The sequence below is a fragment of the Microcaecilia unicolor genome, chromosome 1 (genome assembly GCF_901765095.1).
Source record: "Microcaecilia unicolor chromosome 1, aMicUni1.1, whole genome shotgun sequence".
NCBI classification, from domain to species: Eukaryota; Metazoa; Chordata; class Amphibia; order Gymnophiona; family Siphonopidae; genus Microcaecilia; species Microcaecilia unicolor.
Genome location: NC_044031.1, coordinates 17,830,047 through 18,402,696, shown reverse-complemented (window position 1 = coordinate 18,402,696; position 572,650 = coordinate 17,830,047). Strand labels below are relative to the sequence as shown.

The window sequence follows — 572,650 nt, the reverse complement described above, 5'->3', positions numbered from 1 at the left end:
AAATACCAAGCTATTATCATAGGCCTCCAAGGTTACTTGACAGCATCATCGGATCCAAATGCAGAAAAGGTATTGAAATTTGAAAGAAAATATTCAGAATCCATCTCCATGTCCATCAAGCGTTCCGATCAACAGAAGGAAGGAGTGAGAATCCACCAGTACCAAAAGGGAAGAAGCAACAGAATTTGTGAAGGAACTGAAAAATCTCTTCAAGGAATTAGAGTAGCAAATGTGACAAAAAAAAGTGGAAAATGCATAAATATAGTGGGAAATACAAAGTGTTACCCCAAGAACTATTCTTTGATCAAAACTGGATGCATGAATGGTTAAGGAAAAATAAATTAAAACAGTCATCTCGTAGCTGGCTGCAAAATTCTGATGGCGGACAATTTCTGTACAGAAAGGCAAAAAAGATGGTAGTCTCATCCATTGGAAACTTTGTAAACATTAGAAAATTGTACCAGAAAAGAGAATAAAGAGGTGATTCTTGGGATATCCCCAATCCGATTAATAAAAAGGCAGGTGTGAGGAAACCAGATACAGTGATAAAAGTGAAAAACACCAGCATAGCACAGTGAGAAAAGATCTTCAAGTATCAAGAAAGGCCATCTGAAACCAATAAAATGTGGCAGAAGGATACAGAAATATTTCCCATCATTTTGGGTGTCAAAGGAATTTTCAGGTGCACCCTGGATAAGTGGCCTATACATGTACCATCTTATGAATAGAAGGACACTCTCTTTGACACTATGCAAGTACTGTGGTGAGTGTTAGCAGTACATTTGAGAGACTGAAATCATACCCCACCTATCCTAGCTTTGGAGCGAGGTTCTACTGTTATGGTATGCACAAAAGTAACCTATTTGAAGACACTGCCCCTTGACAAAATCCATGAACATACTGAGTATGATAAGTTTTCATTGAGTTCTCACATCTGGAAAGGCAAATATTCCACAGAAAGATACCTTTTACAAGTACCAAATGTGATCATTAGTTTTTTCATCTTTAATTGGTCAACAAACAATCCACATAGAAAAGAAATATGCCAGTGAGATTCCCTGTCACCTTTTAATATTTTGTCTGGCAATAAATCCCTTAATTATTCTTACAAATTCTTTTAAGGACAATTCTATAACTTTGCACCAGCAACTAGACAACAAGTGCTCATGGATGGTGCCTTAATTGCCACTTATTCGCACACTTGCCCTAAGTGCCAATCTATCAGGGCAAGTGCATGTGGCATATAGCATGCATCTGCAAGGGGACATACATGTAGGTTGAGTTTGGGTAGACACCAATGTATACTGCCCTAAAGCCATTAATCTGAATTATTTGTACTTAGATCTTATTGAATAAATTGGGGCTTGTGGTGAAATAACATGCATTAATGGCCGTATCCTGTACTAACATAGTACATTAGTAATTTTAGCTGTAAGAGCAGTAAAGGTTTGTTAGATGACATCAAGATGGTTTCTGTTTTTCTAAAATATGTTCAAAAAGCTTAAATAAAACTAAAAACATGTCTCTGACTGATGACTGTGATATGAGGGAACTTTTTTTTTTTTGTTACATTTGTACCCTGTGCTTTCCCACTCATGGCAGGCTCAATGTGGCAGGCAATGGAGGGTTAAGTAACTTGCCCAGAGTCACAAGGAGCTGCCTGTGCCGGGAATTACTACTACTACTACTAACAAACATTTCTAAAGCGCTACTAGGGTTACACAGCGCTGTACAATTTAAACATAGAAGGACAGTCCCTGCTCAAATTGAACTCAGTTCCCCAGGACCAAAGTCCACCACCCTAACCACTAGGCCACTCCTCCACTCCCTTGAGCAGGATGGTGTAAGTACTGAATGCAGTGAGAAATATAGAATGATGCTTCAGGAGCCTTAAAGTCATCGAAATCAGAAAGTAACCCACTAGGTTTTCAACTAAATATTACAATGAATATTCAATTGGTTAGGTCTACTGCAGCTTGTCCAATTAGTGGTGATAATCAGTGCTAACCAGCTAAATTCTTGAATCTCACTCTGCCACCAGAACTAGCCAGGATCCCTCCAGACTGCATTTTTATTAAAAATAAAAAAAATTAGATCCTACTGCTCTCACTCCCTCCTACTGGATATTAAAAACATAAAACAAGCCGTCTTCTAATTTCTCCACCTTGTGAAACATACAGAGTCCACTTCTGAACAACAGGGAGAAGGGAGGGAGGAGGAATTTCCAGCTTCCACAATACTTTTTTGGACATGTGCAATGATGGAAGCAGGGAATCCATGGCTGGGCTTTATATATTTATTTTTACATTACCCATTGGACAGCGATTATGAGGAGAGGTTAAGAAGGCTAAGACTCTTTAGCCTGGAGAAAAGGCGGCTGAGGGGTGCACAAAATCATTCACGCAGATGCCCCACTCTATATGCTAACCCTAGTGGACCTACCGCCCAGAAACGCCAAAAGATCGGCCCACAAATTCCTAAACCTGAATTTCCCCAGCTGCAAAGGAGTGAAGTACAAACAAGCCTATGCTACGACCTTTGCATACAAAAGCACACAGTTTTGGAATGCGCTACCCAAAACCCTGAAAAACCATGAACAATCTAACCAGCTTCCGCAAAGCTCTGAAAACACACCTCTTTAACAAAGCTTACAATAACCACCCTCAATGATACAATTCATCCCCCAAAAACACCTAAAACATTTCTCACATAACCTACCCAACATCAGCCCATCTATCACCTCTCTTACCTCAGCTTATGATCAACTGTATTTAAATCATGTACTGACTTTATCATAACCTTACTCTGTAAGCCACATTGAGCCTGCAAAAAGGTGGGATAATGTGGGGTACAAATGCAATAAGTAAATAAATAAATATGATAGAGGTCTACAAAATTTTGAGTGGGGTAGAGCGGACAGATGTGAAGCATTTGTTTACGCTTTCTAACAATAATAGAACTAGGGGACACAAGATGAAATTAGAATGTGGTAGGTTTAAAACAAATGAGAAAGTTTTTCTTTACTCAGCGCGTGGTTAGACTCTGGAACTCATTGCCGGAGAAGGTAGTGATGGCAGCTGGCCTTGCTGAGTTTAAAGGGGGTCTGGACAGATTCCTGAAGGAAAAGTCCATTGATCGTTATTAAATGTTGGGATTTTGCCAGGTTCTTGGGGCCTGGATTGGCCGCTGTCAGAGATGGAGTGCTGGGCTTGATGGACCTTTGGTCTTTTCCCAGCGTGGCAGTGCTTATGTACTTATGACAGTGGGTGGGAGGGGAAAGGGCAGCGGGGCATTCTTTATTTTTTAAAGTATAAAAATATGTTGGCATGAAGACAGTGTCTAATGTGAGCTGTTAAAAAAAAATAATGGCAGAGATATTGGGGAGAGGGGCATTTTCTTGCGAAAGGAGTGAGGGAGAACAGAATGGCCAGCGAGGTCTCAGTTTTTATTAATTACTAGTAAATCAGGCCCGTTTCTGACACAAATGAAACGGGCGCTAGCAAGGTTTTTGTCGGAGTGTGTATGTTTGAGAGTGTGTGTGAGAGAGAGTGAATGTGTTTGTGACAGAGTGAGACTGCTGGGTGCGAGTGTGTCTGCTCTGTCCCCTGCCCCCCCCTCCAGCCACCCAGCGATTATCCTTTTTCCTTGCCCCCCCCCCCCCCGTATCCACCCGGGGATGCTCTTCTCTCCCCTGCCCCCCTCCCGCTACCCAGCGAGTCTCCTCTGTCCCCTGCTCCCCCTCCAGCCACCCAGCGATTTCCCTCTTTCCCCGGCCCCCCCTCCAGCCACCCAGCGATTGTCCTCCCTCCCCTGCCCCCCCTCCAGCCACCCAGCGATTGTCCTCCGTCCCCTGCCCCCTCAGCCACCCAGCGATTGTCCTCTCTCCCCTGCCCCTCCCAGCCATCCAGCGATTCTCCTTTTTCCTCTGGCCCCCCCTCCAGCCACCCAGCGATTCTCCATTTTCCCTTGCCCCCCACCGATGCTGTTCTCTCCCCTGCCCCCCCCCCCTTCCAGGCACCCGCGAACCTCCTGTCTCCTCTGCCTCATCGATTCGCTGCTGTGCGCCCGCCTCCCACCTCTGGTTGGTCAGCCATTGCGCCTGCCCTCCCATCTCTGGTTGGTCAGCTGTTGCTAAATAGTAGTAGTAGTAGTAGTAGTTGCGTGTGACGTATGTACCCCGAAGTACGGTACGTCACTTCAGGAGATGGATTTTCACTTCAGAGCGCACGGATGCTTCAGGCTTCACGTCGAACGTTGGAGGTGTGCTTTATTATATAGGATGGTTAGGAGTTGGCAGGGGCTTCTTCAAGCAGTATCTAAATTTGGCCAACCATTAGGTGGCTAGTGCTTTGCTGCCCACCCAGGAACTTTTATCTTCAGAAGGAAAAAAAAAAGTCCAATCATGATCAGATTCAAGTAAGAAATAACTAATAAAGTAGTTTTACCAGCAAACTCAGGAAGTAACTGTGAGGACAAATCCGTAGAAGACCCAGATTTGTTCACCACTAAATTACAATTCATTTTATTATCAAGCAAATAGTAAGCAGTGAGAATGGGTGGAAGAGATGTCTCCACTTGTCCCTGAAACATGCTTAAAAAAATAATAATAATCCACTTCTACAAAAGAAATGAGGTGAAGATGTGATTCCATGTGCCACAATGAAAGGAGAGTTTAATTTAATTTCCAGTTTTGATTTAATAACATTTATAATTAGATATGGGAAGCTTTCAAATAAATTAAAAAGCTGTCAAATAAGTAAAAAAAAATACATATTTTGTCCTCCACCTTTTAAGGCACTGTCTATCCAACTGGAACAGCTTCTGACTTTTTTACAGATAGAGCACGCGTTGGCAGTCCCTTATTTCTAATAATCTTTTACTATTCCCAATAGCATTTGCTATTTTGGGTGTACTTGTGACTCCACCTGCTGCCAGCAAGCTAAGCTTACTGGCTTCAATCCATATAAAGGGCTAGATAGCCTCATACCGTCTCCTGCTCTCAATCTAACTTTGGGACGGATGATGCCTGAAAATCCAGAACTTAATTCCATGTTGCTCCAATAGCTCCCTCTCAGCGCATTCCAAGTCTCTCTTGCTGGTGCTCTTAGTGTGTTCCAAGCCTCAGTCTGGTGCTCCAATAGCCTTTCTCAGTACGTTCCAAGCCTCACTCTGACGCGCCAATAGCCTTTCTCATTGTGTCTCACTCTGGCATCGCTACCTCCTGTCCTGTGTGTTTACATTCAGAGCAGATGCTTTGTGCAGCCCCGCCCACCTCCAAGGTGAAGTTTAGAGGCTGGAGAGATGCTGGTTCCAGAGTCCAGACGTTTCAAGGACCGTAAGGAAACCTGGATATTCTTTGTGTATAAATGTGTTTTGTTCACAGGTTTTAATTGGCTTTTGATATGAAATAAAATCAGATGCTGGTTGCCAAGTTACCAGTTCCAGGCTGTGGGTCAGTCCTTGATCTCTGACTGCCCATTTAAGGGACTCTTGGCTAATGTTTAATTCAAACTCCAAATGGTACTTGCTAATGAAAATAAATTCAACTTACACTATAGGCAAGTACAGCTCTCTCTCTTACTAAGTGGTATTGATGGAGGAAAACCCTTATTCACTTTGTTCAGAACCCTTATTTTATCATCCTCACTTTAATATTCCCTTATCTCATGTTTGTTCTGTCTGTATGTCCTAATTAGATTGTAAGCTCTGTCGAGCAGGGACTGTCTCTTCATGTTCAAGTGTACAGCGCTGCGTACGTCTAGTAGCGCTATAGAAATGATAAGTAGTAGTGTTTAGAATTGCGGAATCTTGCTACTCTCTGGGATTCTGCACTACTTTACGATTCCGGAATCTTGTTGCTCTTTGGGATTCTGGAATCTTGCTACTCTTTGGGATTCCGGAATCTCGCTACTCTTTGGGATTCCGGAATCTCGCTACTCTTTGTCCTTATCCCTTATTTGTCCTGTTTGTCTGTCCTAATTAGATTGTAAGCTCTGTCGAGCAGGGACTGTCTCTTCATGTTCAAGTGTACAGCGCTGTGTACGTCTAGTAGCGCTTTAGAAACGATGAGTAGGAGTAGTAGTAGTAGGAAAAGTCTTCAGATGCTGTGCATTCACTCTATATGTGATTATGGTGTAAAACAGTAGCAACTCCTGAATCAAGAGAAGAGTTTAAACATTCAGAAGGAGGTTTTTAGACTCAGGAGGAGCTCCCAATATATTCACACAAAGAAGAACAATCTTCTGTAATGGATATGAGGCAGTCTGTCATTACCGAAATATAGTCATATATATAGAGAGAGTGAATGCAGAGCGTCTGAAGTCTTTTCCTCCGTCAATACCACTTAGTAAGAGAGAGAGCTTTACTTGTCAAACTTCTGCTTTTGACCTACAAGTGCATCCACTCCGCAGCTCCTCAGTACCTTTCCGCTCTCATCTCTCCTTACACTCCTCCCCGTGAACTCCGTTCGCTGGGTAAATGTCTCCTGTTGTCCCCCTTCTCTCCCACTGCTAACTCCCGGCTCCGTTCCTTCTATCTCGCTGCTCCCTATGCCTGGAATAGACTCCCTGAGCCAGTACGTCAGGCTCAGTCTCTGTCTGTCTTCAAGTCTAGGCTTAAAGCCCACCTCTTTGCTACTGCTTTCGACTCCTAACCATGACTCTCTTACTCAACACCCTCACTTATCACCCCTACCACTGCAGTTTCCCCACCCCTAGCAGTCTGTTCGTCTGTCCAATTTAGATTGTAAGCTCTGTTGAGCAGGGACTGTCTTTTTCATGTTGATTTGTACAGCACTGCATAAGTCTAGTAGCGCTATAGAAATGTTTAATAGTAGTAGTAGTAGTAGTAGTAGTAGAGAGCTTTACTTGTCTATAGTGTAAGTTCCATTTAAGGGACTGCAAGAAATATGAACAGATATGAGGCAAGGAATTATCTCAGACTACACCTCCCAAATTGCAAAAAAAAAATGATCTACAAACCGTCCACTCTGCAGACTTCACTTATCTAGGAACCAATGATGGAACTCCTTAGCACCCAAAATAAATATATAGGAATATACTAGATTCCGCAAAATCCTCAACTCGTTCCTATTCAAGCAAACCCTCACAAAGAACAACCATATCTCAAACAATTCATTATTACATGAATTGGTTATTACTCTGTTTACCATTAACTTTCTCTTTGCTTCATGTACAATTTCTCATTCAGTAGATTTTCTAAATGTTAAACATCCATAGTTATCCCAGTAAGCTTATGATACTGTATTGTAAAATTGGATTCTTACAACAAATTACTTTCTTATGCATTATTCTTTGTTATGTATCCTATACTGTTTATTGTAAGCCACATTGAACTCACTTGGGATAATGTGGGATATAAATGTCACAAATAAATAAAATAATGCACTTTATCCTGGTGCATTATGGGATTTGCAGCACTGATTTCAATGGACAGGATTAGTTACTACAATCCCTCACTGCTTTGAGATCAAAACCAGGGCTGCCCAGAAAATCTCCAACCAGGAACAGGGTAACTCGACACGTCCGTGGGCCTTTTTTGCAACACACACTACCAAAGTGGAAAGGCCAGGAAGAGGGTGCTCCTTCTACAGAAGCTCACACCGGTTTGTTTTTCAGCTGGAGAAAGAAGCACTTTTTTTTGCCGTTTATTAGAGCGGAAGCTATTTTCGAATCTGTTGTGCTCTCACAGAGTTGGATTGTGTGGCTTCACAGACTGTGTCTTTCCTCTGGGAAGCCGCAAGCAGAGCTAACCCAATCATTAGGCAAAACTAGGCATGTACCTAGGGCAGCAGCCAATCCTGATAGCTTCATCCCTGGAAAGAAAGAGAAAGAAGAGAGAGTGAATCCTCCCCAGAAAAGCAAGAGAGAGAATGGCTGAGGCAGAGTCTTCACAGGTAGACAGCTAAGACCTGTCGCTTCTTCCTCTATAATATTAGCAAAATTCGCCCGTTCCTCTCTGAACAGACCACCCGAACCCTCGTCCACTCGCTCGTCACCTCTCGTCTTGACTATTGCAACCTTCTCTTCACTGGCCTCCCGCTTAACCATCTATCCCCCCTTCAATCTGTCCAAAACTCTGCCGCACGCCTTATCTACCGCGTGAACCGATACTCTCATATCACCCCTCTCCTCAAGTCACTTCACTGGCTCCCGATCCGCTACCGTATACAGTTCAAGCTTCTCCTTTTAACCTTCAAATGCACTCAATCTGCAGCCCCCCATTACCTCTCTACCCTCCTCTCCCCGTATGTTCCCACCCGTAACCTCCGCTCTCAGGACAAATCACTCCTATCTGTACCCTTCTCCACCACCGCTAACTCCAGACTCCGCCCCTTCTGCCTCGCATCACCATATGCCTGGAACAGCCTTCCCGAGCCCATACGTTATGCGCCCTCCCTGCCCATCTTCAGGTCCCTACTCAAAGCCCATCTCTTCTCCCTTGCTTTTGGCGCATAACCACCTTCCCCACTCATGATACCTACACTGACTACATAGTTTGTAACCTTTAGATTGTAAGCTCTTTTGAGCAGGGACGGTCCTTCCCCATGTTAAACTTGTACAGCGCTGCGTAACCCTGGCAGCGCTATAGAAATGCTAAGTAGTAGTAGTAGTAGTAGTAGAGCACCTTTCACAGGTAGAGCAGCTTACAAGAGGGGATTATTCCACTTCTGGGTTTCTCTCTCCTTCCTGTGGAGGTAACAAAAGAAGTTCAAGCTGGGAAAGCTCAACAATCTTTACAACAGGCAGAAACAAAGGCAGGCAGAGCCTATGACTCTTGGTCTGGCATCCAGCTACATTCACTGACCACTACCTGCAGATAGGGTTGCCAGCTGACTGGTTTTAAGTGGTCAAGCTGGCTGGCCCTGAAAATAAGTAGTAGAAAAGCCGTTTTTTGTCCCTGTCACTGAATTGCTGGCATCCCTCCCTCCATGGAGTCCAGCATCTACTCCACTGCTTCTCTCGCTCCCCTAGATCCATCCAGCATCTCTCCCTCTTCTCTCACATCCTCCCAATCCCTAATATGCCATAGTCCTGAAAAGGTGCTTGACATTTGGCAGCTGCAGTCATTCAGACAGGCAGCCTCTGACTGGCTCCAGAGTCTTCCCTTGGCTGTGTCCTGCCTGTGCAGCAAGCAGCAGGAAGTTGCATCATAGAAGGCAGGATGTGGCCAAGGGAAGAGAAGGCACCAGAGCCAGTCAGAGGTTGTCTGCCTTGAACCGATGCGGCTCCCGAATGTCAAGACACTTTTTCAGGACCAGGGGGTGAAGGGGGGGGGGAGGAAGAGACACTGGATAAAACCCAGGAGAGGGGGAGAGAGATGGAAGAAGAGATGCTGAATTTGGGGAGGGGGAGGGAGATGACAAAGAGACTTTGGATCTGCTAGGGAAGGGGAGGCAGAGATGTTGGATCTGCCCAGAGGAAATGAGAGGAAAGATGTTGAATCTGTCCGGGGGCTGGAGAGAGGGAGGAGGACTTGGACTGGAGTGATGCTGGATCTACTGAGAGAGAGAAAACTATGCCAAATACACCGAGGGGAAATGGAAAGATGTTGGATCTGCTGGGGGAGGGGGGTAGACTGTGGGGAGGGAACAAGAGGAGAGAAAGAGAGAGACTGGTTTGGGGGAATTAGAGGGAGAGATGCTGGACTGTGAGGGGATAGGCAAGAGAGAGAGAGGGGGAGAGATTCTGACCTCAGGGTGGGATGTACCAGGGGAAGGACAGAAGAGGTGCTGTGAGGACTTCCAGAGCAGGACAAGACTTCATTGGTAAGTTATTGCTGGGAAATTGCTTTTAAACTTGAGGAAAGGTAGGCTTAAGAGTTAAATAGATAATATCAGTGTCTTTATTTTTAAGTTACTTTTCTTATTGAGCAAAAGCAGTTTAAGGAATAGGGATTTGTTTGTTTCGTTTGCCTTTAAAGTCTCTATTACAGTTCTACAGACTAGCAGTTAAGGGACTATTCTAGAGTTTTCCATAGCATCAGTGTAGAGAACAGCTGATAGTGACAGGAAATTCCAGTTTAGAGTTTTAACTTTAGTTTGCTGCACATCTTAGTTTCCATAGTGTAAAACCCTTTTCCCTATAGTTTTAAAACTTGAACTTTCTGCCACATCTTGCAGCATTGGTACACAAATGAGTGGGGAACGGAGGAAGGCTAGACAAACCTCAGGATCAATAAGATTAAAAATTTATTGCTGTAATATGTATGAAACAATACACAATAACATAAAATCAATACTCAAGACTCTGAAAATCAAGCACTAAATAAATCACACTGAGGCATATTTTCAAAGCACTTTGGGAGGCTAAGTTCCATAGGTTTCTATGGAACTTTGGGAGGCTAAGTGCTTTGAAAATATGCCTCACTATATACCATATAATCTAAAGGCTCTTTTATATTAGTCTAATATCCCTAGTACCTTAAGTTTTAAATTATTAAACAATTCCAGCAGCGGGAGGGGTACTATCCAGTCTTTTGCACTGAGTGTCACACGTATGGTTATCTCCCAGTTGGCAAGAGGTTGTAAGTGTGTCCCCGATGCAAAGAGCTCCTAGCTCTCGGAGAATGAGTCCGTTCTCTTGAGGCTAGAGTAGCTGAGGGAGACAGAAAGGTGCACAGAGGAGACCTACAGGGATGTTGTAGGTTATATTTGTTGATTACTATACTTAATGGGCATTCTGGAACTGTGACTAGATGTATTGTGTTGCATTGGTCGTGCAGTAACCCTTCTGTTGTTAAGCTTTTGTTTATCTTCAAACTAAATAAAAATGAAGTTAAAAAGAAAAGAAAGCGGCTTCCATTATATGCAAATTTATCTCTTAAAAACCTGACTGTCTAGGTTTGTCTCCAGCAGAGTTTACTGAACCTTTTCAAAAATAATATTACAGTTTCACATGCACAGATCAAACATATAAACGACAAGTGACCGTACTCACTTGCAAATGTGCAGTACAGACTTCCCTCTCTGTCCCGCCCTCGCGTCAAGATGTCAGAGGGCGGAACAGAGAGGGAAACGGAGTTGAATTGTCAGACGCCGCCTGGAAAGGAATATCGCACGAAACAACCTCCACCCTCCCCCCCACCCCCGCCCCCTCCCCCCTCTGTGCCGGGCCCCCTGCACTGACAGTGCCTCTCACCTCCATGTGGAAGCGCTGCAGGCAGCAGCGCTTTCACACGGAGGTGAGAGGCGCTATCAGGCCAGTGCAGGGGGCCCGGCACAGAGGGGGGAGGGAGCGGCAGCGATGAGGGTAGTTGGGCAGGGGGGAGAGGCCATGGTTGCTGGACTTGGGGTGAGAGCAGGGCACAGAGGAGGGTTGCTGGACATGGGGGGAGGGGGAGACCAAGGGAAAGAGGAGGGTCGCTGGAGATGGGGGGGGAGGATCGGTGGACGGGGTGAGGCTAGGGGAGAGAGGAGGGCTGCAATACTCGCCCGTTTTTACGGGCTTAACGGCTAGTCTAAATATAACACAGTGTATTTCCTGGGATTCACCACATTAGACAAAGCTGTTTTACAAAAGCACACATTCAACAACAATAACAACAAAAAAGAGCAGCATCCCTCAGGGCAACATACAGGTATAAATGCTGATGTGGAAAAAATTTTCATGTACTGTGAGGGATCACCCAAGCCACACCCAGAACATGTCTCTTTAATGTATCCCTGTGCTGCCACTTCCATGAAGAAGTAGCCACCTTTCCTAAAGCATAACCACTTCAATCTCTATGTCGAATATGGTCTCTCCATAGTCGATGACCTAAAGAATGATACAACCCAATTTCGTAGTCAGGAACGTTCATGTATTACTATAATTTATTCTTCCTTAACATATATATGCACATGATATATATCCATACCATGATCTGTTCACGTATGTTATGTTACATGTATGTTACCATGTATGTATGCAACTTAACACATTACCATTTGTAATTCTGTTACCCGGAAATGGCAACCGCCATTACGGCAAATGTAAGCCACATTGAGCCTGCAAATTGTTGGGAAAATGTGGGATACAAATGCTATAAATAATACATAAATAAATAAAATGACTGCTTATTCTTGTTTGCTGATGTACATATGTGATTTGGTGTTTTACACATGCACAGGACATCTACATTCTAAAATCATCTACAAAATGTCGGGAGAATAAAATTTGCTGAAACCTAATGCAGTCTGAGCATGAGTTTTGGGGCGTATCTGAGGTTCGGTGGTAGGGGGGGCAGGGGCTAGAGTGAGGGGGCACATTATAACCTCCCCTACCGCCGCCGCCCCCCCCCACGCCGCCGTCGTCGTCATTGTCAACCCTCCCCCCTACCGCCATTAACCCTCCCCCGCCTACCGCCAACCCTTTCCCCGCCGTCACCTACCCCGAGGTCCGCTCCTGCCGGGTTTTTAAACTATTACTTCAGCTGGCGGGGGACCCCAACCCCCGCCAGCCCAGCCGAGGTCTTCTTTAACTTCTTCATCCATTCCTCGTGCTGTTAAAGCTGCATGATGCATCCTTCCAGTTGGACGGAGTTTGACGTCGCAGCACGTTGACGTCCGTACAACGTGCTGCGACGTCAAACTCCGTCCAACTGGAAGGATGCATCATGCAGCTTTAACAGCACGAGGATGAAGAAGTTAAAGAAGACCTCGGCTGGGCTGGCGGGGGTTGGGTCCCCCGCCAGCTGAAGTAATAGTTTAAAAAGCCGGCAGGAGCGGACCTCGGGGTAGGTGACGGCGGTAGGCGGGGAAAGGGTTGGCGGTATGCGGGGGAGGGTTAACAGCGGTAGGGGGGTCCAGGGTGAAATCTGCGGGGGCCCAGGCCCCTGTGGCCCCACGCAGATACGCCCCTGAAATTCTGGTTTGTGTTTCAGGTGATGGTGACGTTTGAGGACATCACTGTCTCTTTCTCCCAGGAGGAGTGGGAGTATTTAGATGAAGAGCAGAAGGAGCTTTACAGGGAGGTGATGAAGGACAATTATGAGACCCTGATCTCCCTAGGTAAGAATTGCTTTTGCTGCATTTTCTTAAGAGGAACAACGTCTGATTTATTAAAATTTATCACACAAGACTCAGGTTTCACCAATTATCTTCTCTATCAAAAATTTACTTTTTTATTTTTTTTATGAAAATATCACACATCTCATTTAAAAATGTAGTGCTCAGAAAATAGTGTGACCAAATCAAATTCAGTGGTCACTGTTCTCTTATCATCGCACCAAAGCAGAATGTTTATATATTTTCGTTCCAATTACCAAATTCAGCTTTTCTGAAAAACAGGAACTTTATATTGAGTTGTTCATTCCTTATATCCACTGGTGAAGTGCTTCCAACGCCACAAAGAATAATAAAAGGTAGATACAGTGCCAAAATAAACATTCCCCAACTTGGATCCTAGTTTCGCCTGTGATGGCTTCTTTAGGGGGTTTCCTATAACACAAAATATGTATCTCAAACAATAGAAAACTAAAAATTCAAAATCAAAACATACTGTATGTAACAGACTCACTGACTAGGCAACAATATGCCTGTTTCTACACAATGTAGACGCCGAGCACTGGGATATAGACTATGCAAGAGAAGGGATGGAAGGGAAGAGTAGAGATCATTGAGATAACACATATGTGTAACCAGACAGGACATGAGACGTGTTTTGATGTTGATATGTTGATGACCTTAAATTACTCAAAGCTAAATGTTCGATATCTGTACATTAGACTGGAATGTTTTTCTGTTGCCTTAACTAAAACAAATAAAACTTTTAAAAAATACCTTCCGCAGTTTGGTCCAATCCACTATACTTACCCACGCTGATTACTGCAATAGTATTTTCACTGGATGCAAGGTCCAAATCCTGAAAAAAACTTCAAACCGCCCAAAACATGGCAGCCAGACTTATTTTTGGTAAGTCACGGTTTGAGAGCGCAACACCTCTCCTTGTAAAACTTCATTGGATCCCTATTACTGAACGAATACATTTCAAAGTCCACATGATGATTCATAAGATTATATACGGAGAATCCCCAGGCTACATGTACAATCCGATTGACCTTCCATCCAGAAACGGCTCTAAATCTTCTCGAACTTATCTAAACTTACATCTTCCCAACTGTAAAGGACTTAAGTACAAAACATATTATGCATCCAACTTCTCCGTCATAGGCAGCCAACTCTGGAATGCCTTACCAAGAGCTATTCGAACAGTCAATGACCACTTACCCTTCCGGAAGCTGCTAAAAACTTACCTCTTCAAGCAAGCCTACTCAAATGACCTGACTTAAATTAGGAGTCCATCTACGCTACCTGGATCAGACTATAAAGACAGAACCTGGAATGTGCTCCCCTACTTAATCCTTTCTAAATTCATCCCTCTTCCAACCCCTCATTATACATTCTTCCATAATTAACAACACGCTTTCCCAATACACACCCTCCTCCCACTTCCCTACCTTTACCACCCTGCTTCCTTACCAATCTTATTTACCCACATCTAATTGACCACCTCTTTATACACAATATTACAATTGTTATCCATTCTATGTTACTTTGTAAACTTGTTATACTATGTAAGCCGCATTGAACCTGTGATAAGTGGGAAAGCGCGGGGTATAAGTGTTAGAAATAAATAAATATAATAACTCCAATTTATGCAAATGATTTATGTAAGTGGCTCATGATTCAGAGACGTCAACCAAATCTCTCCTTCGAGGTAAAACAGGAAACCGGAGCAGTGCTTCAGGCTCTTCATATCTTTGTTAACATCATTCATGGAATTTTCCCTTTTCAATAGCAGGTGCATATTTTTCACTTATAAAATTACCCCCAAAGATTGTGTGTGTGGGGGGGGGGGGGGGCGAAATTCAGTAAGAGGGTACCTCCACTTTTGTGTCCTGATTATACATTTCCTCTAATGCCAGGGCACTCAGGTGTCACTATAGAAATACTTGCATAACCCTGTATCATCGTGCCTTGACGTGTAATGCCATCTTGTAGTTACACACGATAGAATTTATGTGCACTCTTATGGAATAGTACTTAGTGCACGTACAAGGGTAAGTGCTAATTTCTCTGCATTTATATGTGCCGGGGCGCATCACCGTTGGCGCGCAGTTCTAGAATTTTTCTTAAACTGTCTTACTCAGCATCTGGAGTGTCGGTGGGGGATATGAGCCTTTGCCCTCTCTAAACCACTGCTTCCCTTTGATCAGCATGTGTTTCTCCTCTTTAATTCTCGTATCACTTCATATGTTGACAGCAGGGATGGTAGTGGTGAGGTATAATAACCCCCAGATCCTTCTGCTTTATGGTGGGTGGCAGAAATAGATCCATCATGTGCTTCTTCCTTGAGATCTGCTGCTGTCTATTTTTCCTCTGAATATAAGGAAAATACAACTAACATTATTTTTTATTCCTGGAAACAGGCTATGAAAGGTTAAGTCCTGATATATTATCAAGGATTAAACGAGAGAAAGAGCCATATGTCTGGAATCCCCAGGAGACAAAAGAGAGAGAACTTACTTAGACATAGGTGACTAATAATACTGTAAAGAGTAACAGGAGTTCTCCGAGGACAAGCAGGCTGCTTGTTCTCACGACTGGGTAGACGTCCACGGCAGCCCCCTCCAACCGGAAGAAAAGTCTCGCAGGAGGTCCCGCACACAGGGCACGCCCACCGCGTATGCGCGGCTGTACTCCCGCCAGTGTGCGACCGCTCCTGCTCAGTTTCTGTTTTTCCGCGCTGGAGAGAGACGGAGTTTCGTCCCTCTCCTTGTCAGCCCTGGAAAACCGTTGTCGCAGCATTGTCCGCTATTTCCTTTTGTGTACGTGCGTTCGCGTTCCTTTTCCCTTTTGTTTAAAAAAAATAATAATAAGAGAAGTCTCCCTTCCCATCAAGTGTGTTTTTCTCGCCCTTTTCTTTCGCTGTCGTCACAGCCTTGTCGCCGCGCATCCGAGTTTCCCTTTTTTGTGGCCCTTTTTACCGCCACCATCGACAGTTTTACCTCGCAGACGCGATTTTTTCGTCAATGTCCTCGAAGGTCCCAAGCGGCTTTAAAAAGTGTGGTCGGTGCGGCTGGCAAATCTCGCAGTCCGATACTCACGCTTGGTGCCTCCAGTGCCTTGGGCCAGAGCATAATTCCAAAGCGTGCACCTTGTGTCTCGGCTTGAAAAAGCAGACACAGGTGGCGAGGCAAGTTCTTCGGGACCATCTTTTTGGAACTTGCGCCGGCCCTTCGACATCGACGTCGGAGGCATCGGTGCCGAGCATGGCATCGACCCCAGGAGTACAGGTTCCTTTGGCCCGACGACCTGCCAGCGATGGAAGTGGGGAGCAGCCGAGTGGGCCTTCACCCGCCTCGGCTGGTCCCACCATCCAGGGCCATCGGGACCGAACCCTGTCAGACCCAACCCTGAGGAGGCGTGGGGACTCCACGTCCTCCTCGTCCGTGCCGCGGAGCGCCGATGACGAACATCGGAAGAAGCTTGCCAAGAAGCACCGTCATTGGTCGCCCCCAACGCATGGTACCTCAGGGGCATCAAGGGACTCGGCCCCTCAAAAGCGTCGACGCCGGGAGGAGTGCTCCCCCTCCATTGAAGAGGTGTTGATGCGCAGGTCATCGGGCACTCCAGTACCGTCTCCTGGACCCGGGCAGATTCGGGCACCGACGCCTACACCGGCCCCCCAGCCTCTCCCGACAGCGGCCCCGGACGAGTGCTTCCAAGCCATACTCCCAGGTATCCTGAAGGGCTGCTGCGCCAGTCTCTACCGGCACCAGGGGTGCTTGCGCCCTCGGCGCTGTTGATGGAAGCGCCAGCTGGCTCTGGCCCTGTGATGCGGCCCTCGACACCGGTACCGCTTGCAGCGCCGGTCTCGACCACCACTCAGGTGGAATCCCCGTCGACGTCGATGGAGGGAGCTTCGTCCCCGCCAGCGTGGGAGTCCACCTCTCGGCACCGCCATTGAGGACGTGGTTCCTCGGAGTCGAGACGGACCCAGTTGCAGACTGAGGTCAGAGAGCTTATGTAAAACACCGAGGAGGAGGCTTCGTGGGGGGAGGAGGATCCCAGATATTTCTCCTCCGAGGAGTCTGGTGGTCTTCCCTCTGACCCTACGCCTTCACCGGCGAGGAAGCTCTCGCCTCCAGAGAGTCTCTCCTTTGCCTCTTTTGTCCGGGACATGTCGGTAAGCATTCCATTCCCAGTGGTCACTGTGGATGAGCCGAGGGCTGAGATGCTCGAGGTCCTCGATCACCACCTAAAGAGTCTTCCACGGTGCCGTTGCACAATGTCCTGAAGGAGACACTGCTTCAGAACTGGTTGAAGCCCCTATCTAATCCCACCATCCCCAAGAAAGCGGAATCCCAGTATAGGGTCCACAATGACCCAGAGTTGATGTGGCCTCAGTTGCCGCATGATTCAGCGGTCGTGGACTCTGCTCTCAAGAGGGTCAAGAGTTCGAGGGATACCGCCTCGGCGCCCCCAGGGCGGGAGTCTCGCACTCTAGACTCGTTTGGGAGGAAGGCCTATCATTCTTCCATGCTTGTGACCAAGATCCAATCATACCAGCTCTACACGAGCATCCACATGCGGAACAATGCACGGCAACTGGCAGACCTGGTCGACAAGCTCCCGCCGGAGCAGGCCAGGCCTTTTCAGGAGGTGGTCAGGCAGCTGAAGGCATGTCGCAAATTCCTGTCCAGGGGTATTTATGACACTTGTGATGTTGCATCCAGAGCCGCTGCCCAGGGTATAGTGATGTGCAGGCTCTCATGGCTGCGTGCCTCTGACCTGGACAACCGGACCCAGCAACGGCTGGTGGATGTCCCTTGCCGGGGGGATAATATTTTCGGCGAGAAGGTCGAGCAGTTGGTTGAGCAGCTCCACCAGCGGGAAACTGCTCTCGACAATCTCTCCCACCGGGCGCCTTCAGCATCCACCTCCACAGGTGGATGTTTTTCCCGGGCCCGGCGGTCTGCAACCTATGCCTACAGCAAGCGTAGGTACAACCAGCCGGCCTGAAGGCACAGGGCCAGCCACAGCGCGCTCGTTCCAGTCAATAGCGTGCGACCAAGCAGACCCCTGCAGCTCCACAGCAAAAGCAGGGGATGGGCTTTTGACTGGATCCATGGGAGCATAGCCGCCATAAACGTGCCCATGCCGGACGGCCTGCCGGTCGGCGGGGAGGTTGAAAGTTTTTCACCAAAGGTGGCCTCTCATAACCTCCGACCAGTGGGTTCTCCAAATAGTGCGGTGCGGGTACACCCTGAATTTGATCTCCACTCTGCCAAATTGCCCACCGGGAGCTCAATCCTTCAGCTCCCACCACAGGCAGGTACTTGCAGAGGAACTCTCCGCCCTTCTCAGCATCAATGCGGTCGAGCCCGTGCCACCCAGGCAGGAAGGGCAGGGATTCTATTCCAGGTACTTCCTTCTGGAAAAGAAAACAGGGGGGATGCACCCCATCCTAGACCTGAAAGGCCTGTACAAATATCTGGTTCAAGAAAAGTTCAGGATGCTTTCCTTGGGCACCCTTCTTCCCCTGATTCAGAAAGACGACTGGCTATGCTCCCTGGATTTAAAGGATGCTTATACTCACATCCTGATACTGCCAGCTCACAGACAGTATCTACGATTCTGTCTGGGAACATGGCACTTCCAGTATTGTGTGCTGCCCTTTGGGCTCGCCTCTGCACCACGGGTATTCACGAAGTGCCTGGTAGTGGTTGTGGTGTACCTTCGCAAGCTGGGGGTGCATGTGTTCCCGTATCTTGACGATTGGCTGGTAAAGAGCACCTTGGAGGCAGGAGCTCTTCGGTCCATGCAGTGCACTATTCAACTTCTGGAGCTGCTGGGGTTTGTAATAAATTATCCGAAGTCCCATCTCCAGCCAGTCCAATCTCTCAAATTCATAGGAGCTCTGCTGAATGCACAGACGGCTCATGCCTATCTCCCTGAGGCGAGGGCGCAGAACCTTCTGTCTCTCGCCTCCCGGGCCAGAACGTCCCAGCAGATCACAGCTCGGCAGATGTTGAGACTCCGGGGGCATATGGCCTCTACAGTCCATGTGACTCCCATGGCTCATCTTCACATGAGATCAGCTCAATGGACCCTAGCTTCCCATTGGTGCCAGGCCACTGGGAATCTAGAAGATGCCATCCGCCTGCCCACCAGTTGTCGCAATTCGCTGCGCTGGTGGACGATTCGGACCAATTTGACCTTGGGACGCCTGTTTCAAATTCCTCAGCCGCAAAAAGTGCTGACGACGGATGCATCTCTCCTAGGGTGGGGGGCCCTTGTCGATGGGCTCCACACCCAAGGGGTGTGGTCCCTCCAGGAAGCAGGTCTTCAGATCAATCTCCTGGAGCTCCGAGCGGTCTGGAACGCGCTGAAGGCTTTCAGAGATCGGCTGTCCTTCCAAATTATCCAAATCCGGACAGACAATCAGGTTGCAATGTACTACATCAACAAGCAGGGGGGCACCGGATCTCACCCCCTGTGTCAGGAGGCCGTCGGGATGTGGCGCTGAGCATGCCAGCACGGCATGCTTCTCCAAGCCACGTACCTGGCAGGCGTAAACAACAGTCTGGGCGACAGGCTGAGCAGACTCATGCAACTGCATGAGTGGTCGCTCCATTCCATGGTGGTACGCAAGATCTTCCGAGAGTGGGGCACCCCCTCGGTGGACCTTTTCGCCTCCCAGACCAACCATAAGCTGTCTCAGTTCTGTTCCAGACTACAGGCACAAGGCAGACTAGCGTCAGATGCCTTTCTCCTACATTGGGAGGAGGGCCTCCTGTATGCGTATTCTCCCATATCTTTGGTGGGGAAGACCTTAATGAAACTCAAGCAAGACCGCGGCACCATGATTCTGATCGCGCACTTTTGGCCCTGTCAGATCTGGTTTCCTCTTCTTCTGGAGTTATCCTCCAAAGAACCGTGGAGATTGGAGTGTTTTCCAACCCTCATCTCGCAGAACGAGGGAGCGCTTCTGCACCCCAACCTTCAGTCTCTGGCTCTCACGGTCTGGATGTTGAGGGCGTAGATTTTGCTACCTTGGGTCTGTCCGAGGGTGTCTCCCGTGTCTTGCTTGCTTCCAGGAAGGATTCCACTTAGAAGAGTTACTTTTTTAAGTGGAGGAGGTTTGTCGTCTGGTGTGAGGGCAAGGCCCTAGAACCTCGCTCTTGTCCTGCACAGACCCTGCTTGAATACCTTCTGCACTTATCGGAGTCTGGTCTCAAGACCAACTCAGTAAGGAACCACTTTAGTGCAATTAGTGCTTACCATCATCATGTAGAGGGTAAGCCCATCTCTGGACAGCCTTTAGTCGTTCGATTCATGAGAGGTTTGCTTTTGTCAAAGCCCCCTGTCAAGCCTCCTGCAGTGTCATGGGATCTCAACGTCGTTTTCACCCAGCTGATGAAACCTCCTTTTGAGCCACTGAATTCCTGCCATCTGAAGTACTTGACCTGGAAGGTCATTTTCCTGGTGGCAGTTACTTCAGCTCGTAGAGTCAGTGAGCTTCAAGCCCTGGTAGCTCATGCTCCTTATACAAAATTCCATCATAACAGAGTAGTCCTCCACACTCACCCTAAGTTCCTGCCAAAGGTGGTGTCGAAGTTCCATCTGAACCAGTCAATTGTCTTGCCAACATTTTTTCCCCATCCTCATACCCGCCCTGCTGAACGTCAGTTGCACACATTGGACTGCAAAAGAGCATTGGCCTTCTACCTGGAGCGGACACAGTCCCACAGACAGTCCGCCCAATTGTTTGTTTCTTTCGACCCCAATAGGAAGGGGGTCGCTGTCGGGAAACGCACCATCTCCAGTTGGTTAGCAGATTGCATTTCCTTCACTTACGCCCAGGCTGGGCTGACTCTTGAGGGTCATGTCACGGCTCATAGTGTTAGAGCCATGGCGGCAGGGCCGTGCCGACACGGTAAGCGAGGTAAGCAACGCAGGGGGGCGCCGACCTCTAGAGGGCGCCACTCACTTGCAAAATCTTTTACCTGAAGTTGTGATTCTCCTCTCTCCCCGCATCAGGAAGTGAATGTAGCCCAGTAGTGCTGAGACAGACAGGCTGCTCTGCTAAAGCTGCTTCAAAGAGTACAACCAGCAGCTATTTATGGCTTTGGTGTGTGAACAACTTTCATTCAGGGTGAGCTGGAACAACATTCAAATTAAAGAGAACAGGTTTGGAGGCAGGTGTGCAAGTGAGACTGGGGAGAAATAAAAAATAAATAGCGTAATTGTTATCTGTAAGCAGGGCCGTGCCTAGGGTCTCTGGCGCCCCCCTGCAGACTATCAGTTGGCGCCCCCCCCCGGTGAAAATGATCGCTCACCACTTGCCACACTGACAGGAACTGTCAGCAATATTCTTAGAAACAAATTGCTATACATTGCAAAATAAGATAGCAGATGTAAATTCTCAAAGTGAACATATTCCAAACGCTAAAATGAAAATAAAATGATTTTTTTTTACCTTTGTTGTCTGGTGACTTTCTTTTTCCGATCATGCTGGCCCAGTATCTGAGTCTGCTGCTATCTGTCCTCTTAACTCCATTTCCAGGGCTTCCTTTCCATTTATTTCTTTACTTTCCTCCTTTCTTCTTCATTTCTTGCTCTATATCCATTTCCAGCAATTTCTTCTCTCTCCCTGGGTCCTGTCCTCCCATCCATGTCCATTCTTGTCCCTCTCTGCCCTTCCCTCCTCCATCCATAGCCAGCAATCCTCCTCTCTCCCCTCCCCTCCATTTCCAGCAATTTGTCCTCTCCCTGGGCCCCCATGTCCATCCTTGTCCCTCTCTGCCCTTCCCTCCTCCATCCATAGCCAGCAATCCTCCTCTCTCCCCTCCCCTCCATTTCCAGCAATTTGTCCTCTCCATGGGCCCCCATGTCCATCCTTGTCCCTCTCTGCCCTTCCCTCCTCCATCCATAGCCAGCAATCCTCCTCTCTCCCCTCCCCTCCATTTCCAGCAAATTGTCCTCTCCCTGGGCCCCCATGTCCATCCTTGTCCCTCTCTGCCCTTCCCTCCTCCTCCATCCATAGCCAGCAATCCTCCTCCCCTCCATTTCCAGCAATTTGTCCTCTCCCTGGGCCCCCATGTCCATCCTTGTCCCTCTCTGCCCTTCCCTCCTCCTCCATCCATAGCCAGCAATCCTCCTCCCCTCCATTTCCAGCAATTTGTCCTCTCCCTGGGCCCCCATGTCCATCCTTGTCCCTCTCTGCCCTTCCCTCCTCCATCCATAGCCAGCAATCCTCCTCTCTCCCCTCCCCTCCATTTCCAGCAATTTGTCCTCTCCCTGGGCCCCCATGTCAATCCTTGTCTCTCTCTGCCCTTCCCTCCTCCATCCATAGCCAGCAATCCTCCTCTCTCCCCTCCCCTCCATTTCCAGCAATTTGTCCTCTCCCTTGGCCCCCATATCCATCCTTGTCCCTCTCTGCCCTTCCCTCCTCCATCCATAGCCAGCAATCCTCCTCTCTCCCCTCCCCTCCATTTCCAGCAATTTGTCCTCTCCCTGGGCCCCCATGTCAATCCTTGTCTCTCTCTGCCCTTCCCTCCTCCATCCATAGCCAGCAATCCTCCTCTCTCCCCTCCCCTCCATTTCCAGCAATTTGTCCTCTCCCTGGGCCCCCATGTCAATCCTTGTCTCTCTCTGCGCTTCCCTCCTCCTCCATCCATAGCCAGCAATCCTCCTCCCCTCCATTTCCAGCAATTTGTCCTCTCCCTGGGCCCCCATGTCCATCCTTGTCCCTCTCTGCCCTTCCCTCCTCCATCCACAGCCAGCAATCCTCCTCTCTCCCCTCCCCTCCATTTCCAGCAAATTGTCCTCTCCCTGGGCCCCCATGTCAATCCTTGTCTCTCTCTGCGCTTCCCTCCTCCTCCATCCATAGCCAGCAATCCTCCTCCCCTCCATTTCCAGCAATTTGTCCTCTCCCTGGGCCCCCATGTCCATCCTTGTCCCTCTCTGCCCTTCCCTCCTCCATCCATAGCCAGCAATCCTCCTCTCTCCCCTCCCCTCCATTTCCAGCAAATTGTCCTCTCCCTGGGCCCCCATGTCCATCCTTGTCCCTCTCTGCGCTTCCCTCCTCCTCCATCCATAGCCAGCAATCCTCCTCCCCTCCATTTCCAGCAATTTGTCCTCTCCCTGGGCCCCCATGTCCATCCTTGTCCCTCTCTGCCCTTCCCTCCTCCATCCATAGCCAGCAATCCTCCTCTCTCCCCTCCCCTCCATTTCCAGCAAATTGTACTCTCCCTGGGCCCCCATGTCCATCCTTGTCCCTCTCTGCCCTTCCCTGCTGCATCCATAGCTAGCAAACCTCCTCTCTCCCCTCCCCTTTCAGCAATTTGTCCTCTCCCTGGGCCCCCATGTCCATCCTTGTCCCTCTCTGCCCTTCCCTCCTCCATCCATAGCCAGCAATCCTCCTCTCTCCCCTCCCCTCCATTTCCAGCAATTTGTCCTCTCCCTGGGCCCCCATGTCAATCCTTGTCTCTCTCTGCGCTTCCCTCCTCCTCCATCCATAGCCAGCAATCCTCCTCCCCTCCATTTCCAGCAATTTGTCCTCTCCCTGGGCCCCCATGTCCATCCTTGTCCCTCTCTGCCCTTCCCTCCTCCATCCATAGCCAGCAATCCTCCTCTCTCCCCTCCCCTCCATTTCCAGCAATTTGTCCTCTCCCTGGGCCCCCATGTCCCTCTCTGCCCTTCCCTCCTCCATCCATAGCTAGCAAACCTCCTCTCTCCCCTCCCCTTTCAGCAATTTGTCCTCTCCCTGGGCCCTGCTGCTGCCCTCCCATCCATGCCTGTCAGCAATTCTCTCCCCTGCTCTGCCCTCTCCCCTCCTGTCCAATGATTTCTTCTCTCTCCCTGCCCTGCATCCATACATCGCCAACAATGCTCCTCTCCCCTACATGTGGCAGGCTGCAGCGTTTTTGCGAGGCAGCTCTGGCTCTCCCTCCTGCCTTCCTTGGTTCCCTCTCTGGCTCCCCGATCAGCAGCCCCCCCCCCCCCCGCGTGTTTTAACCTTTACGCGATGTCAATCAATGAAGAACGCACACCAGACTCGTTTCCAGCTTCTCTCTTCACACAGTATCCCGCCCTCGCGGGAACAGGAAATGCATCATCGCTGACGCTGAAGGCGGGACACTGTGTGAAGAGAGAAGCTGGAAACGAGTCTGGTGTGCGTTCTTCATTGATTGACATCGCGTAAAGGTTAAAACACGCGGGGGGGGGGGCTGCTGATCGGGGAGCCAGAGCGGGAACTAAGGAAGGAAGGAGGGAGAGCCCGAGCTGCCTCGCAAAAGCGCTACGCTTGTGAGGGCAGCAGGGACGTCCGAAGTCCACGATTGGGCTGGGGCGCCGGGGCGAGGGTAAGCACCGCGGCGGCGCCCTCCAGAGGTGGGCGCCCCCCTGCGGCGCTTACCTCGCTTACCGCATCGGCACGGCCCTGTCTGTAAGTGGTTCAAAGTTTTTGTTTTTCGAGCATGTACACTGAGAGGAGGGCATGACTGCAATGATGTGTACATAATTATCATAATTGGCTGAGGTTCAAAGAGGAAGTTTAGCTGACGTATAGTGTAGAATAGCTGGTAAGTAAAAATCAGATTGCTTTTTTTGTGTGTTTGTTTTTATATAAAACATTCTGCTTGGATAGGGAGAGTTTGTGATATTTGAAAATACATTTTGCTTTAATGAAATTGCTAAACTTTAGTGTCAGAGACTTATCAATGAGGGATACATACAGTGGAAAGGAAGCCCTGGAAACAGAGTTAAGAGGACAGATACCAGCAACAGAATCAGATACTGGGCCAGCATGATCAGAAAAAGAAAGTCACCAGCCAACAAAGGTAGAAAAAATCGTTTTATTTTCATTTTAGTGTCAGACTGTGTAAATGAGATGAAGAGACCCCCCCCCCCCCCCCCCCAATGTAACAAAGACAGGAACATGCATAATCAAAGCTTAGGTCTCTGCAGTTACAAGGGCTGGCCATTCCTAATTATGCTAATAGTTTTTAATAGGCTAAGTCCCACTGAAAAGCCTCTTTATAAAGGCAGTGCTTTCTCTGGAGAGCAGTGTTAAGAAACAGCAGGAATTGTGTTTATTTTTTTAAACTGCTTTCCTGTGTAAGCTAATTTACAGTTTCCTAGTATATGCTTGACATTGAAGGGTGTGGTAGACCCTTTTATCAGGTCTGGCTGGGCCTGTAGTTTTCAGTCTAAAGGAAAGACAGGTAGCAATGGAGAAACATCTAATGAAGAAGCGAGACGGGGGGGGGGGGGGGGGGGCAACAACTGATAGTCTGCAGGGGGGCACCAGAAACCCTTGGCACGGCCCTGCATGGCGGCGTCAGTGGCCCACTTGAAGTCAACCATTATTGAAGAGATTTGCAAGTCTGCGACGTGGTCATCGGTCCACACATTCACATCACATTACTGCCTCCAGTAGGATACCCGACGCGACAGTCGGTTTGGGCAGTCAGTGCTGCAGAAACTGTTTGGGGTTTGAATCCAACTCCACCTTCCTGGGCCCGATATTATTGTGTTCAGGCTGCACTCCCAGTTAGTTGTTCTTCGTAGGTCAATTTCTGTTATGTCCTCACCGTTGCGAGGCCCAATTGACCCTGTTTGTTGTTTTGAGTGAGCCTGGGAGCTAGGGATACCCCAGTCGTGAGAACAAGCAGCCCGCTTGTCCTCGGAGAAAGTGAATGATACATACCTGTAGCAGGTGTTCTCCGAGGACAGCAGGCTGATTGTTCTCACCATCCCTCCCTCCTCCCCTTTGGAGTTGTGTCTTTCTTATTCCTTTGCTTGTCATTTAACTGAGCGGGAGCGGTCACGCACGGTCGGGAAGACGGCCGCGCATGCGCGGTGGGCGTGCTCTGCGTGCGGGACCTCCCGCGAGACTTTTCTTCTGGTTGGAGGGGGCTGCCATGGACGTCTACCCAGTCATGAGAACAATCAGCCTGCTGTCCTCGGAGAACACCTGCTACAGGTATGTATCATTCGCTATATGTATGGTTTGCACCTTTTCATGGCCTCTATGATATACATGCCCTGGACTATTAAGAGCACAGATTGCTCATAAGACCCATTTAAAGGAAGTGTACCCTGTTTACAAAGACATACAGGGCTACGGAGGTGTGTTTTTCTCTTGAAATTTCTGCTATTGGCCCACTCAGTGATTTGAAATGTCCTATGTGGCCCTTTATGTGAAAGATGTAAGGACGTCTACTCTACGCAGTGGAATTTTCTAAACATCACAGATTGCGTGTGTTCATATTTGGGGGGGGGGGGGTAGTTCTGCTGTATATGAACACTCCAGTGAGGGGCGCCGAATCTATACGATGTCCGGTAAAAAAGTTCAAAATAATTTACAATTGTTTAAACACTAAGGGCCCAGTTTTTTAAGCCGCACTAAGGGTGTGCTAGCGTTTTTAGTGCACACCTAATGCTGAATCGCCCATCGTAACATACAGGTGACTCTAACATTTAGCGCGCGCTAATTACGCTAGCTCGGCTTGGTAAACAAGGGCCTTAGTATGACTTGAAAATACATTAGAATAATGGGTATTTTTCTTAGTTAATTCATAATTTATGTTCAAAGTGTCCTCTTTCAACCTTGACATATTGACAAAGTCTTTGACGCCACTGAGCTGTCGGCTCAATAAATTCTGGAGTTTCATTCATTAAGAGCTCAACTGTTTTTGCAAGCTCGATGTGCCAGAGCTCCATCCTGTTAAAAAAAATCAAGTACTCAGAAATGTCTCGAATTTCAGGCAGAAGTTTCTGCTGCAGTAGGATGTTTTTGGGGTTATTTTGAAAAATGTTGGGGGGGAGGTGTCCCGGTTTTTTTTCCCCTGGATACTATCGGGGGAATTTTCTTAAGAGAAGGGTGCCCATCTTCCGACACAAATCAGGAGATGGGCGTCCTTCTCTCAGGGTCGCCCAAATCAGCATAATCAAAAGCCGATTTTGGGTGCCCTCAACTGCTTTCCGTCATGGGGACGACCAAAGTTCACGGGGGCGTGTCGGCACTGTACCGAAGGCGGGACTGGGGCGTGATTAAGAGATGGGCGTCCTCGGCCGATAATGGAAAAAAGAAGGGCATCCCTGACAAGCATTTGGCCGACTTGGTCCATTTTTTTTCATGACCAAGCGTCGAAAAGGTGCCCAAACTGACCAGATGACCACCGGAGGGAATCCCCTTACTCCCCCAGTGGTCACCAACCCCCTCCCACCCAAAAAAAACAAATTTTACAACATTTTTTGCCAGCCTCAAATGTCATACCTAGCTCAATGACAGCAGTATGCAGGTCCCTGGAGCAGTTTTAGTGGGTGCAGTGCACTTCAGGCAGCCGGACCCAGGCCCACCCACCCCCTACCTGTTACACTTGTGGTGGTAAATGTGAGCCCTCCAATACCCACCACAAACCCACTGTACCCACATCTAGGTGCACCCCTTCATCCCTAAGGGTTATGGTAGTGGGGAGGGGGTTTTGGGGGGCTCAGTACACAAGGTAAGGGAGCTATGCACCTGGGAGCTTTTTCTGAATTCCACTGCAGTGCCCCCTAGGGTGCCCGGTTGGTGTCCTGGCATGTGCGGGGGACCAGTGCACTACGAATGCTGGCTCCTCCCACGACCAAAGGGCTTGGATTTGGTCATTTTTGAGATGGGCGTCGGTTTCCATTATGGCCGAAAACCGGGGACGACCATCTCTAATGTCAACCTAAATGTTGAGATTTGGGCATCCCCGACCGTATTATCGAAATGAAAGATGGACGCCCATTTTGTTTCGATAATATGAGTTTCCCCACCTCTTCGCCGGGACGTCCTTAGAGATGGGCACCCTTAGAGATGGGCGTCCTCGTTCGAAAATGCCCCTCCACGTATCACGACGTTTGTGTACTAAGTTGTTACTGAATAGTAGTTGGCATAAAACAGACTTGCCACTATGTTATAGAACTACCCTGCCTGCAGGCCCACAAAATTCTCTTCCATGATCACTAGTAGCTTTCCATAGAAGCAGTACATGATTAATGTCTTCCTTTTCATATCCAACAGTTAATGAGGCTGAAAAGGAGCTCAAGCGAGAGCAGAATCAAGAAGAATCTCTTACACAAACGGAAGAAATCCCAAGACCGTCAGAAAATGACTCTCAGAATATTTCCCAAAGGATGGAGAGGAGACACACAAGGAATCATCAGCAGGAGCTGGAGAAGGAGGAGAGAGACCAAGCCGGAGAGACACCTTGTGGAATTACTCAGTGTGAGAGAAGTGACAAGGAACTCACAAACATCCCTGAGCACCAGAGACACTTGAGAACAAAGAGTCCCTTCCAAGATAGTAACAGTGATCCAGAGCCTTCTAAACTCCCCCAAGAAGAGAGGACAGAGAACGAATCCTTTCTGTGTGACATCTGTGGAACAATCTTCTATAGGAATGAGCATTTCTTATTGGATAAGAGAACCGACAGTAGGGAGAGATCCTTTTCATGCTCTCACTGTGAAAAGAGTTTAAAACAGGAGATAAATTTGAAATTAAAACAGAAAATTCATGCTGAATTTACTCCATTTTCATGTAATGAAAGTAGCAAAAGTTTTTATCATCAGGAATCATCATTAATTACACACCAAGGGACGCATACCGGAAACATGAATCACATCATAAAGAAATGTTTTACCGAGGGAGCGGTGACGTCACGCTGTAAGATGGCGGCGTGAGAAAGGAGCTCTGCATGCCCAGTAAGAAAGATCACGTTTTTAAGCAACAGCGGTGATTTATTTCCCCCAGGTCATCTTTAAAACAAGCATCGGAAACCCTAACGAGCGCACTCATGGCGGGTAAAGAGTCAGCGGGGCCGCGTAAAACCTTAAAAGCTTTCTCATACCAGCCGCAGTCGGAAGGAGGCAAGATGGCGGCGGGGCCGAGAGCGGCGCAGGCCACAGGTGTTACCCGGGAGGCTGAGAAGAGTGGAGCGGCGGGAGATGTGGATCTCTCGGTAAGCGAGTTCCATGCCCTCCTTATGGAGATACGAGAAGAAGTGAAAGGCGGGCGTGAAGATATTACAAAACTAGCCGCTGAGCTTCGCGGCGAATTAGCAGAGATGGGTCGACGCGTGGCAGAGGTGGACGATCGTGTAGAGGAGCAGCAAGAGGTGTTAAGCACAATGAACACAGCTTTGAAGGAACAACAAGAAAGCTATAACACTCTCTTAGATCGAGTGGAAGATTTGGAGAATCGAGGTAGACGCTCTAACATACGGATCCGGGGTATCCCTGAACAAGCAGAGTATCTGCACTGTGAAAAGATTGTGCAGCAGATAGCGAGCATGCTTTTGTCGGATGACCAGCACGAGGTGGCCCCGGAGGATATAAAGATAGATCGAGCTCACAGAGCGTTGTCACGCGCTCGTGCAAATATACCTCGAGACATTATAGCCTGCCTCTCGGACTATAAGATCAAAGAGGCCATTATGAGGGAAGCACGAAAAAAGGACGATATTAAGTGGGACACGATCCCGATTGAAATATACCAGGACTTGGCGCCTTCGACGCTGCAACGACGAGCGGCTTTAAGGAGCTTTACAAGATACCTACGCGATCAACAGATATCCTACAAATGGCAATACCCATTTGCTCTGGCCTACAGCATGGATGGAAAATGGCACCGTGTCCGGACCGTGGAGGAAGCTAGAGCTACTTGGCCAGAGGTCGAGACAGTGCCGGAAAGAGCGGGTGCCACGGCGGATACTGGGATGCGTTCGACCCGCCAGGGTTGGACTCGGGTGACCAGAGGCAAGGGACGACTCACCAGGCATCAACCCAGTCAGCAGCAAAGTCCTACCGCCAAAGACGGACCTTGAGAACTAAAATGTGACAGGGACTCTGCTAATTCAATTTGAAGGAGGTATATGTGGGGTTATATTTTTGCAGAAGGTACTCTGGGGGTGCTATAAGGATAGTGCTATATATATATGTATTTTTCTTTCTTTCTTATTATCATAAAGATGGGAGGGCATGCAAGGGATCACCGCTCTCTCAATTAACTAATAGGTGGGAATAGGATGTCCCACTGGATGCAAAGGGGAAGGGGGGGTAGGGGGGGGGTAACTCAGAAAAGAAAAGATTGTCAGGATATCGGGAGGGGGACTTATTTTATGAAAGGATTAATAGCGAAGTTCTGTTGGCTAAATCAATGTTGGTAGCGATAAAACTGATGTCATTCAATGCTCGTGGCCTAAACTCTCCACAAAAACGAAAGAGTTTTTTTAAAGAGGCCAGTAGGATAGGGGCAGATATTATACTGGTACAAGAAACACATCTAATGGAGAGACATGAACATCTGATGGGTGATTCACGTTACCCGTTACAATATTTGGCATCTAATAAGCTACAGAGAAAGACAGCAGGTGTGGGGATCTTATTGAAACGGGGACTGGCCTGGGACACTATTGATGTGACAAGGGACAACGGGGGGCGTTTTATAATGCTGGTGGGCAAATTGGAGGGCCAATTGTATACAATAGTAAACATTTATGCTCCTAACCAAGCACAGGGTGAATTCTTTGAAAAGGTCAGCTCGCGAATGGTAAAGATTATTCAGGGAGAGATATTGCTGGGAGGGGATTTCAATATTACCATAGATCCTAAGGTAGATAATACAGGGGAGGCTGCGCACTACGCAGGGGCGGAGCGTAGCCGACTAATACATTTTCTGAATATATGGGGATTGGTGGATATATGGCGGGCTCTACATGAAACAGAAAGAGATTACACATGCTACTCAGCCCCTCATGGCACACATTCCAGAATTGACATGTGGATGGGTAGCCCGGGCTTAATGTTACAGGTTATATCTACAGAAATAGAGACGCGTACATGGTCTGACCATGCCCCAGTGGTTCTTTCATTGCGAGGTAAACAGGGGATGGATGGGAGGAGACAATGGCAATTTCCGGACAACTTGCTAAATGACCCTAAACAGGTGAAAATCATTGAAGGGGAGTTAAAAGAATTTCTTAGCATAAATGATACACCGGAGGTCTCACCTGAGATATTGTGGGAAACCTTAAAAGTCGTGATGCGCGGTCAGATGATATCCTTACAAGCGCATTTACACAAAGAGCTTAAACAGCAGGAAAAAGCGCTGCGAGCCACAATAGATCTTCTTGATACTAAGGTGAAGCAGCAACAGATTGCACCAAATATTCAGGAAGATCTACATAGAGCTCGCGTGCAATTGGCAGCATTGGAAAATAGGAGCATTCAGGAACAGCTGCAAAGGGTTCAGCAAGAGTATTATGAATTTAACAACAAAGCTAGTAAGCTATTGGCATACAAATTAAAACAATTAGCTAATCGCAACAACATTAATAGCATAACAGATGAGGAAGGTCGGGTGTGGGATCAGGTGGAGGACGTTCAAAGAGAGTTTGTGAACTACTATAAGCGGTTATACCAGCCAGAAACCTTCCCAGAGGAGGGATCAATACACGCATTGTTACAGAGGGTAGATTTCCCCACTCTGACAGAAACAGAGCGGAAAATGTTATCGGTCCCCATCGAGGAGGAGGAAATTGAAACAGCTATAAAGGGATTGCCGGGAGGGAAGGCACCGGGGCTAGATGGTTTGGGCAACCGGTTTTATAAATGCTTTCGAGCCATTCTATCACCGGTGCTACTTCGGGTGTTTAACAATATCACGAAGGGGACTACACTCCCCCATTCATGGAGGTTGGCGAGTGTGGTGTTGTTGCTCAAACCCAATAAGAATCCTCAGAACTGTGGATCTTATCGGCCAATCTCCCTGTTGGGAACTGACTATAAAATTTTCACCACGATCCTGGCGACGCGACTACAAAAAGTGCTCTCACGCCTGGTGCATGAGGACCAGGCAGGTTTCGTCGCAACTAGGCAGACTTTTGATAACACCAGAAAAGCGCAATATTTATTGGACAGAGTACAGCGGACAGGGCAGCCGGCGGTTTTCTTGTCACTGGATGCAGAAAAAGCATTCGATAGAGTGCTGTGGCCCTTTCTTTTTAAGTTGCTGGAATACGTAGGATTTAGCGGCCAGTTTCTGCATTGGGTCATGGCGCTCTATCGTAATCCGCTGGCTCAACTAAAAATCAATGGCAGGAGTACTGCTCCGTTCGAGTTGTTTCAGGGCACGAGACAGGGGTGTGCGTTGTCCCCTTTGCTGTTTGTCTTGTCTATGGAACCGCTGGCCCGGTTGGTTCGCCAAGAGCCACGGATTCAGGGCATAAATATAGGGAGTCAGGACACTAAAATAATGCTTTATGCGGACGATGTTCTACTAACTTTAGCAAATCCGGAAGAGTCTATGTGTGCAGTGATGGATATTCTTAAAAAATATGAGGAGGTAGCAGGCCTAAAGATTAATATACAGAAATCAGAACTTCTAGCTATACAATTTCCAGCAGGATTACAGGAGAGCCTGCAGCCGCTGTTCCCATTCAAATGGGCACCAAAGGCTATACGCTATCTAGGAGTGAATTTAACCCCGAATACGAGAGACTTGTTTCAGGCAAATTTTGTCCCTAAAACGCAAGCTTTATTCACGGAATTAGAAAGATGGGGAGGGCTGGGGATGTCCTGGATGGGCAGAATAGCGGCGGTGAAAATGTCCATACTCCCCAAGCTCCTATACCTGTTTATGGCAATCCCCATCCAAATTCCGAAAACATTTTTCAAGATGCTACACCGAAAGGTCTTCGCCTTCATCTGGCGGAAAAAACCCCCGCGGGTTGCAAGAAATGTATTGTATCAGGGATGGGGGGATGGGGGTACCGAATTTTTGGCTATATTATAGAGCATCATTATTCCAAATGTTAGCTATAGGTCAGAAAGGACTTACCAGACCGTGGTCACATGCGGCACAGTGGGGTTTGAGGGGGATCCCAATATGGGTGGCTCCTTGGCTCCCTATACCGTCATTGAAGAGTCTTACACAGGGATTACAGGGTCAAATGGGGGTGGCTCTGAAAGAATGGATCAGGTGTAGAACAACCTGGTTCCCGGGTCGGAAGTATCATTTAAATACCCCCATAATCTTTGCATTGGATTTCCCAGCGGGTCGGGAGGAGCATGCATATAAGCAGTGGTCGGCAGAATCATTACGAGTACTAGGCCAGTTATGGGTGGAGGGACACTGTTGTACATTTGACACTCTAAAGGAGGAATATGGGCTGGTGGACAGGGATAAATTTCATTATATGCAGGTCCGAGATTTTATACAACGGAAAGCCAAGGATGACCTGTCTTTACAAATTTCTGAACTAGAGCGGGCCATGGATTCTGGGGCAGGAAAAGGCGGTATATCTAGAATTTACAAAGCACTATTGCACCACTCGTTTCCCCTGACTCCATATATTAAAAAATGGGAAGCTTTACTAACAGTCCAATATCCGAAGGAAACATGGCTAAAGATATTTAAAACATTATTAAACTTCACGGTGGCGACACCATTGGTGGAAAATGGTTATAAAATGCTCTATCAGTGGTACCTTACACCACATAGGCTATCCCGTATATTTAAAACAGGGACATCGACTTGTTGGAGGGGATGTGGGGCACAGGGTACATTCTGGCATATATGGTGGGAATGCCCAGTGATTCACAAGTTCTGGACGACCTTAATGGCCCAAATACAAGAGAAACTGGGGATCCGGGTCGCACTGTCTCCGGGTTTGTGTTTGCTTAACATTCCGGAGGCAGGGATCAGTAAAGCACAACATGGTTTGCTGGTATATATAGTTACAGCAGCTCGGACCCTGATAACCAGGCTATGGAAGCAGGTGGTGGCTCCTACGGTGGAGCAGGTGCTGGCAAAATTAGATTTTTGCTGTATAATGGACAAAATGACAGCTAGTAGAAGAGGTACAATGGTTCGATTCCTTAAAACATGGAACACATATATGGAGTGGAGAGGGTTGAAGATGTAACACATTAGCAAGTCTGATCCTCAAGAGTTTGAGTTGTACATGCTGAGTTACCTCAGGGGAGGGAGGGGGGGTAGGGTGGAGTGGGAGGAGGGGGGGGGTAAGGAGTTTGTTTGTATAATTTCTATAATCAATGGAAGACGTTGGCTTAATGTACCATGTGAATGACGTATTTGTTATATTCTGTTGGATAAAAAATCAATAAATATATTATTAAAAAAAAAAAAAGAAATGTTTTACCTGTACTGAGTGTAATAAAATTTTCACTTGGTCATCAAATCTGAGTGAAAAGGCACCAAAGATTGCACAGCAGATAGAAACCTTTTACATGTACAGAGTGTAATAAGAGTTTCACTACATCATCATATCTGAAAATACACCAATTTATCCATAGCGGGAAAAAACCTTTTACATGTGCTGACTGTGGTAAAAGCTTCCGTTTATCCTCAATTCTGAAAAGGCACCAAGTAATCCACATTGGACAGAAACCTGTTGCATGTACTGAGTGTGGTAAAGGTTTCATTGAGCTGGGAAGGCTAAAGAGAGATCAATTGATCCACAACGGAAAAGAACTCTGTACATGTAGTGACTGTGGTAAAAGTTTCAGTTTGTCCTCAATTTTGAAAAGGCATCAAGTAATCCACGGTGGACAGAAAGGTTTTACATGTGATGAGTGTGGTAAAAGTTTCATTGAGCTGATGGGGCTAAAGAGCCATCAATTGATCCACAGTGGAAAGAAACCTTTTACATGTACTGAGTGTAATAAAAGTTTCACTAGGTCTTCAAATCTGAAAATGCACCAAAATGTTCACAGTGGAAAGAAATCTTTTACATGTATTCAATGCGGTAAAAGTTTTAATCAGCCAGTAAATCTGAGAAGACATCAAAAGATTCACAGTGGTAAGAAACCTTTTACGTGTATTGAATGTAACAAAAATTTTATTCAGCTGTCACAGCTAAAAAGGCATCAATTGATCCACTATAGAACAAAATGCTTTATATGTACTGAGTGTAATCAAAGTTTCACCTGGTCTTCAAATCTAAAAAGACATCAAAACATTCACAGTGGGAAGAAACCTTTTACTTGTACCAAGTGTAAGAAAAGTTTCACCAGTTCATCAAGTCTGAAAAGGCACCAAAACATTCACAGTGGAAAGAAATATTTTACATGTATTGAATGCAACAAAAGTTTCATTCAGATGGCACATCTGATAAATCATCAAATGATCCATGCACAGAGTGTAATAAATGTTTCAGTCGCTCATGAAATCTGAAATCAAATAATCCACAGTGAAAAGAAACTTTTTACGTGCACTGAAGTTTCAGTCGCTTATCATGTATGGAAAAACCACCAAACAACCCACAGCAGAAAGAAACCTTTTCATCATAGCTGAAAATGCACCAAATAATGTAGAGTGGAAATAAGCCTTTTATATGCATTGCAATTCTTGCCCTGTCATTCAACTTTGCTAGTGTAGACTGGCCTCTTAAATACCTTGGAAAACTAGATGTAAAGAATGAGAAAACTCCTCAATGCCTAAGAGATCATTTATAAGAGTCACTGTAGGCCTAGACTGTACATTCCTAGATCTGAAGTAGGAATGGGTCTCACAGAAATAGATTCTACCTATTAAGCTACAGTCCTAGGTCTCCAGGCTTATAAAGACAGATAAGGTAGCGTAATAGGATGTAGAGTTATGTAGTAAATAATGGGATTGATTTAAAGAAAGTTGCATGTGGAGTTAGAAAAGTGCATGAAAATAGTCTCAGCTAGGGTAGGAGTGCATACTGTATTTGCAGCCAGTGGTAGTCATTGTGTGGGTGAGACTAGTTAGTTGCCTCTTCCATTAAAGGCTTAGAAAAAGAGCTACTCTTTCACCTGGTTCTGGAAGTAGAGATCTTTTCATTTTATATTTTTATTAAGCTTTTAAATATAATAACATCTTTTGCTACAGAAACATTTTGAAACGCAAGCAAGTAATACTAACAAAGCAGGAACATTTACCCAGAGCGGAGTCTAAATGTGCCAGCATTGTCCAGTTCTGTTGCATATATTTATTTCTTCTTCAAGGCTGTGTGGTTGTAAAAGGCATTAAAAATAAATCTCTGTCTCCCTGCTGTGAATTTGTATTTAGATGAGTGTGATTTTGTTATGAAGGCAAGCAATAAACCACCAAAATACAAAAGACAGCAGCACACTATTAGCCCCCAGGTTCATGTTCAGTGGAAAATAAATCTGTTGGCTGCCTGCTATGTGAATATTCCATCACTGTTTCATTATTGCTACCAAGTATTACATATTATGGGAATTTGCTTTAAACTTTTGTTTTAAGTCATTTATCCAGACCTTCCATGCACATGGTATTGCTTGTTAATCCCAAATGCAAAACACAAGGATGGTTAAACAATTTGGAATAAACTGTGTTTTGCTGTAGAAGCTGTTGTTTACTTTTGCAGTGTGTATGGATTACACAAAGACTCCAGTATTTTTTCTTTATCACAAAAACATCTATATCTATATATATAAAAGGCAACCCCAACGTTCTGAAGCCTCCACGGAAGTTGAGGCGCCCGAGATATCCGGTGTGCCCTGGAGTGTCTGCACCGCCCTCGCGTCAAAACGTCATGACGTCGAGGGCGGAGCTATTGACACTCGAGGGCCGAAACGGCCCACAGCGAACAAGGCAAGTACCTTCGAGGGACGGAGGGAGGGGGCCCCTTGCTAGCGCCCGTTTCATTCCGCTCAGAAACGGGCATTTTTCCCTAGTTTTATTATATTGCAGTGCCCGCTAACCTCACTAGCACTGCTACCTACTATTAAAACCTCACACATTCACTCCTCCGCTCACCTTGCACACCTGTATTTAATTTAAATACAAAACAGTTGATTTTACATTTTAAACTGCATACTTATACTGTTTTGTATTGTGCATATGTTTTGCCATGCTTATACATTATATCATACTCAAATAATCAAAACTCAGTCCTGCCAGCTAAATGGTCCTTTTCCTACAAACGCCACGCCTTCCGCATGGACGCAGTGAAAATGTTTCCACATAAACGCTGGATGACTGTTCTTCATGGACAAACTCTGTATGTCCGTTAAACCTCCGTTGGCTGTTCAAATACGCCACCTCCAGTCATTAGTATGCATCACAATACAGGTGCTATGTGCTCGGTGACTAACTCAACAGTCCACCATATCTGTTTCATGTTATGCCGGCTCCTCTTTTTTCTTTTTTTTTCATGTTATGCCGGCTCCTCTGGATGGATGCCTGTTCTGGTGTGTGCATATGATAATGTTTGAATAACAGTCAATACTTTTGGCTATGATTTCTGAAGGTGTGGCATGATTAAAAGACAGACAAATTACCGGCTGGATATATATGGTAATCTCAACTTGGTTAAATGTTTCAGACACATCTATCGACTTGCTCCCATGTGTTGCCTGCGCAAGAGAAAATGCGCATACTGGGTGTCATTTAGGAACCATTACTGTCTGAAATATCAAATCTTACACGTGATTTTTACCAGCTTCATTTGCTGGCAGAGTTAAAACCTACTTTCGATCTGTAGTTCAGGGTTTGGTTATTTCTAGCATTGATTTTTTTTTATTTATTCAGTATCACAATTCCTTTCAGGGTGGATAGTGTTCACATTGAGCTCCTTTTATTATTGACCAGATAGAAGAGATTTGAGTTTTCATAAGAACAAAATATAAGAAGACTAATGAAATGCATTAGAAACATAGAAACATGACGGCAGGTAAAGGCCAAATGGCCATCCAATCTGCCCATCCTCCGTAATGACTAACTCTTCCTTTTCTTAAAGCATCCCATGTGCCTGTCCCATGCTTTCTTACATTCTGACACAGTCCTTGTCTCCACAACCTCCACTGGGAGGGCACTCCACGCTTCCACCACCCTTTCTGTGAACAAATATTTTCTTAGATTCCTCCTAAGCCTATTTCCTCTTAACTTCATCGTATGCCACTTCATTCCAGAGTTTTTCTTCATTTGAAAAAGGCTCACTTTTTGTACATTAATGTCCCTGAGATATTTAAATATCTATCATATCTCCTTTCTCCCTCCTCTCTTCCAGCATATACATGTTGAGGTTCCAATTTTGTAGCTGCCCTCTGGACCGACTTCATCTTGTTTATATCCTTCCATAGGTGTGGTCTCAAGAATTGCACACAGTACTCTAAATGGAGCCTCACCATAAACTTATACAAGGGCACTATCACCTCTTTGTTCCTGCTGGTCATCCCTCTTCTTATGCACCCAAGCATCCTTCTGGCTATGACAGTTGTTTTTTTTCTACCTGTTTGGAAACTTTAAGGTCATCGGACACAATAACCCCTAAGTCCCACCCTTCCTTTGTACACTGAAGCACTTCACCCCCTATATTGTTCCGTTCCCTCAGATTCTTGTGACCCAAGTGCATGACCCTGCTTTTTTTAGCATTAAATCCTAGTTGCCAAATACTGGACCATTCCTCAAGCTTCACTAGGTCCTTCCTCATGTCATCCACACCTTCTGGGGTGTCCATCCTGTTGCAGAGTTTGGTATCATCCGCAAAGAGACAAACCTTACCAGACATCCTTTCAGCAATATTGCTTACAAAGATGTTAGAAAGAGCTGGCCCTAGGACTGATCCTTATGGTACTCCATTTATAACATCCCTATCTTCAGAGCAAGCTCCATTTACCATTACCCTCTGTTTCCTTCTGTTCAACCAGTTTTTAACCCAGTCAGTTAGTCTAGGTCCCATACCAAGGGTATTTAGTTTATGAGTCGCCTTTGCGGAACAGTGTCGAAAGCTTTTCTGAAATCTAAGTACACCACATCTAGCAACTCTCCCACGTCCAACTGTTTGGTCACCCTGTCAAAGAAATCAATCTGATTCGTCTGACATGACCTGCTTTTAGTGAAGCCATGCTGCCTCAGGTCCTGCATTCCATTCAATTTGAGAAACCTCTCAGTCCTTCTCTTTAGAAGCGTTTCCATTAGTTTCCTCACCACCGAGGTCAGACTGACCGGTCTGTAATTCCCAACCTGCTCCTTATTTCCACTCTTGTGCAAAGGGAACACATCCGCCCTTGTCTAGTCCAAGGCCACTTCGGACTCTAAGGAAGCATTGAAGAGGTCTGTCAACGGAGCCACCAGAACTTCTCCAAGTTCCTTAAGCACCCTCAGATGTATCCCATCAGGCCCCATTGCTTTGTCTACTTTTAGCTAGCTCCTCACGAAACACAGCCCTTTGAGAACGGGTCTTGGTCTACCTTACATCCATCCCCATTTGCATTTCTTTTCTGCAGTCCTACCCTCGGCCTTTCGTCCGTGAACACAGAACAGAAATAGTTGTTAAGCAATTCAGCTTCATCCTTTTCAGCTTCCATATATTCCTCCCCCTCAGCTTTGAGCTTCACAATGCTATTATGGCCTTCCTCCCGTCACTTCCATATCTGAAAAGGTCCCAATTTTACCATATTAGCTATCTCTTCTTCCATTTGCTTCTTCACTTTCCTGACAGCTTTTCCTGCTTCTTGCCTGTCATCTTCTTTCTGAGTCGTCTATAGATTAGTTGCCTTTAAAATAGATATTCTATTTCCTTCAGCTGTTCCCATGGTACTAACCCTTTCTTGAGAAATTCCTCCATCTCAGCAAAGTTAGTTCTTTTGAAATCCAGGACCTTCAATCTTGAATAACCCTCTCCTCTCTCTTAATATTGAACCACACCATTCGGTGATCACTTGATGCCAAATGGTCTCCCACTGTGACATCAGAAACATTCTCTCCGTTTGTAAGCACCAGGTCTGGAATAGCTTCATCCCGCGTCGGTTTTGTTAACCACTGCTGAAACAATTCTTCCTGTAGGGAATCCAAGATCCCTTTGTTTCTGTATGACCCTGCAGCACGGATGCCCCAATTGGCATCTGACATATTAAAATTAATATTAATATGGCATATGGCATATGACCCATTTTTTGAACTTTAATGTATTATATTAACTCTTAACGCATCACCTCTGTATCTATTATTCCAAATTTGATCTCTTCATACCTGTTTGCTTAATTCTACTATATCACATGTTCTTTATGTAATACCACTTGTATCTTTTACTCTGGAATGGTGATCGCCATGATGGATCAATGTAAGCCACATTGAGCCTGCAAATAGGTGGGAAAATGTGGGATACAAATGCAACAAATAAATAACATCACCTATCAGTAGTAGTTCCCCTTTCCTAGCTGTCTTATGGATATCTTCAGTTAAGTCTCTGTCCATTTCTTCTGACGGTGAAGGTGACCTGTATATGACTCCAATGTAAATATATTTTCCTTTCCCCCTTTCCAGTTTAACCCACAGTGCTTCTTCCATACCCCATGTGTCCTTAAGTTCTGTCATGTTAATATTATTCTTAGCATATAGGGCCACTCTTCCGCCTTTTTTTCCTACCCTATCCTTTCTGAGTAGTTTATAGCCAGGTATAACTATATCCCAGTCAAGGTTCTCCGTGAACCACGTCTCCGTGATTGCCACTAAATCCAAGTCTGCTTCTACCATTGTAGCCTCTAGATCTAGAAGTTTGTTTCCCATACTGCAGGCATTGGTATACAGGGCTGTCCAGATGTTACATTTTTTTTCCTGTTCTATAGGGACATTCGATGTTCTACCTTCCTGAGGGTTATTTTTTGCTTTGGGGCCTTTTTTACCCATCCCCACCAACTTTAGTTTAAAGCCCTCTTTAGTACTTTAGCAAGTCTGTTGCTGAAGAAACTTCGTCCCTTCCTTGACACCATCACCACTCAGTAGCTCTTGGAAAGTCATCCCATGGTCTAGGAAACCAAAGCGTTCACATCTGCACCATCCACGCAGCCACACATGTAGCTCCAGGATGCGTGCTTCTCTCATTCAGCCTTTACCTTCAGCAGGGAGGATCGATGAGAACACCACCTGTGCACCATGAAGTCCTGTTTGATATGTTCAGGATACCTAGCAGTATCATTTGTGCCAACATGGAGCAGCATATTATCCATCTTCCGAAGACTACTGAAAACTGATCTATTCAAGAAGGCATACCATAAACAACCATCCTAATTACTAAATAATAAGACTGATCACGAACGAAACAGAACTGAACTCTTATCACTAGACCGACTAACCTCATTGTTATTAATGACAAGCACTACCACTTTAATCCTTATGTCGAAAATTATTTCTCCATAATTGATGACCTATCTTATGTTACAATCTAACCTATTACTGAGGAACCTATATGCAATACCATAACGTATTCTTCTTTACCATGAATGTACGCACCTTAATGCAATACTACTGTCTTGTCTGAAAAGAAGGTGAGCCCTTAGGTCCCGCAAGGCCCCGAAGGACCTCAGAGGACAGCCATGCAACCCCAAGTCTTCACCCGCGGCGACCGCCATTCACCAAGGGTTGAGCCCCCAGCTGCAAGCGGTCAACGGGACTTCCGGAACCGCGGGGTTGACGAACTGACCCAGAAGCTGGAACCAGGAGTGAAGAGGGCAGGTGGAAAACAGAGGAGTCCAAAACCGGCAACAGGTCAGGGCAGGCAGCTCGCAGCGTAGTCTGAAACAGGCAAAAGGTCAAGGCAGGCGGCTAGCAGAGTAAACCAGAAACAGTCCAAAGGTCAAAACCAGGAGAGCTAGGAAACCAACTGAGAACTGGAACACACGAAGACTGGCCTCGGGAAACAGAACCTGAAGCAAAGTCTTATCTCAGGCCCGTTCCTTAAATACTATCAGCATTCAACCGCCCAGCCCCAGCCGACATGGCTGGCCAATCAGAACCTGGTTACTGACAAACTCCTGATTGGTTCTGTCCGACCTCCCAGGCGGGACTACAGCACCGGCCTCCCAATCTAACTCCTCAGAGGCGGAGCCTTGGGTTCCCGTGCCCGAAAGTGAAGGAGACGCCGGCCATCACGTCTCGGCGCCATTCTCCCCACTGGCGCAAGCACGGACCCCATAGCCGGCGATCGAGAGCCCGGCAGCCGCGATCGCCGGCCCACGGCCTTGGCCCCGGACTGGGCGGCTATCGCTGCGGTGAGCCCCGGCTCTCCGCCGCGGCCTAGAGAAGGCCGGCCCTCGCCGCGATGGACACCGGTTCCTGCTTTCCGCAGAGGAGCAGCCAGAGGGAGCGACGGATGTGACAACTATGTTAATCCTTATGTCAAAAACGATTTCTCTATAATTGATGACCTAACATATGTTACAATCCAATCTACCACTCAGGAACCTATATGCAATACCATAATGTATTCTTCTGTACCATGTTGTATTCTTTTGTACCATGTATGCACGCACCTTAATGCAATACCATTTGTAATTTTGTTAACCGGAAATGGCAACCACCACTACAGCAAATGTAAGCCACATTGAGCCTGCAAATTGGTGGGAAAATGTGGGATACAAATGCTACAAATAAATAAATATGAGAGTTCTCAGTAGGCTTGATGAGTCTAGGCAATCTTTACACAACATCACGAATCTTGGCACCAGGTAGACAGCGCACCTTTTGCTTCTTAGTGGTCACTTGTCCAGTGGTGTTGGGAATTTTGATTGTTGTTTCCTCTTGTTTTTGAGATGTCTCTAGCTCTTCTGCCTCTAGGGCCGCAAACCGATTCTTCAGTTCAATAGGAGATGAAGTTGGAGGGTAGATCTTACAGAATCTGGTGGCCTTAGTCCAGCTGTATTCTGTCTGCTCAAGATCTTCTCTTCCTTTGCTGGAAGTCCCCAATGTTTCAACACGCATCTCTGTGATACATTTCTGGTTGTCACAGATGTTTCTTAGTCTTTCCACCTCTACTCTTAGTTCTTGTACTTCTTTCATGAGGGATTCAATTAACCTTTATCACATGAAACCAGATTCTTGCCTTGGTCCAAGTGTTCAGTCTGGACAGAGGCAGAAGCTGTAATGAGAGCTGCAACTTTAGGGACTCGTTGTTTCTTTGTCATACTTCAAATGTAGGAGCTGTTGTTCTTATGGATAAAGGATATGAAAAAAAAAAGGTCTGTCAAAGTTCCAACCCTATTTTCCCCCATACCTGTTCTGTGGGATATAGGTAGCAGGTAGTGTTTGTGTAAGATCTAAGAACATGGTCTCCCACCCACTATCTCACCAACTTGGAGTACTCCAGATCATTAAGATGTGTCTCCTGCAAGAGAGCAATGTCCACTTTAAGGCGTTGAAACCATTGCAGAACCTTAGAGTGCATGATGGTGGAGTTGATACCCCCTATATTCCAAGTAATAATTTTAACCATAACAAAAATTCTCATAGCTTATATGTCATAATGTTCCTGTTAATGAAAGGGAGGCCGTCCCAGCCTCTGACCTCCACCCCACAGGACCAGAAAACAAAAAAAGAACAGCCCAATAAGGACTAGCTATTCAGCTTTATAGTTTGCAAGACTACAATAGCTTAACAAAGTGTGTTGGTGAGTAATATTTATGCCCCTAACCAATTTGACATTTCATTTTATAAATGTATGTTGGCAATTCTGTCTGATGAAAGTTCTGTTCCCTTACTCCTGTGGGGCGACTTTATTATGGTTTGGGATCCAGAGCTGGATAAGTCCCATTCCTCAGCCTACTCAAAAACTTGGGCTACACGAGGGCTGCCAAACTTCTCCAGGCTGCTTGATCTCCTAGATGTGTGGCGTGTGTTTACCCTTTAGACAAAGAGTACACATGCTTATCCTGCACGCACGCAACGCAGTCTTGAATAGATTATCTCCTGGTTTCACGCCCTTTTTTTAATCAGATATTGTTGATGCTCAGATAGGCCCATATGTAATCTCTGACCATGCAGCTGCCTGGCTGGATTGGCAGCCCGCTGGGGCGATGCACTTTTCTAGAGCTTGGACTTTTCCGTGCCATTTATATCGCGATGTGCAATTTCAGGAAAAACTGCTAGTGTGTTGGAATGAGTACAAGCACTTTAACCAAGCTTCTGCCTCTAATGCAGTTCTTTACTGGGAGGCAGCCAAGGCAGTGTTGCAAGGAGACATCATAAGTTATTCTAGTCACCTTAAAAAAAAACCAAAGATTGAGAGCTACTTAGGCTGGAAAGCCGTTTAATCAGCTTGTGCAAGAGTTTTATGACCCTCCGCAGCATGGCCACTCAGCAGGAATTGTTATCGGTTCAAATAGCACTGAACACATTAATCCATGAATGTGCAATCAAATCACAGACTTTTTACAAATATCAGTTGTATAAGTATGGTAATAAGAGTGGCAAACTGTTGGCAAAAACGATAGCTAGGAAACAAGCGACCAGCTCAGTTACTACTCTTAAAGACACTTCTGGGAATTTGGCGCACATTGACGCAGCAATTTGTGATACTTTTAAAACTTATTATCAAACTCTAAATACTCCCCCCGAGTCCAACGGGCTCCCTGGTCATCTTTATATGGATATTTTAGATCTATCTCACCTATCTACTACGGATCGTGACTTTTTTAATACACCAGTTCATTCAGATGAAGTACATTGGGCAATTGGTCATAGCCTGTTGGGCAAAGCACCAGGCCCCGACGGCTTTATGGATGTGTTTTATAAAATTTTGGGTGATTCCATTGTTATCCCTTTGACTAATATGTTTAACGCCTGGGTGGAGACGGAATCTCTGCCGGATCATCTGAACTTAGCAAAAATTATTGTTCTACCTAAACCAAACCGGGATCCTACCCTCCCGGCATTGTATAGACTGATTTCGCTGTTAAATTACGAGGTAAAATTGTTTGCAAAAACCTTGGCCAACCGGCTGGGCGTGTACTACCTTCTCTTATTCACAAATCTCAAGTAGGGTTTGTACAAGGCCGCTCAGTGGCTAAAAATATCAGACGCATATTGGTGTCATTGGAAAAGGTGACCACTTATGTTCAGCCATTCTTATTAATAAGCTTTGACGCTGAAAAAGTTTTCGACTGGGTTTGCTGGGATTTTTTGTTTGCCACGTTATGGGCCTATGGATTTGCAGGCTGGTTTGTGTCTGCCATTAGGGCACTTTACATTCTCCTCAGGCCCGAGTGATGGTTAACGGACAGTTCTGTGGGGATTTTTTGATTGGGTGGGGGACCCGGCAAGGATGCCCTTTTCCGCCTCTTCTCTTTTTTTAACTCTAGATCCTCTTCTTCGTAATATCCACTCTAATCCCGAAATTCATGGAGTTGTCATAGGAGAGGAGGTTTTCAAAGTGGCGGCCTTTGCTGATGATTTCCTGGTTCTGTTAACGGATCCCCATGGGTCCTTGAGTGTTCTTTTTTAGACTTTTTGTTGAATTTGGAGACTTTGCGGGATTCCGTTTGAATCTAGATAAGTCAGAAGCACTGGCATCTATCCAGACATTAAACTCTCTGGCTGGAGAGCTTTCCTTTACGGTGGGCGGATAGAATTTTTAAATACTTAGGCATTCTTCTAACACTGAAAGTAGGTGAACTACATTGTCTCAATGTGAGTTGGGACAACAGAGCAGCAGTTGGACATTTGGCAGTTGCTTCCTTTGCCTTTAGTAGGACGGATTGGTCTTATTAAGATGGTGATCTTGCCTAGATGGCTATACATGCTTCAAACATTACCATTACGCTTACTACAGAAAGTCCTTTGGAAGCTCTTTCGAATGGTTCAACGCTTCTGTTGGGTGAAAAAGAAGCCACATTTGTGTTACCAATACCTGTTGGGGAATTGGACTCAGGGAGGGATGGGTTTGTCTAATTTTAAGTTATATAATACTGCCTGTTTGTTACGGCATGTCCAGGATTGGCTTTTTTCCCAAAGCTGTTTTACTCCTTTGGAGCTTGAGACGGCATTCTTTGCCCCTTACAACTTGCTCTCTCTTTTGCAGGTTGATCAGTCTGTAATCCCTAGGAATTTCAGAAAGCGTGTGCTCTTAAACCCTTTGAGAGAGGCGTTGCATATATTAGTGAATGGATTAGGCGGTGACCCGCAGGTTACTGATCTGCTCTCCCCCCGAGGCAATTCCACTTTTCAACCTGGTTTGGACAGCCAAGTCTTTGCCCATTGGGAGTGCTTGGGCTTAGGTCTCTTAGAACATGTTTTGGATTCTGCAGGTGATCTCTGGCCACTTGCACAGCTGAGAGGTCAGGAGTGTCTTCAATAGGGAGGTACATTTGCATATTGCCAGTTCAAACACTATCAGGTGAATTTTCGAAAGAGAAGGGCGCCCATCTTCCGACACAAATCGGGAGATGGGCGTCCTTCTCTCAGGGTTGCCCAAATCAGCATAATCGAAAGCCAATTTTGGGCATCCTCAACTGCTTTCCGTTGCGGGGACGACCAAAATTCACAGGGGCGTGTCGGTACCGTACCGAAGGCGGGACTGGGGCCTGATTAAGAGATGGGCGTCCTCGGCTGATAATGGAAAAAAGAAGGGCGTCCCTGACGAGCATTTGGCCAACTTGATCCATTTTTTTTCACGACCAAGCCTTGAAAAGGTGCCCGAACTGACCAGATGACCACCAGAGGAAAACAGGGATGACCTCCCCTTACTCCCCCAGTGGTCACCAACCCCCTCCCACCCTAAAAAAAAATGTTTTTAGACATTTTTGCCAGCCTCTATGCCAGCCTCAAATGTCATACCCAGCTCCATCACAGAAGTATGCAGGTCCCTGGAGCAGTTTTTAGTGGGTGCAGTGCACTTCAGGCAGGCGGACCCAGGCCCATCCCCCCCACCTCTTACACTTGTGGTGGTAAATGTTGAGCCCTCCAACCCCCCACAAAACCCACTGTATCCACATGTAGGTGCCCCCCTTCACCCATAAGGGCTATGGTAGTGGTGTACAGTTGTGGGGAATGGGTTTTGGGGGGAGTTTGGGGAGCTCAGCACACAAGGTTAAGTGAGCTACGCAGCTGGGAGCAATTTGTGAAGTCCATTGCAGTGCCCCCTAGGGTGCCCGGCTGGTGTCCTGGCATGTGCGGGGGACCAGTGCACTACGAATGCTGGCTCCTCCCGTGTCCAAAGGGCTTGCATTTGGTCGTTTTTGAGATGGGCATCTTCGGTTTCCATTATCGCCGAAAACCGGGGATGACCATCTCAAAAATGACCTAAGGATGACCATCTCTAAGGTCGACCCAAATTTGCTGATTTGGGCATCCTCGACTGTGTTATCATAACGAAAGATGGACACCCATCTTGTTTCGATAATACGGGTTGCCCCGCCCCTTTACGGGGCTGTCCTGCGAGGATGTCCTCATGAAAACTTGGCGGCCCCGTTCGATTATGCCCCTCTATGTGTGTTCCCTAGCTAAGGACTCCCTGAGGCTTCATATTGGGGCCAGTATGCAGAGTTTATTTTTAATGCTATCTCACCCAGGGGCGTAGCCAGACCAGCGGGAGGGGGGTCCAGAGCCTGAGGTGAGGGGGCACATTTTAGCCCCCCCCCCCCCCCCGGCACCACCGACCCTCCCTGGCGCCATTGCCAACCCTCCCCCCCCCGCCGCCACCACCAACTTGACCCCTCATGCTGACGACCCTCTCAACCCCCCTCCCGCCGCCATCCCACCGTCGCCTACCTTTGCTGGCGGGGGACCCCAACCCCCGCCAGCTGAGGTCCTCTTCTTCCTTCATTTTGTTTCTGAGTCTGACGTCCAGCAAAGCTAGGCGACGGCGGGTTGGCGGCGGGAGGGGGGGTAGAGAGTGTCATCGGCAGGGGGTGTCCAGGGCCAAATCTACGGGGCCCAGGCCCCCATGGCCCCAAGTAGCTATGCCACTGATCTCACCTACTACGACAACTGTCTCAGGGCTTCATAAGGCCTTGTGGAAGTTAGAGAGTGTTAGAGACTTAGAACCCCTTTGACATAAATGGGAGAGAGATCTTGGTGTACCCTTGGATTCATGGGATATATTATCATCTATTCAGGGCATTCCGTGACTCACTAGCCATGCCAGCTACAGAGAATGTTCTTTTCGAGTCTTATTTTGGGCTTATTGTTCTCAAGCACTTCTGTATTCATGACAACGGTGGGAATTGGTTTAGCAGGGAGGGGAAAGGGAAAAAGGATGGACTGGGTTTTCATAATGTGTTGCTTTTGATGCTATACTGCTTTTGTTACATTCCTACTTCCCACTTATAAAAGCGTTTGTTATAAAAGGGGGTTTGGAAAGGGAGAGAGAGAAAAAATGGAAAATAATTTGATGATGGACTTTATTGACTTTTATGTATAAGATCTGATCATTTGGACTTTTGTATATCAAGATTTATGGTTGTATCTGTTTTGTACAAGGTCAGCAATGAATATGTTGAACATAATTGAAAAAAAAAAAAGCTGTCAACTAAAAATAAAATCCTTTATCCTCCACTTTTTAAGGCACTGCCTATCCAACTGCAACAGCCTTAGACATTTTACAGATGGACTATGCATAGGCAGTCTGTTATTTTGTAATAAGCTTTTGCTATTCTTTTGCGTGAACTAAAACAGTGGCAAGCACTGCCTTACTGGCTTCAGTCCCCATAATGGTCTAGATAGGCTCATGCCGTCTCCTGTTCGCAACCTAACTTCCTTGGTATTCGCTGTTCAAACCAAAGAGGTTAGATTGAGAACAAGAGACAGTACGAGGCTATCTATTTATTTGTTACATTTGTATCCCGCATTTTCCCACCTATTTGCAGGCTCAATGTGGCTTACATAGTACCGTTAAGGCGATCGCCAGTTCCGGTATGAACAAATGCAGAGTAATGTCGTAGTAGGGTAAAGTTCATGTGTGACAAACACACTGGGGGATTATAAGGAGAGGAAGAGTTTATCTAACCTATCACATGGGTTGAAGCGACTAGGCAGAATCACAAGTACATCCGCAACAATAGCAAATGCTAGTAAAAGCAATAGTAAAAGATTATTATAAATAAGGGACGGCCTATGCATGATCCATCTATAAAAAATCAAACGCTGTTCCAGTTGAGTAGGCAGTGCCTTCAAAGATGGAAGACATAAGCTTTTTTTAAAATCTTATTTGACAGCTTTTAATTTATTTGAAAGCGTCCTATATGTGGATACAGTGGTACTTCGGTTTTTGTTGACTTCGGTTATCATTGGTTTCGGGTTTTGTCGATTTTTTTCTGTGAAAAATTTGCCTCGGATTTCGTTGGTGTGCCTACGTGACCTCGCTGCTAATTTTGCAAAAACAAAGGGCGACCCACGCGTTCTCCTGCTCAGTGTGGCGTTTTTCTTGTTGTGTGAGCCTCACTCCGCGCGTCTAGCCAATTCCATATGGAAATAATTGCCTCGGTTTTCGCCGATTGTTTTTGGACAGATTATCGATGAAAAGCGAGGTACCACTGTATAAATATAATGAAATCAAAACTGAACATCACTAAAACAGCTTCAAATATTATTGTAGCTGGTGGAAACAGCACTAATAAAGGCTGTATTTTGTGCTAATTTTTCTACACTGTTCTATACAATACAGTAATACATGGGCAAATTTCAGTGAGGATATTCTGTTTACTGATGGGTTCATCTTAACTGTTGTAATCTGCCTTGGGAAGCCTGGTGTTATAAAGATTGGAAGTAAAATTAAACTCTCCTTCCATCGGGGCAGATGGAATTCACCTCATCTCTTTTGTACAAATGGATTATTCTGTTTTGCGCATGTTTCAGGGACAAGTGGTTTACATGAGTCAAAATAATAAAAATAAATATTGTCTTTCCTGCAGATCTCTTATTTGTTTAAACATAACTAAATGGGCTATAAGCTCCTAATGCAGTCTATTGGTTTTCTTATATGTTGTCTTTGTGCAGACTTATACTGTGCCAGAACTGGGAATACAGGGAGACGGAAGAATAGAATTCAGTAACATCCAATAATTATGTTCACATTTGGGTAATAACTGAGAAAATGCTGTTGAAAACTGATTTGAAGAAGAAAGAAATATATATCACAGAAATGGAAAATGTTGGCACATTTAGACTGACTCTGGACTTCTGTGTGGTAGCTCTGCCCTCATTCTTGAATATCTCTCTTTTAAATAGTAGTAATAAAACAATATTAAGTGAATTTTTATAATATACCACTGCATTTCACAAAACAAAAGGAGCAAGTGCCCCAAATCCATCTTTCTCTCTTGATCTAGGCACAGGAAAATAAATAAATAAATAAATAAATAAAATGCTCTGACGTTTCAACCTAATTAATGTATAATGTGGGGTATATATGTAATAAATAAATAGAAACTCTGAATGTTGAGCACCTGATTCTCACAACATGATGTCTGTTTTAGACAAGTGGCCCTTTACCAGGAGCAGGGCCGGTCTTAGGCACAGGCGACCGAGGCGACTGCATAGGGCCCCGCACCTAAGGGGGCCCCACACAGCACGCCTAAGGGGGCCCCACACAGCACGCCTAAGGGGGCCCCACGCAGCGCCTCAACTCTGCCTCGCTCGTGCCTCCGCTCCGACCTCTGCTCACCTTAGTCGCCTGAGATGATCCCCATTCCCGCGGCTCGGCCACTCCGCTCCCGCCACCACCGGCGCGGCATCCACCCCCGGCTTGTGCCTGCTACTAATTGTAGTGGACTTGAACTGAATAATTTCTGGGGAGGGGAGGTTTCATGATAGCATTGTGCTTATTATTTCAATCAGTTTTTTTTTGTACAAGTTTAGCTTCATTTGTCTTTATTTGAAATTTTGTAAATAAAAAAATGTTCTAAAAATGGAATAATCTTATCAATGGGGTGGAGCTAGGGTGGGGGCGGGGCTAGGGTAGGCAGGGCTAGGATGGGGCCCCACCAAATTGGTCTGCATAGGGCCCCGCACTTGTTAAGACCGGCCCTGACCAGGAGAATAACATCTATGCGCGAATATAACACACGCTAGCTAGGGTGTCCCTATAACCAGCCCCTTTAAATGAACACAGTGATTAGGATTTATAACATAAGTACATAAGTACATAAGTAGTGCCATACTGGGAAAGACCAAAGGTCCATCTAGCCCAGCATCCTGTCACCGACAGTGGCCAATCCAGGTCAAGGGCACCTGGCACGCTCCCCAAACGTAAAAACATTCCAGACAAGTTATACCTAAAAATGCGGAATTTTTCCAAGTCCATTTAATAGCGGTCTATGGACTTGTCCTTTAGGAATCTATCTAACCCCTTTTTAAACTCCGTCAAGCTAACCGCCCGTACCACGTTCTCCGGCAACGAATTCCAGAGTCTAATTACACGTTGGGTGAAGAAAAATTTTCTCCGATTCGTTTTAAATTTACCACACTGTAGCTTCAACTCACGCCCTCTAGTCCTATTATTTTTGGATAGTGTGAACAGTCGCTTCACATCCACCCGATCCATTCCACTCATTATTTTATACACTTCTATCATATCTCCCCTCAGCCGTCTCTTCTCCAAGCTGAAAAGCCCTAGCCTTCTCAGCCTCTCTTCATAGGAAAGTCGTCCCATCCCCACTATCATTTTCGTCGCCCTTCGCTGTACCTTTTCCAATTCTACTATATCTTTTTTGAGATACGGAGACCAGTACTGAACACAATACTCCAGGTGCGGTCGCACCATGGAGCGATACAACGGCATTATAACATCCGCACACCTGGACTCCATACCCTTCCTAATAACACCCAACATTCTATTCGCTTTCCTAGCCGCAGCAGCACACTGAGCAGAAGGTTTCAGCGTATCATCGACGACGACACCCAGATCCCTTTCTTGATCCGTAACTCCTAACACGGAACCTTGCAAGACGTAGCTATAATTCGGGTTCCTCTTACCCACATGCATCACTTTGCACTTGTCAACATTGAACTTCATCTGCCACTTGCACGCCCATTCTCCCAGTCTCGCAAGGTCCTCCTGTAATCGTTCACATTCCTCCTGCGACTTGACGACCCTGAATAATTTTGTGTCATCGGCGAATTTAATTACCTCACTAGTTATTCCCATCTCTAGGTCATTTATAAATACATTAAAAAGCAACGGACCCAGCACAGACCCCTGCGGGACCCCACTAACTACTCTCCTCCACTGAGAATACTGGCCACGCAATCCTACTCTCTGCTTCCTATCTTTCAACCAGTTCTTAATCCATAATAATACCCTACCTCCGATTCCATGACTCTGCAATTTCTTCAGGAGTCTTTCGTGCGGCACTTTGTCAAACGCCTTCTGAAAATCCAGATATACAATATCAACCGGCTCCCCATTGTCCACATGTTTGCTTACCCCCTCAAAAAAATGCATTAGATTGGTGAGGCAAGACTTCCCTTCACTAAATCCGTGCTGACTTTGTCTCATCAGTCCATGTTTTTGTATATGCTCTGCAATTTTATTCTTAATAATAGCCTCCACCATCTTGCCCGGCACCGACGTCAGACTCACCGGTCTATAATTTCCCAGATCTCCTCTGGAACCCTTCTTAAAAATCGGAGTAACATTGGCTACCCTCCAGTCTTCCGGTACTACACTCGATTTTAGGGACAGATTGCATATTTCTAACAGTAGCTCCGCAAGTTCATTTTTTAGTTCTATTAATACTCTGGGATGAATACCATCAGGTCCCGGTGATTTACTACTCTTCAGCTTGCTGAACTGACCCATTACATCCTCCAAGGTTACAGAGAATTTGTTTAGTTTCTCCGACTCCCCCGCTTCAAATATTCTTTCCGGCACCGGTGTCCCCCCCAAATCCTCCTCGGTGAAGACCGAAGCAAAGAATTCATTTAATTTCTCCGCTATGGCTTTGTCCTCCTTGATCGCCCCTTTAACACCATTTTCGTCCAGCGGCCCAACCGACTCTTTGGCCGGTTTCCTGCTTTTAATGTATCTAAAAAAATTTTTACTATGTATTTTTGCTTCCAACGCTAATTTCTTCTCAAAGTCCTTTTTTGCCCTCCTTATCTCCGCTTTGCATTTGGCTTGGCATTCCTTATGATCTATCCTGTTACTTTCAGTTGGTTCTCTTCTCCACTTTCTGAAGGATTGTTTTTTGGCTCTAATGATTTCCTTTATCTTACTGTTTAGCCACGCCGGCTGACGTTTAGTCTTTTTTCCCTTTTTTCTAATACGTGGAATATATTTGTCCTGAACCTCCAGGATGGTGTTTTTAAACAGCATCCACGCCTGATGCAAGTTTTTTACTCTGCGAGCTGCTCCTTTCAGTCTTTTTTTCACCATTTTTCTCATTTTGTCGTAATCACCTTTTCTATAGTTAAACGCTAGCGTACTTGATTTCCTAGTTTCACTTCCTTCAATGCCAATATCAAAACCGATCATATTATGATCACTGTTATCAAGCGGCCCTCGTATCGTTACCCCCTGCACTAGATCATGAGCACCACTAAGGACTAAGTCTAGTATTTTTCCTTCTCTTGTCGGCTCCTGAACTAGCTGTTCCATGAAGCTGTCCTTGATTTCATCAAGAAATCTTATGTCCCTTGCGTGTACAGATGTTACATTAACCCAGTCTATATGCGGGTAATTGAAATCCCCCATTATTATTGTGTTGCCCAGTTTGTTTGCGTCCCTGATTTCCTTTAACATTTCCGCATCCGTCTGTTCGTCCTGGCCAAATGAAAGGTTATTTCGTTATTATACTTCCTATGAGTACATCCGTATACTGCACAAGCTGGCATGTCTAAAAATATAAGTGAGATAAAATAAAAACGCTACTAACAACAATAAGATCGGCAACGTGGATGCAGGCAGCAGCTCATAGGTTTGTTTTGAGTGTAGACAGAACGACGGCTGCGCGGGCAAGGGGAAACAGAGACGAAGCCAAGTGGTGTAAACGTTCTGACGTCATGCCGCTTTTCAGTTTTCCACTCTCTCCTCCCCCCGCCCCTTCCAACCTCATTTTCATAACTCCAGCACAAAGAGATTTGCTCCAACAGCCTCTTTCTCTGTCAGAGCATTGCAAGCCTCATTCTGGTGCTCCAATAGCCTCTCTCAGTGATTTCAAGCCTCATTTTCACACGCCGGTCGCCTTTTTCAGCGCAAGGAGATTAGATAAAGCAGGAGACTAACTGACTTCAACAAACAGGTTCTAGTGTCTATGAAACCTCCTTGCGCTTCAGCTCACATAATGGACTAGACAGGCTCATCTCGTTGCTTGTCAGTGCGTTTCAAGCCTCATTCATGCGCCAGGAGTAGACCTCAGTCAGTGCGGTCCAAGCCTCGCTGTGATGGTCCAATAGCGTTTCTCAGTGGGTTCCAAGCCTCGCTCTGGTTTCACAATGTATGTTGTTTTGGAGGCTGGAGAGATGCTGGTTCCCGACGTTTCAAAGACCGTAAGGAAACCTGGCTTTCTTTCCGTCTAGATCTGTATTATGCACGAGTGTAATTGGCTTTAGTGTCGTATGCGGTGCTGGGGGGACAGATTGTTACGGTGCCACTCAAAAGTCCTCGCTTGGAGACGAAAGAGCCAGTGAGACAACAAGTGAACATTCCAATCCGTATCAAACAGTGGGTCTCAGAATGTTCACTTGTTCTCGCGCTGGCTTCAGATCACAACAGCAGTTGGGGTATCTGGGATTAGGGAAGGTTTAGAGACAGAGTCAGGAAGTATTTTTTCACGGAGAGAGTAGTGGATGCTTGGAATGCCCTCCCGCAGGAGGTGGTGGAGATGAAAACGGTAACAGAATTAAAACACGCGTGGGATAAACATAAAGGAATCCTGTTCAGAAGGAATGGATCCTAAGGAGCTTAGCCGAGATTGGGTGGCAGAGCCGGTGGCGGGAGGCGGGGATGGTGCTGGGCAGACTTATACGGTCTGTGCCAGAGCCGGTGGCGGGGATGGTGCTGGGCAGACTTATATGGTCTGTGCCAGAGCCAGTGGTGGGAGGCGGGGCTGGTGGTTGGGAGGCAGGGATAGTGCTGGGCAGACTTATACAGTCTGTGCCAGAGCCGGTGGTTGGGAGGTGGGGCTGGTGGTTGGAAGGCGGGGATAGTGCTGGGCAGACTTATACGGTCTGTGCCAGAGTCGGTGGTTGGGAGGTGGGGCTGGTGGTTGGGAGGTGAGGATACTGCTGGGCAGACTTATACGGTCTGTGCCAGAGCCGGTGGTGGGAGGAGGGGCTGGTGGTTGGGAGGCGGGGCTGGGGGGGCGGGGATAGTGCTGGGCAGACTTATGCGGTCTGTGCCAGAGCCGGTGGTTGGGAGGCGGGGATAGTGCTGGGCAGACTTACACAGTCTGTGCCCTGAAAAGGACAGGTACAAATCAAGGTAAGGTATACACAAAAAGTAGCACATATGAGTTTATCTTGTTGGGCAGACTGGATGGACCGTGCAGGTCTTTTTCTGCCATCATTTACTATGTTACTATGTAGAGCTGTCAAGTTACCCATTCCAGGAGGGAGACGTTTTTTTGGCCAGTCCTGGATTTCTGCCACTCTCATCCTGGTGCATTATGGGACCTGCATCACTGATTTCAATGGATATAATCATGGACTACAAGTCCCACACGGCTTTGGGATATAACCAGGACTTGACAAAAAGTCTCCCTCCTGGAATGGGTAAGTTGGCAGCTCTGTAGAGAAGTTCCTGGAGGAAAAGTTAAAAGTCTGCTATTGAGATAGACAAGGGGGAAGCCACTGCTGTCCCTGGGAAGCCACAGAATCTTGCTACTGTGGGACTGGAAAAGGGTTAGGACAGCTGTCGTAGTTGGTGATTCGATCATTGGGCATATAGATAGCTGGGTGGCTGGTGGACGTGAGGATTGCCTGATGACTTGCCCTCACGAGTCACCTAGATAGGATTTCAGATAGTGCTGGGGAGGAGCCAGCTGGCTTGGTACATGTGGGTACCAACATAGGAGCCAACTTTTCAAAATGATTGGGGGTGCTGAATTTTTTTTTTTTTTTTACAGGTGGTGCATTCCCCCCTCCCTCCCCCTCTCCCTCTCTCTCCTCCTCCCCCTCCTCCTCCCTCTCTCTCCCCCTCCCTCCCTCTCCCTCCCCCTCTACTACTACTACTACTTAACATTTCTAAAGCGCTACTAGGTTTACGCAGTGCTGTACAATTTGACAAAGAAGGACAGTCCCTGCAAGGGGCGTAGCCAGACACCCAATTTTGGGTGGGCCTGGGCCCAAGATGGGTGGGCAGAAGAACCTCCCAGTCCCACAAGTGATTTCGTCTCTCCCTCTCTCGCCTGCATGCCATAGGGTTTCTCAAACATCCCTCCTCCGCCCGCATACCTTTTAAATAGCAGATTTTCAGGAGGAATACGTCAGAGGGAAGGCTGTGGGGCCAGTGCGAGCAGGAAGTATCAGTCTTTGCTTGCTGCAGGCAAAGATCTACTATTTACAAGGTATGCAGGAAGGACAGTTGTTGGGAGTTTTTGGCTGGTGGGGCTTGGGGATCCCTGCCAGCCACATCATAGGTGTGCTGTTAATGGGTGGGCCTGAATACAAAGTGGGTGAGCCAGGCCCCACCCCTGGCTACGCCACTGGTCCCTGCTCAAAGGAGCTTACAATCTAAAGGCCAAATGTGCAGACAATCAAGTGGGGCAGTCTAGATTCCTGAATAGATATAATGGTTAGGTGCCAAAAGCGACATTGAAGAGGTGGGCTTTGAGTAAGGACTTGAAGATGGGCAGGGACGGGGCTTGGCGTATGGGCTCACGGAGTTTATTCCAAGCATAGGGTGAGGCGAGGCAGAAAGGGCGGAGCCTGGAGTTGGCAGTGGTGGAGAAGGGTACTGATAGGAGGGATTTGTACTGTGAGCGGAGGTTTCGGGTAGGAGCGTAAGGGGAGATGAGGGTAGAAAGGTAATGAGGGGCTGCAGATTGAGTGCACTTGTAGGTCAGTGGGAGAAGCTTGTACTGTATGCGGTACCTTATCGGAAGTCAGTGAAGTGACTTGAGGAGAGGGGTGATATGAGTAAATTGGTCCAGACGGAAGATAAGGCGCGCGGCCGAGTTCTGAATGGATTGAAAGGGGGATAGATTGAGTGGGAGGCTAGTGAGGAGCAGGTTGCAGTAGTCAAGGCAAGAGGTAATGAAAGAGTGGATGAGAGTTTGGGTGGTGTGCTCAGAGAGGAAAGGGCGAATTTTGCTAATGTTATAGAGAAAGAATCGACAGGTCTTGGCTGTCTGCTGGATATAGGCAGAGAAGGAGAGGGAGGAGTCGAAGATGACGCCGAGGTTGAGGGCAGATGAGACAGGGAGGATGTGGGTGTTATCGACTGAAATAGAGAGTGGAGGGAGAGGAGAAGTGGGTTTGGGTGGAAAGACAATGAGCTCAGTCTTGGCCATGTTCAGTTTCAGGTGGCGGTTGGACATCCAGGCAGCAATGTCGGATAAGCAGGCCGATACTTTGGCCTGGGTTTCCGCAGTGATGTCTGGTGTAGAGAGATAAAGCTGGGTGTCGTCAGCATAAATATGATATTGGAAACCATGAGATGAGATTAGCTAGCCCAGGGAAGAGTTGTAGATTGAAAAAAGAAGTGGTCCAAGGACAGATCCCTGAGGAACACCAACAGAGAGTGGGATGGGGGTGGAGGAGGATCCATGAGAATGTACTCTGAACGTACGATGGGAGAGATAAGAGGAGAACCAGGAGAGGACAGAGCCCTGGAACCCAAGTGAAGACAGTGTGGCAAGAAGTAAGTTATGATTGACAGTGTCAAAAGCGGCGGATAGGTCGAGGAGGATGAGGATGGAGTAGTGACCTTTGGATTTGTCAAGGAACAGGTCATTACAGACTTTAGTGAGTGCCGTTTCTGTCGAGTGTAGGGGGCGGAAACCGGATTGAAGCGGATCGAGGATGGCATGAGAGGAGAGAAAATCAAGGCAGCGGCTGTGAACGGCGCGTTCAAGTATCTTGGAGAGGAAGGGTAGGAGGGAGATGGGGCGGTAGTTGGAAGGATAGGTAGGGTCTAGCGATGTTTTTTTGAGGAGTGTTGTGACTACAGCATGCTTGAAGGTGTCAGGGACAGTTGCAGTGGAGAGAGAGGTTGAGGATATTGCAGATGGGGGGGGAGTGACAGCAGGTGAGATGGTGTGTAGTAAGTTGGTGGGGATGGGATCAGAGGAACAGGTGGTGCATTTCGAGGAGGAAAGAAGGCGGGCAGTTTCCTCTTTGGTGATATCAGGGAAAGAGGAGAAGGTGGCCTGGGCTGGTTGGTTGAGGGGAGTGGGTTAAATGGTGAAGAGGAGGAGGTGGCTTGGTAGTGAATTCGAGGTTGATCTTTTGCACCTTGTCGCGGAAGTAATCAGCCAGTGATTGAGGAGAGAGTGAGGGGGGTGGGAGCGGAGGGCACTTTGAGGGGGGAGTTAAGGGTGGCGAAGAGACGACGAGGGTTGGAGCCGAGAGAATTAGTCAGTTGGGTGTAGTAGTCCTGTTTGGCAAGGAATAGGGAGGACTGGAAGGAGGATAGCATGAATTTGTAATGAATGAAGTCAGTATGGGTGCGAGATTTCCTCCAGAGGCGTTCAGCAGATCGGGCACAGGAGCGAAGGTATCGGATGCAAGGGGTCAGCCAGGGCTGGGGATTAGTACGCCTTATAGGACAGGAGATGGATGGTGCAAAAGTGTCTAGAGCAGAGGAGAGAGTGGCATTGTAAGTAGAGACAGCCTTGTCGACAGACTCGGAGGACATGATGGAAGGGAGGAGATTAGAGACACTAGAGGATAAGGTGGGAGGGTCGATAGCCTGGAGATTCCTGAAAGTAGTGGTTAGTGTTGGGCGGGACTGAGGGGGAGGGTGATGAAGTGTGAAGGTGATCAGGTGGTGATCTGAGAGAGGAAGGTGCAGAAATTGGTGGGTGAGCAGGTAGAGGAGAGAACAAGGTCAAGACAATGGCCAGTTTGGTGAGTAGGGGTGGTGGAGCTCAGCTGGAGGTTGAAGGAGGAGGTCAGAGTGAGGAACTGAGAAGCATAAGAGTCGGATGGGTCGTCAGCGTGTATGTTAAAAGTCACCAAGAATGAGAGACGGAGATGAGGGTTCAAGAAAAACGGAGAGCCAGGCATCGAAGTCGGTAAGGAAGGAAGGGAGGGACTTATCAGGGGGGCGGTAAATGACTGCGATTCTGAGTGGCAGTGGGTAGAATAGACGGATGGAGTGAACTTCAAAGGATGAGAAGCAGTGAGACTGCGGAAGGAGGAGGGGTTGAAAACTACAGGAGGGCGAAAGTAGAAATCCAACGCCGCCTCTGCGGCCATTTGGGCGAGGAATGTGGGAGAAAAGGTAACCTCCATGGCATAGGGCCGCGACTGAGGCTGAGTCGTTGGGGGTGAGCCAGGTTTCAGTTAGGGCGAGCAGTTGAAGGGAACGGGAGATGAAGAGATCATGGGTGAAGGAAAGTTTATTGCAGTCCGCGCGGGCATTCCACAGGGCACACGGGAAGGGGAGAGAAGAGGGGGGGGAGGAGGGGAATAGAGATGAGATTGGAGGCATCCTGGAATCGTTTGCATGGATGGGACGAGGACAGGTGAGGTGGACCTGGATTGGGGTTGATATCTCCTGCGGAGAGAAGGCAGGGGAGGTGGGGTGACGAAGGCAACGAATATGGGATGCGCTTAGGAGGAATGGGGATGGGTAAATGGCATGGAGAAAGTGTTGAAGGATGAGAGATAGGAAGGAGGAGGGGAACAGGAGAGATGATGAGGTTGTGAGGGGCGGGGGTGGGTGGGGTATTGCAGTAGTGAGCAGGACGGGAGAGGACATGGATGGGCAGTGAGTTCCTGCAGTAGACAGCGGCAGGGGGAGGGGGAAAAGATTAGGAAGGGACAGGGCAAGGAAGAGAATGTGTTTAGGGGCCATAGGTAGTGATTGATGTGTTTACGGGTGCATATGTAGTGACTGAGGTGTTGAGCAACAGATAGAGCAGGAAAGCAGGACTGGAGGCATAAAGATGGAGCAGCAGGTAACAGCTTGGAACAGAAGGGCTGGTGGGTAGACAGGTGGTTTGACAGGCAGATTGGCAGGTGGCGGGGTAGGTGGAAGGGCTGGCAGGCAGGTAGGAAGGTTGATGGGTGGGCAAGCAGGCAGGTTGATGGGTGAGCAGGCAGGTAAGATGATCTGCTGGCAGGTGGGGAGGTAGGTAGTTGTGCAGGCTTGGAGGCAGGCAGGTAGTTGATGGGCTGATAAGCAGGCAAGTTGATGTGCTGACAAATAGGCAGGCTGGTTGATGGGCTAGCAGGCAGGCGGGCAGGAGGCAGATGCGATGTGACAAGCAGGCTTGAAGACAGGCAGGTAGTTGATGGGCTGATAAAGAGGCCAGTTGATGGGCTGACAGGCAGGCAGGTTGGTTGATGGGTTGGCAGGCAGGCAGGCAAGTGGGCAGGTAGGCTGGAGCGATGTGACTGGAGTGGACTGGGACAAGCTGGAATAATTTGGAGCCAAAGAGAGAGGAGCAGCAGGATTGGGACAAGCTGGAACAAGCTGGAACAGACGGATTGGAACAAAGCGGACTGGAACAAGCTGGAAGAAGCTGGATCAGGTGGACTGGAACAAGCTGTAGCAGATGGACTGGAACAAGCTGTAGCAGATGGATTGGAACTGGCTGGAGCAGAGGAGTGCGGAACAGCAGGACTGGAACAAGCTGGGTCAGGCGGACTGGAATGAGCTGGAACAGCAGGACTGGAACAAGCTGTATCAGGCGAACTGGAACAGATGGACTGGAACAAGCTGGAATAGAGGAGAGCTGAGCAGCAGGACCGGAGCAAGCTAGAAGAGACGGACTGGAATAATCAACAGGATTGGAGCAAGCTAGAAGAGACGGACTGGAATAATAAGCAGGACTGGAGCAAGTTGGAGTAGATGGACCGGAACAGGCTGGAGCCGAAGAGAGCGGAGCAGCCGGCTTGGAACACACTGGGCGAGATGGACTGGAAGAAGCTTCCTCTATCCCACAAAGAGGCCACGTTGGATCAGGCCCCTGGTTTCCACTGCCCTCCCGATTCGGCAGAGGGACAGGGAGGTGACGGTGCTGGGTGCGTGGTCGGTTTTGCCGTCGGGGTTGCTCATCTGGTCAGGGTATAGAGAGGCTCAGATGTCTTTCGGTACTCTGGGTGGGAGTTGTGGAGGGTTCGGACACCTCCTCTTGCGCCGAGCTGGAGGCAGACTGGGGTCGCGATCCTTTATCGGTTCCCCTTGCGCCAAGTAGGAGGTATGGAGAGGCCCAAACGCCTTTTGTTGCTCCTCCTCTCCCTCCCCCCTCTCCTCCTCTTCTCCTCCTCCTCCCCTCCCCAGTCCCTCCCTCCCTCCCTGTTCCAGGCCTCCCTCAGTCCCCCCTCCCTTCGAGTTCCAGGCCCACCCCTCCCTCCGAGTTCCAGCCCCCTCCCTCCCTCCGAGTTCCAGGTCCTCCCTCTGAGTTCCAGGGCCCCCCTCCCTCCAAATTTTAAAAGTCATCTTACCTCATCGGGGTTACGGTGGCGGTGGAGGCAGCAGCAGTAGTGAATAGCGTGCAGGCTCGGTGCTTCAGCCTTCCCTTCTTGCAGCTCTGGTTCCGCCCTTGCGGAAACAGGAAATGAGGGCAGAACCAGAGCTGAGGGAAAGGAAGGCTGAAGCACCAAGCCTGCATGCTTTTCACTGCTGCTGCTGCTGCTGCCGTAACCCCGACGAGGTAAGATGACTTTTAAAATTCGGAGGGAGGGGGCCTGGAACTCGGAGGGAGTACATAAGTAATGCCACACTGGGAAAAGACCAAGAGGCGTATTTTCAAAGCACTTAGACTTACAAAGTTACATAGTAGCCTATGGAACTTTGGAAGTCTTAAGTGCTTTGAAAATGAGCCCCCAAGGGTCCATCGAGCCCAACATCCTGTCCACGACAGCGGCCAATCCAGGCCAAGGGCACCTGGCAAGTTTCCCAAACGTACAAACATTCTATACATGTTATTCCCGGAATTGTGGATTTTTCCCAAGTCCATTTAGTAGCGGTTTATGGACTTGTCCTTTAGGAAACCATCTAACCCTTTTTTAAACTCTGCCAAGCTACCCGCCTTGACCACGTTCTCCGGCAACGAATTCCAGAGTTTAATTACGCGTTGGGTGAAGAAACATTTTCTCCGATTTGTTTTAAATTTACTACACTGTAGTTTCATCGCATGCCCCCTAGTCCTAGTATTTTTGGAAAGTGTGAACAGACGCTTCACATCCACCTGTTCCACTCCACTCATTATTTTATATACCTCTATCATGTCTCCCCTCAGCCGTCTCTTCTCCAAGCTGAAAAGCCCTAGCCTCCGTAGTCTTTCTTCATAGGGAAGTCGTCCCATCCCCGCTATCATTTTAGTCGCCCTTCGCTGCACCTTTTCCAATTCCACTATATCTTTCTTGAGATGTGGCGACCAGAATTGAACACAATACTCAAGGTGCAGTTGCACCATGGAGCGATATAACGGCATTATAACATCCTCACACCTGTTTTCCATACCTTTACTAATAATTCCCAACATTCTATTCGCTTTCTGAGCCGCAGCAGCACACTGAGCAGAAGGTTTCAGTGTATTATCGACGACGACACCCAGATCCCTTTCTTGGTCTGTAACGCCTAACGTGGAACCTTGCATGATGTAGCTGTAATTCGGGTTCTTTTTTTCCCATATGCATCACCTTCCACTTGCTTACATTAAACGTCATCTGCCATTTAGCCACCCAGTCTACCAGTCTCGTAAGGTCCTTCTGTAATTTTTCACAATCCTGTCGCGAGTTAACGACTTTGAATAACTTTGTCATCAGCAAATTTAATTACCTCGCTAGTTACTCCCATCTCTAAATCATGTATAAATATATTAAAAAGCAGCGGTCCTAGCAAAGACCCCTGAGGAACCCCACTAACTACCCTTCTCCATTGTGAATACTGCCCATTTAACCCCACTCTCTGTTTCCTATCCTTCAATCAGTTTTTAATCCACAATAGGACTTTTCCTCCTATCCCATGACCCTCCAATTTCCTCTGTAGCCTTTCATGAGGTACCTTGTCAAACGCCTTTTGAAAATCCAGATACACAATATCAACCGACTCCCCTTTGTCCACATGTTTGTTTACTCCTTCAAAGAATTGAAGTAAATTGGTCAGGCAAGATTTCCCCACACAAAAGCCGTGCTGACTCGGTCTCAGTAATCCATGTCCTCGGATGTGCTCTGTAATTTTGTTTTTAATAATAGCCTCTACCATTTTCCCCGTGTCACGTCTGTGGCCGTGACCACCCTCAGCCTTACCTTCTTTCTGGGGGTCAGCAGCTCTGCTGGCTTCTGTCTGTGTTTGTGTTAGTCTTGTCTCTGTCCTGGTGTGCTGGCTGCTTCCAGCATGAACCTGATTGCTTCACTATACCTCACCTGTGTGAGCTATGTCTCTTTAGGGAGCCAGCATCTAAGATGGCTGCCACCGGCTCTGTGCCAGCTTCCAAGATGGCTTCTGCTTGTCTTTCCTGTGGTCTCACTTCCTGTGTGTGTCAAGCCTCTCTTTGGGGTCAGTGGACTTCCTGCTTCTGTCCTGCTGCTGGTGACTCATCAGTGAGAGCCTTCATAAGGAAGTGCTGTGCTTGCAGTCATGGCCTTTGGCATAAGTGTTATGCTCTTAGGCCAGGTCAGGTTAGTAAGTGTCTGCTGCACTACTGCTTAGCAGTGTTGCCAGGTGGGCGGTTTTACCGCCCAATTGGGCGGTTTTCCGCGACCCGCCGCGGGAAATTTTTGCCCGCGGCGGGTTGCGGTTTTTTGGGCTGGTTTTTGTGCTTCGGGCGGTTTTTTCGGCCGCGGGGGGGCGGGGTTAGTGACGTTTTTGGGTGGGGTTAATGACGTTTTGGGCGGGGTTAGTGACGTGGGAGGCGGGGCCGATGACGTGGGAGGCGGGGCCGATGACGGGGAGGCGGGGCCGATGACGTGAGAGGCGGGGCCGATGACGGGGAGGCGGGGCCGGTGACGTGGGAGGCGGGGCCGGTGACGGCGGGGGCGGGGTTGATGACGCGGGGGTGGGGGTGTCAGGGGCGGGGTTTGTGTTTGGGCGGTTTTTGGGCTGTTTTTTGGGCTCCAGTGGGCTGGAAAAAAATTTTCCACCTGGCAACCCTGCTGCTTAGCCTCTCTCTGGGTTACAGCCCAGCTTCTTTCTGTGTCTGTGTCTCTGTTGTCCTTCCGTGGGGGGTCTTCCCTGCCACTGTCTGTCTGTGTGGACTGCGGGTCCTTGCTGGCTTACCCTGAGTTGGGGTGAAGCCTCTGTCTGTGGACTGCGGGTCCTTCCTGGCTTACCCTGTGTTTGGGGTGAAGCCTCTGCTCCAGGCTTACCCTGTGTTTGGGGTGAGGCCTCTGTTTCTGGCTTACCCTGGGTTGGGGTGAAGCCTTTGTCCGGGTTGTTCTCTGTATGCGAAGCCTCAGCCTTTGTGAGTTCCCCAGTCAGTGAGTGGAACGGGTGTGGCTTCAGACCCTTGGCCTGTATTCCTGGTTTACTCTGTTTGCTCTGCTGCCTGCCCAAGACCCCTGGCCTGTTCTTCCTGGTTCTGGCTAGCTAGTGTTATCTGGTTTTCCGCTCTGCCTAGCTGAGTGTCTATCCTGAACCCTGCTTGTATATCCTGTGTGCATATCCAGTACTGCTCTTCTGTGTTTCCAGTCCCGAGGTGGTCTTGCCTGCCGCTGCCGCTCCTCGGCAGTGGGGCTCACGAACTCCAGTTCTGCCTAGAGGACCTGACAGAATGCCTAGGCCCTCGAGAACACAACACCCCGGCACTGACGTCAGACTCACCGGTCTATAATTTTCCGGGTCTCCCCTGGAACCTTTTTTAAAAATGGGCGTTACATTGGCCACCCTCCAATCTTCCGGTACCACACTCGATTTTAAGGATAAATTGCATATCACTAGCAGTAGCTCCACAAGCTCATTTTTCAGTTCTTTCAGTAGGATGAATACCATCCGGTCCAGGAGATTTGCTACTCTTCAGTTTGCTGAACTGCCCCATTACGTCCTCCAGTTTTACCATGAAGTCAGTAAGTTTCTCCGATTCGTCCACTTGAAATATAATTTCCAACACTGGTATCCCACCCAAATCTTCCTTGGTGAAGACCGAAGCAAAGAATTCATTCAATCTCTCCGCTACGTCTTTGTCTTCCTTGATCGCCCCTTTTACCCCTCAGTCATCCAGCGGCCCAACTGATTCTTTTGCCGGCTTCCTGCTTTTAATATACCGAAAAAATTTTTATTATGCTTTTTTGCCTCTAATGCTATCTTTTTTTCGTAATCCCTCTTAGCCTTCTTTATCTGCGCCTTGCATTTGCTTTGACACTCCTTATGCTGCTTCTTGTTATTTTCAGACGGTTCCTTCTTCCATTTTCTGAATGCATTTCTTTTAGCCCTAATAGCTTTCTTCACCTCACTTTTCAACCAGGCCGGCTGTCTTTTGGAGTTTCGTCTTTCTTTTCTAATTAGTGGAATATGTTTGGCCTGGGCCTCCAGGATGGTATTTTTGAACTCTACCAAAACCCTCATCCACACCCTTGTCACCTCTCGTTTAGACTACTGCAATCTGCTTCTTGCTGGCTTCCCACTTAGTCACCTCTCCCCTCTCCAGTCGGTTCAAAACTCTGCTGCCCGTCTCATCTTCCGCCAGGGTCGCTTTACTCATACTACCCCTCTCCTCAAGACCCTTCACTGGCTCCCTATCCGTTTTCGCATCCTGTTCAAACTTCTTCTACTAACCTATAAATGTATTCACTCTGCTGCTCCCCAGTATCTCTCCACACTCGTCCTTCCCTACACCCCTTCCCGTGCACTCCGCTCCATGGATAAATCCTTCTTATCTGTTCCCTTCTCCACTACTGCCAACTCCAGACTTCGCGCCTTCTGTCTCGCTGCACCCTACGCCTGGAATAAACTTCCTGAGCCCCTACGTCTTGCCCCATCCTTGGCCACCTTTAAATCTAGACTGAAAGCCCACCTCTTTAACATTGCTTTTGACTCGTAACCATTTGTGACCACTCGCCTCCACCTACCCTCCTCTCTTCCTTCCCGTTCACATTAATTGATTTGATTTGCTTACTTTATTTATTTTTTGTCTATTAGATTGTAAGCTCTTTGAGCAGGGACTGTCTTTCTTCTATGTTTGTGCAGCGCTGCGTATGCCTTGTAGCGCTATAGAAATGCTAAATAGTAGTAGTAGTAGCGTCCATGCCTGTTGTACAGTTTTTACCCTCTCAGTTGTCCCCATAAGTTTTTTTTCCACCGTTCTTCTCATTTTATCATAGTCTCCTTTTTTAAAGTTAAATGCTAATGTATTTGACTTCCTGTGTATAGTTACTTCAAGGTTGATATCAAAACTGATCATATTATGATCACTGTTATCAAGCGGCCCCAGTACCATAACGTCCCTCACCAGATCATGTGCTCCACTAAGGACCAAGTCTAGAATTTTTCCTTCTCTCGTCGGCTCCTGCACCAGCTGCTCCATAAAGCTGTCCTTGATTTCATCAAGGAATTGTACCTCTCTAGTCTTTAGTGGAGCGCATGATCTGGTGCGGGAGGTAATGGTGCTGGGGCCGCTTGATAACAATGATCATAATATGATCAAATTTGATATTAGCTTTGAAGTAAGTCATTTAACTTTAAAAAGGAGACTATAATAAAACGAGAAGAATGGTGAAAAAAAGACTTAGAGCAGCGACTATGAGGGTCAAAAATTTACATCAGGTGTGGATGCTGTTCAAAAACATCATCCTGGAAGCCCAGGCCAAATATATTCCATGTATTAAAAAAGGAGAACGGAAGACCAAACGACAGTCGGCATGATTAAAAAGTGAGGTAAAGGAAGCTATTAGAGCTAAAATAATCCTTAAAAAAATGGAAAAAGGAACCAAATGAAAATAATAAGAAACAGCATAAGGAATGTCAAGTCAAATGCAAAGCGCTGATAAGGAAGGCAAAGAGAGACTTTGAAATAAAGATTGCATTGGAGGCAAAAACACATGGAGGGACATAATCGAAAGGGATGCCCAGGTTTTGTTGAGGACGTCCTTGTAAAACGTCCCGATGGAGGGGCGGGGAAACCCATATTATTGAAAGAAGATGGATGTCCATCTTTCGTTTGGGGACGCCCAAATCTTGAAATTTAGGTCGTTCTTAGAGATGGTCGTTTCTGATTTTCAGCGATAATGGAAACCAAGGACACCCATCTCAGAAACGACCAAATGAATGCAAGCCCTTTGGTCGTGAGAGGAGCCAGCATTTGTAGTGCACTGGTCCCCCTGACATGCCAGGAAATGAACCGGGCACCCTAGGGGGCACTGCAGTGGACTTCATAAAATGCTCCCAGGAACATTGTCTGCTGAGCCCCCCAAACCTCCCCCTAAAACCCACTACCCACAACTGTACACCACTACCATTGCCCTTATGGGTGAATGGGGGGCACCTAGATGTGGGTACAGTGGGTTTCTGGTGGGTTTTGAAGGGCTCCCTGTTTCCTCCACAAACGTAACAGATAGGGAGGGGGATGGACCTGGGTCCACCTGCCTGAAGTGCACTGCACCCACTAAAACTGCTCCAGGGACCTGCATACTGCTCTGATGGAGCTGAGTATGACATCTGAGGCTGGCAAAAAATATTTTTAAAGATGTTTTTTGAGGGTGGGAGGGGGTTAGTGACAATAACCCAAAAATATTGCAGTGTATGCTAGAGCGAAAATGTGTAACCTAATACTTGGATATACAAAACTCTAGCCAACAATGTAAATATAACTTGTGCTTATGTTGTGCTGTAGGAGAAAAGTCCTCAGAAACCGGAGGCAGCCTGCCTGAGGTTTTGAACGTGGTTATGGACTTGAGCTTTGAACTATAACACATGCTCGAATTCTATCATTGGGCATATAAACTCCACACAGCACTAGCATGTAACTTTGGCTGTAAATGACTATGTTAAATCACTTCTAAGGTTTCCTTCTGAGAACAACCCTATCAGCAGCAACAAGATAAATAAACTTGCACTTAGCTTTAGTGAAGCACTCTTCGTTAAACGTTCGACGGGGACCACCGTTTCACCCCAAAACGCAAGTCTTCTTCAGGAGGTTAGTGACCACTGGGGGAGGTCATCCCCGATTCTCTCCAGTAGTCATCTGGTCATTTAGGCCACCTTTTTGTGCCTTGGTCGTAAGAAAAACAGGACCAAGTAAAGTCGTCCAAGTGCTCGTCAGGGACGCCCTTTTTTTTTCCATTATGGGTCGAGGACGTCCATGTGTTAGGCACATCAAAGTCCCGCCTTCGCTACGCCTCCGATATGCCCCCTTTAACTTTGGCCGTCCCTGCGACGGAAAGCAGTTGGCGACATCCAAAATCGGCTTTCGATTATACTGTGAGAAGGACGCCCATCTTCCGATTTGTGTCGAAAGATGGGCGTCCTTCTCTTTTAAAAATGAGCCTGATAGTAAAACTTTTTTTAGTTATATTAAAAGCAGGAAGCCAGCAAAAGAATCGGTTGGACCACTAGATGACCGAGGGGTAAAAGGGGCAATTGGGGAAGATAAAGCTATAGCAGAGAGATTAAGTGAATTCTTTGCTTTGGTCTTTACCGAGGAAGATTTGTGAGAGATACCGGTGCCAGAAATGGTATTCAAAGCTGACGAGTCTGAGAAACTGAAAGAGATCTCTGTAAACCTGGAGGATGTAATGGGGCAGTTCTACAAATTGAAGAGTAGCAAATCTCCTGAAACGGATGGTATTCATCCCAAAGTACTGATAGAACTGAAAAATGAACTTGCAGAACTATTGTTAGTAATATGTAATTTATCATTAAAATCAAGCGTGGTACCGGAAGATTGGAGGGTGGCCAATGTAACGCAGATTTTTAAAAAAGGTTCCAGAGGAGATCTGGGAAATTATATACCGGTGAGTCTGACGTCGGTGCTGGGCAAAATAGTAGAGACTATTATAAATTACAAAATTACAGAGCATATTCAAAAACATGGATTAATGAGACAAAGCCAACATGGATTTAGTGAAGGAAAATCTTGCCTCACCGATCTATTATATTTCTTTGAAGGGGTGAACAAACGTGGATTTTGGTGAGCCGGTTGATATTGTGTATCTGGATTTTCAGAAGGCGTGTGACAAAGTACCTCATGAAAGACTCCAGAGGAAATTGGGGAGTCATGGGATAGGAGGTATTGTCCTATTGTGGATTAAAAACTAGTTAAAAGATGGAAAACAGAGAGTAGGGTTAAATGGTCAGCATTCTCAATGGAGAAGGGTAGTTAGTGGGGTTCCCCAGGGGTCTGTGCTTGGACCGCTGCTTTTTAACATATTATAAATGACCTAGAAATGGGAGTAACTAGTGAGGTAATTAAATTTGCTGACGACACAAAATTATTCAAAGTCGTTAAATCGCGAGAGGATTGTGAAAAATTACAAGAGAACCTTACGAGACTGGGAGACTGGGAGTCTAAATGGTAGATGACGTTTAATGTGAGCAAGTGCAAAGTGGTGCATGTGGGAAAGAGGAACCCGAATTATAGCTACGTCATGCAAGGTTCCACGTTAGGAGTCACCGACCAAGAAAGGGATCAAGGCGTCGTTGTTGATGATACGTTGAAACCTTCTGCTCAGTGTGCTGCTGTGGTTAAGAAAGTAAATAGAATGTTAGGTATTATTAGGAAAGGAATGGAAAACAAAAATGAGGATCTTATAATGCCTTTGTATCGCTCCATGGTGCGCACCTTGAATATTGTGTTCAATTCTGGTCATCACATCTCAAAAAAGATATAGTGGAATTAGAAAAGGTGCAGGGAAGGTTGACGAAAATGATAAAGGGGATGGGACGACTTCCCTATGAGGAAAGGCTAAAGCGGCTGGGGCTGTTAAGCTTGGAGAAAAGATGGCTGAGGGAGATATGATAGAGGTCTATAAAATAATGAGTAGAGTGGGACGGGTAGACGTGAAGCGTCTGTTTACGCTTTCCAAAAATACTAGGAGGCATGTGATGAAGCTATAGAGTAGTAAATTTAAAACGAATCGGAGAAAAGTTTTCTTCACTCAACATGTAATTAAACTCTGGAATTCGTTGCCAGAAAATGTGGTAAAGGCGGTTAACTTAGCAGAGTTTTAAAAAGGTTTGGCTAGCTTCCTAAAGGAAAAGTCCATAGACCATTATTAAATTGGACATGGGGAAAATCCACTATTTCTGGGATAAGCAGCATAAAATATTTTGTACTTTTTTGGGATCTTGAAAGGTATTTGTGACCCGGATTGGCCACTGTTGGAAACAGGATGCTGGGCTTGATGGACCTTTGGTCTGTTCCATTATGGCAATACTTATGTACTTATAAGTTACTGACAAATGCTAGTTTAGCAGATTCCACTTTATATTGTGAAAAGAAGGGCAGAATGTACAAATAGAAGTCATTATTTACTACAGATTTCTTTATATTGACAAAGAAAGGCTTTTAGTTAAGAGAGGTTAAAGAAAGTCTGAAACTGACCAGTATTTAAGATAGATGTCTCCTTTTGGAAAAGTAAATCATACTCTGTGTTTAACTAAAGAGAACAGATTATAAATGTTAGTTTATTATTAAATCTAGTTGAGAAATATTATGTAATTGGCTTTTTCTATTGTACTATGCCGTTATACTTTAGACATAACATAAGAACATAACAGTAGCCATGCTGGGTCAGACCAATGGCCCATCTAACCCATTATCCTGTTTTCCAAACAGTGGCCAAGCCAGGTCACAAGTACCAGGCAAAAACCCAAATCTTGGTCCCAAAAAACAACAAGGCAAGCGATCTGCAAGATCTAACGTAGAGAATAAATGAGCAGATCAAAGTGACATCCAACGGATTTTATTGGAGATACCATCCTATATAATAAAAGCACCTCCAACGTTTTGAAGCTGGTAGCATGGACAAAAACATTGAAGCATTCGTGCTTCTGTATCTATCTCCTGACACGACGTCTCCCACTTCAGGGAGCGTCAGCAGCACAGTGCCCAATCAAAGCAAACTAGGGCCAGCAAACTCCAACACAGTTAAAAAAAAAACCGCCAAAGGCGCAAAAAGTTTGAAGAAAAGAAAGGAAAGGGGCATCAACACTGCCGGTAACAGCAGATTAACACCCCCCCACACACACACACGATCTCGCAAACCCCCCCCCCCCCTTAAAATCCATCGCAGCCTGCGTGCCTGAGGTCAGGAGATGGGAGCAGCTTCGAGTTCAGCAAGAGTGAAGGGGAGCATGGACGGACGGTGCTTCAAGCTGCCTTTAGTTTCAGCTGTTCCTCTGGTCCCGCCCTCATTTCCCCTTTGCCGAACAGCTGAAACAAAAGCAAAGGAGCCTGAAGCAGCGTCCGTCTGTGCTCCCCTTCACTCTTTTTTAACAACAGCCAGCACTAATGAAGGGGAGAGGCTGCAGCACACGTCCCCCTTCAGATAGGAGCAGGAAAAAAAGTGAAACTTTCTTTTCTCCCAGTCTTTGCAGTCCGGAGCTGCTGACAGGTTTCTTTGCTGTAGGGCTTTGATTGCTGCCATCCCCGGGGAGAAGAATGAGGCAAGCAAAGTAGGAAACTCCAGCATGTCTAAACGCTTCCAACAGGGCTAAGTCAGACCTGGGAAAACTCCCGAAGATCTGTTCAGAGATCTAAATCCAACCAGTTAGGAGTCAACTGGTAAATATTACAGCTCAGGCGCTCCACGTTCAGAGCAGCAGCTTCAGCGCAACAGTGAAGGGGAGCACGGGCTGCAGCACACGTCCTGATTGCAGTCCGAGGCCACAGAGACTGACAGTGGGTGCATGGGACCAGAGAGGGGGGAGGGGGGAGAGGGGGACCAGGGATGAGAGGGGGGAGGGGGTCCATGGAATAGAGATGGGGGGGGGAGGGGGTCCTGAGACCAGAGAGGTGGGGGTGGAAGGGGGTCCTGAGACCATAAAGGGGGGGGAACGGGATACAGGGCGAGGGGGCACACACTCACTCTCTGTCTCTCACATATACTCTCACTGACACACTCTCTGTCTAGCACACTCTGTCTCTTTGTCACACACACACAGTCTCAGTCTCTCTCTGACACACACACACCATCTCTCACACACACTTTCTCTCACATACACACTCTCTCTCAAACATACACACTGCGAGGAAAACCTTGCTAGCGCCCGTTTCATTTGTGTCAGAAACGGGCCTTTTTTACTAGTATACTAGTAAAAAAGCCCCGTTTCTGATGCAAATGAAATGGGGGGCTAGCAATGTTTTCTTCTGTGTGCATGTGGGAGTGTGTGTGTCCCTGCCCTCTGCCCTCTCTCCCCTCCCCCCTCCGAGTCCTTCACTGTTACAGAGCCAGCGATTTGATTTCGTGCTCTGCTGTTTTCCTTCACTGACTGTTTGTTACAGAGGGCGGGGCAGACACTCATGGGGAAAACGGATATCTCTCCCCCTTCACACTTCCGTCTGGAGGCTTCATAGAACGTTGGTGTTGCCTTTTATATAGATAGATAAGAAAGTTGCCCGACACAGGCAACATATAGTTTATTCGCAATTGTTAATGGAGGACTAATTGGATTGGTTGCATTTGCATATTTTTCATACTGCTTCATGTCAGGTCTGATTAATTCCAAATTGGTATGCGTTAATTAAGAGTTTTCTTCTCTTTGACATATACCAAACTAATTATGTTATTTTAGCATACAACGCGAAAGTTACAGGTTATAGACTTGACACTATATTAGTTCTTTTCCATTTTGTGAATATCAGTGCTTGGCACTATATATATTTTTATTTTGCTTACACGCACCTTTTTTGATTGCTTTTTGACAAATTTTGAAGTAATCACTTTTTGGTGAGTTCACCTGAACGTTGAACAGGAAATGATGTATATAAGCATCATTTGACATCACAATATGTTTTTCCAGCTTCAGTGATGGAGTACTGCTTGGTGATTTGAGCACATAATAGTAAGTGAACTTTTTACCAATATGTTTTGATTTTACATCTCTAGAAACTAGTGTTTTGTAATTTATGAGCCGCTACATATTATGAAGTTCTTCGGTTTTTAGGAAGTGATCTTCACGATGTTTTATGCAGGAATAGCCTTTTAATGCAAAATAGCAAATACATCTTTAGCAGTTTTCTTGAACATGCTGTCAAATGAAGACATGGAGATAATGGGATAGTGTTTATCCAACACACACATGCATAGCAGATTAGTATTGAACACCAAGATAACATATAGTAGTATACTGATGGATATATATGTGAGATCTGTTTTCATTTAAGAGGGATCATTTTTGGTTATTTAATTTTATTTTGTGTGCTGGTTTAGGGACTTGCTGTCTGTGCTGGTTTTTTCTTCTTTTACTCTTTCTGGTCCTTATATGAGTATTGTAAGTTAGTATTGTTCTTCAATTCATTATTCATTTTTTATTATTTTTAATTTTCAATTTTTTACTATTTATTTATTTTTTATCAATTCTTTATTTGTTCACATATTATTTATGTATTTATTATTTATTATTTTTTAATTTATTATTATTCTTTTCCTTCTTATTAACATATTCTCACCTTCTCCATACTCCATTTTTTTATATTAGTTGTTCCTTTTGGTAAGATACATTTTAGTTGTTCTTTTCGGGAGGATACATTTTAGGTACGTGTCCCTTTATTATTTTATTATTTGACCTCTTGTGATGCTTATGTATATATATATTTACTATATATTTTTTATTATTTTTTTATCAAACATATAAACGGCGAGTGACCAAACTCATTCGCAGATGCGCAGTAGAGACTTCCCTCTCTGTCCCGCCCCCACGTCAATACGTGATGACGGGGGCGGGACAGAGAGGGAAACTGCTCTCCCCCCCCCCCCCCCAGGTCGCCGCCACCGGTAACCCCCCCCCCCCCCCGAGTCGCCGCCGCCACCCCTCCACCCAGCCCGGGCCCTCTGATCGCAATTAATTCATCTTATATCGCTGCAGCACGCAGATCAGCTGAGCTCCGGTCGGCCTTCCTTCCCTGCCTGTGTCCTGCCCTCGCCGACGGTACGTCACACGAGGGCGGGACACAGGCAGAGAAGGAAGGCCAGGCCAATGGGAGCTCAGCAGATCTGCGTGCTGCGGCGATGTAAGTTGAATTAATAGCGAACAGAGGGCCCGGGCCGGGTGGAGGGGTGGCGGTGGCGACTCCAGGGTGGGGGGGTACCGGTAGCAGCGACCTCGGGGGGGGGGCCTTGGAAAACCCCCATTCCAATAGTAGCCCGTTTTAACGGCCTCAACGGGTAGTATTTTTATATTTTGGTTGCATCAGTGCCCTTGCTTTGCTGATATTATATATATGTATATATTCTGTTTTAGTCTATCAGTGGTACTAGAGACGTGATGATTCATTTGTACACTAGTAAAAAAGGCCCGTTTCTCTGAGCAATGAAATGGGCGCTAGCAAGGTTTACCTGCGGCAGCGTCGGGAGGGCTCAGGACGGCAGCGTCGGGAGGGTGCAGGTGGGTATTTTTTTTTTGGAGGGCGGCAGCTTCGGGGTCCCAGTGGATCAGGTGTTTGGATGGCACTCCTCCCCCTGCGTAGCTCAGTATTTGTCGCTGTGCGTTGGGGAGGCTTGGAGGCCCTGCTTAGGCCGCTGTTCCTCGCAGTGCGTCGGGGCGGATCAGGTGTTCGGACGGCACTCCTCCCCCTGCGTAGCTCAGTGTTTGTCGCTGTGCGTCTGGGGAGTGGAGGACCTGCGTAGGCCACTGTTTCTCGCAGTGCGTCGTTGGGGGGGGTAGCGTCGGAGGGCGGTGGAACTGGCGATTGGCTGAGTGTCATAGCCCCGCCCTCCACGTCATCACATTGTGACGCAAGGGCGGGGCAGATACTCATGGGATCTTGCAACTACAAATTTACATTTACAATGTTGGGGTTGTGAATTATGTGTGGATGGGGCGTGGCTGAGGGCGGGTCTATGAGTGAGAGTGAGTGGTGCTGACAGCCTAGAAGACTACAGGGCTTCAGTGTTTCCCTGCCACACAGTGAGGTTCAGAACGTTGGAGGTGTGAATTATTTATATAGATTATATTAATATATTTTATATTTTTCTGGGTTATGGTTGTTGTTCTTATTATTATTATATTTATTAATATTTCACAAGAAATTTTTATTGTTGATAATCTATGTCTATGTTTTAAAAGCAATAGCAATATCTTATGTTTTTAAAGTTTGAATATTATATAGTTTTTATGAGTTTGATATTTTATGTTTCAATCTTTTTATTGATGGCAAAATACATAAACAACATTTGTCAACTTGGTTCTACAAAAAGCCAATATCTTAATACATTTAACAGCTATAAAATAACATCAACCATCATCAACACATTTTGTTTTATCCCCAACACGTTCCCACCCCCCCCCCCCCCCCCCATCCCTCCTCCCTTTCTTTTACTCTGTCCCTCTCCCGGACCACAAACATCAACTCATTAAATACCATTGGAACCAACCACGTCTAGCATGAAGTAAACTGCTCAAATTCAAGACTGTACTAATACATTCCCGGTCCTCTCATTCTATTTGATCATCACCCCTTCCCTTCCTAACCCTACAAAAATAAAATGTCACCCTAAAGAATGAACAGTTTGTATAACCAACCTATAACCCCCCACTCCCCTCCTCCCCCTCACCCCTCTTGTGCCGTGCCATACACTAAGAGTTTAAAATTCTGCTTCGTGCCACCGCTTGGGAATCCCAAAACTGGGACCAAGTACGACAAAAGTCATCACGAGGCTAAATCGCCCACATTTCTACGTTCCAACGAACAAAGAAAAATCATCCTTGATCGCCACTGTGAAAGTACCGGGTAATCAGTGGTTATCCACAAGTGGAGGATGACTTTCTTACCTACAAGAACCGCCTTTTTTAGAAATGGCTTCAACCCCTTTGGCGATAACTGCGAAAGCTGGAACTTATCAAACAACAACAATGGTCTCCGGTGCCAAGTGATCCCCCACAGACTAGACACATGGCAACATATCTGTCTCCAGAATTCCAAAACTCCTGGACAATTCCAGAACATGTGTCCCAAATCCGCCGGGTAATGACCACACTTCACACACTTATCATCTCCCCTCATAGTTGCTCACCACGCCCCGTGCGGGGAGATAAACATTTGCGTAAAAAACTTGTATGAGGTCTCTCTCAACGCCACACTCTCCGATACTTTTGAAATACCCAAAAGGCATGCCTTCAACTGTTCTGCTTGAATGCCCACCGCTAACTCCCTATTCCATTGTGCTGCCAATTGATCATAATCATATTCCCCAAGCTGCTCCCTAAGGCCTGCATGGTAATATTTTAAGGGGACTGCCAACTGAGCATCTAATGCCAAAATAGATAACAGTCTTTCCCAAACATCTGGACCTACGGAAGAAGGGGGGAGTGACCATAAATAATGACGTAATTGAAACAATGCAAAGAAATCCCTCCCTATTGCTCCAAACTCTGATGTTAAATCCTCCAAAGTCTTTAACGTCCCCTCTTCTGTGTATAACTGGTGAAGGTACAATATACCATGGGCAGCCCAGTTAACAAAAGTAGCAGAGGTAGTGCCAGGAGTGAAGTTTGCATTACCCTGTAACGGTAATAATGGTGAACATACTGCTGAGAGTCCATAATGACGGCATATCCGACGCCAGGTCTTCCGCAATGGTAACAGTATCAGCTCAAAAAACGGTGGGGTATGCAGCTCTCTCGGCAATGCATGTAGCCAAAAACTAAAATGGTACGGGGTCAATAAACTTGTTTCCACCTCCGTAGACGAGAAATAATTCGTATTTCAAAACCAGTCTGAGAGATGGTGCATATTACTCGCCACCGACAAGAATGTAAGATTCAGCAAACCTAGGCCGCCTTGAGCCCGTGGAAAATAAAGCTTTGCAGACGCCGCCCTAGGTCGCTTATCCTGCCAAATATAACGGGTAACCATCTGCGTCATCAATCGTTCATCCCTACGAGTAAGAAATATCGGCAACATCTGCAAAGCATAAGTCCACTTAGGCACCAGGATCATATTGTAAAGTGCTATCCTGCCCATAATGGACAGGGGCAACGACTTCCAAACCCGTAACATGTGTCTAGTACTCTCCCTCAATGGTGCTATATTCAGTTCATATATACAAGCCAAATTAGCGGGTATCCAGACTCCCAAATATTGCAATGGCCCCTCTGCCCAAGAAAGCAGAAAAATGCCCTCCCAGGACTCCCGGATCTGTGTTTGAATTGGCAAAGCCACTGACTTCTGCGTGTTCAAGGAAAATCCAGAGTAATAACCAAACTCCTCAATTGCACTAAGTAAATGAGATAAAGAATGTTGTGGTCTTGTCAAGATCACAAGAACATCATCTGCGAAAGCTAATATTTTAACCACTACCGCCTGTAGCTCCACCCCGACAATGTCTGGATCCCTTTGGACAGTCCGCAACAAAGGTTCTAAATACAGAAGAAATAATATAGGCGATAATAGGCACCCCTGACGGGTTCCACACGCAACCGGGAAAGAGACTTAGCGCAAGCCGTTCACCACCAAAGAGGCCCGCGGCTGCGCATGCAACGCCACTATAGCTTACAGAAACCAACCTTGTAGACCCACATATTCCAACACAGAAAATAGATAATCCCATCTTACCTTGTCAAAGGCCTTCTCCGCATCTAGACTAACCAACAACAAAGGATCTGCGGTAAAATGACTGTGCAATTGCTAAACAAACCTTCCATACATTAATACACGACTGACAGCCCCAAACAAACCCTACCTGCCCCTCGCCAACCAAATCTGAAACAAAAGGGGTTAAACGATCCGCTAAGACTTTAGCCAAGATCTTCAAATCAACTTTTATAAGTGAGATTGGTCTATAAGAGCCCGGGTGGTCTTGAGGTCTACCCACCTTTGGAATTAAGGTAATCAGAGCTTCGTTGGAATGTCTAGGAAATTTCCCCTGTGAAATTGTGTCCTCAAGAAAAGCTAACAACGGACCACAGACCCTAGGGAATAAAAGCTGGTAATGCTCTGCCCCAAATCCGTCCGGACCCGGAGCGGAACCTCGCTTAAGCGATTTCACCATCTTCTGCAACTCCTTGGCCTGCAACGGGGCATTCAACTTAACTAAAGCCTCCGGAGAAAGACTAGGCAACCCCGAGTCCACTAGATAATCCTCCACCAAAGGCCCCAAACGAGGCTCTGGGGTGGCATATAACGCTGCATAATAGTCCTGCAGGATCTTAACCACCCCTGAAATACTATTCGTCTGCATGCCATCAGGGCCCTTTAAGAATGGGATGAATCTATTACCTCCCCAGGTCTTGTTGATTCGCGCCAGCAACCTGCCTGACTTATTACCAAATTTGTGAAACGAATAAGATCGATGGAAAAGATGCTTCTTTGTTCTCTCGTGGATCATAACGTTCAATGCTGCCAAAGAGCCTGACATCACGTCCCTAGTCCCTTCAGATGGCGCTGCCAAATAAGCCCGTTTTGCTACTTGGTATTTCTTCTCTAGCTGAATTACCCCCCGAGATATAACCTCTGTGAAAGCGCGCACATAAATGCAATAATGTCACCCCGTAACACCACCTTAGAAGTTTCCCAATACAATTGTGCCTCCTGCTCATGATTTACACACGCAGTTGGGTGTTTTACACTGCAGAGGGCATCTAAATTCTAAAATCATTCCCAAAATGTTAGGCGAAAAAAGTTAGCCGAAATCAAATGCTTTCTGAGCACCCCAACGTTTCCCTGAGTGTTTTTCTGGTTTGTGTTTCAGATGCGGGTGACATTTGAGGATATCGCTGTCTCTTTCTCTCAGGAGGAGTGGGAGTATTTAGATGAAGAGCAGAAGGAGCTTTACAGGGAGGTGATGAAGGACAATTATGAGACCCTGATCTCCCTAGGTAAGAATTGCTTTGTCTGCATTTTCTTAAGAGGAACAACGTCTGATTTAAAAGAAATTTGGCACATTTTCTGTACCTTCTGCACTTTTGAACCTTCAAAGACTGATCAGAATGTGTCTCGGCTCTGCTGATTGTCTTAGGATGCCTCAGTCCCGATCCTCACTCTGTTATCTTAAGACCTTCCTATGTGTTCTACAAGCTTCCTCCTCTTCCAATCAGAGAGAAATTTTCCTCCAGTTCTTGCATCAAGGCTGAAAATAAGTTGCAGAGCATCACAAATACTCAGTACTAGGATGTAAAGTAGCTGCTGAGACCAGTCAAAAGTGTGTTGCTGTGTTCATTGATCATTTCCTCAGCAGAATTTTCTCCAGGATCAACATGTGATAAAATACAAGAAATCATCATTAACTGTTGTTTCCATGTGTTTGTTAGAGAGGAAGGTACCAGATCATGACAAGGATCAGTTTTTGTTCCTGCTCTTTTCAGCATTGCATAAGTACATAAGTATTGCCATACTGGGACAGACCAAAGGTCCATCAAGCCCAGCATCCTGTTTCCAACAGTGGCCAATCCAGGTCACAAATACCTGGCAAGATCCCCAAAAAGTACAAAACATTTTATGCTATCTCAGAAATAAGCAGTGGATTTTCCCCAAGTCCATTTTCCCTTTAGGAAGCCGGCCGAACCTTTTTTTAAACCCCGCTATGCTAACCGCCTTTACCACATTCTGTGGCAACAAATTGGCAACATTGATAGAGCTGGTCTTCCACAATATTGGATATGAAATATCTGTGTTGGCCAGTGAGTTGGTATTCTCCACACTAGCTGCTCTTTAGAGGGCACCAAGTTGTCTTTATGGAAATACTAGCATAAACTTATATCATCGTGCCTTAAAGTATAGGCAGCTACAGTTAGACCAGCCATGGACCTTGCAGGTGTCTAAATATGAGTGCAACTGTAAGTTACACACATAACTGGGAGTCCCGCCCATGCTTTGACCATGTGTAATCATACGCTATAATATTTATGTTTCAACATTTCATTGATGGCACTTCAAATAAACCATAGCGAAGAATAAAAGTATACATAGCATCCAATGTCAAAAAGTACATAATAAAGACTGTTCACAGTTTTATCCCTCCAACCCCTTCCCAACGTACTCCTTCCTTTGCCCTCTATTTTATTTTCAACAAGTTTTATAGAGGATCCAGTATAATAAGCCTAGTCTACAAATTCCATATACAACAAGTTAAGTTTCCAAGACATATTAGGAGGTATAAAAGGATAAAATCCTTCATCTATGTTTTAACGATTTTTACCCTTCCCCATCCAGCTCTTCCAAACCTTCTTCCCCCCGCCAGTTTTTATACACCTATCTGTTGAATCAACTACAACAAAGAGCAATAAACTAGTCACACCTCTTTGTTCCTCTCCCCCCAAACATACCATACCACTGAAAAGGAAACTGTGGCATAAATATGCTACAGGTGGATTCATCTCTCTTTGGACCCCTACCTGCCTAAAGCTGAGCAGAGATACCCACACACCCAACTGTGCTTCCCCCTCCCCTTTTGTGTCGTGCCTGACTCGTATCTGTCTTAATTTATCTTCATTGCCCCAGTGAAAATCTGACTACTTGCTAGTGGTGAAATCTTTAGCCTCCCAAATCGCAAGAAATCTCTGTTGCCTCTTGGGGGATAAATATGCTCCGTGTGATTCCCAAATCATAAGGTCATGGAGTTTGTTCCTCCAGTACCAAAAGGAGGGGAGATGATCCATTACCCAATGGTTGAGAATGCATTTCTTTCCAAGGATACATGGCTTCCCCAAAAATAATTTTTCCCCCAGAGTGCCAGTTCCCCACAAACTTTGTTTGTTCAAACGTGAAAACCACTTGATATCCTAAAACCGACTGGAGAAACAGAAATATAGCTTCCCAAAATGATTTGATCTGCCGACATTGCCACATCCTATGAGAAAAAGAGACATCTGTCATCGCACATTTCCTGCAGCCTGTTGCTGAGAAAAATAAGCTCTATGTACTGTCCGGAAATGACAGTCCTGTAACTCTGCGCTATGTACTAAACGAGGGGTGTTGCTAAGAGCTGTCAAAAGAAGCTGGGCATTAACTGGCCACCCCATTTCCTGTCTCCAGCGGTCTGCAACTCCTTGTAAAACCCTAGCCGGTGCCCGACGGCTGATTTCTTTATGGAACCACGAGACCGAGATTTTGCCTAAAGCATCCTCTTCCAAAAATTCCTGCAATTTCCTTCCAAAGGCCAAGGATAAACTCACCGCTGGTAAAGTGACCAAATAATGAGACAACTAGGTATAGGCAAAAATAGCCACTGGGCCTTGTGCGCATTGACTAGTGAATTCCTGAGACGTCAAAACCGATCCGTGAGCCTTTACCAACCTCTCCAACAAAGGACACTTCCCTCTCTTCTAACTGCCGAAAAATCCAATTCTCACTACCTGGCAAAAAGTCCGCATTTCCACTTAGAGATAGTAAAACACTACTAGTAGGCTCCTGCTGCAACAATGAAATCAAATCTCTCCAGAGAGACCAAAGGGGTCGAATCAAAATACTCCTGCAGACCCTCACTGGCAGATGCTTTAAAGGAGCGTGAAGAAGATAGACCAGATACCAAAGATGAAAGTAGGCCCGTTCTAAGACTAAATCCATGTATGTAGTAGTACCAATGAGGCAATCCCGCAGATGTCGAAGCAGACAGGCTTGGTTATATCGCCTCATATCCGGAAGCCCCAATCCCAGTCTGGGCACCCACTGGAAACAGGAAAGGTTGGCGTTCCAGTACCATAGTAGCCAAAACAAATCTGCCAGCCGGATCCATGATAGCCAGTTTGGTTTCCAAATGAAGACCCTTCATAATTAAGATCACTACCCCCCACTTTCTGCCAACTGCCGTCAATTCAAAGATCTTTCTAACCCACCAACGTGTCAACTTGGCATGCTCCATTGCAGAGAGATGGGTCTCCTACAGGAAAGCTATCGAAGCCTTCAAAAGTTTTTGTCGCTTAATCGGAGAGTGCAAATTAACTTTCTATTTATGTGTGCCAGGGGCACATAACTGTAGGCACATGGTTTGAAATTGGTCAAGTATATTTTGTAACTATCACAGCTCCCCAATTCTTAAGTGATGGACATTTTTAAAATAAAAAAACTTTGACCTATTCCATTACCAGAGTACTTGAAGCAAGGTATAATAACCCCCAGAACCCTCTGCTTTATGATGGGTGTCAGTTACAGATCCATTATATGCTTTTCCCTTGAGAACTACTGCTGTCTACATACGGCTAATATTATTTTTTATTCCTGGAAGCAGGCTATGGAAGGATAAGTCCTGATATATTATCAAGGATTAAACAAGAGGAAGATCCCCCTGAGTCAAGAGAGAGAAAAGTTACTCACTCAGACACAGGTGAGTAATAATACTGTACAGAGTAAGAGCAGGTATTACAGAATACAAATGAATAAAATGAATGTACAGAACAAGAGGAGGTATTACAGGGTATTACAACCAGGCCTTTAATGGAAGAATTAAATTACTTGTTATTTTCACAAACACATATGGAGAGACACGGACATGTTTATCCACTCCTACCCCAGCTGAGATAATATTTAACCATCTCTCTGACCTCATGTGCAACTTTCTTTAAATTAGTCACCTTACTTTCTAATTGTTCTTACTCTCTTACCTATCTATGTGTTCCATCTTTGCTTATATCCTTCACTGTCAATTAAAATGTTCTATTACGTATTGTGTTGGCATTGTAAGTAGTATACTATCAGGCTTATTTTCGAAAGAGAAGGGCGCCCATCTTCCGACACAAATTGGGAGATGGACGGCCCTTCTCTCAGGGTCGCCCAAATCGGCATAATCGAAAGCCGATTTTGGGTGCCCTCAACTGCTTTCCGTCGCGGGGACGACCAAAGTTCACAGGGGCGTGTCGGCAGCTTAGCGAAGGTGGGACTGGGGTGTGCTTAAGAGATGGGCGTCCTTCAGGTGGGCCCCAGAAGTTTTCTTGTTCTCTGTTCAGGTACTAGGGTTAACACCCCCACAGCAGAGATTTGTGAGAATAGCGGTTGGTGTGGCCAGAGTGACAATAGCCGCTCAGTGGAAGCAAAAGGGTGTACCTTCCATTAAAAAGTGGCTCTCGAAACTGGGGTATGTCTGTGAAATGGAAAGGTTACTAGCAGAACGTAAACAGAGGCTGAATACCTGGCAGTTGGTGTGGGGCACCTTTCAAGCACAAAGCGCACAGTGAACAAAGTGGTCCCTTGGAATCTTGGACTTGACTGTTTGATGTGTTTTACCCTGGGGGTGGGAGAGATGGGGGGGTGAATAGGGGGGAGTGGGAGGGGGTGGGATCGGGTCACTTCTCTAAGCCAAAACCTTATAAAAGATCTGAAGTTTAATGGAGTTATTGTCACTAATGTTGTTTTAGTCAATCTATGTATTCTTTCAATGGCATTATATTGATGGATTGACCTGAAAACACCAATGTTATGGCATACCTTTGCTGGCAGCCACCACTCCCAACGTCTTGCTCTGAGCAGCATGCTGGAACTTCTCTCACCTGCTCGAGAAGTCTCAGCCTGCTGCCCAGAGCTGGAAACAAGGAGCGGGGAGCAGCAGTAGTCTATTTACTTGGCTGGCAGGGCTCAGCATCCCCACCAGCAAAGTAAAAGATAATTCAGCAGGGGGCCCAAGCCCACATTTTGGGAGCCAGTTGTTAAAGTAGCCATGGAGGGCCCTACTTTAACAACCGGCTCCCAAAATTCTTAACAACCAGCTCTTGCGAGCCTGTGAGAGCCTGCTCCAGCACACCACTGCTGTACACCACCTTGAGTGAATTCTTTCAAAAAGGCGTTAAATAAATCTTAATAAATAAATTACAGACCACTGATGAGTTCTTTTTTTTTTTTTTTTTAAGTTTTTGTTTTTATTGAAAATTCTGTAATGCCATACAAAACAGAGTTGAAAAAACTGTTCCATCGTGCAGAAGCTAATACACTTAGAGGCGCATTTTCAAAGCACTTAGTCTTTCAAAGTCCCATAGGTTACAATGGAACTTTGTAAGTCTAAGTGCTTTGAAAATACGCCTCCACGTCAACTAGTTTCCCCCCCCCCCCCTTCCCCTGGACATCATGGTGGCGCCGACAACTGTGCTTTCGACTGTTCATAGGGCTGTCAAATTTTGTTAAAAGTCGCCAAGTGGCCTCTTCTCATTGCAGCAAGTTTCGACATTTGGTATAAGTATTCCACTTTATGCAGTATAAGTTGCATGGAAGGTAGAGACTGTTGTTTCCAAGCCCTTGCCAGAGACAGCTTTGCAGCAACAAAAAACTGAATTGCAAGTCTATGGTGGGAGATGCAAACCTCCGGAGGTTTAAAATGTACCGTGTTTCCCCGAATATAAGACACTGTCTTATATTAATTTTTCCTACCCAAGACCCGCTAGGTCTTATTTTCAGGGGAGGTCTTATTTTTTTGGGGGGGGAAACATCGGGGTCGCCCCCCCCCACCCGAGGTCGCCGGGCCCCCCCTCCACCCGCCTTCCGTCGCTCCCAACCTGAAACGCCTCCTTTTACCTTCCTTCGCAAGTTCGGAGCAAGCAGCAGCAGGGCAGACCTCGCCTTCCTTCTGTGCCCCGCCTTCGCCTGACGTTACTTTACGTCAGGCGAGGGCGGGACACGGAAGGAAGGAGTGGCCTGCCCTGCTGCTGCTTGCTCCGAACTTGCGAAGGAAGGTGAAAGGAGGCGTTTCAGGTACCGGTAGTTCCAGGAGCGATGGAGGGCGGGTGGAGGGGGGGGCCCGGTGATCTTGGGTGGGGGGGCGGCGGCCTTTGTCCGGCTCTCGGCGGCCCTGCTTCAGGTAGGTCTTACTTTCGGGGGAGGCCTTATAATACAAATTTGCAGCAAAACCCCGGTAGGCCTTATTTTCGGAGTAGGTCTTATTTTCGGGGGAACACGGTAGCAGGCAATATTCCGCTTTGCTAGGATAGTTTTGTTGCAACACTTGATGAACCATCCGGAGCACTTGTTTCCAGTAAGTCTGGACCTTCGGGCACTCCCACCATATATTATTATTATTTATTGTTATTATTTTATTTGTAACACTTATACCCCGCGCTTTCCCACTCATTAGCAGGTTCAACGCGGCTTACATAATAGAACAGGTTTACAAGATAACACAAAAAGGATAACAGCCGTAATATAGTGAATAACGAGGTGGACAATAAAGTGGATAAGTAAAATGGGTAAGGGAGGAATGGGTAATATGTAAGAAGGAGCCCTGAGAACCACAGTTACGCCAGCAGTCTGCAGATACCTTAGGATACATTTGCTGTAATTTATCAGGGGTGGGGTACCACCAGTACAACATCTTGAAACCATTTTCTACCATAGTTTGAGCTAAAGATGGTTTGAGCAAGAATCTATATCCCCTCGACCAAGTTTCCCTCAGGTGGGTGCTCTGTAATGCTACTTCCCATCTTTCATTATAATATAATTGGGGGTTAGTGTAGAATAGTAAAGTTAAATATAAACGAGATACACTTCCTGTACCCCTCCCCCCCCCCCCCATTCCGTAGGGCCTTCACTAGTGCTGTTTCAGTTAAGTCCAGTTCCTTCCGTGCTCGTCTGTGGATATAGTTTCTTAAGCAACTATAGTAAAGGAGGTCACTTTCAACCAACCCAAATTTCTCTTGGAGTTCTTCAAAGTTAAGTATCCTCCCATTAGCCCACACCTGTCCCAGAGTATACAGACCCGCCCGGGCCCACCGCTCATATACTGGTTCTGAGGAGCCCAAAGGAAAACCCGGGGCCCATCGGATAGCTGTCTGCAGGTAGTATTTCCGTATATGGTACCATGTAGATAGCAAGTGGCTCACCCCCAACGGGACTCTCCGCATTATAGCCAATAGGTCACTCCCCGGTAGCCACATGACATCTCCCAAGGATCTGGTCCCCAGCCAGTCTCGCTCCCAGTGGATCCATTTCTTAGTAGTGGCTGGGGTCCAATCCGCTAATACTTTCAGCTGGGCCGCTTGATAGTACAGATAAAAATTGGGAACTCCCATACCCCCCCCCCCCCCCCCCTATTGTGTGTCTGGTACATCATGGCCCGACTCACCCGGGGTGGGTGCTTCCGCCAGATGTAAGCAAACATTTTGCGGTTAAGTTGAGAAAAGAAACTGCGAGGAATTGGGAATGGGAGAGCCAGAAATAGATATAATAATTTAGAGAGCAACATCATTTTGATTGCATGAATGCGCCATGTCCACGATATTGTCAATCCCTCTACCTATCGAGCTCCGCAAAAAGTTCTGCTATCTTCTTAGGGTAGTTAGCTGAGAATAAGCCCTCCACAGTGGGTGTTATGTTTATCCCCAAGTATTTAATAGATTTAGCGGCCCAGACAAACGTAAAGGCAGCTTTTAACTGAGGAATTTCCTGTGAGGGAACCATGAGATTAAGGATTTCCGATTTGGTAATGTTGATCTTAAACCCTGATAATTGCCCATATTGTATAATAATTTCCATGGCCTGTTGTACAGAGGACTCCGGGTGGGACAAGGTCAGGAGCACATCATCTGCAAATAACATTATTTTATATTCCCTTCGTCCCCTGACCAGGCCCCTAATCCCAGGGTTCCCCCTAATCAATATAGCAAGCGTTTGATGGACAAAGCGAATAGTAGTGGAGAAACTGCACAACCCTGTCTGGTTTCCCTATGGAGCTCCAAGGGCTTAGTATATGTACCATTTATTCCCACTGCAGCGCCTTGTGACTCTGGGCAAGTCACTTAACCCTTCATTGCCCCTGGTACAAAATAAGTACCTGAATATATGTAAACCGCTTTGAATGTAGTTGCATTTCCCTTTCCCTTAAAGTTGCTAACTGGCTTGCATACAGCAATTTAAGCCATGCCATGTACCGCCCCCCTATCCCCACATGTTTCAGGACCGCGAAAAAGAATGACCAGTTCACCCGGTCGAATGCTTTTTCAGCATCAATCAAGAGTAACAGCGCTGGTGTCCTATCATCTTTGGCTTGTTGAATTATGTGTAGCAAGCATCTAATGTTATCATGAGTCTGGCGACCCGTAATAAACCCTGCCTGGTCCTCATATATCAACCTCGGCAGTACCAACTGAAGTCAACGTGCTAAGATCTTTGTAAAGATTTTATAATCTGTATTTAAGAGGGAAATTGGTCTATAGGAGCCACACTGCTGGGGATCTTTCCCTGGCTTCAACAGCAAGATAACCGCTGCCAGTCTCCAGCAGTGGGGCAGTTCCTGTACAGTATCAAAGAAGGCAAATGGGGGCCAATCGCTTAACAAACAGTTTATAAAACCTGGTGGGAAAGCCATCTGGGCCTGGGGCCTTATTGTGGGGAAGATCTGAAATCGGCCATTCAATATCATCTATGGTTATGGGTGCAGATGGCAATGCCATCTCTCCCTTCGATAGCTGCGGAAGACAGACCTCCTGAAGGTAAGCTTCCATGACTGTACTGTATCCCCGAGGTGTTTTTAATGGTAAAGATATGGTTGCGCTGGGCTTGTTTCTTTAATTTACAAGCTAATAGCCTACTAGCTTTGTCGCCAAATTCAAAGTGCTCCTGCTGCACCCATTGCAGTGGAAAGCTCAGCCATTTGAACCTCATTAAGCTTTAATCTGAGCTGATTCAATGTTTCGGCTCCCTTGAGATCTGAGGGATCCTTTGTGCAGCTTCTCCAACTGAGCTATATTGCCTCTAAGATCTTGTTCCTGAACCACCCGAGGTTTGGTAAAATACGCTTGTAATGCTATCAGGTGTCCGTGAAGGACTGCTTTTAAGCCTTCCCATAAAATAGGTGGTTGTATCTACTACTACTACTACTACTTAACATTTCTAGAGCGCGTATTATTCTACTAGGAATAAATGCCCGTTTCTGAGGGCAATGAAACGGGCGCTAGCAAGGGGCCCCCTCCCTCCGAGCTACTTGCCTTGTTCGGTGTTGGCGTCGCTGTGTGTGGGTAGGGTTTTGTTTTTTTTTTGTTTGCTGCGCCTCCGTGGCCGTGCCTGTGGCGTTTCGGTTTCGGGCCTCGAGTGTTATAGCTCCGCCCTCGACGTCATGACGTTTTGACGCGAGGGCGGTGCAGACACTCCAGGGCACACCGGATATCTCGGGCGCCTCAACGTCCGTGGAGGCTTCAGAACGTTGGGGTTGCCTTTTATATATATAGATAACCTGGAACTGACATGCAGTGGCACATAATTTGCAGGTAGCTGTGTACTTAGATGGAGGTGAACAGGGTGCATAAGTATGTGCACAAATGATAAAATACTGTAATTTATACTTGTTTCCTGGCAATCTAGGTGTGAGCATTTATACCAGCTCAGTACCTGCTTATTTGCCCTGCTACATTAATATTCTATAAAGAAGAATAGACACATTTTATAAGATGGACATTCCTCTGGTGCCACATAGATGTCTATGTCCCTTGCAAAATAAACAAAGAAAGACGGTCCCTGCTCACCTAGGTCATTGAATTTTAAATATTCCACAATGTATTTTTCCACGGTAGAAATGTTCTGCGGGTCTTGTAATAATGACTCATTAAGCCGCCAATAGCTGGGACCCTTAGGTATACTTATTGTTCCCAGAGTCAGTACCACGAGCGGGGTTCAGTAGTTACAGCGTGCAGATTATGTGCTATAGCCCCGTCCCCCAGCCAGAGGTCTGTCCTGGAGTGTGTGTTATACTTAGGGGAGAAGTATGTGTAATCCCTCTCTTGACCATGATTCCCATGCCAGAGGTCAGCCAACCCCCAGCGCACCAAAAAGCTTTTAAATATGGTTCTATCCCGCTTAGCATAATATACCTGCCCCGCCGAATTGTCTAGTGGCGGGTCTATTGTAAGATTGAAGTCATCCCCTATTACTAATTGTCCCTGTGCATGGCGTTGTAACCCCCTCTCCACATCTGCTATAAAGGACCCTTGCCCTTCATTAGGTGCATAAATTGACAACATGGTATATTGAATGTTATACAAGGATGCTGTAACTACAATATATCTGCCTTCTTTATCAGCTACAATATTATGTATGTGTCATGGGAGAGCAGCTGATTAGTTGTATTGTAAGCAAATACAGCAGTGGGAAACCACTTATGATTAACTCATTTTTCATGCTGTTGTTTCAAATGGGTCTCCTGAATGAATATCACATCTGCCTTCGGGCGCAGCATTTCTTTAAACATTAATTTGCATGTCATAGGCGAGTTAAGACCACGGACATTCAAAGTAAAAACACTTGAACATATTCATAAGCCCCCTATCGTTCAGCAAGCCTAGTCAGCCACCACTAGATGCCATGTAGTTTCCTCCAACCCCTCCAACCCCCCTCACCCCTAGCCCCCCCCCCCCCCCCCACAATACCAACCGTAATATGTTAGTTTACCAAGTCATGACATGTCTACTAGAGAGGGAAGTGAGTCACCTATCTATCTACCTGTCAAATATAGTTGAACCTCCACACTCGCCAAGACACTTGTCAGCATCCAGTTATCCTATGTAGTAGAGCAGTTTCTAGAGCTGTTAGTCTCAGCTTGGGCCTGATAGCGATGTAACTTGTCTTCCAGAGATCTGTCTCCTAAGGCGGCCCTTCCCGTGAGATACTCGATGCCATTTCGGCCTGCCTTGCTTCTTATTACCAGGCTGCTGATGGTTCCCTGTTGGGTCAACTCGATCGCCAGTAGATAAAAATTTTTGTGCTTCTTCCAGCAAGGCCACTCTGCAATGTTTGCCCTCTTTGTAGAACACTAGAGCAAAAGGATGTTGCTATTTATACTGGATCTGCTCCTCTCTCAATCAGTAGGTTAAAGGACGTAATTCGCTCTGCCGTTTGAGGGTGGTAGCTGTGAAAGGTCATCATAGATCTCTATGGGGTAACTGTCCCACAGTATAGGTGTAGCTGTCCTTGCTTTGTGCATCACAGCTTCCTTCAATTTAAATTCAGCAAAGCATACCACAATACCCAATTGCAAAGGTATGAAATACAAACTAATGCATGCGTCAAACTTTACCTACCTGAGCACACAATTATGGAACGCGTTACCGCGCAGCTTGAAATCGATCTACGAAAGAACGAACTTCCGCATACTACTGAAGCCCCATCTCTTGAATAAAGCATACCACAAAGATCAACCAATGTGAATATGCACAACTCGCCCATTTATATTCAGAACTGTTTCATAATATCTGCTTGTATACTATTACTATGTCTTATTATCATCATGCTGACCAAGATCCTTCTGTAATACTAAATGTTTATTTTCTAGCATTCTTCCACTACTCATGATGTATTGTAAGCCACTTTGAGCCTGCAAAGAGGTGGGAAAATGTGGGATACAAATGCAACAAATAAATAAATATAAATAAATATCTTTAGGCACGTTTGGTTTTCTCGTTCCCAAGGCTCGGTGAGCTCACTCGATCCGAATGGATGCAGGTGCACGGGGTTTATCAAGGTCAGAGAGCAAGTGGGCCGCAAGGCACTGAACAACTTCTTCGCAGTCCGAATATTCAGGTAACTCCGGCAGCCCACGGACCCGTATGTTGGAGCGACGACTCCGGTTTTCTAAATCTTCCACCTTATCTAGTAGGTACCTGGTCCTGTAGCTGCTGTTCAAGCATGGTTAGAGACTCTGCGTGTTCTTCCAGGCCCACTTCCGTTTCAGCCACGCGATTACCCAGCTCTGCTATTTCTCCTCGGAGGTCTGCCCCCAGCTTTGCCAAAGCTTGGTGCATTGCCTTTAAATTGGACCGGATTTCTTGGAGCCAACTGCATAGTGTGGTCCAAGTTTCATGCTGTGGTAACGGCACCTTCCCGTTCGCACTGGGCACCGCCAACCCCGGCGAAAGCTGTTGACTTTCCTCATCTCGGGCGCCATGTTCCTCGGGGTGCGTAGCTGGAGACATCGCCTTCCGCTGAAATGCGTACACTTGTAAATCGAGTGTTTTCACTTGCGAGGCAATCGTAACCTATGCAGCACTCCGGGCCCAGCAGTCGAGACTGTTTCCCGCGTGATATAGTGTGGAGGAAAGCTATTAATTAAGCTAATTCTTGGCAGTGGCTTGGGAGCTCTGTTTTCAAGCTGCCATTCGGGTCTGTGACGTCACTTCCTCCTCCACTGATGAGTTCTTGCGTCAAGGCTGAAAATAAGATACAGAACAGCACAAATTCTCAGGACCTGGATGTAACAGAGTGTGTCAAAGTAGCTGCTGAGACCAGTCAAAAGTGTGGTGCTGTGTTCATTGGTCTTTCCTTAGTTTTGACACTGTAAAGCTGCAGAATTGTCTCCAGGATCAACACAATGATAAGAATAATACAAGAAATCATCAGCAGTTGCTGTTTTCTTGTGTATGTTAGCGAGGAGGATACCAGATCATGACAATGAGTTGCCAATGTGTTTGTCAATGAGTTGGTTATCATCCATACCAGCAGCTCTTTGGAGGGCACCCAAGTGTCGTAATTGAAATACTAGCATAACCTTATATCATCGTGCCTTAATGTTTAGGCAGCTACGGTTACACCAGCCATAGACATGGCAAGTGTCTTAATATGTTATACACATAACTGGGAGCCCCGCCCATGTGTAAGGCCCCCTGGCAATTGCACACTATAACATTTATACACGCTCTTATAGAAGAGTGCTTAGGTCACCTGTGTTGGGTAAGTGCTAATTTTCTTTCTATTTACGTGTGCCAGGGGCACGTAACCGTAGGCGCATAGTTACAAAATTGCTCTCAGTGTCTTACCCGGCATCAGGAGTGTCAGTGAGATATGAGCCTTTACCCTAACTAAACCTCTCCTTCCCTTTTATCAGCAGGTGATTCTTCTCTTTAATTCTTGTATAATATCATTCTGTGACAGCAGGGATGGGAGTGCACAAATGTTGATCTGAATTTGAGGGGAGAGGGGGCTGAAGGGCTAATCAGTCACTCAGTAAGACAACTCATAAGTACATAAGTAATGCCACACTGGGAAAAGACCAAGGGTCCATCGAGCCCAGCATCCTGTCCACGACAGCGGCCAATCCAGGCCAAGGGCACCTGGCAAGCTTCCCAAATGTACAAACATTCTATACATGTTATTCCTGGAATTGTGGATTTTTCCCAAGTCCATTTAGTAGCGGTTTATGGGTTTGTCTTTAAGGAAACCGTCTAACCCCCTTTTAAACTCTGCCAAGCTAACCGCCTTCACCATGTTCTCAGGCAACAAATTCCAGAGTTTAATTACGCGTTGGGTGAAGAAACTTTTTCTCCGATTTGTTTTAAATTTACTACACTGTACTTTCATCGCATGCCCCCTAGTCCTAGTATTTTTGGAAAGCGTGAACAGACGCTTCACACCCACCTGTTCCACTCCACTCATTATTTTATATACCTTTATCATGTCTCCCCTCAGCTGTCTCTTCTCCAAGCTGAAAAGCCCTAGCCTCCTTAGTCTTTCTTCATAGGGAAGTCGTCCCATCCCCGCTATCATTTTCGTCGCCCTTCGCTGCACCTTTTCCAATTCCACTATATCTTTCTTGAGATGCGACGACCAGAATTGAACACAGTACTCAAGGTGCGGTCGCACCATGGAGCGATATAACGGCATTATAACATCCTCACACCTGTTTTCCATACCTTTCCTAATAATGCCCAACATTCTATTTGCTTTCCGAGCCGCAGCAGCACACTGAGCAGAAGGTTTCAGTGTATTATCGATGACGACACCCAGATCCCTTTCTTGGTCCGTAACTCCTAACGTGGAACTTTGCATGACGTAGCTATAATTCGGGTTCTTTTTTCCCACATGCATCACCTTGCACTTGCTCACATTAAACGTCATCTGCTATTTAGCCGCCCAGTCTCTCAGTCTCGTAAGGTCCTTCTGTAATTTTTCACAATCCTGTCGCGAGTTAACGACTTTGAATAACTTTGTGTCATCAGCAAATTTAATTACCTCACTAGTTACTCCCATCTCTAAATCATTTATAAATATATTAAAAAGCAGCGGTCCTAGCACAGACCCCTGAGGAACCCCACTAACTACCCTTCTCCACTAACTCACTAGAGTCCCCTAAAAAAGTTCTTAATTTTAAGGGATTTTATAATGTTCCAGTTTGTTGAAAATAGACCGGGTCAGTTTCAAACAATGACAGCTCCCCAATTCTTAAGTGATTATACATTTTTATAATCAAATACTTGTGACCTGTTCCATTACCAGAGTACTTGAAGTGAGGAATAATAACCCCCAAATCCCTTTGCTTTATGATGAGTGGCAGTAATAGATCCATTATGTGCTTTTCCCTTGAGAACTACTGCTGTCTATTTTTCTGTGAATATAAGGAAAATACAGCTAATATTATTTTTTGTTCCTGGAAACAGGCTATGACGGGAAAAGTCTTGATATATTATCAAGGATTAAACAAGAAGAAGAGACATATGTCCAGGATCCCCAGGAGACAAGAGAGAGAGAAGTTACTAACTCAGACGCAGGTGAGTAATAATACTGTACAGAGTAGGAGCAGGTATTACATAATACAATTGAGTAATAATAAACACTGTACAGAGCATGAAGGGGTATTACGGAGCATAGCCAAGCTTGAGGAATTATTACACAGTACAGTTGAGTAATAATACTGTACAGAGTAAGAGGAGATATTACAGAGTACAAGTGAGAATTAAACATTGTAAAGAATACAGAAGAGGAACAGATTACCAAATCCGTGGCCTCCTCTGAGTGTCCGTGTTTTGATCTTGTAACTTTGGGAGGCATAATTCATGATTTATTTTAAATATTTATATTCCACCTAAGAATTCATTGAAACAGATTCCCAATGAACCTTAATATTAGATAAACTGTACAGTAATGCAGAAATATCAAAATAAAAAAATCTTTAGTATTACCACACATGTAGACATTTATAAAAATTCATACCTGATCATAAAACCTAGAAAATCTGACATTGTTTCAACTGAGCATGTTCATAAAAAAAGTTATAAGCTGCTCAAAGTCAACAAAGGAGAAGGCAGTGGCCTGAGCTGTAACCATTTGAGCCAGCTGACCAGAAAACATGCGATGGGTCACTTTACCCTAAAAACGTAAAGCCAGTGTTCTGAAGAGGGAATAAAATCTTGTTATACAAATAGGCATCATTTGAAACAAAGATAACCGTCTTAGAAAAATATTCATTGTGATGGATTCATTTCTACCGAACCAAAGAAAATAGATTGCTTAAGTCTCGTTTCACTTTCATGATGACTTTACTGTAGTTTGTCTCACAGTGAAGTTGTACAATTATATATTTACTTCCCTATTGAAAAGAATTGTTCCTTGAATCATTTTCAGTAAGTCAAGCTGTACCTGCTGTACACCACCTTGGACGAATCTCTTCATAAAGACAGTTAATAAATCCCAATAAATAAGTAAACTGAGGGTCCAGATTGAGGTTGAGAACTTCAGTTTTCCCTGATATATTGAGTACGATGGCAGAGTTATCAAATTTGTCCATGCTGTAACATGGTCAAAGACTTTTTTTTATTCATTAATAAATGAACAGTAGGCTTTTTAATTGATAGTTTGTGAGGCCACAATACAGAAATAAATTACAGTAATCCATTCTAGAGGTGACATAAGCATGAAGCAATTGTAGATTTACAAAGGAACTTGTTATGTATGATGGAAGAAATCTGCTGGTGAATCTAGCTGTACTTCCGCTAATGTTTTTGCTAGAATAACACCAGGTACTATAGAAAGAGTTCTCTGACATCTGGAGAACCAGAAATAGTGTTCCCCCCCCCCCCCCCCCCCCAAAAAAAAAAAAAAAAAATCACCTTTCATTCCTTTATCTTAAACCATTCCTAAGGTTCATGCAGGCACTTTCCCAAATGCCTCTCAACAGCCGCTTGATCTTACTGAAATGAATGTAGACAGGGTCATTGAGGAGTGTTTTTTCTCTCTTGACACATCTGCCAGTGGCCTACTCGGTGTTTTGAAATGTCCTATGTGGCATTTTATGTCTGTTTATATGAGGGGCAGTTCTTATGTATTTCTTGGCTTCTCCAGTCAGGGGCGCAAAGTCTACACAATGTGTGGGAAAAAAGTGACCCCTTACATAGTTTCAAAATATTTTGCAATTGTTTAAATGCTTAGTATGACCTTTGAAAATTAGTTAATTCATAATTTGTGTTCAAAGTGCCGTCCTTCAACCTTGACACATTCCTAATGTCTTGAACGCCACTGAGCTGTTGGCTCAATGAATTCTGGGGTTTCATTCATTAAAAGCTCGACTGTTTTGCATTCTTGATGCGCTGGAGCACCATCCTGTTGAAAAATAAAGTACTCGGAAATGTCTCGAAGTTTAGGCAGAATGGTGCCTGGTGAACTTTTGCACATTCTTGCCAATTGTGGATCCTCTGATGCTCTTGCCACCATGTTATAGAATTGCCCTGTCTATGAACGCAGAAAATTCTGTTTCTTGAGCAATAATAGTTTTCCATAAGTAATACATGACTAATGTCTTATTTTCATATCCAGCAGTTAATGAGGCTATACAGAAGCTCAAGCAAGAGCAAAATCACGAAGAAACTCCTGTCGAAATGGAACAAATACCAGGACAGTCAAAAAATGTCTGTGAGAATATTTTCCAAGGGATCGAGAGGAGACACACAAGGAATCATCAGCAGGAGTTGGAGAAGAAGCAGAGAGACCCTGCCGGAGAAACACCTTGTGGAATTACTGAGAGTGAGAGAAGTGACGGGGAACTCATAAACATTCCTGAGCACCAGAGACACTTGAGAACAAAGAGTCCCTTCCAAGATAGTAACAGTGATCCAGAACCTTCTAAACTCCCCCAAGATGAGAGGACAGAGAACGAATCCTTTCAGTGTGACAGCTGTGGAACAATCTTCAATATGAATGATCATTTCTTATTGGATAAGAGAACTGACAGTAGGGAGAGATCTTTTTCATGTTCTCAGTGTGAAAAGAGTTTCAGACAGAAGATAAATTTGAAATTAAACCAGAGAATTCATGCTGAATTTAAACCATTTTCATGTAATGAAAATAGCAAAGGTTTTTGTCATCAGGAATCATTAATTACACACCAAAAGACACATACTGGAAACATGAAGCACATAGGAAAGAAACATTTTACATGTACTGAGTGTAATAAGAGTTTCACTAATTCATCGTATCTGAAAGTGCACCAGATCATCCATAGCGGAAGGACACCCTTTACATATACCAAGGGTGGTAAAAGTTTTAGTTTATCCTCAATTCTGAAAAGGAACCAAGTAATCCACAGTGGACAGAAACCTTTTTTTTGTAGTGAGAGTAGTAAAGGTTTCAGTGAGGCTTCACAGCTGAAGAGGCATCAAATGATCCACAGTGGAAAGAAACCTTTTACATGCACTGAATGTAATAAAAGTTTCTCTTCTTCATCATACCTGAAAACTCATCAAATGATCCACAGTGGAAAGAAACCTTTTACATGTACTGAGTGTAATAAAAGTTTCTCTTCTTCATCATACCTGAAAGCTCATCAAATGATCCACAGTAGCAAGAATCCTATTACATGCACTGAGTGTAATAAAAGTTTCACTTCTTCATCATACCTGAAAACTCATCAAATGATCCATAGTGGAAAGAAACCTTTTACATGCACTGAATGTAATAAAAGTTTCACTCGTTCATCATACTTGAAAATTCATCAAATGATCCACAGTGGAAAGAAACCTTTTACATGCACTGAATGTAATAAAAGTTTCAGTTGGTCATCATACCTGAAAACTCATCAAATGATCCACAGTGGAAAGAAACCTTTTACATGCACTGAGTGCAATAAAAGTTTCACTGATTCATCATACTTGAAAACTCATCAAATGATCCACAGTGGAAAGAAACCTTTTACATGCTCTGAGTGTAATAAAAGTTTCACCAGGTCATCAACTCTGAAAATACACCAAAACATTCACAGTGGAAAGAAATCTTTTACATGCACTGAGTGTAATAAAAGTTTTACCTGGTCTTCAGCTCTGAAAATACACCAAAACATTCACAGTGGAAAGAAACCTTTTACATGCACTGAGTGTAATAAAAGTTTCACTCGTTCATCACACTTGAAAATTCATCAAATGAGCCACAGTGGAAAGAAACCTTTTACATGCTCTGAGTGTAATAAAAGTTTCACCACATCATCATGCCTGAAAATACATCAAAACATTCACAGTGGAAAGAAACCTTTTACGTGCACTGAGTGTAATAAAAATTTTGCTTCTTCATCGTACCTGAAAATTCATCAAATGAGCCACAGTGGAAAGAAACCTTTTACGTGCTCTGAGTGTAATAAAAGTTTCACCAGGTCATCACGCCTGAAAATACACCAAAACATTCACAGTGGAAAAAAACCTTTTCCATGCACTGAGTGTGATAAAAAGTTTACTTCTTCATCGTACCTGAAAATTCATCAAAAGAGCCACAGTGGAAAGAAACCTTTTCCATGTGTTCAATGTCCTAAAACTTTCATTCAGCTAGGACATCTAAAAAAACATCAGCTGATCCATCATACCTGAAAACTCATCAAATTATCCATAGTGGAAAGAAATCTTTTGCATGTTCTGATTGTAATAAAAGTTTCACTTTGTTATCAAGTCTTAAAATGCACCAAAACTTACACAGTGGAAAATCCACCAAACACTCCATAATGTCATGAAACCTTTTCCATGTATAGAGTGTGGTAAATGTTTGAGTGAGCCATCACAGCTGAAGAGGCATCAAATGATAGACCGTTCAAAGAACTGTTTTACATGCACTGAGTGTAATAACAGTTTGTCACTCAACATATCTGAAAATCCAACAAATAAACCACAGCAGAAAGACGCCTTTTACATAATAGCTGAAAATGCACCAAATCAGATTGGAAAGAAACCTTTTATATGCAGTGAGGTTTCACTAATTGTACCTTTTGTATAAATCTGCAGTCCATAAGATGGTGGACTACTGTGTAACTCCTAAGATGCTTGCCTTTCTCTCTGTAGAGCAGAGTCTCCCCAACTCTGTAATACAACAGGGTAAGGTGATCAGGAGTTGATAGGCAGAATTGCAACAGAAGTTCTTATCTAGCATTCCACTTGCAAGCACAGCAACAGGGAGGGGTGAAGAAGGAGGTAAAAAAAAAGCCCTAGGGCTATCATGTGCAGATTTGTGGTTGTGGGTCTTGAGACTGGTTTTGCAGAAAGAAGTTCAGCTAGGAGTTGTTTTTATATAAGGAGGGCAATAGCAGAGATAGCACGTATACACAGTTAGATAAGACTACCTCAGACACAGGAACTTTGCTAGCACTGAGAAGCGATTTGCTTCAGGGTTGGTCTAGTTCCTCTCACAGGAAGAAAGAGACTCTTTTTGCATGTGCTACTTATATAATTGTAATTGGCAAAACCAGGGCTGTGGAGTCGGTACAAAAATCCTTTGACTCCGACTCCTCAGTTTATGGTACCTCCAACTCCGACTCTGACTCCGACTCCTCAGTTTTTAATATGTATTTTTTTTGCATGTTGACTGAAAGAGTGCAGCATGCAAGGCTGCATGTTAATTGGGTTTAAAATCTATGTCATTGTGACTTTTTATTTTATTTATTAAAGAAACTATAAATATTCATTAATCCTAAAGTTTAAACAAAAAAACACACATAAAAAAACAAGGTTATGTTTATTGTTTTTTTATCAAGTATAAAGTCATCATAGCATTAGCAAGTATACAAATCTGGAACAACCACATCCTTTGGAAATTAGAACAAAATCAAAGTTAACCTACATAAACCAAAACATTTTGAAAACCTAAAACAACTTATATATTATTTAAACTTGGTATATATAGCTGTAGAATAGCTGTTAAACATAATCCAAAATTAACTAATATATTGTTCTTAGAAACAGAATTGCTTCTGCCAGATCCTCCTTCATAGAAGCCCTTAAATCTGATTTGATTATTTTCAGTGCTGAAAACAGTCTTTCAACACTGACTTGGGTGGGTGGCATTGCTGTTACGGTTCTAGCTGCATCACTGACAATCTCTGGATAAACAATGATGGCTTCTTCTATAGTCAGTTTTGATGAGCGGTCAATCTTTTCCACTTCTTTTAATCCTTTAAAAAACTCTTGCATGAATTTCTTTATATGGACATTTACAGGTTGCTTTTTTCCATGCTTAACCGACATCGCTTTGCTTTTGAAGCTTCCATTTGTTCAAATAGGCTTGAAAATTCTCTTCTTCATTTGAAGAGGATGAACCTGAGTTACCATTATCACCAGTATTTATAGCTTTAGCTTCATCCAGTGGTTTATGAGTTTCAGGTAGCAACCCTTTCATGCGAACTGCTATGTCATAGAGTGCCTGTTTTCCTGTAGCAATTTGGTCACTGCTCAACAAAATTCGGCTCATTGGATCAACATAAATAGCAGCTAAGAGAATTTGATTATCCAGCAAGAGCTCCTCTCTTTTCCTCATTGAAGATACAATGCCATCAGCAATTAACCCCCCACTTTTGTTAAGGTTATATATCAAGCCCTTCCATTCCAAGAAGAATTTACCTGGTGTTAAATCTTCATATTGCAGCTTCTTGGTAACAGCAAAAGGGTAAGAAAGTAGCCTTTCTAATTCTGTAACTTGAGCCCACTGGTTTTCTTTTAATGAAACATTTACATTGTCCAGTTCTTCAAGAAAGTCTTTTAGTTCAAGCAAACGCTTTATCATCAAGTAAGTGCTTCCCCAGCGCGTTGCTTGATCCAAAATGGCTCCTTTTCCAGCACGTCTCTTCAGAATCGCATCTGTTTTAGGGATCCTGGCTGCAACAGCTACTTGCCTCAACTTGCTAATTAGTGTAGCCGCATGACGATCCTTCAATCCATCTCTTATTGCTAGTTGCAGAATATGAACAGCACAACGCATATGTTGAATGGTAATAAGCTTAGATGCTTCTTCAGCAATATCATCCAAACTTCCACAGCTTTCTTGAATTGCAGAACTGTCATCTTCTGATATTTGTATGCTGCTTTCTTCATCAACTTCCTTCATTTTTTCAATTGTGCTTAACATATTTGAAGCATTATCAGTTACAATACATAGAATGTGTTCCTTTTTAATTTCAAAATCTTCTAAAACACCTTCCACTAACTTCTGCAGATACTCACTGGTATGATGTGCCTGAGTGTCCTTTACTCCTAATGTCTGGGTTATTGTTTTTTTTGTTTTCATCAGCAAATCTAACATTAATTGCAAAATAATTGACTCTATGACGTGTGCATGCATCCATTTTAATAAAGATAAAACGTCCCTTCAGACTTTTTCTTAGTTCTTCCTTCTTACATTTGGCCTCTTCAAGTATGTTTCCTTATACTTTCTCGTTCCAGAGAAACTCCAAGCTTTTTAGCCATTTCTCCATTTAAGCCTAAAAAGGCTGGTTGTGAAATAAAAGATAGTGGTATACTATTCTTTACTGCCATTTCAATGATGTGGTTTTTGAATTTTTCTGGTGTCATTGTTATAGTAACTTTGTCAGCTGTAAAAAATCTTGATAGTTGTGTCTGGCCTCCAGTAGATTTCTGATCTTTTATTGACCCTGAAGTAGATGGAATGTTTTCATTGCTATCTTTCTCATTCACAGCTTCTAACACTTTAGGATGGACACGCTGCAAGTGTCTTTTTAAATTTGATGCTCTTGTAGGTGCATTTTTTTCATAACCACTGAAACTGCTAATTTTTGCATCACATGCTTTTTCACCATCATCATCTTCTATAATACATTGACATACATAATGTTTCCCATCTGTTGATATTGTAAAGTGTTCATAAACAGCAGACTTTGTCATGTTTCCTGACATTCTTTTTGCCATTGTGAATGGTGTGCCACTTCCACTAAAATATAAAGCTCTTCTTGCAGAGAGAGAGGAAGTTGAGTGGAGTCTCTCTGCTGCCTTATCTGTGTGTGCTGAATCATCTTCTCTTGGAGCTTAAGTTCACTGTGGGGTCAGAGAGGAGGTGCTCTACAGCAGGTCAGTAAATGCAAAGGGAGACTGAGCAGAAGGAAGCTCTCCAGCAAAATAGTTCAGCTGGACTTCACACTAGTGAAACAACTAGGTACTAAGCTTTATTCACAGCAGAGAAGTACTTTATTCAAATGTATGAGGAGTCGGAGTCGGTACATTTTTGCCGACTCCAACTCCAACTCAATGTACCCAAAATTGCTGCAGACTCCATGACTCCGACTCCACAGCCCTGGGCAAAACAGCAATTAGGTTGTTTTTATTGTTGTTACATTTGTACCCCGGCTTTCCCACTCATGGCAGGCTCAATGCGGCTTACATGGGGCAATGGAGGGTTAAGTGACTTGGCCAGAGTCACAAGGAGCTGCCTGTGCCTGAAGTGGGAATTGAACTCAGTTCCTCAGTTCCCCAGGACCAAAGTCCACCACCCTAGCCACTAGGCCACTCCTCCACTCCGTGATAAATTTATGATTGGGTAATTGTGAATCTCTTCCTGTGAACTTCAGGATCAGGCAATGCCCAAATTAGTTTATGCAGGGAACAAGCACCCTGAAGGTTTAGCCTCGCATCTTGCTGCCTGTCAGATAAGGAGCACAGGTATAAGGTTAAACAAGTGGTGAACTCTGATGTTGAAGTGTGGGTGACATTGCTAAACAGGTATCTGGGCAAATGGGCACTAGCGCTTGTGAGAAGGAGAGCGCATTGGTTTGGGGGTTTATTTCCAGGGTTCCTGGTGTGCAGGGGTATGGCCTCGGGGGGTACCTGGTCAAAATAGCCCCGACAAAAAAACTCCAAACAGAAAGATCCCGATATAATAGTCCCTGACATAACAGCCACTGTCAAAATGGCCTGCCCACAATATAACACTTGACAAGTTAGCCCCCCGACAAAAGGGCCTGATCAGGCTTCCCAGAATAGGGGACTGCATTTTTTTCCTAATAATCTTGCCTTGCCAAACAGGATAAGGTTGGTAAGACTATGAAAATGATGACAATATTGTTTTTTTTCTTTACTTAGCATGTTGATGGAAGAATAGTTTCTTTAAATAGCAAAGCAGATCAAAGCTATAGAATTCTATTTATATATGCTTTATTCAATTGAATGCTGGTAGGAGTCTTTCAGGCTTATTTTTGAAAGAGAAGGATGTCCGTCTTTCGACTTAAAACGGAAGATGGACGTCCTCACAGAGACATCCAAATCAGTATAATCGAAACCCGATTTTGGACGTCTCCAACTGCAGTTCGTTGCCAGGACGTCCAAATTTCAAGGGGGCGTGTCAGAGGTATAGCGAAGGCGGGACTTGGGCGTGCCTAACACTTGGACGTCTTTGACCCATAAGCAAAAAAAGCAAGGACGTTCCTGACGAACACTTGGACGTTTTCACCCGGATGTGTTTTTTTTTTTTACGAATAAGGCACAAAAAGGTGCCCAAAATGACCAGATGACCACTGGAGGGAATCGGGGATGACCTCCTGTTACTCCCCCAATGGTCACTAACCCCCTCCCACTCTCAGAAAGACATCTTTAAAAATATTTTGTGACAGCCTCTATGCCAGCCTCAGATGTCATACTCGGGTCCATGACAGCGCATGAAGGTCCCAGGAGCAGTTTAATGGGTACTGCAGTGCACTTCAGACAGGTGGACCCAGGCTCATACCCCCCTATATTTACATTTGTGGAGAAACCAGTGAGCTCTCCAAAACCCACAACAAGCACGCTGTACCATTATATAGGTGCCCCCCTTCACCTGTAAGGGTTATGGTAGTGGGTTTTGGGGGGTCTCAGCACACAAGGTAAGGGAGCTATGTTCCTGGGAGCAATTTATTAAGTCCACTGCAGTGCCCCCTAGGGTGCCCGGTTGGTGTCCTGGCATGTCAGGGGGACCAGTGCACTAAAAATGCTGGCTCCGCCCATGTCCAAATGGTTTGCATTTGGACGTTTTTGACATGGACGTCTTTGGTTTTCGAAAATTGACGAAAGTCAGAAACGTCCAGATCCAAGGATGTCCAAATCTAGGGATGTCCAAATTTAAGGAATTGGATGTTTCTGATGGTATTTTCGAAATGAAAGATGGACGTCCATCTTTTTTTGAAAATACGGGTTTCCCCGCCCCTGGATGTCGACATTTTGCAAAGACATCCAAATCGCAACTTGGACGTTTCTTTCGAAAATACCCCTCTTTATCAGTGAAGATTTCAGTTGTAGTTTATTATATTTTTTGTGATGTGTTATTTTTTCTTAGGGGGCTGTTTTGTGTAGAGGCTATTTTGTCAAGGGTTGTTTTGTGGGAGGGGCCATTTTGTCAAGGGCTATTTTGTTAGGGTATGAAATGTGAAGGGTTATTTCGTTACAAGGCTTTTTTGTCGGGGCTATTTTGTCAGGGATATTATGACTGGGTGCCGGCCTTGGGAGTGAAAGGAAAAGGCTATCACCAGGACCATTACCTTCCTAGAGTTTTTCCCAGTGGTGGTAGCCGTTTCCATATGGAAAAAGAGATAATATTTTGGTCAGACAAAAGAGCCGTAGTAGATGTCATCAACAGACAAACTGCACGATGTTCATGGGTAGTAGACCTGATGCGGGAGCTGGAATTGTGTCTATTCAACAACATTGTGTTTAGCGCAAAGCATGTTCCTGTAATGCAATTGCTGACGCTCTGTCTTGTTCCAAGTAGGAATTATTCCGGGAACTGGCCCCGCAAGCTGAAGTGGAGGGGGAGAGTGTCCCCGAATACCTATGGAATTTCGGAGCCCCAAGGCCTGGCAGCTGCTGCAACACTCAGTTGCACCAGGAACTTGGAAAGCCTATACAAAAAGATTCACCAGAGTCAGCTCCTTCAGAGCATGGTTGGCACAGTGGCCCCATCTGACAATTTAATAGTCGAATATATTGTGTGTGCAAAGAAAGAGGGCCTGTCACATGCCTCAGTTGCTAGTCAGTTATCTGCAGTGTCATTTTTTTCACAAAGATAGCTGAATGGGGAGATCCAAGGAGAAGTTTTCTTGTTAGGAAGATACTAGAGGGATGGAAGCGGGAATGAGTAGTCAGGCCTGACAAAAGTTTCCCTTGAGACCAGACTATTCCGGGTCATATTTTCTCTAGCCTTTTTTGTGAACTGGGGGCTACCTCTACTCTGGAGGGAACTACTCTCCGACTTACGATTCACAGGTCTAAGACAAACCAGAGGGGTAGGGGGCAGGCAATTACATTAACACATGTACACTCTATCTACCTGCCCCTTTGCAAACGCTAGGGAGTACATAGCGTGAAGGCCCAGCAGAGGAGAACCCTTTTTAGTGCACCAGGATGGCGTCCGTCTTAAGTTCCAATTCATGACAGTATTGTGTAGATGTCTACAGAGGGTGGGACATAATCCAAATAATTTCAGGACACTTTCATTTAGGATAGGTGGGGCCACCAGTGTGGCAGCGACAAGGGGTCTGTCTCAGACATCAATCAAGATGATAGGCAGATGGAAGTCGGAGGCATATAAAGTTTACGTTAGGATGGGCTTTCCAGACAACCAGGGTGCCTTTTTGAGGTTGACAACCAACTCTCTTTTATGTTTCATGGGCTGTGTCTGGGATGAAAAGCATGTCGATTGTCGGACACTCTTTTGTCAAATGGGCCGCTCACTGAGATGGGAGTTGGCGGAATGAGATGGGCACAGCTGGTTCCATTTCTCCGGTGTAAATCAGCCAGTTTGGCCCTCCTGTGCGCCATGGTCATACATCTAGGAGGTAACGACTTGGGAGCACGGTCTTGCATTGAATTGGTGCAAATGGTTAGGTTTGACCTGTCCGTCATATCACAACTTTTTCCCCCATACCCTGATGATTTGGTCCCATATATAATCCCCAGATTGTGTCACAAGCAATGGAAGTTATGGGGCAGAGCAAGAAAAAAGGTGAACAGGCAAATTGCAACATGGATTATGCAAATTGGTGGCTTGCAGGTGTCCCATACATGGGTTGAGGGTTTCTTTTGGAAGGACAGTGTGCACCTGTCCAATATTGGGAACGACCTGTTCAATAATGATCTGCAGAATATATTCAAAGATGTATTATTGGCACAACTGGCCGCAGCTAATGGGTAGAGTGCCCGGGGCAAGTAATACTACCCCGGTCTGGTGGCGGATGTACCCAAGCCTGATTTGAGATAAGCTGGGCAGCTGCACTTAAGGTTGATCACCCTTGGTGCGCGGCGGGGAGCTCTGGTTTGCTGCTTGGTGGATTATTAGTCTTGCTAATGGCGACGGACTGTGATTGACATGTTAAAAGCTTGAAAGCTTATGTCTGGCTTGGGTATTCTCAGTTTAAGTTGTTTGGGATTTATTTTAAATCATTTTTATTGGTGATAATATCACTTGTACAACTGTTCAAATAAAAAACAAACGGCACACACAACATGTCAACAATACTACCAATATCACCTAACAGTTTTACTTTTTATCCCCTCCACCTCCCACCCCATCCCTTCCCGCATCCAACACTCACCCACAACCAATTTGGTAGGGTCGTGCACAATGTTGCAGCAGCTAAAGAATAAACCAGTCCACATAACCTACCACAAAGGGCCTTGACTCTTATGGCCCCTTGCCCGATACTGCTGCCTCTAACAGGGGTCATCTTCGTCATCTTCAATTTTGTGATTGCATCAATTTGGATTCAATCATTGTTGTCATTGACAGAGCAAATTCATCCAATATATAACAATACCTCATAGCCGTACAACAGTAAACAGTTTTCAGTTACAGGATGATCTGTACCCTCTAAACACAAGTGCAAAAACCCACCAGCACCTCCGATTTCTAAAACACAAACCTAACCCTCTCCCATGTAATCCCTCCCTATAAGTTGTTTGGGATTTAAATAAACCTGTGGCCAAGTTATTGCCATTTGGTGAATACTCGAGCCCTGTTTTCATTTATGTTATCAGTGAAATTTTTTTGGGACAGCCACGAGGAGTCTCGGCTGCCTATGTTATCTTAAGCAGAGGCTTGCTTGTAACAGACCCAGTTACCCAAAAAGCTACAATTATAAAGGTTTAAAGTTATGTTATGTCTTGTATTGTATGGTATACGGGTTATACAGCTGGTATTCATGTGAATTGAATATAACTATGACATAGGATTGTGTTGAGTTCTGAGCATACACTCCTTGAGCTAATGACATTTTGTTAAGGAATTAAGCGGCCATTAAAATGATTGTAACACTTGCTGGAAACTCTGCTGACATTAATGACCTGAGGCCTAAACAACCACGAGGACCTCATTGCCATGATCTTTTTAACTGATTTATTGTTTTGAGTCATGTTGCAGGTTCAAAGAACTATTATTCAGTGGCGTACTAAGGGGGGGGCAGTGGGGGCGGTCCGCCCCGGGTGCACGCCGGTCAGCTTCATTCGTTTCCATGCTCCCTCTGTCCCGGAACAGGAAGTAACCTGTTCCGGGGCAGAGGGAGCATGGAAACGAATGAAGCTGACCGGCGCGCAGCACCCCCCCAGCGGCGTGCACCCCGGGGGGGGTCCTTTCGCCGGGGTGGGGTCATGTTGCACCCGGGGGGCGGGGCACATCGGCGATCCGCCCCGGGTGTTAGCCCCCCTAGGAATGCCACTGCTATTATTTAATATTAGTTGAAGCCTTCTGGAGGAAGAATGACTTCTCCCATGTGAAACCCTGCCTGTGTGAACAATGCCAGCGCTAGTCTCCACTGTAGCTGTACAAAGCCTGCCGCTTCACAATGCCAGAACCAAGACTGGCCACTGCGGACTCAGCTGTCACTAGGATTGTCTGCCTATAACTGCAACAAGTTTTTTAAGGGACTCCGAATAGACAGCTTTATCGCTGTGTAAATTTCAAAATTACGGACTTTTCCTACTTTTTGTTATTTATTCTTGCCTTATCTCATTGCTGCGATTTGGGTTGATGAACTGTTACAGTTTTACTTGGTTTGTGTTTTGTCTTCCTCATAGGCCCCTATTCTCTTCTTTCCCATAGGAATCCCCATTACTAGATTTGCTGATCGCTATACCTCCAATTATTGCCGGCCTCAATGCATTTCTGTGGATTTGGCTGCTACTATCTTACTGTTGCCCACTTTAAACTGTGCTTCTGATCCCTCTCTCTGTGTACTTCCCATATTTGGCTGTTGTATTTTGTCATGTACTTTAGCTTTTTGTAAGCGTATTCTTGTTAATTCCACACACATTATGGTTTCTCAGTTGTCTGCTGTATCTCCTGTTGCCCTTATGCAGAACTCAATTTCGTTATTGACAAGAGATCTCCCCTTTGTGGAAGATCCTGTTTAGTTCCATGCCGTTTCCTGTTTTCCCCCCTCCACATTTTGCTGAAGCGCTCAGCTATGGGTTTCTCGTCCCCTCACTACCTGTTGTGCTGTGCATTATGAATAATCCCATCTGCTTGGGATTATTCAAGAGGGAAATGTATAAATCTGCAGTCCATAAGATGGTGGTGGACTACTGTGTAACTCCTAAGATGCCTGCCCTTCTCTTTGTAGAGCAGAGTCTCCCCAACTCTGTAATACAGCAGGGTAAGGTCATCAGGAGTTCATAGGCAGAATTCCAGCAGAAGTTCTAATCTAACATTCCACTTGCAAACCCAGCAACAAGGAGGGGTGAAGAAGGAGGGGAAATAAGCCCTAGGACTATCATGTGCAGATTTGTGGTTGTGGATCCTGAGATTCATTTTGCAGGGACAAGTATAGCCAGGTGGTGTTTTTAGAAAAGAGGGGCAACATCAGAGACAGCAGATGCGAAAACTGTCGTGTACACAGATAAATCTATAAAAGCAATGTTTTGTTACCTCAGAAACAGGAACTTTGCTAGCACTGAGAAGCGATTTGCTTCAGGGTTGGTCTAATTCAGGGGTAGGCAATTCCACTTCTCGAGAGCCTCAGGCGGGTCAGGTTTTCGGGACATCCACAATGAATATGCAGGAGATAGATTTGCATGTACTGCCTCCTTGGTATGCAAATCTACCTCATACATATTCATTTTGGATGTCCTGAAAACCTGACCTGCGTGGGGCTCTCGAGGACTGGAATTGCCTACCCCGGTCTAGTTCCTCTCACGGGAAGAAAGAGACTCTTTTTGTGTGTACTACTTATATAATTGTAATTGGCAAAACATAGATTTCTATTCCTAATTGTACATTAAATTTGCTTCTTTGATAAATTTATGATTGGCTAATTGTGAATCTCTTATTGTGAACTTCATCAGGCCTGCCTCCATGATCACAACAGTTTGATATATTTTCCCCATTCCTCATCCACCTCACGGCCTACTCCCTAATCTGACTTTCCCTGGCCTAAAGAACTTTGTTTCTTGCTGTCACAGAAAATTCTTGCTTACTGTTGCTAAATCTGAGTTATCTCTTTTATCTAGTACTGCATTCTCTGTCCCACATATTCCACCTCATGGTTCTTCGTGGATCACAGCCAAAGAGCTGGACGATACCAGGAAAACACATCATCAAAGCAAAAAATATATTCAAATCATCTCCAGAAAATCATTAACCTCCAAAATTCAAAGGAACAAAAGAATATAGGATTCTTGTACACAGAATAATGTTCAAGAGGTTTTATATTAAATAAATATGGCTTGATTTGACTTCTAAAATGCCTGTAATTCATAGCAGATTGGATTTCTGCCAGGTACTTCTGATCAGGCTTGGCCACTGTTTGGAAAACTGGTTACTGGGCTAGATGGACCATTGGTCTGACCCAGGTTGGCTACTCTTATGTTCTTAATAGAAAAGTCAAAACATCTCTGTCCAGTTTAGCTGCCTGATATGAAAGTAGGTTATCTAATAACTTGAATCTCTTCGTGCTCTTTATAGATGGATAAGCAAATGAACAGCTTTAGTAATTCTGGATGTCCCTGAGAATACCAAATGGTTTAAAAGATAAAATGGAGCAAAACCAAAAATAAACTTACAGTGGGGGAAATAAGTATTTGATCCCTTGCTGATTTTGTAAGTTTGCCCACTGACAAAGACATGAGCAGCCCATAATTGAAGGGTAGGTTATTGGTAACAGTGAGAGATAGCACATCACAAATTAAATCCGGAAAATCACATTGTGGAAAGTATATGAATTTATTTGCATTCTGCAGAGGGAAATAAGTATTTGATCCCCCACCAACCAGTAAGAGATCTGGCCCCTACAGACCAGGTAGATGCTCCAAATCAACTCGTTACCTGCATGACAGACAGCTGTCGGCAATGGTCACCTGTATGAAAGACACCTGTCCACAGACTCAGTGAATCAGTCAGACTCTAACCTCTACAAAATGGCCAAGAGCAAGGAGCTGTCTAAGGATGTCAGGGACAAGATCATACACCTGCACAAGGCTGGAATGGGCTACAAAACCATCAGTAAGACGCTGGGCGAGAAGGAGACAACTGTTGGTGCCATAGTAAGAAAATGGAAGAAGTACAAAATGACTGTCAATCGACAAAGATCTGGGGCTCCACGCAAAATCTCACCTCGTGGGGTATCCTTGATCATGAGGAAGGTTAGAAATCAGCCTACAACTACAAGGGGGGAACTTGTCAATGATCTCAAGGCAGCTGGGACCACTGTCACCACGAAAACCATTGGTAACACATTACGACATAACGGATTGCAATCCTGCAGTGCCCGCAAGGTCCCCCTGCTCCGGAAGGCACATGTGACGGCCCGTCTGAAGTTTGCCAGTGAACACCTGGATGATGCCGAGAGTGATTGGGAGAAGGTGCTGTGGTCAGATGAGACAAAAATTGAGCTCTTTGGCATGAACTCAACTCGCCGTGTTTGGAGGAAGAGAAATGCTGCCTATGACCCAAAGAACACCGTCCCCACTGTCAAGCATGGAGGTGGAAATGTTATGTTTTGGGGGTGTTTCTCTGCTAAGGGCACAGGACTACTTCACCGCATCAATGGGAGAATGGATGGGGCCATGTACCGTACAATTCTGAGTGACAACCTCCTTCCCTCCGCCAGGGCCTTAAAAATGGGTCGTGGCTGGGTCTTCCAGCACGACAATGACCCAAAACATACAGCCAAGGCAACAAAGGAGTGGCTCAGGAAGAAGCACATTAGGGTCATGGAGTGGCCTAGCCAGTCACCAGACCTTAATCCCATTGAAAACTTATGGAGGGAGCTGAAGCTGCGAGTTGCCAAGCGACAGCCCAGAACTCTTAATGATTTAGAGATGATCTGCAAAGAGGAGTGGACCAAAATTCCTCCTGACATGTGTGCAAACCTCATCATCAACTACAGAAGACGTCTGACCGCTGTGCTTGCCAACAAGGGTTTTGCCACCAAGTATTAGGTCTTGTTTGCCAGAGGGATCAAATACTTATTTCCCTCTGCAGAATGCAAATAAATTCATATACTTTCCACAATGTGATTTTCCGGATTTAATTTGTGATGTGCTATCTCTCACTGTTACCAATAACCTACCCTTCAATTATGGGCTGCTCATGTCTTTGTCAGTGGGCAAACTTACAAAATCAGCAAGGGATCAAATACTTATTTCCCCCACTGTATATAGTAAACAAAAAAAGAAATTGAGAATCACTCTTTCATGTACTGGAAGCCTATGAACGTTTCATGTTCTATCAGTTTTCTTCAGAGAATAAATTGGTTGTAACGCTGTATTCTGGTTAGATTGAAGTGGGGTTTTTTTAAAGCTGCTTTGAACAGCCCAAATAGATGATGTTACAGTAATGTTTTATGTTTTATTAAAAACTTTATTTAGCGCCAAGCTGTACAAGTTGTAGCTGGTTAACAAAAAGATATGTACAATGGGAAAGGGAATGGGACTTAATATACCGTCTTTCTGTGGTTTTTCCACCTACATTCAAAGTGGTTTACATTATATACAGGTACTTATTTGTACCTGGGACAATGGAGGGTTAAGTGCCTTGCCCAGAGTCACAAGGAGATGCAGTGGGAATTGAACTCAGTTCCCCAGGATCAAAGTCCACTGCACTAACCACTAGGCTACTCCTCCACAAAGGAAAAGAATGCCATTATACAGTAGAAAAAACGTAACCCATACATTCAGATATATTCGCTCACAGACTAAGGCCCCTGATTACAAAGCTGTGCTAGTGACTGCCATGTGGCAATGCAGACTTTGAATGGGCTGTGCCAGCATTAGTGCACCAGCATCCTCTATATTACAGTAGGATCAATAAGGGGGGCCGTTTGCAAAGCTGAGCTAGCGTTCTTAGCTTGCAGTAAAAATCAGCTGGTGGTAAACACTGAGACACCCTGTTTTTAATTAAATAAGGCTGCTTGTATCACCTCCCAAATTAGTACTTACCAACCACCCACAACTTAGGGAGATAAAAGACTAAGTACATTACAAATGCTAGTTTCTCATGGGGGGGTGCAGGGGACCCAAACATGTGGTCTAACTGCATCTTCCCCCAACCTAATGCTCTGATACAGCTGTTTATATACCTTTTGTGTTAAGGAAGGCTTTAGCACTTATCTTCCTCAGAAATCATTCTGTTCTTACCATCTATCCCACGCCACTAAATCTCACATTCTTCTGTTCATCCATAATTGCACCTTTCCCAGGCCCGTTTGCACATAGGAATGTCTTATCAGATCTTAAGTCCCTGGGCCTCATGATTTATGGCCTTTGCCCATTTTGACTCCGCTCTAGGGTGGACAACTAAGTTTATAGTGTTTACTTAGATGCTAGCAGACCATAAGCTCTGATTCAGTAAAGAGGTCAACTAAGGGACACTCAAGTACTTAGGCCTATCAGCCTATATGTTCTATTAAGCCTTAGCTTAACCATGGTTCATATTTCATAATTCATAATTGTACCCATAATATACAACCCATAGGAATATAATAGGTGTCTCATCGTTTACCTCCAGCTGATGTTTACCACGAACTAAAAATTTAACACAGCTTTGTAAAAGACCCCCTGTATCTTTCCATCCCCTTCTTTTTGATAAATGCTTAGCGAAATAAAAAAAAAGCCTTAAGTGATGTGTTAAACTTCCTTCAAGTAACCTTACACAATGAAGGTTTCTCATATCAAAAATTATCTTTGAATCAAAACATTAACCTGCGATTGTAAAGATAATCTAAAATCCAAATGTATGCTCAAAATTCTAATAGAAGATGAAAATCGGTAGTGTGTTTGATTTATCGTCACACTTTTTTCTTCTTCACTAGAAAAGTTTCTAATAAGCAAAATTTTAGTTTTTTCTATATTTAGTTTAAATTTATGGACCTTCATCCATGTTTCCAAATATTGATAATTTATCGTAGATTGTAAAGAAACTAAGGTGTCTGTTGGTATTTTTATTTTAATTATTTTATTTATTCATTTATATTACATTTATGTCCAATACATTAATGGGAAAGAAAAGAGAAAATATCAATTAAAACAAACATTAAGGAAAAATATCATCTTTGTTAGTCCACATTATTGTCCACAATTGGGGGATCCAAGATCAGGAAAACAATTTCAAAGAAAATAAGAAAAACACGGAATGGTTAATCTTACAATTCATATTTTCTGAGGGAGGAAGGTTAATCGGTAATTGCAGCCAGTACAGTGGTAACTTAAAGGAAGTTGCTGAAGAGGGTTCTTCATCTGTTCTTTTAACTCCACAAACTCTTGTAATTTCCTGGGTTCAACATATAAGTAATCAGGAAATAAAACACAAGGGAATCGCTCTAGGAAGGTCTCACCTAGGGCAATGATTCTTGGCTTAAAAGCCAAGAGTTCACACCTCCTAGTCTGCGATTCCCTTGATATGTCAGGAAATATATTTATCCTTGAACCCAAAAAAACTATCAGCCATATGTCGGAAATACAATTGCAAAACATTGTTCCTATCTAAATGAAAGGCAAAAGTCACTAATAATATAACTCTATATACAGGGTATTTTAGGAAAATTTATCTTTCTCAAGTTATTTTTCCTTAATTGGTTCTCCAGAAGTTCCAGTTTTTTTACAAGAAACATAATTGTCCTTCATTACCAGATTACCAGATTAACTGATTTTTGTAGAGAAACCATTTCCGAAATCAAAGTCTTTATTTTTTTATCTTGGACTTCCACTTTGTTAGATAAGTATTGATATAATCACATATTTATTCCTAAAAAATTTTGACATCTGAAGAAGAGAGTTATTCACACTCTGCAGCACTTCCCATAGTGCATCCATTGTGACATTGTTTGGCTTCACCAGGTCCAATTTCTCCACAGAAACTGCTCCAGATATCTTCAGGGGGGGAAGAGCTCACTCTCCAATCCCCCAGTTGGTTTATTATCCGGAGTCAATGCAGCGCCAGGACCTCCTCGGATTGCGTGAAAATCCTAACCCACTTCGGGCGTTTCCACTGTCGACCTCCATAGCGAAGCGTTACTGTTTCCGGGTCTTGGAGAGGTCATGCCAACAGGAGGACTCAAAGTCATTCCCTCTCCACTGAGATTCAGCAATAAAGCCTTGCTGTTCCCCGAAGCAGGAACTGATATCCCCAATGTTATGACCCCGAATCTCTCCAAAGTAGACTGAGAAGTGGTGGGAACCCCAGCCGTGTTCGAGGAGGGCAACACCACGGCTTTGCCTTTCTTCTTCCCCATTCTCTGGGAAGCGCGCCTACTTCTTCAGGTATTCTGGTGTAAAACGGGAACTCAACTAACGTACATCCTCCCTCGACGCCATCTGGGATCCTCCAGTTTGGGACACTCTTTGTCTGGTTTCTCCTCAGAGGCCTGACTGATATGGGTAACCCTTCAGCATAGCCCTCTGAGTCATTGAAACACGGAAGCCCCTCCACCACTTACAAGGTGGTGTCCCTTCGGAGGGGTGTCTGTTGGTATTAACACCCTAATGTCATCCATTCAGAGAAATTATTATCCATTTTGACTCTATACGAACGTTGTCTTAAAAACCGATGGAACCAGTTATAGACTTGACCAGCAATATACAAATGCGCCATTTATCTTATTTTCTTCTTTTCCAAAAGGCGACAAGCATTGGCAACGATTCCTATAGGTTACCCTGCTGCGGTGCCGCCGGCTCTGGCCTCTTCACTCTACTGTGTGTCTCGCCTCTGAGGAAACAGGAAGTTATGTCAAGATGCGGGTCGCAGTAGGGAGAAGAGGCCGGTGCTGGTGGCAGGGCAGCCTCTCGGAATTGCTGCAGCTGCCACTGCTTCCTTTTGGAAATAAAAGAAATAAGGTAACTTTGAGGAAGAGGGTTGAGGAAGAAAGGGGAACGTGCCGATCCCTGGAGTGTGCTGCCTGAGGCCCCCGCCTCAGGTGGCCTAATGGTAGGACCACCACTGCTTCTAGGTGCTTCACCATAAAGAAGTTTGAAGTGGCACCATCAAAAGTTAAAGGCACAACAGATACACATGTGGCATGCAACCTCAGCAAGCATTCATCTGGCTATCAGGAAATACCTTACTGGAAGCTTAAATGTATCGTGGTCTGCTATCATTTTCAAATTCTGTTCTGAAATCAATATTACCAAAAGCCTTGAAAACTACGAACGACCACCTAAACTTCCGGAAAACACTAAAAACTGTTTAAAAAGGCATACCCTACCGATTCAACATAAATGCCTGATCTCTGCAACACAACAAAACTAAAGAACGTAATGGACATAACACAACTCTTCCGCTGTACGATTCCTTAGTGTGGCTGTGCCACGTGAACTTTATATTACCACAACATCACATTGTATCTGTTTACACCGGAATCTGTAACGCCTCTCCAGTACTATGTAAGCCACATTGAGCCTACAAATAAGTGGGAAAATGTGGGATATAAATGTAACAAATAAAAAAATATGGCCAGCATATTTCTCATGATCCCTTTCCACTTGTCTGATGCCAACTTCATCCATCAAAATTGCACAGATAAGTTGTCTTCCAGTGCTTGAAATGGTGTCTACTCTCGCCTTCAGTGCTGAAAAGGCTTGTTCAGTAAATCCTAGTTTTCCATCTATACTTTGCATCCACTTCTCAAGAGTCCTAGGATGTGGCAGGTAGGTGTCAGACATTTTGCGGATGTAACGATAGGCACGTGGAGAGTAGAAATGCAGGGTCGAGGCAATACTCCGTAACTCTGGGGGAATAGGAGATAGGAAGTGGCTGGCCTGATTTCTTAGCATTCGGTCTTTTATGCAAACTTCCAATGCCACCACCACAGCATTCAAGGATTTGCAGGCTATCACTGGAGAACATATCACGCTTTCTAAGATTAGATATGACTGCTCGCAAGTGAGCAGCTTTCTTCTGTAACCAACATTTGGCTTGTAGCAGTAATGTAATTTTCTTCCGTGATGATGTAAGTGATCAGTTGTTTGTGCCATTTTACGTGCTGCAACACTTTTGGAGTTTAAAGGTCTGTTTCAAGACCCCCTTGTTATAATGGCTTCATACCTGAACGAGCATCACAGAGACTCCTGTGGCAGGCCTGTGGCTGAAACACAGATCTGTGTTGAGTCTGTAGTAAAGTTTCCCTTTCGACTCAGTTGTCCCAGTCTCTGGAGTCATTGGTCCACTTCCCACTTCTGTTTTCTGTACGTTTAGTTTCTTCATGTTCAAGTTCTCATTTTCGAGCTTGCTTTCATTATGGTATCTGGATTATTTAACAGACCTGTCTCTGTAGTGCCCAGTCCAGGAAGTGCCAAGTATATTTCACTATCAGGATTTGGTATGGGTGGTGTATTAGATGACTGCCATTTTCGGGTGCTTTTGACTGTTTGAAGATGGGATGGAAAAGCCTCAAATATGCTCGGCACAGCACCTTCTCGCAAATGAACACAAGACAAGCTGGTTCTGTCAATGTCCTCTTCCCTGAAGTCCTTAGAGCACAAAACTGCATATTTTGAGGGAACAAAATTTTTATGTCAAACTACAGTATTCCAACACTGTTGAAGAATGGGATCTGATGGAAATCTAGGCAAAGAACATGTGACAGTTACCAAATTGGAAGATGAGCACCCCCCTCCTCCCACCCTGTCAGACTGTCATGGTGGTGCTTGAATGTTTTCACTTATATATGCTGTCGGCTGGCACATTTGCTTGTTTCCGGTCTAGCGAAGAGGGGCGGCCCTCGGGGGCTGGTCAGGAAATGTGTTGAGTTATGTCCAATGGAGAGAGGTGTCATCTTATTTTCTTTTCCATGTTTTGTTTTGTTTGATTTCTATTGATGTCAAGTGTGCATGTGCAGCAGTTCACTGTCACAATATAAGGGGCTGTCGCAGTTCTTGTTTTTCCACAGAACCAATGTGATGTCTAATCCTTCGTTATCTCCATTGGAGTTCGTAAAATGCTAAAATAAGTCTGTGTCTAGCACATTTATCAGCTCTTTTCTTTAACTTCTTACCTTTTAGATTCCTTAGTCACTTTCTTCATTTTTTCATGGGTATCTTTTTTTTTTTTTTTACTGATTTTGGTGCTGTCAAGTGGTTCAATTGGAAGGGTTTTCAAATTGTCATTTGATTTTTGCCTTCGCTATATTTTTTTGGCATGATCCAGAAGATGATGTCCAGTGGCTTCCAAAAATTTGGGCAGTGTTGCAAGAAACATATTGGGTGTCAGTACTCATCATTGGTGCTTGCAGTTCCTTGGTCTGTTCCAACTGATGGAATATAAAAGATTTTGTGGCCATGAAGAGCAGAAGTGGCGCAGAGTGGAGGAGTGGCCTAGTGGTTAGGGTGGTGGACTTTGGTCCTGGGGAACTGAGGAACTGAGTTCGATCCCCACTTCAGGCACAGGCAGCTCCTTGTGACTCTGGGCAAGTCACTTAACCCTCCATTGCCCCATGTAAGCCGCATTGAGCCTACCATGAGTGGGAAAGTGCGGGGTACAAATGTAACAAAAAAATAAAAAAATCGTGAACTGATATTATTGTATGAATGGTTTAGCCAGACAACTATTAGAGCCAGCCATGGTTGTATAATTTACATTATAATTGTGTTCAGATTTGGGTAGTTAGTGAGTAAATGCTGCTATCAAATGTATATTTATCTTATGCAAATTCATTGTGCATATTCTGAACACTTACTGGTTTTAGGGTACATGAGGGCCCGGTTGAGAACTGTTGAGCTAGCTGACCTCTTGAGGTCCCAGACAGCCCTGTGATAGAATGATAGAAAGGAGAAACGGGTGATATGATACAGACGTTCAATTTGAAAGGTATTAATCCGCAAACAAACCTTTTCCGTAGATGGGAAGGCGGTAGGACATGAAATGAGATTGAAGCGGGTCAGGGAAGTATTTTTTCATGGAGAGAGTGGTGGCCACTTGGAATGCCCTCCCGCGGGAGGTGGTGGAGATGAAAACAGTAACAGAATTCAAAAATGCGTGGGATAAACATAAAGAAATCCTGTTCAGAAGGAATGGATCCTCAGAAGCTTAGCGGAGATTGGGTGGCAGAGCTGGTGGTGGGAGGCGGGGCTAGTGCTGAGCAGACTTCTACGGTCTGTGCCCTGAAAATGGCAGATACAAATCAAGGTCAAGTATACACATAAAGTAGCACATATGAGTTTATCTTGTTGGGCACACTGGATGGACCGTACAGGTCTTCTGCCATCATCTACTATGTTGCTATCCTGCTTATTTTCAAATGAGAAGGCCGGCCATCTTCCGACACAAATTGGGAGATGGCCGGCCTTCTCCTAAAGCCGGCCAAATCGGTATAATCGAAAGCCGATTTTGGCCGGCTTCAACTGCTTTCCGTTGCGGAGCCAGAAAAAGTTAAAGGGGGCGTGTCGGCAGTGTACCGAAGGCAGGATGGGGGCGTGGTTTAGAGATGGCCGGCTTCGGCCGATAATGGAAAAAAGAAAGCCGGCCCTGCGAGCATTTGGCCGACTTTACTTGGCCCCTTTTTGTTCACGGCCAAGCCTTAAAAAGGTGCCTGAACTGACCAGATGACCACCGGAGGGAATCGGGGATCACCTCCCCTTACTCCCCCAGTGGTCACCAACCCCCTCCCACCCAACAAATAAAATTTAAAAAAAAATTTTTTTGCCAGCCTCTATGCCAGCCTCAAATGTCATACCCAGCTCCATGACAGCAGTATGCAGGTCCCGGGAGCAGTTTTTAGTGGGTGCAGTGCACTTCAGACAGGTGGACCCAGGCCCATCCCCCCCTACCTGTTACACTTGTGGTGGTAAATGTGAGCCCTCCAAACCCCCCCAAACCCACTGTACCAACATGTAGGTGCCCCCCTTCATCCCTAAGGGCTATGGTAGTAGTGTACAGTTGTGGGTAGTAGGTTTTGGGGGGGATTTGGGGGGGCTCAGCACCCAAGGTAAGGGAGCTATGCACCTGGGAGCAATTTGTGAAGTCCACTGCAGTGCCCCCTAGGGTGCCCGGTTGGTGTCCTAGCATGTGAGGGGCACCAGTGCACTACAAATGCTGGCTCCTCCCATGACCAAATGGCTTGGATTTGGCCGGGTTTGAGATAAGTACATAAGTAATGCCATACTGGGAAAAGACCAAGGGTCCATCGAGCCCAGCATCCTGTCCACGACAGCGGCCAATCCAGGCCAAGGGCACCTGGCAAGCTTCCCAAACATACAAACATTCTATACATGTTATTCCTGGAATTGTGGATTTTCCCCAAGTCCATTTAGTAGCGGTTTATGGACTTGTCCTTTAGGAAACCATCCAACCCCTTTTTAAACTCTGCTAAGCTAACCACCTTCACCATTTTCTCTGGCAACAAATTCCAGAGTTTAATTATACGTTGGGTGAAGAAAAATTTTCTCTGATTTGTTTTAAATTTAGTACACTGTAGTTTCATCACATGCCCCCTAGTCCTAGTATTTTTGGAAAGCGTGAACAGACGCTTCACATCCACCTGTTCCACTCCACTCATTATTTTATATACCTCTATCATGTCTCCCCTCAGCCGTCTCTTCTCCAAGTTGAATAGCCCTAGCTTCCTTAATCTTTCTTCATAGGGAAGTCGTCCCATCCCCGCTATCATTTTAGTCGCCCTTCGCTATACCTTTTCCAATTCTACTATATCTTTCTTGAGATGCGGCGACCAGAATTGAACACAATACTCAAGGTGCGGTCGCACCATGGAGCGATACAACGGCATTATAACATCCTCACACCTGTTTTCCATACCTTTCCTAATAATACCCAACATTCTATTCGCTTTCCTAGCCGCAGCAGCAGCACACTGAGCAGAAGGTTTCAGCGTGTTATCGACGACGACACCCAGATCCCTTTCTTGGTCCGTAACTCCTAATGTGGAACCTTGCATGACGTAGCTATAATTCAGGTTCTTTTTTCCCACATGCATCACCTTGCACTTGCTCACATTAAACGTCATCTGCCATTTAGCCGCCCAGTCTCCCAGTCTCGTAAGGTCCTTCTGTAATTTTTCACAATTCTGTCGCGATTTAACAACTTTTAATAACTTTGTGTCATCAGCAAATTTAATTACCTCGCTAGTTACTCCCATCTCTAAATCATTTATAAATATATTAAAAAACAACGGTCCTAGCACAGACCCCTGAGGAACCCCACTAACTACCCTTCTCCATTGTGAATACTGCCCATTTAACCCCACTCTCTGTTTCCTATCCTTCAACCAGTTTTTAATCCACAATAGGACATTTCCTCCTATCCCATGACCCTCCAATTTCCTCTGTAGCCTTTCATGAGATACCTTGTCAAACGCCTTTTGAAAATCCAGATACACAATATCAACCGGTTCCCCTTTGTCCACATGTTTGTTTACTCCTTCAAAGAATTGAAGTAAATTGGTCAGGCAAGATTTCCCCACACAAAAGCCGTGCTGACTTGGTCTCAGTAATCCATGTCCTCAGATGTGCTCTGTAATTTTGTTTTTAATAATAGCCTCTACCATTTTCCCCGGCACTGACGTCAGACTCACCGTTCTATAATTTCCCGGATCTCCCCTGGAGCCTTTTTTAAAAATCGGCTTTACATTGGCCACCCTCCAATCTTCCGGTACCACGCTCGATTTTAAGGATAAATTGCATATCACTAGCAGTAGCTCCGCAAGCTCATTTTTCAGTTCTGTCAGGACTCTAGGATAAATACCATTCGGTCCAGGAGATTTGCTACTCTTCAGTTTGCTGGACTGCCCCATTACGTCCTCCAGGTTTACCGTGAAGTCAGTAAGTTTCTCCGACTTGTCCGCTTCAAATACCATTTCCGACACCGGTATCTGACCCAAATCTTCCTCGGTGAAGACCGAAGCAAAGAATTCATTCAGTCTCTCCGCTATGTCTTTGTCTTCCTTGATCGCCCCTTTTACCCCTTGGTCATCCAGCGGCCCAACCGATTCTTTTGCTGGCTTCCTGCTTTTAATATACCGAAATAATTTTTTACTATGTTTTTTTGCCGCCATTAGTTTCCATTCTCGGCGAAAACCAATGGTGGTGATCTCTAACGCCGGCGATCTCTAAGGGCAGCCCAAATGTTGAGATTTGGCCGGTCTCGACCGTATTATCGAAATGAAAGATGGCCGGCCTTCTTGTTTCGATTATTATTAAATTTCTTTATTAAATTTTAAAGTTTACAAGATAGACACTTATAAATCGGTAACCCAGCAGTATAATTACAGAGATTGCATTATTCCTGATATACAAAAGAAAATATTCCCAACTTCACTTGATTTGCATTCTCAAGAAATATTTTAAAACAATAAGAAAATATAAATTGCTTTCTTAGACCACAATCGTGAGTGGGGGAAGGAGAAAACTATTTAAGGAGAAATAAGGCATTGTTACAAGTGTAAATGGCCTGGCTCAAAAAAACCCTATTTATTATACTATTACTTAATACACCACAAACTCTATCTGGTCAATTTCTTGCTATCTATAAATGCTTTAAGCTGGTCTGGCTCAAAAAAGATGTATTTATTTCCCAGATATTTAATACAGCATTTGCATGGATAAGATAACATAAATGTAGCGCCCATTGTTTTAATCTCCTCTCTATAAACTAGAAAAGCTTTCCTACGATCTTGTGTAGACCTTATCACATCTGGAAAAATCCAGATTTTTTGTCCGCAAAAAGTTCTATTTGAATTCTTAAAATAGAGTCTAAGTCGCGCCTTCGCATCTTGCTCGAAGACGAATTATACCAAAAGCGTCCTTCGGGTAGGCACTTCTGATAAAGACTCTTCCAGGAAGGCTGATATGTCTTGCAAATTCAATTCAGAAGGCTGGTTATTTACTGTTGGATTCACCTTGGGTTGTTTGGATTCAGGCAAATAATAAATGTTATTAATCGGTGGAATGGCAGATTGAGGATAAGCAAGAACTTCTAGAAGGTATTTTTTTAGGAAATCAATCGGAGCAATTCCACTTGTAACAGGAAAATTCAATATCCGTAGGTTTAAACGTCTATTATAATTCTCAAGGTGTTCCAACTTTAAAGAAACCTTCAACTTATCTTTTACCAAGGTGTCTATTACTACATTAAGGGAGGAGATTGTAGCTTTCTGAGTAGATAGTTCAACTTTTACATTTTCAAGATTTAACGATAAAGAATCAAATTTTTTTACCAACAAAGCCGTATCCTGGGATGTTTTTGTCACCGCAACCGTTAATTGTTGTATAGCTGACCAGATAGATTGTAGAGTCACCGCCTGGGGAGTTACTAACTCCCTGTTCTTATCATCTGCTTCCAGCGGCAAAACGCCACTGTCTGAAGGCCTCTGGTCTCCAACTTCCGGTTCCATCGTACCTTCCACGCCTGGCTGAAGAATAGCAGGACAAGGCGGTGGATTAAGCTCCGGTGGGGATAATGATGTCTCGATCCCTAGTGGAGACGTCGCTCCTTCGACTAGTCCAAACACGGGATCCCTCTCACCGGTATTCACTGGGGTACTAGAGACATATCGCAGAAGCGTTTGCTGACCGGGGGTAGGTGTTCGGGCCGGCAGTGGTAGACCCTTTACTACCCCCTTTCTCTTTGTATGCGGCATTTGTTAAGATTGGTAAATCTAGAAGTAAACAGGAGAACTTCAGCTTATGCGACCGCGAAGTCTCAGCGTCGAGCCGCCATCTTGACTCCTCCCTCTCTTGTTTCGATTATATGGTCGGGTACACCGCTTTACAGGGCCGTCATTAGAGATGGCCACCCTTATAGATGGCCAGCCCCGTTCGGTTATGGCCCTCTATGTTACAAATACCTGACAAGATCCCAAAAAAGTGCAAAACATTTTATATTGATTATCCCATAAATAGTGGATTTTCCCCAAGTCCATTTAATAATGGTCTATGGTCTTTCCCGTTAGGAAGCCGTCCAAACCTTTTTTTTTTAAACTCCACTAAGCTAACTGCCCCACCACATTCTCTGGCAACAAATTCTAGAGTTTAATTACATGTTGAGTGAAGAAACATTTTCTCCGATTCGTTTTAAATTTACTACATTAAAGGTTCATCACATGCCCCTTAGTCCTATTATTTTTGGAAAGCGTAAACAGACGCTTCACGTCTACCCGTTCAACTCCACTCATTATTTTATAGACCTCTATCATATCTCCCCTCAGCCGCCTTATCTCCAAGCTGAACAGCCCCAGCTGCTTTAGCCTTTCCTCATAGGGAAGTTGTCCCATCACATTTATCATTTCTCTTGCCCTTCTCTGTACCTTTTCTAATTCCACTATATCTTTTTTGAGATGCAGCGGCCAGAATTGAACACAATATTTGAGGTGCGGTTGCACCAAAGAGCGATACAAAGGCATTATAACGTCCTCATTTTTGTTTTCCATTCCTTTCCTAATAATACCTAACATTCTGTTTGCTTTCTTAGCCGCAGAAGGTTTCAACGTATCATCAACAACGACATCTAGATCCCTGTCTTGGTCTCTAACTCCTAACGTGGAACCTTGCATGACGTAGCTATAATTTAGGTTCCTCTTTCCCACATGCATCACTTTGCACTTGCTCACATTAAACGTCATCTGCCATTTAGACGCCCAGTCTCCCAGTTTCGTAAGGTCCTCTTGTAATTTTTCACAGTCCTCCTGCGATTTAACGACTTTGAATAACTTTGTGTCATCAGCAAATTTAATTACCTCACTAGTTATTCCCATCTCTAGGTCATTTATAAATATGTTAAAAAGCAGCGGTCCCAGCACAGAGCCCTGGGGAACCCCACTAACTACCCTTCTCCATTGTGAATACTGACCATTTAACCCTACTCTCTTGTTTTCTATCTTTTAACCAGTTTTTAATACATAATAGAACACAAAGTTAAAATCCCCTTTTTTGTCCTACACAGACCCTGCTTGAATACCTTGTGCACTTATCAGAGTCTGGTCTCAAGACCAACTCCGTAAGGATTTACCTCAGTGCAATTAGTGCTTATCATCAACGTGTAGAAGGTAAGCCTATCATAAGCACATAAGCACTGCCACGCTGGGAAAAGACCAAAGGTCCATCAAGCCCAGCACTCTGTCTCTGACAGCGTCCAATCCAGGTCCCAAGAACCTGGCAAAAAAACCCCCAAAATTTAATAATGATCAATGGACTTTTCCTTCAGAAATCTGTCCAGACCCCCTTTAAACTCAGCAAGGCCAGCTGACGTCACTACCTTCTCCAGCAATGAGTTCCAGAGTCTAACTACGCGCTGAGTAAAGAAAAACTTTCTCCAATTTGTTTTAAACCTACCACATTCTAATTTCATCTTGTGTCCCCTGGTTCTATTATTGTTAGAAAGCGTAAACAAACGCTTCACATCTGTCCGCTCTATCCCGCTCATTATTTTGTAAACCTCTATCATATCACCTCTCAGCCGCCTTCTCTCCAGGCTATATCTGGACAGCCTTTAGTTGTTCACTTCATGAGAGGTTTGCTGTTGTCAAAGCCCCCAGTCAAACCTCCACCAGTTTCATGGGATCTCAACGTTGTTCTCACCCAGCTGATGAAAGCTCCTTTTGAGCCACTGAATTCCTGCCATCTGAAGTACTTGACCTGGAAGGTAATTTTCTTGGTGGCTATTACTTCAGCTCGTAGGGTCAGTGAGCTTCAGGCCTTAGTAGTGGATGCACCTTATACTAAGTTTCACTAAGTTTCATCACAACAGCGTAGTCCTCATGCCCACCCTGGTGAAAGCAGCTTGCACACCTTGGACTGCAAGAGAGCACTGGCCTTCTACATGGAGTGGACGAAGCACTTCAGACAGTCCACCCAGTTGTTACTTTTGATCCCAACAGGAGGGAAGTTGCCATTGGTAAACGCACCATCTCCAATTGGCTAGCAGATTGCATTTCCTTTGCTTATGCCCAAGCTGGGCTGACTCTGGAGGTCCATGTCACAGCTCATAATGTCAGAGCCATGGCTGTGTCAGTGGCCCACTTAAAGTCTGCCTCCATTCAAGAGATTTGCAAGGATACAACGCGGTCTTCAGTCCACACATTCACATCTCATTACTGCCTTGAGCAGGATACCCAATGCAATAGTCGGTTTCAGCAGTCGGTATTGCAGAATCTGTTTGGGGTATAGAATACAGCTTCACCTCCCTAGGCCCGTTTTATTCTGTTCCAGGCTACACTCTCAGCTAGGTTTGATATAATTTAGGTTAATCTATGTTATGTCCTTGCCGTTGTGAGGCCCAATTGACCACTGTTTATTGTTTTGGGTGAGCCTGAAAGCTAGGGATACCCCAGTTGTGAGGATTACTCAGCTTGCTTGTCCTCAAAGTGAAGATACTTAAGCTGTAGCAGGTATTCTCCGAGGACAGCAGGCTGATGATCCTCACAAACCCGCCCTCCTCCCCTTGGAGTTGTGTTCTCTATCTTTCATTTTTACATTTGACTGAACTGAGGTGCATGGCTGTGCGGCGGGAGAGAAAGTGATCTGCGCATGCGCAGTCGGACGTGCGTCGCGCTCAGAAGACTCTAGCAAAGATTTTTACTATTTGGAATGCCTGTTTCTGGGCCGGAACGGATCGCCGACCCCACTTCTGAGGATTATCAGCCTGCTATCCTTGGAGAATACCTGCTACAGGTAAGTATCTTCGCTTTATAAATAAGAGGCAGCCTATGCGTGGTCCATCTGTAAAAAATCAAAATGTGTTCCAGTGGGATAGGCAGTGCCTTAAAAGATGGAAGACAGCTTTTTAATTTATTTGAAAGCGTCTCATATGTAGATACAAATATCATGAAATAAAAACGGAATTATCACTAAAACAGCTCCAAAAATTATTGTAGCTGGTGGAAACAGCAGTAATAAAGGCCCTATTTTGTGCTCATTTTTCTACACTGTTCTATACAATACGGTAATACATGGCCAACTTTCAGTGAGCATATCCTGTTTACTGATGGGTTGATCTTACTGTTGTTGAAATCTGCCTTAGGAAGCCTGGTGCTATAAAGATTGAAAGTAAAGTTAAACTCTCCTTTAATTGGGGCACACGGAATCACATCTTCTCCTCATTTCTTTTGTAAATGGATTATTCTGTTTTGAGCATGTTTCGGGAACAAGTGGTTTTCATAAGTCAAAATAATAAAATTAAATATTTTCTTTTATGTAGATCTCTCACTTGTTTACATATATCTAAATGGGCAATATGCTCCTAATTAGTCTATTGGTTTTCTTATATTTTGTCCTTTTGATGACTTATACTGTGCCAAAACTGGAAATACAGTGAGACAGAATAATAGAATTCAGTAACATCCAAAACTTTGTAATTAACATTATAATTGTGTTTGCATTTGGGTAATAACATGAGAAAATGCTTTGAAGAAATAAATATGCATCACAAAACTGGAAAATGTTGGCACGTAGCGCCGCCCTCATTCTTGAATCTCTTTTAAATAGTAGTAATAAACAATATTAAGTGCATTTTTGTAATATTTTACTGCATTTCACAAAAGAAAGGGAGCAAATTCCCCAAAAACCTTCTTTCTCTTTTGATCTGGGCACAGGAAAAAAAAAGGTTTATATGCTCTGACGTTTCAAAGCAATTAATGTTAAATACTGGATATATATTTTTATTTTATAAATAAAGTGATAGAAACTCTGAATGTTGAGCACCTGATTCTCATAATATGATGCCTGTTTTAGTGGCCCTTTACCAGAAGAAAATCTATGCACGAATATAACACATACTAGAGTGTTCCTGCCCCTCCTAATGACAGAGTGATTAAGATTTATAACAAATTACTACTCTACCTATGAAAAATTATTCCGTTATTATACTTCATCTGTGTACAGTACATCCGTATGCTGTACAAGCTTTATTGTGAGTTGGTTGGTGTGGCTGTGCCTGCCAGTAAGGGGAAACAGTGACTAAGCAAAGTGGCTTCAACTCTTTGACGTCATGCCGCCATCAAACCTTGGTTCACACTAGAGAGTTGCACGGGGACAGAAATCTTACCCATCCCCGCCCGTCCCTGCTGGAATCTTACCCGTCCCCACCCATCCCCACTGGAATCTTACCCATCCCCACCCATCCCCGCAAAAATTTAAACCATCCCAACCCATCCCCACCCGTCCCCACAAGAATTTAACCCATCCCCACCCATCCCCGTAAGAATTTAATAGTACATAAAAGAAAGTTCCAGTCAGCTCCCTCAGTCTCTCTCTGGATTTGAGCCACAGCACTGTAGGCAAGGAAGGAACGGAAGTTGGAACTTGGAACACTCTGGTGCGCACATGTAAGATTTGTCTCTGATTCACTGGCAGTGTGTGCTGAGAGGTCGCCACATGCATGCGCCAGTAGGTCAGGTGACATCTGATTCTCGTGCCTGTGTCAGAGCTGAGGTCTGTGCACCAGCCTGGGAGCAAAGAGGATTAATAGTAACATAGTAAGTGACAGCAAATAGACCTGAACGGTCCATCCACTCTGCCCAATAGTCACACTCATGATCAATTCATCATTAAATCAACGAGTGTGATATTATATACTTGATTATGGTCTTTCTTTCGTGTTTCTGGAACAAAGACCACAGAAGTCTATCTGGCCCCAACCTTATGTTCCAACTGCTGGAGTTGCCATCGAAGCCCACTCCAGCCTATTCATGTTCTCATTTGTGGGACACAGACCATAAAAGTCTGTCCAGCACTGTCTTCATGTTCCAGCCACTGAAGTTGCTGTCTAAGCCCTTTCCAGCCCATCCTACACCAGATTGCCATGTATGAGACACAGACCATACAAGTCTGCCAGGTATCAGCTCTAGTTCATCACAGCCAGAGTCGCCATCTAAGTGTCACTTGAAATATCCACACACATGCAGCCATTTAAGGTTAGCACGCCTTTTTGAATTCCGTCATCATTTGTGACTCTACCACCTCCTTAATGGAAGACTTTCCACATTTATGCTAGTAAAGCAAGGAAGAAGAGGAGGAGGAGGAGGAGACAGCACTCAAATAAATTGGTATTCGGTAGATGAGAGGCTGGTGCAGGTGCAGCTTACACTTCCACGGGAAGCCCACAGAACTGGTTCCATCCCCGCGGGAACCCCGCAGGAACTGCCTCCGTCCCCACGGGAACCCCGCAGAACAGCTTCCATCCCCGCGGGAACCCCGCGGGATTCCCGCGGGGACGGAAGCCGTGCAGCTCTCTAGTTCACACAATGAGCATTCCATCGCAAACCACCTTGATTCCATAACCTCCACCTCTCCCGCCCCGTCTCATTTTCATACTGCAGCACAACTAGGAGGAGCTTTATCAAAGCCTCTTTCTCTGTCAGAGCATTGCAAGCCTCATTCTGGTGCTCCAATAGTCTCTCTCGGTGAGTTTCAAGCCTCATTTTCATGCGTCATTAGGCTTTCTCAGTGGCAGGAAGTTGGATAAAAGAGGAGACGAAGTGACGTCACTGGCTTCCAGCATGCAGGTTCTATATTCCTGCCTGGTCTCACGCTGGGCTGCTGTTTTTAGCCAACCTCCTTGTTTCTGTGTATTCCAAGCCTCTCTCTGATGGTCCAATAGCGTTTCTCTGTGTTCCAAGCCTCGCTCTGGTTTCACTATTGGTCTCTTCCTGTCTATTTCCGAGGCTTTTTTGGCGGTTTGAGACTTATTGGTTCCTGACGTTTCAAAGACCGTAAGGAAACCTGGCTTTCTTTCTGTCTAGATCTGTATTATGCACGAGTGTAATTGGCTTTAGTGTCGTATGCGGTGCTGGGGGGACAGATTGTTACGGTGCCACTCAAAAGTCCTCGCTTGGAGACGAAAGAGCCAGTGAGACAACAAGTGAACATTCTGAGACCTCAGGGACTCTAAGATCCACTATATTTTGAAAAGACTGGAGGTGCTGATTGAACGCAGCAGAAGAGCCTCCATTCCCAAAACAGCTGCACCTGGACTATAACTGGTTCGACTTCGACTTTAAATGTAGAAGTCCAACGCTGACAGTCTGATTAAAACAAAAACCTACTAGAGTGGGTCTCAAACTTTTGTAATGGGGCATTCTCACACAACACTGGGGTCCTCATCTCCCCCCCCACCCCCAAGAAAAAATCCCAATAATTTTTTGCTTCCTAATAGTAATTTGGTTAATTTTGTGGCTTCAGCTCATCATAGCAGTTAGGATATCTGGGTTTAAGAAAGATTGAAATGAGTTCCTGGAGGAAAAGTCCAAAGTCTGCTGTTGAGATACACATGGAGGAAGCCATGGAATCTTGCTACTGCAGGACTGGAAAAGTTAGTGGACATTTTGGCTGAAAAAAATGTAAGAAATTGGCTTAAGTGAGTTACTGATAAATGCTAGTTTAGCAGATTCCACTTTATATTGTGAAAAGAAGGGCAGAATTTGTTTACTTCACATCTCTTTATATAGATAAGAGAGATTAAAAAAGGTCTGAAATTGGCCGTTCCATTATGACCCCACACAGACTTCATCTCAGGTCTCTCCGCTGTTGGAGGCAAGGTCGGTCTGCTCAGAGAGCCCTTCCATTGCGGAACCCCTGGAGGAGGAGAAGCTCCCTTCAGGGGCGGTAGATGACACTCGTATGCTCCAGCTCGACCAGAGGGACAAGTTAGGCTCCCTGATTTCTGAGGTGCTGGCAGCACTCTCCACTGATGATCCCATGGGGGGGGGGTTCTGCGGGAGCCCAGTAGCCTAGCCTTTTGATGGACCTCTGGTGGCCATCCAAGGCATTCCCTATGCACCCGGATATCCGGGATCTGATTTCTACGGAGTGGAGCACGCCCTACTTGGGCCTTAGGGTGGGGAGAGCCATGGTCTATCTCTACCCTTTGGTGCCAGAAGAGAAGGAGAAGTTGGTCTTTCCTAAGGTGGATTTGTTGGTGATAGTGGTTACCAATAAGACCACTTTGCCGGTTGAAGGTGGGGTAGCCTTGAAGGACCTTCAGGATAGGAAGTTGGAGCAGGCCCTGAAACAGACCTTCGATGTGACCACCTTGGGTCTGCAGGCGGCTATTTGCAATTCCTTTGTTGCCTGTGCTTGTTTGCAAAGGTACCAAAGGTCCGAGGCCCGGAGTAGTTCTAGGGCGGCAAGGATGGAAGCAGGCCTCGCTTATTTGGTGGACGCGATGTATGACATGCTGTGGGCTTCGGTCAAGGGCATGTTGTTGGCAGTCATCACAAGGCGCCAGCTGTGACTACAGGCTTGGTCAGTGGATGCTGCCTCCAATGCCCAGCTTGTCAAGTTACCCTTTCGGGGGGAAATTGCTGTTGGTGAGAACCTTAGCAATCTGGTTAATGACCTAGGGGAGTCTAGACCTCAGAGGCTGCTGGAGGACAGGTCTTGGGCTCCTGGTTTTCAGATGGGTCCCGCTCTTGCTCGTTTTTGTGACAACAAGAAGTATAGGCTGGGTCACCTGGTTTCTGACCGGCGACCACGGTTCCAGTCCTGACAGCCGTCCTTTCGGGAGGACAGGAAGAGTATAGGGAAGCTCTAGCAGGCGGTTGGTGCTTCCCGTCTGTCGTAATGATGTGGAGCTGGGTCGGGGGTTGCCTTCAGGTGTTTCAAGATGTGTGGACCACCATCACCATGGACAAGTGGGTGCTAGACATTCTGCACGAGGGATGCAAGTTGGAATTCTCCCACCTGGTTGCTCATCTCTTCTTACGGCCTCCCTGTCGAGGGGCCATTCGAGGGACACAGATCAGGTCCACAGTAGAGTCTTTGCTGGCTCTTCGGGCCATTTTGCCCGTCCCTACCGCCGAGCGCAGGCTGGGACAGTACTCCATTATTTTGTGGTTTCCAAGAAAGAGGGCAGTGTGTGTGTCCCATCCTAGACCTCAAAAGCGTCAACAAATGCAGGTGGCGCATTTTTGTATGGAGACCCTTCGGTCTGTAATTGTGTCGGTGCAGGAGGGGGAGTTTCTCACCTCGCTCGATCTCAAAGAGGCGTACCTCCATATTCTTATTTGGCAGCTTCTTTACATTGCTGAGTTGGGCCGTCATTTCCAATTTCGGATCCTCCCATTCAGCCCTGAGGACTTTTCCCAAGGGCACGGTTGTGGTGGTGGCCTTTCTGCAGAAGCAGGGACTCCAGATTCACCCATACCCAGATGACCGACTGATTCGGGCGTCTTCTTATCGGGACACCATGGAGGTGACTTCCACGATTGTTCGCCTTCTGCAGTCGTTGGCTGGGTGAACAATTTCGTAAAAAGCTGCCTGCTCCCGTTGCAACGCCTGGAGTATTTGGGCGTCCTCTTCAATACCCAGCGTGCTTGAGTCTTTCTTCCAGAGGGACAGCATGTGAAGTTGGTGGGCCATGTGAGGTCTCTCTCCTTGGTTTCCCAGCTGTGGGCCTGGGATTATATGCAGGTCCTGGGTTCCATGACAGCAGCCATGGAGGGTGGTGCCTTGGGCTAGGGCGCAGATGCGCCCGCTGCAGCAGTCTCTGCTCAGCCGTTGGTCTCCTGTGTCAGAGGACTACAGCGTCCAGCTTGCTTAGTCATTGGCTTCCAGACAGTGCATGCAGTGGTGGCTCTGTTCTCGGTGGTTGAGTCAGGGCATGCCTTCTGATTTTGCATTGGGAGATAGAGACCATAGACACCAGCTTGTTGGGCTGGGGAGCCCATTACAGGGGTCACCTGGCTCAGGGCTCTTGTTCTCTGAGAGAGATGCGCTGGCCCATCAATCGAGTGGAACTCTGAGTGGTTCGGAAGGCTCTGCAGACCTTTGCCCCGCTGTTGCAGGGGGCCCCAGTTCGGGTTTTTTCGGACAATGCGACAGCAGTGGCCTATACCAGCAAACAAGGGGGGACTCACACCAGTCAGCTGGCAATAGACTCAAGCCTGTTGATGGCCTGGGCAGAGAGTCATCTGCCTTGCCTCTCTGTCACGCACTTCATAGGGGCTCTCAACGTGGAAGCCGATTTTCGATTTTCTCGGTCGACACGCGCTGGATCCAAGTGAGTGGGAGATGTTGGCAGGGGCGTTCCAGCTTCTGGTGAGCCACTGGGGTCATCCATGTCTGGACCTCATGGCTACAAAGGCCAGTGCCAAGGTTCCCCAGTTCTTCAGCCATCGAACAGAACAGGACTCCTTGGGTCTGGATGCCCTGCTGCAACAGTGGTCGGAGGAGGGCTTGCTGTATGCCTTTTCGCCGTGGCCAATGTTGGGCCGTCTGCTGAGGAGTGGTGGCTGACGACACAAAGTTATTCAAAATTGTTAAATTGCGAGATGATTGTGAAAAATTACAAGAGGACCTTACAAGACTGGGAGACTGGGCATCTAATTGGCAGATGACGTTTAATGTGAGCAAGTACAAAGTGATGCATGTGGGAAAGAGGAACCCGAATTATAGCTACGTCATGCAAGGTTCCACGTTAGGAGTCACCGACCAAGAAAGGGATCTAGGTGTTGTCATCGATGATACATTGAAACCTTCTGCTCCGTGTGCTGCGGCGGCTAAGAAAACAAACAATGTTAGGTATTATTAGGAAAGGAATGGAAAACAAAAATGAGGATGTTATAATGCCTTTGTATCGCTCCATGGCAGGACTGCACCTCGAATATTGTGTTCAATTCTGGTCACCACATCTCAAAAAAGACATAGTGGAATTAGAAAAGGTGCAGAGAAGGGCGACAATAATGATAAAGAGGATGGGATGACTTCCCTATGAGGAAAGGCTAAAGTGGCTAGGGCTCTTCAGCTTGGAGAAAAGACGGCTGAGGGGAGATATGATAGAGGTCTATAAAATAATATGTGAAGTCTGTTTAATCGTTCCAAAAAACTAGGACTAGGGGGGCATTTGATGAAGCTACAATGTAGTAAATTTAAAACAAATCGGAGAAAAAGTGTCTTCACTCAACGTGTAATTAAACTCTGGAATTTGTTGCCAGAGAATATGGTAAAGGCAGTTAGCAGAGTTTAAAAAAGATTTGAACGTTTTCCTAAAGGAAAAGTCCATAGTAAAATGGACTTGGGTAAACTCCACTGCTTCTTTCTGGATTAAGCAGCATAAATCTTGCCAGGTATTTGTGACCTGGATTGGTCACGGTTCGAAATAGGATGCTGGGCTTGATGGACCTTTGGTCTGTTTCAGTATGACAATACTTATCAGCATCAGTCTTGCGGGTGGCAAGGCCAACTACCCACCCTCGTTGGGAGTGCTTTTGAACATCCTACTCATCCTGGAATAATGGGGAGTAACGTAATGAAAGGATAAATTATGTCTTATTTTCTTTCCATTAGTTCTTCACACTATTCCAGGAGTCCTCCCGTGTTCAGCGTCTTTATTTGGTTGCTCTGCCATCTGTTCTGGATCCTACCTTCCAGGGTATTGTTATTATTCTTCCAGCGTTAGTTTTGGTTGGTGCTGTTTATGCACCTCGTGGTGTGTTTGTTTCCCATTAGCTTGAGAAGGATACTGGAGAACTGAGCTGCTAGCATGTGGCCATGTAGTGGTGGTCAGTTCTTTATTCTCTATTTCCACCTACTGGTCGATGGACATGACTACCCACTCATCTAGGAATGCTGTGAAGAGCTAGTGGAAAGAAAATTATCAGGTAAGACCTAATTTCTCCATATTTGGGATAGGTGTCTCTGTAGATGGATCAGTTTCCTCAAGTGTGACTAAGGGTATAAATGTGAGCATTTGGATTGCCAAACTTCAGGGGGAAGCAGATTTCTCTCCCAGTCTTCCCTCTATATTATGCAGCACTAATAAAAGAGAAGTTTTACTGATCTTGTAGTACAATGTATTTTATTTCTCAACATGTATTTACTTTCCACTCTTTGAGATTCTGCATGGAATCTTTCTTCTCTTTGAGATTGACATCTTCTCTTTGGGATTCTGGATGGGTCGGGTTTTCAGGATCTCCAGAATGCATATACATAAGAGAGATTTGAAACAAGAGGCCTTCATTACATCGACATTTCTCTCTTGAAAACCTTACTAGCTAAGTGTGCCTCCAGGAGTGTTTACTGAGTCTTATAAAAAATAATACTACAGTTTTCCGTACACAGATCTATCAATCTGTTTAGCACAGTGAAAATAAAATATGTGTATTTTCTGGGACACACGTTAGACAAAGTCATTTTCCAAAAGTACACATTCTGAAAAAGAGCAGCATCCCTTGGGGCGACATCCAGGTATAAATGCTGATGTGGGAATTTTCCACAGAAGATAGTATACATTTATTGTCATTATATAATAAAAAAAGACCAAACCACACCCAGAACATGTCTCCCTAACATATCCTTGTGCTGACACTTCCATGTAGAAGTAGTCGCCTTTCCTAAAGTGACTGCATGTCCTTGTTTGCTGGTTTACACATGCAGTTGGGTGTTTTACACTGCAGAGGGCACCTAGATTCTAAAATCATCTGCAAAATATTAGATGAATAAATCCAGCTGAAATCTAATGCTTTCTGAGCACCCCCACATTTCCCTGAGTGTGCTTCTGGTTTGTGTTTCAGATGCGGGTGACATTTGAGGACATCACTGTCTCTTTCTCCCAGGAGGAGTGGGAGTATTTAGATGAGGAGCAGAAGGAGCTTTACAGGGAGGTGATGAAGGAGAATTATGAAACCCTGATCTCTCTAGGTAAGACTTGCTTTGTCTGCATTTTCTGAAAAGGAACAATGTCCGATTTAAAAGAAATTTGGCACATTTTCTGTACCTTCTGCACTTTTGAACCTTCGAAGTCTGATCAGAATGTGGCTCTGCTGACTGTCTTAGGGTGCCTCAGTATCGATCTTCACACTGTTATCTTAAGACCTTCCTATGTGTCCTACATGTCCTCCTCTGCCAATCGGAGAGAGATTTTCTTCTAGTTCTTGTATCAAGATTGAAAATAAGGTGCAGAGTGCGTTAAAGTAGTTGCTGACACCAATCGAAAGTGTGGTGCTGTGTTCAGTGATCATTTCCTCAGCTTTTGACACTGTGAACCTGCAGAATTGTCTCCAGGATCAACACATGAGAAGAGTAATACAAGAAATCATCATTAACTGCTGTTTTTATGAGTTAATTAGAGAGGAGGATACCAAATCACAACAAGGATCAGTCTTTGTTCCTGCTTGTTTCAACATTTATAGAGCTGGTCTTCCACAATATTGGGTATGAAACATCTGTGTTTGCCAATGATTTGGTATCCTCCGCACCAGTAGCTCTTTGGAGGTCACCCAGGTGTCATTATGGAAATACTAGTGTAACTTTATATCATCGTGCCTCAAAATATAGGCAGCTACAGTTAGGCCAGCCATGGACCTGACAGGTGTCTAAATATGAGTGCATGTTAAACACGTAGCTGGGAGCTCCGCCAATGCTCTTTCCATGTGTAATGCCCCCTTGCAATTACTCGCTATAATATTTATACGCACATTTATAGAAGAGTGCTTAGGTTGCTTACATGAGTAAGTGCAAATTACCTTTCCATTTATGTATGCCAGGCATCAGGAGTGTCCATGGGGGAAGTGAGATATGAGCCTTTGCCCGCACTAAACCTCTCCTTTCCTTTCCATCAGCAGGTGTTTCTCCTCTTTAATTCTTGTATAATTTTATACTGTAACAGCAGGGATGGGAGTGTAAAAATGTTGATTTGAATTTGAGGGGAGAGGGAGCTGAAGGGCTAAGCGGTCACCCTTTAAGACAACTCACTAAGGGATTTTATAATGTGCCAGCTTGTTGAAAATAAACTTGGCCAATTTCAAACAATCACAGCCCCCTCCCCCCCCCCCCCCCCCCCCCCCCCCCCCCCGATTCTTAACTGATAGACATTTTTATAATAAAATAACTTGTGACCTGTTCCATTACCAGAGCACTTGAAGTGAAGTATAATAACCTCAGATCCTTCTGCTTTATGGTGGGTGGCAGTAAAATGAAGATACATACAGTGGTGGAAATAAGTATTTGATCCCTTGCTGATTTTGTAAGTTTGCCCACTGACAAAGACATGAGCAGCCCATAATTGAAGGGTAGGTTATTGGTAACAGTGAGAGATAGCACATCACAAATTAAATCCGGAAAATCACATTGTGGAAAGTATATGAATTTATTTGCATTCTGCAGAGGGAAATAAGTATTTAATCCCTCTGGCAAACAAGACCTAATACTTGGTGGCAAAACCCTTGTTGGCAAGCACAGCGGTCAGACGTCTTCTGTAGTTGATGATGAGGTTTGCACACATGTCAGGAGGAATTTTGGTCCACTCCTCTTTGCAGATCATCTCTAAATCATTAAGAGTTCTGGGCTGTCGCTTGGCAACTCGCAGCTTCAGCTCCCTCCATAAGTTTTCAATGGGATTAAGGTCTGGTGACTGGCTAGGCCACTCCATGACCCTAATGTGCTTCTTCCTGAGCCACTCCTTTGTTGCCTTGGCTGTATGTTTTGGGTCATTGTCGTGCTGGAAGACCCAGCCACGACCCATTTTTAAGGCCCTGGCGGAGGGAAGGAGGTTGTCACTCAGAATTGTACGGTACATGGCCCCATCCATTCTCCCATTGATGCGGTGAAGTAGTCCTGTGCCCTTAGCAGAGAAACACCCCCAAAACATAACATTTCCACCTCCATGCTTGACAGTGGGGACGGTGTTCTTTGGGTCATAGGCAGCATTTCTCTTCCTCCAAACACGGCGAGTTGAGTTCATGCCAAAGAGCTCAATTTTTGTCTCATCTGACCACAGCACCTTCTCCCAATCACTCTCGGCATCATCCAGGTGTTCACTGGCAAACTTCAGACAGGCCGTCACATGTGCCTTCCGGAGCAGGGGGACCTTGCGGGCACTGCAGGATTGCAATCCGTTATGTCGTAATGTGTTACCAATGGTTTTCGTGGTGACAGTGGTCCCAGCTGCCTTGAGATCATTGACAAGTTCCCCCCTTGTAGTTGTAGGCTGATTTCTAACCTTCCTCATGATCAAGGATACCCCACGAGGTGAGATTTTGCGTGGAGCCCCAGATCTTTGTCGATTGACAGTCATTTTGTACTTCTTCCATTTTCTTACTATGGCACCAACAGTTGTCTCCTTCTCGCCCAGCGTCTTACTGATGGTTTTGTAGCCCATTCCAGCCTTGTGCAGGTGTATGATCTTGTCCCTGACATCCTTAGACAGCTCCTTGCTCTTGGCCATTTTGTAGAGGTTAGAGTCTGACTGATTCACTGAGTCTGTGGACAGGTGTCTTTCATACAGGTGACCATTGCCGACAGCTGTCTGTCATGCAGGTAACGAGTTGATTTGGAGCATCTACCTGGTCTGTAGGGGCCAGATCTCTTACTGGTTGGCGGGGGATCAAATACTTATTTCCCTCTGCAGAATGCAAATAAATTCATATACTTTCCACAATGTGATTTTCCGGATTTAATTTGTGATGTGCTATCTCTCACTGTTACCAATAACCTACCCTTCAATTATGGGCTGCTCATGTCTTTGTCAGTGGGCAAACTTACAAAATCAGCAAGGGATCAAATACTTATTTCCACCACTGTAACTGTAGCAGGTATTCTCCGAGGACAGCAGGCTCCGTATTCTTACGTGTGGGTCGTCATCCGCGATGGCCCAGGAGACCAGAACTTTTCTTTAGAAAAAACTAGAAGTTTGTAGAGTGCTCGCCCATGTGGGCCTGAGCGCACTGCGCATGCGCGAGCCGCTTCCCGCCCGCGACGCGAGCATAACAACTAGTTATATAGAAAGCAAAGAAGATAAAAGCATACAACTCCAACGGGGAGGAGGGAGGGTTGTAAGAATATGGAGCCTGCTGTCCTCGGAGAATACCTGCTATAGGTATGTATCTTCATTTTCTCCGAGGACAAGCAGGCTCCATATTCTTACATGTGGGGTATCCCTAGCCCCCAGGCTCACTCAAAACAAAGAACATCGGTCAATTGGGCCTCGCAACGGCGAGGACATAACTGAGATTGACCTGAAAATAAACACAACTAAGTGAGAGTGCAGCCTGGAACAAAACAGAAATGGGCCTAGGAGGGTGGAGTTGGATTCTAAACCCCGAACAGATTCTGCAGCACCGACTGCCCAAACTGACTGTCGCGTCGGGTATCCTGCTGAAGGCAGTAGTGAGATGTGAATGTGTGGAGTGATGACCACGATGCAGCCTTGCAAATCTCTTCAGTGGAGGCTGAATTTAAGTGAGCCACTGACGCAGCCATGGCTCTAACATTGTGAGCTGTGACATGGCCCTCCAAAGTCAGCCCAGCTTGGGCATAAGTGAAAGAAATACAATCTGCTAGCCAATTGGAGATGGTGCGTTTTCCGATGGCAGCTCCCATCCTGTTGGGATCAGAAGAAACAAACAGCCGGGCGGACTGTCGATAGGTCTTTGTCTGCTCCACGTAAAAGGCCAGTGATCTCTTACAGTCCAAGGTGTGCAACCTATTCTCACCAGGGCGGGTGTGTGGACGGGGAAAAAATGTTGGCAAGACAGTTGACTGGTTCAGATGGAACTCCGACACCACCTTCGGCAAGAACTTAGGATGAGTGCGGAGAACTACTCTGTTATGAAGGAATTTAATATATGGAGCATGGACTACCAGGGCTTGGAGCTCACTGACTCTACGAGCTGAAGTAACAGCCACCAAGAAAATGACCTTCCAGGTCAAGTACTTCAGATGGCAGGAATTCAGTGGCTCAAAAGGAGCTTTCATCAGCTGGGTGAGAATGACGTTGAGATCCCATGACACTGGTGGAGGTTTGACAGGGGGCTTTGACAAAAGCAAACCTCTCATGAAGCGAACTACTAAAGGCTGTCCAGAGATAGGCTGACCTTCCACACGTTGAAGATAAGCACTGATTGCACTTAGATGAGCTCTTACTGAGTTAGTCTTAAGACCAGACTCTGATAAGTGTAGAAGGTATTCAAGCAGGGACCGTGTGGGACAAGAAAAAGGATCAAGGGCCTTGCTGTCACACCAAACAGCAAAACTCCTCCATTTAAAAGAATAACTCCTTTTCGTGGAATCTTTCCTGGATTCAAGCAAGACTCGGGAGACACCCTCTGAAAGGCCTAAAGAGGCAACTTCTAAGTTCTCAACATCCAGGCCGTGAGAGCCAGAGACTGGAGGTCGGGATGTAGAAGCGACCCCTCGTTCTGAGTGATGAAGGTTGGAAAACACTCCAATCTCCACGGTTCTTCGGAGGACAAGTCCAGAAGAAGAGGAAACCAGATCTGACGGGGCCAGAAAGGTGCTATCAGAATCATGGTTCCTCGGTCTTGCTTGAGTTTCAGCTACTAGAGATATGGGAGGATACGCATATAGAAGGCCTGTCCCCCAATGTAGGAGAAAAGCATCTCATGCGAGTGTGTCGTGGGCCTGAAGCCTGGAACAGAATTGAGGCACCTTGTGATTGGTCTGAGTGGCAAAAAGATCCACCGAAGGGGTGCCCCACACTTGGAAGATCTTGCGGACAACGTTCATGTTCAGAGACCACTCGTGAGGTTGCATTATCCTGCTCAACCTGTCAGCCAGACTGTTGTTTACGCCTGCCAGATAAGTGGCTTGAAGAAACATGCCGTGCTGGCACGCCCAAAGCCACATCCTGACGGCTTCCTGACACAGAGGGTGAAATCCGGTGCCCCCCTGGTTGTTGGTATAATACATCGCAACCTGATTGGCTGAGGAATTTGGAATGGACGTCCCAAGGTCAGATTGGAGTGAATGGTTCACCACTGTAGGGAATTGCAAAAATCGGTGGAAAGATGGATGATATCCTCTAGATCCCCTGTAGCCTGACACCACTGGGAAGCTAGGGTCTATTGAGCTGATCTCATATGTAGATGTGCCATGGGAGTCACATGAACTGTGGAAGCCATGTGGCCCAGAAGCCTCAACATCTGCTGAGCTGTGATCTGTTGAGATGTGCGAGCTGAGGACACTAAGGCCAGAAGATTGTCTGCCCTTGCCTGGGGAAGATAAGCTCAAGACGTCCGTGTGTCCAACAGAGCTCCTATGAATTCCAACTTCTGTACTGGAATCAGGTGGGACTTGGGATAATTTATGACAAACCCCAGCAGCTCGAGCAGTTGAATAGTAATCTGCATGCATCGTAGAACTCCTACCTCCGAGGTGTTCTTCACCAGCCAATCGTCGAAATAAGGGAACACATGCACTCCCAGTCTGCGTAGCGTTGCTGCGACAACTTGCAAGCACTTTGTAAAGACCCTGGGCGCAGATGCTAGACCAAAGGGTAGTACACAGTACTGAAAATGCTGAGTTCCCAGTCGAAATCTGAGGTACATCCTATGATTTGGGAGCACCAAGATGTGAGTGTAGGCGTCCTCTAAGTCCAGAGAGCATAGCCAATCGTTTTCCTGAATCATGGGAAGAAGGGTGCCCAGAGAAAGCATCCTGAACTTTTCTTGGACTAGGAATTTGTTCTGAGCCCTCAGGTCTAGGATGGGACGCATCCCCCCTGTTTTCTTTTGCACAAGGAAGTACCTGGAATAGAATCCCAGCCCTTCTTCCCCTGGTGGAACGGGTTTGACCGCATTGGCCTTTAGAAGGGTGGAGAGTTCCTCTGCAAGTACCTGCTTGTGCTGGGAGCTTTAGGATTGAGCTCCCGGCGGGCAATTTGGAGGTTTTGATTCCAGATTGAGAGTGTATCCTAACCGGACTATTTGAAGAATACACCTGTTGGCGGTTATAAGAGGCCACCTTTGGTGAAAAAATATCAACCTCCCCCCAACAGGCAGATCGTGCGGCATGGACACACTTACCTCGGCTATGCTGCTCTGGAGCCAGTCAAAAGCCCGTCCCTTGCTTTTGCTGGGGAGGCGGAGGGGCCTTAGGCGCACGCTGCTGACGAGAGTGAGCCTGCTGGGAGCGAGCTTGAACAGGCTGTTGAGAGGTAGGAGTGTACCTACGCCTATTATAGGAATAGGGAGCACTCCTCCTCCTTCCAAAAAACCTCCTAGTGGAGGAGGTAGTAGCAGAAGGCGTCCGGCGGGAGAGAGAATCCATTGCATCATGATGCTTCTTGAGGGTATCGACCATATCCTCAACCTTCTCTCCAAAAAGATTATCCCCCTGGCAAGGAACATCCGCCATTCGCTGCTGGGTCTTCTGATCCAGGTCCGAGACACGCAGCCATGAGAGTCTGCTTATCACGATACCCTGAGCAGCTACTCAGGATGCGCCATCAAAAGTGTCGTAAGCCCCTTTGGCCAGGAATTTGTGACACGCCTTCTGCTGCCTTACCACCTGGTGAAAAGGTTCAGCAAGCTCCGGAGGAAGAGCTTCCACTAAACTGAACAGTTGCTTAACCAAATTCCGTAAGTGAATGCTGGTGTACAGCTGGTATGTTTGGATCTTGGCGGTGAGCATTCCAGCCTGATACATTCGGCTCCCAAAATAATCCAAGGTCCTAGACTCTCTGCCCGGGGGCGCCGAAGCATAGTCTCTAGTACTCTTAGCTCTTCTGAGAGCAGAGTCCACCACCATAGAATTGTGAGGAAGTTGGAATTTCACCATCACAGGTTCACCATGGATTCTGTACTGGGACTTTTTGTTGACAACTAAATTAGAGAGAGGGCAAGACCAATTCCGCAACATCACTTCCCTGAGTGTATTGTGCAGGGGGGCCGTTGCAACCTCTGCAGGCGGAGAAGGATAATCCAGGACCTCGAACATCTCAGCCCTGGGCTCATCCACAGCCTTCATGGGAAATGGGATGTCCTTAGACATTTCCTGCACTAAAGATGAAAAAGTAAAACTCTCAGGTGGAGATTGTCTAACTTCAATAGGCGGAGTAGGATCAGAAGGAAACCTCTGGGAGTCTTCTTCAGAAAAATACCTGGGGTCTTCCTCCTCTCCCCATGAGTGCTGCTTTTCAGTATTGGACAGATGCTCTCAAAGAGCAGCCCGAACCTGAGCCTGTCTCGACTTCGAGGATTGACGTCCTCGTGGGGGATGTTGAGAAATCGACCCCTGCCTGGGCTCCGGTGCCGCAAGTGGTACCGAGGGCGGGGACCTCCTCACAGGAGATGGGCCAGATGCCGTCTCAGCAGTAGGTACGGGAGGCGCAAGCACCCCCGGTATGTCCTTCCAGAATTTTTGGAAGAATGGCCCGGAGACGCTCATCAAGACCTGCCATCGAAAAAGGCTGTGGGGCTGGTGCAGGAATCGGTGCCAGAGTCTGAGGGGGGTCGAGAGCCGGTACCAGGCTGCCGGACGACCGATGCATTGGCACCTTCTGAATGGAGGGTGAGCAGTCCTCCCGGCGCCGATGCTTCTCGGGTGCCGAATCCCTCAGCTCCCCGGAGTTCTTGGTACCGTGTCTGGAAGGAGATCGATGGCGATGTTGCTTAGCCTTCGCTCGACGCCCGTCATCGACACTCCTCAGTACCAATGAGGAGGACGTGGAATCCTCACGCCTCCTCGGGTCCGGGTCCGACAACGGTCGGTACCGGGGGGCCTGCATAGCAGTAGGCCTCGAGACGGGTGGAGACCCACTCGATGCCTCGCTGCTCCCAGCTGTAAGTGGTCTCTCGGCAGCCATTACCTGTACTCTCGATGCTGCTTCCCTCGACACCGATGCCACCGATCTCGGTACCAATGTCGATGCTGACGTCGAGGGACCAGACCGATCCGGAAAAAGCCTCTTGCGCTGAGCCTCTCAAGCTACCTGGGTCTTCTTTTTCATCAGCTTGCACAGCTTACAAGCAGCCAGAAGATGATCGGGCCCAAGACACTGAAGGCACCACGCGTGGGGGTCAGTACTCAAAATGGTCCGGTTGCAGCGAGTACAGCGTTTGAAGCCGCTGGGAGTCCTCGATGACATGGGCGGAAAAATAGCATCTGCGAAATTAAACGGCTCGATTGTGCCAAAGAAAAAGGCACAATAAAAAAAGGGAAAAAAACGCGGCCTGAGGGCAGCCGCAAACGGAAAAAGAAAGGAAACTTTCAAGCGGGAAGAAAAAAAACTAGAAAATAGAGGAACAGTAACTTTTTTTTATTTATTTATTATGAAGAGAAAAGAAGTAAAAAGGAGAAAAGGGGCGCATAAAACGCAAAAAACCAACTCTCCTCAAGTGCAGAAGAAAAGAAACTAGTTCAGTCACGCGTCGCGGGTGGGAAGCGGCTCGCGGATGCGTGGTGTGCTCGGGCCCGCGCAGGCGAGCACTCTACAAACTTCTAGTTTTTTCTAAAGAAAAGTTCCGGTCTCCTGGGCCGTCGCAGATGACGACCCACACGTAAGAATATGGAGCCTGCTTGTCCTCGGAGAACAGATCCATCATATGCTTTTCCCTTGAGAACTACTGCTGTCTATTTTTCTGTGAATATATGGAAAATACAGCTAATATTATGTTTTTATTCCTGGAAACAGGCTGTGATGAGGAAAGTCCTGATATATTATCAAGGATGAAACAAGAGGAAGAGCCGTATGTCTGGGATCCCCATGAGTCAAGAGAGAGAGAAGTTACTCACTCAGACACAGGTGAGTAATAATACTGTACAGAGTAAGAGCAGGTATTACAGAATACAAATGAATAAAATGAATGTACAGAACAAGAGGAGGTATTACAGGGTATTACAACCAGGCCTTTAATGGAAGAATTAAATTACTTGTTATTTTCACAAGCACACAAGGAATGACATGGGCTGCACATACTGCAGCAGGACATGTTTATCCACTCCTACCCTAGCTGAAATAATATTTAACCATCTCTCTGACCTCATGTGCAACTTTCTTTAAATTAGTCACCTTATTTTCTAACTCCTCTTACTCTCATCTACCTATATGTTCCATCTTTGCTTATATCCTTCACTATCAATTAAAATGTTTTATTACGTATTGTGTTTTATTATTATTTTTATTTATTACATTTGTACCCCGCGCTTTCCCACACATGGCAGGCTCAATGCGGCTTACATAGTAACAATATGAAGAATTACAAAGTCGTAAAAAAGAATATACAATTTGTAGTAAACGCAATATTAATGGGGTTAACTGATAAGTAAATTGAACATAGGAGGAAATGGGTGCAGAAGGAAATGAGCGTTAGGCATTGTAAGTAGTAACTATGTCATACTTTGTATTATTTGAATATTTTTACTGCTGTAATTGCCAATTGCTCATGTTTGATTTATTCTTATTGTACACCACCTTGAGTGAATTCCTTCAAAAAGGCGGTAAATACATCTTAATAAATAAATAAATTACAGACCACTGATGAGTAATACTATAGTGAATAAAAGGAGGTATTATGGAGCACAGCCAAGGTTTAAGAATTATTACACAGTATAGTTGAGTAATATTGTACAGAGTAAGAGGAGATATTACAGAGCACAAGTGAGAATTAAACATTGTAAAGAAGAGTAAGAGATTACCAAACCCATGTTGTCATCTGAGTGTCTGTGCTTTGATCTTGTAACTTTGGGAGACATAATTACAATAAAAATCCTCCTTAATGACTTGATTCCATTCTACATCTGAACCAACTAATACTGATCCCTTCTAATTTGATTATGTTAATCACATTATCACTATTAGTCATTATATCTTACCTGTTTTATTTTGTGTTATGTAAATAATTCTACTGACCTATGTACCTAATTTCTTACACAGTAATATGTTAAATTAGAGCATACCTCTTACTCTGTTTATGATTATACCTTTTGCAACATAGGTTGCAAATAGGTGGGGAAATGCGGGGTACAAATGCAGCAAATAAATAAATAATTCATGATTTATTTTACACTAGTAAAAGAAGCCCGTGTCAGAGCAAATGAAACGGGCCCTAGTAAGGTTTTTGTCGCCAACACCCCTCCCTCCCTCCCTGGCCCACCCCCGCCTCCCTGCCTCCCTCCCTGCCAACCCCTTCGTTGTTCTGCCATTGCTCCGCCCTCGAGGGCGGGGCCCGGAGCGATTTTGGTGGCTTCACAACCATGAACCTTCGAACCTTTTTGAAGGAAGTCAGAGCTTGGCTTCACTGACATCAGTGTCCTCAGAACGTTGAGGGTGAGTTTTATTATGGTAGATATTTATATTCCACCTAAGTAAATAGAATTAATTGAAGCAGATGCCACATGAACCTTAATAGTATTAGATAAACTGTACAGTAATGTACAAAAACCAGAATAAAAAAGACCTTCATTATTACCACACATGTAGACGTTTATAAAAACTTAGACCTGACCATAAAACCTAGAAAATCTGACATTTTTTTCAGCCGTGCATGTTCAAAGAAGAAAGTCATAAGCTGCAACTTTAAGGCTTCAGCCTCTAAACTGCAGTGAAGTGTTTCCAAAGCTCAAATTCAGCAAAGGAGAAGGCAGTGGCCTGATCTGTAACCATTTGAGCCAGCTGACAAGAAAACATGCGATGGGTCACTTTGCCTTAAAAATGTAAAGCCAGTGTCCTGAAGAGAGAATAAAATCTTGTTATTCGAATGGGAAGCATTTGCAACAAATAAAACCATCTTGCAGGCTGTATAATTCTCACAAGTGGGTCGATATCCGCGTTGGCCCGGGAACCGGCATGGTTAAATAGCAAAATTTTGCTAGAGCCTTCCTTGGCACGCTCAGCACCAAACCGCACATGTGCGGAGTGCCTTCCCGGCCACTACGCAACCGTGTTTCTTAGTTTTGTTTTTTCAGCGTCTGGAGCCCCAGCTTTGTTCTTGTCAGCCCGGGAAAACCCTTCATGTGCCCTTCCTTCGGTATTTTTCCCATTTTTTTTTGTAGTGATTTTCTTTCCTTTTCTATTTTTAAGCAGGAGATCCTTTATTTCCTAGTTTTGTTTTGCCCTGTTTTAAGTTTCCTTTTGTTTTTGGTGCAGCCGCCTTAGGCTGCTTGTCCGGGTTTCTGTTTTCTTTTTGGTGTCCTTTTTTAGCCAACACCATTGACTCATTTAATTTAGCTGTGGCCATCTTCCCTTCCATGTCATTGAAGACTCCCAGTGGCTTCAACCGGATCATCTGAGGTACTGATACCCATTTGTGGTGTATTCAGTGCCTTGGGCCCGACCATAGCCCGGCTCATTGTGGCCTTTGTCTTGTAAAAAGAAAAGGACTCAACTGGCCCAAGAAGCCCAACGAGCGAAACTTTTTGGAGGTAAGTCCGGTCCTTCGACGTTTGCATCGATGGAAGCATTGACGTCTGGAGTTGAGGTACCCATGACTGCCCAGAGACCAAAACACACTGGGAGCAGTGAGGCTTCGAGTGGGTCTCCACCTGCCTCGAGGACTCCTGCTATGCAAGCCCACCGAGACCGTCCATCGTCGGACCCGACCCCGAAACGACCTGGGGATTCGACGTCATCCTTATTAGCACCGCAGAGCCTCGGTGAGATGCATCCTTCCAAGTTGAAGAAGCATCAACACCAATCCCCTTCGACTCATGGTGCCGGGAGCGCCGAGAGACTCTGCACCGGAAAAGCGGCACCACTGAGAGGAGCGCTCCCCCTCCATTCAAGAGGTGTCGTTGCGCCAGTCTCCGGGCAGTCAACCTCCTCCACAGCCCCAACCGATTCTGCAGCTTGAGGTTCCACCGACCCCGCCTTCTTTCCCGATGGTGGCTGTCAACGAGCGGTTCCGGGCCTTGCTTCCAGAGCTTCTAGAAGGACTGCTGTGTACCACTGCATCAGAGGTGCTTACGCCTACTGTGTTGCCTGCTGCAGCTACGTCTGGCCCTCCACCCGTGGTGTGATCACCGATGCCGCTTGAGGCACTAGTATCGACTGCCACCCAGGCTGGCACTCCATCAACATCGGTGGAGGAAGCTTTGCCGCAGTCGATGAGAGTCAGCCATTCAACATCGCCATAGAGACCATCGGTTTTCGGCATCAAGGCGGGTAAGGGGTCGGAAGTCACTGAGGGAAGTGCTCTCTGACACCGAGGACCGCTCATAGTAGTCAGAGGAAGATCCCAGGTACTTCTCCTCAGATGAGTCCTATGGGATTCCCTCTGAACCTTCTCCTATGCCTGAGAGGAGACTGTCTCCACTAGAGAGCCTCTCCTTTTCCTCTTTTGTGCGGGAAATGGCTCAGGCCATTCCATTCCCTGTGGAAGTAGAAGATGAGCCCAGGGCTGAGATGTTTGAGGTCCTGGACTACACTTCTCCACCTAAAGAGGCAGTGACAACCCCCTTGCATAAGGTACTCAAAGAAGCCCTTATGCGAAATTGGGCGTCCCCTCTGTTTGGCCCTGTTATTCCGAAGATGCTTGACTCCCAGTACCGGATCCACAGGGACCCTGGCTTGATGAGGTCTCAGTTACCTCACAACTCAATGTTGGTGGACTCCACTCTCAAAAGGTCAGGAGTTCTAGGGACTATGCCTCAGCGTCCCCAGGTAGAGAAGCTAGAACCCTGGATTCTTTTGGGAGAAAGATGTATCAGGCCTATATGCTCATTTCCCTTATACAGTCCTACCAGCTCTTTACGAACATCCACTTGCAGAACACGGTGCGTCAGCTGTCTACCTTGGTTGATGCCCTCCCTCCAGAGCAGGCCGAGCCTTTTTGCCAGTTGATTAGGCAGCAGAAGGCATGTCGCAAATTCCTTGCCAGGGGTACCTATGACACCTGCGATGTGGCATCCCACATTTCTGCTCTGGGTACAGCAATGCACAGACTCTTATTGCTGCGTGTTTATGACCTTGACCATTCGGTTCAGCAGAGGATGGCGGATGTTCCGTGCCAGGGGGAGAAGGTGGAAGATCTGGTTGACCAGATCAAGAAGCATAATGATGCTATGGCTTCTCATTCCCACTGGGTGCCTTCTGCCTCCGCCTCCTCATCCAGGAGGTATTTTGGTGGGTCCCGGAGTGCTCCCTATTCCTATTCTAGGCATAGGAACACTCCTGTGGCTCACCAGCCTGCTCAGGCTCAACCCCAGCACACTTGTTCTCGTCAACAGCGTGCGCCTAAGGTCCCAACTGCCCCCAGCAAAAGCAAGGGATGGGCTTTTGACTGGCTCCAGGAGAACATTGCCGCCATAAAAGTGTCCGTGACGAATGACTTGCCGGTTGGAGGAAGGTTAATGTTTTTTCACCAAAGGTGGCCTCTCATAACATCCAGCCGGTGGGTTCTTCCAATAGTTTGGGTAGGATATACCCTCAATTTGAAATCCAAACTTCCAGATTGCCCACTGAGAGCGTATTCAATCAGCTCTCGGCACAAACAGATACTTGCAGATGAACTCTCCGCATTTCTCAAGGCCTATGTGGAAGGCAGGGATTCTATTCCAGGTACTTTCTTTGCAGAAAAAGACGGGAGGATGCATCCCATCTTAGACCTCAGGGCCCTGAACAAATGCCTGGTCTGAGAAAAGTTCAGGATGGTTTCCCTGGGCAGCCTTCTTCCCAAGATTCAGGAGAACAATTGACTATGCTCTCTGGACTTGAAGGATGCATACACGCACATCTCGATACTTGCTGCTCACAGGAAGTATCTTTGATTTTGGTTGGGGATGCAGCACTTTCAGTACTGCGTGCTGCCCTTTAGCCTAGTGTCAGCTCCCAGGGTCTTTACAAAATGTCTAGCAGTAGTCGCAGTGTCTCGCTACGCGGACTGAAAGTGTATGTATTCCCTTATCTCGATAATTGGCTGGTGAAGAGCACCTCGGAGGACAGTGCTCAGGAGTCCATGCAGAGGACTATTCAGGTGCTAGAACTACTGGGATTTGTTGTCAATTACCCAATTGGAGTTCATTGTAGCCTTGTTCGACATGAGAACTGTTTGAGTCTCCCTTCCCGAGACGCGGGCGGACAGCCTCCTGTCCATTGTCTCCAAAGTTTCGGACATCTCGGAAGTCACAGCACGGCAGATGTTGAGAGGCTACATGGTCTCCACGGTTCACGTGACACTCATGGCACACCTTCACATGAGATCTGTTCAATGCCCTAGCTTCCCAGTGGTGGTGTCAAGCCACGGGGAATCTCAAAGATGTCATCCAGGTGTCCACCGAGGTTGTCAGCTGCCTTCAGTGGTGGACAATTCGATCAAATCTGACCTTGGGACATCCATTTCTTGGTGGCTGTTACTTCAGCTCGTAGAGTCAATGAGCTTCAGCCCTTGGTAGTGGATGCACCTTATACTAAGTTTCATCACAATAGAGTAGTTCTCCGCATGCACCCTACGTTCCTGCCAAAGGTGATGTCGGAGTACCATCTGAACCAGTCGATTGTCTTGCCAACATTCTTTCCCTATCCTCATGCCCACCCTGGCGAAAGGAGATTGCACACCTTGGACTGCAAGAGAACATTGGCCTTTTTCATGTAGTGGACAAAGCCCTTCAGACAGTCCGCCCAGCTGTTTCTTTTGATCCGAATAGGAGGGGAGTCGCCATCGGGAAACGCGCTATTTCCAGTTGACTAGCAGATTGCATTTCCTTCGTTTATGCCAGGCAGGCCTGACTCTGGAAGGTCATGGCGAGGCTCACAATGTCAGAGCCATGGCTTTGTCAGTGGCCCACTTGAAGTCAGCCTATATTGAAGAGGTTTGCGAGGCTGCGACGTGGTCTTTGGTCCACACATTCACATATCATTACTTCCTTGAGCAGGATACCCGACGTGACAGTCGGTTTGGACAATCAGTGCTGCAGAATCTGTTTGGAGTCTAGAATCCAACTCCACCCTTCTAGGCCCGTTTTATTCTGTTCCAGGCTGCACTCTCAACTAGCTGTGTATAGTTTCAGGTTAATCTATGTTATGTGCTTGCCGTTGCAAGGCTCTGTTGACCATTGTTTGTTGTTTTGAGTGAGCCTGGATGCTAGGGATACCCCACTTGTGAGGATTACTCAGCCTGCTTGATCTTAGAGAAAGCGAAGATACTTAACCTGTAGCAGATGTTCTCTGAGGACAGCAGGCTGATAAACCTCACAAACCCGCCCTCCTCCCCTTGGAGTTGTCTCTTTCTTTCCTTTTTGCTCTTTACTAAACTGAGGGACGCGGTCGCTATTTAACCATGCCAGTTCTCTGGCCGACGCGGACGTAGACCCACTTGTGAGAATTGTCAGCCTGCTGTCCTCGGAGAATATCTGCTACAGGTAAGTATCTTCGCTTTACTGTAGTTTGTCTCACAGTGAAGTTGTACAAATATATATTTACTTCCCTTTTTTAAAGAATTGTTCCATGAATCATTTTTGTTAAGTCAAGCTCTATCTGCTGTACACCGCTTTGGATGAATCTCTTCATAAAGACAGTTAATAACTCCCAATAAATAAGTAAACTGAGGGTCCATATTGAGGTTGAAAACTTCAGTTTTCCCTGATAGTTTGAGTACAATGGCAGAGTTGTCATCAAATTTGTTCATGCTGTAAGATGGTGAAAGACTTTTTTATTCCTTAATAAATACAAGTACATAAGTATTGCCATACTGGGAAAGACCAAAGGTCCATCAAGCCCAGCATCCTTTTTGCAACAGTGGCTAATCCAGGTCACAAATACCTGGCAAGATCCCCAAAAAGTACAAAACATTTTATACTGCTTATCCCAGAAATAGTGGATTTTCCCCAAGTCCATTTAATAACGGTCTATGGACTTTTCCTTTAGGAAGCCATCCAAACGTTTTTAAAACTCTGCTAAGTTAACCGCCTTTACCACATTCGCTGGCAACGAATTCCAGAGTTTAATTACATGTTGAGTGAAGAAACATTTTCTCCAATTCGTTTTAAATTTACTACATTGTAGTTTCATTGCATGCTCCCTAGTCCTAGTATTTTTGGAAAGCGTAAACAGACGCTTCACATCTACCCGTTCAACTCCACTGATTATTTTATAGACCTTTATCATATTTCTCCTCAGCCGCCTTTTCTCCAAGCTGAAGAACCCTAGCCGCTTTAGCCTTTCCTTATAGGGAAGTCGTCCCATCCCCTTTATCATTTTCGTCGCCCTCCTCTGCACCTTTTCTAATTCCACTATATCTTTTTTGAGATGCGGCGACCAGAATTGAACACAATATTCGAGGTGCGGTCTTACCTTGGAGCGATACAAAGGCATTATAACATCCTCATTTTTATTTTCCATTCCTTTCCTAATAATACCTAACATTCTATTTGCTTTCTTAGCCGCAGTAGCACACTGAGCAGAAGGTTTCAACGTATCATCAACGACTACACCTAGATCCCTTTCTTGGTCCGTGACTCCTAATGTGGAACCTTGCATGACGTAGCTATAATTCGGGTTCCTCTTTCCCACATGCATCACTTTGCACTTACTCGCATTAAACGTCTTCTGCCATTTAGACGCCCAGTCTCGTAAGGTCCTCTTATAATTTTTCACAATCCTCCTGCGATTTAACAATTTTGAATAACTTTGTGTCATCAGCAAATTTAATTACCTCACTAGTTACTCCCATCTCTAGATCATTTATAAATATGTTAAAAAGCAGCGGTCCCAGCACAGACCCCTGGGGAACCCACTAACTAGCCTTCTCCATTGAGAATACTGACCATTTAACACTACTCTCTGTTTTCTATCTTTTAACCAGTATTTAATCCACAATAGAACACTACCTCCTATCCCATGACTCTCCAATTTCCTCTGGAGTCTTTCATGAGGTACTTTGTCAAACGTCTTCTGAAAATCCAGATACACAATATGAACTGGCTCACCTATATCCACATGTTTGTTCACCCCTTCAAAAAAATGTAGTAGATTGGTGAGGCACGATTTCCTTTCACTAAATCCATGTTGACTTTGTCTCATTAATCCATGGTTTTGAATATGCTCTGTAATTTTGTTCTTTAAAATTGTACAGCACTGCGTAACCTGGTAGCACTTTAGAAATGTTAAGTAGTAGAAGTTAATAATAGTCTCTACCATTTTGCCCGGCACCGACGTCAGACTCACCGGTCTATAATTTCCCGGATCTCCTCTGGAACCTTTTTAAAAAATTGTCGTTACATTGGCCACCCTCCAGTCTTCCGGTACCACGCTCGATTATAAGGATCAATTACATATTACGAAAAATAGCTCCGCAAGCTCATTTTTCAGTTCTATCAGTACTCTGGGATGAATACCATCTGGTCCAGGAGATTTGCTACTCTTCAGTTTGTAAAACTGCCCCATTACGTCCTCCAGGTTTACAGAGAATTAATTAAGTTTCTCCGACTCGTCAGCTTTGAATACCATTTCTGGCACTGGTATCCCACCCAAATCTTACTCAGTGAAGACTGAAGCAAAGAATTCGTTTAATCTCTCCTCTACAGCTTTGTCTTCCCTGATTTGCCCCTTTTACTCCTCGGTCATCTAGCGGTCCAACCGATTCTTTTGCCGGCTTCCTGCTTTTAATATACCTAAAAAAATTTTACTATGTGTTTTTGCCTCCAACACAATCTTTTTTTTGAAGTCCCTCTAAGCCTTCCTTATCAGCGCTTTGCATTTGACTTGACATTCCTTATGCTGTTTCTTATTTTCAGTCGTTTCTTTCCATTTTCTGAAGGATTTTCTTTTAGCTCTAATAGCTTCCCCCCCCCCCCCCCCCCCCCCCTCCTTTTTAACCACTCCGGCTGTCGTTTGGTCTTCCGTCCTCCTTTTTTAATACGCAGAATATATTTGGCCTGGGCTTCCAGGATGGTGTTTTTGAACAGCATCCACGCCTGATGTTAATTTTTGACCCTCACAGTCGCTCCTCTAATTTTTTTTATCACCGTTCTTCTCATTTTATCATAGTCTCCTTTTTTAAAGTTAAATGCTAACGTATTTGATTTCCTATGTATACTTACTTCAGAGCTAATATAAAATCCGATCATATTATGATCACTGTTATCAAGCGGCCCCAGCACCATTACCTCCCGCACCAGATCATGCGCTCCACTAAGGACTAGGTCTAGAATTTTTCCTTCTCTCATCGGCTCCTATACCTGCTGCTCCATAAAGCTGTCCTTGATTTCATCAAGGAATTTTACCTCCCTAGCGTGCCCTGATGTTACATTTACCCAGTCAATATCGGGGTAATTGAAATCACCCATTATTATTGTGTTGCCCAGTTTGTTTGAGTCCCTAATTTCCTTTCAAATTTCTGCGTCCGTCTGTTCATCCTGGCCAGGTGGACAGTAGTACACTCCTATCACTATCCTTTTCCCCTTTACACATGGAATTTCAATCCACAGTGATTCCAAGAAGTGTTTTGTTTCCTGCAGAATTTTCAATCTATTTGATTCAAGGCTCTCCTTAATATACAATGTGAATTTCGTGGGGAAAACTGGCCCATGTGTCCCCTCTGGTAGGCTGGTCAATTGCCCACATACCAGAGCAGTCTCCTAGAAGGCTATCAGTAGTACCCACAATCATCTGACCCCTTGTGAGTGTAAGGAAATAGAAACACCTTCTCATACCCATCTTCACCCAAAAGATTAGTTACCCCTTTGAATATGGTATAAGAAAGAGAGAGAAGATAAGCAGCACAGATATTTAGGCTTTATTTTCCAACTCACCAAAGCAATACAAGGCAAGTAGATTAACAAGCAGGATGAGAGACCCATCCATCAGCATCTCTGCATGGCATCTGGGAGTTCTCTAACCCCACCCAAATTTGCTCTGTCTTTTATACCCTTCTGGCTGCATTCAAATCAATGGGCTTCCATAGACTTCAATGTTAAACTTGTTTACTCAAAGGTTGCTTGACCACAAGATGCTCCACTGGAAAAGCCTCCTCCTCTATCTTAGCTTTTACTTCCCCTTTTTTCTTGCACCTGGCATTATCTCAGATAAACAAGTTTTTTTCTAACTCAGATACAGAAATCAGAGAATCCATCTTATAGCTGACAGGTTTCATTTTGATTTCAGATTTCTTGACTATTCTTTTCCAATTTTAGGTCATTTAGGCCTTAATCTGGGCTAAAAGCTGTGTCCTACTTTCTCAGCAAGCTTCCTGCCATACTAGCCATTACATTATTGACCTGACCAGGGTTTCTATATGGCCTGAGCTCTAAGGCTTGGCCTTCCACCATTCCGGTGGGGGCTCCTGGCTGTACCATATTTCTACAGATGCTACCCCTCCACCAATTTAATCCACCCTATCACTATGATATAATTTGTACCCTAGTATGACAGTGTCCCACTGGTTATCCTCCTTCCACCAGGTCTCAGAGATGTCTATTGTATCTAATTTTTAATTTAGTCCAATATATTCTAACTTTCCCATCTTATTTCTTAGGCTCCTGGCATTCGCATATAGACATTTCAAACTATGTTTGTTCCTATTTACATCATGCTCAGTACTTGACAGTATTAATTTGCAATCTTTTGTATGTTTTTTAATTTTTATTTAAGGACACCTGATCTGCCAAGGTTTCTTTTGCAACCTCACTATCAGGATACCCTGTCTTCCCTGTTTTGGTGATATCTTTGAAAGATACCTTATTCGGAACCATGCGCTTTTGAGCGACTGTCGGCCTCCCCCCCCTTCCCGTTTCTAGTTTAAAGGCTGCTCTATCTCCTTTTTAAATGTCGATTCCAGCAGCCTGGTCCCACCCTGGTTAAGGTGGAGCCCATCCTTTCAGAAAAGGCTCCCCCTTCCCCAGAATGTTGCCCAGTTCCTAACAAATCTAAAACCCTCCTCCCTGCACCATGGCCTCATCCACGCATTGAGACTCCGGAGCTCTGCATGTCTCTTGGTCCCTGCACGTGGAACTGGTAGCATTTCAGAAAATGCTACCCTAGAGGTTCTGGACTTGAGCTTTCTATCTAAGAGTCTAAATTTGGCTTCCAGAACCTTTCTCCCACATTTTCTTATGTCATTGGTACCCACATGTACCAAGACAGCGGACTCCTCCCCAGCACTATCTAAGATCCTGTCTAGGTGAGCATGAGGTCCGCCACTTTCGCACCAGGCAGGCAAGTCACCAGGTGATCCTCACGTCCACCAGCCACCCAGCTATCTATATACCTAATGATCGAATCACCAACTACAACACCTGTCCTAACCTTTCCCTCCCGGGCAGCACTTGGAGACATATATTCGGTGTGAGAGGATAGTACATCCCCTGGTGGGCAGGTCCTGGCTACAAGAGTACTTCATACTTCACCAGGGTGATGCTTTCCTTCTAGGAGACCTCCCTCCTCCAAGGTAGCACAGGGGCTCCCAGACTGGAGGTGGGACTTCTCTACAGCATCCCTGTAGGTCTCCTCTATGTACCTCTCTGTCTCCCTCAGCTCCACCAAGTCTGCTACTCTAGCCTCAAGAGAATGGACACGTTCTCTGAGAACTAGGAACTCTTTGCATCGGGCACACACATATGACATCTCAACAACTGGGTGATAATCATACATGTGACACTCAAGACTGGCTAGCACCCCTCTCGCTGCTGGACTGCTGACTCCATCTTAGTGTTTTTGAGTTTTTCAATAGTTTAAAACTTGCTACAGTATTAAGGATATTAGCCTAATATAAAAGTGTCTTTTAGTTTATATAGTATATTGTATGATTTATTTAGTGTTTCCTTCTTAGATGGTAATGAAATGTATTTAAAACTCTGTAAGAGCACTCCTTGCTTGTTACCCTAATTATGATAACTGACTATAAATAAAGAGTTGTCCTAGGGGTGGGCGGGAAGACTAAACTAGATCCTGCAGTGCCTGCTAGATTCTATCTGTTAATGCTGTGGTACAAAGTTTTTAAAACTGAGTGGAAAGACTATGGAGGTCTGTGCTGGGTCCGTTGCTTTTTAATGTATTTATAAATGACCTAGAGATGGGAATAACTAGTGAGGTAATTAAATTCGCCGATGACACAAAATTATTCAGGGTCGTCAAGTCGCAGGAGGAATGTGAACGATTACAGGAGGACCTTGCGAGACTGGGAGAATGGGCGTGCAAGTGGCAGATGAAGTTCAATGTTGACAAGTGCAAAGTGATGCATGTGGGTAAGAGGAACCCGAATTATAGCTACGTCTTGCAAGGTTCCGCGTTAGGAGTTACGGATCAAGAAAGGGATCTGGGTGTCGTCGTCGATGATACGCTGAAACCTTCTGCTCAGTGTGCTGCTGCGGCTAGGAAAGCGAATAGAATGTTGGGTGTTATTAGGAAGGGTATGGAGTCCAGGTGTGCGGATGTTATAATGCCGTTGTATCGCTCCATGGTGCGACCGCACCTGGAGTATTGTGTTCAGTACTGGTCTCCGTATCTCAAAAAAGATATAGTAGAATTGGAAAAGGTACAGCGAAGGGCGACGAAAATGATAGTGGGGATGGGACGACTTTCCTATGAAGAGAGGCTGAGAAGGCTAGGGCTTTTCAGCTTGGAGAAGAGACGGCTGAGGGGAGATATGATAGAAGTGTATAAAATAATGAGTGGAATGGATCGGGTGGATGTGAAGCGACTGTTCACGCTATCCAAAATACTAGGACTAGAGGGCATGAGTTGAAGCTACAGTGTGGTAAATTTAAAACGAATCGGAGAAAATTTTTCTTCACCCAACGTGTAATTAGACTCTGGAATTCATTGCCGGAGAACGTGGTACGGGCGGTTAGCTTGACGGAGTTTAAAAAGGGGTTAGATAGATTCCTAAAGGACAAGTCCATAGACCGCTATTAAATGGACTGGAAAAATTCCTCATTTTTAGGTATAACTTGTCTGAAATGTTTTTACGTTTGGGGAGCGTGCCAGGTGCCCTTGACCTGGATTGGCCACTGTCGGTGACAGGTGCTGGGCTAGATGGACCTTTGGTCTTTCCCAGTATGGCACTACTTATGTACTTATGTACTTATGATTAGTTGATAAAATTTGCTTTTTATATTTTTATTTTGCCTAACACTAACCTACAATTCCTCCTTTAAACCCCAATCTTTAAGTTCCCAAAGCACAAAGCAAAATAGCGCTCACTTATCAGAGAAATGTCCTCTTCTCTCAGAACTTCTCAGTCTGCAACAGTCTTTTTAATTGATAGTTTGTCAGGCCACAATACAGAATTCAATTACAGGAATACATTCTAAAGGTGACCTAAGCATGAAGTAATTGTAGATTTACAAAGGACGTTATGTATGATGGAAGAAATCTGCTGGTGAATCTAGCTGTACTCCCGCTAATGTTTTTGCTAGAATAACACCAAGTACTATAGAAAGAGTTCTCTGACATCTGGAGAACCAGAAATAGTGTCCCCCCCCCCTCCCAAATCACCTTTCATTCCTTTGTCTTAAACCATTCCTAAGGTTCATGCAGTCACTTTTCCAAATGCCTCTCAACAGCCACTTGATCTTACTGAAATGAATGTAGACAGGGCTTTTGAGGTGTGCTTTTTCTCTCTTGACACATCTGCCAATGACCTACTCGGTGTTTTGAAAAGTCCTATGTGGCATTTTATGTCTGTTCATATGAGGGGTAGTTCTACGTATAATTTGGCTCCTCCAGTGAGGGGCACCAAGTCTACACAGTGTCCAGAAAATTTTACATAGTTTCAAAATATTTTGCAATTGTTTAATCACTTAGTATGACGTTTGAAAATACATTATAGGTAATTCGTAATTTGTGTTCAAAGTGTCCTCCTTCAACCTTGACACATTCATGATGTCTTCAATTCACTGAGCTGTTGTCTCAATGAATTCTGGGGTTTCATTCATTAAAAGCTTGACTGTGAGGATCACGTGATGCACTGAGAGCAGCAGCAGGGGCTAGGCTGTGCTCCGGGGTTCCCACTCCGTTTATCGTACTTTAACCTGTCTGAAATCTCCCGCGGCGATTATTTGGAAAGGTGAGAGAGCTTTACTAATGTGCATGGAAGCCTACCTTGTCCCAATGCCCGTCAGATCTGCGAAAAGAAGTGCTAAAAGTGACAAAAACAAATAGCAGCCACTCGCTGCTAAATCCAAGATGGCGGACGCTAAGATCGAATCGGAACCAGAATTTTCTGACAAACAACTAGCACAGCTGACAGCAGCGGTCGGGGCAGCTCAGAATGCTAGATTTGAATCGCTAGCTGGGCAGCTGGAGAAACTGGAGGCGAGTATGGCTGACAACACGAAGCACACGACAGAGCTAGAACACCGTGAATCTGAGGTGGAAGATTCCTGGAACAAGCACTTGCCGGTGATCAAGGAGCTTGAAGAGAAACTTCGAGCTCAGAATGCCAAGCTAGAAGATTTTGAGAGCAGAACCCGGTGATCAAATATCCGAATTATCGGTATTCCCGAGTCTACCCCTCAAAAAGAACTTGGGGCCTCGGCTAGAAACGTGGCTGCAGCAAGAATTCGCGCTCTCAGACAGCCGTGGGGCCTTCTGTATCGAGAGAGCGCATCGCTTAGGCAGACTACAATCGGAACAATCAAGACCACGTGCAGTTATTGTGAAAATCCATAATTACATCCACAAAGAGGAATTATGCAAGGTTTCCGAGCTAAAAGAGACACCTTACGCTATGATGGAGTTCCGGTTCTGATTTTTCCAGATTATCCTGCAGGCATCCAAGAAAAGCGTAAGCGCTTTCATCCAGTGTGCTCCAAGTTGGTGGAAAAACAAATTCGCTTTACCCTGGCATATCCTGCAACCTTAAAGATTCAAATTGGAGGCAAATGGTCAAAGTTTGAGTCGGAGAAAGCAGCGCTGGAATTTATAAATCTGCAGCCTGAGAACTTGAACTCTCCGCCATGAAGGCCAGACAGCACGTGCCAGGTGAAGCTGGAAATAAGGCAGGAATACCATTATCAGAAGAATGGGACGTTAATAGAGTGGGGAGTAAACTGTTATAACTTGAATTTCCTATACTGTTATGTTTTGCAGCATGAATGTTTCTAGACGGAGGGGGGACCCCTGCATCAGGGTGACCACCAGCGATGAGAGTTCATTCATCGCTAAGTACAGAAGTTTGTTTGGGGTTTTGGGTTATAAGGGAGGGGGTTGGAGGGGAAGGGGAAGACAAGGGTTTTAGAGATAGGGGGGAATCTTGTGAGCAAATTCTTATCAGTGTTAGAGGGCTGGTTGATGCATTGGTTAAATCATCAAAAATGCTGTGTGGAATAGCAATAGAGTTCTGGGTGCGGGGGGAGGGCTGGGCCCCTGCAACCATTATTGTATGGTTACTGGTCTTTCTGTTGGGTCCTTTGCTCAGTGAGATCTTCATCATATAACATAGTAACCTGGAATGTGGGGGGGATTTCCTCCCCCACAAAACGGGCAAAGGTCCTTACGCATTTAAAGTGGCTTCACGCTGACATTGCCTGTCTCCAGGAAACCAGATTATCAGATGAAGAGCACGAAAAGTTGAGAAGAACGTGGGTGGGACAGGTGGACTATGTTTCATCGGGAGGGAGAAGAGGGGGGTAGCTATTTTGTATCGCAAACACTTAGTCTATTCTTCTGAAATTCTTTTGCGGGATACAGAGGGTAGATATTTGATGGTTAAGCTTAATATTCAGGGGAAAGAAATATATTTGTTATCGGTGTATGCACCCACTCCCTCTGATCCAGTTTTCTTTCCTGGCCTGATGAGGGCTCTTCTCCCATACCGTGAAAAGGAGATAGTCTTGGCTGGGGACCTGAATGCAATAATGAATACAGAGTTAGACTGCACGGGGCAGAGGAGCCGGGGGCCAGAGCAGGGACAGTGTCAGGGCATGTTGTCTTCCTTCGCGACTGCCCTTGGATTGATAGATACCTGGAGGACTCTTCACCCTGAGGGGAGGGACTTCACACACAGATCCCGTGCACATGGGTCATGGGCTCGACTTGACTATATCTTGGCCTCGGCATCCTTGTTCCCGTGTGTCATAGCGACCGACATTGAGCAGGTGTTGGTTTCTGACCACGCCCCAGTGCGGCTCACGCTGGATGTCGTGACGGAGATCCCGATGGTGAAACGCTGGAGGTTTCCGGGTTATTTGGTGAAAGACCCAGAGTTTGTCCTTTTCTTACAGCAAAAATGGGAGGAATTCTCCATACATAATGCAGAACACAGATCTGACCCTGTCCTGTTCTGGTGCACTGCTAAAGCAGTCATGAGAGGGGAGGTGATCTCTTATGTGGCAACTAGAAAGAAAAAAGTAGCGGCCAGTATTCTTAATTTGACAAGACAATTGAGCAAGGCAAAACACGTGTTCATGGCATCCCCTACTCAAAGTCACAGGGACAGTTATGAAGCCTTGCAGGTCACAATTAATTCCTTGATACATGAGCACACTCAAAAACACCTTTTACATCACAAATTTAGGCTGCACAAATATGGGAACAAGCAAGGAGGTGTATTGGCCAGGATGATGGGTCCCCGGATGGGGAATCGCACGATTGTAGCCTTAAAAGACGCCCAAGGGACCGTACATAATAAAACAATCCAGTTACTACGACTGTTGCAGAAACACTTTAGTGATGTGTATGCTCCTATGGCTCCGCCATCTAGGGAAGCGGTGCACCAGTTCCTGGAGAAATCAGGGATGTCAAAGCTGGGGCCTGGGGCACGTGATTGTTTAGGGTCACCCCTGCAACCGAGGGAACTACAGCGGGCTATCAAAGATCTAAAAACGAACACGGCACCTGGTGCTGATGGTTTCTCCGGAGAATTCTATAAAGTCCTACAATTGTCCCTAGTGGCACCATTAATTGAGTACTATCAGACAGTAATAGATGATGGGGAATTCCCTCAAAATGAAAACACAGCTCTGATCACGCTATTACTTAAACCGGGCAAGCAAGCGGATGATCCAGTCATACCGCCCCATTTCTCTTATCAATGTAGACATCAAACTTTTGGCAAAAGTTTTAGCTAACAGAATGTCAGCATACATACCAGAGTTAATTAGTACTGCCCAGGTGGGGTTTGTTCCCAAGCGACACTCGGTTCTACATGTGCGACGAATTCTTCTTGCATTAGCTCAGTGCACTGGTCGAAGAGAACCTTGTATGGTGGTTAGCTTAGATGCGGCCAAGGCCTTCGATCATGTGGATTGGAGCTATTTATTTCAGGTGCTGGAGTGGCTAGAATTCCCGGAGGTTTTCATTCAGTCCGTTCGGGTACTATATAAAGGGTTGGGCGCCCAAATAGTGGTTAATGGGGGCAGGTCAGAATGGTTCCCAGTTTGCAGAGGAACGAGACAGGGGTGTCCATTGTCACCATTTCTATTTAACATCTCCCTAGAGCCCTTGATCAGGACACTAAACGGGATAAAGGACATCAAAGGGGTGATTCTTGAGAGTGAAGAAGTGAAAACCTTGGCATATGCGGATGACATCTTGCTGGTGCTGAGAGAACCACAAACTTTATTACAATATACTCTGGAAACCATAGAACACTACGGGAGACTCTCTGGGTTTTCATTAAACCTCCAAAAATCCTGTGCACTGGCATTGGGTGACACACTACAGCAAGCTTGGCGGGGACATTTCCCGCTGCGGTGGGTGGACAAGGCCCTTAAGTATTTAGGTATATTAATTCCCAGGGAACTGTCGACTCTATACCAAATTAATGTTGACCCTATGATAAAGAATATGAAACAAAAACTGCAGTTGTGGCAGGCTCTTCCCCTTTTGCTGTGGGGGCGGGTCGCACTTTTTAACATGCTTATTGCGCCACGATGGCTTTATTTGTTCCAACAACTCCCACTGTTTTTGCATGTGAAAGAGGAGAGGGCTTTAAATAGGCTCACACAGAACTTTCTCTGGCAGGGCAAGCGTCCAAGATTGCCTATGGAGGTGATCACCACCCCACGGGAACAGGGGGGAATGGGTCTGTTGAGTTTACGGAATCTTTCAGTAGCATGTGAAATGCGTCACATAAATGATTGGTTCCGGGGTACAACAGAATTTTCTAACACAGAGGCAGAGATAGCGGTATTCCCTGAGACTCACTTTAGCTATCTATTACATACGGGATGCAGCTTACCGCCAAGCGTATTCCAAAGACATCCACTCTTGCACCCGATGAGAGCTACCTGGCGGTGGGTATGTCGGAGATACAAGTTCAGTGCAAAAGTCACACCACTGCTCCCCATTTGTAATAACCCAGATTTCCCTCCGGGGATAGGGGTTAGTGTTTTTGGTCAATGGAAAGACAAAGGAATTATCTACTTGTCTCACATAGTTACAGAAGAGGGACAGATTAAAACACTAGATGCGCTAATTGAAGAGTTTGGTATTTCTAGATCACAGTATTTCGCCTATGCTCAATTAAAACATTATGTGTCCTCCTTAACATGGACAGATCTCACGGAGGACGTGATCGATGTCCTTACAGAACAGTACTCTTTGGGGGCATAGGTCTCAGTTCCTTTACGATTTCACTTACAGCAATTAAAAGACACAACTCAAGAAATAGATTACATAAGGGTGACTAAAGCGTGGACTGAGGATCTTGGCTGCACAGTTACAACAGACACTGGACAGAGGTTCTTGGGTAGTATTTACAAAATGCACTTTTCGGTCTCTCAGGGTGAACGGTTATACAGATTTTTTATGAGAACCTACATGGACCCTAAAAGAATAGCCAGAATAACTGAGTCTTGTGATGGGACATGCGCACGATGTGGAGGAGGGTCAGCCACACTTGGGCACATGTTCTGGCTCTGTCCCCTGGTGCAGGCCTTTTGGAGGGCCATCCTTTCCTCATTGCAGTCACAGTGGGAATGCTCTGTAGTATGTGAACCGCTGATATTATTTTTTAGTTACAAATTTACTGCGACACCACCCAAAGGCTTCAAGAGATATGTGCAGTGGACAATTTTATTTGGGATTACCACGATTTTGAAATCTTGGCGATCAGATCTCATGCCACCGCTAGCATGCTGGCATGCGCAGATGATACATCAAATGCGGCTTGATAGATGCCGTGTGAAATCACTGGACAGCACAGATGGAGAGAGGTTCCGCATGGTATGGGAGCCTTTGTGGCTAACCATGCCCTCGAGAGCACGAAGCTTTATTTTGAACATTTAAAAAGCTCACAAGTGGGTAGTGGGAAGGTAGGGTGGGGGGGGAGATCTTTCCAGTTGGGGCAGTTGTAGGGGTGAATTTCTTGCATAACTCATTGCAACATTGCTGTATCTGTGCGAAAGTTTTTGCTTATACTTGTGTTCGATTTTGATGCAATTGTTCCCAATAAAATGACTTAACAGGTTGGAAAGGGGGTTGGGGAGAAAATGTGAAATCTTGATGATGATCTAGGTGTATGATTTATATCCCGATGTATAACCATGGTTAGTTCTTTAAATTGTTAGGGGAGACATGCAGCGGTTTGTTTAGCTTGTTGATAATCAATAAAAATTATTGAAACATAAAAGCTCGACTGTTTTGCATTCTTGATGCGCCAGAGCACCATCCTGTTGAAAAATAAAGTACTCTGAAATGTCTCGAAGTTCAGGCAGAATGGTGCCTGGTGAACATTTGCACATTCTTGCCAATTGTGGATCCTCTGATGCTCTTGCCACCATGTTATAGAATTGCTCTGCCTGTGAACCCAGAAAATTCTGGGTCTTGATCAATAATAGTTTTCCATATAAGTAATACATGACTAATGTCTTTTTTTCATATCCAGCAGTTAATGAGGCTATACAGAAGCTCAAGCAAGAGCAAAATCACGAAGAAACTCCTGTCGAAATGGAACAAATACCAGGACAGTCAAAAAATGTCTGTGAGAATATTTCCCAAGGGATGAAGAGGAGACACGCAAGGAATCATCAGCAGGAGTTGGAGAAGGAGCAGAGAGACCCTGCCGGAGAAACATCTTGTGGAATTACTGAGTGTGAGAGAAGTGACAGGGAGCTCACAAACATCCCTGAGCACCAGAGACACTTGAGAGCAGAGAGTCCCTTCCAAAATAACAACAGTGATCCAGAACCATCTAAATACCCCCAAGAAGAGAGGACAGAGAACAAATCCATTCAGTGTGACAGCTGTGGAATAATCTTCAATATGAGTGATCATTTCTTATTGGATAAGAGAACAGACAGTAGGGAGAAATCCTTTTCATGCTCTCACTGTGAAAAGAGTTTACAACAGAAGATAAATTTGAAATTAAGCCAGAGAATTCATGCTGAGTTTAGACCATCTTCATGTAATGAAAGTAGCAAAAGTTTTTATCATCAGGAATCATTAATTACACACCAAAGGATGCATACTGGAAACATGAAGCACATCAGAAAGAAACATTTTACGTGTACTTCATCGTATCTAAAATTGCACCAAATCATCCACAGCGGAAGGACACCCGTTACATATGCCAAGTGTGGCAAAAATATTAGTTCATCCTTAATTCTGAAAAGGCACCAAGAAATCCACAGTGGACAGAAACCTTTTCCATGTAATGAGTGTGGCAAAAGTTTCAGTCAGTCTTCACAGCTGAAGAGGCATCAAATGATCCACAGTGAAAAGAAACCTTTTACATGCACTGGGTGTAAAAAAAGTTTCTCCTCTTCATCATTCCTGAAAGCTCATCAAATGATCCACTGTGGAAAAAAACCTTTTACATGCTCTGAGTGTAATAAAAGTTTTACCAGGTCATCAACTCTGAAAATACACCAAAACATTCACAGTGGAAAGAAACCTTTTACATGCACTAAATGTAATAAAAGTTTCAGATGGTCATCATGCCTGAAAACTCATCAAATGATCCACAGTGGAAAAAAACCTTTTACATGCACTGACTGTAATAAAAGTTTCACCAGGTCATCAACTCTGAAAATACACCAAAACATTCACAGTGGAAAGAAGCCTTTTACATGCACTGATTGTAATAAAAGTTTTACCTGGTGGTCAGCTCTGAAAATACACCAATACAGTCACAGTGGAAAGAAACCTTTTACATGTACTGAGTGTAATAAAAGTTTCACTCGTTCATCATGTTTGAAAATTCATGAAATGATTCACAGTGGAAAGAAACCTTTTACATGCACTGAGTGTAATAAAAGTTTCACTCATTCATCAAACTTGAAAACTCATCAAATGATCCATAGTGGAAAGAAACCTTTTACATGTACTGAGTGTAATAAAAGTTTCACTCGTTCATCATGTTTGAAAATTCATCAAATGATCCATAGTGGAAAGAAACCTTTTATATGCACTGAGTGTAATAAAAGTTTCAGTAATTCATCACACTTGAAAAATCATCAAATGATCCACAGTGAAAAGAAACTCTTTATATGTACTGAGTGTAATAAAAGTTTCTCTTCTTCATCATTCTTGAAAGCTCATCAATTGATCCACAGTGGAAACAAACCTTTTACATGCACTGAGTGTAATAAAAGTTTTACTCGTTCATCAAACTTGAAAACTCATCAAATTATCCACAGTGGAAAGAAACCTTTTACATGCACTGAATGTAATAAATGTTTCAGTTGGTCATCATGCCTGAAAACTCATCAAATGATCCACAGTGGAAAGAAACCCTTTACATGCAGTGAGTGCAATAAAAGTTTCACTCGTTCATCATACTTGAAAACTCATCAAATTATCCACAGTGGAAAGAAACCTTTTACATGCACTGACTGTAATAAAGGTTTCACCAGGTCATCACACCTGAAAATACACCAAAACATTCACAGTGGAAAGAAACCTTTTACATGCACTGATTGTAATAAAAGTTTTATCTGGGCTTCAGCTCTGAAAATACACCAAAACATTCACAGTGGAAAGAAACCTTTTACATGCACTGAGTGTAATAAAAGTTTCATTCTTTCATCACACTTTAAAATTCATCAAATGATACACAGTGGAAAGAAACCTTTTACATGCACTGAGTGTAATAAAAGTTTCACTCATTCATCACGCTTGAAAATCCATCAAATGGTCCACAGTGGAAAGAAACCTTTTACATGCACTGAGTGTAATAAAAATTTTGCTTCTTCATCATATCTGAAAATTCATCAAATGAGCCACAGTGAAAAGAAACCTTTTACATGCACTGAGTGTAATAAAAGTTTCACTTGTTCATCACACTTTAAAAGTCATCAAATGATCCACAGTGAAAAACCTTTTAAATGTACTGAGTGTAATAAAAGTTTCACTCGTTCATCACACTTGAAAAGTCATCAGCTGATCCACAGTGAAAAGAAACCTTTTACATGCTCTGTGTGTAATAAAAGTTTCACCAGGTCATCATGTCTGAAAATACACAACAACATTCACAGTGGAAAAAAACCTTTTACATGTGTTCAATGCGGTAAAAGTTTCATTCAGCTTGGAAATCTAAAAAAACATCAGCAGATCCACAGTGGAAAGAAACCTTTTCCATGCACTGAGTGTAATAAAAGTTTTACTCACTTATCATACCTAAAAACTCATCAAATGATCCACAGTGGAAATAAACCTTTTCCATGTGTTCAATGCCCTAAAAGTTTCATTCAGCTGGGACATCTAAAAAAACATCAGCTGATCCATAGTGATAAGAAATCTTTTACATGTTCTGAGTGTAATAAAAGTTTCACTTTGTTATCAAGTCTTAAAATGCACCAAAACTTGCACAGTGGAAAATCCACCGAACACTCCACAATGTCATGAAACCTTTTCCATGTATAGAGTGTGTTAAATGTTTCAGTGAGCCATCACAGCTGAAGAGGCAGCAAAGTTTCTCTCTTTTACATGCACTGAGTGTATTAAATGTTTCAGTTGCTCAACATATCTGAAAATCCACCAAATAAACCACAGCAGCAAGACACCTTTTACATCATAGCTGAAAATGCACCAAATAATGCAGATTGTTCAGGGATTACCTTAAATATGATTCCTGCAAACACTGTAAAGTCTCCAGTGACTTGTCAATCACCTCCTTCTCTGCATGTGGAAACTGAAAAGAATAAGACAATTCTTGAAATACAAGGCGCTGCACGCGTCAACCTTTTCCTACATGAGCACGCAGTTCTGGAATTCACTGCCGCGCAACCTGAAAACGATCTACGAGCAAACCACCTTCCGCAAACTACTGAAGACCCATCTTTTTGAGAAAATTTACGGAAAGAACCAAAACACATAAAGCCCACACTCACTGTTCAATAATGCATCATTAAAGTCTCCAGTGACTTGTCAATCACCTCCTTCTCTGCATGTGGAAACTGAAAAGAATAAGACAATTCTTCCCAAGATCCGTCTTTCGCAGCCTAGTGCAATCCCTCGTTCTCAGCCATCTGGATTACTGCAACTCACTTATACGCAGGTTGCAAAGAGCAAATACTGAGAAAACTCCAAACAGCCCAGAATACAGCAGCCAGACTCATCTTCGGAAAACCAAGATATGAAAGTGCAAAACCCTTACGAGAGAAGCTACACTGGCTCCCACTCAAGGAACGCATTACTTTTAAAGTATGCACATTAGTCCACAAAATCATTCACGGTGAAGCCCCAGCCTACATGTCTGATTTAATAGACTTACCACCCAGAAACCCTAAAAGATCATCCCGAACTTTCCTCAACCTCCACTTCCCTAATTGCAAGGGCTTGAAATACAAGGCGCTGCACGCGTCAACCTTTTCCTACATGAGCACGCAGTTCTGGAATTCACTGCCGCGCAACCTGAAAACGATCTACGAGCAAACCACCTTCCGCAAACTACTGAAGACCCATCTTTTTGAGAAAATTTACGGAAAGAACCAAAACACATAAAGCCCACACTCACTGTTCAATAATGCATCATTACAGCCACTCTGAATTCTCATCCCCCGTAATCTCACCACACTCATACCTTTACTCACAGAAAATGTATACCAAATGCTTTCCTGTCACTATATATTGCCCCTTTTAGTTTCCCGTTGTTTCCTTTCCAGTGTTTCAATGATCTTTTTCCATTGTTATATTCATTAATGATACTTGACTTTGTCTCGCATAACTCCTCACAATGTAATCCATAACTGAGTTGTAACAAACTGTATTTCCATCTTTCATAACGTATTGTAAGCCACACTGAACCCGCAAAAAGGTGGGAAAATGTGGGATACAAATGCAATAAATAAATCATAATGTCATCCTCTAGGGTTGCTCCCCACTACCTGATGATATGTGTTGGACTATATTTCAGAGCTTAAGGAAGGTGTGTAAAAACAGACTGTCTAGATTTATGAGATTGTGTTGTAGTCTCTTTGGTTTGCTCAGAAATTTTAATTGCAAAGAAACAATGTGAAGTATCTATGACAGCAAACGCAGAACGTTCTGGTCTCAATTGTGACAGTATATCCTGCATTATCAGTACAATTGGTTCACCCTATTTATCTTTCTGACATCTACAGGTAGCCTTAAATTTATAATGAATAATAATGCACTCTAGCTCAAATGTTAACGAAATTCCTCACACAGGCTCACACTCCCTGTGTATTAATGCCGTGGATCTACCACCCTGAAAGCAGTTAATCAAATATTTCAAATGTGGAGAAAAAAGCCTCAGTCACCGCCCCGCCAGTCCACCTCAGCGAACTGTAAGGCAAGAGCTCAGCGTGCCATCATATGGCTTCAAAAAAACTCCACGTGTATACTCCAGCAGAGTATAAAGAGTATTTACACGTGGAGTTTTTTTTTAAGCCATATGATGGCACGCTGAGCTCTTGCCTTACAGTTCGCTGAGGTGGACTGGCGGGGCGGCGACTCTGAGGCTTTTTTCTCCACATTTGAAATATTTGATTAACTGCTTTCTGGGTGGTAGATCCGCGGCATTAATACACAGGGAGTGTGAGCCTTAAATTTATACCATCAGCCTTGATTATGGGAAAAATAAGTGAATTAAAAGGAGATATGCTTTTCTTAATAACTCCTGCTTCCAGTAATCCTTGTATTAAAGGAGCTACACCCTTTCTGCTACTTGAGGATATTTATACACTGCTGTATATATAGGTTTTATTCCGGGCTTTAATGGAAAATCAATAGGTACCTGACATTTTACTTCCCCAGCATCATAAGGTGAATTTGCCCACATTATCGTTTTTTCTGATGTCTGCTGTGTTTCACCAGGCAAATGCTTCCAGGGTTCAGACTCCACCTCCACATCAGCTTTTGTTAATTTTGGCACATGCATCTCTGTCTGAATCTCTGCTACAGCATGTGCTGGAAGATTATGAGACAACCATTCGTTCCCTAGCCAACATTGTTTTCTCAGAGAGTTCATCCCTAGAATTAATGTGGGAATACAATTGGGCACATATACTGGAATAATTCTTACTGCAGCTTGTGTCTGTAAAGTTGTACTCACCATGTTCAATTGCAGTCCCCTTCTCAGATCCTTCAAATCCCTGTAGACTTATTTCTTTTCCTACAATAGCTCCATGAAGTACAAATGAAATTACACTTACAAAAGGCCAAAACACAGTGCCAGGCTTATATTTGGAAAAATGCGTTTTGACAGCACCAAACCACTCCGAGAAAAACTCCATTGGCTACCAATCAACGTATCACTTTCAAAATCTGCACGACCGTTCACAAAATTATTTACAGCGAGGCACTGGGATACATGACAGACATCATAGACTTGCCAACCAGAAATACCACAAACTCTGCACGATCATACCTAAATCTCCACTACCCAAGCAACAAAAGACTCAAATACAAATCCACCTATGCATCCAGTTTTTCATACTTAAGCGCACAACTGACCACCTAAATTTCCGGAAAGCACTAAAGACAGAACTGTTAAAAGAGCATACCCCACCAACCCAAGATAAAATACCTGGACACCTGTGACACAATGTAACCAAACACCGTAATGAACATTACCTGACTCTTCCTCCCCTTTCCCTATCTAATTCCCCCCCAACTGTACCTACCATATATGTACCTCATTCTACCACAATATTGCTTTGAATTAATCCAAACCATGTATTTGTTCAGACTGAAATTGGCTAAAGCCATAAACGGTAATATGTAAACCACATTGAGCTTGCAAAAGAAGTGGGAAAATGTGGGATACAAATGCAACAAATAAGTAAATAAAAAAGCACTGGTATCTAATAAGGCATATATGTCACGAGGGCCTATGGGAAGTGGAAGAACAGGCCTGCCTCCATGATCAAAACAATTTAGTATATTCTCCCCATTCCTCATCCACCTCGTGGCCTACTCCCTAATCTGACTTTCCCTGGCTTAAAGAACCCTGCTTCTTGCTGTCACAATAAACTTTTGCTTCCTCTTTCTAAATCTGATTAATCTCTCTTTTATCTAGTATTCACTGTCTGCTTTGCCATTTCATTTTTCCCTTCATTTTGTTCTCTCATAAGCTGCATAACAGCCATTCAGCTGTTACCGGCCGTAGAGCAGGCATCTGCAGAGGTTGTGGATAACCTCGCGGCACCCTCTTCTTCTTCTCTGATAATATTTTCTCAGGGGGACTGCTTGGGAGCCTTTGAGGTTTATTTTCAAAGCACTTAGCCTCCCAAAGTTCCATAGAAACATATGGAACTTAGCCTCCCAAAGTGCTTTGAAAATATGCCTCTTTATCCGGTAACCCCTCATCAAGCGGAGAAGTTTGTTCTTCCTACTGTGGATTCCTTGGTGTCAGTGGTCACCAAGAACACTACCCTCCCAGTAGAAGGACATGCAAGACCGTCATCTGGAAGCCTCACTCAAATGTATTTTTGAGGTGTCCGCGTTGGCCTTTCTGGCTTCCATTTGTAGTTCTTATGCGGCCAGAGCATGCCTTAGTAGGCTGCAACAGGCTCAGGGGTAGGACCCAGACGAAGGTTCGTATTTGGAGTTCGTTGCCTCCCACATGGAATCAGGCGTAGCTTATTTAGCTGATTCTCTCTACGATCTGATCCGAACGTCAGCCAAACAGATGGCACTGGTGTTTATTCCCGTCGGTTATTGTGGTTGTGCCATTGGGTGGCGGATCTGGCTTCTAAGCAGCATCTCACTCGTTTGCCCTTTTGGGGTAAGCTTTTCGGGAGGATTTGGAAAAGATTGTCAAGGATTTGGGTGACTCCAGGGTCAACGCCTTCCTGAAGACCGATCTAGATCAGTTCAGTGGCCTGGGCCTACACATCCTCGTCTGAGAGATGTCCATTATTGTCCGGGTCGCTCTGCAACTTCCTTTTTGTGGGGCCATTTTCAGTAACGTTCTTTCTTTAGAGGAGATAAGAGGCTTGTGGCTCATGCCTCATACCTGGGGCCTTCTGGTTGCACCTCTCAATGATGGGACGCCAGTCGACTCCTCACTCCTCAAGATTGGGGCTCAGGTGACCCTCTTTTATGAGAAGTGTACCAAAATTACATCAGACCAATGGGTCTTGGACATTATCAGAGATGGTTACAAGCTAGAGTTCGCCTTCCCCATAGGTGATTTGTTTTTGGCGTCCTGCTGTGCTTCCGCCTCCAAACAGGCAGCTGTCAAATCTACACTCCTCGCCCTGTTTGACCTTGGGGCGATGGTTCTGGTTCCGCCTCTCGAGGTGTGGACAGGTCAGTATTCCATTTATTTTGTGGCTCCTCACAAAGGAAGATTCTTTTGGCCCATTCTTGATCGCCACCATGTAAATCAGTTTTTGAGAGTGCGGCATTTCTGCATGGAAATGTTGCGGTCGGTTGTGGCAGCAGTTCAGCTGGGAGAATTTCTAATGGCTTTGGATCTCAAGGAGACGTATCTTCACATCCCTATTTCGACTCCACATCAGCGTTTTCTGCGCTTTGCCATTAGGCCATCATTTTCAGTTTTGAGCAATGCCCTTTGGCCTCTCTACTGCTCCATGAACGTTCTCCAAGGTCATGGTGGAGGTAGCAGTGTTCCTACGGAAGGAGGGCATCTGAGTTCATCCCTATATGGACGACTGGTTGATTCGAGCAGACTCGGCGCTGGAGAGCCGCAGGGCAACTGATTGGGTCATTGTACTACTGCAGTCTCTGAGTTGGGTTCTCAACCTCACCAAGAGTGATGCCATTCCATCACAGTTGGATTATCTAGGGGCTCAACAGTTGGATTATCTAGGGGCTTAATTTGATATGAAGCTGGGCCGTGTTTCCCTTCCGGAGGAGCACATACTCAAGCTCCGCTCCCAGATTTCCAGTCTACTGCAGTTGCCGGCTCCCCAGGGTGTGGGACTTTGTTCAGGTTTTGGGGATCCATGGCTGGCGACACTGGACATAGTTCAGTGGGCCAGGGCACATATGCGGCCTCTTCAATCCTCTCTTATCCACAGATAGTCTCTGGTCTCTCAGGGTTACCAATTAAGACTCCCGTGGCTTCCCCAGGCATGCCGCACTTTGACCTGGTGGCTTCACAGTCCTCACCTGTGGAAGATGTTATGGAATTTGTCATACAACCATACTCCTGTGTGCTCTGTGAGTTTGTTGTAACAGACTTCAGCAGCACATCCTGTTCTCTGCAGTTAGAGGCCTGATAACAGTCATATCTGTAAACTAGTACAAACCAGTTTTAGCTGGACATATAAGAATAACTGTAGGTAAAACACGGTAATGACCAGGCGGAGCCCTGTGTATGTGCAGGATTGCTGATTGGGTGATATGTGAGATGGTCCTATGTGATGGGAATTGTATATAAGTGACTGCTCATCTAAAGAGTCCTGGAATATTCCCTTGGCAAGAGAAGATTTATATCCTTTCCCAGGGGTGTAGTCTCTAGGAAATATACTCCCCCCCCCCCCCCGCCCCTTATTGTGGGTGAGAACTATTTTCTTACAGCAGACAACTATTTACTGCTTTATTTATATTCTCTTTTTCCTTGACTTTTGTACCAACTCAGACCCGGTGATATTTCCTGTCACTGGTAAAAAGATAAAAAGAGGAAGAAAGAGAGAGGCTTTTTATCTTTTTACCAATGACAGGAAATATCACCGGTTCTGAGTTCTCCTTTCTGCTACATTTTTGTGAAATAAGCCTGACTCTTTTATAATTACCAAAAGCAACTGATCTTAGATTTTGTAAGCTTACAACTATTTGCTACTGATACCTGATCCTGTATTGGTGAATAATAAAAAGATATTTTTTCTTTCTAATTTCTGTCTAACTTCTTCCGTTATCTGAGAATAACATAACCAAACACATGCAGCCAGTACGAAGGGCATATCTCTGGCAACTCCGCAGTGCACAGTTATAGTCACAGATGTCAGTCTCTTCGGATGGGGAGCCCATTGTCTTTGCCGTTATGCCCAGGGAACTTGGTCGGCGATGGAAGCAACTCGGCTGATCAATCGCATTTCAGACTCTGTTGTTCGGCAAAGAGATGTGTGTGTTTTCGAACAGCACAATGGCGGCAGCTTGCATCAATTGCCAGGGCGTCACACACAGTCCAGCTCTGGTGACCGATGCAGATCGCCTACTCGAGCGGAGGTGCACCTGCAATGCATGTCGGCAGCACACATTGCGGGTCACAGCAATCTGCAGGTGGATTTTCTCAGCCATCACTCCCTGGAGCAAGCGGAGTGGGAACTGTCGGCAGAGGCGTTTCGTCTGATTTGTCGGAAATGGGGCACACTGTCAATGGATCTTATAGCTACTCAGGCAAATGCCAAGGTGCCTGTCTTCTTCAGCAGACAGAAGGAGCTTGGGTCTGCAAGGCTAGACACTTCTTCAACCTTGGCCGGAGGATCCTCATCTTTATGTGTTCCCCCTGTGGCCCTTGATTGGGCGGGTGCTGCATCGCATCAGGCAACACCCGGACCGGGTCATTCTAGTGGGTGTGGATTGGCCTCGGCGCCCTTGGTATGCGGACTTGGTGTGGCTTCTTGTGTAACCGCCCTTTCAACTACCGGATCTTCCCGGTCTCCTTCAGGGCCCGGTTCAGATAGAGGGTCCCTACCACTTTGGTCTTACAGCCTGGCTCTTGAGAGGGCACGTTAGAGGAAGAAGGTGCTATTCTGAGGTGGTGATAACTACCTTGTTGTAGGCTCGCAAGTGGTCTACCCCGACAGCATATGCTTGTGTTTGGCACTCCTTTGTGGTGTGATGTGAGGCTCGCACTTGGTCTCCCTTTCAGGCTTCTATGGGACAGCTTTTGGCCTTTTTGCAGGCTGGTTTGCATAAGGGGCTAGCCCAGAGGTTCCCAAACCTGATCCTGGAGGCACCCCAGCCAGTCAGGTTTTTGGAATATCCACAATGAATATTCATGAGTGAAATTTGCATGCACACTGCCTCTAGCTTGCAATTTGCTTCGAGTCAAGGTGGCGGCTCTAACTAGTTTTCGAGGTGACATTTTGGGTTCCTCTCTGGCTGCTCATCCTAATGTAGTATGATTCTTATGCAAGGTTCTTCATCTGCACCCTCCACTGTGTTTTCCCTGTCTGTCCTGCTACCTTAACTTAGGTCTCAGGGCATTGCAGAGTCCGCCTTTGAGTCTTTGCGTAAGGCTTCAGAGAAGGATCTCACCTTGGATGCAGAGGAGTAGCCTAATAGTTAGTGCAGCGGGCTTTGATTAGGCTCCTTGTGACCTTGGGCAAGTCACTTAACCCTCCATTGCCCCAGGTACAAAAAAACTTAGATTATGGGCCTCCTAGGGACAGAGAAATTACCTTTATCTAATGTGTACAGCGCTGCGTACATCTAGTGGCTCTATACAAATGATTAGTAGTAGTACCTTAAAAGCGGTTGTCAGTTGGTTATGGAGCCTTTTGCTTATATGATACACCATGACCCAGAGATATCGGGGATCCTAGTGGGTGGAAGAACACATAAAATTGCATTGTTTGCAGACGATGTCCTGCTCTACGTGACTAGACCTTTGTCAACATTCCCTAGACTTCTTCAGCTTATTGAGGAATACGCTGCGGTGTCTGGGTTTAAAGTTAACATGGCAAAGTCTGAGGCTCTCAATGTTACAATGCCCACTGAAACAGTGGCTGAGTTAAAGGCGTCTTTCCCATTTCGATCGGCTCGTCGGCAGGTTAGATATCTGGGGGTAAACTTGACCTCGACTCTATCGGAACTCTTTTCGGCTAACTATAAAAAGTTGGTTAAAGTCATTGCTGCAGATATGGAGAGATGGGGCGAGCTGGAGACCTCCTGGTTTGGCTGGATAGCTATTATTAAGATGAACGTGCTGCCTCGTCTCCTATATTTATTCCAAGTGCTGCCTGTGATGATGCCCAGGCGATTTCTTGCTTCTATACAGGATCGTATTGTGCGCTTCATCTGGACAGGAAAATACCCAAGGTTATCACGTGCCCTGTTGTACCAAGATCGGAAAAGGGGAGGGCTGGGGGTTCCGAACCTCCATTGGTACTATCGGGCGGCTCAGGGGAAGGCAGCTATAGAATGGTACCAAGACTACCCAGACCGGCAGTGGGTACACATTGAACAACAATCTTTAGGGCCTACGCCGTTGGGGGCGCTTATGTGGCTGCCGAAGCCCTTTCGTCGTATGAAGGAGGGGGTGTGCTCTTCAGTGGAGGTTACTCTACATTATTGGGATAAATTGTTTCAAGGGGGCCGCTGTGAACTCTCTCATTTGGCCCCAATCGCATACAATCCCTTGTTCTTGCCTGGGACCATAAAAGGGGTCTTTACCAGATGGTACGGAGAAGGGTTGCGTACATGGGGCCAAATGTTTGACAGCACTACTCTGCTTAGACAAGCAGTCCTTACAGCAGAGTTCCCTGGGGTGAAAGGATATGAGTTTGCATACTGCCAATTGTCACACTTCCTCCGCACTGCGGCAGTGCGCCTGGTGATCCAGAAGGAAAACCCTCCCCTAGAGGTGATTTGTGAAAGATCCACCACTTCTCGTGGTTTGATTGGTAGCCTATACGGGTGTGTCAGTGCACAGGTCCCGATCTACAGTACTCATAGGAGGGGATGGGAAAAGGAATTGGGAGTGACATTGGGTGAACAAAGATGGGAGAGAATTGAGAGAGAGGTGATGGGTGTCTCCACGTATGTACCACTTAAAGAGAATGCAGTAAAAGTACTATTCAGATGGTACCTAACGCCGGATCGCCTCGGGCGCATATACCCGACTCTGTCGGGCTTGTGCTGGAGGGGGTGTGGTATGCGTGGCACCATGGGGCACATCTGGTGGACCTGCCGTAAAGTTAAAGCATTTTGGAGGGTGGTTCATAATAGGATGCAGAATTGGTTGGGGTCTTCTATCCCATGGGCCCCAGAGGTGTTCCTTTTCCCCACAAAAGTGGCTAGGTTAAAGCCCTGTCAACATCAGCTGTTGAAGCAGGTGACAAGTGTAGCCCGTATGGTAATTGCTCAACACTGGAAACAACCGGGGATACCATCAGTTATGAAATGGCATAACAAATTGAAATATGTGTGTGAGATGGAAAGGCTGATAGCAGTTCGAAAGCATCAGACACATAAATGGCATTTGGTATGGAAGCTTTTTATTGATGATGCAAAGAATGTTTAGATCGTGAGTGCTGTTTATGAGTTTCTGGAACTCTGACATGGTTCATCAGTTGGGTGGGTAGAGAGGGAGAGGGGAGGTTGGGATAGGGAGGGTTCAGGAAAAAGGAGGGTCGTTATCTTTGAAAACTCTTATAAATATTGAAGTTATTAACAGATGCAAAAAGATGCTACGCTATATTGAAGAGCTGTACTACATGGTATTAATGCTGTCTGGATTTAGATGTGATAATGTATTTACAGTTTGTTAAATCTTGCATGTTGTAAAGAGTGCATTTTCAATAAAGACTTCTTATAAATAAATTTAAAAAAACGGTTGTCAGCTATCGTTGTCTAGGGTTGGTTCCGGGGTCCACTTCACAGAGGCAGTGGGTTCCCACAGAATAAGCAATCCACACGGATTTGGATATATAAAGTATATTATATTTGCATACATGTATTGGCTCACAGCACTTAGTACAGGAAAAAGGGTACAAGCTGTCTCTGGGTGTTTGTTCAGAGGAAGAAATAAACCTTGGAATAGGGCTGTCTGAGAATGGGGGGAGCAGAGCCAGGTGCTGTGGTGGCTAAAGATGGAGGTGTGCAGAGAAAGAAGAAGAAGAAACAAAGACAGCCCAGCTGGTGCTGTGGTGGCTAAAGATGGAGGTGTGCAGAGAAAGAAGAAGAAGAAACAAAGACAGCCCAGCAGAGTCCCGTACCCTCTGCTGCAGGGAGAAAGAAAGAGGGAGACAGTAGACCCCAAGCAGAGCTATGTGCTCTGCTGCACAGAGAAAGAAAGAGGGAGATGTAGTGCCCTGGACACAGAGAAGTGCCCCGGGACAGAGAGAGCGACAGTAGACCCCACGCAGAGCTCTGTGCTCTGCTGCACAGAGAAAGACAGCCCCCCAAATAGTGCCCTGAGCTCTGCTTTATATCTAATAAGAACAGAAAAAGATCAAAACTTATCTTTCTTCCAGTTATTTCCTTTACAGAACTCCAGATTACTTTCTGAAGTCAGGAAAGCTTATCTGAAGTCAGGAAGACAAATTTACCTCTTTGAAATCCCTAGTGATGGAGCCTCTATGTCTGGCCTTGGTTGCTCAGAAGCCCTGTTCCCAGATGGAACAAAAGGTATGTTAATCAAGAGTAATTGAGAAACCAAAGGGCTATCAGGCCTCAGACCACCATTTGGTGCCATCCTCAGTGGTTCCTGAAGGGGAGGGGGGAGAGTTTATCAGAGGTCAGAAGCTGGTTTAATATTGTCAAACTGATTTCATATTAATATAAGTATGTCCAGCAATAATTTTGACCTCCCGCAATCCTGACAGCGGTATTTCTGGTATCGATGGCATCAGCTCGGAGGGTCTCTGAGATTCAGTCTCTATCATGTCGTGATCCTTTCTTGCAGTTTTTGGAGGTGGGAGTGACCTTGCGGCCTGTGCCTTCCTTTTTGCCAAAGGTCATCTCGGCTTTTTATCTTAATCAACTTCTGTTTCTTCCAGCCCTTTGGGAGGAGGATTATCTTTCGGACTTCCATGTGCTTCGTTCTTTGCATGTGCGTTGGATCCTTCTCCGCTATTTTCAGATGTTCAGCGACTTTCGCTGGACTGACCATCTGTTTGTGCTGCTTTCTGGCCCTTGACATGCGGCTTCTAAGCTGACTATCGCTCGATGATTTAGGGAAGTGATTTTCTCTGCTAACATGTTGTTTAGTCAGGTGGCACCGGAACCTTTGCGAGCCCATCGACTTATGGGACAGAAACTTCATTCTGTCCCTGGAGGAGATCTGCCAGGTGGGTACTTGGGCCTCGTTACACACTTTTTCGAGGCATTATAGGGTGGATGTGGTGGACAGATCTGATGCTTCCTTTGGAGCGGCAGTTCTGGCTCGGGGGGGGGGGGGGGCAGGTTCATGGATTTATCTGCTACCTGCACTAAGGTTAAAGAAACATTGTCTTACCTCATAATATTCTTTCCTTTAGCTGTACCAGATTAATCCAGGACCCCTACCTGGCTTATCATCACAACATCTTTTTTGCTGTGTGTTTGTTGTTTCATTCTGTTTAGAATTCTTCTAGTAGAGGAAGTGACGTCACGCGGCTGAATGGCCGCTTAACTCCTGAGCTCCGTGTCTCCTCACCCTCTCAAAGGTGCCTCCCGAATTAAAAACCTCTCTAAAATCGCGGACGGGACTATAAGTGATCGTAGAACGTCCCAGGCAAATCGCCATGAGTAAAAAAAAGCAGAGCGCAGCAGCGCGAACATGATCGACCGGCCACGAGGCAAGCGGAGCGGGGCCTTGCGCGCCCTCCATCTCCCAAAGCACGCTGCCCGTCGGAGTCAGGTTCAGCTTCCTCGAGGGAGGATGGTACCGGAGGTATTGAATCGGCCCATATGCAAGCCCTCCCAGCGGATTTGACGCGCTGCCTGGAGACCATTCGAGCAGAAATTAGAATCTCTAAAGAAGAGATCTTAGAGCACGTGGACGCTCTGAGCGTAGATTTGAGAGAGCTGGGAGGCCGAGTGGAATCCTTGGAGGAGAAGGCAGAAGAGCAGGGGGAAAAAAACGAGGAGGTCGATAAACAACTTGCTAAGCTAAAGGAACAGTCGGAGGAATTCCAATATAAATTAGACGACCTGGAAAACCGAGGGCGCAGACATAATTTAAGATTCAGAGGAGTTCCAGAAAATGGAGACCGAGAGGTAATCCCGGAGGTGGTGCGAAATATATGTGCCCAGTTGATGGGAGAAGATTTGGATACAGCTGCAATGGGCATTGACAGGGCACATAGAGCGCTTGGGAAAATGCGAGATAACAAACCCCGGGACATAGTGGTACGCTTCTCTTCATATAATTGCAAGGACCAGATATGGCAGAAAGCTAGAAAGAACCCCGATGTGGAATTCAATGGGGCGAGAATTGCAATATACCAGGATCTCTCCTTATTTACTTTGAACTCGCGCAGAGCCATGAGACCGGTAATAGAGATTTTGAAGAGAGAGAAGATTCTTTACAGGTGGACATTCCCGTTTGCACTTTGTTTTGAGATTAAGGGTGTGCAGCATAGATGTCGAGGAGTGGGAGAAGCCTGGAAACTTCTACACGAGGCTGGATTGGCCTCTACAGCTACCCTACCAATGGAAGTGGCATCCTCCACAAAAGCAAGACTCCAGAGATGGAGGAGAGTAGAGAAAGCACCCAAGAAGCCCAAGACCTGAGCAACAGAGGTGAAATCAGGGAACCGGTGCGAGGAACCAGAACCTGAGACACCCTGAGAGGAGGTGATGTGAAGAGAGACATTTGGGGGACTAATGAAAAATAAAAGACGGTATAAGTTAAATATTGATAAAGTTGAGAATGCATGAGGGAAAGGGAGGGGGCGGGAGGGGGGGCTGTAGGGAGTGTTTAGTTGTGTGGTGTTAGGCTCCTGTTTAAAAGTGAGTCTATTCGGCTGGTGGGGTCGCTTCCTTGTAACACCCACCTGGTGCCATATGGGACCAGATGGTGGATATTGGATTTTGGGTCAGGGAAGATACGGGAGGGGGGGGGGGGGGGAATTGGGGAGGGAGGGATAAGGGATTGAGAAACATCAAAACAACCAGGAAGCAAGTGAGTTGGAAGAAGGGGGGTGAAAGAAAGGATAGCCATCCTCCAACTGAAGTGGGGAGCAACTATAGAATAATCAATGGTGGGATTTAAATTGGTAACTTATAATATGAAGGGGTTGAATTCCCCTTATAAGAGGCACGCGCTGTTTCGAGAACTGCAGCTGTTGAAACCTCAAGTGGTCTTTTTGCAAGAAACACATTTAACGCAAAAGTATGAGAGCCTGCTGTCCTCTAAACAGTATCCACTGGTGGTGTGTGCCTCAGATGTAAAGGGGGCTAAAAAACGAGGCGTGGCAATACTATTTCACAGAGAGGTCCAGGTGCAGATTGTACGTTCTAGAAAGGACAGGGAGGGAAGATTTCTTCTACTGCAAGTGGTGCTGGAGCAGGAGGAGTATACCTTGGCAAGTGTATATGCGCCAAATGAGAGACAGGGGGAGTTTTTCCTTCGTCTCCGAAAAGAGATGCAGAGCTTTGCCAAGGGGAAAGTAATAATGGCGGGAGACTTTAATGCCACTATGCAGCCTGGATTAGATCGTTCTACTCCTCCTGCCCCGCTGGATTGTAAAATTTCACAGGCTTTAAGAGATTGTGTGGATGAGCTGGGCTTATATGACGCCTGGAGACTGGCACACCCCAGGGTGAGAGACTACACATTTTACTCCCAGGTTCATCTGTCTTATTCCAGGCTTGACTACATCTTTTTAGACAAGGAACTGTCTGGGGGAGAGGGGGAGTCTTCTATAGGCCACATTAGCATATCGGACCATGCCCCGACCTGGTCTATTCTTCCGTCCCTAAGAGAGGAACCGAGAGAAAAAAGATGGACGCTCAACAATGGTTTGCTACAGGACCAGGAATTAGTAGCGGGGTTTCGTCCAGTGTTGAAAGAATACTTTGATATGAATTTAGAATCGGGACCCTCTCTGGGAACGGTGTGGGACGCCTTTAAGGCAGTCTCCAGAGGCTATTTTATACAGGGAGCAGGTCGGAAGGCGAGGGCACATAAAGTCAAATTAGCCCAATGTATGGATGAACTTGGGAGACTAGAGGCGAAATATAGGGCCACGGGGTCCCTGAAGGACATGCACAGATTGCAGGCGGTTAGATTGGAGCTCGGTTCGCTCCATGAAGACAGCTTGCAATTTGCATACGCAAGGATGAAGCAGGTCTATTATGAACACACTAACAAACCCGGTAGGTTACTAGCAATCAAATTAAGACAGTTGAGATCCTCTCGTCACATCATGAAAGTCAGAGATGGTAAAGGGCAGGTGGTGCATAGATCAGCACAGATCAGACAGTGCTTTGCTCAATACTATGAGAACCTATATAGGGAGGACGCCACTGTGCAGACCGAGAAAATTGACGATTACTTGGGAGCTAGGGGGCTGGCGGTGCTGACCGAATCACAGAGGGAAGAGTTAGAGTGTCCGGTTCGGGTAGATGAGGTCATTAGGGCTATAAAAACTTTGCCCACAGGGAAGGTACCTGGGATGGACGGATTCACCAACGAATTTTTTAAGGTATACGCTGTGGAGCTGGCCCCCTACCTGACACTGATTGTTAACTCAGTGAGGGAGGGTGTGTCACTTCCTAAGACTATGATGGAGGCGTGGGTGGCTGTAATTCCTAAACCAGGTAAAGATGTCACGTTATGTGCTTCATATAGGCCCATCTCCATATTAAATGCTGATGTAAAAATCTTAGCTAAGGTTCTGGCAAATAGGTTGGGGACCGTGCTTCCTAGCATGATCCATCCGGATCAGGTTGGGTTTGTAGCCAAAAGACAGGCAGCGGATAACATAAGGAGAATGGTGGACCTTGTCTATGCAGCCCAGAGGAAGGATAGACCAACAGTACTGCTTGGATTAGATGCTGAAAAGGCATTTGATAGGGTCCACTGGGGGTATTTAGATAAGGTTTTACACCGGGTAGGGATAGGTCAATTTTACAGAATGTGGATTAGGGCTCTGTACTCAGAACCACAAGCCTGTGTGCGCGTCAATGGAGGGAACTCCGGATTATTTCGGCTGGGGCGAGGAACCAGGCAGGGTTGCCCTCTATCCCCCCTCCTGTTTGCTCTGGCAATGGAACCATTGGCGGATGCCGTCCAAGCTAGCAAGAACATTGCTGGAGTGCAGGTGGGTGGGAGGGAGTATAAGATTGCCCTATTTGCAGACGATGTTCTTTTGACTTTAACCAAGCCATTAATCTCTTTTCCTAATTTAATGCAGGTGATAGAGGAATACGCGACAATATCTGGGTACAAGCTAAACGCTAACAAGTCCACTGGACTGGCGGTGGGAGTCCCTCCTAGAGTGATGGACACCTTGAAGGCGTCCTTTGTCTTTAAATGGGAGGCTAAAGCGTTGAGATATTTGGGAGTGCAGTTGCCTTGTAACTTGTCTGAGCTGTTCACCAGTAATTACCCGTCACTTAAGCGAGCTGTGCAGAGGGACCTGGACAGATGGATGTCTATGGGACTGTCCTGGTTTGGGCGGATTGCTGCAGTAAAGATGAACATTTTGCCCCGACTTCTTTATCTGTTCCAGGTCATTCCCATGAAAATGACCAGAACGTTTTTATCAGGTCTACAGGAGGCGATTAACCGCTTCATCTGGAATCAGAAGAGACCCCGATTGCCCAGGGCCCTGCTATATAAGTGTAAGCGGTTGGGAGGGTTGGGGGTACCCAACTTGATCTGGTATTATGGTGCGGCTCAGGCAAGGGCTGCAATAGCCTGGTTTAAAAGGGAGGATCATCATGTATGGGTTGACATTGAGCAAGCGTTGGTGGGGTCCCGGAGACTGGGACAGTTGATGTGGGTGGCGGGTAAATATAGGGGGAAAGTAGATAGATTTCCGCACACAGTGCAGGCTACTTTTCATTATTGGGATCATATGTTTTCAGATAAGCAGCCATTGATATCAGGTTTGGCCCCGATACTGGATAACCCTTTGTTCGAACCAGGGATGGGGAGTGTCACTTTTCGTAGATGGGCGGAGTCTGGATTAGATTCATTGGGGCAGCTGCACAAGGGAGAGACTATGGTGTCCTTTGAAACATTGAGGGACGATTTTGGGCTTAGACAGGGGGACCGATATGCCCACCTACAGCTGATGCACTTTTTGAAGAGTTCTGCATATGTAGAATGTTTGAGGCGAGAGGTTCATCAGCTGGAGGAAATGTGTGTAGAGGACAAAGATACCCGGGGTATGATAACTAAACTGTATGCTTACCAAGAGACCAGAGCTAAACCGTCCCTTCTACACAGGCAGAGATGGGAACAGGAGCTGCATTTTACATTACCGGAGCCCGAGTGGGAGGCTCTGGAAAAGCAGATTTTGAAGTCATCCGTGTCAGTAGCTACACAGGAGAGCGCCATAAAGGTATTCTACCGGTGGTATCTGACACCGGTTCGACTAAATCATATGTTCCCCCAGGTATCAAAACTTTGTTGGAGGAACTGCGGGGGGCTGGGGACTGCAGGTCATATATGGTGGCTATGCCCAAAGGCGCAGGCCTACTGGAAGGGTGTGCGATCTCGATTACAGAGGTGGCTGGACCGGTCAGTGCAGTGGCATCCTTCAGTTTTCCTGCTTGGGTCTAGGCCGGCGGGGCTAACGTCTGATCAGTGGATCTTGACAAGGTATGCTTTGCATGCTGCTCGAATAAACTTAGCGCAAAGTTGGAAATCCCTCGTAGTACCCCCAATACGAAGATGGATCACTAAAATAAGATACATGTGTGAGATGGAAAGACTGACTGCCGTGAAACGGAGAACTGTGCATAAGTGGGAAAGAATCTGGGAACCCTTCTTACAAAGGTGCTCTGGTTGAAATATGTGATGGGAGATAATTGGGGAGTAGTAGGGAATAGATGGGGGGGAAGGGAGAGGGAGTGTGGGTGGATAGGGAGGTTTAAAATACCAAAATTGGATAAAAATTGAAGTAAAATATGATTCTAGTTACAGCATTGATATTATGTTGGTACCCTTCGGGTGCTAGAGTTATGTATATTGAGTGTTCCAGAATATATGGTTTTGTAAGGTGGCACGCATGTATTTTAATGTTCATCAATGCTTAATAAAGACTTCTTTAAATTAAAAAAAAAAAGAATTCTTCTAGACATCTGCAAGATAAACATTAACTCAGAATCTAACCATATGTTCCAGTTTCTGCTAATTCTTTGTTCTGTTCAAGCTGTTGGGTTCTTCTTTTTCGTTAGTGAGGAAAGTTCCTTACGGTTTAGTTCCGGGTTTTTGCTTTGTGATGAGATATTTACTAAACTATGAAGGGAAATGGGGACTTGATATACCGCCTTTCTGAGGTTTTTGCAACTACATTCAAAGAGGTTTACATATATTCAGGTACTTATTTTGTACCAGCGGCAATGGAGGGTTAAGTGACTTGCCCAGAGTCACAAGGAGCTGCAGTGGGAATCAAACTCAGTTCCCCAGGATCAGAGTCCACTGCACTAACCACTAGGCTAGTCCACTAGTCCAGTGTCACTCACTTAAGTTAGTTAGTTATTACTATCTCCACTTGCTACCAATATAAGGGTTAAAGATCTTTTCAATTAGTCACTTAGTATAACAATCAACAACATATACCTCTATTCAGGAAATCTAGACTGCCCCAACTTGACATGCCCCAACTTGACATTTCGTCCTTTAGATTGTAAGCTCCTTTGAGCAGGGACTATCCTTCTTTGTTAAACTGTACAGCGCTGCATAACCCTAGTAGCGCTCTAGAAATGTTAAATAGTAGTACTAGTAGTAATATGTGACCTTTCAGTTATCTAAATTTTTTATATATGCATTATACAATATAATGCATATATAAAAAATTTAGATAACTGAAAGGTCACCTATGTTGTTGATTATCTCCACTTGCTGGTAGATGGATACAACCCACCAGTTCATGGATTCATCTGTTGCAGCTAAAGGAAAGAAAATTATCAGGTAAGACATAAGTTTTCCATAGTAAACAAAAAAAAATTGAATATCACTCTTTCATATACTGGAAGCCTATGAACTTTTCATATTGTATCAGTTTTCTTCAGAGAATAAATTGGGTGTAACGCTGTATTCTGGTTAGATTTAAGGTTTTTTTTTTTAAAGCTGCTTTGAACAGCCCAAATAGATGATGTTACAGTAATGTTTTATTAAAAACTTTATATAGCACAAAGCTTTACCAGTTCAAGATACGTACAATAGAAAAGGAAAAGAACGCCATTATACAGCTGAAAAAACATAACCCAACATTGTTATATTTGCTCACAGACTAAGGCCCCTGTTTACAAAGCTGCAGTAGTGACTGCCGTGTGGCAATGCAGACTTTGAATGGGCTGTGCCAGCATTAGCACACCAGCAGCTGCTATATTACAGTATCAGTAAATCCCCACACCCAGCAACACAACACAACAATGATTATACTGGACAATATACAATTTTCATCCTTTCCATCCTCATGGTGCCTGATACACACCTACCTCACTTCAACCACAATATAACCTGTATTTGTTATCAACCGACTGGCGAACGCCTGTACGGTACTCAATGTAAGCCACATTAAGCCTGCAAATAGGTGGGAAAATGTAGGATACAAATGTAACAAATAAATAAATCATTAAGAGGGGCCTTTTGCAATGCCGCACTAGTGTTTTTAGCTCGTGGTAAAAAATCAGCTGGTGGTAAACGCTGAGACACCCTTAGGAATATAATAGATGTCTTCCGTGATTTAAGTTTAGTTTCTGCATGTTCAAGTTCTCATTTTCGAGCTTGCTTTCATTGTGGTATCTGGATTATTTAACAGACCTGTCTCTGTAGTGCCCAGTTGAGGAAGTGCAAAGTATATTTCATCAGGATTTGGTATGGGTGGTGCTATTAGATGACTGCTATTTTCAGATCTTTTTGACTGTTTGAAGATGGGATGGAAAAGCCTCAGATATGCTCGACACAGCACCTTCTTGCAAACGAACACAATACAAGCTGGTTCTGTCAGTGTCCTCTTTCTGAAGTGCTTTGAGCACAAAACTGCAAATTTTGAGGGAACAAAATTTTTACATTAAACTGCAGTAATCCAACACTGTTGATGAACGGGATTTGATGGAAATGGAAATCTAAGCAAAGAATATGTGACAATTACCAACTGATATTATTATATGAATGGTTTAGCCAGACAACTATCAGAGCCAGCCACGGTTGTATAATTTACATTATAATTGTGTTCAGATTTGGGTAGTGTGTAAATGCTATTCTCCGAGGACAAGCAGGTTGCTTGTTCTCACTGATGGGTGACGTCCACGGCAGCCCCTCCAATTGGAACACTAGCAAAGTCCTTTGCTAGTCCTCGCACCGTCTTCCCGCCCGAACCGGCTCGTGCCGGCCAGTCTTCTTTTGTCCGCGATCGGTACGGTCGTGTTTCGCCGTTCGCGCCCAGAACGTTGACCTCGCGCGTCGTTTTTGGACTTCGCTTGAAAAAAAAAAAGTGTCGGAAGGAGACCTTTTCGGTCTGTTCCCCTTCCTGTATTTCTAGTTTTGCCCCGGTAAGTTTTCTTTCGTCGTCGGGGTAGGCCCTTTTTAGGCCTCGGTTCGAAGTTTTCTTCTCCCTTTTTTTGTGGTGCCATTTTCGCCATTTCGAGTTTTGATCTCGCCGTCGCGATTTTTCCGCCCATGACATCGAAGTCTTCCAGCGGCTTCAAGAAGTGCACCCAGTGCGCCCGGGTAATCTCGCTCACTGACAGGCACGCGTCGTGTCTTCAGTGTCTGGGGGCTGGGCACCGCCCGCAGGCCTGTCATCTGTGTTCTCTTTTGCAAAAGCGGACTCAGGTAGCGAGATTGGCCCAGTGGAACGTTTTGTTCTCGGGCTCTTCGTTGGCATCGGCACTGGGAGTATCGACTGCTTCGACATCGTCGGCGCCCGGACCTTCATCCTCGCCCCCGATTGCATCGAGTGCATCGAGGCATCGGCCCTCTGCATCGGGGCCGAGACATCGGAGGTCGGCGTCGGTGGTACCGAGACCTCCTCGTCTGCTGATGTCGTCGGACGGTGGTGCTTCGTCTGGAGTGCAGGTGAGGGCTGTCCATTCCCCTGCTGGTGGCGGTGAGCCTTCGGGTGGGTCTCCCCCTACCCTGAGGGCTCCTGCGGTACAGCCCTCCCGAGACCGACCTCCTTCGGCCTCAGCCCCGAGGAAGCGACAGCTGGATTCTACGTCCTCCTCATCGGTGCCGGGAAGCTCCGGTGACATGCTTCGTCCCAAAAAGTCGAAGAAGCATCGTCACCGGTCCCCTTCCCGTGTCGGCACCGAGAGCTCTGGGTCGCCGAGGGAGTCGGCACCCAGTAGGCATCGGCACCGAGAGGACCGCTCGCCCTCTGTTCAAGAGGTGTCGGTGCGCTCCCCTTTGGACAGCCCGGAACAGCCTCCACGCCCGGAACAGATTCTGACATCGACACCTGCATCGGCTTCTATGTCTTTTTCCACAGCCGCTCTGCACGAGAGTCTCCGGGCCGTTCTCCCAGAGATCCTGGGAGAGCTGTTGCGCCCTACCCCTCCAGTACCGGGGGTGCTTGCGCCACCTGTACCGTCGAGCGAGGCGCCGGCTGGCCCATTGCCCGGGGTGAGGTCTCCGACATCGGTGCCGCTTGCGGTACCGACTGCGGTAACCTCCCAGGAAGGCTCCCCGACTACGTCGCCAGAGGGAGCTTCGCCGGTGCGGGCGAGGGAGTCTACCTCTCGACGCTCCCACCGTGGCCGTGGTTCCACGGAGTCGAGCCGGGCACGGCTGCAGACACAGGTTCGTGAACTTGTGTCTGACACCGATGGTGAGGCCTCGTGGGAAGAGGAAGAGGACATCAGATATTTCTCTGACGAGGAGTCTGAGGGTCTTCCTTCTGATCCCACTCCCTCTCCTGAAAGGCAGCTTTCTCCTCCCGAGAGTCTGTCTTTCGCTTCCTTTGTCCGGGAGATGTCTACGGCCATCCCCTTCCCGGTGGTTGTGGAGGACGAGCCCAGGGCTGAAATGTTTAAGCTCCTGGACTATCCTTCTCCACCTAAGGAAGCGTCCACAGTACCCATGCACCATGTCCTAAAAAAGACATTGCTGGCGAACTGGACCAAGCCTCTAACTAATCCCCACATTCCCAAGAAGATTGAGTCCCAGTACCGGATCCATGGGGACCCAGAGCTGATGCGCACTCAGTTGCCTCACGACTCTGGAGTTGTGGATTTGGCCCTAAAGAAGGCCAAGAGTTCTAGGGAGCATGCTTCGGCGCCCCCGGGCAAGGACTCTAGAACCTTGGACTCCTTTGGGAGGAAGGCCTACCATTCTTCTATGCTCGTGGCCAAAATTCAGTCCTACCAGCTCTACACGAGCATACACATGCGGAACAATGTGCGGCAGTTGGCGGGCTTGGTGGACAAGCTCCCCCCTGAGCAAGCCAAGCCATTTCAGGAGGTGGTCAGGCAGCTGAAGGCGTGCAGAAAATTCCTGGCCAGAGGGGTGTATGACACCTTTGATGTTGCGTCCAGGGCCGCTGCTCAAGGTGTGGTGATGCGCAGACTCTCATGGCTGCGTGCCTCCGACCTGGAGAATAGAATCCAGCAGCGGATTGCGGACTCGCCTTGCCGTGCGGATAATATTTTTGGAGAGAAAGTCGAACAGGTGGTAGAGCAGCTCCACCAGCGGGACACCGCTTTTGACAAGTTCTCCCGCCGGCAGCCTTCAGCCTCTACCTCTACAGGTAGAAGATTTTTTGGGGGAAGGAAGACTGTTCCCTACTCTTCTGGCAAGCGTAGGTACAATCCTTCTTCTCGACAGCCTGCGGCCCAGGCTAAGCCCCAGCGCGCTCGCTCTTGTCAGCAGCGTGCGACTCAGCAAGGCCCCTCAGCTCCCCAGCAAAAGCAAGGGACGAGCTTTTGACTGGCTCCAGCAGAGCATAGCCAACATCCAAGTGTCAGTGCCGGGCGACCTGCCAGTCGGAGGGAGGTTGAAAGCTTTTCACCAAAGGTGGCCTCTCATAACCTCCGATCAGTGGGTTCTCCAAATAGTCCGGCAAGGATACACCCTCAATTTGGCCTCAAAACCTCCAAATTGTCCACCGGGAGCTCAGTCTTACAGCTTCCAACACAAGCAGGTACTTGCAGAGGAACTCTCTGCCCTTCTCAGCGCCAATGCGGTCGAGCCCGTGCCATCCGGGCAAGAAGGGCTGGGATTCTATTCCAGGTACTTCCTTGTGGAAAAGAAAACAGGGGGGATGCGTCCCATCCTAGACCTAAGGGCCCTGAACAAATATCTGGTCAAAGAAAAGTTCAGGATGCTTTCCCTGGGCACCCTCCTCCCCATGATTCAGGAAAACGATTGGCTATGCTCTCTGGACTTGAAGGACGCCTACACGCACATCCCGATACTGCCAGCTCACAGACAGTATCTGCGATTTCAGCTGGGCACACGTCACTTCCAGTACTGTGTGCTACCCTTTGGGCTCGCCTCTGCGCCCAGAGTGTTCACGAAGTGCTTGGCTGTAGTAGCAGCGGCACTTCGCAGACTGGGGGTACACATGTTCCCATATCTCGACGATTGGCTGGTGAAGAACACATCCAAGGCAGGAGCCCTGCAGTCCATGCAGATGACTATTCGCCTCCTGGAGCTACTGGGGTTTGTGATAAATTATCCAAAGTCCCACCTTCTCTCAGTGCAGAAGCTCGAATTCATAGGAGCTCTGCTGGATTCTCGGACGGCCAGAGACGAGGGCCAACAACTTGTTGTCCCTCGTCTCGCGGGTGCGGACGTCCCAGCAGATCACAGCTCGGCAGATGTTGAGATTGCTGGGCCAAATGGCCTCCACAGTTCATGTGACTCCCATGGCCCGCCTTCACATGAGATCTGCCCAATGGACCCTAGCTTCCCAGTGGTTTCAGGCTGCTGGGGATCTAGAAGACATGATCCACCTGTCCACAAGTTTTCTCAGATCCCTGTATTGGTGGACGATTTGGTCCAATTTGACTCTGGGACGTCCTTTCCAAATTCCTCAGCTACAAAAAGTGCTGACAACGGATGCGTCTCTCCTGGGGTGGGGAGCTCATGTCGATGGGCTTCACACCCAAGGAAGCTGGTCCCTCCAGGAACGCGATCTACAGATCAATCTCCTGGAGTTACGAGCGGTCTGGAACGCTCTGAAGGCTTTCAGAGATCGGTTGTCCCACCAAATTATCCAAATTCAGACAGACAACCAGGTTGCCATGTATTACATCAACAAGCAGGGGGGCACCGGATCTCGCCCCCTGTGTCAGGAAGCCGTCAGCATGTGGCTCTGGGCTCGCCGGCACAGCATGGTGCTCCAAGCCACATATCTGGCAGGCGTAAACAACAGTCTGGCCAACAGGTTGAGCAGGATTATGCAACCTCACGAGTGGTCGCTCAGTTCCCGTGTAGCGCGACAGATCTTCCAGGTGTGGGGCACCCCCTTGGTAGATCTCTTCGCGTCTCGAGCAAACCACAAAGTCCCTCAGTTCTGTTCCAGGCTTCAGGCCCACGGCAGACTGGCATCGGATGCCTTCCTCCTGGACTGGGGGGAGGGTCTGCTGTATGCTTATCCTCCCATTCCTCTGGTGGGGAAGACTTTGTTGAAACTCAAGCAAGACCGAGGCACCATGATTCTGATTGCTCCTTTTTGGCCGCGTCAGATCTGGTTCCCTCTTCTTCTGGAGTTGTCCTCCGAAGAACCGTAGAGATTGGAGTGTTTTCCGACCCTCATCACACAGGACGAAGGGGCGCTTCTGCATCCCAACCTCCGGTCCCTGGCTCTCACGGCCTGGATGTTGAAAGCGTAGACTTTGCCTCTTTGGGTCTGTCAGAGGGTGTCTCCCGCATCTTGCTTGCTTCCAGGAAAGATTCCACTAAGAGGAGTTACTTCTTTCTATGGAGGAGGTTTGCCGTCTGGTGTGACAGCAAGGCCTTAGATCCTCGCTCTTGTCCTACACAGACCCTGCTTGACTACCTTCTGCACTTGTCTGAGTCTGGTCTCAAGACCAACTCTGTAAGGGTTCACCTTAGCGCAATCAGTGCATACCATTACCGTGTGGAAGATAAGCTGATCTCTGGACAGCCTTTAGTTGTTCGCTTCATGAGAGGTTTGCTTTTGTCAAAGCCCCCTGTCAAACCTCCTACAGTGTCATGGGATCTCAATGTCGTTCTCACCCAGCTGATGAAACCTCCTTTTGAGCCACTGAACTCCTGCCATCTGAAGTACTTGACGTGGAAGGTCATTTTCTTGGTGGCAGTTACTTCAGCTCGTAGAGTCAGTGAGCTTCAGGCCCTGGTAGCCCAGGCCCCTTACACCAAATTTCATCACAACAGAGTAGTCCTCCGCACTCACCCTAAATTCTTGCCAAAGGTTGTGTCGGAGTTCCATCTGAACCAGTCAATTGTCTTGCCAACATTCTTTCCCCGTCCTCATTCCTGCCCTGCTGAACGTCAGCTGCACACATTGGACTGCAAGAGAGCATTGGCCTATCTGGAGCAGACACAGCCCAACAGACAGTCCGCCCAATTGTTTGTTTCTTTTGATCCCAACAGGAGGGGAGTGGCTGTGGGGAAACGCACCATATCCAATTGGCTAGCAGATTGCATTTCCTTCACTTACGCCCAGGCTGGGCTGACTCTTGAGGGTCATGTCACGCCTCATAATGTTAGAGCCATGGCGGCGTCGGTAGCCCACTTGAAGTCAGCCACTATTGAAGAGATTTGCAAAGCTGCGACGTGGTCATCTGTCCACACATTCACATCTCATTACTGCCTGCAGCAGGATACCCGACGCGACAGTCGGTTCGGGCAGTCAGTGCTTCAGAATCTGTTCGGGGTTTATAATCCAACTCCACCCCCCTAGGCCCATGTTTGTTCTGTTCCAGGCTGCACTCTCAATTAGTTGGTAAATGTTTTAGGTCAATCTCAGTTATGTCCTCGCCGTTGCGAGGCCCAATTGACCATGGTTGTTGTTTTGAGTGAGCCTGGGGGCTATGGATACCCCATCAGTGAGAACAAGCAGCCTGCTTGTCCTCGGAGAAAGCGAATGCTACATACCTGTAGAAGGTATTCTCCGAGGACAGCAGGCTGATTGTTTTCACAAACCCGCCCGCCTCCCATTTGGAGTTGTGTCTTCCCTTCTCTTTGTCTTGCTACATATGAGACTGGCCGGCACGAGCCGGTTCGGGCGGGAAGACGGGCCGCGCATGCGCGGTGCGCATTGGCGCGCGAGGACTAGCAAAGGACTTTGCTAGAAAGTGTTCCAATTGGAGGGGCTGCCGTGGACGTCACCCATCAGTGAGAACAATCAGCCTGCTGTCCTCGGAGAATACCTTCTACAGGTATGTAGCATTCGCTTTATCAAATGCATATTTATCTCATGCACATTCATTGTTCATATTCTGAACACTCACTAGTTTTAGGGTACTTAAGGGGCCCGGTTGAGAACTGTTGAGCTAGTTGACTTCTTGAGATCCCAGACAGCCCTGTTATAAATCAGTGCTAGCTTTGCATCTTTTCTTTGCTGTCTGAGCTGAGAAACCAGGAGTAGATAAGCAGTTGTGTTCCAGAAAACAAAAGGCGCAAGTTCCCACATACCATCTTTCTCTTTTGATCTAGGTACAGGAAAAAAAGGATTTTAAATGCTCCCAGGTTTCAACCTAATTTACGTTTAACAAAAACCTTTTGCTCTTTGAAATAAGAACTCTTGAGTGTTGAGCACCTGATTCTTTTAACATGATGTCTGTTTTAGTGGCCCTTTACTTGGTGAAAACATCTCTGTACAAATACAACACCTGTTAAGGTGTCCACCCCCTCCACATGACACACTGATTACGATTTAGAACAAATTAGTACTCTGATGAAAATTTATTCCATTGTGATTGATCCCATGTGTACATTTGTAAACTGCACAAGTTGGTATGTTTCTAACTATAACAGTTAAAATAACAACGAACAACGACCACATGCAAAACTTCCTTGGCGAATACAGCAGCTGCTTGTTGGTATTGGACAAAACAATATGGCCACTACGCTAGGGAGAGAGCTTCAACTTTTTTTCGTCATGCTGTCTCCTTGTTAATCCATCCTTCTTGGTATTTGCCAAGGAGGTTAGATTAAGAACAGGAGAAGGCCTGACAAAAAAGTTGAAGCTGGCTCAGCCTTGCCCTCCTCCGTGCAGCTGACATCCCCATACCCCCAAACATAGTAAACTAACCTAAGACCTGCTGCATCCATGTTGTCGTTCTTCATTGTTGGTAGCATTTTTATTTGATCTTGCTTATATTTTCAAAATGCTGGCTTGTGTAGCATACGGATGTACACAGAGGAAGTATCGTTAGAGTACTAATTTGTTCATAATCAGTGTGTCATTTGGAGGGTGTGGTTATAGGGACACCCTAGCAGGTGTTGTAAATAAGTACATCCTCCTATATAATAATTCTCACCTCCAACGTTCTATGCGTCTTGCTGCCTTTGTCCGTGGCTTTCTTCGGAGTTGGTCTGCTAGGCTCCATAGATCAGGCTGACGTCACGTAGAACACCAGAGCCGGAGGAGGAGGGGCGAAAAGGGGCAGGGCACAGGGGTGGAGGCGGAGCTTGAAAGAGAAACAGAAGCGTTGAGGGGTGGAGTAGCCGAGAGTGTCGCGACCAATGGCAGGGAAAGGAAGGTCGGAGTCCTAGGGCGTGAGCGGAGGGGGCAGAACTACGGAGAGCGTGCTGCTGTGCCGAGTCGGCACGCGGGTGCGCTTGCGCGTTCCTGCACGGGGAGGGGGGGACCTCAGGAGTCGGAGCGGCGCTGCAGAGGAGGAAAGCAGGCGACAGCTGCGGCTGCCCCTCCGGGCCCCATGGGAGGGTGTGTGAGCAGCCGCCACGACTCCTCGGGAGGGAGGGACCTTGAAACTCGGAGGCAGGAAGGGACCCTGAAAGTCGGAGGGAGGGGACGACCCTGAAAGTTGGAGGGAGGGAGGTGGGGGACGACCCTGGAACTGGGAGGGAGGGGGCCCCTGGCACACACTCTCATTCTCATACACACACTCGCACCCAGTCTCACTCTCTCTCACAGACACACTCGCACCCAGTCTCACTCTCTGTCACACACACACACTCGCACATTCACTCTCTCTCACACAGTGACTCACACACACTCTGAGGAAAACCTTGCTAACGCCCATTTCATTTGTGTCCGAAACGGGCCTTTTTTAAAAGTAAGTACATAAGTATTGCCATACTGGGAAAGACCAAAGGTCCATTGAGCCCAGCATCCTGTTTCCAATAGTGGTCAATCCAGGTCACAAATACCTGGCAAGATCCCAAAAATGTACAAAACATTTTATACTGCTTATCCCAGAAATAGTGGATTTTCCCCAAGTCCATTTAATAACGGTCTATGGACTTTTCCTTTAGGAAGCCGTCCAAACCTTTTTAAAACTGCGCTAAGCTAATCGCCGTTACCACATTCTCTGGCAACTAATTCCAGAGTTTAATTACACGTTGAGTGAAGAAACATTTTCTCTGATTCGTTTTAAATTTACTACATTGTAGCTTCATCGCATGCCCCCTAGTCCTAGTATTTTTGGAAAATGTGAACAGACGCTTCACATCTACCCGTTCAACTCCACTCATTATTTTATAGACCTCTATCATATCTCCCCTCATCCGCCTTTTCTCGAAGCTGAAGAGCCCTAGCCGCTTTAGCCTTTCCTCATAGGGAAGTTGTCCCATCCCCTTTATCATTTTCGTCGCCCTTCTCTGCACCTTTTCTAATTCCACTATATCTTTTTTGAGATGCGGCGACCAGCATTGAACACAGTATTCGAGGTGCAGTCGCACCATGTAACGATACAAAGGCATTACAACATCCTCATTTTTGTTTTCCATTCCTTTCCTAATAATACCTAGCATTCTATTTGTTTTCTTAGCTGCAGCAGCACATTCATGCATAGATGTTTTCACGTAATAAAGGGCCACCAAAATAGAAATCATGTTAGGAAAATCAGAAACATTCAGAGTTCTTATTTCAAAGAACAAAAGGTTTTTGTTAAATGTAAATTAGGTTGAAACCTGGGAGCATTTAACATCTTTTTTTCCTGTGCATACGTCAAAAGAAAAAGATGGTATGTAGGAACTTGCTCCTTTTGTTTTGTGGAATGCAGTAAGTATTATAAAAATGCACTTAATTTTTTTAGCACTACTATTTCAAAGACAGATATTGAATAATGGTGGAAGAGCTTCCTTCATGCAGAAATTCTGTCTAAAGTCAGTTTAAATATGACAACATTGTCCAGTTCTGTTGTATATATTTATTTGTTCTTCAAGTCTGTGTGGTTGTAAAAGGCATTTATAAAAAAGAAAAAAATCTTTGATTCCCGGCTGTGAGTTTGTATATAGATAAGTGTGATTTTGTTATGAAGGCAAACAATTCACCACCAAAATACAGTAGACAGCAGCACACTATTGTTGGCAAAGCTAAAACCTATGTTATCAGAATATGAATTTCGATCTGTAGTTCAGAGTTTGGTTATTTCTTGCATTGATTTTTGTAATGCGTTGTACATGGGCTTGTCAAGATGCACGCATTGCAAATAATACAGAATGTTTCTTCCAGATTATTGGCTGGTATGTTTACAATTCTCCGTTCCTTGCATTGGTTACCCATCTATTCCAGAGTGCAGTACAAGGTTATGTGTTTAATTCATCAGGCATTGTACTCAAGCTGTGATCCTCAATATTTAAAACATGTGATTCAGGAGTATCAGCCATCCAGAGCTTTGGGAATGGTCTGGATGTGAAATTTCTGGCCTGTGTTATAAATGCTTCCCTCTTTTTGCAGGTATCTGGTGATCTCCTTATATTCTCTCCTCCTCTGCAGTGTCTTTCTGGCCAGATCTTGAAATATCTGGGGTTTACAATTCTTCCAGGCAAACTCACCCAGTCCCCGAGCTGTGATGAAGTCTTTTAACCAATTGATAATATTACCTCCAATTCCAAGTTTGTCCAAAAGTTTAGCAAGAATGTTATGATCTACCATGTCAAAAGCGCTTGACAAATCAAATTGCAAAAGGAGGATTTTGTTTCCAGTTGCGATTTCCTGTTTGAATTTAGTTATTAGAGTAAGGAGGACCGTTTCTGTGCTGTGGGCAGATCGGAAGCCTGATTGTGACTCAGGAAGGATAGAAAATTTCTGAATATATTCATTTAGTTGTGAGGTCACTCTAGTCTCCATTAGTTTAGTGATTAGAGGAATGGAGGCAATTAGACGGTAGTTGGTAACGTCGTTTGATTTCTTTGGATTTTTTGGTATAGGTGTTAATAAAATATTACCATGATTGGTAGGGAAGGAACCTCGTTGAAGCAGGAAGTTTATGTGAGTGGTGAGATCCAAGATGAAGCATGTTGGGGCATCTCTTAAAAGGTAATTTGGACATGGGTCTAGATGGCATTGTGACTTGGAGAGTATGGAGATGGTTTTGGTGACTTCCTCGGTGGTCAGGGGGGTGAAGTTAGACCAAAATCGGTCAGCTGGTATTTCATCTATACTGGGATCAAGTTCGTCAAGAAATGAGTCTGCAGTGGTTGCCTTGAGAAATTCATTTGCGAAGATTAGTGATTTTGTCACTACTACTACTATTAAACATTTCTATAGCGCTACTAGACTTATGCAGCGCTGTACAAATTAACATGAAAAGACAGTCCCTGCTCAACAGAGCTTACAATCTAAATTGGACAGACAAACAGACAGCTAGGGGTGGGGAAATTGCAGTGGTAGGGGTGATAAGTGAGGGTGTTGAGTAAGAGAGTCATGGTTAGAAGTCGAAAGCAGTAGCAAAGAGGTGGGCTTTAAGCCTAGACTTGAAGACAGCCAGATACTGAGCCTGACGTACTGGCTCAGGGAGTCTATTCCAGGCATAGGGAGCAGCGAGATAGAAGGAACGGAGCCGGGAGTTAGCACTAAAGTATTTCGCTAATTGGTCAGCCGAAGGACGGTTTGATGGTGAGGTTGTCACTGGATCTGTGTTTAAAAGATTTTTTATAAGTTGGAATTGTTTTTTAATATCAGTGCCAAATGTAGTAATTTTTTGTGGGTAATAGTCTTTTTTGGCATGTTTAATGGCATATTTATAGGTTCTTTGAGATTGCTTCCAGGAGTTAAAGGTAAGGCTATTTTTAGTCTTTCTCCAAGCTTTTTCAAGTTTCCTGGTTAGAGATTTTAGGTCTTTCAGAGAATCGTTAAACCAAGGTGATGATTTGTTCATTGGAGCCGACTCTGTGGGTGCTGTGGGTGCTTGAGCACCCTCAATATTGAGAAAATTCCTTGTATGTGTCCAGGGAGGGGTTATTTTCATTGGGCTTAGCACCCCCAATAATTTTGAAAAGTTGGCTCCTTTTTGTGTTATGCACATTCTTATGGAATATGCTTAGATTTTCGCATGAAAATCTCGGAACAATATGCAGAATCTGGGGGGGGGGGAGTGGGTGCAGCTACAGTTAGGTGCATGAATGCATACTTCGATGTTACAGAACAGAAACAGTTTTAAGCTTCCTTTTGAATGACGAGCAGGATTAATCCTTTCATTCCTGTCTGCCTAAAACTGCAGCCCACTGCTTGCCCTAAAACTGCTTGTCTGACATTGCTGTCTGGATGTCTCAACGCCACCTGAAATTAAATATGACCAAAACCGAGCTTCTCATTTTCCCCCCCAAACCCACCTCCCCGCTCCCCCCGTTTTCTATTTCTGTTGATGGCTCTCTCATTCTCCCTTGGGGTCATCTTTGACTCTTCTCTCTCCTTCTCTGCTCATATCCAGCAGATTGCCAAGACCTGTCGTTTCTTTCTTTACAACGTCCATAAAATCCGCCCCTTTCTTTCCGAGCACTCTACCAAAACCCTCATCCACACCCTTGTCACCTCTCGTTTAGACTACTGCAATCTGCTTCTTGCTGGCCTCCCACTTAGTCACCTCTCCCCTCTCCAGTCGGTTCAAAACTCTGCTGCCCGTCTCGTCTTCCGCCAGGGTCGCTTTACTCATACTACCCCTCTCCTCAAGACCCTTCACTGGCTCCCTATCCGTTTTCGCATCCTGTTCAAACTTCTTCTACTAACCTATAAATGTACTCACTCTGCTGCTCCCCAGTATCTCTCCACACTCGTCCTTCCCTACACCCCTTCCCGTGCACTCCGCTCCATGGATAAATCCTTCTTATCTGTTCCCTTCTCCACTACTGCCAACTCCAGACTTCGCGCCTTCTGTCTCGCTGCACCCTACGCCTGGAATAAACTTCCTGAGCCCCTACGTCTTGCCCCATCCTTGGCCACCTTTAAATCTAGACTGAAAGCCCACCTCTTTAATATTGCTTTTGACTCGTAACCACTTGTAACCACTCGCCTCCACCTACCCTCCTCTCTTCCTTCCCGTTCACATTAATTGATTTGATTTGCTTACTTTATTTATTTATTTTTTGTCTATTAGATTGTAAGCTCTTTGAGCAGGGACTGTCTTTCTTCTATGTTTGTGCAGCGCTGCGTACGCCTTGTAGCGCTATAGAAATGCTAAATAGTAGTAGTAGTAGTAGTCCACAGGGATGGGGACGAACTTTGTTCCCGTGTCATTTTCTAATTTGAAGCCTGTTAACGAACTGGACTGTTACTTATGTTTGAGTGATGAAGACAATGATATTTTGATTTTTTGGAAAAACAAGCAAACATGCTGGTCAGACCTAGCAAAATTTGCATGGGGGATCCTGTACATCCTGCTACCAGCACATCTTCTAAGAAGACATCTTCTATTGCAGGAAGGACTGTGGAAGACAGGAGAGCTAGATTGAATCCTGAGATTGTTGATGACTTCTTATTCATCCACAGATTAAAAAAATCAAAACAGTGCTTCATAGGGCATATTTCTCCCCTCTAGGGCATGGGTTATATTTTGTACCCCTGGACAATTTAACAGGGTGGATTAGGATTCCTTGGGGTAGTAGAAATCAGCTATTGTTGGGGTTGGAAGGGTAGAGGGTGGTGGTGGGAAGGAGGGTTATTATAGCTGCTCGCTGTTATTATTGTTTTCTTTTTATACACAATAGCTGCACAATATATTGTTCCTTTTTATACTTTAATAAGAAGATTTAAATATAAAATCATAATTGTTCAAGGCTTCTGCAGAGGAGGACAGAGCCCATGGGGACAGGGACAAACTTTGTCCCTGTGTTATTCTCTATTTAGGGGTCATATCACAGTGATATTGGCTGAAGAGTTGCACAGGCACAAGATCCTTCTTTCATCACACATGGCTACAAAGGTCTCTGCCCAGGGTTTTTACCTTGTAAGCTGGAACAGTACTCCTCAGTCTCTACAGCTTTTAATGACTGAACTTGCAGCCCTTGACCTCTATGCCAAGAACTTGAGGTCAAAGTCTTAGAAAAGGATGAATTCAAATGTTCTACTCAACAAGTCTCATGCAGTAATCTAATGCACTGGTGGTCGGCTCTCTGTTTCCTCAAAAGTAACAAACTGTTACTGTCCAATTCTGCAGCTGCACAATGTCAAAAGCTGAGGAAAGATCAATGAACACAACACCACACTTTTGATTGGTCTTAGCAGCTACTTTGACACACTCTGTTACGAACATTCCACAAACACAAGCCATTCTATTAGCTTGTGATCATTTTATTGATCTACAATTACCTTTTTCTAAAATTGAAGTGTTAAAAACATTGTTGACTCTAGTGATAGGGCACAATTATTTTCAATTCAATGAACAATTTTATGTACAGACTCGGGGAGTGGCGATGGGTGCTACAGTTGCCCCATCCCTCGCCTGTTTATACATGACACAATTTGAAAATATGCATGTTTATACATCACGGTGGTATCACCACGTAGTCATGTGGAAAAGGTACATTGACGACGTCATTCTATTTTGGCGTGGTCCTCTTAACACCCTTAATGCATTTATTGACGGCCTTAACAATGCTGATTCCAATATTAAATTTACCTTTAGATGGAATACTCATGAACTTGACTTTTTGGATATCAAAATTATTAGAACATTGGATGGTAGATTTGCCACTACAATTTACCGTAAACCCACCGATAGGAACACCCTTTTACATTATCAGAGTTTTCATCATAAAGCTCTGAGAAAGGGTGTTCCGGTGGGTCAATTTTTGAGGCTACGCCGTATATGTTCATCTGTTAATGAATTTAAAAGTCAAGCTGCAGTCATGAGAGATAGATTCATAGAGCGTGGTTACCCTAAGCAAGTTATACGAAATGCATACAAGAGGGCTTTATATGCCCACCGTCCTTGGTTGTTTCACACAGCACAAGGGTCTTCTAATAATGCTATGGCATGCATTATTCCGTTTTCACATAGAGCGGTGGGCATTTCCTCAATTATTCATAGGTATTGGCATGTGTTGTCTGTTCATTCAGAATTTAGGGAACGTCCCAAAGTGGCCTATACAAGACAGGCCAATATAGGGGAACTACTTAAACGTCACACACGTCAAAATAGCTTGGGTAGACACTCCCCCTGTGGTAGATGTGTATATTGTTGCTATTCAGCAGATATTAGTATAATTAACATCCCACATAGTGATAAAAATTTTTCTCTGCGACAAAATACCACATGCACTAGTGAAAGTGTAGTCTATTGTATATGGTGCCCGTGTGCACTTTTTTACATAGGCCATACAAAAAGACAACTGAAGAATCGTCTGGCGGAACATATTAGTAATTTAAGATTAAAGAAAAAAGAAAGTCCGCTAGTAGCTCATTGGCAGCGATATAATCATACGATAGAACAACTTCAGTGCGCTGTATTGACGCAGATTGTACCTAATAACAGAAGTGGGGACATTAGCGCTCGTCTACTGCAGGTGGAACAGCGATACATCTACACATGGGGTACAGTAGCACCGAATGGCCTCAATTTGGAAGTCGAATGGGTGTGACGATACGACGTTACGTTTGCTCTTATTTGGGTATTTAACGCTGGCTTCCCTGTTCATGTTTGAGTGTTTCCGGTGATGCGGTCCTGGGGCGGAAGTCCGGCCGATTCCCACGCGGTGTGCAGCCTGAGATAACATTATTAGTAAGTGCAATTAAATTGATTTGAAAGACATTTAATATGTAAGTTAGATTTAAATATACAGGGACATATAGAAGATAAATGGTATTAATGTTCTTGCAGTTGTGGTTCCTCCTGACGAAGGAGACGAAATGCCGATCAGCATCGAGGAACTGGCATAGAGAGATGTTTTCAAACTTGGATACACGTTCCTAGCCTCCATTTTGTGTGGGTTTTGGACATTTTCAGCGATATTTACTCTCAACAAATAACATCACTGTGGTTGGCAGCACAGTCCAACCCTACATACATTTGTTTTGATCGATGCTTTAATGGAACAATGAACAATAGATCACGCGGGTTTCTTTTAGAACCCACATATATTATGGAAGTAATGATTGAGTACTTGGCATCAGATTAAATTTGTTTTCATGACTTGATGTACTGGTCTTGAGAGAATCACTGATAACCACACATTGTTGTGTGTATAAATATATGGATGGCAGTAACGTAAGGATATTCAAGTGAAATCATGTTATACAATATATGTAATGGTGAATATATGTAATTGTGTATGAGTGACTGATATATTTATTGTTAATAAAATAAAAGATTGTTTATAAGTTCTGGAGTCTTTAGTGGAGATACACTCTGTTACAGCCAGGACCTGAGCATTTGAGCTGCTCTGAATCTTATTTTCAGCTTTGATGCAACAACTGGAGAAAAATTGTTTTGATTTGAAGAGGAGGAATCTTGTAGGACACACAGGAAGCTCTTAGGAGTGCCTCAGTCCTGCCCTCACACTGTCATCCTAAGACAGAGAGCAGGGACAAAAGAAATCCTGATCACACCTGGAAGTTTCAGAAGTGGAGAAGATACAGTAAAATATCACTCAAATTACTTTTAATAAATCAGATGCTGTTCCTCTTTTAAAAATGCAGGCAAAGTAATTCTTACCAAGGGAGATCAGGGTCTCATAGTTTTCCTTCATCATCTCCCTGTAAAGTTCCTTCTGCCCTTCATCTAAATACTCCCATTCTTCCTGGGAGAAAGAGACAGTGATGTCTTGAAACATCACCCGCATTAGAAACACAAACCAGAAACACACTCAGGCACGTGGCAGTGCTCAGAAGGGAAAGGGAATGGGACTTGATATACTACCTTTCTGTGGTTATTGCAACTACATTCAAAGTGGTTTACATATAGTAGCACTTTAGAAATGATAAATAGTAGTAGTAGGTACTTATTTGTACCTGGGCTATGGAGGGTTAAGTGACTTGCCCAGAGTCACAAGGAGCTGCAGTGGGAATCGAACTCAGTTCCACAGGATCCAGTGGCGTTCCTGGCCTGGATGGCACCCAGGGCGGAGCGCCAATTTGCCCCCGCCGGGTGCAGCGTGCCCCCCCCCCGCTAGATGACACCTCCCCTCCCCTCCGGCGAAATGACCCCCCCCGGGTGCACGCAGCTGGGGGGGGGGGTGCCGCGGCACGTGCCTGCTCCTCCGAGTTCGCTAAACTTCGTTCGTTCGCTGCAGCTCCCTCTGCCCCGGAACAGGAAGTAACCTGTTCTGGGGCAGAGGGAGCTGCAGCGAACGAGCGAAATTTAGTGAACTCGGAGGAGCAGGCGCGCGCCGTGGCACCCCCCAGCGGCGTGTACCCGGGGCGGACCGCCCCCATCGCCCCCCCTTGGTACGACACTGCCAGGATCAAAGTCCACTGCACTAACCACTACGTTCCTGTGCCCGCTCTGCCGAATGCCTATGGCTGAAATCCCATGCTGACTTCCTACATTTCAAATTCTTGCTGACCTCCTTCCAGTCTGCTCTTTTACTTGCCAAACAGGACTATTACATCCAGTTGACAAATTCTCTTGGCTTAAACCCTCAACGTCTCTTTGCCACACTGAACTCTCTCCTCAAAGTGCCTTCACCTCCAACTCCCCCTTCACTTTCTCCCCAGACTCTGGCTGAGTTCTTTCATGATAAGGTTCACAAGATTAACCTTGAGTTCTCAACCAAGTCACCCCCACCTTACCTTCCCTCCAGTGGTGTGCTGGTAAATTTTTAACAACAGGCTCTCTCCCCGGTCCACCTCTGCGCCCCCCCCCCCCCCCCAAATTGCAGAGCTGGCTATAGCCGGGGAGAGAGCCTGGAGGGGGGCAATGCATTACTCCAGGAAAAAAAATAATTAAATGATACCAGGTTCCAATCTAATTCATATTTAATTTGGGATAAAATGTCATAAATAAGTAAATAAATATAAACTTTTAATGTTGAGCACCTGATTCTCAAAGTGGACATATTCCAAACACTATAATGAAAATAAAATGATTTTTTTCTACCTTTGTTGTCTGGTGACTTTGTTTTTCTGATCATGCTGGCCCAGTATGTGATTCTGCTGCTATCTGTCTTCTTAACTCCGTTTCCAGGGCTTCCTTTCCATTTATTTACAGTGGGGGAAATAAGTATTTGATCCCTTGCTGATTTTGTAAGTTTGCCCACTGACAAAGACATGAGCAGCCCATAATTGAAGGGTAGGTTATTGGTAACAGTGAGAGATAGCACATCACAAATTAAATCCGGAAAATCACATTGTGGAAAGTATATGAATTTATTTGCATTCTGCAGAGGGAAATAAGTATTTAATCCCTCTGGCAAACAAGACCTAATACTTGGTGGCAAAACCCTTGTTGGCAAGCACAGCGGTCAGACGTCTTCTGTAGTTGATGATGAGGTTTGCACACATGTCAGGAGGAATTTTGGTCCACTCCTCTTTGCAGATCATCTCTAAATCATTAAGAGTTCTGGGCTGTCGCTTGGCAACTCGCAGCTTCAGCTCCCTCCATAAGTTTTCAATGGGATTAAGGTCTGGTGACTGGCTAGGCCACTCCATGACCCTAATGTGCTTCTTCCTGAGCCACTCCTTTGTTGCCTTGGCTGTATGTTTTGGGTCATTGTCATGCTGGAAGACCCAGCCACGACCCATTTTTAAGGCCCTGGCGGAGGGAAGGAGGTTGTCACTCAGAATTGTACGGTACATGGCCCCATCCATTCTCCCATTGATGCGGTGAAGTAGTCCTGTGCCCTTAGCAGAGAAACACCCCCAAAACATAACATTTCCACCTCCATGCTTGACAGTGGGGACGGTGTTCTTTGGGTCATAGGCAGCATTTCTCTTCCTCCAAACACGGCGAGTTGAGTTCATGCCAAAGAGCTCAATTTTTGTCTCATCTGACCACAGCACCTTCTCCCAATCACTCTCGGCATCATCCAGGTGTTCACTGGCAAACTTCAGACGGGCCGTCACATGTGCCTTCCGGAGCAGGGGGACCTTGCGGGCACTGCAGGATTGCAATCCGTTATGTCGTAATGTGTTACCAATGGTTTTCGTGGTGACAGTGGTCCCAGCTGCCTTGAGATCATTGACAAGTTCCCCCCTTGTAGTTGTAGGCTGATTTCTAACCTTCCTCATGATCAAGGATACTCCACGAGGTGAGATTTTGCGTGGAGCCCCAGATCTTTGTCGATTGACAGTCATTTTGTACTTCTTCCATTTTCTTACTATGGCACCAACAGTTGTCTCCTTCTCGCCCAGCGTCTTACTGATGGTTTTGTAGCCCATTCCAGCCTTGTGCAGGTGTATGATCTTGTCCCTGACATCCTTAGACAGCTCCTTGCTCTTGGCCATTTTGTAGAGGTTAGAGTCTGACTGATTCACTGAGTCTGTGGACAGGTGTCTTTCATACAGGTGACCATTGCCGACAGCTGTCTGTCATGCAGGTAACGAGTTGATTTGGAGCATCTACCTGGTCTGTAGGGGCCAGATCTCTTACTAGTTGGTGGGGGATCAAATACTTATTTCCCTCTGCAGAATGCAAATAAATTCATATACTTTCCACAATGTGATTTTCCGGATTTAATTTGTGATGTGCTATCTCTCACTGTTACCAATAACCTACCCTTCAATTATGGGCTGCTCATGTCTTTGTCAGTGGGCAAACTTACAAAATCAGCAAGGGATCAAATACTTATTTCCCCCACTGTATTTCTTTACTTTCCGCCTTTATTCTTCATTTCTTGTCCTACATCCGTACGTAAAAGCTGGGTCCTCCGCAGACTTGACTGTCAAGTGGATCCAGCTTCTGCCTATTTTCTTCATCCATGTGCAGTTTTTCTTCTCTCTTCCTTTCCCCTCATCTCATCTCCTTCCTCACTCTTCCCTCCCCTCCACCCATGTCCAGCATTTTTTCTCTCTCCCTTCCTTCTCCTCCATCCATGTCCAGCAACCCTCTTCTCCCCTGCCCTCCCTTCCCCTCCATCCACCCATGTCCAGCAACCCTCCCCTGCCCTCCCCTCCATCCACCCATGTCCAGCAACTCTCCCCTGCCCTCCCCTCCATCCATCCCCACAAAGAGATTCTCTTCGCTCCGCTGCCCCCCTCCAGCCATCCATACCCACCCAGCGATTCTCTTCCCTCCTCTGTCTCCCCTCCAGGCACCCATACCCACCCAGCGATTCTCTTCTCTCCCCTGCCCCCTAACAGCCACCCATACCCACCCAGCGATTCTCCTCTCTTCCGTGCCCCCCTCCAACCATACATACCCACCTAGCGATTCTCCGCTCTCCCGTGCCCCCTAACAGCCACCCATACCCACCCAGCGATTCTCCTCTCTTCCGTGCCCCCCTCCAACCATACATACCCACCTAGCGATTCTCCGCTCTCCCGTGCCCCTCCTCCAGCCATCGATACCCATCCAGCGATTCACCTCTCCTGTGCCCCCCTCCAGCCATCCATACACCCAGCGATTCTTCTCTCTCCCGTGCCCCCCCAAGCCATCCATACCCATCCAGCGATTCTCTTCGCTCCCCTGCCCCCCTCCAGCCATCCATACCCACCCAGCAATTCTCTTCTCTCCCCTGTCCCCCCTCCAGCCATCCATACCCACCCAGCGATTCTTCTTTCTCCCGTGTCCCCCTCCAGCCATCCATACCCACCCAGCAATTCTTCTCTCTCCTGTGTCCCCCTCCAGCCATCCATACCTACCCAGCGATTCTCCACTCTCCCGTGCCTTCCCCCAGCCATCCATACCCACCCAGCGATTCACCTCTCTCCTGTGCCCCCCTCCAGCCATCCATACACCCAGCGATTCTTTTCTCTCCCGTGCCCCCCCTCCAGCCATCCATACCCACCCAGCAATTCACCTCTCTCCCGTGCCCACCCTCCAGCCATCCATACCCACCCAGCGATTCACCTCTCTCCCGTGTCCCCCTCCAGCCATCCATACCCATCCAGCGATTCACCTCTCTCCCGTGCCCCCCTGCAGCCATCTATACCCACCCAGCGATTCTTCTCTCTCCCATACCCCCCCTCCAGCCATCCATACCCACCCAGCGATTCTCCTCTCTCCCATGCCCCCCTCCAGCCATACATACCTACCCAGCGATTCTCCTCTCTCCCGTGCCCCCCCTCCAGCCATCCATACCCACCCAGCGATTCACCTCTTTCCTGTGCCCCCCCTCCAGCCATCCATACCTACCCAGCGATTCTCCTCTCTCCCGTGCCCCCCTCCAGCCATCCATACCCACCCAGCGATTCACCTCTCTCCCGTGCCCCCTCCAGCCATCCATACCTACCCAGCGATTCTCCTCTCTCCCATGCTCCCCTCCAGCCATACATACCTACCCAGCGATTCTCCTCTCTCCCATGCCCCTCTCCAGCCATCCATACCCACCCAGCGATTCACCTCTTTCCCGTGCCCCCCCTCCAGCCATCCATACCCACCCAGCGATTCACCTCTTTCCCGTGTCCCCCTCCAGCCATCCATACCTACCCAGCGATTCTCCTCTCTCCCGTGCCCCCCCCTCCAGCCATCCATACCCACCCAGCGATTCTTCTCTCTCCCGTGCCCCCTCCTCCAGCGATCCATACCCACCCAGCGATTCACCTCTCTCCCTTGCCCCCCCCTCCAGCCATCCACACCCACCCAGCGATTCACCTCTCTCCCTGGTCTCCGTCGCAGCAGCAGCAGTGAAAACCCATCTCTAGTCTTCCCTTCGTTCCCGTCAGTGTCTCGCCCTCGCGGGAAAGAGGAAATGATGTCAGAAGAGGGCAGGACACTGACAGGAATGAAGGGAAGACTAGAGATGGGCTTTCACTGCGGCTGCTGCAACGGAGGTAAATCGATTTAAACCCCCCAGAGCGGCGGGATGTGAGGTAAGCATGGCTTGTGGTGCCCTCCTGCCCTGCTTACCTCACTTACCGCCGGGCTGCGCCGCCCCTGGGAGCCGGCTCGCAAGAGCTTTAAAAATGTAACAACCGGCTCTTGCGAGCCGGCTCCAGCACACCACTGCTTCCCTCATCCATTCTGTCAACCCTCTTTCAACCCCTGCCTCCTTTCTTCCTTTTCTGAAATCATTGAAGAAGAAACTGTGCATTTTCTTTCCTCCTCTAAACTGACTAACTGTTCCTCTGATCCTATTCCCAACCTTCTAGTCAGCACTATCTCTCCTTCTGTCATCTCTTCTGTCATATCCTCAATCTTTCACTTTCTACTGCAACTCTTCCTGATGCCTTCAAACATGCCATAGTTACACCCACTCCTCAAAAAATCTTCATTGGACCCAACCTGTCCTTCCAACTATCACCCCATCTCTCTTCTCCCTTTCTTGTCCAAGATTCTGGAATGTGCTGTTCACTGCCGTTCTCTTGACTTTCTTTCATCTCAAGCTATTCTTGATCCACTTCAATCTGGCTTTCATCCTCTTCATTCAACTGAAACAGCGCTTGCCCGGGGATTTCAAGCGTGCTGACTTCAGTAAAATGGGGGAATACCTGAGGAAGGAGACGATGGGCTGGGAGGACGTACATGAAGTGGAAGGGCAGTGGTCCACGCTGAAAGAAGTAATAAATAGGGCCACAGACCTTTATGTAAGGAGAGTAAATAAAAGCAAGAGAAAAAGGAAACCGATATGGTTCTCCAAGCAAGTGGCTGAGAAAATAAATGCTAAAGAGTTAGCGTTCCAGAAATATAGAAAATCTCAAGAAGTGGAACACGGGGAGGAATACCGGATGAAACTAAAAGAAGCCAAGAGAGAGGTACATCTGGCGAAGGCGCAAGCGGAAGAACAAATTGCTAGAAATGTAAGGAGGGGCGACAAAAATTTCTTCAGGTATATTAGTGAAAGGAGAATGACTAAAAAGGGAATTGTGAGACTAAAAGATACAGCGAACTGCTATGTAGATAATGATGAAGCAAAAGCCAGTTTGCTAAATAGATACTTTGGTTCTGTTTTCACTGAAGAAAATCCTGGAGAAGGACCGCGAGGGACTGGCAAAAGTACACCTGAGAATGGAATGGATATAGCACCGTTCACGGAAGAGAGTGTGTATCAACAACTTGGAAAGCTAAAGGTGGACAAAGCCATGGAACTGGACGGGATCCACCCCAGAATATTGAGGGAGCTCAGAGAGGTTCTGGCGGGTCCTCTTAAAGATTTGTTTAATAAATCCTTGGAGACGGGAGAGGTTCCGAGGGACTGGAGAACGGCGGAGGTGGTCCCTCTTCACAAAAGTGGTGATAGGGAAGAAGCTGGAAACTACAGGCCGGTAAGCCTCACTTCGGTTATTTGAAAAGTAATGGAAGCGATGCTGAAGGAAAGGATAGTGAATTTCCTAGAAGCCAATAAGTTGCAAGATCCGAGACAACATGGTTTTACCAGAGGGAAATCGTGCCAAACGAATCTCATTGAATTCTTTGATTGGGTAACTGGAGAATTGAATCATCGACGTGCTATAGACGTAATCTACTTAGATTTTAGCAAAGCTTTGACACGGTTCCCCACAGGAGGCTCTTAAATAAACTAGATGGGCTGAAGATAGGTCCCGAAGTGGTGAACTGGATTAGGAACTGGTTGAGGAACAGACGACAGAGGGTGGTGGTAAATGGAGTTCGCTCGGAGGAGGGAAAGGTGAGTAGTGGAGTGCCTCAGGGATCGGTGCTGGGGCCGATTCTGTTCAATATATTTGTGAGTGACATTGCCGAAGGGTTAGAAGGTAAAGTTTGCCTATTTGCGGATGATACTAAGATTTGCAACAGAGTGGACACCCGGGAGGGAGTGGAAAGCATGAAAAGGGATCTGAGGAAGCTAGAAGAATGGTCTAAGGTTTGGCAATTAAAATTCAATGCGAAGAAATGCAAAGTGATGCATTTAGGGAGTAGAAACCCACGAGAGACTTATGTGTTAGGCGGTGAGAGTCTGATAGGTACTGAGGGGGAGAGGGATCTTGGGGTGATAGTATCCGAGGATCTGAAGGCAACGAAACAGTGTGACAAGGCGGTGGCCGTAGCGAGAAGGTTGCTAGGCTGTATAGAGAGAGGTGTGATCAGCAGAAGAAAGGAAGTGTTGATGCCCCTGTACAAGTCGTTGGTGAGGCCCCACCTGGAGTATTGTGTTCAGTTTTGGAGGCCGTACCTTGCGAAGGATGTTAAAAAAATGGAAGTGGTGCAAAGAAAAGCTACGAGAATGGTATGGGATTTGCGTTCCAAGACTTATGAGCAGAGACTTGCTGACCTGAACATCTTTTCCGGAGATGGGAAGGCGGTAGAACGAGAGGACATGAAATGAGATTGAAGGGGGGCAGACTCAAAAAAGATGTCAGGAAGTATTTTTTCACGGAGAGGGTGGTGGATGCTTGGAATGCCCTCCCACGGGAGGTGGTGGAGATGAAAATGTTAACGGAATTCAAACATGCGTGGGATATGCATAAAGGAATCCTGTGCAGTAGGAATGGATCCTCAGAAGCTTAGCCGAAATTGGGTGGCGGAGCAGGTGGGGGAAGAGAGGTTGGTGGTTGGGAGGCGAGGATAGTGGAGGGCAGACTTATACGGACTGTGCCAGAGCTGGTGATGGGAGGCGGGACTGGTGGTTGGGAGGCGGGAAATACTGCTGGGCTGACTTGTACGGTCTGTGCCCTGAAAAAGGCAGGTACAAATCAAGGTAAGGTATACACATATGAGTTTATCTTGTTGGGCAGACTGGATGGACCATGCACGTCTTTTTCTGCCGTCATCTACTATGTTACTATGTTAAAGTCTCCAATGACCTGTTCTTGGCCAAATCCAAAGATCTCTATTCTATCTTCATCCTTCTCAATCTATCTGCTGCTTTTGACACTGTTGATCACCACCTACTCCTTGATACGCTGTCCTCACTTGGATTTCAGGGCTCTGTTATTTCCTGGGTTTCTTCTTATCTCTCCCACCGTACTTTTAGTGTATACTCTGGTGGATCCTCCTCCACTTCTATCCCACTCTCAGTTGGTGTACCTCAGGAATCTGTCCTGGGACCTCTTTTTTTTCTCCATCTATACTTCTTCCCTTGGTACTCTGATTTCATCCCATGGTTTTCAGTATCACCTGTATGCTGAGGGCTCCCAGATCTACCTCTCCACACCAGAAATTTCAGCAGGAAACCAGGCCCAAGTATCAACCTGCCTGTCTGACATTGCTGCCTGGATGTCTCACCACCATCTGAAACTAAACATGACCAAGACTGAGCTTCTTATCTTTCCTCCAAAAACCCACCTCTCCTCTTCCCCCATTCTCTGTTTCTGTGGATAACACTCTCATCATTCCTGTCTCATCAGCTCGTAACCTTGGGGGATATCTTTGACTCCTCTCTCTCTTTCTCTGCACATATTCAATAGACTGCTAAACCCTGTCTTTTCTTTCTCTATAATATCACCAAAATTCATCCTTTCCTTTCTGAGCACACTACCAAAACCTTTATCCACACTCTTATCACCTCTCGCTTAGACTATTGCAACCTGCTTCTCACAAGTCTCCCACTAAGCCATCTCTCTCCCCTTCAATCTGTTCAAAATTCTGCTGCATGACTTATATTCTGCCAGTGTCACTATGCTCATGTTTTCCCTCTCCTCAAGTCACTTCACTGGCTCCCTATTCATTTCCACATACAGATCAAACTTCTCTTATTGACTTACAAGTGCATTCACTCTGCAGCTCCTCAGTACCTCTCCACTCTTATCTCTCCCTACACTTCTCCCTGGGAACTCCATTCATCGGGTAAATCTCTCTTATCTGTATCCTTCTCCTCCACTGCCAGCTCCAGGCTCCCTTTCTTTTATCTTACTGCACCATATGCCTGGTATAGTCTTCCTGAGGCAGTAAGCAAACATGTGGACAATGGGGAGCCGGTTGATATTGTATATCTGGATTTTCAGAAGGCGTTTGACAAAGTGCCGCACGAAAGACTCCTGAAGAAATTGCAGAGTCATGGAATCGGAGGTAGGGTATTATTATGGATTAAGAACTGGTTGAAAGATAGGAAGCAGAGAGTAGGATTGCGTGGCCAGTATTCTCAGTGGAGGAGGGTAGTTAGTGGGGTCCCGCAGGGGTCTGTGCTGGGTCCGTTGCTTTTTAATGTATTTATAAATGACCTAGAGATGGGAATAACTAGTGAGGTAATTAAATTCGCCGATGACACAAAATTATTCAGGGTCGTCAAGTCGCAGGAGGAATGTGAACGATTACAGGAGGACCTTGCGAGACTGGGAGAATGGGCGTGCAAGTGGCAGATGAAGTTCAATGTTGACAAGTGCAAAGTGATGCATGTGGGTAAGAGGAACCCGAATTATAGCTACGTCTTGCAAGGTTCCGCGTTAGGAGTTACGGATCAAGAAAGGGATCTGGGTGTCGTCGTCGATGATACGCTGAAACCTTCTGCTCAGTGTGCTGCTGCGGCTAGGAAAGCGAATAGAATGTTGGGTGTTATTAGGAAGGGTATGGAGTCCAGGTGTGCGGATGTTATAATGCCGTTATATCGCTCCATGGTGCGACCGCACCTGGAGTATTGTGTTCAGTACTGGTCTCCGTATCTCAAAAAAGATATAGTAGAATTGGAAAAGGTACAGCGAAGGGCGACGAAAATGATAGTGGGGATGGGACGACTTTCCTATGAAGAGAGGCTGAGAAGGCTAGGGCTTTTCAGCTTGGAGAAGAGACGGCTGAGGGGAGATATGATAGAAGTGTATAAAATAATGAGTGGAATGGATCGGGTGGATGTGAAGCGACTGTTCACGCTATCCAAAAATACTAGGACTAGAGGGCATGAGTTGAAGCTACAGTGTGGTAAATTTAAAACGAATCGGAGAAAATTTTTCTTCACCCAACGTGTAATTAGACTCTGGAATTCGTTGCCGGAGAACGTGGTACGGGCGGTTAGCTTGACGGAGTTTAAAAAGGGGTTAGATAGATTCCTAAAGGACAAGTCCATAGACCGCTATTAAATGGACTTGGAAAAATTCCGCATTTTTAGGTATAACTTGTCTGGAATGTTTTTACGTTTGGGGAGCGTGCCAGGTGCCCTTGACCTGGATTGGCCACTGTCGGTGACAGGATGCTGGGCTAGATGGACCTTTGGTCTTTCCCAGTATGGCACTACTTATGTACTTATGTACGTCAAGCTCAATCTCTGGCCATTTTCAAATCTAGGCTAAAAGCCCACCTTTTTGATGCTGCTTTTAACTCTTAACCCCTATTCATTTGTACAGTAGCTATGGACGCTTTATCATTCCCACCTTAGTAACATAGTAAATGATGGCAGATAAAGACCAGAACGGTCCATCCAGTCTGCCCAACAAGATAAACTCATTTTACATGGTATGTAATACTTTATATATTATATCTGAGTTTGATTTGTCCCTGCCTTTCTCAGGGCACAGACCGTAGAAGTCCGCCCTGCATCGGTTTTATTCTCCAAATACCGGCGGCGTCACCCAATGTCTGCTAAGATTCCATAGATCCATTCCTTCTAAATATGATTCCTTTGTGTTTATCCCATGCATGTTTGAATTCCATTACCGTTTTCATCTCCACCACCTCCCGCGGGAGGGTATTCCACGGATCTACCACCCTTTCATTAATTCATCCTCCCCGGCTCATCTGCCCGCAACCTCGGAGTCATCTTCGACTCCTCCCGCTCCTTCTCCGCGCATATCCAGCAGATAGCCAAGACCTGTCGCTTCTTTCTCTACAACATCAGCAAAATTCGCCCTTTCCTCTCTGAGCACACCACCCGAACTCTCGTCCACTCTCTTATTACCTCTCGCCTTGACTATTGCAACCTACTCCTCACTGGCCTCCCACTTAGCCACCTATCCCCCCTTCAATCCGTTCAGAACTCTGCTGCACATCTTATCTTCCGCCTGGACCAATATGCTCATATCACCCCTCTCCTCAAGTCACTTCACTGGCTTCCAATCAGGTACCGCATACAGTTCAAACTTCTCCTACTAACCTACAAATGCACTCAATCTGCAGCCCCTCACTACCTCTCTACCCTTATCTCCCCTTACGCTCCTACCCGAAACCTCCACTCACAGGACAAATACCTCCTCTCTGCTCCCTTCTCCACCATTGCCAACTCCAGGCTCCGCCCTTTCTGCCTTGCCTCACCCCATGCTTGGAACAAACTCCCTGAGCCCATACGCAGAGCCCCCTCCCTGCCCATCTTCAAATCCTTACTCAAAGCCCATCTCTTCAACGTCACCTTCGGCACCTAATCATTTTACCTCTATCCAGGAAACCTAGACTGCCCCAATTGACTCTGCACATGTTGTCCATTAGATTGTAAGCTGACTGCACATGTTGTCTTTTAGATTGTAAGCTCCTTTGAGCAGGGACTGTCCTTCTTTGTTAAACTGTACAGTGCTGCGTAACCCTAGTAGTGCTTTAGAAATGTTAAGTAGTAGTAGTATTTTCTTTTCCATGTTTTATTTTGTTTGATTTCTATTGATCATTGAACTAATTATGGCCCAGGTGCAGTTCTTTTTGGGAGTGGGGGGGGGGGAGGGCTTAACTATTGAGTTCAAAATAGTGGGTCTCATGGTCCCTGTGGCTCAGAAAGTTTACTTGCTGTCTCACTGGCTCTTTCATATGTGACACTGTAACAATTTATCTACCAGCATCGCATACAACACAGATACAGACTTAAAGCCAATTAAACTTGTGCATAATACAAATCTCTACACAAAGAATATCCAGGTTTCCTTACTGTCCTTGAAACATCTGGATTCTGGAACCAACATCTCCCCAGTCTCCAAACTCCACCTCAGTGGTGGCTGCACAATGCCTCTAAAAGCCCACACAGGAAGAAGCAAATAAAGAAAGCCAGAGTGAGGCTTAGAACGCACTAAAGGCTACTGAAGCCTGAAAATGAAGCTTGCACTGAGAAAGGTGACTGGAGTATGAAAATGAGGCTTGGTGCACACTGAGAGAGACTATTGGGGCACTAGAATGAGGCTTGGAATGCACTGAGACGAACTATTGGCGGTTTGGCGCACCAAAATGAGGCTTGGAATTAGTTGCACGGGGACAGAAATCTTACCCATCCCCGCTGGAATCTTACCTGTCCCCACTCGTCCCCATTGGAATCTTACCCATCCCCATCCATCCCCACAGAAATGTAACCCATCCCAACCCGTCCCCACAAGAATTTAACCCATCCCCACCCATCACTGTAAGAATTTAATGGTACATAAAAGAAAATTCCAGTCAGCTCCCTCAGTCTCTCTCTGGATTTGAGCCACAGCACTGTAGGCAAGGAAGGAATGGAAGTTGAAACTTGGAACACTCTGGTGTGCACATGTAAGATTTGTCTCTGATTTACTGGCGCTGTATGCTGAGAGGTCACCACATGCACGCACCAGTAGGTCAGGTGACATCTGATGCTCATGCCTGTGTCACAGCTGAGGTCTGCTCATCAACCCGGGAGCAAAGAGGATTAATTGTAACATAGTAAGTGACAGCAAATAAAGACCTGAATGGTCCATCCAGCCTGCCTAATAGTCACACTCATTATCAATTCATGATTAAATCAACGAGTGTGATATCAGTGTGTTCTTTCTAGCAAAAAAGGTGCCGGTACTCAAAAGCTAGGCCACCCTTCAGGGGTGGGGTGATCACTGAGGGATCCATCCCACAATAGCCAAGGCCCCCTGCAACCAGTCACAGAATCTATGACAAAGCAGAATTGTTGTGTAGAGCCTGAGCTCTTTCATTAAAACTTGGGGTCCATGGGTCAATTTTAGCAGACAATGGAAAAGGTGCCGGTACTCAGTACCCCCTGGATATTATATACTTGATTATGGTCTTTCTTTTGTGTTTCTGGAACATAGACCATAGAAGTCTATCTGGCCCTATCCTTATGTTCCAACTGCTGGAGTTGTCGGTGAAGCCCACTCCAGTCTATGCGTCTTCTCATTTGTGGGACACAGATCGTAAAAATCTGTCCAGAACTGTCTTTATGTTCCAGCCACTGAAGTTACTAAGCCCTTTCCAGCCCATCCTAAACCAGACTTCCATATATTAGACACAGACCATACAAAGCTGCCCGGTATTGGCCCTAGTTAATCACAGTCAGAGTCGCCATCTAAGCATTACTTCACACATCCACCCACATGCAGCCATTTAAGGTTAGGTTTTTTTATAACTTCCATTTTCTAATTAGAGATCCTCTGTGTTCATCCCACGCCTTTTTGAATTCCATCATCATTTGTGTCGCTACCACCTTCTTAATGGAAAATTCTCCACATTTGTGCTGTTAAAGCAAGTAGGAAGAGGAGGAGGAGGAGACAGCAGTCAAAGAACTTGGTACTCGGTAGATGAGAGGCTGGTGCAGGTGTAGCTTACATTTCCATGGGAACCCCGCAGAACTGCTTCCATCCCTGCGGGAGCCCCACAGGAACTGCTTCCTTCCCCGCAGGAACCCCACAGAACTGCTTTCGTCCCTGCGGGAATCCCGCGGGTTCTGCGGGATTCCCGCAAACCCCTTTCCCGTGCAGCTCTCTACTTGGAATATAATGACAGAAAGCTTATCTAGTCCATTTGTAAGTTTAAGCCAATGGACGGAGCTTAACGCGATTTTTTTTCTCTCTCCCCTGCCCTCCCCTCCATGTCCATCGATTCTTCCCTTCCCTCCCCTTCATGTCCAGCGATTCTCCTCTTCCCTGCCCTCCCATCCGTGTCCCGCGATTCTCTCCTCTACTGTGTCCTCCCATCCCATCCATCAATTCTCCCCTCCCCTTCCCTCCTGATGTCAGCTCGCCTCCAGCGTTCCCTTTCCTTTCCCTGTTCTGCCTTCTGATGTCATAACGTTTTGACGCGGGGCAGTGAGGTGGAATGGAACCCTGGAGGCTGGCTGATGTCATCAGATGTTACGAACCCAGGCAGGCAGACAGCGATGGAACGTTGGAGGTGCAAATTATTATATAGGATAGAATATGGGAAGCTTTCAAATAAATTAAAAAGCTGTCCAATAAGTAAAAAAAAAAAAAAACAACAACAAAACTTTTGTCCTCACCTTTTAAGGCACTGCCTATCCAATTGAAGCAGCTTTAGACTTGTTACAGATGGAGTAACAATAACAAAACGACAATGTGAATGCAGCAGCTGATAGGTTTGCTTGTTTTGTTTTGAGTAAACGGGGATGACGGCTGCGCTGGGAAGGGGAAAGTCAGACTATCCTAATTGGCTTCATTGCTTACAACGGACTTCATAGGCTCACTTCCACTTCTGTTTATGAAACCTCCCTGAGACAGGCTTACACACATCGTCTCCTGTTTTAGCCAACCTCCTCGTCACAGTGCATTCCAAGCCTCACTCTGATGGTCCAATGGCCTTTCTCACTGTGCTCCAAGCCTCGCTCTGATGGTCCAATAGTCTTTCTCACTGTGCTCCAAGCCTCACTCTGATGGTCCAATGGCCTTTCTCACCTGTGCTCCAAGCCTCACTCTGATGGTCCAATAGCCTTTCTCACTGTGTTCCAAGCCTCGCTCTGGTTTCACCATTTGCTTCTTACTGTGTCTGTTTCCGAGGCTTTTTGGAGTCTGGAGAGATGCTTTTTTTTGCTGACGTTTCAGAGATCGTAAGTTAACCTGGATTCCTTTCTGTCTAGGTTTGTATTATGCACAAGTTTCATTGGTGCCACACAGAGTCCTCGCTTGGAGACAACAAGTGAACTTTCTGAGACCCACTATTTGAAAAGGATTGGAAAAGCCCCCACTCACTCCCCCAAAGAGCTGCACCTGGGCCATAAGTAATGTAGAAGCCCAAAACTGACACTGATTAAAAGAAAACAGCTTAACCGTTGTAGCCAAAATTGGGTTGCGGAGCAGGTGGGGATGAGAGGTTGGTGGTTGGGAGGCGAGGATAGTGGAGGGCAGACTTATATGGTCCGTGCCAGAGCCGGTGGTAGGGAGGCGGGAAATACTGCTGGGCAGACTTGTACGGTCTGTGCCCTGAATAAGGCAGGTACAAATCAAGGTAAGGTTTACACATATGAGTTTATCTTGTTGGGCAGACTGGATGGGCCATGCAGGTCTTTTTCTGCCGTCATCTACTGCTAAAAAAAATGGAAGCGGTGCAAAGAAAAGCTACGAGGATGGTATGGGATTTACGTTCCAAGACGTATGAAGAGAGGCTTGCTGACCTGAACATGTACACCCTGGAGGAAAGGAGGAACAGGGGTGATATGATACAGACGTTCAAATATTTGAAAGGTATTAATCCGCAAACGAATCTTTTCCGGAGATGGGAAGGCGGTAGAACGAGAGGACATGAAATGAGATTGAAGGGGGGCAGACTCAGGAAAGATGTCAGGAAGTATTTTTTCACGGAGAGGGTGGTGGACGCTTGGAATGCCCTCCCGCGGGAGGTGGTGGAGATGAAAACGGTAACGGAGTTCAAACATGCGTGGGATATGCATAGAGGAATCCTGTGCAGAAGGAATGGATCCTCAGAAGCTTAGCTGAAATTGGGTGGCGGAGCAGTTGGGGGGAAGAGGGGGTGGTGGTTGGGAGGCGAGGATAGGGGAGGGCAGACTTATACAGTCTGTACCAGAGCCGGTGATGGGAGGCGGGACTGGTGGTTGGGAGGCGGGAAATACTGCTCGGCAGACTTATATGGTCTGTGCCCTGAAAAGGACAAGTACTAATTCAAGGTAAGGTATACACATATGAGTTTGTCTTGGGCAGACTGGATGGACCATGCAGGTCTTTTTCTGCCGTCATCTACTATGTTACTATGTTACTATGACTAGTGTGGCTCTCCATTCCATAGGGCAGTGGCTCCTAATCTTTTGTACTGGTGGTTCCTCACCTTCCCCACAAAATCCCAAGGCTTTGTCTTCCTAATAGTAATTTGGTTAATCTTGTGGCTTCAGCTTATAATAGCAGTTAGGATATCTGTGTTTAAGAAAGGTTTAAGTTGAGTTTCTGGAGGAAGAGTCCATAGTTTATATGCCCTATCAGATTGACTCTACACTTGTCTTTTAGATTGTACACCTGTCTTTTAGATTGTAAGCTCCTTGAGCAGGGACTGGCCTTCCATGTTAAATTGTACAGCGCTGCGTAACCCTAGTAGCGCTTTAGAAATGTTAAGTAGTAGTAGTAGTTTGTTGTTGAGATAAACATGGGGGAAGCCACTGCTGGCCCTGGGATTCATAACCTGGAATCCTGCTTCACTTTGGGATTCTGCATGGAATCTTGCTACTGTGGGACTGGAAGAGTTAACATTTTGTGTACATTTATTTGTTATTTTGTTACATTTGTGGCCCTCATTTCCTTTTTCCGTGGGACTAAGGGAACAAACTCATCACGAAGCAAACAGGGAAGGCTAGAGACGGGCAGCAGGGCTTTAAATAACGCGGCGCTTCAACGGAGGTAATAAAAAAGGATGGATGGGAGCGGGAGGGGAGGATGGGGGCAACGGAGAATCGTTGGACATGGATGGGAGCAGGAGGGCAGGGGAGGGAGGAGAATCGCTGGGTATGGATGGGTAGAGGGGGGCAGGGGAGAGAAGAGAATTGCTGGGCATGGATGGGTAGAGGGGGCAGGGGACAGAAGAGAATTGCTGGGCATGGATGGGTAGAGGGGGGCAGGGGAGAGAAGAGAATTGCTGCGCATGGATGGGTAGAGGGGGGCAGGGGAGAGAAGAGAATTGCTGGGTATGGATGAATAGAGGGGGGCAGGGGAGAGGAGAGTTTCAGGACATGGATGGAGGGGAGGGCAAGAGAAATTCTAGACATGGATGGAGGGGAGGGAAGGGAGAGAGAAGAAATGCTGGACATGGAGGGAAGATAGAGGAAGGAGATTAGATGAGGGAAAAGGAAGTGAGGAGAGAAACTGCACATGGATGGAGAAAATAGGCAGAAGCTGGATCCACTGTACAGTCAAGTCTGCGGAGGACCAGAAATGATGAAGAAAGGAGGAAAGAAAAGAAATAAATGGAAAGGAAGCCCTGGAAACGGAGTCAAGGGAACAGATAGAGAGCAGCAGAATCAGATACTGGGCCAGCATGATCAGAGAAACAAAGTCACCAGACAACAAAGGTAGAAAAAAATAATTTTATTTTCATTATAGTGTTTGGAATATGTCCACTTTGAGAATCAGGTGGTGAACGTTAAAAGTTTATATTTATTTACTTATTTATGGCATTTTATCCCATATTAAACATGAATTAGATTGGAACCTGGGATCATTTAATTTTTTTTTCCTGGAGAGAGTAATGCATTGCCCCCCCCCCCCCACCGGCTATAGCCAGCTCTGCAATTGGGGGGGGGGGGGCACAGTGGTGGACGGGGGGGGGGGGGGCACAGAGGTGGACCGGGGAGAGAGCCTGTTGTTAAAAATTTACCAGCACACCACTGCCCCCTCATCTGTGGTTTCTCTGGTTGGCTGTTCTGAGCCCTCATGTTCAGTTCCTCGCTTTGCCTTTCAGCATGGCTCCGGCTCCAAGCACCATTTCCTAGGTTTGGGACTGTTGCGGCATTCTCCACAAGGATGGTATCAGAGTGTACCCTGCTCTAGACGAGTACCGAGAGTCAGTCTTCCTGGGTCTTCTTGCTGTTGGAATCCTTGGGTTGGGTGGTCACCCTTCAAATGAGCCACCTCGTCTTGTCCCAGACAACTCTGGTACATTTTTTTTCTTGACCGAGGACTGGAGAATCTAGCTTCAGATTCGGGTGCGCAGTCTGCCCAGGGCGCTGAGTCCTCGGGCCTGGCAATGCATTCATGTCTTGGGCTCTGTGGCGGCCGCTTTGGAGGTAGTGCCGTGCGCTGTGCTCATATGCGTCATCTATAGCTCTTGCTTCTCGGCAGGTGGTTTTCTGTGTCACAGGAGTGTCAGCGGTGTCTTCAATGACTGTTTTCGACTCGTCTGCGCATGAACTGGTGGCTCCGCAATTCCTCCCTGTGAAAGGGATGCCTTGGCGCCTCCACAGTGGATGGTGGTGGTCACGGATGCAAGTCTTTTAGACTGGAGAGCCTTTGCCTCCTTCTTCTGCCTCTGGGTGGTGGATGGCACAGGGGACGATGTAACTGATCTTCCGCCTGGACCTGCTTTTGGTGGTATTTGTCTTCTAGCCTTTCAGGACACGTTGAGCCGTCGGAGAACATGACATCGGTGGCTGCTTATTTGACAGGGTGGGACTTGGAGTCAGGCTGTGGCCATCAGGGCGTGTCGCCCCCATGGAGTGGGCAGAGGACCTCATGTTCCGTTTCTCTGCGGCCCACTTCACTTTTCCTATGGTGAGCTCTCCTTTTCTGCTGTCTTCTGGTCTTGTCAGAATGGTTATTCTGCACCAGTGCTTCTCCAGTTTGGCCTCGGAGAGCTCCACTACTACTACTACTACTTAACATTTCTAAAGCGCTACTAGGGTTACGCAGCGCTGTACAATTTAACATGGAAGGACAGTCCCTGCTCAAGGAGCTTACAATCTAAAAGACAGGTGTACAATCTAAAGACGATCAAACAATCTAAAGACAAGTGTAGAGTCCGTCTGATAGGGCATACTATATTTCACGAAAGGTTAGGTGCCGAAAGCAGCATTGAAGAGGTGAGTTTTAAGCAGAGATTTGAAGATGGGTAGGGAGGGGGCTTGGCGTAGGGGTTGAGGAAGATTGTTCCAAGCATAGGGTGAGGCAAGGCAAAATGAGTGGAGCCTGGAGTTGGCAGTGGTGGAGAAGGGAACTGAAAGGAGGGATTTGTCCTGTGAGCGGAGGTTACGGGCGGGAACATAGGGGGAGATGAGGGTAGAGAGGTAGTGAGGAGCTGCAGACCGGGTGCATTTGTAGGTGAGGAGGAGAATCTTGAATTGTATGCGGTATCTGATCGGAAGCCAGTGAAGTGACTTGAAGAGAGGGGTGATGTGAGTATATCGGTTATGGCGGAATATAAGACGTGCGGCAGCGTTCTGAACGGATTGAAGGGGGGATAGATGGCTAAGTGGGAGGCCGGTGAGGAGTAAGTTGCAGTAGTCAAGGCGAGAGGTAATGAGAGCGTGGACGAGAGTTCGTGTGGTGTGCTCAGATAGGAAATGGCGAATTTTGCTGATGTTGAAGAGGAAGAAGCGACAGGTCTTGGCAGTCTGTTGGATATGCGCAGAGAAGGAGAGGGAGGAATCGAAGATGACTCCGAGGTTGCGGGCAGATGTGACGGGGTGGATGAGGGTGTTATCAACTGAGATAGAGAGTGGAGGAAGAGGAGAGGTGGGTTTAGGTGGAAAGACGAGGAGCTCGGTTTTGGACATGTTCAGCTTCAGGTGGCGGTTGGACATCCAGGCAGCAATGTCAGATAAGCAGGCTGAAACCTTGGCCTGGGTCTCCGCGGTGATGTCTGGTGTGGAGAGATATAGCTGGGTGTCATCAGCATAAAGATGATACTGAAAACCATGAGATGAGATCAGTGAGCCTAGGGAAGAGGTGTAGATTGAGAAGAGAAGGGGTCCAAGGACAGATCCCTGGGGAACTCCAACAGATAGTGGGATGGGAGTGGAGGAAGATCCATGAGAGTGTACTCTGAAGGTGCGGTGGGAGAGATAAGAGGAGAACCAGGAAAGGACAGAGCCTTGGAACCCAAAAGAGGACAGTGTGGCAAGAAGTAAATCATGATTGACAGTGTCAAACGCAGCGGATAGATCGAGGAGGATGAAGATAGAATAGTGGCCTCTGGATTTGGCGAGGAGCAGGTCGTTGCAGACTTTAGAGAGTGCTATTTCTGTCGAGTGTAGAGGGCGAAAACCAGATTGAAGTGGATCTAGGATGGCATGAGAGGAAAGAAAATGAAGGCAGCGACTGTGAACGGCGCGTTCAAGTATTTTGGAGAGGAAGGGGAGGAGAGAGATGGGGCGGTAGTTGGAGGGGCAGGTAGGGTCAAGTGATGGTTTTTTTTAGGAGAGGTGTGACTACGGCGTGCTTGAAGGTGTCAGGGACAGTTGCAGTGGAGAGGGAAAGGTTAAGGATGCAACAGATGGAGGGGGTAACAGTATGGGAGATGGTGTTAAGTAGGTTGGTGGGGATGGGATCGGAGGAACAGGTGGTGCATTTCGAGGAGGAAAGAAGGCGGGAGGTTTCATCCTCGGTGATCTCAGGAAAGGACGAGAATGAGGCCATGGTTGGTTGGTTATTGGATAGGGCTTGTTGAGAATTGAGGGGTCCCGAGCCCCCCCCCCCCAAGAAGGCTAGAGTGACCTTAATCTGACTCCATCTCTAAATAGCACTAGTACTGGAGTTATTGCCTCTAAGGGAGACGTTAGGTCTAAGGAAAAGATACCAGCCTTATGACAAACTGGATTTAGATTAAGTGAAGCCCACAAATCATCATTTGGAATGAGGAGTTTATTTGCCAAGGTACAAGTCAAATCAGTGATTGACAACAGGCATGTACAATCAATTAATTATAGGAATATAATAAATTGCAAACAGGGGTTAATTATTTGCTAATCTTTTATAATTTCTTTTACCAATTAGAGGTTTTACAAGGGAAAGCAATTAGGTAATTTGTCAATTCTGCTGGACACATTGGTTTCCCTTGGAGAGAGAGTGGCAACCCTTTTCTCTCTAACTCAAACCAGGAAATACCCGGATTTTTATAGGTGCCCTCAGGATATGGGTAATATGACAGTAGATATACCTGATTGGATCTATGCTAATGTCATGGTTGTCACTGATTGGCTCATGCTAATGAGTAGCTTCTATCTTGCTAACATGGTTTTATCTTTAGCTCGCTTCTTAAGCAAGACCCTGCTCACAGGAAAGTCTCCCTCCTCTCTTGGGCAGCTAGTTCCCTATTTCTCTGCACCTGGCATGACTCACTCATTGCTCAACTTGTTTTTCTAACTTACATTAGAGAAAATTCCACTTTGTAACAGATACGGGCTTCCATTTTGTGTTGAAATCCTCCATTTTGTTTCCATATCTATTTACCTAACTTTTAGGCCTCAATCCGGGCTACAAACTAGGCCATACTTTTCCAGTAAGCTCCCAGTTATGTCAGCCATCAGATTTCTGACTCAGCCAAGGTCTGTAATGGCCTGAGCTCTATGACTGGGCCCTCCACCATTCCAGTGGGGGGGGGGGGGGGGGGGTCTCTGGCTGTACCATAATTATACAGGCTACAGGCTGAAGAGGAGGTGGTAGCTTGGTAGTGAACTCAAGGTTGATCTTTTGTACCTTGTCACGGAAGTAGTCAGCCAGCGATTGAGGAGAGAGTGAAGGGGGAGTGGGAGCAGAGGGCACTTTGAGGAGGGAGTTAAGGGTGGTGAAGAGACGACGAGGGTTGGAGCTGAGAGAGTTGGTCAATTGGGTGTAATAGTCCTGTTTTGCAAGGAATAGGGAGGAATGGAAGGATAGCATGAATTTGTAGTGAAGGAAGTCTGGATGGGTACGAGATTTCCTCCAGAGGCGTTCAGCGGATTGGGTGCAGGAGCGAAGGTAACGGATGCAAGGGGTCAGCCAGGGCTGGGGATTAATACGCTTTGTGGGACGGGAGGTGGATGGAGTGAGGGTGTCCAAAGCAGAGGAGAGAACGGCATTGTAAGCGGAGACCGCTTTGTCTACAGTCTTGGAGGACATGATGGAGGGGAGGAGATTAGAGATACTAGAGGATAAAGTGGGGGGGTCAATAGCCTGGAGATTCCTGGAGGAGGTGGTTAAAGTTGGACGGGGCAGAGGGGGTGTGAAGAAGTGTGAATGTGATCAGGTGATGATCGAAGAGAGGGAGAGCAGAAGCGTGGAAGTTGGAGGGTGAGCCGGAGGAGGAGAGGACTAGGTCAAGACAGTGGCCGTCACGGTGAGTGGGGGTGGTGGAGCACAGCTGGAGGTTGAAGGAGGATGTTAGGGTGAGGAACTTAGAAGCGTTAGGGTTGGATGGGTCATCAACGTGTATGTTAAAGTCTCCGAGAATGAGGGACGGAGATGAGGGTTCAAGAAAGACGGACAGCCAGGCATCAAAGTCGGTGAGGAAGGAAGAGACGGATTTATCAGGGGGGCAGTAGATGACTGCGACTCTGAGTGGCAGCGGGTAGAATAGCCGGATGGAGTGGGCTTCAAAGGATGAGAAGCAGTGAGACTGCGGTAGGGGGAGGGGTTGGAAACTACAGGAGGGCGAGAGTAGTAGCCCAACGCCTCCACCGCGGCCAGCTGGGCGGGGAGTGTGGGAGAAGAGATAACCTCCATGGCAGAGGGCCACGACTGAGGTTGAGTCGTCCGAGGAGATCCAGGTTTCGGTTAGGGCGAGCAGTTGAAGGGAGCAAGAGATGAAGAGATCATGGGTGAAGGGCAATTTGTTACAGACTGAGTGGGCATTCCACAAGGCGCATGAGAAGGGTAGGGAAGAGGGGGGGAGGAGGGGAATAGAGACGAAATTGGAGACATCTCGGAATCATTTGCATGGATAGGACGGGGACAGGTGAGGGGGACCTGGATTAGGGTTAATGTCTCCCGCGGATAGCAGGAGGAGGAGCAGGAGAATGTGGAGGAGGGTGGGGGAGGTCTGGTGGCGAAGGCGACGAAGACGAGGTGTACTTAGGAGGAATGGGGATGGGTTAATAGCAGGAAGGAAGTGGTGAAGGTTGAGAGCTAGGAGGGATGGTGAGGTGGAGGGGGATGAGGGTGAATGGGGTATTGCCGTGGCGGGCAGGGCGGGAGGGCAGCGAGTTCTAGTGGTAGACAGTGGGAGTGGGGGGGAAAGAAGATTAGGAAGGGACAGGGCAAGGAAGAGAACGTGGACAGGGGCCATAAGTACTGACTGAGGTGTGGCAGGTGACTATGTAGTGACTGAGGTGAGAAGCAGTTACCAGGTGTTAGCAGGCGACTATGTGGTGACTGAGGTGATAAGCGGATAGATAGAGCTGAAAGGCTGGGTTTTGGACTGGCGAGTAGGTAAGTCAATGGCTGACAAGCTAGCAGGCAGGTAGGTAAGTCAATGGCTGAGAGGCTTGCAAGCAGGCAGGCTACTAGATGTGTTAACAGGCAGGCGGGTAGCAGCTGGAACAGGCGGTAAGGAACAAGCTGGGGTAGATGGACAGGAGCAAGCTGGAACAGGCCGGAACAAGTTGGAATAAGTCCTAGCAAGCTGGAACAAGCAGGAACAAGTGGAGCTGGTGGACTGGAACAAGCAGGGGGTAAGCTGGATCGGCGGACTGGAGCAAGCCGGGAACAGGAGGACTGGAATACGCTGGAGCACGCTGGAGCAGATGGATTGTAGAGTCTGGATCAGGCGGACTGGACCACACTGGAGCCGATGGGCTGGAACAAGCTGGGGGTAGGCTGGATCGGTGGACTGGAACAGGCTGGGATCAGGAGGACTGAAATGAGCTGGGAGATGCTGAAGCAGATGGATTGGAGCAGGCAGGGAGAAGCTGGATCAGGCGGTCTGGAACGGGGACTGGAGCACACTGGAACGGTCTGGAATGGGGACTGGAACACACTGGAACACACTGGAGTCGATGGACTGGAACACGCAGGGGGAAAGCTGGGTCTGAGGACAGGAGCACACTGGAGTCGATGGACTGGAACACGCAGGGGAAAGCTGGGTCTGCGGACAGGAACACACTGGAGTCGATGGACTGGAACACACTGGAGTCGATGGACTGGAACACGCAGGGAGTAAGCTGGGTCTGCGGACAGGAACACACTGGAGACAATGGACTGGAACACGCTGGATCTGCGGACTGGAACACACTGGAGTCGATGGACTGGAACACGCAGGGGGAAAGCTGGGTCTGCGGACAGGAACTCACTGGAGTCAATGGACTGGAACACGCTGGATCAGCGGACTGGAACACACTGGAGTCGATGGACTGGAACACGCAGGGGGAAAGCTGGGTCTGCGGACAGGAACTCACTGGAGTCAATGGACTGGAACACGCTGGATCTGCGGACTGGTACACACTGGAGTCGATGGACTGGAACACGCAGGGGGAAAGCTGGATCAGCGGACTGGAACAAGGTGGGATCAGATGGATAGGAGGACTGGAACAAACTGGAACACGCTGGGGCAGATGAACTGGAAACAGCAGGGGGAAAGCTGGACTGGAGCAAGCAAGCAGGGAGAAGCTCGGGAGGGTGGACTGGGGCAGGCTGGAGCAGCTGGGCAGACTTCTACACAGTACCTAAGCACAGTGCTCCGCTACGACTGCCCTATCTCTGAGGACTCGGTACCGCGAATGAGGGCAGGCCGCGGGAGGACGGGCAATGTGGGCGTCGGGCCGCCGGGACCGGGAGCGCCGCGGTGGTACAGAGGCCTCTTGGATCACTGGGTCGGGTCGGGTGTGCACCACGAGGCCGCGGGTGAGCTCGCTCCGACTCACCCGGGTCACACGGTGCTCTCACCCAATACGGTCCCGGGCAGTTCCTGCCGGGGAGCGCGGTGGCCGACCCGGACTCGCCCACGGACTCGGCGAATTCCGCGCCCGGCGGCCGACAGCACTTGGCCGTCTCCCAGCTTGGGCCCCCGCAGCAATGGAGGGCCGAATCGGACCCGTCCGCGACGCGGCTACCTGGAGCCTGGACCTGGACCGCGGCTGCCGGAGTCGGCAAACTCTGGGCAGCGGGCGTCGATCCGTGCTTCTGGCTCTTCTGGGGGGGGGGATCGCACCACGGCGGGAGCACTGGGGAGTCGACCCTGGACCGGAGCTCCCCACAGTGCGTCCTACCAGTCGGCCATCTTCCTCCTTCCAGAGGTAGATCTGATGGTGTCTCGGCTAGACACCGAGGTGCCTTCTTTCGTCAAAGAGGGTGATTCGGCAGGACTGGTTATTGAGCTGATTCACTATCTGGAGGATGTTCTTCGATAGTTTTTCCTCCGTGGCCTCTGCAGCAGAGTTCTTTTTGGATCGCTCGCCACCAGAGTCAAGTCATTCTGGTAGCTCCAGATTGGCCATGGTGCCCTTGGTATGCGGATATGGTGCGGCTCCTGGCGGTGCCTTTGTTTTGGATTCCACTCGACTCCGAGCTCTTCCTTCAGGGTCCGTTACAGAGTGGCGGATTCCTCTCACTTTGGTCTTACATCCTGGTTATTTGAGAGGTCGACTCTGAGGAACAGAGCTCTTCGGACACAGTGATTACCAGTCTATTGCGAGCTTGTATGTGGTCCACTTCGACTGCATAGTAGAGGTGTAGAGGATTTTTTGAGGCATGGTTGCAGCTCATGCTTGGTCTCCATTTCGGGCGTCTGTACCTTAGCGATTGATTTCTTTCTGCAGGACGGGTTGCAGAAGGCTTCACACTCGGATGTGGTGCATTTCTTGCAGAGTGCTTTGCTCCTCCTCTGCTGCGACCTTGTTCACCCTGAAACCTTGTTCTTGTTCTCCGAGCCTAGCTTAAGGCTGCTTGTCTACCGAGCATTGCTTTGAACTCCTCTTGATCCTTTGCAGAAGGCTTCGCTTAGGAGCTTACTCATGAGCAATATTCTTGGTTGCCAATTCTTCAACATGCAGAATGTCTGAATTTTTAGCGCTGCCATGCCAAGCTGCTCTAGTGCAATTTGCTGAGTCTGGATTGACCTTGCATATGGTTCCTCCCTTTCTTACTGGCTGTGGTTTGGCATTTCTTCTTTATCAGCCTCTATTTCTTCCCTCCTTTCAGAAGGGGGATTTTCATGCTGAGTACACGGCACTTCGTCTTCTGGATGTTCAGAAGTCTAACCAGCATTTGCAGATGTCACATGTTTTTCAGCGTTCAGATCTTCTCGTTGTCCTTCTAACTGGTTCTTGCCAAGGGACAGTGGCCTCTGATCCAACTTTTTCTCGTTGGATTGCAGATAATTTGTTTACGTGGATTTTTTTGAAAAGTCACGTCCTGCCGATGGCGTTGCAGGCTCGTTCCACGAGGTTGCTGTCTACCTCTTGAGTGGAACAGGTGTGCTTTCACTGTTCGGATGCTGCCTTTGCAGCAGTGGTTCTGTCTCGGGGAGCAGTAGCTTCCCATCCTAAGTAAGGATTGCTTTGGTACATCCCACCAGTTCCTGGATTCATCTGCTGCATATGCTAAGGAAGGTAAAATTATGCCTTACCTGCTGATAATTTTCTTTCCTTTAGTAGTAGCAGTTAATCCAGGATCCCGCCCTCTGTGAGGCGTGATTGTTTTGCCTGTTCTTGTCCTGGTCTTTAGTTTAAAAAAAAAAAAAAAAAAAAAGAGAGAGAACAGGCATAATTTTACTGTCTATATAGCACAGTGAAAATAAAATATGTACATTTTCTGGACACATATTAGACAAAATCAGTTTCCAAAAGTACACATTAAAAAAAAGGGCAGCATCCTTTAGGGTGACATCAGGTTTAAATGCTGATGTGAGAATTTTCCACAGTAGACAGTATACGTGTATTGCCATTATGTAGTACAAAATACTCATGTACTGTTAAGGATCACCCAAACCACACCCAGAACATATCCCTGTGTTGCCATTTCCATGTAGAAGTAGCCACCTTTCCTGAAATGACTGCTTATCCTTGTTTGCTGATTTACACATGCAGTAGGGTGTTTTACACTGCACAGGGCACCTACATTCTTAAATCATTCCCAAAATGTCAGACAAATAAAGTTAGCTGAAATCTAATGCTTTCTGAGCACCCCCATGTTTCCCTGAGTGTGCTTCTGGTTTGTGTTTCAGATGCGGGTGACATTTGAGGACATCGCTGTCTGTTTCTCCCAGGAGGAGTGGGATTATTTAGATGAAGGGCAGAAGGAGCTTTATAGGGAGGTGATGAAGGAGAATTATGAGACCCTGATCTCCCTAGGTAAGAATTGCTTTGTCTGCGTTTTCTTAAGAGGAACAACGTCTGATTTAAAAGAAATTTGGCACATTTTCTGTACCTTCTGCACTTTTGAACCTTCGAAGTCTGATCAGAATGTGTCTCGACTCTGCTGACTGTCTTAGGATGCCTCAGTCCCAATTCTCACACTATTATCTCAAGACCGTCCTATGTGTTCTACAAGCTTCCTCCTCTTTCAGTCGGAGAGAGAGTTTCCTCTAGTTGTTGTATCAAGACTGAACATAAGGTGAGGAGCATCACAAATACTCAGTTCTTGGATGTAACAGAGTGTGTTAAAGTAGCTGCTGAGACCAGTCAAAAGTGTGTTGCTGTGTTCATTGATCATTTCCTCAGCTTTTGACACTGAAGCTGTAGAATTGTCTCCAGGATCAACACATGATAAGAGTAATACAAGAAATCATCATTAACTGCTGTTTCCATGTGTTTGTTAGAGAGGAGGGTACCAGATCATGACAAGGATCAGTCTTTGTTCCTGCTTGTTTCAACATTTATAGAGCGGGTCTTCTACAATATTGGGTATGGAACATCTGTGTTTGCCAATGAGTTGGTATCCTCCGCACCAGCAACTCTTTGGAGGTCACCCAGGTGTCATTATGGAAATACTACTGTAACTTTATATCATTGTGCCTCAAAGTATAGGCAGCTACAGTTAGACCAGCCATGGACCTGACATGTGTCTAAATATGAGTGCAAGTTAAACACATAGCTGGGAGCCCTGCCCATGCTCTTTCCATGTGTAATGCCCCCTTGCAATTACACGCAATATACACATTTATAGAAGCGTGCTTAGGGTGCCTACATGAGTAAGTGCAAATTACCTTTTTATTTATGTGTGCCAGGGGCACGTAACCGTAGGCGCATAGTTACAGAATTGATATCCGTGTTTTACCCGATTCTTAAGTGTCAGAGATTTTTATAATAAAAGAACTTGTGACCTGTTCCATTACCAGAGTACTTGAAGCGAGAGATAACAACCCCCAGATCCCTCTGCTTTATGATGGGTGGCAGTAATAGATCCATCATGTGCTTTTCCCTTGAGATCTACTGCTGTGAATATAAGGAAAATACAGCTAATATTATTTTTTATTCCTGGAAGCAGGCTATGAAAGGATCAGTCCTGATACATTATCAAGGATTAAACAAGAGGAAGAGCCATATGTCTGGGATCCCCATGAGTCAAGAGAGAGAGAAGTTACTCACTCAGACACAGGTGAGTAATAATACATAAGTACATAAGTAATGCCATACTGGGAAAAGTCCAAGGGTCCATCGAGCCCAGCATCCTGTCCACGACAGCGGCCAATCCAGGCCAACGGCACCTGGCAAGCTTCCCAAACGTACAAACATTCTATACGTTATTCCCGGAATTGTGGATTTTTCCCAAGTCCATCTAGTAGCGGTTTATGGACTTGTCCTTTAGGAAACCGTCCAACCCCTTTTTAAACTCTGCTAAGCTAACCGCCTTCACCACTTTCTCCGGCAACGAATTCCAGAGTTTAATTACACGGGTGAAGAAAAATTTTCTCCGATTTGTTTTAAATTTACTACACTGTAGTTTCATCGCATGCCCCCTAGTCCTAGTATTTTTGGAAAGCGTGAACAGACGCTTCACATCCACCTGTTCCACTCCACTCATTATTTTATATACCTCTATCATGTCTCCCCTCAGCCGTCTCTTCTCCAAACTGAATAGCCCTAGCCTCCTTAGTCTTTCTTCATAGGGAGTCGTCCCATCCCCGCTATCATTTTAGTCGCCCTTCTCTGCACCTTTTCCAATTCTATATCTTTCTTGAGATGTGGCGACCAGAATTGAACACAATACTCATGGAGCGATACAACGGCATTATAACATCCTCACACCTGTTTTCCATACCTTTCCTAATAATACCCAACATTCTATTCGCTTTCCTAGCCGCACATGCATCACCTTGCACTTGCTCACATTAAACGTCATCTGCCATTTAGCCGCCCAGTCTCCCAGTCTCGTAAGATCCTCTTGTAATTTTTCACAATCCTGTCGCGATTTAACAACCCCACTAACTACCCTTCTCCATTGTGAATACTGCCCATTTAACCCCACTCTCTGTTTCCTATCCTTCAACCAGTTTTTAATCCACAATAGGACATTTCCTCCTATGCCATGACCCTCCAATTTCCTCTGTAGCCTTTCATGAGGTACCTTGTCAAACGCCTTTTGGAAATCCAGATACACAATATCAACCGGTTCCCCTTTGTCCACATGTTTGTTTACTCCTTCAAAGAATTGAAGTAAATTGGTCAGGCAAGATTTCCCCACACAAAGGCCGTGCTGACTCTCTCTCAGTAATCCATATCCTCGGATGTGCTCTGTAATTTTGTTTTTAATAATAGCCTCTACCATTTTCCCCGGCACTGACGTCAGACTCACCGGTCTATAATTTCCCGGATCTCCCCTGGAGAGCAGATATTCTCCGAGGACAAGCAGGCTGCTTGTTCTCACTGATGGGTGACGTCCACGGCAGCCCCTCCAATCGGAACTTCAATAGCAAAGGCCTTTGCTAGTCCTCGCGCACCCATGCGCACCGCGCATGCGCGGCCATCTTCCCGCCCGAACCAGCTCGTGTTCGTCGGTCTTCTTTTGTCCGCGCTCGGGACGGTCGTGTTTTGCGCCGTTTCGCGCCCCTGAAAGTTGACCCTCGTGCGTCGTCGCGATTTTGTTAAAAAAAAAAAAAAAGAGAGACCTTTCGGTCTTGTCCCTTCCCGTGTGTCCAGTTTGTTTTCCCCGACGTAAGTTTCCTTTTGCTTTCGGGGTAGGCCTTTTTTGAGGCCTCGGTACGGGTTTTTTCTCTCCCTATTTTTGGTGCCCTTAATCGCCATTACGAATTTTGATTTCGCCGGCGTGATTTTTCCGCCCATGTTATCGAAGTCTCCCAGCGGCTTCAAGAAGTGCACCCAGTGCGCCCGGGTGATCTCGCTCACTGATAGGCACGCGTCATGTCTTCAGTGTCTGGGGGCTGGGCACCGCCCGCAGGCCTGTAGTCTTTGCGCCCTTTTACAGAAGAGGACTCAGGTAGCGAGATTGGCCCAGTGGAACGTGTTGTTCTCGGGCTCTTCATCGACAACAGCACCGGGGGCATCGAGTGCATCGACGTCGGCAGCATCGAGACCTTCGACCTCGGCATCGACTGCATCGAGGCATCGACCCTCTGCATCGTCGGTACCGAGACATCGAAAGGCTGCGTCGGCGTCGGTGGTACCGGGACCTCCACTAGTGCTGATGTCGTCGGACGGTGGTGCTTCGACTGGAGTGCAGGTGAGGGCTGTCCATTCCCATGCTGGTGGCGGTGAGCCTTCGGGTGGGTGTCCCCCTACCCTGAGGGCTCCTGCGGTACAGCCCCCCCCGAGACCGACCTTCTTCGGCCTCGGCCCCGAGGAAGCGACGGCTGGATTCTACGTCCTCCTCGTCGGTACCGGGAAGCTCCGGTGACATGCTTCGTTTGAAAAAGTCAAAGAAGCATCGACACCGGTCTCCTTCCCGCATCGGTACCGAGAGCTCTGGGTCGCCGAGGGAGTCGGCACCCAGTAGGCATTGGCACCGGGAGGACCGCTCACCCTCTGTTCAAGAGGTGTCGATGCGCTCCATCTTGGACAGCCCGGAACAGCCTCCACGCCGTGAACAGACTCTGACCTCGACGCCTGCATCGGCTTCCATGTCTTTCTCCACAGCCGCTCTGCACGAGAGTCTCCGGGCCGTTCTCCCAGAGATCCTGGGAGAGCTGTTGCGCCCTTCCCCTCCCGGTACCATCGACTGAGGCGCCGGCTGGCCCCTTGCCCGGGGTGAGGTCTCTGACATCGGTGCCGCGTGCGGTACCGACTGCGGCCGCCTCCCAGGAAGGCTCCCCGTCGGCGGAGGGAGTCTACCTCTCGACGCTCCCACCGTGGCCGTGTTTCCATGGAGTCGAGCCGGGCACGTCTTCAGACACAGGTTCATGAACTTGTTTCTGATACTGATGGTGAGGCCTCGTGGGAGGAGGAGGAGGACATCAGATATTTCCCTGACGAGGAGTCTGATGGCCTTCCTTCTGATCCCACTCCCTCCCCTGAAAGGCAGCTTTCTCCTCCCGAGAGTCTGTCTTTTGCGGCCTTTGTCCGGGAGATGTCTACGGCCATCCCCTTCCCGGTGGTTGTGGAGGATGAGCCCAGGGCTGAAATGTTTGAGCTCTTGGACTATCCTTCTCCACCTAAGGAAGCGTCCATAGTACCCATGCATCATGTCCTAAAAAAGACATTGCTGGCGAACTGGACCAAGCCTCTAAGTAATCCCCACATTCCCAAGAAGATCGAGTCCCAGTACCGGATCCATGGGGACCCAGAGCTGATGCGCACTCAGTTGCCTCACGACTGTGGTGTGGTGGATCTGGCCCTAAAGAAGGCTAAGAGTTCTAGGGAGCATGCTTCGGCGCCCCCGGGCAAGGACTCTAGAACCTTAGACTCCTTTGGGAGGAAGGCCTACCATTCTTCTATGCTCGTGGCCAAAATCCAGTCTTACCAGCTTTACACGAGCATACATATGCGGAACAATGTGCGGCAGTTGGCGGGCTTGGTGGACAAGCTCCCTCCTCAGCAAGCCAAGCCATTTCAGGAGGTGGTCAGGCAGCTGAAGGCGTGCAGAAAATTCCTGGCCAGAGGGGTATATGATACCTTTGATGTTGCGTCCAGGGCCGCTGCTCAAGGTGTGGTGATGCGCAGACTCTCATGGCTGCGTGCCTCCGACCTGGAGAATAGGATCCAGCAGCGGATTTCAGACTCCCCTTGCCGAGCGGACAATATTTTTGGAGAAAAAGTCGAACAGGTGGAAGAGCAGCTCCACCAGCGGGATACCGCTTTCGACAAGTTCTCCCGCCGGCAGCCTTCAGCATCTACCTCCTCAGGTAGACGTTTTTATGGGGGAAGGAAGACTGTTCCCTACTCTTCTGGTAAGCGTAGGTACAATCCTCCTTCTCGACAGCCTGCGGCCCAGGCTAAGCCCCAGCGCGCTCGCTCTCGTCAGCAGCGTGCGCCTCAGCAAGGCCCCACGGCTCCCCAGCAAAAGCAGGGGGCGAGCTTTTGACTGGCTCCAGCAGAGCATAGCCGACATCAACATGTCAGTGCCGGTCGGAGGGAGGTTGAAAGCTTTTCACCAAAGGTGGCCTCTTATAACCTCTGCCCGTCTCATCTTCCGCCAGGGTCGCTTTACTCATACTACCCCTCTCCTCAAGACCCTTCACTGGCTCCCTATCCGTTTTCGCATCCTGTTCAAACTTCTTCTACTAACCTATAAATGTACTCATTCTGCTGCTCCCCAGTATCTCTCCACACTCGTCCTTCCCTACACCCCTTCCCGTGCACTCCGCTCCATGGATAAATCCTTCTTATCTGTTCCCTTCTCCACTACTGCCAACTCCAGACTTCGCGCCTTCTGTCTCGCTGCACCCTACGCCTGGAATAAACTTCCTGAGCCCCTACGTCTTGCCCCATCCTTGGCCACCTTTAAATCTAGACTGAAAACCCACCTCTTTGACATTGCTTTTGACTCGTAACCACTTGTAACCACTCGCCTCCACCTACCCCCTCCTCTCTTCCTTCCCGTTCACATTAATTGATTTGATTTGCTTACTTTATTTATTTTTTGTCTATTAGATTGTAAGCTCTTTGAGCAGGGACTGTCTTTCTTCTATGTTTGTACAGCGCTGCGTATGCCTTGTAGCGCTATAGAAATGCTAAATAGTAGTAGTAGTAGTAGTAGTTCTTCAAATAGTCTGGCAAGGCTACACCCTCAATTTGGCCTCCAAACCTCCAAATTGCCCACCGGGAGCTCAATCCTACAGCTTCCAGCACAAGCAGGTACTTGCAGAGGAACTCTCCGCCCTTCTCAGCGCCAATGCGGTCGAGCCCATGCCATCCGGGCAAGAAGGGCTGGGATTCTATTCCAGGTACTTCCTTGTGGAAAAGAAAACAGGGGGGATGCGTCCCATCCTAGACCTAAGGGCCCTGAACAAATATCTGGTCAAGGAAAAGTTCAGGATGCTTTCCCTGGGCACCCTTCTTCCCATGATTCAGGAAAACGACTGGCTATGCTCTCTGGACTTGAAGGACGCCTACATGCACATCCCGATACTGCCAGCTCACAGGCAGTATCTGCGATTTCAGTAGGGCACACGTCACTTCCAGTACTGTGTGCTACCCTTTGGGCTCGCCTCTGCGCCCAGAGTATTCACCAAGTGCCTAGCTGTAGTAGCAGCGGTGCTTCGCAGGCTGGGAGTGCACGTGTTCCCTTATCTCGACGATTGGCTGGTGAAGAACACATCCGAGGCAGGAGCTCTACAGTCCATGCAGAGGACTATTCGCCTCCTGGAGCTACTGGGGTTTGTGATAAATTATCCAAAGTCCCTTCTTCTCCCAGTACAGAGACTCGAATTCATAGGAGCTCTGCTGGATTCTCGGACGGCTCGTGCCTACCTCCCAGAGACGAGAGCCAACAACTTGTTGTCCCTCGTCTCTCAGGTGCGAGCGTCCCAGCAGATCACAGCTCGGCAGATGTTGAGATTGTTGGGCCACATGGCCTCTACAGTTCATGTGACTCCCATGGCCCGCCTTCACATGCGATCTGCTCAATGGACCCTAGCTTCCCAGTGGTTTCAGGCTGCTGGGGATCTAGAAGACGTGATCCACCTGTCCACGAGTTTTCTCAAATCCCTGTATTGGTGGACGATTTGGTCCAATTTGACTCTGGGACGTCCTTTCCAAATTCCTCAGCCACAAAAAGTGCTGACTACGGATGCGTCTCTCCTGGGGTGGGGAGCTCATGTCGATGGGCTTCACACCCAGGGAAGCTGGTCTCTCCAGGAACGCGATCTGCAGATCAATCTCCTGGAGTTACGAGCGGTCTGGAACGCTCTGAAGGCTTTCAGAGATCGGTTGTCCCACCAAATTATCCAAATTCAGACAGACAACCAGGTTGCCATGTATTACATCAACAAGCAGGGGGGCACCGGATCTCGCCCCCTGTGTCAGGAAGCCGTCAGCATGTGGCTCTGGGCTCGCCGTTACGGCATGTTGCGCCAAGCCACATATCTGGCAGGCGTAAACAACAGTCTGGCCGACAGGTTGAGCAGGATTATGCAACCTCACGAGTGGTTGCTCAATTCCAGAGTAGTGCGGCAGATCTTCCAGGTGTGGGGCACCCCCTTGGTGGATCTCTTTGCATCTCAGGCCAACCACAAGGTCCCTCAATTCTGTTCCAGACTTCAGGCCCACGGCAGACTGGCATCGGATGCCTTTCTCCTGGACTGGGGGGAAGGTCTACTGTATGCTTATCCTCCCATACCTCTGGTGGGGAAGACTTTGTTGAAACTCAAGCAAGACCGAGGCACCATGATTCTGATTGCTCCGTTTTGGCCGCGTCAGATCTGGTTCCCTCTCCTTCTGGAGTTGTCCTCCGAAGAACCGTGGAGATTGGAGTGTTTTCCGACCCTCATCACACAGGACGAAGGGGCGCTTCTGCATCCCAACCTCCAGTCTCTGGCGTAGACTTTGCCTCTTTGGGTCTGTCAGAAGGTGTCTCCCGTATCTTGCTTGCTTCCAGGAAAGATTCCACTAAGAGGAGTTACTTCTTTCTATGGAGGAGGTTTGCCGTCTGGTGTGACAGCAAGGCCCTAGATCCTCGCTCTTGTCCTACACAGACCCTGCTTGAATACCTTCTGCACTTGTCTGAGTCTGGTCTCAAGACCAACTCTGTAAGGGTTCACCTTAGTGCAATCAGTGCATACCATTACCGTGTGGAAGGTAAGCCGATCTCAGGACAGCCTTTAGTTGTTCGCTTCACGAGAGGTTTGCTTTTGTCAAAGCCCCCCGTCAAACCTCCTACAGTGTCATGGGATCTCAATGTCGTTCTCACCCAGCTGATGAAACCTCCTTTTGAGCCACTGGAGTCCTGCCATCTGAAGTACTTGACCTGGAAGGTCATTTTCTTGGTGGCAGTTACTTCAGCTCGTAGAGTCAGTGAGCTTCAGGCCCTGGTAGCCCAGGCCCCTTACACCAAATTTCATCATAATAGAGTAGTCCTCCGCACTCACCCTAAGTTCTTGCCGAAGGTAGTGTCGGAGTTCCATCTGAACCAGTCAATTGTCTTGCCAACATTTTTTCGCCGTCCTCATTCCTGCCCTGCTGAACGTCAGCTGCACACATTGGACTGCAAAAGAGCATTGGCCTTCTATCTGGAGCGGACACAGCCCAACAGACAGTCCGCCCAATTGTTTGTTTCTTTTGATCCCAACAGGAGGGGAGTGGCTGTGGGGAAACACACCATATCCAATTGGCTAGCAGATTGCATTTCCTTCACTTACGCCCAGGCTGGGCTGGCTCTTGAGGGTCATGTCACGGCTCACAATGTCAGAGCCATGGCTGCGTCAGTGGCCCACTTGAAGTCAGCCACTATTGAAGAGATCTGCAAAGCTGCGACGTGGTCATCTGTTTACACGTTCACATCTCATTACTGCCTGCAGCAGGATACCCGACGCGACAGTCGGTTCGGGCAGTCAGTGCTTCAGAATCTGTTCGGGGTTTACAATCCAACTCCACCCCCCTAGGCCCAGGTTTTATTCTGTTCCAGGCTACACTCTCAGTTAGTTGGATAATTGTTAGGTCAATCTCAGTTACGTCCTCGCCGTTGCGAGGCCCAATTGACCATGTTTCTTGTTTTGAGTGAGCCTGGGGGCTAGGGATACCTCATCAGTGAGAACAAGTAGCCTGCTTGTCCTCGGAGAAAGCGAATGCTACATACCTGTAGAAGGTATTCTCCGAGGACAGCAGGCTGATTGTTCTCACAAACCCGCCCGCCTCCCCTTTGGAGTTGTGTCTTCCCTTGTCTTTGTCTTGCTACATATGGGACTGACGAACACGAGCAGGTTCGGGCGGGAAGACGGCCGCGCATGCGCGGTGCGCATGGGTGCACGAGGACTAGCAAAGGCCTTTGCTAGTGAAGTTCCGATTGGAGGGGCTGCCGTGGACGTCACCCATCAGTGAGAACAATCAGCCTGCTGTCCTCGGAGAATACCTTCTACAGGTATGTAGCATTCGCTTTACAGAATACAAATGAATAAAATTACTGTACAAAACAAGAGGAGGTATTACAACCAGGCCTTTAATGGAAGAATTAACTAACTTGTTAGTCTCACTCACACACACACACATGGAGTGACACAGGCTGCACATACTGCAGCAGGACATGTTTATCCACTCTTACCCTAGCTGAAATAATATTTAACCATCTCTCTGACCTCATGTGCAACTTCCTTTAAATTAGTCACCTTATTTTCTAACTCCTCTTACCATGTTCCATCTTTGCTTATACCTTTCAATAACAAATAAAATGTTCTATTATGTATTGTGTTGACATTGTAAGTATTATACTATCAGGCTTATTTTCGAAAGAGAAGGGTGCTCATCTTTCGACACAAATCACAAGATGGGCGTCCTTCTCACAGGGTCGCCCAAATTGGCATAATCGAAAGCTGATTTTGGGTGTCCTCAACTGCTTTCCGTCACGGGGACGACCAAAGTTCACAGGGGCGTGTCGGAGGTATAGCAAAGGCGGGACTGGGGCGTCCTCGACCGATAATGGAAAAAAGAAGGGCGTCCCTGATGAACACTTGGACGACTTTACCTGGTCCTTTTTTTTCTTACGACCAAGCCACAAAAATGTGCCCTAAATGACCAGATGACCACCGGAGGGAATCGGGGATGACCTCCCCTTACTCCCCCAGTGGGTACTAACCCCCTCCCACCCTCAAAAAAATCTTTAAAAATATTTTTTCCAGCCTCTATGCCAGCCTCAAATATCATACCCAGCTCCATGACAGCAGTATGCAGGTCCCTGGAGCAGTTTTAGTGGGTGCAGTGCACTTCAGGCAGGCAGACCCAGGCCCATGCCCCCCCTACCTGTTACACTTGTGGTGGTAAATGTGAGCCCTCCAAAACCCACCACAAACCCACTGTCCCCACATGTACTACTACTTAACATTTCTAGAGCGCTACTAGGGTTACGCAGCGCTGTACAATTTAACAAAGAGAGACAGTCCCTGCTCAAAGAGCTTACAATCTAATAGACAAGTGAACGGTCGGTCCGATCGGGGCAGTCAAATTGGGGCAGTCTGGATTCACTGAACGGTAAGGGTTAGGTGCCGAACGCAGCATTGAAGAGGTGGGCTTTAAGCAAAGACTTGAAGATGGGCAGGGAGGGGGCTTGGCGTAAGGGTTCAGGAAGGTTGTTCCAAGCATAGGGTGAGGCGAGGCAGAATGAGCGGAGCCTGGAGTTGGCGGTGGTGGAGAAGGGTACTGAGAGGAGGGATTTATCCTGTGAACGGAGGTTACGGGCGGGAACGTAAGGGGAGATGAGGGTAGAGAGGTAGTGAGGGGCAGCAGACTGAGTGCATTTGTAGGTAAGAAGGAGAAGCTTGAATTGAATGCGGTATCTGATCGGAAGCCAGTGAAGTGACCTGAGGAGAGGGGTGATATGAGTATATCGGTTCTGGCGGAATATGAGACGTGCAGCAGAGTTCTGAACAGACTGAAGGGGGGATAGATGGCTAAGTGGGAGGCCGGTGAGGAGTAAGTTGCAGTAGTCCAGGCGAGAGGTAATGAGAGCGTGGACGAGAGTTCGGGTGGTGTGTTCAGAGAGGAAAGGGCGAATTTTGCTGATGTTAAAGAGGAAGAAGCGACAGGTCTTGGCTATCTGCTGGATATGCGCAGAGAAGGAAAGAGAGGAGTCAAAGATGACTCCGAGGTTGCGGGCAGATGAGACGGGGAGGATGAGGGTGTTATCAACTGAGATAGAAAGTGGAGGAAGAGGAGAAGTGGGTTTTGGTGGAAAGACGATAAGCTCGGTCTTGGACATGTTCAGTTTCAGGTGGCGGTTGGACATCCAGGCAGCAATGTCGGATAAGCAGGCCGATACCTTTGCCTGGGTCTCCGCGGTGATGTCTGGTGTGGAGAGATACAGTTGGGTGTCATCAGCATAGAGATGATACTGGAAACCATGAGATGAGATCAGGGAGCCCAGGGAAGAGGTGTAGATTGAGAAGAGAAGGGGTCCAAGGACCGATCCCTGGGGAACACCAACAGATAAGGGGATGGGGGTGGAGGAAGATCCATGAGAGTGAACTTTGAAGGTGCGGTGGGAGAGATAGGAGGAGAACCAGGAGAGGACAGAGCCCTGGAACCCAAATGAGGACAGTGTGGCAAGAAGTAAGTCATGATTGACAGTGTCAAAAGCAGCGGATAGATCCAGGAGGATGAGGATGGAGTAGTGGCCTCTGGATTTGGCAAGGAACAGGTCATTACAGACTTTAGAAAGTGCTGTTTCTGTCGAGTGAAGAGGGCGAAAACCGGATTGAAGCGGATCAAGGATGGCATGAGAGGAGAGAAAATCAAGGCAGCGGCTGTGGACTGCGCGCTCAAGTGTCTTGGAGAGGAAGGGTAGGAGGGAGATGGGGCGGTAGTTGGAGGGACAGGTAGGGTCTAGTGATGGTTTTTTGAGGAGTGGCGTGACTACAGCATGCTTGAAGGTGTCGGGGACAGTTGCAGTGGAGAGAGAGAGGTTGAGGATATGACAGATGGAGGGGGTGATAGTAGGAGAGATGGTGTTAAGTAAGTTGGTGGGGATGGGATCAGAGGAACAAGTGGTGCATTTTGAGGAGGAAAGAAGGCGGGCGGTTTCCTCCTCGGAGATATCAGGAAAGGAGGAGAAAGAGGTCTGGGTTGGTTGGTTGTAGGTGCCCCCCTTCACCCATAAGGGCTATGGTAGTGGTGTACAGTTGTGGGGAGTGGGTTTTGGGGGGCTCAGCATACAAGGTAAGGGAGCTATGCACCTGGGAGCAATTTATGAAGTCCACTGCAGTGCCCCCTAGGGTGCCCGGTTGGTGTCTTGGCATGTCAGGGGGACCAGTGCACTACGAATGCTGGCTCCTCCCATGACCAAAGGACTTGGATTTGGTCGTTTCTGAGATGGGCGTCCTCGGTTTCCATTATCGGCGAAAATCGGGGATGACCATCTCTAAGGTCAACCTAAATTTCGTGATTTGGGCGTCCCCAACCATATTATCGAAACGAAAAATGGACACCCATCTTGTTTCGATAATACGGGTTTCCCTGCCCCTTCGCCGGGATGTCCTGCAAGGACATCCTCAGGAAACTTGGGCGCCCCTTTCGATTATGCCCCTCCACGCCATACTTTGTATTGTTATTTGAATTTTGTTATTGCTGTAATTGCCTATTGCTCATGTTTGGTCTTATTGTACACAGCCTTGAGTGAATTCCTTCAAAAACGTGGTAAATAAATCCTAATATTTAAATAATAAATTATAGACTACGGATGAGTAATATTCTACTGAATAAAAGGAGATATTATGGAGCAAAGCCAATCTTGAGGATTTATTACACAGTACAGTTGAGTAATAATACAGTACAGAGTAAGAGGAGATATTACAGAGCAGAAGTGAGAATTAAACATTATAAAGAATACAGAAGAATAACAGATTACCAAATCCGTGTCCTCCTCTGAGTGTCCGTATCTTGCTCTTGCAACTTTAGGAGACATAATTCATGATCTATTTTAAATATTTATATTCCACTTAAGTAGATAGAATTAATTTAAGCAGATTCCCAATCAACCTTAATAATATTAGATAAACTGTACAGTAACACACAAAAATCAGAATAAAAAACATCTTCAATATTACCACACATGTAGACGTTTATAAAAACTCATACCTGATCGTAAAACCTAGAAAATCTGACATTTTTTCACCTCTGCATGTTCATAGAAAAACGTCACAAGCTGCCACCTGAAGGCTTCAGCCTTTAAGCTTCAGTGAAGTGTTTCCAAAGCTCAAAGTCAACAGAGGAGAAGGCAGTGGCCTGACCTGTAACTATTTGAGCCAGATGACCAGTAAACATGCGATGGGTCACTTTACCCTAAAAATATAAAGACAGTATTCTGAAGAGAGAATAAAATCTTGTTATATGAATAGGAAGCATTTGAAACAAATGTAACCGTCTCGGAAAAATATTCATTTTGATAGGTTCATTTCTACCGAACCAAAGAAAATAGATTGGTTCAGTCTCGTTTCACTTTCATGATGACTTTACTGTAGTTTGTCTCACAGTGAAGTTGTACAAATATATATTTACTTCCCTATTTAAAAGAATTGTTCCTTGAATCATTTTCAGTAAGTCAATCTGTTACCTACTGTAGTTTGAGTACAATGGCAGAGTTATCATCAAATTTGTCCCTGCTGTAACATGGTCAGAGACTTTGCTGTTCATTTATTAATAATGAATAAAAGTCTCTTTAATTGATAGTTTGTGAGGCCACAATACAGAAATCAATTACAGTAATCCATTCTAGAGGTGACATAAGCATGAAGTAATTGTAGATTTACAAAGGAAGTTTGTATGATGGAAGAAATCTGTTGGTGAATCCACCGTACTCCCGCTCATTGTTTTTACTAGAATAACACCAGGTACTACAGAAAGAGTTCTCTGACGTCTGGAGAACCAGAAATAGTGTCCTCCCCCCCCCCCCCCCCAATCACCTTTCATTCCTTTGTCTTACACCGTTCCTAAGGTTCATTCAGGCACTTTCCCAAATGCTTCTCAACAGCCGCTTGATCTTCCTGAAATGAATGTAGACAGGGTCATTGAGGTGTTTTTTTCTCTCTTAACACATCTGCCAATGACCTACTCAGTGTTTTGAAATGTCCTATGTGGCACTTCGTGTGTTCATGTGAGGGGCAGTTCTCCGTATAATTTGGCTTCTCCAGTTAGGGGTGCCAAGTCTACATGATGTCCAGAAAAAAAGAGACCCCACCCCGTACATAGTTTCAAAATATTTTGCAATTGTTTAAATGCTTAGTATGACCTTTGAAAATTAGTTAATTCATAATTTGTGTTCAAAGTGCCGTCCTTCAACCTTGACACATTCCTAATGTCTTGAACGCCACTGAGCTGTTGGCTCAATGAATTCTGGGGTTTCATTCATTAAAAGCTCAACTGTTTTGCATTGTTGATGTGCCAGAGCTCCATCCTGTTGAAAAATAAAGTACTCGGAAATGTCTCGAAGTTCAGGCAGAATGGTGCCTGGTGAACTTTTGCACATTCTTGCCAATTTTGGATCCTCTGATGCTCTTGCCACCATGTTATAGAATTGCCCTGCCTATGAGCCCAGAAAATTCTGTTTCTTGATCAGTAATTGTTTTCCCTTTAAGTAATACATGACTAATATCTTCTTTTCATATCCAGCAGTTAATGAGGCTCTACAGAAGCTCAAGCAAGAGGAAAATCATGAAGAAACTGCTGTTAAAATGGAACAAATACCAGGACAGTCAAAAAATGTCTGTGAGAATATTTCCCAAGGGATGGAGAGGAGACACCCAAGGAATCATCAGCAGGAGTTGGAGAAGGAGCAGAGAGACCCTGCCGGAGAAACACCTTGTGGAATTACTGAGTGTGAGAGAAGTGACAGGGAACTCATAAACATCCCTGAGCACCAGAGACACTTGAGAACAAAGAGTCCCTTCCAAGTTAGTAACAGTGATCCAGAGCCTTCTAAACTCCCCCAAGAAGAGAGGACAGAGAACGAATCCTTTCTGTGTGACATCTGTGGAACAATCTTCAATATGAATGATCATTTCTTACTGGATAATAGAATCAACAGTAGGGCGAAATCCTTCTCATGCTCGCACTGTGAAAAGAGTTTCAGACAGAAGATAAACTTGAAATTAGACCAAAGTTTTAGTTTATCCTCAGTTCTGAAAAAGAACGAAGTAATCCACAGTGGACAGAAACCTTTTATATGTAGTGAGAGTGGTAAAAGTTCCAATGAGCTGTCACAGCTGAAGATCCACAGCAAAAAGAAACGCACTGAGTATAATAAAAGTTTAATTCGTTCATCACGCTTAAAAATTCATCAAGTGAGCCACAGTGGAAAGAAAACTTTCACATGCTCTGAGTGTAATAAAAGTTTCTCTCGTTCATCATACTTAAAAATTCATCAAATGATCCACAGTGGAAAGAAACCTTTTACATGCACTGAGTGTAATAAAAATTTCTCCTGTTCATCATACTTAAAAATTCATCAAATAATTCACAGTGGAAAGAAACCTTTTACGTGCACTGAATGTAATAAAAGTTTTTCTCGTTCATCATACTTAAAAATTCATCAAATGATCCACAGTGGAAAGAAACCTTTTACGTGTACTGAGTGTAATAGAAGTTTCTCTCATTCATCAAACTTAAAAATTCATCAAATGATCCACAGTGGAAAGAAACCTTTTACGTGCACTGAGTGTAGTAAAAGTTTCTCTCGTTTATCTTACCTGAAAAGTCATCAAATAAGCCACAGTGGAAAGAAACCTTTTACGTGCACTGAGTGTAATAAAAGTTTCTCTCGTTCATCATGCTTGAAAATTCATCAAATGATCCACAGTGGGAAGAAACCTTTTACGTGCACTGAGTGTAATAAAAGTTTCACTTCTTCATCACACCTGAAAACTCATCAAATGATCCACAGTGGAAAGAAACCTTTTACATGCTCTGAGTGTAATAAAAGTTTCACTTGTTCATCAAACTTCAAAAAACATCAAATGATCCACAGTGGAAAGAAACCCTTTACATGCACTGAGTGTAATAAAAGTTTCTCTTCTTTATCAAACTTGAAACAACATCAAATGAGCCACAATGGAAAGAAACCTTTTACATGCACTGAGTGTAATAAAAGTTTCAAATCGTCAAAATACTTGAAAAAACATCAAATGATCCACAGTGGAAAGAAACCTTTTACATGCACGGAGTGTAATAAAAGTTTCTCTCGTTCATCTCACCTGATAACTCATCAGATGATCCACAGTGGAAAGAAACCTTCTACATGCACGGAGTGTAATAAAAGTTTCTCTCGTTCATCTTACCTGAAAACTCATCAAATGATCCATAGTGGAAAGAAATCGTTTACATGCACTGAGTGTAATAAAAGTTTCTCTCGTTCATCTTACCTGAAAATTCATCAAATGATCCACAGTGGAAAGAAACCTTTTAGGTGCACTGAGTGTAATAAAAGTTTTACTTCTTCATCACACCTGAAAACTCATCAAATGATCCACAGTGGAAAGAAACCTTTTACGTGCACTGAGTGTAATAAAAGTTTTACTTCTTCAGCACACCTGAAAACTCATCAAATGATCCACAGTGGAAAGAAACCATTTACGTGCACTGAGTGCAATAAAAGTTTCACTTCTTCATCATATTTTAAAACTCATCAAATGATCCATAGTGGAAAGAAACCTTTTACATGCTCTGAGTGTAATAAAAGTTTCTCTTCTTCATCAGTCTTGAAACAACATCAAATGATCCACAGTGGAAAGAAACCTGTTACATGCTCTGAGTGTAATAAAAGTTTCTCTTCTTCATCAGTCTTGAAACAACATCAAATGATCCACAGTGGAAAGAAACCTTTTACATGCTCTGAATGTAATAAAAGTTTCTCTTCTTCATCAATCTTGAAACAACATCAAATGATCCACAGTTGAAAGAAACCTGTTACATGCTCTGAGTGTAATAAAAGTTTCTCTTCTTCATCAGTCTTGAAACAACATCAAATGATCCACAGTGGAAAGAAACCTGTTACATGCTCTGAGTGTAATAAAAGTTTCTCTTCTTCATCAATCTTGAAACAACATCAAATGATCCACAGTTGAAAGAAACCTGTTACATGCTCTGAGTGTAATAAAAGTTTCTCTTCTTCATCAATCTTGAAACAACATCAAATGATCCACAGTTGAAAGAAACCTGTTACATGCTCTGAGTGTAATAAAAGTTTCTCTTCTTCATCAATCTTGAAACAACATCAAATGATCCACAGTTGAAAGAAACCTGTTACATGCTCTGAGTGTAATAAAAGTTTCACGCATTCATCTGACCTGATAACTCATCAAATGATCCACATTGGAAAGAAACCTTTTCTATGTATAGAGTCTGGTAAATGTTTCCGTGAGCCGTCGAATCTTGGAGGCATCAAATGATCCACAGGACAAAGAAACCTTTTATATGTTCAATGCGGTAAAAGTTTCATTCAGCTAGGACATCTAACAAAACATCAGCTGATCCACAGTGGAAAGAAACCTTTTACATGCACTGTGTAATAAAAGTTCTATTCGTTCACCATACCTGAAAAATCTAATGATCAGTAATGGAAAGAAATCTTTTACATGCATTGAGTGTAATAAAAGTTTCACTTTGTTATCAAGTCTTAAAATGCATCAAAACGTGCACAGTGGGAAATTCGCCAAACACTCCACAATGTCATGTATAGAGTGTGGTAAATGTTTGAGTGAGCCATCACAGCTGATGAGGCATCAGTTTATTTTTTTATTTATTTATAGGTTTCAAAATACACATTCATATAAAATAATTGTAGGAAAATCAGGAAATACTAGAAAAGGAAATCTTCTCATCCTTTACATAATCAAGGGTATGGAAATTACATTGGTACTTAGTCCACACATTGCGGTCAAGATACAAAGTAATTGAATTAAGGAAAATAAGAGAAAAACTCTAAATAAAATACAATGAGAGGGTAAGGTCCAGGTCTCTACCAGCGGTTTTAGTACTCTTCAGTACTACTACTACTATTTAGCATTTCTAAAGCGCTACAAGGCATACGCAGCGCTGTACAAACATAGAAGAAAGACAGTCCCTGCTCAAAGAGCTTACAATCTAATAGACAAAAAATAAATAAAGTAAGCAAATCAAATCAATTAATGTGAACGGGAAGGAAGAGAGGAGGGTAGGTGGAGGCGAGTGGTTACAAGTGGTTACGAGTCAAAAGCAATGTTAAAGAGGTGGGTTTTCAGTCTAGATTTAAAGGTGGCCAAGGATGGGGCAAGACGTAGGGGCTCAGGAAGTTTATTCCAGGCGTAGGGTGCAGCGAGATAGAAGGCGCGAAGTCTGGAGTTGGCAGTAGTGGAGAAGGGAACAGATAAGAAGGATTTATCCATGGAGCGGAGTGCACAGGAAGGGGTGTAGGGAAGGACGAGTGTGGAGAGATACTGGGGAGCAGCAGAGTGAATACATTTATAGGTTAGTAGAAGAAGTTTGAACAGGATGCGAAAACGGATAGGGAGCCAGTGAAGGGTCTTGAGGAGAGGGGTAGTATGAGTAAAGCGACCCTGGCGGAAGATGAGACGGGCAGCAGAGTTTTGAACCGACTGGAGAGGGGAGAGGTGACTAAGTGGGAGGCCAGCAAGAAGCAGATTGCAGTAGTCTAAACGAGAGGTGACAAGGGTGTGGATGAGGGTTTTGGTAGAGTGCTCGGAAAGAAAGGGGCGGATTTTACGGATGTTGTAAAGAAAGAAACGACAGGTCTTGGCGGTCTGCTGGATATGAGCAGAGAAGGAGAGAGAAGAGTCAAAGATGACCCCAAGGTTTCGAGCTGAGGAGACAGGGAGAATGAGAGAGCCATCAACAGAAATAGAAAACGGGGGGAGCGGGGAGGTGGGTTTGGGGTGCTTTCAAGGTTAGTTCGCCACCGCTTTCTTTAGCAACTATAAATTGCCTCAATTTATCTGGTTCAAAAAACACATAGTGAGCTATATTTAGGGAAATAAGACATCTACATGCAAATTTCCTTAGCATTTCCAGTGGAGATAACAAAGGAGTCTTAGGAAAATTTAGAAATCTTAGGTTGTTACGCCTAAGTTGATTATCAAAGTATTCAGTTTTCCTTTGTGGATTATCTCTTTCATTGACTATATTTCAAACAATAGTCTGCAATTTCTTTATCTCAAGTAAATTTGACTCACTCTTATCCTCCTGGGCTTTAACCTTCGATTCCATAATCTGTTGTTGTAGTTTAAGATCCTTAAAGAGGCATCAGTTTAAAGAAATCTATTACATGCAGTGAGTGTAATAAGGTTTTCAGTCGCTCAACATATCTGAAAATACTACTACTTAACATTTCTAGAGCGCTACTAGGGTTACGCAGCGCTGTACAATTTAACAAAGAAGGACGGTCCCTGCTCAGAGGAGCTTACAATCTAAAGGACAAAATGTCAAGTTGGTGTAGTCTAGATTTCTTGAGTAGAGGTGTGGTGGTTAGGTGCCGAAGGCGACATTGAAGAGGTGGGCTTTGAGCAGTGATTTGAAGATGGGCAGGGAGGGGGCTTGGCGTATGGGCTCAGGGAGTTTGTTCCACGCATGAGGTGAGGCAGAAAGGGCGGAGCCTGGAGTTGGTGGTGGTGGAGAAGGGTACTGAAAGGAGGGATTTGTTGAGAGCAGAGGTTACGGGTAGGAACGTAAGGGGAGATGAGGGTAGAGAGGTAAGGAGGGGCTGCAGATCGAGTGCATTTGTAGGTTAGTAGGAGAAGCTTGAACTGTATGCGGTACCTGATCGGAAGCCAGTGAAGTGACTTGAGGAGAGGGGTGATATGAGTATATCGGTCCAAGCGGAAGATAAGACGTGCAGCAGAGTTCTGAATGGACTGAAGGGGGGATATATGGCTAAGTGGGAGGCCAGTGAGGAGTAGGTTGCAGTAAAAGCGAGAGGTAATGAGAGAGTGGATGAGAGTTCGGGTGGTGTGCTCAGAGAGGAAAGGGTGAATTTTGCTAATGTTATAGAGGAAGAAGCGACAGGTCTTGGCTATCTGCTGGATATGTGCAGAGAAGGAGAGGGAGGAGTCGAAGATGACACCGAGGTTGCGGGCAGATGAGACGGGGACGATGAGGGTGTTATCAACTGAGATAGAGAGTGGAGGGAGAGGAGAAGTGGGTTTGGGTGGGAAGACAAGAAGTTCGGTCTTGGCCATGTTCAGTTTCAGGTGGCGATTGGACATCCAGGCAGCAATGTCGGATAAGCAGGCCGATACTTTGGCCTGGGTTTCTGCAGTGATGTCTGGTGTGGAGAGATAAAGCTGGGTGTCGTCAGCATAAAGATGGTAGTGGAAGCCATGAGATGAGATCAGGGGGCCCAGGGAAGAGGTGTAGATTGAAAAAAAGGAGGGGTCCAAGGACAGATCCCAGGGGGACTCCGACGGAGAGCGGGATAGGGGTGGAGGACGAACCATGAGAGTGTACTCTGAAGGTACGATGGAAGAGATAAGAGGAGAACCAGGAGAGGACAGAGCCCTGGAATCCAAAGGAGGACAGAGTGTCAAGAAGTAAGTTATGATTGACAGTGTCAAAGGCGGCGGATAGGTCGAGGAGGATGAGGATGGAGTAGTGACCTTTGGATTTGGCGAGGAGTAGGTCATTGCAGACTTTAGCAAGCGCTGTTTCAGTTGAATGAAGAGGGTGAAAGGCAGATTAAAGTGGATCAAGAATAACTTGAGATGAAAGAAAGTCAATAGAACGACAGTGAACAGCACATTCCAGTATCTTGGACAGGAAAGGGAGAAGAGAGATGGGGTGATAGTTGGAAGGACAGCTGGATTGAAGCAGATTGAGGATGGCATGAGAGGAGAGAAAATCGAGGCAACGGCTGTGAACGGCGCGTTCAAGTATCTTGGAGAGGAAAGGTAGGAGGGAAATGGGGCGGTAGTTGGAGGGACAGGTAGGGTCAAGTGATGGTTTTTTGAGGAGGGGTGTGACTACGGCATGCTTGAAGGTGTCCGGGACAGTTGCAGTGGAAAGAGAGAGGTTGAGGATATGACAGATAGGGGGGGTGATAGAAGGAGAGATGGTGTTAAGTAAGTTGGTGGGGATGGGGTCAGAGGAACAGGTGGTGCATTTTGAGGAGGAGAGGAGATGGGCAGTTTCCTCTTCGGTGATATCAGGAAAAGTGGAGAAGAAGGCCTGGGTTGGTTGGTTGAGGGAGTGGGTTATGGGACGAAGAGGAGGTGTAAGGTTTGGTGGTGAATTCAAGGTTGATCTTCTGGACCTTGTCACGGAAGTAGTCAGCCAGTGATTGAGGAGAGAGTGAGGGGGGGGGGTGGGAGCGAAGGGCACTTTGAGGAGGGAATTGAGGGTGGTGAAGAGACGACGAGGGTTAGAGCTGAGGGAATTGGTCAATTGGGTGTAATAGTCCTGTTTGGCGAGGAATAGGGAGGACTGGAAGGAGGATAGCATGAATTTGTAGTGAATGAAATCAGTATGGATGCGAGATTTCCTCCATAGGCGTTCAGCCGATCGGGTTCCGGAGCGAAGGTATCGGGTGCCAGGGGTCAGCCAGGGCTGGGGATTAGTACGCCTTGTGGGGCGGGAGATAGATGGTGCAAGGGTGTCTAGAGCAGAGGAGAGAGTGGCATTGTAAGTGGAGACAGCCTTGTCGACAGACTCTGAGGACATGATGGAAGGGAGGCGATCAGAGATGATAGAGGATAAGGTGGGGGGGGGGTCAACAGCCAGGAGATTCCTGGAAGTGGTGGTTAGAGTTGGGCGGGACTGAGGGGGAGGGTGATGAAGTGTGAATGTGATCAGGTGATGGTCAGAGAGAGGAAGAACTGATGTACAGAAATTGGAGGGCGAGCAGGTAGAAGAGAGGACGAGATCAAGACAGTGACCAGATTGGTGAGTAGGGGTGGTGGTGGAGCTCACCTGGAGGTTGAAGGAGGAGGTTAGAGTGAGGAATTGAGAAGCATATGAGTTGGATGGGTTATCAGTGTGTATGTTGACATCTCCAAGAATGAGGGATGGGGATGAGGGCTCAAGAAAAACGGAGAGCCAGGCATCGAAGTCGGTAAGGAAGGAAGGGAGGGACTTATCAGGGGGGCGGTAAATGACTTCAACAAATAAACCACAGCAGAAAGACGCCTTTTACATCATTGCTGAAAATGTACCAAATAATGCAGATTGGAAAGAAACCTTTTATATGCACTGAGGTTTCCCTTTGTAGGGATTGTCTTAAATGTGTTTTCTGCAAACACTGTGAAGTCTCCATTGACTTTTCAATCACCTCCTCTGTGGATCCTGCAATCATAATGTCATTGTCATAGTGGAGGACACGGGTCTTCTCACTGTCCAGTCCCCCTAGGATTGTTTCCACTACCCGATATGGATCACCTTTAAAAGAGATGATAGAACCTCTGTCCACATGGGTGTTGTCTACTACTACTACTACTACTACTATTTAGCATTTCTATAGCGCTACAAGGCATACGCAGCGCTGCACAAACATAGAAGAAAGACAGTCCCTGCTCAAAGAGCTTACAATCTAATACAGACCTCCTATACAATCGGAGGAACTAGATAAAGATCTGATTACAGACATAGGCGCCGACTCCGTGGGTGCTGTGGGTGCTCGAGCACCCCAATGTTTTCGCTCGCCCAGGCAGGGGCGGGGGCACCGCTTACCCCTCCGACGTCGCAGCAGGTATGCAGCGTCAGTGAAAGCGCTGCCCGCTAGCCTTTGCTTCGCTCATTTGTTCCCTCAGTGTCCCACCTTCTGACATTTCCGTGAGGGTGGGACACTGAGAGGGAACGAACGAGCGAAGGGAAGGCTAGGGGGCAGTGCTTTCACTGATGATGCTGCGCAGGCTCAGCTGCTGCGACGGAGGTAAATTTAAAAGATTAGAGAAGATGGGCGGGTAGGGCAGGTGGACATGGGAGCGGGAGGGCAGGGAGGAGAGAAGTGATAGGGTGGACCGGACTGGTGGAGGGGTTGCATTGTATATTAACGAGAGCCTTGACTCAGATAAATTACAAATTCAGCAGGACACAAATCACACCTTTGAATCATTGTGGGTTGAAATTCCATGTATAAAAGGGAAAAAAATGGTGATAGGAGTGTACTACCGTCCGCCTCGCCAGGATGAGCAGGTAGACACAGAAATGATAAAAGAAATCAGAGACGCGAACAAAATGGGCAATGTGATAATAATGGGTGACTTCAATTATCCAAATATAGACTGGGTAAATGTAACATCGGGACACGCTACAGAGATACAATTCCTTGATGAAATCAAGGACAGCTTTATGGAGCAACTGGTGCAGGAGCCGACGAGAGAAGGAAAAATTCTAGACTTGGTCCTTAGTGGAGCGCATGTTCTGGTGAGGGATGTTATGGTACTGGGGCCGCTTGATAACAGTGACCATAATATGATCAGTTTTGATATCGACCTTGAAGTAACTGTACACAGAAAGTCAAATACGTTAGCGTTTAACTTTAAAAAAGGAGACTATGATAAAATGAGAAGAACGGTAAAAAAAAAAACTTACGGGGGCAACTGAGAGAGTAAAAACTGTACAACAGTCGTGGACGCTGTTCAAAAATACCATCCTGGAGGCCCAGGCCATACATATTCCGCGAATTAGAAAAGAAAGACGGAACTCCAAAAGACAGCCGGCCTGGTTGAAAAGTGAGGTGAAGGAAGCTATTAGGGCTAAAAGAAACGCCTTCAGAAAATGGAAGAAGGAACCGTCTGAAAATAACAAGAAGCAGCATAAGGAGTGTCAAAGCAAATGCAAGGCACAGATAAAGAAGGCCAAGAGGGATTACGAAAAAAAGATAGCATTAGAGGCAAAAAAACATAGTAAAATTTTTTTTCGGTATATTAAAAGCAGGAAGCCGGCAAAAGAATCGGTTGGGCCGCTGGATGACCGAGGGGTAAAAGGGGCAATCAAGGAAGACAAAGACGTAGCGGAGAGACTGAATGAATTCTTTGCTTCGGTCTTCACCGAGGAAGATTTGGGTGGGATACCGGAGTCAGAAATGGTATTTCAAGCGGACGAGTCGGAGAAACTTACTGACTTCACGGTAAACCTGGAGGACGTAATGGGGCAGTTCGGCAAACTGAAGAGTAGCAAATCTCCTGGACCGGATGGTATTCATCCTAGAGTACTGATAGAACTGAAAAATGAGCTTGCGGAGCTACTGCTAGTGATATGCAACTTATCCTTAAAATCGAGCGTGGTACCGGAAGATTGGAGGGTGGCCAATGTAACGCCCATTTTTTAAAAAGGCTCCAGGGGAGATCCGGGAAATTATAGACCGGTGAGTCTGACGTTGGTGCCGGGGGAAATGGTAGAGGCTATTATTAAAAACAAAATTACAGAGCACATCCGAGGACATGGATTACTGAGAGCGAGTCAGCACGGCCTTTGTGTGGGGAAATCTTGCCTGACCAATTTACTTCAATTCTTTGAAGGAGTAAACAAACATGTGGACAAAGGGGAGCCGGTTGATATTGTGTATCTGGATTTTCAAAAGGCGTTTGACAAGGTACCTCATGAAAGGCTACAGAGGAAATTGGAGGGTCATGGGATAGGAGGAAATGGCCTATTGTGGATTAAAAACTGGTTGAAGGATAGGAAACAGAGAGTGGGGTTAAATGGGCAGTATTCACAATGGAGAAGGGTAGTTAGTGGGGTTCCTCATGGGTCTGTGCTAGGACCGCTGCTTTTTAATATATTTATAAATAATTTAGAGATGGGAGTAACTAGCGAGGTAATTAAATTTGCTGATGACACAAAGTTATTCAAAGTCGTTAACTCGCGACAGGATTGTGAAAAATTACAAGAGGACCTTACGAGACTGGGAGACTGGGCGGCTAAATGGCAGATGACGTTTAATGTGAGCAAGTGCAAGGTGATGCATGTGGGAAAAAAGAACCCGAATTATAGCTACGTCATGCAAGGTTCCACGTTAGGAGTTACGGACCAAGAAAGGGATCTGGGTGTCGTCGTCGATAACACACTGAAACCTTCTGTTCAGTGTGCTGCTGCTGCGGCTAGGAAAGCGAATAGAATGTTGGGTATTATTAAGAAAGGTATGGAAAACAGGTGTGAGGATGTTATAATGCCGTTGTATCGCTCCATGGTGCGACTGCACCTTGAGTATTGTGTTCAATTCTGGTCGCCGCATCTCAAGAAAGATATAGTAGAATTGGAAAAGGTGCAGCGAAGGGCGACTAAAATGATAGGGGGGATGGGACGACTTCCCTATGAAGAAAGACTAAGGAGGCTAGGGCTATTCAGCTTGGAGAAGAGACGGCTGAGGGGAGACATGATAGAGGTATATAAAATAATGGGTGGAGTGGAACAGGTGGATGTGAAGTGTCTGTTCACGCTTTCCAAAAATACTAGGACTAGGGGGCATGCGATGAAACTACAGTGTAGTAAATTTAAAACAAATCGGAGAAAATTTTTCTTCACCCAACGTGTAATTAAACTCTGGAATTCATTGCCGGAAAATGTGGTGAAGGCGGTTAGCTTAGCAGAGTTTAAAAAGGGGTTGGACAGTTTCCTAAAGGACAAGTCCATAAACAGCTACTAAACGGACTTGGAAAAATCCAAAATCCCAGGAATAACATGTATAGAATGTTTGTACGTTTGGGAAGCTTGCCAGGTGCCCTTGGCCTGGATTGGCCGCTGTCGTGGACAAGATGCTGGGCTCGATGGACCCTTGGTCTTTTCCCAGTATGGCATTACTTATGTACTTATGATCTGGATGGGAGGGGAGGGCAGGGCCCAGGCAGGGAGAGCAGAGAAATTGCTGTACAGGGAGGGGAGGGAGGAGAATTGCTTGATTTGGTGGTTGGCAGGGGACAGAGGAGCATGGATGGACATGGATGGGAGGGCAGGGCCCAGGGAGAGAGGAGAAATTGCTTGATATGGATGGATGGAGGTGGGCAGGGGACAGAGGAACATGGATTGGCGGGCAGGGCCCAAGGAGAGAGGAGAAATTGCTTGATATGGATGGGTGGAGGTGGGCAGGGGACAGAGGAGCATGGATGGGCGGGCAGGGCCCAGGGAGAGAGGAGAAATTGCTTGATATGGATGGATGGAGGTGGGCAGGGACAGAGGAGCATGGATGGGAGGGCAGGGCCCAGGGAAAGAGGAGAAATTGCTTGATATGGATGGATGGAAGTGGGCAGGGGACAGAGGAGCGTGGATGGGAGGACAGGGCCCAGGGAGAAAGGAGAAATTGCTTGATATGGATGGATGGAGGTGGGCAGGGGACAGAGGAGCATGGATGGACATGGATGGGAGGGCAGGGCCCAGGGTGAGAGGAGAAATTGCTTGATATGGATGGATGGCGGTGGGCAGGGGACAGAGGAGCAAGATGGACATGGATGGGAGGGCAGGGCCCAGGGAGAGAGGAGAAATTGCTTGATATGGATGGATGGAGGTGGGCAGGGGACAGAGGAGCATGGATGGACATGGATGGGCGGACAGGGCCCAGGGAGAGAGGAGGACCCAGCTTTTACTTATGGATATAGAGCAAGAAATAAAGAAGAAAGGAGGAAAGTAAAGAAATAAATGGAAAGGAAGCCCTGGAAACGGAGTTAAGAGGACAGATAGCAGCAGAATCAGATACTGGGCCAGCATGATCAGAAAACAAAGTCACCAGACAACAAAGGTAGAAAAAAATCATTTTATTTTCATTTTAGTGTTTGGAATATGTCCACTTTGAGAATTTACATCTGCCACATCTGCTGTCTTATTTTGCAATGTATAGCAACGTGTTTCTTTCTGTTTGTCTGGTACTGTGCTGCATGCAGGGTCTAACTTCTTAGGATTTCAGGTTAATTTTTGAAGAATTTGAAGAGGGGCTATCTCTGTTCTGCATGTGTGACTGCAAGGCCAAGTGTCGGAATAGGGATCTGTTTGTTAGATTCTGAGATTTTGCTAACACATTGTTTTTCAGAGTTGGCAAGACTGTCTGTTCTCGTATGCTAATTTGGTTTGTGTCATTTAGAGTATAATGGAGCTGTAACAGCTTACAGAAATTATTTATAATGAAAACAAAAACACAAGTTATTTTTCTTCTATACTGGTGTAATATTTTCAATGACGCCATGGCTGGTAAAAGGGCTTTGACTACTGTAGGGGTGGAGCCATAGTGATCCCACCCCTGGATGGGTAGGGGTGCCGACTAATAGGCTGCAGCAGGGTGCCAGAAACCCTAGGAGGCTCTGCACCCGCCGGAAGTCGGAAGTGCCCGCCCTCTTCTCCCTCAGTTCTCCGCCGTTCCGTCCTCACCTTCCTGCATGCCGCCCAGAATTTTAAAACTCATCTTACCTCGGGGTCCCGGCGGCAGCAGTGAAAGGCGAGCAGGCTCGGAGCTTCAGCCTTCCCATCTCTCTTAGCTCTGGTCCCACTCATTTTCTGTTTCCGCAAGGGCATGACCAGAGCTGAGAGAGAAGGGAAGGCTGAAGCACCGAGCCTGCTCGCCTTTCACTGCTGCCGCCGGGACCCCGAGGTAAGATGAGTTTTAAAATTCTGGGCAGCACGCAGGAAGGCGAGGACGGACCGGCGGAGGACTGTTGTGGGAGAAGAGTTCAGGCTGGGGTTGGGACTGGCACTCGGAGGAGAGGGGGGGTCTGGAACTCGGAGGGAGGGGCGGGGTAATGCACCACCTGTTAAAAAAAAATTCAGCACCCCCAATCATTTTGAAAAGTTGGCTCCTATGATTACAGATATCCAAAAGTTGGGAAAGAGAGGTGCTGTTGCTGGGAGATTTCAATCTGCCGGATGTAGATTGGAAAGTTCCATCTGCAGAATCAGAAAGAAGTAGAGAGATTGTGGATGCTTTTCAAAGTGCTCTGCTCAGACAAATGATGACAGAACCCATGAGGGAGGGAGCGACGCTGGATCTGGTGCTCACAAATGGGGCTAGTGTGTCAAATGTCCAAGTGGGTGCCCATCTGGGCAGCAGTGACCATCAAACAGTTTGGTTTGATATGCTGAAGTGGAGGGCAGCCACTCAACAAAGTCCTGGATTTCAAGCATGCTGACTTTAGTAAAATGGGGGAATACCTGAGGAAGGAACTGATGGGCTGAGGACATACGAGAAGTGGAAGGGCAGTGGTCCAAGCTGAAAGAAGCTATAAATATGGCCACAAACCTTTATATAAGGAGAGTAAATAAAAGCAAGAGAAAAAAGAAACCGTTAGGGTTCTCCAAGCAAGTGGCTGAGAAAATAAAGGCTAAAGAGTTGGCGTTCATGAAATACAGAAAAACTCAAGAAGAGGAACACAGAAAGGAATATTGGATGAAACTGAAAGAAGCCAAGGTGAGAGATACGTCTGGCGAAAGCGCAAGCAAAAGAACAAATGGCTAGAAAAGTAAGGAGGGGCGACAAAAATTTCTTCAGGTATATTAGTGAAAGGAGGAAGACTAAAAATCGAATTGTGAGATTGAAAGATGCTACGAACCGATATGTGGATAATGATGAAGAAAAAGCAAATTTGCTCAACAAATACTTTTGTTCTGTTTTCACTGAAGAAAATCCTGGAGAAGGACCACAATTGACTGGCAAAAGTACATATGAGAATGAAGTGGATATAGCACCGTCCGCAGAAGAGAGTGTGCATGAACAACTTGAAAATCTAAAAGTGGACAAAGCCATGGGACCGGACGGGATCCACCCCAGGATATTGAGGGAGCTCAGAGAGGTTCTGGTGGGTCCTCTTTTTTTTTTTTTTTAATAATATTTTTATTGACAGGAGAAATGCACAATCACAAAACATGCGTACAACAATAATATGAGAGTGCAGAGAAGAATAAAGTAAGAAATACACTGCTATGTGCTGCTAACACAAAGAACAAAATTATAAGAAAGGTTGTCCTACTAGCTAAAATTGACTCACAAAAGCCCTCCGTCATATCCAGGCAATATGACGCATATAGATTGCAACATTTCCTCTTTTTAAAAAAAATTATCATTAAATCTCTACCCTTGAGGTCACGTGATGCGCTGAGAGGAACAGCAGCAGTTTAACTTCGCTCTGGGGTCCCCGCTCCGTTTTTGCGCCGCATCCCCACATTAAGTATCTGAAAACGCCAACCAGCAGAACTATTGACGGGTGAAGAGTGTATGGACAAATATCTGACTCCCATGCCACCTGGAACCGTGAAAAAGGGTACAAAAGTTGAAAAAGAGAAACCGCCATCAAGCAGCGTGGAGCCTAAAATGGCGGACAAAGAAGCAGGTGCGAGTCCGGAGTTTACAGATAAACAACTTGCACAGATCACCGCAGCAGTTGGAGCGGCGTTAGAACCAAGGTTCAATCTGCTATCAGAGGAATTCAAGAAATTAGACTCTCTGGTCATCGACACAGTGAAGTGGACTGTGGAGATAGAAAAGAGAGTGTCGGAGGCAGAAGACAAGTGGGCCCGTTGGGAGCCGAAATTATAGATCTCAAAGCAAAATTACACGCACAGGACAAACTTGAAGATCTGGAAAACAGCGAGACGGAGTAATCTACGCATCGTGGGTCTTCCAGAGTCTGTTCCAGAAAGAAATCTGGGCCTGCTGCTTGAGCAATGGCTTAAAAAGAAATTTGCGCTATCAGATAGCAGCGGACCATTATGTGTAGAAAGGGCCCACAGGATTGGAAGAACACACGCAGCTGGGACAAAGGCGAGAGTGGTAATTATAAAACTGCATAATTACATACATAAAGCAGAGATTATGCAAGGATACAAAATGAAACGTGACTCGCTTCATTACGAGAGGGAATTGATAAGAATTTTCCCGGATTATTCAGCGAGTGTACAAGAGAAGAGAAGGCATTTTTGTTGGATTATTTGTAGTAAATAATTAGCAGATTTTAGTACACACAGCTTCAGCTTTAGAAATGTTAATTTCTTTCTTCATCTCTCTCTCATTCACCCCAGAATAATTCACTGCTGAGTCACTTTAAAGTTGAAGTAACAAAACATCTGTTTACTCACAGTTTGTAGTTAGATTATAATCAGACAGGCTTATATATACATATTACTATACATTTGTATTATCAGCTCCTTCCATGTGCTTAGATGGTAATGGATGCTCACACCACCATAGATCCTCTCAGGTTAGGAGAGATCATGAGCTCCATGTGCTCCATGTGCTGCATCTGCTGCATCTACCCCCACAGGAAGTTGCATAGCTGTGTGACCTCTCTAAGTAATTCACATCAGAGGTCACAGAGTAATCACAGAGAAATAATAGGTGACAGTCAATGCATGTAAAATACAATTACATTCCAACAAACCCCTTCTCATGCATAACTGTCATGCAATTATTTATTCATACAAAGTCCAAGCTTTATACGCAGATTCACAAAATGTTCTCTGGGTAACGGTTTGGTCATGATGTCAGCTGTCATCTCACTGGTGTGACAATAGTGTAGACTGATGACCCCTTCTTTCACCAACTCTCGCACGTTGTGGTATTTCGTTGCGATGTGCTTGGTACGTGACTGAACCTTGTCATTCTGTGACAGTCGGATGCAGCTCTGATTATCTTCCATTAACTGGATTGGTCTTTTTTCAGCTATTCCGAAATCCAGCAAAAGTTTTTCAATCCACATCAGTTCTCTGCACGCTTCCGATGCGGCCACGTATTCAGCTTCTGTAGAAGACAAACTCACAATACTTTGTTTATGACTGGCCCATGAAATTTGTACATTTCCATACATAAACACATATCCACTTGTGGATTTATAATCAGAATGATCCCCTGCCCAATCTGAATCACAGTAACATATTAGTTTTGGATTACTATTGGCTGAAATCTTTAATTTACAATCAATGGTACCCTTTAAATACCTTACCATCCTTTTAACTGCAGTCCAATCTGATTTGGTAGGTGAGCTGACCCTTCTGCTCAAAATTCCTACTGCATTTGCTATATCAGCCCTGTATGTGGTAGCTAGATATAAAAGCTTACCTATGGCTGATCTATATTGGATGTTATCTGGTAAAGGTTCTCTTACTGTTTCATCCTTCAGAAAATCAGTGATCATGGGAGTGCTTACAACTTGGGCATCTTGCATACCTAAACCTTCAATAAGCTCATTTATTTTCTGCTTCTGGCTTAGAAGATAAGAACCATCATTTTGTTTCTCAATTTCTATACCAAGATAGTATGACACATTACCAAGTTCTTTTATCTCAACATTGAGGTTTAAATATTTTACAATGTCCTTGTACTCTTGCTCACTTTCGCTTGCAATGAGCAGATCATCAACAAAAGCTAAAATGTATGCATATTGTCCATTTGTGCACCTAGTGTACAAGCATTTATCTGCTTCACCTTGCTTAAATCCTAAATTTGTCAATATTTCATGCAATTTATCATTCCAACATTTTGCACTTTGCTTTAATCCATAAAGACCTTTGTTTAATTTACACACTAGCTGTCTTTGTTTTGTATTTATGAAACCTGTTGGCTGTTCCATGTACAAGTCTTCAGTTATATCTCCGTGAAGAAACGCTGTTTTCACATCAATGTGGTTGACTTGCATGCCTTTTGAGACTGCAATGCTCAGAAGTGTTCTGATTGTCGTGTGTTTCACTACAGGTGCAAACACTTCATCAAAATCTTCTCCATATTTTTGAAGATATCCCTTTGCGACTAATCTGGCTTTATACCTTTCCACTTTTCCTTGTGCATTCCTTTTTAACTTGAATACCCATTTGCATCCTATAGCTTTCTTGCCAGGAGGTAATTTTGTAAGAATCCAAGTATTATTTTTATCCAATGCATCAATTTCTTCTTGTGCAGCTTTATGCCATTCAGCAGCTTCTTCTGCTGGCATTTTCTCAATCTCATCCCATGTTAAGGGCTCTTGAGCTTCTGCTGACTTTGTTAGGTAAGACAGTCTTGGGGGTGGAACACCTTTGTTTTCCCTGGATGAGCGTCTGACAACAGGTTGGTCTGACCTTTCCGCATCCTCTAAATCTGAGAGTTCTTCTCCAATTGATTCCCCTTCTCCAACTGTACTGTCTTCTTCAATGATCCTTTCTGTGTCTGCTTCCTCTGCCTGTTCCTCGTTAGATACAGGTGAGTTGCTTTCAGACATCTGCCTTGGTATGGCATTTATATACACTGGCATGTCTATTATGGTTCTAGTTTCATATTCTGGATGATAAGGCTCATCTGGGATAATCCAGCCTTTATCAACCCTTTTGTTTTCATCAAAATATGTAACATGTCTTATGCCAACAATGCCAGTTTTCAGATTCAAAATTCTATATCCTTTGTGTCCTGGAGCATAGCCAACTAAAATGCCCCTTTCTGTTGTGGAATCCAGCTTATGCCTTCTTTGCTTTGGTACATGAGCATATGCTGTACTTCCAAATGTTCTTATGTGTGACAGGTTTGGCTTCCTACCATGCCATGTCTCATGTGGTGTGCGCTCAGCGCCTTTAGTTGGCATTCTGTTTTGTAGGTACACTGCTGTGAGAATGGCTTCCCCCCATAGTCTTTTAGGGAGATTGCTATCTGACAGCATACATCTGGTCATTTCCACAAGTGACCTAAATTTTCTCTCTGCAACAGAATTTTGCTCTGGTGTATAAGCTACTGTTGTGATATGCTGAATGCCTTCTTGTTCTAGAAATGTGCGCATGCTTTGTGAAGTGAACTCACCACCATTGTCGGTCTGAAGAACCTTTGGTTTTCTTTCAAATTTATTGCTCACCATGGCTACGTATTTCTTCAGCATGTCTGTGACTTGACTTTTTTCTTTCAGCAAATAGGCCACACAATATCTAGAGAAATCATCCAAGAATATTAGCACAAATCTGTTATTTCCCAATGATGGGATATTAAACGGTCCACATAAGTCACTGTGTATTAAGTCCAGTACTTTATTACTCCTATTTCCTGTGTATGCAGGAAATGAGGGTCTCACACCCTTTTGAGTAACACAGTCTATGCATTTCTCCATTTTACCAGCATCTGCACTTATCTGAATGCCGGTGGCCAGTTGCTTACTGTAAAGATCCTGGATCACCTTAGAATCACGATGTCCCAGGCGGCGGTGCCAGATTTCCAGACTACATTTACCATCATTCTTCCTTACTTGCGCCATATGTGAGGCTTCACCTGAAATGCTCAGTTTATAAACATCATTATGCATAAAAGCTTCAGCATACACTTCATCATTTTTAGAGATTGTGCACTTACTATTTTCAAAATGAATCGCAAATCCCTTCTTATCTAATGTAGATACACTAAGCATATTGCAAACTGCTTGGGGAATATACAAGACATCACTTACAGGAATTTCTTTAACTTCATTAGACACTTTGCATTTTAAGAATCCAATCCCTTTTGCTTGGATCTTAGCAGTCCCTGCGTTTGCAGTTTGAAGAATTCCTTCTTCTGGACACATTTCCTGAAAGAAATCTTTACAATTGGTTAAATGGCATGTGCTCCCTGAATCCAAAATCCAAGTACTTTCATTTGAATTATTATTTACCATAGTCAAAGATTTTTCTGCCATTAGAAAGCCCTTGTGTTTATCTTTGTCCTTCATACATTTCCTGGTTTGAAAATTCTTTAGTTCCATTGGCTTAGGTGAGCTAGAGGGAGTGTTTTGTGTTTCCTTACACAATTTAGATACATGTCCCTCCTTTCCACATGAGTAGCAAATCAGCTTGCCCTTGGGTGGAGTTTTCCCATAGCTCCGCCTTCCTCTGTTCTTTGCCAAGAAATTTGTTTCATTTCTCTCTGACTTGCTTTGAGAACACATCTCCTCAGAATCATTTATTATGCATTCCTGCCTTAGTTTTGATGTTGCCTGTTCAAAAGATTGCCCTTCAATGGCCTCATTTACAGACCTAAAAACATCAAACTTCTTTGATAGTGAGGTAAAAAGAAATGCTCTTTTCAATGCATCACACATGGGAATTCCAGAAAGTTCTAGCTTTTGAAATGAAGACATAAGATACATAATGTGATCATTACATTTACTTTTATCCCTTAATTTGGTTTCATTCAACTCTGCCAGCCAAATTGGTTGCTGCTTTGCATATGTAGTTGCATACATAGTTCTCAGTTTATATAAAATGTCCTTTGGTGTATCTTTTCCCTCCACTAATATGGCTTGTTTCTCTGAGAGAGCTTCCAAAAGCATGCACTTCACATAATAGTTTGCATTGTCCCATTCAGCCATATTTTCAGCTGTTCTGTCTTGGTCTAAGCATATATTTAATCTTTTTGCTCGAAGGAGACATATGAATCTTAATTCCCACTGCCGATAATTAAACTCAGTTAATCTAGGCACCTTGAGAGAATAGAAAAATGGTGAATTTCTTCCCTCAGCCATTTTCTTAGCCTTCTGTCTGCTGTGTGGGGGGAGAGAGAGACAGACTGAATCTTTCCTTTAAAACTTAAGAGAAAAATGTGGCCTTTTTTTCTGCCTGGTAATATTTCTCTTCTTTTTCAATTCCTGGACCCTGGGCCCATAACCCTTTTGTTGGATTATTTGTAGTAAATAATTAGCAGATTTTAGTACACACAGCTTCAGCTTTAGAAATGTTAATTTCTTTCTTCATCTCTCTCTCATTCACCCCAGAATAATTCACTGCTGAGTCACTTTAAAGTTGAAGTAACAAAACATCTGTTTACTCACAGTTTGTAGTTAGATTATAATCAGACAGGCTTATATATACATATTACTATACATTTGTATTATCAGCTCCTTCCATGTGCTTAGATGGTAATGGATGCTCACACCACCATAGATCCTCTCAGGTTAGGAGAGATCATGAGCTCCATGTGCTCCATGTGCTGCATCTGCTGCATCTACCCCCACAGGAAGTTGCATAGCTGTGTGACCTCTCTAAGTAATTCACATCAGAGGTCACAGAGTAATCACAGAGAAATAATAGGTGACAGTCAATGCATGTAAAATACAATTACATTCCAACAATTTTCACCCAGTATGTACAACACTGACAAATAAGAAGATCTGCTTCATGCAAGGAAAATGGAATTCCTTTGACTTGGAGACAGCGGCAGCAGACTTTGTTAACAATGAGGTCGAGAAATAAGAACTAACCATCAGGACTTGAGTGGCGCGGATACGGACTAAATGAACTGGACTTAAGTGATATGGTTGGTGATATAGCTGTTAATGGACAATGTGACTTTTTGAATTTAACGTTTGGTGGGAGTTGGGATGCGGAGTGCGAAGGGGAGTGGGGGCCCCAATAAGAAAGTGACCACTTGATTGTAACAGTTCCATCAGATACAGCAAGGGCATGGGGGAGGGGGAGGGAGTTCAGAGTTGAATGGGATTGTGTTGGGGAAGAGGGGGAAGGACTGATAGGGGGGTAGAGGGCATAAGGGGGGAACGCATGCAGGGAAAGTATGGAACTTTGGTCAAGGAGTGGGCGGAGAGGGGGATGAGACGGCACATAATTGAAATGATGAGAGGCGGTGGCAACTGTATAGATCTGGGGATAGGCGGGGAACCCTGGGTCTGGAAACAAGAAGGTCTGCACAACGTATTAAACCCATAGGTAAAACCTCAATGTAGGATTGCAAGTTGGAATGTGGGTGGAATAACATCCCTGATATAAAGGAAAAAGATACTATTGCATTTAGACAGGTTAAAGGTAGACATTGCATGCATCCAGGAAACAAGGCTTTCTGAACCGGAACACATGAAACTTAGGAAGTTCTGGGTGGGACAGGTACTGTGTACATCTACAGGACAGAGACGCGGAGGGGTTACAGTTCTTGTCCGTAAACATTTAGCCCACACCTCAGAAATTATACTACAGGACATCCAAGACAGATATCTATTGATAAAATTGTGGCTACAAGGACAAGAGGTATATTTACTATCAGTATATGCGCCCACACCACAAAAGCCAAAATTTTTCTCGAAACTTTTAAAAGACTTATTACCATATCAAAACAAATCAGTTATAATAACAGGGGATATTATTCCCCCAATCAATAAGATTTTTTTCCTTCCTACTAAGAAAAATCAAGACGGGATTCCTGGAGGCCTAGCTCAAGAAAATGCTGAAGAACTGAAAGATATTTCGTTGATCCTGGAGGACTCATTGACTGAGGTAACAAACAGAGCTACTCTTCTAATTTCTTTCGTATTTGAGCAAGACTTTGGCGCAGTATTAAAGTTATATTTTAAAAATATTCAGCAAAAATTCTGTGGACAGAAATTATGGATTTTTCCGGATGTAACAAAGATTACACAGGAGAGAAGGAAACAGTTTTTGGAAATGAAAGAGGAAACGAGGTCATTGGGTGCAACTTTTTTGCTAGCGTACCCATGCAAGTGTATTGTAAAATATTTAGGCATAAAATATGTGTTTTTCATACAAATCAATTAAGAGAGTTCATAAACCTGAAAAAGATTCTTAAGACATGATACCAGTATAATTATAAATGAAGAAGGTGGATGTTAGGGCTTTAAGCCTTTCCTTTATATTTTATTCATATTTAGATTCCCTGAATCTTTGTTTATCTCCCCCCCTGCTTCAAATCGTGGTCTAAGGTAGACATATTGTGAGTTAACTAGGATTTTTGATTTTTCTTAAAAGTTGTACTTTTGTACTATATGTCTCCCATATTTGTCTAATGTTGCTTGTAACAAGATTAATGCTTGTGAAGTTTAAAAATTGCATAAATAAATAAATTAAAAAAAACTAATAGGGGATATGAATGCCCTAATGGACCCTATGATAGACTGTACTGGGGCCAGAACCAGAGATACGGGAGGAGGTAAAATTAAAGGGCTGCTCTCGACCTTTGCTACACCACTGTCCGTAGTAGACTCCTGGAGGCTTCTTCACCCCGGAGCAAGGGACTATGTAATGTTCTTCCACAAGGAGAAGTGAGCCCTTGTACTCAATGAGGGAAACCCCTCACCGGGCTGTCAGTCAAAACCCCGAGTTCCCCCTGTGTCTCCCACCGTTCCCCAGGGGTTGAACCCCTGAGTGCGGGTAGCCAACAGCAGAGAGAACAAAGTCCAGCACAAAGTCCACAGGGTTAGACCAGGCAGCAGGGAAAAGCAGACCCTAGGGACAGGCAGAGGTCAGTACCAGGCGGCGGTCAGAAGCAGAACCAGGGACAGGCAGGGGTCAATACCAGGCAGCGGTCAGTAGCAGATCCAGGGACAGGCAGAGGTCAATACTAGGCAGCAGACAATCGTAGATCCAAAAGCACTGCAACTATCCAGCGAACTGAGTAGAAGCCGAAGCATGGAAGGACTGAGGGCAGAGTCTTAAATAGTGTAGAAATTAGGCTCAAACAAGCACAGCTGAAATCAAGATGACTTCCCCCATCGGGACCCCCTACGTCCAAATATGGGCTTCCTTCCTGAAGCAGCCCCACTCCAAGATGGCTGCCGTAACCTAAGTTGCCCCCTACTATGATGGCTGCCCAAACCTGGAACAAGCCCAAATCCAAGATGGCCGTCCGATCCTTTGGTGCCCAACTCTGCCCAGACAGGGAACGTGACAGTATCCTCCCCCAAAGGCCCCCCTCTCTACCTCGGACCGGGTTTAGAGGGGTATCGGGTATGGAAGTCTCGGAGCAACTTCGGAGCATGAATCTGACTAGCTGGTTCCCAGGAATTATCTTCCGGCCCATAGTGCTTCCATGCCAAGAGATAGTATAGGTGTCCATTCTTAAATTTTGAGTCCAGGATGTCTTGTACTTCGAACTCTGGCTCCGAGGATACATCCAGGACTGGCCCTACTTTGAGTGCAGGGTGCCACTTAGAAGACACAAAAGGTTTGAGTAAGGAGACGTGAAATGCATTGTGTATTTTGAAATGTGGTGGCAAACGTAGTCTATAAGTCACTGTTCCTATGCGCTCTGTGACGGCAAAAGGCCCGATGAATTTGGGCGAGAATTTGAAGGAGGGCAGTCTGAGCTTGAGATACTTAGTATTAAGGCAAACCCGTTGACCTGGTACCAGCTGAGGGGCGGATTGCCTCTTTCTATCTGCGAACCTCCGGTAAGTCTCCGCGGCCTGGTGGAGGTGGCCCTGTACGTCCCTCCACACCTTGTGGAGATCGGTCAGAGTTCTGTAAAGCTGAGGTGGAACAGAGGCAGGAACTGCTCCCTGGGGCATGGGGAGAGGTAATCGTGGGTGCCAACCGTAGGCTGCAAAAAAACAAGAGAAGTGTGCGTGGCTGAATGGAGGCTATTATAAGCAAATTCTGCCCATGGTAATAATGAAACCCAATCGTCTTGTCGAGCATTAACATGCATCCTTAGATATAATTTCAGTGTTTGATTCGTTCGCTCTACCATGCCATTGGTCTCGGGATGGTATGCCGAGGAAAATTGGGTCGTGATGCCGAAACTGGAACACAGGGCCCTCCAAAATCTAGAGGTGAATTGAGGGCCTCAGTCGCTGGTAATACGAATTGGCAACCCATGTAGGCGGAAGATATGGAGAATAAATTGTTGGGCATGTGAGTCTGGCTGCCCAAAACACGGCAGCCAGACTCACATTTGGAAAACCAAAATACGAGAGTGCAAAACCCCTGCGAGAGAAGCTGCACTGGCTCCCAATCAAAGAACGCATCACGTTCAAAGTATGCACCCTGGTACATAAGATCATCCATGGCGATGCTCCAGCCTATATGTCAGACCTGATAGACCTACCATCCAGGAATGCTAAAAAATCCTCTCGCACATTCCTCAATCTCCATTTCCCCAGTTGTAAAGGGCTAAAGTACAAACTAATGCATGCATCAACCTTTTCTTATATGAATGCACAACTCTGGAACGAACTGCCACGCAATCTGAAAGCGGTTTACGAACTGACCAATTTCCAGAAACTGCTAAAGACCCATCTCTTCGACAAGACCTATCACAAAGATCAAGACATCTGAATTTCTCACATTTACCCTGAATGTAATATACTACCTTCTGTTTTTTCTTTTTCTTACTACTATGTATTACATTACCATGCAACCCAATTCCTTTTGTAGCACCAAATGTCTACTCTCCTCTCATTTCCACTATCCATGACTTATTGTAAGCCACATTGAGCCTGCAAAGAGGTGGGAAAATGTGGGATACAAATGCAATAAATAAAATAAAATAAATAAGAACTGCCGCTGAAGGAAGACCCTTCAGGGGAATAAAGTGGGCCATGTGAGAGAAATGGTCTATCACCACCCAGATGACCGTACACCCCTGGGATGGCGGTAACTCTGTAATAAAATCCATTGACAGTTCTTGCCAGAGAGCTTGTGGTACTGGCAAAGGATGGAGCAACCCCCAGGGCTTTCCAATAGGTTGCTTGTGTTGAGCACAAGCGGGGCAGGTGGTGGCGAACTGCCGGTCATCCTGGGCCAGGCGTGGCCATCGATAAAAACGAGAAATGAGATGTAGCGTCTTATGGTATCCTTGATGCCCAGCAATCGCAGACGCATGTCCCCATCAAAGTATCTTCTTGCGGAGCCGTGGAGGTACTGAAATCCTGGAAGTTCCTGGCGACGTAAGAGTTGCAGACGCAATGCAAGCCGGGTCAAGCATAGGATGCCACTCCTCGATTTCCTCCGGTGGGTCGAAGGCTCGGGACAATGCATCCGCCTGGACATTTTTCTCTGCAGGGCAAAAGCTAAGCTGAAAATTGAATCGAGCAAAAGACAGGGACCATTGAGCTTGGCGGGGGCTAAGTCTCTTTGCGTCTTGCAGATTGTCACGTCTGACACAAAAATCAGGAATGGTGAGACCTTGGGCTAATGCCGATAACCGGCAGCAGCAGGAGAACCCCCCAAGCACCAGAGACAAGGCAGAATCAACCGCAGCAGCTAGACTTCACCAGCACTTGGCCGCTGTTCCTCAGGAGTTGAGCCCCTGAGTGCAGGTGGCTGGCCGGACTTACAGGACTGGGCAGGAGCTGGAACAAACTAGGAGACAAGCCGGGTCTAGGCAGGCAGCAGACAGTAGAATAAACCAGGAGACAAACAGAGTCTTAGTTGAAACTGGAAACAGCACAGGAACACACTGTCACAGACGGAAACTCCTCTGAAGACCTCTGTTGCAAGGCAAACTAGAAAGCTTCCAGGTGGTTAATAAAGGCAAACAACCAGGGAGGTCACGAGGTACAGATACTGCTTAGTTCCAAAAAGTCCCAAGACAGATTGGAAGGCTGGAAGATCCGGACCGGACCGGAGTAACCTCTGGAACCTGGGAAACAGCAAGTAGTCAGTCCACAGCAGCCACCAGTCTCGCCACCAGAGGGCGAGATGAATGAGAGCATGAAACATGGGCAAAGTCGTAACAGTACCTCCCCCTCAAGGCCTCCCCGGACTTCTTGGGGGGTCTAGGTTTCCATGGATATCTCTGATGGAATCTGCTAGTGAGTTTAGGCGAGTGATCCATGACCCCAGTACTAGGCGTGGGTTGGGAGATGGTCGGTCGAGGGCCGGGCTGGGCTTTGTCAACAGAGTTGGGTCGAGTACCCAGCGCCAAAGTAGGGCTACAGGCCATGATTTGCTGTGAACTACACTGTGAGCCCTGAGATCTCCGAATATCAGGACTGTCCTGAACCTTAAAACCTGAGCCCTGTCTTCGAGGTAAGATGCGAGACAACCTGCCTCGAGGAATCTTCTTAGAGCCCCCGTTGGAGGGACTCTGGGGGTTGGACGCATTGCGGGCTCCAGCTTGGAACTGACTGATCTGGGGTAAAATGTAAACGCAGTTCAGACCAACTGCAGCAGCATCTGAGTCCTGGGACTGTGAGTCACTAATATCAGTCCAAGCATCAGATTCGTGATCCTGCTGTTCGCTGTCAGTCTCACCGACATCAGGAACGAGGCAAAGCTTCCTGCAAGACTCACCCCAGTCTAGGATCGGATTGTGTCCCTGTAGCCAAGGTAAACCCAACACAATGGGTTGCATGGCTGACTGGAGGACATAGAGGGAAATGTCTTCTCTGTGATCACCAATACACAAGCTCACTGGACCCGTCTGGGTGCTCACATAACCTTGAATGCGCCCATAAACTGAAAAGAGCGGAATGGTCTTAGGTAATTCTTGTATAGGGATGTTAAATTGATGGACCAGGGACTCGGCTATAAAGTTCCCACCAGCCTCGGAGTCCAGAAAAACTTCAGTATGTTCCCTTCTGTGACCAAGATCGAGCACAGCTGGCACCAGGAATTGGGTACGAAGAATGCCAGAAGATAGGCTTACTATAGTGCCTGCCGTCAGACCCTGATCCAAGGGTGCAGGTTTAAGTGAGCACCTGGCCGCATAGTGTCCAGTATCACCACAATACAGGCAAAGGTTGAGGGTCCGACGCCTCTGTTTCTCTTGCATTGTGAGGGAAGTATGCCCTAATTGCATAGGTTCTACGGGTGGTAGTACTACTACTACTACTACTATTTAGCATTTCTATAGCGCTACAAGGCGTACGCAGCGCTGCACAAACATAGAAGAAAGACAGTCCCTGCTCAAAGAGCTTACAATCTAATAGGCAAAAAATAAATAAAGTAAGCAAATCAAATCAATTAATGTGAACGGGAAGGAAGAGAGGAGGGTAGGTGGAGGCGAGTGGTTACAAGTGGTTACGAGTCAAAAGCAATGTTAAAGAGGTGGGCTTTCAGTCTAGATTTAAAGGTGGCCAAGGATGGGGCAAAACGTAGGGGCTCAGGAAGTTTATTCCAGGTGTAGGGTGCAGCGAGACAGAAGGCGCGAAGTCTGGAGTTGGCAGTAGTGGAGAAGGGAACAGATAAGAAGGATTTATCCATGGAGCGGAGTGCACGGGAAGGGGTGTAGGGAAGGACGAGTGTGGAGAGATACTGGGGAGCAGCAGAGTGAGTACATTTATAGGTTAGTAGAAGAAGTTTGAACAGGATGCGAAAACGGATAGGGAGCCAGTGAAGGGTCTTGAGGAGAGGGGTAGTATGAGTAAAGCGACCCTGGCAGAAGACGAGACGGGCAGCAGAGTTTTGAACCGACTGGAGAGGGGAGAGGTGACTAAGTGGGAGGCCAGCAAGAAGCAGATTGCAGTAGTCTAAACGAGAGGTGACAAGGGTGTGGATGAGGGTTTTGGTAGAGTGCTCGGAAAGAAAGGGGCGGATTTTACGAATGTTGTAAAGAAAGAAATGACAGGTCTTGGCAATCTGCTGGATATGAGCAGAGAAGGAGAGAGAAGAGTCAAAGATGACCCCAAGGTTTCGAGCTGAGGAGACAGGGAGAATGAGAGAGCCATCAACAGAAATAGAAAACGGGGGGAGCGGGGAGGTGGGTTTGGGGGGGAAAATGAGAAGCTCGGTTTTGGTCATATTTAATTTCAGGTGGCGTTGAGACATCCAGACAGCAATGTCAGACAAGCATGCTGAAACTTTGGTTTGGATGCAAGGTGAGATATCAGGGGTAGAAAGGTAGATTTGGGAGTCATCAGCATAGAGATGGTAGGAAAAGCCATGGGATGAGATTAATGAACCAAGGGAAGAAGTGTAGATAGAAAAGAGGAGGGGACCAAGAACAGAACCCTGAGGTACGCCGACAGGCAGAGGGATAGAAGTAGAAGAGGATCCACCAGAGTGAACACTAAAGGTGCGGAGGGAGAGGTAGGAAGAGAACCAGGAAAGGACAGAGCCCTGGAATCCAAGTGAGGACAGGGTATCGAGAAGTATGCTGTGATCGACAGTGTCAAAAGCAGCGGAAAGATCAAGAAGAATGAGGATGGAATATTGACCTCTGGATTTAGCCAGTAATAGGTCATTGGAGACTTTAGTAAGCGCAGTATCGGTTGAGGAGAGACCTCCTGGCCACTAAAGGTCGGTGGCACACACTGAGGGCTAGATGTTTTAATCCCCACCTTTTCTGAGGAGCGCAGTTCTTGGCTACGCTCTTGGAACTGAATATCAATCGTAGTGCAGAGTCTAATCAGGTCATCCAACCCGGTAGGAAGTTTACGTCCAGCCAACTCATCCTTAATTTGGGGCGCCAACCCCTGCCAGAAGGTCGCGACCAGACTCTCATTGTTCCAGGTTAACTCAGAAGCCAAAGTGTGGAACCGAATGGCATAGTCACCCAAAGTCCGCGTTCCCTGCTTTAATCTCAAGAGCGCCGAAGTTGCTGAGGTAACTTTCCCGGGCTCTTCGAACACTCGTTTAAATTGGTCCAGGAAACTGTGGAGATCATGAAGCACCGGGTCATTCTTCTCCCACAGCGGGGACGCCCAGGCTAGCGCTTGCCCAGACAACAGTGACATAATATAAGCTATCCGGGTTCTATCGGAAGGAAAGTCTCAGGACTGGAGTTCAAAAATTATTTCACACTGATTTAGAAAACCTCTACAGTCCTTGGGATTACCTTCATATCTCGGGGGTGACTTAAGACGGATCCCTGATGTACCTGGCACCGCACCCAAAGGCACCGGTGCCGAAACTTGAGGCACCCCAGGTTCTGGGTATCTTGTTTGCGCAATCTTCTGTAGATAATCCATACGTGTGGTCATTTCCTTAGCGAGTCCTTCCACTCGGGATTTCAATTCATTATACAGGTTATAGAGGTGTGTCAGCTGCCTCTGCAGACCGAACGGGTCCTCCGAGCTCATGGCCTTGCAAACTGTCAGGTCTATCACAAAAATCAGGAATGGTGAGCCCTTGGGCTAATGCCGATAACCGGCAGTAGCAGGAGAACCCCCCAAGCACCAGAGACAATGCAGAATCAACTGCAGCAGCTAGACTTCACCAGCACTTGGCCGCCGTTCCTCAGGAGTTGAGCCCCTGAGTGCAGGCGGCCGGACGGACTTACAGGACTGGACAGGAGCTAGAACAAACTAGGAGACAAGCCGGGTCTAGGCAGGCAGCAGACAGTAGAATAAACCAGGAGACAAGCCGAGTCTAGGGCAGGCAGCAGACAGTAGAATAAACTAGGAGACAAACCGAAGCTAGGGCAGGCAGCAGACAGTAGAATAAACCAGGAGACAAACTGAGTCTTAGTTGAAACTGCAAACAGCACAGCAGAACAGAACAGCAACACACTCTCACAGACAGAAACTCCTCTGAAGACCTCTTTTGCAAGGCAAACTAGAAAGCTTCCAGGTGGTTAATAAAGGCAAACAACCAGGGAGGTCACCAGGTATGGATACTGCTTAGTTCTAAAAAGTCCCAAGACAGACTGGAAGGCTGGAAGATCCGGACCGGACTGGAGTAACCTCTGGAACCTGGGAAACAGCAAGTAGTCAGTCCACAGCAGCCACCAGGTCTCGCCACCAGAGGGCGAGATGAATGAGCGTGAAACATGGGCAAAGTCGTAACACAGATAGAGTAGGTTTTTGTGGTCGGTAATGACAGAAATCGGATGGACTGCCCCCTCCAAGAGGTACCGCCACTCTTCCAAAGCCAGCTTGAGGACTAACAGCTCACGATCTCCCACGGTATAATTCTGTTCGGCCGCTGTGAATTTCTTGGAAAAGAAGAAGCACGGATGCCTCTTCCCTGCCTCTGAAGTCTGTGACAGGATTGCCCCCGCTCCCAAGGCTGAGGCATCTACCTCCAAAATAAAAGGTCGCTGGGGATCTGGACTGTGGAGAACCAGAATGGACAGAAAGGCCTTCTTGAGGATCTCAAAGGCCTCGATGGCTTGCGGAGACCACTCCCTCACATTAGCACCTTTCTTAGTTAAGGCGGTAAGGGGAGCTGCCACTACTGAGTATCAGTGTATAAATTGTCGGTAATAGCAAACCCCAGGAACCGCTGGAGCGCTCGCAATCCCTGTGGTCATGGCCAATCCTGAATGGCTCGGACCTTCCCGGGGTCCATCCGTAATCCAGTCGCTGAAAGGATATAGCCTATAAAGGGAATGCTGCGCTGATGGAATGCGCATTTTTCAAGCTTTGCGAAGAGATGATTGTCTCGCAGCCGTTGAAGTACTGTACGCACATGCTTCACATGTTCCTGAAATGAAGAGGAAAAGACGAGGATATCATCCAGATATACTATGACAGATGTATATAAGAGATCTTGGAAAATAGAGTTCACGAAGTCCTGGAAGATGGCCGGGGCATTACAAAGGCCAAATGGCATGACCAGATATTTGAAGTGCCCTTCGTGCATGTTGAAGGCCGTCTTCCATTCATCTCCTGGCCGGATTCGTACTAATTTATAAGCACCACGTAAGTCCAATTTAGAAAAAGTGCTGGCCCCTTGGATCCAGTCGAAGAGTTCCGGGATAAGAGGCAAGGGATATCTATTCTTGATGGTGATGGCATTTAATCCCTGATAATCTATGCATGGCCGTAATGATCCATTCCCCCGCGCCAGCCAGCGAGGATGAGGGTCGAATGAATCCTTTAGCTAGATTCTCCCGGACATACTGACGCATCGCGTCTGACTCTCCACGAGATAAGGTGTACAGCCGTCCCTGGGGTGGGGTATGTCCAGGCACCAGATCGATGGCACAATCAAATGGACGATTGGGAGGAAGGATCTCTGCTTCTTGGGCATCAAAAACGTCCTGGAACATTCGATATGCAGTAGGAAGCCTGGAACAATTTTTTTTTTTTTTAGTTATATTTATACCCCGCGCTTTCCCACTCATGGCAGGCTCAATGCGGCTTACATATACAGGTACTTATTTGTACCTGGGGCAATGGAGGGTTAAGTGACTTGCCCAGAGTCACAAGGAGCTGCCTGTGCCTGAAGTGGGAATCAAACTCAGTTCCTCAGTTCCCCAGGACCAAAGTCTACCACCCTAACCACTAGGCCACTCCTCCACACAATTGGCCCTCACTTCTCCGGTGGCCACCTCCACCTTACCCCCTGGTGGAACCACGGATTTGAGGCAGCTCTCATGACACCTAGGACTCCAACTGGCCACATCCCCCGTCCTCCAATTAATCTGCGGCATGTGCTGGCGTAGCCAGGGCATGCCCAAGATCACCGGGTGAATCGCATGAGGCAGAACATAGAGTTGAATGGTTTCCATGTGACTCACCCCCAATCGCATTTGTAGGGGTTTGGTGACCTGGGTGATAGCATGGGGCAAGGCCACCCCTTGGACCGAGGTTACCTGCATCGGTGATTTACAGGTCATACAGAGACTTCCCAATTTAGTCAAAAGTCCTGTGGCAATTAAGTTCCCCCCTGCTCCGGAATCAATCAATGCAGAGGTAGATACTGAAAAGTCCTGAAATTGTAAGGTCAGGGGAACCACCACCAGCTTCTCCGCTGGAGGAGATTTTTGTTCAGGCTCCGAAGATACATGACCCAGGGCCACCCGCCTCAGTAGCCCTGGACCTGGTCATTTCCCACTTTGTTAGGACACTGGCCTACCATATGGCCGGACTCCCCGCAGTAGAAACAGAGTTGGTTCCTAATGCGAAACAATCACTCCTTCTCGGTGAGCCATGATCGGCCCATTACCATGGGTTCTTCTGAATTCTCCGCCGGGAGTTCCGGTACCTTTTTTGGGACCTACTGGTCCTGTGGTTTCGAGGAGAATCTTGACCCCGAGCGCTGCCCCGCCCGTTCCCGAGCTCGCTCCTGGAACTGGACATCTACCCGGGTGCATAAGGAGATTACCGCATCTAAAGATGTGGGTACTTCCATCCGGCTAGTTCATCCTTGATGCGGCTACTCAATCCTTGCCAGAGTATGGCGGTCAGTGCCTCCTGATTCCAACCCAGTTCGGCCACAAGGGTCCGGAATCGGATTGCATAAACCCCCACAGAGTCGGAGCCCTGCTGGACCCTCCGGCTGTGGAGGAGGGTCTTCCGGGCACATCGAAGACTATTCTGAATTGGCATAAAAACTCATTGAAATTGGACAAAACTGGATCCCTCTGTTCCCACAGGGGGGTGGCCCATGCTAGGGCTGATCCTGACAAGAGAGTCATCATGTATGTGACCTTGACTTGATCGGAAGGGAAAGCTCGTGGTTGCAGGTCGAACAACATTCGGCACTGGTTAATGAATCCCCGGCAGGCGGAGGGGGTGCCATCAAAACGTGGCAGGTCAGGAAGACGGAACCCTCCAGAAGGTGCCGTCGGCTCTGGAGGAGGCGAAGCGGCGGCTCGGTTCACCTGCATCGTCTGTAGTTGAGAACAGACGTTCTGTAGTGCGGTAGATAACTGATTCAACTGACCCTGCTGTTGCTGTACAATCCGAGCGAGCTCGGTAAGCTCGGTTTTGTCCGACGAGCTCGTGGCTTCGGCTTTCTGTAATGTTCTTCCACAAGGAGAGGTGAGCCCTTGTAGCCCTTGTACTCGATGAGGGAAACCCCTCATCGGGTTGTCGGTCAAAACTCCAAGTTCCCCCTGTGTCTCCCACCGTTCCCCAGGGGTTGAGCCCCTGAGTGCGGGTAGCCAACAGCAGAGAGAACAAAGTCCAGCACAAAGTCCACAGGGTTAGACCAGGCAGCAGGGAAAAGCAGACCCTAGGCACAGGCAGAGGTCAGTACCAGGCGGCGGTCAGAAGCAGAACCAGGGACAGACGGGTCAATACCAGGCAGCGGTCAGTAGCAGATCCAGGGACAGGCAGCGGTCAGTAGCAGATCCAGGGACAGGCAGAGGTCAATACCAGGCAGCAGACAATCGTAGATCCAAAAGCACTGCAACTATCCAGCAAACTGAGTAGAAGCTGAAGCATGGAAGGACTGAGAGCAGAATCTTAAATAGTGTAGAAATTAGGCTCAAACAAGCACAGCTGAAATCAAGATGGCTGCCCCCATCGGGACCCCCTACGTCCAAATATGGGCTTTGTAGGGTATAAATAGATAATACTTACCCACTGATTACTTATTCCAAGGTTCCTAGCTCAGCCTAGGGATACATTATATGGGAACCTTGGTGCTGGCACCCTGCCAGTGTTTTGTTCCCCGCCAAAGAACAGAAGCCACGTCACAGATGATATTATTATTATTATTTATTATAGGTAGAAAAATAGAAACACTCTGCAATAGCTTATATGCAATATAATATCTCTTACTGATATGCACACTAACAAAATATATTGTCTAACTACACTCTGATTATCCTGAGACTACGTACAGTAATGATTAGAACAGTACAAATGATATCCTAATGATCCTTATAAAAACTTATCACATCTTATGCAAAATACACATTAGCAGCTTTCCCTGACCAAGAGCTGACATAAACCAGTCGTACTTAGATAAAACCACTGCCTAACCCCAGACTAGGAAATATATCACTGTGATCTCACCACGCTGTCCTGATGACAGCTGCAGATGAGACCGGAGCTGATTTTCCCAAAGACGCTCTCTCAGCTGTCTGTGTCTTAGATGTAGTGTAGGTCTTTCTCAGCAAGCAAGCAGGTTTCCGTCTCTCCGTTGGTTTTCAGAGCCAATATCTCTGCCACAGGTATTTGCACCAGTTATGCAGGTCACAAGGTTGGTATCATACAGTCTCTAGCTCACCCCGAGCCTTGCTGGATTTCTCAGGTCCTCTCACCAGGTACCCCTCCTCCGAGGGTCTCCGACTAACTAACTTCTCCCACTCTTCCCGCGTTCTTCCAGACCTCCCGCTCGGGTGATAGCCTGGACCAATTATGATCACGTACAGTCCAGTGCATGGGCAAGAAGAGTTCTTTGTTTTGTGACCTTGGCGATGGTAACTTCTGGTGCCATGAGTATGACTCCCTTCCCAGCTTCTCAGAGATAGAAGGGGGATGGTTGGAACACAGAATGTCCTTGGCTTCAGCAAGCCTGTCAGTGATTTTCCACAAGCTGAAGCTGGATCTTGCTGACACAGAGATGTGCAGGTCAGAGGGTTGCAGCAGCCATCTTATTGTACCAAGATGTCATAGGCTTGTATAGGCCAAGACCAGCTTATGTAAGATCACAGGGAAATACCCCTACAGCTTCCTTCCTGAAGCTGCCCCACTCCAAGATGGCTGCCATAACCTAAGTTGCCCCCTACTAAGATGGCCACCCAAACCTGGCACAAGCCCAAATCCAAGATGGCCGTCCAATCCTTTGGTGCCCAACTCTGCCCAGACAGGGAACATGACAGATTACACACATAGGTCGAGGGCTCATGGGACTTGGGCGAGAATAGACTATATCTTTACGTCAGGGCACATATTCCCCTGGATGACAGAGGCAGAAATAGAACAAGTGCTAATATCAGATCATGCACCAGTGTGGATGGACCTAGAAGCCCCAGGGAATTATAGTGAAGTGAGAGGGTAGAGATTTCCGAGGCACTTGGTGAGAGACAGCGAGTTTAAGGAGTGCATACATAAAAAATGGCAGTTCTTTGCGGCGATATCATTGCGAGGCACAGTAATAAGGGAATAGTAAATTTAACTAAAAAAGTACACAAAGCCAAACACAGATATATAAACTCCCCTACGCAATTAAACAGGGATGACTACACGGCGTTGCAGGCCACTTTAAATTCTCTAATACACCAGCAGATGCAGCACCAGTTGATATTTCAAAAATACAGATTTTATCGGTATGGGAATAGAACAGGAGGCATGTTGGCACGGTTGGTAAAACCATGGGCAGGGAGCCGAATCATAGCAGCACTGAAAGATGAGGGAGGAGCCATAAAGAATTGCCCGGCCTCGGTGCTTCGGATCTTAAAAGATTATTTTCAAAAATTGTACCAGGGAGCGGAGTCCATAGATAGGAAAGCAGTAAATGATCTAATAGACAGAGCTGATATGCCCTCATTATCGGATATAGCAGCAGAGCAACTTAATGCCCCTATATTACAACAAGCTATTAAAGGACTTACTGTAAATCTTATTTAGCACCAGGGGGGATGGATTCACTGGGGAATTTTACACACTAATGCAAATACCCTTGGTGGCGCCTTTACTTGAATACTGTCAAGCGGTAATTGACGCAGGGGAATTTCCACCATATGAGAACTTACTAACTTCCGCAAACTACTGAAGACCCATCTCTTTAACAAGGTATACCACAAAGACCAACAAATGTAAACCTCTCCACAAGTGTCCAGAAAAGACTTAGTATATCTGCTTGTTAGACTACTATCTTGTCTTATCTTAATCATGTCACCCAAGATCTGTCTGTAATACTAAATACCTATCTTATCATGTATTTCCATTATTCATGATGTAATGTAAGCCACATTGAGCCTGCAAAGAGGTGGGGAAATGTGGGATACAAATGCAATAAATAAATACATAAATAAAATACAGCATTGATAACTCTAATCTTAAAGCCAGGTAAAGCGCCAGAAGACCCAGAGTCGTACCGCCCAATTTCTTTGATAAATGTAGATATCAAGATGCTAGCTAAGATTTTGTCAAACAGGTTAAGGGAGCACCTGCCAGGGCTGATTAGCCCGGCACAGGTGGGATTTGTGCCTAGACGACACTCAGTATTGCATGTGAGACGGGTTATTATGTCTATGACACAAAGTATAAATGAGCAAGTGCCTATGATGTTAATAAGCTTAGACGCAGCAAAAGCGTTTGACCAAGTGAAATGGAGCTGTATGTTCCAAGTGCTGGAAAGGGTGGGCAACCCAGGATGGTACTTAAAGGCCTTAAATGCTTTATATGCTAACCTAGAAGCCCAAGTGCTGGCAAATGGAGGCAGAACGGATCGCTTTAGGGTTTGTCGGGGGACGCGACAGGGATATCCATTATCCCCATTGCTGGTTGACATCTCGCTGGAACCCTTAATTAGAATACTGAATACTTCTGAGGAGATAAAGGGAATACGCATAGGTGGGGAAGAGGTGAAGGCGCTTGCATATGCAGATGACATTCTAATTGTATTATCCGAGCCACAAATATCCCTACAACATGTATTGAGAGAGATAGAACAGTATGGGCAATTGTCGGGATTCTCCCTTAATTTACAGACAATTTTACAGCCTTGGCGCTAGACGACAAACTGAGACAACCTTGGAAAGGAACTTTCCCGCTAGGTGGGAAGACAGGGCACTGAAGTACTTGGGGGTGCTGATCCCGAAAGACCCTACTTTATGCAATAAATGTAAAACCACTTTTAGAGGAGACAAGTAGGAGGCTGGAGATCTGGCAGAACTTACCCATTTCATTATGGGGCCATGTGGCATTATTTAACATGCTATTGGTGCCAAAATAGGTATATATTTTCCAGCAACTCCCTCTATTCCTGAGAGGTAAAGAGGAGAAGATATTAAACAGGCTAATTCAGAAATTCCTGTGGCAAGGAAAGCGACCAAAGTTGATAGCAACGCCCAGAGACTATGGGGGGATGGGACTACTAAGCATTAGAGCACTGACAGTAGCATGCTCGATGAGACACATAAATGACTGGTTTAGAAACACGTCAGGTTTCTCTCTCACAGCGACTGAGACGTCTATATACCCAGACATACATTTTAGTCATCTTTTGCATTCGGGGGGGGGGGGGGGGGGGGCACCCATTGAAGGTTTATAAGATCCATCCACTATTAAGCCCACTTAGATCGTCGTGGCAGTGGATATGTAGAAGGCATCAGTTCTCCGCAAAGACCACCCCCTTGTTGTCCATATGTAACAACCCGGCATTCCCGCTTGGGCAGGGAGGAAGTATATTTAGTCAATGGGCAAGGAAAGGGATAGTCTACCTAGCCCAGGTGTTAAATGAGGAGGGGCAGATGAGAGCGTACTCTGAATTACAAGAACGATATGGAATCAAGAGTGGTCATGACTTTGAATATTGGCGAGTACAACATTACATTTCAACTTTGTTATGGACAGACTTGAAAAAAGATGTCTCGGAAGTGCTTCCTGAGGCATTTGCGCTGGGATCTCAACAGTCAGTGCCACTGAAATTTCACCATCAGTATTTGAAAGATACGACAGCAGAATTGGACTATGTGCATTTGGCTCTCAAGTGGTCACAGGACTTAAGCTGTATAGTAACAGAAGAGACATGTAAACAGTATATTAAAAGCTTGTACAGGCAGAGAATGTCAATTGCACAGAGAGAGAAGTTATACAAGTTTCTCTTAAGGATGCATATATCACCGCATAGGGCATACTGTGCAAAAATAGTAAGGGATGATAAATGTCTAAAATGTGGGAGTGGAGTGGCCACACTTGGGCACATGTTCTGGAGATGTACACTGGTTAAGCAATTTAGTTTTTTTGTAATAATTTCTTTATTAGTTTTTTAGTAAATTGTACACAACAGTGACCACACAGTCTGATAAATCTCAGATACAACATAGTGCCAAGTTAACATATAAACAGGTCACTCCCCCCCCCCCCTCTTAAGCTTTCCTCCCCACTACCCTCATCACCCTCCCTCCTTCCCCTCCCTCCCTAGATGGTAAGCTCAATAGTTCTCTTTTATGCTCATATGGCTCCCTTATTTTCTGGAATATTTGAGTCAGGCCTTTCCTCATCGCGGTCAATTTAGACATCTGATAAATATAGTCGACTTTATATCCTATTTTTTGCATAGAAGGCAGCTCCACTTGTCACCAATTTATGCTTCTGCACCCTACACCCTTTAGGCCGCACATGTAACAGACAATATTCTATCTGTCGTGTATATACCCCCTTTCCTAGCATATTAATCACCGCCACAATCTTATCCCAGTATATTTGTACCTTGGGGCATTCCCACCATATGTGCATAAACGTCCCTTTTTCACCACATTCTCTCCAACAGTTTTCGGAGACATTAGCGTACATCCTATGGAGCCTGTCAGGTGTGTAATACCATCTATATAATATCTTATAACCATTTTCCACTAAGGGCTGGGTGATCGAGGATTTCAGCAAAAACCTAAAACTGTTAGCCCACCACTCTGTAGGAAAATTTTTATGGAGAGTGTTTTCCCATCTAGCCACATAATGATCCTGTGGTGAGGTCAGAAGCAATAGCGCCTTATATATGCGTGAAATACATCCCTTTCCCCCTCCTCCTCTCATCGCCCTCTCTAACCCCGTCTCAGCCAGCTCCAGTTCTTCGCGTGCCCTCTTATTAAGAAAGTTCCTCAAGCAATGGTAGTAAACTAGGTCTCTGTCCTCCAGATCATATTCCTCTCTCACTGTTTCAAATCCCTTTACCTCTCCATCTTCCCAGATCTGTCCCAGCATATACAATCCCTTGCTAGCCCACATCCGATAAGTGTGTTCCTCCTCCCCCAGGGGAAAGCCCGGGGCACCACATATGGCCATTTGCAAGTAATACACTCGCTCAGGGAACACTTTTGTTCTTATTTGGAGCCAAGTGTTAAGCAAATAAGAGAGCCCCATCGGAAGTATCCGTGCCTCTGCCAAGACTGTTGCTTTTGGTTTCCATAGTATGTTCCCAAGATAGCGAGTGCCCATCCATGCCCTTTCCCAGTGCAGCCACTTCTTAGTGGTATTCGGTGTCCAGTCGGCCAGGACTTTAAGTTGGGCCGCTAAGCAATTTTGGACACACATGCTGCAGATGGTGGGAAAGATGTGGGGATGTACTTTGCAATATGATCCTATGAGGAATTGGAGAAGGTGCAGAGAAGGGCGACAAAAATGATAAAAGGGATGGGACGACTACCCTATGAGGAGATGTTAAGACGGCTAGGACTCTTTAGCCTGGAGAGAAGGCGGCTGAGAGGTGATATGATAGAGGTTTACAAAATAATGAGCGGGATAGAGCGGACAGCAGGAGTGTAGCTACGGGTGGGCCTGGCTGGGCCCAGGCCCACCCAATTTCAGCCCAGGCCCGCCCAGCGCCAGCACCCATTGCCGGCCACTGCTGCTTTTCCTGTTGAGCAGCAGGGCCGGCGCTACAAAAAGAAGAAGCGCTAACGGCGAAAAATGTTTAAAAAAAAAAAAGCGCGGCACCGGCAGGCTCTGTCTAGGCAGCCTTGAGGCATTGGCTGCTGGCGCGCAGGCTCCTCCCGTCTCCTACGTCACAGTGACGTAGGAGATGGGAGGAGCCTGCGAGCCAGCAGCCAATGCCTCAAGGCTGCCTAGACAGTGCCTGCCGGTGCCGCGCTTTTTTTTTTTTTTTAAACATTTTTCGCCGTTAGCGCTTCTTCTTTTTGTAGCGCCGGCCCTGCTGCTCAACAGGAAAAGCAGCAGTGGCCGGCAATGGGAGCTGGGGCTGGCATGCAGGGCGGGCCTCGTCGAAGAATAGAAGGAAAACATGGAAGGATGGGGAGTAAAAGAGGGAAAACAGATGGAAGAATGGGGATAAAAAGAGGGAACACAGATGGAAGGATGGCAGAGAATGAGGGAAAACATGGAAGGATGGCAGAGAATGAGGGAAAACATGGAAGGATGGGGAGAAAGAGGGAAAACATGGAAGGATGGGGAGAAAGAGGGAAAACATGGAAGGATGGGGAGAAAAGAGGGAAAACAGATGGAAGGATGGCAGAGAATGAGGGAAAACAGATGGAAGGATGGGGAGAGAAAGAGGGAAAACGGATGGATGGGGAGAGAGACTGGATGGAAGGATGGGGAGAGACTGGAAGGATGCAGAGAGAAAGGGGAGAGACTGGAAGGATGTGGAGAGAGAAGGGACACTGAACAGAAAAGGGTAGAGTGATACAGAGACACTGATTAGAAAGAGGGAGAGAGAGACATTAGATGGAAGGATCAGGAGAGAGGGTAGATGGATGGAAGGATGGGGAGAGAAAGAGGGAAGACGCTGGATGGAAGGGTAGGGAGAAAGAGGTGACACTGGACGGAAGGATGCAGAAAGAAAGAGGGGAGACTACTGGAAGGATGGGGCGAGAGAGGGGAGACTGGAAGGATGGGGAGAGAAAGAAGAGAGCTGCTGGATGGAAAAGGAGAGTAGTGAAAGACTGGAGAATAAGAGGAAGGGGCATGGGGAGAACAAGGGTGAGAAAAAAGATGAAAAGCCATAAGTAGATGAAGGAAATTAAAGAATGGATAGTAAGAATGAATTAAATCAGGACAGAGAGAGAGAGAGAGGCAGAAAAATATTGAAGAAAGCAAAGAAAAAGGAGAGAAAAATGAGAAATGGCCAGGAAACCCTGGCAGAAGAGTTAAGCAAATACGAAGGAAAGCAGAATCTATAGACTGGGAGCGACACAATGAGAAAAAGTAAATGGCCATACAAGAAAGGTAAAGAAAATAATTTTATTTTTAATTTAGGATAAAGTAATATGGTACCTGTGTTAATGAAGTTTCAGAGACCAATACTTCCTTCCTTAGGTCAGGAGAGGATACCGTAACAGCATTATACTGACCTGAGGCAGGAGGTTTTGGCCTCTGAAAGCTCACTGAAAAGGGTGTTAGGCTATTAAATAAATTTTCTAAAATCTGATGCACTGAAAAGCAGCACTTTACCCTGTGTGACAAATGCATCTGATTAGCGTGACTAAATTTTGCTGGGGGAGGGGGGTAGAGAGAAAATTTTGTGCCCACCCACTTTGGGTTCAGGCCCATCCAAAATTGGCAGTCTGGCTACGCCACTGGCGGACAGATGTGAAGCGTTTGTTTACGCTTTCTAACAATAATAGAACCAGGGGACACAAGATGAAATTAGAATGTGGTAGGTTTAAAACACATCGGAGAAAGTTTTTCTTTACTCAGCGCGTAGCTAGACTCCGGAACTCATTGCCGGAGAAGGTAGTGACGGCAGCTGGCCTTGCTGAGTTTAAAGGGGGTCTGGACAGATTTCTGAAGGAAAAGTCCATTGATTGTTATTAAATTTTGGGGTTTTTGCCAGGTTCTTGGGGCCTGGATTGGCCGCTGTCGGAGACAGAGTGCTGGTCTTTTCCCAGCGTGGCAGTGCTTATGTACTACTACTACTTATCATTTCTATAGCGCTACTAGACGTACCTTAGTCCAGGGTACTGGTAGATCCCCCTAACAGCTGCTGCTCAGGAGCTTACCCCATTTGGCCTTTATGAATTTACTGTAATGCCTTTAGGAATTAAAAATGCCCCTGGTATGTTTCAATGTTTGGTCAGTCTGTTAGATGGACTCCAGGAGCATGCTAGGGCTTATCTTGATGACATTGCTGTGTATAGTCAAATGTGGGATAACCACCTGATGCATTTAAGTGGGCTGTTAGACCAAATCCAGGAGGCCACCCTGACCATCAAGCCCAGCAATTGTCAGATGGGGATGGCACACAGTGGTTCCAGCTAAGGTGGAAGCTATATAAAATTAGCCCACTCCCCAAACCAAATGCAAGTACTGGCCTTCCTTGGGACAGCAGGGTCTTACAGGGTATCACTATAGCACCATAGCCAAGCCCCTGACTGACCTGACTAATAAAAAAGACTGCCCCAAATCAATTCCTGGTTGCCAGAGAGTGAAGCAGCCGTCAAAAACGTTACAAGACAACATGAGCTACCACTCCAGTACTAGCTGTGCCGGATTACCATCAAAAATTTGTGGTACAGACTGATGCCTCGACATATGGCATTGGGGCTGTACTCAATCAAGTGAATAGCAGAAAGGAAGAGCACCCCATTGTGTACCTTGACTGAGTTTTGTAGAAGATTACATTTTAGATACACAAATGGATTATTCTGTTTAGAGATTTCTCTTAAGCAAGATATTTGCCTTTTAGTGTATAATATACCACTGCATTCCACAAAACAAAAGGAGCAAGTTCCCACATGCCATCTTTTTCGTTTGATGTAGGCACAGGGAAAAAAAAAGATGTTAAATGCTCCCAGGTTTCAATCTAATTAATGTTTGTTTGTTTTTTAAATTGTACTTATAAATAATAAATCTGATTGTTGTGGTGGTTGGGAGGCGGGGCTGGTGGTTGGGAGGCAGGGATAGTGCTGGGCAGACTTATACGGTCTGTGCCAGAGCCGGTGGTGGGAGGCGGGGCTGGTGGTTGGGAGGCGGAGATAGTGCTGGGCAGACTTATACGGTCTGTGCCCTGAAGAACACAGGTACAAATCAAGGTAAGGTATACACAAAAAGTAGCACATATGAGTTATCTTGTTGGGCAGACTGGATGGACCGTGCAGGTCTTTTTCTGCCGTCATCTACTATGTTACTATGTATTGTTAAGCACCTGACTCTCATAATATGGTGGCCTTTACAGGTGAAAACATCTCCATTCGAATACAGGGAGTCCCTATAACCAGCCCCTCCAAATGACACAATGATTTAAAATTTAGAAATAATTGCTACTCTAATGGGTGAAACCAATACTTCCTCTGTGTATATCCTCAGTTTGCTGCTCAAGCCGGTATGTTTGAAAATATAAGTGAGATCAAATAAAAACAATATGGCTAGAGCAGCTCATAGATTTGTTTGTTTTGTTTTGGGTGAACTGGGCAAAGGAGATGGAAAGGGAGACCTAATTGTCTTCAAATTTTTGACATCATCCTGTCTCCTGTTATCTAATCTCCTTGGTTTGAACAGCAAATACCACCTATAAATCGAAGTAGTCCTACCCAACTGAAACTCTAGTCTTCCACTGCACGAAGTAAATTTAAATATGCAGTCATTAATATGCATCTCATAGAAAAATCATTTTGTTCTTCGGAGAGTTCAAACGTTAACGATTTTTCTATGAGACACGAGCAGCAAGGTATAAGACATTGTATGTATTTTACAGAGCCTAGCTAAGAATTCCATACATCCAATAGAAGACTCCTGAGGAAGGCCTCTTTTGGCCGAAACACGATTCGTGTCGAGTTCAAGTGTACAGCGCTGTGTACGACTAGTAGTGCTATAGAAATGATACGTAGTAGTAGTAGTAGTCTCGGCTGTTGCAATAAAACTACAATACATTGGACATCGCCTGCTATTCAATCATTTGTCTCTCTCGCTGTGTTTCACTTCTTCCTGGTATTGTCCAGCCTCTTTTGCTGTAATCAGTGTAGAACCATGAGGTAAATGGCAGAATATAAGATATATTGTTATGCTGTTATGTATAAATTGTCAATATTAGTGCTGTCACAACTTTTATTTGAAACATGGCACGACTCGACACAGGCCTGTCATCAGGGGTCTAATACCACTAGGGTTGTTGGATTCTATATCCTATGCACCTTATACGGTAATTATCAAGCAATGTTGGTGATCCTCCTAAAGGGACACTCCGTTGCCACTCTCCAAACAATCATTACTGACTTTATGTGATTTCATTGCCATCTTCACTGTGGTTGATCTTCTCTGTTAGTTTGTGAGGATTTCTTCTTCTGTTTTGCTGCCTATGCTATAAATTGTGCCATGCAGCTTATGAGAGAAAAAAAATGAAATGGCAGTACTGACAGCAAGTATAGTACTAGATAAGAACATAAGTATTGCCATACTGGGACAGCCCGAAGGTCCATCAAGCCCAGCATCCTGTTTCCAACAGTGGCCAATCCAGGTTACAAGTACCTGGCAAGATCCCAAAACAGTACAATACGTTTTAGGCTTCTTCTTCTAGAAATAAGCAGTGGATTTTCCCCAAGTCCATTTTAATAATGGTTTATGGACTTTTCCTTTAGGAAGCCATCCAAACCTTGTTTAAACCCCGCTAAGCTAACTGCTTTTACTACATTTTCTGGCAACGAATTCCATAGTTTAATTACACGTTGAGTGAAGAAATATTTCCTCATTTTAAATTGACTACTTTGTAGCTTCATAGCATGCCCCCTAGTCCTAGTATTAATCAGATTCAGAAACAGCAAGAAGCAAGGTTCTTTAGGCCAGAGAAAGTCAGATTAAGGAGTAGGCCACATGCAGATGAGGAATGGGGAAAAATACCAATTTGTTCTGATCATGGAGGCAGGCCTGTTTTTCCACTTCACACAGACCCTCATGACATATATGCCTTATTAGACGCTGGTGCTTCTGTAAGTGTAATTTCATTTGTACCTCATGGAGATATTGTAGGAAAGAAGGCTGCAGGGATTTGAGTGATCTGAGAAGAAGGGACTGCAGTTGAACATGGTCAGTATAACCTTACAGACATAAGTTGCGGTAAGAATTACTCCAGTATATGTGCCCAGTTGAAATCCCACATGAATTGGCTGTTAGATTTAGGGAATGCACGCTTGTGGTCTCATAATCTTCCACCACATGCTGTAGACACAGATTCACGGCCAAGATTGACTAAAGCTGATATGGAGGTGGACTCTGAGCCCTGGAAGCATTTGCCTGGTGAAACACGGCAGACTTTGGAGAATATGACAGTGTGGGCAAATTCACCTTATGATGCTGGGGAAGTAAAATTTCAGGTACCTATTGATTTTCCATTAAAGCCAGGAATAAAAACTATATATACAGCACAGTGTAAATATTCTCCAGCAGTAGAAAAGGGTGTAGCTCTTGTAATACAAGGATTACTGGAAGCAGGAGTTATTAAGGAAAAGGTGTCCCCTCCTAATTCACTTATCTTTCCCATATCAAGGCCGATGGTACAAATGTTTGGCACTAAATGAAATGGCTCCAATTGCAGAATATCTCAATTGAGACCAGAACATTCTGTGTTTACTGTCATAGATATTTCAAATTGTTTCTTTGTGACTAAATTTTCTGAGCAAACCGAACAGACTACAGCAGTCTCTTATAATTCCAGACAGTCTGTTTTTACACCTCTCCCTCAAGGTCTGAAAAGTAGTCCAACAGCATGTCAACAGTTAGGGAGAGCAACCCTAGAGCTAGAGAAGGGGACTGGACAGTGAGAAGACAAGTTTTACATACACTCAGCTACTGATAAGTGAAGGAAACACAACACTCACAAGTAAAGGAGGAAAAAAGATGTCATGGTACTGTGGCAATGAAAATCACAACACACCACTCTTTCTGCAGTTCTTTTATGCCCACAGTAAAAAAAAAAAGTCATCATGGATCAAAAACCTCCTAAAAGAAATATTTTAACAAACTGACTATTTTCTTAAACAAGCACCTACTCAGTAACAAAAATCACATTCAGTGCTATCCATAAAGCACATAACAAAAAAAGGTTAAACTTATTTGAGTACTGCAGCGTTTGTGCGATCCATGGCTCTACCCCAGCTGAACAGCTCAAAGCAGCGTTATCCTCGATTTATTCTCTGAAGAAAACTGATAGAATGTCTGCTTTTTATGTTTCAATCTTTTTTATTGATGGCAAAATACATATGGAACAATTTACAACTGAGTATTTCAATAAAATCAATATCTGAAACAATTGGCAGTTATAAAATCACTGCAACCATCAACAAGATTTTCTGCTTTATCCCCCAAAACACCCTCCCCCCTCCCTATTGTGAACTCCCTCCCTCCTCCCATACCATAAACGACAACTTATTAAAAACCATTACAGTCAACCATATCGAGTTGATACCCCCCCTCCCTTACTCCCCCTCCCCCCTCTTATGCAGTACCATACCATACCCTAAGAATTTAGAATTCTGCTCCGCGCCACTGCTGTTAGGGAGTCCCAAAAAGGGGCCCAGGCCTGACAGAAATCAGCACCTCTAGACGAGGCTAAATCACCTACAGCTCTACGCTTCAATTAACAAAGAAAAATCTTCCTTGAGCGCCACTGTGAAAGTGATGGGCAATCCGTGGTTATCCACAAGTGGAGAATGACCTTTTTACCTATGAGAACTGTCTTTTTGAGAAATGGCTTCAACCCCCCTTGGTGACAACTGCGAAAGCTGAAACTTATCAAACAACAACAACGGTCTCTGGTGCCAAGTGATCTCCCACAGACTGGACACATGACTACAGATCTGCTTCCAGAATTCCAAAACTCCAGGACATTTCCAGAAAGTGTCCCAAGTCCGCCGGAGAATAACCACACTCCAAGCATTTGTTGTCTCCCCTCATAGACGCCCGCCACGCCCTGTGCGGGGAGACAAACATCCGCGTAAGGAACTTATATGATGTCTCTCTCAATGCCACACTCTCTGATACTTTTGGAATGTCCAAAAAGCATGCCTTCAACTGCTCTGCATGAACGCCCACCACTAATTCCCTGTTCCACTGTGCTGCCAATTAAGTATTGTCATAGTCTCCGAGTTGCTCCTGAAGCCCTGCATGATAGTATTTTAGGGGGGACCGCCAATTGAGCATCCAAGGCCAAAATAGATAATAGCCTTTCCCAAACTTCTGGACAGATTGAAGAGGGGGGAAGTGACCGCAAATAGTGACGTAATTGAAACAGTGCAAAAAAGTCCTTCCTGATTGTTCCAAACTCTAATGTTAAATCCTCCAAAGTCTTTAAAGTCCCCTCCTCTGAATATAATTGGTGGAGGTATAGTATACCATGGGTTGCCCAATTAGCAAAAGTAGCAGAGGTAGTGCCAGGAGTGAAGTGCGCATTACCCCGTAATGGTAACAATGGCGAACAGATTGCCAAGAGCCCATAATGACGACACATCCAACACCAAGTCTTCCATAATGGTAACAGTATAGGCGCAAAAAATGGTGGAGTACGCAACTCCCTCGGCAACGCATGTAACCAAAAACTAAAATGACATTGGGACAATAAATTTGTTTCTATCTCTGTACACAAAAAATAGCTCTTTTTCCGAAACCAGTCTGAGAGATGGCACATATTACTCGCCACCGACAGGTATTTTAGATTCAGCAAACCTAGACCACCTTGAGTGCGTGGAAAATAAAGCTTTGCTGCCGCCACTCTAGGTTGCTTATCCTGCCAAATATAATGAGTAATCAGCTGTGTCATCAATCGCTCATCCCTGTAAGAAATATCGGCAGCACCTGTAACATAAGCCCACTTGGGCACCAGGATCATATTGTAAAGAGCTATCCTGCCCATCATGGATAGAGGCAATGACTTCCACACTTGCAGGGTGTGCCTAGTGCTCTTTCTCAATGGTGCTATATTCAGTTCATATATACAAGCCAAATTAGCAGGTATCCAGACACCCAGATATTTCAATGGCCCCTCACCCCAAGAGAGTGGAAAAAAAAACCTTCCCAAGATTCCCGTATCTGCGATTGAATCAGTAACGCCACCGATTTCTGCATATTTAAGGAAAATCTAGAATAATAGCCAAACTCCTCAAGTGCACTAAGTAAATGAGATAAAGAATGTTGTGGTCTGGTCAAGGTCACAAGCACGTCATCTGCAAAAGCTAATGTTTTAACTACTATCGCTTGCAATTCTATCCCAGCAATATCCGGATCTCTTTGAATAGTGTATATATTAAAACTGACAAAATGGAGTCACAAATATAAAATGGACTCCAGAAGTGCAGCTGGAATAGCTGACACTGAAAATCTGACATTATAATAACCTTTATTAAGAATAAAAGAATGTACTGAGAACCCTGAGTAAAAAGGGAGTAGAGGAACAGGATGTCTACAGCATGACCATGAGTTGAAAGTAAGAACAGAGGTTGGCAAGACATGTGAAACTTGTGTTTGATAGTACTGCATGAGGGAAAAAAAGGGGAGAGAAAGTTAGACGCCAGAAGGTTTGAGATAGACTAGTAATGAGCCAAATAATATACAAAGGATGTGTAATGATGCCAGAATTATGTGTATATAAGAAAGGAGACACTTGTATTAGTAAGCAACTTCATCTCTGTATTTGATGACCTTGTTCTTGTTTGCTTGCTTCCTATGCAAATGTTCTTGCATAGCTCTGTCATGGAATTGACAGTTGAATAAAAAGAAAAAATTATACAACTTTTCTGCTTTCATTTTTTATTCCTTTTTTGGTGAAAATACTCAGTAAACAGTTTAAACGAGGAGGTTTAAACAATAGTCCACAACAGAGGCTCTAAATACAAAATAAATAATATAGGCGACAGTGGACACCCCTGATGAGTTCCACACGCCACCAGAAAGGAAACTGAGCGGACGCCGTTTACCACCAGAGAGGCCCGCGGATGCATATACAACGTTGTTATAGCTTGCAGAAACCAACCCCGTAGCCCCACATATTTCAACACAGAAAAAAGATAATCCCACCGCAACTTGTCAAAGGTCTTCTCCGCGTCTAGACTGACCAACAACAAAGGCTCCACAGTAAAAAGACTCTGCGCAATTGCTAAACAAACCTTCCGGACATTGATACACGAGTGACGGCCACAGACAAACCCTACCTGTCCCTCGCCCACCAAATCAGACACAAAGGGGGCTATACGGTCCGCTAAAACCTTAGCCAAAATCTTTAGATCAACATTTATAAGCGAGATCGGTCTGTAAGAACCCGGATGTCCTTGTGGCCTACCCGCCTTTGGAATTAAGGTAATCAGAGCTTCGTTAGAGTATCTTGGAAATGTCCCCTGTGAAATGGAGTCCTCAAAGAAGCCTAACGAAGAACCACAAAGCTGAGGGAATAAAAGCTGATAATACTCCGCCCCAAAGCCGGCCCGGCCCGGCGCAGAACCTCGCTTATGCGATTTCACCACCTTCTGCAATTCCTTGGCTTGCAACGGAGCATTCAGCCTACCTAACGCTTCTGGGGAAAGGTGCGGCATTCCCAAATTAGCTAAATAGTCCTCCACTGAAGGCCCCTGCTGAGGCTTTGGGGTGGCATATAATTTCGCGTAGTAGTCCTGCATGATCTTAACCACCTCTTCAATACTATTCGTCTGCTTACCATCTGTGCCTTTTAAAACTGGGATGAATCTATTACCTCCCCAAGTCTTGTTGATTCGCGCCAGCAACCGACCTGACTTATTACCAAACTTATGAAACGAATAGGATCTATGAAAGAAATTATTCTTTGTTCTCTCGTGTATCGTAGCGTTCAATGCTGTCAAAGAGGTTAACATCACTTCCCTTCAGAGGGTCTCACTAGATACGCCTGTTTTGCTACTTGGTATTTCTTCTCTAATTGCATTACCTCCCGAGATAGCCTCTGAGAGCGCACACACATAAATGCAATAATATCACCCCGTAGCACTACCTTAGAAGTTTCCCAGAACAATTGTGCCTCTTGTTCATGACCACCATTCGTGTCTACAAAATAAGACCATCGCTGGTATAGATATTCTCGAAATTTCTCATCTTTTAAATGCACTGGAAATCTCCACAGGTGCCGACGAAGCCTAGTTGCCCCCAATTCCAAATCCACCCAAATTATAGTGTGGTCAGAAACTTCCATTGGGCCAATCTCTGCATGCATCAGTTGTGGGTATAAGGTAGATGACAACAAAATATAGTCCAAACGAGACCATGTACCATGGGCCCTCGACATATGGGTGTAGTCTCTCACGGAGGGATTACTCAGCCGCCAAGGATCCACCAAATTCAAAGCATTATATAGGAACACCAACCCTTTCCCTCTACCCATTGCCACTCCTGCATTGAAGCTAGAACGATCCTGCCACCCATCCATAACCTGATTGAAATCACCTAAAACAATCCACGGAGCAGTTGCGTGCTGAATCCCCAGCCGAACCAGATGCTGAAAGAAAGAAAGAATGATCATAAATGTTCAGCCCATAGACATTAAGAAGAAAGACCTCTTGACCCATCATATTCAGATGAAGTAAAATATAACAACCTTCCCTGTCTCGCTCCACTACCCTGGATATGCATTGCAAATTCTTATGAATCAATACAGCCACTCCTCCCCTCTTCCCCCCAGAGGATGCAAAATAGCACTCTCCCACCCAGCGTTGCTTGAGTTTTAAATGCTCGGCATCTGTTAATTTAGTTTCTTGAAGGCGTGCTATGGAGACTTTGTGGCGCTGCAAAGCAGACAGGATTTTTGTCCTCTTGACAGGGGAGGAGATACCGGACATAATACCGGACACATTCTAAGAGATAAATCTAGGGATTTGTGAATTAACCATAGTCCCACCACTCAGGCACATGCAAGACTAATACCCTTAGAACCTTAGTAACCCCCAGATGCCCAGCCCTCACCCAGAAGTCATACACTACCAACAACAGTGGCACAAAACCAGAACCCAAAAGGCAGATGACCCTAACCTGTATGGTACAGCAGCCCCCCCCCCCCCCCACTTCTACCCACAATCCCAACAAAAAAACATCCATCCAATTTGCTCTGACAGCTGCAAGAGCCTCGGGTCTAAAGCATTCACCACTGCTGCCATTAGATCTGCAATCGCTGACTCTGTGCACGACAGCTACGGGGCCTGTACTTGATCCGCCATCTTTTCTTCGGCCTGTTTGGCCTGCTCTGAGCCTTTTTTCCCCGATTTGGAGGTCATCGTGCTCGTAACTTTCACAAATCTGTCCATATATTGTGCAGAGAAATCTCAGTCTAAATTTGATGTAATTTCCACCCTTAAATCGCCGATGTATTGAGATGGAGGAAGGTAACCCTGAGCAGCTCCAGGCTCCCACGTCTGATTTTCCGCATGGCATCACGTGATCTCCTCAGAATGTCTGCTTTTTATATGAAAGTTCATAGGCTACCGTTTTGTATTCTCTAGAGCTGTTAATTTGTTTACTTATCCATCTATAAAGAGTACAAAGAGATTCAATTTATTAGATAATCTACTTTCATATCAGGCTGGTAGACTAGACAGAGATGTTTTGACTAGTGGCCAGTGCATTGGACTTAACCCTCCATTGCCCCAGGTACAAATAAGTACCTGTATATACTATGTAAACCGCTTTGAATGTAGTTGCAGAAAAAAAAAACCACAGAAAGGTAAACTGCTTTGAATGTAGTTGCAAAAACCACAGAAAGGTGGTATATCAAGTCCCATTAACAAGATTCCATGCACAATCGCAAAGAGTACCAACATTCCATATAGAACCCCAAATAGCATGATTCCAGAATCCCAAATAATAAGGAGTGGAGGAGTCGTCTAGGGGTTCTGCCTTGCCTCACCCTTTGCCTGGAACAATCTTCCTCAACCCCTATGCCAAGCTCCCTCCCTAACCATTTTCAAATCTCTGCTTAAAACTCACCTCTTCAATGCTGCGTTCGGCACCTAACCTTTCGTGAAATATAGTATTCCCTATCAGACGGACTCCATACTTGTCTTTAGATTGTACACCTGTCTTTTAGATTGTAAGCTCCTTGAGCAGGGACTGTCCTTCCATGTTAAATTGTACAGCGCTGCGTAACCCTAGTAGCGCTTTAGAAATGTTAAGTAGTAGTGGTTAGTGCAGCGGACTTAACCCTCCATTGCCCCAGGTACAAATAAATACCTGTATATGCTATGTAAACCACTTTGAATGTAGTTGCAAAAACCACAGAAAGGCAGTATATCAAGTCCCATTTCCCTTTCCCTAGTTGAGATTCTACATGGAATGTTGCTACTATTTGAGATTCTATATGGAATGTTGCTACTATTTGAGATTCTGTTGGTGCTATTTGAGATTCTACATGGAATGTTGTTCCTATTTGAGATTCTGTTGTTTCTGTTTGAGATTCTTAGGGCCGCTGAGAGACTAGGCCAGGCCCGGGGCAAAGCCGCCCCGCCTCTGCTGCAGTCCGTGGTCTCACCTGTCTGCCTCCACGGCTCCGGGCCCCCTTCATTCAAAGCGGCAGTCGCAGATCACGTCTCTTCTGGCCTTCCCTCCCTGTGTCCCGCCCTCGTCTGATGTAACTTCCGGTTTCCGCGAGGGCGGGACACAGTGAGGGAAGGCCAGAAGTGCCAGGTTTTCAAAGCAGCAACTAGGTTTGTGAGCCCTTGGGCCGCTGCCAATGAGCGGCAGTGGCAGGCAAAACCACCCCAACCAGCACTGGGCTAAATCACACACAAAGCAGGAACACACTGGACAAGAACACTTGGACTGGAACACAGGACTGGAGCAAGGCTTCACCTGCACTTGACCACTATTCCCCAGGAGTTCAGCCCCTGGCTGCAGGCAGCCGGCAGGACTTACTAGAACCAGGAACACACATAGGGGAAAGGACTCAAGAGCATACAGTGACTAGTGAACAAGGACTGAAAGCTGACACGCAGCCACTAGGAAAGAAACACAGACAGGCAGAAGAGCAAGGACTGAAAGCTGCCTAGCAGCCACAAAGAAAGGTAAAAGCAAAATGCTTGAAAGCTAAACTACACACAGACTAACCAAGAACTAGGCAAGGAATTCAGACAAGAAACTAGACTAGGCAGAGGTGCAACAGACCACACAAACTCACCCAGAGACCTTTGGCAATGCAAAGGCCCTGAATGGAAGCACACCACTTCCTTATCAAGGCCCTGACTGATGATGTCACAACAACAGGACACAGGCAGAAAGCATACTGAAGCACAGAGAGGCTTAACACACACAGGTGCAGTATAGTGCAGTAATTAGAGCCACGCTGGGCTGACCACCAGAAATAAGGTGAGTCTGAGAGGGGGTCTGAGAGGGATCACGACCACAGTTGTGACAGTACCTCCCTCTTAAGTCTCCCGTGTCCCCATAGGAGCTTTCAGGTTTCCAAGGGTAACTATTGTGGAACCTACTGATGGGTTTCAAAACATGAGTCTGGATAGCTGGACTGGGACCCAGAGTGGACTCAGAATCTCGGCTGGAACTGGAACTCGGCATGGACTCAGCCTCTTGGCTGGAGTCGGAACTCGGCCTGGACTCAGCCTCTTGGCTGGCGCTGGAACTCAGAGCGGACTCAACATTGGAATTGCAACTCGATCCGGACTCAGCATCTTGGCTGGCACTGCTGCACCTCGATCCGGACTCAGCATCTTGGCTGGCACTACTGCAGCTCGATCCAGACTCAGCATCTTGGCTGGCACTGCAACTCGGCCTGGACTCAGCATCTTGGCTGGAACTGGAACTCAGACTGCTCCACACAAACTGCTGATAAGCCCTGAGCTTGGGAGTTTCACAACGCCTTCTTTCAGCGTCAGCTTCAAGAGTATCCCGCAGGGCTGGATCCAAGAGAAGTCTGCAGCGGTACGCAAAGAGCATGGTAGCAGGATCAATAGCAGAGACTGGGTTTACAGAGAACCCAAGCCCCCAGACACGCTCTCTCTCTGCTGCAGCTTCAGGGGTATTCTTTAAGGCTGGATCAAAGAGAAGTTGTTCCCGGTAATCACGAAGCGTGATAAAACTATTAAGATCAGAAACTGGGTCAAGATCAAAATCCAAACTAGGAGCTGAACCCGGGCTGAGACGCGGATTGCCAACAGAGGAAAAAGTCATGGGCAGGAAGCCCTGCTGGAACGATGATTTCGCCGAGCTCATGGCCTTTGCATTCTGTCAGGTTTTCAAACAGCAACTAGGTTTGTGAGCCCTTGGGCCACTGCCAAGGAGCGGCAATGGCAGGCAAAACCACCCCAACCAGCACTGGGCTAACACACACACAAAGCAGGGACTGCAGACAGGGATAAACAAAGCAGGAACATACTGGACAAGAACACTTGGACTGGAACACAGGACTGGAGCAAGGCTTCACCTGCACGACCACTATTCCCCAGGAGTTCAGCCCCTGGCTGCAGGCGGCCGGCAGGACTTACCGGAACCAGGAACACACATAGGGGAAAGGACTCAAGAGCATACAGTGACTAGTGAACAAGGACTGAAAGCTGACATGCAGTCACTAGGAAAGAAACACAGACAGGCAGAAGAGCAAGAACTGAAAGCTGCCTAGCAGCCACAAAGAAAGGTAAAAGCAAAACGCTTGAAAGCTAAACTACACACAGACTAACCAAGAACTAGGCAAGGAATTCAGACAAGAAACTAGACTAGGCAGAGGTGCAACAGAACACACAAACTCACCCAGAGACCTTTGGCAATGCAAAGGCCCTGTGGAAGCACACCACTTCCTTATCAAGGCCCTGATTGATGATGTCACAACAGTAGGACACAGGCAGGAAGCATACTGAAGCACAGAGAGGCTTAACACACACAGGTGCGGTATAGTGGAATAATTAGAGCCACGCTGGAAGCATCCAGCACACAGAGACAGATCTAACTCTGGAAGAACAGACAGAAGCCAGCTCAATAGCTGACCACCAGAAATAAGGTGAGTCTGAGAGGGGGTCTGAGAGGGATCACGACCACAGTCGTGACAAGAAGAGACGCGATCTGCGACTGCCATTTTGAATGCAGGGGGCCCGGAGCCAAGGAGGCAGGCAGGTGAGACCGGGGACTGCAGGGACGGTGGCCTGACCCCGGCGCTGGGACCCCTTTGGTGGCCCGGGTAATTTTGCCCCCCCTCTCTCGGCGGCCCTGGAGATTCTACATGGAATGTTGTTAGTGGAGGAGCAGCCTAGTGGTTAGTGCAGTGGACTTTGATCCTGGGGAACTGGGTTCAATTCCCACTGCAGCTCCTTGTGACTCTGGGCAAGTCACTTAACCCTCCATTGCCCACGTACAAATAAGTACCTCTATATACTATGTAGACTATGTAAACCACTTTGAATGTAGTTGCAGAAAACACAGAAAGGTGTGTTCTGTCCTCTGACAGCCTTAACCTGATTTATAATGTGGCCCTGCAGCTGAGTTTGATACCTTTGCTGTCATTCTCACTGCAGAGTCACATGAACGATGCATTGTGGGTGGTGTGGTTCTCAGGGAATGTAGTTAACACTGGCCTGTCTGCATAAAACTGTTTTTATTGGTTGTGCTGTTGCTAGATGGCAGGCTCTGTTCCCATTGGTGGGACTCCCCCTGCTCCAGTGTTGCCAGGTGGGCGGTTTTCCGCGACCCGCCACGGGAAATTTTTGCCCGCGGTGGGTCGCGGTTTTTTGGGCTTCTTTTTTTTTCTTTTCCGCGGTTTTCGGGCGGTTTTTTCGGCCGCGGGGGGTGGGGTTAGTGACGTTTTGGGCGGGGTTAGTGACGTTTTGGGCGGGGTTAGTGACGGGGAGGCGGGGTCGATGACGGGGAAGGCGGGGCCAATGACGGCGGGGGCGGGGTGATGACAGCGGGGGCGGGGGTGATGACGCGGGGGTGGGGGTGTCAGGGGCGGGGTTTGAGTTTGGGCGGGTTTTGGGCTGTTTTTAGGCTGGATTGGGTGGGAAAAAAATTTTCCACCTGGCAACCGCGCCCTGCTCCCTGGGCCAATGTGTGTCCTTCTGTATCCCTCTCGCATGGAGACAGTCTCCATCTTGTTAAGACAGCATCCTTTCCTGCCATACCCCCTCTTAATGTACTTGTTTTTTTTTTTTTTACCTTGTGTATATCTTACTGAAGATATATTGCACTCGTCACCCAGCTCTGACCTACTGTCTTCTCAGAATTACAGAGTCTCTATGTCATGGGGCAGTGCTTCTGAATTGCATCTGACTGTGAGTAATCTTTGTGTTAATTCAATAAAGGAACTTCAGAAATATAGAGTCTTCAGGGGTGCCAAGGTTAAACATCAGGATATCTAAACTTAGAGGACAGTTTATGAGAGGCCTGAACAAGGCGGTGTACTACTACTACTACTACTTGACATTTCTAAAGCGCTACTAGGGTTACGCAGCGCTGTACAATTTAACATAGAAGGACAGTCCCTGCTCAAAGGAGCTTACAATCTAAAGGACAAATGTACAGTCAGTCAAATAGGGGCAGTCTAGATTTCCTGAAAGGTATAAAGGTTAGGTGCCGAAAGCAACATTGAAGAGGTGGGCTTTGAGCAAAGATTTGAAGATGGGTAGGGAGGGGGCTAGTGGAATAGCAACATTCCATGTGGAATCTCAATAGTAGCAACATTCCATGTAAGAATCTCAAATAAGGAAAGGGAAATGGGACTTGATATACCGCCTTTCTGAGGTTTTTGCAACTACATTCAAAGCGGTTTACATATATTCAGGTACTTATTTTGTACCAGGGGCAATGGAGGGTTAAGTGACTTGCCCACAGTCACAAGTAGCTGCAGTGGGAATCGAACTCAGTTCCCCAGGATCAGAGTCCGCTGCACTAACCACTAGGCTACTCCTCCACTAGCAACATTCCATGTAGAAGCCTGCCCTTGCAGATCACCAATGCGGCCGCGCAGGCTTCTGTCTCTGTGAGTCTGACGTCCTGCACGTATGTGCAGGACGTCAGACTCGCAGAAACAGAAGCCTGCGCGGCCGCGTTGCTGATCTGCAAGAGCAGGCTTCTACATACTACTACTACTACTTGACATTTCTAAAGCGCTACTAGGGTTACGCAGCGCTGTACAATTTAACATGGAAGGACAGTCCCTGCTCAAAGGAGCTTACAATCTAAAGGACAAATGTACAGTCACTCAAATAGGGGCAGTCTAGATTTCCTGAAAGGTATAAAGGTTAGGTGCCGAAAGCAACATTGAAGAGGTGGGATTTGAGCAAGGATTTGAAGATGGGTAGGGAGGGGGCTTGGCGTAAGGGCTCAGGAAGTTTATTCCAAGCATAGGGTATCAAGTCCCATTTCCCCTTCCCCTTTTCTGCTATGAATTACAGGCATTTTAGAAGTCAAATCAAGACATATTTATTTTGCAATCAAACCTCTTGAACACTATTCTGTGTACAGGTGTCCTACACCGGGAGACTATTCCACTACTTTTGAATGTATTTTTTGCTTTGATGATGCAACTTCCTGGTATTGTCCAGCCTCTTTTGCTGTGATCCACACAAAACCATGACGTGAACAGCAGAACATATTGTTATGTTATAGTATATTATAAAGAATGCCATGCAGCTTATGAGAGAACAAAATGAAGGGAAAAATGAGATGGCAGTGCTGACAGTGAGTACAGTACTAGACAAAGGAGAGATTAATCAGATTTAGCAACAGGAAGCAAGAGTTTCCTGTGACAGCAAGAAGCACGGTTCTTCAGGCCAGGGAGGTGGATGAGGAATGGGGAAAAAGGAGGCAGGCCTGTTCCTCCACTTCGCACAGACCCTCATGACATACCGGTGCTTTTGTAAGTGTAATTACATTTCTACCTCATGGAACTATTGTATGCCTGAAGGGATTTGAGAAGAAGGAACTGCAATTGAACATGGTGAGTATAAGCTTACAGTCACAAGCTGCGGTAAGAATTACTCCAGTATATGTGCCCAGTTGATTAATTGGCTGTTAGATTTAGGGAATGCATGCTTGTGTTCTCATAATTTTATTTATTTTATTTGTAGCATTTGAATCCCACATTTTCCCACCAATTTGCAGGCTCAATGTGGCTTACATTTGCCGTAACGGCGGTTGCCATTTCTGGGTAACAGAATTACAAATGGTCTTGCGATTAAGGTGCATACATACATGATAATATACAGGGAGTGTGATATATATGGAACAGATCATGGTATATATATATATATACCCTGTGTATACATACATGGTGAAGAGGAATACATTCTGGTACTGCATAAAGGTTCCTGAGTAATGAATTGGATTGTAACATATATTAAGTCATTGACTATAAAGAGATCCTATTCGACTTAAGGTTTAGAGTGGTAGTGCTTGATCATTGAAAGCAAAGAGGTTAAGTAGTCATGCAATACTGTCCACAGATTCATATGCCAAGATTAACTAAAGCTGATGTGGAGATGGACTCTGAGCCCAGGAAGCATTTGCCTGGTGAAACACAGCAGACTTTAGAGAATATAGGACAGTGTGGGCAAATTCACCTTATGATGATGGGGGAGTAAAATTTCAGGCACCTATTGATTTTCCATTAAAGCCAGGAATAAAACCTATATATACAGCACAGTATAAATATTCTCCAGCAGTGGAAAAGGGTGTAGCTCCTGTAATACAAGGATTACTGGAAGCAGGAGTTATTAAGGAAAAGGTGTCCCCTCTTAATTCACTTATCTTTCCCATACCAAGGCTGATGCTACAAATTTTAGGCTAGTTCTAGATTTTAGAAACCTGGCACTAAATGAAACATTTTCCAACTGTAGCGACAGGGCAGGATGAACTGAGACCAGAACATTCTGTGTTTACTGTCACAGATATTTCAAATTATTTCTATGCGAATAAAATTTCTGAGCAAACTGAAGAGACTACAGCATTCTCTTATAATTCCAGACAATACATCTCCCTCAAGCTCTGGAATACAGTCCAACTGCACGTCATTGGGTAGTGGGAGCAACCCTAGAGTGACTGGACAGTGAGAAGACACGTGTCCTCCGCTATATGGATGTAATAATAATTGCAGGATCCACAGAGAAAGAGGTGACTGACAAGTCACTGCAGACGTTACAGCATTTGCAGGAATCATAATTTAAGGAGGTACACCCTAAAAAGTTACAATCAGTGAAACCTCAATGCATATAAAAAGTTTCCTTCCACTCTGCATTATTTGGTGCATTTTCAACTATGATGTAAAAGATTTCTTTCTGTTGTGGGTTAACTGGTGGATTTTCAGGTATGATGAGCTACTGAAACTTTTATTACACTCAGTACATGTAAAAGATTTCTTTCCACTGTGGATCATTTGATGAGCTTTCAGATTTGATGAATGAGTGAAACTTTTATTACACTCACTACACGTAAAAGGTTTCTTTCCACTGTGGATCAGTTGATGGCTTTTAAGATGTCCTAGCTGAATGAAACTTTTACCACATTCAACACATGTAAAAGGTTTCTTTCCACTGTGGATCATTTGATGGGTTTTTAAGCATGATGAGTAACTAAAACTTTTATTACACTCAGTACATGTAAAAGGTTTCTTTCCACTGTGAATCATTTGATGAGTTTTCAGGGATGATGAATAAGTGAAACATTTATTACACTCAGTGCATGTAAAAAGTTTCTTTCCACTGTGGATCATTTGATGAGTTTTCAGGTGTGATGACTGAGTAAAACTTTTATTACACTCAGTGCATGTAAAAGGTTTCTTTCCAGTATGAATGTTTTGGTGTATTTTCAGATTTGATGACGTGTAGAAACTTTTATTACACTCAGTACATTTAAAAGGTTTCTTTCCACTATGAATGATCTGATGTGTTTTCAAACTTGATGATCTGGTGAACCTTTTATTACACTCAGTACATGTAAAACGTTTCTTTCCAGTATGAATGTTTTGGTGTATTTTCAGATATGATGAACGAGAGAAACTTTTATTACACTCCGAGCACGTAAAAGGTTTCTTTCCACTGTGGATCAGTTGATGCTTTTTCAAGTTTGATGAACGAGAGAAACTTTTATTATACTCAGTGCATTTGTTTTTGCTGTGGATCTTCAGCTGTGACAGCTCATTGAAACTTTTACCACTTTCACTACATAGAAAAGGTTTCAGTCCACTGTGGATTATTTCGTTCCTTTTCAGAACTGAGGATAAACTAAAACTTTGTTCTAATTTCAAGTTTATCTTCTGTCTGAAACTCTTTTCACAGTGCGAGCATGAGAAGGATTTCTCCCTACTGTCGGTTCTCTTATTCAATAAGAAATGCTCATTCCTATTGAAGATTGTTGCACAGATGTCACACTGAAAGGATTCGTCCTCTGTCCTCTCTTCTTGGGGGAGTTTAGAAGGTTCTGGATCACTGTTACTAACTTGGAAGGGACTCTTTGTTCTCAAGTGTCTCTGGTGCTCAGGGATGTTTGTGAGTTCCTTGTCACTTCTCTCATACTCAGTAATTCCAGAAGGTGTTTCTCCGGCAGGGTCTATCTGCTCCTGATGATTCCTTGCGTGTCTCCTCTCCATCCCTTGGGAAATATTCTCACAGACATTTTTTGACTGTCCTGGCATTTGTTCCATTTCGACAGGAGGTTCTTCTCGATTCTGCTCTCGATTGAGCTCCTGTACAGCCTCATTATCTGCTGGATATTTAAAGAAAACATTAATCATGTATTACTTCTATGGCTAAACTACTATTAATTAAGCAAGATAATTTTCTGGACCCACAGGCAGGGGAATTCTATGACATGGCAGGAAAGTGCAAAAGCGCATCACCCGCCATTCTATAAGGTTTTATCTAAGCATGTAAATACAAGGGGGGTAGAAACATGGGAGGATCATGGGAGTGCCTCTAACTTACACATGTAACTTACAGAAAACTATAAACTACACGCTTTGCGATGGGTAGTTAGGTATTTCTTTACACCTGCTTTACAGCTCACAGAAATCACTGAGCCTGAATTTTGGCATGCCTATTTGCTTTTATGCCACTACTCTTGATACCATTATACATAATGTTGGGGAGCTCCCCCCAACATTTTTCCAATAACCCCAAAATGTCTTACTGCAGCAGAAACGTCTGCCTGAAATTCGAGACCTTTCCGAGCTCGGTGGCGTCAATGATGTCGTGAATGTGTCAAGGTTGAAGGAGGACACTTTGAACACAAATTATGAGTTAAGTAAGAAAAATACCAGTATACTCATGCAGTTTTCAAGGTCGTACTAAGGGGCTCTTTTACTATTTATTTGTTGCATTTGTATCTCACATTTTCCCACCTATTTGCAGGCTCAATGTGGCTTACATAGTACCGTCAAGGCGTTTGCCCAGTTGGTTGATAGCAAATACAAGGTTGTATAGTGATCGAATGAGGTATATGTGGAGGGTCGGAAGGGATGAAGATTGTGTGTTGTCCAGTACGATCATTAGGCATGCTGTGTTTCTGGTTGAAGAGGTTTACATAGGGTCGTTGGGGTAGGCCTTTTTGAAGAGGTTGGTTTTTAGTGATTTCCTGAAGTTCAGGTGGTCATGGATTGTTTTCACAGCTTTTGAGAGGCCATTCCATAGTTGTGCACTTATGTAGGAGAAGCCAGATGCGTAAGTAAGGACGGTATGACTACCGCTGCGTTGGCGTACGGTAAATCGGGTCTACCACCGGAATGCTGCAGGAGCTCGGCGTTAGTCCAGGCCTCTACCACGCGCCAATTCCAGCGCTAGGAAATGCATTTTTATTTTCCATCACCAGGATAGCGCAGGAGCCCTTAAGGCCTGCTAAATAGGTGGTGAAAAGGGATCCCCAGGAAATGACCGAATCAGCATTTCTTTTTTTTGAGCCTTTTTATCCACTGCGGTAAAAGAGGGCTTCGGCGAGCAGCAAACCCATGTGCTGACGCTACCGCAGGGCCCCCTTTTACTGCAGTGTTTCAAACTATTTTGCAATTGTTTAAAGTTTGTAAGGGGGTCTCTTTTTTCCAAACATTGTGTACACTTGACGCCCCTCACTGGAAGAGCTGACTTATGCCTCACATATGAACACATGCAATCTCTGATGTTTAGGGGAAAGTAAACGGGACTTATATACCGCCTTTCTGAGGTTTTTGCAACTACATTCAAAGCGGTTTACATATATTCAGGTACTTATTTTGTACCAGGGGCAATGGAGGGTTAAGTGATTTGCCCAGAGTCACAAGGAGCTGCAGTGGGAATCGAACCCAGCTCCCCAGGATCAGAGTCCGCAGCACTAACCACTAGGCTACTCCTTCCACTGCGTAGATGTCCCTAAACATTTCACATAAAGTGCCGCATTCAGGAAGATCAAGCTGCTGTTGAGAGACATTTGGAAAAGTGCCTGCATGAACCTTAGGAATGGTTTAAGACAGGCCTCTGAGGATAAACCAGATAAAGAGTGTCCCTAACTAGGGAGAGTGGAAAGATGGCGACCTGAAGCTCGTACACTCAATGGCCCAGCTCTCCTCTGAAGTTCTGTCTCTGTTTACTTGAAATTTTCTCCCTGCAACTGCAGTTACCTTGAGAGGAAGGGGACAATCAGGGGTCAGCCACCGATGGCCACAGTTTTGTCCCCTGTGCAGCAAGTGTGGGACCGCTGCGCGATGAGCTGCCCACAGATGACTGGGTTGGCAAGTCCTTTGATTAGCGCCAGCGAAGGAGTGTCAACGCTCTTGGACCTGGAAACAACTTCATCGTTCCCGAATCATTTAACTACCATGTCCAAAGGAGTGGAGGAATGAGTTAGGAGTCCATGCTGAAACGAAAGTCGTTTACAGCTGAACCCGAGTCGGTGGTGCCACTGCTAAACCCGTAAGAGCTCTCAGCTTGGAGTTTTCAGCTCCCGTGGAAGTTACATTGAATATCATCTGGAAGGTGCTCCAGGGCCTAATGGTGGTAGTAAATAACTTTGCTTCAGATATAATCTTATTAGTGAGCTACATGGATAACCTAATCGAACCCTTTGAGAAAGAAAAATTGATACAGCAAATGAAGTTCTACAGGAGTAGGAAACGGTTAAGATTTTGAAATTTGAACAAAATGATTATTATTACAGATGATTAATATTGAGATTGTTGTTTTCCCAGAGTTCCAGGTATGACTCCTAAAGATTTCCTCAGAAATATTTCCTGAAAATGTTTTATTTTCCTTTGTAATGATTCCTCTTAGTAGTAGTATAAAATATTAATTCAAAAGGAGTGAAGCCTGTGAAACTGGGATTACCGTAATCAGTGGGAATTGGATTAGAGACTCAAGTGTTCGCATTGTTAAATAAATTTCTGGTTTTATAAAAAGTTTGAAGTATAATATGCTATGATTACGGCATTGTTAATTGTTTGGTCAGATAATCTGATACGTCTCGTTTCTCGATTCAGAATGTTACCAGTACTTTGTACTCTATTGAGCTGTATTGAAATGCATGTCATTTGTCTTGATTAACAACGCTTAATAAAGACTTCTATAAATTAAAAAAAAAAAAAATTCTGGTTTTAAAAGAGAAAAAATGAAATTAGGTGTATTATTTCTACTAATATTGGACAATAAGTATGTTTCCAATGAAATAAATTGAATACACACCGTTTTGGGTTTGAAGAAGCCAACCAGACGATCAATGTGGAATCATGATTCAGATAAATAATAACTGGGGATAATCAGGTTAATACCAAGTTTTTTTCTGTTTACTGTTGTTTAATTGACCTCCTTGCATCGTCATCGTGGAAACCAGGCTGCGGAGTACTGCAAGGATCACCACTATCACCGATCCTTTTCAAACTCATGATGACTTCACTAGCCAAGACCCTATCCACCCAAGGCCTCAACCCATTTATCTACGCTGATGACGTTACATTATACATCCCATGCAAACATGATCTGGCGGAAATCACCGACAAAATCAAGCTATGCTTAAACATCATAAACTCATGGGCAAATGCATTCCAACTAAAACTAAATACAGAAAAAGCACACTGTCTCATCATCTCATCCCAATATAATACTTACAAACCAACAAACATTAACACCCCAGGATACACCCTACCTGTCTCAGACAGCCTGAAAACTCTCGGAGTACCAATCGACCGTAACCTATCACTAGAGACCCAAGCAAAATCCACCATAAAGAAAATGTTTCTCTCAATGTGGAAACTCAAACGCATAAAACCATTCTTCCAGAGGGAAATATTTCGTAACCTGGTACAGTCCATAGTACTAAGCCACGCAGATTACTGTAATGGAATCTATGCGGGATGCAAGGATCAAATCATAAAGAAACTTCAGACCGCCCAAAACACAGTAGGTAGGCTTATATTTGGAAAAACAGCTCTATGCTCGTGTCCAAGATCCAGTCTTACCAGCTCTACACGAGCATACACATGCGGAACAATGTGCGGCAGTTGGCGGGCTTGGTTGATGCTCTTCCCCCTGAGCAAGCCAAGCCTTTTCAGGAGGTGGTCAGGCAGCTGAAGGCGTGCAGAAAATTCCTGGCCAGAGGAGTTTATGACACTTTTGATGTTGCGTCCAGGGCCGCTGCTCAAGGTGTGGTGATGCGCAGGCTCTCATGGCTGCGTGCCGCCGACCTGGAGAATAGAATCCAGCAGCGGATTGCGGACTCGCCTTGCCGTGCGGACAACATTTTTGGCGAAAAAGTCGAACAGGTGGTAGAGTCTCTCCACCAGCGGGACACCGCATTCGACAAATTCGCCCGCCGGCAGCCTTCAGCTTCTACCTCTACAGGTAGACGATTTTTCGGGGGAAGGAAGACTGTTCCCTACTCTTCTGGCAAGCGTAGGTACAATCCTCCTTCCCGACAGCCTGCGGCCCAGGCTAAGCCCCAGCGCGCTCGCTCTCGTCAGCAGCGTGCGACTCAGCAAGGCCCCGCGGCGCCCCAGCAAAAGCAAGGGGCGAGCTTTTGACTGGCTCCAGCAGAGCATAGCCGACATCCAAGTGTCCGTGCCGGGCGACCTGCCGGTCGGAGGGAGGTTGAAAGCTTTTCACCGAAGGTGGCCTCTCATAACCTCCGATCAGTGGGTTCTGCAAATAGTCCGGCAGGGGTACACCCTCAATTTGACCTCAAAACCTCCAAATTGTCCACCGGGAGCTCAGTCTTACAGCTTCCAGCACAAGAGGGTACTTGCAGAGGAACTCTCCGCCCTTCTCAGCGCCAATGCGGTCGAGCCCGTGCCATCCGGGCAAGAAGGGCTGGGATTCTATTCCAGGTACTTCCTTGTGGAAAAGAAAACAGGGGGGATGCGTCCCATCCTAGACCTAAGGGCCCTGAACAAATATCTCGTAAAAGAAAAGTTCAGGATGCTTTCCCTGGGCACCCTTCTCCCCATGATTCAGCAAAACGATTGGCTATGCTCTCTGGACTTGAAGGATGCCTACACACATATCCCGATACTGCCAGCTCACAGACAGTATCTGCGATTTCAGTTGGGCACACGCCACTTCCAGTACTGTGTGCTACCCTTTGGGCTCGCCTCTGCGCCCAGGGTGTTCACAAAGTGCCTAGCTGTGGTAGCAGCGGCACTTCGCAGGCTGGGAGTACACGTGTTCCCATATCTCGACGATTGGCTGGTAAAGAACACGTCCGAGGCAGGAGCCCTGCAGTCCATGCAGATGACTATTCGCCTTCTGGAGCTACTGGGGTTTGTGATAAATTACCCAAAGTCCCATCTTCTTCCAGTGCAGAACCTCGAATTCATAGGAGCCCTGCTGGATTCTCGGACGGCTCGCGCCTATCTCCCAGAGACGAGAGCCAACAACTTGTTGTCCCTCGTCTCCCGGGTGCGGGCGTCCCAGCAGATCACAGCTCGGCAGATGTTGAGATTGCTGGGCCATATGGCCTCCACAGTTCACGTGACTCCCATGGCCCGCCTTCACATGAGATCTGCTCAATGGACCCTAGCCTCCCAGTGATATCAGGCCGCTGGAGGTCTAGAGGACGTGATCCACCTGTCCACGAGTTTTCTCGAATCCCTGTATTGGTGGACGATTTGGACCAATTTGACTCTGGGACGTCCCTTCCAAATTCCTCAGCCACAAAAAGTGCTGACCACGGATGCGTCTCTCCTGGGATGGGGAGCTCATGTCGATGGGCTTCACACCCAAGGAAGCTGGTCCCTCCAAGAACGCGATCTACAGATCAATCTTCTGGAGTTACGAGCGATCTGGAACGCTCTGAAGGCTTTCAGAGATCGGCTGTCCCACCAAATTATTCAAATTCAGACAGACAACCAGGTTGCCATGTACTATGTAAACAAGCAGGGGGGCACCGGATCTCGCCCCCTGTGTCAGGAAGCCGTCAGCGTGTGGACCTGGGCTCGCCGGTACGGCATGGTGCTCCAAGCCACATATCTGGCAGGCGTAAACAACAGTCTGGCCGACAGATTGAGCAGGATTATGCAACCTCACGAGTGGTCGCTCAGCTCCCGAGTGGTGCGCCAGATCTTCCAAGCGTGGGGCACCCCCTTGGTGGATCTCTTCACATCTCGAGCAAACCACAAAGTCCCTCAGTTCTGTTCCAGGCTTCAGGCCACCGGCAGACTGGCGTCGGATGCCTTCCTCCTCGATTGGGGGGAGGGCCTGCTGTACGCTTATCTTCCCATTCCTCTGGTGGGGAAGACTTTGTTGAAACTCAAGCAAGACCGAGGCACCATGATCCTGATTGCTCCTTTTTGGCCGCGTCAGATCTGGTTCCCTCTTCTTCTGGAGTTATCCTCCGAAGAACCGTGGAGATTGGAGTGTTTTCCGACCCTCATCATGCAGGACGAAGGGGCTCTTCTGCATCCCAACCTCCGGTCCCTGGCTCTCACGGCCTGGATGTTGAGGGCGTAGATTTTGCCTCTTTGGGTCTGCCAGAGGGTGTCTCCCGTATCTTGATTGCTTCCAGGAAAGACTCCACTAAGAGAAGTTACTTCTTTCATTGGAGGAGGTTTGCCGTCTGGTGTGACAGCAAGGCCCTAGATCCTCGCTCTTGTCCTACACAGACCCTGCTTGAATACCTTCTGCACTTGTCTGAGTCTGGTCTTAAGACCAACTCCGTAAGGGTTCATCTTAGTGCAATCAGTGCATACCATTACCAAGTGGAAGGTAAGCCGATCTCAGGACAGCCTTTAGTTGTTCGCTTCATGAGAGGTTTGCTTTTGTCAAAGCCCCCTGTCAAGCCTCCTACAGTGTCATGGGATCTCAATGTCGTTCTCACCCAGCTGATGAAACCTCCTTTTGAGCCACTGAATTCCTGCCATCTGAAGTACTTGACCTGGAAGGTCATTTTCTTGGTGGCAGTTACTTCAGCTCGTAGAGTCAGTGAGCTTCAGGCCCTGGTAGCCCAGGCCCCTTACACCAAATTTCATCATAACAGAGTAGTCCTCCGCACTCACCCTAAGTTCCTGCCAAAGGTCGTGTCGGAGTTCCATCTGAACCAGTCAATTGTCTTGCCAACATTCTTTCCCCGTCCTCATTCCTGCCCTGCTGAACGTCAGCTGCACACATTGGACTGCAAGAGAGCATTGGCCTTCTACCTGGAGCGGACACAGCCCCACAGACAGTCCGCCCAATTGTTTGTTTCTTTTGATCCCAATAGGAGGGGAGTGGCTGTAGGGAAACGCACCATTTCCAATTGGCTAGCAGATTGCATTTCCTTCACTTACGCCCAGGCGGGGCTGGCTCTTGAGGGTCATGTCACGGCTCATAATGTTAGAGCCATGGCTGCGTCGGTAGCCCACTTGAAGTCAGCCTCCATTGAAGAAATTTGCAAAGCTGCGACGTGGGCTTCTGTCCACACATTCACATCCCATTACTGCCTGCAGCAGGATACCCGACGCGACAGTCGGTTCGGGCAGTCAGTTCTTCAGAACCTGTTTGGGCTTTAGGATCCAACTCCACCCCCCGAGGGCCCTGTTTGTTCTGTTCCAGGCTACACTCTCAGTTAGTTGGTAATTTTTTTTTTAGGTCAATTTCTGTTATGTCCTCGCCGTTGCGAGGCCCAATTGACCATGGTTGTTGTTTTGAGTGAGCCTGGGGGCTAGGGATACCCCATCAGTGAGAACAAGCAGCCTGCTTGTCCTCGGAGAAAGCGAATGCTACATACCTGTAGAAGGTATTCTCCGAGGACAGCAGGCTGATTGTTCTCACAAACCCGCCCGCCTCCCCTTTGGAGTTGTGTCTTCCCTTAAGAGTTTGTCTTGCTACATACTGGACTGGCCGGCTCGAGCCGGTTTCGGGCGGGAAGACGGCCGCGCATGCGCGGTGCGCGCGGGCGCGCGAGGGCTAGCAAAGGACTTTGCTAGTGAAGATTCCGATTGGAGGGGCTGCCGTGGACGTCACCCATCAGTGAGAACAATCAGCCTGCTGTCCTCGGAGAATACCTTCTACAGGTATGTAGCATTCGCTTTAATTGCATCTAATTCTTGCATTACTTTACAGAGCTCTTGTTTTAAAGTAGATAGCTGAAGACAGATAGGACAAGCTTTAAGTCTCCAGATGATTGGCCTTGAAACTAAAGCATCACAATTACTGCAGAGAATAAAAGTCATCCTGGTTGGTTGAAATGGGTATGAACAGGTGTACTATGTTGGAGTAACAGCCTGCAAGACTGCCTGTGTATGATTGAGTAAAGTTAATGAGGTTTGGTTTGTCTATAAATGAGTGGACAACCCTGGGGTGGGTGGGATTATAAGTCCCAAAGTGTCAGCTAAATGCTGTTATCAAGGTAATGCTCTAGTTGAATGGACCCAAATGGTCCAGTCTGAGCAAGAATTTTCACTTGATTTAACTTTTAAAACTGCCCTAGATATTGCTAACTTTCCTTTTAACTAAGTCTAAATATTCCCAATAATTATAGCAGTTCCTCTCTATCAGAGTTTGGCAGGAACAGAAAGAAAGCCAGAAAGAAAGAGAGAGAGAGGTTTCACAGTGCTAATTAAAATTATTAAATTATTAATAAATTATTAAGCAATAAGCATTAAAATTTAAAGAGATTATCAGGTAGCTCACCTAAAAAAACCAGCTAGTTGAGAAGTTTGGGGATTTAGAGGTCAGAATTAAACCTTTCCTTTGCAGGAGTTTTTGGTTCTGTTCCAGCACCTGCAAAGTTAGAAGTAAGTGGTATTCCTTATGTTTGAGGCCAACCCTGCCTCCAGCTGTGGGGGTGCTTATCTCCCAAAGTGTCAGCTAAATGCTGTTATCAAGGTAATGCTCTAGTTGAATGGACCCAAATGCATTGCCAAAAGCAGTAAAAACTACGCTCGACCACCTAAATTTTTGGAAAGCACTAAAGACAGACCTGTTCAGAAGAGCATACCCCACCGACCCAACATAAAAATGACTGTTCACTTGCAACACAATGCAACCAAAGACCGTAACAAACATTACCTGACTCTTCTTCCCCCTTTCCCTCTCCCCAATTGTACCTACCATACATGTACCTCATTCTAGCACAATATCACTTTGTATTCATTCATACAATGTATCTGTTCAGACCGTAATCGGCTAATGCTGTTAACGGTTATATGTAAGCCACATTGAGCCTGCAAAAGGTGGGAAAATGTGGGATACAAATGTAACAAATAATAATAATAATAATAGTCTTGTTTCACTCTCCCTATTTTGTGGTGTAAGGAAGAGTATAGAATTACCTGATTGAAATAATTCTTGTGTATTACTTTCTCTGTATTTCTGGCAAGTTATTTTATTGCTTGTAAATTTAAATTCTTATAAATAAAAAAAACGACAAAGGAATGAAAGCTGGATTTGTGAGGGAAAAAACACTATTTCTGGTTCTCCATACATCAGAGAACTCTTTCCTTTTTTTTTTTTTTGAGAACTTTTTTTATTGAAATTTTATCCAATACATTCTGGTAAACAGCCAACTGCACATTTACATATTACTTCTTCATCATTATATCCCTTTCCCCAACTTTAACCCTCTCTCCCTTCCCTTCCTACCCCGGTGGTGAATGAACCTGTTCCATATATTGTTCATAAAGTGTCCAGATTTTGTTAAAGACCAACATGGACCCTCTCCACATAGCTGTTAATTTTGACATTTGGTAAAGGTGGTTCACTTTCCTATTTACCACTTGTATTGATGGTGGTTCCACTTGCCTCCAAGCTCGAGCCAGCCCTAGTCTTGCCGCTACAAAATACTGAACCGCCAGCCTGTGTTGCCAGCTAAGTATTGATGCTGGCCTGAAGTGGAGTAGGCCGTGTTCCGCCCCCCACGGGTATGTCCGCTGTAGAACTTTGTTAACCAATTCCAATACAGCTTTCCAAAAGCTTTCCACACTCTCGCAAGTCCACCAGATGTGATAAAATGTACCTCTGTGGCCACACTCCCGCCAACATTGCCCCGACACCTCCGGGTAGAACTTTTGTATTGGAGAACTCTTTCCATAGTACATGGTGTTATTCTAGTAAAACAATTAGCAGGAGTACAGCTGGATTCACCAGGAGATTTCTTCCATCATTCAAACTTCCTTTGTAAATCTACAATTACTTCATACATCCTGACCCTTCCTTGAGTGGAAAGATGTAGCCGTTTTGGTTCATGTTTATGTCATCTCTAGAATGGATTATTCTAATTGACTTGTATCGTGGCCTCACAAAATGTCAATTAAAGAGATTGCAGTTAGTAGAAAACATGGCTGCCCATTAATTAATGAATAAAAAAAGTCTCACAAAACAGTGGCTTTTACAAGTGACCCATTCTCTGGTCTAGTTACAACTCAGGCCATTGCCTTGTCCTCTGCTGGCTTTGAACTTTGGAAACATTTCACTGCAGCTTAGAGGCTGGAGCCTTCAGGAGGCAGCTTAAGACTTTTTTCTTTGAAGAGACATGAATGAAAAAAATTTCAGATTTTATAGGTTTTGTGATGAGGTATGAGTTTTTATAAACTTCTACATGTGTGGTAATACTGAAGATGTTTTTTATTCAAATTTTTGTGTATTACGGTACAGTTTATCCAATATTATTGACTGATTGGGAATCTGATTAAAGAAATAAATTCCCAAAGTTACAAGATAAATTTTATTCAGAGACACTAAGAGGAGGACTGGGAGTTGGAAATCTGTTACGCTTCTGTATTCTTTATAATGTTTAATTCTCAACTGTAATCTGTAATACCTCCTCTTACTTTCTACTGCAATATTACTCACCTGTATTCTATAATACTCCCTGTACAGTATTATTACTCACCTGTACTCTGTAATACCTCCTCTCATCTGTACTGCAATATTACTCACCTCCTCTTATTCTGTACAGTATTAGTACTCAGTTGTACTCTGTAATAATTCCTCTTGCTCGGCTCTGCTCTAATACCTTGTTTTACTCAGTAAAGTATTATTACTAACCAGTGCTCTCTAATACCTCCTTTATTCTGTTCAGTATTATTACTCACTTGTGTCTGAAGTAAATTCTGTCTCTCTTGTTTCCTGGACATCCTGAACATATGTCTCTTGTTTAATCCTTGATAATATGTCAGGACTTATTTTGTTGTAGCCTGTATTCAGGAATAAAAAATAATATTAGTTGTATTTTCCTTATATTTACAGAACAATAGACAGCAGTAGTTATCAAGGGAGAAGCAAATGATGGTTCTATTACTGCCACCCATCATAAAGCAGAGGGATCTGGGGGTTATTATACCTCACTTCAAGTACTCTGGTAATTGAACATGGATTTAGTGAAGGGAAATCTTGCCTCACCAACCTATTACATTTCTTTGAAGGGGTGAACAAACATGTGGGTAAAGGTGAGCCAGTTGATATTGTGTGTCTGGATTTTCAGAAGGCATTTGACAAAGTACCTCATGAAAGACTCCAGAGGAAACTGGAGAGTCATGGGATAGGAGGTAGTGTCCTATTGTGGATTAAAAACAGGTTAAAAGATAGAAAACAGAGAGTAGGGTTAAATGGTCAGTATTCTTAATGGAGAAGGGTAGTTAGTGGGGTTCCCCAGGGGTCTGTGCTCGGGCCGCTGCTTTTTAACATATTTATAAATGATCTAGAGATGGGAGTAACTAGTGAGGTAATTTTTTTTTGTTTGTTTCAACAATTTTTATTGCTTCCACAACACATATACAACTGGCTCAAATTTTTACATTAACTCAAATACCAAATCTTCAAAGTCTGAGCTAAGCAATAAACTCATCATCAACATTTTACCTTTTATCCCCCCCCCCTTTCCCCACCTATCCCCTTATACTCCCCCCCTCTCCCAGAATTCACATGCCCAATACTGAGCCCACTAACTACAAAAAGGACAATAAATTCATACAATGAACTGTTACTATTGACAAAAATCCCCCCTCACTTCTAGCTCCACCATATACCTAATCCAATTCTACAACAGGTTGGCTCCATCAGGTCCAGACTCTAATGACCCCCACCCTCCCTCCCTCCCCTTACACCTCCACTACAAAAAAAAAAAAGAGTCAAAAGCCATTCAACACTAGACTACGTGCCCTAGATGACAGTGATTGTATATATGGGCCCCATATTAAAAAAAAAACCTGGTCCTTTTCTTCTGGGATGGTCCCACCACCCTACGTTCTTGTAATAAAAGATCATGCAATCTGTTCCTCCAATGCCAATATTCCGGCGGAGCTACACTTAGCCACATATTCATAATCAGTTTTTTCCCCAAAATACATGCCTTATGTAAAAATTGCTGAGCCCCCCTCCGCTGAAGCACAAACAATTCATACTTATCCAACAGAACCCCCAGGGGAGAAAATTGATCCGATTGCCCACTAGACCCTCTAAATACTTAAATATCTCTTTCCAATAGGCTTGTATTAGAGGGCGCTCCCAAAGACAGTGAAACAATGTACCCTCCCCCTGGTGACACTTGGAACAAAGGGGATCTGGAACTCCTCCCAACCTGAACACCTGCGCTTTAGTCATGAAAGCCCTAAACAAAATCTTATATTGACACTCTCTGAGATTTGCATTAATCGATAGCGTAGATACACGGGATACCAACTTTAAATAGTCTAATTCCAAATTCGATCTCTGCAAATCTCGTGCCCAACGTACCTTGATATCCTCTATATCTTTACTAGGCCCTATTTCCCATAATATCTTATATAATCCCAACACTGACAACCGCTCCCCCGGCACCGCCCTAAAAAACTCCCTAACCTTTCGCCCATGTCCACTGCCCAACTTGTCCGAGCTAAGAGTCCATACATAGTGCACTAATTGCTGATATGCAAACTCATGCCTATTATCTATACCCACCCCCAGCGCCCCCAGATTCAACAATTTACCCCGTCTCAAGAACATGCTCCAATCTCGTGATCCCTAGAGACGTCCAGCACCAAAACACTTTGTTATCTGAGCCTGGTGAAAACATAGGGTTACCTTGCAAAGGCAAAAGATCCGAAACATCTTCCGCCAACCCCCAACATCTATTCAGATCTTTTCAAACCTTTCTCAACAGCCCTAACAACAAGCTATTCTTATATTTATCCGGCAACATTCGCCTCGACCCCTGTAATAAAAAATACAGATGATATGGCTTAAAAAAATCTTGTTCCGACCTCCTTGGCATAAAATCTTGCCGGTCCAGCAGCCAGTCACCCAAATGCCTCAACAAGCACGCTTGATTGTATCTCTTAATGTCTGGGACCCCCATACCCCCTCCCTCCAAGATCCGAACAATAAACCCAGTGAAAGCTTAGACTCCCCCCCCCCCCCCCCATAAGAAGGGCCTTAAGAGTTTATGGAATTGCTGTACATCTTTATTCCGCAGGCGCAACGGTAACACCTGCAATGTATAAAGCCAACTTGGAAATTCCACCATATGGAACAACTGGATCTGCCCATATAACGTGAGTGGCAATACCTTCCATTTTCTCATCCACTCCTTGACATTATCCAGCAACCTAGTAAAATTAAGATTGTAAAATGCCGAAGTCTTCAGAGCCACCTGGACCTCCAAATACGTAAAACAATTCAAAGTCCATTTTAATGGGAACGTTCCTCACCCCCACCCCCCACTCCAACCTTACACTCTCCGTAGCCGTCTGAGCCAAAGATTTAGAAAAATTAATTTTGAACCCGGCGAAGTCTCCATATTCCCGAAAGAGTTCCAACAATGCTGTCAATGATTTATTCGGCTCAGTAAGGTGCACCAAAAGATCATCAGCAAAAGCTGATACTTTAAATGTAGTTGAACCCCATGTTACCCCTTCCACTTCTGGGTGCAAGCCGATCTCTCTGATCAACGGATCTAACGTAAGCACAAACAACAGCGGGTAAAGCGGACACCTCTGTTGTGTACCCCTCTCTATCGGAAACAGCGAGGATCGTTTCCCATTAATCCACATAAATGCCCGCGGATTCGAGTAAAGGGCTCCCACCGCATCTCTAAAGAATCCCCCAATGCCCACCTTCTGCAAAACCGCAAACATAAACCTCCAAACTACCTTATCGAACGCCTTCTCTGCGTCAAAACTGACCAACAGAGAAGGCCTTCTCTGCTCTTCCACCCTCTCCAATGAGGCAATAAGGGCCCTAACATTGCTCGCCACTGACCGACCCCTCACAAACCCCACCTGCGGAGACGCTACTAAATCCAGTAGCACCCTAGCCAACCTGTTGGCTAGAATTTTTGCATACAATTTCACATCACAGTTCAACAAAGATATTGGCCAATATGACCCTACTTCCTCTGAGTGTTTACCTGGTTTCAACAAAACAATCATTTTGGCTGTGTTAAAAGTCTCTGGTATCGACCCCACCAGTGAATTAAACAAGTTCAGCAAAGACGGCGTCACCTGCTCCTGTAGTAATTTATAAAAAGCCACACCGTATCCATCTGGACCCGGCGCCTTATGTATGTCACTCTGCTGTAATGCCACTATCAGCTCTCCCTCTGTAATAGGAGCATTGAGAGACTCTCTCTGAGAGGCTGATATCCTAGGCATCTCAATGTTATCTAAAAATACTGTGCTATCTGACATTAGCCCTGTTGGCTCCTTATAGAGCTCTTCATAAAACTTCTGAAAGCTTTCTATTATGTCTCCTGTTGACCTAAGCACTTTGCCCCCGGAATCCCTCACTTGCAGAATTCTAGTTGGACCCCCTCTCCCCCAGGCCAATCGACCTAACAGTGCCCCTGCCTTATTCCCATACATAAAAAGTTGATGCTTATAGTTAAAATGGGATTTCCTCGCTCTCTCATGTAGCAACTCATTTAATTCTCTCTGGGCGGCTAAAAAAAATCAATTTCCTATCTTCTGTCTGAGACTCCCCATATCTAACCGTTTGCACTCGTACCTCCCGTTCTAAATGCAATATCTCCTTATCTCTCATTTCCTTCGTCCACGCCCTACAGGCTATAATCTCTCCTCTCATTACCGCTTTAGCTGTTTCCCAATATAAACTACACTGCTCTACATGGCCACTATTATGGTATTCAAAATCTCGCCACTTATCTTGTAAAAATGTGCGGAACTTCACATCCCTGTACAATTCAAATGGGAATTTCCAGCCCCCTTCCCCCCCCCCCCAACTCCAACTGCACCCATATGATCGAATGGTCCGAAATCCCACAAAAACCCATAACCAACTATTATGTCAACATCTACTCACTTACCCAGAATGTATCTTTCTATAACTATCTAACCAAACTTCCTGTTTCCTCGATTTCTTTGTAACACCAATTGTATTCTCTACCCTGGGATGGCGATGCCATAACAAGTCTTTGTAAGCCACATTGAGCCTGCAAATAGGTGGGAAAATGTGGGATACAAGTGCAATAAATAATAATAATGGCCCTATCTCCGCTGCTAGCGTTCTCGAGAAGAGGGGACCACAGATAAAAAAATAATCAATACATGACTGTGATGAATGAGCCCGTGATAAATGTGTGTAGTCCCTGTTCATGGGGTGCAAAACTCTCCACACATCTATCAGGTCCAAAGTTGAACAAAGGAACGGCAAACCCCGTGAGTAGTAACTCGGCCCATGGCCCCCATGGCCCCCCTGGCTGGTTTTATCTACCAAAGGATCAAACACCATATTAAAGTCTCCCCCAAGAACTATATTGCCCCCTTGATATGGACTCAGCAAGGCAATTATCTCTCTATAAAAGTTTTTATCATAAACATTAGGCGCATATACATTGCATAAGACATACTTACTACCACCCATCTCCACCTCTACCAGTACATACCTCCCCTCTGTGTCCCATTTAACCCGTTATATGTAATTGTAGGCCCTTACGAAAAAGAATCAGTACACCTGCTTTTTTATGACAAGCCGGGGAACCCACTACACTACCCACCCAACCTCTCTGAAATTTGCTGTGATCTGCTGAAGTCAAATGTGTCTCTTGGAGGAATACTATGTCCACTGCATGTCTACGCAGCACCTGCAGAATTTTTGTACGCTTTATGGGCGATGAGACCCCCCCACATTCCAGGATAGTACCTTAATTTGCACCATTAATCCCGGTCAAACCTGGATAGTAATTGCATGCACAAATACACATCGAGAGCATGCCTCCCAGCCTTGGGCGCCCTCCCGCAAACCTTCTGTCCCTCGTCCCGCCACCCACAGCACAATAACAAAAAGAGAACAAAAACAACCCTTCCCCACCCTCCGCCCTCCCCCTCCCACAATATAATCCAAACATTGATCTCCCTAGAGACCCAGTCACGTTTCTGCCCCACCCCCTCCCCCGCAGCCTCAACATGCTTGTAGAACTACTAACCCACAGATTCGTTTTATCTAGTACATACAATCCCATAACCTGCAACTTCCAAGTCCAATTCCCGCAGTCAGCTATTGCCTCAAAATCTCAAAGAAAATGAGGGGAAAAATAAGCTAATTTTGGATTTGTCCTGCTTTTGAAATAACCAAACGGAAAAAATGATTAACCAAAAACAACAAGATTTTAATTCAATTCAAATACTAAAGAATAAATTATTAATTAACAGACTTTAACCACTAACCTTAACATTTATATTCTAGTGCAAAAGAAATGTACTTTACAATTGTATAACTTTTTTTTCTCTTTTTCAGAATTTCCCTCTCTGGTATCGATACCAAGATTCTTATCAGATAAGTATTAATTGTAAATTTTTCTTTCTGAATAATTTCTTTATTAACTCTCCCTTGTATCTCAACTTTAAAGAATTGATACTTTGTGTCCTTTTTCTCTTCCCTTTTCTCACAGGTCCTCGTAAGACAACCACCCCAGTGACCCAACTCAGGTAAGTAAGAATTATTTCTATGTCCAGTCACTGTGTTGTCACTTAGCTGCGGTTTTTTTCTCTGATGCAGAATCCTTCACGGTCTTTCTTGCGTAGGAGCTCAGGTTTTCCAGGATTCTTTGCCACTGTCACCCTACACCTCACTCTTAATAAAAATAAATGGAAGAAAAACCCTATCTTCTTAACTAACCCCTTCCCACACTAAATGACTTAAATATATATAATTTATAACACTGGGCAACACTTAACTAAGAAAATTAAAATAACTATACCCTCACTAAACCCCCTAACCTTACTTATTTTTCCCTAAACTAATGAGCACAAACATATATACACCTCCTTACACCTTTCACCAGAAAAAATTACAAACACTTCCCAACTCACCACTTTCCCCTCACACACTGCCCTCCTATCACCAAACTCAGTCAAAATCCCACTTCCAACCTTCTCAAAATCACTCCAAACTCACCACATTAACCACACCACCAAACACACTTCCTTCCACCTCCACAGTCACCAGCGCTCTGCCAACTGTCCCACTGACCGTTTCCTAGGAGACGGCTGCTTGGCTTGGGATTCCGCCCTCAGCCAGCCAATCCCTAGTCCTGCTCAACATTCCAACTCTCCCTGCTGACAAGCGGAATGTTGAGCAGCACTGCTCAATCCCCATTTTAACTGAAAAATCCCCATAGAAATCAATGGGAAATTCTTCAATTAATATAAAACCCCTATAAATATCCATCAAATTACCCCAAATTTCCCATGCCAATTAAACCTCCCATCCTCTATTAAACGGTGTTTTTAAAATTTAAATATCCCAACATTTAACCCCGCCACGCAACAATCTTCTAAAAACCCCTGAAAAAATTCCCAAAAAAATTTAAAACCTATTTCAAAAATTTTAATATTCCCCTCTGAACCTACTCCGTCGAATTTAACCAGTTAACCCTTTCCTAACCCCTTAAAACTAGACCCCCCCCAAATGACCCCCTTAAATTATTCAAATTCAAAAACTAATCTACCAGAAAAATCCCAAAAAATTCCCCGACCCCAAATCCAAAAACAGAATTTAAAAATCATTAACCGTTTAATTTCTAAAAATCAAAAACCGCATTAATACAATTTAAAAATAAACTAATTTAAATTCTGGGTTAAAAACCCCTTACCTGCTTTCCTGATTTTCTTTACACACGACCACTCCCGTTGGATCCGATCCCGGACGTCCTCAATCAAAATCGGAGGCAAAAACAAAAAACCTCCGAAGCCGGCCCAAAATTTAGGCCCCGGCTTCGGCCTAGTCGGAAAACCGCGCGTTCCCGGTTCGTGCATGAGGCGCGCCGCCTCATGCACGTGCGCGCCGACGTCCCGCACGCATCGCCGGCTTCCTTCTCCTTCCCAGCTCTCTTCTTCAGGCCAGAACCAGCCCACAAAAACCCGACGCCGCTCCCCGCAGCAGTTCCCTCTCTCGCGACGCTCCACCCCCGCTCCGGTTCCGGGGATGTGCCCCCGAACCGTCACCCCCGATAATTACTGGCCCAAACAGGGCCCGAAAACGACCCACATCGCTCTTCACTCCCGGGGACGTGCTTAATCGTCCCGGGAGCAAAAAAAACAAAATCGCGGCGCTGCCTCACGGACCAGCCCCCCTCGGAGCCCAAAACAGACCCGGGGTAAGTTTTTATATTTAATTATTTTTTCTTTAACCCCTAACCCCCTGTTACAATAAGATGATACCTTTTTTATTGGACATAACTTAATACATTTCTTGATTAGCTTTCGAAGGTTGCCCTTCTTCGTCAGATCGGAAATAAGCAAATGTGCTAGCTGACAGTGTATATAAGTGAAAACATTCAAGCATTACTATGACAGTCTGACAGGGTGGGGGTGGGTAGGAGGTATGCATGGGGACATCAAAGCATATCATTGATATTCTAACAGGATGGGTGTGGATAGGTGAGGGGTGGGGTGATCAACAGAGAAATACAGCTTTATGGTTTATAATGGGCTAGGAACCCCAGATCCTTGTTAAGTCCTTTCTGTTGGGTGTTAAAATATTCAATCATTCTGACTTCAAAGGTCTTACGTTCTTGTATGGTTTTAAAGTTACCTTTCAGGATTCTCACTGTGATGATGGTAACATGCATTTGAGAAGGCGAAGGGAGCGGGGACCCAAGCATAATCGTGATCTGACTGATGGGTAGTTACCCATCAGATATTAAGAGGGTATTTAGAGGGGGAATAATAAAAGGGGAAGAGGGTGGGGTTAACACCGAGGAATGCAAAGGAAAAAGGAAAGGGAAAGGGGAGGTAGTGGGGAGGTAGGGGTGTGAGGAGGGGGGAAAGGTAAGTGGGAAAGTAAATCATGACGAGCACCCTAATATGAAGGTAGTGGAACATACATATTATATATTGGAGTGTGTTATTGAGAAATAAGATAAGAGGAGGGTAGTAGGGAATATCAAACCACCGGGGCAGGGCTGGGACCCGGAGGTTTTTATTTTTGTTTGTAAGTTGTGTTTGGGACTTGAAACACCTCAAAGTAGATATAGCATGCCTCCAAGAAACCAGGCTGTCAGAACAAGAGCATCTTAAACTTAAACAAGGGTGGGTGGGACAAGTCAATTGTGCCTCCTCTGATGGGCGCAAGGGGGGTGTAGCAATTTTGTTTCATAAACAATTGGCATGCACTGCTGAGACCGTTTTACACGATTCTTAGGGCCGTTATATATTGATTAAATTATGGATGCAAGGCAGAGAAATGTATCTATTGAATATCTATGCCCCCACCCCATACGATGCTCAATTTTTCCCAGGATTGTTGAGAGATCTTCTTCCATTTCACGGGAAACCATTAATCATTGTAGGGGACATGATCACACTGATGGATCCAGCAGAAGATTGCACAGGGGGGAGAGATAGAGGAATGTTACGGAAATTTGCCGCTTCTCTCTCTGTGGTAGATGTTTGGAGGTTACTGCATCCTGATGGGAGGGACTTTACACACAGATCTAGAGCTCATGGCTCATGGGCACGCCTCGATTATATGCTAGTGGCTACAGAATTTTTCCTTAGGTTATGGAGTCTGGGATAGAGGAGGTGGTGATCTCAGACCATGCTCCCGTGTGGTTTGAGCTGGAAGCCCCGAGATGTTTCAACCTCAGCAGAGATTGGAGATTCCCCAGTTATTTATCCAAGAATAAAGATTTTCAAAATATTTTACAGGCAAAATGGGGAGAGTATGTTGCTATTTTGGTGCGCTGCCAAGGCCGTGATTCGGGGAGAGCTGATTGCTTATATAGCAGCAAGCCATAAGAAAACCGCGACCAGCATTATCCACTTAAATCGGCAATTGCAAAGAGCCAAGCGCATATATATAGCTTCTCCTATGGTGACTCATAGAGACAATTACCAGTTGGCACAAGTGGCCATGGTAAAGGCAAGAGGTGGAAATCGGACGATATCGGTGCTGAAGGATAAAGAGGGTAAAGTTGTAAATCGGCCGGATTTAATCCAAGAAATATTGCGGAATCATTTTCAACAGTTATATGCGCAGAATGAAGTCGTAGAGGGTGGTAAGGTGGAGAAAGTTTTGGAAAGTACGGGAATGCCTCGCATTAGTGAGGAGGCGGTGAGGACGTTAGATTCTCCCTTGCAGCCTAAAGAATTGCAACGAGCTATTAGAGGATTAAAATCCTTCTCTGCGCCAGGGGTGGATGGGTTTTCCGGCGAGTTCTATAAGATATTACAACATTGCTTACTTGGGCCACTGTTTGAGTATCATCGGTCGGTTATTCAAGTGGGGAGCTTTCCGGCATTCGAGAATACGGCGCGGATCTCTCTCTTGTTAAAACCAGGGAAGTTGCCAGAGGAGCCAGAGTCGTATCGTCCCATTTCCTTAATCAATGTTGATATTAAATTGTTGGCAAAGATCTTAGCTGATAGATTGATGACTCATCTCCCGGATTTGATAGGGCCAGCTCAAGTTGGATTTGTCCCTAAACGTCATTCTGTTTTGCATATACGCAAAGTTCTTTTAGCTGTGGCTCACAGTATTTATCATAAAGACCCGACGATAGTAGTCAGCCTAGATGCAGCTAAGGCATTTGATCGAGTTGAGTGGGGGTTCCTCTTTCAAGTCCTCAAATGGGTAAAATTGCCTGATGGTTTTATAAAAGCACTGAGGGCCCTATATAAGAGTATGGAAGCACACACAGCAGTTAATGGAGGACAGTCCGAGAGTTTCGAGGTACATCGGGGAACCCGGCAGGGATGCCCACTTTCTCTATTATTGTTTGATATAGTTTTGGAACCATTGATCCGGTTACTAAATTCCAATATTGGGATACAGGAAGTGAGGGTGGGAGATCAAGAGGTGAAAGCTCTCGCATATGCCGATGACATTCTACTCATTCTATCCGACCCTCAGTCTTCTCTTTTGACTGCCCTGAACTTGATACGCGAGTATGGGACCTTGTCGGGATTTATCTTAAATCTTCAGAAGTCTGGCGTGATGGCGTTAGACAAGGAGGTAAGAAGATCCTGGAAAGGAGAGTTTCCACTTCAGTGGGTAGACTCGAAGTGCAATACTTAGGGGTATTTCTTACCAGGGATCTAGGGGCCTTGTATAATGATAATGTTATCCCATTGTTAGACATGACTAGGAGTAAGTTAGAATTGTGGAGGGCCCTTCCACTTACGCTGTGGGGGCGGATAGCCTTATTTAATATGATTTTGGCTCCTAAATGGCTATATGTGTTTCAGCAACTTCCCTTTTTTCTTAAATACCGTGAGGAGCAAGTTTTGAAGAGAATTTTACAGGATTCTTTATGGCAAGGGAAACGGCCCAGACTTTCACTTGATAGGATTTCTACACCGAGAGATTGGGGGGGTGGGGGGATGGGCCTTTTGAATATTAGATTCTTGACAATAGCATGTGCGATGCGTCATATCAATGACTGGTATCGGGGCTCGTCTGATTTTTCTTTAACATCAGTTGAGGTAACCTTATTTCCTGAGGTTCATTTTAGTCATTTAATACACTCAGGGAATACCTTACCAAAGCATGCTTTTAAGAAACACCCATTATTGAAGCCTTTGAGGGCTGCATGGCGCTGGATGTGCAAAAGACACCGGTTCTCAGCGGTCTGGCTCTCTATCTGTAACAATCCCGCATTTATTTATTTCAGAACATTTATACCCCGCTTTATACCACTTAAAGCAGCCTCAAAGCGGGGTATAAATGTTCTGAAATAAATAAATAAATAAATGCGGGATTGTTACAGATAGAGAGCCAGACCGCTGAGAACCGGTGTCTTTTGCACATCCGGGGCAAGGGAAAAGTGTTTTTGGTATGTGGGCAAAAAAGAGCATTGTGTACCTAGCACATGTGGTCACAGATGAAGGTCGTATGCGTACTTACTCAGAGTTACAAACCCAATATGGCATTCCCCCTGGGCATTTGAGTATCTTCAACTGAAACACTATGTAGGGTTCTTACCCTGGACGGATTTGACGGAGGATGTTGTGGAAGTGTTATCAGAGGCTTTTTCGTTGGGGGCTCAACAGTCATCATCAATTCTTGAAGGACACTACGGAGGAGGCGGATTATGTGCATTTGGCTCTTTGCTGGTCGAGGGAGTTGGGGTGTGAGGTGTCGTTGTACACGCAGAGGCTCTCGTTACCACAGAGGGAGAGGCTGTATAAGTGGCTTATGAGATTGTACATATCTCCACTTAGGGCGTTCCGTGCAAAGTTCTCGAGTAGTGGAAACTGCCCTAAGTGCGGAGAGGAACTCGCCACACTAGGGCATATGCTCTGGCTGTGCCCATTTGTACAGAGATTTTGGAAGGATTTGTTAAAGGGGGTGGAACACTTGTGGGATTGTACCGTAGTGTGTGATCCCTTACTACTTTTTCATAGATATCAATTCTAGTCAGCTCCCCCTGAGGGATTCAAGGGATGTATTAAACTGGCCATATTTTTGGGGATTACATCCATTTTGAAGATGTGGCGGTCCACTCTGAGACCATCCGTACAAGGATGGAGGTCACAGCTAATATCTCAGATGCGCTTGGACAGATGTGGGGTTTCAGATCTCGAGAGTGCTTCAGGCATCAGATTCCGGCCAATGTGGGAACCACTATGGGTTACCCTCCCTCCTAAAGGAAGACGTTTCCTTTTGACTTTATAATTAGGATGTGACACGGTGAAGTATATTATTAATAAAGAGGGCGGGGTGGGTTGGGAGGGAGGGAGGGAGGGAGAATGGGTTAATAGGTTGTTGAGTGTGTTATGACTAGATTAGTACTGAAGGGAGAATGGGATAAAAAGAATGATGATAATTCGTTTTGGATATGTATATTGACAAATTTATACTTTGTACTACGGTATATAAAATATGGTTGTATTTAAATTTCATCAATAAAAATCATTTAAGCATAAAAGATTTAAATATAAAATCATAATTGTTTGAGGCTTCTGGAGATGAGAACACAGCCCATGGGGACAGGGGCAGAACCTGCGGGGACGGGACAGGGACAAACTTTTTCCCTGTGTCATTCTCTATTTAGGGGTCATGATATCACAGTGATATTGGCTGAAGAGTTGCATAGGCACAAGATCCTTCTTTCATCACACATGGCTACAAAGGTCTCTGCCCAGGGTTTTTACCTTGTAAGCTGGAACAGTACTCCTCAGTCTCTACAGCTTTTAATGACTGAACTTGCAGCCCTTGACCTCTATGCCAAGAACTTGAGGTCAAAGTCTTAGAAAAGGATGAATTCAAATGTTCTACTCAACAAGTCTCATGCAGTAATCTAATGCACTGGTGGTCGGCTCTCTGTTTCCTCAAAAGTAACAAACTGTTACTGTCCAATTCTGCAGCTGCACAATGTCAAAAGCTGAGGAAAGATCAAGGAACACAACACCACACTTTTGATTGGTCTTAGCAGTTGGTCTTAGCAGCTACTTTGACACACTCTGTTACAGCCAGGACCTGAGCATTTGAGCTGCTCTGAATCTTATTTTCAGCTTTGATGCAACAACTGGAGAAAAATCGTTTTGATTTGAAGAGGAGGAATCTTGTAGGACACACAGGAAGCTCTTAGGAGTGCCTCAGTCCTGCCCTCACACTGTCATCCTAAGACAGAGAGCAGGGACAAAACAAATCCTGATCACACCTGGAAGTTTCAGAAGTGGAGGAGATACAGAAAATATCTCAAATTACTTTTAATAAATCAGATAAGTACATAAGTAATGGGAAAAGACCAAGGGTCCATCGATCCCAGCATCCTGTCCACGACAGCGACCAATCCAGGCCAAGGGCACCTGGCAAGCTTCCCAAACGTACAAACATTCTATACATGTTATTCCTGGAATTGTGGATTTTTCTCAAGTCCATTTAGTAGCGGTTTATGGACTTGTCCTTTAGGAAACCGTCTAACCCCTTTTTAAACTCTGCCAAGCTAACTGCCTTCACCACGTTCTCCGGCAACGAATACCAGAGTTTAATTACGCATTGGGTGAAGAAAGGTTTTCTCTGATTTGTTTTAAATTTACTACACTGTAGTTTCATCACATGCCCCCTAGTCCTAGTATTTTTGGAAAGCGTGAACAGACGCTTCACATCCACCTATTCCACTCCACTCATTATTTTATATACCTCTATCATGTCTCTCCTCAGCCGTCTCTTCTCCAAGCTGAATAGCCCTAGCCTCCTTAATCTTTCTTCATAGGGAAGTCGTCCCATCCCCGCTATCATTTTAGTCGCCCTTCGCTGCACCTTTTCCAATTCTACTATATCTTTCTTGAGATGCGGCGACCAGAATTGAACACAATACTCAAGGTGCGGTCGCACCATGGAGCGATACAACGGCATTATAACATCCTCACACCTGTTTTCCATACCTTTCCTAATAAATCCCAACATTCTATTCGCTTTCCGATCCGCAGCAGCACACTGAGCAGAAGGTTTCAGTGTATTATCGACGATGATACCCAGATCCCTTTCTTGGTCCGTAACTCCTAATGTGGAACCTTGCATGACGTAGCTATAATTCAGGTTCTTTTTTCCCACATGCATCACCTTCCACTTGCTCCCATTAAATATCATCTGCCATTTAGCCACCCAGTCTCCCAGTCTCGTAAGGTCCTTCTGTAATTTTTCACAATCCTGTCGTGAGTTAACGACTTTGAATAACTTTGTGTCATCCGCAAATTTAATTACCTCGCTAGTTCCTCCCATCTCTAAATCATTTATAAATATATTAAAAAGCAGCGGTCCTAGCACAGACCCCTGAGGAACCCCACTAACTACCCTTCTCCATTGTGAATACTGCCCATTTAACCCCACTCGCTGTTTCCTATCCTTCAACCAGTTTTTAATCCACAATACGACTTTTCCTCCTATCTCATAACCCTCCAATTTCCTCTGTAGCCTTTCATGAGGTACCTTGTCAAACACCTTTTGAAAATCCAGATACACAATATCAACCAGCTCCCCTTTGTCCACATGTTTGTTTACTCCTTCAAAGAATTGAAGTAAATTGGTCAGGCAAGATTTCCCCACACAAAAGCCGTGCTGACTCGGTCTCAGTAATCCATGTCCTTGTATGTGCTCTGTGATTTTGTTTTTAATAATAGCCTCTACCATTTTCCCCGGCACCGACGTCAGACTCACCGGTCTATAATTTCCCGGATCTCCCCTGGAACCTTTTTAAAAAATGGGCGTTACATTGGCCACCCTCCAATCTTCTGGTACCACGCTCGATTTTAAGGATAAATTGCATATCACTAGCAGTAGCTCCACAAGCTCACTTTTCAGTTCTACCAGTACTCAAGGATGCTGTTCCTCTTTTAAAAATGCAGACAAGGCAATTCTTACCAAGGGAAATCAGGGTCTCATAGTTTTCCTTCATCACCTCCCTGTAAAGTTCCTTCTGCCCTTCATCTAAATACTCCCACTCTTCCTGGGAGAAAGAGACAGCGATGTCCTCAAACGTCACCCGCATCTGAAACACAAACCAGAAACACACTCAGGGACGTGGTGGTGCTCAGAAGGGAGGGAAAGGGAATGGGACTTGATATACCACCTTTCTGTGGTTATTGCAACTACATTCAAAGCGGTTTACAAAGTATATAAAGGTACTTATTTGTAGCTGGGGCAATGGAGGTTTAAGTGACTTGCCCAGAGGAGCTGCAGTGGGAATTGAACCCGGTTCCCCAGATCAAAGTCCGCTGCACTAACCACTACGTTCCTGTGCCTGCTCTGCCGAATGCCTTTGGCTGAAATCCCATGCTGACTTCCTACATTTCAAATTCTTGCTGACCTCCTTCCAATCTGCTCTTTCACTTGCCAAACAGGACTACTATATCCAGTTGATAAAGTCTCTTTGCCACACTGAACTCTCTCCTCAAAGTGCCTTCACCTCCAACTCCCCCTTCACTTTCTCCCCAGACTCTGGCTGAGTTCTTTCATGATAAGGTTCACAAGATTAACCTTGAGTTCTCAACCAAGTCACCCCCACCTTACCTTCCCTCATCCATTCTGTCAACCCTCTTTCAACCCCTGCCTCCTTTCTTCCTTTTCTGAAATCACTGAAGAAGAAACTATACATTTTCTTTCCTCCTCTAAACTGACTACCTATTCCTCTGATCCTGTTCCCACACATCTACTCAGCACTATCTCTCCTACTGTCATCTCTTCTGTCATATCCTCAATCTTTCACTTTCTACTGCAACTCTTCCTGATGCCTTCAAACATGCCATAGTTACACCCACTCCTCAAAAAACCTTCACTGGACCCAACCTGTCCTTCCAACTATCACCCCATCTCTCTTCTCCCTTTCCTGTCCAAGATACTGGAATGTGCTGTTCACTGTCGTTCTATTGACTTTCTTTCATCTCAAGTTATTCTTGATCCACTTCAATCTGCCTTTCACCCTCTTCATTCAACTGAAACAGCGCTTGCTAAAGTCTCCAATGACCTGTTCCTGGCCAAATCCAAAGGTCTCTAATCTATCTTCATCCTTCTCAATCTATCTGCTGCTTTTGACACTGTTGATCACCACCTACTCCTTGATACGCTGTCCTCACTTGGATTTCAGGGCTCTGTTCTTTCCTGGGTTTCTTCTTATCTCTCCCACCGTACTTTTAGTGTATACTCTGGTGGATCCTCCTCCACTTCTATCCCACTCTCAGTTGGTGTACCTCAGGAATCTGTCCTGGGACCTCTTTTTTTCTCCATCTACACTTCTTCCCTTGGTACTCTGATTTCATCCCATGGTTTTCAGTATCACCTGTATGCTGATGGTTTCCAGATCTACCTCTCCACACCAGAAATTTCAGCAGGAATCCAGGTCCAAGTATCAACCTGCCTGTCTGACATTGCTGCCTGGATGTCTCACCACCATCTGAAACTAAACATGACCAAGACTGAGCTTCTTATCTTTCCTCCAAAAACCCAACTCTTCTCTTCCCCCATTCTCTATTTCTGTGGATAACACTCTCATCCTTCCTGTCTCATCAGCTTGTAACCTTGGGGAATATCTTTGATAGAAAGATATCTCTTTCTCTGCACATATTCTCTGGATGAGTACCCAGCAGACCGAATCTGGACAAACTTCGCACTCCTCAATCCTGAAACCGTCACCCAAGCGATTAAAAGATTCGCCAAATCCCACTGTAAACTGGGCGTATCTCCTAATAACCTAATAAAATCTGCCCCGCAACGCTTCATAACAGACCTAACTTCACACCTAAACTACTTGTTACAACATGGACTCTTTCCTAAGGACAAAGGTAATATACTACTCACCCCAATACCTAAAGACTCGAAGAAAAAAGCAAAGAACATCACCAACTACCGACCGGTAGTATCTATCCCTCTGGCAGTTAAACTACTGGAAAGCATGGTAACCAAGCAACTCATTGATTACCTGAATAAATTTTCCATACTACATGAATCACAATCAGGATTCCGCTCCAACCACAGCACCGAAACAGTACTAATCACTCTTCTAACCAAATTCAAACAAGAAATTACAACCAGCAAAAGTGTACTTCTCTTACAATTTGACATGTCAAGTGCATTCGACATGGTCAATCATACAATATTATTAAACATACTAGAATACTTTGGGATCGGTGGAAATGTACTCAGTTGGATCAACGGCTTCCTAACAGCAAGATCATACCAGGTGATGGCAAACTCGAACACATCGCTACCATGGAAACCAGAATGTGGAGAACCCTAGGGATCACCGCTATCATCAACCCTTTTCAACCTAATGATGACCCCACTAGCCAAAGCCCTATCCGACCAAGGCCTTAACCCCTACATATACGCAGAGGATGTCACGATATACATCCCGTTCAAACATGATCTAACAGAAATCACAAACAAAATCAAACTCAGCCTCCAGATTATGAACTCATGGGCGGATATAGTTCAATTAAAACTCAACGCAGAAAAAAAACACTGTCTCATCCTTTCATCTCCACACAATACGAACAAACCCACACATATAAACACCCCAGACTACACCCTACCTGTTTCAGACAACCTGAAAATTCTGGGTGTTACAATTGACCGAAACCTCACGCTAGAGAGCGAAGCGAAAAACACTACTAAGAAAATGTTTCATTCAATGTGGAAACTTAAACGAGTAAAACCTTTCTTCCCGAGGGAAATATTCCGCAACCTGGTACAATCATTGGTTCTAAGTCACCTAGACTATTGCAATGCAATCTACGCTGGATGCAAAGAACAAATATTGAAAAAACTCCAAACTGCCCAAAACACCGCAGCAAGACTCATATTCGGAAGAACAAAATACGATAGTGCTAAGCCCTTACGAGAAAAACTACATTGGCTCCCAATTAAAGAGCGAATAGCGTTCAAGATCTGCACCCTAGTTCATAAAATTATTAATGGAGAGGCACCAGCCTACATGGCAGACATTACAGACCTCCCAACCAGGAACACAAAAGGATCAGCATGCTCTTACCTAAATCTTCACTTCCATATCATCATGCTGATCAATCCATAGACTGGTGGGTTGTGTCCATCTACCAGCAGGTGGAGATAGAGAGCAATCCTTTTGCCTCCCTATATGTGGTCATGTGCTGCCGGAAACTCCTCAGTATGTTCTCTATCTCAGCAGGTGGTGGTCACACACAGCAGCAGCAGCTCTGGCTAGGCCTCCAAGCCTAATTTTTAGGTTTTGTTGAGTGCCTGGGGTTAAGGGCTCTTCTTGAGCAAGTGCAAACCTGGTGGCGCCAGGTCCCTCCTTTTCTCCCCCCTCCCGCTGGCTCCATTAAAAAAAAAAAAAAAAAAAATTTGAACGTCCTTAAGGGCGTTTATTTCGACGTTTATTTAAACGTTTATTGCAGCTACTCACTGGGACACCAGGTCGTTACAGCTCGGAGCGAGAAGCAGGTAATTTTTACCTTTTTATAGCGGGCAGGGGGTTCCCCGATTGATCTCCACGTGGCCTATGGCGTCGGAGGGCGAGGGCACGAAGAATCGCTCCCCGGACCGCGTGTGCGCTTCTAGCGGGGATGCGGGGGTTTTAAAGTCTGATTCGCCCTTGTTGGGTGTCAGTTTGGAGGCCGGTCAGTGTCCCGGGTCTTCCTCCGGCGCGGCGGTTTTTCCCACCATAAACGCCCATCCCCCGCTGCTCGCCTCCGCCATCTTGGCCGGCCACTATGCTCGGACGGCTTCTTCTTGGGCCGCCCTTGAGCTGGGAGACGTTCATGCCATGGCCGCCCTTGATTTGGGCGACGGCAAAAAAGCGGCTAAAGTTAAGCGCCGTTCTTCCCGCGCGGCTCCTTCGCGGAGTGTCGCGCCGGACGCCATCTTGTATGCGCAGCATGGTTCTCCCCCGCTCTTGCGAGCGCCGGTTGAGGGTGCATCTAGGGCTGTGGCCCAGGCTGCTGAATTGCACAGTTTGGGGGGTTTCTCCCCCGAGTTTATTTTGCTGCTGCATCAGGCCTTCCTTATGCAGAACGCTGCCCCTTCTCCCTTGTCTGATAAAGGGGTTGAGGCCCCCGGAAGTAAACGCCCTCGGGTGGATGCCCAGGCCTTAGAGGACGCTGTTTCCTCTGATGTAGATGAGGGCAGCGTATCTGAGTTCTCCCAACGGTCCTTTGGGGATTCCTTGGAAGAGACGGATTCCCGCTCGGATGGAGCGGATGACCCCTCTGCAGCACGGATCTTTCGCTCAGAGGATTTGCCCAACCTGTTAATGCAGGCCATGAGCATTTTGAAGATTTCCTCTCCGGAGGACGTCTCTCCCTCAGCCCCTGTTGGCTCCGCCATTATGCTGGGGACGAAGCGCCCGCCTAGAACCTTCCACGTGCATGATGCCATGCACACCTTAATTTCGGCTCAATGGGATGTCCCGGAAGCGAGCCTCAAAGTGGCTAGGGCTATGTCCCGCCTCTATCCTTTGCCTGAAAGTGAGCGTGAGGCCTTTGTTTGGCCTACCGTGGATTCTTTAATCACTGCGGTGACTAAGAAAACGGCGTTGCCGGTGGAAGGTGGCACGGCACTAAAGGACGCCCAAGACAGAAGATTGGAGGCGGCCTTAAGGTCGTCCTTCGAGGCGGCTGCCTTAAGTTTGCAGGCCTCAGTTTGCGGCTCCTATGTGGCCAGGGCGTGCCTGACGTTGGTGCAGCGGGCTTCCCCCTTGAGGGCTGACTGGCCGGCCCTGGAATCGGGCTTGGCTTATTTGGCAGACTTACTGTATGATGTCTTGAGAGCCTCGGCTAAAGGCATGGCTCAGACAGTCTCTGCGCGGCGCTGGCTTTGGCTGAAACATTGGTCTGCGGACCACGCCTCTAAGTCCCGCCTGGCTAAGTTGCCTTTTAAAGGCAAGCTGCTCTTTGGGGTCGAGCTGGACAAAATCGTGACCGATCTCGGCACGTCTAAGGGCAAGAGGTTACCAGAGGTCAGGGCTCGGGCCAGTGCTCGCCCCGGTATCTCCAGAGGACGGTTTCAAGAAGCCCGTCGGTACCGCCCGGGCAAGTCGGGCTCCTCTGCCCCCTCTTCCTTCAAAAGGAACTTCTCCCCCAAGCAGCATTCCTTTCGCAGAGACCGCCGTCCCGGAGGTACACCCTCCGGTCCTCCCCCAGGGTCTCGTACCCAATGACGGGGTCCTGGTCCATGGCCCAGTGCAGATTGGAGGACGCCTGTCCTCGTTTCTGGGCGAGTGGACCAAAGTAACTTCAGACGCTTGGGTGCTGGAAGTCATCAGAGACGGCTACAAGTTAGAGTTCTGCCGACCCTTAAGAGACGGGTTTGTACTCTCTCCCTGCAAGTCTCCGGTCAAAGCTGTGGCAGTGCAGCAGACCTTGGACAACCTGATACGCCTGGGTGCGGTCGTTCCGGTGCCAGAAAATCAGATTGGCAAGGGACGTTACTCCATTTACTTTGTGGTACCAAAGAAAGGAGGTTCTGTCCGGCCTATCCTCGACCTCAAAGGGGTCAATCGGGCCTTGAAAGTGCGGCACTTTCGCATGGAGACTCTCCGCTCTGTTATAGCGGCAGTGAAGGCAGGAGAGTTCTTGGCTTTCTTGGACATCAAGGAAGCGTACCTGCATATTCCCATCTGGCCTCCTCATCAACGCTTTCTACGTTTTGCAGTCCTGGGCCGACACTTCCAGTTCAGAGCCCTCCTTTTCGGGTTGGCTACTGCTCCGCGGACCTTCTCCAAAGTAATGGTGGTCATCGCGGCCTTCCTGCGAAAGGAAGGAGTACAAGTCCATCCTTATCTGGACGACTGGTTGATCCAAGCCCCCTCTTATGCAGAGTGCGGCAAAGCTGTGGACCGGGTAGTTGCTCTTTTGAGCTCCCTGGGATGGATCATCAACTGGGAGAAGAGCCAGCTGCGCCCGACTCAGTCCCTGGAGTATCTGGGAGTTCGATTCGACACCCAGGTGGGCAGAGTGTTCCTGCCAGACAATCGGATTGTCAAGCTTCAGGCTCAGGTGGACCAGTTTCTAGTAGCCTCTCCTCTTCGGGCTTGGGACTATGTGCAGCTGTTGGGCTCTATGACGGCCACGATGGAAGTAGTGCCCTGGGCCAGGGCTCATATGAGACCACTACAACACTCTCTGCTGCAGCGCTGGACTCCGATGTCGGAGGATTATGCTGTGCGCCTTCCCTTGGACCCAGCAGTGCGCAAGGCGCTGAGCTGGTGGATGCAGACAGACAAGTTGTCTGCAGGAATGCCTCTGGTGACCCCGGAGTGGATTGTTGTCACGACGGACGCCTCTTTGTCGGGCTGGGGAGCCCACTGCTTGGGAAGGACAGCGCAGGGGCTCTGGTCTCCTGCAGAGGCAAAGTGGTCTATCAACCTCCCGGAACTCAGAGCCATTCGGTTGGCGCTTTTGGAGTTCATCCCGGTACTGGCGTTGAAGCCAGTACGGGTCCTGTCGGACAATGCCACGGCTGTGGCCTATGTCAACCGCCAGGGAGGTACCAAGAGTGCCCCTCTAGCCAAGGAGGCCATGAATCTATGCCAGTGGGCGGAAGCGAACCTGGAACAGTTGTCAGCGGCCCACATTGCCGGAGTCATGAATGTCAAGGCGGACTTTCTCCGTCGCCATACCTTGGAGCCCGGAGAGTGGCAGCTATCTGCTCAGGCGTTCTTGGACATCACGAAGCGCTGGGGCCAGCCGAGCCTAGATCTGATGGCGTCATCGGCCAATTGCCAAGTGCCGCGCTTTTTCAGCAGAGGACGGGACCCTCGATCCCTGGGAGTAGATGCTCTTCTCCAACAGTGGCCGACACAAGAGCTTCTCTATGTGTTCCCGCCCTGGTGCGCTTTCTCAAGGGAGTTAATCACCTGCGCCCTCCTCTGCACTCAGTGGTGCCTGCGTGGAATCTCAACCTGGTGCTAAGAGCCTTGCAGAAGCCGCCTTTTGAACCCTTGTCGAGGGCATCTCTGAAAGACCTGACGTTGAAAGCAGTCTTTTTGGTGGCTATCACTTCAGCCAGAAGAGTTTCCGAGCTCCAGGCGCTCTCATGTAGAGAGCCTTTTCTGCAGTTCACTAAGGCAGGAGTGACTATTCGCACAGTGCCTTCCTTCCTGCCCAAGATTGTTTCTCGCTTCCATGTGAATCAGCAGCTTCCTTTCGTAGGGAGGACTACCCAGAGGAATACTCTGCTCTCAAATATCTGGATGTGAGACGAGTCATCATCAGATACTTGGAAGTGACCAATGATTTCCGGAAATCGGATCATCTGTTTGTCCTGTTTGCAGGTCCTCGTAAGGGTCTGCAGGCTGCTAAGCCTACAGTGGCAAGATGGGTCAAGGAAGCCATTGCAGCGGCTTATGTGGCCGCGGGGAAGGTGCCGCCTATCCAGCTGAAGGCTCACTCCACTAGAGCTCAGGCGGCCTCGATGGCAGAGGCCGGGTCCGTCTCCTTGGAAGAGATTTGCAAGGCGGCAACTTGGGCTTCGGCCCATACCTTCTCCAGGCATTACCGCTTGACTGTGGCTGCTCGGGCGGAGGCCCGGTTTGGAGCTTCAGTGTTGCGGTCAGGGATTTCAATGTCCCGCCCTGGGTGAGTACTGCTTCGGTACATCCCACCAGTCTATGGATTGATCAGCATGATGATATGGAAGGTAAAATTATGTATCATACCTGATAATTTTCTTTCCATTAATCATAGCTGATCAATCCATAGCCCCTCCCAGATATCTGTACTGTTTATATTCTGGTTGCATTTCAGGTTCAAGTTTAGTCTTCAGTTCCTGTTCAGGAGGACTTCGTGTTCTAGTTTTTCAATGAATTCTTCAAAGAGTTGAGACGAATTTGTGTTACAGTGAGCTGCTGCATTCCTCTCCCCTCCATTTTACGGGGCTGGATTGAGACTTAAATTCTGCCGGCGCTCCCTCCCGCTTCGTGCGGCAGTAGGGCAGCTTTGTACCCCTCCCGCTTCGGCGGTGTTAGGGTCAGTCAGCTCCTCCCGCAGTTGCGGTTGCAGGATAAGCCAGATTCCCCCGCATCGGCGGGTGTGGTGTCCCTCCCCCGCTCCGCGGGGATGAGCTGGACGGATTCCCCTCCCCCACTTGTGTGGGGATGAGCTGGGTTCATTCCCCTCCCCCGTTTTGGCGGTGGTGAGCTGGGCAGAGTGTCCCTTTGTGGGTGTAATTCTCTAAGTGCTGAGTCCTGCGGATGGAGCTTGGATATCGACATACTGAGGAGTTTCCGGCAGCACATGACCACATATAGGGAGGCAAAAGGATTGCTCTCTATCTCCACCTGCTGGTAGATGGACACAACCCACCAGTCTATGGATTGATCAGCTATGATTAATGGAAAGAAAATTATCAGGTATGATACATAATTTTACCTTCCCAAGCTGCAAAGGGCTAAAATAAAAAAAACTTATGCATCCAGCTTCTCTTACATAAGCACGCAATTATGGAATGCACTTCCAAACATCACGAAAAGAATGCACGACCTAACAAACTTCCGGAAATCGTTAAAAACCTACCTGTTCACAAAGGCATACCAGAAAGAACCAACCCAAACTCCTGAACTCTACAAAATAATCGAAACTCCTTCCGGAACTGGAAAAAATCGAACTCTCTCTCCTTGATCACTGAAAATACACTGTCATCTTTGAACATTAACACTAAACCACTCTATATTTCTCCTACCGGAATTGGTGATCGCCATTACGGTACTATGTGAGCCACACTGAGCCTGCAAATAGGTGGGAAAATATGGGAAACAAATGCAACAAATAAATAAATATTGTGATAAGGAAGAGGCTATCCTACCCTGGTTAGGCCCCTAGAGGGCGCTGTTCCCCTAAAATGTCCAGGGAGAAGGGCTGGGTGAGTCACTAGAGGGAGCCAGTAAGGGGATGTATAGCTGGAGGTCGCTAGGACCAGGGAGAGTCCTGGGGGTGGAAACAGGTGCAGCAGGTTATGGGCTGGGTCCTGTTTGGCCATTAACCACTTAATATCCCACCTGAGTTGTCAGGGAGGGAGGAGAGCTAGCCGCTGCAGAAGAGAGCTGGTAGCTGAAGCAGGAAGATCCCCATGGAAAGTACTGGCTGAGCCCTATGGCCTGGTGGTGAACTGTGTGTTACAAAGAAGGACTGAGTTAATACGGCTGGGGTAAGAAGGCCCTAGAGTATCAAGTATAAGAACTGTGTGCTACAAGGAAGGACTGTGTGTCCAGGACTGAGTTAGTACTGAGCCCAGATGCCTGTGTGGGAGGGCTCAGGGGGAAGAAATCTGTTGGGTATTGAACTGTGCAAGAAGAAATGTTTAAGCTGGAAGATTGCACTGAGTAAGAAGAAATAGTTAAGCTGGAAGAACTGTTTAAGCTTGTGAAAGTGTTTTAAGCTAAAAGAAGTGTGCCCCAGAGGCTGGAATAAAGATTTGTATGAGAAAATCCTGTTGAGACCTGACTATGTTTGCCTTTTTGGGAACCAGGTCACCCCGAGTAGAAAGGGGTAGTAGACTAATTTGCATAAAATCTGCATACTGAGAACCAGCTCACCCTGAGTGAAAGAGGGATCTGGGATCCTGAGGTGGGAGCTTCATCTTCACAATATTCAACAGACTAATAAAATCTGTCTTTTCTTTCTCTATAATATCACCAAAATTCATCCTTTCCTTTCTGAACACACTACCAAAACATTTATCCACACTCTTATCACTTCTCACTTAGACTATTGCAACTTGCTTCTCATAGGTTTCCCACTTAGCCATCTCTCTCCTCTTCAATCTGTTCAAAATTCTTCTGCACGACTAATATTCCACCAATGTTGCTATGCTCATATTAGCTCTCTCCTCAATTCACTTCTATCCATTTCTGCATACAGTTCAAACTCCTCTTATTGACTTACAAGTGCATTCACTGTGCAGCTCCTCAGTACCTCTCCACTCTTAGCTCTCTCTACACTTCTCCCCGGGAACTCCGTTCATCGGGTAAATCTCTCTTATCTTTACAAGTGCATTCACTGTGCAGCTCCTCAGTACCTCTCCACTCTTAGCTCTCTCTACACTTCTCCCCGGGAACTCCGTTCATCGGGTAAATCTCTCTTATCTGTATCCTTCTCCTCCACTGCCAGCTCCAGATTCCTTTCTTTTATCTTACTGCACCATATGCCTGGTATAGTCTTCCTAAGGCAGTACATCAAGCTCAATCTATGGCCGTCTTCAAATCTAGGCTAAAAGCCCACCTTTTTGATGCTGCTTTTAACTCTTAACCCCTGTTCACTTGTACAGTAGCTATGCACGCTTTATCATTCCCACCTTCGTAACATAGTAGTAAACGACAGCAGATAAAGACCTGAACGGTCCATCCAGTCTGCCCAACAAGATAAACTCATTTTACATGGTATGTAATACTTTATATGTATATCTGAGTTTGATTTATCCCTGCCTTTCTCAGGGCACAGACCGTAGAAGTCCGCCCTGCACCGCTTTTATTCTCCAAATACCGGCGGCGTCACCCAATGTCTGCTAAGATTCCATAGATCCATTCCTTCTAAACAGGATTCCTTTATGTTCATATGTTTGAATTCCATTACCATTTTCATCTCCACCACCTCCCGCGGGAGGGTATTCCACGTATTTACCACCCTTTCCGTAAAAAAAATACTTCCTGGCATTACTCCAGAGTCTGACCCCCTTCAACTTCAATTCACGTCCTCTAGTTCTACCACCTTCCAGTCTCCGGAAAAGGTTCATATGCGGATTAATACCTTTCAAATATTTGAACGTCTGTATCATGTCACCCGTTTCTCCTTTCCTCCAAGGTATACATGTTCAGGTCGGCAAGTCTCTCCTCATACGGTTTGCAACGCAAATCCCATACCATTTTCGTAGCTTTACTTTGCACCTTATCCCTTATTTGTCCTATTTGTCTGTCCTGAGTGTAAGCTCTGCTGAGCAGGGACTGTCTCTTTGTGTTCAAGTGTAGAGCGCTGCGTATGTCTAGTAACGCTATAGAAATGATAAGTAGTAATAGTAGGAATGCCCCACTAAGTACAAAAGGTTGGGAGCCACTGCACTATGGAATGGAGACCCGCTTTAGTCACAAGGGGTTTTTAAATCATCTGTCAGCTTTGGGCTTCTAGATTTATGGTTGAACTAATTATAGCCAGGTGCAGCTCTTTTGAGGAGTTGGGGGGGGGGCTTAACTATTGAGTTCAATCAGCACCTCCAATCTTTTTCAAATACTGGGTCTCATGGTCCTGTGGCTCAGAAAGTTTACTTGCTCTGTAACAATTTATCTATCAGCATCGCATACAACACAGATCCAGACTTAAAGCCAATTAAACTTGTGCATAATACAAATCTCTACACAAAGAATATGCAGGTTTCCTTACTGTTCTTGAAACCTCTGGAACCAGCATCTCCCCAATCTCCAAACTCCACCTCAGTGGTGGCTGCCTCTAAAGCCCAGGAAGAAGCAAATAAAGAAAGCCAGAGTGAGGCTTGGAACGCACTAAAGGCTACTGAAGCCTGAAAATGAAGCTTGCACACTGAGAAAGGTGACTGGAGTATGAAAATGAAGCTTTCTGCATACTGAGCCTATTGGGACACCAGAACGAGGCTTGGAATACACTGAGACGAAGCACCAAAATGAGGCTTGGAATAGAATGACAGAAAGACTCAATGAGGTTGGATAAAAAAGGAGAGGATGTGAGCCTATCTAGTCCATTCGTGAGTTGAAGCCAGTGGGTGGAGCTTACCGCAGTTTTAGTACACCCAAACAAATAGCAAAAGGTTATTATTAGAAACTAGTGGAACCCAGCCGTTTCCTCAATAATGAAACCCTAGAAAGGCTCTATTGTAAGTGATTTTTTTGGTCTGTCCCCTGCCCTCCTCTCCATGTCCAGCGATTCTCCTCTTTCCTGCCCTCCCATCCAGGGCCGTGCATAGGGTCTCTGGCGGCCCTCCCCCCCCCCCGTGAAAATGATCGCTCACCACTGACAGGAATTATCAGCAATATTATTAGAAACAAATTGCTATACATTGCAAAATAAGATAGCAGATGTAAATTCTCAAAGTGGACATATTCCAAACACTAAAATGAAAATAAAATGATTTTTTTCTACCTTTGTTGTCTGGTGACTTTCTTTTTCTGATCATGCTGGCCCAGTATCCGATTTTGCTGCTATCTGTCCTCTTAACTCCGTTTCCAGGGTTTCCTTTCCTCCTTTCTTCTTCATTTCTGGTCCTCAGCTTCTGCCTATTTTCTTCATCCATGTGCAGTTTTTCTCCTCTCTTCCTTTTCCCTCATTTCATCTCCTTCATCTCTCTTCCCTCCCCTCTATGTCCAGCAATTTCTCCTCTCTCCCTGAGCCCTGCCCTCCCATCCATGCTCCTCTGTCCCCTGCCCCTTCCATTCATCCCTATCCAGCAATTCCCCTCTCTCCCTGAGCCCTGCCCTGCAATCCATATCCATCCATCCCCTCCATTCATCCCTATCCAGCAATTCCCCTCTCTCCCTGAGCCCTGCCCTCCCAATCCATGCCCATCCATGCTCCTCTGTCCCCTGCCCCCTCCATTCATCCCTTTCCAGCAATTCCCCTCTCTCCCTGAGCCCTGCCCTCCCAATCCATGCCCATCCATGCTCCTCTGTCCCCTGCCCCCTCCATTCATCCTTTTCCAGCAATTCCCCTCTCTCCCTGAGCCCTGCCCTCCCAATCAATGCCCATCCATGCTCCTCTGACCCCTGCCCCCTCCATTCATCCTTTTCCAGCAATTCCCCTCTCTCCCTGAGCCCTGCCCCTCCCATCCATGCTCCTCTGTCACCCTCCATTAATCCCTATCCAGCAATTCCCCTCTCTCCCTTCCATGACCCCCCCTCGCATCCATGCTCCTCTCTCTCCTCTCGCTCCCATGTCCCATCATGTCCCAGTTGGCCTGGCCTGCCCTCTTCTCCCCTCCCCATTCGCATCCATGCTCTCGTCTCTCCCCTGCCCTCCCGCTCCCATTGTTCAACTGCCTGCCCTCTTCTCTCCCCCCAACATCCCTTTTCTTTTTTTTCTTTTTAAATTTACCTCCGTGGCGGTCCAGCAGCGTCAGTGAAGGAGGCGGCGCTCGCGCTCCCGACGTCTCTAGCCTTCCCTTCACTGTGTTCCGCCTTCTTCTGACGTCAAGGAAATGACGTCAGAAGAAGGCGGAACACAGCGAAGGAAAGGCTAGAGACGTCGGGAGCGCCGCCTCCTTCACTGACGCTGCGCTGCTGGACCACCACGGAGGTAAATTTAAAAAGAAAAAAAAAAAGAAAAGGGATGAGGGGGGGAGAAGGGGGCGGGAAGTTGAACAATGGGAGCGGGAGGGCGAGCGAGGTGAGCATGGTGCGGCGGCGCCCCCCAGAGGGAGGCGTCCCCCTGCCATGCTTACCTCGCTTACCGTGTTGGCACGGCCCTGCTCCCATCCGTGTCCCGCGATTCTCTCCTCTACTGTCCTCTCTCCCATCCTATCCATGTCTATCAATTCTCCCTTCCCTCTTACTGTTCTGCCCTCTGCCTTCATTACGTTTTGACACGAGGGCGGGGCAGTGAGGGGAAATGGAACCCTGGAGGCTGTCTGACGTCATCAGATGTTACGAACCCAGGCAGCCAGACAAGGATGGAACGTTGGAGGTGCAAATTATTATATAGGATAGGATCTGGGAAGCTTTCAAATAAATTAAAAAGCTGTCCAATAAGTAAAAAAAAAAAAACAACAACAAAACTTTTGTCCTCACCTTTTAAGGCACTACCTATCCAATTGAAGCAGCTTTAGACTTGTTACAGATGGAGTAACAATAACAAAACGACAATGTAAATGCAGCAGCTGATAGGTTTGCTTGTTTTGTTTTGAGTAAACGGGGATGACGGCTGCGCCGGGAAGGGGAAAGTCAGACTATCTTAATTGGCTTCATTGCTTACAACGGACTTCATAGGCTCACTTCCACTTCTGTTTATGAAACCTCCCTGAGACAGGCTTACACACATCGTCTCCTGTTTTAGCCAACCTCCTCGTCACAGTGCATTCCAAGCCTCACTCTGATGGTCCAATAGCCTTTCTCACTGTGTTCCAAGCCTCGCTCTGATGGTCCAATAGCCTTTCTCACTGTTTACAAGCCTCACTCTGATGGTCCAATGGCCTTTCTCACTGTGTTCCAAGCCTCGCTCTGATGGTCCAATAGCCTTTCTCACTGTGTTGCAAGCCTCACTCTGATAGTCCAATAGCCTTTCTCACTGTGTTCCAAGCCTCGCTCTGGTTTTCTCCATTCGTTCCTCTTCCTGTATCTGTTTCCGAGGCTTTTGGATTATGGAGAGAGTCAAAGACCGTAAGGAAAGCTAAAATTCTTTCTGTCTAGTTTGTGTTGTGCACAAGTTTCATTGGCTTTAGTGTTGGTGGACAGATTGTTACGGTGCCACACATAGTCCTCGCTTGGAGACAAGTGAACTTATTGGAAAAGGATTGGAAAAGCCCCCACTCACTCCCCAAAAGAGCTGCTCCTGGGCCATAAGTAATTGGACCTTAAATGTAGAAGCCCAAAGCTGACACTGATTAAAAGAAAACAACTCAACCGTTGTGACTAGAGTGGGTCTCCATTCCATAGTGCAGTGGCTCCTAATCTTTTGTACTGGTGGTTCCTCACCTTCCCCCCCCCAAATCCCAAGGCTTTGTCTTCCTAATTTGGTTAATCTTGTGGCTTCAGGTTATAATAGCAGTTAGGATATCTGGGTTTAAGAAAGGTTTAGTTGAGTTTCTGGAGGAAAAGGCCATAGTCTGCTGTTGAGATAAACATGGGGGAAGCCACTGCTGGCCCTGGGATTCATAACCTGGAATCCTGCTTCGCTTTAGGATTCTGCATGGAATCTTGCTACTCTGGGACTGGAAGAGTTAACATTTTGTCTGGGAAAAATGTAAGAAATTGTCCTAAGTGAGTAACCGAGATTGGATAGCAGAGCCGGTAGTGGGAGGCGGGGATAGTGCGGGGCAGACTTATACGGTCTGTGCCAGAGCCGGTGGTGGGAGGCGGGGATAGTGCTGGGCAGACTTATACGGTCTATGCCAGAGCCGGTGGTTGGGAGGCGGGGCTAGTGCTGGGCAGACTTATATGGTCTGTGCCCTGAAGAGCACAGGTACAAATCAAAGTAGGGTATACACAAAAGTAGCACACATGAGTTGTCTTGTTGGGCAGACTGGATGGACCGTGCAGGTCTTTTTCTGCCGTCATTTACTATGTTACTAACAAAAGCTAGTTTAGCAGATTCCACTTTATATTGTGAAAAGAAGGGCAGAACGTACAAATATAAGTCATTGTTTACTACAGATCTCTTTATTTATGTTGACAGAACGGCCTTAAGATAAGAGAGGTTAAAAAAGGTCTGAAACTGACCATTCCATTACGTTACTTCCCATTATTCCAGGATGAGTGGGTAGACATGTCCATCGACCAGCTGGTGGAGATAGAGAATAGAAAACTGAGCACCACTACATAGCCAGGCGCTAGCAGTCCAGTTCTCCAGTATCTTCTGTCTCCAGCAGGTGGATGGACGTACTTCCTCTGTCTCTGGATCCGAGGCCTCAGCTCCTGGCCCAGTTGGTCAACTGGCTCCCAGTTGAGTGAGGGTTTGTGTGGTGCAGACATACCTGGTGGTGCTGGGGCCCTGTCTTACCTCTCGCCTGGAGTAATTGTGTTTTCTGCGCTTCCCCTGTCTCTCCTCTGGTGGTGCCTGTTCAGCAACCTAAAAAAAGAAAAATAGAGGATCTTCTGTCTTTGAAGTATTGGCAGTAAGGGGAGAGTTCCCAGACCAGCGGGGTGGAGGGGGCTCTGCATGCCCCTAGCGCAGGATCCAGGCAGTGAGTTTTCCGGTCCTCTCTTGGGTCTTGGGCGTCGTACACGGAGCAGCATGGTTTCCCTTTGTCTTTGAGCCGGTGCTTTGCAAAAAAACAAGTAACCGGGGTGGTTTTTTCCCCTTGGCGGCGGTTCCAGCGGACTTTTCTTTAGCATTGCGGCCCCTGCAAAAAGGTTGAAGTGCTGCTCCTCATGTGGAAGGCTGCGCTCCTCCTTGGGCCACTGCATGGTGTACAGGCTGGTTACCCCGAGTGGAGGTGGGGATTCCGGCTACGTGTCTGGGGCAGATTATATTTCTCAACAGGAAGCCTCCGGCTCCCCGATGTAGCTGCTTGGCTTCTTGGCTCAGTTGGAGGCTGGAGCGTCGGCCATTTTGCCTGCAGCAGACCACGAGGCTCTCATGCTGGCTGCAGAGGAGGTGGGGATCTTTTCGGGGAGGTTGCCAGGTCAGGACATACCCTTCTCACCCAAGTTTGTGTTGCTCCAGGCCTATCTGATGAAGCAGGGGGTTTCTCCTTAACTGTCTTTGGTGGCTTCGGGGAATGTGGAGGTGGGAGTGGCCCTTCCTCCTCCCAAAAGATCTCGTTCAGCCCCAGTAGATGACCCCACAGAGACTTGGTCTCAGGTCGCTCCCCTGTCAGAGGCACGGTCGGTCTGCTCAGAGGGCCCCTCCATTGCGGAACCTCTGGAGGTGGGGGAGCTCCCTTGAGGGGAGGGAAATGACCCTCATGTGCTCTGGCTTTTCCAGATGGACGAGTTAGACTCCCTGATTTCTGAGGCGCTGGAAGCATTCTCCTTTGATGAACCCATGGAGGATTCTGCGGGAGCCCAGCAGGCTAGCCTTGTGAGGGGCCTCCAGGGTCCATCCAAGGCGTTCCCTATGCACCCGGATATCCAGAAGCTGATTTCCGCGGAATATAGCACTCCTGACTTGGGCCTTAGGGTGGGGAAATCCATGGCCTGTCTCTACCCTTTGGTGCCGGAAGAGAAGGAGAAGTTGGCCTTTCCTAAGGTGGATTTGTTGGTGACGGCGGGTACCAAGAAGACCACTTTGCTGGTTAAAGGGGTAGCCTTGAAGGACCTTTAGGATATGAAGTTGGAGCAGGCCCTGAAGCAGGCCTTTGAGGTGGCCGCCTTGGATCTGCAGGCAGCTATTTGCAGTTCCTTTGTTGCCCGTGCTTGTTTGTAATGGCACCAAAGGTCTGGGGCCTGGAGTTGTAGGGCGGCGAGGATGGAAGCAGGCCTTGCTTATTTGGTGGATGCAATGTATACATGCTGCAGGCTTTGATCATTGGCAGTCACCGTGAGATGCCAGCTGTGGCTACAGGCTTGGTCAGCAGATGGCGCCTCTAAGGCCTGGCTTATCAAGTTATCCTTTCGGGTGAAATTGCTGTTTGGTGAGGACCTTAGCAATCTGGTTAAGGACCTAGGGGAGTCTAGATCTCAGAGGCTGCAGGAGGACAGGCCTCGGGCTCCCGGTTGTTAGATGGGTCCTGCTCGTGCTTGTTTTCGTGACAAGAAGATGTATAAGCCAGGTCGCCTGGCCTTCGGCCAGAGACCACAGTTCCAGTCCCAACAATCTTCCTTTCGGGAGGACAGGAAGAGTACAGGGAAGTCGGGGCGGGCGGTTGCTGCTTCCCGTCAGTTGCAATGATGTCATGCCGACCCACTCGTCAACGCATTTTTGTATGGAGACCCTTCAGTCTGTAATTGCCTCAGTGAGGGAGGGGGAGTTTCTCACTTTGCTTGATCTTATGGAGACATACCTCCATATTTCTATTTGAGGCCCTCATCAGCAGTTCCTTCGCTTTGCTGTGTTGGACTGTCATTTCAAATTTTGGGCCCTCTCATTCGGCCTGTCCACGGCCCAGAGGACCTTTTCCAAGGTCATGGTTGTGGTGGTGGCCTTTCTGCGAAAGCAGGGAATCCGGGTTCATCTATACCTGGACGACTGGCTGATTTGGGCGTCTTCTTATCAGGACAGCATGGAGACGACCCACTATGGTTCGCCTTCTGCAGTCATTGGGGTGGGTGTTCAATTTCGACACAAGCTGCCTGATCCTGTCGCAATGCCTGTAGTATTTAGGCATCCTCTTCGATACCCAGTGCGCTTGAGTCTTTCTTCCAGATGGATGGCGTAGAAAGTTGGCAGGCCACGTGAGGTCGCTTCTCTTGATTTCCCGGTTACAGGCTGGGATATGTGCAGGTCCTGGGCTCCATGACAGCAGCAATGGAGATGATGCCTTGGGCAAGGGCGCACATGCGCCTGCTGCAATGGTATTTACTCAGCCGTTGGTCTCCGGTGTCAGAGGACTACAGCGTCCGGCTTGCTTGGACATTGGCTGCCAGACAGAGCATGCGGAGGTGGCTCTGCCGTTTGTCGTTAAGTCAGGGCATGCCCTTCCGATTTTGCATTGGGAGGTAGTGACCACAGTTGCCACCTTGTCGGGCTGGGGAGCCTATTACAGGGGTCACCTGGCTCAGGGCTCTTGGTGTCCGAGGGAAGCTCGCTGGCCTATCAATCAGCTGGAGCACCGAGCAGTTCAGAGGGCTCTGCAGACCTTTGCCTCTCTGTTGCAAGGGGCCCCAGTTTGGGTTTTCTCGTACAATGTGATGGCAGTGGCCTATATCAACGTGCAAGGGGGTACTCGCAGCAGTCAGCTGGCAATAGAGTCCAGCCTGTTGATGGCCTGGGCAGAGAGTCATCTGCCTTTCCTCACATCGCAGGGGCTATCAACATGGAAGCCGATTTTCTCAGTCGACATGTGCTGGATCCTGGTGAGTGGGAGCTGTCGGCAGGGGCATTTCAACTTGTGTTGAGCTGTTGGGGTCTTCCATGTCTGGACCTCATGGCCACAAGGCCCAATGCCAAGGTTCCCCAGTTTTTCAGCCTTCGCGGGGAGCATGACTCCTTGGGTCTGCATGCCCTGCTGCAACCGTGGCTGGAGGGGAGCTTACTGTTTCCCTTTCTCGCGTGACCAATGTTGGGCCACCACTTTTCTCAGCAGACGGCCATTCGGGGCAAGGTGATCCTGGCTGAGGCATCTGTGGTATGTGGATCTAGTCAGGCTCCTGGACGCCGCTGTGTCTTCCTCAGAAACAAGGTCTCCTCCAGCAGGGCCCGGTGTCCCTGGAGCATTCCTCCCCCTTTGGTCTTTCAGCCTGTCCCTCGAGAGGACTCGGCTGAGGAAGAAAGGCTATTTGGATCCCATCATTGCAATCTTGCTCCGAGCCAGAAGGTGATCTTCTTCATCGGCCTATGCCCATGTTTGGTGTATTTTTGAGGGCTGGTGCAAGGAGAGGTGTTTAGATCCCTTTGTCTCTTCTGTTGGTCACATTCTGGCTTTCCTGCAACAAGGGATGCACAAGGGGTTGGTGCTGAGTTCCTTGAAGTTTCAGGTGGCAGCTCTGGCTTGTTTCCGAGGGCGTTTGCAGTACTCCTGTTTGGTGGCACATCCTGATGTGGTGTGTTTTCTGAAGGGAGTGGGTCGCCTTTGGCCGCCCTGTCTGGAATGGGACCTCAGTCTGGTTCTTCGGGCGCCTCAGCATCCCCCATTTGACCATCTTCGTAAGGCTACCTTGAAAGATCTTTCTCTGAAGACTGTATTTTTGGTGGCCATTACGTCAGCCCGTTGCACTTCAGAGCTTCAGGTGCTTTCTTGTAGGGTCCCTTTTCTCAGAAGCAGGGGTTTCTCGTCGGATGGTGTCCTCTTACCCAGGTTGTCTCATCCTTCCATATTAATCTGTGGCGCTTCCTGCCTTTCAGCGAGAGGATGTGGGGAACCAGTACTCCTCCTTGTGGCTTCTGGAAATTCGGAGAGCTCTTCTGCATTACCTGGAGGCGACTAAAGACTTTTGTTGTTCAGATAGACTCTTTGTACTGTTTGTACTGTTTGGTAAGCAGAAGTTGGGTGTCTTGGCATCCAAGACATCCATTGCCCGCTGGTTGAAGGAGGCGGTGGCTTCTGCCAGGACATCCAAGCCATCCATTGCCCGCTGGTTGAAGGAGGCGGTGGCTTCTGCCAGGACATCCAAGCCATCCATTGCCCGCTGGTTGAAGGAGGCGGTTACTTCTGCCTATGTCCTGACAGGGAAGGCTTTGCCTCTGGTTCTAAAGGCGCATTCTACCAGGTGGGTGTCTGCGTCTTGAGCTGAGGTCTTCTTGTCTTCTCCAGTGTATATCTGTAGGGTGGCAACGTGGTCTTCTTTGCATAACTTCAGTAGACATTATAGGGTGGATGTGGCCACGTGGTCAGAGGCGGCCTTTGGAGCGTCACTATTTCAGGAAGCAGTGCCGACTACCCACAGTTGTAGGGAGTGCTTTTGAACATTCCACGCATCTTGGAGTAGTGGGAAGTAACGTAATTGAAGAAGAAATTAGGTCTTTACCTGATCATTTTTTTCCATTAGTTCTTACGTCTTTTTTGGTTGCTCTGCACTCTGTTCTGGATCCTGTCTTCCAGGGGTATTGTTACGATTCTTCCAGCGTTAGTTTTGGCTGGTTGCTGACCATGCACCTCCTGGTGTGTTGGTTTTCCTTTAGCTTGAGAACGATATTGGAGAACTGAGCTTCTAGCACGTGGCTGTGTACTGGTGCTCAGTTCTATATTCTCTATCTCCACCTGCTGGTCGATGGACATGACTACTCACTTGTCCTGGAATAGTGTGAAGAACTAGTGGAAAGAAAATGATCAGGTAAGACCTAATTTCTCCGTATTTAGGATAGGTGTCTCCTTTTGGAAAAGTAAATCATACTCTGTGTTTAACTAAAGAGAACAGGTTATAAATGTTAGTCTATTAAATGTAGATGAGAAATACTGTGTAATAGGCTTTTTCCATTGTACTATGTCCTTATACAATATTTGCTTAGATTAAGTTCAGCATTCTAAAAAGATACTTTTATGATGCTATGAAATTCTGTGTAGATGGATCAATTATTTATTTATTATTTATTTATTGCATTTGTATCCCACATTTTCCCACTTTTTTGCGGGTTCAGTGTGGCTTACCATATGATATAAACGATGGAAATACAATTTGTTACAACTTGGTTATGGATTACATTGTGTAGAGTTAAGCGAGACAGTCGAAGTATCGTTAAGGAATATAACAATGAAATACAGACATTGAAACATTGGAAGGGGACAATGGGAGGCTTAAAGGGCAATATTAAGGCATGAAGACATATGGTATACTTATTTCTCTGAGTGGAGGTATGAGTGATGTGAGATTACGGGGATATAAGATTGTAGAATTGGATGTATGATGCATTAGTGAACAGTGAGTATGGACTTTATGTGTTTTGGCTCTTTCCGTATATTTTTTCAAAAAGATGGGTCTTCAATAATTTGCGGAAGGACGCTTGTTCGTGGATCGTTCTTAAGTTGCGCGGCAGTGTATTCCAAAACTGCGTGCTTATGTGAGAGAAGGTTGACGCGTGTAGCGTCTTGTATTTCAGGCCCTTGCAGTTGAGGAAGTGAAGGTCGAGGAAAGTTCGAGATGATCTTTTGGCGTTCCTGGGTGGTAGGTCTATTAGCTCAGACATGTAGGCTGGGGCTTCGCCGTGAATGATTTTGTGGATTAATGTGCATACTTTGAAAGTGACGCGTTCCTTGAGTGGTAGCCAGTGTAGTTTCTCTCTTAATGGCTTTGCACTTTCATATTTTGGTTTTCCGAAGATGAGTCTGGCTGCTGTATTCTGGGCTGTTTGAAGTTTCCTCAGTATTTGCTCTTTGCAACCTGCGTATAGTGAGTTGCAGTAATCCAGATGGCTGATTACGAGGGATTGCACTAGGCTGCGAAAGACGGATCTTGGGAAGAATGGTCTTATCCGTTTCAATTTCCACATGCAGTAGAACATCTTTTTAGTTATGTTGTTTGCGTGAATTTCGAGTGTTAGGTGGCGGTCGATAGTGACTCCAAGGATTTTTAGCGTTTCTGAGATTGGAAGGTTTAGGTTTGGTGTGTTTATAGCGGTAAATTCCTTTGTGTAGTATGTGGCTGAGGGTATAAATGTGAGCATTTGGATTTCCAAACTTCAAGGGGAAGCAGAGAGATTTCGCTCCCAGTCTTCCCTCTTTGTTAAAAGATATATTATGCAGCTCTAATAAAAGAAAGGTTTTACTAATCTCTTGTAGTACAATGTATTTTATTTCTCAAATTGTATTTACTTTCCACACTATTCTTTGGGATTCTGCATGGCATCTTGCTACTCTACATAAAATCTTGCTTCTCTTGGAGATTCTACATACAATCTTTCTCTTTTGTGAGATTCTACGTAGAATCTTACTAGTCTATGAGATTCTGCATGGAATCTTGCTTCTCTTTGAGATTGGCATCCTCTCTTTGGGATTCTGGATGGGTTGGGTTTTCAGGACCTCCAGAATGCATATACATAAGAGAGATTTGAACAAACAGGTCTTTACATCAAAATTCCTCTCTTGAAAACCTGACTAGCTAGGTGTGCCTCCAGGAGTGTTTACTGAGTCTTATTTAAAAAATGGTAAGTTTTAAGTACACAGATCTGTCATTCCTTAGCGTATGCCTCAGATGAATCCAGGAACTGGTGGGTTGTGTCCATCTACCAGCAGGTGGAGATAGAGATTACAAAGCTGAAGGCAGTGATACCAGACGGTCAGCTCCTCTTCACTTCTGTATATCTCTATCTCTAGCAGGTAGTAGATAGTGTCTCTGCAGCTCCTGGATTCGCCTCTTGGGCCTGCTTCTAGGCCTTTTGGCCAATTGAGCTTTGGGGGTGTTTGGGCTATCTGCCAAAATTAGGGGCATACTTCGTGGCCTGGGTCCCTGCCTTACCCCATGGTCCCTTTCTTCCCAGAGTTTGGGCTGTTGTTTGGACTGTATCCTACCACACAACTGCCCCCCCCCCCCCCCCCCCCCGCAACAAAAAAAAAACAACCTCTAGTCCACAACAGACCTTGTGTTTGCTGCTGTTATCAGCTGTTAAAAAAGAGCAATTCAGTATACAGGCTCTGCGGCTGCAACAGGGCAGCAGGTTGCTAAGAGGTGTCTTGGGGACAGAGTCTCAGGAGTCGCTGTGTGTGTGTTTAGCCTGCTGAGCTGGTTTGGTGGCAGGCTTGCCTGGGGAGGTCCGCTGTCGGCGGGAAGCCTGGCTGAACATCTCAGGTAAGTGCATTTTTTTTCTGCCGTTGGGGGACGCGCGATATTGGCAGCTGAGGCCACCATAAGAGGCTCGTGTTGTGAGCAAGCTTTGGAGGCAGCGGGGATGGGTGTTGCTGGGTGCACAGGCAGGCACCAGGGACTTTTTTCTCCTGATCGGGATTCCCGCTCTGAGGCATTGGGTGCGTGAGCCATTTTCTTTTGTTGCCTCCTGAATCGGCTCCCACTTTCTGGCTGTTGGCTGCGTTGGCGGCTTCGCCTCTGCTATCGGAACCACTTCATACTTTGTATCGACCTCTCCTGATTCGGGGGATTTGTTTTGTGCCCAGATTTCGGCGTCCTTTTTCTCCTCATCCACTGGTTGAAGTGGCTTTTGCCCCCTCTGCATTTGTGTGTAGCCTGCCCCTTATGAGGGTTTCTTCGGGTACAGTAGTGGCTTTGCTACCCTCTTCAGTAGATCCTGTGTTCCAGGAGAGGTGGCTGGGTACCGTGTTGGAGGTGGGGTCATTGGGACCCACCCCTCTCTGGTTTCCCCTCGATAGTTTCATGCTTATGGGAGTTTTTATGCCCATCACGGGCAGATGGGTTCTAGACGGCAAAGTTTTCCAGAAGGAATCTGATGCTCCTTCTGCGGTGTGCCTTGTTTTTCGGGATGCAGGTCAACCAATCTGAGAACTTCTCTGGGGCTGGGGGCTTCTGACCTTTCCCCCAAGTTCATTCTGCTGCTCCCTATGCCTATATGTTGTATGGGAACTGACCAGCCTTTGGACATTTCTGGCTTGTTCCTTGTCTTTCTCCACTGATGGACCCTGCCCCAAAGAGGAGATGTTTACTCTCCATCTCAGCAGTAGGGTCCGTTTCTTTCCTGTCTTACTGAATTCGGAGGGAGTCTTTTCAGGGTAGTCCCTATCTGCACAGAGGCAGCAAGAATTGCCTGAGCTGGAAAGCCATGTTTGCCTAAGTGGTGAGTTAAGATTTTCTTACAGTTCCTGCGTTGGTTAAAGGCTGTTCCTGGTGTGGGAAACAGTGAACAGCATCAGAGCAGGTCTCCTTGTGTGTTGGGCCTCTGAAAGGATGTATTTTGTATTTTTATTTATAGACTTTTCTGTCCCCTCAGTTTTTTCTCTTAGGGCAATTGCTTTAAAACACTGAAACTTTCCCTTTTGTGGAACGATTTATATTAGCATTATAGGTGTGGGTAAACCTTGAGTGTGCCTGATCTCCTCTGATCTCAGAAGCTCAGCAGGTTTGGGCCTGGTTTCTACCTGGATGGGAGATTGCCTGGGAATACCAAGTGCTGTAGGTTATCTTTTTTTTTTTTTCTGCACATTTACAAGGGAGTTCCTAGGTTTAGTGCCTTTGGCTCCACATTTATGTGGGAAATGTTACATTGTTATTTTTTTCTGGGGCTATTGCTCTGGTCTCCATGGTATATTGCAGAGCTACTTCAATTTAGCATTCTTCCCAGCACTTCTTTGGGAAACATTTCTGCTCTTTCCTCTTTGGCCCCCTCATCTGTGGTTTCTCTGGTTGGCCGTTCTGGGCCCTCATGTTCAGTTCCTCGCTTTGCCTTTCAGCATGGCTCCGGCTCCAAGCACCATTTCCTAGGTTTGAGAGTGTTGCGGCATTCTCCACAAGGACGGTATCGGAGTGTACCCTGCTCTAGATGAGTACTGAGAGTCAATCTTCCCGGGTCTTCTCACTGTTGGAATCCTTGGGTTGGGTGGTCACCCTTCAAATGAGCCACCTCATCCCATCCCAGACAGCTCTGGTACGTTTTTTTTTTTTTGACCGAGGACTGAAACATCTAGCTTCAGACTCGGGTGTGCAGTCTGCTCAGGGCACCGAGTCCTCGGGCCTGGCAATGCATTCATGTCTTGTGCTCTGTGGTGGCCACTTTGGAGGTAGTGCCATGGGCTGTGCTCATGTGCGACATCTACACCTCTCGCTTCTCAGCAGGTGGTCTCCTGTGTCCCAGGAGTGTCAGCGGTGTCTTCAATTACTTTTTTCAACTTGGCTGCACATGAACTGGTGGCTCCGCAATTCCTCCCTGTGGAAGGGATGCCTTGGCGCCTCCGCACTGAATGGTGGTTGTCACGGATGCAAGTCTTTTAGACTGGAGAGCCTTTGCCTCCTTCTTCTGCCTCTGGGTGGTGGATGGCACAGGGCATGGTGTGGCTGATCTCCGGCTTGGACCTGCTTTTGGTGGTATTCGTCTTCTAGCCTTTCAGGACACGTTGTGCCGTCGGAGAACATGACAGCGGTGGCTGCTTCTTCAACAGGGTGGGACTTGGAGTCAGGCTGGGGCCATCAGGGTGTGGGCAGAGGACCTTATGTTCTGTTTCTCCGCGGCCCACTTCACTTTTCCTATGGTGAGCTCTCTTTTTCTGCCGTCTTCTGGTCTTGGCAGAATGGTTGTTCCGCACCAATGCTTCTCCAATTTGGCCTCAGAGAGCTCCAGAGGTAGATCTGATGGCGTCTCGGCTAGACACCGAGGTGCCTTCTTTCGTCAAAGAGGGCGATTCGGCAGGGCTGGTTGTTGAGCTGCTTCACTAGCCGGAGGATGTTCTTCGATAGTGTTTCCTCCATGGCCTCTCTGCAGCAGAGTTCTTTTTGGATTGCTTGCCACCGAAGTCAAGTCATTCTGGTAGCTCCAGATTGGCCATGGTGCCCTTGGTATGTGGATATGGTGCGGCTCCTGGCGGCGCCTTTGTTTTGAATTCCGCTCGACTCCGTGCTGTTCCTTCAGGGTCCGTTACAGAGTGGCGGATCCCTCTCGCTTCGGTTATTTGAGAGGTCGACTGAGGAACAGAGCTCTTCAGACACAGTGATTACTGGTCTATTGCGAGCTTGTATGTGGTCCACTTTGACTGCATATTCTTGGGTGTAGAGGATTCTTTGAGGCATGGTTGCAGCTCATACTTTGTCTCCATTTCGGTCGTCTGTACCTTAGCGATTGATTTCTTTCTGCAGGACGGGTTGCAGAAGGCTTCGCACTCGGATGTGGTGCATTTCTTGCAGAGTGCTTTGCTGCTCCTCTGTTGCAACCTTGTTCACCCTGAAACCTCGTTCTTGTTCTCCGAGCCTAGCTTAAGGCTCCTTGTCTACCGAGCATTGCTTTGAACTCATCTTGATCTTTTGCAGAAGGCTTTGCTTAGGAGCTTACTCATGAGCGATGTTCTTGGTTGCCAATTCTTCAGCACACAGAATGTCTGAATTTTTAGCGCTGCCATGCCAAGCTGCTCTAGTGCAATTTGCTGAGTCTGGATTGACCTTGCATATGGTTCCTCCCTTTCTTACTGGCTGTGGTTTGGCATTTCTTCTTTATCAGCCTCTATTTCTTCCCTCCTTTCGGAAGGGGGATTTTCATGCTGAGTACACGGCACTTCGTCTTCTGGATGTTCAGAAGTCTAACCAGCATTTGCAGATGTCACATGTTTTTCAGCGTTCAGATCTTCTCTTTGTCCTTCTAACTGGTTCTTGCCATGGGACAGTGGCCTCTGATCCGACTTTTTCTCGTTAGATTGCAGATAATTTGTTTACATGGATTTTTTTGATAGGTCGCATCCTGCCGATAGTGTTGCAGGCGCGTTCCACGAGGTTGTTGTCTACCTCTTGGGTGGAACAGGTTTGCTTTCATTATTGGGATGCTGCCTTTGCAGCAGTGGTTCTGTCTCGGGGAGTGACGACTTCCCACCCTAATTAAGGATTGCTTTGGTACATCCCACCAGTTCCTGGATTCATCTGCTGCATACGCTAAGGAAGGTAAAATTATGCCTTACCTGCTGATAATTTTCTTTCCTTTAGTAGTAGCAGTTAATCCAGGATCCCGCCCTCTGTCAGGCGTGATTGTTTTGCCTGTTCTTGTCCTGGTCTTTAGGTAACAAAAACAAAAAGAGAACAGGCATAATTTTACCGTCTATATAGCACAGTGAAAATAAAATATGTTCATTTTCTGGACACACATTAGACAAAGTCAGTTTCCAAAAGTACACATTCAAAAAAAGTGCAGCATCCCTTAGGGCGACATCAGGTTTAAATGCTGATGTGAGAATTTTCCACAGTAGATGTGTATTGCCATTATGTAGTACAAAATACTCATGTACTGTTAAGGATCACCCAAACCACACCCAGAACATATCCCTGGGTTGCCATTTCCATGGAGAAGTAGCCACCTTTCCTGAAATGACTGCTTATCCTTGTTTGCTGATTTACACATGCAGTTGGGTATTTTACACTGCACAGGGCACCTACATTCTTAAATCATTCCCAAAATGTCAGACGAATAAAGTTAGCTGAAATCTAATGCTTTCTGAGCACCCCCATGTTTCCCTGAGTGTGCTTCTGGTTTGTGTTTCAGATGCGGGTGACATTTGAGGACATCGCTGTCTCTTTCTCCCAGGAGGAGTGGGAGTATTTAGATGAAGGGCAGAAGGAGCTTTACAGGGAGGTGATGAAGGAGAATTATGAGACCCTGATCTCTCTAGGTAAGAATTGCTTTGTCTGCATTTTCTGAAAAGGAACAACTTCTGATTTAAAAGAAATTTGGCACATTTTCTGTACCTTCTGCACTTTTGAACCTTTGAAGTCTGATCAGAATCTGTCTCGGTTCTGCTGACTGTCTTAGGATGCCTCGGTCCCAATTCTCACACTATTATCTTAAGACCTTCCTATGTGTTCTACAAGCTTCCTCCTCTTCCAGTCGGAGAGAGATTTTCCTCTAGTTCTTGTATCAAGACTGAACATAAGGTGAGGAGCATCACAAATACTCAGTTCTTGGATGTAACAGAGTGTGTTAAAGTAGCTGCTGAGACAAATCAAAAGTGTGTTGCTGTGTTCATTGATCATTTCTTCAGCTTTTTTTTTTTTATTTAGCAATCAATTTTTACATCCATACATATAGACATAGAAATATCAGAATTAGACTGAAAGGCAATTTGTCCCCAATAATAGGACCAAGATACTAAGAAATATTACAATCAATAAGCAAAAAAGAATATAACGGAAGGGGCAACTCTAATTAGGGAAGCGAAACGACAGGTGAACTAACAGTTTCCTTAGATGAGATAAATTGTAATAGTTTCAGGGGGGGAAAAATATATAGTTATTCGCTTCATAGGTTATGAAGCATTTGCAAGGAAATTTTAGCAGGAAAGTAGCACCCATATTAAGTGCTCTAGTTTTATACATAGAGGCATATTTTCAAAGCACTTTGGTTTCTATGGAACTTTGGGAGGCTAAGTGCTTTGAAAATGAGCCTGATAGTAACATAGTAGATGACGGCAGAAAAAGACCTGCACGGTCCATCCAGTCTGCCCAACAAGATAAACTCATATGTGCTACTTTTTGTGCATACCTTACCTTGATTTGTACCTGTCCCTTTCTGCCCAGCACTATCCCCGCCTCCCAACCACCAGCCCTGCCTCCCACCACCGGCTCTGGCACAGACCGTATAAGTCTGCCCAGCACTATCCCCGCCTTCCAACCCCAGTCCCGCCTGCCACCACCAGTTCTGGCACAGACCGTATAAGTCTGCCCAGCACTATCCCCGCCTCCCAACCACCAGTCCCGCCTCCCACCACCGGCTCTGGCACAGACCAAATAAGTCTGTCCAGCACCATCCCCGCCTCCCGTCACCCACTCTACTACTACTACTACTACTATTTAACATTTCTAGAGCGCTACAAAGTGTACGCAGCGCTGTACAAACACAGAAGAAAGACAGTCCCTGCTCAAAGAGCTTACAATCTAATAGACAAAAAGTAAAGCATTTAAATTTAAAATATTTAAGCAGTCAAGCACAAGAGAACAGTCACAGAAGGACTGAAGATGTTGAAGGGTGGTCAGTGTGATTAGGTGTAACTCTGGTTGGAGTAGTGGGAGAAGGTGATAGAAGAATAGAAATGGGTGAGGTAAAGTAATGAGTGGGTTGATAGGGAGGTTATATAAGACATGTCACTCTAGGGGTGGGTGGGTAGAGGGGTAGGGTGGGCGGGATTAAGTCTAAAGCAGGAGAAGGTATTCTCTGCAGCCTATCTGTGAGATGGAAAATGCTCTCTGAAGCTGCTGCTATAAGTTGTTAGTTTTCTCTCCCTGAAAGAGATCCAAGCTAACACCCACGAAGTTCAAACTGTCAGTGGGGAGGGTGAGGGGAGGAAATGGCAGTGCTTGATGAAAAAGAGAGCTCAGTTTGATAGGAGATATACTATAGGATGTCATTCTGAGGCCAGGCTAAGTCTAAAGCAGGAGAAGGTATTCTCTGCAGCCTATCTGTGAGATGGAAAATGCTCTCTCTGCCACCCAATCTCGGCTAAGTTCCTTAGGATCCATTCCTTCTCAACAGGATTCCTTTATGTTTATCCCACGCGTGTTTGAATTCCGTTACCGTTTTCATCTCCACCACCTCCCGTGGGAGGGCATTCCAAGCATCCACCACTCTCTCCGTGAAAAAATACTTCCTGACATTTTTCTTGAGTCTGCCCCCCCTTCAATCTCATTTCATGTCCTCTCGTTCTACAGCCTTCGCATCTCCAGAAAAGGTTCGTTTGCGGATTAATACCTTTCAAATATTTGAATGTCTGTATCATATCACCCCTGTTTCTCCTTTCCTCCAGGGTATACATGTTCAGGTCAGCAAGTCTCTCCTCATACGTCTTGTAACGCAAATCCCATACCATTCTCGTAGCTTTTCTTTGCACCGCTTCAATTCTTTTTACATCCTTAGCAAGATACGGCCTCCAAAACTGAACACAATACTCCAGGTGGGGCCTCACCAACGACTTATACAGGGGCATCAACACCCCCTTTCTTCTGCTGGTCACACCTCTCTCTATATAGCCTAACAACCTTCTAGCTACGGCCACCGCCTTGTTACACTGTTTCGTCGCCTGCAAATCCTCAGATACTATCACCCCAAGATCCCTCTCCCCTTCCGTACCTATCAGACTCTCACCGCCTAACACGTACGTCTCCCGTGGATTTCTATTCCTTAAGTGCATCACTTTGCATTTCTTCCAATTGAATTTTAATTGCTAAACCTTAGACCATTATTCTAGCTTCCTCAGATCCTTTTTCATGTTTTCCACTCCCTTCCACTCCTTTCCTTCTTTTTTGAGTGCTTCTTGCCAAGTCTGGAAAAATTTGAATTTTTTGCCCCAAGAATAAATCATTTAAATGGCGAAAATAAAGTCTTAAAATGTTATTTCTGTCCAATTCCAGGGCAAAAGACACAATCAACGTAGTTCTCTCTGTGACTCGGTTAGATTTAAATCTGGAGAAACCTGTGGTTGCATTTTTTGATCTTTCACAGTCCCTGAAATATATTGAGTCCTCGTTATGGGGGGATAACCCTCCATAGGAATCCCCAATATCTCGTTGAAATACTTTTTTAACATGTCCATAGCTGAAATTAAGGGAGATTTAGGAAATTTCAAAAACTTAAGGTTATTCCTCCTTCCATTGTTCTCCAAATATTCTATTTTTCTTTCTTGAATTTCTTTATCCTTTATCATAGTCTCTGTTAAATTCTTCAATAGTCTCTGTTAAATTCTTCAATTGTTTAACATCATCTTCAACACCACCTAGTTTTTGTTTATATTCCGGAAATTCAGTAGACAGATTTTGAGAAAACTGTTTTAATTCCTTAATTTCACCAGTCATTGCAACATTCATCTGTAGTAACGTTTTGTTCACCTGCTGGATAGCATCCCATAATGTTTCCATTGTCACCCGCATTGGTCTTACCAAATCTCCACTCTCACCAGGAGGTATTCCTCGGGCAGTAGGGGCAGCGACCCGCGTATGACCCTGCATAGTTGTTCCGCTCACCGAGGAAGGCACGTTGGAAGGTCCTCCGTCCACAGCAGCCACCCTCTCGAGCTGCTGTGGGTCCTCCAGCGGCAGTATGCCTCTGGGTTGTGGAGGAGGGGTGAAGTCGGCAGGACTTAACGTTGCTCCCTCAGCGCTGCGCTCAGCCCCCTGCGGAGTCGAGCCCGTTGAAGTAGGCATCCTTGCATCCAGAGTCCCGACTCCGAAGCGCTCGAGGGTTGTCTGCCGCGAGATGGGGGGTCGAGGCCACGGAGGTAGGGTCCTGAGTTTTCCCCTTTCGCTTCCCCATCTAAAAAAACGGAGAGAGAACTTGTTGGCAGTACAGCTCTTCAGAAACTCAGGAATTTCTTCAGCTTTTGACACTGTGAAGCTGCAGAATTGTCTCCAAGATCAACACATGATAAGAGTAATACAAGAAATCATCAATAACAGTTATTTCCAAGTGTTTCTTAGAGAGGAGGGTATCAGATTATGACAAGGGTCAGTCTTTGTTCCTTGCTCTTTTCAACATTTATATAGCGGGTCTTCCACAATATTGGGTACGGAACATCTGTGTTAGGAGTTACGGACCAAGAAAGGGATCTGGGTGTTGTCGTCAATAATACGCTGAAACCTTCTGCTCAGTGTGCTGCTGCGGCTTGGAAAGCGAATAGAATGTTGGGTATTATTAGGAAAGGTTTGGAAAACAGGTGTGAGGATGTTATAATGCCGTTATATCGCTCCATGGTGCGACCGCACCTTGAGTATTGTGTTCAATTCTGGTCGCCGCATCTCAAGAAAGATATAGTGGAATTGGAAAAGGTGCAGCGAAGGGCGACTAAAATAATAACGGGGATGGGACGACTTCCCTATGAAGAAAGACTAAGGAGGCTAGGGCTTTTCAGCTTGGAGAAGAGACGGCTGAGGGGAGACATGATAGAGGTATATAAAATAATGAGTGGAGTGGAACAGGTGGATGTGAAGCGTCTGTTCACACTTTCCAAAAATACTAGGACTAGGGGGCATGCGATGAAACTACAGTGTAGTAAATTTAAAACAAATCCAACGCATAATTAAACTCTGGAATTCGTTGCCGGAGAACGTGGTGAAGGCAGTTAGCTTGGCAGAGTTTAAAAAGGGGTTGGACGGTTTCCTAAAGGACAAGTCCATAAACCGTTGCTAGATGGACTTGGGAAAAATCCACAATTCCGGGAATAACATGTATAGAATGTTTGTACGTTTGGGAAGCTTGCCAGGTGCCCTTGGCCTGGATTGACCGCTGTCGTGGACAGGATGCTGGGTTCGATGGACCCTTGGTCTTTTCCCAGTGTGGCATTACTTATGTACTTATGCCAATGAGTTGGTATCCTCCGCACTAGCAGCTCTTTGGAGGTCACCCAGTTGTCATTATGGAAATACTAGTGTAACTTTATATCATCGTGCCTCAAAGTATAGGCAGCTACAGTTAGACCAGCCATGGACCTGACAGGTGTCTAAATATGAGTGCAAGTTAAACACATAGCTGGGAGCCCTGCCCATGCTCTTTCCATGTGTAATGCCCCCTTGCAATTACACGCAATATACACATTTATAGAAGCGTGCTTAGGGTGCCTACATGAGTAAGTGCAAATTACCTTTCTATTTATGTGTGCCAGGGACACGTAACCGTAGGCGCATTGTTACAGAATTGATATCAGTGTTTTACCCGCTTCTTAAGTGTCAGAGATTTTTATAATAAAAGAACTTGTGACCTGTTCCATTACCAGAGTACTTGAAGCGAGAGATAACAACCCCCAGATCCCTCTGCTTTATGATGGGTGGCAGTAATAGATCCATCATGTGCTTTTCCCTTGAGATCTACTGCTGTGAATATAAGGAAAATACAGCTAATATTATTTTTTATTCCTGGAAGCAGGCTATGAAAGGATCAGTCCTGATACATTATCAAGGATTAAACAAGAGGAAGAGCCATATGTCTGGGATCCCCATGAGTCAAGAGAGAGAGAAGTTACTCACTCAGACACAGGTGAGTAATAATACTATACAGAGTAAAAGCAGGTATTACAGAGCAGAAGTGAGAATTAAACATTGTAAAGAATACAGAACAGTAACAGATTACCAAATCAGTGGCCTCCTCTGAGTGTCCGTGCTTTGATCTTGTAACTTTGGGAGGCATAATTCATGATTTATTTTAAATATTTATATTCCACTTAAGTAGATAGAATTCATTGAAGCAGATTCCCAATAAACTTTAATAATATTAGATAAACTTTACAGTAATACACATAAATCAGAATAAATACATCTTCAGTATTACCACACACACAATACCTGATCATAAAACCTAGAAAATCTGACATTTTTTCACCTCTGCATGTTCATAGAAAAACGTCACAAGTTGCCACCTAAAGGCTTCAGCCTTTAAGCTTCAGTGAAATGTTTCCAAAGCTCAAAGTCAACAGAGGAGAAGGCAGTGGCCTGAGCTGTAACTATTTGAGCCAGCTAACCAGAAAACATGCGATGGGTCACTTTACCCTAAAAATGTAAAGCCAGTGTTCTGAAGAGAGAATAAAATCTTGTTATATGAATAGGAAGCATTTGAAACAAACATAACCGTCTTGGAAAAATATTCATTTTGATAGGTTCATTTCTACCGAACCAAAGAAAATAGATTGCTTCAGTCTCGTTTCACTTTCATGATGACTTTACTGTAGTTTGTCTCACAGTGAAGTTGTACAAATATATATTTACTTCCCTATTTAAAAGAATTGTTCCTTGAATCATTTTCAGTAAGTCAATCTGTTACCTGCTGTAGTTTGAGTACAATGGCAGAGTTATCATCAAATTTGTCCCTGCTGTAACATGGTCAGAGACTTTGCTGTTCATTTATTAATAATGAATAAAAGCTCTTTAATTGATAGTTTGTGAGGCCACAATACAGAAATCAATTACAGTAATCCATTCTAGAGGTGACATAAGCATGAAGTAATTGTAGATTTACAAAGGAAGTTTGAATGATGGAAGAAATCTGTTGGTGAATCCAGCCGTACTCCCGCTCATTGTTTTTACTAGAATAACACCAGGTACTACAGAAAGAGTTCTCTGACGTCTGGAGAACCAGAAATAGTGTTCTCCCCCCTCCTCCCCCCCCCCCCCCCCCCCCCCGCCAAATCACCTTTCATTCCTTGTCTTACACCGTTCCTAAGGTTCATTCAGGCACTTTCCCAAATGTTTCTCAACAGCCGCTTGATCTTCCTGAAATGAATGTAGACAGGGCCATTGAGGTGTGTTTTTTCTCTCTTGAGACATCTGCCAATGACCTACTCAGTGTTTTGAAATGTCCTATGTGGCTATGTGGCACTTCGTGTGTTCATGTGAGGGGCAGTTCTCCGTATAATTTGGCTTCTCCAGTTAGGGGTGCCAAGTCTACACGATGTCCAGAAAAAAGGGACCCCACCCCGTACATAGTTTCAAAATATTTTGCAATTGTTTAAATGCTTAGTATGACCTTTGAAAATTAGTTAATTCATAATTTGTGTTCAAAGTGCCGTCCTTCAACCTTGACACATTCCTAATGTCTTGAACGCCACTGAGCTGTTGGCTCAATGAATTCTGGGGTTTCATTCATTAAAAGCTCAACTGTTTTGCATTGTTGATGTGCCAGAGCTCCATCCTGTTGAAAAATAAAGTACTCGGAAATGTCTCGAAGTTCAGGCAGAATGGTGCCTGGTGAACTTTTGCACATTCTTGCCAATTTTGGATCCTCTGATGCTCTTGCCACCATGTTATAGAATTGCCCTGCCTATGAGCCCAGAAAATTCTGTTTCTTGATCAGTAATTGTTTTCCCTTTAAGTAATACATGACTAATATCTTCTTTTCATATCCAGCAGTTAATGAGGCTCTACAGAAGCTCAAGCAAGAGCAAAATCACGAAGAAACTCCTGTCGAAATGGAACAAATACCAGGACAGTCAAAAAATGTCTGTGAGAATATTTCCCAAGGGATGGAGAGGAGACACCCAAGGAATCATCAGCAGGAGTTGGAGAAGAAGCAGAGAGACCCTGCCGGAGAAACACCTTGTGGAATTACTGAGAGTGAGAGAAGTGACGGGGAACTCATAAACATTCCTGAGCACCAGAGACACTTGAGAACAAAGAGTCCCTTCCACGGTAGTAACAGTGATCCAGAGCCTTCTAAACTCCCCCAAGAAGAGAGGACAGAGAACGAATCCTTTCTGTGTGACATCTGTGGAACAATCTTCAATATGAACGATCATTTCTTACTGGATAATAGAATCAACAGTAGGGCGAAATCCTTCTCATGCTCGCACTGTGAAAAGAGTTTCAGACAGAAGATAAACTTGAAATTAGACCAAAGTTTTAGTTTATCCTCAGTTCTGAAAAGGAATGAAGTAATCCACAGTGGACAGAAACCTTTTCTATGTAGTGAGAGTGGTAAAAGTTTCAATGAGCTGTCACAGCTGAAGATCCACAGCAAAAAGAAACGCACTGAGTATAATAAAAGTTTAATTCGTTCATCACGCTTAAAAATTCATCAAATGAGCCACAGTGGAAAGAAACCTTTTACATGCACTGAGTGTAATAAAAGTTTCTCTCGTTCATCATACTTAAAAATTCATCAAATGATCCACAGTGGAAAGAAACCTTTTACATGCACTGAGTGTAATAAAAATTTCTCTTGTTCATCATACTTAAAAATTCATCAAATGATCCACAGTGGAAAGAAACCTTTTACGTGCACTGAGTGCAATAAAAGTTTCTCTTCTTTATCAAACTTGAAACAACATCAAATGATCCACAGTGGAAAGAAACCTTTTACATGCGCTGAGTGTAATAAAAGTTTCTCTCGTTCATCATACTTAAAAATTCATCAAATGATCCACAGTGGAAAGAAACCTTTTACATGCACTGAGTGCAATAAAAGTTTCATTTATTCATCATACTTTAAAACACATCAAATGATCCACAGTGGAAAGAAACCTTTTACATGCTCTGAATGTAATAAATGTTTCACGCGTTCATCTGACCTGAAAGTTCATCAAATGATCCACAGTGGAAAGAAATCTTTGACATGCACTGAGTGTAATAAAAGTTTCTCTCGTTCATCTCACCTGAAAACTCATCAGATGATCCACAGTGGAAAGAAACCTTCCACATGCACTGAGTGTAATAAAAGTTTCTCTCGTTCATCTTACCTGAAAACTCATCAAATGATCCACAGTGGAAAGAAATCTTTTACATGCACTGAGTGTAATAAAAGTTTCTCTCGTTCATCTGACCTGAAAGTTCATCAAATGATCCACAGTGGAAAGAAACCTTTTACATGCACTGAATGTAATAAAAGTTTCTCTCGTTCATCTCATCTGATAACTCATCAAATGATCCACAGTGGAAAGAAATCTTTTACATGCACTGAGTGTAATAAAAGTTTCTCTCGTTCATCTGACCTGAAAGTTCATCAAATGATCCACAGTGGAAAGAAACCTTTTACATGCACTGAATGTAATAAAAGTTTCTCTCGTTCATCTCATCTGATAACTCATCAAATGATCCACAGTGGAAAGAAATCTTTTACATGCACTGAGTGTAATAAAAGTTTCTGTCGTTCATCTTACCTGAAAACTCATCAAATGATCCACAGTGGAAAGAAACCTTTTACATGCACTGAGTGCAATAAAAGTTTCACTTATTCATCATACTTTAAAACTCATCAAATGATCCACAGTGGAAAGAAACCTTTTACATGCTCTGAGTGTAATAAAAGTTTCACGTGTTCATCAAACTTGAAACAACATCAAATGATCCACAGTGGAAAGAATTCTTTTACGTGCACTGAGTGTAATAAAAGTTTCTCTTCTTCATCACACCTGAAAACTCATCAAATGATCCACAGTGGAAAGAAACCTTTTACATGCTCTGAGTGTAATAAAAGTTTCACGTGTTCATCAAACTTGAAACAACATCAAATGATCCACAGTGGAAAGAAACCTTTTACATGCACTGAGTGTAATAAAAGTTTCACTTCTTCATCACACCTGAAAACTCATCAAATGATCCACAGTGGAAAGAAACCCTTTACATGCACTGAATGTACTAAAAGTTTCTCTCGTTCATCTTACCTGAAAATTCATCGAATGATCCACAGTGGAAAGAAGCCTTTTACATGCACCGAGTGTAATAAAAGTTTCTCTTCTTTATCAAACTTGAAACAACATCAAATGATCCACAGTGGAAAGAAACCTTTTACATGCACCGAGTGTAATAAAAGTTTCAAATCTTCAAAATACTTGAAAAAACATCAAATGATCCACAGTGGAAAGAAACCTTTTACTTGCTCTGAGTGTAATAAAAGTTTCAGTTATTCATCTGACCTGATAAGTCATCAAATGATCCACAGTGGAAAGAAACCTTTTACATGCACTGAATGTACTAAAAGTTTCTCTCGTTCATCATACTTTAAAACTCATCAAATGATCCACAGTGGAAAGAAACCTTTTACATGCACTGATTGTAATAAAAGTTTCACGTGTTCATCAAACTTGAAACAACATCAAATGATCCACAGTGGAAAGAAACCCTTTACATGCACTGATTGTAATAAAAGTTTCTCTTCATCATCAAACTTGAAACAACATCTAATGATCCACAGTGGAAAGAAACCTTTTACATGCTCTGAGTGTAATAAAAGTTTCACGTGCTCATCTGACCTGATAACTCATCAAATGATCCACATTGGAAAGAAATCTTTTCTATGTATAGAGTCTGGTAAATGTTTCAGTGAGCCGTCAAAGCTTGGAGGCATCAAATGATCCACAGGGCAAAGAAACCTTTTATGAATGTTCAGTGCGGTAAAAGTTTCATTCAGCTAGGACATCTAACAAAACATCAGCTGATCCACAGTGGAAAGAAACCTTTTACATGCACTGTGTAATAAAAGTTTTATTCGTGCATCATATCTGAAAACTCATCTAATGATCAGTAATGGAAAGAAATCTTTTACATGTTCTGAGTTTAATAAGAGTTTTACTCGTTCATCAAACTTGAAAAAACATCAAATGATCCACAGTGGAAAGAAACCTCTTACATGCATTGAGTGTAATAAAAGTTTCACTTTGTTATCAAGTCTTAAAATGCATCAAAACGTGCACAGTGGGAAATTCGCCAAACACTCCACAATGTCATGAAACCTTTTCCATGTATAGAGTGTGGTAAATGTTTGAGTGAGCCATCACAGCTGAAGAGGCATCAGTTTAAAGAAATCTTTTACATGCCCGGAGTGTAATAAATATTTCAGTCGCTCAACATATCTGAAAATCCAACAAATAAACCACAGCAGAAAGACGCCTTTTACATCATTGCTGAAAATGTATCAAATAATGCAGATTGGAAATAAACCTTTTATATGCACTGAGGTTTCCCTTTGTAGGGATTATCTTAAATGTGTTTTCTGCAAACGTTGTAAAGTCTCCACTGACTTTTCAATCACCACCTCCTCTGTGGCTCCTGCAATCATAATGTCATTGTCATAGTGGAGGACGCGGGTCTTCTCACTGTCCAGTCCCCTTAGGATTGTTTCCACTACCCGATGACATCCAGTTGAACTGTGTTTCAGAGGTTGAAGGAGATGTGTAAAAACAGACTGTCTGGAATTATGAGAGAACTAGCTGTTAAGCTCGTAAAAATGGGCGAGTATTGCAGCCCTCCTCTCTCCCCTGGCCTCACCCCGTCCACCGATCCTCCCCCCCCCCCCCATATCCAGCAACCCTCCTCTTCCCCTTGGTCTCCCCCCTCCCCCCATGTCCAGCAACCCTCCTCTCTGTCCTGCTCTCACCCCATGTCCAGCAACCCTCCTCGCCGCCGCTCCCTCCGTGCTGGGCCCCCTGCACTGACCTGACAGTGCCTCTCACCTCCGTGTGAAAGCGCTACAGGCAGCAGCAGATCGCTCTGCTGCTGCCTGCAGTGCTTCCACACGGAGGTGAGAGGCGCTGTCAGGTCAGTGCAGGGGGCCCGATACGGAGGGGGGTGGGAGTGGCGGCGGGGATGGGGGGGAGGGTGGAGGTTGGTTCGTGCGATGTTCATTTCCAGGCGGCAGTGGCGGCGTCCGACAGTCCAACTCTGTTTCCCTCTCTGTTCCGCCCTCTTACATCATGACGTCTTGACGCGAGGGCGGGACAGAGAGGGAAGTCTGTACTGCGCATTTGCAGGTGAGTCAATCACTTGCCATTTATATGTTTGATGCTGTAGTCTCTTCGGTTTGCTCAGAAATTTTAATTGCAAAAAATACAAAAAAAGTGAAATATATCTATGAAAGTAAACACAGAATGTTCCGGTCTCAATTGTGACAATATATCGAGTGTTATCATTACAGTGGAGCGCCCCATTTATCTTTCTAAAATTTATGGGTAGCCTAAAATTTATACCACAGTAATATAGGGAAAACCCCACTCAAATTCAGCCTCAGTGGTCACACACAAAGAGAGCGTGCAAGGTTCAACAAGTGATTTAACACCACTTAAAGAAAAGATAAGGGGAAAAGACCTAATAAAAAAAGGACCTGCCACTGCAAGCCCGTGGCAATTAGACAATATTTGTCTGATGCCTGTTTGCAGTAATCATTGGTCGAAAACCCCCACCCAACCACAAAGGTTGGAAAAAATTGTTCACATCTTTATATTATATTTTTGAATATTTTTTCTTTATGCACGTAAAAACGATACATCTGTATGTAGTGTACTGCCCAACATGCAAAGTTCAAGAAAAATAAATCAAAATTCAGCTAAGCTTGGTTGTCTGAGCTTGACGCATGTAGTTCTCTCGAAAGACCACTGAAACCCAACGGACCCGTTTCGCGGCGACGGCTGGATGAGCTGGAGTTGCGGTGAATTAGAAGTAGCCTAGTTTGATGGGAAAACTGCTCGGTCGACAGCGTTGCTGTAGTTTCACTTTAATCTGGCAGTCTTTCAGTCTCGTGAAGACCAGCTCTGGAGTGCAGTGTTACTCCTGAGTTTGGAAAGGTCTCCACGGTTTGAGAACCCGGTATCCCCTGAAGAAGCCTTTTGGCAAAACGGGTCCGTTGGGTTTCAGTGGTCTTTCAGGAGAACTAGATGCGTTAAGCTCAGACAACCAAGCTAAGCTGAATTTTGATTTATTTTTCTTGAACTTTGCATGTTGGGCAGTACACTACATGCGGATGTATCGTTTTTAAGTGCATAAAGAAAAAAATATTCAAAAATATAATATAAAGATGTGAACAATTTTTTCCATCCTTTTCATTGTGAATGAATTTCACTGATAACCAATTAATCGCTTATCATCACCTGAATATCAAAGCCACGACGGACTGCACAAACAGCATCTTAGGAATAATAACCAATCACTACAACAAACATCCTAGTCAAGTCAACAACTATAGTGAAACAACATCAAAATGAACACCACCAAACTGCTCCTTATTATTCATTCACTAGCCCTAATTCACCACATACTAACCACCTCCCTCTCGGAAACCAATAACATTCCCACAATATACACGCTCAATAGACCAACTAGACACAATATACATCACCAAAACAACAGCAATCAATACAACAGAAGTACTGCCTCCCACGGACAAAATCAAAATAAAGGGAAGAAAGGACATAATGCACACCATAGTTACCTAGTAGATGACGGCAGAAAAAGACCTGCATGGTCCATCCAGTCTGCCCAAGACAAACTCATATGTGTATACCTTACCTTGAATTTGTACCTGTCCTTTTCAGGGCACAGACCATATAAGTCTGCCCAGCAGTATTTCCCGCCTCCCAACCACCAGTCCCGCCTCCCATCACCGGCTCTGGTACAGACCGTATAAGTCTGCCCTCCCCTATCCTCGCCTCCCAACCACCACCTGCTCCACAGGAAAACAGACAACTAATGAAAATCAACACTATCCCTAATCCAACTGATCCCTACCAAACAATTCAAATTGGATATACAAATGCCAGACCAGTAGTTAAGAAAGCAACAGTAATAACAGACTGGATCACAGCTGACAACCTTGATCTATTACTCATCAGCGAAACCTGGATTCACGATTATAATGAACCAATAATTCTAGATCTTTGCCCTCCAGGTTATAAAGTTACTCATTGGACAAGAAATGGAAAGAGAGGAGGAGGCATTGCACTGATCTATAAATCCTATTTCACTGTAACAACAGCCGAATCCATAACACCACAATTTGAAATCGCCTCAGTTAGAATCAACCACACGTCCTTGTTTGACCACCTTAATGTTGTTTTGTTTTATAGACCATCAGGTAACTGGCAGGATTGCCAACCACACTTCATGGATTTCATTTCGAATACCTGTGTATCTAGTTCCAATCTTCTTATATTAGGGGACATAAATTTACACCTAGAAGACCCTAACGCATATAATGCAAGAGAATGCAAGGATTTCCTCCAATTATGGGAACTTATCTGGCCTAATATACAAGCAACCCATGTCAAGAGACACACACTTGACCTCATCATGTACAAACTCTCCTCAAATCAATCCCTTTTATTAACAGATACAAAATGGACAGATATACCATGGTCAGAACACCGAAAATTAAATCTTTCCCTACAATGGCGGAAAAAAGATCCATTCCAGGAACAGGAACGTACAACATATCCCACAAGAGGCCAAATTGATCCTGCACTATTCTGGCAACAGGTCTACATGAACGAATGGACAGTACAAAAAGAATCCAAACACTACCTCCTAAATTGGGACAATAGATGCAGGAGCATACTAGACACAATTGCACCATTACAAACTAGAACCTCTTGAAGACTCAATACCATGGTTTAATGAAGAACTGAAAAAATTAAAAACTCATGTAAGGAGACTTGAACGAGCATGGAATAAAATGAAAGATGAACACACACAATGCATGGAAACAAATGGAAAGAAAATATAAATATTCAATTAGACAAACCAAAAGATTATATTACAAAGGTAAAATTATGTATAATCATACCTGATAATTTTCTTTCCATTAATCATAGCTGATCAATCCATAGACTGGTGGGTTGTGTCCATCTACCAGCAGGTGGAGATAGAGAGCAAACTTTTGCCTCCCTATATGTGGTCATGTGCTGCCGGAAACTCCTCAGTATGTCGATATCAAAGCTCCATCCGCAGGACTCAGCACTTAGAGAATTACACCCACGAAGGGACACTCTGCCCAGCTCACCACCGCCGAAACGGGGGAGGGGAATTAACCCAGCTCATCCCCACACAAGTGGGGGAGGGGAATCCGTCCAGCTCATCCCCGCGGAGCGGGGGAGGGACACCACACCCGCCGATGCGGGGGGATCTGGCTTATCCTGCAACCGCAACCGCGGGAGGAGCTGACTGACCCTAACACCGCCGAAGCGGGAGGGGTACAAAACTGCCCTACAGCCGCACGAAGCGGGAGGGAGTGCCGGCAGAATTATAAGTCTCAATCCAGCCCCGTAAAACGGAGGGGAGAGGAATGCAGCAGCTCACTGTAACACAAACTCGTCTTAACTCTTGAAGAATCCAAGTGAAAAAACTTGAACACGAAGTCTTTCTGAAGTAACTGAAGACTGAACTTGAACCTGAAATGCAACCAGAATAAAAACAGTACAGACATCTGGGAGGGGCTATGGATTGATCAGCTATGATTAATGGAAAGAAAATTATCAGGTATGATTATACATAATTTTACCTTCCATATCATCAAGCTGATCAATCCATAGACTGGTGGGATGTACCGAAGCAGTACTCACCCAGGGCGGGACATAGAAATCCCTGACCGCAACACTGAAGCTCCAAACCGGGCCTCCGCCCGAGCAGCCACAGTCAAGCGGTAATGCTTGGAGAATGTATGGGCCGAAGCCCAAGTTGCCGCCTTGCATATCTCTTCCAAGGAGACGGAACCGGCCTCTGCCATCGAAGCCGCCTGAGCTCTTGTGGAGTGAGCCTTCAGCTGGATAGGCGGCACCTTCCCCGCGGCCACATAAGCCGCTGCAATGGCTTCCTTGACCCATCTTGCCACTGTAGGCTTAGCAGCCTGCAGACCCCTACGAGGACCTGCATACAGGACAAACAGATGATCCGATTTCCGGAAATCATTGGTCACTTCCAAGTATCTGATGATGACTCGTCTCACATCCAGATATTTAAGAGCAGAGTACTCCTCTGGGTAGTCCTCCCTACGAAAGGAAGGGAGACAGAGCTGCTGATTCACATGGAAGCGAGAAACAATCTTGGGCCGAAAGGAAGGCACTGTGCGAATAGTCACTCCTGCCTCAGTGAACTGCAGAAAAGGCTCTCGACATGAGAGCGCCTGGAGCTCGGAAACTCTTCTGGCTGAAGTGATAGCCACCAAAAAGACTGCTTTCAACGTCAGGTCTTTCAGAGATGCCCTCGACAAGGGTTCAAACGGCGGCTTCTGCAATGCTCTTAGCACCAGGTTGAGATTCCACGCAGGCACCACTGAGTGCAGAGGAGGGCGCAGGTGATTAACTCCCTTGAGAAAGCGCACCACATCTGGCTGCGAAGCCAGGGAAGCACCCATCAGGCGGCCCCTGAAGCAAGCCAGAGCCGCTACCTGGACTTTAAGGGAACTGAGCGACAGGCCTTTGTCCAGACCTTCTTGCAGGAACGCCAACACTGAAGAAATTGGAGCAGTGAAAGGAGAAAGTGAGCCTGCTTCACACCACGCTGCAAAGATACGCCAAACCCTGGCGTAAGCAGTAGAAGTAGAGCGCTTCCTCGCTCTCAGCATAGTGGCGATGACCTTGTCTGAGAAGCCCCTCTTCCTCAGACGCTGCCGCTCAATAGCCAGGCCGTAAGACCAAAGGGGGAGGGATCCTCCATCACCACGGGACCCTGATGTAACAGGCCCTGCTCCACTGGCAGCCGCAGAGGATCGTCGACTGAGAGCCTGATCAAGTCCGCATACCAGGGACGTCTGGGCCAATCCGGACCCACCAGGATTACCCTGCCGGGATGCTTTGCCACCCGGTCTAGCACCCTGCCCAACATGGGCCAGGGCGGGAACACATAGAGAAGCTCTTGTGTCGGCCACTGTTGGAGAAGAGCATCTACTCCCAGGGATCGAGGGTCCCGTCCTCTGCTGAAAAAGCGCGGCACTTGGCAATTGGCCAATGACGCCATCAGATCTAGGCTCGGCTGGCCCCAGCGCTTCGTGATGTCCAAGAACGCCTGAGCAGATAGCTGCCACTCTCCGGGCTCCAAGGTATGGCGACTGAGAAAGTCCGCCTTGACATTCATGACTCCGGCAATGTGGGCCGCTGACAGCTGTTCCAGGTTCGCTTCTGCCCACTGGCATAGACTCATAGCCTCCTTGGCTAGAGGGGCGCTCTTGGTACCTCCCTGGCGGTTGACATAGGCCACAGCCGTGGCATTGTCCGACAGGACCCGTACAGGCTGCAACACCAGTACCGGGATGAACTCCAAAAGCGCCAACCGAATGGCTCTGAGTTCCAGGAGGTTGATAGACCACTTTGCCTCTGCAGGAGACCAGAGCCCCTGCGCTGTCCTTCCCAAACAGTGGGCTCCCCAGCCCGACAAAGAGGCGTCCGTCGTGACGACAATCCACTCTGGGGTCACCAGAGGCATTCCCGCAGACAACTTGTCTGTCTGCATCCACCAGCTCAGCGCCTTGCGCACTGCTGGATCCAAGGGAAGGCGCACAGCATAATCCTCCGACATCGGAGTCCAGCGCTGCAGCAGAGAGTGTTGAAGTGGTCTCATATGAGCCCTGGCCCAGGGCACTACTTCCATCGTGGCCGTCATAGAGCCCAACAGCTGCACATAGTCCCAAGCCCGAAGAGGAGAGGCTACTAGGAACTGGTCCACCTGAGCCTGAAGTTTGACAATCCGATTGTCTGGCAGGAACACTCTGCCCACTTGGGTGTCGAATCGAACTCCCAGATACTCCAGGGACTGAGTCGGGCGCAGCTGGCTCTTCTCCCAGTTGATGATCCATCCCAGGGAGCTCAAAAGAGCAACTACCCGGTCCACAGCTTTGCCGCACTCTGCATAAGAGGGGGCTCGGATCAACCAGTCGTCCAGATAAGGATGGACTTGTACTCCTTCCTTTCGCAGGAAGGCCGCTATGACCACCATTACTTTGGAAAAGGTCCGCGGAGCAGTAGCCAACCCGAACGGGAGGGCTCTGAACTGGAAGTGTCGGCCCAGGACTGCAAAACGCAGAAAGCGTTGATGAGGAGGCCAGATGGGAATATGCAAGTATGCTTCCTTGATGTCCAAGGATGCCAGGTACTCCCCTGCCTTCACTGCCGCTATAACAGAGCGGAGAGTCTCCATGCGAAAGTGCCGCACTTTCAAGGCCCGATTGACCCCTTTGAGGTCGAGGATAGGCCGGACAGAACCTCCTTTCTTTGGTACCACAAAGTAAATGGAGTAACGCCCCTTGCCAAGCTGACTTTCTGGCACCGGAACGACCGCACCCAGGCGGATCAGATTGTCCAAAGTCTGCTGCACTGCCACAGCTTTGACCGGAGACTTGCAGGGAGAGAGAACAAACCCGTCTCTTAAGGGTCGGCAGAACTCTAGCTTGTAGCCGTCTCCGATGACTTCCAGCACCCAAGCGTCTGAAGTTATTGTGGTCCACTCGCCCAGAAACGAGGACAGCCGTCCTCCAATCTGCACTGGGGCGTGGACCAAGACCCCATCATTGGGTACGAGACCCTGGGGGAGGACCGGAGGGAGCACCTCCGGGACGGCGGTCTCTGCGAAAGGAATGCTGCTTGGGGGAGAAATTCCTCTTAAAGGAAGAGGGGGCAGAAGAACCCGACCTGCCCGGGCGGTACCGACGGGCTTCCTGAAACCGTCCTCTGGAGGTACCGGGACGAGCACTAGCCTGAGCCCTGACCTCTGGTAACTTCTTGCCCTTAGACGTGCCGAGATCGGTCACGATTTTGTCCAGCTCGACCCCAAAGAGCAGCTTGCCTTTAAAAGGCAATCTAGCCAGGCGGGATTTAGAGGCGTGGTCAGCAGACCAATGTTTCAGCCAAAGCCACCGCCCCGCAGAGACTGTCTGAGCCATGCCTTTAGCTGAGGCTCTCAAGACATCATACAGCAAGTCTGCCAAATAGGCTAAGCCCGATTCCAGGGCCGGCCAATCAGCCCTCAAGGAAGGATCCGAGGGGGAAGCCCGCTGCACCATAGTCAGGCACGCCCTGGCCACATAGGAGCCGCAAACTGAGGCCTGCAAACTTAAAGCAGCCGCCTCAAAGGACGACCTTAAGGCCGCCTCCAATCTTCTGTCTTGGGCGTCCTTTAGGGCCGTGCCACCTTCCACCGGCAACGCCGTTTTCTTAGTCACCGCAGTGATTAAAGAATCCACGGTAGGCCACAGATAGGCCTCACGCTCACTCACAGCCAAAGGATAGAGGCGGGACATAGCCCTAGCCACTTTAAGGCTCGCTTCTGGGGCATCCCATTGAGCCGAAATTAAGGTGTGCATGGCATCGTGCACGTGGAAGGTTCTAGGCGGGCGCTTCGTCCCCAGCATAATGGCAGAGCCAACAGGGGCTGAGGGAGAGACGTCCTCCGGAGAGGAAATCTTCAAAGTGTCCATGGCCTGTAACAACAGGTTGGGCAAATCCTCTGGGCTAAAAAGCCGCGCTGCAGAGGGGTCATCCGCTCCAACCGAGCGGGGATCCGTCTCCTCCAAGGAATCCGCAAAGGACCGTTGGGAGACCTCAGACACGCTGCCCTCATCTACATCGGAGGAGACAAATTCCTCCAAGGCCTGGGAATCAACCCGAGGGCGTTTGCCTCTGGGAACCTCAACCTCTTTACCAGACGAGGGAGCAGGGGCAGCGTTGTGCATGAGGAAGGCCTGATGCAGCAGCAAAACAAACTCGGGGGAGAAACCCCCCAGACTGTGCACTTCCGCAGCCTGGGCAACAGCCCTAGACGCACTCTCAACCGGCGCTCGAAATAGCGGGGGAGAGACATGCTGCGCATCCAAAATGGCGTCCGGCGCGAAACTCCGCGAAGGAGCCGCGCGGGAAGAACGGCTCTTAACATTAGCCGGTTTTGTGCCGTCGCCCAAATTAAGGGCGTTCATGGCATTAATGTCTCCAACCTCAAGGGCGGCCCCCGAAGAAGCCGTCCGAGCCGCGTGGCCGGCCAAGATGGCGGAGGCGAGGAGCGGGGGATGGGCGTTTATGGCGGGAAAAACCGCCACGCCGGAGGAAGGACCGGGACATTCATCGGTCACTAAACTGTCACCCATCAAGGGCGAATCAGGCTGTAAAACCCCCGCATCCCCTCTAGAAGCGCTCCAGCGATCCGGGGAGCGACCCTTTGCGCCCTCCGACGCCATATGCCACGAGGAGAAGAATCGGGGAACCCCCTGCCCGCTATAAAAAGGTAAAATTACCTGCTTGCCGCTCCGAGCTGTAACGAACTGGTGTCCCAGTGAGTAGCTGCAATGAACGTTTAAATAAACGCCAAAATAAACGCCTTTAAAGACGTTTAAAATTTTTTTTTTTTTTTTTTTTTTTTTTTTTTTAAACGGAGCCAGCGGGAGGGGGGAGAAAAGGAGGGACCTGGCACACCAGGTTTGCACTTGCTCAAAAGAGCCCTCAACCCCAGGCCTCAACAAAACCTAAGGATTAGGCTTGGAGGCCTAGCCAGAGCTGCTGCTGTGTGTGACCACCACCTGCTGAGATAGAGAACATACTGGGGAGTTTCCGGCAGCACATGACCACATATAGGGAGGCAAAAGTTTGCTCTCTATCTCCACCTGCTGGTAGATGGACACAACCCACCAGTCTATGGATTGATCAGCTTGATGATATGGAATCCAAAATAGGACCAGATTATAAAGATACACATAAATTATTCCAACTTGTACACAAACTGCTTGACACCTCACCTACACAGACACCCCATCAGCATATGACTTGCTATCTACTTCAACGAGAAAATTATTAAACTACGTTCCACATTACCACTTAAAACCAACGAATATGAAAAATTCATTAACTGGATCCAACAACCGAAGAATATCCAGCAGACCGAATCTAGACAAACTTCAGCCTACTGACTGAGGAAACCATCACCCAAACGATCAACAGACTCATCCAGTCACATTGTAAGCTGGACACATGCCCCAGTTACCTAATAAAATCTGCCCCTCAACACTTCATTATTGACCTCACCTCATACTTAAATTTCATGCTCCAACATGGACTCTTCCCTAGGGATAAAAGAAACCTATTACTAACTCCAATGTGGAAACTCAGAAGAGTAAAACCTTTCTTCCCTAGGGAAATATTCCGCAGACTGGTGCAATCAATGGTATTAAGCCACTTGGATTACTGCAATTCTATCTACGCTGGATGCAAAGTACAAGTCATTAAGAAACTCCAAACTGCCAAAAACACTGCAGCCAGACTCATATTTGGAAAAGCGAAATATGAAAGCGCCAAGCCCTTAGAGAAAAACTGCACTGGCTTCCACTAAAAGAACGAATTATGTTCAAAGTCTGTACCCTGGTTCATAAAATTATTCATGGCGAAGCCCCGTTATAAATGTCAGACCTAATAGACTTACCAACCAGGAACACAAAAAGATCATCACATACATTCTTGAACCTCCCATTACCCCAGTTGCAATGGACTTAAATATAAATCAATATATGCATCTAGCTTCGCCTACATCAGCGTACAACTATGGAATGCACTTCCAAATGCCATAAAAGCAATGCACAACTTGATAGCCTTCCAGAAATTGCTAAAGACCAACCTAATGATCCTTCATAAATGACCTGACTTCAAAACTCTACCAGAACATGATAACATTGAACTCTTTATACTTGTTTACTTCAATTACTTTGTCACTAAGTGAACATTGTGCATTATTCCCTTATCTCTTACACCCTTTATGAACTGTTTATACACTTACTTTAATTTATTTTAATACTGTTTGTACCCTAAACCTTATAAAACCTTGTATTTCTCATTCCGTAAATGGTGATAGCCACTATGGCTTTATGTAAGCCACATTGAGCCTGCAAAAAGGTGGGAAAATGTGGGATACAAATGCAACAAATAAATAAATAAAGACGGAAAAAGGGGAAGCAGCCCCCTCCCTGACAGGATGATGCAAACACATAACAACCTGTGTGTATCTCATGCAGCCACCTGAGAAGCGCTGCAACATTGTAAAGCCTAAGATCAGGTAAGTTGACTCCTCCGTTTCTAACTCGAATAAGCTTGTTGTACCCAATCCTAGGCCATCGATCTCCCCAAATAAAATACGAGATCACTCCCCTGTACATTCTCTCATCTCTGCTATGAATCCGCACTGGCATCATTTGAATAGGATAAATAATCTTAGGGAACAGAACCATCTTAACAAGCGCCACCCGTCCCAAGAATGAGACAGGTAGGTCCATCCATTTACAACAAAGAGTTCTAACCAACTCTAGTTTATCACAAACATTTTTCTTGTACATGCAGGTGAAATCTAGATGCAAATAACCCCCCAAATTCTTCATTGGACCCACTGTCCAGGTCAAAGGAAAGCTAGGCCAACTCTTGCATGCACAGTTACCGGACAACGCCATTGCTTCTGATTTATCAAAGTTAATTCTTAGCCCCGAAAAGGATCCAAACTGCTGGATGAGGTCTATCAAAATGGGGATCCCTCTGGGCGTCTGTCCCAAAAATATTAACATATCATCTGCAAAGAGATTAATTTTATATATTCCTACTGCCCCACTTTAACCCCTTGGATTTCCAACGATTACCGAAGCTTACTGGCTAGGGGCTCTAAGGCAAGAACAAACAACATAGGTGATAAAGGACATCCCTGCCTCGTGCCCCTCTGCAATGTGAAGGGGACAAAACACTATTGGTCAGGATTTGCGCCGTGGGATTCCTATATAGGGCTCGGATCCCATTAAGGAACTCTCCATAAATACCAAATTGCGGTAATATCCAGAAGAGATGCTCCCAGAGAATTTCATCAAACACTTTTTCCACGTTTAAACTCACAATTATATCACCAGTCGCCTCCCCCTTTGGCCTGAATAGCAATCAAAGCTTTTAAGATGTTTGTGGAGGCATACCTACCCATCAGGAAACCGGTTTGGTCCTCATGCACCAGAATTGGAAGCACCTTAACCAGACGGGAAACCATAATGCCAGCAAACAATTTTATATCCTGATTCAGTAAAGAAATAGGACAATATGATCCCAAAAGCTCCTTGTTGCATCCCGGTTTAGGTAACACTATGATAGAGGCATGCGTTATAGTGCCCGTGGGCTGACCATCCGTACACAGCGCCCCACATAGATCACTAAATGGCCTCACTATCTGAACCCCCGGAGCTTTTGCTAACTTAAGTTTCTTTATGGCAGTTTGAATTTCAATTTCCTGAACAGGTATGTTTAAGGTGTCCAATTGCTCTTGGGACAGAAGAGGGGAGCCGAAGTCCCTGTAAAAATGCTTCCCTCTCTTTCATATTGCACTGTCCCGAATTATAAAGAGATTTATAAAAATCCATGAACGCCTCTTGAAACTCCTAATTTCTCTTTTAACAGATTCTCCTTCGGAGATTTAAGACGAGTTATCAGTTGTTTTGCTGGTCTATTACGAACCAGAGTGGCCAAGAGCCTACCCGTTTTATTCCCCTATCTATGGAGTTGGTATTTATAAAGTTGAATGTCCCTCATCGCCCGTTTATTCAAGTTGTCATTGATCTTATTTTTTAACTATTTAAAAGTGTTCCTAACTGCTTCATCACCATGAGCCAGCAGCGCCCTGGCATCCAGAGGCCTAGCCAGGTTTTGATGTCAGGGGGAGCAGACTTTTATAAAATAGGTGCCAGTTGGTGTCAGCTAGACAGCAGTGTCTGTGTTGTTGCTCAGGGGCTGTGGCGGGCAATAATTAATACAGGCTGTCTCTGTTGTGTCCTGCCTACAAGGAGACAGTAAGTTACATCAGTAGGCAGGACGCAGAAGAGGTCTCTGGACTGGGCAGAGCAGGCAACCTGTCTTCTTAACTTCAAAGAAAAATATTCAAATCATGACCATCACCTCAGGAATAGCACACCCAGTCCTTCTACTGCTAGACACCTTGTTTAAATCAGATGGGCTTTTGTTTGTGTGGCGACTCAACAGGATGTGAAGAACACTAGTATTGAGCATTTTTATCTTGGGTGAGCTTTGGTGGCCCAAGCCCCAGAGCCTGCTTTCAAATAGGGCTAGACACTTTGTGAAATAACACAAACCCCTGCAAAAAGACACCCACAACCTATACTGAAAACTTACCACACCAAAACAGCCCTAACCCACCTATGAAAAGACAATGCTATAAATATTACAGTGGGACCTAGAGAAGTGTTTCCCTAGGTGGTCCTGGAGTACCCCCTTGCCATTCAGGTTTTCAGGCTATCCACAATGAATCTGCATGAAAAAGATTTGCATGTAATGGAGGCAGTATATGCAAATCAATGTCATGCATATTTATTATGGATATCCTGAAAGCCTGACTGGCAAGGGGGTACTCCAGGACTGCCCTAGAACCCAAAACTTACCACACCATAACAGCCCTAAACCACCTATCAGAAGACAGTGCTATATATATATATATATATATTACACTGGGCTCTGGAGTACCAATATACCTACTATTGGGAAACTGGAACAAACTGCACTGTTACACATTCCTACACAGACACTACATGCTGGCAGAATCCTTCACCTCAGTCACACATGCAGAACATGGACAGACCCTCATCTATATAACATAAGAGTAGCCATACTGGGTCAGACCAATGGTCCATCTAGCCCAGTATCCTGTTTCCAATGTGGCCAACCCAGGTCACAAGCACCTGACAGAAACCCAAATTGTGACAACATTCCATGCTACCAATCTAATGCAGAATAGGGAGCCTAACCCCCACCCCCCCCACCCCAAAAAAAAAAAAAAATTTGAAATAGAGACCCCCCTGTCCAAGGAAGCCAGACTAAACAGTGCAATACTGGTTTAAAAAAAAAAAAAGACAGAAATGCATTTTCTCTTGTACTTTGCAAAATAAAAATAGAACAAAATGTACATTTTACAAAGCAGGTGCATCTCAGTGCTTACAAAGTACTAAATAAAAATATTTTTTTTCTACCTTTGTTGTCTGGAAATAGTCTTTTTTTTCCATGTTCCATGAGTCAGCCTTACAAATTCTTTTCCAGGTTGGCCTTTCCATTTCTTCTCTCGCCTCTTGTCTTCTTCCTTTCGTTCTCTACATCTGTTTGGCACTGATCTTTCGTTTTATGTCCCCACTATCCAATAGCTGTGTATAGAGCTGCCAAGTGATCCAGTTCCAGAAGGGAGATTTTTCAACCAGTCCTAGTGTGAACTCACATCCCAAATTCATGTGGGATTTGCAGTCCCTGATTCTACCCATCAAAATCTGTGCTGCAGTACATCCAAAATGACTTAAGAAAATGCACTTGGACCCCTCTACTGTTGTTTGAACATTTGCTTTTCTGATGAAAAACGACTCCACTAGACCACCAGGGTGGCTTCAGGTATGTCCCGGAAGGGCACCCTGCGGCTCGGGGGACTGGTGGGGAGGTCTGGAATAGGTAGGTAGTTGGGAGGGAAGGGAGGGAGGGGAGGATAGGATAGGGAGTGCCGCGGTGTTCCTGGAAGCGCAAGGCCCTATGCGACCGCCCCTGTCATCCATGCCTAAGACTGACCCTGAAAATAACATGGATGCAGCAGCTCATAGGTTTGTTTGTTTTCAGTGTACACAGAAGAACAGCTGCGCGGGTAAGTGGAAACAGAGAATAACCCAAGTGGCTTCAACTTTTTGACATCATGCCATCACCGCAATCAAACCTCCTTGGTTTAATAGACAGGAGACCAAGTGAGGTCAAAATGTTGAAATTAATTAGGTTTGTCTAAGTTTCCCCTTCCCCGCGCAGTCGTCATCCCCTTACACTCAAAGCAAGTAAACCTATGAGCTGCTGCATCCAAATTGTCGTTCTTTATTACTGGTAGCATTTTTATTAATCTCACTATATTTTCGAACATGCCGGCTTGAGCAATATACGGATCTGTACATCTACTGTCTGGAATTTTGGAAGATAGAAATAAGGAAATAAAAATTAAATTTTGGATGTACTCTGTAGAAGTTGTTTACTTTTGCAATGTGATGGTTGCGCATGTGATAATCTTTGAATAACTAATGGCTATGGATTTCTGAACATGTGGTATCATTAAAGGACAAACTTTTAAAAGCCCAGTTTCAGACATATCCATCTAATTGTTCCCATGATATAACTTAATTCTATTATTCTATCTCACTGTATTTTCAAATACAGTGAGACAATGAACCCGACTTTGCTTGGGGTAATGTGTGATATAAATATAAAAAAAAACATCTTTTATTCTCTACCTTTTAAGACACTGCCTACCTGCTGGATAGTGATGGCACAAGGAAAGCAAGTTTGGTCCAATGCAGACTAACTCAAAATAACCTGTTTCTTAGCTGGGCCCAAGTATATTACCATATGGAAAATGCGACCATACTATCAGGCATTTTTGAAAGAGAAGGGCGCCCATCTTCCGACACAAATCGGGAGATGGGTGTCATTCTCTCAGGGTCGGCCAAATCGGCATAATCGAAAGCCGATTTTGGGGGCCCTCAACTGCATTCCGTCGCGGGGATGACCAAAGTTCACGGGGGTATGTCAGAGGCATAGCGGGACTGAGGTGTGCTTAAGAGATGGGCATCCTCGGCTGATAATGGAAAAAAGAAGGGCGACCCTGACGAGCATTTGGTCGACTTTACTTGGTCCATTTTTTTTCACGACCAAGCCTCAAAAAGGTGCCCAAACTGACCAGATGACCACCGGAGGGAATCGGGGATGACCTCCCCTTACTCCCCCAGTGGTCACCAACCCCCTCCCACCCTAAAAAAAAACTTAAAATTTTTTTTTTGCCAGCCTCAAATGTCATACCCAGCTCCATGACAGCAGTATGCAGGTCCCTGGAGCAGTTTTAGTGGGTGCAGTGCACTTCAGGCAGGTGGACCCAGGCCCATCCCCCCCTACCTGTTACACTTATGTTGGTAAATGTGAGCCCTTCAAAACCCACCCGAAACCCACTGTACCCACATGTAGGTGCCCCCTTCACCCCTTAGGGCTATGGTAGTTGTGTACTTGTGGGGAGTGGGTTTTGGGGGGCTCAGCAGCGAAGGTAAGGGAGCTATGCACCTGGGAGCAATTTGTGAAGTCCACTGCAGTGCCCTCTAGGGTGCCCGGTTGGTGTCCTGGCATGTGAGATTTGGTCGTTTTTGAGATGGGCGTCCTCGGTTTCCATTATGGCTGAAAACCGGGGACGACCATCTCTAAGGTCGACCATCTCAACATTTAGGACGACCATCTCTAAGGTCGACCTAAATGTTGAGATTTGGGCGTCCCAGACCGTATTATCAAAACAAAAGATGGACGCCCATCTTGTTTCGATAATACGGGTTTCCTTATTATGGGACGTCCTTAGAGATGGGTGCCCTTAGAGATGGTCGTCCCCGTTCGATTATGTCCCTCCACGCCTCTATGGATTAACTGAATTTCTTGAAAGGATTATATAAACGTAGGATGCATGACTAGGGATACAAACATACTTATTTATTAAATATCACAATTCTTCATGTACAGCCACAAAACAACCTTTTAGGGTGGATAGTGTTCAGAATGAGCAGATAGAGATAAGAGTTTTCAGTTTTGGCACAGTATAAGTGATCACAAGAACAAAATATAAGAAAACCAACGGGCTGCATTAGGGGCTTACAGCCCATTTATGTTTATACAAAAGAGATCTGAATGAAACAAAATATTTTTATTTGAACATATAAAACCACTTGCCCCCGCATCATGTTCAAAACAAAATAATCCATTTGTGTATGTAAAATGTCAGCTTCTACAAAACAGATGAAGATGTGATTTCATGTGCCCCAGTGAAAGGAAAGCTTAATTCTACTTCCATTTAATTTCAATATATTCCTTCATCTTTATAACACCAGGCTTCCCAAGGCAGATTACAACAACAGTTAAGATGAACCCATCAGGAAGCAGGATATCCTCACTTAAATTTGGCAATCTGTATTGTATACAGTGTATTTATTTATTTAGATTTTAGTGAAGAAAAATGAGAACAAAATACAGAGTTTAAAACAGCTGTTTCTAGCAGCTATAATAATTTTAAAGCTGTTTCAGTAATATTTAATTGTTATTTCATGAAACAAAAAAATAAAAACACAATCTAGGAAACTGGAACGCGCATGGAAAAAAATGAAAGACGAACATACACTCAACGCATGGAAACAATTACAAAGAAAATACAGATACGCAATGAGACAGACTAAAAGATCGCACTATAAAATTGGGCTGGACTACAAAAACACGAAGAAAATACACCGCCTCGTGAACAAACTACTAGACACCACGCCAGACACTTCAACCAATACCGACATCCCATCTGCTGAAAACCTTGCTAAATATTTCAATGAAAAAATCATAAACCTACGCAAAACTCTACCTCAGAACAACACGGACACAGAAAACTTCATAAATGGTCTAGACCCAACCCCTGGCGAATACCCTGGTGATCGAGTATGGTCAAACTTTACACTCCTCAGCACCAACATAGTTACTCAGGCGATCAAAAAATACTCCAACACCCACTGTCAACTGGACACCTGCCCCAGCTACTTACTACAATCCGCCCCTCACCGTTTCATAACATCTCACTTCCCACCTAAACTTCATGCTCCAACAGGGTAAATACCCTGAAAAAAAGGCAACATCCTGCTCACCCCAATACCAAAAGACACCAAGAAAAAGACAAACGACATTACCATTACCAACTACCGCCCAGTAGCATCTATCCCATTAATAGTCAAACTAATGGAAGGACTGGTGACCAACCAATCTAATATAATAAAATGCACCCTCAACGTTCTGAGGACAACGTTCTGAAGCCATCTGACGTCACTCCCAGGCTGAAGGGTTCGTGGATTCGTGGTGTGAAGCCTTCAAGCCAGCCAGCCGTCTCTGCCCCGCCCTCGCGTCAAACGTCATGACGTCGAGGGCGGAAAAAAAACCAAACAATTCCGGCAGCGCAGCGTCAGGGAAGGAGGCGGCGCTCCCGACGTCTCTAGCCTTCCCTTCGCTGTGTTCCGCCTTCTTCTGACGTCAAGGATGACGTCAGAAGAAGGCGGAACACAGCGAAGGAAAGGCTAGACGTCAGGAGCGCCGCCTCCTTCCCTGACGCTTCGCTGCCGGAACCGCCACGGAGGTAAATTTAAAAAGAAGAAAAAAAAAAAAAAAGGAAGTTGGGGGGAGAGAAGAGGGTGGCCAGTAAAGTTGAACAATGGGAGCGGTAGGGCAGGGGAGAAACGACAGCATGGATGCGAAGGGGGGGGGCATGGATGCGAAGGGTGGGGGGGAGAAGAGGGCGGGCCAGGCTGGGACATGGGAGAGAGAGGAGCATGGATGCGAGGGGGGTCATGGAAGGGAGAGAGGGGACTTGCTGGAAAAGGTTGAATGGAGGCGGCAGGGGACAGAGGAGCATGGATGGACATGGATTGGGAGGGCAGGGCTCAGGGAGAGAGGGGAATTGCTGGAAAGAGATGAATGGAGGGGGCAGGGGACAGAGGAGCATGGATTGGGAGGGCAGGGCTCAGGGAGAGAGGGGAATTGCTGGATAGGGATGAATGGAGGGGACAGATGGGCATGGATGGATATGGATTGCAGGGCAGGGCTCATGGAGAGAGGGGAATTGCTGGATAGGGATGAATGGAGGGGGCAGGTGACAGAGGAGCATGGATGGGCATGGATTGGGAGGGCAGGGCTCAGGGAGAGGGGAATTGCTGGATAGGGATGAATGGAGGGGACAGATGGGCATGGATGGATATGGATTGCAGGGCAGGGCTCAGGGAGAGAGGGGAATTGCTGGATAGGGATGAATGGAGGGGACAGGTGACAGAGGAGCATGGATTGGGAGGGCAGGGCTCAGGGAGAGGGGAATTGCTGGAAAAGGATGAATGGAGGGGGCAGGGGACAGATGGGCATGGATTGGGAGGGCAGGGCTCACACTCTCTCTCTCATATACAATGTCTTTCTGACTCTCACTCTCACACACTCTGTCTCACACTGTATCACACTCACTCTCTATGTGCCACATAGTCACTCACACACTCGCTTGGTCTCATACACTCACTCTCACAGAGAATCTGTGTCTCACACACACTCTCTCTCTCGCCCACACACACACACTCACACTGTGTCTCACATACACACTTGCACACACTCTCATTCTCACACACACACTCTCTCACAAACACACTCACACCCAGACTCACTCTCTCTCACACACACACTCACACTTTGACTCTCAAACAGCCACTCTCACATACACTCTCCCAAACATACACACTCCGAGGAAAACCTTGCTAGCGCCCGTTTCATTTGTGTCAGAAACGGGCCTTTTTTACTAGTGACTACATAAACAAATTCGATATATTACATGAGTCACAATCTGGGTTTCGACCCCTACACAGCACTGAAACAGTACTACTCACTCTCCTAACCAGGTTCAAGCAGGAAATAGCAGTAGGCAAGAGCATTCTCCTCCTCCAATTTGATATGTCAAGTGCGTTCGACATGGTTAACCATAACATACTGCTAAGAATCCTAGAATATTTTGGAAGCAATGGGAATACTTTCAATTGGATCAAGGGTTTTCTAACCACATGAGCATATCAAGTGAAATCAAAAACAAACATATCATCAGCATGGAAACCAGAATGCGGAGTACCACAAGGATCACCACTATCACCAATCCTATTCAACCTCATGATGACCCCACTAGCCAAGACCCTATCCACCCAAGGCCTTAACCCATTTATCTATGCTGATGATGTTACATTATACATCCCCTACAAACATGACCTAGCAGAAATCACCAACGAAATCAAGCTCAGCTTAAACATCATGAATTCATGGGCTAATGCATTCCAACTCAAACTCAATACAGAAAAAAACACATTGTCTCATCATATCATCCCAACACAATACATACAAACCCACAAACATTAACATCCTAGGATACATGCTACCTATCTCAGACAGCCTAAAAATTCTCGGAGTAATAATCGACCGTAACCTATCTCTAGAGACCCAAGCAAAATCCACCATAAAGAAAATGTTCGCTGCAATGTGGAAACTCAAACGCCTGAAACCATTCTTTCCGAGGGAAATATTCCGGAACCTGATATAGTCAATGGTAATAAGCCACATAGACTACTGTAATGGAATATATGCGGGATGCAAGGACTAAATCATAGAGAAACTTCAGACCGCCCAAAACACAGCAGCCAGGCTAATATTTGGAAAACCATGTTTTGACAGTGCCAAACCACTCTGAGAAAAACTGCACTGGCTACCAATCAAAGAACGTATCACTTTCAAAATCTGCACGACCGTTCATAAAATACTTTACGGTGAAGCACCGGGGTACAAGACAGACCTCATCGACCTGCCAACCAGAAACACTACAAAATCCACACGATCGTACCTAAACCTCCACAACCCAAGCAGCAAGGGAATCGAGTACAAATCCACCTATGCATCCAGCTTTTCCTACCTACACGCACAAATATGGAATGCATTGCCAAAAGAAGTAAAAACTACGTTCGACCATCTAAACTTCCGGAAAGCACTAAAGACGGAACTGTTCAGTAGAGCATACCCCACCAACCCAACAGAAAAAACCTAGACAACAGCGACACATCACAAATGAAGCCTGCAATGAACACTACTTGTACCTCATTCCACCACATTATCACTTTGTATTAATTGTTTGTTTAGACCGGAATCGGCTAACACCGCTAACGGTAATATGGAAGCCACATTGAGCCTGCAAATGGGTAGGAAAATGTGGGATACAAAAGCAATTAATAATAATAATAATATATTTATATCTACATATGGGAAGCTTTCAAATAAATTAAAAGCTGTCCAATAAGTGAAAAAAATTAAAAACCTTTTGTCCTCCACCTTTTGCCTATCCAATTGAAACAGCTTTAGACTTGTTACAGTAAACGGGGATGACGGCTGCGCTGGGAAAGGGAAACTCAGGCTGTCCTAATTGGCTTCCTGGCTTCCAATGGACGAGACAGGCTCACTTCCACTCCTGCTTCTCTTAAACCTTCTTGGTTGGGCTTCAGCTCACATAATGGACTAGACAGGATCACTTCGATCCCAAGCCTCATTTTCATGCACCAATAGACCTCTGTGTATGCCAAGCCTCACTCTGATGGTCCAATAGCCTTTCTCACTGTGATCCAAGCTTCACTCTGATGGTCCAATGGCCTTTCTCACTGTGCTCCAAGCCTCACTCTGATGGTCCAATAGTCTTTCTCACTGTGCTCCAAGCCTCACTCTGATGGTCCAATGGCCTTTCTCACTGTGCTCCAAGCCTCACTCTGATGGTCCAATAGCCTTTCTCACTGTGTTCCAAGCCTCGCTCTGGTTTCACCATTTGCTTCTTACTGTGTCTGTTTCCGAGGCTTTTTGGAGTCTGGAGAGATGCTTTTTGCTGTCGTTTCAGAGATCGTAAGTTAACCTGGATTCCTTTCTGTCTAGGTTTGTATTATGCACAAGTTTCATTGGTGCCACACAGAGTCCTCGCTTGGAGACAACAAGTGAACTTTCTGAGACCCACTATTTAAAAAGGATTGGAAAAGCCCCCACTCACTCCCCCAAAGAGCTGCACCTGGCCCATAAGTAATGTAGAAGCCCAAAGCTGACACTGATTAAAAGGGTTACCATATGGCTCCAGAAAAAGGAGGACGGATTGAGCCAGCCGGGTTTTACTTGTGAATAGTGTGGGTTTCCATTCCATAGTGCAGTGGCTCCTAATCTTTTGTACTGGTGCATTCTCACAGCACTGGGTTCCTCTATTACTAAAACAAAAGTGCTTTGCTAATAGTAATTTGGGTTCAGATTTATTTATTTATGGCATTTGTATCCCACATTATCCCACCTCTTTGCAGGCTCAATGTGGCTTACAATTCGTCATGGATACTGGAAATAGCAGTGAAGATACATTTGGTTTACAGAGGGTTTTGTGTTACATGGTGGTGAAATACATGAAGGCGTTAAAGCAGAAAGACATTATAAAACATTATAAGACAGTCTGGACGTTTTAAGCCTATACAGTTATACATGTTAAATTAGACAGTTACACATGTTGATCTTTGTGATATATCTTGTCGAAGAAATAGGTTTTCAATAGTTTGCGGAAATTGGTCAATTCATAGACCGTTTTCAGGTTACGTGGCAGCGCGTTCCACAGCTGCGTGCTCGTATAGGAAAAGGTAGATGCATGCATTGATTTGTATTTCAGACCCTTGCACTTGGGAAGATGGAGATTAAGGAATGTGCGAGAGGATCTTTTTGCGTTCCTGGGTGGTAGTTCTATCAGGTCTGACATGTAGGCTGGGGCGTTACCATGAATGATTTTATGGACCTGGGTGCAAAGTTTGAACATGATGCGTTCCTTTAGTGGGAGCCAGTGTAGTTTTTTCCGCAGGGGTTTCGCGCCTTCGTATTTTGGTGTGCCGAATATTAGTCTGGCTGCCGTATTCTGGGCTGCCTGGAGTTTTTTAAGTATTTGCTCTTTACAGCCAGCGTAGAGTGAGTTACAATAGTCCAGATGACTGAGTACCAATGATTGTACCAGAATGCGGAAGACAGTTCTTGGAAAAAATGGTCTAACTCTTTTTAGTTTCCACATTGAATGAAACATCTTTTTAGTTGTGTTATTTGCACTTAGTCACCTCTCCCCTCTCCAGTCAGTTCAAAACTCTGCTGCCCGTCTCAACTTCCGCCAGGGTCGCTTTACTCATACTACCCCTCTCTTCAAGACCCTTCACTGGCTCCCTATCCGTTTTCGCATCCTGTTCAAACTTCTTCTACTAACCTATAAATGTACTCACTCTGCTGCTCCCCAGTATCTCTCCACACTCGTCCTTCCCTACACCCCTTCCCGTGCACTCCGCTCCATGGATAAATCCTTCTTATCTGTTCCCTTCTCCACTACTGCCAACTCCAGACTTCGCGCCTTCTGTCTCGCTGCACCCTACGCCTGGAATAAACTTCCTGAGCCCCTACGTCTTGCCCCATCCTTGGCCACCTTTAAATCTAGACTGAAAGCCCACCTCTTTAACATTGCTTTTGACTTGTAACCACTCGCCTCCACCTACCCTCCTCTCCTCCTTCCTGTACACATTAATTGATTTGACTTGCTTACTTTATTTATTTTTTGTCTATTAGATTGTAAGCTCTTTGAGCAGGGACTGTCTTTCTTCTATGTTTGTGCAGCGCTGCGTATGCCTTGTAGCGCTATAGAAATGCTAAATAGTAGTAGTAGTAGTAGTAGTAGTAGTTGTGTTATTTGCGTGGTTCTCAAGTGTTAGGTGTCAATCAATGGTGACACCAAGGATTTTTAGGGAGTCCAAGACTGGTAGATTTTTGATGGTGGTAAATTTATTCTTGTTGTATTGCGAGGTTAGTACCAAACATTGGGTTTTCTCTGCATTGAGTTTCAACTGGAAAGCATCTGCCCAGGAATTCATAGTATGTAGGCTTTGCTTGAGTTCATTGGAGATTTCCCTTAGATCTTGTTTGAATGGGATGAAGATCGTTACATCATCAGCGTATATGTATGGGTTTAGGTTCTGATTCGATAGTAGTAGTTGATCATAACAGCAGTTAGGATATCTGTGGTTTCAGAAAGGTTTAGACAAGTTCCTGGAGGAAAAGTCCAAAGTCTGCTATTGAGTTAGACACGGGGGAAACCATGAAATCTTGCCACCTTGGGGCCGGAAAAGTTACAGTTAACATTTTGTCTGGAAAAAATTTTAAGATTGTCTTAAGTGAGTTACTGACAAATGCTAGTTCAGCAGATACCATTTTATATTGTAAAAAGAAGGGCAGAATGTACCAATCACTAAGTATTCAATGACATCTGTTTCTAACTCATGTTTTACTGGTCTGACATTATATGATGTATTTTACGTTCTGTTAATATATTTTGAACATGTTCATGCTTTTCTAATTGTTACGTAAGCCACATTGAATATGAGTTCTACTCAGGCTAATAAGGGATATAAATGTCAATAATAATTTTTTTATTTTTTATTTATTTAGATTTTGCTCACATCTTTTTCAGTAGTAGTTCAAGGTGAGTTACATTCAGGTACACTGGATATTTCTCTGTCCCAGGAGGGCTCACAATCTAAGTTTGTACCTGAGGCAATGGAGGGTTAAGTGACTTGCCCAAGATCACAAGGAGCAGCAGTGGGATTTGAACCGGCCACCTCTGGATTGCAAGACTGGTGCTCTAACCACTCGGCCACTCCTCCACTCGGCCACTCCTCCACTCCACTCTATATAATAAATAGAAGTCATTGTTTACTGGAGACCTCTTTATATTGACAAAGAAAGGCCTTTAGATAAGAGAGGTTAAAGAAGGTCTGAAACTGACCAGTATTTAGGATAGGTGTCTCCTTTTGTAACATAGTAACATAGTAGATGACGGCAGAAAAAGACCTGCATGGTCCATCCAGTCTGCCCAACAAGATAACTCATATTTGCTGCTTTTTGTGCATACCCTACTTTGATTTGTACCTGTGCCCTTCAGGGCACAGACCGTATAAGTCTGCCCAGCACTATCCTCACCTCCCAACCACCAGCCCTGCCTCCCAACCACCGGCTCTGGCACAGACCGTACAAGTCTGTCCAGCACTATCCCCGCCTCCCAACCACCAGCCCCGTGTCTCCTTTTGTAAAAGTAAATCGTACTCTGTGTTTAACTAAAGAGAAGGTTATAAATTTTAGTCTTCTTAATCTGTTACTTTTTTTTTTTTATTTGTTATATTTGTATCCGAGTCTACTCTTGCAGAGTGTAGGATGTAAAAATAGAAGGGGTGAAGAGACCTCAGGTGACAGACAGCAAGATTGCTGACATTGCTCATAGAGGGTCACCATAATTCAGTCATCGGTCTTTACCAAACCTCCTTCCTTAGTGTGGAAAAATATTTTTGTAAGGAAATTTTTAGTGACCCCTCTATGAGCAATGTCAGCAATCTTGCTGTCTGTCACCTGTCTGAGGTCTCTTCACCCCTTCTATTTTTACATCCTACACTCTGCAAGAGTAGACTCGCTTATATACGACTGTTGTATTACACAAATTAAAGCGGAGTTTTCCCCTATAGTAGAATAAGGTTCATGTGTGACAGATACATTAGGGGATCTTAGAGAGGAAGAGTTAAGTTCTGTCTATTACGAGCTTTGGTTTCATTGTGTAAGATTCTATGTTGTGTAGATGAGAAATACTATGTAATTGGCTTTTTCCATTGTACTATGCCCTAATACTTTAGACTTTTAGCATATTTACTTAAATTAAGTTCAGAATTCTAAAAAGATGCTTTGCTGATGCTATGGAATTCTGTCTAGATGGATCAGTTATCTCATATGTGGTTACATAGTAACATAGTAAATGACGGCAGATAAAGACCTGTACAGTCCATCCAGTCTGCCCAACAAGATAAACTCATTTTATATGGTATGTGATACTTTATATGTATACCCGAGTTTGATTTGTCCTTGCCTTTCTCAGGGCACAGACTGAAGAAGTCTGCCCAGTACTGTTCTTGTACTAAGGTCTAAAGCTAACATCGAAGCCCCTTACAATTTACACTCCAGCCCATCCCTATCTATTCAGTTACGATCAGGGCGTAGACCGTAGAAGTCTGCCCAGCTCCCATTTTGTTTCCAATTACCGGCGTCACCACCCAATCTCCACTAAGATTCCACGGAACCATTCCTTCTAAACAGGATTCCTTTGAGTTTATTATTATTAAAATTTGTATAGCGCTACCAGACGCACACAGCGCTGAACACCTGACACAGAGAGACAGTCCATGCTTGATAGAGCTTACAATCTAAAAAATACAGACAGACAAGACAATTAAGGGCGAGAAAAGTACTGGGTGAGAAGGAACAAGGATAGGGGAATTGAGTAGTGGTTAGGAGCCAAAAGCAGTGGTGAAAAGGTGGGTTTTTAGCATAGATTTGAAAACAGGTGTTTATCCCACGCATGTTTGAATTCCATTACCGTTTTCATCTCCACCACCTCCCGCGGAAGGGCATTCCACATATCCACCACCCTCTCCGTGAAAAAATATTTCCTGACATTAGTCCTGAGTCTGCCCCCCTTCAACCTCAATTCATGTCCTCTAGTTCTACTGCCTTCCCGTCTCCGGAAAAGGTTTGTTTGCTGATTAATACCTTTCAAATATTTGAACGTCTGTATCATATGCATAAATCTCAATCAGGATTTAGATCGAAGTACAGCACCGTTGAGGCAATAAATGTGAGCGTTTGGATTGTCAAACTTCAGAGGGACTTAGAAGCAGAGAAAGATTTCTCTCTCTTAGTCTTTCCTCTTTTGTAACAGGATATATTATGCAGTTGTAATAAAAGAAAAGTTTTACTGATCTCTTGTAGTACTATGTATTCTATTTCTTAAGGTGTATTTACTTTGCGCACTATTCTTTGGGACTCTGCTTGGCATCTTGCTACTCTACGTAGAATCTTGCTTCTCTTGGAGATTCTACATACAATCTTACTGATCCTTGAGATTCTGCATGGCATCTTGCTACTCTACGTAGAATCTTGCTTCTCTTGGAGATTCTACATACAATCTTACTGATCCTTGAGATTCTGCATGACATCTTGCTACTCTACGTAGAATCTTGCTTCTCTTGGAGATTCTACATAGATTACTTCTCTTCTTTGAGATTCTACATAGAATCTTAATAATTTTGAGATTCTGAATGGAGCCTTCTCTTTGAGAGGGCATCTTCTCTTTGGGATTCCGGATGGGTCGGGTTTTCAGGATTTCCAGAATGCATATATATGAGAGCAATTTAAAACAAGAGGTCTTCATTCCATCGACAGTTCTCTCTTGAAAACCTGACTAGATAGTTGTGCCTCCAGGAGTGTTTGCTGAGCATTATAAAAAATAATACTACAGCTTTACATACACAGATCTATCGATCTATATAGCACAGTGAAAATAAAAAGTGTATTTTGGGGGACACACATTAGACAAAGTCATTTTCCAAAAGTACAAATTCAAAAAAAGAGCAACATCCCTCAGGGCGACATGTAGGTATAAATGCTGATGTGGGAATTTTCTACAGTATACATGTATTGCCATTATATAATATAAAATACTCATGTACTGTGAAGGATCAACCAAGCCACACCCAGAACATGTCTCTCTAAAATATCCCTGTGCTTTCACTTCCATGTAGAAGTAGCCACCTTTCCTGAAATGACTGCTTATCCTTGTTTGCTGATTTACACATGCAATTGGGTGTCTTACACCTGCACAGGGCATCTACATTCTAAAATCATTCCCAAAATGTTGGACGAATAAAGGTAGCTGAAAAGCACCCCCACGTTTCCCTGAGTGTGTTTCTGATTTGTGTTTCAGATGCGGGTGACGTTTGAGGACATCGCTGTTTCTTTCTCCCAGGATGAGTGGGAGTATTTAGATGAAGGGCAGAAGGCGCTTTACAGGGAAGTGATGAAGGAGAATTATCAGACCCTGATCTCCCTAGGTAAGAATTGCTTTGTCTGCATTTTCTTAAGTGGAACAGCGTCTGATTTAATAGAAATTTGGCATGTTTTCTGTACCTTCTGCACTTTGAAGTCTGATCAGAATGCGTCTCGGCTCTGCTGATTGTCTTAGGGTGCCTCAGTCCCGATCCTCACACTGTTATCTTAAGACCTTCCTGTGTGTCCTACAAGTTTCCTCCTCTTCCAATCGGAGAGAGATTTTCCTCTAGTTCTTGTATCAAGACTGAAAATAAGGTGCGGAGCATCACAAATTCTCAGTACTTGGATGTAACAGACTGTGTTAAAGCAGCTGCTGAGACCAGTCAAAAGTTTGTTGCTGTGTTCATTGATCATTTTCTCAGCTTTTGACACTGTGAAGCTGCAGAATTGTCTCCAGGATCAACACATGTTAAGAGTAATACAAGAAATCATCATTAATTGCTGATTTCATGTGTTAACTATTATCAATAGAAATCAAACAAAATAAAACATGGAAAAGAAAATAAGATGATACCTTTTTTTTATTGGACATAACTTAATACATTTCTTGATTAGCTTTCGAAGGTTGCCCTTCTTCGTCAAGAAGGGCTTCTCAGACAAGGTCATCGCCACTATGCTGAGAACGAGGAAGCGCTCTACTTCTACTGCTTACGCCAGGGTTTGGCGTACCTTTGCAGCGTGGTGTGAAGCAGGCTCACTTTCTCCCTTCACTGCTCCAATTTCTTCAGTGCTGGCGTTCCTGCAAGAAGGTCTGGAGAAAGGCCTGTCGCTCAGTTCCCTTAAAGTCCAGGTAGCGGCTCTGGCTTGCTTCAGGGGCCGCCTGAAGGGTGCTTCCCTGGCTTCGCAGCCAGATGTGGTACGTTTTCTCAAGGGAGTTAATCACCTGCGCCCTCCTCTGCACTCAGTGGTGCCTGCGTGGAATCTCAACCTGGTGCTAAGAGCCTTGCAGAAGCTGCCTTTTGAACCCTTGTCGAGGGCATCTCTGAAAGACCTGACGTTGAAAGCAGTCTTTTTGGTGGCTATCACTTCAGCCAGAAGAGTTTCCGAGCTCCAGGCACTCTCATGTCGAGAGCCTTTTCTGCAGTTCACTGAGGCAGGAGTGAGTATTCGCACAGTGCCTTCCTTCCTGCCCAAGATTGTTTCTCGCTTCCATGTGAATCAGCAGCTCTGTCTCCCTTCCTTTCGTAGGGAGGATTACCCAGAGGAATACTCTGCTCTCAAATATCTGGATGTGAGACGAGTCATCATCAGATACTTGGAAGTGACCAATGATTTCCGGAAATCGGATCATCTGTTTGTCCTGTTTGCAGGTCCTCGTAAGGGTCTGCAGGCTGCTAAGCCTACAGTGGCAAGATGGGTCAAGAAAGCCATTGCAGCGGCTTATGTGCACTGGGCCATGGACCAGGACCCCGTCATTGGGTACGAGACCCTGGGGGAGGACCGGAGGGCGCACCTCCGGGACGGCGGTCTCTGCGAAAGGAATGCTGCTTGGGGGAGAAGTTCCTCTTGAAGGAAGAGGGGGCAGAGGAGCCCGACTTGCCCGGGCGGTACCGACAGACTTCCTGAAACCGTCCTCTGGAGATACCGGGGCGAGCACTGGCCCGAGCCCTGACCTCTGGTAACCTCTTGCCCTTAGACGTGCCGAGATCGGTCACAATTTTGTCCAGCTCGACCCCAAAGAGCAGCTTGCCTTTAAAAGGCAACTTAGCCAGGCGGGACTTAGAGGCGTGGTCCACAGACCAATGTTTCAGCAAAAGCCACCGCCGCGCAGAGACTGTCTGAGCCATACCTTTAGCCGAGGCTCTCAAGACATCATACAGCAAGTCTGCCAAATAAGCCAAGCCCGATTCCAGGGCCGGCCAATCAGCCCTCAAGGAAGGATCCGAGGGGGAAGCCCGCTGCACAATCGTCAGGCACGCCCTGGCCACGTAGGAGCCGCAAACTGAGGCCTGCAAACTTAAGGCAGCCGCCTCGAAGGACGACCTTAAGGCCGCCTCCAATCTTCTGTCTTGGGCGTCCTTTAGGGCCGTGCCACCTTCCACCGGCAATGCCGTTTTCTTAGTCACCGCAGTGATTAAAGAATCCACGGTAGGCCAAAGAAAGGCCTCCCGTTCACTTTCAGGCAAAGGATAGAGGCGGGACATAGCCCTAGCCACTTTGAGGCTCGCTTCCGGGACATCCCATTGAGCCGAAATTAAGGTGTGCATGGCATCATGCACGTGGAAGGTTCTAGGCGGGCGCTTCGTCCCCAGCATAATGGCGGAGCCAACAGGGGCTGAGGGAGAGACGTCCTCTGGAGAGGAAATCTTCAAAATGCTCATGGCCTGCACTAACAGGTTGGGCAAATCCTCTGAGCGAAAGATCCGCACTGCAGAGTGGTCATCCGCTCCATCCGAGCAGGAATCCGTCTCCTCCAAGGAATCCCCAAAGGACTGTTGGGAGAACTCAGATACGCTGCCCTCATCTACATCAGAGGAAACAGAGTCCTCTAAGGCCTGGGAATCCACCCTAGGGCGTTTACTTCCGGGGGCCTCAACCCCTTTATCGGACAAGGGAGAAGGGGCAGCGTTTTGCATAAGGAAGGCCTGATGCAGCAGCAAAATAAACTCGGGGGAGAAACCCCCCAGACTGTGCACTTCAGCAGCCTGGGCCACAGCCCTAGAAGCACCCTCAACCGGCGCTCGCAAGAGCGGGGGAGAAACATGCTGCGCATCCAAGATGGCGTCCGGCGCGACACTCCGCGAAGGAGCCGAGCGGGAAGAACGGCGCTTAACTTTAGTCGCTTTTTTGCCGTCGCCCAAATCAAGGGCGGCCATGGCATTAACGTCCCCCAGCTCAAGGGCGGCCCAAGAAGAAGCCGTCCGAGCAGAGTGGCCGGCCAAAATGGCGGAGGCGAGCAGCGGGGGATGGGCGTTTATGGCGGGAAAAACCGCCTCACCGGAGGAAGACCCGGGACACTGACCGGCCTCCGAACTGACACCCAACAAGGGCGAATCAGACTTAAAGACCCCCGCATCCCCGCTAGAAGCGCACACGCGGTCCGGGGAGCGATTCTTCGCGCCCTCGCCCTCCGACGCCATAGGCCACGTGGAGATCAATCGGGGAACCCCCTGCCCGCTATAAAAAGGTAAAAATTACCTGCTTCTCGCTCCGAGCTGTAACGACCTGGTGTCCCAGTGAGTAGCTGCAATAAACGTTTAAATAAACGTCGAAATAAACGCCTTCAAGGACGTTCAAATTTTTTTTTTTTTTTTTAACGGAGCCAGCGGGAGGGGGGAGAAAAGGAGGGACCTGGCGCCACCAGGTTTGCACTTGCTCAAGAAGAGCCCTCAACCCCAGGTACTCAACAAAACCTAAAAATTAGGCTTGGAGACCTAGCCAGAGCTGCTGCTGTGTGTGACCACCACCTGCTGAGATAGAGAACATACTGAGGAGTTTCCGGCAGCACATGACCACATATAGGGAGGCAAAAGGATTGCTCTCTATCTCCACCTGCTGGTAGATGGACACAACCCACCAGTCTATGGATTGATCAGCTATGATTAATGGAAAGAAAATTATCAGGTATGATACATAATTTTACCTTTCATGTGTTAACTATTATCAATAGAAATCAAACAAAATAAAACATGGAAAAGAAAATAAGATGATACCTTTTTTTATTGGACATAACTTAATACATTTCTTGATTAGCTTTCGAAGGTTGCCCTTCTTCGTCAGATCGTCGAAGAAGGGCAACCTTCGAAAGCTAATCAAGAAATGTATTAAGTTATGTCCAATAAAAAAGGTATCTTATTTTCTTTTCCATGTTTTATTTTGTTTGATTTCTATTGATAACCTTTAAGAGTGGACTAACACAGCTACCACACCTCTCTACTTAAGATGTGTTAACTAGAGAAGAGTGTACCAGATCATGACAAGGATCAGTCTTTGTTCCTGCTCTTTTCAACATTCATAGAGCGGGTCTTCCACAGTATTGGGTATGAAACATCTGTGTTTGCAAGTGAGTTGTTATCCTCCACACCAGCAGCTCTTTGGAGGTTACCCAGGTGTCCTTATGGAAATACTAGCGTAACTTTATATCATCGTGCCTTAATGTATAGGCAGCTACATTTAGACCAACCATAGGCCTGGCAGGTGTCTAAATATGACTGCAACTGTAAGTTACACACATAGCTGGGAGCCTCGCCCATGCTCTGACCATGTGTAATGCCCCCTGGCAATTAAACACTACAATATTTATAGAAGCGTGCTTAGGGTGCCTATGTGAGTAAGTGCAAATTATCTTTCTGTTTATGTGTGCCGTAGGTGCATAATTACAGAATTGATATCCGTGTCTTACCCGGCATCAGGAGTGTCTGTGGGGGAAGTGAGATATGAGCCTTTGCCCGCACTAAACCTCTCCTTTCATCAGCAGGTGTTTCTCCTCGTCAGTTCTCGTATAATTTTATACTGTGACAGCAGGGACGGGAGTGTAAAAATGTTGATTTGAATTTGAAGGGAGAGGGAGCTGAAGGGCTACGCGGTCACCCTTTATGATAACTCACTAGGGTCTCCCAAAACAGTTCTTTATATTAAGGGATTTTATAATGTGCCAACTTGTTGAAAATATACTTGGCCAGGGAGGAAGTGACGTCACCGATGTGATCGGCAGCTCAAATTTGGAGCTCCGCGGGGACGCGCAGAAATCAGCTGTTAAATCCCCACATTAGACGGATTTCATTTCCATAAAAGTTAGGTTGAACTTACCAGACTATATGGCAGCCAGAAAGAAACTTTCAAAATTTAAGTTTGCGGCCGAATCGGCGAAAGCGGGAAGCAGAGTGCCGGCAGTGCTGCCTCCGCGCGAAAACAAAATGGCGCCGGAGGACCCCGAGTCGGATAATGAACTCGAGGAACGGAGCGGCAGAGAGGTGGAACTCGAGAGGAGCGAAATTATCAAATGGTTCCAGGAGTTGAAATCGGAGATGATTAATACCAGAAATAGTATACACGCTGCTGTTAAAGAACTTCGTGAAGAAGTAAAAGACATTGGTAACCGCGTGGGTGAGACTGAGGAACGCCTGGAGGAGATGGAGGCGGGGGTGCAGAGCCTGGCGAAAACAGTTAAAGAGGGGAAACAGCAGCGAGAGAAAATGGAGATTAGGATGGAAGATCTAGAGAATCGCTCTCGAAGGGGGAATCTGCACTTTAAAGGAGTGCCTGAAGAGGCCCAATATATGGAAGCTACGAAAGTGGTGCAAGAGATTTGCCACTTTATCCTAAGTCAAGGGAGAGATCCCCAGGAGAGTACAGATAAGACTGACATTAAAATTGATCGAGCGCACCGGAGTCTGGGACCGCAGCGGGGGGAGAACCCCAGGGATATCATTGCCTGCTTCCATGACTTCCAGGTGAAGGAGACTGTTTGGAGGAAAGCTCGTGCTTTGGGCGACATACAATGGCAAAGCATTAAAATTCAGATTTACCAAGATCTGGCGAAATCTACTTTACAAAAGAGGCGGGAATTCCGCGAAGTGACGAGATATCTACAAAAGAATGGACTGCGCTATAGATGGATTTTCCCTAGTGGTCTTATGGTCACGGTGGGGAATCAGACAAGGAAAATACAACATCCAGTTGCAGCAAAGAAAATCCTGGAGAACATGGGATGCACGGACCTACCGGATGAGTTACGAGTTCCCACTAAGGAAGGCAATGGAGAGAACATTTCTGGCCCAGGCAGATGGCTCCAGCAGGGGAAAAGGGGCAACAGCACAAGCAGAGTGAGGAAGGAGCGTGGTTTGGAGCAGCAAGGGGACACTTGAATGGACCAATGTAGAGGGGCTAATGCCCGGGCGCAAAGTTTGGTCATTTGACCATCTGTAGTAAGTGATACCATGTTGGTAATGTTTAACTGATCATATGTGTACGAAGAGGATAGAATATATATGGAATGAATGAAGGAGGCTGCAGTTTTGACTGTGTGGGGGATATAAGGGGGGCCTGGATCCCCAGGGGACGACACTTTCTTAGGGGAAATCTGGCAGCTTGTGGTAGCGGCCAGTTGAGGGGAAGGGGTGGGGGGAGGGGAGGGGGGAGAGAGGGTGGGATCACAGTGGGTTCATGGAATGTAAATGGCTTGAATACACCTGAAAAAAGAAGTATTGTAAGCAGGGAGATACTTAAAATGCAGTGGGACATTATCATGTTGCAGGAGACACATATTCAAAGGAAAGATGTACGGCTTATCCAATATAAAAACCTGGGTCAGAACTATATATTGACAGACCCTAGAGGGGGGAAAAAGGGAGGTCTGGCAATTTATATTAAAGAAAGGGTACCTTTTGTTCATGAACAAACTTTCCTGGAGAGCCAAGGACGATGTATTGCGGTTACGGGAAAGATCAATGAACAACAGATCACATTAGTTAATATATATGCACTCAATGATGGACAAGGTGCATTCTTTGAAAAATTAAGATTAGAGTTGGCCAATTTTTTGAGAGGGGAAGTGATTCTTGGAGGGGACTTCAATTGGGCTTTAGCGGATCTAGACCACTCTAAGGGAAAGAAAAAGGGTGGAGTTTCGGCAAATACGACTAAATTACTGAATCTGGTCAGGGATCTGGATTTGATAGATGTTTGGAGATTGCAGCACCCTGGGCAGAGGACATATACCTTCTATTCGCATGCCCAACAAACGTATACTAGGATTGATGCAATTTGGGGCTCCCGTAATATCTGGGGGGAGGTTGGAGATTCTAGTATAGGGAGTATTCATGTATCGGATCACGCCCCTATTTGGGCCTCTTGGAGAGGTTTGGGGAGAGAAAAGGGTCACACATTTTGGAGACTGAATGAGTCTCTGCTTGACTCAGTGGAGGACTGTGAAGAAGTTCGGAGGGTGATAAAAGAATATTTAGCCTACAATGACACGGGGGATGTGGCAGAGGGGACGCTTTGGGATGCTCTTAAAGTTGTGGTGAGAGGACATTTGATCAAAAAAGGCAGTCAAAGGAAGAGGGAGGGGCAAAGGCGGGAACTTGAGGTAAGACAAAGACTAGCGACCCTAGAGGCCCAACATCAGGGTGGACAGTGCCCGGAAGTACTTACAGAACTGAGGGAATGTAGGGCTGTTTTGCATCAAATTCAAATAAAACAGATGGATTTTCAAAGGAAGTTAGCTCAGCAAAAGTTTTTTGAATATAGTAATAAATCGGGAAGGATGTTGGCGCGCTGCCTCCGCCGGCGACGGGTGGGCAATACTATAATGAAACTCAAGGGAGAGGGGGACACATTACTATATCAAGATAAAGAGCTTAGAGATCGGTTTGCCCAATTTTACGCAGCTTTGTATACTAAGGAAAATGGGGAATCCGGGGAAAAGATTAAAGAATATTTAAGCGGGTTGGGATTGCGGAAACTAACCGAGACACAAAGAGATTCATTGGAAAAGCCCATATCATTAGAAGAGATAGAGAGAGTTATTAGAGGTTTAAAGGGAGGGAAAGCGCCGGGACTCGATGGGTACACGGCTAAATTCTACAAGTTAATGAGCAAGGAGGTAGGGCCGCTGTTATTACGGGTAGGGAATGAGTGCTTCACATCAGGGACTTTGTCGAGGAGTATGTATGAAGCGGGAATCTCGGTGATTCCCAAGCCGGGGAGAGATCCCACACTGTGTGCATCCTATAGGCCTATATCTCTTATAAATATAGATATTAAAATACTGGCGAAGGTTATGGCGGAGCGGATTAATAAATTTGTGCCCCAATTAATCCATGAGGATCAATCAGGCTTTGTTCCGCACAGGCAAGTAGCGGATAATATAAGGAGATCTCTAAACATAATATGGGAGGCCCAACATCGAGGTGGGGATTTTGTACTCTTAACAACGGATGCAGAAAAGGCCTTTGATCGGGTCGAGTGGCATTACCTATGGGAGGTGTTGGAGTTTATGGGGTTTGGTCCAGGGGTATTGACATGGCTTAAGGGGCTTTATGCAACACCAAAAGCTCGTATAAAAGTTAATGGGGGATACTCCGATCAGTTTCGGATACAGCGTGGTACATGGCAGGGTTGCCCCCTGTCGCCCTTGCTTTTTGCTTTGGCAATTGAGCCGCTGGCGCAGAGGATTAGGGAGACGGTCAGCATTGAGGGGCTTATGGTGGGCGATCAAGAGCATAAAGTGGCATTATTCGCAGATGATATTCTTTTTTATGTAAGTCGCCCGGAAGAGACCCTACATTCTATATGTATGGAGCTTAGAGCGTTTGGGGGTATATCTGGCTTTAAAGTTAACTACGATAAGTCTGAGGTGTTGGGCATTACGGGTCCCACTCTAGATCTGAAGAGTCTGTTAACCAGATTCTCTTTTAAGCATGCCAGAGAGAGTTTTCGCTATCTTGGGGTAAGGCTTCCGCGGAACCTTGCATCTTTATATGGAATTAATTATGTTCCCTTGATTAGAGAACTTAGAGCAGATTTAAGTAGATGGAAAAATGGGCTGCTTTCATGGTGGGGCAGAATAGCGGTTATCAAGATGAACTTACTTCCTAGGTTGCTGTTCCTCTTCCAGACGCTGCCATTGGAAGTTCCCTCGGGTACCCTGAACAGATTACAGTCTGATATGTCAAACTTTGCCTGGGGAGAGAAAAGGGCGAGGCTATCTAAGCGAATTATGTGGAGTGGAGTGGAGGAAGGAGGGAGGGGGATGCCCAACATTACATGGTACTATCAAGCAGCACAATTAAAGCAGGTGGCGGAATGGAGTAAGGGGGAAAGGGCACCAATAGCGGTGTTAGAGCAACAATTGGAGCCTAGGTATAATTTGGAACGGGGATTGTGGGGATCTGGAAGGATGTGCGCCTCCCGAAGGGGAACTGACAACCCATTTACAGGGCATTTGTTACATACATGGGAAGTGCTGAAACGCAAATTTAAAAAGGGAGTTAAAACCTCAACAATGGCTCATATTATTCATGAGGCCGAGTTCCCAGCTGGAGAAGTGGGGGGTACGTTTCATGAATGGTATAGAAAAGGCCTGCGGAGATTCCGAGACTTGATGTCAGATGGTACACTAAGGACATTTGAGACATTAAGGAGGAAGTTTGCCCTGCGGGAGTCTGATAATTATGCATATTTGCAGGTCAAACATTATATGAGCAAACAGGGGTGGTTGCATGCGGACCCGAGGGAACGGGAGCCCCTAGAAAACATCTGGGTTACACTGGAGGTGGGGAGGAGAGGCATTTCCAGGTTATATAATTATATTAGAGGCAGCACAATGACTAAATTACCTTATATGAAAGCATGGGAGAGCGATTTGAACTGTGAAATGAGTGTGAAGGAATGGGAAAGGGTATGCATAGAGGTAAAAAAGGCATCTGTGTGTGTATTAATAAAGGAAAATGCCTACAAAGTTTTAAGCAGATGGTACTATACGCCAGATAGGTTAAAACGAATGTATGCTAGTGCTTCAGACCGGTGTTGGCGATGTGACAATGACCTTGGTAGTTTTATACATGTGTGGTGGTCTTGCACTCTTGTACGTTCTTTTTGGGAAGATATAATTCTGTACCTGACCTCTATTTTGGACACACAGTTTCCTGCAGAACCAAAGTGGTGCTTACTGGGGTGGGGAAATAAAAGGGGCAAGAAATGGCAGAAGCGGCTAAAAAGGCTATGCTTATCAGCTGCGAAGCTGGAAATAGCAGCCCACTGGAAGCAGAGAGTGGGCCCTACGATTCTAGAGTGGAAAACGAGGCTCCGAACCATAATGGGACTTGAGCAACTGACGGACAGACGGAGGGGTAGATTTGACCCTGCCGCGGAAGAGTGGACACATTTAGAGCGTTTATGGACCACTGCTACTACTGCACAGAGTATTCAGCCATAAAGGGAGGGAGGGGAGAAAAATTCATTATGTTTTCAATTGTTTATATTGCAGTTGACTCTATTAGTATTTGTTGTACAGCTGTTAGCTGATTATGTGTATGTATTTAGGAACAATGTGACTAAATAAAAATATTTTTCAAATAAAAAAAAAAGAAAATATACTTGGCCAATTTCAAACAATCACAGCCCCCCCCCCCCCCCCCCCCCCCCCCCCCCCCGATTCTTAAGTGATAGACATTTTTATAGTAAAACACTTGTGACCTGTTCCATTACCAGAGTACTTGAAATGAGAGAGAACCCCAAGATCCCTCTGCTTTATGATGGGTGGCAGTAATAGATCCATTATGTGCTTTTCCCTTGAGAACTACTGCTGTCTATTTTTCTGTGAATATAAGGAAAATACAGCTAATATTATTTTTTGTTCCTGGAAACAGGCTATGACGGGAAAAGTCCTGATATATTATCAAGGATTAAACAAGAGGAAGAGACATATGTCCAGGATCCCCAGGAGACAAGAGAGAGAGAAGTTACTAACTCAGACGCAGGTGAGTAATAATACTGTACAGAGCAAGAGGAGGTATTACAGAGTATTACAACCAGGCCTTTAATGGAAGTATTAAATTACTTGTTATTTTCACAAACACACAAGGAGTGACACGGGCTGCACATACTGCATTAGGACATGTTTATCCACTCCTACCCTAGCTGAGATAATATTTAACCGTCTCTCTCACATCTTGTGCAGCTTTCTTTAAATTAGTCACCTTACTTTCTAACTGTTCTTACTGTCTTACCTATTTATATGTTCCATCTTTGCTTAAATCCTTCACTATCAATTAAAATGTTCTATTACGTATTGTGTTGACATTGTAAGTAGTAACTATATCATACTTTGTACTATTTGAATACTAGTAAAAAAGGCCCGTTTTCTGGAGCAAATGAAACAGGCGCTAGCAAGGTTTTCCTCCCCAACCCCCCCTCCCTACCCCTTCGTCGTTGTGAAGCCACTGACGCCATTGCTCCGCCCTCGATGTGTGACGCCATTGCTCCGCCCTCGACATCATCATGTTTGACGCAAGGGCGGGGCCCAGAGACTTGGTGTTTTCGGTGGCTTCACCACCACCTTGAGTGAATTCCTTCAAAAAGGCGGTAAATACATCTTAATAAATAAATAAATTATAGACCACTGATGAGTAGTATTCTACTGAATAAAAGGAGGTATTACGGAGCAAAGCCAACCTTGAGGATTTATTACACAGTACAGTTGAGTAATAATACTGTACAGAGTATGGAGATATTACAGAGCAGAAGTGAGAATTAAACATTGTAAAGAATACAGAAGAGGAACAGATTACCAAATCCGTGTCCTCCTGTGAGTGTCCTTGCTTTGATCTTGTAACTTTGGGAGGCATAATTCATGATTTATTTTAAATATTTATATTCCACTTAAGTAGATAGAATTAATTTAAGCAGATTCCTAATCAACCTTAATAATATGAGATAAACTGTACAGTAACACACAAAAATCAGAATTAAAAACATCTTCAGTATTACCACACATGTAGAGGTTTATAAAAACTCATACACATGGGGCAATGGAGGGTTAAGTGACTTGCCCAGAGTCACAAGGAGCTGCCTGTGCCTGAAGTGGGAATCAAACTCAGTTCTTCAGTTCCCCAGGACCAAAGTCCACCACCCTAACCACTAGGCCACTCCTCCACTGTTGCTACTATTTGAGATTCTACATGGAATGTTGCTATTCCACTAGAAGTCGGCCCTTGCAGATCACCAATGTGGCCGCGCAGGCTTCTGCATGGAATAGCAACATTCCATGTAGAATCTCCAATAGTAGCAACATTCCATGTAGAATCTCCAACTTCCATATAGAATCTCCAATAGTAGCAACATTCCATGTAGAATCTCCAATAGTATCTATTTTATTTTTGTTACATTTGTACCCTGCGCTTTCCCACTCATGGCAGGCTCAATGCGGCTTACATGGGGCAATGGAGGGTTAAGTGACTTGCCCAGAGTCACAAGGAGCTGCCTGTGCCTGAAGTGGGAATCGAACTCAGTTCCTCAGGACCAAAGTCCACCACCCTAACCACTAGGCCACTCCTCCACTGTTGCTACTATTTGAGATTCTACATGGAATGTTGCTATTCCACTAGAAGTCGGCCCTTGCAGATCACCAATGTGGCTGCGCAGGCTTCTGCTTCTGTGAGTCTGACGTCCTGCACGTACGTACGTGCAGGACATCAGACTCACAGAAACAGAAGCCTGCGCAGCCTTCTACATGGAATGTTGCTAGTGGAATAGCAACATTCCATGTAGAATCTCCAATAGTAGCAACATTCCATGTAGAATCTCTAATAGTAGCAACATTCCTTGTAGAATCTCCAATAGTAGCAACATTCCATGTAGAATTCGGCCCTTGCAGATCACCAATGTGGCCGCGCAGGCTTCTACATGGAATGTTGCTAGTGGAATAGTTTGTGTTCAATTTGTGTTCAAAGTGTCCTCCTTCAACCTTGACACATTCATGATGTCTTCAATTCACTGAGCTGTTGTCTGAATGAATTCTGGGGTTTCGTTCATTAAAAGCTTGACTCATTTGCATTGTTGATGCGCCAGAGCCACCATCCTGTTGAAAAATAAAGTACTCGGAAATGTCTCAATGTTCAGGCAGAATGGTGCCTGGTGAACTTCTGCACATTCTTGCCACTTCTGGATCCTCTGATGCACTTGCCTCCATGTTATAGAATTGCCCTGCCTGTGAGCCCAGAAAATTCTGTTTCTTGATCAATAATAGTCTTCCATAGAAGTAGTGCATGACTAATATCTTTTTTTCATTTCCAACAGATAATGAGGCTATAGAGGAGCTCAAGCAAGAGCAAAATCACGAAGAAATGGAACAAATACCAGGACAGTCAAAAAATGTCTATGAGAATATTTCCCAAGGGATGGAGAGGAGACACCCAAGGAATCATCAGGAGCAGAGAGACCCTGCCGGAGAAACACCTTGTGGAATTACTGAGTGTGAGAGAAGTGACAGGGAGCTCACAAACATCCCTGATCACCAGAGACACTTGAGAACAAAGAGTCCCTTCCAAGATAGTAACAGTGATCCAGAACCTTCTAAACTCCCCCAAGATGAGAGGACAGAGAATGAATCCTTTCTGTGTGACATCTGTGGAACAATCTTCAATATGAATGATCATTTCTTATTGGATAAGAGAACCAACAGTAGGGAGAAATCCTTCTCATGCTCTCACTGTGAAAAGAGTTTCAGAGAGAAGATAAATTTGAAATTAGACCAGAGAATTCATGCAGAGTTTAGACCATTTTCATGTAATGAAAGTAGCAAAAACTTTTGTCATCAGGAATCATTAATTACACACCAAGGGACGCATACTGGAAACATTAAGGACATCATAAAGAAACATTTTACCTGTACTGAGTGTAATAAGAGATTCACTACCTCATCGTCTCTGAAATTGCACCAAATCATCCACAGCGGAAGGACACCCTTTACATATACCAAATGTGGTAAAAGTTTTAGTTTATCCTCAGTTCTGAAAAGGCATCAAGTAATCTACAGTGGACAGAAACCTTTTCCATATAGTGAGAGTAGTAAAAGTTTAAGTGAGGCTTCACAGCTGAAGAGGCAACAAATGATCCACAGTGAAAAGAAACCTTTTAAATGCACTGAGTGTAATAAAAGTTTTACTCGTTCATCAAACTTGAAAAGTCATCAAATGATCCACAGTGGAAAGAAACCTTTGACATGCACTGAATGTAATAAAAGTTTCAGTCGGTCGTCATACTTGAAAACTCATCAAATGATCCATAGTGGAAAGAATCCTTTTACATGTACTGAGTGTAATAAAAGTTTCACTCGTTCATCGTACCTGAAAACTCATCAAATGATCCACAGTGGAAATAATCCTTTTACATGCACTGAGTGTAATAAAAGTTTCACTTGTTCATCGTACCTGAAAACTCATCAAATGATCCACGGTGGAAAGAAACCTTTCACATGCTCTGAGTGTCATAAAGGTTTTACTCGTTCATCAAACTTGAAAGTTCATCAAATGATCCACACTGGAAAGAAACCTTTGATATGCACTGAATGTAATAAAAGTTTCAGTCGGTCATCATACTTGAAAACTCATCAAATGATCCACAGGGGACAGAATCCTTTTACGTGCACTGAGTGTCATAAAAGTTTCACTCGTTCATCATACTTGAAAACTCATGAAATGATCCACATTGGAAAGAAACCTTTTACATGCACTGAGTGTAATAAAAGTTTTACTTCTTCATCATACTTGAAAACTCATGAAATGATCCACAGTGGAAAGAAACCTTTTACGTGCACTGAGTGTAATAAAAGTTTCTCTCGTTCATCATACCTGAAAACTCATCAAATGATCCACAGTGGAAAGAATCCTTTTACATGCAATGAATGTAATAAAAGTTTTACTTCTTCATCATACCTAAAAACTCATCAAATGATCCACAGTGGAAAGACTTCCTTTACATGCAATGAATGTAATAAAAGTTTTACTTCTTCATCATACGTAAAAACTCATCAAATGATCCACAGTGGAAAGAAACCTTTTACATGCTCTGAGTGTAATAAAAGTTTCACCAGGTCATCAACTCTGAAAATACACCAAAACATGCACAGTGGAAAGAAACCTTTTACATGCAATGAATGTAATAAAAGTTTTACTTCTTCATCATACTTGAAAACTCATGAAATGATCCACAGTGGAAAGAAACCTTTTACGTGCACTGAGTGTAATAAAAGTTTCTCTCGTTCATCATACCTGAAAACTCATCAAATGATCCACAGTGGAAAGAATCCTTTTACATGCAATGAATGTAATAAAAGTTTTACTTCTTCATCATATGTAAAAACTCATCAAATGATCCACAGTGGAAAGAAACCTTTTACATGCTCTGAGTGTAATAAAAGTTTCACCAGGTCATCAACTCTGAAAATACACCAAAACATGCACAGTGGAAAGAAACCTTTTACATGCACTGAGTGTAATAAAAGTTTCAGTCGTTCATCACGCTTGAAAATTCATCAAATGAGTCACAATGGAAAGAAACCTTTTCCATGAATAGATTCTGGTAAATGTTTCAGTGAACTGACAAAGGTTGAAGAGGCATCAAATGATCCACAGTGGAAAGAATCATTTTACAGGCGCTGACTGTAATAAAAGTTTCACTTGTTCATCACTCCTGAAAATCCATCAAACACTCCACAATGGCAAGAAACTTTTTGCATGTATTGAGTTTTGTAAAAGTTTGAGTGAGCAATCACAGCTGAAGAGGTATCATATCATCCACAGTTTAAAGAAATCTTTTATGTGCACTGAGTGTAATAAAAGTTTGTCACTCAACATATCTGAAAATCCAACAAATAAACCACAACAGAAAGACACCTTGTATATCATAGCTTAAAATGCACCAAATAATGCAGATTGGAAAGAAACCTTTTATATGCACTGAGATTTCATTAATTGTACTGTTTGTTTAAATCTGTGGTCCATAATATGGTGGACTCCTGTGTAACTCCTGTAGAGCAGAAACTCTCCAACTCTGTAATACATACAGCAAGGTAAGGTCATCAGGAGTTCATAGGCAGAAATCTAGCAGAAGTTCTTGTCTAGCATTCCACTTGCAAGCACAGCAACAGGGAGGGGTGAAGAAGGAGGTAAAAAAAAAAAACTATCATGTGCAGATTTGTGGTTTTGGGTCTTGAGACTGGTTTTGCAGGAAGAAGTATGACTAGGTGTTGTTTTTAGATAAGGGGGTTACCAGCAGAGACAGCAGACATGAGAACTGGCACGTAGACACAGTTAGATAAGACTACCTCAGACACAGGAACTTTGCTAGCACTGAGAAGCGATTTGCTTCAGGGTTGGTCTAGTTCCTCTCACAGGAAGAAAGAGACTCTTTTTACATGTACCACTTATATAATTGTAATTGGCAAAACAGCACTTAGACTTCTATTCCTAAATGTACATTAAATTTGCTTTTGTGATAAATTTTTGATTGGATAATTGTGAATCTCTTCCTGTGAACTTCATGATCAGGCAACACCCAAATAAGTTTATCCAGGGAACAAGCCTCGCATCTTGCAGCCTGTCTGATAAGGAGCACAGGTATAAGGCTAAACTCTTCTAAGGGATTACCTTAAATGTGATTCCTGCAAACTCTGTAAAGTCTCCAGTGACTTGTCAATCACCACCTTCTCTGTGTATCCTGCAATCATGTCAACCTCATAGTGGAGGATGCGGTTCTTCTCACTGTTCAGTTCCTCTAGGGTTGCTGCTACTACTCGATGAAGGACAGTAAAAACATACTGTCTAGAATTATGAGAGAATGCTGTAGTCGCTTCGGTTTGCTCAGAAATTTTAATTGCAAAGAAACAATGTGAAATATCTGTGACAGTAAATAGACAATGTTCTGGTCTCAATTGTGCCGCAATATATCCTGCGTTATCATTACAATTGGAGTGCCTCATTTATCTTTCTAAAATCTACGGGTAGCCTAAATTTATACCATCTGCCTTGATTATGGGAAAGATAGGTGAATTAAAAGGGAACACCTTTTCCTTAACTCCTGCTTCTAGTAATCCTTGTATTATAGGAGCTACACCGCTTTCTCCTGCTGGAGAATATTTATACTGTTCTGTATATATAGGTTTTATTCCTGGCTTTAGTGGAAAATCAATAGGTACCTGAAAGTTTACTTCCCCGGCATCATAAGGTGAATTTGCCCACACTGTCATATTCTCAAACGTCTGCTGTGTTTCACCAGGCAAATGCTTCTAGGGTTCAGAGTCCACCTGCACATCAGCTTTTTTTAATCTTGGCACATGAATTTCTGTCTGAATCTCTGCTACAGTATGTGGTGGGAAAATTATGAGACAAGCATGCATTCCCTAGCCAACACTGTTTTCGCAGAGCGTCCATCCGTAGATTTAATGTGGGAATACAATTGGGCTTGTATACTGGAATAATTCTTACTGCTTCTTGTGTCTGTAAGGTTACACTCATCATTTACAATTGCAGTTCCTTCTCAAATCCCTACAGACTTATTTCTTTTCCTACAATAGCTCCATGAGGTACAAATGAAATTACACTTACAAAAGCACCGGTATCTAATAAGGCATATATGTCACGAGGGCCTATGGGAAGTGGAAGAACAGGCCTGCCTCCATGATCAAAACAATTTTGGTATATTTTCCCCATTCCTCATCCACCTCGCGGCCTACTCCCTAATCTGACTTTCCGTGGCCTAAGGAACCCTTCCTCTTGCTTGTTGCTAAATCTGATTAATCTCTCTTTTATCTAGTTCGGTATTCATTGCCATTTCATTTTTCCCTTCATTTTGTTCTCCCATAAGCTGCATAGCACGCTTTATAATGTAACAATATATCTTATATTCTGCCTGTGGAGGAGGAGGAGGAGTAGCAGCTTAGTGGTTAGTGCAGTGGACTTTGATCCTGGGGAACTGAGTTCGATTCCCACTGCAGCTTCTTGTGACTCTGGGCAAGTCACTTAACCCTCCATTGCCCCTGGTACAAAATAAGTACCTGAATATATGTAAACCGCTTTGAATGGAGTTACAAAAAAACCTCAGAAAGGCGGCATATCAAGTCCCATTTCCCTTCCCTCATGGTTCTACATGGATCACATCCAAAGAGCTGGACGATACCAGGAAGATACATTGTCAAAGCAAAAAATATATTCAAATCATCTCCAGAAAATCATTAACCTCCAAAATTCAAAGGAACAAAAGAACACAGTGGAAAGGTCTCCCATCATAGGACTCTCATTCACAGAATAAAGTTCAAGAGGTTTTATATGAAATAAATATGTCTTGATTTTACTTCTAAAATGCCTGTAATTCGTAGCAGATAATAGTAAAGTCAAAACATCTCTGTCCAGTCTAGCTCCCTGATATGAAAGTAGATTAATAAATTTAACCTCTTCATTCTCTTTATAGATGGACTAGTAAAAAAGGCCCGTTTCTGTCAGAAATGAAACAGGCGCTAGCAAGGTTTTCCTCGGAGTGTATGTTTGATAGAGAGTGTGTGTGAGAGATGGAGAGTATGATAGACAGTGTGTCAGAGAGAGTGTATGTGAGAGACAGAGAGTGAGTGTGTGCCCTCTCCCTTTATGGTCTGAGGCCCCCCTTCCACCCCCACCTCTCTGGTCTCAGGACCCCCCTCACCCCCTCCCTCCAGCCACCCATGTCCAGCGACCTTCCTCTCCCCCTGCTGCCCCTGCAGCCACCAATGTCCAGCAACTCTCCTCTCCCCTGCCCCCCTCCAGCCACCCATGTCCAGCGAACCTACTCTCTCCCTGCCCCTCCTGCAGCCACCCATGTCAAACGACCCTCCTCTCCCCTGCCCCCCCTCCAGCCACCCATGTCCTTCGACCCTCCTCTCCCCCTGCAGCCACCCATGTCCAGCGACCCTCCTCTCCCCCTGCCCCTCCTCCAGCCACCCATGTCCAACGACCCTCCTCTCCCCTGCCCCCCCTGCAGCCACCCATGTCCTGCGACCCTCCTCTCCCCTGCCCCCCCCTGCAGCCACCCATGTCCAACGACCCTCCTCTCCCCTGCCCCCCCTGCAGCCACCCATGTCCTGCGACCCTCCTCTCCCCCTGGCCCCCCTGTAGCCACCCATGTCCAGCGACCCTACTTTCCCCCTGCCCCCCCTCCAGCCACCCATGTCCAACGACCCTACTCTCTAACCTGCCCCTCCTTCATCCACCCAGGTTGTGTAACCAATTCTTCAGGGCAGGCAGGAAAGATCCCGGTCCTGCCTGCCTGGTGCTAGTGCTCCCCCGCTGCTGGATCGCTGTTCAAAATGGCTGCCAAGACTTCCAATGGCGGACTCGCGAGACTTCTGCTGATGTCTTAGAGGCCGCCCTTGTAAGTAACGTGGGCCATTTTGAACAGCGATCCGGCAGCGGGGGAGCGTCAGCACCAGCGCCAGCCACAAATTCCTCAGCCACAAAAAGTGCTGACGATGGATGCGTCTCTCCTTGGGTGGGGAGCTCATGTCGATGGGCTTTACACTCAAGGATATTGGTCCCTCCAGGAATCAAGTCTTCAGATCAATCTCCTGGAGTTCCAAGCGGTCTGGAATGCTCTAAAGGCTTTCAGAGATCGGTTGTCCAATCAAATTATTCAAATTCAGACAGACAATCAGGTTGCCATGTATTACATCAACAAGCAGGGGGGCACCAGATCTCGCCCCCTGTGTCAGGAAGCCGTCCAGATGTGGCTTTGGGCTCGCAGGCATGGCATGTTTCTACAAGCCACGTATCTGGCAGGCGTAAACAACAGTCTGGCCGACGAGTGGTCTCTCAGTTCGAGAGTGGTACGTCAGATCTTCCGAGCGTGGGGCACCCCCTTGGTCGATCTCTTTGCCACTCAGACCAATCACAAAGTCCCTCAATTCTGTTCCAGGCTTCAGGCCCATGGCAGACTAGCGTCAGATGCCTTTCTCCTTTACTGGGGGAATGGCCTTCTGTATGCTTATCCTCCCATACCTTTGGTGGGAAAGACTTTGCTGAAACTCAAGCAGGATCGCGGAACCATGATTCTGATTGCGCCCTTCTGGACACGCCAGATCTGGTTCCCTCTTCTTCTGGAGTTGTCCTCCGAAGAACCGTGGCAATTGGAGTGTTTTCCAACCCTCAGAACGAGGGGGTGCTTCTGCATCCCAACATCCAGTCTCCGGCTCTCGCGGCCTGGATGTTGAGAGCGTAGACTTTGCCTCCTTGGGTCTGTCGGAGGGTGTCTCCCGAATCCTGCTTGCTTCCAGGAAAGATTCCACTAAAAAGAGTTACTCTTTTAAATGGAAGAGGTTTGCCGTCTGGTGTGACAGCCAGGCCCTAGATCCTCGCTCTTGTCCTACACAGACCCTGCTTGAATACCTTCTGCACTTGTCTGAGTCTGGTCTTAAGACCAACTCCGTAAGAGTTCATCTTAGTGCAATTAGTGCTTTTCATTATCATGTAGAAGGTAAGGTTACACTCATCATTTGCAATTGCAGTTCCTTCTCAAATCCCTACAGACTTATTTCTTTTCCTACAATAGCTCCATGAGGTACAAATGAAATTACACTTACAAAAGCACCGGTATCTAATAAGGCATATATGTCACGAGGGCCTATGGGAAGTGGAAGAACAGGCCTGCCTCCATGATCAAAACAATTTGGTATATTTTCCCCATTCCTCATCCACCTCGCGGCCTACTCCCTAATCTGACTTTCCGTGGCCTAAGGAACCCTTCCTCTTGTTGCTAAATCTGATTAATCTCTCTTTTATGATCCACAGTGGAAAGAATCTTTTTACATGCAATGAATTTAATAAAAGTTTTATTTCTTTATCATACCTAAAAACTCATCAAATGACCCACAGTGGAAAGAAACCTTTTACATGCTCTGAGTGTAATAAAAGTTTCACCATGTCCTCGGAGAAAGCGAAATTACTTACCTGTAGCAGGATTGTTCTCACCAACCCGCCCACCTCCCCTTTGGAGTTGTCTCTTCCCTTGTCTTTGCTTGTGACTTGACTGAGGCACGTTCGGATTTGGGCAGGAAGACAGTCGCGCGGGCGCACAAGGGCTCTGCAAACTTTGTTGCTAGGAAGATTCTGTTCCTGAGGCTGCTGTCGGACATCACCTATATGTGAGAACAATCAGCCTGCTGTCCTCGGAGAATACCTGCTACAGGTAAGTAACTTTGCTTTCCATATTATGACTATCTTTAATACTGTATTTCAATTGTAGCCACTTAAAAAATTGAGAATGAGATAGAAACCGTGTAGGCACCTATAGGGATATTGTAGGTGCGTACACTGTTAGCGTGCATTAAAAATGCTAACACGCCTATAACACAGCTTAGTAAACAAGGACATAAAACAGCTCAAAAATTATTGTAGCTGGTGGAAACAGAAATAATAAAGGCTTCATTTTGTGCTCATTTTTCTACATTGTTCTATACAATACAGTACTAAATGGCAACATTTCAGTTAGGATATCCTGTTTACTGATGTGTTTACCTTAACTGTTGTAATCTGATTAGAAAGCCTGGTGCTATAAAGATTGGAAGTAAAATTAAACTCTTGTTTCATTGGAGCAGATGGAATCACATCTTCACCTCATCTCTTTTGTACAAATTCATTCTTGTGTTTTGAGCATGTTCCAGGAACAAATGGTTTTCATATGTCAAAATAATAAAAATAATTATTTTCTTTCATGCAGATCTCTCATTTGTTTAAACATAACTAAATGGGCTATACGGTCCTAATGCAATGTATTGGTTTTTGTTTATATTTTGTGCTTTTGATGAGTTAATACTGTGCCAAAACTGGAACTATGGTGAGACAGAATAATATAATTCAGTAATATCCAAAATGTATTAATTACCATTATAACTGTGTATGCATTTGGGTAATTGAGAAAATGCTGATGAAAACTGACTAGCTAGAAGAAGGAGTAGTGGCCTAGTGGTTAGGGTGGTGGACTTTGGTCCTGGGGAACTGAGTTCAATTCCCACTTTAGGCACAGGCAGCTCCTTGTGACTCTGGGCAAGTCACTTAACCCTCCATTGCCGCATTGAGCCTGCCACGAGTGGGAAAGCACAGGGTACAAATGTAACAAAAAAAAGAAATATATATATATTATACTCCTGGGCAATGTTGGCATATTGGGATTGACTCTGGACTTCTCTATGAAGGTAGCTCTGCCCACATTATTGAATCTCTGTCTTTTAAATACATAGAGGCATATTTTCAAAGCACTTTGGGAGGCTAAGTTTCATAGGTTTCTATGGAACTTTGGGAGGCTAAGTGCTTTGAAAATATGCCTCATAGTAACATAGTAGATGACGGCAGAAAAAGACCTGCACGGTCCATCCAGTCTGCCCAACAAGATAACTCATATTTGCTGCTTTTTGTGTATACCCTACTTTGATTTGTACCTGTGCTCTTCAGGGCACAGACCGTATAAGTCTGCCCAGCACTATCCTCACCTCACAACCACCAGCCCTGCCTCCCAACCACCGGCTCTGGCACAAACCGTACAAGTCTGTCCAGCATTATCCCTGTCTCCCAACCACCAGTCTCGCTTCCCACCACCGGCTCTGGCACAGACCGAATAAGTCTGCCCAGCACTATCCCCGCATCCCAACCACCAGCCCCGCCTCCCGATCTTGACTAAGCTCCTGAGAATCAATTCCTTCGGCACAGGATTCCTTTATGCTTATCCCACGCATGTTTGAATTCCATTACTGTTTTCATTTCCACCACCTCCCGCGGGAGGGAATTCCAAGCATCCACTACTCTCCGTGAAAAAATACTTCCTGACATTTTTCTTGAGTCTGCCCCCCTTCAATCTCATTTCATGTCCTCTCGTTCTACCATCTTCCCATCTCCGGAAAAGGTTGGTTTGCGGATTAATACCTTTCAAATATTTGAACGTCTGTATCATATCACCCCTGTTTCTCCTTTCCTCCAGAGTATACATGTTTAGTTCAGCAAGTCTCTCCTCATACATCTTGTAACGCAAATCCCATACCATTCTCGTAGCTTTTCTTTGCACCGCTTCAATTCTCTTTACATCCTTAACAAGATACGGCCTCCAAAACTGAACACAATACTCCAGGTGGGGCCTCACTAACGACTTCTACGGGGCATCAACACCCCCTTTCTTCTGCTGGTCACACCTCTCTCAATACAGCCTAACAACCTTCTAGCTACAGCCACCGCCTTGTCACACTGTTTCATCGCCTTCAAATCCTCAGATACTATCACCCCAAGATCCCTCTCTCCACCCGTACCTATCAGACTCTCCCCGCCTAACACATACGTCTCCCATGGATTTCTATTCCCTAAGTGCATCACTTTGCATTTCTTCGCATTGAATTTTAATTGCCAAACCTTAGACCATTCTTCTAGCTTCCTCAGATCCTTTTTCATGTTTTCCACTCCCTCCCGGGTGTCCACTCTGTTACAGATCTTAGTATCATCCGCAAATAGGCAAACTTTACCTTCTAACCCTTCGGCAATGTCACTCACAAATATATTGAACAGAATCGGCCCCAGCACCGATCCCTGAGGCACTCCACTACTCACCTTTCCCTCCTCCGAGCGAATTCCATTTACCACCACCCTCTGGCGTCTGTCCGTCAACCAGTTCCTAATCCAGTTCACCACTTCAGGTCCTATCTTCAGCTTCTCCAGTTTATTTAAGAGCCTCCTGTGGGGAACCATGTCAAAAGCTTTGCTGAAATCTAAGTAGATTACGTCCATAGCTCGTCCCTGATTCAATTCTCCTGTCACCCAATCAAATAACTCAATGAGATTCGTTTGGCACGATTTCCCTTTCGTAAAACCATGTTGTCTCGGATCTTGCAACTTATTGGCTTCCAGGAAATTCACTATCCTTTCCTTCAGCATCGCTTCCATTACTTTTCCAATAACCGAAGTGAGGCTTACCGGCCTGTAGTTTCCAGCTTCGTCCCTATCACCACTTTTATGAAGAGGGACCACCTCTGCCGTTCTCCAATCCCTCGGAACCTTTCCCGTCTGCTAGGATATATTAAACAAATCTTTAAGAGGACCCGCCAAAACCTCTCTGAGCTCCCTCAATATCCTGGGGTGGATCCCGTCCAGTCCCATGGCTTTGTCCACCTTTAGCTTTTCAAGTTGTTGATACACACTTTCTTCCGTGAACGGTGCTCTATCCACTTCATTCTCAATTGTACTATTTCCAGTCCATCGTGGTCCTTCTCCAAGATTTTCCTCTGTGAAAACAGAACAAAAGTATCTATTTAGCAAATTTGCTTTTTCTTCATCATGTTCCACATAGCGGTTCGCAGTATCTTTTAGTCTCACAATTCCCTTTTTAGTCATTCACCTTTCACTAATATACCTGAAGAAATTATTGTCACCCCTCCTTACATTTCTAGCCATTTGTTCTTCCGCTTGCGCTTTTGCCAGTCGTATCTCTCTCTTGGCTTCTTTCATTTTCATCCGGTATTCCTCCATGTGTTCCTTTTCTTGAGTTTTTCTGTATTTCTGGAACGCCAACTCTTTAGCCTTTATTTTCTCAACCACTTGCTTGGAGAACCATATCGGTTTCCTTTTTCTCTTGCTTTTATTTACTTTCCTTACATAAAGGTTCGTGACCCTATTTATAGCTTCTTTCAGCATGGACCACTGTCCTTCCACTTCTCGTACTTCCTCCCAGCCCATCATCTCCTTCCTCAGGTATTCCCCCATTTTACTAAAGTCAGCACGCTTGAAATCCAGGACTTTTGAGTTTTGAGTGGCCGCTCTCCACTTTAGCTGTTATATCAAACCAAACCGTTTGATGGTCACTGTTGCCCAGGTGGGCACCCACTCGGATATTTGACACGCTATCCCCATTTGTGAGCACCAGATCCAGTGACGCTCCCTCCCTCGTGGGTTCCATCACCATTTGTCTGAGCAAAACACTTTGGAAAGCATCCACGATCCCTCTACTTCTTTCCGATTCCGCAGACGTAACCTTCCAATCTACATCCGGCAGATTGAAATCTCCCAGCAACAGCACCTCTCTCTTGCTTCCCAACTTTTGAATATCTGCGATCAGGTCTTTGTCTAATTCCTCCAATTGTGTCGGAGGTCTGTAGACAACACCCACGTGGACAGAGGTTCTATCATCTCTTTTTAAGGTGATCCATATCACTTCTTCCTTTCCCCAGGTCCCTGTCATTTCAGTCGCAGTAATATCATTCCTCACATACAGAGCTACTCCGCCACCTTTACGACCCTCTCTATCCTTCCTAAATAGATTATAGCCTGGTATGTTTGCATCCCATGGGAACCATTTAGCCACGTGTCTGTGATTGCAACAACATCCAAGTCTGCCTCCAACATCAGGGCTTGAAGGTCATGAACTTTATTGCTTAGACTGCGAGCATTTGTGGTCATCGCTTTCCATCTACATCTCCTGGTATGCGTTTCAACATTAGTGATTTGGGGGTTTCTTTTCTCTTTGGGTACCTTCATATCTTTTTGTTCCACTTTTATTATTTTTTCTTTGGCTTCCGTTCTGTTTTCAAGAACATCACAGTGCTGTAATGGAGTAAAAGAATTTTGTAGGGGTAACACTTGTGAGGACCGATGTTTTCTTGTCACATAACGAAGTCTGCCTGAGCCTACAGTGATCCATCTATTTTTAGGTGGTTTTATCCTTTGTGGTAGTGGTGATAAACAATATTAAGTGCATTTTTATAATTTCACTAAACAAAAGGAGCAAATTCCCCCAAACCATTTTTCTGTTTTAATCTAGGCACATGAAAAAAAAAAAAAGAATTTAAATGCTTTGACGTTTCAATGCAATTAATGGTTAATGTGGTATATATTTGTCATAAATACTGTATAATTATGGTACAGCCAGAGACCCCCCCACTGGAATGGTGGCGGGCCCAGTCATAGAGTTCAGGCCATTACAGACCTTGGCTGAGTCAGAAATCTGATGGCTGACATAACTGGGAGCTTACTGGAAAAGTATGGCCTAGTTTGTAGCCCGGATTGAGGACTTTCCTGTGAGCAGGATTGTGGTCAGCCGTGTTGTGAGAAAGGAAAGGTGTAGCTGGATGCAGGGTCTTGCTTAAGATTTGTGGTCAAGCGAGCTAAAGACAAAACCATGTTAACAAGATAGAAGCTACTCATTAGCATGAGCCAATCAGTGACAACCATGACATTAGCATAGATCCAATCAGGTATATCTACTGTCATATTATCCATATCCTGAGGGCACCTATAAAAATCAGAGTATTTCCTGGTTTAAGCTAGAGAGAAGGGTTGCCACTTTCTCTCTCCAGGGGAAACCAATGTGTCCAGCAGAATTGACAAATTACCTAATTGCTTTCCCTTGTAAAACCTCTAATTGGTAAGAGAAATTATAAAAGATTAGGAACTAATTAACACCTGTTTGCAGCTGGATTATATTCCTATAACTAATTGATTGTACGTGCCTGTAATCAATCACTGATTTGACTTGTATCTTGGCAAATAAACTCCTCATCCCAAATGATGTTCTGTGGACTTCACTTTATGATCAGAGGCTGTAAGTATAAATGCTTTTGCTGTATCAGGCTATCTTTCGCTGCATTGTATAACTTGTAATCTAAATCCAGTTTGTCATAAGGCTGGTATCTTTTCCTTAGACCTAATGTCTCTCTTAGTGGTAATACCTTTTAGAACTTCACAACTCCTTGATTACCCCAGTACTAGTGCTATTTAGAGATGGAGTCAGATTTAAGGTCACTCCAGCCTTCTTGGGGGGCTCTGGACCCCTAAAATTAGAACAGTACATAGAAACTCTGAACTTTGAGCACCAGATTCTTCATAACATGATGTCTGTTTTAGTGGCCCTTTACCAGGAGAAAAAGAAATCTCTGCAGGAATATAACACATACTATGGTGTCCCTGTAACCAGCCCCTCCAAATGACAAGAGTGATTACCATTTATAACAAGTTACTACTCTACCTATGAAAAATTACTTCGTTATTATACTTCCTCTGTATGCTGCAGAAACTGGCATGTCTGAAAATGTTGCAGGAATTGAGATAGGAATTTGTGATACTTCAGGAATCAGACAGCACACACCAGAATGAGAGAGTAATCTTCTTTATTTGCCAGCAAACAAAGCAGGACATCAGTTCTAGCTCTCTTCTCCTCTGTCTCAGCTCTCTGTATATTATGGCTTTTTCCTCAGCTGCTTCTCTTCTGCTGTCTCTCCTGTTGTCTTCCAGCTTTCTTCCTTTCTTCTGAGCTCCTTCTGACATAAACTGCTTCTGCTCCTACTTAAATAGGGTCCTAAGCCCTCCTCCTAGCCTAGCCCCCTTTACTCCCAATTGGTTAAGGAATAGATTGGTCACCTTGCCTCAACCAATCATTACTTTTGAAATATCAGTTACATAGGTTTGGTATTCCTCAAACTGACCTCTAACCTAGGGCCCCTCAAGCCAAACAATATGGCACTAGAACTCTTATCTTCTCATCATGATTGATTTCTCATCTATAGCTTAAATTGCTTACTGGACTCTGGCATTCATTAAAGGGGTCAAAGGCTAATCTTATTTAATAGCATACGGCTATGGTCTGTTATTTCTTTCAGGAGGCCAGTCCTACACTTAGCTTATAATTAATCAAGGAGAAGAGAGCTAACTAGCCCTGACCTCGTTCACCTATCAGCTTATACATTGAACCAGCCAGAACTGCAGATAAGTCAAAACACATGTTTGACCTCTTCACTGCAGTCCTTGCAAATACAGCAGAGAGTAACATTAGATTTAAAAAGGTATTCTACATTTAACTACACAGAATCAGTATTTCTTATAAGACATATTCTAAATATCAAAAACTTGTAAATACTAATCTATTGCCTCTCTCTAAACAGTATTTCTTCTAAGCATTTTAAACTAATCCTAAACAAACAGCCTGCTATATACCGGCTCATAATAGAATACATGTGTTTGCTTAGCAATCCATTACTCACAAGGTTGAAAGAAATTCCTGTCTCTGACCTTTCTAACCCAGCCCGGCAAACGTAAATAACCTAAACCAGATGACATTCCTTCACTTGCTAGCAGAACTGAGAATTTAAAATAATATCTGAGCACCTTTAAACAAAATTAACCCTTCATATGATTTCTCAGAATTATTCAATTTCTTTTGCTCACTGCCTCATTCCCCCCTTTGAGACTAAAATCAGCTTATGCAGAGATAAGTCTCACAACTCAGACTCTGGAGATTATAGTGGTCCTAACTAGGAATAGACTTTTTCTTTCTTCCTAATCTAAAACAAATACAGCAAACTAATTAAGCAGTAATATTTCAACAGTCTGTGCTAATCACAGATTACTCTCATATAGTGTTCTCAGTCTTTGAGTTCTTATACCAGTTGGGATAGACCCTCAACTGACAAGGATCAAGCTTTCAAATTCCAAGAAAGCCAGAATCAGGCAAGAAAGAGTCTCAGTATGAAGCCGAAGTTCAGCCGCTCCTGCAGTATGCAGTTGACCCTTCTTTTCAGCTAGTAGATTCTTTGGTTCGGGTCAAGCGCAACTTCAATGGCTCCGCTGGATCACTTTCTGCTCTCCACTGTTTAGGCTCCGTCTGATCCGTGCTGGGCTCAGTCTGGTCAGCAGACTTAATTCGAGACCAATGGACCCATGGAGTAATCCCTGCGACCTTCACAGCTGCAGGGGTAGAAAGCAAAACAGTAAAAGGTCCTTTCCACCGGGGCCCCAAAGGCTGGAGCTTCCAGTCTTTCACCCAAACTCTATCCCCTGGCAGGAAGGAATGTACCTGAGCCTGGAAGGGGACAGGGTTTATTTCTCTCACATAAGACTGAAGCTCAGAAATTATCTTACCCAGGAGGGCTACTTGCTCCTGCACCTGGGCAGACCCTAAAATCCCTATGTCTCCCTTAATTCCCTGTAAAATGGCTGGGGGCTTCCCATACACAATTTCAAAGGGAGAAAGGGCTGTTCCTTTAGTTGGAGTGCATCGGAGGCGGAAGAGGGCTAGTGGCAGTGCCTGTGGCCATTTCAATTGGGTTTCCTGACAAATCTTTGCTAGGCTATTTTTCAAGGTTCTGTTTGCTCGCTCAACCTGCCCTGAACTCTGGGGACGATAGGCACAATGCAATTTCCAGGTAATGCGCAATGCGCGGGACAGGGCCTGAAGTGTAGCTTCAACAAAGGCGGGACCATTATCTGAACCTATGGCAAGAGGCAGTCCATACCTGGGGATGACATCCCTAAGGAGAGCTCGAGCTACTTCTGTGGCTTTCTCAGTGACTGTAGGATATGCTTCCACCCACCCAGAAAAGGTACAGACCATGACTAAGAGGTATCGGAACCTACCACTCCTGGGCATTTCTGTGAAGTCTATAACTAGGGACTCAAAGGGTGTTAGTCCTCTAGACTGAACTCCTGGTGGAATACGGGGTCCCTGACGAGCATTATTCTGGGCACAGAGAGTACATCGGGCAGAGGCAGTGGCAACCAGATTATCCAATCCTTCCAGCACCACTACTCGATTGAGTAGGCGGGCTAGTGCTGTTTTCCCTAAGTGTGATAGGTCATGAGCTTGAGACACTACAGGCCAAGCTAGGTGGCGTGGCACCAGAACTCTGGTATCAGGGAGATGTAACCAGCCATCAGGTCTCCTTACTGCACCTTCTTCTTGAGCCCATTTCTCTTCCACTTGGGTATATATAGGTGTCCATTCTTGCAGTCGGATTTGGAACAGGGGAGTCACAGTACTTGCTAGGGGTCCTCGAGCAGCTTCCTTGGCCACCCGATCAGCATGGCGGTTCCCTCGGGCCACTGGAGTATCTATTCTTTGGTGTCCCCTGCAATGAATGACAGCTACCTTCTTAGGGGCCCACACAGCCTCTAGCAGCTGAAGTATTTCAGGTCCATACTTAACAGGTTGGCCTGCAGCATTTATGAGTCCCTTTTCCTTATACAAAGCTCCATGAGCATGTAGAGTTGTGAAGGCATATTTGGAATCAGTATAAATGTTGGTTACCAGTCCTGCTGCTAACTCCAGGGCTCGTATGAGGGCCACAAGTTCTGCTTTCTGAGCTGAAGTTCCTTGGGGCAGGGCTCTTGCTTCTATCACCTTGTCTTCTGTCACCACAGCATAGCCTGCCAGTCGCTTGGAGTTCTCCACATAACTGCTTCCATCTGTGAAATAAATTACATCTGGGTCCCTCCATGGAACATCTTTAAGATCTGGTCGACTGGAATACACTTCATCCATAGTTTGGATACAGTCATGATCCGGTGGTCCCTCAGATGCTGGCAAAAGAGTGGCGGGATTGAATGTAGCCACTGTTTCCAGGTGTATCCGTGGATTCTCACACAAACTGGCTTGATACTTAACCATGCGGTTATTTGTAAACCAGTGATTGCCCTTATACTCCATGAGGGTAAGAACTGCGTGGGGGACTTTAACAACCAGTTCTTGCCCCAAGGTCAACTTATCAGCTTCCTGGACCAGTAAGGCTGTTGCTGCAATGGCCCTCATGCAGGCTGGCCATCCTTTAGCCACTCCATCCAGCTGTTTAGACAGGTATGCAACAGGCCTCTGCCAGGATCCCATCATCTGGGTCAGCACACCCAGAGCAACCCCCTGTCTCTCATGGACATACAATGAGAAAGGTTTCTCCACATCAGGAAGGCCTAACGCAGGGGCTTGGAGTAGGGCTTTCTTTATGGCAATGAAGGATTGTTGAGCAGTAGATCCCCATTCAAATGGTTCCTTTTCACCCCCCTTTGTGGCTTGGTATAGGGGTTTCGCCATCAATGCAAAATTTGGAATCCAAATTCTGCAGAATCCGGCTGCTCCCAGAAATTCCCTAACTTCCCTTCTGGACTTGGGTTGGGGAATTGCAGCTACTGCTTGCTTCCTACTAGCATCCAATCTCCGACTTCCCTGGGAAATGCAAAAGCCCAGATACTTCACTTCTGACTGACAAAGTTGGGCCTTTGAGCGTGAGACCTTATAGCCTGCATCCAAGAGTAGCTCCAGCAATTCTCTAGTAGCCTCAAAACACTCTTCCTGGGTCACTGCTGCAATCAGGAGGTCATCTACATACTGGAGTAAAACTCGCCTGGAAGGCTCAGATTTAAAAGTCTTAAGGTCTTGTCCTAGGGCTGTCCCAAAAATAGTGGGGGAATTCTTGAACCCCTGTGGCAGGCGGGTCCATGTATACTGAAGCTTCCTTCCTGTTACTGGGTTTTCCCATTGAAAGGCAAAAAGCAATTGACTGGCGGGGGCCACCCGAATACAAAAGAAGGCATCTTTTAAATCTAGTGTTGTGAAATGGGTAGCTCCAGAAGGTATCAATCCTAGCAGGACATATGGATTAGGCACTACAGGGTGTAATGAGATAGTGGATTTGTTGACCACTCGTAAGTCTTGGACTGGCCGGTAGTCCTCAGTCCCTGGCTTCTGAACTGGCAATAATGGCGTATTCCATGGAGACTGGCAAGGACCAATAATTTCATGGGATAACAGACGATTCAAATGTGCTTGGATCCCTTCCAGAGCCTTTCTGGGAATTGGGTATTGACGAAGATGGATTGGCCGGGCACTTGGAAGTAAGTCTACATGTACAGGAGGAATATTTCGGGCCAACCCTGGGGGATTATCTTCTGCCCATACCCCACTGACCTGAAAGCTGTCTGCCAGGGGTAGGTCAACTTGGCCCTGCGACTGATGCAGCCGCCATTCTTCTTCAAGAGGGCAACAGAAACTCAGTATACCCTTAGGGCTGGATGTTGGGGGCCGAAAGGAGACTGAAGTCTGGCCATCAGAGTCAAAGGAAATTTGGGCCCTAAGCTTGGACAGCAGGTCTCGACCTAACAAAGGGATTGGACAGTCTGGCATATACAGGAATTCATGAGTGACTATGTGTGAGCCTAATTGGCATCTACGGGTTGTCAGGAAGGGCCTCCGGTTCTGCACCCCCGTGGCACCCACCACTCGGACAGTTTTTCCAGACACAGGCGCTAATCGCTCCGTCACAACAGAATGTTCAGCTCCTGTATCAATCATGAATGGAATTGAGCGGCTCCCTATAGTTAACTTGACCATAGGTTCCTGGGAGCCCAGTTTGTAGGAACTCGGTCTGTCCTATTCGTCCCATTCTGCCATCTCGGCTATCCCGATGATGTCAGATTCAGGAGGCTCATATCTTCCCTCTCGAACTCGGCCTCGGCTTCCTCGATCTCCTGGTCCCCTTCTCAGTCCCTGGCGCCTCTGGGGGCATTCATCTTTCCAGTGCCCTCTTTCCTTACAATAGGCACACTGATCCTTCTCCAATCTTGGTCTGGGATTCTCCCCCCTTGGCCGGGATTGATTGAAGGAATCTCGGGGCCTGGCTGGTGGTCCGGGGTCCCACTTTGGCTTCCCATTAGCTAGAGGTCGACCTCGATTAAGAGTGGAATTAGTAATGGCTGCCGCTAAAAGGTCGGCCTTCTTCTGCATCTTCCGGTCAGCCTCTCGGCGCACCTCCTGATCTCTATTAATGAAAACCTTGGTTGCGATCTCAATTAGCTGGGTGGTATTCATCCCTGCGAATCCCTCCTGACGCTGCAACTTCTTCCGGATATCTGGCATACTCTGGGCCACCAATGCGCTATTCACCATTCTCTGGTTTTCTTGGGCTTCAGGGTCAAATGGGGTGTATGTTCTGTAGGCTTCAATTAGTCGCTATAAAAAGGCCCCAGGGGATTCAGTTGCCCCTTGGAGAATTTCAGAGACCTTTGCCAGATTAATGGGCCTCTTTATGCCTTTCCTCATACCTTCCAGTAAGTCCCGGCAATAGCCAGACAACAGTTCATAGTGCTGCCCATCATTTGGATCCCAATCTGGAGCTGCGCGAGGAAACCGAGCTCTAACCCATCCCTCTGGGTCCTGTATCCCCCCGGGGACACGCTCTCGCGTGATGGCCTCAGCATTTTGCAAAATCTTCCGCCTCTCCTCAGTTGTGAAGAGGGTCAGGAGAAGTTGTTGACAATCAGTCCAGGTTGGGTTATGGGTGGCCATAATGCTAGTCACTAGGTCCACCACTGCCTGAGGCTTTTCAGTATAAGAGGGATAATGCGTCTTCCAATTCAGGAGATCGGTGGTTGTGAAGGGTACATACTGATAGGCCTGTGCCTGTATAACCTGACCCTGATTATTAGGATCCGGTCGAGTGGTAGTTACCTGACGAAGTGGCAGAACTCTTGAGGAGGTGGGAATGGAACCTGAGGTAGAGCTAGGAGCTACCCTCCTATCATGCTCAAAGGTAATTGCAGCGGGTCTAACCCATTCAGTAGAGGTAGGTTGAAATCCTGAGGGATGGGGAGGGGTACTCATAGACTGAGAGGTGGTCACAGGTGAGTCAGTCCATTGAAAGGGATGCCGGGCCCCTGATGAGTGGGTAGGGGTATTAGAAGGAGAGGCTGGGCTGTCGGGAGTTGAGGAGTCAGGGAGTGGAACCCAAAACGGGTCTTCAGAGGTTAACAGGAGAGGATTTGGCACAGAAGGGTAGAGGCCAGGTGAAAAGTCCAACCTAGGGTGTGGCAGGTTTGGCACAGGAGGGGAAGAACTATCCGGAGAAGCCTGTGCTGGAGAGGCTTGGGCTGGGCGGCGTGGATCTCTGGGGGCGGCACGGAACCCCAACAATGGGCCATAAGGTGGCGGCTCAAGGTCTGAGGGGTCATCAGAGAGTATGGGTTTCTCAGACAGGGTAGGGGCGGAAGCCACCGATTGGGTGGTAGGCTTCCTAGGGCTCTTTCCCTCTTCTAGTTTAGATTTTCTAATCTTTCTTTGAACACGGCCTAACATGAATTTTACTGGGGATCCCATATAAGTTTTCAACCAAGAGGGAGGGTCAGTCACAAGGCTGTCCCAGGAATCTATATAAGGGAGTTGTTCAGAATATTCTGGTCCTCCTACTACTATGCTGTAGACCTTCCGGATTACTTCAATATCTAAGCTGCCACTAGGGGGCCACCCCACTCCCATAGATGGCCACTCAACTTCACACAAGGTTCTTAAAGTACTTGAGCTTAAAGTCTGTCCATAATCATTAATTAAAAAGCCTTTTTTGAAATTTCTAAGCATACAATCTAGGGGGGGTAGCAATTGTTCTAGATGATGTCCCACCCATAATGCTTACAGTTACAACACACAAAGAGGGAAGGAGTTTTTGAGAATGCAGTAAGGGGTCTGCACTCTTCTAACATTCAAGCATCACACATTCCATACAGAAAATCCCACCCAACAATTTCAAATTTCTCAGATACAGATAAGCTCAAGCGTTTTCGCTTCTAGTCCCCACGACTAGAAGGTACTAGGGCCTTCGCTGAGAATTGATCAGATTCTCCTTCCCTCTTTCTTGAGGGGCTGGTTTACAACTTCCTAGCTAGGATTACAATACAAAATACAGAATACATACCCGGCGAATGTTCTCCAGTCAGTTGGGTGCTGGGATTAATGCAGGATTTATCCCACCGCTGCCACCAAGAATTGTTGCAGGAATTGAGATAGGAATTTGTGATACTTCAGGAATCAGACAGCACACACCAGAATGAGAGAGTAATCTTCTTTATTTGCCAGCAAACAAAGCAGGACATCAGTTCTAGCTCTCTTCTCCTCTGTCTCAGCTCTCTGTATATTATGGCTTTTTCCTCAGCTGCTTCTCTTCTGCTGTCTCTCCTGTTGTCTTCCAGCTTTCTTCCTTTCTTCTGAGCTCCTTCTGACATAAACTGCTTCTGCTCCTACTTAAATAGGGTCCTAAGCCCTCCTCCTAGCCTAGCCCCCTTTACTCCCAATTGGTTAAGGAATAGATTGGTCACCTTGCCTCAACCAATCATTACTTTTGAAATATCAGTTACATAGGTTTGGTATTCCTCAAACTGACCTCTAACCTAGGGCCCCTCAAGCCAAACAATATGGCACTAGAACTCTTATCTTCTCATCATGATTGATTTCTCATCTATAGCTTAAATTGCTTACTGGACTCTGGCATTCATTAAAGGGGTCAAAGGCTAATCTTATTTAATAGCATACGGCTATGGTCTGTTATTTCTTTCAGGAGGCCAGTCCTACACTTAGCTTATAATTAATCAAGGAGAAGAGAGCTAACTAGCCCTGACCTCGTTCACCTATCAGCTTATACATTGAACCAGCCAGAACTGCAGATAAGTCAAAACACATGTTTGACCTCTTCACTGCAGTCCTTGCAAATACAGCAGAGAGTAACATTAGATTTAAAAAGGTATTCTACATTTAACTACACAGAATCAGTATTTCTTTGATATCAGTAATATCAAAAACTTGTAAATACTAATCTATTGCCTCTCTCTAAACAGTATTTCTTCTAAGCATTTTAAACTAATCCTAAACAAACAGCCTGCTATATACCGGCTCATAATAGAATACATGTGTTTGCTTAGCAATCCATTACTCACAAGGTTGAAAGAAATTCCTGTCTCTGACCTTTCTAACCCAGCCCGGCAAACGTAAATAACCTAAACCAGATGACATTCCTTCACTTGCTAGCAGAACTGAGAATTTAAAATAATATCTGAGCACCTTTAAACAAAATTAACCCTTCATATGATTTCTCAGAATTATTCAATTTCTTTTGCTCACTGCCTCAAAAATATAAGAGATTTAAATAAAAATGCTGCCAACAACGTGGATGCAGCAGCTCATAGGTTTGTTTGTTTTGAGTGTATTCAGAGCGACGGCTGCGTTGTTACGGGAAACAGGACTAAGCTTTGTGACGTCATGCCGACCGACTCCTGTCTCAATCAAACCTCCGTGGTTCAACTTCAAACAATGAATATTCCATGCAAAACCTCCTTCATTCCCCCTCCCCCAGCTCATTTGCATACGCCAGCACAAGGAGGTTCCAATCTCTCTTTGTCCGTCTGTCAGAGCACTACAAGCCTCATTCTGGTGCTCCAGTAGTCTCTCTGTGAGTGTCAAGCCTCATTTTCACACTCCAGTAGCCTTTCTCAGTGTGTTCCAACTTAGCCTTATTCTGGTTTCACCATTGCTTCTTCCCGGAGTGTTTCAGAGGCTTCTTCTTTATGCAGCCACCTCCGAGGTGGAGTTTGGGGGCTGAGGAGATGCTGGTTCCAGACGTTTCAAAGACCGTAAGCCAACAATAAAGAACGACAACGTGGATGTAGCAGCTCATACGTTTGTTTGTTTTGAGTGTATACAGAGCGACGGCTGCGTTGTTACGGGAAACAAGACTAAGCTTTGTGACGTCATGCCGACCGACTCCTGTCTCAATCAAACCTCCGTGGTTCAAACAATGAATATTCCTTGCAAAACCTCCTTCATTCCCCCTCCCCCAGCTCATTTGCATACGCCAGCACAAGGAGGTTCCTCCTCCCCCTCCCCCCCCATCTCTCTTTTTCCGTCTGTCAGAGCACTACAAGCCTCATTCTGGTGCTCCAGTAGTCTCGCTCAGTGAGGACCAAGCCTCTTTTTCATGCGCCAGTAGACCTCAGTGCATTGCAAGCCTCGCTCTAATGGTCCAATAGCCTTTATCACTGTGTTCCAAGCCTCACTTTGGTTGCACCTTTTTCCTGTATGCTTTTTGGCCAGGCTTTTTGGAGGGATGCTGGTTCCCGACGTCTCAAAGACCGTAAGGAAACTCTGGATTTCTTTCTGTCTAGATTTGTATTATGTAGACAACAAGTGAACTTTCTGAGAGCCACTGTTTGAAAAGGATTGGAAAAGCCCCCACTCACTCCCCAAAAGAGCTGCACCTGGGCCATAAGTAATGTAGAAGCCCAAAGCTGACAGAGTGGGTCTCCATTCCATAGTGCATTTGGACTGGTGCATTCCCACAGCACTGGGTTCATCATCTTCTCCCCCCAAAATCCCAAGTCTTTTGTCTACCTAATAGTAATTTGGTTAATCTTGTGGCTTCAGTTTATAATAGCAGTTAGGATATCTGAGTTTAAGAAAGGTTTAGATGAGTTCCTGGAGGAAAACTCCATAGTTTGCTGTTGAGATATACATGGGGGAAGGCACTGCTGTCCCTGGGATTCATAACCTGGAATCCTGCTTCGCTTTAGGATTCTGCATGGAATCTTGCTACTCTGGGACTGGAAGAGTTAACATTTTGTCTGGGAAAAATGTAAGAAATTGTCCTAAGTGAGTTACTAACAAAAGCTAGTTTAGCAGATTCCACTTTATATTGTGAAAAGAAGGGCAGAATGTACAAATGTAAGTCATTTGTTTACTGCAGACCTCTTTATCTATATGGACAGAAAGGCCTTAAGATAAGAGAGGTTAAAAAAGGTCTGAAACGGACCATTCCATTACGTTACTTCCCATTATTCCAGGATGAGTGGGTAGACGTGTCCATCGACCAGCTGGTGGAGATAGAGAATAGAAAACTGAGCACCACTACATAGCCATGCACTAGCAGTTCTCCAGTATCTTCTGTCTCCAGCAGGTGCATGGACATACTTCCTCTGGATCCGAGGCCTCAGCTCCTGGCCCAGTTGGTCAACTGGCTCCCAGTTCAGTGAGGGCTTGTGTGGTGCAGACATACCTGGTGGTGCTGGTTCTCTGTCTTACCTCCCGCCTGGAGTAACTGTGTTTTCTGTGCTTTTCCTTTCTCTCCACTGGTGGTGCCTGTTAAGCCCAAAAAAAAGAAAGTGCTGATCTTCTGCTTTTGGAGTCTTGGTAGTAAGGGGAGAGTTCCCAGACCAGCGCGGTTGGTCGTAGCCAGGGGGGAGGGGGTGGTGGTGGCTGTGTCCCCTAGCGAAGGATCCATGCAGCGAGTGTCATAGTCCTGTCTTGGGTGTCATGCACGGAGCGGTGCAGCTGCCCTTTCTCTTTGTGCTGGTGCTTTGCAAAAAAAGAACAAACATAAATGGGGGGAGTTTGGGGGGTTTTTTTGCCCTTGGCGGCGGTTGTGGCAGGCTTTTCTTCAGCCAAGTGGAATGCAGCCAGTTCCTGCATTGCACATCATCTTTCCAGCCCCTGCAGAAGGGGTGAAACGTTGCTCCTCGTGTGGAAGGCGGTGCTGCTTCTTGGGCCATTCCCCAATAAGCAGGCTGTTTACCCTGAGTGGCGGTGGGGATTCCGGCTGCGAGTCTGGGGTAGATTTTATTTCTCAGCAGGACGCGTCCAGCTCCAGCTCCTCGGTTTGGCTCCTTGGCTCAACGGGAGTCTGGAGCGTCAGGCATTTTGCCTGCAGCAGACCACGAGGCTGTCATGCCAGCTGCAGGGGTGGTGGGGAGTGTGGAGGCAGGAGTGGCCCCGTCTTCTGACGAAAAGATCTTGTTCAGCTCCAGTGGATGACCCTGCAGAGCCTTGGTCTCATGTCTCCCCACTGTTGGAGGCGGGGTCAGTATGCTCAGAGGGCCCCTCCATTGCGGAACCCCTGGATGAGGGGGAGATCCCTGCTCCGACTTTTCCAGAGGGATGAGTTAGGCTCCCTGATTTCTGAGGCGCTGGCAGCATTCTCCATTGACGAACCCGTGGGGGGGGGGGGGGTCTGTGGGAGCCCAGCAGGCTAGCCTTATGATGGGCCTGCTTGGTCCATCCAATGCGTTCCCTATGCACCTGGATATCTAGGATCTAGTTTCCGTGGAATGGACTCGACCTTAGGGTGGGGAGATCAATGGCCCATCTCTACCCTTTGGTGACAGAAGAGAAGGATTAGTTGGTTTTTCCTAAGGTGGATTCGTTGGTGATGGCGGGGTATCCTTGAAGGAACTTGAGGATAGGACGTTGGAGCAGGCCTTTGAGGTGGCCGCCTTGGGTCTGCAGACGGCTATCTGCCGTTCCTTTGCTACCTGTGCTTGTTTGGAATGGCATTAAAGTTCCAAGGCCCAGAGTAGTTCTAGGACAACCAGGATGGAGACAGGCCTTGCTTATTTGGTGGATCAGGTGTATGACATGCTGCGGTCTTCGGCTAAGGGCATGTCATTGGCAGTCACTGCGAGGTGCCAGCTATGGCTATGGGCTTGGTTGGCGGATGCTACTTCTAATGCCAAGCTTGTCAAGTTAGCCTTTCGGGGGAAATTGCTGTTTGGTGAGGACCTTAGCAATCTGGTTAAGGACCTAGGGGAGTGTAGACCTCAGAGGCCGCTGGAGGACAGGCCTTGGTCTCTTTGTCGTCAGACAGGTTTCTCTCGTGCTTGTTTCCATGATGACAAGAAGTATAGGCTGGATCGCCTGGCCTTTGGCCAGCCACCATGGTTCCATTCCCGATAGTTTTCCTTTCAGGAGGACAGGAAGAGTATAGGGAAGTCAGTGCAGGCGGTTGCTGCTTCCCGTCAGTCGGAATGATGTCAAGCCAGGTCGAGGGACACCGTCAGGTGTTACAGGACGTGTGAGCCACCATGTGGACAAGTGGGTGTTGGATGCTCTGCATGAGGGATGCAAGTTGGAATTGTCCCACCCGGTTGCTCCTCTCATCTTACGGTTTCCCCGTCGAGGGGCTGCCGAGTGCGGGCTGAGACGGTACTCCATTTCGTTTTTTTCCAAGAAAGAAGGCACAGTGCATCCCATCCTGGACCTCAAAAGCATTGACAAATGCTTGTGGGTGGCGCATTTTCGTATGGAGACCCTTCGGTCTGTATTTGCCTCAGTGAGGGAGGGGCGTACCTCCATATTCTTATTTGGGGCCCTCATCAGCAGTTCCTTTGCTGTGGTGTGTTGGGCTGTCATTTCAAATGTCGGGCCTTCCCATTCGGCCTGGCCACGGCCCCAAGGACCTTTTCCAAGGTCATGGTTGTGGTGGTGGTCTTTCTGCGGAAGCAGGGTCTCCGGATTCACCCATACCTGGACAACTGGCTGATTCGGCTGTTGTCTTATCAGCACATCATGGAGTCGACTTCCATGGTTATCCGCCTTCTGCAGTCATTGGGGTGGGTGATCAATTTCGACAAAAGCTGCTTGATCCCGTCGCAATGCCTGGAGTATTTGGATATCCTCTTCGATATCCAGCACGTGAAGTCATGCCTCTTGGTTTCCCGACCGTGGGCCTGGGATTATGTGCAGGTCCTGTGCTCTGTGACACAGCCATGGAGGTGGTGCCTTGGGTAAGGGCACACATGTGCCTGCTGCAGCAATCTCTGCACAGCCGTTGGTCTCCTGTGATAGAGAACTACAGCGTCCAGCTTGCTTGGACTCTGGCTGCGGTGGTGGCTCTGTTCTCGGTCGTTGAGTTGGTGCAGTCCCTTCTGATTTTACATTGGGAGGTAGTGACCACAGACACCAGCTTGTCAGGCTGGGGAGCCCATTACCTGGCTTAGTGCTCTTGGTCTCCGAGGGAAGCTTGCTAGCCCATCAGTTGGCTGGAGCTCTGAGTGATTCGGAAGGCTTTGCAGACCTTTGCTCCAGAAAGCAATCTACTTACTGCTACTACTACTTATCATTTCTATAGCGCTACCGGACGTACGCAGTGCTTTACACTAGAACATAGAGAGACAGTCCCTGCTCGATAGAGCTTACAATCTAATTATGACAGACAGACAGACTTCATTGGCCTATACCTGGGTCTGGCGTGTATTTGAGTGCTGGTGTAAGGTGGGCACATTCTGACCTTCCTGCAGCAAGGAGTGCACAAGGGCTTGGCGCTGAGTTCCTTGAAAGTCCAGGTGGCAGCTTTGGTTTGCTTCTGAGGGCATTTGCAGAACTCCTCTTTGGCGGTGCATCCTAATGTGGTGCATTTTCTAAAGGGAGTGGGTCGCCTTCGGTTGCCCTGCACGGAATGGGACCTCAATCTGGTTCTTCGGGCACTTCAGCGTCCCCCGTTTGAGCCTCTTCGTAAGGCTACCTTGAAAGACCTTACTACTACTATTTAGCATTTACATAGCGCTACAAAGCATACGGAGCGCTGCACAAATCTAGAAGAAAGACAGTCCCTGGTCAAAGAGCTTACAATCTAATAGACATTAATAATAAAGCAAGCAAATCAATTAATGTGTAGAGGAAAGAGGAGAGGAGAGTAGGTAGAAGCGAGAGGTATAAGTGGTTACAAGTCAAAAGTAATGTTGAAGAGGTGGGCTTTCAATCTAGATTTAAAGATGGTCAAGGATGGGGCAAGACGTAGGGGCTCTGAAGACTGTATTTTTGGTGGCCTTTACGTCAGTCCGTTGCGTTTCAGAGCTTCGGGCACTTTCTTCTAGGGACCCTTTTCTCTGTTTCTCGGAGGCGGGAGTTCTCTTCGGACGGTGCCCTCGTTCTTACCCAAAGTTGTGTTGGCCTTCCATATTAATTAATCTGTGGATCTTCCTTTCAGCGGGAGGATATGGTGGACCAGTACACCTCCTTGTGGCTTCTGGACATTTGGAGTGCTCTCCTCCGATACTTGGAGTTGACTAACGACCTTCATCGTTTAGATAGACTCTGTTCTGTTTGGTAAGCAGAAATTGGGTCTCATAGTGTCGAAGACATCCGTTGCCCCGCTGGTTGAAGAATGCTGTGGCTTCTTCCTATCTCCTGCCAGGGAAGGCTTCACCTCTGCTTCTAAAGGCGAATCCTACCAGGCAGGTGTTTGCATCTTGGGCGGAGGACTCCTTGCCTTCTCCAGTGGATATGTGTAGAGTTGCAATGTGATCTTCGTTGCATACCTTGAGTAGGTATTACAGAGTGGATGTGGCTACACAGTCAGAGGTGGCCATTGGAGCATCAGTCTTGCGGGCAGCAGGGCCGACTACCCACCCTCGTAGGGAGTGCTTTTGAACAACCCACTCGCCCTGGAATAGTGGGGAGTAACATAATGGAAGGAGAAGTGATGTCTTACTTTCTTTCCATTAGTTCTTCACGCTATTCCATGAGCCGTCCCCTATTCAGCGTCTTTTTTTTTTTTTTGTTGCTCTGCGCTCTGTTCTGGATCCTGCCTTCCAGGGGTATTGTTACGATTCTTCCAGCATTAGTTTGGGCTGGTTGCTGACCATTCAGCTTGTGGTGTGTTTGTTTCCCTTTGGCTTGAGAGCGATACTGGAGAACTGAGCTGCTTGCTATATAGTGGTGCTCAGTTTTGTATTCTGTATCTCCACCTGCTGGTCACTCTTCCAGGAATAGTGTGAAGAACTAATGGAAAGAAAATGATCAGGTAAGACCTAATTTCTCCGTAATTAGGATAGGTGTCTCTGTTGATGGATCACTTACCTTACGTGTGGCTGAGGGTATAAATGTCAGCAATTGGACTGCCAAACTTCAGGGGGAAGCAGAGAGATTTCTCTCTAGTCTTCCCTCTATATTATGCAGCTCCAATAAAAGAAACGTTTTACTGATCTCTTGTAGTACAATGTGTTTTGTTTCTTAAAATGTATTTACTTTCCACTCTACTCTTTGAGGTTCTGCATGGAATCTTGCTTCTTTTTGAGATTGGCATCTTCTCTTTGGTATTCTGGATGGGTCGGGTTTTCAGGATTTCTAGAATGCGTATACATGAGAGAGATTTGAAACGAGGCGTTCATTACATCGACATTTCTCTCTTGAAAACCTGACTAGCTAGGTGTGCCTCCTAGAGCATTTACTGAGTATTATAAAAAAATAAAACTACAGTTTTCCATACACAGATCTATCGATCTATAATACACAGTGAAAATAAAATATGTGTATTTTCTGGGACTCACATTAGACAGTCATTTTCCAAAAGTACACATTCTGAAAAAGAGCATCATCCCTCAGGGTGACATGCAGGTATAAATGCTGATGTGGGAATTTTCCACAGTAGATAGTACTCATGTACTGTGAAGGATCACCCAAGCCACACCCAGAACATGTCTTTCTAAAATATCCCTGTGCTTCCACTTCCATGGAGAAGTAGCCACCTTTCCTGAAATGACTGCTTATCCTTGTTTGCTGATTTACACATGCAGTTGGGTGTTTTACACTGCACAGGGCACCTACATTCTAAAATCATCCCCAAAATGTTAGATGAATAAATCCAGCTGAAATCTAATGCTTTCTGAGCACCCCCATGTTTCCCTGAGTGTGTTTCTGATTTGTGTTTCAGATGCAGGTGACATTTGAGGACATCGCTGTCTCTTTCTCCCAGGAGGAGTGGGAATATTTAGATGAAGGGCAGAAGGAGCTTTACAGGGAGGTGATGAAGGAGAATTATGAGACCCTGATCTCCCTAGGTAAGAATTGCTTTGTCTGTATTTTCTTAAGAGGAACAACGTCTGATTTAAAAGAAATTTGGCACATTTTCTGTACCTTCTGCACTTTTGAATCTTCGAAGTCTGATCAGAATGTGTCTCGGCTCTGCTGACTGTCTTAGGATGCATCGGTCCCAATTCTCACACTATTATCTTAAGACCTTCCTATGTGTTCTACAAGCTTCCTCCTCTTCCAGTCGGAGAGAGAGTTTCCTCTAGTTGTTGTATCAAGACTGAACATAAGGTGAGGAGCATCACAAATACTCAGTTCTTGGATGTAACAGAGTGTGTTAAAATAGCTGCTGAGACCAGTCAAAAGCGTGTTGCTGTGTTCATTGATCATTTCCTCAGCTTTTGACACTGTGAAGCTGCAGAATTGTCTCCGGGATCAACACATGATAAGAGTAATACAAGAAATCATCATTAACTTCTGTTTTGGAAGCTCTTTGGAGGGCAGCCAGGTGTCGTTATAGAAATACTAGCGTAGCCTCATATCATCGTGCTTTAATTTATGGGCTTAGGGTCCCTACATGAGGAAGTGCAAATTATCTTTGTATTTGTGTGCCAGGGGCACGTAACCGTAGGCACATGGTTACAAAATTGGTATCAGTGTCTTACTCGGCATCAAGAGTGTCAATGGAGGAAGTGAGATATGAGCCTTTGTCCTCACTAAAGCTCTCATTTCCTTTCCATCAGCAGGTGTTTCTCCTCTTTAATTCTCGTATAATTTTATATTGCGACAGCAGTGACGGGAGTGTAAAAATGTTGGTCTGAATTTGAGAGGAGAGGGAGCCGAAGGGCTAAGCAGTCACCCTTTAAGACAACTCACTGGAGTCCACTGAAACCGTTCTTAATATTAAGGGATTTTATAATGTGCCAGCTTGTTGAAAATAGACTTGGCCAATTTCAAACAATGACAGCACCTCCGATGATGTGATAGACATTTTTATAATAAAAAAACCTTGTAACCTGTTCCATTAGCAGAGTACTTGAAGTCAGGTATAATAACCCCCAGATCCCTCTGCTTTATGATGGGTGTCAGTAACAGATCCATTATATGCTTTTCCCTTGAGAACTACTGCTGTCTATTCTGTAAATATAAGGAAAATACAACTAATATTATTTTTTATTCCTGGAAACAGGCTATGGAAGGATAAGTCCTGATACATTATCAAGGATTAAACAAGAGGAAGAGCCATATGTCTGGGATCCCCATGAGTCAAGAGAGAGAGAAGTTACTCACTCAGACACAGGTGAGTAATAATACTATACAGAGTAAGAGCAGGTATTACAGAATACAAATGAATAAAATGAATGTACAGAGCAAGAGGAGGTATTACAGAGTATTACAACCAGGCCTTTAATGGAAGAATTAAATTACTGTATCCATCTCCTGAATTGACATCACGTACGTCCGGGTTCGTCACAAGCAGAAGTGACCAATCACACTAGGTTTTTCGGCTTCAGAATGTTGGAGGTGCATTCTATTAAATAGGATTGGTCAGTTCCTTGAAGCACAGCCAGAGCTCAACGTCCTGCACAGTAATGCTCAGGCACCAGAGAGAGGGGGGGCCTGACACCAGAGGGAGGGAGGGAAGGGGGGCCTGACACCAGAGGGAGGAGGGCCTGACACCAGAGAGAGGGAGGGAGGGGGGCCTGACACCAGAGAGGGGGGGAGGTATCTCTGTCACACACACTCTCTCTCTCCCACACACTCTCTCTCTCTCTCTCTCACAGTCAATGTCTTTCTCTCTCTCACTCTCACGCACTGTCTCACACTGTATCACATTCACTCTCTATGTGTCACACAGTCACTCACACACTCTCTTGGTCTCATACACTCAGTCTCACAGAGAGCCTGTGTCTCACACACACTCTGTCTCTCGCACACACTGTATCTGTGTGAAACACACTCACTCTCACACTGTCTCACATACGCACTTGCACACACTCTAATTCTCACACACACACACTCTCTCTCTCACAGACACACTCGCACCCAGACTCACTCACTCTCTCTCACACACACACACGCTCACACATTCACTCTCTCTCTCACACACAGTTACTCTCACATACACTCTCTCAAACATACACACTCCGAGGAAAACCTTGCTAGCGCCCGTTTCATTTGAGGAGTGGCCTAGTGGTTAGGGTGGTGGACTTTGGTCCTGGGGAACTGAGTTCGATTCCCACTTCAGGCACAGGCAGCTCCTTGTGACTCTGGGCAAGTCACTTAACCCTCCATTGCCCCATGTAAGCCGCATTGAGCCTGCCACGAGTGGGAAAGCGCGGGGTACAAATGTAACAAAAATAAAAATTTGTGTCAGAAACGGGCCTTTTTTACTAGTTTAAAATGTTCTGTTATGTATTGAGTTGACTATGTAAGTAGTATACTATGCCATACTTTGTATTGTTATTTGAATATTTTTACTGCTGTAATTGCCTATTGCTCATGTTTGATCTATTCTTACTGTACACCACCTTGAGTGAATTCTTCAAAAAGGCAGTAAATAAATCATAATAAATAAATTATAGACCACTGATGAATAATACTGAATAAAAGGTATTACTGAGCATAGCCAAACTTGAGGAATTTACACATTACAGTTGAGTAATAATACTGTACAGAGTAAGAGGAGATATTATAGAACACAAGTGAGAATTAAACATTGTAAAGAATACAGAAGAGGAGCAGATTACCAAATCCATGGCCTCCTCTGAGTGTCCTTGCTTTGATCTTGTAACTTTGAGAGACGTAATTCATGATTTATTTTAAGTATTTATATTCCACTTAAGTAGGTAGAATTAATTTAAGCAGATTCCCAATCAACCTTAATAATATGAGATAAACTGTACAGTAACACACAAAAATCAGAATAAAAAACATCTTCAATATTACCACACATGTAGACATTTATAAAAACTCATACCTGATCGTAAAACCTAGAAAATCTGACATTGTTTCAACTGGGCCAGCAAAGGAGAAGGCAGTGGCCTGTGTTATAACTAGATGAGCCAGCTGACAGAAGACATTCGATGGGTCACTTTACCCTAAAAATATAAAGACAGTATTCTGAAGAGAGAATAAAATCTTGTTATATGAATAGGAAGCATTTGAAACAAATATAATCGTCTTGGAAAAATATTCATTTTGATAGGTGCATTTCTACCAAACAAAAGAACATAGATTGCTTAAGTCTCGTTTCACTTTCATGATGACTTTACTGTAGTTTATCTCAAAGTGAAGTTGTTCAGAAATATATTTTTTTCTCTATTTAAAAGAATTGTTCCTTGAATCATTTTCAGTAAGTCAAGCTGTACCTGCAGTACACTGCCTTGGATGAATCTCTTCATAAAGACAGTTAATAAATCCCAATAAATAAGTAAACTGAGGGTTCAGATTGAGGTTGAAAACTTCAGTTTTCCCTGATAGTTTGAGTACAATGGCAGAGTTATCATCAAATTAGTCCCTGCTGTAACATGGTCAAAGACTTTTTTTATTCATTAATAAATGAACAGCAGTCTTTTTAATTGATAGGCCACAATACAGAATTCAATTACAGTAATCCATTCTAGCGGTGGCATAAGCATGAAGTAATTGTAGATTTACAAAGGAAGTTTGTATGATGGAAGAAATCTCCTGGTGAATCCATCTGTACTCCCGCTAATTGTTTTACTAGAATATCACCATGTACTACGGAAAGAGTTCTCTTATATCTGGAGATCTAAAAATAGTGTCCCTCCCCCACCAAATCCAGCTTTCATTCCTTTGTCTTAAACCATTCCTAAGGTTCATGCAGGCACTTTTCCAAATTCTTCTCATCAGCTGCTTGATCTTCCTGAAATGAATGTAGAGAGGGCCATTGAGGTGTTTTTTCTTGACATATCTGCCAATGACCTACTCAGTGTTTTGAAATGTCCTATGTGGCACTTTATGTGTGTTCATATGAGGGGCAGTTGTTCGTATAATTTGGATCCTGCAGTGAGAGGCGCCAAGTCTACACAATGTCTGGAAAAAAAGGGACCCCTTACATAGTTTCAAAATATTTTGCAATTGTTTAAAAAGTTAATATGACGTTTGAAAGTACATTAGTGTTATGATCCTACTGGGACAGTCAGGGTGGTGACTAGGTCTCGCTCCTGATTGGCCATGTCAGGGATTGGCTGACGTGTGAGGCAGCTGACATCAGATGCCATACCTTATTTAACCACAGCTCTTCATACATAGAATGCTCTAGCGTTATCTCCATCTTCTGTGAGCTTAACTTGCTTCTGCATTGTCTGTGCGTGTGGCACAGTGTGTATCCTCTGTTGTTTACATAAGTACATAAGTAATGCCACACTGGGAAAAGACCAAGGGTCCATCGATCCCAGTATCCTGTCCACGACAGCGGCCAATCCAGGCCAAGGGCACCTGGCGACATTCTATACATGTTATTCCTGGAATTGTGGATTTTTCCCAAGAAGACAAAAGTAGAGACTAATAGACGATTCACCACTGGAGACGTGAGTCCAACAGTCTTTATTATATCAGAGATAGCGACCCGACACAGGCCGTGTTTCGACGCTAAAAAGCGTCTGCATCAGGGGTCAATAAATACACTACAAATCAAAACATATAACATATAAATAATGCCAATAAAAACATATATGCACATTCATATAGAGATATGAAAATTCAATAGACACTGATTTTCTGATCAGAGGTCAATATGCTCAAATATGCTTAATAACCATTAAAACAGCATACATATATTCAAAAGATTTAAAAAGTTTTTGGCTTCTGCTAATATATATTCTGTTATATATTAGCAGAAGTCAAAAACTTTTTAAATCTTTTGAATATATGTATGCTGTTTTAATGGTTTTTTATTTTTAGTTACATTTGTACCCCGCGCTTTCCCACTCATGGCAGGCTCAATGTGGCTTACATGGGGCAATGGAGGGTTAAGTGACTTGCCCAGAGTCACAAGTAGCTGCCTGTGCCTGAAGTGGGTTTCATCGCATGCCCCCTAGTCCTAGTATTTTTGGAAAGCGTGAACAGACGCTTCACATCCACCTGTTGCACTCCACTCATTATTTTATATACCTCTATCATGTCTCCCCTCAGCCATCTCTTCTTGGCTTGCCATTATTCTCTTTGTCTGTGTTTGTTCTGTGAGTCTGTAGGAGTCAGCTCCCTCTCTGATTTGCTTTGCTGCTGTTCAGCTTCTCTGTGTACGCTGCTTCCCTGTGTGCCTTGTCCCTTTCCTGCTGTGTGTGCTGGGTGAGTCCACGGGAGCTTACTTCCTTCATTTGGGTTTCCCTATTAACTCTTTACCTGCAGTATCTGTTGAGGACTGTTCCTTGTCTAAGCTGTGTTGCTTGAGCAGTCTCTCTTAACTCTTTACCTGCTGTATCAGTTGCTTGGTTCTTGTGAGCACTGCTCCTCGTCTGAGCTGTGTAGCTAGAAGCAGTCTCTCTGTGTAGCCTGCCCCAACCCTTTACCTGCTGTTTGCTTATACTAAGTACTGCTCCTTATTTATGTGTGTTGCTTTTGTTGTCTTTTTGTATGGTTTCCCTTTTACCCTATTCTTGCTTTAGCTGTTGTTTGGATCCTGTGTAGGCCACCCCTTTGTTTAGCTGTGTGGTACAGTTTGAGTTGCCTGTCTGCGTGAGTTCCCTTATTCTGGTTATTGTCTGTTTGGTGTGGTGACCTTTTGTTGGTGTCTGTGTGTGGCGCTGTGTGCGAGGTCCAAGTGCCAGTCCCTTCTCTCTGTTCTTTTTTCCCCTTCAGCTTGTTTGGCTTCCAGTTCAGCCTTCCGGCCCGCACGCTTGAACTCTGTACTTGTGGGTTTCAGTTCGGCCTTGCGGTCTGTTTCCCTTTCTGGTGGTGCTGTCTGGTCTCCCTGAGTGTGCTGAAATTCGTAGCCCGTTGTTTCTGTGTAGCATTAGCTTGATCTGCCCTCTATGTCTGTCCTAGACCCAAGGGCTCACGATCAACTTAACAATTAGTTAATTCATAATATGTGGGCAAAGTGTCCTCCTTCAACCTTGACACATTCATGATGTTTTCAATGCTACTGAGCTTGTTAGCTCAGAGAATTCTGGGGTTTAATTAATTAAAAGCTCAACTGTTTTGCATTGTTGATGCGCCAGAGCTCCATCCTGTTGAAAAATAAAGTACTCGGAAATGTCTCGAAGTTCAGGCAGAATGGTGCCTGGTGAACTTTTGCACATTCTTGCCAATTTTGGATCCTCTGATGCTCTTGCCACCATGTTATAGAATTGCCCTGTCTATGAGCCCAGAAAATTCTGTTTCTTGATCAGTAATTGTTTTCCCTTAAGAAATACATGACTAATATCTTCTTTTCATATCCTTCATATCCAGCAGTTAATGAGGCTCTACAGAAGCTCAAGCAAGAGGAAAATCACGAAGAAACTCCTGTTAAAATGGAACAAATACCAGGACAGTCAAAAAATGTCTGTGAGAATATTTCCCAAGGGATGGAGAGGAGACACCCAAGGAATCATCAGCAGGAGTTGGAGAAAAAGCAGAGAGACCCTGCTGGAGAAACACCTTCTGGAATTACTGAGAGTGAGAGAAGTGACAGGGAACTCATAAACATCCCTGAGCACCAGGGACACTTGAGAACAAAGAGTCCCTTCCAAGTTAGTAACAGTGATCCAGAGCCTTCTAAAGTCCCCCAAGAAGAGAGGACAGAGAACGAATCCTTTCTGTGTGACATCTGTGGAACAATCTTCAAAATGAATGATCATTTCTTTTTGGATAAGAGAACCAACAGTAGGGAGAAATCCTTCTCATGTTCTCACTGTGAAAAGAGTTTCAGAGAGAAGATAAATTTGAAATTAGACCAGAGAATTCATGCAGAGTTTAGACCATTTTCATGTAATGAAAGTAGCAAAAGCTTTTGTCATCAGGAATCATTAATTACACACCAAGGGACGCATACTGGAAACATTAAGGACATCATAAAGAAACATTTTACCTGTACTGAGTGTAATAAGAGTTTCATGACTTCATCGTATCTGAAATTGCACCAAATCATCCACAAGTGTGGTAAAAGGTTTAGTTTATCCTCCGTTCTGAATAGAAACCAAGTAATTCACAGTGGACAGAAACCTTTTCCATGTAGTGAGAGTGGTAAAAGTTTCAGTGAGCTGTCACAGCTGAAGATCCGCAGTGAAAAGAAACCTTTTATATGCACTGAGTGTAATAAAGGTTTCACTTGTTCATCATACTTGAAACAACATCAACTGATCCACAGTAGAAAGAAACTTTTTACATGCCCTGAGTGTAATAAAAGTTTTACTCGTTCATCAAACTTGAAATCTCATCAAAGGATCCACAGTGGAAAGAATCATTTTACTTGCACTGACTGTAATAAAAGTTTCTCTCGTTCATCATACCTGAAAACTCATCAAATGATCCACAATGGAAAGAATCCTTTTACATGCACTGAGTGTAATAAAAGTTTCACTTCTTCGTTTTACCTGAAAACTCATCAAATGATCCACAGTGGAAAGAATCCTTTTACATGCACTGAGTGTAATAAAAGTTTTTCTTCTAAATCATACCTGAAAACTCATCAAATGAGCCACAGTGGAAAGAAATCTTTTACGTGTACTGAGTGCAATAAAAGTTTCACTGATTCATCATACTTGAAAACTCATCAAATGATCCACACTGGAGAGAAATCTTTTACATGCTCTAAGTGTAATAAAAGTTTTTCTTCGTCATCAACTCTGAAAAGACACCAACACATTCACAGTGGAAAGAAACCTTTTACGTGTACCGAGTGTAATAAAAGTTTTACCTGGTCATCAACTCTGAAAATGCACCAAAATATTCACAGTGGAATGAAACCTTTTACGTGTACCGAGTGCAATAAAAATTTTGTCTTGTCATCAATTCTGCGAAAACACCAAAAGATTCACTGCGGAAAGAAACCTTTTACATGCACTGAGTGTAATAAAGGTTTTTCTTCTTCATCATACCTGAAAACTCATCAAATGATCCACAGTGGAAAGAATCATTTTACATGCACTGAGTGTAATAAAAGTTTCATCCGATCATCAGGCCTGAAAATACACCAACACATTCACAGTGGAAAGAAACCTTTTACTTGCGCTGAGTGTAATAAAAGTTTTACTACTTCATCATACTTGAAAATTCATCAAATGATCCATAGTGGAAAGAAACCTTTTACATGTGTTCAGTGCGGTAAAAGTTTCATTCAGCTAGGATATCTAAATAAACATCAACTGATCCACAGTGAAAAGAAACCTTTTACATGCACTGAATGTAATAAAAGTTTCACTTCTTCATCATACCTGAAAACTCATCAAATGAGGCACAGTGGAAAGAAAACCTTTACACGTTCTGAGTGTAGTAAAGGTTTCAGTTTCTTATGAAGTCTTAAAATGCACCAAACACGTGCACAGTTGAAAGTCCAACAAACACTCCACAATGTCATGAAACCTTTTCCATGTATAGAGTGTGGAAAATGTTTCCGTGAGCCGTCACAGCTGAAGAGGCATCAAATGATCCACAGTTTAAAGAAATCTTTTACATGCATGGAGTGTAATAAAAGTTTCAGTTGCTCAACATATCTGAAAATCCACCAAATAAACACAGCAGAAAGACACCTTTTGCATCATAGCCGAAAATGCACCAAATAATGCAGATTTGAAAGAAACCTTTTATATGCACTGAGGTTTCACTGATTGTACCTTTTGTATAAATCTGCGGTCCATGAAATGGTTTACTACTGTGTAACTCGTAAGATGACTGCCCTTCTCTCTGTACAGCAAAAACTCCCCAACTCTGTAATACAGCAGGGTAAGGTCATCAGGAGTTCACAGGCAGAAATGCTTATCTACCATTCCAGTTGCAAGCCCAGCAACAGGGAGGGGTGAAGAAGGAGGTGAAACAAGCCCTAGGGCTATCATGTTAGATTTGTGGTTGTGGGTCGTGAGACTGGTTTTGCAGGAACAAGTGTAGCCAGGTTTTGTTTTTAGATAAGGGGCGCCTCAGCAGAGACAGCAGACGTGAGAACTGTCACGCATACACAGATAAGACTATAAAAGCAATGTTTTTTTTTACCTCACAAAAAGGAACTTTGCTAGCACTGAGAAGCGATTTCCTTCACGGTTGGTCTAGTTCCTCTCACGGGAAGAAAGAGACTCTTTTTACATGTACCACTTATATAATTGTAATTGGCAAAACAGAAATTACACTTCTATTCCTAAATGTACATTAAATTTGCTTCTGTGATAAATTTATGATTGGCTAATTGTGAATCTCTTCCTGTGAACTTCACGATCAGGCAACGCCCAAACTAGTTCAGGCGGGGCACAAGCACCCTGAAGGTGTAGCCTCGCATCTTGCAGCCTGTCTGATAAGGAGCACAGGTTTAAGGCTAAACACTTTTTAGGGGTTACCTTAAATGTGATTCCTGCAAACTCTGTAAAGTCTCCAGTGACTTGTCAATCACCACCTTCTCTGTGTATCCTGCAATCATAATGTCGTCCTCATAGTGGAGGTCGTGTGTTTTCTCACTGTTTAGACCCTCTAGGGTTGCTCCCTCTACCTGATGACGTGCAGTTAGAATATGTTGCAGAGCTTGAAGGAGATGTGTAAAAACAAACTGTCTAGAATTATGAGAGAATGCTGTAGTGTCTTTGGTTTGCTCAGAAATTTTAATTGCAAAGAAACAATGTGAAATATCTGTGACAGTAAATAGACAATGTTCTGGTCTCAATTGTGACAATATATCCTGCGTTATCTTTACAATTGGAGTGCCTCATTTATCTTTCTAAAATGTACTTGTAGCCTAAAATTTATACCATCTTCAGATAGGTGAATTAAAAGAGAACACCTTTTTCTTCCAGCAATCCTTGTATTACAGAAGCTACACCCTTTTCTGCTGCTGGAGAATATTTATACTGTGCTGTATATATAGGTTTTATTCCTGGCTTTAATGGAAAATCAATAGGTTCCTGAAATTTTACTTCCCCAGCATCTTAACGTGAATTTGCCCACACTATTGTATTCTCTAAAGTCTGCCGTGTTTCACCAGGCAAATGCTTTCAGGGCTCGGAGTCCACTTCTACATCAGCTATTGTTAATCTTGGCACATGCATCTTGTGTCTGAATCTCTGCTACAGCATGTGCTACTACTACTACTATTCAGCATTTCTATAGTGCTACAAGGCGTACGCAGCGCTACACAAACATAGAAGAAAGACAGTCCCTGCTCAAAGAGCTTACAATCTAATAGACAAAAAATAAATAAAGCAAGCAAATCAAATCAATGTGTACAGGAAGGAGGAGAGGAGAGTAGGTGGAGGCGAGTGATTACAAGTGGTTACGAGTCAAAAGCAATGTTAAAGAGGTGGGCTTTCAGTCTAGATTTAAAGGTGGCCAAGGATGGGGCAAGACGTAGGGGCTCAGGAAGTTTATTCCAGGTGTAGGGTGCAGCGAGACAGAAGGCGCGAAGTCTGGAGTTGGCAATAGTGGAGAAGGGAACAGATAAGAAGGATTTATCCATGGAGTGGAGTGCACGGGAAGGGGTGTAGGGAAGGACGAGTGTGGAGAGATACTGGGGAGCAGCAGAGTGAGTACATTTATAGGTTAGTAGAAGAACTTTGAACAGGATGCGAAAACGGATAGGGAGCCAGTGAAGGGTCTTGAGGAGAGGGGTAGTATGAGTAAAGCGACCCTGGCGGAAGATGAGACGGGCAGCAGAGTTTTGAACCGACTGGAGAGGGGAGAGGTGACTAAGTGGGAGGCCAGCAAGAAGCAGATTGCAGTAGTCTAAACGAGAGGTGACAAGGGTGTGGATGAGGGTTTTGGTAGAGTGCTCGGAAAGAAAGGGGCGGATTTAATGGATGTTGTAAAGAAAGAAACGACAGGTCTTGGCAATCTGCTGGATATGAGCAGAGAAGGAGAGAGAAGAGTCAAAGATGACCCCAAGGTTTCGAGCTGAGGAGACAGGGAGAATGAGAGAGCCATCAACAGAAATAGAAAACGGGGGGAGCGGGGAGGTGGGTTTGGGGGGGAAAATGAGAAGCTCGGTTTTGATCATATTTAATTTCAGGTGGCGTTGAGACATCCAGACAGCAATGTCAGACAAGCATGCTGAAACTTTGGTTTGGATGCAAGGTGAGATATCAGGGGTAGAAAGGTAGATTTGGGAGTCATCAGCATAGAGATGGTAGGAAAAGCCATGGGATGAGATTAATGAGCCAAGGGAAGAAGTGTAGATAGAAAAGAGGAGGGGACCAAGAACAGAACCCTGAGGTACGCCGACAGGCAGAGGGATAGAAGTAGAAGAGGATCCACCAGAGTGAACACTAAAGGTGCGGAGGGAAAGGTAGGAAGAGAACCAGGAAAGGACAGAGCCCTGGAATTCAAGTGAGGACAGAGTATCGAGAAGTATGCTGTGATTGACAGTGTCAAAAGCACCGGAAAGATCAAGAAGAATGAGGATGGAATATTGACCTCTGGATTTAGCCAGTAATAGGTCATTGGAGACTTTAGTAAGCGCAGTTTCGGTTGAGTGGAGAGGCCGAAAATTAGATTGTAGTGGGTCAAGAATAGCATGTGAGGAGAGAAAATCAAGGCAGTGGCGGTGAACAGCACGCTCAAGTAATTTGCAGAGAAAAGGAAGGAGGAAGATGGGTCGGTAATTAGAGGGACAAGTAGGGTCGAGTGAAGGCTTCTTAAGGAGAGATGTGACCACAGCATGTTTAAAGGCAGCATGGACAGTCGCAGTGGAAAGTGAGAGGTTGAGAATGTGACATAAAAGGAATAATAGCAGGAGAGGTGGCATTAAGAAGGTGGGTGGGAATGGAATCAGAGGAACAGGTGGTACATTTTGAGGAAGAACGGAGAAGTGTAGTTTCCTCAATAGTAACTTCAGGAAAGGAGGAAAGGGAATGAGGGGAAGGAGAGAGAGGTGGTGAGGTAGAGAAAGCAAGGTTTATCTTTTGAACCTTGTGAAAGAATTCAGCAAGGGTCTGAGGAGATAATGAAGGGGGAGTTGGGGGAGGGGGCACCTTGAGGAGAGAGTTCAATGTGGTGAAGAGAAGTTGAGGATTAGAGCCAAGAAAGTTGGTCAGTTGGATATAATAATCCTGTTTGGCACGTAAAAGAGCAGATTGGAAGGAGGTCAGCATGAACTTAAAGTGTAAGAAATCAGCAAGGGCCCGAGATTTCCGCCAGAGGCGTTCGGCGGAGCGGGTACAGGAACGTAGGTAGTGGATATTAGAAGTCAGCCAAGGTTGGGGTTTTGTACGCCTTACAGGGCGGGTCATCAAAGGTGCAAGAGTGTCTAAGGCAGAGGATAGAGTATTGTTGTAAGAAGAAACAGCCTCGTTGACAGACGTGGATGGTGCCACAGTAGAGAGGAGGTTTGAAACATGGGAGGATAGAGATGAAGGGTCAATATCGTGAAGATTCCTAGATAAATTAGATAAGATAGGACGGGACTGGGAGGGAGGAGATTTAAGTGTGAAAGTTATAAGATGGTGATCAGAGGAGGGAAGATCAGAGGCAAGGAAACTAGAAGGTGAACAGTTGGAGGAGAAGATGAGATCAAGACAGTGACCATTTTGATGAGTGGGGGAGGTGGAGCATAGTTGGAGATTAAAGGAGGACGTTAAGCGAGTAACTTGGAAATATAAGAGTTGGAAGGATCATTAGCAGGAATATTAAAGTCACCAAGGATGAGAGAGGGGGAGGAAGGATCATGGAAGAAGGCAAGCCAGGCGTCAAAGTCACTGAGAAAGGATGAAAGGGACTTATCAGGGGGACGATAAATGACCGCTATTCGAAGAGGCAGAGGAGAGAAAAGGCGGATAGAGTGGACTTCAAAGGAGGAAAAACAGTGAGATTGAGGTGGAAGAAGGGGTTGAAATCTGGAGGAGGGAGAGAGAAGTAGTCCAACACCGCCCCCACGGCCAGCAGGGCGAGGAGTATGTGAAAATAGATAACCGCCATGGCACAGGGCTGCGACTGAAGCAGAGTCATCAGGGCAGAGCCAGGTTTCTGTTATGGCGAGCAGATGGAGGTGACGCGAGATAAAGAGGTCCTGGATATAGGCGAGTTTGTTACAGATAGAGCGGGCATTCCATAGGGCGCAAGAGAAGGGCAGAGAAGAGGAGGGGAGTAGAGAAATAGAGATGAGGTTAGAGAGGTCGCAGTGAGATCTGTAGAGTTGGGATAATAGTTGGTGAGGGGGGCCAGGATTGGGATTGATGTCACCGGCTGAGAGTAAGAGAAGGAGTAAAAGAGAGCGGAGGAGAGTAGGAGAGGTGTGGCCTCGAAGGCGAGAGGTATTTAGGTGGAATGGGGAAGGCAAAATGGACGGAAGAAAGAGGCGGAGATTAAAAGCCAAGAGGGAGGAAGAGGGTAGGAGAGAAGGTGAGGTGATGAAGTCGATGGATGGGCAGTGAGTTCCTGTAGCGGAGAGAGGTAGGGGGTGAGGGAATAGATTAGGAAGGGACAGGGCTAGGAAGAGAATATGAATAGGGGCCATAAATGATTGAGGTACTTTAGCAACTGGGAAGAAGATTAGATGTAAAGAGAAAAATGCCCTGAGTGGATCGGAGTGGACCTGGGTGTCACCCCGGAGAAGGCTGTAAGGATATGCAGATGAGCTGCAAGTCCTCCACAGCACCTGAAAGGCAGCCGGTGGTAGAGCTGGGCACCTCTCAACTGAGGAAAGGCTTTCCAGGGGTTAGGCCGAAGCCAGCATTCCTCCCCCTGAGGGTCGCATCTTGTGTCTGAATCTCTTGCTACAGCATGTGCTACTACTACTAATATTTAGCATTTCTATAGCGCTACAAGGCGTATGCAGCGCTATACAAACATAGAAGAAAGACAGTCCCTGCTCAAAGAGCTTACAATCTAATAGCATGTGCTGGAAGATTCTGAGACAAGCATGCATTTCCTAACCAACACTGTTTTCTCAGAGCGTCCATCCCTAGAATTAATGTGGAACTATAATTGGGCACATATACTGGAGTAATTCTTACTTACTACTGCTTGTGTTTGCAAGGTTATACTCGCCATGTTCAATCGCAGTCCCTTCTTCTCAGATCACTCAAATCCCTGCAAACTTCTTTCTTTTCCTTCAAAACCTCCATGAAGTACAAATGAAAGTACACTTACAGAAGCACCAGTATCTAATAAGGCATATAGGTCATGAAGGCCTATGGGAAGTGGAAGAACAGGACTTCCATGATCAAAACAAATTGGGAATTTTTTCCCCATTCCTCATCCAACTTGTGGCCTATTCCTTAATCTGTTTTTCTCTGGCCTAAAGAACCCTGCTTCTTGCTGTCGCAGGAAACTCTTGCTTCCTGTTTCTGAATCTGATTAATCTCTGCTATATCTAGTACTGCACTCACTATCAGCACTGCTATTTCATTTTCCCCTTCATTTTCTTCTCTCATAAGCTGCATTTCATGCTTTATCAGTACACTGGTAGGCTTCCTGTCGAACTGAGTCATATCCTCTCCCGTCATTGTTTGCTACAATTCTCCTCTTTTACTAAGTGTGCTGTTCGTGGTGGTAAGAGGCAGTTGGCATGCACTGACCGGTCACCCCCCATGTATGTGTGTGTGTGTAGCATCTTGTCCAGCATTGGTTACACTAGAGGGATAAGGAGAAAATCTCGCTGATTGCAGTACTATATGTTGACCACCAGGTGTCACTGTGGCCACATTAGCTTTTCCTCCGTGCTGCTGCTTTTTGCAAAAGCATCCTTACCATCTCTAGTATTATGTTCAATTCTGGTCACCACATCTCAAAAAAGATATAGTGGAATTAGAAAAGGTACAGAGAAGGGCGACGAAAATGATAAAAGGGATGGGCTGAAGTGTCTAGGGCTCTTCAGCTTGGAGACGAGACGGGTGAGGGGAGATATAATAGAGGTCTTTAAAATAATGAGTGGAGTGGAACGGGTAGACGTGAATCGTTTGTGTACTCTTTCCAAAAATACTAGGACTAGGGGGCACACGATGAAGCTACAAAGTAGTAAATTTAAAACAAATTTATTTATTTATTTTATTGCATTTGTATCCCACATTTTCCCACCTATTTGCGGGCTCAGTGTGGCTTACAATACAGTGTATTGATGGAAGTACAATTTTTCTTCACTCAGCATGTATTTAAACTCTGGAATTCGTTGCCAGAGAATGTAGTAAAAGCAGTTAGCTTAGTGGGGTTTAAAAAAAGTTTGACTGGATTCCTAAAGGAAAAGTCCATAGACCATTATTAAAATGGACTTGGGGAAAATCCTCTGCTTATTTCTAGAATATTTCTAGAATAAGCAGCCTAAAATGTACTGTACTGTTTTGGAATCTTGCCAGGTATTTGTGATCTGGATTGGCCACTGTTGGAAACAGGATGCTGGGCTTGATGGACCTTTGGTCTATCGCAGTATGGCAATACTTATGTAGGCAATCGGTGTTTTCATCTCACTAGCATTTAATGGTACACAGGTTATTATTGTTCCTTGATCTTGTCTAGGTTTTGATATCCTCTTCGTTGTGGCAACACTTACTACCTCCTTTTAATTTCTCTATATTTTTTTCCTGTGTTAAACTTCTGTCTTGATTTAATCCTTTCCTCCTGTATGGTAGCCTGCATGGCCACTGTGCCCACATTCCTCTTAGACCTCTTCTCTGCAATGTAGCTTTTCTTATCTTTACTGTCCAAATCTGGGATGACTTCCATGAGGCCTGTTATCTTTTCAGCCTCAGACGCAACCTTTCTGCTGTTACCTCTGTCTGAGTGAGCAACTCTGTCTATCTTTCTATGACTCATCGACGTGCTATAGACGTAATCTACTTAGATTTTAGCAAAGCTTTTGACACGGTTCCTCACAGGAGGCTCTTAAATAAACTAGATGGGCTGAAGATAGGTCCCGAAGTGGTGAACAGGATTAGGAACTGGATGACGGACAGACGACAGAGGGTGGTGGTAAATGGAGTTCGCTCGGAGGAGGGAAAGGTGAGTAGCGGAGTGCCTCAGGGATCGGTGCTAGGGCCGATTCTGTTCAATATATTTGTGAGTGACATTGCCGAAGGGTTAGAAGGTAAAGTTTGCCTATTTGCGGATGATACTAAGATTTGCAACAGAGTGGACGCCCGGGAGGGCGTGGAAAGCATGAAAAGGGATCTGAGGAAGCTAGAAGAATGGTCTGAGGTTTGGCAATTAAAATTCAATGCGAAGAAATGCAAAGTGATGCATTTAGGGTGTAGAAACCCACGAGAGACATATGTGTTAGGCGGGGAGAGTCTGATAGGTACTGAGGGGGGAGAGGGATCTTGGGGTGATAGTATCCGAGGATCTGAAGGCGACGAAACAGTGTGACAGGGCGGTGGCCGTAGCGAGAAGGTTGCTAGGCTGTATAGAGAGAGGTGTGATCAGCAGAAGAAAGGAAGTGTTGATGCCCCTGTACAAGTCGTTGGTGAGGCCCCACCTGGAGTATTGTGTTCAGTTTTGGAGGCCGTACCTTGCGAAGGATGTTAAAAAAAATGGAAGCGGTGCAAAGAAAAGCTACAAGAATGGTATGGGATTTGCGTTCCAAGACGTATGACCAAAGACTTGCTGACCTGAACATGTATACCCTGGAGGAAAGGAGGAACAGGGGTGATATGATACAGACGTTCAAATACATGAAAGGTATTAATCCGCAAAAAAATCTTTTCCAGAGATGGGAAGGCGGTAGAACGAGAGGACATGAAATGAGATTGAAGGGGGGCAGACTCAAAAAAGATGTCAGGAAGTATTTTTTCACGGAGAGGGTGGTGGATGCTTGGAATGCCCTCCCGCGGGAGGTGGTGGAGATGAAAACGGTAACGGAATTCAAACATGCGTGGGATATGCATAAAGGAATCCTGTGCAGCAGGAATGGATCCTCAGAAGCTTAGCTGAAATTGGGTGGCGGAGCAGGTGGGGGGAAGAGGGGTTGGTGGTTGGGAGGCGGGAAATACTGCTGGGCAGACTTATATGGTCTGTGCCCTGAAAAGGACAGGTACAAATTCAAGGTAAGGTATACACAAATGAGTTTATCTTGGGCAGACTGGATGGACCATGCAGGTCTTTTTCTGCCGTCATCTACTATGTTACTATGTTTCTAGTTCTTCTACTAACTTTGAATTTTGGCTTTTCATGAATTTGCCCTGGGTTTCAGACTTCATCATCCTTCCAAAGTCAGTCACACGTCTGTCCAATTCAGCTTGTAACAGTTCCATTTTCTTTCTCGTACTTGTTATAGCATTCAAGCATAACCATGTGATTAAAGTTCCCTGCTTATCTTTCCCTTCAACACTGTACTGTTTTAAATATGTGTCATTTCTGTTCAAGATCTTAAGTAGAGGAGTGTGGTAGCCGTGTTAGTCCACTCTTAAGGTTATCAATAGAAATCAAACAAAATAAAACATGGAAAAGAAAATAAGATGATACCTTTTTTATTGGACATAACTTAATACATTTCTTGATTAGCTTTCGAAGGTTGCCCTTCTTCGTCAGATCGGAAATAAGCAAATGTGCTAGCTGACAGTGTATATAAGTGAAAACATTCAAGCATTACTATGACAGTCTGACAGGGTGGGAGGATGGGGGTGGGTCGGAGGTATGCATGGGGACATCAAAGCATATCATTGATATTCTAACAGGATGGGTGTGGATAGGTGAGGGGTGGGGTGATCAACAGAGACATACAGTTTTATGGTTTATAAAGGGCTAGGAACCCCAGAACCTTGTTAAGTCTTTTCTGTTGGGTGTTAAAATATTCAATCATTCTGACTTCAAAGGTCTTACGTTCTTGTAAGATCTTGTAACGATAAGAACATAATAGCCATACTGAGTTAGACCAATGGTCCATCTAGCCCTGCATCCTGTTTCCAACAATGGCCAGTCCAGATCATAAGTACCTGGCAGAAACCAAATTAGCACAATTCCATGCTACCAGTCCCTGGGCAAACAGTGGCTTCCCCCATATCCATCTCAATAGCAGACTTGGTGTTTTTATCCAGGAACTTGACTCACTAACCACTGGTACCACATCATCTGGCAATGAATTCCAGAGCTTAGCTGTGCTTTGAGTGAAAATATATTTCCTCCTGTTTGTTTTAAAAGTATTTCCTTGTACTTTCATTGAATATCCTCTGGTCTTTGTACTTTTTGAACGAGTGATAATCGTCACTTCACTTCTGCCTGTTCTACGCCACTCAGGATTTTATAGACCTCAGTCATATCCCCTCTCAGCCGTCTCTTTTCCAAGCTGAACAACCCTAACCTGATTAGCTTTTCCTCATATGGGAGACGTTACAATCCCTTTATCATTTTGGTAGCTGTTCTTTGAACCTTTTCTAATTCCGCTATATCTTTATTTATTTATTTGTTACATTTGTATCCCACATTTTCCGCCTATTTGCAGACTCAATGTGGCTTACAATAATCTATATAAATAAAATCCCCCCTCAGACGTTCTGAAGCTCACTCCATCTGTCCTGAACTCCTGTCCTCCTGGTAGGCTAGGCTATTCGGACTACTCACCCTCAGTCTCAGCCACGCCCATCTGCACATAAAAAGCACCCTCAACGTTCTAAAGCACACTCTGAGGCTTCAACAGTTCGTATGTTCGAAGCTCTGTAACCATTTTTAAGCACACTACATCTCTGCCCTGCCCTGACCTATCAGAGAAGGGAGGAGTGTCACAGCTGCACTGGTCTGACCTATCAAAGGGAACTGAAACAGGAAAAGGGAGGAGCGTCACACCGAATGACGGACCTATCAGATGGAAGTCAAATAGAAGAAGGGAGGAGTGTATCTACGTCTCATAGGTTTCCTTGCTTTCTTTTCAGTGTATTGCAGCTGCAGCCACTTAGGTAAGTCTAGCAAGCCTGTCAGCTACTGAATACAGAAAGCAAAAGATAGCATGTGGGAACTTGCTCCATTTTGTTCTCTGGAATGCAGTGATTATTATACAAATGGTCTTGCTTTCATTATTTTGGTAGGGGCTGCCTTCATGACTGTCCACAGTCCCCCCAGTCCTGACACCTGACAGGGGGGACAGGGACAGACACTCACTGTCTCACATACGCACTCGCACACACTCATTCTCACGTACACACACGCTCTCTCAAACATACACACTCCGCGCAAAACCTTGCTAGTGCCCGTTTCATTTCAGCCAGAAACTGGCCTTTTTTTACTAGTAAATCATAACAAGCGCCAATCAAGAGTAGATAAACAATTGGTTACATAAAAAACAAGTGTAACATAATGGATATAATCAATAAATCAGAAGGCAGACAGATTATCAAGTAATTAGTGATGTGTTGGAATTCCTATTATTGATTATTATGGCCAATCTTGTTAAAAAGGAAAGTCTTTAAAGGTTTTCGAAAGTTGATAAGGTCGTGAACATTTTTCAGATCCAGTGGTAATACATTCCACAGCTGCATGCCAATGTAAGAAAAACAAGACGCATATATTAGTTTGTACTTTAGACCTTTGCAGCTAGGGAGGTGAAGTCCCAAGAATGTGCGTGCTGATCTTTTAGCATTCCTGGGTGGTAAATCAATAAGGTCTGACATGTATGCCGGAGCATTTCCATGAATGATTTTATGAACCAGAGTGCAAACTTTGAACACGGAGCGTTCCTTAACTGGGAGCCAATGGAGTTTCTCTCTTAGGGTTCTAGCACTTTCATATTTTGATGTTCCAAAAATGAGTCTACCTGCGGTGTTTTAGGTTTTTGAGATATGGCAAACAGAATCAAACAAAATGATGAAGAAAAGGTCGCTCACAGTAAATATCAATAAAGAAGTGATCAAAACCCAGACGAGCTAGACCATGGTGGTATAAAAAAGTATCGCTGTTCACCTTTTTTAAAAGGATGAAAAAGGAGCCTCGATGCCATAGCCGATATGATGCAGTGCAATCTAAATGATCAGCTACATGCAGCTATTCGATCATTGGCTGTCGTAAAAAACCCTCCACATTTAAATTCATTCTTAAATGTATAGCGCTTACCTTTGTTCTTTTATCCTCTTTTCTTTTGTATTTTTTTTAATGTTTCAACGGTTTGTATTGAATACAGTACAAAAGGTAACAAATCCACAATATGACTACACAAAGAGTCAAATATAAACCTGTACTCAGTGAAGATCAAATGTTATAATCCGTCATCAAGCTTTTTAACATTATATCCCTACCCCCTCCTCTGTTTGTGTTCAACGTTTATATCACAAAAAGGAGAGTCGAGAGTATTAATACTATGTAAAGAACAAACCTTAAAGAAACTTCAGACCGCTCAAAACACGGCAGCTAGGCTTATATTTGGTAAAATGCGATTTGAAAGCGCAAAACCCCTCTGTGAAAAACTACACTGGTTCCCAATCAACGCATCGCCTTCAAAATCTGCACCCTGGTTCACAAAATCATCTACGGAGAAGCCCCGAGTTACATGACAGACTTGATCAACTTACCAATTAGAAATACATCCGAATCAACACGATCTTATCTAAATCTGCACTACCCAAGCTGCAAAGGACTTAAATACAAAACAACTTACGCATCTAGTTTTTCCTACATAAGCACACAACTGTGGAACGCATTACCAAAAGCCTTGAAAACGATGTACAACCACCTAAACTTCCGGAAATCACTAAAAACCAACCTGTTTACAAAGGCATACCCTACCGATCCAACTTAAATTCCTAATCTCTGCAACACAACCAAACTAAAGCACGTAATGGACATACCACAACTCTTCCGTTCTCCGATTCCCTAATGTGGCTGTGCCACATGAACTTGATCTTACCACATCACCCTGTATTTGTTCACACTGGAGCCTGCAAAGGCCTCTTTGGTACTATGTAAGCCACATTGAGCCTACGAATAGGTGGGAAAATGCGGGATACAAATGTAACAAATAAATGTAACACCACAATATCTCTCATATAATGACAATGAGTACTTTCATAAGACTAAAATTCTGTGAGGTGCATAATTTAAATTTTTTGAACAAAAAAAAGGGGGGAGGAAGCCTCTGAAAAGCCCAACCACTAACCCAAAGAGTCGTTAATGAAGACAAGGGTTGAGGAAAATCAATGAGGTGATATATCTTCACTGGCGTAAAAAAAAAACCCTTGTTTGTATTATTTGAATATAGAAATGCTAACCTCACAGAACTGACTTAGGGTGGATCCTCAAAAAGGTGAAAAAAAGTTACTTAAATCTCAAATGCAAAAAGCAACGTGCAGATGGTCGGTCCATCACACCGACTGTGGCCAGAGTTTCGTTGTGTGCTGTCTCAAGGCGTGGGAAACCAGTAGTATCAAGCACGTTCAGCCTTGTTGCAATGGGACCGACCATCTGCACGTTGCTTTTTGCATTTGAGATTTAAGTTAAGTAACTTTTTTTCACCTTTTTGAGGCTCCACCCTAAGTCAGTTCTGTGAGGTTAGCATTTCTATATTCAAATAATACAAACAAGGGGTTTTTTTTTTACGCCAATGAAGATATATCACCTCATTGATTTTCCTCAACCCTTGTCTTCATTAGCGATTCTTTGGGTTGGTGGTTGGGCTTTTCAGAGACTTTTCCCCCTTTTTTTCCCCAAAATATTAAATTATGCACTTCACAGAACTTTAGTCATTAGAAAGTACTCATTGCCATTATTTGAGAGATATTGTGGTGTTACATATGCTCAACGTTTAGACACATTTCCTGTAGTAACATTCCAACTGTAATTATCTTACTGAAAAAACTGCAGTCCTTTCTTAATCTCCTACTGCTTGATGCTTCTTTATTATTTTAGTTACCAACATTTCATTCTACCATGTTATTACATACGCTCCTCACCCAACAAGTACAATAAAACATTGACCCAACCTAAGGGTACCATGTTCAACAAGTTCAGCATCCATTTCCCCTAGCCCCCGTAGCTCCCCCACTCTTTCCCCCTACTTTCCTCTTCCCTCCAAAAGGCATCCCAGCTACCCGTGAAACCGCCCCTCTTCCTTCCACCCCCCATTATCCCCAAACACCTCATGGCTGAAGCTTTCAAACTGAGCTGGACAGCAACCTTTTGCTTGTTAAGAGCTAAACTCTGCAATATGTTCACTATTAGGCTGCGACTCCGAGGACTGAGAGACTGCAAATAAAGGTTCCAGAGCTGGAACAATTTCTTCTTACGTCCCGGGGATCCCCTCGCTGTGCTGGTTTTGTATTTTTTTTAATGTAATTTTGATTTCTAATTACTCATTTCTCCACTTAATACAAAATATTAAACATCCCACCTAAAACGGATTAGCCGGTGAGGGTGACGTCCATATCCAAATTGGTTATTTCCAAAAAGATATATACACAAAGAAAAGGGAGTACACGAATCTCTTCTGTCTTTTATCTTGACCCCAATCAACTGGGCGAGCATACAAAGGAGACTTATCTTAGTGCTGGACTGTCCCAACGGGGACCCGTTTCTCATCCGCTTCTTCAGGGGAAGTCCTCGGTGTGTCTCCAATTCATTATCCACACTCGCATTGTGGTCATTTAGATTGCATTGCATTGCATCGTATCGGCTATGGTATCAATTGAGGCCCCCTTTTTTTCCTCCTTTTAAAAAAGGTGTACTGCAATACTTTTTTTTTATACCACCAAGGTCTAGCTCGTCTGGGTTTTTGATCACTTTATTGATATTTAGTGTGAACCAGAATCAAACGCAATACTCAAGGTGAGGTCGCACCATGGAGCGATACAAAGGCATTATAATATTCTTGGTCTTATTTTGCATCCCTTTTCTAATAATTTTCCGATCTGACGAAGTAGGGCAACCTTCGAAAGCTAATCAGGAAATGTATTAAGTTATGTCCAATAAAAAAGGTATCATCTTATTTTCTTTTCCATGTTTTATTTTGTTTGATTTCTATTGATAACCTTAAGAGTGGACTAAAACGGCTACCACACTCCTCTATTTAATAATTCCTAGAATCCTGTTTGCTCTACCATTTGTAGTAGATTTCTCCGTGACTGGACGAGGCCCAACATCACAGAGCGGTTTCTAACAGTGTTAGGCGGTGAGAGTCTGATATGTACAGGCTGGGAGAGGGATCTTGGAGTGATAGTATCTGAGGATCTAAAGGCGACAAAACAGTGTAACAAGGCGGTGACCGTAGCCAGAAGGTTGCTAGGCTATATAGAGAGAGGTGTGACCAGCAGACGAAACGAGGTGTTAATACTCCAGGTGGGGCCTCACCAACGACTTGTACAGGGGCATCGTGTTCAGTTTTGGAGGCCGTATCTTGCTAAGGATGTAAAAAGAATTGAAGCGGTGCAAAGAAAAACCACAAAAATGGTATGGGATTTGCGTTACAAGATGTATGAGGAGAGACTTGCTGACCTGAACATGTATACCCTGGAGGAAAGGAGAAACGAGTGATGTGATACAGACGTTCAAATATTTGCAAGGTATTAATCTGCAAATGAACCTGTTCCGGAGAAGGGAAGGCGGTAGAACTAGAGGACATGAAATGAGGTTGAAGGGGGGCAGACTCAAGAAAAATGTCAGGAAGTATTTTTTCATGGAGAGAGTGGTGGATACTTGGAATGCCCTCCCGCGGGAGGTGGTGGTGATGAAAACGGTAACGGAATTCCAAAATGCGTGGGATAAACATGAATCATGTTCAGAAGAAATGGATCCTCATTGGTTGGCAGAGCCAGTGGTGGGAGGTGGGGCTAGTGCTGGGCAGATTTCTCCGGTCTGTGCCCTGAAAATGGCAGATACAAATCAAGGTCAGGTATATACATAAAGTAGCACATATGAGTTTATCTTGTTGGCAGACTGGATGGACCATACAGGTCTTTTTCTGCCGTCACCTACTATGTTACTATATAAAGCACTAACTTGTTTGCAGACATGAGGACCTGGCTCTAAGTTAATTTTCTTCTTAAACCAGTTAAACAGAGGCGTTTCAAATTGTTTGTTTCACTCTTATTTTCAAATGAACATGTAATCCACAGTTTACCCCATAGGCAGAATGTGAAACGGGATGCGTTCATTCCATACAAATAACTCTTCATATAAGCAACTTATTATTCCTAAGAAGTGTCTTACCAGCACAGCGCCCCAAAAATTCCGCCTTTACCTAGAAAAAGAACTTAGGAACAGATTACTTGTTAATATCTAACCCCCCCCCCCCCCAGGGCCGCCGAGAGGGGGGGACAAAATTCCCTGGGCCCGGGCCTCCTGGGGGGGGGCCCTGGCGCTGCCGCCGCCGCAGTCCGGCCCGCCCACCCTCCGTCACTCCCTGGCATTGAATTTAAGCGCCTCACCTTCAAAGGCGCAGCAAGCAGCGGCAGACCACACCTTCCTTCCGTGTCCCGCCCTCGCCTGACGTAACTTCTGCAAGGGTGGGACACAGAAGGAAGGAGTAGTCTGCCGCTGCTTGCTGCGCCTTCGAAGGTGAGGCGCTTAAGGTCAGTGCAGAGGGCCCGGTGGCGGCCTTGTCCCAGGCCTGGCCCAGTCTCTCGGTGGCCCTGACCCCCCCCCCCCTTTTTAAAAAGGCATATTAGTGGCCGGCGGTGTACTAATGCCGACACGGTAAATTCACTTTGAATGGGATGTCGGCATGGCTGTGTGGGATCCGCTATCACAGCTTTGTAAAAGGGGACCTAAATGAGGGCCTAACTGGAATTATTTATTATGTTATATTATTTACTTACTTATAAAATTTATACCCTGCTTCCAGCATAACATACATAATAATAAAAACTAAACATACAAACAACGATTTCATCATACAAACCTCCCCATAACATCTAATAACTGCTGAGCTCTGACTGCATCACGTTAAAAAAAACGCCTGACCAAAACTGAGTTTTCGAGAGTTTCTTGAAGTGTCCTGCACTCGCACATAGGCGCAGATAGTCGGGCAAAGCATTCCACAAAACCGGACCTGCAACCGAAAAAGCTGCAGCCCCTCATAAGAGCGTAATGTGTAGTCGCTAACAAATCAGTTGCTAACTTCGTCACAAAATCGGATCTCGAACCCCTACGAACAATTTAATCACAGAGTGTAAATGTCATGGGACGTTCCCACGAACAGTTTGCTGAAGGAAATATAAGTCTTTAAACTGAATCCTAAATCTCACAGGCAACCAATAGAGCTGTTTCTTTATTTATTTATTGCACTTGTATCCCACATTTTCCCACCTATTTGCAGGCTCAATGTGGCTTACAAAGATCTGTTATGGCATTGCCATTACAGGGTAAAAGAGACAATTGATATTACAGAGAGATCAAGGATGACAGAGAAGAACTAGGCCAACCTTTAAAGAAAGACGTCGTTTAGGGTGGGTTGGTGAAGTGTAATAGTTAAGTTATGGATTCTCGTGGTAGGCCTTGTTGAAGAGATAGGCTTTTAGAGCTTTGCGAAAGTTAGTTATTTTGTTAATTGTTTTCAGTTTTGTTGGTAGTGCGTTCCACAGTTGTGTGCTCATGTATGAAAAGCTGGTCGCATGTGTTAGCTTGAATTTTAATCCTTTACAGCTGGGAAAATGTAGATTAAGAAATGTGCGGGCAGATCTTTTAGCATTTCTAGGAGGTAGGTCGACGAGGTCTAGCATGTAGGTCGGGGCGTCTCCGTAAATTATTTTATGAACAGGAGTAACATGATCCCACTTTGATACACCCACAACTATCCTCGTGGCGGCATTCTGCACCTCCTGGAATGCTTTAACAAATTACCAATCTGAGCTTCCATAGTAAGATGGGTATCCAATGCCAACCCAACAGCTTTATTTCACTCTTAACAGGCATCTTGGATCCCGCGGATTCTTGCACTTGGGTACAGTATAGGGGGTGAAGTGCTTCAGTGTATGAAGAAAGAGTGGGACTTGGGGGTGATTGTGTCTGATGACCTTAAAGCTTCCAAACAGGTAGAAAAAGTGACGGTCAAAGTCAGAAGGATGCTCGGGTGCATAAGGAGAGGGATGACCAGCAGGAAAAAAGAGGTGATAGTGCCCTTGTATAAGTCTCTGGTGAGGCCCCATTTGGACTCCTGCATGCAATTCTGGAGACCGCACCTACGGAAAGATATAAGCAGGATGGAGTTGGTCCAGAGGATGGCTACAAAATTATGAAGTCTTGAACACAAAAAATATAGGGACAGACGTATGAACCTCAACATGTATATGCTGGGAGAAAGGAGACATGATAGAGACATTTAAATATCTCAAGGGCAGGTAGGGGGGTTGGTGGGAGGGGAGGGGAGGGGAGGGGAGGGAGGGGCTAACAGGAGGGAAAGGGGTAATGATCTTGGAAGAATGGGAGGGTAGAGGGGGAGGGTGAAAATGTGAAAACAAAAGTTGATGACGGACTCAATAATTGGTTTTCTGTTATGTATTTTATGATGTTGGTATTTTAATTATGCCAGATGTGGAATGTATTTTATTTGATTGTCATCAATAAAAATGTTGAAAACTAAATATCTCAAGGGCATTTATGTACAAGAAGTGAGCCTCTTTCATTTGAAGGAGAGATCTGGAACGAGGGGGCATACGATAAAGTTAAGAGAGAATAGGCTTAGGAGTAATCTAAGAAAGTATTATTTCACGGAAAGGGTGGAGGCGTGGAATGGCCTCCCAGTGGAGGTCATGGATTTGAGCAGTGTGTCAGAATTTAAAAAGGCATGGGATAAGCATGTGAGATCGCTTAGGAAAAGGAATAGTTAGAGGTTACAGAAGATGGGCCATTTGACCTTTATCTGACAACATGTTTCTATGCTTCTATCTCCACACACGTGTACTGTCTGGGACCGTCTGTCATCCATCATCTGAGATTCAAGGCGGAATTCAACTAGAGGAGTAGAGATAAAGTCATCGGGAATAATTTCCCCATCCAGGAACAGACTGCGATGCCTCCACTTGTTACTATCTAAACGGGGGCTTAACTGGAAGCTAATATGCCCTAAAGAGGGGCATAATCGAAAGCGGCGCCCAGGTTTTTCTGAGGACATCCTCGCAGGATGTCCGGGCGAAGAGGCGGGGAAACCCGTATTATCGAAACAAGATGGGCGTCCATCTTTCGTTTCAATAATACGGTTTGGGACGCCCAAATCGCGAAATTTAGGTTGTCCTTAGAGATGGTCATCCCCGATTTTCAGCAATAATGGAAACCGAGGATGCCCATCTCAGAAACGACCAAATCAAAGCTCTTTGGTTGTGGGAGGAGCCAGCATTCGTAGTACACTGGTCCCCCTGACATGCCAAGACACCAACCGGGCACCCTAGGGGGCACTGCAATGGACTTCAGAAATTGCTCCCAGGTGCATAGCTCCCTCTTGGGTGTTGAGCCCCCCAAAACCCACTCCCCACAACTGTACACCACTACCATAGCTCTTATGGGTGAAGGGGGGCACCTACATGTGGGTACAGTGGGTTTGTGGTAAGTTTTGAAGGGCTCACATTTACCACCACAAGTGTAACAGATAGGGGGGGGGGGTGGGCCTGGGTCCACCTCCCTGAAGTGCACTGCACCCACTAAAACTGCTCCAGGGACCTGCATACTGCTGTCATGGAGCTGGGTATGATATTTGAGGCTGGAAAAAAATATTTTAAAAATTTTCTTTTGAGGGTGGGAGAGGGTTAGTAACCATTGGGGGAGTAAGGGGAGGTCATCCTCAATTTCCTCCGGTGATCATTTGGTCATTTAGGGCACATTTTTGTGGCTTGGTCGTAAGAAAAAAAGGACCAGGTAAATTCATCCAAGTGTTCGTCAGGGACGCCCTTCTTTTTTCCATTATTGGTCGAGGACGCCCATGTGTTAGGCTCGCCCCAGTTCCGCCTTTGCTACGCCTCCGAAAGGCCCCCGTGAACTTTGGTCGTCCCCGCGACGGAAAGCAGTTGAGGACGCCCAAAATCGGCTTTTGATTATGCCGATTTGGGCGACCCTGTGAGAAGGACGCCCATCTTGTGATTTGTGTCGAAAGATGGGTGCCCTTCTCTTTCGAAAATAAGCCTGATAGTGGACCAGTGGAAATTACTTCTTTCTAATTCTGTAAAAATACATTCTCAGGAGATAATAGTGTAATAGGATTACGAATGTATTATTCCCACTACAATTAAGCACAAATGATTATGAATTATATGTTGCATAAAATCAGTGGTATAGCTAGGTGGGGCCACGGGGGCCTGGGCTCCCCCAAATTTGCTCAGGGTCCCTGGTTGGCTGGGGGGGGTCCCCAACCCCAGCCAGCTGAAGACTTCATCCAGCGCTGGCCGCATTGCCTGCCCTGCTCTCTCTTCCCCTCACGTCGGGCACGCTCCTTTTAGTGAAATTGAAGGAGTGTGCCCGACGTGAGGGGACGAGGGAGCAGGGCAGGCAATGCAGTGCGGCCAGAGACCAGCGCTAGATGAAGTGTTCAGTTGGCAAGGGTTGGGGAACCCCGCCAGCCATGGTATTTGTGGGGGCGGCCGCGGTGGCCAAAATGGGCCCCATCCCACCTCAAGGTCTGGCTACGCCTTCATAAAACGACCTTTTACAAAAGAATAGTCACATTCTCATGCGCCTGGTGGTTAGAGCACCAGTCCTGACATCCAGAGGTGGCCGGATCAAATCCCACTGCTGCTCCTTGTGATCTCAGGCAAATCACTTAACCCTCCATTGGCTCAGCTCCCTCCAGAGATAGAGAAATGCTCAATATATACCTGATTGAAACTCACCTTGAGCTACTACTGAAAAACAACGTTTGCAAAATCCAAATAAATAAATGTATCTGTGTGTGTCTGAGAAAGCAGCTGGCTGTTAAAAAAAATGCTTTTTCAACTGTTTCTCTCTTTCCCCCTTGAGCCCCCCACACTTCTCTGTCTGTCTCTCTCAGATAAGAAACCTACAGCGGTCATTTTGCTCTGGGATGGTTTCCAAGCTATTAAGTGCTTTTTTTTCACAACACAGCTCTGTTCAGAAAGAAAGAAGACAGATGCTATGGAGTGAAATGGGAAGTAGCCAGGGTTTAAAGATAAAAAGATTGTCAGCCTTCTGGTCTGTACTTCTCAGGCCCAGAAATACTGTGTTCTGCTCTTCCTTTATTCAGTGTGGAAAAGAACAGGGGAGGGGGGGACTGCCAAATGTGTAGGTATAGTGGGGCCACTACCTATCCCTAGCCAAACTGGGAAAAGGTATATAGTGACAGTGGTGGACTTTGCTACCAGATATCCTGAAATAGTAGCCTTATCCTCAATAGAAGCTGAGAAAGTTGCCACTGCCCTGCTGGAAATATTTTCCTGGGTAGATATCCACAAGAAATACTGTCAGATCCCTATGAGGAAAGGCTGAAGTGGCTAGGGCTCTTCAGCTTGGAGAAAAGACGGTTGAGGGGAGATGTGATAGAGTAGGGTTACCATATGTCTGGATTTACCAGGACATGTCCTCTTTTTGAGGACAGGGTTTTGCCAATCTGCCCGTTTGTCCGGATTTCTGGTCCTATAGGACGGCCCACCCGCCAGCCTGCCCGTTTGTCCAGAAATCCGGACAAACGGGCAGATTGCTAGCCTCCGCTCCCCTTAGTTACTACTTCCCTGGTAGTCTAGTGACCTCTTCCGCCTTCGGGGCAGGAAAGAGCCCCCTCTTTCCTGCCCGGATCGCTGCCCTGCATGCATCCTTCCTGTTGAAGTGACCTCACGAGACTTCAACTCTTGGTGGCCATTTTGAATCGGCGCCAAGATCAGGAACAGGAAGGATGCATGCAGGGCAGTGCTCCGGGCAGGAAAGAGGGGGCTCTTTCCTGCCCCGAAGAGGTCTCTAGACCACCAGGGCAGTAGTAAGGTAAGGGGAGGGGGGGTGACAGGGTGTGTGACAGGGAGGAGGGGAAAATGTGACAGGGCAGAGCAAGGGCGTGAAAGGGGCGGGATGGGTGTGAAAGGGGCGGGGTGTGTGGTGGGGGCAGGGCATGTGTCCTTTTTGGGGGACAAAATATAGTAACCCTATGATAGAGGTCTGTAAAATAATGAGTGGAGTGGAACAGATAGATGTGAATAGCTTGTTTACTCTTTCCAAAATTACTAGGATTAGGGGGCACGTGATGAAGCTACAAAGTAGTAAATTAAAATAAATCAGAGAAAATTTTTCTTCGCTCAATGTGTAATTAAACTCTGGAATTCGTTGCCAGAGATTGTGGTAAAGGCGGTTAGCTTAGCAGGGTTTAAAAAAGGTTTGGATGGCTTCCTAAAGGAAAAGTCCATAGACCATTCTTAAAATGAATATTAATATCAGGGCTTTTTTTGTGCTGGTACGCAACTGTATGGCGTACCGGCACCTTTTTTCCCGGTGAATCCTGCACGCTTTTGTCTCACTCCCCTACTGTCCAGCAATTCTCCTCTCTCCCCCTGCCCTCCCCATACATTGATGTGGAGCGATTCTGTTCTCTCCCCTGCCCTCCCCTTCTATCGATTCGTTCCCCAGACCGCCCTTCTCCCCTGCCTGCCTGCCTGCTATGAAGCACTAAAGAAAGGCTGCAGGCAGCGATTGAGAGAGGCTGACAGCGTCGGAGCTTCCCTCTGCGAGTCCCGCCTATGCGGAAACAGGAAGTTGAAACAACATAGGCGGGACTCGCAGAGGGAAGTTCCTACGCTGTCAGCCTCTCTCAATCGCTGCTTGCAGCCTTTCTTTAGTGCTTCATAGCAGGCAGGCAGGCAGGCAGAGGAGAAGAAGGATGGGTTGGGGAACGAATCGATAGGAGGGCAGGGGAGAGAGCAGTTTCGCTCCACATCGATGTAAGGGGAGGGCAGGGGGAGAGAGGAGAATCACTGGGCATGAATCGGATGGGAGGGCAGGGGAGAGAGGAGGAGAATCGCTGGACATGGATGGGAGGGGAGGGCAGGGGAGAGAGGAGAATTGCTGGACATGGATCGGAGGGGAAGGCAGGGGAGAGAGGAGAATCGCTGGACATGGACGGGAGGGGAGGGCAGGGGAGAGGAGAATCGCTGGACATTGATGGAAGGGGAGGGCAGGGAAGAGAGAATCGCTGGACATGGATGGGAGGGGAGGGCAGGGGAGAAAGGAGAATCGCTGGACATGGATGGGAGGGGAGGGCAGGGGAGAGGAGATTTGTTGGACGTCGATGGAAGGGGAGGGCAGGGAAGAGAGAATCGCTGGACATGGATTGGAGGGGAGGGCAGGGGAGAGAGGAGAATCGCTGGACATGGATGGGAGGGGAGGGCAGGGGAGAGAGGAGAAATGCTGGAAATGGATGGAGAGGAGAGCAGGAGATAGAGGAGAATTACTGGACATGGATGGAGGGATTTGGGGGAAGAGGAGAAATGCTGGACTTGGATGGAGGAGAGGGGAGAGAGAATTATTGCTTTATATGAATACAGGGGAGGGAAGAGAGGAGAAATGTTGGACATGGATGGAGGGGAGGAGAGAGGAGAAGTGCTGGAAATGGATGGAGGGAAGGAAAGAAAAAAAGAAGAAGATACACATGGATGGAGGTAAGGGAAAGGGAAGAGAGGAGAAAAACTGCACATGGATGGAAAAAATAGGCAAAAGCTGGATCCACGTTATACCTCCTCCAGTCAATTCCACGGAGGAGGACCCAGCTTTTACTTATGGATGTAGGGCAAGAAATGAAGACGAAAGGAGGAAAGTAAAGAAATATGTGGAAAGGAAGCCCTGGAAACGGAGTTAAGAGAACAGATAGAGAGCAGCAGAATCAGAGACTGGGACCAATATGGATAGAAAAACAAAGTCACCAGACAACAAAGGTAGAAAAAATAATTTTATTTTCATTTTAGTGTTTGGAATATGTCCAATTTGAGAATTTACATCTGCTGTCTTATTTTGCACTGGGTATACTGGAGCTGTAACAGCTTACAGAAATGATTTATAATGAAAAAAAAAATCACATTTTTTCTCCTATACTAGTATAATATTTTAAACTAGTAAAAAAGGCCCGTTTCTGACACAAATGAAACGGGCGCTATCAAGGTTTTCCTCGGCTCCCCTGCAGCCACCCATGTCCAGCAACCCTCTCTCCCCCTGCGCCCACTGCAGCCACCCATGTCCAGCAACCCTCCTCTCTCCCCTGCCCCCCCTCCTGCCACCCATGTCCAGCGACCCTCCTCTCTCCCCTGCCCCCCCTCCAGCCACCCATATCCAGAGACCCTCCGCTGGACATGGATCAGCTGTGAGGCATGTTTTTTTCTTCCCCCCCCCCCCCGGGTTCTGAAGTTGACATCATAATGGCTAAGGTAATGTCAGCCTGATCTACGGAGCCTAGCAGACCAACTTGGAATGAGCCACGGTCCCAGGCAAGTCAGAACTTTGGAGGTGAGAATTATTATATAGGATGATGTCTGTTTATATGTGCCATGGCTGGTGTAAGGGGTGTGACTATCATAGGGGTGGAGCCATATGTGAACCCGCCCATAATGAGTACCGGCACCTTTTTTTCTACAAAAAAAGCACTGATTAATATGAAGCACAATAATCAAACTAGGAAACAGACAATACCCTATCCCTTGCCGCGGTTCCTACCCTTGCATTCTGCATGAGACAAATCACCCCAATTCTAATTAATTGTACTTGTACAAACCAATCTGTACTTTTCACACCGGAGTCTGTAACCCAGGGGCGTAGCCACGGGTGGCCCACCCACTTTTGCCCAAGGTCCACCCAGGAATGGTGCACTTGATGTCCCCAACAACCAATACTGCATCCCTAGCTGGCTCGCTCCCTTCCCTCCACTCCCACTCCCGTCCAGCGAGTCCTTCAATTCTGTTTTTTTTTGTCTTTCTGCCATGGTGCTTCCAGAGTATTAGTGTGCGCTACCTGTTAGCGAGGCCGGCTTCAGGGTTTGCTGTTCCGCATCCCGCCCTCTCTGATGCAACTTCCTATTAGGACAGGACGCATGCGTTAGAGGGAACCCTGGAGGTGGCCCCGTGTCTGTGAATCGCTGCTGGTAGCGCCGGCAGAAGCAGGGAGGAAAAGAAAACTGAAGTGCCGGACTCACGGGACGAGGTGGGAGCACAGGGAAAGGAGGAACAGAAGCAGGGAGGAAAAAGACAGAGATCGATGACCTTCTGGGTGGGAGGGTCCTGGAGGGAAGGGAGAGAAGTACTGCCCTATGGGAGGGGCAGGCTGGGTGGCTGGCTGGCTGGGTGCTGGACATATGGGGGGCTGTAGGGAGACAGGGGCTGGAGCTGTGGGGGAGGGGCTGGAGGGAAGGGAGAAAAGTACTGGGCATGTGGGGGGTGGCTGGAGGGAAGGGAGAAAGGTGTTGGATGCTTTGGGGGGCTGGGGGGAAGGGAGAGAGGTGTAGTACTCATGGGAGGTGGCGGCGGCTGACTGGCTGGAAGGAAGAGAGGTGCTGAACCTGGGGGAGAAGAGAGGGAGAAGGGAAGGGAAAGGAAAGAGGTACTGAAGCCAAGGGATGAAAGAACAGGGAGTCAAATACTAAACACACAGAACAAGTGAGAAAAGGAGGGAGGGCAGGTAAGCCAAATGCGGGCGGATGGGGGGAAAGAGGGAGGGGAGAGAAGCTGGATGGGGAAAGATAGGGGCACAAAGATGGATGGTGAGCTTGAAGAGAGAAGAAATGTCAAATAGACAGAAGACCCTAGCGAGAGAGTTAAGAGAAGGAAGTGGGAAGCAGAAACCAGAGCCTGGGATGAACATTATTTGGAAAAAAAAAAGACCAAACAACAAAAGGTAGAAAAAATAATGTTATTTTCTATTTTGCAATTAGAATACGTCAGATTTGAAATGTACATCCTGCCAGATGTGGTGTTAGATATGGCTGAGGCCCAGGGCAGAAATCTAGGAGGGACCCCAAAGCACATTATCAGGCTGCACCTTCTTCAAGTTCTGGCAGGCTTGGGACTCTCTCTGGCCAAGGGCAGTTGCCCTAGCTGCACCCCTCTAACACCATCCCTGGCATGTGTCATCTTTCTTTTTTGCACAGTGTATTCTGAATTTGGCATTTGTGTTCTGTGTGTGTGACCAAGGTATTCTTTTGATATGAATTTTCTATCTAGCATTCTGTAGTAATTTGGCTTGTTCAGTTTTCCTAATAGATGTATTGATATTTTAGGGCATCAGTAATATTTAGGGCCCTAAAATATCGTAGGTAGAATCCTTGTTTTCGGAGCTAGTGCTGGAATGATAGATTTGATCTAGGTTCTGAGTAGCTTGAATTACTTTACACGTCTGTTATTGAGATTACACAAGAGCCAAATATGTATTTGGTGAGTTTTATGGGGAAGTGTCCTAGCCCTGCTCTGCATCCACTGTTGGGGAAGGGCATGGGCGTAGTTTGACTGTTTCATTTGGGGGGGGGGGCAAAGGATGGGGCGGAGCATATTAGCATATTCATTTGCACATATATATGCAAATGAATATGCTAATATGTTTCTATCCATCCCCTTCCCCACTCTATCCAGCGTCTCCCCCCTCCCCCTTCCCAGCATCTGTCTCCCATAAAGAACTCGTGGATGCAGCAGCTCACAGGTTTGAGTGAACGGCGACGGCTGCACGGGGGAGTGGAAGCAGAGATTTACCAAATGGCTTCCTACCTTCCAGTGGACTAGACAGGAGCTAGCATTTCTCAGCGGCGAGCAGGCGGCAGGGTTGCCAGGTGGAAAATTTTTTTCCAGCCCAAAGGAGCCCAAAATCCAGCCCAAAACCCGCCCAAACTCAAACCCCGCCCCTGACACCCCCGCCCCCGCGTCATCACCCCGCCCCCGCCGTCATCAACCCCGCCCCCGCCGTCATCGGCCCCGCCTCCCCCGTCATCGGCCCCGCCTCCCCCGTCACTAACCCCGCCTCCCCCGTCACTAACCCCGCCTCCCATGTCACTAACCCCGCCTCCCACGTCACTAACCCCGCCCAGAAACGTCATTAACCCCGCCCACCGCGGCCGAAAAAGCCTGCGAAAAAACCGCCCCGAAGCCAAAAAGGAGCCCAAAAAACCGCAACCCGCCACGGGCAAAAATTTCCCGCGGCGGGTCGCGGAAAACCACCCAATTGGGCGGTAAAACCGCCCACCTGGCAACACTGGCAGGCGGGTCGGCGAGCGAGCGAGCGGAGGTTGTAATAGCAGCAAGCAGGCACGCTCGTCTCCGTCCGCTTCCCTGCCCTCTCTGAGTCTGTGTCCCGCCTTCCTCTGAGGTCATTTCCTTTCGGGCGGGACGCTGAGAGGGCAGGGGAGTGGACAGAGACGAGCGTGCCTGCTTGTTGCTTTTACTCAGTGGTGCCCCGCCCGCCAGTTCGCCGAAGCAACGTCGGGTAAGTCGCTCGTCGTTTGGGAGGGCACTGGCCCCCCTCGCCCCCCAGTCTACGCCCATGGGGAAGGGCCAGGGGGTTCTGTGGATGCAGAATGTATTTGGCTTCAATACCATATAAGGCAGAGCTTCTCAAAATGTGGGTTGGGATACCAAATGGGGTCACAACTTGAGTGGGCTCTCTATAGGTACATAATTGTTCTGCACCTCCGGGGGGGGGGGGGGGTCACATAATTTTATTTGGCCACTATTACGGGGTTGTGTCCACAAAAGAATTGACAAGCCCTGATACAGGAGAAGCATATATGTGTTGGGAGACCATGGCTCAACAGGGATTGAAGAGTGCAGTCTTTTGGACTTCCCTCTAGCTTCAGTGTGGCCTGCACTGCTACCCTCATTGAAGTTATTGGGAGCAGAGTAGGGGTGGAGCATGGGGTGAGGCAAGGCACGGGTGCATCAGGTAGTAGGTTTTTCTCTGAGACCACCAAAGAGAGTCCAAGTGTCCCGCAAAAACACACAAGAAAACAACAAATCGAGCGGAAGATATCCAGAAAGACTGATTTGTTGTTCTCTGGTAGGTTTTTCTCTTTCAGAAAGTTGGCAACCCTAGTGCCCACCCAAAAATTGTCTTCTGGCTACGCCACTGCTGTAACCTCCTTTCCGGAACTATGTAAGCCAAATTGAGCCTACAAATAGGTGGGAAAATGTGGAATACAAATGTAACAAATAAATAGATAAAATGACTTGGGGGAAAATCCACTGCTTATTTCTGGGATATAATTGTCAAAACAAAAACTGTGCCAACACTCTGTCGAGCGTGAAATATATAACAAAATATTTAAACACACATGAATACAAGTATGTTTTTAACTTCTTTTGGTTTTATCTTACTTTTTCAGTATATAAAGTGGAGTAGTCTCATATGTGTCACACGAAAAAAAGTGGTTTTTTCACCCAATAACTGGGTGTATCACCCGTGTGTATGATCAAATCATTGACTTAACCTCCACCAACCTTTACTATTCACTTGCTTTTGTATTAATTCATCTCTCTTTAACAAAACGTGATCAGCAAAATTTATGCAACACTTAACTTGAGCAGGTTGGTGCGCTCGAAACCCCGGGGACCTGTCGGGGTTTCGAGCGCACCAACCTGCTCAAGTTAAGTGTTGCATAAATTTTGCTGATCACGTTTTGTTAAAGAGAGATGAATTAATACAAAAGCAAGTGAATAGTAAAGGTTGGTGGAGGTTAAGTCAATGATTAGATCATACACACGGGTGATACACCCAGTTATTGGGTGAAAAAACCACTTTTTTTTCGTGTGACACATATGAGACTACTCCACTTTATATACTGAAAAAGTAAGATAAAACCAAAAGAAGTTAAAAACATACTTGTATTCATGTGTGTTTAAATATTTTGTTATATATTTCTGGGATAAGCAGCATAAAATGTAATGAACTTTTTTCGGGATCATGCGAGGTACTTGTGACCTGGATTAGCCACTGTTGGAAACAGGACGCTGGGCTTGATGGACCTTTTGGTCTGTCCCAGTGTGGCAATACTTATGTACTTATATAACAGTTAACTTGAACCCATCAAGAAACAGGATATCCTCACTGAAATGTGGCCATCTGTATTGTACAGAACAGTGTAGAAAATTGAGCTCATAATACAGAGGTTATAATAACTGCTGTTTTTACCAGCTATAATAATTTTTAAGTTGTTTTAGTGATAGTCAATTTTTATTTTAAGACTAGCCGTTAAGCCCGTAAAACGGGCGAGTATTGCAGCCCTCCTCTCTCCCCTGGCCTCACCCCGTCCACCGATCCTCCCCCCCATATCCAGCAACCCTCCTCTTTCCCTTGGCCTCCCCCCTCCCCCCATGTCCAGCAACCCTCCTCTCTGCCCTGCTGTCACCCCATGTCCAGCAACCATGCCCTTCCCCCTGCCCTCCCCCCATGTCCAGCTACCCTCCTCGCCGCCGCTCCCGCCCCCTCCCTCCGTGCCGGGCCCCCTGCACTGACCTGACAGCGCCTCTCACCTCCGTGTGAAAGCGCTGCAGGCAGCAGCAGATCGCTCTGCTGCTGCCTGCAGCGCTTCCACACGGAGGTGAGAGGCGCTGTCAGGTCAGTGCAGGAGGCTTGACACGGAGGGAGGGGGGAGCGGCGGCGGGGGTGGGGGGAGGGTGGAGGTTGCTTTGCGCGATGTTCGTTTCCAGGCAGCCGACAGTCCAACTCCATTTCCCTCTCTGTTCCGCCCTCTGACGTCATGACGTCTTGACACGAGGGCGGGACAGAGAGGGAAGTCTGTACTGCGCATTTGCAGGTGAGTCGGTCACTTGCCGTTTATATGTTTGACTAGCCGTTGAGCCTGTTAAAATGGGCTAGTATGGGGTTTTTCCAAGGCCCCCTCCCCTCGCCGCTGCAGGCGGCCCCCCCCTGAAGGTCGCCGCTACCGCTCCCCCCCCCTGGAGTCGCCGCCGCCGCCACCCCTCCACCCGGCCCGGGCCCTCTCTTCGCTATTGAACTTACGTTGCTGAAACTCAGCACGCAGATCAGCAGTGCTGCTGTCGGCCTTCCTTCTCTGCCTGTGTCCCGCCTTCGTGTGACGTAACGTCGGCGAGGGCGGGACACAGGCAGGGAAGGAAGGCCGACTGGAGCTCAGCTGATCTGCCTGCTGCGTGTCGGCGATGTACGTTCAATACCGAAGAGAGTGCTCGGGCCGGGTGGAGGGGGGGGGCGGCGGCGACTCCGGGTGGGGTTGGGAGCGGTAGCGATGTCAGCGGTTCCCTCCCTCCCCTTTGCGCAGTTTCCCTCTCTGTCCCGCCCCCGTCATCACGTATTGACGTGGGGGCGGGACAAAGAGGGAAGTCTGTACTGCGCATTTGCGGGTGAGTACGGTCACTCGCCATTTATATGTTTGATATTTATTTAGGGAAGCTTTCAAAAGAAATTAAATAAGTAAAAATAAAAACAAAATCTTTTGTCCTCCACCTTTTAAGGCACTGCCTATCCAACTGGAACAGCTTTAGATTTGTTACAGATGCACCACACATTCATTTCTCTTTTGCAATTGTTTTTGATAGCGTTTTCTGGGTGAACTAAAACTCCGCCTACTGGCTTCAGCCCGTATAATGGACTACATAGGAACAGCCCGTCTTCCTGTTTTCTTCAACCTCCTCGAGTATTCGATTCCCCTCCCAGTGCATTGCAAGCCTCGTTTTCATGCTGCAGTAGCCGGCTTCAGGGCATTGCAAGCCTCATTCTGGTGCTCCAATAGTCTCTGTGTGTGTGTGTGCCAAGCCTCATTTTCACGCTCCAGTAGCCTTTCTCAGTGTGGTCCAAGCTTCATTCTGGTTTCACCATTTGCTTCTTCCTCTGTTTCCGAGGCTTTGTGCTGCTGCCACTGGCACCACTGGGTTGAGATTGGGGAGATGCTGGTTCCAGACGTTTCAAAGACCGTAAGGACACCTGGATTTCCTTTATGTCTAAGTTTAATTGGCTTCATGTCTGTATCTGTGTTGTATGTGGCAGGGGCATAGCCAGACCTCACGGTGGGAGGGGGCCAGAGCCCGAGGTTGGGGGGGGGGGCACATTTTGAGTGCTGCTCCGCTGCTCCCCCTCCACCGCCTCGCCGCTCCCCCCGCAAAAACAAATATCTTTGCTGGAGGGGGTCCCCAACCCCCGCCAGCCGAAGCCTTCTTCAGCGCCGATCTCTGGCGCAGCCACGTTCGCCGCCCTGCTCTTCTTTCTTCTTGCACCTCCTGCGCACGCTGACTGCTCAATCTCTGTTGACAACGCCCTCATCCTCCCCGTCTCGTCAGCCCGCAATCTCGGAGTCATTTTCGACTCCTCCCTCTCCTTCTCTGCCCATATCCAGCAGATAGCTAAGACCTGTCGCTTCTTCCTCTATAATATTAGCAAAATCCGCCCATTCCTCTCTGAACAGACCACCCGAACCCTCGTCCACTCACTCGTTACCTCTCGTCTTGACTATTGCAACCTTCTCCTCGCTGGTCTCCCGCTTAGCCACCTATCCCCCCTTCAATCTGTCCAAAATTCCGCCGCACGTCTTATCTACCGCGTGAACCGATACTCTCATATCACCCCTCTCCTCAAGTCGCTTCACTGGCTCCCGATCCGCTACCGTATACAGTTCAAGCTTCTCCTATTGACCTTCAAGCGCTCTCAATCTGCAGCCCCCCATTACCTCTCTTCCCTCCTCTCCCCGTATGTTCCCACCCGTAACCTCCGCTCTCAGAACAAATCACTCCTATCTGTACCCTTCTCCACCACCGCTAACTCCAGACTCCGCCCCTTCTGCCTCGCATCACCTTATGCCTGGAACAGCCTCCCCGAGCCCATACGCCCTCCCTGCCCATTTTCAAGTCCTTACTCAAAGCCCATCTCTTCTCCCTTGCTTTTGGCGCCTAACCACCTTCTTCATTCATGATACCTACACTGACTACATAGCTTGTTACCTTTAGATTGTAAGCTCTCTTGAGCAGGGACTGTCCTTCCCCATGTTTTCAACTTGTACAGCGCTGCGTAACCCTTGTAGCGCTATAGAAATGCTAAGTAGTAGGAGGAGGAGGAGCAAGAAGAAAGAAGAGCAGGGCAGCGAACGTGGCTGCGCCGGAGACCGGAGCTGAAGAAGGCTTCGGCTGGCGGGGGTTGGGGACCCCCGCCAGCCAAACCAGGGGCCCGGATGAAATTTGCAGGGGCCCAGGCCCCCGTGGCCCCCCTGTAGCTACGCCACTGGTATGTGGTGCTGGTGGACGGATTGTCACAGAGGCGCACAAAGACCTCGCTTGGAGACGAAAGAGCCAGTGAGACAGCAAGTGAACTTTCTGAGACCTCAGGGACCCTAAGACCCTCTATTTGAAAAAGACTGGAGATGCTGATTGAACTCAGTGGAAAAGCCCCCACTCTGCAAAAGAGCTGCTCCTGGACCTTAAATGTAGAAGCCCAAAGCTGACAGACTGATTAAAACAAAAACACTTTACCGTTGCGACTAGAGTGGGTCTCCATTCCATTGTGCAGTGGCTCCCCAACTTTTGTACTGGCGCATTCCCACAGCACTGGGTTCCTCTGTTACCCAAAAAATCCCAAGTCATTTGTCTTTTTTTTTTTTTTTTTTTTTAACTCTAAGGGGTCCTTTTACAAAGGCGAGCTGAAAAATGGCTTGTGGTAGAGTAGGTTCAGGTTTTGGGCACATGCCCAGAGCCGCCGAGAGACTGGGCCGGGCTCGGGGCAAGGCCGCCCCCATGGCCGTGCCCCTGCCGCTCCCGCCGCTCTCCCCTTCATCCCCCCGAGGTCGCCGCCGCCGCTCCCCCCCTCCGACTGCCACCGGGCCGGGCCCCCTGCATTGAAATCGCAGTCTCGCCTCTGTGAAAGCAGCACTGCAGGCAGCAGAACGCCTCCCTTTAGCCCTCCTTCCCTCCTTGTGTCCCTCCCTCGTGGAAGTTACGTCAGACGAGGGCGGAACATAGGGAGGGAAGGAGGGCCAGTGGTCATCTGGTCATTCATTGTAAAAACAGGTCTAGCTCAAAACGTCTTAATTTTTGTTCTGGATGGTTTTGTTCTATTATGGCTGAAAAACATCCGAGTGTTAGGAACGCCCAGATCTTGCCCCTGACACCCTCCCCCCCTTGTGATTTGAACGCACTTCTGACGGACCTCAGAGAAAAACATCTAAAAATAGGTTTTGAAAATAACAAAATGGCCAAATACAGATTTATGCCACTCTTTGGATGTTTTTCTCGTTTGAAATTGAGCTCCAGAGTCACTCGTTTATTACTTATATTGGGCATTCACTAATTTTGTTTACTTCTAAGCCAAGTTTATGTGGGCTTATCTGCAAGTTCTTTTTTTTTCCTTTTCTTTCGAAGCATATCACCAACTTTTTAGTCACATTTTTAAAGAGCTTTTGGTACTCATTCACTATGGGGCCCATTTACAAAGGCACACCAAAAAGTGGCCTGCACGTATTGGATGCACGCTGGACCGTTTCTCCAGCACTTCTGGAAAGAAGGGGGTTTATTTTTGGACCCGTAAAATGGACGTGCGGCAAAATGAAAACCAGCACTCATCTTATTTACGGCCTGAGCCCTTAATGCCGCCCTTTGACTAAAAGGTTCCACCACTGGTTTTTACAACCTATACTAAAGGCAATATTGATCTAATTACACAGACAGTTTTGAGAGGTGTATGTGTATCTATCTCTATCTATCTCTCTCTATATAATAATTGGCCAGTCTGCCTCCCTGGATGGCTGGCTGACTGGGTTCATAACCGTATGCTAATGAGCTTACATCAGTTCGCCTCCAGCGGGACACTGAGAGGGAAGGCTGGAGGTGACATGAGCCGAGCCTGCTGCCGCTGCGACCTGAGGTATGGATGGGAGGGGAGAGGAGAATCACTGGACATGGATGAGATGGGATGGGAGGGCAGGGGAGGGGGGAGAGATGAGGTAACACTTAGACGATAGCCTTCCTAGGGCCCATTTCATTTGTTCCAAAACGGGCGTTTTTGCTTTATATATATCTATATATATATATCTATATATATCTATATATATATATAGATATATATATCTCCAGTGCATCGTTTCTAGCAAAAAAGGTGCCGGTACTCAAATGCTAGGCCACCCTTCAAGGGTGGGGTGATCACTGAGGGATCCACCCCACAATAGCCAGGCCCCCTGCAACCAGTCACAGAACCTATGACAAGGCAGAATTGGTGTGTAGAGCCTGAGCTCTTTCAATAAAACTTGGGGTCCTTGGGTCAATGTTAGCAGATAATGGAAAAGGTGCCGGTACTCAGTACCTCCAAGTACCCCCACAAAAAAGCCCTGTATATATCACACACATATTCTTTATATTGTATGTGCTACTACAACATCACATCGTTACCATATTTTCCAGTGTATATTATATATGTTGGTATTTTGAGTTTGTTTGTTATTAAATATAAAGCACTGTTATGTGAATATTATGTAAAGATCTACGGATTAAGGATTGGTATATTGATTTTTAATTGTTCATGGTCAAATATAAAGTGCTGCTTTATGAGTATTACATAAACATCTACGGATTAAGGTTAGGTATTTTGATTTCTCTTTGGCTTAAGAGAGAGAACCACAGTATAGTGACCCTTTGTTAGTTATTTTTTGATTGTGTCATTTTGCATTTCTTCAGTTAATTATATGATTGTATTTTTCTTTGTTGACTTTTTTTTATATTATGTGTGGGTGTTTTTGTGTTTTAAATCCAGACTCCTGAGATTTCTGAAGCAGGCCAGTCAGCCGAAACACAGCCGTGTCGAGTCTATAAAGTCGTACAATAAATCTTTACACATTAAGCATTGTCAAGATATTTCTTTGAGTCATCTTCGCTATATCCACTGTTTACATGTATTGTCATTATATAATACAAAATCCTCATATACTGTGAAAGATCACCCAAACCATACCCAGAACATGTCCCTGTGCTGTCAAATCCTTGTTTGCTGATTTACACATGAAATTTGATGCACAGGGCACATACATTCTAAAATTCTCTCCAAAATATTAGGAGAATAAAACTAGCTGAAATCTAATGCATTCTGAGCACCCCATCCTGCTTATAATCGAATGAGAAAAACGCCCAAGTTCCGACCTAAATCGGGAGATGGACGTTTATCTCACAAAAACGAATAAAGCGGTATAATCGAAAGCCGATTTTGGACGTTTTCAACTGCAATCCGTCGCGGATGCGGACAAAGTTGATGGGGGCGTGTCAGAGGTGTGGCGAAGGCAGAACTGGGGTGTGGTTATCTGCCGAACAGAGATGGGCGCATTTCACCGATAATGGGAAAAAAGTATGCGTTTTTAGCTAGAATTTAGGACACTTTTCTTGGACCCTGTTTTTTCACGAATAAGGCCCCAAAAAGTGCCCTAAATGGCCAGATGACCACTGGAGGGAATCGGGGATGACCTCCCCTGACTCCCCCAGTGGTCACTAACCCCCTCCCAGCACAAAAAATGAAGTTTCTCAACTGTTTATTTTCACCCTCAAATGTCATACCCAGCTCCCTGACAGCAGTATGCAGGTCACTGGAGGAGTTGTTAGGGGGTGCAGTGGACTTCAGGCAGGTGGAACCAGGCCCATCCCCCCTACCTGTTACAATTGTGCTGCTTAATGCTTATTAGTCGTCCAACCCCCCCAAACCCACTGTACCCACATGTAGGTGCCCCCCTTCACCCCTTAGGGCTATAGTAATGGTGTAGACTTGTGGGCAGTGGGTTTTGAGGGGGATTTGGGGGGCTCAACACACAAGGGAAGGGTGCTATGCACCTGGGAGCTCTTTTACCTTTTTTTTGTTTTTGTAAAAGTGCCCCTTAGGGTGCCCGGTTGGTGTCCTGGCATGCGAGGGGGACCAGTGCACTACGAATCCTGGCCCCTCCCACGAACAAATGCCTTGGATTTATTCGTTTTTGAGCTGGGCGCTTTCATTTTCCATTATCGCTGAAAAACAAAAACGCCCAGCTCACACATTGTTGAATAAAACATGGGCGTCTATTTTTTTTCGAAAATACGGTTCGGTCCGCCCCTTCACGGACCCGTTCTTGGAGATAAACGCCCATGGAGATAGGCGTTTTCGTTCAATTATGCCCCTCCATGTGTCCCTGAGTGTGTTTCTGGTTTGTGTTTCAGATGCGGGTGACGTTTGAGGACATCGCTGTCTCTTTCTCCCAGGAGGAGTGGGAGTATTTAGATGAAGGGCAGAAGGAGCTTTATTGGGAGGTGATGATGGAGAATTATCTGACCCTGATCTCCCTAGGTAAGAATAGCTTTATCTGCATTTTCTTAAGAGGAACAATCTCGGATTTATTAAAATAAAATTGACACATTTTCTGTACCTTCTGCACTTTTGAACGTTCCAAGTCTGATCAGAATGTGTCTCAGCTCTGTTGACTGTCTCAGGGTGCCTCATTCCCGATCCCTTCCTGTGTGTCCTACAAGTTTCCTCCTCTGTCAATCAGAGAGAAATTTTCCTCCAGTTCTTACAAAAAGGCTGAACATAAGATGCAGAACAGCACAAATGCTCAGGTCCTGGGTGTAACAGAGTGTGTCAAAGTAGCTGCTGAGACCAATCAAAAGTGTGATACTGTGTTCATTGGCCTTTCCTGGGCTTTTGACACTGCGAAGCTGCAGAATTGTCTCCAGGATCAACACATGATAAGAGTAATACAAGAAATCATCATTAACTGCTGTTTCCATGTGTTAGTTAGAGAGGAAGGTTCCAGATCATGACAAGGATCATCAGTCTTTGTTCCTGCTCTTTTCAACATTTATAGAGCCGTGTCTTCCAAAAATATTGGGTGTGAAGCATCTGTGTTTGCCAATGAGTTGGTTATCCTCCATACCAGCAGCTCTTTGGAGGGCACCCAGGTGTCGTAATGGAAATACTAGCATAATTTTCTTTCCATTTACGTGTGCCAGCGGCACATAACCGTAGGTGCATAGTTATAAACCATTAAGAAACTCCAGACTGCCCAGGACACCGCAGCCAGATTGATATTTGGAAAGGCGAAATATGAAAGTGCCAGACCCCTTAGAGAGAAATTGCATTGGCTCCCACTGAAGGATAGAATTGCATTCAAGATTTGCACCTTGGTTCATACAATTATTTACTACTACTACTTAACATTTCTAGAGCGCTACTAGGGTTACGCAGCGCTGTACAAGTTAACAAAGAGAGACAGTCCCTGCTCAAAGAGCTTACAATCTAATAGACAAGTGAACGGTCGATTTATGGAGATGCCCCATCTTACATGTCAGACCTAATAGACTTACCAGAGAGAAACAACAAAAGTTCTTCACCTACTTTCTTAAACCTTCACTATCCCAGCTGCAGAGGACCTAAATATAAATGTATACATACATCTAGCTTCTCATACATCTGCACACAACTGTGGAATGAATTACCGATCACCATAAAAACAACACACGACTTGACAACCTTCCGAAAATTACTGAAGACTTACTTATTCGTAAAGACGTACAAAAAAGGATCCCCCACAACGATCTGACTCCTAAATTACTCCAAATACAACTATTATGGAACTCATCTCATTTGTTCATTTTAATTACATCCTCATTACTGAATATTATATCTCGTCCTGATATCATTGTTATGTTTTATCTATTTATCCAACCCAATCCTACATGATATTCTTATGCACCTTATCGTTTATCGTTTATTCATTTTACTATACCGTCTCAAATTGTAGTTACAAAACAAAAACGGTTTACATATTAATATAAAATCTCTCTATATAAAAGGCAACACCAACGTTCTATGAAGCCTCCAGCCGGAAGTGTGAAGGGGGCGAGATATCCGGTTTCCCTATGAGTGTCTGCCCCGCCCTCTCTGTAACACAGTCAGTGAAGGAAAACAGCAGAGCACGAAATCAAATCGCTGGCTCTGTAACAGTGAAGGACTCAGAGGGGGGAAGGGAGAGAGGCCAGAGGGCAGGGACACACACACTCCCACATGCACACAGAAGAAAACATTGCTAGCCCCAGAGGGGGGAGGGGAGAGAGGGCAGGGACACACACACTCCCACATGCACACAGAAGAAAACATTGCTAGCCCCCGTTTTATTTGCATCAGAAACGGGGCTTTTTTACTATCGCTCTATATAAAGGCAACACCAACGTTCTATGAAGCCTCCAGCCGGAAGTGTGAAGGGGGCGAGATATCCGGTTTCCCTATGAGTGTCTGCCCCGCCCTCTCTGTAACACAGTCAGTGAAGGAAAACAGCAGAGCACGAAATCAAATCGCTGGCTCTGTAACAGTGAAGGACTCAGAGGGGGGAAGGGAGAGAGGCCAGAGGGCCGGGACACACACACTCCCACATGCACACAGAAGAAAACATTGCTAGCCCCAGAGGGGGGAGGGGAGAGAGGGCAGGGACACACACACTCCCACATGCACACAGAAGAAAACATTGCTAGCCCCCGTTTTATTTGCATCAGAAACGGGGCTTTTTTACTATCGCTCTATATAAAAGGCAACACCAACGTTCTATGAAGCCTCCAGCCGGAAGTGTGAAGGGGGCGAGATATCCGGTTTCCCTATGAGTGTCTGCCCCGCCCTCTCTGTAACACAGTCAGTGAAGGAAAACAGCAGAGCACGAAATCAAATCGCTGGCTCTGTAACAGTGAAGGACTCAGAGGGGGGAAGGGAGAGAGGCCAGAGGGCAGGGACACACACACTCCCACATGCACACAGAAGAAAACATTGCTAGCCCCAGAGGGGGGAGGGGAGAGAGGGCAGGGACACACACACTCCCACATGCACACAGAAGAAAACATTGCTAGCCCCCGTTTTATTTGCATCAGAAACGGGGCTTTTTTACTATCGCTCTATATAAAAGGCAACACCAACGTTCTATGAAGCCTCCAGCCGGAAGTGTGAAGGGGGCGAGATATCCGGTTTCCCTATGAGTGTCTGCCCCGCCCTCTCTGTAACACAGTCAGTGAAGGAAAACAGCAGAGCACGAAATCAAATCGCTGGCTCTGTAACAGTGAAGGACTCAGAGGGGGGAAGGGAGAGAGGCCAGAGGGCAGGGACACACACACTCCCACATGCACACAGAAGAAAACATTGCTAGCCCCAGAGGGGGGAGGGGAGAGAGGGCAGGGACACACACACTCCCACATGCACACAGAAGAAAACATTGCTAGCCCCCGTTTTATTTGCATCAGAAACGGGGCTTTTTTACTATCGCTCTATATAAAAGGCAACACCAACGTTCTATGAAGCCTCCAGCCGGAAGTGTGAAGGGGGCGAGATATCCGGTTTCCCTATGAGTGTCTGCCCCGCCCTCTCTGTAACACAGTCAGTGAAGGAAAACAGCAGAGCACGAAATCAAATCGCTGGCTCTGTAACAGTGAAGGACTCAGAGGGGGGAAGGGAGAGAGGCCAGAGGGCAGGGACACACACACTCCCACATGCACACAGAAGAAAACATTGCTAGCCCCAGAGGGGGGAGGGGAGAGAGGGCAGGGACACACACACTCCCACATGCACACAGAAGAAAACATTGCTAGCCCCCGTTTCATTTGCATCAGAAACGGGGCTTTTTTACTATCGCTCTATATAAAAGGCAACACCAACGTTCTATGAAGCCTCCAGCCGGAAGTGTGAAGGGGGCGAGATATCCGGTTTCCCTATGAGTGTCTGCCCCGCCCTCTCTGTAACACAGTCAGTGAAGGAAAACAGCAGAGCACGAAATCAAATCGCTGGCTCTGTAACAGTGAAGGACTCAGAGGGGGGAAGGGAGAGAGGCCAGAGGGCAGGGACACACACACTCCCACATGCACACAGAAGAAAACATTGCTAGCCCCAGAGGGGGGAGGGGAGAGAGGGCAGGGACACACACACTCCCACATGCACACAGAAGAAAACATTGCTAGCCCCCGTTTTATTTGCATCAGAAACGGGGCTTTTTTACTATCGCTCTATATAAAAGGCAACACCAACGTTCTATGAAGCCTCCAGCCGGAAGTGTGAAGGGGGCGAGATATCCGGTTTCCCTATGAGTGTCTGCCCCGCCCTCTCTGTAACACAGTCAGTGAAGGAAAACAGCAGAGCACGAAATCAAATCGCTGGCTCTGTAACAGTGAAGGACTCAGAGGGGGGAAGGGAGAGAGGCCAGAGGGCAGGGACACACACACTCCCACATGCACACAGAAGAAAACATTGCTAGCCCCAGAGGGGGGAGGGGAGAGAGGGCAGGGACACACACACTCCCACATGCACACAGAAGAAAACATTGCTAGCCCCCGTTTCATTTGCATCACAAACGGGGCTTTTTTACTAGTTAATAATAAAAGAACATAAATGAACTCTATCAAATTGATAGGAAAGCAAACTAAAACAATCATTCGTAAAAAGATAAAACACCAATTTTGCTAGACCAACCATTCATAACAGTTACAGGGCAAACATAAAAATTCACTGCATAATCAATCCTACCTAGTGATGCCATTTTATCACAGATTATTTTCAACCGTTTCCTGGAATAGATACATTTTCAAAAATGTTCGAAATTAAATGTAGGACTCTTCCAATCTAAGGTGTTTTGGGAGACAATTCCAGAGAGAAGGGGCCAAGAAAAAAAATGCTGAATTTCTAGTAGACTCCCATCTAGCCTTCTGTGGTGATGGGATAATCAATCTGTTATCTGTAAGTGAGCGAAGAGTTCTCCTAGGCGAATATGGCAGAATCATGTTTGATAGATACGATGGAGTTAAAGAATACAGTGCTTTGTGCGTCAGTGTAAGGATTTTAAGTTTTATTCTGGCTTCAACTGGAAGCCAGTGAAGTTGATATAAAAGTGGCATCACTCTGTCGTATTTAGAGGCCCTGCAAATAACATGAGCTGTAGTATTCTGTATCAATTGTATTCTGAAATTTTTATTCCATTAATGTGAATGTCGTCGTAACATTTTGTAAGCCACATTGAGCCTGCAAATAGGTGGGGAAATGTGGGATACAAATGCGGCAAATAAAATAAATCGTTGTCAGTGTCTTACCCAGCGTCAGGAGTGTCAGTGGTGGAAGTGAGATAGGAGCCTTTACCCTAACTAAACCTCTCCTTCCCTTTTATCAGCAGGTGTTTCTTCTCTTTAATTCTTGTATAATATCGTTCTGTGACAGCAGGGATGGGAGTGTACAAATGTTGATCTGAATTTGAGGGGAGAGGGGGCTGAAGGGCTAAGCAGTCACCCTGTAAGACAACTCACTGGAGTCCCCTAAAAAAGTTTTTAATATTAAGGGATTTTATAATGTTCCAGCTTGTTGAAAATAGACTGGGTCAATTTCAAACAATGACAGCCCCCCACCCCACCCCGATTCTTAAGTGATAGACATTTTTATAATCAAAAGCTTGTGAACTGTTCTATTACCAGAGTACTTGAAGCGAGGAATAATAACCCCCAGATCCCTCTGCTTTATGATGGGTGTCAGTTATAGATCCATTATATGCTTTCCTCTTGGGAACTACTGCTGTCTGTTTTTTCTGTGAATATTTATTTTATTTTTGTTACATTTTTACCCCGCGCTTTCCCACTCATGGCAGGCTCAATGCGGCTTACATGGGGCAATGGAGGGTTAAGTGACTTGCCCAGAGTCACAAGGAGCTGCCTGTGCCGGGAAACGAACTCAGTTCCTCAGTTCCCCAGGACCAAAGTCCGTCCACCCTAACCACTAGGCCACTCCTCCACTGTTGCTACTATTTGAGATTCTACATGGAATTTTGCTATTCCACTAGCAACATTCCATGTAGAAGTCGGCCCTTGCAGATCACCAATGTGGCCGCGCAGGCTTCTGCTTCTGTGAGTCTGACGTCCTGCACGTACGTGGAATAGCAACATTCCATGCAGAATCTCCAATAGTAGCAACATTCCATGTAGAATCTCCAATAGTAGCAACATTCCATGTAGAATCTCCAATAGTAGCAACATTCCATGCAGAATCTCCAATAGTAGCAACATTCCATGTAGAATCTCCAATAGTATCTATTTTATTTTTGTTACATTTGTACCCTGCGCTTTCCCACTCATGGCAGGCTCAATGCGGCTTACATGGGGCAATGGAGGGTTAAGTGACTTGCCCAGAGTCACAAGGAGCTGCCTGTGCCTGAAGTGGGAATCGAACTCAGTTCCTCAGGACCAAAGTCCACCACCCTAACCACTAGGCCACTCCTGCACTGTTGCTACTATTTGAGATTCTACATGGAATTTTGCTATTCCACTAGCAACATTCCATGTAGACGTCGGCCCTTGCAGATCACCAATGTGGCCACGCAGGCTTCTGCTTCTCAGACTCACAGAAACAGAAGCCTGCGCAGCCTTCTACATGGAATGTTGCTAGTGGAATAGCAACATTCCATGTAGAATCTCAAATAGTAGCAACATTCCATGTAGAATCTCCAATAGTATCTATTTTATTTTTGTTACACTCATGGCAGGCTCAATGCGGCTTACATGGGGCAATGGAGGGTTAAGTGACTTGCCCAGAGTCACAAGGAGCTGCCTGTGCCTGAAGTGGGAATCAAACTCAGTTCCTCAGTTCCCCAGGACCAAAGTCCACCACCCTAACCACTAGGCCACTCCTCCATAAGGAAACTACAACTAACATTAATTTTTATTCCTGGAAACAGGCTGTGGAAGGATAAGTCCTGATATATTATCAAGGATTAAACAAGAAGAAGAGACATATGTCCCAGATTCCCAGGAGACAAGAGAGAGAGAAGTTACTAACTCAGACGCAGGTGAGTAACAATTCTGTACAGAGTAAGAGCAGGTACTACATAATATAATTGAGTAGTAATAAACACTGTACAGAGCAAGAAGAGGTATTAGATAGCATTGGTGAGTACTACTACTACTTAACATTTCTAGAGCGCTACTAGGGTTACGCAGCGCTGTACAGTTTAACAACAAAGGACAGTCCCTGCTCAAAAGAGCTTACAATCTAATGGGCGAAATGTCAAGTGTCGAGTGGGGGCAGTCTAGATTTCTTGAATAGAGGTATGGTGGTTAGGTGCCGAAGGCAACATTGAAGAGGTGGGCTTTGAGCAAGGCTTTGAAGATGGGCAGGGAGGGGGCCTGGCGTATGGGCTCAGGGAGTTTATTCCAGGCATGGGGTGAGGCGAGGCAGAAAGGGCGGAGCCTGGAGTTGGCGGTGGTAGAGAAGGGTACTGAGAGGATTTGTCTTGAGAGCGGAGGTTACGGGTAGGAACGTAAGGGGAGATGAGAGTAGAGAGGTAGGGAGGGGCTGCAGATCGAGTGCATTTGTAGGTTAATAGGAGAAGCTTGAACTGTATGCGGTACCTGATCGGAAGCCAGTGAAGTGACTACACTGGGTAAAAGGAGGTATTACGGAGTGTGGGGGGGGGGGGAGTGTATCCTGGTCGCAGTGGAGGATTGCTGTTCTTGTTCATGTCTATCCCCTCAGAAGCCGCAAAATGCTGCTCCCGGTGTGGGAGCCAGAGAGCAGCGTTGGGGGATTGTGAGGCCTGTTGGCAAAGTGCCGAAGTGCCGGGGAAATTCTCGGCAGGAGCCATTTTTTCTCTTCAGTCACGTTCGGCCCCACACGTGGCACTCGAGTAGCTGACAGCGGAGCTTTCTTTGGCGGCACCTGACCCCAGCGGTGGAGGGGGGGGGGCGTCGCGGCTGAGGTTTATGGAGTGGCGTCTGAGCCATATTCTGCAGAATTCGTTTTACTCATGCATAAAGCCTTCCTTCTAAAGCGCGCTCAGGGGGTTCTCTGGAGACTGCAGGGTCCTTCTCCTTCAGCTTCCCAGTCCTTACTGTCTAAGCGTCCCCGGGTTGATTTTTTGGACCTGGAAGAGAACTCAGACTAGTTGAGCCCATTTTGTCTGAGGTTTCTCCTTTGGGGTCTGTGGACTTCACGGAGGAGGCTAATCTGCCTGCAGAGGACAGTGATTACCCCACCGTGGTGCACCTGCTCCGTAGGGAGGTACGTCACTCCCTTATTGTGCAGATGCTAGAAATTATAGAAATCCCCCCCCCCCCCCCCCCCCCCGGAGGCCTCTTCGGGTCCGGCTCCTTCTCCTTCAATTATGTCTGGCACTACTACTTATCATTTCTAAAGCGCTACTAGACGTACGCAGCGCTGTACACTTGAACATGAAGAGACAGTCCCTGCTCGACAGAGCTTACAGTCTAATTAGGACAGACAAACAGGACAAACGAGATAAGGGAATATTAAAGTGAGGATGATAAAATAAGGGTTCTGAACAAGTGAATAAGGGTTAGGAGTTAAAAGCTGCATCAAAAAGGTGGGCTTTTAGCTTAGATTTGAAGACGGCCAGAGATGGAGCTTGACGTACCGGCTCAGGAAGTCTATTCCAGGCATATGGTGCAGCAAGATAAAAGGAACGGAGTCTGGAGTTAGCAGTGGAGGAGAAGGGTGCAAATAAGAGAGATTTACCTAAATGCCCACCTAGATCTTTTCACGTTCATGAGGCTTAATGGGATACACTGGACAGTGGGCTCAAGGTAGCTAGGGCGATGGGTTGCCTTTATGCTCTCCCAGCGACGGACGAAGTCCCTTAAGTTACCCACCGTTGATTCGTTGATTACAGCAGCCACAAAAAAATAGCACTCTCCCAGTGGAGGGGCGGCACGGCGCTTAAGGATCCTCAGGATCGCAAATTAGAGTCCTCCCATAAGCTTTCTTTTGAAGTAGCGGTGCTCAAGCTTCTATTTGTGGGTCCTATGTGGCACGGGCATGTCTCTTGTTGATTCAGAAGACCTCCTCGGAAAAACTGATCAATTTTCTACCAGCGCTTGAGTCCGGTCTGGCATATCTTGTGAACCTTTTTTATGACCTTTTGAGAGCATCTGCAAAACGGGTTTCACTCATGGTCACAGCACACCGGTGGATTTGACTGTGACATTGGGCAGCGGACGTAGCATCGAAATCAGTCTGGAGAGGTTGCCTTTCAGGGGGAGGCTTCTTTTCGGCAAGGATCTTGAGAAGATTGTTAAAGCCCTAGGTGACTCCAAAGGCCAGCACCTCCCAGAGGATAAGCCTAGACCGTTGAGGGCAGGAGTACCCTGGACTCAGTTTAGGGACACACGGCTTTACAGCCCTGGTCGTGGAGCTTCCTTTCAGAAGACACGTTTTTCCCAGAGGCCACAACCCTTTCACAGTGACCGCTGGATCGCAGTCTCGGGATCTAGAAATCAGCCAGCGGCCAGAACTTCCCAGTGATGGGGCCCTGGTCCATCCCCTGCTGGTCATCGAGGGACGGCTGTCTCTTCCTAGGGAAGTGGACCACAATAATGTCCGACGAATGGGTCTTGGAAGTCATCTGATACGGCTACAGACTGGAGTTCGCATGCTCTCTAGCGGACTCCTTTCTCGAGTCTTTTTGCAAGTGCCCTGCAAAGGTACGGGCAGTTCAGCAAACTGTCAAGTTTGCAGCGCCTCGGGGCAGTATGTCTAGTGCTGCCAGCAGAGATAGGACTCGGTCGCTACTCCATTTACTTCATAGATCCCAAAAAGGGCGGATCTCTGCGGCCAGTTCTAGACCTCAACTACATCAACAGGTCCTTGCAAATCCACCATTTTCGCATGGAAACACTGCGTTCAGTTATTGCGGCTGTGCAATCAGGACAGTTTTTGATGGCTCTCTATCTCAAGGAGGTATATTTTCATATCCCGATTATGGCCTTCTCCAAGGTCTTGGTGGTGGTTGCGGGTTTCCTAAGGAAGGAGGGAATTCAGCTGCATCCCTATTTAGACGATTGTCTTACGAGGAGCGTCGGCAAGCTATGGACATGGTGATCCGCCTCCTGCAGTCACTTGGATGGGTGGTCAATTTCGCAAAGTGCCACCTGCATCCCTCGCAGACCCTGGAATATCTAGGCATGTGGTTTGATACCTGAGCTGAGACGGTTTCCCTTCCTCCCGCTCTTACTCTGCAATTGCAGGGCCAGGTGCGCAATCTATTCCAGGTCCTGGTCCCTCGGGCATGGGATTATGTGCAGGTGTTGGGGTCTGTGGCATCCACCTTGGATGTGGTCGCATGGGCCAGGAGCCACATGCAGCCGCTACAATGGCATCTGCTCAGCCGGTGGTCCCCCCTCTCGGAAGAGTACACGATCCGGGTGCCGTGATCCTCTCGACTCAAGATAGTGATGGGCTGGTGGCTAGTCCAGGGGAACCTCCTCAAGGGCATTCCTCTGGCAGCTCTGGAGTGGAGGATTGTGAGAACGGATGCGTCGCTGACCAGCTGGGGAGCTCACTTCCTCAATCGGACAGCCCAGGGGAACCTGGTCCCCTGTGGAAGCGGCTTGGTCCATCAACCGTCTGGAACTGAGAGCAATTCGCTTTGCCCTTCAGGAGTTCCTTTTCTTGTTAAGGGATCATCCAGTTTGAGTTCTCTCGGACAATACGACAGTGGTGGCGTATGTAAACAGGCAAGAGGCACCAGAAGTGCTCCCCTGACGTGAGAGGCAGCCCTGCTCTGCCGGGCAGAAAACCATCTGTCTCTCCTGTCAGCGGCTTACACTGTGGGGTCACAGAGCATCCAGGTGGACTTTTTCATTCACCATAAGCTGGATCCGGGGGAATGGGAGCTCTAGCCTCTAGCCTTCGAGCAGATAACGTCTCGTTGGAGGTCTCCCGGTAATGGCAAACAAGAGCAATGTGAACGTGCCCCGCTTTTTCAGCAGGGGGGACAGGATTTGGACTCAGAAGGAATCAATGCCCTTCTTCAGCCTTTGATCCTGGTGGCCCCGGATTGGCCAAGGCTTCCTTGGTATGTGGATCTGGTCTGGCTCCTGTTCGATCGCCCCCTTCGACTGACAGCAGCGAACAGACTTCTACTTCAGGGTCCGGTCGCTATGGAGGATCCCTCCCCATTTGGTCTTATGACCTGGCCCTTGAAAGAGCACAGTTGAGAAGGAAAGGGTATCCAGACATGGTTATTGCCACTAAGCTCCAGGCAAGGAAGTGCTCCACCTCTGCATCTTACACTAGGGTATGGCCACCTTCGAGTCATGTAGTGTTTGAGTTTGGAGGTTTCAGTGACATTGGCATCCATTTCGGTTATTCTCGCCTTCCTTCAAGAGGGGCTGCAGAAATCTCTCTCCTTGAGCTCATTGAAGGTTCAGGTGGCTGCCTTAGCCTGCTTTAGGGGTCGTCTTCAGGGGATGTCCATCGTGGCCCATCCTGATGTAGTTTGTTTCTTGAGAGGAGTGAACCATCTGCGACCACCCCATACGCCAATGGTACCAGGCTAGAACCTGAACCTTGTTCTCAAAGCTATGCAGTGGCCTCCTTTTGAGCCCTTGACCAGTGTGGCTTTGAAGGCCCTCACTTTGAAAGCGGTATTCCTAGTGGCTATTGCTTCAACACAGAGGATTTCGAAGTTACAGGTCCTGTCTTTCAGAGACCCATTTCTCCAGTTCACGAATGCAGGTGTGTCCATTAGGACAGTTCCCTCTCTTCTGTCCAAGGTGATATCTTGTTTCCAGCTGGTTCAGTCACTACATTTGCCGGCTTTTCACAAGGAAGACCACCCTGAGCAGAGCCCTTCGTTTCCTGGATGTTAGGCGCATTCGTCTTAGGTATTTGGAGGTTACGAATTACTTTCGGCATTCGGACTATCTTTTTTTGCTTTTTGGGAGACACAAGAAAGGAGATATGGCCTCCAAAGCCACAATAGCCCGCTGGCTTAGAGAGGCCATAGTTTCGGCATATGTGTCTTTGAGGAGGTCACCTCCGTTACAGGTGCAGGCACACTCTACATGTGCACAAGCTTCCTCGCATGCGGAATCGTGCTTGGTCTCAATGGAAGACATCAGCAGGGCCGCTACGTGGGCGTCAGCCCATATGTTTACTAGGCATTATAGAGTGGATGTAGCAGCTTGTGAGGACACTGTTTTCAGTGCCTTGGTTATATCTGCGGGGTTGGGGTTGTTCTGCCCTACTTGAGGACTGCTTTGGTACATCCCACAAGTCTCTGGATTGATCAGTGAGATGCTATGGAAGGAAAAATTAATTCTCACCTGATAATTTTCTTTCCATTAGTCCCAACAGATCAGTCCAGAAGCCCCCCCCTTTTGTTGGCTTCAGTGATTGTTCGGTTTCTGTTTTGGTGTTTTCGCCTGTTGGGCGGAAGTTCCTTTGTGTGGTTTATTAAAAAAAAAGAAAGAAAGAAAAGAGAAATACATGATTATGAGTTGTGAAGCAAAAGCGGGGCCTGCTTCGCTGGTTCTCCTGCTGCGGTGGTTGAGGTTCCTTATGTCATTTCCTAGAGGCATGAGAATTTTACTTCTGGGAATTTCCTTTCTTCCACTGTTTTGGTATTGATCATACTGAGGTTGAGATGGCTGCATAGGATCACATAGAGAGAACTTCAGAGGTTTTGCTATATGTCCACCTGCTGGTAGAGAGACATAACCCACAAGTCTCTGGATTGATCTGTTGGGACTAATGGAAAAAAATATCAGTTGAGAACTTATTTTTCCTTTAGACCAAATACTTAAGTCTTGTTTCACTTTTATGATGACTTTTATTGTAGTTTGTCTCACAGTGAAGTTGTACAAATATATATTTACTTCCCTATTTAAAAGAACTGTTCCTTGAATCATTTTCATTAAGTCAAGCTGTACCTGCTCTACACCGCCTTGGATGAATCTCTTCATAAAGACAGTTAATAAATCCCAATAAATAAGTAAACTGAGGGTCCAGATTGAGGTTGAAAACTTCAGTTTTCCCTGATATATTGAGTACGATGGCAGAGTTATCAAATTTGTCCATGCTGTATCAGGTTCGGAAAGTGTTACGAACAGGTCTGCCTCAAGGGATTGTGGTGTCGTGAGTCAACTTCCTCTGGCACTCCCCCTCCCCCTCCCCACCACACAGGTCCATCATCTCTCCTGTCCTCCCTCTCTTGAGGAAGAAGAGTACTGTGGTCAGAGACCTTTTTATTCATTAAAAAACGATTAGCCATATTAACTGCAGTCTCTTTAATTGATATCTTCTGAGGCCACAGTACAGAAATCACAGCAATCCATTCTAGAGGTGAAATAAGCATGAACAAAAACAGCTACATCTTTCCTCTCAAGGATTGGTCAGAATGTATGAAGTAATTGTAGATTTGCAAATTATTATATCCAACTGACCAACTCTCTTGGCTCTAATCCTCGACTTCTCTTCACCACATTGAACTCTCTCCTCAAGGTGCCCCCTCCCCCAACTCCCCCTTCATTATCTCCTCAGACCCTTGCTGAATTCTTTCACAACAAGGTTCAAAAGATAAACCTTGCTTTCTCTACGTCATCACCTCTCCCTCCACTAGTCCGTTCCCCTCTCTCTCCTTCCCCTCATTCCCTTTCCTCCTTTCCTGAAGTTACTATTGAGGAAACTACACTTCTCCTTTCTTCCTCAAAATGTACCACCTGTTCCTCTGATCCCATTCCCACCCACCTTCTTAATGCCATCTCTCCTGCTCTTATTCCTTTTATCTGTCACATTCTCAACCTCTCACTTTCCACTGCGACTGTCCCTGCTACCTTTAAACATGCTGTGGTCACACCTCTCCTTAAGAAGCCTTCACTCGACCCTACTTGTCCCTCTAATTACCGACCCATCTCCCTCCTTCCTTTTCTCTCCAAATTACTTGAGCGTGCTGTTCACCGCCGCTGCCTTGATTTTCTCTCCTCACATGCTATTCTTGACCCACTACAATCTGGTTTTCGGCCTCTCCACTCAACCGAAACTGCGCTTACTAAAGTCTCCAATGACCTATTACTGGCTAAATCCAGAGGTCAATATTCCATCCTCATTCTTCTTGATCTTTCCGCTGCTTTTGACACTGTCGATCACAGCATACTTCTCGATACCCTGTCCTCACTTGGATTCCAGGGCTCTGTCCTTTCCTGGTTCTCTTCCAACCTCTCCCTCCGCACCTTTAGTGTTCACTCTGGTGGATCCTCTTCTACTTCTATCCCTCTGCCTGTCGGTGTACCTCAGGGTTCTGTTCTTGGTCCCCTCCTCTTTTCTATCTACACTTCTTCCCTTGGTTCATTAATCTCATCCCATGGCTTTTCCTACCATCTCTATGCTGATGACTCCCAAATCTACCTTTCTACCCCTGATATCTCACCTTGCATCCAAACCAAAGTTTCAGCGTGCTTGTCTGACATTGCTGTCTGGATGTCTCAACGCCACCTGAAATTAAAAACCGAGCTTCTCATTTTCCCCCCCAAACCCACCTCCCCGCTCCCCCCGTTTTCTATTTCTGTTGATGGCTCTCTCATTCTCCCTGTCTCCTCAGCTCGAAACCTTGGGGTCATCTTTGACTCTTCTCTCTCCTTCTCTGCTCATATCCAGCAGATTGCCAAGACCTGTCGTTTCTTTCTTTCAACATCCGTAAAACCCACCCCTTTCTTTCCGAGCACTCTACCAAAACCCTCATCCACACCCTTGTCACCTCTCGTTTAGACTACTGCAATCTGCTTCTTGCTGGCCTCCCACTTAGTCACCTCTCCCCTCTCCAGTCAGTTCAAAACTCTGCTGCCTGTCTCGTCTTCCGCCAGGGTCGCTTTACTCATACTACCCCTCTCCTCAAGACCCTTCACTGGCTCCCTATCCGTTTTCGCATCCTGTTCAAACTTCTTCTACTAACTTATAAATGTACTCACTCTGCTGCTCCCCAGTGTCTCTCCACACTCGTCCTTCCCTACACCCCTTCCCGTGCACTCCGCTCCATGGATAAATCCTTCTTATCTGTTCCCTTCTCCACTACTGCCAACTCCAGACTTCGCGCCTTCTGTCTCGCTGCACCCTATGCCTGGAATAAACTTCCTGAGCTCCTACGTCTTGCCCCATCCTTGGCCACCTTTAAATCTAGACTGAAAGCCCACCTCTTTAACATTGCTTTTGACTCGTAACCACTTGTAACCACTCGCCTCCACCTACCCTCCTCTCTTCCTTCCCGTTCACATTAATTGATTTGATTTGCTTACTTTATTTATTTTTTGTCTATTAGATTGTAAGCTCTTTGAGCAGGGACTGTCTTTCTTCTATGTTTGTGCAGCGCTGCGTACGCCTTGTAGCGCTATAGAAATGCTAAATAGTAGTAGTAGTAGTAGTAGCAAAGTAAGTATGTTTGATGGAAGACATCTACTGGTGAATCCAGCCATACTCCCACTACTGAAAGAGTTCTCTGATGTCTGGAGAACCCCAAATAGTGTGTTTGTTTTCCAAATCAAGCTTTCATTCATCTTAAACCATTCATGCAAGCACTTTTCCTATTGCCTCACAACAGAAGCTTGATCTTCCTCAAATGAATGTACTACTACTATTTAGCATTTCTATAGCGCTACAAGGCGTACGCAGCGCTGCACAAACATAGAAGAAAGACAGTCCCTGCTCAAAGAGGAGAGGAGGGTAGGTGGAGGCGAGTGTTTACAAGTCAAAAGCAATGTTAAAGAGGTGGGCTTTCAGTCTAGATTTAAAGGTGGCCAAGGATGGGGCAAGACGTAGGGGCTCAGGAAGTTTATTCCAGGCGTAGGGTGCAGCGAGACAGAAGGCGCGAAGTCTGGAGTTGGCAGTAGTGGAGAAGGGAACAGATAAGAAGGATTTATCCATGGAGCGGAGTGCACGGGAAGGGGTGTAGGGAAGGACGAGTGTGGAGAGATACTGGGGAGCAGCAGAGTGAGTACATTTATAGGTTAGTAGAAGAAGTTTGAACAGGATGTGAAAACGGATAGGGAGCCAGTGAAGTGACTTGAGAGGGGTAGTATGAGTAAAGCGACCCTGGCGGAAGACTAGACGGGCAGCAGAATTTTGAACCGACTGGAGAGGGCCATTGAGTTGTGTTTTTTTTTTCTCTTGAAATTTCCACTAATGACCCACTCAGTGACATGAAATGTCCTATGTAGCCCTTTATGTGAAATGTTTACGGACGTCTACTCTACGCAGTGGAATTTTCTAAACATCACAGATTGCTTGTGTTCATATGAGGGGTGTAACTTGGCTCCTCCAGTGAGGGATGCAAAGTCTACATGATGTCTGGAAAAAAGGGAGCTCTTACATAGTTTCAAAATCCTTTGCAATTGTTTAAACATTCAGTATAACCTTTGAAAATACATTAGTATGATGATATTTTTCTTAATTTATAATTTGTGTTCAACCTTGACACATTCACAACGTCTTTGACGTCACAGAGCTGTTGGTTCAATTAATTCTGGGGTTTCTTTCATTAAGAGCTCGACTGTTTTGCAAGCTTGATGTGCCAGAGCTCAGAAATGTTTCGAGTTTCAGGCAGATGGTTCTGCCTCAGTAGGACGTTTTGGGGTTATTTGGAAAAACGTTGGGAGGGGTATCCCCTTTTTTTTTCCCGGACACCGTGTGTCACGACATCTGCGTACTAAGATGTCATTGAAGAGTAGTAGCAAAAAAACGAATTGACTTGCCAAAATTCAGGCTCAGCGATTTATGCAAACTTTATGGCAGGTGTAAATAAGTACCTAAGTCCCAGACACAAAGCTCATAATTTATAGTATTCTGTACGTTGCATGTGTAAGTTGGAGACACTCCCATGATCTTCTCAGGTTTTCACCCCCTTGTATTTACACGCTATAGTGCTTGGATAAAACCTTATAGAACGGCGGACGATGCACTTTTGCACATTCCTGCCTGTGTTAGAGCCTCTGATGCACTTGCTGCCATCTCATGGAATTCTCTCCCTGTGAGCCCAGAAATTTCTCTTCCTTAATCAATTGTAGTTTTGCCATAGAAGTAATACATGATTAATGTTTTCTTTAAATATTCAGCAGATAATGAGGCCATACTGGAGCTCAAGCGAGAGCAGAATCAAGAGAAAACTCCTGTCAAAATGGAACAAATCCCAGGACAACCAAAAACTTTCTGTGAGAATATTTCCCAAGAAATGGAGATGAGACTCTTAAGGAATCATCAGCTGGAGTTGGAGAAGGAACAGAGAGACCCTGTCGGAGAAATACCTTGTGGAATTACTGAGTGTGAGAGAAGTGACAGTGAACTCACAAACATCCCTCAGCACTTGAGAGCAGAGAGTCCCTTCAAAACTAGCAACAGTGATCAAGGGCCTTCTGAACTTCTTCAAGGAGAGAGGAAAGAGAACAAACCCTTTGTGTGTGACAAATGTGGAATAATCTTCAATAGGAATGATAATTTCTTATTGGATAAGAGAACCGACAGTAAGGAGAGATCTTTTTCATGTTCTCAGTGTGAAAAGACTTTGAAACAGGAGATAAATTTGAAATTAAAGCAGAGAATTTATGCTGAATTTAAACCATTTTCATGTAATGAATGTAGCAAACATTTTTGTCATCAGGAATCTTTAATTACACACCAAAGGACACATACCGGAAACATGACGCACATTACAATGAACGATTTTACATGTTCTGAGTGTAATAAGAGTTTCACCAGGTCATCAAGTCTTAAAATACACCAAAACATTCACAGTGGAAAGAAACCTTTTACATGTGTCGAATGCGGTAAAAGTTTCACCCAACTAGAACATCTGAAAAAACACCAACTGATTCACAGTGGAGAGAAACTTTTTACATGCACTGAGTGTAATAAAAGTTTTGCTCATTCATCGTATCTGAAAACTCATCAACTGATCCACAGTGGAAAGAAGCCTTTTACATGCCCTGAGTGTAATAAAAGTTTCAGTCGTTCATCATACTTGAAAATTCATCAACTGATCCACAGTGGAAAGAAGCCTTTTACATGTCCTGAGTGTAATAAAAGTTTTACTTCTTCATCGTCCCTGAAAACTCATCAAATGATCCACGATGGAAAAAAACATTTTCCGTGCACTGAATGTAATAAAAGTTTCACTCGTTCAACATACTTGAAAACTCATCAAATGATCCACAGTGGTAAGAAACCTTTTTCGTGTTCTGAATGTAATAAAAGTTTCACTTGGTCATCAAGTCTTAAGATGCATCAAAACATTCACAGTGGAAAGAAACTGTTTACATGTGTTGAATGTGGTAAAAGTTTCATTCAGCTAGTACATTTGAAAAAACATCAACTGATCCACAGTGGAATGAAACCTTTTACATGCACTGAGTGCGATAAAAGTTTCACTCATTCATCATACCTAAAAACCCATCAAATGATCCACAGTGTAACGAAACCTTTTACATGCACTGAGTGCAATAAAAGTTTCACTCATTCATCATACCTAAAAACTCATCAAATGATCCACAATATAAATAAACCTTTTAAGTGCAGTGAATGTAATAAAAGTTTCAGTTCTTCGTCATACCTGAAAACTCATCAAATGATCCACAGTGGAAAGAAACCTTTTACGTGCACTGTGTGTAATAAAAGTTTCACTCATTCTTCATACTTGAAAACTCATCAAATGATCCACAGTGGAAAGAAACCTTTTACATGCGCTGAGTGTAATAAAAGTTTTACTCGTTCATCACACCTGAAAATCCATCAAACACTCCACAATGGCAAGAAGCCTTTTCCATGTACAGAGTGTGGTAAATGTTTCAGTGAGCCGTCACAGCTGAAGAGGCATCAAATGATCCACAGTGTTAAGAAATCTTTTCCATGCAATCAGTGTAATAAAAGTTTTTCTTCGTCATCATACCTGAAAACTCATCAAAGGATCCACAGTGGAAAGAAACCTTTTATATGTGCTGAATGTAATAAAAGTTTCTCTTGTTCGTCATACTTGAGAACTCATCAAATGATCCACAGTGGAAAGAAACCATTTCCATGTTCTGAGTGTAATAAAAGTTTCACTTCATCATCAAGTCTTAAAATGCACCAAAACATTCACAGTGGAAGGAAACCTTTTACATGTATTGAATGCAGTAAAAGTTTCAGTCAGCTAGTACATTTGAAAAAACATCAACTGATCCACAGTGGAATGAAACCTTTTACATGCTCTGAGTGCGATAAAAGTTTCAGTCTTTTATCATACCTGAAAACTCATCAAATGAGCCACAGTGTAAAGAAACCTTTTACCTGCAATGAATGTAATAAAAGTTTCACTCGTTCATCATACTTGAAAACTCATCAAATGGTCCATAGTGGAAATAAACCTTTTACGTGCACTGAGTGTCATAAAAGTTTCACTCGTTCATCATACTTGAAAACCCATCAGATGATCCACAGTGGAAAGAAACCTTTTACATGCACCGAGTGTCATAAAAGTTTCTCTCGTTCATCATACTTGAAAACTCATCAAATGATCCACAGTGGAAAGATACCTTTTCCATGCACTGAGTGTAATAAAAGTTTCACTCGTTCATCACACCTAAAAATCCACCAAATAAAACACAGCAGGAAGACACCTTTTTTCATCATAGCTGAAAACGCACCAAATAATGCGGATTGGAAAGAAACCTTTTACATGCACTGAGGTTTCACTAATTGTATTTGTTTAGGGTTTACCTTAAATGTGATTCCTGCAAATGTTGTAAAGTCTCCAGTGACTTGTCAATCACTTCCTTCTTTGTGGATCCTGCAATCATAATGTCATCCTCATAGTGAAAGACACGTGTCTTCTCACTGACCAGTCCCTCTAGGGTTGCTCCCACTACCCCATGACATCCAGTTGGACTATGTTTCAGAGCTTGAAGGAGATGTGTAAAAACAGACTGTCTAGAATTATGAGATTGTGTTGTAGTCTTTTTGGTTTGCTCAGAAATTTTAATTGCAAAGAAAGATTGTGAAATATCTGTGACAGTAAACACAGAATGTTCTGGTCTCAATTGTGACAATATATCCTGCGCTATCATTACAAATGGAGCGCCCCATTTATCTTTCTAAAATCTACGGTAGCCTAAATTTTGTACCATCAGCCTTGATTATGGGAAAGATAAGTGAATTAAAAGGGGATATCCTTTCCTTAATAATTACTGCTTCCAAGGGGCTGCACCACCTTTCTGCAGCTGGAGAATATTTATACTGTATTGTGTGTATATATATATATATATATTTTATTCGTGGTTTTAATGGAAAATCAATAGATTCCTAAAAATTTACTTCCTCTGCATCATGAGGTGAATTTGCCCACACTGTCATATTCTCTAAAGTCTGTTAAACTTGACCTGGCAAATTCTTCTAGGGCTCAGAGTCCATCTCCACATCAGCTTTAGTTAATTTTGGCACGTGCATCTAACATAGTAAATGACGGCAGATAAAGACCTGAACGGTCCATCCAGTCTGCCCAACAAGATAAACTCATTAGACATGGTATGTGGTACTTCATATGTATACCTGACCTTGATTTGTCCTTGCCAATTTCAGGTCACAGACCGTAGAAGTCTGCCTGGCACTGTCTTTGCTTCCTAGTTACCAATATTGCCCAATCCCTGCAAAGCTTCTGTGGATCCATTCCTTCTAAACAGGATTCCTTTGGTTTTTCCCGTGCATTTTTGAATTCCATTACCGTTTTCATCACCACCTCCCGTGGGAGGGCATTCCACGTAACCACCACCCTTAAATACTTCCTGACATCATTCCTGAGTCTATCCCCCTTCAACCTCAATTCATGTCCTCTAGTTCTACCACCTTCCCATCTCCGGAAAAGGTTTGTTTGTGGATTAATACCTTTCAAATATTTGAACGTGTGTATCATATCACCTCTGTTTCTCCTTTCCTCCAGGGTACACATGATCAGGTCAATAAGTCTGTCCTCATATGTCTTGTAATGCAAATCCCATACCATTTTTGTAGCTTTTCTTTGCACCGCTTCGTCTTTTCACATCCTTAATAAGATGCGACCTCCAAAACTGAACACAATACTCCAAGTGGGGCTTCACCAACGACTGGTAGAAGGGCATCAACACCTCCTTTCGTTTGCTGGTTATACGCCTCTCTATGCAGCCTAGCATCCTTCTGGCCATGGCCATTGCCTTGTTGCATTGTTTCTTCACCTTCAGATCCACAGACATCATCACCTCAAGGTCTCTGTCCTGAATTGAGCTTACCAGTCTCTTCCTTCCTTTCTGGTATCTCTTTTGGCTTCTGCACCCCAAGTGCATCATTCTGCACTTCTTGGCATTAAATTTTAACGTTATATAATGAATGTACTCTGATTAGAAATATACAAAACTTTTAATACTCAATACATACATCATATAAACCACCATAAGTGTTGCAAAGTCCACCTATACCCATATACCAACCTTCTTGAGTCCCCTCGATAATTGATGATCATTCCATCTCAACAGTGTTGCCAATTTTTCAGCTGCAACTGAGCCACAATTGGGTCACAGGATAATCCAGATGTAACCTGAAACCACTATTTTTGTCCTTGAATTCAATAAAACATCCTTAAGGAAAGTTCCGCATGTAAAGTTTATCCAAGCATCCAAACCAACTGGCAAACTACTGTTTTATGAACCAGATGACAACTATTTCAGTTTTAACAGTGATATCTATCTGCAAATCATGGGTACCAGAATGGCACCCCAATATGCTAACCTCTTCATGGCAGAACTGGAAGAGATGTTTTTAAATACATATCAAACTAAACACTTAAAGTATTACTGGTATGTTGATGGCATTTTCAGGATTTGGACTGAGGGAGAAGATACTCTCAAACAATTTTAGTTCCTTCAATACCTACCATCCTAGAATCAAATTGAAAATTAACTGCTCCCCTGAAAAAGTTAACTTTCTAGACACCACAGTTTCCATCAGCAATGGCTATATACAAGCATCGATATACAGGAAACCTACAGACAGATGCAACTATCTCCACAATTCCAGCTTCCACCCTTCACATACAAAAAAATTCACGATACACAGCCAAGCCACACGATACCACCGTATCTGCTCTGACCCAAGAGACAAGAGATAGACACCTCAACATCCTGACTGATTCCTTCAAACAAAAAGGCTACAACCACCAAATAATCTCCAAGAATATTGCTTCTTCCATTAAAATACCTAGAGAAAGCCTACTTCAGTACAAAGAGAAGAAAGCCAAAGAGAGAATCCCTCTTATAGTGACGTACAATCCATTGCTAGAAAATTTGAGAAGAATCATAAAAGATCTACAGCCACTACTCCAGGAGTATGAATTACTGAAAGAGATATTCCCAGCCCCACCAGTGCTGGCTTTCTGACAGCCACCTAATTTGAAACAGAAATTAGTGAAAAGCAAACTCCCAATACACGCTCAAAAAGAAGAGAATGGCACACGTCCCTGCAATATGCCTAGCAGCAAACTGCCAACACGTCTCACAGGATCCTACAATCACTCACATGGGAAAAACATTCAGCATAAAGGGATCATTTACATGCTCATCCTCAAATGTGGTATATCATTCAATACAAAAAGTGTGAAGAAGGGTGCTATATTGGAGAAACAAGCCAGAAGCTAAAGACGGGGCTCCATTTACATAGATACAATGTTAAACATTCCAATGCCAACCAGGAGGCCACCTCTGTGGGACAGCACTTCACAAAACCAGAACTCTGCATCAATGAGCTTATGGTAAGAATACTAAAAGGGAATTTTAAGACAAACCAGGAACGTAAAACCTTTGAAGTCAAAATGATAAAATATTTTGGCAGACATCAGAAAGGACTCAACATGATGAGATATTTTGACACCCATTAGACAGGACTCGACAAAGATCTGGCTTTCATAACCCATTATAAACCATAAAATTCTACTGCTTTTTCACCTTTTTATCTACCATCCATCTCTCCCTGACTCTCTTCCACCCAGCTCTCTCTGTTTCTCACCTAACCCACCCCACCCTCTTTCTGTGATTGGAATGCTTTTGTATTTCACTTATATATTCTGATGTTTGTCAACACTTGCTTATTTCCAATCTGAAGAAGAAGGGTTATCTTCGAAAACTAATCAAAAGATGTATTAAGTTAGTCCAATAAAAAAGGTATCATCTTCTTTTCGATTTCTATTTATTACCTCTACACTAACCTGTTTGCAGACATGAGGGTCTGGCTCTAAATTAATTTTCTTCTTCACCCATAAAACAGAAGAAATTCAAATTAAGTTTTTCACTATTACTTTAAAATAAACATATATGGCTACATTTTATATATCTGTGTAGAGAAGGGCGATAAAGATGATACAGGGGATGGGACGACTTCCCTATCAGGATAGGCTGAAGAGGCTGGGGCTCTTCAGCTTGGAGAAGAGGCGGCTGAGGGGAGATATGATAGAGGTCTATAAGATAATGAGTGGTGGTTAATGGGAGCCCTTCAAAACCCACCAGAAACCCACTGTACCCACATGTAGGTGCCCCCCTTCACTCCTTAGGGCTATGGTAGTGGTGTATAGTTGTGGGGAATGGGGGGCTCAGCACCGAAGGTAAGGGAGCTATGTACCTGGGAGCAATTTGCAGTGCCCCCTAGGGTGTCCTGGCATGTGAGGGGAACCAGTGCACTACGAATCCTGGCTCCTCCCATGACCAAATGCCTTGGATTTGGCCGGGTTTGAGATGGCCGGCATCGGTTTCCATTATCGGTGAAAACCGAAGCCGCCCATCTCTAAGTCCGGCGATCTCAACATTTAGGTTGACTAAATGTTGAGATTTGGCCGGCCCCAACCGTATTTTCGAAATGAAAGATGGATGCCCATCTCGTTTTGAAAATACGGTCGGCCCCGCCCCTTTGTGGCGCCGTCCTCGGAGATGGGCGTCCCTAATCAAAAATGCCCCTCTATGTCTGCTATCCAGCTCTTTTACATCACACTGTGTACTCATTCCTCTGCATTCCATCCTACAGAACTCGATGACTGATAGCTAGCCAATACATGTACATATGAGGACATCATTGTGTCTAAATGGAGACCTGCCACATACGTGGAGGCTACCTTTGTGTGAAGAGTTGAATGTCGGCTCCCCTTCTCTGTGTATACTAATGGTTGCATTGTGGAGGTTGACCATGAACAGTTACATGTTGTGGCAAGCGATATGTTGTTAAGTACACACCCCAGTATTGTAAAATAACATAGTAGATGACGGCAGAAAAAGACCTGCACGGTCCATCCAGTCTGCCCAACAAGATAACTCATATGTGCCACATTTTGTGTATACCTTACCTTGATTTGTACCTGTCTTTTTCAGGGCACAGACTGTATAAGTCTGCCCAGCACTATCCCCGCCCCCCACCACCAGCTCTGGCACAGACCGTATCTGCCCAGCACTATCCCCGCCTCCCAACCACCAGTCCCGCCTCTCACCACCGGCTCTGGCACCCTGATATCTATCTCCTCTTTATACACCAGCTGCCACATCAGAGGTATCTTCCAATATGAAGAAACATTTGCACACCAGCCTATGTGGGATATGATCCTGAATCTGGGTCATGTGGTACAAACAGGGTATCAAGGGTAAAAGAGTGATGTGCATGGTTATGTTAAATAGTAGTAGTAATGGTGGCCCATATCTACCTTGGTTACCTAACTAATCCCATGCTACCCCTCCTTTAGGAAGCCTGCAAAAGTGAACTGTCAGTTAATGAGTGCAAGGCTGTTAGTGTCACCAAGTGGATCTCGAGTCCAGAACAAAAGAATGTCCTTCAAAAAATAGAAAAAGAACCCAAATGAAGAAAACAAGAAGCAACATAAGCACTGGGCAAGTCAGATGCAAAGCATTGATAAAGAAGGCTAAAGAGAATATGAAGAGAAACTTGCCACAGAGGCTAAAATTCACAGTAACAACTTTTTTTCAGGTACATCACTACTTACTACTACTAATCAGTTCTGAAGCGCTACTAGATGTATGCAGTGCTGTACACTTGAACATGAAGAGACAGTCCCTGCTCAACAGAGCTTACAATCTAATTAGGACAGACAAACAAGAGATAAGGGAATATTAAAGTGAGGATGATAAAATAAGGGTTCTGAACAAGTGAATAAGGGGTTAGGAAGCAGAAAGCCTGCGAGGGACTCCATGGGACTGTTAGATCATGAAGGAGCAAAAGGGTCATTCAGGGAGGACAGGGCCATAGCAGAGAAACTGAATGAATTCTTTGCTTTGGTCTTTATGGAAGAAGACGTGAGAGATCTACCTGTACCAGAAATGGTTTTCAAGCGTGATGATGCTAAGGAACTGAAAGACATTTCGGTGAACCTGGAAGACATATTGAGCCAAATCGACAAATTAAAGAGTAGTAAATCACCTGGACTGGATGGCATATATCCAAGGGTACTCAAAGGACTCATACATAAAATTGCGTATCTGCTATTAGTAATATGTGACCTGTCATTAAAATCGTCCATAGGGTGGCCAATGTAACTTCCAGTCGTGATCCAGGAAATTACAGACTGGTAAGCCTGACATCAGTTCCAGGCGCAGAGAGGTCTCCCCAGTGTGCACCACTTTGGTAGAAAGGAAAATCAAATTTCAGATACAGTACCTAGCCACATTACATTTTTTACAGGCTGCTCAGGACTGGTTGAATTCAGTGGGCAATGCTTGACAAGAGTACCCAATGTACGGTCACTGGAACTTGAGCACTACTGAGCATTCACAGGGAGTTATGTCCGACTGGGTCTTGGAAATAAAGAAGCAGCAGGTCAAGTAGCTAATGGATGCGGAAGCCATGACCACTCAAAACCTAAAAGAGCATTGGTGTGCAAGCAGCACTGGTTGGCACGATTAGCATTGAACTTTAGAGCTTGAGTGGTGTGAGAATGAGTTAAATGAGTTTTATGTTTGAAGTTGGAATAAGCGCATGAAGACAAAAAGGTTGAATGTTGTAAGTGCAATCTTTGTATTTGTTACACAAACGCAGAGGGTGGGAGATCTCCCAATAGCAAATTGTTGTTGATTCCCTATTTTTTTTTTTGTTACATTTGTACCCTGCGCTTTCCCACTCATGGCAGGCTCAATGTGGCTTACATGGGGCAATGGAGGGTTAAGTGACTTGCCCAGAGTCACAAGGAGCTGCCTGTGCCTGAGGTGGGAATTGAACTCAGTACCAAAGTCCACCACCCTAACCACTAGGCCACTCCTCTTTTAAAAAAACAAAAAGGATAATAGTTATGGTGAGAGCTAAAAAGGGGGGGGGGTATATGATAATGCTGGGGAAGTCTGATCTGACCACACCGAGGCACTACGAACCACAATAGGTACGGTCATAGTCTTGTTTTCCTGGTTGAATGAGGTCCTCAGCTTTCTAGGAGATCTACAATCCTGGGGCAAGCTGGGTGCTCCAGGAGAAGCTCACAATCGTAAAAGACCTTTCAGTCTTTGGTATAAAGAGAGAGCAGGCGCTGACATCATATAGGATAGCTACGTGGAACGGGGAGGGCAAAGATTTTGACACAGTTAAATCATTTGCAGGTGGACATAGCCTGCTTGCAAGATGCCAGGCTCACAGACAATGAGCATCTTAAACTGAAGCACCAATGGGTGGGAGACGTAATCCGCATTTCTACTGGGGGAAGGCAGGGTGGAATGGCCATTCTTTTAAGAAAATCATTGAATTATCATGCAGAGTTGCTTTTCAAAGATGAAGATGGGCATTCCTATTGCTCAGGAGTGGAGTAGTAGCCTAGTGGTTAGTGCAGTGGACTTTGATCCTGGGGAACTGAGTTCGATTCCCACTGCAGCTCCTTGTGACTCTTGGCAAGTCACTTAACCCTCCATTGCCCAGGTACAAATAAGTACCTCTATATACTATGTAAACCACCACTTTGAATGTAGTTGCAAAAAAACACAGAAAGGTGGTATATCAAGTCCCATTAACAAGATTCTGGAATGTTGCTACTATTTGAGATTCTACATGGAATGTTGAGATTTTGTTGCTACTATTTTTTTTTTGTTACATTTGTACCCCGCGCTTTCCCACTCATAGCAGGTTCAATGCGGCTTACATATTATATAGAGGTACTTATTTGTACCTGGGGCAATGGAGGGTTAAGTGACTTGCCCAGAAGCACAAGGAGTTGCCTGTGCCTGAAGTGGGAATCGAACTCAGTTCCTCAGGCCTAACCACTAGGCCACTCCTCCACTACATAGACTGTTGCTAGTGGAGGAGTAGCCTAGTGGTTAGTGCAGTAGACTTTGATTCTGCGGAACTGAGTTCAATTCCCACTGCAGCTCCTTGTGACTCTGGGCAAGTCACTTAAACCTCCATTGCCCCTGGTACAAAATAAATACCTGAATATATGTAAACCACTTTGAATGTCAAAACCTCAGAAAGGCAGTATATCAAGTCCCATTTCCCTTTCCCTCATTTGTGGGTGCAAGGAAGACTGCCTTTTATGGGCCTACTCCTTATGATACCTGCTTCTACCCCACCTTGTTGAACATGTTGCTCCCCATCTCCTATGAGAACTTAGTTCTTGATAGTTCTAGAGACAGAGCACTAGGCCCCAAGGGAGGAAAGACCCGGGAAGTGTGTTCATACTTTTCTAACATTTGGAATTGGTAGATCCCTGGCGCCTCCTTCACCCAGAAGTTTGAGATTACTCAAATCTCTCGAGGGCACATGCTACCTTGTCCAGGCTGGACTACATACTAGTGGCGAGGTCCCTATTTCAGCAAGTAACGCAGGTGGGGATGGCACCTGGGGGAATCTGATCATTCTTTAGGATGGGTGGACTTGACACAACCGATTGCCTACCAACCCACTCGGCATTGGCAATTTCACGCCTACTTGGCACACAACCAAGACTTCCTTAGATATCTTGCTGATAAATTAGACCAGTTTTTAGAAACCAGTGGACAACACACAGATCAGCACCTTTCATTTCAGGAATTGGTTGCTCCCTTGGCTGTTCGGCAAATTCAAAGAATAAGCACCAAATAGGAGTAAAGTCATTGAGATGTACAGCATTTGGCCCACCATACTCAGGAAGGTTGTGGATCAATATCATGTACTATCCCTCAAGCTGGAAACAACAGTGATGTCAGCTGGATTCTTCAAACCCTCTGCAAACTTGCTGCACACCACATCAATGCCAGAATAGGCAGAGGTTAACACATGTACCAATATTAGGTTTGCCAAATAGATTCTAGAATCATCAGACAGTGTTGATCCAAGCCTGGCCTTTTCCCCCATTGCATGCAGGAACTTGTAGCTCTGATTTACCCATTGTATCCCCTAGGAAATGGCAGACTACAGGTCCCTTCATGCATTGTAGTCAATCCAGGACTGGATTTCCACTGTGGAGAGAATCTGGATCTGCTTGGCAACCTGACTTCCACAGCAGGCTGCCGCTATCAGAGAGGTGCCAGAGTTAACCTAACCTGCCCACTGTTCCTATCTGATGTGGCATCTAAGAGTTAACAATAGCTCTAGGAAATGTACATGAAACACCCTTGGAGAAGATCAGGAGTCATATATTGGGAACAAGCAGCACAAGACATATGACAATTACACAGTTGAGTCTGGGAGGGCAATGGAAACGGATCTAAGCTGGTTTATTTTTATTTTTGTTTTTGATATGTGCTGAGTATGCTCAGATACCTGACGCCGGTGTGGGATAAGTATGTTCTAGTCCTGGACATTTGGGTCAGTAGTCTAGCAATCTCCTGACCTACACCAGATTGTGATATAATCTGCATTACAAACATATACATAGACTGAGGAGATTGGCAGTCAGAATTCCTCCACTTTCACTAAGATGTGGGAGAATGAAAAGACAGCCATGACACACTGAGTACATATAGCAATTCTACTTGTTTGGACAACGTCATCATTCCACTTACCTATTAGCCAGCCGTGGACATACCTGCCCTCCTCAAATTGCTGGAACAGGGTGGAGTGACGCAGGATATTGGAATAATGGGTTGACCCTGGGAACCTGGCTACCACATTTAGGATCTGCATGTTTGCATCACATTTAAGGAATGAAAGTGCTTACAGTTGCGATATATCGCTTCCCATCATGTGTGGTAGCCCTTCGATGTTCTGAAACTGCTCACCCAGGGCCTCCTATCGTTGCCTAGTACTCGTGGTCCCTAAGCCAGCACATCATGGCACGCAGTACCTGGTGGAGACAGCGAGACATGGAGGAGGAGCCCATTCCACCGACTGCAGCCACAGATGGCTGAAAGCTGCCAGAGGCCAAGCAATGTAACACGCTCAACAGCTTTGTAAGACCTGGTATGGCATGGGACCTACCTGTGAGGGGATCTAAATCTGCCTGTAACTGCTCATATAACTCCATTCTAGCTGCTGAGCTCAACAGGTACATGGCAATGACACAGTCCTTGTGCTACCTTGCAGCAGTCTCTGGACCATGAACACCTATGGGCGACAGGGGTGTTGTTCATGCCTACGGGGCCGGCACTGCCTCTGCATTGGCTACTGCTTTTCCTGATGTGGTGGATTCTCCTGTGGCTGAGCTGGAGCCTGGAGTTCCTCACCCAGGACATGAACGCCTACTGTCAGCGCTGCCAGACTCAACCAAGCCATTGTGAAGAACATGATTGATGACTATTTGCCTTTATTGGCTGAAGGTGCATAGAGGTGAAGCTGCTGTTTCCCATGTGCTATGTAATCTTCTGCATACATGACTGAAAATTCCTTAACTACCCATATTTTCCTGGCGCTAAGACCTCTTGCGATGTCTCCCACGTTAAGGACCTACGTACTCCTGCGCTAGTGCCCTTTCTTAGACACGCCTACAGCATACCCCTTTCTCCTCCCAGATTTGTCCATGTATGTGCATGGCTTCCAATCAAAGAGCATATTGCTTTCAAAATCTGCACCCTGGTTCATAAAATTATCTTCGGCAAAGCCCCGGGATACATGACAGACCTCATAGACCTACCAACCAGAAACACGTCCGAATCAACATGAACATATCTAAATCTCCACTACCCAAGCTGCAAAGGACTTAAATACAAATCAACTTACACATCCAGTTTTTCCTACATAAGCACACAACTGTGGAACGCCTTACCAAAAGCCTTGAAAACAATGTATGACCACCTAAACTTCCGGAAATCGCTAAAAACTAACCTGTTTAAAAAGGCATACTCTACCGATCCAACTTAAATGCCTGAACTCTGCAACACAACGAAACCAAAGTACATAATGGACATAACACAACTCTTCCGCTCTACAATTCCATAATGTGTCTGTTCCACATGAAATGCATTTCAACTAAAACTTAACGCAGAAAAAACACACAGTCTCATCCTCTCATCTCAATATAACACGAGCAAACCCACCAACATAACCACCTCAGACTACACCCTCCCTATCTCAGATAGCCTGAAAATTCTCAGAGTCATAATCGACTGAAACCTCACACTAGAGAGCCAAGTGAAAACTATGAAGAAAATGTTCCACTCAATGTGGAAGCTCAAACGAGTGAAACCTTTTTTCCCGAGATAAATATTTCGCAACTTGGTACAATCTATGGTACTAAGCCATCTAGACTACTGCAAACGGTATTTATGCGGGATGCAAAGAACAAATCATAAAGAATCTCCAAACTGCTCAAAACACAGCAGCCAGACTTATATTTGGAAAAACGCCAAACTCCTATGAGAAAAACTGCACTGGCTCCCAATCAAAGAACACATCGCATTCAAAATCTGCACCCTGGTTCACAAAATCATTTACGGAGAAGCCCTGGGATACATGATAGACCTCATAGACCTACCAACCAGAAACACATCAAGACCAACACGAACATACCTAAATCTCCATCACCCAAGCTGCAAAGGACTCAAATACAAATCAACCTATGCATCCAGCTTCTCCTATATAAGCACACAACTATGGAACGCAATACCAAAAGCCGTGAAAACAACATATAACCACCTGAAATTCCAGAAATTACTAAAAACTAACTTGTTCAAAAAGGCATACCCTAATGATCCAACTTAAATGCCTTAGCCCAGCAGCACAACAAAATCAATGTTCATACTGGACATACTGCCTCGCATCACCTTATGCCTGGAACAGACTTCCTGAGCCCATAGGCCATGCGCCCTCCCTGCCCATTTTCAAATCCTTACTCAAGGCCCATCTCTTCTCCCTTGCTTTTGGTGCCTAACCACCTTCCCATTCCTGATACCTACACATAGTTTTTACCTTTAGATTGTAAGCTGTCTTGAGCAGGGACTGTCCTTCCCCATGTTTAAACTTGTACAGCGCTGCGTAACCCTGGCAGCGCTATAGAAATGCTAAGTAGTAAGTAGTAGTAGTAATACTGGACATAACTTAACTCTTCTTCTTACGATTCCCCGATGTGTCTGTCACACATGAACTTTACTTTACCACAACCTCACTTTGTATTTGTTATAACCGGAATTTGGCGATCGCCTCTACAGTACTATGTAAGCCACATTGAGCCTGCAAACAGGTGGGAAAATGTGGGATACAAATTTAACAAATAAATAAATAAAAATAAATAAATAAATAAATAAATAGCATTCATGTATTGTAAGCCACATGCAACAAATAAAATGCGTGGTTTGCTGCACGCTGTCTATTTGAATGCATTGGCAACTATTATGGCACTGCGCTACCGATTCACGTTCACTACACCATGCGTTAAAGGCCTAACGCACCTTAGTAAAAGGTGCCCTTAGCTTGTTTCTAAGGGCACGCTCTACGAAGCTTCTGCGTTTCGCATAGGAGCTTCTTCAGGAGCCGCCTTGCTGAGTCATTTTCTGCCTGTGAAAAAATAGCAAACGTGAATGATCTAAATCATCAGTTGGGTCATTAATTATAGGTCCACAGCAAAAGTCAGTGCATAGGGCTTACCAAGATGTTTTACTTCACCATCTAGCAATCAAGGTGGTGGCATTTTAAAAACACTCACCCGCAGTTTGTCGCCAATCACCGCACGCAAAAACTTGATGTCATATCTTAAGCATATCGAAAGTTATACTACTGCTTTGTCTTATCGTCAATTATGTTAAAGGAATGCTCTCCAATCTATAGTAATATTCAATCCGGTTGGCTGGATACTTTTCAAATTACATATCCATTTTTGTTCTCTTTGTAGTAAGAGCCTTCCCCTATCCTTCCTTCATTTATTTCCAACAATCCTGCCTATCACGAAACACCTCAGTTCATCAAAAATGTGGGCATATGTTTTCCTTCTGTCACACAATGTCTGTATTCATTCATCCTTATTTTGAAAGCTTGTACAGTTTTGCCTATATACCACTTTTTGACAGGGGCATTTAACTGTGTACACTGTAGGAACAAAACAAGGCCCTGAATAAAGCACTACCATGAAGTACTATTCTACATTGTGAACCTGACTCGGAGGCAGCCTGACCATTAGGCTACCTGAGGCAGGGGCCTCAGGTGGCACTCTTCAGGAACGACATCTTGGGGAGCGATATCTTCCCCTTCACAGCATTTTACCTCGTCATGGTGATGTTCCAAACCTGGCAGCGATTCCCATATGCTGCCCTGCCCTTTACTGCGGCCTAGGGTTACCATATGTCCTCTTTTAAGAGGACATGTCCTCTTTTTGGACATCTTCAGATATGTCCTAAAGGATTTTAAATGTTTAGGGAAATGTCCTCTTTTTCTTTTATGTGCCTACCCACATAATGAAAAGCTAAAGGTGGACAAAGCCATGGGACCGGATGGGATCCACCCCAGGGTATTGAGGGAGCTCAGAGAGGTTTTGGCGGGTCCTCTTAAAGATTTGTTTAATATATCCTTGCAGACGGGAAAGGTTCCGAGGGACTGGAGAATGGCAGAGGTGGTCCCTCTTCACAAAAGTGGTGATAGGGAAGAAGCTGGAAACTACAGGCCGGTAAGCCTCACTTCGATTATTGGAAAAGTAATGGAAGCGATGCTGAAGGAAAGGATAGTGAATTTCCTGGAAGCAAATAAGTTGCAAGATCCGAGACAACATGGTTTTACCAAAGGGAAATCGTGCCAAATGAATCTCATTGAGTTCTTTGATTGGGTGACAGGAGAATTGAATCAGGGACAAGCTATGGACGTCATCTACTTAGATTTCAGCAAAGCTTTTGACACGGTTCCCTACAGGAGGCTCTTAAATAAACTGGATGGGCTGAAGATAGGACCTGAAGTGGTGAACTGGATTAGGAACTGGTTGACGGACAGACGCCAGAGGGTGGTGGTGAATGGAATTCGCTCGGAGGAGGGAAAGGTGAGTAGTGGTGTACCTCAAGGATCGGTGCTGGGACCGATTCTGTTCAATATATTTGTGAGTGACATTGCCGAAGGGTTAGAAGGTAAAGTTTGCCTATTTACGGATGATACTAAGATCTGTAACAGAGTGGACACCCAGGAGGGAGAGGAAAACATGAAAAAGGTTTTGAGGAAGCTAGAAGAATGGTCTAAGGTTTGGCAATTAAAATTCAATGCGAAGAAATGCAAAGTGATGCACTTAGGGAATAGAAATCCACGGGAGACGTATGTGTTAGGCGGGGAGAGTCTGATAGGTACGGGCGGAGAGAGGGATCTTGGGGTGATAGTATCTGAGGATTTGAAGGCGACGAACAGTGTGACAAGGCGGTGGCCGTAGCTAGAAGGTTGTTAGGCTGTATAGAGAGAGGTGTGACCAGCAGAAGAAAGGGGGTGTTGATGCCCCTGTATAAGTCGTTGGTGAGGCCCCACCTGGAGTATTGTGTTCAGTTTTGGAGGCCGTATCTTGTTAAGGATGTAAAAAGAATTGAAGCGGTGCAAAGAAAAGCTACGAGAATGGTATGGGATTTGCGTTACAAGACGTATGAGGAGAGACTTGCTGAACTAAACATGTATACTCTGGAGGAAAGGAGAAACGGGTGATATGATACAGACGTTCAAATATTTGAAAGGTATTAATCCGCAAACGAACCTTTTCCGGAGATGGGAAGATGGTAGAACGAGAGGACATGAAATGAGATTAACGGGGGACAGACTCAAGAAAAATGTCAGGAAGTATTTTTTCACGGAGAGAGTAGTGGATGCTTGGAATGCCCTCCCACGGGAGGTGGTGGAAATGAAAACAGTAACGGAATTCAAACATGCGTGGGATAAGCATAAAGGAATCCTGTGCCGAAGGAATGGATCCTCAGGAGCTTAGTCAAGATCGGGAGGCGGGGCTGGTGGTAGGGAGGCGGGGATAGTGCTGGGAAGACTTGTACGGTCTGTGCCAGAGCCGGTGGTTGGGAGGCGGGGCTGGTGGTTGGGAGGCGAGGATAGAGCTGGGCAGACTTATACGGTCTTCCAGAGCCAGTGTTTGGGAGGCGGGGCTGGTGGTTGGGAGGCGGGGATAGTGCTGGGCAGACTTATACGGTTTGTGCCCTGAAGAGCACAGGTACAAATCAAAGTAGGGTGGTGGGAAGCGGGACTGGTGGTTGGGAGGCGGGGATAGTGCTGGGCAGACTTGTACGGTCTGTGCCAGAGCCGGTGGTTGGGAGGCGGGGCTGGTGGTTGGGAGGCGAGGATAGTGCTGGGCAGACTTATACGGTTTGTGCCCTGAAGAGCACAGGTACAAATCAAAGTAGGGTATACACAAAAAGTAGCACATATGAGTTATCTTGTTGGGCAGACTGGATGGACCGTGCAGGTCTTTTTCTGCCATCATCTACTATGTTACTATGTTAATGAGAGAAACCATCTCTGGCTTATTAGTCAGTCTGGACATATGGGGGTGGTAAAGAGAGAAAAAGACATTGCTGATCAACTGTCTGCTCCCCTGCTGGTTGAATCGTCAAAGGAATTTTGTTCGTGCAACACAATTTTAAGCAGGAAATGATGTTTGGCAATGTGTTTCCTGTGCTGTCGCTGGAAAGGAAGGCTGTGCCGGGGCAGAACTGTGGTGGTTGTGGGTGCTTCTGGGTGGAGCAATGGGTGGGTTGGGAAGGTTGGGGCGGGGCTAAATCTCCCGCTCGGGAGGCTGGTTGACCCCCTTGGCAGCTCTGCATTGACCATCATCAGTTCCTGACTACTGTGGATCCAGAGGTCATGAGTGTTATCATCTTGTCAGGTTCAATTGATCCGCAGTGCCTGGTAGCGCTTGGGGGGTTAGGAATCCTAATAACTTCAGGATCAGGTAATAGTGTGTGTTATCTTTAACTACCTTGACAGGTACTTAAAATACGTTACCATCATATTAGGTGATTTTGCATAATCTACTGTCTCTGAATATATCTGCTATTACCGCCAGCACTGTCTAATTAACAGCTCTCAATTTTTATAATAACATCTTAGCCTTGTGTCTGTTACTCTCAGTATTTACAATTTATTTTGTTACATTTGTACCCCGCGCTTTCCCACTCATGGCAGGCTTAATGCGGCGGGCAATAGAGGGTTAAGTGACTTGCCCAGAGTCACAAGGAGCTGCCTGTGCCGGGAATTGAGCTCAGTTCCTCAGTTCCCCAGGACCAAAGTCCACCACCCTAACTACTAGGCCACTCCTCCCCTCCACTCCACTCCACTTCTCCACTCCACTTTAGGACAGTTATGAACTGGATTGCGAGTGAGAGGTCCTGATCTAATATTCCAGAGTGCTAATTTTTTTCTTTATGCTTCTCACTCTTTGCTAGACTTCTCCAGAGGCCTGGTAAAAATGTGATTTGTCCCCACATGCACTACATGGTCACTACCACAGTCTGTGTGTCGCCTAATTTAATACAGTTTGTTGTCAACTGGGCTCTTAAATTCTGTTATTTCCATGGTAATTGAAGAAGTCTTACAAGTACTGCACTTATAATGACCGTATCTCAAAAAAGATATAGCGGAATTAGAAAAGGTTCAAAGAAGAGCGACCAAAATGATAAAGGAGATGGAACTCCTCTCGTATGAGGAAAGGCTAAAGAGGTTAGGGCTCTTCAGCTTGGAAAAGAGACGGATGAGAGGAGATATGATTGAGGTCTACAAAATCCTGAGTGGTGTAGAACGACAAGTAAATCGATTTTTTTTACTTGTTCCAAAAGTACAAAGACTAGGGAACACTTGAGGAAGTTACATGGAAATACTTTTAAAACAAATAGGAGGAAATATTTTTTCACTCAACGAACAGTTAAGCTCTGGAACTCTTTGCCAGAGGATGTGTATCTGGGTTTAAAAAAGGTGGACAAATGCAAGGTGATGCACATTGGAAAGAATAGTCCAAATCATAGTTACCTGATGCCAGGATCCACCTTGGGGGGCAGCGCTCAAGAAAAAGCATATGTGTTTTTCTTGCCCAGATCTTCAGGATTTCTGGTCATCAGTTTGGGACAGAATTTGTGCTATCTCTCATTTGAATCTCCCTCTTTCATTCCATTCCTAGACTACTGCAATTTGCTTCTCGCTGGTCTCCCGCTCAGCCATCTATCTCCTCTTCAATCTGTCCAAAACTCTGCTGCGCGTCTTATATTCCGCCAGAGTCGCTATACTCACGTTAGCCCTCTCCTCAAGTCGCTTCACTGGCTCCCTATCCGCTTCGGCATATGGTTCAAACTTCTGCTTTTGACCTACAAGTGCATCCACTCCGCAGCTCCTCAGTACCTTTCCGCTCTCATCTCTCCCTACACTCCTCCCCGTGAACTCCGTTCGCTGGGTAAATGTCTCCTGTCGTCCCCCTTCTCCCCCACTGCTAACTCCCGTCTCCGTTCCTTCTATCTCGCTGCTCCCTATGCCTGGAATAGACTCCCTGAGCCAGTACGTCAGGCTCAGTCTCTGTCTGTCTTCAAGTCTAGGCTTAAAGCCTACCTCTTTGCTACTGCTTTCGACTCCTAACCATGACTCTCTTACTCAACACCCTCACTTATCACCCCTACCACTGTAATTTCCCCACTCCTAGCTGTCTGTTCGTCTATCGAATTTAGATTGTAAGCTCTGTTGAGCAGGGACTGTCTTTTCATGTTCTTTTGTACAGCGCTGGGTAAGTCTAGTAGCGCTATAGAAATGTTTAATAGTAGTAGTAGTAGTATGAGCCAAGTATAGGACAGTCAAGCCATTGTGACATCACTGATGAGGTTGGCTCTTAGGCATTGGTGGACTGAGGCATTATGACATCACAATGTCAGCTCTGGTTAAATCACCGCAGCTCCTCAGTACCTTTCCGCTCTCATCTCTCCCTACACTCCTCCCCGTGAACTCCGTTCACTGGGTAAATGTCTCCTGTCGTCCCCCTTCGCCCCCACTGCTAACTCCCGGCTCCGTTCCTTCTATCTCGCTGCTCCCAATGCCTGGAATAGACTCCCTGAGCCGGTACGTCAGGCTCAGTCTCTGGCTGTCTTCAAGTCTAGGCTTAAAGCCCACCTCTTTGCTACTGCTTTCGACTCCTAACCATGACTCTCTTACTCAACACCCTCACTTATCACCCCCTACCACTGCAATTTCCCCACCCCTAGCTGTCTGTTCGTCTGTCGAATTTAGATTGTAAGCTCTGTTGAGCAGGGACTGTCTTTTCATGTTAATTTGTACAGCGCTATAGAAATGTTTAATAGTAGTAGTAGTAATATTATAGTTTTTCGTTCTGCAGGGTTGAAACAAGCAGGAGTTAAGTGTAACTATAAATTATTTGATGCACTATTAGCGGTAGCAATCTCTACTATTATAAAAAATTGGAAAAATCATAAACTGGTTTCTTTTTGCTTTTGGTGGGCTACTGTATGTAAATACTAGCTGAACGCATAGGAGCCAACTTTTCAAAATTATTGGGGGTGCTAAGCCCAATGGAAATAACCCCTCCCTGTACAAATACAATGAATTTTCTCAATATTGGGGGTGCTCAAGCACCCACAGCACCCACAGAGTCGGCTCCTATGGCTGAACGTACCAATTCTTTACCGGTATTTCATAAAACGTGGGAACAAGTAGCCACATTTTGTCAAACTTCAATTGTGAATTAACTTCTTGATAAGTAAACCTATTTTGTTCTTCCTTAACCGTCTGTAATAGCATTCTATATTTAAAGATATTGCATTGTATAGAACTTTTGAAGACATCCTGGGTAGGACTGTGTTTCTTTTGTTTATTTGTATATTTTTTTAAAAACGTAATAAATACATTTGAACTTAAAAAAAGTAAAAGATCTGGGTGTCATCATAGATAAGACGTTAAAATCTTCTGCTCAGTGAGCGGCAGCGGCCAAAAAAGCAGGAAAGGGATGGTGAATAAGACTGAAAACACTATAATGGCTTTGTATCGCTCCGTGGTGCGTCCGCATCTTGTGTATTGCGTTCAGTTTGAGTCCAGAGGGCGGCTACGAAATTAGTAAGCGGTCTTGAATGCAAAAATTATAGGGACAGGCTTATGAACCTCAACATGTATACGCTGGAAGAGAGGAGGGAGAGAGGAGACATGATAGAAACGTTTAAATATCTCAAGGGCATTTATGTACAGGAAGAGAACCTTTTCCAAATGAAGGAGGGCTCTGGAATGAGGCGGCATATGACAAGGGAATAGGCTTAGGAGTAACCTAAGGAAGTAGTATTTCACAGAAAGGGTGGTGGAGGCGTGGAATGGCCTCTCGGTGGAGGTGGTGGAGTCGAGGACTATTCCAGAATTTAAAAAGGCATGGGAAGCATGTGGGATCCCTTAGGAACAGGAAGAATTAGGGATTACAGAAGATGGGCAGACTGGATGGGTCATATAGCCTTTATCTGCCATCATATTTCTATGTTTCTAAGTTCTGGTCACAGTATCTCAAAAAGGATATAGTGGAATTAGAAAAGGTTCAAAGAAGAGCGACCAAAATGATTAAATTGATGGAACTCCTCTCATATGAGGAAAGGCTAAAGAGGTTAGGACTCTTCAGCTTGGAAAAGAGATGACTGAGGGGGAGCTATGATTGAGGTCTACAAAATCCTGAGTGGTGTAAAACGAGTAGAAGTAAATCGATTTTTTTACTTGTTCCAAAAGTACAAAGAGTAGGGGACACTCGAGGAAGTTATTTGGAAATACTTTTAAAACAAATAGGAGGAAATATTTTTTCACTCAACGAATAGTAAGCTCTGGAACTTGTTGCCGGAGGATGTGGTAACAGCGGTTAGCGGATCTGGGTTTAAAAAAGGTTTGGACAAATTCCTGGAGGAAAAGTCCATAGTCTGCTATTGAGACAGACATGGGAAACAACTGCTTGCCCTGGGATTTGTAGTATAGAGTGTTGCCACAATTTGGGTTTCTGCCATAAGTGTCGTCATACTGGGACAGACCGAAGGTCCATCAGGCCCAGTATCCTGTTTCCAACAAGAACCTGGCAAGATCCCAAAACAGTACAATACAGTTTATGCTGCTTATCCCAGAAATAAGCAGTGGATTTTCCCAAGTCCATTTTAACAATGGCTTATGGACTTTTCTTTCAGGAAGCTATCCAAACCTTTTTTAAACCCCGCTAACTGCTTTTTAGCACATTTTCTGGTAAAACATTCCAGTTTAATTACACGTTGAGTGAAGAAATATTTTCTCTGATTCGTTGTAAATTTGCTACTTTGTAGCTTAATTGCGTGCCCCCTAGTCCTAGTATTTTTTGAAAGACTATACGTCTACCCGTTCCACTCCACTCAGTATTTTATAGACATCTAACGTATCCCCCCACAGCCTTCTTTTCTCCAAGCAGAAGAGACCAAGTCATTTCATCCTTTCCTCATAAGGAAGTCGTCCTATCCCCTTTATCATTTTTGTCACCCTTCTCTGTACCTTTTCTAATTCCACTATATCTTTTTTGAGATGTGGGGACCAGAATTGAACATAATATTCGAGGTGCGGTCGCACCATGGAGCGATACAAAGGCATTATAACATCCTCATTTTTGTTTTCCATTCCTTTCCTAATAATACCTAACATTCTATTTGCTTTCTTTGCTGCTGCAGCACACTGAGCAGAGGGTTTTAAAGTATCATCAACGATGACTCCTAGATCCTTTTCCTGGTCGATGACGCCTAACATGGAACCTTGCATCACACAGCTATAGTTCGGGTTCCTCTTTCCCACATGCATCACTTCGCACTTACTCACATTAAATGTCCACTGCCTTTTGGCTGCGCAGTCTCGAAAGGTCCTCTTGCAATTTTTCACAAACCTCTTGCGATTTAACAACTTTGAATAACTTTGTGTCATCAGCAAACTGAATTACCTTATTATTTATTCCCATCTCTACATCATTTATAAATATGTTAAAAAGCAGCAGTCCCAGCACAGACTCCTGGGGAACCCCACTATCTACCCTTCTCCATTGAGAATACTGACCATTTAAACCTATTCTCTGCCTTCTATCTTTTAATCCACAATAGGACACTACCTCCTATCCCACGACTCTCCAATTTCCTCTGCAGTCTTTCATGGGCTACTTTTTCAAATGCCTTTTGAAAATACAGATATTAGGGGCTAATTTTCAAAGCACTTTGACTTACAAAGAAGATCCATAGGTTACTATGGAAATACGTTTGTCTCACTAATTTCTGTTTATGTATGTCCTGCGAATTTGGTTCTAGTTGTCAGCCTTATCCTAGTATCACTTCCTTTTCTTGTTTTTGTATCTCTCTCCCTCCCTCTTGCATGTACTGTATATTTAACTTGACTTCATAGAATCCTAGAGCAGAGGAATAGTGTTTCAGATGAGAAACACTACTTTGGAGTTTTGCTATTCAAACAATGGCTATTCCAGTCCCCTTGCTGTGCATGCCAAGCCTCTTTTTCATGCTCCAGTAATCTCTCTCAGCCTGGTGCTCCAATAAGCTCACTCACTGTGTTCCAAGCCTCCTTCTGGTCCTCCAATTGTCCCTCTCTGTGCACTCCAAGCCTCTTTTTCTGCTCCAGCCAGTAATCTCTCTCAGCCTCATTCTGGTGCTCCAAGCATCCCTCTCGGTGAATTCCAAGCCTCATTCTGTTGCACTATTAATCTTTATCAGTGTATTTCAAGCCTCATTTTGGTGCTTCAATAGTGAACTCCAAGCCTCACTCTGGTCCAATAGCCTTTCTCGGTGTGTTCCAAGCCTTGCCTTACCTGCTTCTTCCTGTGTATTTCAGAGGCTTCTCTTTGTGCAGCCACTTCCCAGGTGGAGTTTGGAGGCTGAGGAGATGCTGGTTCCAGACATTTCAAGGACAGTAAGGAAATCTGGCTATTCTTAGTGTAGAGATTTGTATTGTGCACAAGTTTAATTGGCTTTAAGTCTGGATCTGTGTTGTGTGCGGTGCTGGTGGACAGATTGTCACAGAGTCAGGTATGAAAGAGCCAGTGAGACAGTAAGTGAACTTTCTGAGTTCTCAGGGACCATGAGACCCACTATTTGAAAAAGATTGGAGGAGCTGATTGAACTCAATCGAAAAGTCCTCCCTCCCAACAAGAGCTGCACCTGGGCCATCATTAATTCGACCTTAAATCTAGGAGCCCAAAGCTGACAGACTGATTAGATCAAAACAAAAAACTTAACCCTTGTGACTAGAGTAAGTCTCCATTCCATAGTGCAGTGGCTCCCAACCTTTTGTACTGGTGCATTCCCACAGCATTTGTCTTTCTAATAGTAATGTGGTTAACCGTCTGGCTTCAGATCTTAACAGCAGTTAAGATATCTGGGTTTAAGAAAGGTTTAGATGAATTCCTGGAGGAAAAGTCCATAGTCTTCTGTTCAGGTAGACATGGGGGAAGTCACTGCTTTTGCCTGGGATCTGTAGTATGGAATCCTGCTACTCTTTGGGATTCTGCATGGAATCTTGCTACTCTTTGAGATTACATCTAACTTCAGACCCGTAGCGCTGGGATTCCTCTCCTGACTAAACTGCTGGAAACCTGCGTTGGTCAACAACTATCAAAACATATTTCGAGGTTCCCCTGTTACCACACCACTCAATTTGGATTCAGATCCCAACACAGCACAGAATCCCTCTTGTTGGTACTAACAAGGAGCAAACAGATTATCTTACCCCATTTTGACATTTCAGCAGCCTTTGATTCCATGGATCATGGTCTATTACTGGCCAAACTCAGCGACCTAGGTTTGGAAAGGGGGAGTACTGTTCAAAAAATTGGTCTTCCACATGTGGAGTACCGCAGGGCTCCCCACTGTCCCCCTTGCTGTTCAGTTTCTTTATGTGAACCCTCTTCTGTATTCTGGTTGAGGGAGAGAGCGTATTGTCATGATTCCGTGGAATCTTAGCGGAGATTAGGTGGCGACGCCGGTAATTGGAAACAAAACAAGAGCTGGGCAGATTTTTATGGTCTACGCCCTAATCCTGACTGAATAGATAGGGATGGGCTGGAGTGTAAATTTTAAGGGGCTTCGATGTTAGCTTCAGAACTTAGTACAAGAACAGTGTTGGGCAGACTTCTGTGCCCTGAGAAAGGCAAGGACAAATCAGCATATAAAGTATCATATACCATGTAAAATGAGTTTATATATTTATTTGTTGCATTTGTATCCCACATTTTCCCACCTATTTGCAGGCTCAATGTGGCTTACATTGTTCCGTCATGGCGATCGCCATTTCCGGAGTGAGAGATACAAGTGGTATTACATTAAAGATCATGATTGACGTGGAGGGACATAAACGTTGCCGGCGAAATAGATCGCCGGCACAACAGCTGGCCGGAACCGTATTATCGAAAAAGATGTCCGGCCATCTTTTTTTTCGATAATACGGTTTAGCCCGGCCAGATGCCAGAGTTCACTGGGTTTGAGATCGCCGGTTTTGTTTTTCAGCGATAATAGAAAAAAATGCCAGCCATCTCAAACCCGGCAAAATCCAAGGCATTTGGTCATGGGAGGAGCCAGCATTTGTAATGCACTGGTTCCCCTCACATGCCAGGGCACCCTAGGGGGTACTTCTAAAAATGTTTAAAAAAATACAAAAAAAGCTCCCAGGTGCATAGCTCCCTTACCTTGGGTGCTGAGCCCTCCAAATCCCCTCCCCAAACCCACTCCCCACACCTCTACTCCGTTACCATAGCCCTTATGGGTGAAGGGGGGCACTTACATGTGGGTACAGTGGGTGTTGGGGGGGTTTGGAGGGCTCAACACTTAGCACCACAAGTGTAACAGGTAGGGGGGGAGGATGGACCTGGGTCTGCCTGCCTGAAGTGCACTGCACCCATTAAAAACTGCTCCAGGGACTTGCATACTGCTGTCAGGGACCTGGGTATGACATTTGAGGCTGGCATAAAGGCTGGCAAAAAAGTGCTTTATTTTTATTTGTTTTTGTGTGGGAGGGAGTTGGTGACCACTGGGGGACTACGGGGAGGTCATCCCCCATTCCCTCCAGTGGTCATCTGGTCAGTTGGGGCACCTTTTTGAGGCTTGGTTGTGAAAATAAAAGAACCAAGTAAAGCCGGCGAAATACTGCTTAACGCCGCTTTTTTTTCCATTATCCGCCAAAGCCGGCTATCTGGTAGCCATGCCCATGTCCCGCCTTCGCTTCGCTGGTGACACGCCCCTTTGAACTTTTGCCGGTGAGGCGACGGGAAAGCGGCGATGCTGTCAAAAAAGCAGCTGTCGATTATACCGATTTCTCCACTTTTCCGAGATCACCAGCCATCTCCCGATTTGTGTCGGAAGATGGCCGGCGATCACTTTCGAAAATAAGCAGGATAGTATAAAGAGTTCATATTCGGAATAAGAGATAAAGTGGTATTGTGTTAAAGTTCATTCGTGGTAGAGTAGACCTTGGTAGTCGAGTATAGAGAGTTAGGTTTTATCCAGTTCAGGCTTGAGTTTTGTTGTCTGGTAATTAGGATGGATCATTGTGGTATGCCTTGTTGAACAGGCTGGTCCTCAGTGATCTCCGAAAGTTAGTTAGGTCGCGTATTTTTTTCACGGCGAGTGGTAATCATAGCTGTGTGCTTATGTAGGAGAATCTGGATGCATATGTTAATTTATATTTTAGTCCTTTGCAGCTGGGGTAATGGAGATTCAGGAATGTGCGTGCTGATCTTTTAGTGTTCCTGGGTGGTAAGTCCAGGGCTTTTTTTGAGGGGGTACTTGGGGGTACTGAGTACCGGCACCTTTTTCATTGTCTGCTAAAATTGATTCGTGGTCCCCAAGTTATAGTAAAAGAGCTCAGGCTCTACACACCAATTCTGCCTTTTCATAGATTCTGTGACTGGTTGCAGGGAGCCTGGCTATTGTGGGGTGGGTCCCTCAGTGATCACCTCACCCCTGAAGGGTGGTCTGGCATTTGAGTACCGGCACCTTTTTTGCTAGAAAACACACAATGGGTAAGTCTATGATTTTATGAATCAGAGTGCAGATTTTGAACGTAATACGTTCTTTAAGAGGGAGCCAGTGTAGTTTTTCTCTTAGGGGTTTGGCACTTTTGTATTTCAATTTTCCAAATATGAGTCTGGTTGCTGTGTTTTGGGCTGTTTGGAGCTTCTTGATTTGTTCTTTACTTCCGGCATACAGTGCATTGCAGTAATCTAGGTGACTTAGCACCATTGATTGTACAAGGCTGTGAAATATTTCCCTTGGGAAGAAAGGTCTTACTCTTTGAGTTTCCAAATTGATTGGAACATTTTCTTTGTTGTATTTTTCGCATGGCTTTCTAGTATTTTGGTCAATTGTAACTCCAAGTATTTTCAGGCTATCAGAAACAGGAAGGGTATAGTTTGGGGTATTTATAGTGGCGGGTTTGCTTGTGTTGTGTTGTGATGAGAGGATGAGGCATTGTGGGTTTTTTTAATTGAAATGCATCCGCCCATGAGTTCATGATTTGGAGGCTGTGATTGATTTAATTAGTGATTTCTTTTAGATCATGTTTGAACGGGATGTAGATCGTGACATCATCTGCGTAGCTGTATGGATTGAGGCCTTGGTTGGATAACGATTTGGCCAGAGGTGTCATTAGGTTGAAAAGGGTCGGTGAGAGCGGTGATCCTTGGGGTACTCTGCATTCTGGTTTCCATGGTGCTGATATATTCGAATTAGATATCACTTGGTATGTTCTTGCGGTTAGGAAGCCTTTGAACCAGCTAAGAATGTTTCCTCCAATCCCAACGTATTATAGGATGTTTAATAATATTTTATGACTTACCATGTCGAATGCGCTGGACATGTCAAATTGTAGGAGAAGTACACTGTTGCCAGTTGCAATTGCTTGTTTGAATTTGGTTAGAAGAGTGATTAGTACTGTTTCGGTGCTGTGGTTGGATCGAAATCCTGATTGAGATTCGTGTAGTATTGAGAATTTGTTTAAGTAGTCGGTAAGCTGTTTGGTTACCATATTTTCCATTAGTTTGGTTGCCAGAGGGATAGATGCTACCAGGCAATAGTTAGTTATGTCACTTGTTTTTTTCTTTGAATCCTTAGGTATTGGGGTAAGTAGAATGTTTCCTTTATCCTTTGGGAAGAGTCCGTGTTGTAACATATAGTTCAGGTGCGTCGTGAGGTCTGTTATGAATCGTTGAGGGCGGATTTTATTAGGTTATTGGGGCATATGTCCAGTTTGCAGTGGGACTTGGCAAACCTGTTGATCGCTTGGGAAATGATATCGTCATTGAGTATGGCGAAATTTGTCCAGATTCGGTCTGCTGGATATTCATCGGGGGTTGGGTCCAGGCAATCAATGAATTTTTCGTGGTCGGTGGTATTGAGTGGTATCGTGAGTCGTAGCTTTACAATTTTCTCATTGAAGTATTTAGCAAGGCTGTCTGCTGATGGGGTGTCTGTGTTGGTTGCAGTAACCGATGTGGTATCTAGTAATTTGTTCGTGAGTTGGAAAAGTTTATGCGTGTCTTTGTAGTCTGGCCCTATTTTAGTTTTGTAGTATGATCTTTTGGTTTGTCTAATTGCATATTTGTATTTTCTTTGCGTTTGTTTCCATGCGTTGAGTGTAAATTCGTCTTTCTTTTTATTCCATGCCCGTTCAAGCCTCCTAACTTGTGTTTCTAGTTTTTTCAGTTCTTCGTTAAACCATGGTATTGGGTTGTGTCTTCGTGACGTTCTAGTTTGTAATGGTGCTATGTTGTCTAGTATGCTTCTGCATCTGTTGTCCCAGTCTAGGAGATAGTGTTTCGAGTCTGTTTGTGCTGTCCATTAGTTCTTGTAGATTTGTTGCCAAAATATTACAGGGTCAATTTGGCCTCTTATGGTATAGGTTGAGCGTTCTTGATTATGGTGTGGGGCTTTTTTTCACCATTGTAGGGATAGGTTTAATTTGTAGTGGTCTGACCATGGTATGTCTGTCCATTTTGTATCTGTTAGTACGAGGTTTAAGTCTGAGGACAGTTTGTATGTGATGAGGTCAAGTGTGTGTCCTTTGACATGGGTTGTTTGTTTTGTTTTGCTTGTTTTGCTACATTTGAACCCCGCGCTTTTCCCACTCATGGCAGGCTCAATGCGGCAGGCAATGGAGGGTTAAGTGACTTGCCCAGAATCACAAGGAGCTGCCTGTGCCGGGAATCGAACTCAGTTCCTCAGTTCCCCAGGACCAAAGTCCACCACCCTAACCACTAGGCCACTCCTCCACTTGAGGTCCCATAGTTGGATAACCTTATCATCTTGCCACCAAGGAACTTGAGCAAATCTTCCCGATCCTATTTACATTTCCACTACCCCACAAGTATAAAACCAGCCACGCATCTACCTTTCCCTACATCAGTGCACGTTTGTGGAATGGTTTGCCAAACTCAGTAAAAGCTACCTCCGAACAACAGGCTTTCAGAATCTCCCTGAAGACTGCTTTATTCAAGACAGCTTACACTGCAGCTCCTCACTGCCTTAATGTTTTCTGACCCATTATGTTGTGCGACCATACTGCATTCCTTACCTCCTCTCTCACTTCTCTCCCTCTGTCTCTCCCCACCAACTACCTCGCCCTTAATGTGTCTGTTTGTCTATTACTAGATTGAAGTGGCCTTTTATACTGCTGTTAGCCTTTTTGAACTAATGTGAGCCACATTGAGCCTGCCCATGGGCGGGAAAGTGTGGGATATAAATGCCTAAATAAATAAATAAATAGTTGGAGGAAATCCTTGCATTCACATGCATTAGTTGAGTTAGGGTCTTCTAGGTGTAGGTTTATGTCCCCTATTATTAGTAGATTGGAGTTAGATACACATGTGTTCGATATGAAATCCATGAAGTGTGGTTGGCATTCATGCCAGTTACCTGGTGGCCTGTAAAACAGGACAATGTTTAGGTGATCGAGCAAGTTTATGTGGTTGATTCTAACTGAGGCGATTTCAAGTTGGGGGGTTATGGATTTCGCTGTTGTTGTTACGGTGAAGTGGGATCTGTGGATTAAAGTTATGCCTCCTCCTCTTTTTTCTTTCCTTGTCTAGTGAGTGATTTTGTATCCTGGGGGGCATAGATCTAAAATTATGGGTTCCTTAAGATTGTGTATCCAGGTTTCACTAATGAATAGAAGGTCGAGATTATCTGTCGTAATCCAGTCTGTTATTGTTGTTTTGTTGACTACTGATCTGGCGTTTATGTATTCCACTTGAATTGTTTGGTAGGGGTCAGTTAGGTTCAAAGTTGTGTTAATTTTTGTTCGTTGTCTATTCTTTTGGAATCTGGGTTTGTTGTGTCCTTTCTTTCGTGTTGATTTTGTCCGCATGTGGTAAGTCTTCCGTTGATTTGGTTGTTGTTCTTCTGGTGACGTTATTCAAAGTCGTTAAATCGCGGGAGGATTGTGAAAAATTACAAGAGGACCTTACAAGACTGGGAGACTGGGCATCTAAATGGCAGATGACGTTTAATGTGAGGAAGTGCAAAGTGATGCATGTGGGAAAGAGGAACCCGAATTATAGCTACGTCATGCAAGGTTCCACGTTAGGAGTCATGGACCAAGAAAGGGATCTAGGTGTCGTTGTTGATGATACATTGAAACTTTCTGCTCAGTGTGCTGCTGCAGCTAAGAAAGCAAATAGAATGTTAGGTATTATTAGGAAGGGAATGGAAAACAAAAATGAGGATGTTATAATGCCTTTGTATCGCTCCACGGTGTGACCGCACCTCGAATATTGTGTTCAATTCTGGTCGCCGTATCTCAAAAAAGGTATAGTGGAATTAGAAAAGGTGCAAAGAAGGGCGACAAAAATGATAAAGGGGATGGGATGATTTCCCTATGAGGAAAGGCTAAAGCGGCTAGGGCTCTTCGGCTTGGAGAAAAGGCGGCTGACGGGAGATATGATAGAGGTCTATAAAATAATGAGTGGAGTTGAACGGGTAGATGTGAAGGGTCTGTTCACGCTTTCCAAAAATACTAGGACTAGGGAGAATGCGATGAAGCTACAATGTAGTAAATTTAAAACGAATTGGAGAAGATTTTTCTTCACGCAACTTACTACTACTACTTAACATTTCTAGAGCGCTACTAGGGTTACGCAGCGCTGTACAAATTAATAACTAAGGATGGTCCCTGCTCAGAAGAGCTTACAATCTAAAGGACAAAATGTCAAGTTGGGGTAGTCTAGATTTCCTGAGCAGAGGTGTTGCCGAAAGCGACATTGAAGAGGTGGGCTTTGAGCAATGATTTGAAGATGGGTAGGGAGGGGGCCTGGCGTATGGGCTCAGGGAGTTTGTTCCAAGCATGGGGTGAGGCGAGGCAGAAAGGGCGGAGCCTAGAGTTGGCGGTGGTGGAGAAGGGTACTGAAAGGAGGGATTGGTCTTGAGAGCGGAGGTTACGGGTAGGGACGTAAGGGGAGATGAGGGTAGAGAGGTAAGGAGGGGCTGCAGATCGAGTGCATTTGTAGGTTAGTAGGAGAAGTTTGAACTGTATGCGGTAATTGATCGGAAGCCAGTGAAGTGACTTGAGGAGAGGGGTGATATGAGTATATCGGTCAAGGCGGAAGATAAGACGTGCGGCAGAGTTCTGGATGGACTGAAGGGGGGATAGGTGGCTAAGTGGGAGGCCGGTGAGGAGTAGGTTGCAGTAGTCAAGGCGAGAGGTAATGAAAGAGTGGATGAGAGTTCGGGTGGTGTGCTCAGAGAGGAAGGGGCAAATTTTGCTAATGTTGTAGAGGAAGAAGCGACAGGTCTTGGCTATCTGCTGGATATGCGCAGAGAAGGAGAGGGAGGAATCGAAGATGACACCGAGGTTGCGGGCAGATGAGACGGGGATGATGAGGGTGTTATCAACTGAGATAGAGAGTGAAGGGAGAGGAGAAGTGGGTTTGGGTGGGAAAACAATAAGTTCAGTCTTGGCCATGTTCAGTTTCAGGTGGCGGTTGGACATCCAGGCAGCAATGTCGGACAAGCAGGCCGATACTTTGGCCTGGGTTTCCGCAGTGATGTCTGGTGTGGAGAGATACAGCTGGGTGTCGTCAGCATAAAGATGATAGTGGAAACCATGAGATGAGATCAGGGAGCCTAAGGAAGAGGTGTAGATTGAAAAAAGGAGGGGCCCAAGGACAGATCCCTGAGGAACTCCAACAGAGAGCAGGATAGGGGAGGAGGTCGAACCATGAGAGTGTACTCTGAAGGTACGATGGGAGAGATAAGAAGAGAACCAGGAGAGGACAGAGCCCTGGAACCCAAAGGAGGACAGTGTGTCAAGAAGTAGGTTGTGATTGACAGTGTCAAAAGTGGCGGATAGGTCGAGGAGGATGAGGATGGAGTAGTGACCTTTGGATTTGGCGAGGAACAGGTCATTGCAGACTTTAGATAGTGCCGTTTCTGTCGAGTGTTGGGGGCGAAAGCCGGATTGAAGCAGATCGAGGATGGCATGAATGACAGGAGAGAAAATCAATGCAGCGGCTGTGAATGGCGCGTTCAAGTATCTTGGAGAGGAAGGGTAGGAGGGAAATGGGGCGGTAGTTGGAGGGACAGGTAGGGTCAAGAGATGGTTTTTTGAGGAGTGGTGTGACCACAGCATGCTTGAAGGTGTCCTGGACAGTTGCAGTGGAGAGAGAGAGGTTGAGGATATGACAGATGGTGGGGGTGATAGTAGGAGCGATGGTGCTAAGTAGGTTGGTGGGAATGGGGTCTGAGGAACAGGTGGTGGCTTTCGAGGAGGAGAGGAAATGGGCGGTTTCCTCTTCGGTGATATCAGGAAAAGAGGAGAAGGAGGCCTGGGTTGGTTGATTGAGAGAGTGGGTTATAGGATGAAGAGGAGGAGAAGGTTTGGTGGTGAATTCGAGGTTGATCTTCTGGACCTTGTCACGGAAGTAGTCAGCCAGAGATTGAGGAGAGAGGGGTGGGGGGGGGAGCAGAGGGCACTTTGAGGAGGGAGTTGAGGGTGGCGAAGAGACGACGAGGATTAGAGCTGAGGGAATTAGTCAATTGGGTGTAATAGTCCTGTTTGGCGAGGAATAAACTCTGGAATTCGTTGCCAGAGAATGTGGTTAAAGGCAGTTAGCTTAGCGGAATTTAAAAAAGGTTTGGACGGCTTCGTAAAGGAAAAGTCCATAGACCGTTATTAAATGGAATTGGGGAAAATCTACTATTTCTGGGATAAGCAGTATAAAATGTTTTGTACATTTTTGGGATCTTGCCGGGTATTTGTGACCTGGATTGGCCACTGTTGGAAACAGGATGCTGGGCTCGATGGACCTTTGGTCTTTCCCAGTTTGGCAATACTTATGTACTTTTGTAGTCTGCAGGGTTTGTGTATTGTTGGTATCTGTGAGAGGGGTGGTTAGTGTGTGGTGAATTAGGGATAGGGAGTAGATTATTAGGAGCAGTTTGGCGGTATTCATTTTGGCGTTAATTGTGGTGTTGGTCTTTGGCACTATGAGAAAATGCCAGCTACTACTACTACTACTACTTATCATTTCTATAGCACTACAAGGCATATGCAGCGCTGTACACCATACACAAAAGACAGTCCCTGCTCAAAGAGCTTACAATCTAGATAAGACAGGTAAACAGAACAATAAGGGTAAGGGAATAAAGAGGTGAGGATAAAAGGACAGGGCAAGTGAGTAGTGGTTAGGAGTCAAAAGCAGTGGTAAAGAGGTGGGCTTTAAGTTTGGACTTGAAAACGGCCAAAGACGGGGCTAGACGTACAGGCTCGGGTAGTCTATTCCAGGTGTGAGGTGCAGCAAGATAAAAGGAACGGAGCCTGGAATTAGCAGTAGAGGAGAAGGGGACAGATAAAAGAGATTTAGCTACAGAATGGAGTACCCGAGAGGGGGCGTAGGGAGAGACGAGTGGAGAGGTACTGGGGAAAGGCAGAGCGAATGCACTTATAAGTCAATAAGAGAAGTTTGAATTGAATGCGGAAATGGATAGGGAGCCAGTGAAGTGACTTAAGGAGAGGGCTAATGTGAGCATAGCGACTTTGGCGGAAAATGAGTTGCGCAGCAGAGTTTTGGACTGATCGAAGAGGAGAGAGATAGCTAAGAGGGAGGCCGGTGAGAAGCAGGTTACAATAATCAAGACGAGAGGTGATAAGAGTGTGGATAAGGGTTCTGGTAGAGTGCTCAGAGATGAAGGGGTGATGCCAGCTGATGCCAGTGTCCATTTGGGAGCCATCTCGTAGGAAAAAGAGAGTGGAGGAGTGGCCTAGTGGTTAGGGTGGTGGACTTTGGTCCTGGGGAACTGAGGAACTGAGTTCGATTCCCGGCACAGGCAGCTCCTTGTGACTCTGGGCAAGTCACTTAACCCTCCATTGCCCACCGCATAGAGCCTGCCATGAGTGGGAAAGCGCGGGGTACAAATGTAACCAAAAAAAAAAAAAAAGAACGAGGTGTCGTTGTAGTAGACAGTTCGCTGAATTAAGGCAAAGACTGTCGGATGGGCAGGATTGCTGTCCTGGGTGCAGGGCAGTGTGGCTTTGTACACCCAAGCCACACCCAGAACATGTCTCTGTAACGTATCCCTGTCCTGCCACTTCCATGTAGAAGTAGCATATCCTTGTTTGCTGATTTACATGTGTAATTTGGTGTTTTACATATGCACAGGGCACCAGTATTCTAAAATCATCCCCCAAATGATAGACGAATAAAACTAGCTGAAATCGAATGCATTCTGAGCACCTCCACATGTCCCTGAGTGAGTTTCTGGTTCTTGTTTCAGATGCGGGTGACGTTTGAGGACATCGCTGTCTCTTTCTCCCAGGAGGAGTGGGAGTATTTAGATGAAGGGCAGAAGGAGCTTTACAGGGAGGTGATGAAGGAAACTTATGAGACCCTGATCTCCCTAGGTAAGAATTCCTTTGTCTGCATTTTCTTAAGAGGAACAATGTCTGATTTAATCAGAATGTGTCTCAGCTCTGCTGACTGTCTTAGGGCGTCTCAGTTCCGATCTTCACACTGTTATCTTAAGACCTTCCTATGTGTCCTACAAGCTTCCTCATCTTCCAATTGGGGAGAGATTTTCCTCTAGTTCTTGTATCAAGACTGAAAATAAGGTGAGGAGCATCACAAATACTCAGTTCTTGGATGTAACAGAGTGTGTTAAAGTAGCTGCTGAGACCAATCAAAAGTGTGGTGTTGGGTTCATTGATCATTTCCTCAGCTTTTGACACTGCAAAGCTGCAGAATTGTCTCCAGGATCAACACATGATAAGAGTAATACAAGAAATCGTCATTAACTGCTGTTTCCATGTGTTTGTTAGAGAGGAGGGTACCAGATCATGACTAGAATCAGTCTTTGTTCCTGCCATTTTCAACATTTATAGAGCGGGTTTTCCACAATATTGGGTATGAAACATCTGTGTGTGCCAGTGAGTTGGTATCTTCCACTTCCTTGTCATCAAGCAGATGAATCCATTACGAGTGGGTTGTGTCCATCGACCAGCAGGGGGAGAGAGAGAGCACTGAAAAACCGTAGTGCCTCATGGCCAGCTAGCTCCATCTGCCTCTTCAGTAGGGTGGTTGCAGCTTGTTCAAGCTCCTTCAGAAAATCTGCCTGGGGTGGCTCCTGTGCTTTTGCCAGTTGTAGCAGGGGTGTTGTGGCTGATGGTGCCCACTTTAAAGGCAAATAGGTTAGCCCTTTCCCTGCCTTACCTGGCTCCTGATGTGGAAATAGACAAATAGGCAAGCCCTGTCCCTGTCTTTGCCCACGCTGTGGATGCAGACACATAGGTTCGCCCTTTCCCTGCCTTTCCCACGCTACTAATCCTCCGGAGTTGGAAATTTGCCTCTTTCGCTGTTGCCTCAAACTTTCCTCACAGCGTAAAAAAAAAAAAAAGTCGCGTTGCGCTTTGGCGCTGCGATCCCAGAAAAGAGGTTTTCTTCTGTTTGTGCAGCGTGACTGGAGCTCAGAGACTCGGTCTGGTGAGGTAAGAGCATTTTGTAGCTCCTCCGGGGAGGGCCCGCGTTCGGGACGATTTTGGCGCGAATCCGCCATTTGGAATTTCCGCCGCTTTCAGCGATGGCTGCTGAGAAAGTTAAGCGCTGTTCCTTTTGTGGCAAGCGCAAATATGCAGCAGGGCTCTGTAAGGCATGCTTTTCAGACGGTAGAGCCAGCCCGAGCATGGCGAGCGATGTTCCTTCCCGCTCTGTGGAGCTGGCAACGGGCGCCATTTTGGATCAGCATGGCGCGACCCCCGCTGAGGCGGAGGGGTTTGAGCCTGGAGGAGCACCTCGTCTGGAGGCTAATAAAAGAGCTGTTTCCCCTGGACTGGAACCGGGAGCCCAAGGTGAGCCATTCTCCCCTGAATTTGTTTTATTGCTGCATAATGCATACATGTTAAAGAGAGCTTTTCCGCAGGGGTCCCCTGCGGCCCTGCTTTCTGTATCCCTTCCAGTGGAGTCTGGCCTTGGATTACCGTCAGGCGTGTTTTCCCCTGACAGATGGCTGCAAGACAAGCGCAGAAGAGTGGATTCCCCTTCAGAGAGTGCCCCCCCCCCGTGGTCAGGATGTGAGGATTCTGAGGGGTCTGGCAGGCCTTCGTGGTCTGGAGAGCCAGAAGAAGGTGCAGGATTGCCACCGGATCCAGATGAACCTTCCGCGGTGAGGATTTTCCACCGCGATGAGCTGCCAGCGCTTATTACCGATGCCTTGCAGGTCCTTTCTACAAAAGACCCTGGGAGTACTGAGACCTCCTCCGGTAATCCGAGGATGGCAAGTACTAAGAAGCCTGCTCGAGCCTTTCCTTTGCATGACTCCCAGGAAATTATAGACCGGTGAGTCTGACGTCGGTGCCGGGCAAGATGGTGGAGGCTATTATTAAGAATAAAATTGCAGAGCATATACAAAAACATGGACTGATGAGACAAAGTCAGCACGGATTTAGTGAAGGGAAGTCTTGCCTCACCAATCTAATGCATTTTTTTGAGGGGGTAAGCAAACATGTGGACAATGGGGAGCCGGTTGATATTGTATATCTGGATTTTCAGAAGGCGTTTGACAAAGTGCCGCACGAAAGACTCCTGAAGAAATTGCAGAGTCATGGAATCGGAGGTAGGGTATTATTATGGATTAAGAACTGGTTGAAAGATAGGAAGCAGAGAGTAGGATTGCGTGGCCAGTATTCTCAGTGGAGGAGGGTAGTTAGTGGGGTCCCGCAGGGGTCTGTGCTGGGTCCGTTGCTTTTTAATGTATTTATAAATGACCTAGAGATGGGAATAACTAGTGAGGTAATTAAATTCGCCGATGACACAAAATTATTCAGGGTCGTCAAGTCGCAGGAGGAATGTGAACGATTACAGGAGGACCTTGCGAGACTGGGAGAATGGGCGTGCAAGTGGCAGATGAAGTTCAATGTTGACAAGTGCAAAGTGATGCATGTGGGTAAGAGGAACCCGAATTATAGCTACGTCTTGCAAGGTTCCGCGTTAGGAGTTACGGATCAAGAAAGGGATCTGGGTGTCGTCGTCGATGATACGCTGAAACCTTCTGCTCAGTGTGCTGCTGCGGCTAGGAAAGCGAATAGAATGTTGGGTGTTATTAGGAAGGGTATGGAGTCCAGGTGTGCGGATGTTATAATGCCGTTGTATCGCTCCATGGTGCGACCGCACCTGGAGTATTGTGTTCAGTACTGGTCTCCGTATCTCAAAAAAGATATAGTAGAATTGGAAAAGGTACAGCGAAGGGCGACGAAAATGATAGTGGGGATGGGACGACTTTCCTATGAAGAGAGGCTGAGAAGGCTAGGGCTTTTCAGCTTGGAGAAGAGACGGCTTAGGGGAGATATGATAGAAGTGTATAAAATAATGAGTGGAATGGATCGGGTGGATGTGAAGCGACTGTTCACGCTATCCAAAAATACTAGGACTAGAGGGCATGAGTTGAAGCTACAGTGTGGTAAATTTAAAACGAATCGGAGAAAATTTTTCTTCACCCAACGTGTAATTAGACTCTGGAATTCATTGCCGGAGAACGTGGTACGGGCGGTTAGCTTGACGGAGTTTAAAAAGGGGTTAGATAGATTCCTAAAGGACAAGTCCATAGACCGCTATTAAATGGACTAGAAAAATTCCTCATTTTTAGGTATAACTTGTCTGGAATGTTTTTACGTTTGGGGAGCGTGCCAGGTGCCCTTGACCTGGATTGGCCACTGTCGGTGACAGGATGCTGGGCTAGATGGACCTTTGGTCTTTCCCAGTATGGCACTACTTATGTACTTATGTACTCCATCCAAGAGCTTATCACGACTCAATGGGCTGACCCCAACGGGCCTTTGAAGGTTGCCAGGGCTATGGGGCAATTATACCCTCTAAATGAGGAGCATTTGGCGCGCCTAGCAGTGCCTAAAGTGGATGCTCTGGTCACGGCTGTGACAAAGAAAACTACCCTCCCAGTGGGAGGAGGAGTTGCCCTGAAGGACATGCAGGACCGTCGCCTGGAGGCAGCTATGAAACGGTCCTTTGAAATTTCAGGCCTATCCTTACGGGCGTCTGCATGCAGCTGCTATGCTGCCCGAGCCTGCCTCGCTTGGTTACAACAGGCAGTGGAACAGCCCGGAGATGGAGTGGAGCCCCTTACGGAGGTGGCACCGCGGATGGAGTCAGCCTTGTCCTTTTTGGATGATGCCCTTCATGATCTGGTCAGAGCTTCGGCTAAACAGATGGCTGAAGCGGTGGCGGCTCGCCGTCTTCTGTGGCTACGGCATTGGGCAGCTGACATGGCCTCTAAGCAAAGGTTGGTGAAGTTGCCCTTTCAAGGCCTTCTCCTGTTTGGTGAGGAGTTGGAGAAAATTGTAAAAGGCCTGGGGGATGCCAAACCCCAGTTATTACCCGAGGATAGGCCGCGGCCTTCTTCCAAAGGTCGGGCGATTCCCTCCTCTTACAGACCTCGCTTCCTTGAAGCTACAAGGTACTGCCCGGGGCGTTCTGCTGGGTTCACTTCGCGTGCCCGTTTTCAGCAGAGGAACTCCTTTCACTCGGACAAACGTTCCACAGCAGCAGGCTCAAGACCTGGAGTTCAAGGGCGACTCTCTCAATGATGGTGCGCCGGCCCCCTCCTCGATTCCTGTGATAGGAGGACGACTTTCCCTCTTTCTCGAGGAGTGGGCCAAGATTACCTCAGATCAGTGGGTCTTGGACCTGATCAGAGAAGGCTACAGAATAGAATTCAATGCCCCAATAAGAGACGTGTTTGTGGAGTCCCGATGCAGTTCTGCCGCCAAACAGGCGGCGGTAGAGAAGACCTTGCAAGGCTTGATTCACATAGGGGCGGTTTCCCCTGTGCCTCCCGCCGAATGCGGCTCTGGCCGTTACTCCATTTACTTCATGGTGCCGCGAAAAGGAGGGTCTTTTTGGCCTATCCTAGACTTAAAAGAAGTCAACAAGTCTCTGAAAGTGCGGCATTTTCACATGGAAACCCTGCGCTCCGTCATAGCAGCGGTACAGCCAGGAGAGTTTCTCACGTCTCTGGACCTGAAAGAAGCTTACTTGCACATTCCAATTTGGCCCCCGCACCAGAGGTTTCTGTGTTTTGCGGTGATGGGAAAACATTTCCATTTTCGGGCCTTGCCTTTTGGCCTCGCCACAGTTCCCCGAACCTTTTCCAAGGTAATGGTGGTAGTAGCTGCTTTTCTCAGGCGAGAGGGTATCCGGGTTCACCCGTACCTCGACGACTGGCTCATCAGAGTAGACTCTGCAGAAGAGAGTCATCATGCTACAGCCAGAGTGGTCTCAGTACTGCAATCTCTGGGCTGGGTCGTCAGTGTAGCCAAAAGTCACCTTACCCCCTCTCATTCTTTAGAATATTTGGGGGTCCGGTTCGACACAGCCTCGGGGATGGTTTTCCTACCCCAGCAAAGGCGGTGCAAGCTTCAGAACCAGGTCCTTCTGCTCCTGAGGATGCCTCGCCCACGAGCTTGGGACATTGTCCAGCTGTTGGGATCGATGACGGCCACTTTGGAAGTGGTGCCATGGGCGAGAGCGCACCTGAGACCTCTGCAGTGTTTCCTGCTTCAACGATGGTCTCCAATATCTCAGGATTATCAATGCAGACTCGCGTGGCTCCTTGCGGCCCGGCTCAGTATGGAGTGGTGGCTCTCAGACAGCATGCTGCGGTGAGGAATGCCGCTAGCGCTCCCCGATTGGTTCCTGGTGGTTACAGATGCCAGCCTGAAGGGCTGGGGTGCTGATTGCCGGGGAAGGCATGCCCAGGGTCTGTGGACACCCGAGGAGTCGGCGTGGTCCATCAATCGCTTGGAGTTGAAAGCGATTTTCCAGGCGCTTCTGGCCTTTCAATTGATCCTGGAAGGATTGGCTGTCAGAGATCTGTCGGACAACAAGACAGCAGTGGCCTACATAAATCGCCAAGGAGGCACTCAGTGCATAGCACTAGTAGCGCAGGCCGCGCAGATTTGCCACTGGGCCGAGCTTCATCTGGAGTTTCCAACAGTGGCCAATCCAGGTCAAGATCCCAAAACAGTACAATACATGCTGCTTATTTCATAAATAAGCAGTGGATTTTCCCCAAGTCCATTTTAATATTGGTCTATGGATGTTTCCTTTAGGAAGCCAGCCGAACCTTTTTTAAACCCCACTAAACTAACTGCTTTTACCACATTCTCTGGCAACGAATTCCAGAGTTTAATTACATGTTGAGTGAAGAAATATTTTCTCAGATTTGTTTTAAATTTACTACTTTGTAGCTTCATTGCAAGCCCCTTAGTCCTTGTATTTTTGAAAAGAGTAAACAAGCGATTCACATCTACCCGTTCCACTCCACTCATTATTTTATAGACTTGTATCATATCTCCTCTCAGCCATCTTTTCTTCAAGCTGAAGAGCCCTACCCGCTTTAGTCTTTCCTCATAGGGAAGTCGTCGCATCCCGTTAATCATTTTTGTCGCCCTTCTCTGTACCTTTTCTAATTCCACTATATTTTTTTGAGATGCGGTGACCAGAATTGAACACAATATTCGAGGTGCGGTCGCACCATGGAGCGAAACAAAGGCATTATAACATCCTCCTTTTTGTTTTCCATTCCTTTCCTAATAATACCTAACATTCTGTTTGCTTTCTTAGCCGCAGCAGCACACTGAACAGAAGGTTTCGACGTATCATCGACACCTAGATCCCTTTCTTGGTCAGTGACTCCTAACTTGGAATCTTACATGACGTAGCTGTAATTCAGGTTCCTCTTTCCCACATGCATCACTTTGCACTTGCTCACATTAAGCGTCATCTGCCATTTAGATGCCCAGTCTCCCAATCTCGTAAGGTCCTCTTGTAATTTTTCACAATCCTGCCGCGATTTAACAACTTTGAATAACTTTGTGTCATCAGCAAATTTAATTACCTCACTAGTTACTCCCATCTCTAGGTCATTTATAAATGTGTTAAAAAGCAGCGGTCCCAGCACAGACCCCTGGGGAACCCTACTAACTACCCTTCTCCATTGAGAATACTAACCATTTAACCCTACTCTCTGTTTTCTATCTTTTAACCAGTTTTTAATCCACAATAGAACACTACCTCATATCCCATGACTCTCCAATTTCCTCTGGAGTCTTTCATGAGGTATTTTATCAAACGCCTTCTGAAAGTCCAGACACACAATATTAACTGGGTCACCTTTATGCACATGTTTATTCACCCCTTCAAAGAAATGTAATAGGTTGGTGAGGCAAGATTTCCCTTCACTAATATTATTTTTTATTCCTGGATACAGGCTACGACAAGATAAGTCCTGACATATTATCAAGGATTAAACAAGAGACATATGTTCAGGATGTCCAGGAAACAAGAGTGACAGAATTTACTTCAGGCACAAGTGAGTAATAATACTGAACAGAATAAGACGAGGTATCACAGAATAAAAATGAATAATAATACTAAACAGAATAAAGGAGGTATTAGAGAGCACTGGTTAGTAATAATACTTTACTGAGTAAAATGATGTATTAGAGCAGAGCCGAGCAAGAGGAGTTATTACAGAGTACAATTGAGTACTAATACTGTACAGAATAAGAGGAGGTGAGTAATATTGCAGTAGAGAGTAAGAGGAGGTATTACAGAGTACAGGTGAGTAATAATGCTGAACAGGGGGTATTCTCCGAGGACAAGCAGGCTGCTTGTTCTCACGATTGGGTGACGTCCATGGCAGCCCCAGAATCGGAAGATCTTCCTAGCAACAGGTTTGCTAGCTCTCGCGTGCATCGCGCATGCGCGACCATCTTTCCGCCCGTAGCGCAAGCGTGCTCCTCAGTCTCTCTTTTTCCACGGTTCGGAACAACTGTGTATCGGTTGTTCTCTGCCCCAGAGAGGCCCTCGCTGCGTTCTTCGCTGCGTTTTCCACCGATTTCGGCTCGTTTTCTTCAGTTCTCTCGTGTTTAAAAAAAAAAAAAGTTGGTTTGTTTCCTTTTTTTCTTAGAGTTTTCCATTAAGTTTCCTTGCTTTTGCGTGAGCGGCTTTTCTCCCATTTTATGGTGCCCTTTTTTCGGCATCATCGCGTTTGATCTCGCCGGCGCGATTTTTCCGCCCATGTCATCGAAGGCTTCCAGCGGCTTCAAGAAGTGTACGTGGTGCAACCGGACAATCTCGCTCACTGATAGGCACATTTCGTGTCTTCAGTGTCTCGGGGCTGGTCATCGCCCTAACTCCTGTACTTTGTGCCTCCAGCTCAAGAAGAGGACCCAGGCGGTGAGATTGGCTCAGTGGAACTTCTGTTCGGAGTCTCGTTCAGTACTTCGACGTCGGCGGAGCCAGCAGTACCGAGGTCATTGCCGGGATTGATGTCAGCATCGGAGGATGCATCAATGTCCGGAGTGTAGGTGATGGCTGTCCAGAGATCCCACGCTGGTAACAGTGAGCCATCAAGTGGGTCTCCACCTGCCTCGAGGGCTTCTGCGGTGCAGGTCTCCGGGACTGACCACCTTCGGACCCGGCCCCAAGGAGACGTCTGGATTCCACATCTTCCTCTTCAGTACTGGGAGGTACCGCTGGCGTGCTTCGAGAAAAGGCGAAGAAGCATCGCCATCGGTCACCTTCCCATCACAGTACCGAGAGCTCCGGGACACCAAAGGATTCGGTACCCGTGAAGCGTTGACGCCGGGAGGATCGCTCACCCTCCATACAGGAGGTGTCGATGGACTCTGCTCCGGACATCCCGGTACCGCCTCCGCGCCCCAGGCAGGTTCTCAGCTCGTTGCCAGTACCGGCCCCACTGCCTTGCTCGACAGCCACTCTGGACGAGCGCCTCAGAGCCATACTTCCAGAGATTCTGGAAGGGCTGCTGCGACCATCTGCTCCGGTACCGCCGGTGGCTGCGCCGGCGGTACCGTTGAGGGATGCGGCAGTTGGCTCCCCACCCATGGTGAGGACTGTGGCATCGGCTTCTGCTGCCACCCAGGCTGACTCTCCGTCGACGTCGCTGGAGGGAGCTTCGTTGCTGGCGGCGCGGGAGTCTTCCTCTCGGCACCGCCATCGAGTACCAGGTTCCTCGGCGTTGAGACAGGCTTGGCTTCAGACTGAAGTTCGTGAACTTGTGTCCGATACCGAAGGTGAGGCCTCATGGGAGGTGGAGGAAGACCCCAGGTATTTCTCTGTCGAGGAGTCTTGTGGTCTTCCTTCTGATCCCACTCCTTCACCAGAGAGAAAGCTGTCTCCCCCAGAGAGTCTGTCTTTCTCGTCATTTGTCCGGGAAATGTCTGCGGCCATTCCCTTCCCAGTGGTTACTGAGGATGAGCCCAGGGCTGAGATGTTCGAGGTCCTGGACTATCCTTCGCCACCTAAAGAGTCGTCCACTGTTCCCCATCATAATGTCCTGAAGCAGACATTGATGGCGAACTGGGCGAAACCACTAACTACTACTACTACTACTATTTAGCATTTCTATAGCGCTACAAGGCGTATGCAGCGCTGCACAAACATAGAAGAAAGACAGTCCCTGCTCAAAGAGCTTACAATCTAATAGACAAAAAATAAAGTAAGCAAATCAAATCAATTAATGTGTACAGGAAGGAGGAGAGGAGGGTAGGTGGAGGCGAGTGGTTACAAGTGGTTATGAGTCAAAAGCAATGTTAAAGAGGTGGGCTTTCAGTCTAGATTTAAAGGTGGCCAAGGATGGGGCAAGATGTAGGGGCTCAGGAAGTTTATTCCAGGCGTAGGGTGCAGCGAGACAGAAGGCGCGAAGTCTGGAGTTGGCAGTAGTGGAGAAGGGAACAGATAAGAAGGATTTATCCATGGAGCGGAATGCACAGGAAGGGGTGTAGGGAAGGACGAGTGTGGAGAGATACTGGGGATAACTAATCCCCCTATTCCCAAAAAGATTGCGTCCCAGTATCGGATCCATGGGGACCCAGAGTTGATGAAGACCCAGTTGCCTCATGACTGGAGTTGTGGATTCGGCTCTCAAAAAAGCCAAGAGTACTAGGGATTACGCCTCGGTGCCCCCGGGGCGGGAGTCTAGGACTTTGGACTCTTTTGGGAGGAAGGCCTACCATTCTGCTATGCTCGTGTCCAAGATTCAGTCCTACCAGCTCTACACGAGCATCCACTTGCGGAACAATGTGCGGCAGCTGACGGACTTGGTCGATAAGCTCCCGTCGGAGCAGGCCAAGCCTTTTCAGGAGGTGGTCAGGCCGCTGAAGGCGTGTAGGAAATTCCTGTCCAGGGGTGCCTACGATACTTTTGATGTTGCGTCTAGGGCCGCTGCTCAAGCTATAGTGATGCGCAGACTCTCATGGCTGCGTGCCTCTGACCTGGAGAATACAGTCCAGCAGCGGATTGCGGATGCTTAATGCCGGGGGGATAACATTTTCGACGAGAAGGTCGAACAGGTGGTAGAGCAGCTCCACCAGCGGGACACCGCATTCGACAAACTCTCCCACCGGACGCCTTCAGCATCTACCTCAACAGGTAGACGTTTTTATGGGGGAAGGAGGAATGCTCCCTATGCTTATAATAAGCGTAGGTACAATCCACCTGCCCGTCAGCCTGCTCAGGCTAAGCCCCAGCACGCTCGTTCACGTCAACAGCGTGCGACTCCACAGGTCCCTGCAGCTCCCTAGCAAAAGCAAGGGACGGGCTTTTGACTGGCTCCAGGCGAGCATAGCCGAGATAAAAGTGTCTGTGCCGGATGATCTGCCGGTCGGAGGGAGGTTAAAGTTTTTTCACCAAAGGTGGCCTCTTGTAACCTCCGACCGATGGGTTCTTCAAATAGTCCGGCTAGGATACGCCCTCAATTTGATCTCAAAACCTCCAAATTGCTCTCCGGGAGCTCAGTCTTTCAGCTTACAGCACAAGCAGGTACTTGCAGAGGGAACTCTCCGCCCTTCTCAGCGCCAATGCGGTCGAGCCCGTGCCACCGGGGCAGGAAGGGCTGGGATTCTATTCCAGGTACTTTCTTGTGGAAAAGAAAACGGGGGATGCGTCCCATCCTAGACCTAAGGGTCCTGAACAAATATCTGGTCTGAGAAAAGTTCAGGATGCTTTCCCTGGGCACCCTTCTTCCCATGATTCAGAAAAACGATTGGCTATGCTCTCTGGACTTAAAGGATGCTTATATTCACATCCCGATACTGCCAGCGCACAGGCAGTATCTTCGATTCCGTCTGGGAACACGGCATTTTCAGTACTGTGTGCTACCCTTTGGTCTCGCCTCTGCACCCAGAGTGTTCACGAAATGCCTGGCAGTAGTGGCGGCGTCTCTACGCAGACTGGGAGTGCACGTGTTCCCTTATCTCGACGATTGGCTGGTAAAGAACACCTCGGAGGCAGGCGCTCTACAGTCCATGCAGATGATTATTCAACTCCTGGAGCTACTAGGGTTTGTGATAAATTACCCAAAGTCCCACCTTCTTCCAGTTCAAAGACTAGAATTCATAGGAGCTCTGCTGGATTCCCAGACTGCTCATGCCTACCTCCCCGAGGCGAGGACAGACAACCTTCTGTCCCTTGTTTCCTGGGTGCGAGCGTCTCAGCAGATCACAGCTCGGCAGATATTGAGATTGCTCGGCCACATGGCCTCCACAGTTCACGTGATTCCCATGGCCCGTCTCCACATGAGATCAGCTCAATGGACCCTAGCTTCCCAGTGGTATCAAGCTGCGGGGGATCTAGAAGACGTGATCCGGCTGTCCACAATTTTTCTCAAATCCCTACATTGGTGGACAATCCGCTCCAATTTGACCTTGGGACGTCCCTTTCAAATTCCTCAGCCGCAAAAAGTGCTGACTACAGATGCGTCTCTCCTGGGGTGGGGAGCTCATGTCGATGGGCTTCACACCAAAGGATGTTGGTCCCTCCAGGAGACAGGGTTTCAGATCAACCTCCTGGAGTTACGAGTGGTCTCGAATGCGCTAAAGGCTTTCAGAGATCGGGCTATCCAACCAAATTATCCAAATTCAGACAGACAATCAGGTTGCCGTATATTACATCAACAAGCAGGGGGGCACTGGATCTCACCCCCCTGTGTCAGGAAGCCATCAGGATGTGGCTTTGGGCTCACCGTCATGGCATGTTCCTCCAAGCCACGTATCTGGCAGGTGTAAACAACAGTCTGGCCGACAGGTCGAGCAGGGTAATGCAACCTCACGAGTGGTCTCTCAACTCAAGAGTAGTACGCAAGATTTTCTAAGCGTGGGGCACCTCCTTGGTAGATCTTTTTGCCACTCAGACCAATCACAAGGTCCCTCAGTTCTGCTCCAGACTCCAAGCCCACGGCAGACTAGCGTCAGATGCCTTTCTCCTTTATTGGGGGAAGGGCCTTTTGTATGCATATCCTCCCATACCCTTGGTAGGGAAGACTTTGCTGAAACTCAAGCAGGATCGTGGAACCATGATTTTGATCGCTCCCTTTTGGCCGCGTCAGATCTGGTTCCCTCTTCTTCTGGAGTTGTCCTCCGAAGAACTGTGGAGATTGGAGTGTTTTCCAACCCTCATTACTCAGAACGAGGGGGCGCTTCTGCATCCCAACCTCCAGTCCATGGCTCTCACGGCCTGAATGTTGAGAGCATAGACTTTGCTTCCTTGGGTCTTTCTGAGGGTGTCTCCCGAGTCTTGCTGCTTCCAGAAAAGATTCCACAAAGAGGTGTTATGCTTTCAAATGGAAGAGGTTTGCTGTCTGGTGTGACAGCAAGGCCCTAGATCCTCGTTCTTGTCCTACACAGACCCTGCTTGAATACCTTCTGCACTTGTCTGAGGCTGGTCTTAAGACCAACTCTGTAAGAGTTCATCTTAGCGCAATTAGTGCTTTTCATTATTGTGTAGAGGGTAAGCCTATCTCGGGACAGCCTTTGGTTGTTCGCTTCATGAGAGGTTTGCTTTTGTCAAAGCCCCCTATCAAGCCTTCTACAGTGTCATGGGATCTCAATGTCGTTCTCACCCAGCTGATGAAACCTCCTTTTGAGCCACTGGATTCTTGCCATTTGAAGTACTTGACCTGGAAGGTCATTTTCTTGGTGGCAGTCACTTCAGCTTGTAGAGTCAGTGAGCTTCAAGCCTTGGTAGCTCATGCTCCTTATACTAAATTTCATCATAACAGAGTAGTCCTCCGCACTCACTCTAAGTTCTTGCCAAAGGTAGTGTCGGAGTTCCATCTGAACTAGTCAATTGTCTTGCCAACATTCTTTCCCCATCCACATACCCACCCTGCTGAACGTCAGTTGCACACATTGGACTGCAAGCGAGCATTGGCCTTCTATGTGGAGCGGACAAGCCCCTTCAGACAGTCCGCTCAAATGTTTGTTTCTTTTGATCCCAACAGAAGGGGAGTGGATGTCGGGAAACGCACCATTTCCAATTGGCTAGCAGATTGCATCTCCTTCACTTACGCCCAGGCTGGGCTGACTCTTGAAGGTCATGTCACGGCTCATAGTGTTCGAGCCATGGCAGCGTCAGTGGCCCACTGTCAGCCACTATTGAAGAGATTTGCAAGGCTGCGACGTGGTCATCTGTCCACACATTCACATCTCATTACTGCCTACAGCAGGATACCCGACGCGACAGTCGGTTCGGGCAGTTGGTGCTGCAGAATCTGTTTTTAGAATCCAACTCCACCCCCCCTAGGCCAGTTGTTATTCTGTTCCAGGCTGCACTCTCAGTTAGTTGTCTGTGTTTAGGTCAATCTCTGTTATGTCCTCGCCGTTGCGAGGCCCAATTGACCAATGTTTGTTGTTTTGAGTGAGCCTGGGGGCTAGGGATACCCAATTGTGAGAACAAGCAGCCTGCTTGTCCTCAGAGAAAGCGAGGTTACTAACCTATAGCAGGTATTCTCCGAGGACAGCAGGCTGATTGTTCTCACAAACCCGCCCGCCTCCCCTTTGGAGTTGTGTCTTCCCTTGTCTTTGCTGTCTACTGGACTGAGGAGCACGCTTGCGCTACGAGCGGGAAGACAGTCGCGCATGCGCGATGCGCACGGGGCACGCGAGAGCTAGCAAACTTCTGTTGCTAGGAAGATCTTCCAATTCTGGGGCTGCTGTGGACGTCACCCAATCGTCAGAACAATCAGCCTGCTGTCCTCGGAGAATACCTGCTACAGGTTAGTAACCACGCTTTATAGAATACAGGTAATATTGCAGTACAGATGAGAGGCGGTATTACAGAGTACAGGTCAGTAATACTGTACAGGGAGTATTATGGAATACAGGTGAGTAATATTGCAGTAGAGAGTAAGAGGAGGTATTACAGAGTACAGGTCAGTAATACTGTACAGGGAGTATTATAGAATACAGGTGAGTAATATTGCAGTAGAGAGTAAGAGGAGGTATTACAGAGTATAGGTGAGTAATAATACTGTACAGGGAGTATTATAGAATACAGGTGAGTAATATTGCAGTAGAGAGTAAGAAGAGGTATTACAGAGTACAGGTCAGTAATACTGTACAGGGAGTATTATAGAATACAGGTGAGTAATATTGCAGTAGAGAGTAAGAGGAGGTATTACAGAGTATAGGTGAGTAATAATACTGTACAGGGAGTATTATAGAATACAGGTGAGTAATATTACAGTAGAGAGTAAGAGGAGGTATTACAGAGTACAGGTGAGTAATAATACTGTACAGGGAGTATTATAGAATACAGGTGAGTAATATTGCAGTAGGGAGTAAGAGGAGGTATTACAGATTACAGATGAGAATTAAACATTATAAAGAATACAGAAGCGTAACAGATTACCAACTCCCAGTCTTCCTCTTAGTGTCTCTGAATAAAATTTATCTTGTAACTTTGGGAATTTATTTATTTAATCAGATTCCCAATCAGTCAATAATATTGGATAAACTATACCGTAATACACAAAAATTTGAATAAAACACATCTTCAGTATTACCACACATGTAGAAATTTATAAAAACTCATACCTCATCATAAAACCTATAAAATCTGAGATTTGTTTCATTCATGCCTGTTCAAAGAAAGAAGTCTTAAGCTGCCTCCTGAAGGCTTCAGCCTCTAAGCTGCAGTGAAATGTTTCCAAAGCTCAAAGCCAGCAGAGGACAAGGCAATGGCCTGAGTTGTAACTAGACCAGAGAATGGGTCACTTGTAAAAGCCACTGTTTTGTGAGACTTTTTTTATTCCTTAATTAATGGGCAGCCATGTTTTCTACTAACTGCAGTCTCTTTAATTGACATTGTGTGAGGGCACGATGCAAGTCAATTAGAGTAATCCATTCTAGAGATGGCATAAGCATGAACCAAAACGGCTACATCTTTCCGCTCAAGGAAAGGTCAGAATGTATGAAGTAATTGTAGATTTACAAAGGAAGTTTGTATGATGGAAGAAATCTCCTGGTGAATCCAGCTGTACTCCCGCTAATTGTACTACGGAAAGAGTTCTCTGACATGTGGAGAACCAGAAATAGTGTTTTTTCCCTCCCAAATCCAGCTTTCATTCCTTTGCCTTTTTTTTTTTATTTATTAATCAGAATTTAAATTTACAAGCAATAAAATACCTTGCCAGAAATACAGAGAAAGTAATACACAAGAATTATTTCAATCAGGTAATTCTATACTCTTCCTTAGACCACAAAATAGGGGAAGTGAAACAATTATTATTTGTTACATTTGTATCCCACGTTTTGCAGAGAGGGAACGGGGATGTTCGTTACGGTCTTTGGTTGCATTGTGTCGCAAGTGAACAGTCATTTTTATGTTGGGTCGGTGGGGTATGCTCTTCTGAACAGGTCTGTCTTTAGTGCTTTCCGAAAATTTAGGTGGTCGAGCGTAGTTTTTACTGCTTTTGGCAATGCGTTCCATAGTTGTCTGGTTTCTTCTCCGAGGCCTGTCTTAAACCGGTCCTAAGGTTCATGCAGGCACTTTTCCAAATGTCTCTCAACAGCAGCTTGATCTTCCTGAATGCGGCACTTTATGTGAAATGTTTAGGGACGTCTACGCATTGGAATTTCCTAAACATCAGAGATTGCGTGTGTTCATATGTGAGGCATAAGTCAGCTGTTCCAGTGAGGGGCATCAAGTCTACACAGTGTTCGGAAAAAAGAGACCCCCTTACATACCTTAAACAATTGCAAAATAGTTTGAAACACTGCATACATACATAGTAACATACATAGTAGATGACGGCAGAAAAAGACCTGCACGGTCCATCCAGTCTGCCCAACAAGATAAACTCATATGTGTATACCTTACCTTGATTTGTACCTGCCTTATTCAGGGCACAGACCGTACAAGTCTGCTCAGCAGTATTTCCCGCCTCCCAACCACCAGTCCCGCCTCCCATCACTGGCTCTGGCACGGACCGTATAAGTCTGCCCTCCACTATCCTTGCCTCCCAACCACCAATCCCTCTTCCCCCACCTGCTCCGCCATCCAATTTCGGCTAAGCTTCTGAGGATCCATTCCTACTGCACAAAAGTAAAAAGTAAAAGGGGGCCCTGCAGTATTAATCCGCAAACAAATCTTTTCCGGAGATGGGAAGGCAGTAGAACGAGAGGACATGAAATGAGGTTGAAGGGGGGCAGCCTCAGGAAAGATGTCAGGAAGTATTTTTCACAGAAAGGGTGGTGGATGCTTGGAGAATTCCTTTATTAAATAAAACGGAAAAAACCAATATTCAAGACATTACATCATGCCGTTGTAAAACCAGCCCCACTACACTTTTATACAAAAAATACAAACCCGATAAAACCCGTCCCCCCCAAATCCCCCCCACACCATACATTCAAATCAACTTCAAGCGGACATGCTTCCACCAAACCCCAAAATTATGTACCCCCCCCTCCACCTTTTCCCAGCGTGCCAATTCCTGGACGGCTCGGACAATGTCACCCCGCATCGAGCCACCCACAGGCAGTACCTGATAATGACTGATATGAGGAAGGCGGTACCTGGCTCCAGCCGCCCCGTCCCCTGCTGCCTCCCGTACACCCAGTCTGCATAGGTGTAGGACGTGAAGCTGGGGATGGCCAACAAGGCGGCCACTCTTCCACAAACTGCTCTGGAGAATGGACACACCATAAGGAAGTGGTCCATCGTCTCCAGCTGACCAGCACACTCCCCCCTCGGGCAGTTTCGGTCCTGCATGCTTCGGTGCACATTTGCCCTAACATATAATTTACCGTGAAGGGACAGCCAGGCAATGTCCCTGTACTTGTTCGGGAGTCGTCTAGATGAAATAAAGCGCAGGCCCTGCCTCAGCACGGGCCCTGGAGCATCCCTAAGAGTCAGGGGAGATGAGAAATGCTGGGAGCGAACCCGCTCCACCCAGCTCTCCCTCTGCCCCGCCCTTATTTCCTCCCATGTAATGTCCCACAACCGGACCAGCTTTACTAAGGATTTGTAGTAGCCTACCCCCTCCGGGAAACCCTTCCGCAACCTCCCCACCTTCCCCCCTCCCCACCAAGGGCCCCAAAATCCCTCCCACCACTGCACAACACTTTGTGCCCACCCTGGGGCCTCCGGCCCTCCCCCCCGCCCAAGGTTAAACTGGATGAACAGGGAGGAGAATAGCAGGACAGGGTTTACCATCCCCACCCCCCCTTCCTCCCGTGACCGGTAAGTAATATTGCGTTTTACCGGGTTCATCCTGTTGCCCCACAAAAGTTGAAAAAACACGCTGTACAATGAAGTGAAACAGCATTCCGGCAAAAGGCAGATGTAACTCAAGAAGAGAAACATGGGGACTATCTGGGTCTTCAACAACCGGACCCTGTCTGCCATGGACATCCGCCACCCCTTCCAACGATCCACCTTTTGCCTTGCCTCCGATATCTTTTGCTCCCAACTCTCCCGCCCGTAATCCCCCCCCCCAAAATACACTCCCAACACCCGCATTCTTTCAATCCCTGCAGGAAACCCGCCCCCTAGGTTAAATCGCCGTTCCTCTGGACCCACCCACAAGCTAGTACACTTACCCAGGTTTACCCGTGACCCCGATGCCTTGGAATATTCTTCAAGGGTCTCCCGCAGCATCCTCCCCTCCCTCTGGTCTGCCACCCAAACGGTGACATCGTCTGCATAAGCGATGACTCTCAATACGTTCCCTTTGCCAACCTCTACCCCTCTGAGCCCTCCCCCCCCCCCCCCCTCCCAGCCTCCGCACCAGGGGATCTATGGCAAAAGCGTACAGCAGGGGGCTCAATGGGCACCCCTGCCGTACCCCTGCCGTGACCCCCACCTCCGCCCCCCTCCATCCATTCACCAGGGGAAAAAATCGCGCCCCAGCATACAACAGTTGCAGTTGTGCGATCCACTCCCCCGGGAAGCCATAGTGATCCAGGACCTTCCACAAGAACTCCCACTGCACTCGGTCGAAAGCCTTGTCCTGGTCCAAGGCCACGACCAACCTACCATCTCCCACCCGGCTATGTTCCAAGCCCTCCCTCACCCAGGCTACTGCCTCCAGCACCCCCCTTCCTGGGACCCCACACCTCTGCGGGACTGCTAGCACTTCACCGGAGACCTTCCTCATGCGAGCATGAAGCATGTGGGCGAAGATCTTCCGGTCGCTGTTCAATAGTGCTATTGGTCGCCAGTTCGCCACGTCTTGAGGATCCTTGCCTTTGCTAAGGAGGACCAATGCTGATCCTCCCATAGACTCTGGCAAGGATCCTCCTGTTCGCGCCTCCTCCCAGAGTTCCAGCAAGAGCGGCGCCAGCTGGTCCCTGAACCGTTGGTAAAACTCCGCCGGAAGTCCATCCGGCCCCGGCGCTGTTCTGCGCCGCAAGGCCCCAATGGCCTCCTCCACCTCACCCAGCGTCCACGGCTGCGTTAAGACCTGAAGATGGGGCCCCCAGTTACCCACCCCCGGGGTCCCCTCAATATATCTTCCCATGGCCTCTGTCCCCAACTGTAGGTCCGAGAAAACCCGCCCAAAATGCGTCCCCACCACCCGCAAAATACCTTCCCTGGATTCTTGGAGCACCCCCCCCTCATCCCTAAACCCCACCACCACCCTCCTCTCCCTTCGTTCCTTGCAGCAGTCATACGGGTCCGGACCAAGCAGCTTCCCGAAGTCCCGCTCGTAGACGAGGGAAGAGTAGCGGTTGTACTGTACTCTTTCAACCTCCTGCTGCAGTACCTCAATATCCTCCCTCCTCCCCCCCCCGGGAAATTAGATTATCCCGTCGCTTTCTCAGGGCGATCCCCAACCGGGTGGCCTCCCTTCCCTCCCGCCTTGCCTGACGGAGAAAAAACCCTCTGGTGCGGTGTTTCAGTACTTCCCACCAGTCCCTGAGGGAAGGGAAGACACCCTGAATGGACACCTGGTCTGCTAGGAATTCCAGGTACTCCTGGTGCAACACCCCCTCCTTCAACCATTTGAGATTCAATCTCCACAACCCTTTCCCTAGCTTGCACGCCCCCCCTCCCCCCAACTCTATCATCACCATCCTGTGGTCAGAGAAATCTACTTCCACCACCCTAGGTGCCTGCCTACATGCCCCTTCCCGAACTAGAAACCGGTCAATTCTGCTCCTACAGGTGCCCCGTGAAAAGGTGAAACCCTGATTCCCACCACCAAGTGCAATATGTACATCCACCAGCCCTGCTCCTTTCATAATCCCCGCTAGTCGAACCCCATCATAACGTACTTGTGGTGCCCGCCCCCCACTATCCTCTTTCCGTAAGATAGTGTTGAAGTCTCCTCCCCACACCAACTGCCTTGAAGTGTATAGGTAAGGCTTAATTTTGTTGAACAGTGCAGACCTTCCCTGTTTGCTTTGCGGTCCATACACATTAATCACCCGCAAGGCCACCCCCCGCAATATTACGTCCAACACCAAACACCTACCAATACCCAGCTCCACCACCCTCTGAATCTCTACTTTATTGGTTTTAAAGAGGACGCCTATCCCCCCATACCTCTCCCCGGCCAGACCCCAAATAGAGGGTCCCCATCTCCAGGCCCTCTTTGCCCGCCGGATGTCCTCTAGCGTCTGCAACCGGGTCTCCTGGAGGAGGAAACAGTCCGCCTCCACAGCAGAGAGGCCATCAAATGCCAAGCTTCTTGCCCTCTGGGAGGCGACACTAGCCACATTAAGTGTGGCGAACACCAATAGCAGTCCCGCCATCAGTCCTCGCTACCACACCCCCCGCCTTCCTGGCTGCCTTCCCTTCTCTCCACACCATCATCCGTGGTCCCTTCCCCTCCACCCTCTTCTTCCTCCTCCGCCCAATCCCGGACCCCTAGCTTAAACATCCCTTCCCCCACCCTTGCTTTCTTCCTCCCTATCTTCTTTTTGTCTTCACCCACCTCCCTCCCTCCCTGGGGATCATCAAGCGACCTGCCCCCCTCCTCTCCTCCCTCTTCCACCCCTACTACCTCCTCTTCTTCCACCCTTCCCATCAATCCCGCCTCCGACCCTTCCTCCCTCCCCTCACGGGCCTGCATTACTACATCCTTTCTTACCTTCCTTTCCTCTCCCGCCCTCCCTGCATCAGCCGTCACCTCCCCCGATCCACCCACCTCCCCCCCTACCCTTCCCCCCTCTTTGTCCCTCAAAACCCTCCCCTCCCGTTTCTCTTTCCTCTTACCCGCTGTTCCCTTCACTCCTTCTCCCCTACCTCCCAACCCGTCCTGCCGGCTACCCCCATCCTCTACCTCCTCACCAGCCAGTTCCTCAACCCCTCCCTCCTCTTCCAAACCCCTGAATCTATTCCCTACTTCTATCCCCATTCCCACCCCCCTTCCCACCTTTCCTCTCCGCTGTTTCTTGGACACCCGCGTCCAGCCCTCATCCTCCCCTTCCTGCCGCTTCCGACCCTCCCCCAAGCCCCCCCCCTCTACCTGTCCCTGTCCTTCCCTGGACCCTTTCCCTCCCGCCCCGGGAACCTGATCATGGTCTGCTTCCCCTCCCCCCTCCCCCTGACCTGAACCATCCCTATCTATCTCCTCCTCACCCCCATTATGGGAGGCCCAAGGGCAGGCTCGAAATGCATGCCCCAGACCCCCACACAAGTTGCACCGAATAGACATACAGGACTCCGTGGGATGCTCCTTAGACCCGCACTTTCCACACTGCACAACCGGGCATGACATACTAAAATGTCTAAACGACCCGCACTTGTGACACTGCCGTGGCTGCCCCTTATAAAAGCAGAGAATCCGATCCCTGCCGATGAACGCCGAGGAGGGAATGTGCTGGGTGACATGCCCTGCCTGCCTCAGCCTAACCTGCGCACCCCAACCTCCAGCCCACACCCTACTGGGGTCCGGGAGTTTGGACAAGGGGGTACGCAATTCTGCGTACCGTTGTAGCCAGAAGGCCAGGTCCGCCCCTGATAGAGACTCATTTCGAACAAGAAGGGTTACTTGCACCAGGTCGGGTCTGCTGATCGGTACGGCCCGGTAGTTCTTCCAGTCCCCTCTCCCCCGTACCCCTTCGTATCTCTCCCAGAAGACCTCCATGCCTCGCTGGGTTAGAAAGCTGACATCGTATTCTGGTATATTCACCGGATGAATACAGGCATAGAGGTCCTCTGGGAGGAATCCTAGACCAAGGACCAATCTCAGGACCGCATCCCTGCTTGGCATCCCCCCCTCCCCCACCCATCTCAATTGTACCACATTCCTCCTTTTGGGAACCTGGCCTCCCCCCCACCCCCCTCCCCATCCTTCCCCGCTGCCCCCTACACCCCTAGTTCCCCTGCGGCCACCTCCTCCACCCACCACCGCCGCAAAGGACGGACCCCCACCCCACCGTCCCCCCCCTTCTGCAGCGCGGGGACCCCCCCGCTCCTGATGCACCATATCCTCCTTCTCTTGCCTTCCCCGTTTCTCAGCCTCCCTCCCCTCCCTCCCTATCCCTCCCCCCAACATGCCTTGTACCCCTTCAACCAGCAAACCTTGGTCCCCTGCACCCCTCACCCCCCGAGCACTCGTATCCCCTGTAGTCACAGTGTCCATCAGTTCAATGCCTCCTGCAACAGAAACCCTGCCTGTCTCCCTATCGATTTGGTCCATAGGAACTTTGAGAGCAGGTTCCCCTATATAACTGGTCCCCTCCCAGTGCCCCTGCCCCCCTCCCGTCGAATCAACCCCTCCCCCCAGAGCCAACCACCCCGCTGCCTGGCCGGAATCAGAATCCCTAGTACCACCAGTTAAGTTTACTTCTGGTGCGCATGGCAAGGCAAGCACCCCTCCCTCCCGCCCAAAACCTGCTCTCTGGACCGGGTCCCTTTTTCCTCCAACGTTCTGCTCCTTCGGATCCTCCAGCCCCGCTGTTTCGCCAAGCGGATGAGGCTTCCCACACTCCAGAAGTGCCTGCCCTCTCACACATGGGGAATCTTCTGGCGCTGCAGCTATTTCCCCTGCCAGCCTTTGTAGCTGTTCTGCAGTCTTTCCTGCTCCCACAGCCCGATTGGCTGGAGCCTCTGCTGCCAGGCTGGTTTGTTGCAAACACTCCTGATCCTCCAGTGCTTTCTTTATCGAGAACCCCTCCTTTTCACCTGCTGTTTGTCCAGCTGCAGCACTCTCTGTCACCAGGTTTTCCTCTGCTAAAACCTCACCATTCTCAGTCTTTGGCAGTGCTGCAGCCTGCCTGGCCGTGACCTCCAGCCCCTCAGTGCTGCGTGGGCGGGGCCTCCCCAGCTGCAATGGAGTCAGTGTTTGTTTGCTGCTCTCAACTCCTGCTGCAGGCAATGGGCACAAAACCTGTGGCTGCAACTGCCTCTGCTGACCTCTTGCTTCTTGCTCAAGTAAGTTTTTCAGTTCTGCTTCCACTGGTGTAGAAAAGAGTCTCTCTCCTGAACTTCCAGCCCCTGTTTCTACAAGATGAAAAGTCTGGGTTTTAAAACTTTTTTCCTGTTCAGTTTTTCCAACCTCAGGTTCCCTTAACGAGGATGCCTCTCCAGCCCCACCTCCAGTCCTGCTTGCTTCAGAAGCTGCCAGAGACTGACTAGCAAGGTACTGCATATACTGTAATGTCTTTTGGGTACTGGGCCCAGGAAGCTCCTTTGGCCCCTGGGTGTTCTGGGGTCCAAGGTCTGAGCTCCTACTCTCCTTCTCTGTTTGCTGTTGTGACTTTTTGAAGGTTGTCAGGGCTTTTCCCCCCAAGGCCATTCTTTCTCTGTTGATGTAAACTTCTCTCAGAGGGTTCCCAGGGCCCTTTTTCAATGCCCCCAGCAAATGTTCTTTCTTTTGAAGAAGCTTGAGTAAACGGGTTACCTCCTTTGTATAAGTCTTGCGGTGCTCCACTGGAGCTAGTTTGCACAGGGCTTTTGCCATTTTAACCCGTTTCCCCAACTCTACCACCTCTTTTTCTGTGCTTTTTATTTTTCTCACCATTTGAATCAGGCCACTGGTCGGGTCCTCTGGATCCTGACTATAGTCTGTGAAATCTTCCTCCTCTGAGGAGTCACTGTCCTCCTCCTCTGACACCGGTAGGGCCTCCCGGCAGATCTCCATTACCTCTGCTCTCTCCTCTCTCTCTTCCGATCTGCTGTTCTCTGGGGCCTCCCCCAGCTCTCTCCCCCCCTCACCTGCTAGATGGCGTGCCACTGTGAGGGGGGTACCGGTCTGGGTTCCTCCCATGGAAGCCTGCACTCTTCGATCCACAGGGCTCCTTTCCCTCCTCTCTGGAGTCCTGCCAGAGAGGGAACTACTTCTCCTGGCCTTCTGGTCCCTGGCCCCAGGAGACCCCCTGGCCTGGGGCTTTCCTGAGGACTGCTCCCCAGGGACCTTCCTCATTTCTGGGGAAGGAGCTAGGCCTCACTCCCTTCCCCCTGGAAGCCTGCAGAGCCTCTGGCAGCACTTCCTCCTCCTTCCAAGTCTCAACAGCAACTAACTTGGAATGCCCTCCCGCGGGAGGTGGTGGAGATGAAAACGGTAACTGAATTCAAACATGCGTGGGATATGCATAAAGGAATCCTGTGCAGAAGGAATGGATCCTCAGAAGCTTAGCCGAAATTGGGTGGCGGAGCAGGTGGGGGGAAGAGGGGTTGGTGGTTGGGAGGTAAGGATAGTGGAGGGCAGACTTATACGGTCTGTACCAGAGCCGGTGATGGGAGGCGGGAAGTACTGCTGCGCAGACTTGAACGGTCTGTGCCCTGAATAAGGCAGGTACAAATCAAGGTAAGGTATACACATATGAGTGGATAAAAAGGCTTAAAAAAGAAAAAGAAATGCCGATTCGGTCATTTCCTGGGGGATCCCTTTTTGCCACCTATTTAGCAGGCCCTAGGGGCTCCCGCAGCACCCTGGTGATGGAAAATAAAAATGCATTTCCTAGCGCTGTAATTGGCACGTGGCAGAGGCCTGGAGTAACGCTGGGCTCCTGCAACAGTCCGGTGGTAGACCCGATTTACCGTACGTCAACGCAGCGGTAGTCGTACCGTCCTTTAGTAAAAGAGCCCCTTAGTACGACCTTGAAAACTGCATGAGTATACTGGTATTTTTCTTACTTAACTCATAATTTGTGTTCAAAGTGTCCTCCTTCAACCTTGACACATTCACGACATCACTGACGCCACCGAGCTCGGAAAGGTCTCGAATTTCAGGCAGACGTTTCTGCTGCAGTAAGGCGTTTTGGGGTTATTGAAAAAATGTTGGGGGGAGCTCCCCAACATCGTGTATCACGGTATCTGAAGAGTAGTGGCATAAAAGCAAATTGGCATGCCAAAATTCAGGCTCAGTGATTTCTGTGAACTGTAAAGCAGGTGTAAAGAAATACCTAAGTGCCCATCGCAAAGTGTGTAGTTTATAGTTTTCTGTAAGTTACATGTGTAAGTTAGAGGCACTCCCATGATCCTCCCATGTTTCTACCCCCCTTGTATTTACACGCTATAACGCTTAGATAAAACCTTATAGAATGGCGGGTGATGCACTTTTGCACATTCCTGCAAGTGTTAGAGCCTCTGACGCACTTGCTGCCATCTCATGGAATTCCCTTCCTGTGAGCCCAGAAATTTCTCTTCCTTAATAGTAGTTTTGCCATAGAACTATTATTATTAGCATTTGTATAGCGCTACCAGACGCACACAGCGCTGAACACAAAGAGACAGTCCCTGCTCAAAAAGAGCTCACAATCTAAATAATACAGACAGACAAGACAGTTACGGGTGAGGGAAGTAATGGGTGAGAAGGAAGGAAGGGACAAGGGGAGGGCAATTGAGTATTGGCTAGGAGCTAAAGGCAGCAGCGAAAAGGTGGGTTTTCAGCATAGATTTGAAAACAGGTAGAGATTTATTTATTGCGAACATTTATATCCCACATATTCCCACCATGGCGGGCTCTATGTGGCGTACAAGGAGGGAGAAAGTACAACAAATAACAGGAGAGCAGGGGAGGGAGGGAAAACTGAAGGGAAAAGGAAAGGATCAAGCTGCTGAGGAGAATGAATGATCACATAGGTAGGTCTTCAGGGATTTCTTGAATAGGCTGTGATCAGTGGTCTCTTTTAACGATGATGGAGCAAGACATATAGCTTAATGTTTTCTTTAAATATCCAGCAGATAATGAGGCTGTACAGGAGCTCAATCGAGAGCAGAATCGAGAAGAACCTCCTGTCGAAATGGAACAAATGCCAGGACAGTCAAAAAATGTCTCTGAGAAAATTTCCCAAGGGATGGAGAGGAGACACGCAAGGAATCATCAGGAGCAGAGAGACCCTGCCGGAGAAACACCTTGTGGAATTACTGAGAGTGAGAAAAGTGACAAGGAACTCACAAACATCCCTGAGCACCAGAGACACTTGAGAACAAAGAGTCCCTTCCAAGATAGTAACAGTGATCCAGAACCTTCTAAACTTCCCCAAGAAGAGAGGACAGAGGACGAATCCTTTCAGTGTGACATCTGTGCAACAATCTTCAATAGGAATGAGCATTTCTTATTGGATAAGAGAACCAACAGTAGGGAGAAATCCTTCTCATGCTCGCACTGTGAAAAGAGTTTCAGACAGAAGATAAACTTGAAATTAGAACAAAGTTTTAGTTTATCCTCAGTTCTGAAAAGGAACAAAATAATCCACAGTGGACAGAAACCTTTTCTATGTAGTGAGAGTGGTAAAAGTTTCAATGAGCTGTCACAGCTGAAGATCCACAGCAAAAACAAATGCACTGAGTATAATAAAAGTTTAATTCGTTCATCACGCTTAAAAATTCATCAAATGAGCCGCAATGGAAAGAAAACTTTCACATGCTCTGAGTGTAATAAAAGTTTCTCTCGTTCATCAAACTTGAAAAAACATGAACTGATCCACAGTGGAAAGAAACCTTTCACATGCTCTGAGTGTAATAAAAGTTTCTCTCGTTCATCATGCTTGAAAATTCATCAAATGATTCACAGTGGAAAGAAACCTTTTACGTGCACTGAGTGTAATAAAAGTTTCACTTCTTCATCACACCTGAAAACTCATCAAATGATCCACAGTGGAAAGAAACCTTTTACATGCTCTGAGTGTAATAAAAGGTTCACTCGTTCATCAAACCTGAAAACTCATCAAATGATTCATAGTGGAAAGAAACCTTTTACATGTACTGAGTGTAATAAAAGTTTTACTCAGTCATCACACCTGAAAACTCATCAACTGATCCATAGTGGAAAGAAACTTTTTACATGCTCTGAGTGTAATAAACGTTTCCCTTGTTCACCATACTTGAAAAAACATCAACTGATCCACAGTGGAAAGAAACCTTTTTCATGCACTGAGTGTAATAAACGTTTCCCTTGTTCATCATACTTGAAAATTCATCAAATGATCCACAGTGGAAAGAAACCATTTACGTGCTCTGAGTGTAATAAAAGTTTTACTCATTCATCAAACTTGAAAAAACATCAAATGATCCACAGTGGAAAGAAACCTTTTACATGTGGTGAATGTGGTAAAAATTTCATTCAGCTAGCACATCTGAAAACTCATCAAATGATCCACAGTGGAAAGAAACCTTTTACATCCACTGAGTGTAATAAAAGTTTCACTTGTTCATCATATCTGAAAATACACCAAAAAAAAATTCATAGTGGAAAGAAACTTTTTACATGCACTGAGTGTAATAAAAGTTTTAGTCAATCATCATGCTTGAAAACCCATCAAATGATCCACAGTGGAAAGAAACCTTTTACGTGTGGTGAATGTGGTAAAAATTTCATTCTGCTTGCACATCTGAAAACTCATCAAATGATCCACAGTGGAGGAGGGGAGGGGGGGTTGGGCTTTGGGGTGGGGGGATGGTCTACTGGAGTGCACTAGGTTTAGAATTGAGAAGCTGGAACGGGAGAACTTGGGCTGAGGAGGAGAAAGGAGGGGGGAGGTGGAGGCTGGGACACCTCTCCCCTGATATCATCTGTATCTGCTTTATTGGCTTACTGTTAACAGATTATGGTTAAAGTGGTTTCTTGGAACGTTGGGGGTGTGACCTCTCCGGTAAAGCGCAGTAAGATTTTACAGACTTTAAACAGGCAAAAAGCTCACATAGCCATGCTGCAAGAAACACACTTGTCTGCCCAGGAGCATAAAAAGCTATGTAGTTGGTGGGTGGAGGACTATGTGGATAGCCCCTCCCCTAACAGGAAGGCGGGAGTTATTATATTGTTCCGTAAAGGGTTTCCTTTAGTTAAGAAAAAGGTGATTGTGGACCCAAAGGGTAGATTTGTTATGGTAGAAGTTCAGGTGCACAATCAGGCTGTATTATTGGTAAATGTGTATGCGCCGAATCAATACGATAAGCGGTTTTACCAAGATATAGTGAGACGGGTGCACTCTTTTGACCAAATGCCCATTATTATGTGTGGTGATTTTAATTCAGTGGTCGACCCTTTGATGGACAGTACAGGTGCCTCAAGGGTGGGGCCAGTGGACTTGTCGAAGGGGATCCCGTGGCTCTGCTCTTTGTTGGACTTGGTGGACGCATGGCGTTTGTTCCACCTGGGGGAGAGGGATTACACTCACCTTTCAAGGGCGCGTGGCACGTTATCGCGTATTGACTACATTTTGGTTTCCTCCAGTAAAGTCACTTCACTACTCCAGGCGGAAATAGGATCAACTCGGGTGTCGGATCATGCATTGGTGTGGGTGTCCCTCTCCCGTGGGTGGGACGGCGGTCGGAGACCCCGATGGCGCTTCCCCAGGGGGCTTTACTATGACGGGCAGTTTGCTCCCTATATGCAGGCTCAATGGAAGGAATACACAGAATTTAATGAAGCCACTTACCAGGGTGACCCGGTACTATTCTGGGAGGCAGCTAAAGCTGTGCTGAGAGGCGCCATTATCTCATATCATGCCCATAAGAAAAGATCCAGAGAGGCAGAGATTCTCCGATTGGAGAGAACAGTAAGACAGGCTAGACAGCGGTTTGGGTCTATGCCTTCCAACTCTCACAAAGCTCAACTGCTGGAAGCTCAGTCCTCCCTGAATCAATTAATACATGCCAAGGTAAAAAAAATCAAATCAATACTTTTTTTTCCAATTATACAAATACGCTAATAAACAGGGGAAGATGTTAGGCCGCTTGGTAAAACAGGTGGGGGGTGGGGGGGGGGCTCACGCTTTGTACCACAAATACGTGATGCGAGGGGAGGGCTTCACCGTACTTCAGAGGGGGTGAATGAGGTTTTTAGGCTGTTCTACGAAAAACTATACTCGGCCCCAGAGGCCCAGGGACTGCAGGCTGAATGGTATTTAGATGGCCAGCAACTCCCCAAAATTACAGCTCAACAACAAAAAAGTCTTAATGTGGACATCTCAGAGGATGAGGTGAGCTGGGGTATACGAGACAGCCCATTGCATAAAACACCGGGAGGGGATGGACTTTCCGCTGAATTTTACAAACTTCTCAATCAGGATATAGTGCCTTGTTTAACGGTGGTGTTTAATCGATATGTCCAGACAGGAATTCTGCCTGAGACATTGCGGAAGGCACAAATAGTGATGCTGTTAAAAGCAGGCCGAGACCCCCTGCATGCTGGATCATACAGACCTATTTCCCTTTTGCCTTTTGAGACCAAGTTATTTGCCAAAATCCTAGCAAATAGATTGGCAAGGGTTCTCCCAAGCATAGTGGAAGAATCGCAGGTGGGATTTGTTCGGGGTAGATCAGTAGTACGAAACATGAGACAAATTTTGGGGGCCTTGGAGACCATACATCGACACTCTACCCCAGCTTTAATAATAAGCTTTGATGCCGAAAAGGCCTTTGACCATGTCAACTGGGATTTTATGTTCGCCATCTTGAGGGTATATGGGGTGGTGGGGTTCTTTCACGCAGCGATAAAAGCCCTGTATCAAGGAGTTACTGCTGAAGTATTGGTTAATGGTCAGGCATCAGAACCATTTGGGGTAGCCCGAGGAACTAGGCAAGGATGCCCCCTCTCGCCCCTCCTTTTTGTACTGGTGTTAAACCCCCTGATTAGGGACATTAAGGGGATGGAGGAGGTGAGAGGAGTGCAGATAGAGGAAGATTCCTTTAAGATTTCTGCTTTTGCAGACGACTTGTTAGTTGTGATAGAAAACCCTCTGGTATCCTTACCATCTCTGATGGACCTTTTTGCCGAGTTTGGGGATTTCTCTGGTTTTTGTCTTAATCTAGACAAATCAGAGGTAATGTCTCTATACGTGAGAGAAGACCAGTGGGAGAGATTACACTGCCCCTTTAAAAGAGCAGACTTGGCGTTTAAATATCTGGGTATTTTACTTACTAAGGACCCTAGACAACTTGGAGAGACCAATGTAGCGCATCTGCTGGCGTGCACGAGGGAGACACTTGGGAGATGGGACGGACTGCCGCTGTCTCTGATGGGACGGATTGCACTGTTTAACATGGTGCTGTTCCCCAGGTGGCTCTATTGCATGCAGACGATTCCGCTATACCTTAAACAACGGGACTTAAGAGCGCTTCAAGGCACGCTTTCTAAATCCTTCTGGGCTAGAAAGAGACCTACTACTACTTAACATTTCTAGAGCGCTACTAGGGTTACGTAGCGCTGTACAAAATAAACAAAGAAGGACGGTCTCTGCTCAAAGGAGCTTACAATCTAAAGGACGAAATGTCAAGTTGGGGCAGTCTAGATTTCCTGAGTAGAGGTATAGTGGTTAGGTGCCGAAGGTGACATTGAAGAGGTGGGCTTTAAGCAGAGATTTGAAGATGGGCAGGGAGGGGGCCTGGCGTATGGGCTCGGGGAGTTTGTTCCACGCGTGGGGTGAGGCGAGGCAGAAAGGGCGGAGCCTGGAGTTGGCGGTGGTGGAGAAGGGTACAGAAAGGAGGGATTTGTCTTGAGAGCGGAGGTTACGGGTAGGAACGTAAGGGGAGATGAGGCTTGAGAGGTAAGGAGGGGCTGCAGATTAAGGGACCTCAGATTAAGTTTGAATTCCTTATGGGAAAAGGCAGGGAAGGGGAATTTGGAGTTCCTGATATTAAATTTTACAATATGGCTTGTTTATTGCGACATGTGGGGGACTGGTATCTGCAGACAGAGACATACTCTCCCTTAGCTATGGAAAAAGAGCTGTGTAGTCCCCTACATGTCTTTTACATATTACATGCAGTGCGGAAGGAGCTGCCCACACACATACGGCTTAATGTCGTGATAGAGCCTTTAAGGGCGCTGTGGAAAGATTTGGCGAAGCTCTGGTCCTTTGACTGTAGGTGTAGTGGTTTACTCCCTCTGCAGGGGAATGTGGCATTTCGCCTGGGTACGGATAACTCAGTGCTGAGGGCATGGGGGGAAGAGGGGATATTGTTCCTGCACCATTTGTTGAGGCCTGACGGCGTGGTTAGGTCCATGGAAGACCTTGGTTTAAATTCATTAGATTGGGGTACCTGTTTTGCGTATGAACAGGTGCGACACTATGTGGCCTCTCTTCCACGTAGTGCACTGGGTGTTGATCTGACCACCAAATTGGATGACCTTTGGAGGTGCCGTCGGACGACCCTATTTCCATATCCCTGTTATATAAGCGATTGATAATGGCACGATCGCAGAGAGATTTGAACCAAGTGGCAACCAGATGGGTAGGGGATATGCAGGCGCCGGTTTCCTCTCAGGACCTACTGCAGGGGTTGAGAGGAGTTTTGAAATGGACACGAAGTGTAGAGCTTCGGCGAGCCAGAGTGATCTACCGAGCCTATACCTCGCAATCACGTTTGTGTCAAATGGGATATTTGGAGTCGGCTGTTTGTAAGCGGTGTGGAACGTCTCAAAATGATTTTTTCCATGCCTTTTGGAAGTGTGCGGCGATCAAAGCGTTCTGGGTCAGGATAACTAGGTTTGTAGGTAGTCTTGGGGGGCAGCGGGTTTGACAGTCACCAAAAAGTATTTTACTGGGCTGTCTTTCTCCGATAGAGGGGGGCACGGCTCATCAGAGTGCACTCGCCCATAAAGCCTACCTGGTGGGTATGAAATGCATCTTGGTGAACTGGACGCTGGAGCGAGGTCCCTCTTATTGGCAATGGCGTAATCGTTTCCATGCCTTACTTTTAATGGAACTCCAGGACTCTTTGCTTAACTTCAAAACACAAAACAATTTTTACTTAACTTGGAAGGGATATCTTAGAGTGGTGTCTCCTAAAGCTAGAAGTTATATTCTTAATAAACCTACTGCACTGTCTAGTTCTCCTCCAACGGGTCTCATCAATTAGATGAGCTTGATGCTCCCTGTCATATAGGACAGGTGGTCACTCGGGTAGACGGGGTGTGGGTGGGAAGATGATTAGCAGGCTCACCTTTCTTGATTAATTTGGGGGGGGGGGGGAGGGAGGGATGGAAGGGGTTTTGGTTGGTCTTGGACCCTATAATAAGATGATGCATTTAATGGTACTGCTTCTAATATGTCAATTTTCTAGAGCGAGAGACTATTAAGGTACCAGTTCATGCTATTTTTTATTTATTTATTTATTTTTGTTACATTTGTACCCTGCGCTTTCCCACTCATGGCAGGCTCAATGCGGCTTACATGGGGCAATGGAGGGTTAAGTGACTTGCCCAGAGTCACAAGGAGCTGCCTGTGCCTGAAGTGGGAATCGAACTCAGTTCCCCAGGACCAAAGTCCACCACCCTCCACTCCTCCACTGTTGCTACTATTGGAGATTCTATATGGAATGTTGCTATTCCACTAGCAACATTCCATCTAGAAGTCGGCCCTTGCAGATCACTAATGTGGCCGCGCAGGCTTCTGCTTCTGTGAGAAACAGAAGCCTGCGCAGCCTTCTACATGGAATGTTGCTAGTGGAATAGCAACATTCCATGTAGAATCTCCAATAGTAGCAGAGGAAGTGACGTCACGGACCTGAATGGCTGCCTAGGGATCTAGCTCCGACGCCACCCTCTGTAATTGAGCTATAATAGCGCTCCTCAGCTTGTCAAACGGGCTAAATTTGGCAACATAACGTTCCCCGTGGGGTGTGGAACATAAAGAGAAAGTCCCCGTCGAAACAGATGGCGACGGCTCGGAAGGAGAGTGATCGTACCGTAGAGAAGCCAGCGCTCCGGACCACGCGACGCCATGTGCTCTCATCTGCACCCGCCTCTCATTCAGACTCGGATTCAGCTCCCTCGCTGTGTGAGTCGAGTAAATCATCTGGTAAGCGGAGCCTGCCCAAAGATTTGGCGAGATTTCTATCGGAGATCCGCAAAGAAATCAAAGCATCAAAGGAGGAAATCCTGGAAAAGATGGATGTGCTGAGCGTGGATCTCCGGGAGATGGGAGGCCGCGTGGAAGACTTGGAGGTGAGAGTTGACGAGAACGCCGAAAAGTTGATTGATACTGAGACTCGTCTGGCTAAGGTACTTGCATCGCATGCTGAAATGCAACTTAAATTAGATGACTTGGAAAATCGAGGGCGCCGCAATAATTTGCGGTTTCGCGGAGTTCCGGAAGCGGGGGAACAAGAAGATGTTGGCGCCATTGTAAAGTTGCTTTGTAGCAAGCTGATAGACTCTCTGGACATTACCTTTGAACGCGCACACAGAGCATTAGGAAGACGGTCGGATAACAGGCCACGAGATATAGTGGTCTGTTTTTCCACTTTCACCATAAAGGAGCAGGTGTTGCAGAAAGCGCGCCAAGTACAGCATATTGAGTATAACGACGCGCAAATTACAGTCTTCCAGGATCTGTCGGCACACACCTTGGCACTGAGGAGAGGGATGAAGCCAGCATTGGAAGCCCTAACGAAACATAAAATTCCCTACAGATGGGCTTTCCCCTTTGCCCTTTGCTTCACCACGGGAGGGCATTTGTATCGAGCCCGGTCCCTGGAGGAAGTGTGGAAGACCTTACGATCCGAGGGGCTGGTAACCACAGATGGCCCACCAGCGGAACTGGATCCGACAACGAGAGCCAAGCTGCAAAAATGGCAGCGTGTCCAGGGCAAGGTGAAAAAGACTCGGACAGGCACCTGAATTGACAGTATGATCCTGTACGGTGATCTATAGATGAGAGTCGTGTTAACCTGTTTATGTTGAACATAATTATATAATTAAGAGTGAAGGGGGAAGGAAAATATGAAAGGTATGAAAGGAGAAGTGGGAAAAGGGCGATTTATTTTCATATGGGGGAAGGTTTTGTAATACAGAGGAGAGAACATAGAGGGATGAGTAGGGGTAAGGATGGGGAGGGGGCGGAGGGAGGGATTCTGGGTAGCTGATTGGGTTAATGGGTTCTTCCTTTCACATTCCTAGACGGGGGATTAAAATCCTCGCTAGTGGAATTAGGGGAGGGAGGGGGAGGGGGGGAGGGAGTATAGGGGGGGGTGGGGGGGTCTTCTATCAGGTAATGTATGTGTTACGGGGTAAAGAAGGGAGGATGAAGAGTTATACTATCTGCGGAAGGTTCAGTGAAGGAGAGATGGGGGTTTGGGTATATGAGGGTCTGAGTGTTAATCTTGCTTTGTTTTATAGGAGTGATATATTGAGTAAGCTTAATGTCTGATTTCAAAGTGCTTACATATAATGTCAAAGGGCTTAATTCTCCATACAAGCGCCACGCCCTTCAGCGTGAGCTACGCTTAATGTGCCCGAAGGTGGTGTTTTTACAGGAAACGCACATGTTACCAAAGCATGAGGGCTTATTGGCTTCCAAAATGTATCCGGGAGTATACTGTGCCTCTGACGTTAAAGGGGGGAAAAAAAGAGGAGTTGCTATCCTGTTTCATAGGGATGTTCACATACAGGTTCTCCATATGAAGAGAGACACAGCGGGGCGTTTCCTCTTTCTGCATGTGCAGCTTGAGAGGGAGGAGTTTACTTTGGCCAATATTTACGCCCCTAATGAACACCAGGAAAGGTTTTTTAAGTACCTTCACAGGGAATTGCAACTTTTCTCCCGGGGGAGGGTGTTCATGGCGGGAGACTTCAATGCAACCATGCAACCTGGACTGGATAGGTCGGCTCCTCCTGCTAAAGCTGATTATAACATTTCACGGGCTTTACGGAATTTAGTAGAAGAAATGGGTCTGTGTGACTGGTGGCGACTATGTCACCCGAGAGGCAGAGACTACACTTTTTATTCTCAAGCACACCTGTCTTACTCTAGACTAGATTATGTATTCCTAGACAAGACTCTTTCGGACGGGGGAGGGGAATCCGCCATTGGCCATATTACAATTTCAGACCATGCCCCGGCATGGGTTGTCGTTCCCTCTTTAGAGGGGGAGCGAAGAGACCTCAGGTGGTCATTTAACAATTGCTTATTGCAGGATCCTCAGATTGTGGCGGGTTTCCTTCCGGTCTTGAAGGAGTACTTTGAGATCAATATGGACTCAGGGCCATCCTTGAGCACGGTATGGGATGCTTTTAAAGCGGTGGCACGAGGACATTTTATTAAGTGTGCTAGTCACAAAAACAGGACCCACAGAGAGCGCCTGCTGAAATGTATGGCGCAAATTGGAGACCTAGAAATAAAATACAGGGCATCTGGTCGGGTGGCAGACTACCGCAAGCTGCAAGATGTGAGATTGGAATTGACTGCGTTGCATGAGGAGAGCTTGAAGTTTGTTCATGCACGATTGAAACAGGTGTACTATGAAGGGACTAACAAGCCAGGGAGGTTATTGGCTCGGAAATTAAGAAAGCTGAGAGCTGATAGACACATTGTGCGTGTGAAAGATGTGAATGGGAAAATGTTGTATAAATCTGCTCAAATTAGAGAGCGGTTTGCTCAGTTCTTTGAGTCTCTATACAGGGAGGATGCTGCCGTGCAGGTTGGGGGGATAGACCAATACTTAGCTGACAGAGGGCTGGCTGAGCTATCTGAAAAGCAGAAAAGAGAACTGGATGAGCCAGTGCAATTAAAAGAAGTGCTGCAGGTTATTAAGGCCTTGCCGACGGGCAAGGCGCCAGGCCTGGACGGCTTTACTAATGAGTTTTTCAAGAAGTTTGCGCGAGAACTGGCGCCTTGCTTGACATTGGTTATCAATTCGGTTAGAGACGGGCAGGCATTGCCAAGAACTATGTTAGATGCCTGGGTGGCGGTAATACCTAAGCCTCAGAAGGATGGCGCGGACTGTGCATCCTATCGTCCCATATCAATTTTGAACACGGATGTAAAAATCTTGGCTAAGGTGCTTGCTAATCGTTTAGGGGGGCTGTTGCCTACCTTGATCCACCCGGACCAGGTGGGATTCGTGCCGAAGAGACAGGCCATGGACAACGTGCGTCGAACCCTGGACTTGATGCACTGGGCTCGGTCGCGGGCCTGTCCGTTGGTCCTGTTGGGACTGGACGCGGAGAAGGCCTTCGATCGAGTCCACTGGGGGTTCCTGGATAGGGTACTGCACAGATTTGGTATAGGGCCCTTATTTAGATCTTGGATCCAATCACTTTACACTCAACCACAGGCGTGTGTTAGGGTCAACGGTGGGAACTCGGGTGCGTTTTTGCTGGGGAGGGGCACCCGACAGGGATGTCCGCTGTCTCCATTGCTATTTGCCTTGACAATGGAGCCACTGGCGGCAGCCATCCGAGAGAACGTGAACATATCCGGGGTTGAGGTGAGGGGGCAGGAATATAAAATCGCGTTATTTGCGGATGACGTGTTATTGTCTCTAACTAATCCGTTAACCTCATTGCCTAATCTATTAAAGGAAATAGAGGACTATTCGCGAGTCTCAGGATATAAGCTTAATGCCAATAAGTCAGAAGGTATGGCGGTGGGAGTGCCGTTAAGAGTGGCTGAAACGCTGCAAACGTCATTTGTTTTTAAGTGGTCAACTAGATCCATACAATATCTAGGGGTGCAGATTCCTGCGGTACAGTCGGAGTTATTTTCTGTTAACTACCCGGTACTACAGAGGGCGATTTACAGTGATTTGGATAGATGGGCTCATATGGGACTGTCTTGGCTGGGCCGGATAGCGGCGATCAAAATGAACATCCTACCTCGGCTAATGTACCTTTTTCAGGTCCTCCCCTTGAGGGTGCCCCGGTCTTATTTGTCTAGTTTGCAAGATCGCCTGTTGCGCTTTATATGGAATCAGAAGAGGCCCCGTCTGGCACGGGCTATCTTGTATCGGAGTAAAAATCAAGGCGGCCTCTCAGTGCCGAATTTGTGTTGGTACTACTGGGCTGCTCAGGCTAGGTCGGCGGTAGAGTGGTTCAGGGGGGAGGACCATAAGCTCTGGGTGCATTTGGAACAATCCATGGTGGGGTCCCGCAAACTGGGCAATTTAATGTGGCTACCCAATAAATATAGAGGGCGGGTTGAGCGGTTTCCTCCGACTGTGCAGGCCACTTTTTATTATTGGGATCGTATGTTTATTGAACGGCAACCACCTGTCTCGGGTCTGGCACCTATAGCTAACAACCCGTTGTTCGGACCGAGCATTGGGAACCCTGTCCTAGAGCGCTGGGCGGAAGCCGGATTGGACATGATGGGCCAGTTGCATGTAGGAGAAGACGTGATTTCCTTTGAAACCCTGAAGGAAGACTTTCGGTTGCGGCAAAGTGATTACTATGTGTATCTTCAACTGAGACATTTCCTGAAAGGGCATGATTATGTAGCTTGTCTTAAGAGGGAAACGCACCCAATGGAAGAAGTGTGTGTGCAATATCATAGTACAAGGGGTATGATCACCTTTCTATATGCGGCGTTGGTCGCCCACCAAAAGCCTTCACTGCTACATAGGAGAAGGTGGGAGCAGGAATTAGGTTTTACTTTAACGGAAGAAAAATGGTTACAGCTGGAAAGGGGGGCTATGCGTTCAGCGAGGTCAGTGTCCATGAAAGAGAATGCAATTAAAGTTTTCTTTCGCTGGTACCTCACTCCGGCGCGTTTGCACCATATGTTTGCGCAGGTTACCGAACAGTGTTGGAGGAAGTGTGGGGCTGTGGGTACAATGGGCCACATATGGTGGACATGTCCTAAGGCAAAAGCGTACTGGAAGGCGGTGCAGGCGCGCCTTCAAAAATGGGTTGGTAGACCTGTACGGTGGCATCCACTAATATTTATATTGGGTCAGCGACCAGAAGGTCTCAGAGAACATGAATGGCTTCTGACAAGGGGAGCCTTACAGACAGCAAGAGTGAATCTGGCTCAGAGTTGGAAGTCGCCTTTGGTGCCACCACTGATACGCTGGCTTACCAAATTGCGATATGTGTGTGAGATGGAGAGATTGACTGCAGTTAAATCTAAGGTCTTGCCTAAGTGGGAGAGAATATGGCTACCATTCCTGAATGCCAAGTAGGGGGAACGTCACTGGACCGACTATAGGTGGGAGTATTACAGTATGGTATGGGGGGAGGGAGGGGGGGCGGGGGGTTACGGGGGGGGGTTAGGTCGGGAGGGAGTAGTTTCTGTATAAACATGAAAAAGTTGAAGTTACTTGAGGATCTCAGTTAGAATTGATACGAATTGAGATCACTGTTTATTTCTGTATCAATATTACCGTTACAATTTGGAAATGTTATCAGATGTTTATATTTTGTCCTGTATCTAAATCAGTACAATAAAGACTTCTAAAAATTAAAAAAAAAGAATCTCCAATAGTAGCAACATTCCATGTAGGATCTCCAATAGTATCTATTTTATTTTTGTTACATTTGTACCTGCCTGTGCCTGAAGTGGGAATCGAACTCAGTTCCCCAGGACCAAAGTCCACCACCCTAACCACTAGGCCACTCCTCCACTAGGCCACTCCTCCACCACCGGCTCTGGCCATTATCGGCAAGGGGTGGTATCCCAGGAAGAGAGGGAGGGAGGGGAGGGGGCAGCTAGGGGTTAAATGAAGGAAAAGGAATTATTGGCTGATGATTGTCTGATAATGGTCTGTTGTCTTAGAAATGTTCTTTGCTGAACCTTGCTGAATGTATATTCTCCGTTCTGTTACAGTAAACAGATTTAAACATGAAATATACAATGCTGAAAAGTACAAGGGGGGAGAGCTATAAGAAACCAGGCTCTCTCTACTTCCTTTGAATGTTGATGGTTACAGCAATTGATTGAAATGTTGAGTCTACTTGTTAGAACTAGGTCTACAACCTAGTAAACAGATTGCAATAACCTCTGAAGGGGAGGGAATGTTAAAATTTTTTTGATGATATCGCAACAAATTTGTATTCAGTTTGTCTTATTTTCAAATGGAATATATTGTTGACTGTTATTTCTGTTATCATCAATAAAAATAGTTGAAACAAATGATCCACAGTGGAAAGAAACCTTTTACATGTGGTGAATGTGGTAAAAATTTCATTCAACTAGCACAACTGAAAACTCATCAAATGATCCACATTGGAAGAAAACCTTTTACATGCACTGAGTGTAATAAAAGTTTCACTTCTTCATCACACCTGAAAACTCATCAAAGGAATTCAAACATGCGTGGGATAAACATAAAGGAATCTTGTTCAGAAGGAATGGATCCTCAGAAGCTTAGCTGAGATTGGGTGGTAGAGCCGGTGGTGGGAGGTGTGGTTGGGAGGCGGGGATAGCGCTGGGCAGACTTATACGGACCGTGCCCTGAAAATGACAGTTACAAATCAAGGTAAGATATACAGTGGTGGAAATAAGTATTTGATCCCTTGCTGATTTTGTAAGTTTGCCCACTGACAAAGACATGAGCAGCCCATAATTGAAGGGTAGGTTATTGGTAACAGTGAGAGATAGCACATCACAAATTAAATCCGGAAAATCACATTGTGGAAAGTATATGAATTTATTTGCATTCTGCAGAGGGAAATAAGTATTTGATCCCCCACCAACCAGTAAGAGATCTGGCCCCTACAGACCAGGTAGATGCTCCAAATCAACTCGTTACCTGCATGACAGACAGCTGTCGGCAATGGTCACCTGTATGAAAGACACCTGTCCACAGACTCAGTGAATCAGTCAGACTCTAACCTCTACAAAATGGCCAAGAGCAAGGAGCTGTCTAAGGATGTCAGGGACAAGATCATACACCTGCACAAGGCTGGAATGGGCTACAAAACCATCAGTAAGACGCTGGGCGAGAAGGAGACAACTGTTGGTGCCATAGTAAGAAAATGGAAGAAGTACAAAATGACTGTCAATCGACAAAGATCTGGGGCTCCACGCAAAATCTCACCTCGTGGGGTATCCTTGATCATGAGGAAGGTTAGAAATCAGCCTACAACTACAAGGGGGGAACTTGTTAATGATCTCAAGGCAGCTGGGACCACTGTCACCACGAAAACCATTGGTAACACATTACGACATAACGGATTGCAATCCTGCAGTGCCCGCAAGGTCCCCCTGCTCCGGAAGGCACATGTGACGGCCCGTCTGAAGTTTGCCAGTGAACACCTGGATGATGCCGAGAGTGATTGGGAGAAGGTGCTGTGGTCAGATGAGACAAAAATTGAGCTCTTTGGCATGAACTCAACTCGCCGTGTTTGGAGGAAGAGAAATGCTGCCTATGACCCAAAGAACACCGTCCCCACTGTCAAGCATGGAGGTGGAAATGTTATGTTTTGGGGGTGTTTCTCTGCTAAGGGCACAGGACTACTTCACCGCATCAATGGGAGAATGGATGGGGCCATGTACCGTACAATTCTGAGTGACAACCTCCTTCCCTCCGCCAGGGCCTTAAAAATGGGTCGTGGCTGGGTCTTCCAGCACGACAATGACCCAAAACATACAGCCAAGGCAACAAAGGAGTGGCTCAGGAAGAAGCACATTAGGGTCATGGAGTGGCCTAGCCAGTCACCAGACCTTAATCCCATTGAAAACTTATGGAGGGAGCTGAAGCTGCGAGTTGCCAAGCGACAGCCCAGAACTCTTAATGATTTAGAGATGATCTGCAAAGAGGAGTGGACCAAAATTCCTCCTGACATGTGTGCAAACCTCATCATCAACTACAGAAGACGTCTGACCGCTGTGCTTGCCAACAAGGGTTTTGCCACCAAGTATTAGGTCTTGTTTGCCAGAGGGATTAAATACTTATTTCCCTCTGCAGAATGCAAATAAATTCATATACTTTCCACAATGTGATTTTCCGGATTTAATTTGTGATGTGCTATCTCTCACTGTTACCAATAACCTACCCTTCAATTATGGGCTGCTCATGTCTTTGTCAGTGGGCAAACTTACAAAATCAGCAAGGGATCAAATACTTATTTCCACCACTGTACACAAAAAGTAGCACATATGAGTTTATCTTGTTGTGCAGACTGGATGGACCATGCAGGTCTTTTTATGCCGTCATCTACTATGTTACTATATGTTACAGTGGAAAGAAACTTTTTACGTGTACTGAATGTAATAAAAGTTTCACTCTTCCTCAGCGACCCTCCAGACCGGTCAAGACGCATGGGTTATGCTCGCCTACCAGCAGAGGGAGACTGAGAACACTAACTTCAAACTATGTGCATATAACCTGTGCCCAGCCCACAATATCCAGTATTTTCTCAGTCTCAGCAGAGGGTAGACAGGCAGCCTGTGCAGCTTGTCCGATCTGGTAGGAGTCAGGGATCAATTGAGAGAGTTTAGTTTTGTCTATTGATCTGTTCTGGGAAGAATCCCTGTGCCTGGAGTAATCTGTGTGCTGGGGCTTGGTGGGTCCGGTGGGGCCTGCCATTGTCCCCTCTGGGGCAGTGGCGTAGCCAGACAGCCAGTTTTGGGTGGGCCTGAGCCCAAAGTGGGTGGGCACAAAATTTTCTCTGCTCCGCCCTACCTCCACCTCAAAATATAAATACTT

At 46.0% G+C, this 572,650-nt stretch overlaps 7 protein-coding genes and 1 long non-coding RNA gene across 9 annotated transcripts in view; 7 read left to right on the top strand and 1 right to left on the bottom strand.

The window, feature by feature from the left end:
- The first annotated feature begins 28,039 nt into the window (after window positions 1–28,039).
- LOC115456469 (zinc finger protein 271-like) lies at window positions 28,040–28,723 on the top strand. The gene has a single exon (XM_030185958.1). It carries the CDS (start codon window positions 28,040–28,042, stop codon window positions 28,721–28,723), a length of 684 nt encoding a protein of 227 aa, XP_030041818.1.
- Window positions 28,724–78,694: 49,971 nt separating this feature from the next.
- LOC115463691 (zinc finger protein OZF-like) lies at window positions 78,695–96,471 on the top strand (the record flags this gene model as incomplete). The annotated part of the gene is made up of 4 exons (XM_030194414.1): window positions 78,695–78,792; window positions 82,140–82,235; window positions 93,247–93,357; window positions 95,402–96,471. Coding segments are annotated over exons 1-4 (1,311 nt in total), but the record flags the coding sequence as incomplete, so codon positions are not given.
- A 37,310-nt stretch (window positions 96,472–133,781) lies between these two features.
- On the top strand, window positions 133,782–163,643 carry LOC115481959 (gastrula zinc finger protein xLCGF3.1-like). The gene is made up of 4 exons (XM_030221845.1): window positions 133,782–133,869; window positions 142,601–142,711; window positions 162,669–163,526; window positions 163,630–163,643. The coding sequence occupies exons 1-4, from the start codon at window positions 133,836–133,838 to the stop codon at window positions 163,641–163,643; spliced, it is 1,017 nt and encodes a 338-aa protein (XP_030077705.1). The 5' UTR covers window positions 133,782–133,835.
- A 580-nt stretch (window positions 163,644–164,223) lies between these two features.
- LOC115481199 lies at window positions 164,224–366,398 on the top strand. The gene is given in 14 exon segments (XM_030220625.1): window positions 164,224–165,621; window positions 179,127–180,849; window positions 181,228–181,503; window positions 228,140–228,176; window positions 229,312–229,422; window positions 242,529–244,973; window positions 318,905–318,941; window positions 322,164–323,469; window positions 344,529–344,846; window positions 345,971–346,558; window positions 347,547–347,911; window positions 351,499–351,575; window positions 360,639–360,749; window positions 362,612–366,398. Coding segments are annotated over 14 exon segments (11,715 nt in total). The 5' UTR covers window positions 164,224–164,242; the 3' UTR covers window positions 365,554–366,398.
- LOC115464051 lies at window positions 299,868–301,721 on the top strand. The gene is made up of 3 exons (XR_003941235.1): window positions 299,868–301,342; window positions 301,511–301,594; window positions 301,679–301,721. It is a non-coding gene; the product is annotated as an uncharacterized LOC115464051 (long non-coding RNA).
- Window positions 302,278–339,379, bottom strand: LOC115463887 (protein ZNF783-like). 2 transcript variants are annotated; one of them, XM_030194571.1, is made up of 5 exons: window positions 339,303–339,379; window positions 327,823–327,949; window positions 313,116–313,217; window positions 310,714–310,803; window positions 302,278–302,353 (listed from the first exon to the last, which is right to left on the bottom strand). In XM_030194571.1, the coding sequence occupies exons 1-4, from the start codon at window positions 339,327–339,329 to the stop codon at window positions 310,748–310,750; spliced, it is 312 nt and encodes a 103-aa protein (XP_030050431.1). In that variant the 5' UTR covers window positions 339,330–339,379; the 3' UTR covers window positions 302,278–302,353; window positions 310,714–310,747. The 2 variants fall into 2 exon arrangements, with proteins under 2 accessions (XP_030050431.1, XP_030050430.1); XM_030194570.1 differs by having other exon boundaries at window positions 302,279–302,356.
- A 20,950-nt stretch (window positions 366,399–387,348) lies between the features above and the next one.
- On the top strand, window positions 387,349–500,265 carry LOC115480448 (zinc finger protein 493-like). Its single transcript, XM_030219532.1, has 6 exons — window positions 387,349–387,435; window positions 393,389–393,515; window positions 437,297–437,407; window positions 486,683–486,793; window positions 496,848–498,294; window positions 498,400–500,265. Exons 1-6 carry the CDS (start codon window positions 387,409–387,411, stop codon window positions 499,445–499,447), a joined length of 2,871 nt encoding a protein of 956 aa, XP_030075392.1. The 5' UTR covers window positions 387,349–387,408; the 3' UTR covers window positions 499,448–500,265.
- Window positions 500,266–520,903: 20,638 nt separating this feature from the next.
- Window positions 520,904–572,650, top strand: part of LOC115463418 (oocyte zinc finger protein XlCOF6-like) — a 1,170,818-nt gene continuing 1,119,071 nt past the window's right edge. The window contains exon 1 of the mRNA XM_030193905.1: window positions 520,904–520,998. Within this exon, the coding sequence (XP_030049765.1) occupies window positions 520,972–520,998 (27 nt within the window). The 5' untranslated portion in view covers window positions 520,904–520,971. The remainder of the gene's footprint in view (window positions 520,999–572,650) is intronic.

Bases quoted from the DNA above. Each gene is read 5' to 3' on its own strand.
- LOC115456469 (XM_030185958.1), top strand. From the start codon at position 28,040: ATGTCTTCCTTTTCATATCCAACAGTTAATGAGGCTGAAAAGGAGCTC.
- LOC115481959 (XM_030221845.1), top strand. From the start codon at position 133,836: ATGAAGGAGAATTATGAAACCCTGATCTCTCTAG. The intron at 133,870-142,600 runs GTAAGACTTGCT...TCCTGGAAACAG, and splicing joins TGAAACCCTGATCTCTCTAG to GCTGTGATGAGGAAAGTCCT. The intron at 142,712-162,668 runs GTGAGTAATAAT...TTTCATATCCAG, and splicing joins AGTTACTCACTCAGACACAG to CAGTTAATGAGGCTATACAG.
- LOC115463887 (XM_030194571.1), bottom strand. From the start codon at position 339,329: ATGCTGGTTCCAGAGGTTTCAAGAACA. The intron at 327,950-339,302 runs GTAAGGAAACCT...TTTGTGTTTCAG, and splicing joins TTCCAGAGGTTTCAAGAACA to ATGCGGGTGACGTTTGAGGA. The intron at 313,218-327,822 runs GTAAGAATTGCC...TCCTGAATACAG, and splicing joins TGAGACCCTGATTTCCCTTG to GCTACAACAAAATAAGTCCT.
- LOC115480448 (XM_030219532.1), top strand. From the start codon at position 387,409: ATGCTTTTTGCTGTCGTTTCAGAGATC. The intron at 387,436-393,388 runs GTAAGTTAACCT...TTTGTGTTTCAG, and splicing joins TTGCTGTCGTTTCAGAGATC to ATGCGGGTGACGTTTGAGGA. The intron at 486,794-496,847 runs GTGAGTAACAAT...AATATTCAGCAG, and splicing joins AGTTACTAACTCAGACGCAG to ATAATGAGGCCATACTGGAG.